At 40.4% G+C, this 576,716-nt stretch overlaps 16 protein-coding genes and 1 non-coding gene across 49 annotated transcripts in view; 6 read left to right on the top strand and 11 right to left on the bottom strand.

Annotated features, from left to right (window-relative positions):
• Positions 1-5,158: 5,158 nt before the first annotated feature.
• On the bottom strand, positions 5,159-69,689 carry ANKRD52 (ankyrin repeat domain 52). The gene is made up of 28 exons (XM_026717425.2): positions 69,299-69,689; positions 57,943-58,026; positions 53,793-53,871; positions 50,745-50,815; positions 47,613-47,813; positions 46,273-46,360; positions 39,709-39,851; positions 34,774-34,986; positions 34,560-34,638; positions 33,717-33,831; positions 33,073-33,155; positions 31,907-32,024; positions 30,960-31,028; positions 30,192-30,332; positions 29,234-29,311; positions 28,485-28,596; positions 25,869-25,940; positions 25,482-25,683; positions 24,876-24,963; positions 22,014-22,131; positions 20,404-20,623; positions 17,434-17,521; positions 15,193-15,276; positions 14,029-14,174; positions 12,165-12,247; positions 9,655-9,737; positions 7,352-7,443; positions 5,159-5,414 (listed from the first exon to the last, which is right to left on the bottom strand). The coding sequence occupies exons 1-28, from the start codon at positions 69,323-69,325 to the stop codon at positions 5,170-5,172; spliced, it is 3,222 nt and encodes a 1,073-aa protein (XP_026573210.1). The 5' UTR covers positions 69,326-69,689; the 3' UTR covers positions 5,159-5,169.
• On the top strand, positions 68,727-97,451 carry COQ10A (coenzyme Q10A). 3 transcript variants are annotated; one of them, XM_087925226.1, is made up of 5 exons: positions 68,727-68,856; positions 87,691-87,852; positions 90,312-90,504; positions 90,980-91,081; positions 92,756-97,451. In XM_087925226.1, exons 2-5 carry the CDS (start codon positions 87,701-87,703, stop codon positions 92,921-92,923), a joined length of 615 nt encoding a protein of 204 aa, XP_087781352.1. In that variant the 5' UTR covers positions 68,727-68,856; positions 87,691-87,700; the 3' UTR covers positions 92,924-97,451. The 3 variants fall into 3 exon arrangements, with proteins under 3 accessions (XP_087781352.1, XP_026573243.1, XP_087781353.1); XM_026717458.2 differs by lacking the exon at positions 68,727-68,856 and adding an exon at positions 80,446-80,662; XM_087925227.1 differs by lacking the exons at positions 68,727-68,856; positions 87,691-87,852 and adding an exon at positions 80,467-80,662 and having other exon boundaries at positions 92,756-94,868.
• Positions 97,452-100,469: 3,018 nt separating this feature from the next.
• On the bottom strand, positions 100,470-137,243 carry CS (citrate synthase). 2 transcript variants are annotated; one of them, XM_026717434.2, is made up of 11 exons: positions 137,134-137,243; positions 121,263-121,310; positions 120,165-120,272; positions 113,401-113,466; positions 113,171-113,302; positions 112,452-112,640; positions 107,739-107,938; positions 104,606-104,735; positions 104,381-104,482; positions 102,779-102,988; positions 100,470-101,919 (listed from the first exon to the last, which is right to left on the bottom strand). In XM_026717434.2, the coding sequence occupies exons 1-11, from the start codon at positions 137,185-137,187 to the stop codon at positions 101,749-101,751; spliced, it is 1,410 nt and encodes a 469-aa protein (XP_026573219.1). In that variant the 5' UTR covers positions 137,188-137,243; the 3' UTR covers positions 100,470-101,748. The 2 variants fall into 2 exon arrangements, with proteins under 2 accessions (XP_026573219.1, XP_087781351.1); XM_087925225.1 differs by lacking the exon at positions 137,134-137,243 and adding an exon at positions 123,416-123,636.
• A 1,581-nt stretch (positions 137,244-138,824) lies between these two features.
• CNPY2 (canopy FGF signaling regulator 2) lies at positions 138,825-152,311 on the bottom strand. Its single transcript, XM_026717464.2, has 6 exons — positions 152,229-152,311; positions 150,411-150,521; positions 148,462-148,577; positions 147,696-147,893; positions 146,024-146,120; positions 138,825-140,998 (listed from the first exon to the last, which is right to left on the bottom strand). Exons 2-6 carry the CDS (start codon positions 150,496-150,498, stop codon positions 140,955-140,957), a joined length of 543 nt encoding a protein of 180 aa, XP_026573249.1. The 5' UTR covers positions 150,499-150,521; positions 152,229-152,311; the 3' UTR covers positions 138,825-140,954.
• Positions 152,312-154,205: 1,894 nt separating this feature from the next.
• Positions 154,206-166,429, bottom strand: NABP2 (nucleic acid binding protein 2). The gene is made up of 8 exons (XM_026717462.2): positions 166,315-166,429; positions 165,888-165,982; positions 164,327-164,431; positions 162,969-163,107; positions 161,520-161,591; positions 159,530-159,611; positions 157,490-157,553; positions 154,206-155,888 (listed from the first exon to the last, which is right to left on the bottom strand). Exons 3-8 carry the CDS (start codon positions 164,403-164,405, stop codon positions 155,692-155,694), a joined length of 633 nt encoding a protein of 210 aa, XP_026573247.1. The 5' UTR covers positions 164,406-164,431; positions 165,888-165,982; positions 166,315-166,429; the 3' UTR covers positions 154,206-155,691.
• Positions 166,430-172,412: 5,983 nt separating this feature from the next.
• Positions 172,413-199,820, top strand: RNF41 (ring finger protein 41). Of its 7 annotated transcripts, none has more exons than XM_026717446.2 (7): positions 172,413-172,502; positions 179,183-179,324; positions 185,534-185,646; positions 194,262-194,533; positions 194,872-195,007; positions 196,325-196,428; positions 198,076-199,820. In XM_026717446.2, the coding sequence occupies exons 3-7, from the start codon at positions 185,557-185,559 to the stop codon at positions 198,425-198,427; spliced, it is 954 nt and encodes a 317-aa protein (XP_026573231.1). In that variant the 5' UTR covers positions 172,413-172,502; positions 179,183-179,324; positions 185,534-185,556; the 3' UTR covers positions 198,428-199,820. The 7 variants fall into 7 exon arrangements, with proteins under 7 accessions (XP_026573231.1, XP_026573233.1, XP_087781356.1 ...); XM_026717448.2 differs by having other exon boundaries at positions 194,322-194,533; XM_087925230.1 differs by lacking the exon at positions 172,413-172,502 and adding an exon at positions 176,559-177,818.
• Positions 199,821-205,975: 6,155 nt separating this feature from the next.
• TRNAS-CGA (transfer RNA serine (anticodon CGA)) lies at positions 205,976-206,057 on the bottom strand. The gene has a single exon. It is a non-coding gene; the product is annotated as a tRNA-Ser (tRNA).
• Positions 206,058-207,626: 1,569 nt separating this feature from the next.
• Positions 207,627-239,385, top strand: SMARCC2 (SWI/SNF related BAF chromatin remodeling complex subunit C2). Of its 14 annotated transcripts, none has more exons than XM_026717412.2 (29): positions 207,627-207,796; positions 211,182-211,301; positions 212,426-212,511; positions 215,576-215,657; positions 215,750-215,842; positions 216,861-216,930; positions 218,999-219,068; positions 219,338-219,413; positions 219,655-219,786; positions 220,257-220,372; positions 220,947-221,071; positions 221,785-221,844; positions 223,251-223,288; positions 224,910-225,040; positions 225,123-225,194; positions 225,459-225,572; positions 226,463-226,616; positions 227,011-227,103; positions 227,596-227,715; positions 227,800-227,862; positions 229,729-229,987; positions 231,203-231,526; positions 231,992-232,056; positions 232,459-232,588; positions 233,003-233,169; positions 233,817-233,951; positions 236,004-236,388; positions 237,444-237,812; positions 238,874-239,385. In XM_026717412.2, the coding sequence occupies exons 1-29, from the start codon at positions 207,686-207,688 to the stop codon at positions 238,948-238,950; spliced, it is 3,837 nt and encodes a 1,278-aa protein (XP_026573197.2). In that variant the 5' UTR covers positions 207,627-207,685; the 3' UTR covers positions 238,951-239,385. The 14 variants fall into 14 exon arrangements, with proteins under 14 accessions (XP_026573197.2, XP_026573202.1, XP_026573198.2 ...); XM_026717417.2 differs by having other exon boundaries at positions 237,444-237,527; XM_026717413.2 differs by having other exon boundaries at positions 231,995-232,056.
• A 4,665-nt stretch (positions 239,386-244,050) lies between these two features.
• On the bottom strand, positions 244,051-257,405 carry MYL6 (myosin light chain 6). 2 transcript variants are annotated; one of them, XM_026717466.2, is made up of 7 exons: positions 257,103-257,249; positions 256,715-256,742; positions 251,558-251,701; positions 250,089-250,262; positions 249,795-249,872; positions 248,612-248,651; positions 244,051-244,362 (listed from the first exon to the last, which is right to left on the bottom strand). In XM_026717466.2, the coding sequence occupies exons 1-6, from the start codon at positions 257,103-257,105 to the stop codon at positions 248,623-248,625; spliced, it is 456 nt and encodes a 151-aa protein (XP_026573251.1). In that variant the 5' UTR covers positions 257,106-257,249; the 3' UTR covers positions 244,051-244,362; positions 248,612-248,622. The 2 variants fall into 2 exon arrangements, with proteins under 2 accessions (XP_026573251.1, XP_026573250.1); XM_026717465.2 differs by lacking the exon at positions 248,612-248,651 and having other exon boundaries at positions 257,103-257,405.
• Positions 257,406-260,288: 2,883 nt separating this feature from the next.
• Positions 260,289-275,303, bottom strand: LOC113447334 (myosin light polypeptide 6-like). Its single transcript, XM_026717463.2, has 7 exons — positions 275,014-275,303; positions 269,194-269,221; positions 266,043-266,186; positions 263,391-263,564; positions 262,653-262,730; positions 261,554-261,596; positions 260,289-260,605 (listed from the first exon to the last, which is right to left on the bottom strand). Exons 1-6 carry the CDS (start codon positions 275,200-275,202, stop codon positions 261,568-261,570), a joined length of 642 nt encoding a protein of 213 aa, XP_026573248.1. The 5' UTR covers positions 275,203-275,303; the 3' UTR covers positions 260,289-260,605; positions 261,554-261,567.
• Positions 275,304-281,259: 5,956 nt separating this feature from the next.
• ESYT1 (extended synaptotagmin 1) lies at positions 281,260-348,099 on the bottom strand. Its single transcript, XM_087925241.1, has 31 exons — positions 347,649-348,099; positions 316,448-316,489; positions 316,223-316,357; positions 315,262-315,335; positions 313,647-313,719; positions 312,674-312,763; positions 310,757-310,812; positions 310,257-310,380; positions 309,977-310,153; positions 309,357-309,439; positions 309,022-309,070; positions 308,359-308,448; positions 307,138-307,230; positions 304,837-304,908; positions 303,881-303,967; positions 303,645-303,794; positions 302,145-302,297; positions 299,533-299,709; positions 296,832-296,914; positions 296,459-296,507; positions 295,739-295,828; positions 294,909-295,004; positions 293,714-293,785; positions 292,231-292,317; positions 291,180-291,323; positions 290,444-290,607; positions 288,755-288,853; positions 287,037-287,168; positions 285,799-285,901; positions 285,644-285,693; positions 281,260-283,618 (listed from the first exon to the last, which is right to left on the bottom strand). Exons 1-31 carry the CDS (start codon positions 347,991-347,993, stop codon positions 283,585-283,587), a joined length of 3,273 nt encoding a protein of 1,090 aa, XP_087781367.1. The 5' UTR covers positions 347,994-348,099; the 3' UTR covers positions 281,260-283,584.
• Positions 348,100-356,525: 8,426 nt separating this feature from the next.
• On the bottom strand, positions 356,526-371,800 carry INPP1 (inositol polyphosphate-1-phosphatase). Of its 4 annotated transcripts, none has more exons than XM_087925244.1 (6): positions 371,173-371,800; positions 368,141-368,347; positions 366,507-366,567; positions 364,850-365,050; positions 363,705-363,879; positions 356,526-359,449 (listed from the first exon to the last, which is right to left on the bottom strand). In XM_087925244.1, exons 2-6 carry the CDS (start codon positions 368,342-368,344, stop codon positions 358,954-358,956), a joined length of 1,137 nt encoding a protein of 378 aa, XP_087781370.1. In that variant the 5' UTR covers positions 368,345-368,347; positions 371,173-371,800; the 3' UTR covers positions 356,526-358,953. The 4 variants fall into 4 exon arrangements, with proteins under 4 accessions (XP_087781370.1, XP_087781371.1, XP_087781373.1 ...); XM_087925245.1 differs by having other exon boundaries at positions 371,002-371,205; XM_087925247.1 differs by having other exon boundaries at positions 371,024-371,201.
• A 1,059-nt stretch (positions 371,801-372,859) lies between these two features.
• On the top strand, positions 372,860-394,745 carry PRKAG1 (protein kinase AMP-activated non-catalytic subunit gamma 1). 2 transcript variants are annotated; one of them, XM_087925248.1, is made up of 12 exons: positions 372,860-372,968; positions 384,195-384,243; positions 384,932-385,038; positions 386,130-386,211; positions 386,314-386,372; positions 387,786-387,831; positions 388,094-388,148; positions 390,227-390,353; positions 390,522-390,687; positions 391,431-391,468; positions 392,877-393,023; positions 393,448-394,745. In XM_087925248.1, the coding sequence occupies exons 1-12, from the start codon at positions 372,921-372,923 to the stop codon at positions 393,565-393,567; spliced, it is 1,044 nt and encodes a 347-aa protein (XP_087781374.1). In that variant the 5' UTR covers positions 372,860-372,920; the 3' UTR covers positions 393,568-394,745. The 2 variants fall into 2 exon arrangements, with proteins under 2 accessions (XP_087781374.1, XP_026573227.1); XM_026717442.2 differs by having other exon boundaries at positions 372,860-372,906.
• A 2,216-nt stretch (positions 394,746-396,961) lies between these two features.
• DDN (dendrin) lies at positions 396,962-408,093 on the top strand. 2 transcript variants are annotated; one of them, XM_087925243.1, is made up of 2 exons: positions 396,962-397,093; positions 406,207-408,093. In XM_087925243.1, exon 2 carries the CDS (start codon positions 406,226-406,228, stop codon positions 408,005-408,007), a length of 1,782 nt encoding a protein of 593 aa, XP_087781369.1. In that variant the 5' UTR covers positions 396,962-397,093; positions 406,207-406,225; the 3' UTR covers positions 408,008-408,093. The 2 variants fall into 2 exon arrangements, with proteins under 2 accessions (XP_087781369.1, XP_026573190.2); XM_026717405.2 differs by lacking the exon at positions 396,962-397,093 and adding an exon at positions 401,362-401,767.
• Positions 408,094-430,958: 22,865 nt separating this feature from the next.
• On the top strand, positions 430,959-536,242 carry LOC113447305 (electroneutral sodium bicarbonate exchanger 1-like). Of its 5 annotated transcripts, XM_087925249.1 has the most exons (25): positions 430,962-431,422; positions 475,024-475,105; positions 480,398-480,532; positions 482,888-483,023; positions 486,370-486,530; positions 489,537-489,713; positions 490,961-491,052; positions 491,893-492,050; positions 495,013-495,100; positions 495,776-495,922; positions 496,681-496,772; positions 498,916-499,090; positions 500,194-500,327; positions 501,698-501,943; positions 503,810-503,915; positions 505,743-505,904; positions 510,059-510,172; positions 510,982-511,143; positions 519,982-520,233; positions 523,845-523,913; positions 526,029-526,202; positions 529,050-529,184; positions 531,541-531,656; positions 534,230-534,332; positions 535,048-536,242. In XM_087925249.1, the coding sequence occupies exons 1-24, from the start codon at positions 431,378-431,380 to the stop codon at positions 534,315-534,317; spliced, it is 3,246 nt and encodes a 1,081-aa protein (XP_087781375.1). In that variant the 5' UTR covers positions 430,962-431,377; the 3' UTR covers positions 534,318-534,332; positions 535,048-536,242. The 5 variants fall into 5 exon arrangements, 3 of the variants coding, with proteins under 3 accessions (XP_087781378.1, XP_087781377.1, XP_087781375.1); XR_015741907.1 differs by lacking the exon at positions 531,541-531,656 and having other exon boundaries at positions 430,960-431,422; XR_015741906.1 differs by lacking the exon at positions 535,048-536,242 and having other exon boundaries at positions 430,960-431,422; positions 529,050-529,188.
• A 9,764-nt stretch (positions 536,243-546,006) lies between these two features.
• Positions 546,007-553,423, bottom strand: LOC113447337 (uncharacterized). Its single transcript, XM_026717468.2, has 4 exons — positions 553,291-553,423; positions 550,314-550,469; positions 547,925-547,993; positions 546,007-546,208 (listed from the first exon to the last, which is right to left on the bottom strand). The coding sequence occupies exons 1-4, from the start codon at positions 553,389-553,391 to the stop codon at positions 546,199-546,201; spliced, it is 336 nt and encodes a 111-aa protein (XP_026573253.2). The 5' UTR covers positions 553,392-553,423; the 3' UTR covers positions 546,007-546,198.
• Positions 553,424-574,224: 20,801 nt separating this feature from the next.
• The window catches only part of LOC113447322 (aquaporin-5-like), a 7,003-nt gene continuing 4,511 nt past the window's right edge, over positions 574,225-576,716 (bottom strand). Inside the window, exons 4-5 of the mRNA XM_026717443.2 lie at positions 576,127-576,301; positions 574,225-574,741 (exon numbers count right to left, since the gene is read on the bottom strand). Coding sequence (XP_026573228.2) covers positions 574,692-574,741; positions 576,127-576,301 — 225 coding nt within the window. The 3' untranslated portion in view covers positions 574,225-574,691. The remainder of the gene's footprint in view (positions 574,742-576,126; positions 576,302-576,716) is intronic.

Raw genomic sequence — 576,716 nt, forward strand, 5'->3', positions numbered from 1 at the left:
GGGACACAGATTCCAATCCTGTAAGTTCATAATTCACTTCTTACATTACAGCTCTTTAGAAATATTAAGAGTGGGATGTCTATATCCCATGATTTTGAATTCCTTGGGCAAGGGTGGGGGAAAGGGGACAAAGAGAGTGTAAAAGTAATGAACAATAACAATGCTACAAATGGGTTTTCTTAAGCTCCAGCAACCCCTGGGGAAAAGTAAACAAAATAAAGTCATTTTTAGAAAAAAGGAACAGCATCATTTTATCAGGTTAAATTATTTTAAATTCGCTGAAGTGCCCACTTAGGAATATATGATCAATTTATCGCTTCTCAGTACTTGCCCTCTACAAGGACATTTACATTCAGTGTTTGTCAATAGTTATATGGCTCAGCTGGGCTCCCAGCGGAAGGCCCATTTATCTAACAATGGCAGTGCAAATACACTTGTCAAGCTGAAATGTATTTGTGCTGTTTATTTTTTAAAACACAACTTCCCTTTGTTCTAATTCTCTGAACCCTAGAACCATGACTCTAGAGCCCCGAAGTAAATTAAAATAATTCTCCACCCACCTCCCTCCCAACAGACATGTTTTTTTTTGTTTAAAGTGGGGGGAGGGACAAAAAGGAAAATAGGCTTTTCTTGATCCCGTATTCCCTTGCTGGCCTTTCTCCTATAGGTTGTTTATAAAAGGGGGTAATCAGACCCTCATGCTTTTAAACAAAAGTGCTTTTTTTTAAAACTTGTAAAGCAAGTGCTTCGGAGAAAGGTGATTGGAGAAAAACTTCCTTATTTGGATTGGTTAAGAAGGGAAGCCCCATGATTGCTTTTTGAGACAAGTGAAAAGAAAAAAACCATCCAGAAATATTAGGAGCAGGGTCTTCTAAGATGCAAAGAAGGATGCACGGTTAAAATAGATTTTATGCCATTCCTAAATAAGATGGCAACAGGAAGAAGCTGTAAGCAAATTCCTCTTCTGCCCGCACTCCCCGTTTTCTCCCAACCCTGTGTAAAATACTGCACACCAGGAAGTTAAATGTGCTTGCAGAATACTGGAGGGAAGGGGCGGTGGGAGAAAAGACAGGAAGTAAAAAAGGAAGTTTGCCTCCAGCCCTCTTTTACAATGCACCAGGGAAAACCAACTCTCATCTTAGCACAATAATGCAAGTTATTACCACCAGACATTTGAATTATTACTTAAAACTGTCAAGCTGTGCTGTCAAAATGTACATGTTACAGCATTAAAGGAGAACAAGACTGGCAACTAAAATAGAGCTGGCCACATTTCTTCCCACCCAACCCAAATGCTGCCTCCATTTGTTTTGTTTTAAAAAAGTGACAAAATATATTAATTTAGATATGCGCTGCTGGAATTGTTTCCACTCCATTTTTTTTCTTTGCCATCATTTTTAAGGAAAAGGAAAAAGTTAAATGGAACACTAGAAATATAATAATGTGCAATGCTACAGAGCTAAGTACACTGAAGCCCTTAAAAAGATCACATTGATTGTCATATCTTCAATTTTTAGGATGAAATGTAAGAAAGGGAATGCCCTTTTTTTATTTTATTTTTTGGCAAGAATGCAATTAAAAAGAAGATCCTGCCTGATTATTTTTCATCAGTTCAGCAAAAGAAGTCCTGCACAAACCCACGACAAGTTCTAATATAAGGAGGTAACGTAATAAAACTGATGCCAGCCCAATTCATCTGACAGTAGGGTTAGGAAATTCCCTTATTCTAAAATTTATCTCAGAAAGCTGATTGTATCTCAGTTTCTGTCCCTTCCTTCAAATTTCATTCCTGCTTTTTTAAAAAACAAAACATAAACACTGAGAAGGTAGCATCTCTGCTCTCTAAGGACTGTGGTCCATGGAAGGTTCACCTTGGTTCAAGACCTCTTGTAGAAATTATAAACCATTCAAGCTATATTCATTCCAAAAAACTGCTACAAAAGCAACTACAATTCAATACACAGAAGTAAAAGAAAGGGGGGGGGGATGGGTTTCTCTCTCTTCTGTAAGAACAAACTGTGCTAGGATTTCTCAATGAGTCCACATTCCTCCAGGCCACAAAGACATGGCTTGGGGTGAATACAGACCTGTGGACTTCAACTCCCAGAATTGGCTGAGGAATTCTGGGAGTTGAAGTCCACAAGTCTTAAAAGTTGCCAAGGTTGGACACCCATGGTTTAAACCATTGCACCTCTGGGAAGGCCTCCTAGTTCTCAGCACTGCAAGGAACACTGGACCTCCCCCATCCATTTTCCTACAAATGTCTCAGCCCAGTTTCTGCCTTTAGAGGATTATTCATTTAGCCCTTGAAAAGAAATCAATGACCAAAAGTGGCTTCAGACTTACTTTGGCCCTCACAAAAAGATTGCGCTTAGAAGGCTAAAATAAAATTAGGCAATTTGAAAGAAGTAAATTGCTAGTACCTAATAAAATGTAAACAAGTGGTTTTGTTTTGTTTTCAGCTCTCCTTCTACAGGATGCCGAAAAGGACCTTTCTCATCAAAAAGTGGGGGACAGGGGAAAAGAGGAATCTTTAATTCAAGTTTTGTTCATTTCTATTCCAACAATGAGGTATTTGGTGTAGAAAGGTTAACACTTTCTTTCAAGGTAGAGAATGTGGAGCAACCGAGAACAGAGAAAAGTAACCCAACCATAGTGCAGTGAAAACATTAATGGCCAATCTGCAACAGGCTGTCTGCTGTGCTTTTTTGGCAAGTGCATTGAAACTTTTAATATGCTCATTACCCGGCAGCTGCAAAATGAAAAGATTTCTTAAGAGTCCTCGGGAACCCAAGAAAGACAAAACAGCTAAGCTAGTAGCGCCTAGTCTACAAAACCCATGGGGGAGGCTGGGTGGAGGGCAGAGGAAGGCTCCATAAAAAGAGAAGAAAAAGAAAGCGATCGTATCCTTTTAAAAATGCACTGCTTGGCAAAGGGCAAGATAGTGGCTGTGTCATTTGGCTGTAGGAATTTGGCTTTGGTAAATTCAAACAGTGCCAAAAGGAAGGGTTTTGTGTCTTGTCTACACATTATTTCATCATCATCTTTTCTCACTTCCGGATTCAACTCTCCCCTTTGAAATATCTAGCCATTAGCCACTCTCTCTAAATTGGCTGTTTCCTGATTCTTCTATTATTATTTTTATTTTGGAAAACCAGTCAATGCAAATAAATACGGTTCTAGCAATTGCACTGGTGTTCACTCTGCATCATAAATCTGGTAATGAAAAGGCCAGGGCAGAGGAGGTATAGTTTGCCTGCCCGTTTAAATTCTGGATTTTAAATTCCTATACATTGTCAAAGTGTAAAATGCACCATGACGCAAAAGAATTCAAGTCTACAGCTGGCTCATATATTCTCCTTAACAATCAAAGAGAGTCTGTAAGAAGATATGTGGGGGGGAGGGGGGGGATAAAAACCAGTTGTTTCCCAGGGTTACTAGCCTTAAAGCTTGCTGGTCCAAACATACTATATGCCTTGGAATAATTCATTCTTGAAAATTCACGTGTTCTACTAAATGCAGTCCCAAGCCTACCACAGGACTGGGAAAACGATGGAAAAAATTATTAGGTCATAAAGTTTTGCCCCAGCAGCTTTCATCTGATTGCTACATCCCAATCTTTGGCTTGGAACATACTTTGTGATATGGTAATCTTTTTTTTTTTTGTTAGTTTCTACACGATAACAGTTTACAGTACAAAAAGAAAAACAGTGCACACACTCAAAATGTGTAATAAATAGGAATTTTAAAATAAAAAAATACGCACTCAAACTAGCCCCACCCATGGATGGACGGATAGACAGATACACACACCTTAATGAAACCTGCTGGATATTATTCTAGTTGGAAAAATTATAAATACGAATGTAGGATTGTAAGATTCTGAAGTGCATTGTTCTCCTTGCAAAAAGCTTTTTTCTTTTTCTTTCTTTTTTCCTTTTTGCTGTTTTTCAAAAGATAAAATGCTTGCTTCTTTATAAATAACTTTTTTAGGCAACACTGACTTGTCTAATGGGAAACACTGCACAACAAAGAGACGGGAGTGAGGCAGGGGGAAACCACAAAATAAATTCTCTTTGGGGATGCAACAGTTTGCAATCCCGATAACCTTTCCTCTCCCCCCACCCCCCAAAAATACCCCCCACAAAAACCCCAGCCTCCAAAAACAGAAGATCCCTAAAGTGCCTGATGTGGTTGGGATAATTCTGGCAGCGCATACACAAGTTTTGTTTTTTTTCATAAAGAAGAACCGCGTTGGCTGGGCAACAGCATCCATGGTGCACGCAAGGGACTACGAGCTGCCTAAAGTATCTGAGTATCCAGGTACAGTAGTTCTCAGTTCAAGTGTTTCTCACTGGAATCAAACAGGGCGAGCACAACAAACTAACAAACAAACAGAAGTTACCATACGGGAAGAAGCAACGACAGTGGCCCTTTGCCAGTGGCTGCTGCCCTTCTTGGTGGCCCCTCATTGACCATCCTCCCTGTCCTCGTTCCAAAATGCAAAACAAAAAAGCAGCGGCAATTCAGGCTTCTGCTCCCTGCCTATCCTGCTGGGTCCCTCGGAATTATTTTTATTCCGAGGGCACAGAAAAAAAGGATCCCAAATGGTAAGGTGGCCCAACAGAGGGGAAGTGTGGGAGACACAGTGAAGAGGGTCAAATTCAGGTCCTTCGGCTGCTGCCACAACCGGCTGCATGAAATAAATTTAATTGGCTCTTCACTCAAGGCATCAAGCCTTGAGGAATTTGATTGAAAAAGGTGGGTTGCTTAAAAACACTGAACTCAGAAGCATCGGGCAATACCCTTTGGCAAATAGCCGGGAAAGAAGAATACAAGCGGGTTTTTTATTTAAAGCTTCACAGAGTAATTTTAATCAAAAACATCTTTAAAAAGGATGTGTCTGAAAACCCACACTTCTCTTTGTTAATTTTGATAGCAAAAGAAATGCTAGTGGTCAAAGCAAGTATCTAGGTAGGGTGCAGAAGCTGAGATCACTTTCTCTAGGTTTTTTTTTCTCTTTCCTTTCCTTTCCTTTTTTTTTTTTGGTTCCTAGGACCTTTTGGAAGGCCCATTCCCAGTCTTGTTCTCCTTTAAAGTGTCCTATATTGATAGAATTCCTAAATAAATAGAAGAGATACTAGATCACCCATCATGGTTTTTCTTAAGCTATTCCGAATAACAGCCATCTAAGCCGATGGCATTGTGCCTATCCTTGGTGTAGGGGCAGCTGTTCCCGTTGGGCAAGGAGCTGCAGGCGGCTGTCTTGGCAGCAATGCCGCAGTTCTTGAGGAGGTTGAAGCTGAAAGGGCTGATGGCGTCTTTAGGTGGAAAAGGCTTCATGGTGGAAAGGATAAGTGCCAGGCAGTCAGCAACGTCTTTGTTGGGGGCACAAGCCAAGGCTGGGGTATGGCCTGGAAAAGACAAACAAATTCAGTTCCACGACAGCAGCAGCAACAAAAGCAAAGCCATTCATGAGGGAAAAGGGGCCAACAGATTACAAATTAAAGGGATGGTTTGGAGTATCTGTTCAGAATTCCTTGCATTAAATATCGACTATGTATTTTCAACACAAGGAGGTGCTTTTAAGATGATACTGTTTCAATTTCATTCCTACTGAAAATTCAGGAAACAGGAGACAGCCATTAAGGCTAAGAGATATGGTAGTCCTCCACTTATCGCGGTTCGAATTAACAGGGGCCTCAGAAATGGTACTTTACAGCTTATAAAGTACATAGGACCATTGCAAAAGGTCTCTGTCTCGCTCTCTCTCGCACACACACACACAGAGGTCATGTGATTGCAATCTGGATGCTTGGCAACCTATTCACTTATGACCAGTTGCCAAGCACCCTGCAATCATGTGATCACAATTTGCAATCTTCTCTGCTGCCTTCCCCAGAAAGTCAATGGGCAAGTCAGCAAGAAAGGTTGCAAGCCGCTGTCATTTGCCGACAAGAGACTGGCTGAAAGAGCTCCTTACTGAAATCCAAGCAAGAGGAGAGGCAGCCTGGTAATATAAGGAGTGTGGAGGTGCTTCAGGGGTGTGTGAGAGGCCCAGCATAGATCACACACAAGTCTCTTTGCAACCTATGGGCTGAAAATCCTGCTTGGGTTTTGGCAGGTAGGATTTTCAGCTCCTAAGATGACAGATCCTCGTGCACAGCCTATGCCAGACCTCCCAGTGTCCCCGTCCCGCACCGAGGCACTCCGTACTCCCTACCTGGCACTCCATCCTCTTAATGAATGAGACTGCTCAACAATTACAACTGGACTGCCAGATTGCAGTCACTGAGCAAAGAAGTCATTGGACATCTCACTTAATGACCACTTTGCTCAATAACCAAGATTCTGGTCCCAAGTGTGGCCCTAAGTTGAAGACTTCCTGCTCTGACGGCCATGAATCTGCTTCATCCCCTTTTCAAACCATCTAAGTGAAGCACCCGCAAACTAACTCATGGCAACAAATATCACAGTTTAACCAAGTGCTCTGTAAATCATTTTTAACTTCTCAAAAATCTTCTTGTCCTTAACATCAGCCACTGAGTTTCATTTTCATGGGGTAGGTAAGAAAACCCTCTCTATATTTCTATATCTCTATATCCTCATTTTTATAATATGCAGGTACTTTATGAAACCATCTGGTTTCATATTAACCCTGGGAGGCAAACAATACTAAAAATAGATAAGAACAACCACCACTGGAAAAAATAACAACTGTACTTAGCATGAGCAAAATAATACTCTATTACACAAACATTCCACCTTAATCAAAGGGCTGGAGGAAAAGCTGTATTTTCCAACTCTGCATATTATTTCTGAGGAATGTGAGTCCCTGTACACAATAATTCATAATGTTGTATTCTGTCTTGAGAGACAAAGAATCACTACACTAAACTTCCACCTTTACAACTGGAACTCTCATAATTCCATTGGCTGTGAAGGCTAGAATTTCTGGGATAGTTACAACACATCTGGAGAGTGTGCCAGATTGGAAAGTTGCTTTAGACAGACTAAGATAGGTATTGCAGGTGTTGATCAGGCTGAGTCGGTATGGGGTGGGGGAGTCAAATGTGTTATTAGTCTCAAGTCCCTTCAAGTCCATAAGAGGTCTAAGTCCAGCCCACCTTGAATTCCACTGACTCTTATCTGCGACCAATTTGCTTTGATTGTTAGTAGTTCAGATTCCTGTAGAGAGTTTTAGCTAACAATAAACCTATGAATTCATTTGAACTGCCTGGACTCTTGATTTTCTGCCTTGACGGGTATCTTTACTACATCAAACTTTGTTGTCCCCCTCACATACTAAATGAACCCCTGCCTTGAGCTTCCAGATGTGAATGATTCATACCTTCTTCATCCACAGCAAGCACAGTGGCACCTCTGCTCAGCAGAGCCTGGACAACAGAGGCCAATCCGTTTCGAGCTGCAATATGGAGTGGCCTGTGTGCAGTGAGAAGAGAAAGGATGGTTATGCTATTGGCCAAATTCGATAAGAGAACGCTTGCACCCCAAGTTCACTTCACTTGCAAAGAGATATGTTTAATATTTACTTGGATTTGCACATTCCACTGCCATTACACTAACAGGACCTTCTTCACAACTCACTTTTGTGTGCCCAAAATATGTACACCATATCATCATCATAAGCATCAACATCATTTTAGCCATACCATGTAGCAACATAAAATTTGGCACTGGAAGGATTTGTGAAGTGAAAAAATGGCTCAGAAAAACTAAGTGTACTCTGGGACTCAATGTACAGCTGCCCTTAGCCTGATCTACATGTATGGAGCTTCACTGCAACTCTTGTCAGCCTAAGGATCGAGGTGTGAGTGACCCAGAGCTGTTTTAGACGGGTGGCCATACAAATCTTTTCAAATAAATAGAAACAAGTAAATATGTTTCTAACCTACTCCCATCCTGCTGTTTATGAGGGTGGTGTGAGAATGTGAACAAATGGGACACATGACTTGGGGAACACTTCCTGTTCTTGGAAGACATGGGGAAGGCAAGGAGGTTTCTGAAGGATTGCAAGAATGGGAAGCATAGCTTTGGAGAACGGTGTCAGACAGCGAAGGCCAGTGGGATGGGGCTTGAGCTGGCACAGCAGGGCTGCGACTGAAGAAGAGGCCTGGGGATGAGAGCAGCTGGCTGCGATTGCTAAAAGCCCCAGGCCTCCACCTCACTCCCAGTCCTGCTGCTGCTGAGTGCCACTGTGCATGGTGACCAAAAGAGCATTGTGACAAACAGTGCTCTTTTGATGCTTTGTGGGCATTCCCTCCAACTTTTAGCTTGTTCTTTTAAAACTCTGTTCTTATTTTGTTCTTCACTCTGCTTTTGCTTTTAACAATGTCTCTTTTATACGGTTTTATGATTTGTATCTGTAAACTGCCCAGATTCATATGGAAAGTGAGATAGGCAATGACTAAATTTGTTGAATAAATAAAATAGTGTGGGAGGGGGAGATAAAAACGCTCTGCAGTTTTAAGTATAGGTGGGCTTCCAAATATCTACACTTTTGATTATGTGAGTGTGTGTGCATGTGTGTGCATTTCTGCGATGCAATGTCTGACTTTGGGCACAGGTCCTAAGTCCACTTTTTCAGCACCATGGTAATTTCAAATAGTTGTTGAATGAAGGTTGCAAGTCAAGGATTACTTGTATGCTGGAGCATCCTGCAGTTGTGGGTCCAACATCCCTACTACAGATAGTACAACTGGCATTTAATCATGGGAGTAGCAACATTTTGTCCTTTTTCCAGATACTGTCTGTTAATGCAGAGACACAAAGTTGACAAAAGTGGAAATAATTTACCCTGTGTCTCCGTTCTCATTTATTTAGGCCTCTGTGGTATAAGCCAACTCTACAATTTAATCCAGAAGTATTTCCCTTCACCATCCTGCATTAAGCAGCAAGACTCTGCACTGGATTAAGTCCATTAAATAGAATTTTCAAGGTGACTGATTACCTCAGAGATACTTTTCCAAAATGTTAAATCTCAGAATCAAAAGTACCCTATATCTCCGCCAAGACATGTAAAGCTTTGAAAGATTGTTTAGATTCCTGTTTATTCATGCCGTTAGATTTTGGAAGCTTAAGTTTAAACACTTGAGAGAAAAGATTTGTGATAGGCTGAGGAACTAGGACAATTATAATATGTAATAATAATCCTAAAAACTCCCCGCCGCCGCCACCCCATATATAATCTTGGCTATCAACTCAAAAGGAAGAAAAAATTTCTGCCCATCAAAGTAAGTAATAGTGGGTTACTCATTCAAACTTAAACTGAGGCAACTTCTTATGCAAAGCCACGTTTCGGTAGGAAAGACTGAAAACATTTAATCTTCCCATAATTAAGGTAGAAGTTTTCTCCTTTTTTTGTTTCGTTTTCAGTAGGATTCAATGACATCTCATAGGACATAAGGGTTTTCAAATGTACATTTATTTGGGACTTTGACATGTAAAATCAACCTCTAATAAGAGCTTTATGCTAGACATAATCAAAATGTCTTCCCAAATGCAAAAGAGGTTTTCTTCCCACATTAGAATCAGCTAAAGATGCTTTTCCTGACTCATTTTTAGTAATATTTGGTAGGAAATAAAGCGAAGGAAAGAAACCTGCTGATTTCCATAGGCTGTGTGAGCACTTACATCTGTAGAGCACTGTTTGTTGCATTGATAAGGCCAAGGTCTTGGGTTTCCCCCAGAATCAACAAGGCACACTTTTCATGACCCTGGAAAGAAAAGATAAAAGTCAGAAATTGCACTCAGCTCTGCAATTTAATTCTGATAAAGAATATGACACGGGTTTCTTATCATGGTCCTTTCATGCAAGTAAACATACGTGCCCATTGCCACAATGGGCTACAATAAAGTAAGCCTGGATATAAAGGATAGAATTAACATGGAACAGAAACAGGAATTTCCCCAGTAGGAAAAATCTAAACTTTAAGCAATGGTTTGAATGAAGGATGTTAAAGTATGACAAAGGAGCTGGAAAATATTGTCTGCTGATGGATTGTTTCTATTTGAAGTTATGCTGCACTGTCTCCTAGTGGGAGAAAATGAAGATTACATTTGCTCTATTAGTGTGAGTTCAGCAATAAAACAGGAAACCAACAGTACTGCCCATGTACTGGTATCACCAAAAGGTTTTTCTCAAGGATTTAGGATTCATTGGCAGACTTCTGGCCTTCAGTTATCATTCTCTTACAACCATAAAAATCATTTCCAGATAAATTTTCCAAAAGAATGGAAACCATATATGGAATTTTTGCTGAAAGACAAAATAAAATGATTTATAGGTTTGAAGATTTTTAAAAAAATATGAATTAAATGAGGGGGTGATGAGACTTGTATAAGATATAAGACAGAGGAGGATTGTAAGATTGTAATTATATACTGAAAAGATCAGAAATCATAATATTAGGTAGTTTCATTTTTTTCTTTCATTCATTTCATTCTGTAGAAATGGTAAGACTACAGATGGCTTTGCAAAAACCAGAGCTCATAATCACAGCAATGAATGAAAACCCAGTGAGCAGACCAGTTTTTTTTAAATTTCTCTGCACAAAGAGGATGAGAGATCACCCAAAAATACTTCAAACAGTTGCTCCTTCCAAGGAGATTACAGTATCCAGTGGGTTTTAAGCATTGGGAAACAAGGGTATAATGATCTTGCTGAAACTCTGGATGGCACCTTTAAAAGGACATTAAGTTTCTTGTCTAATCATATTCAAAAATTGCTTACTAACTATCTTTCAGCTATTAGAAATCTTTGGAGAGACAAGTCTGAAAATACTGGATGAGTGTGCCTTCAATCCTTAATTTAAAAAAAGCCTACAAACTTAACAACTTTAAAAAAATAAAGAGCAAAAAGTTAATTAAGAGTGATTTTAGAAAGTTATAACTGGTTCCAGATATATTTGAAATAAAATTTTGGAATTACTTATGAAGAATTCTTTCCGTGGGAAAGTTGAATTGTTTTAAAAACATAATAAGGTAAGCTTTTAAAACTAAATATTTCAATTAAAGGATAAGAATAACATAAACTTTAATAGCTACAGAATGGTGCAAAATATTCTAACATTGGAAATATCGAAGGGCATTTTTGAAAAGTGCAATCAGAAGTCAATAGTAACAATGTCAACAGCAATATCTGCCTCTAGGGATATACTGTGTCTAAAGGACATTAGGGAAGAGGAATAAGTTTTACCTCACAAAACGCAATGAGCTGAATGTGGATTTACAATGAAAAGTTACCAGAGTGACATGGAAAAAGATGTTACACTGGACATACAGAAGAAATGGGTTGTTTTAGTAGTTAAAAGGGACATACAAACAATAAAATAAGAGAGTAACCTGGATAATTTTTCTACATTGGACTTACAAAAGAATCTTATTAAAGTTTCAAAGAAACTCATGAGAAGAGACAAAACAGAAATGAAATCAAGTTCCACAGCATTATCTGGATGGATTAAAGATTGAGAGTGTTAGGAGTAAAAGAAATGAATATAAAGTTGATTTATTTGATCAAAGTTAAATAATTTATTTAAACTTGTTATTTTTGGTAACTTTTGGTAGACTTTTGCTGACACCAGGACTGAAATTACAATGCTTTATATGGATTTATTTATAAAGAAATGGAGTATGGCAAAAAAAGAGATTATTTGTGATTTAAAAGGTGAAAAGTTACTAAAATTGTTTGCCCTTGTGATGAAGGTTAGTAGTCACTTTTCTATTTCTTTACTATATTCTTTTCTTTATATCTTTTTCGCCCTTGCATGTTTTATTTTTTCTTTGTTTATACTTTTCTTTTACTTGCATTAGTTTTTACTGTTGCAATTAAAATTAATTGAAAAAAACTCATTATATTTCATAAATTACCTTCCTTCCTCCCTCCTTCTTTTCTTGTCTTTTACTGTATGTAAATTATTAATAAACATTTTTTTAAAAAAACAGCAACATTGCCATACATACCTAGTGGGCCACTTTTCTTCTTCCCAATAAAAATCAAATCACATAAACTCATTATTTGGAAATAAGGTAATTTAATCACATCTAGCATCACTTGCATCATAATCTTCTAACATTGCATCTTAAACTCTACAGAAGATAGTCTCAAAAATCAATTTTATAAGTCCCACTTTTGGACAGTGTACCTTACTGCAGGCCAGGTGAAGAGCTGTGTTCTTGTTGACATCTAGCACAGTTAGATCAGCTTTTGCTCTGTACAGCAGGAACTCTGAAAATGTATGGAAATGAAACATGAAAGATTGTGCCTTTATTTATTTAAAAGATTCTTATAAGCCATTAACCCCAAAGTCATAGAAGCCAACTTCCAACATTAAATGGCAAATGTGAAAAATGAAAAAGCAGGGCAGCTTAATCCAAAAATCAAGACAGATAATTTCTATACCACTAGATTGATGTCACTGTCCTCTTCTGAGATAATTCGGCTTTTGCCAGAAGGGGAATCATATTGGACAAGACATTTCAAAGTTCTATCATCAAGGCAGAAAGGTCAACCAAAAAGGAAAGGAACTGAAGTTAAACTCTGTATCTCGAGATACAGAGCGTCAATGCACTGGTTTGTGACATTTCTTTTTTGCTCTTATCTTTTTATGGGACAATATACTTTACCCTCAAATAACATTAAACCATTCCACAGTTATAACCTTTACATGTTACAAAATGTGATGGAGGAAGGCATCATAATGGTTGTCTCAAAAGGATTATGTATTTTTCCTTGAGGAACAAGACAACGTTTGCTTCTCATCCAAGAAGCTTCATTAGTTCTGGATGAAGGCATAGTGTAGTTGCTTTTTGAAAAGTGCCTTTGAGACAACCATGACTGGAAGAATCTCCGTAGACCTTCATAATGGTTCTATGCTTGAAATCTGTTTGTGAATGATTTGCCACTCCAAAATTGCAAAGAGATAGTTTAGATTTCTTAAGAATAACAAGGAGTGGACTTTAAGCAGCAGTTAGCTCCTCTGCTCTCAACTATCCTCTAGGTTGGAAAGAATCTTGCACTCAAATAATCAGAGACTTTTCAGGTGATCTTCTTGTTTCCCACTGCAAGCCAAGGCAGACTTGAGTCTAGAGCAGTGGTTCCCAATCTTTCCATTTGTGGACCGGCAATGGCAGCAGGGAGGGAAGAGAAGATGGTTTCATGCGAGCAGCAGGTGAGCGCACTCATGCATGCAGGCCCATTTGCACAAGTAATGGACGTGCAAGTGGAGCTATATGCATGCTTGCATGCCGCTTGCCCAACCTGGTTTTGAATGGGTCACAGCCTGGTGGTTGGGGAGTACTGGTCTAGAGTGAGGCAAAGCGTAGCAATTCATATTATGTCACAGATGTTGGAGGAAAGCAGCATATTGTTGCTATTTCTGGATGATGGGAGAGAAAAAAATGCACAAAAATATCATGCAAAACTCATGGAAGTGCTCACATGAGCTCAAGTACTGCTCCTAATTCCTCCCTAGGATGATGATAGACAGAAAGATGACTACAATAGACTAAGAAGGAAAAAGTAAATTGAAAGTAACTACAGAAAGCTATTCCCAAAACCAACAGAATAGCTACAGTGTCAATATCTTCACAAAACAATTATCAAATGTCTATGGAGAGTCTCAGTCATGCAGGCCATGGTTGTCCCAAAGGTACTTTTTCAAGAGGCAACTGGACTTTTTAGTTTCTCTTCGAAGACGTTTTGCTTCTCATCCAAGAAGCTTCTTCAGCTCAGTATGAGCTGGATGAGAAGTGAAACACCGTCAAAGAAAAACCAGAAAGTCCAGATGCCTTTTGAAAAAGCATCTTTGGAACAATTAGTCAAATGTATTATTAGAAATGAGCTTGGCAGGAAACTGAACCAGACAGTATTGGATCTATGGTGAACCAAGAGAAGACTTCAGAGATACACACCAAGTATTTTTTATGGATTCTCTCTTAAGCTGATTTCAGAGAGAAAGCATGATAGGATGGTTGGGGGAAAATAAATACAGAAGATGCATCACTAACCAACTGCTGCTGTCTGGCCATTTTCAGCAGCCATCATAAGAGGGGTCCTCCCCAATTGGTCAGTTCCATCTACCTCAGCCTGGTGTTGCAAAAGCAATTGTAAACCATGGATGTTGTCTGCAAAGGCAGCAGCGTGAAGGGGGGTCCTTGGAAGAAGAGGAAAGACGGACTTGACATGCTTTCAAAAAGAACTCTTATTTTTTTAGATGCACTATTGGTAAATTATACAGCATTGCTTTCATTTAAAAAAATATTCCACATACTTTATTTATGTTAGTATTCTAGTTTCTCACTGAATGATCGATCTCTCAACTTTATTTTTAGAAGACGCATAGTATCCACTGAAAGCAAACATTCTGCTTTCATGCATAAGTGCATAGCAAAACCCAAATTAAAACTCGCTTTCAATTGTCACATCCTAATGAAACTTAATTGAATAATGATTAAAGAGGTAGAAAAACAAGAATAAGAATGGCAGGACATTGAATAATGATTAAAGAGGTAGAAAAACAAGAATAAGAATGGCAGGACATAAATTTGTTTATGATAAGATTACCACGTTGCTATTGACAGCAAACACGTATTTCCTGTAATAAACACACACAGAGACATACATCTTAAGAAATTGATGGTAAACTTGAATGTAGGTCCCTTGTACAATAATTAGTAGCAATAGGGGTTTTTTTTAGCACTATTTGAAAGTGCAAGAAGATCAGGTTGGCAAATGAAATGCCTGCTGGACTCCCAATAATTGCCTGTCTTCCAACTTGTGAGATGTCAGCAAATTAAGGAAGTGTAAAGGCAATCACACTGGATTTTGTGAGCAGGTCCAAGCCATGAAAAATCCTTGCCACTCACATATAAGGGTGCTAGAGCATATCAAAATCCATTTGTCTAGCATTTGATACACACAATGGTAATCCAGATTTAAACTCTCTCGAATTTCATATCATACGACTTCATGGAATGGAGCCTGGGTTTTCTGCACTATGTAAGACAGAAACTATAACAGTTAAGACACCAAAACCCATGCTGTTGAATTCCTTTAGTCTCTGTAGTGCTATCTTGAAGGGATATCTCCCATTCAAATGATGATCCAATCAACGATATGGAGTAATCTAACTAGTGCGTCCACCCCAAGAAGAGGAAGACACAATCACTCACCTTCCTTTGGCATCTCTGCTATTAACAATCTTGGCACCCAGTGCTTCAACAAGCATCTCAGCGGTGCCATCCTGGTTGTTAATTCTGGAGAAGAAAGTAAGTGTGAGAAGCAAGCAAGCGTTGGTTGATTTTATTTATTTCAGGGTGACAAACAAGTGCAACAGCATTTCCAGACCTCTCTAATGAATCTGGGTTTTAGAGGTACAAAACAGACAGGGAAAATTCCCATCAGTCAAAATGCTCCAAATTTTGGACAATTCATTCAAGAAAATTCCCTATTAACTTTAATCTACTTTCTTTTTGGGTGGAAAAAAAATAAGTAAAAGCTAAGGAGTAAGCCACCAGAAGAATCTGCTATTCAGTCCTGCTTAGCAATTCCTTGTTGAATTTGTAGGCCTTGAATGCCACTGTTGTGTTAGTGATGTGAAATAACCATTCCAGGGCTAAGTTGTAGGTTTCAAAATATAGGTAGTCCTCAACTTATGACCTCATTTAGGATCAGAATTTCCACTGCTATTGAAGGCAGCTGTTATATGAGTCACACTCAAATTTTACAATCTATTTTCTGCCACAGTTGTTATCACTGCAATTACTAAGTGAATGAATCATGCAATTGTTAAGGGATCCTGGCTTCCCCCAATTATGGGGAAGCCAGCTGGGAAGGTTGCAAATGGCAATCACATGACACTCGGATAAGGCAACCATTGTAAAAATATGCCAGCTGCCAAGTAAGTGCCCAAATTTTGATTATGTGACTGTGAGCATGCTTCAATGGTCGTAAGTGTGAGAACTGGCTGTAAGTCATTATTTTCAGAGCAGCTGCAACTTCAAACAATCACTAAATGAATGGTTGCGAATCAAATACAGGTAGTTCTCATCTTACAACATTTCATTGAGTGAAGTTACAACAGCACTGAAAAAAGTGATTTATGGGTTTTTCCACACTTACGACTCTTTCAACATCCTCATGGTCACATGATCAAAATTCAGATTCTTGGCAACGGTTTCATATTTATGATGGTTGCGTGTGCCGTGGGTCATGTGACCTTCTTTTGCGACTTTCTGAGGAGCAAAGTCTACAAGGGAAGCCAGATTCACTTCACAGCCATGCTACTAACTTAACAAGTGCAATGATTCACTTAACAACTATGGCAAAAACAGTCATAAAATGGGGCAAGATTCACTTAACAAATGTTCACTTAGCAACATACATTTGGGGCTCAGTTATGATCGTAAATCAAGGACTCCCTATACTGTGTGTATTTTTTTCTGATACTGAGTCCCCAGATGTTATTGGACTAAAATATTCAGCTTCTGCTAGCTACTGGAGTAGATGGGAACTGCGAGCCAACAGCATATGGAGTCAGGCAAGAAATCATTTAACAGGCAAGAAATCGCTTATTTCCTAGAAAACAAAGTGGTAAGTTGTCCCTTAACCTTTTGTCTTCTTTTTGGGGCAAGTGTATTTCTTACAATAGGTCTGGGCTGCATGCAATAGCTAACTTCATTTTTTTTTTTAAGGCTTCCAGTGTAGTTCATTGGAGGCCCAGAAGTACTCATGGAAAAGAGAGCTAATATTCGAACGTGGCATTTTGCTTGGCAGAATTCATTCTGTTATCTGTAGTTTATTTTATTTAAAAGTCAAGTATGGTATCGAGAGGTTTTACACATATACTAGCAAGGGTGGGCTTCAAAAATTTTTTAGCAAGGAGTTCTTTGCCTGATTGCTGGGTAGGCATGGTCATGGTGGGTGTGGCCTAGTTGGCCTCCCGCACCATGGCGGGGAGGGTGGGGGTTTGCCCTCCCTGGGCTTCGGAGGCTTTCCTCAACCTCCGGGAGGACGAAAACGGCCTTCACAGGCTCTGGAGGCCCTTCCCGAACTTCCGCTAGGCCCGTTTTTCGCCCTCCCCGAGCCTCCGCGTGTGCCCTGCACTTACCTATATCCAAAACGGGCCACGTGGGGACTCCTGGAAGGGGAGGGGGGCCAGGCAGGAGCGGGATTTGGGGGTTCTCCAAACTGCACAGAATCTTAGCTAGGGGTTCTCCCAAACCCCTGAGAACCCTCAGCAGCCCAACCCTGTATACTGGCCTAAGGGTAATCCAAAGCAGGAATGCAGTTTTCAGTGACACTTTCAAACTCTACTTGAAAAGCACAATCCACATCTCCTTTGGCTTAGAAAGTCTTATCCTAATGCATTTGCACAAACAAACCCTTCGTCTCCAGGGTCTACCAAGACTTACACTGCACAGTGCAATGGAGTAAAGGGGTTTCCTTCTAGGTATGCAAATGGATTGTGTTCAAGTAACAATTCAAGACAATCTTCATGCCCTGGAAAGAGAGAAGAGAATTTATTAGATCATATAACCCCATGGCTTTTTTTTATAGGCAAAATCAAGTGTTTCTACAGGTGAAACTCAAAAAATTGGAATATCGTGCAAATGTTCATTTATTTCAGTAATGCAACTTAAAAGGTGAACCTAATATATGAGATAGACTCATTACATGCAAAGCAAGATAGTTGAAGCCGTGATGTGTCATAATTGAGATGATTATGGCTTACAGTTCATGAAAACCGCAAATCCACAATCTCAGAAAATTAGAATATTGTGAAAAGGTTCAATATTCTAGGCTCAAAGTGTCCCACTCTAACCAGCTAATTAAGCCATAACACCTGCAAAGGGTTCCTGAGCCTTTAAATGGTCTCTCAGTCAAGTTCAGCAGGAATCACAATCATGGGAAAGACTGCTGACCTGACAGTTGTGCAGAAAACCATCACTGACACCCTCCATAAGGAGGGAAAGCCTCAAAAGGTAATTGCAAAAGACATTGGATGTTCCCAAAGTGCTGTATCAAAGCACATTAATAGAAAGTTATGTGGAAGGAAAAAGTGTGGAAGTAAAAGGTGCACAACCAGCAGGGATGACCACAGCCTGGAGAGGATTGTCAGGAAAAGGCCATTCAAAAGTGTTGGAGACTTTCACAAGGAGTGGAGTGAGGCTGGAGTCAGTGCATCAAGAGCCACCACACACAAACGGATCCTGGACATGGGCTACAAATGTCGTATTCCTCTTGTCAAGCTGCTCCTGAACAACAAACGTCAGAAGCGTCTTACCTGAGCTAAAGAAAAACAGAACTGGTCTGTTGTTCAGTGATCCAACGTCCTCTTTTCTGATGAGAGCAACTTTTGCATCTCATTTGGAAACCAAGGACCCAGAGTCTGGAGGAAGAATGGAGAGGCACACACTGCAAGATGCTTGAAGTCCAGTGTGAAGTTTCCACAGTCTATGTTGATTTGGGGAACCATGTCATCTGCTGGTGTTGGTCCACTGTGCTTCATTAAGTCCAGGGTCAACGCAGCCATCTATCAGGAGATTTTGGAGCACTTCATGCTTCCTTCTGCAGACAAGCTTTATGGGGATGCTGACTTCATTTTCCAGCAAGACTTGGCACCTGCCTACACTGCCAAAAGCTCCAAAACCTGGTTCAATGACCGTGGGATTACTGTGCTTGATTGGCCAGCAAACTTGCCTGACCTGAACCCCGTAGAGAATCTATGGGGCATTGCCAAGAGAAAGATGAGAGACGAGACCGAACAATGCAGAAGAGCTGAAGGCCGCTATTGAAGCATCCTGATCTTCCATAACACCTCAGCAGTGCCACAGATTGATAGCTTCCATGCCACACGGCATTGAGGCAGTAATTGCTGCAAAAGGGGTCCAAACCAGGTACTGAGTACATTTGCATGCTTATACTTTTCAGAGGTCCATGCTTATACTTTTCAGAGGTCCAATGTACAATCCTTGTTTTATTGATTGCATGTAATGTTCTAATTTTCTGAGATTGTGGATTTGGGGTTTTCATAAGCCGTAAGCCATAATCCTCACAATTATGACAAATCACATCTTGAACTATTTTGCTTTGCATGTAATGAGTCTATCTCATATATTGGGTTCACCTTTTAAGTTGCATTACTGAAATAAATGAACTTTTGCATGATATTCTAATTTTTCGAGTTTCACCTGTATGTATCAGCTTTCAGATGTTTGCGCAGCTTTAACACAAGCTGAAATTGGAAGTTAATAGCTATACTTTTTTGAATCTTGATTTAAATGAGCCAGTCTGCAACAAAGGCAGTGTTTATATATCATAACAGGAAAAATGGCTCAATGAATTCAAGTTGGAATACAAGACATGCACCCAAACACACAGACTTTCCTGAAGCATTATTCCTTCTTCCATGTCAGCATTACAATAATCAGAAATCTGACACTTCAACACCATTCAATTCAGAATTACAGTGAAGTGCTTCTAAACGGCCAGGTAGGATTAGGAGTTAGATTTTAATTGAAGTTTAGAGTTGATTTGATTTGAGGTAAGGAAATACAAATTAATCAAAATCAATACATGAATGCAAAAAATAATAATAATGCAACTTCTAATATTCCCTCACAAGAATGTTTTTTCAAAGAGTCCACAGAGTTTCTGGAGATGTTTATCAGATGATCCACAATGAGAAATCAGTGATAGCAGATATGCTTGCCAGAAAGACAATTACCCACCACCACTGAATTCTTCTGCAGTAAAACAGCTGAAAAGATTTGGATACTGAAGAGGAGCAATCTTCAATTTTGGTCCACTAAAGCCACCATGAACAAGATACAATCTAGAACGAGAGTGGACAAACTGTTCCATCAGCCATTTGTGACCCACAGGATTCCTTCTGGGCCCGAGAGCAGATTTTAAGTAGGATTTTTGGAAGGCTTGGGAACTCTCTATTTTGCACACCAAAATCCCCCCTATAGGCAGAAAATATGGACACCATTCACGCTAGTGAATCTCCCATAGTCATATAACCCACACAGCACCTGGGAATCCCAAGAAATTAAACTGCACTCTCCAGATATTTGCCCCGAGTAATCTAAAAGATCTTGACAGATGACTTGGAGAAGGAATGGTCTATCCTACAATCTAATGAGCCGCTGAATCTGCTAGAGATGTAATCACCGTTCAGGTAAATAGGCTGCATAAAATTGTTGAACATCCATAGTTTTATCCATCACAAGTTTTCTTCTGCAACCATCATGTGGTATTACAGCAATTAACTTTGCCCAGTGTTGTAGCAGTGATTTAATCGGACAGATCTTATTATAGTCTCTCTCTGGCAGAAGAAAATAACAAAGGAAAGTATGCATGAATCTCTACATTCTTACCACTGTATGAAGCCCAGTGCATTGGTGAATAGCCACTATAGTCCACTACAGAGTCCAGAGGGTCAGTAGAGAGCGCTGCCTGCAGCAAGGTCCTCAGGATTTCAGAATGCCCACACACCGAGGCAAAATGGATCGGGGTCCGGCCCTTGAAATCCCGACACAATACAAAGGCATCATGGTCCAGCAGTGTTGCAAGGCAGTCTTCACAGCCAGTAACAGCCTACAAAAAAGGACAGCAAGCAATGAGGGGGGGGAAAGTATCTATTCCAAGTGGAAGTAAGACTTGCAAAGTAGGCACTCAAAATATTTTATTCAATAATAAGTCAAGAGTTGTTGGATTAATCATTCAGTCCTATCTGATTCTTGGCGACTTTATAGGTAAGTGCTTTCCATGCTACCCTGTCAAGCACAGCTTCTTTCAGTTGTTGGAAATTCACCTTTGCATCAGTTTTGATGATATCAAACCAGCAAGCTCTTTGCTTGCTCCTTCTTCCTTGTTCCGTGAACCATTCCTAGCACCATTAACTTCTCCAACGAATTTGCACTCATGATTATAGTCAAAGTAAGTCAGTCTTGTAATCCAAGTACCATGTAATAACAACAATAAATCTTGCACTATAAACGATAGAAACTTTTATTTTCGCATTAAAACTGGTGTTGCTCAACTAGCATTTCTTTTGCCTAAATATTCCTTTCCAGCACAAGCATGTTTACAATATTCATACAGGTAGTCCTTGCTTAACGACCTTAACTGGAATTGGCAACTCTACCACTAAGTGAAGCAATAGCTAAGTAGAAAATCACATGAAGGCAACCCTTTCTTTTCAGGAAGGAGTCAACGTGACTCTTGTTGTTTCACACGTTTGATTCTTGTTCGCTTCTAGCCACCACCATCGCCACTCCGCCCTTTGGAATGTCTGCTTACAGTCTTGCACACATCAAAAGCAATGTGATCATGCCACAGCTGAGGCTGGGAGCCATGCATGCAGTATGCAACCCACTCATGCTCTTGAAATTCCTTTTGCTCCAATCTCTTCACTTCATTGCGAGAGAAAGGGGAGCCCCCCCCCCCCCCCAAAAAAAACCCAAGTAATTTTGGTAGACCATCTCTCCTTTGCCTGATCTTTTTTGGGTTGCCAGTACAATTGCATTGCTTTTGATGGGTATAAGTTTACTCTCTTGAAATCTGTTTCAAGAACAGATTTTTATCCAATCTCTGCTCTGCAAGAAGGCAATAAAGGAAAAAAGTACACTGGTCAAACACAGGACAACCTGTACTGACTATAATGGCAATCACATGACTGAAGGATGCTGCAAAGGTTACAAATGATCTTTGAAGTTATTTTTTTCACCAATGTTGTAACTTTGGTCACAGAGCAAATGGTTGGGAAATGAGGAATACCTGTACAGTACACCAAATTCCAAGCATGCTCTCTGGAATCAAAAAGTGTGACAATTCAAAGATGAGGAACAGACAACGATCTACTCACTATGCTCCAATTGGCTTAAAGTGTGAAACACTTAAATGTCTCATTTTCCACATCCAAAACTACAAGACTATTTCAGGATCTTGTTCAATCCATTCAACATAGAACTATTCCTCCACTTACCCCCCGGTGCAGTGCAGTCCTGCCTCTTCTGTCTGCTGCATCCACTGTGGATCCCTTCTCTAGTAAGAGATGGACACAATCTACATGGCCATTCATGATTGCCAACATCAATGGGGTCCTGTGAGAAAAGTAAGAATAGGTCAGGCACCTATTGATTTACTAATTTGGCTCATCCCTAATTTAGAAAACAAGCTCTATCTTTATGAAGGGCAGAATGGACTGAGTAACCCAGTTGTTAAAATAAAAGGGAAACTCGAAAATAAAAAGTATTTAATTCCAAGAAGTTTCCACAAAGCAATTAGTTTCATTAATATGTTATGATTACTTCTGAGGGCTGAAAAATGAGGTTACGGTTATATTTTAAAAAAAAAATAATCTGAAAACTGGCAAACATCATGCCAAAGGCTGTAATTGAGAAAGTGAGTGGCAATAGGACTAAGCTAAATTTGAATTCATATATTTAATTCTGATTAAAATGTAAAAGTACTATTGTTATGGTTACTCTTCTATTTTTAGTAGTCACATTAAAATTGTAACAATTCTACAAATTTAAATCGAGCATTCTTATTCAAGATGTCACACAGAAAATCAAGGTCAGAAAGAGTTAACGCTTCTAGTTGCTATTGCCAATTTTAGAAAAGAAGAAAAAGAAGCAGGAATGGAAAAGCCATTTGGGTGGAATATACTGAGAAAGCTTCTAGCTGTAGCTTTGCACTAAAGAAAGCTTATTTCAGTGGATCTTCGTCTATAGAAACAAATTGGGTTCTCGATTCTAGGATTTTTTTTTCATTATAGACAGCAAGTAGAAGGGAAAGATTTTGCATTAAAAATGATGATTAGCAGAAGAAAACTCGTTTGTACAGAGCTACTTTTGGGGTTTTAATGATGTTCTATTTGTAACTATATTTTAAATGGCTAGGAATCAAATCTGATCATGACGGTTGCTAAGTAAGTAAAAAATAAATATTTTAATTTATTCAGAATATTTGTATGCCAACTGCTCCTTAAGAGAAATGCAATTTAAAATAGATTTTGTGAAGATGATTAAAATGACAAAATAGGACATTTTAAAATTAGAAAATAAAACTAAAGTGTGAAACACTTAAATGTCTCATTTTCCACATCCCAAACTACAAGACTATTTCAGGATCTAAAACTAAAACACTAAAACTATTATTAAAAGATCTAGATAAACAAATTTAAGTGTCATTTAAGCAAATAAGTTCAATAATAAATTAATAATAAATAAATGGTAAGATGGAGAAGTCTATCTCAAACTCTACTAAGTTTTTGCCATAGCATATAGGCCCCCTCATGGAGAAAGAAATATATATTCTAGAGATCTGATGTCCTATGGGAGGTTGTACAAAAGTTGCCTGTTGGTGATCACAGAGCATTGAGCAGGCTATGTAACAGGGGTGTCAAACTCGTGTGGTCAAAGCGGCCCATGTGACATATCACGATTTTTTTTCCACTCCGCTAAACCAGGCGTGGACAGCATATGATACATCTGGCCCACGGGCCGGAAGTTTAGCACCTCTGCTGTATAAGATAAGGCTGCCATATCAGGTTTTTTGTCATATAAAACAGATACTCTGTTCTGACCAAGGCTTCCTGAGACAGTAACAATCACACGCTGTTCCCCAAAACCTTGTTTTTATTTCAATGGCTGTGAATTACATGCATTGACAGCCTGTGACGAGTCCCAAACAGTTTATGAATAGTCCAACAGAAGTCTGTCACAGTCTTTCGGGATAAGGCGGATAAGCACCCACCTTTATCTCCCTTGAAATGCTGCTAATGACTAAATTACCTATTAGCTGTACAAGGCCAAATGGAGCACAAAGTCAACACAGAGCTTCAGATTTTAAATCGACCAGAACGAACAAAGTTGCTTCCTGCAAAGGCTCATGTCCCTTTGCTCCTCCTTTTTGTCTTATGGGAGGAGCCAATCATCTCCAAGCCTGACTCCCCTTTTGTCTTAACTGTTCTTGCCTTCTGGCAGCTCTGCACAAGTGCGCACTGGGAACAGGCTCCCTCTGTTCCTCTGCCTCACTGATGTCAAGATTCTGGAGGCTCGAATTAGTACATAACTCTCAGATGGCCCTGGCCCCATCTCCGTGTTGGATGCAGATCCCTCGTCCGAGTTCTCCCCAGACTCCAGTACTGGTCCATGTTCCTCCCCACTGTCCGACTCTGCAGCCAGCTCTGCAGGCCCCTGGCGGACCACAACACACCCTTGCAGAAACTTTGAATTAATCACCGGAAATAGTGAAATTGTTTGCATATGGAGGCATCACTCGGTACCTGTGCTCTGTATCCTGGGCCAGATGAAATTTCTTAAATAGCTTGAAGATTTGCTCCATAAAAAGCATATCATAATAACTAACTTTTGGGATTACGTAAGCACATAAATCACGAAAGCCATCTGTCTTCCCTCTAAAGAAAGGGAATTTACTGGCAGAAGTATTTTTTTAAAATCTTATCCTTTTCACTAATGCTATCCGACTCACCAACTTCAATGCTGGATCTAGAAAGACTTGCCAACTGCAAACCAGATCTTTAAAGGGGAAATGTATTTTAGGTGTTTCTCCTCAGCATAGAAGCTCACTCCCAAATGAGTAAGACCTCTCTCTTCTCTGTATTGGGGTTCAAGCTGGCTCTCTAGCCTTTTATTACCCAGAGTCATTCAGAGACCAGCTGCCAGTATATGTAGCCCTGCTTCGGATTTGTACAGTAAACTGGAATTTGTAAGGAACAAGCCTATTCCTGCTTGCCACTGGAATGACTTATAGTCCAAATAAATACATATAAATATACACACACAGACACACACACACATAATAATAACTGGAGACTTACTGTCCATGGATGTCCATGACATCAGTGATGTCAACTCTCTCCCCACTGTCAATGAGAAGATGTAGGGAATCTGTGTTCCCATAGGCAGCTGTAAGAAATAAAATGAGAATATAATGAACAGGTTTTCCTGCTTCTTGATAATTGTCGTTTCTTTAAAGATCCAGTGGACTCCCCAAGTCTGTTTTGCAGGAGCAACCAAGAGAAAGAATCCCCATCCATCTTGAATCGGATTTGGGGCTGCCACAAGGAAGGATAGGTAACCGTGGGAATGAAAGTAAAGTGAGCAGGGAGGGTAGCCACAACATTATTCTTTCACCAGGGCTCAAGGTCAAGTCGTTGGAGTTTGGAGGGGAGTGACTGGACTTGGCGGAGTTCAGAATGGAGGTGAATTGGAGAGTGTAACTTTAGAGTCATCAGTAAGGGCACTGGATACGAAGGGGAAGATGCAGGATTTCAGATTTGGGGTTTCCCAGATGTGCCAATATGACTTCTCTAATAAATTCTTACTTGAATAGACTTTGTCTATCAATGCTGAATGGGGATGGAGAGTTTAGTTGGAACACTGACAATCCCGGCATCTCAACAGGAAATATGACATGCTCATACCAGCAGCATGGAGGGGTGTCCACTTCTTCTTTTTCTCCTTCACAAGAGCAGAAGCACCATGGCTGGTGAGCACCTCCACGCATTCCGTAGAGCCCCTCTCCGTGGCAAGATACAAAGCCGTCCGCCCTTTGTGGTCCCGCACATCCAGGTTCACCAGGGTTTCAGCAAGCGTCTTCAGGGCTTCACAGTGACCATTATAGGCCTGAAAGCACATCAATGGACAACCCAATTTAGGGAGGCTACAGATCAAGAGGGATTTAATATAATGATGCAGACCTACAGTTTAGGTCCACTTTCCTCAATGAAACAAATGTAACATTGGCATTCAAATGGTAATTAAATTTATCCCAAGTGTACCCAATATGGCTTTATAATAATAAGACTCACAGCTAAGTGCAAAGGGCTGACTGGAATGGTGCTTTCCACATCGTCCAGGCAGTTAAACGACATTTCCAGGAGCTGAAATGAAAAAGTTTGGAATCTAATTCCAATCGTACAAATGCTTCAACAATCTAGCTCTTGGAACCCTTGAGATTTATTTACTTAGCCTATGGGAAGAACCTCTGGGAATAGTGACTAGAGAACGTATATCATTTCACCTAGTCTAGGAATTATACAGTATGTGTTTCCAAAATGTAATTATTATTAAAACAATATGTATTAAGACAATGATGAGATAGGTTTTTAATGTAGGAGTGAGGTATAAAGCTTCTGACAACAATAAACTTGTTTCTAAGTACCTAAAATTTAATTCCTGATAATGAAAGCATTTTCCCAAGGTTCTTCAGTAGCACATGATGTATTATTTTGCTATATTTCTGAAGGCATTTTAACATATAAAACATTACTCTGTGAAAAATAATTGTTGTCTGAGAAAAAATAAATTCAAGTAATCTTCAACTTGCAACAGTTCATTTAGTGACCAAAGTTACAATGGCATTGAAAAAAGTGACTTATTGCACTTACAACTGTTGCAGATTCCCCACGATTATGTGATCAAAATTCAGATGCTTGGCAACAGACATATATTTATGACGGTTGCAATATCCCGGAGTCATGTAACCACCTTTTGCAACATTCTGACAAGCAAAGATGATGGGGAAGCCAAACTCACTTGTGTTACTAACTTAACAACTGCAACGATTAACAAATGTAGCAATAAAGGTTGTAAAAATGGAACAATAGCAATAGCACTTAGACTTATATAGCACTTTTATAGTGACTTACAGCCCTCTCTAAGTGGTTTACAGAGGCAGCTTAATGCCCCCAACAATTTGGGTCCTCATTTTACCGACCTCGGAAAGATGGAAGGCTGAGTCAACTTTGAGCCTAGCACGATTTGAACTGCCAAACTGCAGGAAGCCGGTAATCAGCAGAAGTAGCCTGCAGTATTGCACTCTAACCACTGCGTCACCAAGGCACTTAGCAAATGTCTTGCTTAGCAACAAGAGTTTTGGGTTCAAATGAGGGCATAAGTCGTGGGCTACTTTATATTTTTCAAATGCCTTAATACACAAACTGCAGGAAGTGTTTTTCCATTGCAAGTATCCACACTGGGGCTTGCAAAGGAAGATCTCTGGTGAACCAGATGTCCCTGATGGGGTGGAGACAGCATTGTGGTAACGATCAGCAGCCAGAGGACGAATTCAGGCCTACACTGCTCTTTCCAGATAAAGGAGAGACATGAGGTGGCCCACTTGCACTCCAGAATGTTGCAGGAACTGAGGTTTGTGTGGTCAACTCCAATCTAGCTCACAGCTATGATGTAGCCTCTGCGGACACATTTGCACAAGCTTTCTTAAGCACTTTTGGATGTAATTAATTTATATCTAAAGAAAGATTTTCTGAGTAACAAGATAGCAGAATCAAACTTGTGGAGTCAACATTCTTTCTGAACCAAAAAGGGAAAAGAATGGTTTTAAAAATTTAAACCTGGTATAATGGTGTGTCAAATATATAGTATGTTGCAAATGTAATCAATCCAAAGAGAAATTTTATCAGTTTTAATGGACATATTTTAAAAAGTGGCTTAACAATCATCTTATGAAGTACTAATAATGTTACTAATTTTATAGTGCTGGGAGCAAGCCAAAAGAGAGAGTATGTGCGCGCACTTACAAACAGTAAAATTAACAGTATAATAATGAAGGAACAGAAATGTATGCAGAAGCACATCTAAACATGAAGACGAAGAAGAGCAAATTAAATATATAGCAATGTACACATCTTTTTATTTAAACCATAGATGTACTTTATCTGGAAATTGGGAAAAAAGGAGGTCCAGAGGTCCAAGTTCCAGACCTAAACCAACATTAAGATGCTGCTCATTTGGAGGCTCACTGGATTTATTCAGACAGACTCTGGCATGCAATGAATTCCAAAAGCAAAACGCCATAAGCAAATGAAGTAAGGATGTAAAGTCAGCATGTTTTATCTAGGTGAGCCATGCCCTTCCACCAATGCTGTCCTTGCCCCATTGCCAGCTGTGCATCTGAACGGCTGATTGGATGCCATCCAGCTGTTCCGTGGCCCAGAACAGCAGCTCATCAACCCTTTGTTGCTGCTGCATCAACCAGCTGATCATTGGCCTGTTGCTGGAGCGCTGAAGCCCAGCAGGCCGCTTGCCTCGCGCTGCCCCCCCTTCCCCGCTGCACAACTGAACTGCAGATTGCTCTCTGCCGATCAGCTGGTCCTTGGTGTTCATTGGCACACTGCTGTAGCCTCCAGCTCCTTCCCTCCCCCAGTATGGCAAATCCCAGGGCTGCAAGGTTTGACATCTGCCTGCATTCTTGGATATTACTATTTAGCTCATGAAAGTTTATTTAGCCACCCAACTTCTGTATCTCTACATGACTACACTTGTCTCCAATCTGGCCACTTCCCAATGCCCTACAAGAAATCAACCATATAATAATAATCCTCAACTGATAAAACTATGTCAAATGTCCACAGACGTTTTCTCACTTTTAAAGTCCAATTGTTCAAGCTTTAGTTCAGACTTACCAACTCAAGGTTCTGTCGGTTGCCATAGGCAGCTGCGTAGTGGACAGCGGTGTATCCCTGTTTGTCTCGGAGAGAGGGGTCAGCACCATTATCCAGTAAGAACTCTAAACAACTGGAAAAAATATAATTCAATGAACCCAAGCATCAGATGCATACAAAAGCTCTAAAAATTCTGTAGAAATCCAGATTTGGGTATGGTCACTAAATCAGAAAACCCAGTTCACATAAACCACGGTAAAGAAGCTATAGTAGCTCCTTCCATGTAATAAGGAAACATATAGCTTAACAACAACAACAAAGTAGCTGTAGTCCATAGGAAGGTCCCAGGAAAGAAACTTCCGTATTTTCTCTTGGATCACTACCACACCACATATAAAATACAGATGATTTCCTGTTTTATAGCAAATTAATACTTGGGCATTTAACAAAAATCCATTCAAGAAAAATTTCAGGTGTGTGCACGCACACATTGAGTATTTACTGTATATATATATATATATATAAATATATCTGTTTAGGATTGTTTTGTAAATTGAGGCAGGAAAAGCAAAAGAACATTTGAAGAGTTCATTTTTCTATCCCTGTTTAACACAAGCTGAAGGCTGAACAATATGAGTTACTTTAATAGAATCTAGAGAAGATGAATGTTCTCTAAAACATCGACTGTGCTGCATTAAAAGTAGTGTGGAGAAAAGAGATAGCCAAGTTTATTCAATGGACAACAAAGAGAGTTAAGATGAGCTACTCACAAGATGGCCTCCTTCAGTCGTGACTCTTTCAGTGGCTCTTCATCAGTGTCATGGCTGTTTCCTGAATGAGTCTCAGCTCTGCAAGAGCAGAAACCTGGATCAGTTTTGCCAACATGCAGCAGACACAGAATGCTGTACATAGTATCTCACTGGTGGACAACTGATTGTCCCAAGAGGCCACATGAGAAACTGGGACTGATGTGGAGAGCCACCCCACTGCCTCTGCCACTGCCCCGCCCTGACAACCCTTCCATCGCACCAATGCCCCGCCCCTGCCATAGCAGGCTGGATTGCGGCTGCTTGCAGGCTGGATGTGGTTCATGGATCATAAAATACCCAAGTCTATATTATCCTGTAAAACTCTGCATTTTAGAATCTATCAAAAATTGTTTTATAATAATTACATATGAGAATTTGTTTAAAAAAAGTAGTATGTACAAAATCATGGGAACAACAGCTTAATGGATTACTAAACTGCACACTTCACATAGATGAATCTCACCAAAAGTTAACAGTCACCCAAATGAGATTAAACTAAATCCCAGGCAATGAGGCAGAAGCTTATCATCGGCTTCTGCCTTCCTTACAATACAGGGAAGAGGCTTATAGACATTAAAGTAATGATTACGCTCCAAGAAACTCTGTGAGAACCAAAGCTGATCTTTCTTTGAATAAGTGTATCTTAAAAGCAGGAGGCCTAGTCACAACAGCCTCAAACTTATATTTTCAAGCAGCAGTAATTTAGAGCTTGTTTTAGACCTTAGTTCTAAACATATGAACAATTCCTTAATTCACAGTATTTCTTATGAAAGGCTTTTGTGCTGAATTGTTTCCCCAATCTTATTTCCAGGTGCCAGCAAACCGAATAAGATAATTCCATGGAAGGATTCTCTGATGGGAAAATTGAAACTAAGTATACCCAGTTAAGGCAGACCCTTTTCTTTTATTTTCTCCCTACCTCCTGTAAGTGTCTGAAGCAGCAGCATAATGTAAGGGGGTGCAGCCTTTACAGTCAGCTTCATTAATACTGGCTCCGGCAGTGACTAGTGTCACCGTACACTGATAGCTGCCATTCGCGGCTGCATAGTGCAAAGGAGTCCTGGATTAAAAAAGAAAAAGCAGGAAAGGGGGTTTCAGACATATAAGAAGGTTACACCAGTTCATCAACTCAGTGGCAAGTCCATGTAGCATGTAGATTAGAAGACAACAGGGCCAGATTGAAGCAGCTACTCAACCAAGTCTAGTTAAGTAACATAATGAAGGAATGAGAAGTCTGAATCTTCTTCGTTGTTTCTAAAACTGCTCCGATACAAAAAAGCACTTGCACAATTGTATAGTTTTACTCTCAAAGCAATCTTTAAAGATTGTTCTACGAACGTCATTTTAAACAGATTCAGAATTCAGTCTATGAGTCGGAGAGGGACTTAAATTCCAGTCCGGCCACCTTTAAATGTTGCATCCCAGAACTGCTACCACTGACTTACATCAGCAAACTAAAAAGCAACACACAATGAAGTATTACCCCAAATTCAACTATTCAACTCCCAAAAGCACAGCATTGAGGGTCGGCCAGGTAGAAAAATACATGCAAGCACCTCGATCTCAGTAATATTTTAACAGAACCATTTGTACTTCTAAATCCATTACCAAGGAGGCCCAGCACATGGCTATCTTGGACGTTTCTTTCCCACCCAGGATCTCAAAAGACACCGTGTTCTATATTTACCTTCCAAACTTATCTCTCCTCCTCAAGTCAGCTCCGCTGCTCAACAGCAAGTTAAGACATTCAACATTCCTGCAGAGAAGTCAAAGGGTAAAGAAAATATCTCTGAATAACTGTTGTGGGTTTTTTTTTTCTCCAGATGAAATAACAGGCTGAGAATTTGTCTCAGTCCCAAACGTAGAATGTTAACCCAACAGACGCCCTCCATGCACCAGTCATGTCCAGTCTACAAGGGAAAGGTGGGGATGGAGCAAGATGCCAGCCTCATTTCTTAGTCTTTTACTGCATGATGCAGTAACAGCAGCAGGTGGTGTGGCATGGGGAAATCAATCTACCTCTGCAAAAGGCATGCTGTATTAATTAATATGACTCTATGCTAATGATGATTAGTCTAATATTTGCTTTGATCACAGAGAATTGTCTCCACCTGACTACAGTAGTATTCTAAGAATTGGTTATTTTCCAAGACTATTTTTCTCCAACTGGACAGAAAGAACGAGTTAAATGACAGGTAGTCTCTGACTTAATGACAGGTCACTTAGCCACCATTCAAAGTTATGATGAAACTCCCTGGGGGTATTTACGACCCAGTTTCAAAGTTCTGGCCACTGCACCCTCCTCCTCCCATCACATAACCTCATTTCAGCCAATCGCTCACTGGTTCACATTTGTGGCTGTTTGCAGCATCTCACAGAAACATTAAACATTTTGTTCGCTTAATGACTGCTGCAAAAAAAGGTTGTAAAATTGGGTCAGTCACGGGTGACCCATTTTATGATCATGAGATAATCTAATAGTAAATAGTAATATAATAATAATAATAAAAATAGAAGAGCACCTGTAGCGATTGACCATTTCTCTTAATCTAAAGGTAGTAAGATTGGGAATCTTTCTTTCAAGAGTTATCCCAAGGAATGCCTTGCCACATTAAGAGTAAATTAATTGCTCACCCTCCGGAAGCAGCAGCATGGAGGCAGGTCCTCCCGAGGTTATCTGGCGTATTGATATCAAAGCCTGCAGACAGCACATGCTCGTTGCTGAGTGAGGAGACAATGCTGTACAACTGACCTGAGAATCAGAAGAAAGTGAGGGGAGGCTGGGAAATGGGATTAATTCACCATGACTCTGCTGCAGATACCATAGAAATTATGATTCTGGAATTAACTTAACTGAAATGATCAACCAAACTATTTTATATAGAGGAAAGTCACACTTCATACGTACATATTATGCTAGTCCCTTTGGGGATTAAAAAAATGTAACGGAAAACACAGAAAGGCATAGTCAGATAAAAATTAAAATAAAATGTAGGAGATAGGAAAAGGAAATACATGTAAACATGTACCAACCCTTTTTCCGATCTTTCTCCATAACTTCCTATCCTTGTAAACCATTCTCACTTTCCCCTTGTAGCCTACTTCATATATTGCTTTGTGTTCTTTAAACTTTTCACCTCTCTTTTTATGATGCTCATCAACTCCATCCAACCAGAATTTTTTCCCTCTTCCTTGCCCTCTCAATCTATTTCTGTTTTTTTTTTAAATTCAATCCTCATTTATTTTCTCCACATAACCAAATCACTTTAACCTATTTCTTTTAGCACTGATTAAAATCAACACAACCTTTCTTTAAGGCTACTTGTTTTTTACCCCGAGGATTACATTTGGCCTTTAAATGATAAATCAGATGCTGGACTGTAAAAAGTATCAGGCTAGGATAAAAAAGTGAATGTTATTTAATGCCTATTTATTCTGAATTTTAATTATTAATTTTAATAAATGCAGTTAACTATGGATTTACTGATTTATCCCTTCCATCATACTAAACGCTATAAATTTGGATGCAATTCTGACTAGGGGCTTTGCTAGTCATTTGCCAGGGTCCCTGTGGCAGCCTGGAAAATACAGGCTTTCACCTTGAATTTAGATTCTTGCTAAAAATGCTTCACATTTGCCAACTACTAGGTATGTATGTTCAACGTCCAATATGTTCAAGACAATTCCTCTATTTTTTTTAAGCACACAGTTGCCTTGCTCTGAATTCAGCCACATGTTACAAAAACGACCGTCTCCTTATGAACCAAAACTCCCCTCCCCCAGTCCAATAGAAAACTTACCTGAGGAAAGTAGCTTACGACAACAGTCTGAGAATCCAAAGAGAACAGCTAAGTGCAGAGGGAACATGTCATGGATCCCACGCCTGAAAGAATAAAAGATCAAAACACAATAGTATACAAGGCCAAGGCTGCAAACAGAGCAGGAACAAAGTGATCGCCACCCCCACATGGGCACACTGACTTCATGTAGAGCCGTGGTGGCGTAGTGCTTAAGAATGCAGTATTATAAGCTAATTCTGCCAGCTGTCAGCAGTTTGACCCTGACTGGCTCAAAGTTGACTCAGCTGTCCATCTTTCCAATGTTGGTAAAATGAGGACCCAGATTGAGGGCAATATGCTGACTCTGTAAACTGCTTAGAGAGCACTATGAAGCAGTATATAAGTCCAAGTGCTATTGCTATTTATACCTTGCAAACCATAAATTCCATAAACTACCATCATCCTGAACTATGAGGTGGTATATTCTATTGTCAGTTGGTCATTGCTCTACTATAGAGTCCAATAATGACACATTTCATCCTGGTTGTGGCTAACTAGCAGAGTACACATTTGGCTGAACGTTACTTTAAGCCAATGTAAGTGTGGTTTATTCTGCCCTAGATCTATGACCTTAACATTAATTCAGGTAAGAAGTATGCCCTCACCTTGCAGTGTCAGCACCATTCGTCATCAAAGTACTAATTAGCAGCTCGTGGCCATATCTAGCAGCAACGTGGAGGGGGGTATTGCCATATTTGTCAGCGCAGTCAATCTCACTGCCTGAGAAACAAACAGATTGCATCAATCTTTTTTTCTTCAATTCATTCAGAGGCAACAGGTGTCTCCACTTCAGCCCTCAGCAGATCAGAATGTACCAGATAGAACAGGGATAGGCAATTAGTTTTTACATGGGGCTACTTGAAAAACTGGATCCATTGTGGGGGGCTACCGTCCCGTTGCTGGCCTTGCCCCACTGCCCTGCCCCCGATGCTACCAACGCCTCAACACACACACACCCCATTACCACGGGCTGAACTGGATCGGACCACCCATGTGCTGGATGTGGTGCACAGGCCATAATATGCCCAGGTCTGATATAAAACTACTGACTGAATCATAAGAGTTGGAAGTGATCACAGAAGTCACCCTAATCCAGTCCCCTGTTCAGCGCAGGATCCACTAAGGTTGAACATTTAATAACTTTAGGTGCGTGTCCCTTTGTGCCTAACTTTCAGAACAATAAAGACAAATTAATTTGGAGGAAATCAAAGTTGCTGTAATTCAAAATGACCAAAAAAAAAGAATACTGAAAGTAACAGATACATTTGAATACCTGCCAGGAATGGTAACTTTTTTAAGGCAATGAGTGTCAAGAAATAAATTGAAATCTTGGATAGGATCCCCAAAACTTAACACGATCTGGCAGTCTTGTAAGATCTCAGCCTGAGAGAACAATTATTGTAAAATATTAGGGTTGTTTCCTTAACAGGAAATAGCTGACAACTTACCATTTTGAATGAGAATCTGAGAGCGTGTAAACCGTCCATGAATGGCAGCCATGTGCAAAGGACTCTTCCCTTCTTTACTCTGCAAATATCAAAGCTAGTCAGCCAACAAGAAGGTCTATTTCCTTTTAATCCTACACCGCTGTCCCCAAGAAGCTTAAGGCGTTTTCATTTTCCTCATAGCCCTATTTATTCAATGCAGCACATCTGGCCATACCTGAAAGTTCACATCAGCTCCATTATTAACAAGAAGTTCCAGGCACAGGGCTCCGTTGGTGGAGACGGCAGCAAAGTGCAGGGGGGTGAAGCCCTTTTCATTGGGCTGATTGACATTGGCGCCATAGTTAACCAGTTCATTCGCCACGGCATCCTGGCCCATGTAACAGGCAATGTGAAGTGCAGTGTTGCCAAAGGAATTTGGTTCATCAATCTGTAAGAATAACACGGGAAAGTAGCATTTGAATAGGGCACAGGGTTTGGCCAAAGGTAGCATTTGTGTTGGGCACAGGATCTGGCCAAAAAGTGGGAAAAGTTCATATGCTGTTGCTCTCTGACAGCCCAACTAGTTGTACTCAAGCTTGTCTTCTCTCCAAGAACTCTTAACAGACTGTACATCTGTTGGAAGGGACCTTGTTAAGTCATCTAGTCCAACCCCCCACCCAAGCAGGAAACCCTACACCATTTCTGACAGATGGCAGTCTAGTCTCTTCTTGAAAGCTTCCAGTAATGAAGCTCAACTTCCGAGGACAAGCTGTTCCATTGGTTAGTTGTTCTCACTGTCAGAAAGTTTCTCCTTATTTCCAGGTTAAATCTCTCCTTGTTCAGTTTCTATCCATTATTCCTTGTCTGGCCTTCAGGTGCTTTGGAAAATAGCTTGACCCCTTCCTCTCTGTGGCAGCCCCTCAAATATTGGAAGACTGCTATCATGTCTCCCCTGATCCTTTTCTTCACTAGACTAGCCATGCCCAGTTCCTGAAACTGTTCATCATATGTTTTAGTCTCCAGTCCCCTTATTATCTTTGTTGCTCTTCTCTGCACTCTTTCTAGAGTCTCAACATCTTTTTTTTAAAGTGTGGTGACCAAAACTGGATGCGGTATTCTAGGTGTGGTCTTACTAAGGCTTTATAAGTATATAAGAGTATCTTGGCAATGTTTCAGTGAGGTCCCACTCGCCATCCTCAGGCTGGTGCTTTCGGCTTCGGGCCAGTGAAAGCAGTGTGTGATCGGAGCTGCTATCTCACTATAAATACTGGTGGGCAGGGCTGGTGTGCTGGGCTGGTTGGCTGCGCTACTGCCTCTTGATTGGTTGATGGAGTTGATATTGGTATAATGGGCTGTGTGATGGCCTTATGAGTTTTGTTGTGGAGATATCCTGGATCTTGTGTTGTAATCTCCTGCGTTGTTTGTTTTGTAGTGATCTTTTTTCCATTAGCCTCTCGTGTTTTAACAGCTAGGGTAATGGGTTGTATGATGGGCTTGCGAGTTCTTTTGTTGTGGTATCCTGGGTCCTGCGTTGTAATCTCCTGGGTCATTTGTGCTTTGATCTCTTTTCCATTAGCCTCCTGTGTAGTAACGGCTTGGGTAATTGGTTATGTGATGACCTTGTGAGATTTATTGCTGTGGTTTCCTTGGTCTTGTGCTGTGATATCCTGGGTCATTTGCTGTGTTGCAACTTCTTGTGGTGTAATTTCCTGGGTTTTCTGATGTGATATTCTGAGTGGGTGGCTGTGATGTAGCATTCTGGGTTTTAGTCTGGCTTCAAGTTTGGGGTCTGGGTCTGTGTTCTTGGCATGTGTCAGCTTGTTTGGTTTTGGGTCGGGGGGTTGCAACAGTTGGCAAAGCAGCCATGGTCTGTTTCTGGATGGTGGTTGTCCTTCGTTTATAGGATGGGCTTGGGCCTGGGTCTGATGAGGCGGATTAGTGGTGGTGTCCCATGTTGTTTTGGGTCTGGTGTTGGTTTTCGTGGCTGGGACTCATTTGTTAGTGAGGCCTGTCTATTCATGTTATGGGGGTGTTTATCTTGATGGCTAGAATAATTATAGAATAATCAGGGAAGCCATTGAGATAGAGAAACACCCCCATAACATGAATAGACAGGACGATACCTCCCGCCTACCAGACATCAGGAAGCTAGCCCTCACCAACGAACGAGTCCCAGCCACGAAAACTAACACCAGACCCAAAACACCAAGAATAATTAGGGAAGCCATGGAGATAGCCGAAAGCACCAGCTTGAGGATGGCGAGTGGGACCTGGCCGAAACATTGCCAAGATACTCTTAATATTACAAGGGAAAAGACCTGAACACACCTAGACCTACATACCTGCACCCATGGTATTCAGCTTTGTTTGGGTATTTTCCCATGTCATTATAGTTGTGGTTTTAAAGTTGTAGCAACGTTTTGGCAGAATCTCATCTGCCATCATCAGGCTTCTGTATACTGTTCGTCTGTGAGTCAGACTTTCACAGCCATTTCAGTTTTAAATTTGGTGCTAGCCTACTGCTGTGCCAGAATGGTTTTTTCTTCATCCTGATTGGTTGGGAGTCTTGGTCTGTGTTTATTGGTCTTGGAGTTTGCTGTGTTCTGCTTGATTGGTGTTTCTAATATCTTCTGTCTGCTTTGTAGCTTTACATACATACATACATACATACATATATATATTCGTAGATTTTCACAGGTACAGGTACACCTAGACCTACATATATATATGATCCTACATTTGTATATTAAACAGTCCCATTCAAGACAAAAATTGATTTCCCCCACAACTGAAAAACCAGTAGTCCAGGGATGAGGAACCTTTTATGGCTCACTCAGGAATTCTGGGAGTTGAAGTCCATAAGTGATAAAAGAGCCAAATTTCCCTACCCCTGAGCTAGGCTATCTTATCTTGGCAATAAGCCAACTAACTATTTTTTAAAGAAATAAAATGTTAAAGTTATGCCTAAAATTAAATTACAGAACTATTCAGATCGTGATTTACAAGAAAATACAATGGTCCAGACAGAGCACAAGAGGACTCTATTCAGCTGCAAAATGAGAGCTCATTATTCAAGCAAAGGCAAGAGATGTTTCATAGCATTCCTTTTTTTATTTTATTCTTATTACAAGGGGATCCTAAAGAAAAAAGAATCTTCTTGAACATAGTCTGAAGAATGAATAGATGCTATTACCCTTAATTATCTAACTTACATAAAGTAATACAGAGATCGAGACTTAGCACAATTTCCTGGCTAGACATATTATCTATTTCTATGGGAATAGCAAGGCCCTTAACTTCCTGAAATTCTCCAGTTTTTGTGGGATTCAAAAATAATAATTCAGAGGCTGCTATTCATAAGTGGTTTTTTAGTTCTCATTGTCACTTTCTCCCAGAGTGTGCTTGTCAAAAAGATATTCTGCCATTTCAGATTTTGGTGCTCCCATCTTGTGTAAGATGGTCATGTCGTCAGCCAGATCTTTGATGGATTTAACTCTTGTTTTCAGTTATTGCCCAGTTTCCCCCTTGATTTTAAAAGAATCAAGGTTTTTTTAAATCTCCATCAGAAGGAGGAATTGGATAAAGAGACTCTATATAATCAAGAACCATTAATGACTAATGGCTAATCCCACAATCTACCATGTTTCCCCCCAAATAAGACCCAGACATATATTTTTAGGGCTCCAAAATCAACACTAGCGCTTATTCTGGGGGGAAACACGATTTCAGGGTGATCAGCCTGACTGGATGCCCCGCCTCCCCAGAGCGCACACAAGGAGTGGCAAACGGGAACTGATGGTATCAGGCAACAACTGCAGCCCGCCAGTCCCTTGGTTGGTGTACTCTGGGGCCACGCAACCCGCACCGTGCAGGTGAATTGATTCTCTATCCAACCAGCAGAGGCACGGGGGAGAGGGAGGTGATCCGGACATGCTGCACAGGCCACGGGAAAACCAAGAGTTAGTGGGCTGGAGCAGGTGGCTGGCTGCAGAAGGCTCGTCTTCGCGCGGTGGCACCAGCAATATATGGAGGCAGAGGCGTGGGGTGAAAGACAGGCAATCCCGACAAGACATATGGGTCACAGGCAAGCTGAGAGACAAAAAGACACGCCTCTGTGCAGCCACCCACTCTGTCCCACCAAGTCTCAGCTTTTCCGCAGTGCATCTGGATCGCCTGCCTAACCCGTCCCATCTGCTGCTGGTGGTGCCACATGCGCTTGCCGCCTCCTGTGCTTGCCATCCCCACCCCCTTTACTAGGGCTTATTTTTTTATTTATATGTATTATTTAGGCTCATGCTTAAAAATCAGGCTAGGTCTTACTTTCGGAATAGGTCTTATTTTCGGGGGGGGGAGAGAATGCAGTACATTCTCCACAATGGCATTAAAAAACTGTCTTAATCTTCAAGCTTCAGTTAACGTTTGGTGCACTTTGCTTAGAACCAAGTGAAATCCAGTTCTAATGAAATTCCACTGAATTCATGAGGTCTTGCTTCAAAGTTACATATAGGAGTATATTATAAAACTCCCTTGATTTGCATTACTGTATCTGGAAAGCTATAATACTTATAAAATCTGTATATTGCATCTTAACTTAGATTAATTTGCTCATGGCAGCTACTCTGCATTTTTAAACAATATAGGTAGCTCTGGGGTTAAAACGGCATTTGGGATTGGAAATTGCTACTGCTAAGAGATGCAGTTGTAAAGCACACCACATGGCCGTGTCACCTAGTGACAGAGTCTGGGTTGCAATAGTTCAGCAAGGAGCTCATGTGACTACAATTTCCAACTTCCTGCCACCTTTCTTATTGACTTTGTTCATGGAAGGCTAGCAGGGAACGCCAGAAATTATGCTCACATGATTACAGGGACAGCGTGATAACCAGAATTCCCGAGGCACATTACAAGTTCCCCTGATTCAGCATGACTGCAAGTCACCAAATGAGCTGTAGTTACTACAGCTCATTCAGACTACCTGTTACTTAAAACAAGCAGCATACGAAATTGATTCAGGAGCTTAATATAAAGACACATGTGTAACATTACAGTAAACCTAATTTGCCAGAAATGATATGCGTGCACATCTGAAGGGAACAAGGTTGAAAAGAGGATAGGCACAGTACAGAGCAACCCAACATGCAGGACAAATTGGTACTATCATCACACTTGCCTCAACTCCAAGCCTTAGCAGATGTTTCACAACTTCAATCTGGCCGCTGGCTGCTGCAGTGTGCAGCAGTGTGTAACCCTTTTTGTCTTTGCACGTGATGTCTGCTCCACGGGCTACCAGTAGCTTCAGGACTTCCAAATGCCCTAAGAAAAGACAATGCAAAAGACTGAAACTATTCAAATGCTTCCACGCTATAGCAAATGGGCCTACAGTATTCTAGATAAGAAAAGAATCTGAAAGGATTACTCAAATCTTATGAATAAACTATCATATAACGTTTTGGCAAGATTCGGGAGTTTATTTTATCATGAAAGATTCTAGTTAAGAAGGATTTTCCCCCATTCATCTTAGTATGTGGAGCATGATACAGGATGCAACAGAAGCAAGGTTCAAATTTTGAATGTCAAGTACATTATTATAAAATTATTCAAGCACTACAGAAGAGGAGACCATGAGTAACATGCAGGCTTGTAAATTCTCTACCCCACCCTCCAATAAGATTCTGCTTTAGCATGAATTCCTGCTATCCTATTAATCACAGTGCAACATTAAATGAGGATCAATAATACTTGGGGTTAAAACCTAATTAATTTTAATGGCAACGATATTCAAATTATTTAATTGGTGGAAGGAGTCAGATTCTCCCAAAAGAGTAGCAACATATTTTCCAGCAGCTCAATAACTCTCTTTTGACCAAGAGAAGAATTTAAACAGCATTAGCTTCCTGGAAACAACATTTCATTATGATCTAACTTTAGCATCCTGCATTTAATATGTTTATAGCATTCATATTTCACCTTCTTTTGATTTACTCCACATAAAAGATATTGGTTGGTTTCAAATTTCTCTGAATTTTTTTTATAGTTCTGGTATTTTGTTTTAAAAGTTGTATGTGTGTGGTGCATATGTGTGTATGAGGAAATGCTTATTAAGAGTTTAAAGTTACTTTGGGGAAGAAGGTGGAGCCTCCTCGCTGACGGACCTTAGATCGCGACTCTCTGCGGCTATGGTCCATGCTCTTTCGTTGGAGAGCCCCAATCATTACGATTAGGGGCTGAAGCTGCTTTGGAGGGGCAGCGGAGTAAGGGGAGGCCGCAAGCCAGGTTGAGGGGACCTGTATCTCCCCCTCTGGGCTTGGTCTTTTTCCCCCCGAAGATGACTGCTACGGTGGTTCAAAATGGCCACCCCAAAGAGGAGGACTCAGCTGGATTAAGATTTGTTCAGGAGGGAAGAAAGAGGTGGATGACATCTGAACCGGGACAACTGGGCAATACAACTAAACAAAAGTACCCTGGGATTAAGGTAACATGGAATTTTTAAGAAAAGAAAAGTGAGTGGCAAAATTACAAAGGGACTGGAAAAAAAATAAGAAAATATTTTTGACAGCTAAGCGGGGCTTCGAACCGGGAAAGGAAGAAGCTGGAACTAAAGATTTAACTAAATTGGACTAAAATATTTTGGCAATAAACAGGCATAAAATAAAGCTGAACTTAAGATTGTTAAAAAATAATAATAATAAAGTTTACAAATTGGAGACTGGACTGTGCTGAAATATTGAGGTTCGAAAAACCCTAAATAAAAAAATAGGGGGAAAAAGTGAGGACTTTGTATAATGGAGAGTGCCACCTTTTGACAAACCTTGAGCTCAAACAAAAGGGAAAGCATCCTGTTTCTGAATGAACTTGTGTGGATATAACATTAAAGAAATATTGAAACAAAGTAAGAATCTTAGAAAGTGAAAGCAGAACTAGAATAAACAAAAAAGCAAGGAAAGGCTGACTGTGGGATTGATTGATGTTTTTGGTACAGACCCTGGGCTGGAATAATTGAGAACTTTAGAAAAACTGAAAGAAGAAAGAAGGAAAGTAAAAGTGTTTTTTTTGTGGACTTTAACGATCATAAAATATAAGAGTGTGTAATGATGATATCTCTTTGGGAATTAAAAATGGAACTTAAAAATATGAGAGAATTACTATAGGAAAGAGGCGAATCCCTTTGCTCTGTGTTAGAAAAAATGGAAATGGCGATTGAAGAACAAGAAGAAAGAGCTTCAGAGGAGGAGGAGTCGATTCAAGGAGAAGACATTTTAAATAGACAATTAACACAAAGAACACTACAAAGAAGTGGGGAAAGAAGAAAGGTTAAAAAGTTGAGATTTAAGAAGGCAATCAAAGGGGGGAATACCTGTAAAGTCAGGAAAGGCAGAAAGACTCAGCAGAAAAGGGGAAAGGAAGATATTAAGAAAGAGAGGGATACAAACTGGAATGAGAAAAGATATGGGGAAAAGAGGGGGAGGAGCAGCAGTAAGAGGTGCATGAAATAAAGAAATACAGAAATAGTAAAACGTTGAAAAGAAATTGTTTTTTCAGAGATAATGGTTGATGAATTAAAAAAGGGATTCAGCAGGGAGACAAGGGGTAATAAGAATATTTCTGCAATTAAAAATATTTAGAAAATAGGGTAATATAGATACTGATAACTTATTAAAAATTAAGAGGGGAAAATATGCCGCGGAATCCAAATGAAAAGATGTAATGATTATTATTGTAACTTCTTAAAAATAATGGTTTATTGGGAATCAAGATGAGGGAATAAAGGTATATTTTAATCATTGAGGTGTCACATTCAAAGCAGTAAAAGGGGGGAAAACCTATACTTGTTTTTTTTTCTTTAGTGTTAAAATTTGTATTAATCTAGAATTTATAAAAAGAATGTGTAATGGAAAGGGAATATGACAGACTAAAGAACCAACTAAATTAATAAGTTAATATAGACTATTAAAAGCAAGGAGAGTCATTTGTAACCTTTTTTATCATTATCATTATTATTATTAGGCAAACACATATTGTTTATCTTTATTTTTAAAATAAATATTAAAGGATTATATTTGAAATAATTGAAATGAAACAAAAAGATGTTTCGATTGAGATTAATGAAAGAGGCTAGAATTAATGTGTTTGTTTCTCTCCTTACTGAAAATTTGGAATGGAAAAGGTAATAATAGAATTAAGTATGCATATATGAATGTATAATTGCTGTCATATTTGTATGTAAAGGTGATGACCCGGAAATATGTTGTCCACTAAAAAGAGATTTTTGTTTTTAATGTGAAAAACTGAATAAAATTTGTTAAAAAAAAAAGAGTTTAATGTTACTTTGCACAAAGTCAGTAGAGCTACTCCCACTCAGACTGAGTAACTAGAAAATGTAGTTTTCCCAAAGGCCAAGTGGATTAATTTAGCTCCAGTCGGCTGCATTCATCATGCAAATTAGATTTTGTCTGTTACACAAAGTACACACATCTGTTACAGTCTTCATTACTATTTTCTTGCTTTCTGACCATCAATTCCATCCAACCAAATACTGGTAGTTGAGAGTTCAAAAAGGTGTCATGATCAAAGGTTTGTAAATGTAATATTTAAAAAGTAAGTATGTTGGTTTACTTTGTCTTAGATTGTGACCTATAAAACCTAGTTTTCTGCTCAAAACTCAGAAGCTATTGACAACCTCATATATGCAATAAATGCCCAGCTGAAAACAGAATGTTCTTGTTTAAAGAATATTTTTAAATAATATACTTCCTTGTGTACCCAGCGTATTCATCCACTGAGTTTAAACATTTTTCTACTGACCTCCAAATTGCATTAATGCATTTTTAGTAACCAAAGCTGTGTGTAAGATAACTAGACCATAAAAGATTAATGTTTTCTTAAAAGGTATAGCATATATATAGCATATATATGTCAGATATGGAGAACCATCACATATTTTCTATTAGGGATGTCTCTATAGTCCCAACTAGAAAACAATGTAGAAGTAAATAAAGCAAAATTCTAGAAGAATGACATGGGACATAAAGTGTGAAAACATTAAGTAACACAAATTTTTGCACATTTGTGTAAACTGCCTTTGGGAAAAAAGGCTGAGGTTTATGGTAGTATAGCATCTCTATAGCATATAGCATTTGCTATGGCAGTCACCTAGATGAGATGGGCAGCATAAAACCTAATAAATATCTTGCTAAACAGAGCAAGCTTAATGCATGCCACCTATTACTACAGATTGAAATAATTTCATTGAATAAGCATAGAAAACCTGTCATAGGAGATGGACAGGTATTACACACTATGTGCACATGAAGCAGTGATCCCAACAGGGAGACATGCTCATGAGGGAAAGGTACTTTACTTTGGTGCCCCACTTGCAATTTATATGAAACTCCATGAGATGTGGAGTTTGACAATAAGAAATTAACAATAAGACAGACAACTTTGTTCCTTGGCATTAAAAAAAGGCAACTTTTCCTGTCCCAATGTTTTGCTTCTCTGCTGAAATATAAAAAGAGATTACTGGGGAGTTAATGGATCCAAATAGCATTTTAACAGCTGCTAATGTTATCTTAATGCCTTTGTGTATAATTAAATTCCATCGAACTGGAGGGGATTATGCAATTCATTACTGACTGCAGACTGAATGTGGCAAGAGTAATGAAATCAACAGGTGATAGGAATTAAAAGATAAGGTAAGGTAAGCAGCAGATCTAATAACAGCTGCCCCTTGCCTTTTAGTGTGACATTCTACACTTTGCTGAAGATGAGACAAATTCCTCTGAGCAAGATAATTCTGTATCTAGTGCCAGATACAAAGTGGCAGGCAGTCATAGTTACTTAACTAGGAATATTGTTCTGATATGAGACAGATTCACTGGGCTCCTACCTATGTGGGCCACCCTGGTTCTGCCTTGGATCTCTGTTCCTAGCCATGTATCTCCACTTAACCTTTCCTGGGAAAATAGTTTTGCATACTGTCAGCACACATGCGGGAGGAGGAAGACCCGGCCTGTGGTTACTCCTGGGTGGTTCCAGAGTCTTTGGTTCTCTTACCACTAGTGCAATGGTCCCCAACCTTTCCGGCTTTGTAGATTGGTAGTGGTGGCGGCAGCGGCAGTGGGGGAAGAGAGGGACGGTTCCACACAAACAGTGGACAGGCTCACGTTCAAAGTTCCATTTGTGCAGGTAGCAGGCAGATTGTGCAAATGGAGCTTTGTGCATGAGGGCGGGCACCAACTGTTTGTGCAAATGGAGTTTTATGTGCTCACCCGTTCACCTGCCACTTGCGTGGCCTGATTCCCAATGGGCCGCGACCCGGTATTAGGTTTCGGCCCAAGGATTAAGGACCCCTGCACTAGTGTTTATGGCGTCTATGTGAAATCCCTGGGTGAGGTCATCTGTTAGTTTGAGTGAGGTATCATTAGTATGCATTAGAAATATGCCTCCTCATTGGCCAAACCAGAGAAGTAGGGTAAGTCTTGACCGAAGGAGATCTTGTTGGCCCAAAACACTTGTTCTCTGCCAGGTCCAGTTCTTACTCTAGATGGGGTTGCACTGCCCCCAAAGGAACAGAGCAGGGGTCCTTCTGGACTCACAAGTTGAGAAGCCTGTGCCCAGCTTTAGCTGGTGTGCCCCTTGTGGTCCTCTGTATGAGGATAGGCGAGTTAGGAGGTGGTGTTTTTTTACCGGTGCCAAGCTCCTTTGAAACAGCATCACCCCCATCCAGGCAGCATGCCCCCCATTTAAGAAGGCTGTCAAGATGGAAACTTTTCATAGAGCAGAGGTCTCCAAACTTGGCAACTTTAAGACTTGTGGACTCCAACTCCCAGAATTCTGGGAGTTGATGTCCACAAGTCTTAAAGTTGCCAAGTTTGGGGACCCCTGTCATAGAGATTTTGACTTGTTACCCTTATTTACAGATTCCTGAGTGGTTTCTGGATTTTAATAATGTTGTTAATTAACTGTTTGAGGTACAGCAATATATAAAAATGTTAATAAACAAAATGGGGGAGGGGAAATAGCTGTATGCCAACAGCAACTTACTACCGTACCCGTGGCTCACTATTTTATTTACTACTAGGTCGATACCCGTGCTTCGCTATGAAACTACGTGGTCGGGCTTAGTTTTGGGGGAGGAAAATAAGGGGGAACAAATTCTGCCTCTGCCTACCAGCATCCATCGGTATTCATCTGGCTAGCATCCTGTCAGTGTGTGAGAGAGTTGAGGGCTGTTTGGAAACTGATAGTATTTGCTGTGTGAGCAAGGAGACAGCAAGAAACCTGGGTGTGGCTTAGCTCAACTGTTCTGTATTAAAGCTGCTTGGTGCTGTGAAAGCAAAACCGAAACTCCTCTCCTCAGCTTGTGTTTTGCATTTGGAACAGATTTCTTTTCAGGTGGGGAGGGGGAGAAGAACTCCTTAGCATCATAATAATATAGGAAATACTAATGCTCCAATGGTCATTTCAAAAAATCCGTTCTTAGTGAGCACCTAGAAGCCAAGAGGAACAGATGTGCCAAATTTCAAGTTTGTAGGCTTTATGGTTGTGGAGATTTTGTGATGATGCATGAGTGGTATTTCACTTTTATAGATTTTATAGATTGGGTATCCTTTGTTCTTACTAGGCAAATATCCTGGGTGTATGTTTTTATATATAGTTTCTCTGAAAGACCTGCCTATCAAATGCATCAAGCACAATAGAAGGGATGTGCTTAAAAGGTGGGAGGGGGACTTACCCAGAAAGGCTGCCCAGTGTATTGGCTGTCTCTCCTTCTTGTCACATGTGCTCAGATTGGCCCCTCTATTTAAGAGCAAGTTTACCATCTGGGAAGAAGATAAGACATTTTGGGTGAAAATTAAATAATGTAAGATAAAAACACAAGGCAACTGACTTGATGTTTTCTGCCACCTCCCCCTGTGGATGCTATAGCTCTGTTTATATATGTAAATTTGGGATCTGTGCTTCACAGGGAAATGGCACAATGACATCCAGATACGGATAATCCGAAAGCTCACTCTTATTATATAACAAAACCATCTCTTCGCCTGCAAATCGGATGTTACTTATTTGTGTATTAAACTTTGCTATGGAAGACAAAATAGCCCATGGCTGTTGGAATATGTTATTACTCATATTAATTAATGAATCATGCATCAGTATTTTTTTTGTATTTTAATGTGCATTCTAAAAAAACAAGTTCATGGGCATCCAATGGTTTCTTTCACGCTATGTATTCTTTGCACAAGAAGAAACTCAATCCATCCCAGCCCTAATTCTCCAATAGTCTCATACCTATAGCTTAAAAATCGAGGACAGAGAAAATATTTTACTGCTAGAAGAGCCAAGACTTCTGTCCAACTGTTGCAATATCTTAAAAGCCAAAGCTTCATTCACATTGTATATTGTATACTATATTTCCATGTTTCTAACGTGGAAAAGCACCAGAAAGGTGGCAGGAAGAACTATTTGCACACTGTCCAGAGTTACTCTGTGAGGGAGATGGGCAGTTTTAAAATAAAATTAAGTAAAATAGAATAAAATATTGCAATAAAGTTGAAATCTAGTTAAAAAAAAGATACCTATCTTTTCCTCATCTTCTTTGCTTCAAACCTACTCCCAATGAAGGACTGCTCCAAAGGGCCTTGCCTTAATCATAGCATCAATATAGGGGAATATTGGTAGCTCAGTGCTGGAATGAGGGGTCCTTGGCACTCTCTGAGCTTAGTTGTTTTCCTGCAGACATTTCTTTACCCAAACTAGGTAACATCATCAGTGCTACTCCTAGCACTGATGCTGTTACCTAGTTGGGTAGTGAAACATCTGCAAGAAAACAACTAAGCTCAGAGAGTGCCAAGGACCCCTCTTCATTAACCATAGTAGCTGGAGACTCAATTATGTGAGTTTGAGTATATACTCTATTATGTTCGTTTGTTCGGCTAACAAAAGGATTCTGAGTGGCTTTTGTACGGGGAGATATTCTTTACAACGAAACAAATGTCCATCATTATACCTCGTCTCTACCCCGTGGAGAAATCATGCATAAACATCTCTGGAAGGACGAAGACGTCCTCTTACCTCAAGATGCCCACTGTGTACAGCATGGTGCAGTGCTGTGCGGCCAGTGCGGTCTGCCACATTAACATTACTAAGCAGCGGGATGATGGTCTCAGCACACTTGGTAGCTCTGTTGGCAGCAGCAACATGCAGTGGTGTTTGCCAATACTTGTCACGAGCATTGATGTCTGCCGAGTGCTTTAGGAGGAGGTTAAGTGCTTTCTGCCAAGGCAGGAACATAAGACAGCTTTAAAGCCTGGATAAGGTACTATTACAAAAGAAGTAAGCGCTAACAAGTAACGGGACAGCACTGTGTTATGAACAGGGGGAGTTTTAATATAAAGAAAGCCTGCAAAACCTGAAAGAATAGGGAACATAATATGGAAGGTGCTGAGAAGAGATAAAATGCTACAGTTTAGAGTGATCTAGCAATTCCAAGAAAGGACAGTGAGCAACCTCATATAGGGCAATAGAGTAGCCTTAAACACTCAATTATATTAAGAGCTCCTCTCCCTACATTCTCAGAAATTTGAGCAGGTTCACAAAGAATAATTGATGCTGCAGTTCCGTATTTGGACACATGGGTTATTAGTATGGGGAAACCCCAATTAATAAAACCTTCCGATTTAAGTTACAGACAGCTAGGTTCACACTAAGTTAGTTAAATCTCATTGGCTTCTATCTGATTTATTAGCTCATTCCTCTCATCTATACAGTTGCTTGTTTCATGAAAGTGACTCTGGGCAGAGTACAATAAAAACAGACCATCAAATATACGAACAGAAAAATAATTTCATAGTAAAAAAATCTTTATTTTGAAAGACTAGAAGTCAGCATCTTCAATATTAAACACTGTCTCACCAGTTCTCCATTTACCTGAGATCCCCAAGCCTGCTGACATAACTTTGTTTTGAGAGATCTTTGGAAAGTTGGCAGAGGTGGGGTCCATCTCACTTTTAGAGGAATGATCTTCCACAGAGAGGGCATCCAGAGTCCACCCCCCCATCCCTACCCCCCAAAAAAGATATAACTTCTTAATAGATGGGATCTGCAAGGTACTCCTTTTGCAGGATGGATGGGATAGGCACATGTAATTGGAAAGAGGACAGTCTCAATTAAAGGTAAAAACCTGCACTGTAAACTGGATCCAGAAGCAAACTGGCAATCAATGCAGCTTGTCAAGCAGAGGTGTCATGTGAGCCAATGGGGGGGGGGAGAAGCACACATAATTGCCTGCAGGGCCACATTTTGTATCAACTGAAGCTTCCAAATACTCTTCAAGACAGCCTCATAAAAAGCTTATTACAATAGTCCACCAGGGAGGTAATCAGGGCAACAGTGACTGTGAGAAGAACCTCCAGTTCAGGAACGGGTGCAAATGTCACACAATACTTGAATAGGAATTGTGACTCCAGGAGGACCCACAGATTGCACACTGAGACCCAGTGTTAGGGGAAATGCAAACCCATCCAGTCTCAAACATGGGAAAATCCCAGAAATGGAAGGTCCCAAACCCAAAGCCAGTCAGTCCTGCCACAGTTCAGCTACAGCCTGTTGTTTTCCATCCAGGTCCCCACAGGCCCTAGGACTGGGATAGGATATCAACAGCATGGCCTAATTCTCCACAAGAGAAGACATATAGTTAGGGATCATCAATGTACTGATAATTTACCCCATAATAATGGAGGATCTCGTTCAGTGGTTTCATGCAGAGGTTAAACAGAAGTGGAAAGAAAGAGAGAGCACCAAACCCAGAAGCACTCCTTATAGTAGGCCAAGCACCAAATCTTTCAACCCCCATCAATGCTGACTGCTACTGACCTCAGTGAACGGAGCAGAACTAGCACAGTTCAGTGCCACCCACACCCAATTAACAAACTCAATCCATAAGGATACCATGTTTCATGATACTGAAAGCCATTGAGAAGCCAAAGACAGCAAGGACAGATACACAACACTTGTCCCGCTCTTGCCAGAGATCCCCTAAACATGTGACCAATGATATTTTCATCCTGTACCCAGGCCTGAATCCTGACTGAAAGGGGTCCATATATTTCTCTCCATCCACAGGCCTCTGTAGCTGCAGTGCAACCACCTTCTTAATCACCTTCCCTTCTTAGAAAACTGTCCAGTATGATGAGATCCAGCAAGGGTTCCTTGAAGAAAGGAAGACTAGCCCTTCCTTAAGAACCAGAGGAACAATCACCTCACTCAACGAAGAACTGACCACCTGTAGAATTCACTCACACAACATCCCAAAGGCAGCTTCAGTTAGCCAGGATGGGTATGGATCATAAGAATAGGTGGCTGAGCTCACAGTCATCAGGATCCTGTACACTTCCTCAGGCCCAACTGGTTCAAACCATTCCCAGATAGCAAGGCAAAGCCTACCCCAGGCATCCCTTCAGGATTTACAACAAGACCCATGTCCAATTGAGAATGAATTTGAGATACTTTGACAGATGTTCAGCACTTTTTTTTTCTGCATGGCTTTTTAGGAGGTTCTCCAAAATCCCTTTATCCAAAATTGTGTGTTGCCTGAAACAAGGCCACCAGAAAGCGGTCTGCACACACACACACACACACACACACACACACACACACACACAAAATCTTTTAGGGTATTTGAAAGGTATGATTTTTTTAATCACAGTGTTGCTAATATTTAAAGGAAGGTGTGTTTTTTTTTAACTGTATAAGCCACATAGAGTTTGTGATTGGGCAGTATATAAATTCATACAACAAACGAGTAGATCTTCTTTTACATTTCATATATTGACAGTGTAGGCACAAGGCTTCCTCAGTAAACAAGGAGGTTCAGAAATGAGCCACTACAAGGCAATCACCATTATACTCCTGCCTCACACCTTTGTCCCATGGGAAAATGTACTGCTAGTAACAGCCTGCAAACCTTTTTGCAGTTCTTTCAACTTTACCATCCAAAAGGTGTTGCTACCCAATGTGTCCAAGGAGATAAAGTCTGTTCTACAAGATTCTCAAAATATTTAGTACAACGAAGAATAAAAAGACAAGAGGAGAAATGAACTTGGCCCTAAACATGGCAGTTTATTATGATGTTCAGTGTCTGGAATTTACTTTTGTCACTTTACTGGCAGCATGACTATAGCACCCTGTGAAACGCCTGACATTTACCTCATTACGAGAAGCTGCAGCACGGTGTAACGGGGTTAGCCAAAGAGTGTCCTTTGCATTGACGTTAGCACCTACAGAAGAAAAGAAAGGGGATGAAGCAAGTTCTCTCAAGCATGCATCCATTAAGAGAAGAAAACAAACATTATATTAAACTAGTTGAATAGCAAGGCATTCCTTAGACTTTTATCATAACAATAAGACCATTTTTAAGTTTTAATCCCAGTGCTTATTTAGCAAACAGCTGTTTCCCAAGGAAACTGCCAACTGATTAATAAAGAAAGAACATTACTATTGCATTTAGGAGGCATCCCTGTCTTTAAAAAATGTGGCTGAAAATTAAAACTGTCCCGTTACCTGCCAAACATTCTATATGCTAAATCAGCATCATTTAGTTCAAATATTTGGGGTTGGGTGGGGGTTGTGAATCGCATCTGAAAAAGATGTAATCCCCAGAATTAACTTCCATAGATTTCCACACAATTCTTACATTACTTACAGACGTATTACAGAATAATAGAGTTGAAAAGGACCTTTGGAGGTCTTCTAGACTGACCCCCTTGCTCACACAGGAGACCCTATTCCATTCCAGACAAGTGGCTGTGCAGCCTCTTCTTAAAAGTCTCCAGGGATGGAGCATCTAAAACTTCAGAAGGCAATTGTTCTCACTGACAGGAAATTTCTCTTAGTTCCAGATTGCTTTTCTCCTTGATTAGTTTCCATCCATTGTTTCTTGACTTGCCTTCTAGTGCTTTGGAAAATAAATTGACCCCTCTCTTCTTTGTGGCAGCCCCTCAAATATTAGAACACTGCTATCAGGGTTGGGATTCATTGGCTCAGGGAGAATTGCCACCTTTGATCTTGGGTGGGGTGTGGTACCACCCCAAACAGATCCTGTGTGTAATCTGGGGGTTCGCCTGGACTCATGACTCCTGCACGAGCAGGTGGCAGTCGTTGCCAGGAGGGCCTTTGCACAATTGCAGGCTGTGCACCAGTTACGCCCTTTCCTGGATCAACTCACAGTCACACATGCCCTAGTCCGTGGGTTTGCAACGTGTGGCTCCAGAGCCGCATGCGGCTCTTTGGGCCCTCTCCTATGGCTCCCTGTCGGATGATCCCACCACTGGCTGTTCCCGCCCCTCGCCATCACTCCTCGCCTGAAGAGGTAAGGGTGATGGTGGCAGATGGAGACTCGTTCTGTATTCCAGGTGGGAATGAAGCACCCCTCTACTTGCCTCTTCTTCCAGCCCTTCTTGGTGCTGCGCGCATCTTGACAACTTGGGGAGACGCATGACTTTCTGCCCCGAGACACTAGCTGGGCCGGCTGTAGTCGATGCACCGTCATAATGGGCTCCAGGAGGAGGCGGGGACAGAGTTTTCCCCATTATGAAGCATGCTAAATTTAAATGTGCTGCACAAGGCGCCTGCAATGAGCAGGCCATGGAAGCAACAAGAGAAGTAGCGTCAGCTGCAGCTGGCCCAGCCAGTGTTTTGGGGTGGAGAGAAAGACGTGCTTCTCCCCATATTCCTCTCGCTGTCTCCATGTCCCGCTCGTTGCTCTTGCTGCTCAAACTTTCTTTGAGTGTTTAAGGTTGCAGGCCCCCGCCCTAATCACTTCCCATCTTGACTATTGCACCGTGCTCTACATGGGGCTGCCCTTGAAGAGCATCCAGTTGGTGCAAAATCCAGCAGCCTGCATGGTTTTATGTAGACCCTGTGTGCACATGTCTCACCTCTCTTGCAGGAGCTGCAATGGCTGCCAATTTGCTTTCAGGAGCAATTCAAGATGCTAGTTGTCACATTTAAAGCCCTTCATGCTTGGGACAGGTTATCTGAGGGACCATCTCTTGCCGGTCACATCTACCCAACTCCATCAGAGCGGAGAGGCAGCAAATGCTGCAGGTCCCATTCCCTAGGGAGAAACACCTGGTGGGGCCTAGAAGAAAGGCCTTCTCCTTGGTGGTTCCCTCTCTCTGGAACATCATTTCCTCAGAGATTAAAATGGCCCCCACTCTGATACTCTTCTGGAAGGCACTGAAGATCTGGTTCTGCCAGTGGGCCTATGGAACCCAAAGTGGGATGGAGCCCATTAAATGGCTCGTATGATCTGTTGTCATCAGGGTGGCAGGGTGATTTTATTATATTATATTAATATTAATTTATTTGATTCTTATTAGTTTTATTGCTTTAAATGAGGTTTTTATATTTATATTTTAAATTCAATAAATAAATAAATAATAAACAATAAACAATGTCACCTCCTAATCCTCCTCACAACTGTTCTTCAAATGTTTTAGCCTCCAGCCCCGTAATTATCTTTGTTGCTCTTTTCTGCACTCTTTCCAGAGTCTCGACATTAGTAAGCATCCGTAACAAGAAAACCAGCCTAATAAAGGGACTGAAAGGATCAAAGCTCATTCCAATCTTCATGCAGATTTTTTTTTTTTTTAAAAGAGAAAAACGATGTGGGGGAATGTTGCTGGCACTCTTCAAAGACTATCACTTGCTTTGGGTTATCGTGAACCAGTGTTTTTTATGGCTGTTAATTTGGAAAGATTTAGCACATGGATCAAAAACCATCTGTGTTGGCTCTGCTGTCCAGAAGGCTAATTCAGCCCTGCAACCTACACAGGAAGAGTTACAGTATATAGGGCTGTCAGTTTTAAAATAGCTTCACTGAACAGAATGAGAACATTTCCATAAATCTCTGCTGCTTAAGAATCATGACTAGCAATAAGAATATTACTAACAGGAATCTGCTAGCTACAGCACTTTTAAGGTAGAAAGCACTATAATGCTTTATGAGCTCTCATTCATTCTTTGTGACCATCCGAGCCACAGATCGTTATATTTCCTCTTTTAAAGATTGCCAGAGGCTTTGCCGAAGTCTGCATCTGGATCTCCCATACCCAAAGCCAACAACAGGACTATAGAAACTTGATTACCACTGCAATACTAACTCCCTGACAATTTGGCCAATGATAAAATAAGCATGTCCAAACAATTTTTTTAAAAAAAAAGGGGGGGAAGGGGTCATTTCCCCATCCTTACCTGATAGTATTAGGAGTTCAACAATAGAGGTGTCCCCCAAGTATGCAGCTGCATGCAAAGGGGTTCGTCTCTCTTGGTCCTGATTTGGGGAAAACAAAATAATCAATATACATATTTTAAAAATTGTACATTCTATATTCTGCATAATCTAAGGATATTTATTTATTGACTAAATATATATTCCACTCTTGGTATCGAGAGTGACTTTGGGTGGTTAGAATCATCTTGTGCTTAGATCTGCAATGCAGGTAGTCCCTGCCCTACAATCATTTATTTAATGACAGCACTGAAAAAAGTTGCTATAACTGGTTCTCACAATTTAGCATCGCAGCATCCCCCATGGTCACATGATCAAAACTTGAGCACTTAGCAACTGGCATGTATTTATGGCAGTGGTGGCGTCCCAAGGTCACATGATCACCATTTGTGACCTTCCCAGGTGGCTTCCAACAAGCCAAGTCAATGGGGAAAGCCAGATTCGCTTAACAAGCATGGGAATTCAATGACTATGGCACAAAAAAGGCTGTCAAATCATCTGCTATTCACTTAACCATGGAAATTCCAGGTCCAATTGCAGTCTTAAGTCAAGGACTAACTGTATATTTCCACAATTTATATGAGGTTTTTTAAAAAAACTTATTTTTATCCAACATGCCAGATATTAGGTAGAAAAAGTATTAAGCTTGTCTGCCTACACAGTAAGCATATCTTCCATAAATACACTCCTTGTATCTGCCAAAAGCCAGTGACGTTTGATTAAATAATTTGCCTCAAGTCAGGAATATTTGAGGGTCCTTTGAGTAGACAGAACATAAACTGAATTATACAACTTCAGTAACAATAAATCTTAGAGGTAGTCCTTGACTTACTTCTATAATTGACCCCAAAATTTCAGTTGCTAAGCAAGACAACTGTGAAGTGAATTTTGCCCCATTTTATGACCTTTCTTGTCACAGTTGTTAAGTGAATCAGTTGTTTAATTAGTAACATGGTTGTTAAGTGAACCTGGCTTCCCCATTGACTTTGCTTGTCAGAAGGTTGCAAAAGGTGATCGTATGACCCCATAACCATCATAAAATACATGTCTGTAGCACCTAAATTTTTGACCACATGACCTTGGGGATGCTACGAAGGTTCTAAGTGTGAAAAATGGTCACGTCACTTTTTTAATTCAAAGTAACTTGTATACCCAACTATTCTTGCTTTGCTCCTTGATGACAGAAAGTACAAAATAATCTGACTGTTCTCACTGTCTAGTCATCATGATCTTTTCTTTCAACCCACATGTCAAGTTGGCTCTTTTGGGCCTCTTTTGAATCCAGTTATTCGTTTTAGCTTAGCCAAGTACAATGAGCTTAATTAGAAGGAAGGTGTTTTGTCATGAATATGTAATCTTACCTTTTATTTGGATGCTTTCTTCCTGATGAATTTCACGGAAAACATAGCTATAAAGAATTGAGTAACCATCTCAAGGTCTTTTCAAATTGTTCCTGCAAATTCTAGGATTTCTTAATACTTACCAATGGCTCATCAGTGAATAAAACTAAGTAACTGTGAACATGTTTTTTGTAAAAGCGAATTAATCTACAACTACTGACATTTTTGCACAATCATGATTTAATCTTAATTGTGTGTTATTCAAAGAAAATAAGAGTAAGCCTAACGAGTGTTCAATCCCTGACATTAGTCAAGTATATTCTTTTAAATCCTTAGCAACACAGTGACATTCTGTCAATGTACCTGGATTATGCACACAAATTTCCCAGAAAGCAGAATAGTATGTAGGATAAAACATGTATGCAAGTGTACTGGTAGCAAGATAGTTCATCTCAGTTTGCTCACTTCAGAATGGCCAATGCAATGAAATGTAAGGCAACTAACAGTGCAATCATAACTTTGAAAAGCTCTAAAAATTGTGACGAACAGAAAAAAATACCTTTATTGCAACATTGGAAAGAATATTGAGCAATGCACAAGAAAAAAACAAAACGTCATACAACTCTCAAGACCTGAATTAGAATGCTTTCAGTGGGAAACTTTAGCTATGGAAAATCTTCTGCAGAAAACACTTCCAACCACATCTCTCTGCTTTCCTCTCTGAGGTATAAATCAACATCTAATTAGCCAACCGAGTAGTGAAAATCATAATCAATCCCAATGCATTCAATGAGAATGCAACTGTACTGACACGCAATATTACAAGTGTATACAGTCGGCCTTGAATTAACAGGCGGCTGCTTATTAACTGCCTGAACTTGTGACAGATCCTCCAAAGGTAGTCCTTGACTTACGACCATTCACTTAATGACCGTTAAGTAACAATGGCACTGAAAAAAATGACTTATAAGAAGTTCTCACAGTTTTGACTGTTGCAGCATTCCCAGTCACATAATCAAACTTCGGGTGCTTGACAACTGGCATGTATTTACAATGGTTGCAACGTGCTGGGGTCGTCATTTGCAATCTTCCTGGGGAGCTTCTCACAAGGAAAGACAATGAGGCAAGCCAGATTTGCCTAATCACTGCATGATTCCCTTAATAGCTGTAATGATTTGCTTAATAACCAGGACCAAGGGTCATAAAATGGACCATGACTCACTTAACGACTGTCTTGCTTAGCAGCAGAAACGTTGGGCTCAATCGTGGTTGCAAATAGAGGTCGTAAACTGGAATTGGCAGTTACTTCAGAAACTTTAGCTTTCGTTACAGATAGTCCTCAATTTGCCACGGATCATTTAAAGGCCACTCAAAATTACAACAGCTGGAAAGGTTGCTTTATGGACCACAAAGCACTCCTGGCCATCTTAAAACATCACTGCATTCCCCCCACCCCCCCGCCCCCTCAATAATTACATGACCGCATTACAGGTGCTTGGCAACCAGACTGCCAACTAGATTTACTGCTTGGCAACCAGACTGCCAACCCCGAGTGACTGGCTGCCAAATGTCCCACAACCACTTGCGATCTGACCATTTGCAATCTTCTTTGCAGACTTCCCCAGAAAGTCAGTTGGGAAGCAGACAAGAAAGATTGCAAAGGGAGGGGCTGAAGGGTGGCTGAAGTCCTTCTGTGGGTTGCAGAAATCTCTTTTCCTTTAGCCCCAGAAAGGATTTCCGCTTTGTGCATGGAGGGGAGGGGGAATCCTTTTGCAGGTAAACAATTGAAACAACTGAAATCCCCCCTGCAGGCTTTTGAGCTGAAATTCTTTGGTGTGCAGCTCTTTCACTCTGTCCACTTAACAACCTAGGAAATTGCTGGGATTGCAGTTGTTGAATAAAGCAATCACATGGCAGCTTGCTTAACTACTGCTTCGCTCAGCAACCAATATTCTTGTCCCAACTGTCAAAGATAACCTGTGCCCCTAGAAGTAAACGCAACAAAGTTTTGAAAACTCAATATCAATTAAAAGAATAATCTTATTCGGGGATGGATTTTGACAGTCCAGATATCACTCTCCACCCCACTCCCTGGTTGAGAGGTCAAAGCAGCTCATAAGTAGCACAATTTGTAGCAAGATTTATGTATTAAACAGGCATGTGTTGTATATGGGCCTCTACTGAGTGAGCCAGAATGAAATGAAAAGCCAAATACAGCTTCATGGGATGTATAAGAATAAAATTTAAAAACCTATAACACAAGCTGTTCTCACTCAAAGACCACAAGACTAATCCAGAACACGCTTCATGCCAAACACAACTGCTAATTCCGGTACCACCCACTGCTCAGTACAACTAGACCAATACATCTGGTACTGTGCAGCCAATTCCCAACAAAGTGGCTATTTAACAATAATGAACAATCCCCTCTGCTATGCAACTAATTCTGAATATACAAAGTACGTTGCTATCCTTATCTATTTAGAACTAGAACAACCTTAGAATTATTTAATCATTGTAATCGTTTTACACATCTTGAACCAATGCCAAGATATGAAAAACTGTTTGAAAAGGGCCCACTGAAAACCCAACCAAACCCAGACTCTCTAAGATGTGGGAATGTCATATTTAATGACTAGCATGTAATGTTTAGGGAATAACGATGACACAAAGCAGCCAGCTGGAAGGAAAGGCCAATTTGGGGGAAATATACTACGTGTGCAAAGCCAAGAGAAGCAGAAACACTAGGAGAAAGAATCATTCCAAGACTTACCAACACATTGATATTCTCCTTTTGACTCAATAATGACCGCACCTCCTCTATATCACGGTTAAAAATGGCTTGGACCAGAGGAGGCTGCAAAAGATAGAAAACAGTAAGATTAAGTTAAGAATGGCGAAGAGGAAAAAAAAACCATTAATAGCAGAAACCCACAAATCTGAGCAAAGAGTTTTTAAAAAGCCCCTGTATCCTAGATCCTTAGGCAGAAGAGGTGATGTGATTGGATCCTCAGATATTGACTTTTAAGACCATGTCACTGCTGTTCACATATAATAACTGGAATTCTGGATACACTCCTTATCACTGATCGTTTAAAGACCATTTGGAGTTAGGATAGCCTCAGAAAGGGTGCTCTGCAGTCTGTAAAACACTTCCGGACATCCTAAAATGTCAGGGCCTCTCCAGTCACATGACCATACTTCAGGCACTTGGCCACTGGCTCACATTTATGACTGATTGCAGTGTCCTGTGTACACATGACTGGTTTCGGCAAAAGATACCAGTTTGGGAGAATGGCTTACCACTTACAACTGTGTGATTTGCAACCGCCATAGAAACAATGGTACAAGAGATAGTCCGGTCTGCAGTGCTTTGGTGCAGGCAGGAATCCGCGACTGTACGCGGTTTCTGCCTGGTTCACTGCCCGAGTGCCCCGAGCCATCCAGCTTCGGGGCTAAGTCACCTTTGCAGAAGGTGGTGAAGACAGGGGGGCTCTGGCAGGGACGAGAGACATCGCATCTCTCTTCCCTAGCCGGCTAAATCCCCTTTTCCGAAGGCAGCTGAGTGGCGGTCAGCAATGGCCGCCACATAGAAGAGCTCAGCCGGAAAAAGAAAGTGCAGGAGGAGCTGTGAAGAAGTGAAAGTGATCTTTGCTTACCGGAACAAAGCAACAGTGAAAGTATCCTGAGATTTAATATTTACTAAAGATACATTGTTCCCAGATTGTACAAGCGGCGAATGGATATTAAAGGGAAAACTTTTTTTCTTTTCACTCTCCTTCCAAACGGAACAGCGATAGAACTCTATGAGAAATTGGTAAACCCGCATTGGAGGTATGCTAAATGCTAAAGACTATGCTAATGCTAAGGGGATATGGATTTCTGAATATTTAAAGAAAAATCTTTTTATGCTGTAAGTGGGAAGGGAGAGGAAAAAAAATTGGAGTAGAATTTGAAAACAAGGAGGAGACTGCCTAGAATTTCAAAGAGCTATTTGAACATTAATAAGACTTCAAAAAGACATATTTTAATTGGAACTTTGTGACTCAACAGTAACCCCAGGAAAAGAAATGGAAGAAAGGAAAAAGTGCTAAAAGAAATAGTTTATCTGGATTGTTTGGTGACTTTGGATCTTTTGGGAATTATTTTTGCTTAAAAGCACTTTGGTGGCTGTTTTGGGAAAACTTTTTTCTCTTTATAATGGCATTATCTGTGGATGAATCAAAAACTGAATATCAAAAATATAAAAAGGAAGAACAAGAATGGAAAGATACTTTGGGCACTCTTTTTCAATTTCTAGAAATGGCAGTACGTACTTATGGAGAATCGACTGCGCAGCAGGACGACTGGGATAAAGAAGAAGCCATTTTTGATGAACATGTGATTCTATTTGGGGAGGAGAAGAAAGAGGAAAAGAAAAAGGGGATTTTAAGACTTAAAAAGACAACCAAAAAAGATAAAAATGAGTTGAAAGGTGGATATAAGGTTAGAAAACAACAGAAAGGGGGAAAGCAGAAGAAGAAAAGGGAGGTGGAGAGACAAAGGGGTAAAAAGGGTAAGGAGAAGAATAAGCAAGGGAGAAAGGAAGGGATGAGAAGTCTTAATGATGGGAAGCAAGATTTAAAGAAACAAAATCCATTTAGAGACAATGGGTAAATTTAATTGAAAAAGAGATTCTGTAAGGTACATAAGATTGTGTTTTTATATGTTTTTTTTATAATAAATGATTAAGATATAAATGAGTATTAAGATGTATGATTAATTTTTTAATGGCATTGACAGTGGTACTAGCCACATTATATATCTATAAATCTGTTCTTTTGTTGTTGTTCTTTCTTTTTTTCTTTTTTCTTTCTATATAATACATTGTATAATTTTAGAATGTACTAAACAGAATCCCAATACAAGTTATGTGTGATTATTAGGATAGGGGAAAGAGTTAAAGGCGTCATACTCCAATCAGTGTACAGGAGAAGTTTTGTTTAAAGAGAAAAGATGAATGGATAGTTGAGAACAGACAAAGAATGATAAGTATTATGATTTGAACTGAGATAAGTAGAATAAAATTAAGAGAGTTAAAAGAAGGAAGAAGCTATATAGAAAATGGAAAATGGTAATAAGATATGGAATGGTATATAAAAGGAACATGATTTCTGAAGTTGTGTCTGTACGATGAGTTTTAACCCGGGATCAAGCAACTTTCAGAAAAGATGTTTTATGTTTTTTATGTTTTGTCTGTTTGTGTTTTGGAAGAGAACAATGAAATCATAAATAAGACAGATGGATATAAAAAATGTATACAATCTAAAGTAAAAGAGATATTTGAATAAATAGAAGGAAAAGGAGTAATAAAGAGAGTTGGGACAAGATATGAAGTTGAACAGATGAGGTAAATATATATATTAAATTGTGTTTATATGGAAATGTGATATTTTGGAATTATTCTGTCTTTAAATAAGATGTTGTATTGGCTTTTTCAGAAAAAGATTTCATATGTTATTATATTTTATGTTTTGTTTGTATATTGTTTTGTAAAATTAATAAAATTTGCTTAAAAAAAAAAAGAAACAATGGTACAATTGGGTCCAATCACATGGATGCCTCGGCTTATGTCTGTAATGACTTACAACCAAAATTCCACTTCCAAATGCACTGGTAAGTTGAGGGCAAACTGCACCAGAAAGCAAGTCTACTAGTGTGCTGTTCCAGCCAGTCTATGGGAATTGGATAGCTACTTAGGAATTATGAGCTGTCCCCTTAAGGGAACGCATCATGGTAAATGTAGTTAAAGGTATCCTGGGAAATGTAGTTCATGTCACGTGGCCACATCTGTAATCCTGGTTGGTCACTAATTTAACCCTCCCTGGGTTGGGGGAGTTTTCCTCACTTTTGCCTGAACTCCCTAACTCATGGCAGCTGCTTTCTATCACTATATGATGGGTTAGGAGATAACCATCTTTTACCTACAAGGCAGATATGCAAAGGATTGGTCATTAAAGAAGAACTTCATCACAAATGTGAGTTATGAGGATACCTGATGAACCAATAAATGTACTCTGTTATGGACATCTTGTAGAGTTTATCTATTTGCATCTGCACAGCTTACAAATCCACTACTGTGCAGAATACAGAAAAACTAGTTTTTTTCAGATCATCTTGTCTTGTAATCCTTTAGTCACAACAATAACCTATACCACCATTTGATGAAGGGGGTACGATAAACAAAATGAGCAGAGGCGCAAGTTCCTTTAAGATGATGGCAGAAGAGAAAACTATTGTAGACCTTTTGGGGCTTTTTTCCACCATAGAGGTTAGAGTTCACAATCATTTTGGCAATCCCATTATTTGTGGCAACTATGTATCTTTTCTAATAACCTTCCTGCAAAGAAAGAATAAATGTGCTGGAAAATGCAAAAACAACCCAACACTGATTTTACTGCAATAAATGGCTTCAACCCTTTCTTCAAGCCAAAAGAAAAAAGAAAGAGAAAACGGAAGCTGTATGTCATGCCGATTCTTTGAAGCAGACAGGCATTTCGGCATAGACTTTCCTGTGCAATTTGCCAAGGGATGTCAAGGTAGGGTTTTACATCTGTTGATCTGCATCATCAAGATCTGTAATGGTATGCAGGAATGACACTGGGAGACAGGAAGGAGAGCCACAGACTAGACAACATCTAAAAGATGTCTCAGCCATAGAAGAGGGAATAGCATGGGAAATGCTTCAAAAGAAACCCTCCCTAGAAAGGAAAAGGAGAAATACTTTCAGTCATACAAGATTCTGTTAATGTAACCTTACAATAAAAATAGAACTAGTACTCCTGGTTGAGCTTCCTGTCAGGTACTCCTTGACTGACAACCTTTTCTTTAGTGAAAGGTTAAAAAGTGGCACTGAAAAAAAGTGACTTATGACCGTTTTTTCACACTGCAGCACCCCCACGGTCACATGATCAAAATCCAGGGGAAATTACTCATATTTATGACAGCTGCAGTGTCCCGGGGTCGTGTGATCACATTTTGCGACCTTCTAACAAGCAAAAGTCAATAGGAAAGCCAGGTTCACTTGACAAACGTGTTACTTAACAACCGCAGTGATTCACTTAACAACTGTGGCAAAGCCCACAGCTATCTCATTTAGCAACAGAAATTTTGGGCTCAAATCAACCTTACTTGGCCTCTTACCTCACGAGTTTATGAAGCAGAAAACCAAAAGAATCATATTGTCAGTAAAATCTTTTAGTTAAAATGGAGACTTTCTTTCTTACATCTTGCTATCTATTCCATGAGGCATGAACCTGCAAATCAGCTTGTTTCTTAAGTAAGCTGTAATTTAAGGTATTATATTTTTTTACGGATTATAACTTTTCATGAAATATTTTAAATAGTTATATTACAGTTTCTAAATCATCATAGTGAAGTTTACGCAACTCTGTAAGTAAAAAATTAAATAATATATTATAATATATTTAATATATATATATTAAATAATATATTATAATATATTATATATATATATATATATATATATATATATATATATATATATATATATATATATATATATAAATAAATAAATAAATAAATAAAATATTATGGCATAACATAATTTGCCTCAAGCTCTTTTTAATACCTCTGGTGCAAAACACAGTAAAGATTCATCGGTTTCAACTTCTATCCCCTTGCACCTGCTTACTTCACTGTTGTAGTCTCCTTCCAGGAATATGAATATTTATGTGGGCAGTGAACCCAAGGTCTTCCATCCTATACAACAGCCCACACACAACACCTATGCAGACTATAGGCTATCTAACTTGAATAAATGCAGTAGAATAATTATAGGTTTATGTCCACAACTATATCTTCCATGTAATTGTTGGCTTTTCTCCATGATGGAAGGTGTAAGACAACATGCAGCAGGCTTTTTTTCTTCCTAGATACAAATTGACCTAATGATGCCCAACCTTTTGTCTGACAGATTGCACTTGCAAACAAGTTACACACCAAGTGGAAGAGATCTGGACAAGTCTCAAATGTAATTATGTAATGGAGGAAATATTAAACAAATACAGAATAATACATAATTACCAATAAATCACATATACTCATTGCACTGTAGTTAATATGATTACTTTTCATGTGTATCATCAGCTTACAATTTTCATGTATATCATCATCATTCTACAATTCAACAACAACTTTTATAAATAGTGGAACTTTGGGGACATGTCATTTGACATCTCATTCTGCATTCTTGATCCTAGGGAAATGTTGGACAGACAAAATGAATGGCTACGTTCATACACAAAGAGCAAACAATTGCGCATAATGCTATGCCACAATGGGTATATTTGCATATCAAAGAAACACATGATGTGTTCACTACTAAAACTATTAATATAATAGTTCTATTATATTGATTTAATTAATTTAAATCCCACCATAATCTGGTAAATCTCAGTGGCTAACACCATATGAAAAACATGAAAACCACCAGAGTAAGTTTAAAATAAATATAAGACAAAATGCATCACAAGGGTAACATGCTATTTTGGACCTTTAAAGCTTCTTCTAAGTAGGCCTTCTCCACTTTAAATTGTCCCAACTTGTTAAATCATCTAGGAAGAAAATTGCCACAGCTCCGTATTTCCAAGAAGCAAGGGGAGTGAAGGTAGAGATGCTGCTTTGGAATGGCCTCCCAACAGAGATCAGGCTGACTCTCTCCTTAATTCTTTACAGGAGCATGTTAAAAACTGGGGTTTGTTAAAAAACTGGGATTATCTAAAGTAATTATCTATTCCAGTGGTTCTCAACCTATGGTGCATGGACCCAAAGGGCTGCAATGTTGTCACAGGAGGCTTGAAGAAAAGTTATGATTTAAATCTTAAGTCTTGGCGATGCTTGGTCACAAAAGGTATTTAAAGGGGGTTGGTGGTGAAGAAAAGGTTAAGAACCATCGATCTAATCAGCATCACAGACTATCCAATATCTTAGTGAAACTAAATAATTTTATCAGCAAAGTGCTGATCGATTTGGTCACAGCAGTCAGGCAGAGATTCCAATGCTAACTCTTCTCCATTAATCACCCTGAGCAAATCTGCTGGATGACAATCAGCCAATGCAGTAAGAAAGGAGAAGTGAAGATGGCTTGTAGAGGCCTGAATGCCTACCTACCTACCTACCTGAATACCTACCTACCCATGTTCAACAATGTAGATAAGATGTTCACTCTTGTTACTTATAGAATAGATCCATGCCCCTCCTTGCTTATGAAAAAGACAGGAGGAGGCTGGATCATACAGATCTCCATCAGCTTGGATATTTTATTGCAAAATAACATGGAAAGGGAGGTGGGTGTACAGGAGGGCATTTGCGCCTAGCTTTGGTTAATGAACCAACTGTAGCCCTATATGGAGTAAGAGAGCCCTGTATCAGTGATACAATGCTCCCAATTATGACCTGCTAAGATTACTGCAAGGCGCAATATTGCATGAAGAGGTCTCTCAAGATCATTCAAAATGCAACTGGTACAAAATGGAACCACCTAGATACCCTGAGTACCTTAAACCTATGCTACAAGCAATACAATGGATTTCTGGGTGCAGTTTAAAGAGCTGCTTCTAAATTGTAACGTCCTATATGGCTTGGCACTCAGCTACAATTGATCCGAGGGAGGGGGGTTATAGTTGCCAGGAAGAGCTGTTTTTTTTACTAATGGAACAGTCTCCTCCAAGAAAGCAAGATGTTGTTTTCCTTCTAAAAGAAAGTGTAAGAAAAGTTCTTCTCGGGGACTTTAAAATGCAATTTATTGAGAATGGCAGGTGGGGGGGATATATATTTTTAATTTTTGTAATTGTTACATTATGTTGTTATACATATATATTTGGATTATTGCTATACACTACTATTGGTAAGAGTTGTGTTACTGTGGTGGTTTAGAAATCCACAACAACAACCACAAAAGACATATTTTATTGTATGCAAGTCCTACACCAAAGAGAAATGTAATCAAAGAACACAAACAAGACAACTCCCTTATCTTCCTGGCATCACTCTAACTGCAATCCTCCACACACAAAAAGAAAAAAATATATGTACACAACAGAGAACTGTACTGAATACCCTCCTGGTCCTCCTACACGCTCAGCACAGGCTAGTACAAAGCAGATCTAATCCCATCTGTTCATCTCATCTTCCAGAGGAGGAAAACCTTCAGCCTCTGCATCTCTGTTCAGAAAAGTCTTTCAATCCGGCTAACCTTAGGTTTACTTCCCTCCAAGTCCTTGGACACAACATCAAAAAGGAGGGAGGATAAAGGGGGAAAGATGAGTCATCCATATGAAATGCAGTGGACACAGTATTCGTCTTTTTTTTAAATATATATATATTTTCCTATAACACCCATCATGACCTACAATCTTGGGCCATGTAGCTCCTGGAGCAACTGATATAATATACTGCCTACTGTCCTTAAGGTAATTGCTGGCCACAATAAAATCTAAATTAAATGCATACGTTTTATCAGATATGCTGAACCTGGAAAACTTCACATTAACTCTCCATCTACTATAAATCATGTTAATGGAATAAAATATTTTAAATTCTAGACTGATGTTTTAAACCAGACAGCCAGAAAGGGCATGTGGGTGGGGGTGGGGAATCTAATGACATTATAATTTAGAAACCTAGGATTTTTCCAGGACTGAGAATTAAAAATTAACTCGCAAAATTGGCATGTAGCTAAACTAGAATTATTGTAACACACTTTCTAATTATACTGTGGAGATTATTCGTCAATGCAGTCTGTATTTTTAAAAAACCACTTTCTGACTTTCAGCTCAAAGAAATGGATGAAACAATATTTCTTATAGCCCCTTATGAACGCTACACTGTATATAAGTATTCCTACAAGCAATCATTTAGTGATCAGTTACAACAGTACTGAAAAGTCACATGACCATATTTCATACTTACGACTGTTGCAGCATTCCCATGGTCACATGATCAAAATTCCGGTGCTTGGCAACTGGCATGTATTTATGACAATTGCACTGGAGTGTGTGTGTGTGTGTGTGTGTGTGATACATGATCACCATTTGTAATCTTTCCCATCCAGCTTCCGACAAGCAAAGCCAATGGAGGAAGCCAGATTCACTTAACAACTGCAGTGATTCATTTAACAACTGTGGCAAAAAGATCATAAAATGAGGCAAAGCTCTCTTAACAACTGCTGTATCACACAGCTGTTAGCAACAAAAATGTTAGTCTCAATTGTGGTCATATATCAAGGGCAGTCTATACCTACTGATGTAAGGGAAGTGCCTACTCTCTAAATATAGGGCAGATAACCTGCTGCCTTCCAAATATTTGGGGGCAGGAAAGGCAGGACACAAAATAATATAAATACTCATATAAGGTAGATATAAACTGAGACACTGCTTCCATCTGCTGGGGGCCATGGGATCCAAAGAATTAAAATCAGAAAGTTCAAAGGGACAATTTATACCATTGAATCCAACCTTCTCTTTGCAGGAGTCTAGCAGATATAAAGGGATCTCAACAGATGATCATGCAGCTTCTATTTAGACACATTCACCAAACAGAGCTCAACACTGCCTGAACATTTTTTTTACTGTTGTTTTATTATATTCACCTTGAATCTGTTATACCTTTATTACAATTACTTTGTATCATGCACTTTGGGATGACAACACAAAGCAAGACCCTTCTGGTGCAACAATTCAACTCAAACTTATTTCCTTCAAATTCTCCTTGTTAGATTCAAGTTTCGTTCTTCATTATGTTGTTTACTCTTCTCTGATCCTTCTTAGTGTAATTCCCAAAAGCACAGTATTGGGTCTGACAAGTGCAGAACACATTAAATTATTTCCTGTGTTTTGGAAATTATATTTCTACCGATGCAGCTGAAAATTATGTCTGCCTTTTTGTACCACACTGCTGACTCACATTTGTCATATATTATTATATATTCAACTACCACTCCAAAACAAGTATCTTCCACTATATCTTTTGCACATCAAACTTCTTTTATCTAGATGAAGGGATCTATATGTTGCTGTTAAAATCCCATTTCAATATTTTCCATTATAATGTAGGAAAACAAGTCAGAGCTGCCTCTGGAAGAACCTTATACCCACTGGTAACCAGAACAAATCCCTTCATCACAATCCTAATAAAAACATGGTTATATGAAGCATATCTTAAAACTCAGTACACTAATAAAACCACATTGTAGCAAAAATGTCCATCCAAGAAAAAGACCCTGAAACCCAACTGGTATTAAAATGTTTCTATTATGCACAAAGTAGAAGAACACTGGCGAACATGACTTGTTTAACTATAGCTTAGTGGATAAATGGCTGCCTTCACATAACATGTTAAGCTAAAATCAAATCATATTCTAGTATGATATGTGACTTAGTTATGTCTTCTGCATTAAGAAAGAGAAGCAGTACATGATCTGAATATGCAATCATATTACTTGGCAGTTTCATTTAAACCCTGTAAAATGAGCAACTGAACACTGTGTTACATACTAGACTAAGAAGATAAAAACTAGACACGCTACAACGTTCAAAGGAACACACACAAAAAAGTCAAAGCGTTCCATTTAGGTACCATGAAAGCAAATTGTTAACATTCAGATACTACCACAGCACATTGATATATGGATATTGCAAAAGAAACAATGTGAATAAACTCCCATGAAAAATGCAAATGAAAAATGCAGATTATGAGAGAAATAAAGTACAGGAAACCATACCAGAAACGTACCAAGAAAATCACAAACATGGCAGCGGTCTAATGAGGGGGAAATAGCAATAGCACTTAGACTTATATACTACTTCACAGTGCTATACAGCCCTCTCTAAGCGGTTTACAGAGTCAGAATATTGCCCCCAAATAAAGAGGTAAGTTCTATCTTCCAAAGTGTTCAAAACCAGAAAGGGCCACCAAAACATACTTCTCTAACCTGCTGACTATCATAATAAAGCTTCACCAAAAGTGTGACTAAGTACTTACCCAGAAACAAATTATTTGACCTCATCCAACTGATTTAAACATGCATTTCGGGACAAAAAGCTTGAATGCTGTACTGGTACTTTGCCCCATGAGAACAAAGCACTAAGAGCACCAAAAAATGAAATTTTGCAGTCCAAGGATGAAGTGGAATGGGATGCAGGGATGGAGAATAAAGATAAAAAGCAAATTTGCTGGATATGCCAGATACACACAGATGCACGCCCGCCCCGCATGCACAAACACACACGAGGGTTATTGCTAAAGGGAAAAACTGGAGGAGCAAGTCTCCTATCATGCCATCACCAGTCCTCTATATGCCACCTCTAGCTCCTGAGGGAAAGCCAAGACATCAAATAAATGATCTGAGAAGGATTCTGTATCTTTAAGAACTCATGCAGAATACTTTAAGCCCCACTAGGCCCAAATCCTTCCCCCCCACCTCGCCGCGTATGATGCTGCTAGGAGAAATTACAGGGCTTGCAAAATATATATATATATCTCCCTTTCGGGGGCCGCTGCTAAGACGAGGACCTGCCTAGGTTGTGAAGAAGTCCTTGCGCTCCAGAAACCGGAGAGAGGGGAGCAAGGAGGAAAAAAGGGACGGAGTGGAGGAGTTCGCAGGCACAGACGAGGGCCCAAAACAGAGGTAGGCGGTGGGAAAGGGCTGCCTGGGGGGACCGGAAAAAGCAAGCGCAGCCGAGACGCGCCAGGGAAAAGGGCGGCAAGAACTCTTTCTTCTTAGGCGGGAAGCAGCAGGGCTCTCAACCCGGGCACCGCCGCCGGCCTTCTTCGGAGGTCGGTAGCCATCTGGCCGGGATCAGGCCAGCCCCGTCGACTCTCGCTTGGCCCCCAGCTCCGGCTCCATCTCGAGGCCCCCGCTGCACGCCGGAGGGAGAAGCCAGCTTGCTCCCGCTGAAACCAAGTGGGCGGCTCTGCACTAGGCCGTGCATCCCCCAGCTGGCGTAGCGGACGCGGCAGGCCAGCGAGTGAGACAGAGAGAGAGAGAGAGGGAGAGGGAGGGACGAGGCCAGAGCTGGGCGCCGGGAAAAGGGTCAGACGGAGGCGCCTTCTCCCCACGCTCGCCATACCTGGTCCGTGATGCTGAGAATCCCCATCTCCGGGCGGGGCCGCCCCCCCTCTCAGCAGCGCCGCCGCCTTCTCCTCCGCGCTCCCGGCATCGATCGCGCTTCGGCTGCCGCGGCGCCCTCCGGCTGCTTGTGGGGCGGCGGGCGGGGAGGAACTCAGCCCGCCCACCGGAGGGAGGAAAGCAGGCCGGCCGTGCCGACGTAGCGACCCCTGCCGGGGAAGCCCGCCCAGCCGCTCCTCCCAGCCCCCGGGGACCAGGCCGGGAAGACCCTGAAACCGGCTCTCCCTTGCAACTACAGCCCCGTGTCCACCCCGCGCCCCGGGTCGCTCTTTCGCCCGCCGGGCCTGCGTGGTTAAGCAGCGGCGCTTCGGGAGTGAAACCCAAGAGACGGGGTTGAGCCAACCCTGGTTCCGGGAAGCATGGCTACGCACGTGTGTCGTGCAAACATCTGCGGGTCCAAACCCGGGCAAATAAAATAACGCCGCGTCGGAGGCTGGCGCTGCACCAACTACATTGGGTTGATCTTGGCCTCCAAAAGTTAAGACGGGTGGGTTGTGGATAATACTTGGATGGGAGACCAGGGTAGAGTGGGAAGTTTTTAAAAGTTTAAAAACAATCCGTAGCAAAGCCAGTAGCAGAAATTCCCATATCAGGATATTCCCAGAAAACTACAACTATAGTAGTTTTGTGTGAAGTTCCTGGAGTTTACCTTGTAATAAGTTTTATATTGTTTCCATTATGGGAAGCCCCTCCTCCTAGAGAATGGAATATATTGTGGAATATTAAAAGAGGTAGAATATTATATTTCCCCAAAGGAGAAATGGAGAAACGTTCTTAGAAGCAGAAAGCAGCCCCCAGTCTTTCTTAATAGCCTACAGCAGATGTCCATCAAGAAATCTGGGCCAGCCTATTCACAAAAAAAACACCTTTACCTCCTGTGATGGGATTAAAATTTACATCCTTCCCCCATCCGGATTATAAAGACACGACCTTTTAGGACATAATACAATTAACCCACCACCATTAGAATAACAAAAGATACCAGGCTCATTACATTGCACAATCCCTGCAGCATTTCAGAAACACTATAAAAATCCTTGCACTCATCAAGCTAATTTGTTAGTTGCCCCAGAACTGTATGCTGTGGTTCTGCTCATCATTAAACACAATCCTTTCCATTCAGCCTCCATTTTATTTCCAGCACCTTTCTCCCAATTTGGAAGTGAACCAGGTGGATCTTTTCTTTCTTCCTACATCAGTCAAACTGGTGGCTTGCGAGCTGGATGTATCATGTGCAGACCACGTTTACCCCAGCTCCACAAAAGCAAAAAACATGTGATATCTCACATGACACAGTTGAGTTTGACACTTGTGTGGTGCACATTTTCCCTTAAAACATTAACAGAATCCAGAATAGTCCGAGAATCAGTGTTTCTGCTAAATAATTGACAGTCAAGATGAAAAGAAATTAATCAAGTAAAAATAGACAACGGAAAATCCTTTACCCAAAATTCTTCAAATTCCCAATTAAGTTATCCAGACCTAACCCACATTTCCAAGGACAAGGTCAGCAAAAACACAAATTAACATTAATTAAATTAGGTCTCCTAGTGAAATTGCATGTTCATAAGAATACACGCACACACCTCAAGTGTCACTGTAGAATCAACACATACACACTTCCATACCCGGGACAAGCTCCCCTGTTTAACTGTCACTTTACCTCATTTCTCTTTCAAGAGTTTGCCTTCAAGCATAGTATACAAATCCAAATTTGTAGTCATGAATTGTAGAAATATGAATCACTAGTTAAAGTGGCTTTAGTAGTTTCCCCTGAGAAAAATGAGAATGTGGTATCTCCATGCTCTATTGTTTTAGACTAAAGAGTGTGGATGGATGAGTGTTTAAAATATTCTGAGCTCCAAATTTTAACATTTATGGGATTAACTTCATCTGAGGCTTACACTCCTTTCAGAGTGCTTAAGGTTATTTATAAAACACATTTGAGTAAAAATATATATACTGTATTTTCCATGTATAATTTGAGTGAGCAGATTCATTGCTTATCCCTTCCCACAATATTGATTCCTTTATAAAATTGTGTTGTATGCACTGCTTTTTTAGATCATTAGATGTTTTAGGATATTTGTAGCTCTTTTCTCTGGAGAATGGCTATTAAAATCATGTGTTCTGGTAAGTTTGCTACCTGATCCGTGAGAAACTATCTTCCTTACATTAAGACACAAGACTCATTAGGTGCTTCCTAAAACCACCAGAAACTATAAAAATGACTTTCCCCCCCCTCTAATCTGTTGTGTACTTGGACAGATTAGGATTTGGAAACTGTAGACAGGACAATTTGTGTTAAAGATTATATATTTTTCTGCTCCCTGTCCATACATCTTTAAAATATATATGACAAAAACACCATAAATCTTCAAGATTGAAAACAAAATTGCCTGGAAGGTGTTGCACAAATGCAGATGGGAAAATGCCAGATGTATATTAATCCTTTGCATTTTACTGGAATTGTATTCAGTAGGGCCTGCATTCAGCTGAAAAGTTCTACTTCTTCCATGTACCCATATAGGATTTTGCAGTTAATTGAACATGATACAGATGAAAGGTCTCTACTGACTCAAATGCTACCCACTACTCATAAAACAGTCTCATAATTATTCAAGAAATTAAGAACTTCCCTTTGTAATTTCTGTTTAACTCTGTATAAACATATAATTATAACCAAGCCAGCCAATGACAGACAAATGTTGCCCAAATATAAAATTATAGACTTCCCTTGTATTTAAGGATAGGCCTCTGCTCAACATGATTTAAGAGTCTTTGATCTTCTGTCCATTTATCACTGCATTCCACACTTGCTGAGATTCAAGTTTAAAAAATACTGAGTTGCTGTCTTTATTAAACTTTAATTATGTTAAGAGTTGTTTCATATTGTATTATTACAAGCAATGTAGAATATTTCATTTTGATTTGTTGGAATTTTGGAGAAAATTTGGTGTGCCTTTCATTATTGGCTATTGATACCTAACAATGTTTTAGAAAGGTTGGAGAATGTACTATTCCTTTGAAGTGCTACAATGCAGGTAAGACTTGATCTTCGTTATACACCTCATTCTAAAACCTTGTAACTTGTGGGTGCATGTAACTGATGGTTAATATCTAAACTTCAAGTGGTATATGAAAGGAAGAGCAATTACTGTTCTAAATGTATAATGGATCTTAGTGCAATAAATGGTAAAAATTGCCATTAATGCCTTTTACAATATTAGATTAGTTTTCATAATTCCCATTTAGCATAGACATCACTATTTTGATAAGGATTATGGGAACTGAAGCTGTTTTTTCCAGGTTGTGAAATGTTGTGCAGAGTGCAGTAGAGGGCACTATCCATTCTTTATTTACTTCCAGCATCATGGATCAAAATTGTCCTAAATTGTTGTCTTTCTTAAATCCACTCCTATCATTTTACCTTTCATGCTTGCTGAATAAGCAAACATGTCTAGGTAATGATGCTTTATCTTCATACTCTGAAAGTTTCACCCATTAATTTCTACTAATAAAGCTATTGTTATATTAGATTAGCACACAGTAGCAATTACTACTATTTAATACTATATATAGTCAGTTCTCATGGCCATATTATATCCCTGGGAGATGTTTTGGAGAGTCTGTCTCCACCTGTTTTAAAAACAGTAGTTATTTAAAAATCAAGTGTTTATGTTTATTTTAAACACAGTATCTGCCTAAAATATCAGGGACTACATATGCCAGAAAGAGTCATATAGGGATAGCTTTTCTTTGAGAACAGAACCTATATTGACTCAAACCACAACCCCATCTAGTTTAACAATCTGTGTCACTCCAAAGCCAGCTGGATGCTTTTAGGAACCTAATAAGCTTGGATTAGAGAGCAGTAGCCCTCTGCAAATGATGGCTTTCAGCAATCGCTGTTAAAAGCATATTGTTTTATCCTTCTGCTTTTAAAACTTATGGGTGGGATATTCAGCTACTATTCATGGATGAGACAATTTATGCTTCTACAGCAGTAGAGGAAAGACTCTTGATTTGTTCAAACAGCAAAGCAGCCATATTAGCTCATGTGAACTGTATCCTTAATTAAATCTGGAGAGTATACAAGAGCCTGAGTCCTAGCTCAAGTCAAGCATTGTCGCTCTTGGCCATTTCTACCTTTTTCCTCCTTTGTTCTCCTTCCATAATTTGATCGTTGGTGAAAAATAGAGGGAGGGAGGGAGGAATGCTTGTTGTTTACCATTCCTTGGTAAAAGAGCTCTGAGATTTTGGAATATGGCCAAATCAGTGTCTCCATTTCCCAACCCTTGCAGATAGTCCAGAAAGGTACCTGAATACAACCAAGAAATCCAGTATGATCCGGAGGGGCAGATATTTCTCCAATTTCAGGCCCTAGTTATGGCTATCCTTTGAAACCATGTTTTTGAACCTTAGCTGCTTAAAGATGTGTGGATTTTAAATCCCAGAATTCCCCAGCCAGCATAGCTGACTGGAGAATTCTGGGAGTTGAAGTCCACACATCTTTAAGCAGCTAAGGTTCAGAAACAATGCTTTAAAACGACTAGTGCTTTTTCTGACCATGACTAGGCCAGAACCACAATTGAAGAGGATTCAGATGCTTCACAGGAAAAACAGTACTTTCAACTAAAATATGCATAACTCTATGCTGGTTTTCACTCTAATCATACCCAGAATCATGACAAAAGATCATATTAGGCACATTTCCTGCCATTTGGAAAAGTGGAAAAGGCAATCCCGGCTTCTCTGTTCCCCACCAGAATGGCAGCCCTGGCCATTCCGGCAGGCACACTAGGGCTGACAGTATCAGGCTAGAAACCAGGAGACTGAATGTTAGTCCTGCTTTAAGCACAAAGCCATTGGGTGACCTTGGGCCAGTCATTCTCCCTCAGCCCTAGGAAGCAGGCAGTGGGAAACCACTTCAGAAATCTTGCCAAGAAAACTGCAGGGGCTTTTCCAGACGGTGGCCAGGAGTCAACACTGATACAAAAGTACACAAACACAAATAAACAAAGACAATCGTACAATACACTTGGAAAAGGTTACTATGTTCAATTTGAACATATTGTATACAAGATCAATGTAATCTATACTCTCTGTACTTTTGCCACTTCCTTTCTGTATGGGTGTCTCCACAATCCTATTTTATCCTTTACCCAATTATTTATGCACCTGAGGTAAGATCATGCATCTGATCAATTGCACTATAGCCTAGAGATGACCAAAAGTTAGGTTATAATACAAATTCATAGGTCAGATCTGAGAATTAAGGAACATCCTACCTCTAAATGGATATTTAGCACAGGTATTTGTGATCAATATCACAATGAACATAAAACTATTCTTGAATTTCCCTTTTTCAGACTTTCAAGTAATTGACAAGGTTAAATATTAATGCATACCATAGATTACTTCGAGTAGGCTCAATTCCTATGATTTCATGATGGCCATGTAGATTTTTGGCAATGGTAGAGATATGGCTCTATTGTCTTATTCCAGACACATTCTCTGCTGTGATGCACTCATTTAGAATTAGAGGAATGGAAGGAAATAGTTGTTTCTCTGTGATATGATAAAATCCATGATTATGTTGATAGAGTGGAGGCCGAAGAAGGAATGTATGTTATGGTTATATTGCCACGTGACATGGCACGAGATGGCTCTTGTTGGATTTCCTGAGGAATTTGTGATTCAGAAGAGTTCATGGAGGAGGGGTTGGAAGTTGTGGGACTAAGAACCTTTTTTTAAATCCTGTTATTGGACCCATAACTCTCCATGTTTCAGTTCATCCCTGAGCACTCCTTCTGGAAATCTCCCAATGCAGAGCAAACGTTAGGATTTGCTTGCTATGACACATTGCAATAGACAAAACACATTGACAAAAGAGCTGCTCTGAAAAGGAATTGCACATTTCACTTTCAAACAGTCAGAATTATGTACAACTGGGAAATGAGACTGAACTGCCACAAATAAAATGAATAGTTTTTTAAAATTCATCTTGTAAATATAGATCTGCATTACAGATGGTGTTAGTTTTAAAACTTGATTTAGGTTGGAAACCAAGCTTGCTTTAGTTTGACTGATAAAGGGAAAAAAACCCATGCAAAAAATGGGGGGTGGGAATCTGAGCTTAAAGTCTGAGCTGAATTGGATTTCTAGTTTGTCCAAATTTTCCACATATAATTGTTCATCTAGTTCTCCAAGCCAACTTTATTTCAAAAATATAATATAGGATGGGAGAGAAGCATTATGAGACCAGAATCCTTAATACTATTACAAAACAATCTGAGATTGGTAATACCTCCTGTCATTTACACCAATAATACTCATAATTTCATCATTTAAGTCTTACCAATCACTCTGTCAAAGGACTTGGGTACTGCCACAATCAAAACAGAAGATTTTTTTTCTTTGTGAAGGCTATTTATATTTTACAGGCTGTCTGTTCTCCGACATTTGTCCTACATTGCCCTACATTTAAATATACAATGAAATTTTAATTATCTTCTCTGTGCCCCACTTATGTGTGCTACCACCTGAGCCCGACCGTGGCAGTTCAGACAAGGGTGCTGCTCACAAAAGTTTGTATCTCAATTGACTGGTTAAGTGTTGCCTGTGTGACCACATTCTTGTATCTATTTCGTTCCAGAGGAGAATCTTTTCCAACCTTCCCTGAAGAAGCCAGGAAGTGAACTTAAGCTTAAATGTAAATCATAACTGCACCACCACTCTTTCTTATAATTAGCAGTTATTGATCTCAGTTACACAGATCATAACTGTTCACTCTTATGCAAGATAGACTTTTCTGTAGACAAACCTCTATTATATATAATTAATATCTTAATGATTTGTCCTTATTTTTGTTAAGGCATATTAAAATGTCTAAGTATATAATGTACTTTCTTTTTGAAAACATGATATAGTTATTGTTAATTTATGTAACAGAGTAATAGGATAACAGAGTTGGAAGGGATCTTGGAGGTCTTCTAGTCCAACCCCCTACTCAGACAGGAGCCCCTATACCATTCCAAACAAGTGTATATGTATATGGTATGTGTGTGTATATATATACACACACACACACACACACACATATATACATATATATATATATGTATATATGTGTGTGTGTGTGTGTGTGTGTGTGTGTGTGTGTGTATGGTATTCAGTTGTTTACAGTCTGACTCACAGACGAACTCAGTACAGAAGCCTGATGATGGCAGGTGAGATTCTGCCAAAACGTTGCTACAACTTTAAAAGCACAACTACAATGACATGGGAAAATACCCGAACAAAGCTGAATACCATATATATATACACACACACATATATATATGTATATACCATATACATATACACTTGTTTGGAATGGTATAGGGGCTCCTGACTATCCATATAAGTGTATATGTAAATATGTAATTATACTCTCTCTCAGCCCAACTCACCTCAGGGTTATTGTGGGGAAAACAGGAGGTTTTTAAAATAATAATAATAAAGGATAAAAATACATAAATATTGAAGATAGTTACATATATTTTACACCCTCAAACATGCTGTTTGATTAAAATAAAAATACTGTACCTAATTAGGCACTTGTACATAAATCGTGATAAAATATGCACATTCCAGGATTTATGTGTCATTAGCAGATGTGCTAATTTCACACTTCTCCCCCCAGAAAACCCTCAGTTGAGAATATTTGAATCAAACTGTTCCTTGCTCTGAGAAAAATAATGTGTACCTTAGGCTGAATTTGATTCCCAAGAATCTTCTTAATATTTGGTGTAAGGTCTCTAACTTGGGCGGGGGGTTGGACTAGATGACCTACAAGGTCCCTTCCAACTCTGATTATCTGTTATCTGTTATTTTTGTGCAGTCTATTGGTAAAAATTATTTCCATTGACTTTCTGAAGATTTCCTCGTGGTTAATTACTTACTTTCCAATGTAGTTTACAGTTTTGGGGGTTTTCAATGGTTTCCCTTATCGTTTCACCTTTCGTACAAGCAGGTGACAATCTCTCAGATTAGAAATGTCTGCAGGAGGTTGTCAAAAAAGTCAAGTATTTGCAACGCTGTTACATGTATGCATTGCACCTTTATGGCCAACATCTTGGTATTTTTTTTACTGCACCCTAAAGAACCTTTGGTTCAGATGCTAAGCAGGCTAGGCTGCTAGTTATGTGAATGAGGGGTCTGGGCCTGGCACAAATCATGATGCCAGTGGGATGATCATCCCAGCTGGCTGCTCTATTCTGTTTTAAGGATATTTTCCAGCCCACACGGCAGAAGCTCCATTTGTATGGCCTTTCTCAGATCATTTTTTGTAAATCTGGGTGGTCTCAGGCTAAAAACTTGATCTGCCCAACCATTACACAGAACAGAGCAGCAGTATAATTTGAACTGACTGCCTAACGTTTCTGTTATGAAAGCCAAGAGGCTTAAACCTCTCCAAGAGGCATGGCTCTCTATTTACTTCCTAACTTACTCAAACTACTGCTGGGCTTTTGTAACATCCTTGTTTCCATACAGTATCAGAGCAGATCTCCCAAAAGCCCAAGGCCCATCATCTGTGCCCCACAAGTCACCAACACACATTATTGCATTATGCAGTTTTTAAAATTTTTTTCCCTGTTTTAGCAGCAAACCCTGTTCTGACCCAGGCTTCGTCAAACATACTGAAACACAAGCTTGCTTGAAAAGCAAAACCTATTTTAATGCAACACTGTGAATTACTTTAATTTTCCAGCCAGAACCAATTACAGTTCCCCAAGATAAGCCCATGCTTATCAGTGCTGGGGAATGCTGCCAAAAACAGAAGTCTCCAAAGTAATTATAACAGGAAATCCCTCCCCCCCCCCCAAGTATCAGAAAAAAACGACCAGAGTACACAGAGTTTCAAGAAGGATTCAGAATCTGATTGAACTGCTTTGCTTCCTGCAAAACATTCATCATTGAGGTCTGACTTTTATCCCTTATGGGAGGGGTAATCACCTCCCAGCCTTACTCCCAAGTCGCCCCTTCTGCTTCAGCTGCTCTCGCCTTCTAGCAGCTCTGCGCACACACACACTGGGAACAGGCTCCCCTGGGTCCTGTGCTTCACTGCTCCCAGACACCGAAGGCTCCGAAGATAGCACCCCACTCCCAGATGGTTCTGGCCCCATCCCTGCATCGGACGCAGGACCCTCATCCAAGTCCTCTCCAGACTCCCTGACTGGTTCCCTTTCTTCCTCACTGTCCGATTCTGCTGCCGGCTGCACTGGGTACCGGCGAACCACAAAACCCTGGACAATCAGACAGTTTCTATATTGATTTTCTGCTTGCTGATCAGGTCTTTTATACAACTTACTACAAAGCTTATTTATCATCAAGGCTTTGGCAGGGAATCTGTAGTAGGATTGAAGATGGATTGCTATTTATGCTTATTTGTGTTCATTTTGATTCTCTTTTTCCCCTCTTATATGAGTGTGCCAATGGTGGGATTCAATTTTTTTTTACTACCAGTTCTGTGGGCGTGGCTTGGTGGGTGTGGCATGGCTTGGTAGGCGTGGCTTAGTGGGTGTGGCAGGGGAAGGATACTGTAAAATCTCCATTCCCTCTCCACCCCACTAACCTGCTTTCCAGCTCTGTTCTCCTGTGCAGGGCAACAAAAGAAGACCCAGCCGATCAGCTGGGACTTGGGAGGCAGAGAATAGATGGGGTGGGGCCAGTCAGAGGTAGTATTTGCTGGTTCTTTGAACTACTCAAATGTCCGCTACCAGTCTTCCAGAACTGGTCAGAAACTGCTGAATACTACCTCTGGCGGGTGCACTGTCAGCAGTCTCAGATGTCTATAGGAGCAGAGCATAGTTCCCACTCGTTACTTTATCTTGGTACTGTACAACTCAAATGACCCATAACTTTGTTTTGGGGTTGTTGTTTTTTTTTTTGAGAATGCATATCAAGAAAATATAAGCAGAGGCTTCCTTAGCAGTGTGCCTGGGTTGGGGATGATATTGTGCATTCATGTCCTCAAAAAAAGAAAGGTCCTTCTTTTGCAGCAAGCAAAATGAGCTCTTGGGTATGGCAGATTAGCTGAATCACACAGCTCTGCCATCCAGTAGATGGGAATGTCTGGGAGATGGCTGTTGCTATTTTAAACCAATCTAGTAAGTAGTAGGACAGAAATTAAAAACCACTTTTCCTGATGATAGGGTCTGTTCTGGGCTGTCTTCCTGACAGTTGTACAACGTTGACTTACATATCAATGAAGAATAATAAAATATAATTAGGCAGCTTATGTCCAAATGAACTTTCAGTGATGGTTCTCAAGTGATTTCTCAGTGCTGAGACAACATTTGTAATGTTGTCTCACTGATTTTGCACAAAATAATTGGCTCACTGTTTGACTAAGGACTGTATTAATGCATTTAATAAAACCTACCACAAATTGTGCCTGGGGCTCTTGCTAATTATCCTTATAGAACAAACGGCAATATACAAATTAGCTGATGGAAGTAATTGAATTAAGAATGCTTTGAAGGATTGAAAGGAATGTAGTAGTATAGTAAATTGACTCGATTCCAGGTTGGTTTAGTTTAGCCGTATTTTCTTCCCTTCCTGTCTAATTTCTTTTGCCTACCGGTAGTTTTCAACTCTATGCAAATGTGGCTTAGCCTGGGAGGAAAGAGCATGTATGCATATATAATTTTAAGCTAACAATAGTTCGGAAATGGGTTGCTAATTTCTTTTCCCATTTTTTCCCTCCGCTTAAAGTTAGTTCTCCCCCCACTTCCCCCCCCCCTTCCCAATCTCCACAGCTCTGAGATGGCTTCCCATTCCAAACAGCAACCACATCCAAGCTTTTGGAGTTAAAGGAGCCTTTAAAAGAAGCCAACGATCATCACAAACATCCCACGATTGGGAAGACGGCTGCCCTCAAAAGGAAGTGAAGCCGCAATTCCCATAATTCACTCGGGCGTAACCTTTAGAACCACATCCCCCACAAAGCCTTGCGTTCGCTTCCTTTCCAGCCCCTTTTTTTTCTTCTTCTTCCCCCTCTCGCGCTGTGACATAGACAGGGCGACGCAATGACATTGTGACGCGAACGGGGGGGGGGGAAGGGAGGGGAGGTGAAAGTTCACGCCGGTGCCTGTCTTATTTGCTGGCGGAATTGATACAGTCGAGAGAGAGAAAGAGGGGCATTTCCACCTGGTCTTCCCCCCCCCGCCCCGCCCTCCATGGCGACTCGCTGGCTCCGGGAAATTTGGCAACTGGGAGTGCGGGGAGGGCTGAGACCGAGGGCGACCGCGGCTGGCTGGTGAGCGGAGCGGGGATCGAGCCGGGGCGCGGGGGCACAGGAGGAATCCGACATTGTGGGTTAGGAACCGGGGTGAAGGACCCTCGGGGAGAAAGCGAGCCGCCTCCCCCATTCAAAAGAGGGGAGCCGAGCTCGGGTCGCCCCCTTTTCTTATTGGCCGGGCTTCCTTCTAGAGCGCTTTTTCCAGGTGGCTTGGCGAGCAGATTCCAGCGGGTGGATCTCCCGTTCCTTAAAAGCGTTGCGTGTATAGGAAAAGATTTGACTCGTTTCTCAATAGGGGGCTGGGGTGGGAAGTACCCTGGCTGTTTTTGAGATTGGCGCGCGGGGTGGTGGTGTAATAGCATGTGACACCCCCCCCTCGGAAAAATGGGTGAAATTGAACAAGGCTCTGGGACATCTTGTGTAAGGAGGCTGAGTGTTTTTTTAGGCAAGGACAACAGAGACCAAGAGCACTTGTACTCCTTGCTCTTCGTTCAAGGGGGAGTACAAGGCATCGTTGGTAGAAGGTCATCGCAGGAGTAAATGGAAAAAAGCGTAGAGGTTAAAATGGGAAAGGGTGGCTCCCGAGTTAGAAGGATCCTGTGGGGACTTTATGGGGATGTTACTGGTGATAACGGTGATCAGAGCCCAGGGGCAATAAAAGTAGGACTATTACAGTATGAGATAATAAGTATCTGTTGATCTACTGATTGGCTTTCCCTGGATGTTGTAAGAGGTTTGTTTCTATTAATGAATGTGTGTACATGTATGAAGGAAGTAAATGGAAATGATTACGCCTCCAGTAAGGGTTGGGATTTTTATAAGTAAAGAGTAGTATGTATAAATGGCAACCTCTTTGTAGTTCAGGGCAATGATGCTGTCTTCTAACATGACAGAAACCTATGTGCCACTGCAGTTCTAGATTATTGTTTTTTATATGGTCATTCTCTGCTTGTTTTTACACTTCTGACAACTGTGGCTACTTTAGTAATGCTTTTTTGGCAGCTGTTTCAGTTTGTGCTCCTTTTTTTATTATGTTAAATGGTAAGCCTAAGAGCATGTGATTTTCATGGAACAATTTATTTAAATAAATCCCTGAGGTCTTGTTACATCTCTCGATAGAGGATTAAACAAGTTTGTGGAAAGGGAGCAAACCTGGTAGCTGTTAATTTTTTTCCCATGATGAATTTATGCTTTATTCATTCATCTCTTCTTGTGTGGGTATAAAATGTTTTATATTGGTAAATAGTATTGGGTTGCATTATTGGGTCTTTGTATCAGTTTTTATTGCCTTTGTGTGACTTGTATGTTTTGGCAGATGGCATCAACTGACTTAGAAGTAAGGCTGAATCTGTTTGGTCTACTTGGGTGGGAAACCATCAGAATCACGGAGCTGTAAGCTACACTGGAAAGTATAAAATTTTGTAGTAGAAAATGGTGACAAATCATTTCTGTACTATGGTCAAAGCAGCACCTTTTAATTTGTTAGATTTATATCCTGCCTTCTGCAAGTTCAGAGTGACATATATGTTTATCTGTTCAAGATAGCATACATAACACTCCACCCTTCATTTTCCCTCACAATAATAATCTTATGAGGTAGGTTTGGCTGAAAAACACTAACTGAACCAAAGTCAGTCAATCAGCTTCACTGGCTGAGGGTGGACTTGAAGCTGTGATTCCTCAGTCCTAATCCAACATCTTAACCATTACACCACACATAGACAGTAAGCATCAAGGTCCATTTGAGAACATTTTCAGCTGAAGTACTCTATGAAACATATTGAAATTGTTTTTTATTCATGTAACTCTGGTTTATTTGAAATAGTAACAAAGAACTCAGAATGTGCATACTTGCTTCTGTGCTGATCTATAATTTTTGTAAAGAAAATTACTTGGGGCTTTTAGACTGATGGATTCCTGCTGGCTTGGTAAAGCTTTAAAGCCCTGCCTTAGTTCTAGCAGCAACTTGAAAAAGTTTCTAAGCTTAGAAAAGGGAGCTAACTGGACAATGCTGCATTTTGCTTTTTGGTTTTTTTATTTGGGAAAGGTTTCTTAGCAAACACCTAAAGATGAAATGTTATAGAGTTGAGGAAAAACAGGTACCAACAGAGTCACTTCCATTACAGACACTGAAACCCACTGTGCCCAAATGCTTATACCTTTTGAACTTCTTCCTAATAATCGGTATTCTTTATTTCTGCGCTAAATGAATTTCCAAAGAGGAAGCACGCTGTATGCAATATATGTGTGACTGATCATGCTTTTCTGTAGTTGTGTTAATGACCAGTAATATCCCAGAGCAAGGTTTTTTTTTTATCATGCAGAGAGTTTACAGAGTCAATAGTTACAAACTCATATCATATTTAATCCATACACATGTATGAATTAAATTATGAAGATCCCAGTAGCCCTTTTTAGCCTTCTATGAATTAAAATGTGATTGTATAACCTAGTGAGAAGGGCCATTTTGTTGTAGGTACAATGGCCTTTAGTCACCATAAGGACAAGATTCGAAGTACAGTATATGGCTTTCCAGATGTTGAACTATAGGAATGTCAAACTCCCAGCCCACTGGCCAGATGTGTCACAGGCTGGCCACACCTGGTTTAGTGAAGGGGGAAAAAGTCCTGATACGTCACATGATGCCGCTTTGACAATGTGATTTTTGACACCCCTGAACTACAGGTTTCAGTTCCCTATTTGTTTAAACCAAGGGTCTTCAAACTTGGCAAGTTTAAGACTTGTGGACTTCCTCCTCCAGTCATGAGCTAACATGACTGGAGGAGGAATTCTGGGAGTTGAAGTCCACAAGTCTTATAGCTATCAAATTTGAAGGCCCCTGCTTTAAACCAATTTTAAAGGCAATGGGACATTGTTGTTGTTCTAGGTTCATGTGATAAATTAACAGGATTTTCAGGTGCATGACCTATGAGCTATCCTTAGTTCACATCAGCACTCACCCATATATTCAGTCTACAGCTTGATATGTTTGAGTTTTCCTCTCTTATGTGGAATGAAATTATTTTTGTAAAGTTCATAGGCCTTTTATACAGTAAGAGCTAATAAATTGAATGGATTCATGTCTTCTAGAGGAGATTTTTTTTTTTATAATCTTGATGGATATTTTAATATTTATTTGCTGTGTTATCTCAGATCTGGAAATGAATGATCCTTACCAAGACTCATTTTCCCCAGAAAAATCTTCTCAAACATTTAAAAAATAAACTGAGAATAAAGTGTCCAGTAACACTTTGAATACATAACCTTTTGATTGTACTGTTGCAATAATGTTTGCAAAAGACTTCCAAACAGGATTTGGTTTTGGATTTGGTTTCCCAATGAGAACATATTCCAAAGTACTATTTTTCCATATGAGTCTTGGAACTTAGTTTTAAAGTTACAAGTTTAAAGTTGTTCTTGAGAAGCCTTCCTAAATAATATATAATGTAGTCATGGGAGTGAGAAACGATATACACGGCTCTTCTAATATTTATTGGCTTCTTTTTTTCTCTCTGAATATTGCAGGCAATTGTGGGGGGTTAGTTTGGAAGCACGTTATGTGTGTCTAACCGGATGTGTTTGAAGAGATTTGAGATTTTTATTGGAATGATGTTAATTAATAAGTAGGTATTTAAACTTGGAATTTTTAACAAGTTGTAAAATGCTTTATTTGGGGAATTAATTTTACCTAGGTTAAAAAAAAGGAAGCGGCAATTAACAGGTAATATTATAAAGAAATAAATTTAAAATGATCTTTTGAGATGGGCTAGAGAGAAATACATTACTATTTAAGAATTCCATGATGCTGACTTAGGTGCAAATGTTGTTTTAATTCACAATGTGGTTTGTTTACTTTTGGCTTAGCAGGATGATTGACTCCAACCACAGTTACCATTTATATATGAATCATAGGTTACACCTTAGCAATATGGATGAGCTAGGGTAATAATAGCCTATGCAAGAAACTCAGACAAAAGTACAGGTAGTCCTTGACTTGCAACCGTTTGTTTAGTGACCATTCAAAGTTACAATGGCCCTGAGAAATGTGGCTTATGACTGTTTTTCACTTACAACCGTTGCAGCATCCCTAGGGTCACGTGATCAAAATTCAGACGCTTGGCGCCTGACTCGCATTTATGACGGTTGCAGTGTCCCGGGAGCCATGGGATCCCCCTTTTTGCGACTTTCTGACAAGCAAAGTCAATGGGGGAAGCCAGAGTCACTTCCAAACCGCGTTACTAACTTTTAACAACTGTCCTGATTCACTTAACAACCGCGGTAAGAAAAGTCGTCCAATGGGGCAAAACTCACTCTTAACAACTGTCTCACTTAGCAGCAGAAATTTGGGTCTCAGTTGTAGCTGTAAGTCGGGGACCACCTGTATGCCTTAGCATGATATGTGAATCCAGTTTCTTAAATTAGAAACCTTACTTAGATATAGTAGCTTCCTCCACATCATTTTTAGAAATATTTGAGTTATCCTCTGGCAATGGCACCAAAAGGCTTACGGGCTTAACAATTCCTGAATGTTTATTACCCTGCAGTTTTCATGTCTTTCCCTCTGACTGTTTGCTATAGATAGACTGTTGACTATCCTGTTGCACCAGGGAGAGACTTCACCTTCACGCTTAGGGGCTGGCGAAACATCTCCAGGCAAAGCATAGATTGAGATAAGGATTCTCCGGATGCCCACAATTCGCTGTTGCTGGTAGATGCAGTGTAGCGTCACAGTTAACTTTGTGGGGAACAAACTGACGGCATTTAAAACTTCCTTCCTTCAAGTGATTATGCCAGATGAAGACATTACTATTGCTTTAACTTGTTTTACGTAACGTTCCTATTCACGATGGCTTGCTTGGCAATGTTCCCAAGTAAATGTCTTAGCTAACCTGCCGGGCAGCTATTCTGTAATTGCCATTCTTTCTGCATTCTTTTTTGTCCTTGAATATGCTGCAATATACTCTTTGCACGCCTTCAAAGGTAGAATTCCACTCCTCTTTTTACCTTGGCTCTAGTGACATCCATCGTACGGTGGTATATTGCTACATTTTATTGTTTCCCCTTTCTTCCCCGCACCTCCCCACTGAAAAAGGCATTTAAGGCAGCTTCTCACTTGGAGCTCTCCAGATGTGTTAGGCTGCAAGTATTATTATGCTCAGCCAGCATGTGGATGATAGAAATTGGAGTCCACTGCACCTCAAGGGTACTAGATTGGAAAAGGTCGTGATAAAGAAAATCTGCTGCTTTCCGACACAAAAAATTATCGCAGACCCATCTTGCGCATGAAGACATTTAGGCCAAAGAAGGTCAAGGACTTTTCTTCAATTCATTGTTTTTAAGTAGCCTGCAAGCTTGTCGAGCCAAGCAAAAGACTTTTTTTTTTTAAACCTCTGGTGACATCAAATCTGACAGGAAATCTGTCCCTCTTTTCGTCGGTAGGCTTTTCACTTGGCATCCTGAATATTTAACTTGTTGAAAGAACAGCTTAGCTGCTGCTGGGGGAGGGTACCCTGGCAATAATTATGTAAGTTAAGCCTGCAAACAAGATAGGAACAGGCCAACATGGAAGGAAATGCAAAGGCTTTGCATTAGCCTGGCTGCTCATTCCTCCCAGCTGAATTTGAGGAAGCATCATAGAAAACCGAGGAGGAAAATTGCTACCCCCTTCTTTAATTCAAGTTTTAATTTGATTAATAGATCCAGTTGGGAGTCAGCTGCTAAATGTCAGGTTTTTTGGGCAGAAAGACCTTGCCATCCAAAAAGCAAAAGAGGTGAAGAGGCCAACATCTCAGATCCTATCCTCAGTTGCATCTAACTGCAACACAACTATATCTCAGCAATGTCTTTTCTTTTTTTGTATTGTGTCCTCAAAATTTTGGCCTCATAGAGGCATCCTTAAAGTAGTAGTCTCCCCCTTTATTTTGATACAACTTTTGCCATGGATTCAATCAGATGCACCATTCTTTCTGTGTTGTAAAGAGTGGATCTTTGGAGATGGGATCAGCCCAGCACCATTGGCCAATTCAGATTGAGGTGACATGATTCTTCTACACCATCTTCTAGACTATTCTGCATTGGGGAGCAGACAGTTCCAATTTTGGGGAATTGTACCTCCATGGTACTATTTGGGATTTCTCCCTGTACCTCTCAGGTTGCTGAGTCTGATCTTCTGGGGTCAGCCTGAACAGCAGGTGATCAGCGGTGGCAACAGGTGGGGCTGCAAGGTGAAAGGAGAAGAGAAGTGACTATTAATTAGTGACTTGCTGTCTGTGAAAACACATTTAGCCAGTCTTCTTTAACAGCACTGAACTTGTATCTAAAATTGCTCCCTGACAACAAGTTGTAAAGTAAGCGGGGTGGGAGGCAGCAGCCAAGGATTTAGAGAAATGCATATGTGATCAAATTCACTTTCCCAATTTCTGCAGGAGTGAAGGATGGTATTGACATGTGCAATTTATCCTGACATTTATGATGAAATTCAGATTGTAGTAACTCTGTTGAATAACTTGTACTTTGGGGAGAAGGGCAATGTTTGCCCAATGCTATTAAGTTTAATTTTCACACGCACAGAGCTGATAATCTGAGGAATTGCAGATAGAGATTACAAGAGGTTCAGAACCAGAAATAGATAATCAGAGGCCCTCTGAAATTCATAGACTAAACTTTTAGAGTCCCTTTCCTCTAACCCCTCCCCCCCCACAACTTTTTCAAGAGAAACAAGAGCATTTGCCCTTCGAAGATAATTACTCCACATTGGTAGTATGTGTTGTGTGTATTTCGTATGGTTGTTAAAATCAACTGAAGATAAATCAGAATTTCCCTCCCCACGTTATATTATCTATGAGGATTTACCCACAATGCACATGTAGGATTTCAGTCCAGGACGCCGTGCTAGGTCATGCTTGTAACTTAACTTTACTTGCAGCTTTTTGAATCGGTGGGTGACACCTCTGTTAGGTTTTTCAAGATCAACGGATGTTGAATGTAGCCTCTGGGAAAGTTTGGTAGACTTCTATTCAGGCCAGCTAATCCTGAGGATCTTTCAGTTCCAGGTATATGCCATGCTGTGGAAATCTGGTGATCCGAGACCCTCATACTATCAGCAGTCTTGATTGGGATCTCAGTGGTCAGCACAGCCGGACATTTATCAGCTTTACAGGACCTTTCATCAACAAACGGAAGGAATATTCAGAGAGGAGGATCATTGGGTGAGCTGACATGGCTTGCAGGAGGGTGGTTTTGTGATGGAGGGAAAATGTACACATCTCGAATATCGTTTTGCATGACCTACACAAGCATCATTTCCTTTGGTAATTAAAAAACTATATAGAACTCTGGGTTTTTAAGGCCAGAAAGTTCATCGCCCAAAGCAACCAAAGAGGACCTATTTCTGATGAAAAGGATAAAAACACAAGGCAAGATCTGTGGTATCCAAGCTACGGTCTGCCTTAATTCAGTGTCCTCTTTCCCACAGTGACCAACCAAATCTTACAGGAAGCTAAAGCAATACAGGTAATCCTTGACTTACAACAGTTGGTTTAGTGACTTTTTGAAGTTACAACAGCCCTTGAAAACATGACTTATGACCATTTTTCACACTTAAGACCATTTTTTCACACTTATGACCATTGCAGCATTACCCAGGGTCATGTGATTTACATTTGGATGCTTGACAATGGGTTCCTATTTATGACGGTTTGCAGTGTCCCTGGGTCATCTGATCCCCTTCTGACAAGCAAAGTCGATGGGGAAGCCAGATTTGCTTAACCGGGTTACTAACTTGACAACTACAATGATTCCCTTATCAGCTGTGGCAGGAAAGGTCGTAAAATGGGGCAAAACTCACTTAACAAATGTCTCACTTAAAAATGGAAATTTGGGGTTCCATTGTGGTCGTAGGTTGAGGACTACCTGTACTGTACATAATCAGCAACATCTCGAGGAAACTGCAGGCTGCCTACTTCAACGTAACAGTACCACCAATCCCCTTACATTCTCCAGGAGGTATTATCTTCCCATGCATATGCAAAGTTGGAGGTGTATAATCAAGAGCCAGAAAAGGAACTGTTATCTGCAGATTTACCGAGGCTGTTATTCGTTTAGAATACGCAATCAGGGATCCATTAGCTTAAATTTTTCTGCCCAGCTCATGGGAAGGGAAAAATTAACTTGGGTGGCTGTTTTGTTATTCTTCCCAGCTGTCTTGATGCTTGGAATCTATAGATGACACACCGTGATTGTGTGACCAGTAGCCCTTTCTAGCCTTATCTTCTATGAATATTTTCCATTTACTGTATATTTATTCTGCCCAGCTTCCTCTGCAGCAGTAAGGAATGTGTTATCAAAAAGAGAGCTGAACTTTGCTTGCAATTGATGAGTGATTTGGAAAGATTTTCTTTATTTGTGGCAGGCTTCTGTACTGCTGCAATTATATCCAAGATTGTGAGATCTTTTGTTAGAGCTCTTCGGCGGTTTCATAAACAGGGAAAGTGTTTGGCAGAATTTGCTGATCAAAAGAGAATCCCAATGACCTTCTCTCCTTCTGTTACCTTCCTCCTGCTCCATTTTTTCCGCTTCCTTCTCTCTGTATCAAAAATCTTATTGCTTTTATATTTTTAAATTTAATTTAATTTAATTTAAATTTTTAACCAGATTTTTAGAAAGTTAAGAATACTGAGTATAAAGAAAAAAAATAAGAGTAAAAAGATACTAGAAATATATTTAAGTCACACTTTCTCCCTTTCCTTTCCGTTTGTTTCCTAACAGCTAACCTAAATATTTCTACTTTTCTCATTGTGTTATGATTACTTCTTTTGGAAGCTTTGCATTGATTTTATCATACAATTTTTTTATTTGTTCCATCATATTTCAATAACCATTTATAGTTATAATAGTCCCAGTAGATGATCTTGGGTTTGTATAAGTCCTCCAACTTCTGTATTTTTCTCCAAATTCTTCTTCCTTTCTTGAAATCACTTTTTATCCTCCAAATAATTTGTAAATATGCCAATCATAGTAAATTGTACCTATGCTGAACAGTTTTCTCTATGTCTTTAATATGTACTGTACCATATGCGCATAAGTAATTAAACCTTTCTTACTGATCAGTTGTCCTTGAAATAGGCATTTGACAATAAAGCTAATGGTGAGTTGGCAGACTTATTTTTGTTTTTAGAAGACTCCACATTTTTAACCAATTTTGTCTTATATACTGTAATAAATTAATTCAAAGTTCTTTTTTAATATAGATGCCTATAAGTAAAAAATGAGTAAGATTCAGAATTTTGCAAGACTTGGAAAGAGGCAGATATTATATTAAATACTTTACTGCCTGTCTTGAATAACAGAATGCATAAAATATTCAAACAGCAGAATATATCAATCATAGGAGCCAGGCTCTATTTCTTATACGTTAGTTCTCTTAGATACAATGGGAATCTAAGAGAATAAATAAATGAAACATCCATTCTATTTTCTTTTGTTCTCTTAAAGCACAAGAGCCTGGATTTGAGAAAAGGAGAAGAACTGCAGTTGTGGAAGTTTCATTTTTTTATGTTCCACGGCATAATAAATATTCCAACATCCTTTGATGCGCATGTGCTTGTGTCATTGTGGACTTGTGCATCATTGTGGACATAATTTAAAGAGTCACTCTCTTTATTTGCAGCTATTCCATGCAGGAAATGTATGGTGTTGTGGCCAATGTGAATGAATATAAGGAATTTGTTCCATGGTGTAAAAAATCAACTGTGGTCTCTAAGCGAGCAGGTCACGTGAAGGCTCAGCTGGAAGTTGGATTCCCTCCTGTTGTGGAACGTTACACTTCTATCGTGACACTGGTGCAACCCCACTTGGTAAAGGTGAGTTGTGTATCTATGGGCTATCCAGGCTGATGATATTTCAGCGTTGCAATGGCAAAATAATAACAAGCATTGCACAATTAATAATTTTTCCTGGTGCCTCAGATAATTTGGAGGGAGGTTTGATGAACGTGGTGACACTGGCATTGAAAGAAACACTTAATAGAAATTTAAAATATCAAAAGTGCTCAACAGGAAGTCCTTTGCCATAAATGTGACATGTGAAGCAACATACTCATGAGCCAGACATGAGATACCTGTTTCATATGCAGGTTGGTGGGTAAATCGTTATCCAGAGCTGCTGTTATTAGAGTGCGAACTCTTGTGTTTGATTGGCCCTCTCTATTTTGCTGTCCTCCATGTTGAGGAGAATTCTGGGAATTGTAGTCTAACATGTCTGGAAGGCATCAGTTTGGCTAATTCATGCTGTGTGAGCTTTGCTGTCAACCTGAATCTTTGCTGTTATTTCCCCCAGGCAGTCTGCACTGATGGGAAGCTTTTCAATCATTTGGAGACAAGCTGGCGTTTCAGTCCTGGCATTCCAGGTTATCCTCGCACGTGCACCCTGGACTTCGCAGTAAGCACACAAAGGCTAATGGGATTCCTCATCATCTCATTAGTTCTTGCATAAATGAGGACTGATGATGATGGGGTTCCTGCATCCATCAGGCTTTTTAAAAAAGATGGACCTTCCATTATCACTGAGGAGCCTCTGTAAGATCCTAGTTGTGAAGGAGCCAGAATCATATTCTGATGGCAGAGCTGTTTCTGGTATTGAGCATTCCTATCACAAACCCCTTTTTCCTAGAGCTGTTGAATGAATTCCTTGAAGCAGAGTAGGGAACTCCAAGGTCATTGAGGTATGTTACTTCTCTGGCCTTCAAGCTCTATACTTCCCAAAGGCAGTCCACCTAGTCCTAGTACAGGGGTGTCAAACTCGGGGCCCTTGGGGGCTTAGATCTGGCCCGTGGGGCCACCCTGGAAACAGCAAGGAACCGATCAGTAGTACCTCTGCCAGTGAAAATGGAGCTTTCGCTGACTGGCGGCTGCAGGCTGTCACAGCCGGAAACCGAGCTTGGAAGCCCATTTTTGCTGGGCGAGCGCTTGGGCCGCTACAGGCACCTGGCTCAACACAAGTGACGTTTAGCTGGCCATGCCCACCCTGGCTCCCGCAGGTCATACACAACCCTGATGCGGCCCTCAGTGAAATAGAGTTTGATACCTCTGTCCTAGTAGATGCCCCTGTGGCTCCTCTAGTAGTGGAGCTATAATGTGTAAAAGCAAGAAACCATCCCAATACCTGGATGAGTATGGAACTCCTGTACCACACATCCCATTAGGTTACAACCTTAGCTACAAAGATCTCCCTTGCCAAACCCATTTCCACTATAAATCTTGGTTTTATAGACAAAATGTAAGGAGCCACCAGAGTCGTGGTGGCGCAGTGCTTAGAATGCAGTATTGCAGGCTAATTCTGCCAACTGCCAGCAGTTCGATCCTAACCTGTTCAAGGTTTACTCAGCCTTCCATCCTTCTGAGATGGGTAAAATGAGAACCCAGATTGCTGGGGGCAATATGGGGACTCTGTAAAACGTTTAGAGAGAGCTTTAAAGTACTGTGAAGCGGTATATAAGGCTAAGTGTTAAGTATAGATGAAGTATGAACAAGTCAGCCAAGTGCTGCATTTATGGCAGTTGCTGATTTAGTTCTCTGGCAGTTCTGACTTAGAGAAAAGCGGTATTTCTAATAGTCAACCTTTGGTTACATGCATGTCATAAATAGGAACTCTGGGGTTCTGTGTCATCGAGGTGGACACTATCGCTCTGTGCTTAGGGCCATTCTTGATGTCCAGCTGAGACTAGGTTGTCCTTTCTTTCTGCCTCTGCCCCAAGACCCAACTAGAGATGGATCAGCACAGAGTAGTTGTCGGATGGGGCATCCCAATTTATTTTCACAATAATACACCCCTGGGCAATTTCTGTAGGGAAAAAAAAAAGTATTGGAGCCTCATCAGTGTTTAGCAAATAGTGGTACATAGGTTTTATAATGCTTTTGTTATTCCTGCTGTTCTCGAGAATGCTTTCTGCAGTCTCTCCTGATTTGTAATTTCAAAATTATTCTTCCGCAGCAAATCTTTGCTAGCCCTTCCTCTGGAATGAAGGGAAGGGGGTTTCTCATTGTAAAATGCCCTAGCTCCACTGTGGAAAAATGAATCTTCATGGTAGTCCAATGTGCTGTTCTCTCTCCTCAGATCTCTTTTGAATTTCGTTCTCTGCTGCACTCGCAGTTGGCTACAGTTTTTTTCGATGAGGTAGTAAAGCAGATGGTGGCAGCCTTTGAGCGCCGGGCAGCGAAGACTTATGGCCCCGAGACCCACATTCCTCAAGAACTCATGTTCCACAAAGTGCACCAGACGTGAAGAGTGCCTGCTGCTTTGGTCACCATGCGGACACTTGAAGCTGGGTGTTTGCTTGCAGCATCCCCAGCTGTTTGTTTTTATCTTATTTATTTGGTTTCTCCTGATATCCTGTTTAATTTATCCACTGGGCCTGGTGTGATGACCAAGACTTATTCCTAAGGAAAAGGTCAGAGTGCCATGCTACCTCTGGAGCAACGTCTCAGTCTTCACTTTTGTTTTACTCGACCGGGCTTTTATGCTCTGTCTTTTCTTTTTAGCATACTTTATTTGAAGCTTCTTTCTATGAACCATATCACTGTGGCTGCCTTAGGTTGTAGTTTGTGCTGTTCCTTGACTTCTTGAGAAAGAGGTAGCAAAAACTCATTAAGTTCTCTCAGTGGGCCTAAGGAAGACCAGTTGAAAATTGTGCCTCTTAAAACATATTTTAAAGGAAAATAACTTAACAGCCCGCTTCTTGATAAAAGAGAATGGCCTACAGTTGTTGCCCTATGGGTGGCTTTGGCAGTCGTTGATACATTGGGTTCTTCTGCCTTTCCTTTTCATCATTGGGTTAGGTGAGAAAGAAATGGCAGCCACTTAGCTGTTCAGTGAGTGCCTTTTTGAGGGAATGATGGGGGCCAAAGAAAGGCTTTCTTTTGGGGTTGGGATTATTTTAGAAAACAGATGTTGCTCTTAATAAAAGTATTTGGAGATAGGAAAGAATGTGAGGGGGAAAGAGAGTGGTCCTTCCTATTGCAGGTCCACTGAAGCTTTCTTTAATGTCCAGCTTGTAACGTCCAGCCTTCCAAGACGATTTTATACCAGTTTCAAAACTCAAATGTTACCCTACCAGCGGATGTTTTGATTTACAAGCACTTCAGAAGTTCAGCAGCCAGGATATTTTGGGAGTAATTAAATCAGCAAAGCCACTCGGTGACCTAACTAGCTGTTTCAGTTTACTCAGTTCTACCTCTGTATGCTGCTCTGCAAGACGAGTCTGGAAAACGGCATTAGCAGGCCGAGAGCTTCTGCTTTGAAGAAACAGTTCCCGTCTCTTCAAAACTACGGTTTGTCTTCCATCATATATTTCTGTTCCATGAGTGGCTGTATCCATTGAGGGTCAGTGAAGATGAAGCTTCCAGGGTGAATGTGAGAGAGGAGCAAATTAAGCATCACGTCTCCGGACAGTTTGTGGGAAGAAATTTAGCTGGAATCTTCAGTGAACCAGCTCCAAGCATGAAACAACTCAATTCCTGGCTGCTGTACTTGCCTATATCCCCAATATGGGTATATCCCAAACCCTCCCTTTTCCCACTCCATCAACACTAATTTTGCATTGCCTAGCTTGGTGTAAACCCTCCCGTCTCCTTTCTAGTTACCCAAGGAAATTTTATTTTTGTTAAAAGCACTATTTGCACAAACCACGTGGGTGCAGGATTGCCAAGGCTAGTAAGAGAGTGCCACTTTCTGGCTAGGTTTCTGTGGAGGGACTGAACAAGCTCTTGCTAGTGTCTCCTTTACACCCTGTAGGCTTGGGCTCATCCTAAGTGTGATGCTAAAAATTCTGGGGTGGGTGTGAATGTGCAGTTTGGTGACGATGCAACTTTGGGGAAGTGTGAGAGAAACACTAGTGGATCAATATGTGTATTTTTATGGAAAGGGCTGGGTATCCATGTAAACTCATAAAATGAATAAATGTTTTGGGGGGTGGGTGGAGGTCTAAACTAATATGCCTAAAAGTTAGGCCCTGCTTCAATGTGCCACAGGTTAGCAATCTCCCCCTTGGTTGTGCATTTTGAGAAGTCTTTGCCTGGGGAGTGTTTACAGGGTGGGATGAAGCAAATATTCTGTTGAAGGAATGGCTCAGCAGAGATATGTGACTGCAGTGATTTTTCTCAGAACTTTCTCCTTGGGATCAGAATCTCCATACTTAACTTTGTCATAAATAAAAGCCTATCAGATCTGAGTCATGAGGAGTGAGTAATGCATAGATCCAGAGGGAGATAGAGCATTACTTGGGGTGCCTGTCATGAAGCAGATTTCCTTTGATGTATGAGTGTAAAATCGGCCTGGGCTGCTTCCCTCTGTTGCCAAATTCTGGAAGGAATTGCTTGCTACAAAGCAGCTTGGCTTTGAGGCAATTCCCATGAATCAGTCGGCTGCCACTTCTTTTCCTGGGTTTTGAGTGTTGTGGCTCCACTGTCAGGGCAGAGTTCTGTGGATCTGGCCCTATAATGGCTACCTTTTTCTCAGCAAATTCCCAGCTATCATCATTCATATTTAAATATGCTCCTCTTTCCTTCCGCTCTCCCAAACTCATCAACTGCTTAATTCCTGTAAAATGCTTTGAGGTCGTTGACTTGCTCTTTATCTTAGTTTGTCGTCGTGTACTCTGCATGACAAGCTTCCAAGCAGAGGGCACAGCCTGCAGTAGTCTTTTCTTAAGCCTCAGACAAGGCAAGATTGTGTTTGTGCTTTTAAATTAGGCTGCCCGGAATGCTGGCCTGAACAAGTATCATTTCTCCCCCACCCCACCCTTCTTTTTAAGAGTGGTGAAGTCACTTCTAGGAAACTTCAAATATCTAGCAGTTTAACAAAATCTAGGTTATGATAGCATTGTGTCTTCCTCAGCAGATCACATCTTGGGTTGTGATTTAAAAAAGAAAAAAACCCAGCAAATTTATGGAGATCTTCCTGACTAGCTATCCTTGTTAATACAAGAAGGATGAGCAGTTGGGCCAATAGAAAATAGTAAGTTTCAGTGACACAGAACAGAGCCTTTGAATTTAAATCCAATAATGCATGGCAGACTTTCACGCTGTATGTATTAACTATAAGCAAAACACACACGCTGTAAGACCTGAACATAGCACATATTTTAACAAAGCTCAATTATTGTCTGGAAGAAGGGGGCATGTTCAAATCCCAGCTAACTCTGCTGTAGTAACTTTTTTCAGCTGCGTAACTATACTATGAGGAATAAGCATTTTAAAACAGTTGATATACTGGTAATAATAATAATGCAACTTAAAGAACAAACGCTTCCCCAAGGATTCTGAAATAAATATTCTCGGTCACCTTAATTGACCAAAGCTGCAAACCCTATTCATGCTTCCTTGAAATTCAATCCTGCTGAAGATGGTTAGACTTCTGTGTAATCATATTAAGGACTGCCCATATTTAGAACAACTGGATAGCAGTGCAACAGTCCAAGAGAAAGATTAAGGGCAGTTTTGACAGCAGCAGGCTTACTGCTTTGATTATGTGCCACTTATTGCTGTTCTCCAAGAGTAAAAACCAAACCAAACCAGAGCTTGATGTATGTAGAAATCAGTGTCCAAAGAAACCTAGTATTCTCTTTTTAAAAAGTTTCTAGTTGCTAGGAACAACAATGTTTAAGAATCTCAGAAAGCAAGCAAGACACTTAGGGATCTTGTTGGGGCCTCCTGTAGTTTTGAGATTATAAAATGCAGAATTATGCAATATCCATATTGTTCACTTATAGAAATCCTAGAATGTTAGTTTAGAACACTTGCCCTGGCATCAATTTGATTTCTGAATAACAGCACAGGGAAGCATCTACCCACCAGTGCCAGGATTGTCTGCCTTTGTTTTTCCTGCTGAGATCAGCTGTTGCTCAACAAAGCTGGTTTCTTAGTATAAGGTATACCTCATACGATAGGTTTGTAATAATAGTCACTATGAAGAATGCTGACTTCACAGAGCACCCCTTTTAGCACAGGTGGATGTCCCTAAAACTAAGGGGCAATTTTGCGCCATTGATTTGCCAAGAGGGGACCAAATCTGGCTGTTAACGAAGACGTGGTAGCTATTTTTAATCACTGACAGGCAACTTAACCTTGAAACATATTAGAACTTTTTTTTTCAAGGAGCAGGATGTAGAGATGCAGCTGTTTACTTATTATTCTAAATGAAATCCTTGAATCATTGCAGTAATTGTATTTGTGACCATGTCAACTGAAATAGCTTTTATACAGATCCAGACACTTGAACAAGAGTCCGTTGGAATCAATTGGATGTTAAATTAGGCACACAACCAAAATCGGGTGTTGTGGCATAGTTAACCAATTTATAAAGTGAGATAAGCAGGCTGTCCTTCCCGGGTGTTGTTGTTTTTAAAAAACATTTTGTTCCTGAAGTTTCCTACCGGTTGTAGCATAGCTGTAGTGTTTTATCTGCTGCCATCTAATGAACCTGCATATAGGTTTTCTCAAGTCCATCTGTATTAAATGCCTAATTTTGCTGCTGTCCTTTGTCAAAACCGATGTCTTAAATTTGTGCCTTCTGTTTCTCCCTCTGCACATATTTTTATTGAATTAGCTGTCTTATGTTCCTTAGCCTGGTACGTGCTACCTCACATTGTAAGAAAGGATGTTTGTAGACAAAAAGAATAGATAGAATCATGCACAGTAAATGAAATCATTTTCCCCTATCCTTTTTCCTCATTTGATTATTGAAAAACTGAACATTTTTCAGTTTTTATAAACTGCATTTTTATAAACTAATAAAATACATTTGCGAAAAGATGCAGCGATTTCCCGTCAGATATTGTGGCTTACCTGATGAGGGCAGGGATGTGTTGAAAAGTCAGCAGAACATCTTATGGGTCATGGGACATTAGAATGCAATTGCTAAATGAAAAAATTCCCCTTTTAGTGTAGGCAAGTTATCTGCCTACTTCAACCACTGCTATGCTCTGGAAGTACAGGACGCCTGCCTGGGCGCTTGTATCCCCTCATGTCCTCCATTCTATGAGAAACGATGAGTACTGAACTGTTTAACAAAATTGATAGCCACCCACTGCAGTGCAGATGAGGCTAATTACCACTGGCCTTACAAAAAGTGAACATTAAACGGTGATTTTGCATAGAAGAGACACATCAAACACTGTGGAACTGTGGCAACATGATGTAGACATGTAACACAGCCTATGCATCCCCAGAAGCATGGGATGTCTCAGATTGAGACTTCTGGCACCCATAAAGGTTTCTGAATCCAAAGCCATGCTCAAAACTTCTGGAGAAATTATTTGTTCATGTTTCCACTACTTTGATTTATTCAGGGGGAGGCAAGTAGCAATCCTGCTACCTTTTCTTCAGTAGCTGAATGGATCTGGGGATCGTATACTGAAGGTGAACTCCCGTTTCCCCAGAAGATGTCTTGCTGATTCATTAAGAATTCAAATCTTTTGTTATGCATATTCAGATCAAAGAACTAGAAATGTATTGAAAAACAAAACATTACTTGAGCTGAATGAAATATTTCAGCCACTCAAAGATTACATTTTGACTGACTTTCAGCGACATGCACGCACAGAGACATCGATAGCTTAAATTGTAGCTTATAAAAACCCATGCAACATTTAGCTCCAGTGGTCCCTAGCATGCTGCAAAATTTCCAGTCGAAATCAGAGTTGGATCTTTTCTTACCTGGCTTTCAGTAGAGAACACTCAAACAAGATAAATGACATAGTCATTTGATAGTGAGAAGGGCAGCATGTAAATTTAATAAATAATAAAGCGAAATCCCACCAGAGAGAATCCTTCCACTCCTGTTTGGATCCTTGGAATTTTAATTTGTATGGACCCATTCATGTGGGATTGACAGCTCAGCTTCCCCCCCTTAACTCTTTCAATGTCTTGAGAGCCATTACCTGTGGCTTTACGTGTGGTATGTGACCCAGTCTGTATAATTTTCAGTCACATATATACACATTTGCTAATTGAAATACTATTTTAGTGAGCTCCCTTTCTGGACACATAGAAAACGTACCGCTGTACATTTTACCCCTACAGATGAGTGTCATAAAAAGGAGCTTTCAATTAAGTGTCTCAATATTTCCCAAAGAAAACTCTTTTAAAACAAAAGCTGAATAGATAATTAAATGTGCATTTTAAAGCACTTCCCATCTTGAGCCATGTCTGGTTAGTTAACCTAATTTCAGAATGAAATACACATTTTTATCTTTGAGCTTATTAAACCAAATCTCACAATGGAGGTTTCAAATTCAGCAATAGATTTCTTTAAAGCAAAACCATTCAAAATAAGATAGCCTATACAATAATGCAAAATGGTGCTATTCAGAGGAAACCTGTTATCAAATGCTTTTTTTCATTAATGTGTTTACTTAAGACTCTATGATGCTGCTGGATCAAACAGAAAGCTAGAATGATTTGAATTTTCAAACATAGCCTCTGCTTTCTGGTGTATCCACAAGAGACCTGGGTTATTTATAGAATGTTTCTGGGAAGTTCATTCCAACTGAATTTCATTCTCCACTATGGCACACATCCAACCAATCTACAGCAGACGTTGACTTCCTGCCAGTGTGCACTATGCACTTCAAGGACAAAAAAAAAGTTTGTTCTCAAGTTCAACTGAGGTTTTGATTGGAAGATCTAATTTCAACTTTTGTACTACATCTACAAGCCTGCAGCCAAAAGTCTACAACCACTATATGTTTTTTTCTGAGTTTGCAAGGAACAATGAATCAATTTACTGTAGGTTTGTGCATCAACATTTTAGTGTGTTTGAATACCGCATGTGAATGCAGAATATTGAATAAAACAAAGGAGTGCTGTACAGCATAAAAAATAATTGTATGTACAATTTGTCACATAAAACAATGATCTTGTACCCAAAACTACTCTGATGTATTTTCTTAATATCAACATGGGAAAATTTGCTTCTGGAACATAGAACATTTATCTGTGTTCCCCTCAAATATTATGTCAAATGACCAAATTTTGGCAATACAATCTTTCAAAAACAGATAGGACCACATATAATTTAGATGTGGGAAATCCGTGTTCCCATTCACATTTTTAACTGTCTCCAACCAGCACAGAATGGCAAGTCAATACAACTCAAAGGAATTAAGATAAAACCAAATCTAACACTTTGCATTATCTTTCTACTTTGGTGACAAGCAACTGTGCAAATATTCAATACAGGGAAATATAGCAAGAGCGTCAACCCAGACATAATTTCATGAGGGTCAAGCAAGCACATACATGTATACTTCTGATTGGCTGAAGGAGCCAAATGAAGGGGGAGGGGAATGGGGGGGAACCATTTTTGATTTAGCATTATGTGATATGTAAGATCCCTGATTAGCAAACAAATCAGAACTGGACAGTAGGATTCCCTACTGCTTTCTGATCCAGGCTTCTTCAGAGTGCACAAAAGTCAGATTTCAGGATGGCAGTACTGAGGAAATCAACAAGGAAGCAGAATCAGATTGCATTGTATTGCACATTTTCAGGATCCCAAACACTGGTGCATTCAAAGCAGGTAGACATGAAACAATGAAAGGAAAAACTACTACACAGACCAGCTCTTCTCCTTAACCAGTCATTCTCAGAGCTGCCCCACCTTTCCATGTGTAGCAGCTTTTGTTATTCCATTTACTGCCTCACTGCAGTATTGTAAAGAAAACAAATATTCTGGTCAAAATGGGAGGGGTGTGAGAGTAATGGTAAAAAGCTCCAGAGATAAAAGCTACATGTTCTGCAGGGGGAGGGGGAAAGGACGACATCACTGTAACTTGTTAATAAAAACATTTATTTTTCAGTTTATACAGAACCATCCAAAGTTTGCAACGGAAGCTGATGCTTACACAGGCACTTACCCTGCATCTTCAGCTTAAGTGGAGGTTTTTTTTAAATCTCTTGAGGTTATAGGACAAAGGATTTCCCACAAACACAGAAAAACAAACATTGGTAGGAGTGTATGAAGTCCTTTCAAGAGAGGAAAGGAGGCCTGGAGGCAGATTTTGTCTCAAAATGGTGGCAACTGGTTTAATGCCACTTTGTAGCATGTTCACAACTGCGATTATAGACGCATTACCAGTATTTTAGGCAACCTCCACGCCATTTTTTCAATTTCACCGCTCTGACACAGAAGTTAATGGTGAGGGGAAAAGAAAATACGAGAAAGGTTTGCAACGTAAGGTGCTGCTTTGTTCCTGGCTATAGCTATCACTATAGCTCTGATTTGGGAAACAAAGCACCATCCCACACAAAATCAGGATTTTTGAGGAGGAAACATTCATTTGGGAGAAGAGGGTGGGCCCAAAGGGAATCCAGACTTTGTGGTAGTTTGAGGAGAAAAAAAGCAAACTGTCCCTCTTTGTTAGACAAAGAGGTAAGCAATATTTGTTCAACACGCTATTATGGTGGCTCAAGCTTCAGCTGTGCCACCATCATTGCTATCTTTTTAAGAACATAAATCCATTGCTTCACACTATAACAGAATAAAAATAGCACAAAGTGGGAAGAAGGCTGGACATCTTGAAGGAGAGGACCATCCCTCCTTCTCACCCACTGATAAAAAAGCAACACTCCCAAGGTGGCTTAAAAAGGAGCACATTGTTCAAATGCAGAACACCCCATCCATACAGAGATGAAAGATGGTTCAACACAGCGTGTGGTAATGACATGATTTTAGAAAGGGGCAGTGTGTCCTCTACTCCTGGTGGTACAACCTGGGGCAACAAAAATGAATTTGAACTGGACAGGAGCACTTTCTTTAGCTTTGGGCATCAGCTCAGGTTGGGAAGAGCTGCCTATGGAGAAAGGGGACATGGGAGGGAGGCCTTGCCCTTCTGAATCTAACTTTTGGTGACAATTAAGGTAATGTGTGGAGGGAAGGGGTAATAAAAATCTAGCTTTATCTGCATTTCTTTCATAAATAACCTGGAAAAAAGTGATGGCCATGTGCCTCAAAGGAAGGATCTTTTCAAGGCCCTTTGAACAAACAAAAAAATTTGCATTGTCTCTATCATTCCCTCAATAGTTCTAAAACCCCTGCCACTTCCCTTGCTTTTAACCAGACTTTGCACCCACAAGCACCATCAGCCCATCTGTGCTCATGGATTTTGGTCTCTCCAGTGGGAAGCCCAGGGCCCGACTCCAGATGAGTTGTGACAGAACACCGAGGGCCCGAGACACACCAAACAGCACAGTGTAGTAGTTCATCTCCTTCATGCCATAGTACTGCAGAGAAGGTGGGGGAAAAAAATAATGGTTAGAAGGCAAACCCAGCAATATTTCCACATACAACCAAACAACAGGGAAGGCAGATTTCAAGAGCTTTTCCTCCTAATTAACTTAAATCTGGCTGGGATGTTGGTTCTGCTGCACGTCTTTCAGAGTCTCCTCATTTCTTTTCATGCCTAATCCCTGCTCAAAACAACATTAGTTCCCACTAGCCAAGTGTCTAATTCAAGCCCGTCCTTCTAAACTATATAATATGAATTGCATCCCCCTACAGAGTGGATTTTGACAATTGGGCAGAAAAGGATTTTGGCCATTTTTATTTCATTATAGTCTGATTTTATTGGATAAGTTAGCACATTAATCTAAATGTACTAAGGAGAAAATGACTTGCACATTTTCATGCTGCAAAAAACCCACCCATGAATTATTTCTGTGGCAGCATTTGGTACAGTGGTTAAGGCACCAGGCAAGAAATCAGGAGGCTATGGTGCTTCAAACTCTTTAAATGTTGGAAATTAGCCATTAAGAAGGAAAAAAGCAATGAAATAGATAGAGTAAGCTAAATGCTGAGACAGTCTGACTAACATACACAAATTTCTCTCAATTGTGGGTGCTCACACTGGCTGAGGTTTCTTGATCAAATTGTCTTTGATTAATCATGGCCAAGAGGCCTCTTCAAACCATTAGCATAGAAGAATACCATAGCACCTTCTACAATACATTCTCTGAATATCATCCTTTGTGACTACAATTTCACCCAGCACAACAATTCATTTTAGCTTGCACCTGAATGCGTGAGTAAAGGTCTTCCACCCTATCCTTCAAGAAGGAAAGATATTAAGAATTAGCAACTCACCTGTAGCAGGACTCCACTATGTGCATCCACGTTGGGCCAAGGATTCTTGGCCTTTCCCTGCTCCAGAAGCACATTAGGGACAATCTTGTATAACTGAGCTACTAGCTTGAAGAGAGGATCTTTGGGAAGATGCTTGAGAGCAAATTCTCTCTGGCAGGTGTAGCGGGGATCGGTCTTCCGCAGTACAGCATGTCCGTAGCCAGGAACCACCTACAATATGAATATTGCTTAGAGCAGGGATCACCAACCTTTTAGACCTCAGGGACCACTACATTCATAATTTTAAATCCCGTGGACCACTAATACGATTTTTTTAAAAGGATATAGTATTTAGTGCAATATAAAAAATGCAAATAATTTATCTGCGGAGCACCAAAATTTTCTCGCGGAGTACAGAACAATGCGGGGAGGCCGTGAACAACAGGTTCTTGTGCTTCCTTTCCAGTGACTGATCACCAACAATCACAGCTCTACAGAAGACCTGAGTACTACTAGCACAACTCTTTCTTTGTTTTAGAAAGGATAAACCTATCTTTCTGTGGAATCATACCTCAGCTTTACCTTACAATGGTTCCTATGACTGAGTACTGAGTATACTGCTCCAATCAACAGCGGGAAGAAGCAGCAGGGGGAACATATTTCTAAATGAAATAACAAAATGCTGCCATCCATATATTTTAAAGAATGGCTGTGGGGCCTGGGGGTATTTTTAAATTGAGGATGCCAGAGTTGGCATTTGCAGAATGCTAGTCTGTCTGTCCATCCATTGCCTGCCTGCCATGAATCACAGAGGTGATTCACTGAAATATCTATTGGAATGAATACAGACTGATTAAATCAAAACAGCTTGCTTGGTGTAAACATAGTCATTATGGAGTTTTCTACAAACCATATTAAAACAAGCCATGATTTTTAGTGCAAAGTCTTGAATCCAGCTATTCCTTAAACTAGGGGCACTCATACCTCTGCAATTTTGATTTCTTGTCCTAATAGCATATTTTAAAACATACCATAGAACACAGTTTGTTAGGACATATGTATATCATAATCAAGCCATCATTTTAGTTCTCATTTTCTAATTGATGTCTGGGAGAAAGATCTCATAGGGGTAAGTTGATGATGGTACCAGTTATTTCTTTCCCACCATCATCCCAAGTCTTTTTATCTGTCTAGATGGGAAACACAATATATGGGGAGTATACTCCCTTAAATTACAAAGGTGAATTATGCAAAATTTAAATGTTTCTAATGTATAACCCATGTCCTACTATTCTGCCTTGGGAAATTAAAGTTTTTCAGTTATGGCCTACTAATTTGCTGGCTCAACCACTACCTTTTTGTGGTATCCCTGTTGAATATGCCTGGACAATTCAGCCAGATAAAGCAATTCTGCTCCATCTTGTACAGCAGAAGCTCATGTTATTTGTCTGTGTTTATCAGCTGCCTAGGAATGCTGCAAATTAGAACCCACCACATCTGGACAGTTAGGGGCACTAGTTTAGAAGTGATCAGCTCTGCCCAAGTTTGTCTACTCTGACTGGTAGCAATTCTCCAACATCTCAAGCAAAGAAGCGTTTTCCCCTAGTTAACCGCTGCACTTACCCTGCCAGAGTTCAAAGTGTTCCAAATGAACTCCCTCAGTTTTTCATCAGATACATCCTCACCCAGTTCCTTCTGTAGGTTTGTCAACCACACCAGCACTTCCTGTATCAAAGTAGCGAGATTTGATGACATTGTAAGAAAAAAAAAAGCAGCAGCAGCAGCTCTTCAAAAGCTCTGCCCACAGTGCAAAGTTAACTAAGGCTTTTGGATCACATGTCTCTTTACCTGATTTGCGAGACCGTGGAGAGGCCCAGCCAGGCCATTCATAGCTGCAGCAAAAGCTAGGTAAGGGTCCGAGAGAGCACTGCCCACGAGATGACTAGTGTGAGCACTGACATTGCCACCCTCATGGTCACTGCAAAAGGAAAGGAGAGGGGGGAGGAGAGAGAGTTATCAGCATTGGGCTAGCCAGCTTACAGCTGTATCTACAGAGGTGGAAAGAATTTGGCCAAGTATAAAAAAAATAAATATTCACCAACATCTTCCCCCTGAAGAATACTTGAAGTGGAGAACTGAAGCCGGCTTTTAGTCATTGGTCAATTCTTGGGGCAAAATTGCTTTTAATTAATTCAGTTTTGGCAGCACCCAACTCCAGACAGACTCTGTTAAACGTGGGTTGCACTTCAAAAAAAGTAAGCGAGGCCAACATAAAAAACAACCACTCAATTTAATTAAATTTAAATGACGAGCACTACATGGACATGCTGTAAAATAGGAAAAATCAGGGGGGAAATATTCCCCTCAGGGTTTTGCTATTCTTAAAATTGATTTTTAATAATTAAAAGAAAAGTGTAATAAAATATTTTCCTTTAGAATAGTGAATGCAGAAAGGCAAGGACATCTATATACTGCTATTCTTTATTCATTTTTTTTTCTATTACAGCTAGTCTTGATGGTCCCTATCAGGCCACCCTCTGTAGTTTCTGTCAGCCCCCCTGCCTTCAACCCATGCTCCTCAGCACACATCTTCAGCATTAACTCACCTGCCCACAGCTCTCACCCACTGACCCACTTGCCCAGGACTCCAGTCGTATGAGGTCCCCTCTTAATGGTGCACCCAGCCTCTGGGTTAAAACGCCCACGAAGACGAATGGAATCGCTGTTGCTAAGTGATGCTATGCTTTACCACTACATTGCTTTGTGACAGAAATTCCAGCCCTAATTGCCACCATACCCACAAAAGACTATCGGTATTTCATTATGGGAAGTCTTTTATTAAGAATATCAGAACTTGACAGTACTTGGAGAACTAGCACTGCAGGAGAATTTTTCCAAGGCAATAGCCAAATACTAGCCTGTGTCCTGGAGGTAGGCATTACCATTTTCAGCCCTTAAAAAAAATCAGTGTTTGATTTGCTTGAGGGCTTATCCAGTGCTAAATTTTGATCTGGATGACAAGAACAGAAGAAGCCCAAAGAAATGCCAAAAGAAAATGTTTAACACACTTTAAAGTAAATTCAATCAAACTATCAGACTAAATTAGAATTTTACAGGTACTAAATGTACCCCATATGGTTAAATGTATTAATAAACAAAGTATACATATTATGTTATGTTCTTAAAACAATAAAGTAGATTACCAAAGTAGGTTTAGTTCAGTAAAAGATGGTATAAAAATTAAAAAAATGCATATTTTTGTTCCCTCCTTCCCCTCAAAAAAGGGAATGGGAGGCTGTCATGTGTCTCCCCCCCCCCGCCCCCGCTGTAAACTTTTTGGAATGTTTCCCTCTCTCATGTGCCATGTAGTCAGTAGGAACTGAGTTCATCTTAGGGCTTTTTATTTTAAATTGCACCAACAATTATTATTTGTGATAACTTTTGGAGGAATTTTGAATTTGCATTCAAATTTTGACATAAAGACTCTAAACGGTCTATCTTCTAAATTATATGAATGCCTTTACAATGTTAATGCAATCCTTCTTTGCAATCCTACAATACTGCAGACTTTAGTTTTTAAAAGCAAGCATGACACAGCATTCCTTTACTGACTGTCTGACAAAATTAACTAGGAATTATAGGAAAAAATATAGTGACAAGACCCACGTATATAGAGAAGTCCCATAAAAGCTGCTTAAAAATTAGACGTATCATGATGCAAAACCAGATGACCTATACACACATCTGATGTCAGGACTAGAATGCAAAGCTAGGATTTGTGCCATGGCACACTTCAAGCTTTTTTCATCATGGTCGTTTGTATCAGACATATACGAATGTATAAGAATAGTCAAACATTTGTATTAGGCAATTTTCTGTTGAAAAAAATGTTCTTTGCCACTAGGTGGAGTTATTCATTAACGCCAGCAGCTTCAGCAAGTTTAGTTAGATCAATATTGTTGACAGTCTAACCAACTGCAACTTTCAGAGCTCCTGACTAACTCAAGAGCTCTTAAAGAGTGAAACTATGCAGTGAACTGAAGTCAGGAGCTTATGCTACCATTGAAATCAGACAGTTAAATATTATACCTTTGGCTAACAATGTCCTCAAAGACACTGAAACACCTTCAAACATCATGCAAAATTATAATGTGGATTATTCGATTTTGGCTTCCTTTTGTGTTTATAAATCAAAATGTATGGCTTACTTGACAAACCATAATTAAGTAACCATAACAAGAATATGAACCCAACCATGTTATTCCTCACTTACTGACAACAACTGGGGCTGGCAACTCAATCTCTAAGTGATGCAGTTGTTAAGTGAAACATGATGTGACCTATGACAGTTCCACTGTAGTTATTAAGAATACTACAGCTTGTTATTAAGTCCAGCATCGCATGACTGCAATTTGTGACTTCCTGCTGATTTGCTCACTGACTTTACCTGGAGGAATCCAATTTGTGAAGATCACAAATAGCAATAATGATTGTGAGATGCTGTGACTGTTGTAAATGTACGCTGGCTGCAAAGCACCTCAATTGTGACCACTGGGACACTGCAAGAGCCACAAATCTAAAACCAGTTGTAAACCTACCTTTTCAGTGCCATCATAACTTTGGTTGCTGAACAAGGCAGTCAGTAAGTGCGGATTATCTGTATTTTCATCCACGACTTAAATCTGCTGATACTTCTATATCTCCAAATTTAACCACACTGGAAGTAGCCACTGGGAAAATGTGGATTACTCCTGTAACAGCTCATACAATACCCAGAACTGCAACTGCGGCCTCTCTCTGCAATTTTGGGTAGTGATTTCACCCACGTTCCTGGAGCTTTTTTCTTTTTTTTACAATTATCAACCAGCTGCACACACCCCCACCCCCCCCCAAAAAGCTCTATCTTTCTCCATTGCTCAATTCAGCCTGTAGCTGTAGCTGGATCCAGAGGATCCAGGACTTTCATATAGGCATGGCTTACCTGTGAATCGTGAGGTAGAGCCGCATAAGTTCAATAAATTGGGGGTCAGTGTAGCCCAGCATGTTGGTGAAGTTGTATGACCAGTCTAAGGCGGGATCAATGGCGCCAATGCTGCTACCCTCACGGTAGAGATTGCGATAGATCTTTGCAGCAATACAAGGCAACTTGGCAATCAAGTCCATTGAGTCTTCATAGATGAACTACAAGGCAAAACAAGAGGAGGATGGGGAAGACTTGCTTACAAGGCTATTCTCCCAGCAGTACCTGATCTGCGAAGCAGACCCCCACCGCGGAAGTTCCAGTTAAGGCAAGCTCATATGCAGTTTTAAAGATATTCTTCGTCTAAGAATATATGCCTCTTGTAAGGCTTTAAAGATTGATTTTCCTCCTGGAGCTTTGGAAAAGATTAGATGACCTGTCCCCCCCAAGCTTTGGAAAAAGACCCAGTTCCCCCGAAGCTTTGGAAAAAAATTAGTTGATGGCACATTAGCAGAGTTGGCTCTGGGTTTTTATTTTCATGCATTACGTTTTAACTGGCTGTGTTCTTTAGTTTTTATCATGTTTTTATATGTTTTTTAATCTTTGACTGGGAGCTGCCAGAGTTGGCTAAATATAGCTATATAAATGTTTTAAACAAATAAATAAATAAGCAGGTCTTCCCTGCTGGAATTGTTAAGCCCATTATAAGATTATCATTAAGGGGCTGGAAAGCTCTTGTCTCTTACTTGCTTAAGTGCCTGCGTTTGCTAATAAATAGTACTACCAAGAGCCATTGTAAAAACTAAAGAAGAAACACCCATGGTAAAGGGGATGGGTAGCAGTGAGTACCACTGCTACCCGTCATCTCCTGGATTTCTTTTACATTCCCCATTTGGACTTTCGGTCCTTATTCCTACTCAGCATTATTGAGTAGTCTGGTGGGATAAACGTGCCAATCCTCCTGATCTTCTGCTGGTTGGCACATTCCATCTGCCCACTGCAAATTGGAGGACACACCCACAACTGAAAAATCACTTGCAATATTATCTGAACACATCTCTCTCTCTCTTTCCAAAGCAGGATGTCACATCCCAGCTGTATGTTTTGCAACTGTGGCATCACACAAGTGCCGGGTTACTTCTTACAGCAGCTGCCCCGATAAAGAGGTCACAATGCTAAATCTGATCAAATCTGTTCAAAATCTGATCCTATGGGAAGGACACATGGGGAGGACATTATAGCAACCACGAAGCCAAAGCATAACTAAGCAAAATGAATGTTGCCATTCCTGTACTCCTGGGATCTATTTTCTAAAGCGCCTGTAGGCCAGACAAGGAATAATGGATGGAAACTGAACAAGGTGAGATTCAACCTGGAAATAAGGAGAAACTTTCTGACAGTGAGAACAATCAACCAATGGAACAGCTTAGCCCTCGGAAGTTGTGGGAGCGCCATCACTTGAGACCTTCAAGAAGAAATTGGATTGCCATTTGACAGAAATGGTGTAGGGTCCACCGCTTGGGCAGGAGATTGGACTAGATGACCTATAAGGTCCCTTCCAACTCTGATTATCTGTTAATCTGTTATTATAACATTCAAAAAGGAAGGATAACTGAAGGGCCTGGCAGGAGGAAATTAAATTAAAAAAAATAGTTTAAGGTAAGGGAAGAGAAAAGAGCAGACACATAACAGAGTGTGAACAGCTCAGAGAAAGCCCTATCAAACATGGGGACTGACAAGGAAGCAGCAGAACAGTCAAGGCAATTCATAGGCTGGATGGAAATCAGAGAACAAGTAGACAGGAGGGCATTATTTAAGATTTTTTTTTAAATAAAACAGAATCTAGGATCAGATTCCAGCTATTTTCATTTTGGTTGCTCTGACAGAGATTTAGATAGAGCACTTTTGAAACATTAACTCATCACCACCTCTAACATAATGCAGCTGGCAATGAATATGTGGTTTAAATATTTTGCAGGACTCAATATCAACAGGAGTTGAAAAAAATGGCAAAACGGAACGCCAACGGAAGCATTTATACTAGCAATCAAATGGCCAGTACTGATTACCTAAAAAAGGCCCTGTCAAAAATATGAGAATTCTGTATACAAACAAACTTAAAATGCAAAAAGATGCTGTGAGAGTGTACAAATGGTACCTGTTACCATCTCTTAAGACAATTCTGCCTTTCTGAGGATCATGCTTCAACTGCAGAAGGCACCTGGGCAATTCCAGGGAGACAGCTGCAGAAAGCTGCTATAGGAATAATCACATCTATTTCGAGTATCTTTTTGCCTTCAAACTGGAAGAATGATCCATTTCCCTTCTAGCTGCAGGAACAGGAAGTCATTTCAGAGCATGTTTCAACATAGAGCTGGGGAACCTCCAATCAATGGACCTAATCCAGCAAACCTGATTGGCCCGTTCATCCAGTGAGCATTTTAGAAACAGCCCTACTCAAGTCTGCCCACATCTCTGATATCTTTCTCCACATCATTCCTTTCTCCACAATTGCAGAAGATGTGAACTAGTCAAGTAACTTGGAGCCACAAATGAGAAATAGCTGAAAGATGAGCCTACGTGTCCTCTCTTGGTTAGTCTATCACTGATGGGGAAGACTTGAGGGAGCTCAGCTTCCAGTTGGCATTCCTGCAAGGATGGTGGTGGTATCAGTGGTCCCTCATAGGATGAAGTTAGGAGTACAGGTAGTCCTCGACTTATGACCATAATTGAGCCCAACTTTTTTTTTTTTTTGCTAAATGAGACATTTGTTAAGTGATTTTTGCTCTGTTTTATGAGCTTTCTTGCCAGGGTTGTTAAGTGAATCATTGCAGGTATTAAATTAGTAACACGGCTGTTAACCCCATTGACTTCACTTGTCAGAAGGTCGCACAAGGAGATCCCATGACCCCAGGGGCACTGCAATCATCATAAATATGAGTCAGTTGCCAAGCGTTTGAATTTTGATCACATGGGGCTGCTGCAATGGACGTATGTTTGAGAAACAGTCGTCGGTCACTTTTTGCACTTTTTGCTATTGTAACTTCAAATAATCACTGAATGAACTGTTGTATGTCGAGGACTACCTGTACCAATTTTACATTCTATGGCAACTGCTTTTGTTTTTGCAGAGTGAATGCTCTGGGAAGGAAGTTATTCACTGACCAAGCAGCTGCTAAGTCTGGTTGCTGTGAAATGCATGCAGCTGTTTTCTATGAGAAGGGGGTGCAGGGATCTATCTTTCTTTCTTTCTTTCTTTCTTTCTTTCTTTCTTTCTTTTTCTCTCTCCCCCCCCTCTCTCTCCCTCTCTCTCTCTCCCTCCCTCCCTCTCTCTCTTTTTGGCAGGAGTGTCAAACCATGTCGTTACGTCGTCATCAGGTGACATATCAGGACTTTTTTCCCCTTCAGTAAACCAGGCATGGGTGTGGCCAGCGCGTGGCGCATCTGGCCTGCAAGACGGGAGTTTGACAGCCCTGCTCTATGGAAAACTGACAAGGCAGAGAAGGGAGTGCATCCTGAAAGTCCACAGGATCTCATTTTTCACCTCACTTCAAGACAAGACAACATCAATGGCAAGGACAGAACCAAAATAGTTTCTTTGGAAAGAAATTATTCTCTTCTGACAGACTCCTCAGTTTCAAACCTTAGTATGCTGGAAAGATTACAGTTAATGGGCAGCCAAAGCAAATTTAGCACCATCTCCCCACCCCCTGCCATTTGCAAATCAGACAGCAACAACTCATGGCAGATAAAAGATCTATACAGCCAGACCAAAGTCTCCTTGCTTCAGTTCAGAGGGCGTGTGCACGCACACACTGTAAGTCAGGTCAGAGCACATGTCATTACGCTCAAGGTCTCATATTACCAGGACAGCCAGGGTCGGAGCCCAGAGATTGAGAACCAAGGTCACATGCTATGCTGACTCTTGTCATTTACCATGTGCTAACAGGACAATCTTAGGAAAATTATGTCTACTTGGTCACAAAAACCCTGAAATGACCGAACAGTAACAGAATCATCAGGAAAGAAAAGCTGATGACTGGGCTAACCGAATGGTTAGAATACAGCAGTACTCATTCAGAATTTAGGAAAGTTAACTGGCTAGATTTCTTTCCTTTGCAATTGCTGAGAGGTAAGCTTACATCCCTATCAAAACCTTGATAATTTGAGCAGCATAGTAATTAATGTTAGCAGCATAGTAATTAACGTTAGCAAATCCTAGAATCAAATTTGTATTTAGCAACATTTACATATATCATATACAAAGTTCTCAATTAGCAGATGCAATAAAAAGACTCGGAAGAAACAATCTTCAGATTTTGCTGTGACTTTAGTTGTACTTTACTTAGTTGTAAGAGCACAATAAAGCTTTGACCAACAAAAACTATCAAAAGGTAGTTACTCCAGTTTCTACATTTTAACAGGCAGAGTCTTATATTTTCAGCCTTAAAAAGAAGTGCAGAGAAAAACAAGTACAAGACAGTGAGTGCACTGTGAACTATAATTGCTCTATGGCACAGCCAAGACCATTCATTTTTGCATTTTCTGTTTATGCATACATGCCTACAATTTCCAACATATAACTCTGGTTTTTAATTCTAGATAGCACAATCAAATGGTGAAGAAAATCCTGCCATGGTAGAGGTACACGCGTTCATAACAGCGCCAAGCTTGAAGTCATTTCTATAACCTCTTCTACCGACACTTGTGGAAAGCTTGCTGTTTGTAGCTTACCTCCCAGTACTTGGTCCGGCTAATTCCCTCAGAGTAGGCGCGGGCAAAAGTGCTCTCGCTGTTGAGAGCTGTGACAGCAGCACTGAGTTGTGACATGGGATGAAGGTTGGTGGGGAAGTTGTCAAGCATAGTCACTACATGGGAAGGCAGGGCTGCTCTCTTAGCCCACTCTCGAGACACCCAAGTCACCTGAGTAAAAAAAAACAACAACGTTGCACATCTATAGCTAGGGGGGAAAGTGCTATCTAACACCAGTCTTCCATGATCTTGGCTCTTATACAATAAGAGCTCTTATTGTTTTCCCCAGCAGTTCTCCAGACACAAAAAAGGTTGCACAATCACTGTGCAGATCACTTAAATGGGATGAACACTTATTTTATTTATCTATTTATTTGATTTGTCAATCGCTGACAAGATAATAGATATAAATATAAACATGAGTAAGAATACAGGAAATAGGTACGAATAAAGGGGGACAATAGGACAGGGATGGGAGGCATGATGGTGAACTTATGCATGACCCTTACAGACCTTTTAGGAATGGGTGAGGTCAATAATGATTAGTTTGAGGTTAAAGGAGTGGGGGGTTAGAGGATGTAACAACAGTCAGGTAGCGCATTCCAGGCATTGACCACTCTGTTGCTGAAGTCGTACTTTCTGCAATCAAGTTTGAAGCGGTTTACATTGAGATGACAGCAATCTTTGCCTTGTCTTTTTACCTGTTCTTGGGTAGGAATTTCTCCTGTCACCAGTAACCAAAACAGCCCTTCAGGAAGAGGCTCTGCACCGCCAGGGGCTTTGGGTAGCAGCTTCTGACACTCAGGAATGCTGTAGCCACGGAAACGAATGCCCTAAAAACCAATCCCAGAAGCAGGATAAGAAACCACATTTCAACGGAGAGGCTAAGAGCTAATTACAAAATTAATATCACCAATTCTGCCCTTCTTACCTCATCAGGATCCAAGACAGAGGTCTCGTATATTAGTCCTTTCATACCTCTCATGCCACCGTAGACCTGGAGAACAAGGAGAGCTACTTAAAACAAAGAAAAAAAATTGCCTTCAACTTAATTCTCTAGCTGACACAAATGCTGAAGGCAGAAAAATTACTGCCTTCTTGGATTGCGTCTGTCCCCCAAAATATCTGACCGGACAGTATTTGACAGAAGTCTTCAGGCTTCCTAGTTTCTCCAAATTCCCCTTTTCCATTCAATCTGAGGTGATTTAAGTCATATTTGTAGTTGGCTTGTTGACATACTTTTGCATATATTTCACTTTTTATGCATCATAGAAAAATTGGTAGAGAATTGTTCCCAAGTTTTATTACACATTTTTCATTACTTTTGGCACTCTGAAACACAACAGTGATAAGTTTTAATAGTGTCTCTTGCTTCCTATTTGTCTTAATTTTCCCCCTTTCTATCCTCTTTTTGACTGCAGCTTCAATCAGATCAAATAGAACAGCACTTTTTAACAAACAATCAAGGCTAGCTTTCCAACTGGCTCTCAGAAAACCTACTAAAATATTTCACATCCAGTTTGCACTAGATTACATAAGACATCAGTTTAAAAGCAACTAATGAGATTAATTAAAAACACAGTTCAGTACAGCCTAGGAAGTTAGTAGAAATCAAGAAAACTATTTTGCAGCTCCACACTTGAGAAAGAACTGGGTTACAAATAAAATCAGTGACATTGCTGCATGCTTAATCATGACTAGGCTTTTCTTGACTAGTTAAACTTTTACATCAACTACTGTGCACAATGCCAGAAAATGAAATTTCCTAAACTTTTTCCAAAGGCTTCTATCAATAACTTTCTCAAGCTGGTACTCTCTGGATGTTTCAACTACAACTTTCTTTAAGCCAAACTGTCACGGATATACTTGGAGTGAATAATAGGAGACATAATTATCCTCATTAGCATGGAATGGCTTGAGGAAAGCTGAACAAGAAAAACTAGACCTTGGGACAGTAATGTCAGCATTTATTTCTTTTATCTGTCAGAATTTCTGAGCTTTCTTAATCACCAAGGACTCTGGGCAATGAGCAAATAGATTCAAATTAAAACAACAAACATCAGAAAAACATGAAGGTATCTTGATCTGCCCCCTTCAGCTTAAGCCAGAGGATAATTGCCATTTGCTTTTGAACAGCAAAGAGTGTAGGGGCTACATGTAGTTATGGAGGTGGGGAATACAAAACCTTGCAATACACAAAATGGCTACTATGGAAATGGCCTCGTATCTTGTTTATACCCAATGAACCTTGTAGGAGAGGGGGACTTTTAGAAGACCTTCTTTACATGAATCTTCACATGGACAAATTTTGTTCTAGCAACCTGCTGCTTGATGTAATTGAGCCCGGGAGCCTACTGGTAACCAGTATGTCAACTTTATTGAGATGTTACTGTAGATTTATGGGATTCTCCCATTGGCATTCTTGTCACTGTGTTTTGTATCCGTTGCACTTCTGGATCATTTCCAAAGGCAGCCGCACATAGAGCATATTAAGAATGTTCTAACTGAGTAGCAATCAAAGTATGAGTTAGCCTCACCAGGGCACCCTGATCTAAGTAGGATTAAGCAGTGCATAAATTGGGTGAAAGCTTCCCTAGCCACTGCTTCCACCTGATGCTTAATCAGAAACCAGAAATCCAGTTGGCTCCCTTAGTCAAAGATCACCTCCTTCACAAGCATGACCTCCCTCCAGAGTAATCCTAGGCTCAATCTTAGCACTGTGCTCTAATGTTTATGGGCAAACAGCAGCTCCATCTTGTGGGGGCATAACTGAAGCTCCCATTCAGTTCCTCACAGATTCCAGTCATCGAGTCAGGACTTCTATACCATCTCTGGCACAATCTGATGATGATGATGTAAGGGCTAAATGTCTTCGGCATACTCACGGGATCACAGCACCAGCTGTCCTCTTCCAGCAATGTTATAAAAATGTTAAATAGCACAGAGGAAAGGCTTGAGCCTTGTGGGGTTTCATACCAGAGGACCCAAAGGCTTGAGCATCCCCCCCCACCCCAGCACCACTGACTAGAATTGTCTATTCAGAAAGGAGGAGAATCGTCAAAATTGACTCTTCAACTCTTATATATGGTCCAAACAAGATGTGTTTGATGGTGATACTGAATGCTGTGAAAAGATCTAATAGGATTAGGTAAGAGGCACTCCACCATTCAAAGTCATAGCGAAGGTCATGTACTAGAATGAACAATACAATTTCTGTCCTCTGACTAGGCCTGAATCCTAACTGAAAAGAATTCTGATACTGTAGTATGTTTCCTCTAGAGCCCTATCTAACTAGTTCCCCACATTCTCACTTTTTTTGTACCTCTCCTTCCCATGGCATTTTTGGGGAGAGGAAGTGGAATGCTACAAGAATAAGTTGTTATTTCTCCTTGGCCTGGAATTACAAGCTTTTGGAAGTTTGACAGCATGCCACCAAGGCTCCCATAAAATAACTGCAGGGGAGGATAAGCATGCTAATTCAGGAAAAAAAATTCTAAAAGCCAAAGAAATGTAGAGGAGAAGACTCTAAAGTCATTTTCTTAAACATATTTTTTAAACTTCAAGACTTAATTTACTGATTCATTTACTGAATCAGCGAAAAACAAGCTGGTCAAGACAGAACTGGGACCTGAGCCCAATGTCAAATCTCACCCTTTCCTCCCTAAAGCACAGCAAAGCACCTACTTCAGAAAAAGAAAATACTCAGAAAAGACATACAAGTGAATCAATAATCAGTCACATACAAACAATTTTAAAGGAACAGAATAGAGACAAAATGCCAAACTATAAAACACTACCCTGTTTTTTATCACGGTTTCCTGTCTCCAGATGACTCCTCCTATCTACCAGTATAATCCTACCAAACCAATTTATCTTTTTATTTTTTATGTGAGGAGCTCATCTGTTTTATCTTGTGCCCATGTGAACACAGAAACTGACCCAGACGTTTACACTGAAGCCTCTTCTCAACCTAAAGTGATTTTGTAATGAGGAAAAAGCCTGTCTAGAGATGAGGAATAGTAAACTAGGTGCCTGCTGGCAAAGTGCATCATGCAGAAAACATGTCCTCCCTTGACTGCAAGGAGTTTCACAGTTCTGCAAAGAGTTCGAGCTCCAGTTTGGCAGGACCAAAACCGGGAACATTTTGGTTGCTTCAGGCTTTGGTCAAAACAAAGTCTGGAGGTGACTTACCACATGCTTAGGGCAAGGCTTTGGGGGCTCATGTCTCACGTTCTCCTACACCTGGCCTGTGTCCTAGCCTGCTTGCTAATCTTCTCAGTGCCTTCCTTTCCCTATTCGCTCAACCACTAAAGCTGATGTCCTAAATTTTTTCCTCATCTTCTGAGCTGCCTCTACCTGGAACAAATACATGGGCTTTGGTTCAGACAGAGATCATTAAAACTAGCTACTTTGTGCATAGAACAATATGTAAATCCCCTAAGGATTGCAACTTTATCTGAAGGCCCAGACCTAGTGGACAAACAAGCCTAAGATATGCAACCAAAATGAATGCACATGATTGTATCCAACAAGGAGAAAATGCAATTTATTACAGGAAATTGGAACTCATGGGTTAGGGAAGCAACATTTGATTTGATATTTAGATGTGAAGAAGTATCAGCTGTTACTGTTTGAATCTTAAGCTAAAGCAGGAAATTAAACCAAAGCTGAAACAGTCACCACAACTAATATCTGTGATTTAAGGCGGTACTCAGCTTCTAATTTATTGTCGATATGACCTACCGTAAATGTGAGCATGTAGACATTTAGAACTGTAGATATATGATGGAAAGTATCAGTACATACATGAATAGAAGCTATATAAAACAGGAGGTGACTAAGATTTCCAAGGATTGAAGTCTAGGTAATGGTACCATGTTTCTGCAACAATACAGCCTCCACCAATAGGAAGGCCCAGCATGATTTCTAGGCTTGAGGTGAAATTAAGCCCTGCCCCCAAAATTTAGGCCTATTTAAACCATGCATTTCCCCTCCATTTCTCACATTATTCGTAAGAACTACATGAGGTGAAAAGAAATGGGGGGGAAGGGTGGGGTGGGGTGGGAGAAAACTTGCCTTTAGGAGTGCCCTGCAGGTAGCCTAGGCTAGAATACCCGATCTACTACCGATAGAACATCAGCCGATAGAAGGTCCCTGAAGGCAGAGTCACCAGCCGCTTCGATCAGCCAGTAGAAGCAACCTTGGGGCGAGTGCCCATGCGCGCTCCCTTCACCACAAGGCTGTTTCTATCGGCCAATGGAAGCTCCCCAAAAGCAGAGTCACCAGTTGCTTATATCGGCCGATAGAAGCGGCCTCGTGGGCAAGCGCTTGTGCGCACTCCCCTCGCCATGAGGCCATTTCTATAGGCCGATGGAAGCTCCCCAAAGGCAGAGTCACCAGCCGCTTCTATCGGCCGGTAGAAGCGGCTGGTGACTCTGCCTTTGGGGACTTCCATCGGCTGATAGAAACGGCCTCGTGGTGAGGGGAGCGCGCATTAGTTTTCTTTGAATCTACCAGCGGGGCAGGAGAGAAAACACACACGTATCTGTGTCTGGATAAAAATTGTGAGATTGCGATGGAGGGAATGGGAGAAAAGGCCTTAGCCCAAATGTGTTCCTGTTTTGCTTTCCTGCCCATTCCCTGATCAATCTCTCCGGGGCAGCTTTGGCCTAAAATCGCCCAGGTCTCCCTCAGCTAAAGGAGAGGGGAGGTCTCCAAAGACTATCCCTAACCTCTGTCATTTGAGAGGACTGAACTCATTGCTTCTCAAAGTTAGACCCGCAAGTTTTTCAAAAGTTCTTCTGAATACCTCGGACGTCCGATGAAATCCAGAATTGTCTCATGATTGAACTAAAAAAAAAAGGAACCTGCACCTCGTCACCAAGTCCCTGGTTTTATGGCTCCTCTCTCATCCCAAATTATGCTGAAATAAGGGATTCCGAGGCTGGTGTTGGTTAATTGGTTAATGACGGGCGCTCTTTCAGGCGCAGAGAGAGAGAGAGAGAAAAGGAGGCATTGCTGAAGTTCTCAGACTCCCCCCAACTGTTAGCAGTGCCACCCGTGAGCTGTGGCAGGATTGCCTCGGATCATGTGCAGAGTGCCTTCGCCATTCAACTCCGCCCACCACGACTCAAGGTTCATACTAAAATTAGGCCTTTCCAACCAGCCCCTGCAAATATTTGGCCCTCACCAGAGCAATAGAAAGGACGGTTTAGCTTCTCCCTGGCCCTTCTTCACTCCAGTTCCCTCCTGCCCTCCTGTGCCACCGCGGCGACCCTTTCACACTCACCCCGCTTCCCCGCTGCATTCCCATGAGGACCGCTCCCATGTCTCCTTTCGGGAGCCCGCCCGATCTCCCTTCTAGGGGTAGCCAAGCTCTGCTGCCTCCTCTTCCCTCTCCAGCGGCCCCCTCCTGCTCCCCAAACCAGCGGCGGCAGCAGGTAAAGGGAAGTCGGCTTCTCTGGGACTTTGGCAGGGTGCCTGGAAAAGGTCTGGCCTGGGGAGGGGAGGGTGGTGGTGGGACCCCCGCAGATGCTGAGACCTTCCTTCACCAGAAGGGCTTGGCTGACCCGGTGCAGGGATGAGGGCGAGCAGGGGGGTGTGTGTGTGTGTGTGTGTGTGTGTGTGTGTGTGTGAGAGAGAGAGAGAGAGAGAGAGAGAGAGAGAGAGAGAAACTCAGCTTGCTTCCCTTCTGCTAAGAAAAGTTTGCAGCCGCTCTCCCCCGCGCACTCCCCTCGCCACGAAGCCGTTTCTATCAGCCGATGGAAGCGGCTGGTGACTCTGCCTTTGGGGAGCTTCCATTGGCTGATAGAAACAGCTTTGTGGCAAGGTGAGTGCGCGTGGGTACTTGCCCCGAGGCTGCTTCTACCGGCCAATAGAAGCGGCTGGTGTCTCTACCTTTGGGGAGCTTCCAGTGGCGGCCTCATGGAGAGGTGAGTGCGCGTGGGGGAAAAAATTAAGTCACCCCTGAAAAGATGTCCTATCCGTTTTTTCGGGGCTCAAAAAAAAAAAAAAAAAAAGACCCGGCCTTATTTTATGAGAAACACGGTAGTTATGGTACCTCCTTCATAAGCAGACGCATATTATGAAAATAATGCACGTTTCAGAATAAATCAGGGCAGATATATTAAGCAATGGCTTTAATTTATCAAATGTATGCAGGTTGAAGATTCTGAACTGCCTGATATAATTTTCTGTTCAGAATCAAATATTTTTCTTATCTCTGAAGAAAGAGGTGGACACATCCTTGATTAAAATCAATCCACCACCACCAGCAGGTTCCAAGTCAAGAGCCTCACTCTATTCTAGGAGACAAGAACAAGAGTTGTTGTCATTCAAATATAAAGAAAATTGTTTCTATGTAACGCAGACCAATGCGAAACAAATCCTAAGCAGTTCTCCATGATCCCAGAGAAAGGTTAATTCTAGTCCTGATTCTTGCCAGCTTTTTACTTGAGTCACTCAAGCTGATTTTGGAGCTCTTATGTAATCTACAGTTGGATCTGAATCTTATTCCTTTTTTCCCCATGTACTCAAACATTTTCTTTTTTTTTATCCATACTTGATACTAATGTCTGGAACACAGAGTAGGTATCTAGCAACGTACCATCATAACAATTTTCATTTTCTGCAGACTACAGGCTGATTGCACATTGATATATTCTCCACTCTTGCTTGTATAGCAATGAAACTTACCATATCTACAGTGATTTGTCCAATGACAGTATTGCCATATTGTTGTCTGAAGCTTTTAAGTCTTGCTTGTTCTTTGGGTATCATATTTGCAAGAACATCTTTCAGATTCTGAAAATAAAATAATGTCTACTGTTATAAATCACAAATCAACTACAAGTCAATGATAGAAAACCAACCTAGAAAAGTGATACGAGAGAAAAAGTAGACATATGAAATAAAATATTGCTCATATTTGTTTTATGTCTATTTTATAGTAATCCTAGGTGCAATTTACACCAACAAAAATTTTGTCCTCATACCATGTTATCTGGTTCACTTGATACGTTCCACAATTTCTTTTGTGGTTTCTATTCTTTTCCCCGCTTCAGATCACATTTTCAAATTTTTCACATTTACAATTTTGTTGTTTTACCAAATTGCCTATGCTTTAATCTAATGGTTTCATAATCTTGCCGATAAAGGTGAAATCAAAAATCTTGATTTAATTTTTTAAAGATTTAGTGATTTGGTACAATTTTTGCTCATCTTGTTTCACCTGAGCACAAAAGGAGATGAGATTGGAGACTATTTTCTATTCACACAGTTATAAGTATTCTGATCCTTTTTTCTTTTTCCCTTGGTTTTCTTGGATGCAACTTAAAATGACATGGACTATCAATGGTATCATATGTTAAAACAATTGGTTTAGCATTTCAATGAAAATACACAACTTTATAAACAAAACTACAGTCTTGCCTAGCCATGGGAATGTTTCTGAAGTCTTTCTAACTTAAAAATCAACATGAAAAACTATCACTTCTTCCTTCTCCAGTAACTACACCACTGTACTTATGGTTCTACTATGAATTCTCATCATAAACATAAATGGTGAAACGTGTTATGAATTTGCAAACTATTCCTCTATCTCCTGAAATTTATTGACAATGGGAAGGAACTACTGAATTTGAAAATAAAATATATTGACACCAAACATGTGTCTTGGTGCCAATAATGCAGTCACCAATTTAGAATGATCCTGGGTATAGTCAAGATTCAAATAGATAACCAACAAATTTTGCACATCCTACAAAAAATGAAGAAGAAAAAACAACAACTTACACTAGAAGCACTTGCATGTCTGGCAGCAAAAACAATACATGATGAATTCTGTAAAGAGAAAGAAGTAGTATCTTAAAAAAAACATTAGTTTTACACTAATAATCCTCCATGCTCTATAATGCACCTTTAGCAAATTTTGTTCCCCCTAACTTCATCATAGTTTCCCCCCCTCCCCTGAAAAAGATTTGAAAATACAGTACTGGATTTCTGAACCATCACAATCAATATGTATTTGGTTTACTACTGGATTCTGCTAAAATGTTGAATCTGGATCTAGAAAGGACGACACTTGAGGAAAGAATGAGATCAGCAGCTGGCCTCCCCAGTAAACAGCAGCAGCAACATTAACATAACCTCAGTATTAGGGAAGTTAACAATTGCACTGTATTGTAACAGTTTTCTCACCCTGGCCTCACCCAGCAAATACCTGACTTACTTCCAGAAAGTCAATAAAGTTAGGGATGTCTAGGGGAGGCTCAATATTCATTAACAGTCTCCTGTCAGTTTTGATCACTGCTACTTTCACAGTCCAATCATCTTAGGGAGAGTAACACTTGGATTCTTTTTTTTTTCCCTCTCCAAATTTGTTGCTAAAAATAACACACAACACTGCATCTCTGCTTAGTAGTTGTAATCCAACCCCACCTTCATATTCAGCCACACCTGGGGCATGAACAAGTTTCCTATAATCTTAATGACAAAACAAGCTGAAACTAAGAGAACTAATGCTAGAAAAAGGTTACCTGTTAAATACTGGTATTATCTCCTCATCGTTAGCCCGTTTTCTCTACCATATGTGGCACCAGCCTACTCATATATTTCTCTATCATATGGAACGTTTAATATGTTTTGGAATACTACAAATCACATCTAGTATAAATAGAAGAGAATGTATTAGCTCAGGATTGTACTGAGTGTTTCCCATTCCTTTCTAGCACTGAAGGTATTATTTGTTAGGTAGTGAAATGTCTGCGAGCAAACAATCAAACTTGGAGAGATCCAAGGTTTCACATCTCATCTAGTATGGCCAATGGTCAGACTTCCTATGAATTGCAATCCAAATATCTATAAATATTAAATCTAAATATCTAAAAACTATTTGGACAATTGTTTTTATAGTATTTTGGAGCTTTTAGTGGGTAGGTAGCAGTATGCTTGATGAAATCAACAGTACACTACAAATCGGAGTGCCTGGTTCACACTATACCTTGAATCAAACCAAACAATCCACATAATTCTTTAATGCAAGGCTATCAAACTCGCGACCAATGGGCCAGATGTGTCGCACGCTGGCCATGCCCACACCCAGTTTAGCGAAGGGAAAAGTCACAATATATCACACAACGTTGTCGTGACGATGCAAGTTTGACACCCCTGCTTTAATGCAATTAAAACCTGTTTAAAAATACAGACTCAAACCACCTATAGAGGTACTGAACAATTTTTGCCTGCCAGAAAATAGTTTGGTAGGACCATCTGTCCTACCAACTAAGCTTATGCCATCAAGTTGGAGACATTAAAACTGATTGCTTCTTAAGAAGATCTGATTTTGTTTAATCATAGCGCAGAAATAAGACACAGTGACAGTGAAACTCTTTTCCAAGTGGGCTCTGTTGACAATTTAATGAAAGACTTTGAACATATGAAACTGCTGCCCCGCACAAATAACCCAACCAAAACAATATTTTCCAGTCTGCCTTGCCTGCCAGCAATTCTCAAGGTTTCAAGACTTCAGCATTTGCCAATCTTTCCTACAGGTGTCGGGCACTGAACACAGAGCCTTCTGCATAGAAAAATATGAGCTCTAGAATTGACCTGCGACCCTTAACAAGAGTATTTTGCATATAATTCTTCCAAACTGATACTCAATAAACCTGAGGCATCAATGGACTATGTGAGTTACACCCCACTACATTGAGTCAAACCTCTGCAAAATCTTTGACAAGATCAGCTATTTTCCCCCATTTAGTAGAAATAGTAAACAGTGCTTTCTAGAACTCAGCCGTGTTATAAAATGCTAGTTCCTTAGTAAGTAATTTCACAAACATTGCTGACAATTTCTTGCCTACTTCTATCTGATTTCCAGCTTCCTTGCAGAGATTTCTCAGCATCCTTGAATTTGTGTTTGTTCACGTCTCTTTTTATCTGCTTACCTCAACAGCCTTTCTTCTAATGCCTTCTGAGGAGCACATACATGGAGGCTTTTGTTCTTGGGCAGCCCACGTAGCAAGTGAGCAATCTGGCTTGACACGTACACCTCTCTGATTGGCAAAAAATGCCCCACTACAGACACTGCTAACAGCTGGGCCCATTAAAATTATTGGGGCATCATCAAACTCTCTCAGAAAATGTTATTGCTGTTTCTACAAAGTCATTCCACTAAATAAAAAGCAGAGAAAGCCGGCTGTAACCAGAATGAGTGACTTTCAATTTTATTAAATAATCAATTATACTGCCAAAACTGGAAGTTCAACATTAAAACGGCAGTAGCTTAGCTTAGCTTTAGTTTGCCCCAGAAAGCTGTTTTACTCCTAGAGATGATCAGAAAGAGAGAGAGAAAAAAAAGCCTCAGTCACTGCTCAAAGCAAATGGAGGAGGCTTAAGGACAAGCGGTGTGGTTCCTAGAACTGTATCTTAGCAACTTTTATTTCTTCTTTACTCTGGACTTAAGAGAAATAAATATCCTGGGACAACCCCAAAGGAAGGCTGTAGAAAAACAATATTAATTGGGTGATACAGATGGTACAGGTTATTTCAGATCATTTTTATGGGCAAGTGATTGAATTTCCTGATATTTAAATTATCTTCATGCAGATAGTCCTTGACCTATGACCGCAATTGGGACAGAATTTGATTAAGTGTTGAGGTCATAAAGTGCAATTTTACCTAATCACAAAACTTGGCAATCCTGACACTCCTTGAGCTGCACTGATTTGCACCAGTTTGCTTTCGGGTACAATTCAAGGTGCCGGTGATCACTTTTAAAGCTCTGCATGGCATGGGTCCTTGTTACTTGATCTTATCCCACTGAGACTGGTCCACCCCATCCATGCCAATAAGAGGGGGCATACTGCAGATCCCATCCTTCAAGGAATTTGGGCTGGCAGAGCCTTCTCTGCCATGGTTCCTGCCTTTCAGAACCTCTTACCCTGTGAGGGGAGATCAGCTCCTCATTTCTGGTCTTTCACAAGAGCCTTAGGACCTGGTTCTGCCAGGTGGCTTTGGGCCCCAACTGGGAAGCATCATACTTGGAGGTGGTTGATGGATTCAGAGAAACAACCCCACCCCCTGTGTAGTTGGTTCCCTCTTTCCCCATCTTATGGCCACAATTTTACTTCAATAGTATTGTCATTTTATTCGGTTAGGAATATTTGTCAAATTTTAATATTTTTATTCTGTAAGCCATCTAGAAGGGTGTAGAGATGGGAATGCCTCGGAAAAAAAAAACAGAAAAATTGGGGGAAAAAACAGGGATTTTTTTTTTCCCAAAGCCGTTCGGAAAAAAAAATCTGCTTTTCCCCCAATTTTTCCATTTTTTTCTCAGGCTTTCCCATCCCATCATAAGCAGCAAATAAATTTAATTACTAAATAAAAAAAATCCCAATCCTGTTGCTATTGTTAACCAAATTCCACCAGTCGATAGCCAAGGATTCTTCTCAATCCAAGCCATTCCCAACTAGGTCCTTCCTAGTCCCAGACTGCCTGTATCCCATCCAGCCATCCACCCACCTCTGCCCTTTTGGCCACCCTGCATCCTGCCTTTTGGGATAGGAAGGAGCTCCAGAACCGTGCAGTTCTAGGTCTGCTTGCCATGCTGTGGCTCTGGAGGCAGCTTGTCAGGAAGCCATAAATGCCCCTGGAGGCCTCTGCCATTTCAGTGTGGCTCAGCAATGAAGCACAGAGGAGCTTCTTGATGTGCCATAGCTCTGGGGCAGTGAGAAAGCCCCTGGGCCACAGTTCAAAACACTTTTATTTTATTTATTTATTTCATTTCATTTCATTTCATTTTGTCAAGCGATTATAAGATAACAGGTATAAATATAAGCATGGTTATGAATACATGAAATGGATACATATAAGAAAAATAAAAAGAATCAATAGGATAGGGACAGTAGGCACGTTGGTGAGCTTATGCATGCGCCCTACAGACCTCTTAGGAAAGGGGTGAGGTCAATAGTAGACAGCCTAAGGTTAAAGTTTTGGGGGTTTGGGGAAAAAACCACAGAGTCAGGTACAGTGTTCCAGACACAGACCACTCTGTTGCTAAAGTCGTATTTCCTGCAATCAAGTTTGGTGCGTTTAACCTTGAATTTGTATCTATTGTGTGTTCTTGTATTGTTATGGTTGAAGCTGAAGTATTCATTGACAGGTAGGACATTCCAGTGTATGATTTTATATACTATATTTAGATCAGACCGAAGACGGCATAATTCAAGGTTTTCTAGGTCTAGAATTTCAAGTCTGGTGGCATAAGGTATTCTGCAACGAGTACAGGAGTAGAGAACTCTTCTTGTGAAATATTTCTGGACTTTCTCAACTGTGTTAATATCAGATACATGATATGGGTTCCAGACTGATGAGCTGTATTAAAGTCTTGGCCTAGCAAATGTTTTGTATGCTCTAGTTCAGTGATGGCTAACCTTTTCAGCTTGGTATGTCAAAAATCGGAAAAAAGTGTAGCCTTCCTCGGGTCGTGTGTCACTTCAAGAAATATCAATAATTTGGTTTATGACAGACTGGGCCGGGGTGATCACACAGGGCTGTGAAACTTGTCTCCCTGGTCTCAGGGCTGCAGGTGTAGGATGTGGGGATCGGAAGGCCACCTTACAGGGCTGTGAACCTCATGGATCTCCTTTCCTCCTGTAGCATTCCTGAGGTAATGAAACTGACAAACCTCAGTTTATGGCGGTTAAAACTGGTTCTCTGCTGCAAAGATCTTGCGGCAGCAGTGACACCACACCTCCACGCAACAAGCAGGGAGCAGGGATTGGACCAGAGCACAGGCAGCCTCTAAATGTGCAGGTTTTCCCCACACCAACAGGCGTGTCAGTCAAAGTGCCTCGGCGTGTCACGAGTGACACGCATGTCATAGGTTAGCCATCACTGCTCTAGTTAGTAGTGTGATATTACCAGAGAAAAAGCTACGTAGAATTAGGTTAACAATTTCATAGTGCAAAGCCCAGCTCAACTTAGTCCAACCCAGCAGTGTAACGCAAAGCCACAGGTGCCCTAGGAAGCCCCAGCCCACTCTCAATTGCAGTTACCCTTGCCAGACAACAGCTCCTAATGCCCTGTTGTCCCGCCTGACATTCATCATCTTCCTGCTCACGCTACTGGCTATGTGAAGCCATCTTCCCCAGATCTCGCAAGAAACCCATCATGCACAACCTAGGAAAGAGAAGCCTCATGCATCCAGCACTGCCTTGAAAAAGGCCAGGTCGGGCATGCTTAGTCAGTAGTAGAGCACGAAGACAACAGTTAACTAAGGCAGCAGGGGGTGGGTGAGCGTCCTGTATGGCAAGGGGTCAAAAAGGCATAAATGGGGGGGGGGGGATAGGAGGAATTGAAATGTCCCTGTGGTTTTAAGTACATGCAGGTTACCAAGTGCCCAAATTTTGATCACATGTCCCTGAGGATGTTTTAGAGCCATAACTTCAGAGTCTTTTCATTCAGTGTTGCCATAATTTCTAATGGTCACTGAATAGTTGTCATTTGAAGACTACCTGTGTTCCCAACTAGCACTGGTTGTTCTAAAGACACTATTTGGAAGATCAGGAACAGTACCACTGCAATTATTCCATCATAGAATTTAAATGTTTAGTATGGAATATAAAAAAATAATTTGTATATACCTCCAGGCTATACTTTGCTATAATAAACTCTACACTAGCATTTTGTAGGTGTTGAGTTTACACATTCAGTGTTTCAAATTAATATTTACAAAATCCTAACGGCTTTGGAATTTAGTCAGATTTAGGAAAATTTCTATTTGTTTTCATTATCGTGAGCTGTGAGTTATTACTGCAGGTATTTGGACAGGTGGGCTAGGTGGGTTAGCAATTTAGATACTTCTTCTGTTTTTGCAAGACTCAATAAAGGTATTAAGAGGCAACAGGGAGATCACAACCTGAGCATCTCACCGTGTCCTTGAAGAATCAAAAACCTTGTTTACCAAAAATCTAGATATGCAATTACTCTGCAAATCTGTAATTCTTTGGATTGTTATCAGACAGATATTACTTGAATGTAACCTACTGATGCTCAAGACAAAAGAAAGCTATGAAGCAGTTAAGCAAAGATACTACCAATAGTAATATTGGGCACAATTCCAAAACATTTAGAGGAGCACCATTGAACACCATCAGCATTGACAAAATCACAGTCAGTCAATTGCAAAAAGCAGCTCTGCTTGGAACAGCTCACATCCTGCACCGATATCTTTAACATCATTAGGATTCAAAACTGCCAAATCCAGTTTAAAATAACTGGCTGTGCAACCAACCATAATATAAGCACAAGTAGTCCTTGTTTAATGACTGCTCATTTAATGACTATTCAAAGTTATGAAATACCACCCCAGAGCTTCCTATGACCATTTTCAAAATTCCAATTTCCTCCCCTTCCCCCCCCACCCCCGTGGTCATATAATTGCATTTTGGGTGCTTAGCCACCAGCTTATAGCTATTTGCAGGGTATCATGGTCACATGGGCATGATTTCTGGAATTTCTGTCACTTTCCAGCATTTTCTTTTGGCTTCCAGCAAAAAATACTCATTGGGGAAACCGGAGTCATTTAACAGCTCTAGAGGTCACCTAATGACCACGCTGTTTGCCTAACAACAGCTGTCAACAAAGTTGTAAAATCAGATGTGGTCACATGGCGACCTGCCAAAAATTGCCATGATTTAGAGCTGTATTTTCAGGCTCAATTATGGTCATAAGCCTAGGACTACCTACATAATGAAATTGTCATTTTGTATTACTGAATTGAATCTAAGCCAACTTTATAATTCAAAAACAGCCTTGTGAGTTATTTACGTTTCAGGAATGAAAATGGTGGTTATGTTTTCCCTGTTACGAGTCTAAGTAATTTGCAGTGTCCATTTAGATGACTTAATAGCCTATGCAATTGGCCAAAAAGCAGAGAACTAAAACCTAGCAGGACCTATCATGGAAACAATACGTTAACTTAACATGCACCAGCTGCATGCGCCCCTAAACATTAAAAGTGGCTTCTAACCACGTCAACATTTGCACTGCTTTTCTTTCATAACATCACCTTTTTTTCTGTCCATTCATTGCTCACTCATATTTTGTAATAGTAAAATACAATTTCTGCAGCTAGTTGCAGTTGTTAAAAAACAAATCAAAAATTTTAAAAATGTCTATACATTCTGTTGTGGAAAAAAGAGATTCACAAATACAGAAAGCAAACTAAATATGAATGAAGTACTACACAGTACAATTTTGGGTAAGTCAATTATTAACCATTATTCTCAAGTTTAATACAAGCCTAAACTCATCATATATACACCCATGTTAAATGCATTGCTATGAATTACCACATACTTAATAATGTCACTAGCAAGGTTGAACTTCAACTTAATAACGTCACTAGCAAGCTATCAGGTTTGCTTCACTTTAACTTGTCAATGAAGTCACAATGGCTGGATTCATATATTTCACGAGGGTTAACAAAAATGATGACTTAAAAGACTCAATGGTTTGGACCACACAATGTTCTATGTAGTCCTTGATCTTTCAGAGTTATGATGAACTTCAAAAAAATCTTCTTACAATCAATCCTTGAAATTATGACTGTCACCCCTCCTCATTTATATGAGTTTATTCTGGATGCTTGCCAACAAGCTTTCATTTACAACCAACTGCAGCATTCATGGTCATATGATTGCAATTTGTGACATTTTTGCCAGTTTCCAGCAAAATAAATAAATATTGGTTCAGGAGAATGGATTTGCTTAATAACCATGTGAATTGTTTAATGACCACAGCCACTCATCATAAAAGTCACCATAACATTGAATCCCAACATGTGATCCTCCCACTTATGACTGCAACAATTTATGACTGAAATTCTGGGCTCCATTGTGGTTGTAACTTGAAAACTATTTGTATTTTGTTTGATTCTGTTTGGTTTTAGCTTAGCATGCTCTGTGGAATGTCTAAGTTTCTCAGATCTACAATACCTCTCATACTTTACCTGAGCCCAGGGCAGAAGAGAAGAAAGTCAGAAAAGCATTTAGCAATATAAATAAGCTTCCAAGATTCTGGGAAGCATGGGAACGATAATCCTTAACTATGTTGACACATATATTGGGTGTTTCCAATAAAAGGGAGTATATATAACTTATGCTTGAACTGTGTGGTTACTGGTGCTCTGTGAGTTTGGCAGTTTGCTTGGAGCCATTTCATTACCCTACTAGGCTCTGATGACGTTACCAAGTTGAATAATAAAACATCTATGAGCAAATGACCAAACTCAAAGAGCACAAGTGACAACAGAGTTTAAAAAGGGGGGACTCAAAAGAGACAATAAAAAAAACTAAGTTAAGGAGGAAACAAAAAGAGCACAATATATCCCCTTCAGCAGCCAAAAAGCAGATTAACACAAACAATTAAGCAGAAGGTATTTTAATCAGGGCACTGCCATGGAGAAAACCACACCCCCACCAACACTGGCAAGACAAGCTACTGTATAAAAATCCCACACTCACTAGCACTATTATCCAGTTGGGTAATGAAACACCTGCAAGCAAATAACCATGCTCAGAGAGCACCAGGACTCCACATTTCAACTCTAAGCCTACATACATTACATTGAAATTTGCCTTAACAGGGAATCTAAATGATATAATTTGCTAATAGAAACAAAAACAATGGAACTGTGGAGGGTTGGTGGTTTCTGGCAAGCTTTTCTTGCCAGGAACCCCCAAAACTCTAGAAAGCTTATATGCATTCCCACAGGTGTTTTTTTTTTCCAAATGTCCTTCATGAACCAATCCTTAGCAACACAAAATGCTTTGTTTTCATATAGAATTAAAAGATTCTAAACCTGCTTTCCAGGATTCAACCTTCCTTCCACCTGCTTTACTCTCTCAATTTCATATGCCTCTCAAAACAGCACACACACCGTTACATTCTGAAAACCACTACAGAATATCAAGCATTTGAAGTAGGAAGAAATTTCTAGGACGCAGTCATTGATTAAAAAAAAAAACCTGCTTCAGACAGTTGACCCATCCCCCTACTTAAAGGGGCGCTGCTATTTAACTGTCTCACATTTAGCGCTTTTCACACAGTTCAGAACCACCCTACCCCAAAGCTGTTGATGAGAATTCTAGAATGACTTGTTTTCATTTCAATTAAACTTTCCTCTTACTGAGGAACATCTATGAGATCAAGCTTCCACATGATGTAAATATTCACCACAATAATTATTATAGGATTCTGCGTAATCTTTAGTGATAGGGGTTATCTAATCAGGAAGTCAGGAATTTCAACTGATTGTATTAGCTTTCCTGCAAACCAGCAACTTGCATGCCAGCTGAGAATTTTAAGAGCTGTAGCCCCATCATATCATGAACTTATCAAGGTTGAGGATAAGTAGACTAGTTTAAGTGATCTCTATTTCTGTGTTTACCAGATTAGATGTTTAATGTCAAACCGATTTTTATTTCATGGGCAAGAAGTACAGAAATAATATGGTTTCAGTAAATATCATTATAATATGTCCTATATTACAATAGGATTTCCTTTTAAAATCCAATGCCTTTTTTCATGCTCTGCAGGTTCAGGCCTTCATGTATGCAGAATGCACAAGAAGAAAACCAAAAAATGTCTAAAGACATCATTCAATGGTAAGCCCAGGTCACTAAGCATGTATGTGTGTGTGTATTTAATTGTTGGACACCTATATCAGTACAGCTTTAGGGTATTCTTTTACTTCTTTGAGAAGGCAAGTTTAATGAATTCTTTCCTTTTTAAAAAAAAATATTTTAGACAAACATACACAAACAAAACAAAACTATCTTCCAGTTACATACATACAGTGTGTCGGTTGGTTACAAATCTTTTGTGCATCCTCTCCATAGTCCTCCCTTACAGTTTGTATAAATTCTCATATCTAGTATATATGTATACATCATTGTTAATCATTTATTTGACTATAACTATTATTCCATCATTTTATATGAGATATTCAAAATTTTAAATTAATTTATATTATAACATTCATTATATCATCCTAAATCCATTTAATGGATGAATTCTGTTGTCAGACTAGCTAGGCCTCAACTGGCTTATTTCATTAACAGCACTTATTAGCCCTGCATTTGAACACAGCAGAGCAGACTAGTATTTAAGCACTGCCAGTCAATGGTTGCACCTAGTAGGCCTTATGTACATTTAGCTCAGTATATCCAAGCTTGTTAATTATTAGGGTGAGAGACCACCAGGAAATTTTAGGCCTGCAAGCTATAGTGGAAAGTTTAAAACAAGCATCCTGAAATCATTTTTGTCTTGTTGGCAACAAACAAACAAACCTGCAAGCTTGTGCCCATGTACTCAAGCCTGATTCAATATTTTTATTTTATATATATATTTTAAGTCAAACAGAACCAAGGAAAAAGCTTATCAGAAAGTAGAAGGAGAAAACATGTTCTATGACCATGCTAGAAACTAAGCAGGTTGTCAAAATCTGGAACTCTCTTTCTTTGTACCTAGCACAGAAATGTTCTTTATTAGACAACCATTAACAGGTTCAGAGATTCCCTGATAAATAAACAATGACAAAGTTTACTGTACTGTACTGTACAACCTTCGCTTTTCAGGCTTGCTGCAAAGGTCGTAAATGCAAGGTCTGATCCAAAGTTACTTTTTCATCGCTGTTGTAACTGCAAATGGTTACTATGCAAGGCAATCTCTAACCAAGCACTAATAAATATAGGTAAATTACTATATCCCACACAAAATCTGCCCCACTTTCCAGAAAGAACAGATTAGCTGAGCTATTCTCAATAATACAGCTTGCTACACTTATCAGAAGAAATCTGGCTTTCATTCCCTCGAATCTTGTTCCACAAAATGCTAGGTGGTAGCAGCATATATTACACTACACATATAATAAAAAGATTGAAAATCAAATCCACACATACCCTGTCCTTCTAAATAGGGTCAGGAATAATAGATAAAGAGCCTCATCCAGGCCAATATTTTCTTTCTACAGAAGACAACTTTTATTTGTCAAGTGTTTATGGAATACTTACATAAATCTACTCAGAAAGCAGAAGAGAGGATATGCTGAGACCCTCAGAGACTTGCACCTGCAGTTTTATTTTTCCCAAATCTACCAGGGATAATTAAAAATTATCAGGCTTGATCTGCTTGGCTTCTTAATATTGACACTAAAAGTACGGTACTTACATTTACAGAAAAACAGAATACTATTTCCATTTTCAGATCCTTTCATTATTTAGAGGACACTGCCACAATAAATGCCAATAACATACAACTCTCAATATTTGGCACCATGAGCTGACACCCTATGCACCATTCAATCATGAGTACAGTTAAGGTGAGACAAGGCCAGCCAAGTGCCTCTGTGTCATTTTAACCTGGTTATCAGCACCTGAATGATGCAATCTTACCAATGTATTTGAGCACAGCTGTTAATTCACTAAGAGAAGAAACCCGCCCAACTGGTTAAGCAAGAACCTCTGGCTCTTCTTGTTATTTTCAGTAAGAAGATGCCAATTCAAAGTAAGATTCAGCAGTGCCAATTAGTCTTTCTTTTCTCTTCACAGCTTTCAACTGTATCCAAGAGGAAGAGTAAAAGTGACCCCAATAACATTATGGCTTAAGACTAATATGACAATACAAAGCGAAACTCTTGAAGCAACCCCCCATGAGAAAATAGTTATTATCTAAACAGCTTGGAGAGTCTCTTACAAGATATAATCAATCACCTTTCCTTATCTGACACAAAATAGGGTCGTCAAATATGTTTATTGCATTTATTTATTTTTTAAAAACATACCAGTGTAGTGTTATTTGCTTTCAGTTTTTTGTGGGAAGGGCATTGTTTCATTTTAAATACAACAAAATCTAAACTTGGGAAACTCCAGAGGTTAGACCTTGGCTAATTCAAAAATCAGCAAGTATTAAAATTTACTTCTTAGGACCAACAATATATGTTCCTAATGTCAAATAAAGGTTATAAAGGAAGTAAAGCTGAATCCATTCCAACAAGTAGATGTTTTGTCAACATAAGCATATATGTGAGATTCCATGTCTTTTTCAAAATTTAGGTAACACTGAACAAGCTATACATTTTAATGCTTCTATAATGCTTTTTATTATTAAGTCATTCCAACCAAATAAATGTTTCTGGATTTGGTCTACTTATTGTATAACAAGCATATCTATCTATCTATCTATCTACCTATCTATCTATCATCAATCCTTATTTTATATAATGCTCTTGACAAAGGTATCAAAATGGTCTAAGCCTGATTAATAGTTTTTACTTCACTGACATTTAGGACTTCCTCATTTTACTTTTAGTAGCTACCCTTCTTTTCCTCATTTAATACACAATTAAATCTATAACTGCAGAAACAGATTATAATCTCACACCTTTATTTTCAGAACATGTAAGAAATAAAGACTTGGATGATGGTAAAATATATCCAACATGCTTTTAACAGAAATTTAGGGCAAAACTGGGTTTCTAATCAACATATCCTCTTTGTGCATAGAAAGTGGGCAGACACCTGTTCCACTGATTATAGTAGGATAGGCAAGTAAATCACATTTGCATCTAATTTCACAATAGTCCAATTATAATTACAGCTTTCCCCAAAATTATCAAGTACCAAGGATTCGTACTTCCACCTCTGAAGTTTCACACTGTACATAGAATATACCAGGCTTAAAATCATGAAACCAATCACTGGTTTCATCATTTTCCCCGAACATGTAACTTACTCCCAATACATGTGTTTCCCTAACATGAAACTAATGCATTACAAACTCCTGTCATGCCAATTACAATACATTCCACCCACAAAGATATTTAAATATCCTTTACAAGCACTTCTAAATAACTTATCAAGATAATGTCCGTGATCATATATTGGAGCCATTAAGTCACACTAAAAATAATGTTCTTCTAGAAGTACAAGTTTATCATTCCTTTTCTTGTCAACCTCCCATACATTTGCTCTTGAGCATATTCCATATTCCAACATATGCACAGAAAATGAGGGAACCTGTAGAAGAAAGGGAATACATTCCCTTAAGTGTATTGACACCATAGGATACAGGTTGCAGGTTGGAAAACGGTTTCCAAAGAAAGCATTTACTAAAGTATTAAAAGTTCTGGAAAAACATGTATGATAAATCCTGTTAGGTATCTAAAATTCAGGCTATTAACAATGTTTCTTGCTCCTGCACCTGGAATACCTGCTGCCACTTATAAAAACTAATATGGGAGAGAGAATCAGATGTTCATAGAAATTCCTAATTCTACAATAAAGCCCAAGAACATGTTACATATCCTATTCCTAGAAAATAGTACTTCCAGCTTCCATCTAATCAACTGAAAAGTGGTAGAAATGCAAATACTCAGAAGATAATAAAATACATAAAAACAAATAAACCAAACAGAAAAAAAACATCAGTCAAAAGTAAAAAGGGATTAAGAACATAAAAACCAGCTGTTTATGCAGGTCATTACAATTGCAGTTTATCTAGCTTTCATCCTAATCTTCACTATCCATGTTTCTTGTACATGAAAGCATCACATCACTGGTCCACCCAGTATTGGCTCAGATTAAACTTTTGGGGAAGAAATGCTGAGTACAGCAGGGGGGGGGAGGGGGAACCAGGAATGGTAAATAAATCTAAAAATAAGTGCTCTGGAATCAGCATTTGAATCTATTTGCTGGGGAACTTAGAGGTCTGGAGGCTAGGTTAAAAAAAGAGAATCTGTTTACCCTACAAATAGATCATGGGCAGACTCCCTGGCAAGGCAAAATCAAACAGGCTATTGAACTTCCTGCAAAAGTCATATAATGGAACTGTATGCCAAAAGAGAACATTACCAAAAAATATTCCAAGAGGGAAGTTACCATCTTCAAGAACATGTTCCCATAAATTACTATTACCTATTATACTATATTATGATATAATTGAGTGTTCCAATATATTCATTAGCTTTAAAAAATTGCAAGTTTGCACCAGAAAAATGAGAATTACTCAGCCCCTTCAATATATTTGATTACCAGTCACATTAAGAAATCAGCAACAATAATCCCGTTGTTAATTTTAGAAAACTACTACTCCAAACTATACAGGAAAAAGCACAGGCCTAACCCTTTCTTCAGATGTAACACTATTTTTGTACAAGGAACAGCTAATTTCAAGTGGTTTATGCACAAACTAAAATATGCATGTTTCATTTTTTTTCCCAGATACAACTCTAAACAGCTGTTTTATTGTGGGCATGGGTTGAAAGTTGTTCAGATGGTATATTTTCAGCTCCTATAATTGGGTGGTTTTCTTTGCTGCTATCTAATGGTCATCCAGATTTTGACAGTCCCAAATGCTCAATCCAAATCCTATTGCTTTCCATAGACAGAACATCAGGAAGAGTTTCAGGGGTTTATTCTATTGAAACAAAGAACAGTAAAGATATTTCAGCTTTTATTTCTACCAAACTGCACTCAGTTTTTTTAAAAGAAGACAAAATAATTTGGAGGATGAACCCCTTTGTTTCATATTTGAAATAAAAGTCATGTATTTCATTTTTTGTGGGCCTCCCTAGAAACTGACAAAGAAAAAGCTCACTTTAACAGTGGACTTCACCACCTTCAAGCAATCTACTAAAGGACAGTTTCTGCAAATTATCAGATTATTATCTTGATTAATATAGAAGGAAAATCAGGAAGGGGAAATAGAGACACATTTTCCAAGCGATCTTTCCACCAGCTCAAGCAGTCTGGCCGTATGTTTCGCCTCACAAAGGAACACGCATGCACCTTTCCCCTAAAATACCAACTTAAAATTGTGTTCGAGTATATCGTATATAAACTGAACATGACAGAGGGAGAGAAGAGCTTCCCCTTCAGAGGTCACGTGAACGGGGAAGGGGAAAAAAAAAAGTGAGCCGTCCCGCCAAGGCCTGAAAAATACCATAAGGGCCAAGATGGCCAAACTTCACAATATTGGGGAGGGGGGTAGGTAAGTGGGCGACAGGAAGGGGATATCTTACTATGTTAGTTTGTATGTTTGTTTATTTTCTTTAGGAGCCAAATCTCCAACTACCAACCTCCCTCCCGTTTCTGGAAGCACCCCCAGGCGACAGAAGCTTTTAAAATCATAATCTCTTCGCGACTGTGGGGGTAAGAAAGGAGAATAAAGAGTGAAAATGAGCATTTGAGCGTTACTCTCTCCTCATCTCAGCTGCTGGAGAGACAGCGCGGAGGGTAAGTGGGGTGGACTATAGCCCGCCTCAATCCAAGGGCACTGCATGCCGAGCGTGTCCGCAGGGTTGCCCCCCCCCCCCAAGTGGGGGGACGCAAGACACCCTTGCCCAAGTCGCACTTGGGCTGCTGTGCAAGCCTGACGTGGGAAGGGAAGCGCCGAGAACTTCCACGCGGAGAGACCGCCCTGCGGGGTGACAGCTTGCAGCCCTTTTCTCTCCCTCTCTCTCTCTCTCTCTCCTCCCCCGCGCCCGGTCATGGCGCTCGCAAGAACAGCCACCCCACCCATCATCCACCCCACCCATCCCCCGGAAAAAAAAAAGAGGAAAGAGCAGAACGGAGTGGGGAGAAAACACCAAACCCTTCACCTTGGCTCCCAAGAGGCGCGCGGCCGCCCTGCTACCGGCAGTCAACAAGGTCATGGCGAGCACCGACCGAAAGTGGTGTGGCAGAGAAAGGGAAAGCAGAACCCGCCCTCGGGAAAAAAAAAAAGTGGGGGGAAACAGGTCTTGGAGGCGGGCAGAAAAGCAGGCGACGAAGACCGGGAAGAGGGGAGGGAGGGCGGCGTAAGGGAGAAGACGAGCGGGCTGCGCCGGGCTGGGGTTCTGGCAGCGTCTGGGCGGAGCAAGGCTGGGAAAGAAGGCCCAAAGCGGCATTAACAGAGTCGGTCGCTCTAGCCCCCGAAGAGCCGCGCCTCTTTTCCGGCGGCGGCGGCGGCGGCGCGCTGCGATTGGCTGCGAGGCGGTGGATGGACAAGGCCTCGCTGCGCGCGGAGGGGCCGCGAAGGGTGGGGTGGAACGTTGAACGAGGCGTCTGAGGGAAAGCGCCTTTAACCGGGCGCGTCCCCGCTTGTCTCGAAGTTCGGCGGCGTTGGTTTTTAGCGAGCCCTCGGCTTCCCGTTTTGCGAGGGCTGGTGGTGGTGGTGGTGGTGATGGAACGGATCTGTCCCCAATAGACGTTAATATATGTATCTCAGGATTAAACTTGTGGTTTCTGAGGTTGCTGGTTTGCTTGCAGACGTTTCGTTTTACCCGACTAGGTAACACCATCGGGGTGACTTAGTGTGATGTTTGGATCCTGATTTTATATAGCAGCTTTGTTCAGCCAAGGGTAGAAAGGTCTGCAGCCAATCGCCAAAAATGCTAAAATTCTTCAGCAAAATGGCCATTTTCTCCGCGATTAAAACAGGAATAAAAATATTGTGTGACTCTAGTCCCATGCTCAAAGAGCACATCTGATGACATTGCGCACACTTTGTGCTCCTCAGTTAATGTAACTTTTAAAAAATTGAAATTTGCTCATTGCTGGTTTTGTAGTTTGGAATCCAGCCAACCTTACATATAGCATAATGTAATGGGATAGTTTTTAAGGATATACTTAACTTTATAAAGCAAATGGAAAGCAATTGCAAGGCGGAGGAACCATGTGCCACAAGGCCCTCTTTTGCCAGCAAACATACTAAATTTTCCAGTGTTTAAAGTACAATTAAATTAGTCCAGTTAGCAACAGACGATATCATTTTGTCCTTTGTCTCAAGCAAAAGAATAGGAAAAATCCAAATCTTGAAGCAATTTATGAAGGCCATGCCTTCAGCTTCTGAGAAAAGGTCAGCAGTATGCCTTTCAATGCAGTACTGTAGTGCAACATCACCCAACTAATATTGACATATTGCAGATCAGAAGAGTGTGGGAAGAACGATAAGGCAAGAGATATTGCAGGACAAAGGCCTTGCCTTAGCTGGTGGGTTAGTCTATGCCACTTGCTCCATTTGGCTAAGTGCCTTACCTATTGCATACCCTCCTGAAACCAGCAAAGTTCCAAATACACATTCTGCCTTTAGCCTGTGTTCTCACACAGCAGATAGATGACAGTGCAGAGTCCTCAGACTGAACCAAAATGTCATTTAGCATTCCTTTTTGAAACTGCAAAGGATTCTTTTTGTCTATGGGTAATTCAAGCTATAGATATCCCCCTTTTATATAGAGAATTCCCATTTATGTAAATTTCTATGCAGTGCAAGTAGAAGAGGGACAACAGTACATCATCTTAGCAAGACAACCATTTTTGAATATGTTTAATTAAAAATTTTTCCATGCTGATGCAACACACAAATTTGACCCTGAGAGTGAAGGTTGTTCCTTGTAGAAATGTGATTTTGGTATTTCCAAGATCATGTGATTCTTTTTTTCAGGTTGTCACAAATTAACAGAGCTGCATACCTGTTTTAGAAAGGTCCACAAAAGTCATGACAACTACAGACGTAGAGATTAGTCAGTGGTAATTTCTCTTTCAGGAGACTAAATAGCCTTTGAAAAATGCTTGGAAATTTTTGTTTAGAATGCAGCAAGTCCTGACTTCTCACTGTTTTTCTTGCCTTTGGTAAATAAATTAAAATGCAAATTATTTTCTGTCTAATGAAAAAAATGTTTCAGTAAAGGCAGAAAATGCGACCAATTGCTGCTTTTGAGAAGTTTTACTGCTTTCCAATGGAAACTGAAAGGATATGGAAGACACCAATCTAACTCATATTGTACTGAACCATAGTTTGACAAATATTTACTAAATAAACTTCAGCTGGCCATGTTTGCACAATATAAGTCAAAACCAAACAAATCATTTTATGACTAAGCACTGTATGTGAGCTCTACAAAATCATTTTATAGTAACTGTATTATGTGGATTTTTAAAAATTCACATACTACCTAATTAGCTCTCATGTAAAAGGGTAAAGTATGGCATTCTTTGTCTTAGTTTAGTAATCTTTTTCACCATTCCAGAAGACAGGCCAGTAGTATTTCATATTACATACAGTAGGTAGTAAAAGTTGAAGGATATAATGGAAGCAAATCAAAGGCTTGAAATGAATTGTGTGATTTTGGCTTAACATGACGTATGAATCCAGCATGGTTCTGGACGTTATTTGAATAAATCTGGTAGGCTACCTGTTTGATGATGCAAGTGACTGAACTCCCAGTTCGAAGATGGAAAAAAATCTAAGATTGTTATAGCAGTAAAGTCAATATGCTCTATAATGCTCTAATACATATTCTTTTCAATTAAAAATGGGGGAAAATCCACTAGCCAATTCGAGTAGGACCCAATTCCAATTTATTATCTAGCCACCATGGAATGTATTTTATCCTCTTATGAAAACATAGGTTAAAAGAAACACATCTTTCCCATTCTCCAAGTGTCTGATGCCCCAAATCAGCACATTCCTGAATATCGCTCACATCTCACAGCAAGGGAGCAGCCATTTTATGTAATAATTTAAAAGACAATAAAAAGACTGTTGTATGGTTATCACTCCACATACAGGCAATATAGACTGGCTTGCTATCTGATCTGAATGTTTTATGCAGAATCTCTGTAATACGGCCAATCATTCCTAGAGACCATTTTCTGAGGTCAGTTGGCTCTTCACACAAAAACATTGAACCATGTAATAACCAACTGGGTATGTATGTTCTACAAATACTCCATCTACAATACGGAACAATCCCTGCACAATAACAATGTCATGTGGCCTCCATATGGCCATCGCAACCATAGTTCACAGTTGTGTTGAAGACTGGGAAGGTGCTATACAATGGTCCCCTCTTTGGCTTTATAATGAGGGCATCCCTATAGGTTCTATTTATCTTTCCAATTCAGAGAAAGGTTTTACAAATGATTGTCCTGCCCCAGGTCTTTAAATAAGTTGGAAGTTCAAAAGTGAGAATAACATTTGTAAGATTCTTCTGCTCAAATTCTATTTTGGAAGTGAATGTGGAAGCTGTATTGCTGGTTGCTTGAGACAATCTGCAACTCAGTTTGCATACAACCACAAAGCATCTTTTTCTTTAAAAATTAGAACACACTAACAATGTCAATGCTACTGCAAAGTGGACTTTGATAATGATAGAAATCTCTTTCCTTTTATAAAACAGTCTATTTAGTGTGTGTGCTTAAAAGTCAAATGTTGGATCTGTCATCTTGTGTTTGCTTCATAAAATTATATCAAGAAGCTTGCCTTGGAATTTTTCCCCCCTCTCCTCTGATACACAGTCTTAAGTTTCTAGGGTGTTCTGCACTTTCCCCCAAATTGAAAGACAACTCCTGGGACAATAATTATAGGTGCTTGTAAAAAGGGATGTAGTCTACAAAGAATTAGGCAAAGTCTTCTACCAGGTCAGTCAGCCTTTACCCTTCACAGTTCATCATGCGGGAGATGTAAGGCGTGGTCACAGAGATCTATAAAAAAAAAATCAGTTCTCATTATTACATGAACTAGAATTTCCAGCTAGCCAGCATGACTAGTTTACACTTATCCAATATCAGTAACAGTTCCCAAGAGCATAATGATAGTAAACATACCTCCTATAACCAGCATTTCTGAATTTGAATTACTTCCCTAGCTGAGCTAATGCCAGGAAATTCTGGGAGTTGAAGGCTATCCATCTTTAAGTTATCAAGACTGAGAAACACTGTTCTAAATCTAATGTAGCTTGTTTCACTTCACCAAGCCTGTTTACAAACAAAATGATTATGATTGGTAAAATATGTATTATTTACCTTTTCAAACAAAGCCATATGGGATTTATTCAATCACACAGTTTTAAAAACCACATCTTGCAATCAATTATTTTTGGAATCCTAATTATTTTGAATAATTATGTATGCATATTTTGATTTTACTTTGATTAAACATGCAAGGGCACTCCAAAAAGAAAGCACTTAAGATGAAATGATTCAATTTGTGCCTTTCCTTAGATCTAATCATGTTTATGCCTGCCTGCCTTCCCTGCACCTTAAGATTCTGCTAATTCTAAATCAACCTGTTTTAAGGCTTATCTCCAAATTCTAATAGCGACTCAAATTATTATTTTTGGACAAGAGGAAAAACTCATCAAAAAGATGTAATATTCTCATTCTAATTAATCATTGGTTCCCTAAGCCTGCGAAATTTATGACCCAGGAATCTTGTCTGCATACCTGCCAGCCCTATTATTTTTTTCCTGAAAGTTTGGTCTAGCTTAAGAGACCTACTTACAATTTTTATCTGGAGTGCAATCTTCATTTCCTCTTTCATATTGAAAGCTAGAGATCACTGATGATTCAAAGACTGGCAGAGGATCAGAGTTTACTGTACTTTTTATCAGTATGAATAGTCATGAATCTAGTCATGCCACACAATTCCAAGGGTTCTGGCAAACTAACTGTATGGACAGATCATCAAGTGACTTAAGCAATTGATTTCACTCCACGTCAGCCATTAAGGACACTCCTTCAAGCCAATCTAGCTGCACTTAAAAGCATTATATGACTCTTAAGAATATAATTTTCCATAGACTTTTTTCTTTGGCAGGTTTTAACATAGAAATAAGGATTTGTATTTTAATTTCTTAGCCAGCTGCTACAAAAGACTTATGAAACTGAAAACACCGCCAAGAAGGATTACTACACCATGCTTTAATGCTCAGAAAAAAAGTTGCTGTTCTTTGGTTGTAGCACCATGGCAAGTTTCCGCTTCTCAAACACGAGAGGGCAAAGGTCAGGTGGAAACAAGCACAGTCATACATGCAATCCAAAAATAAGTCAATGTTACAGAAAAGGTCAGTTTTCTAAATGGCGTCTTGGCAACTGGATGTTTGTCATCTCTTTCCTAGCCACGGAAAATACACAGAAGGAAAGAAGATAATTTCTTCTAACTGTTTAAGTCATATAGCATTCAGTTATAAAAGATAGCAAGTGGTTTTCGATATCCTCCCAATATAGAGAAAGATCATTTGAGTTTCTAGGGCACTGGGTAAATCTCCATTTTGTAAAATATGTAATGGAGGACCAAATCTGGTGTACTCTTATACTGTTCTCTTGATGTTCCAAGATTCTTCTCCATAGTCATGCAGGCTGGAGTTGCTGGTATGGCTCCCCTTATTGTACATAATTGATTTTTTCCCCCCCTTAGCCCTATTCCAGAAGCAGAGATCCTATGGGAAAAATATTTTCCTTTCTATCTAATACAGTTGCATGTTTTCAGCAATAAAGTTAATTTAATCACAACATGCAAAAACACAGGCTCCAGATTCCTCATAAAATATAATAGCTTGGCTGGTCAGGCTAGAATTTGGAATCAGCCAATTAAAAGTAGAAATGCTAAAGAGAAAAACAGAAAAAGGTTTTAAAAGTATATTCCTTTCTTGCTTTTTTTCTAATCATAATTTTATTAAAGATAATAATTACAACAGTAAAAATAATAGAAACTGGAAAAAAGTAGAAAGTGCAGAAAAGAAAAAAGGGAAAAAGAAAGAAAGGATAAGAATATAATTAAAGAAAAATAAAATATATAAAGAACTGACTTCCCAATTTAATCACAAATGTAAACAATTGTAGTAACTTATCTCTAAAATACAGCAAATGATTTCTTTTCCCCGTATCTCTTATTTATATAAACAAATCCATAAATTTCATCCCATAAATCCATAAAAATCATTTCAGTCCTGTTGTCAGCAAAAGTCCATTGAGTTTACCAGAGATAACATGTCTATTTTAACCTCAATCAAATAAACCAACTTTACATTCTTTGTAATAATTTTGATATTCAAATATCATAGAAATTGATTTCTTTTTATTTTTTGTTTTTTAATTTTCACAAAGTTCTACAAAACTTTAACATGCTATTTTTTATAAATTCGATATAGCAAAATTATTCAAGATATTATCTTGGTTTGTTATTTGTGTATCTCTTTTAATTATCAAGATATCAGCTGATTTCTTTTGTATAGAATAGAATACTATAGAATGTATTCTATTCTATTCTGTTCTGTTCTGTTCTGTTCTATTCTATTCTATTCTATTCTATTCTATTCTATTCTATTCTATTCTATTCTATTCTATTCTATTCTATTCTATTCTATTCTATTCTATTCTATTCTGTATGCCCAGAGTAACATCTTTTACTGTGTCATTCTTATAGCCTGGCATTTAAAAAATCCTGTTTCAACTAAGTCTTGATCTTGTCTGAGTCAGTAGACAGCTCTTCAATAATTCCTCTCTAGACAAGGAGAGGACTTGAGATTTCCCACAAGTAGTTCAGACAGCAGGTCTCCAGAAGGTTTAGAACTATGGTTGAAGAGGTAATAAACCTCAGTTTAGTAGCCATGTTGTTACCTCTGAAAGGATACTAAGTTCACATACTTCATTTTCTAATCACTGTCAGAAATTGTTTATTAACTGCTTTTCAGATATCAGGAATTGACAGGTTTTACAGCACAGAGTTTCCTTCAAAACTTAATGAAAGCAGCTTTAATTACAGGTTTATAAACATAACAAAATGGAATAAGCAGCAGCAGGGTGATTGAACTTTGATTTTAGAAAGTTACAAACAGGCTAAGGATCCAGATAAATCTGAAAAAAGATTTTGGAATTAATTAAAAAGAATCCTTCTTGTGGAAATATAGTAGAAACTCTGGTCATGACCATAATTTATTCCATAACTTTGGTGGCTTCTTGTCTTCTAATGTTTTGTCTTCAGGAATTTCTGGATCAGGGGTCATGTTTGATCGCCACCCAAATATGTGTTTGTGACATTCAAAAATTTTGTGAATTTTTTGGTCAAAACTCAATTTGGTCGTGGTCAGAAGCATTTGTGACCAGAGGTTCTACTGTATGCTTTTTTAAAAATAAGACCTTAAACACAGGATACTAGAGGGAATTAAAAGGACCTAAATATTACAATTAAATATTACAATTAAATTATTACAATTAAATATTACACTCAATCTTAATTTACAAGTAGAGAATGAAGCAAAATATTTTAATATTGGACATATTGAAAGATTTTTTTGAACAATGGACCCAGAAGTTAATGTTAATAGTGTCTTGCCTTATCATATTCATTTGTGTGCTGTTACTTCTCCAAGCTCGGTATGGTATAGTTCATGGGTGTCAAACACACGTTGTCACGTTATTATCACTGACATTATCTGGACTTTTTTCCTCTTTGCTAAACTGGGGGTGGACATGATCAGCACGTGATGCATCCAGCCTGCAAGCCATGAGTTTGACACCTGTGGTATAGATGAATTCTTTCTCCTCAACTATTTTACGCAAGAAGTAAATCTGGCTGAAAAGAAAATAACTAGCTCAAAGCTACAAGAGATATTCCCAGGCCAAAAAGGATTTTAATTATTACTTCACCCCAACAAACAGCTGGTCCTCAGTCTGTTGAAAGCTAGAATATTCACCTTCCTTGTGAAATGATTACATTTGTTTGATATTTGAAATGAAATGCAGGGGTACAATTACAATATCAGGAAGAGGGACCTTCTTTCTTTACTAAGGGATGTCTTCTATCAGGAGTGCCACAAATAGGTTAAAAGCCAGATTCAAAATTAAGCAAAGCCAACATTTTTTCTTTCCTTCTGCCTTCATTATTTTACCTCTTTATTTATTACATATTGATTCAGAGAGAACAAACACTGTGAACAAGCTTGAATTATTTTTGCATTCAGCAACCAACAAAACTCAGCATAAGTGCTCACTACTAAAGAAGTACATTGAGATGATTTGGTCACACAGAGAAAATGAATGAGGATTCAGTTAGAAAAAAAATGAAAGATTGGATTGAGTAGAAGGGAAAGAAAGGAAACTCACGGAATTGATGGTATCATGAAAAAGAGAAGTTTAAATAACAAACACGCAACACATGAAGCATTGTATGTATGTGGTGGTAATAACAGAAGAGGTGTTTTCATTTTATATATATATTTAAATACCCAAGAACAGTACAAACAGTAATTTGTTTTACGCTGCACAGTCATTTTGGTGAGATGTGTGATTAAATAAAATTTAAAAATATCAGAACTCTTCTGAAAAAGAGAGAAGCAGCTATCAGCTAAAATATTATCCAAGTATTTTTATAATATTTTAAAATTGCAAGTTCAAACCAATGATGAACATTCCATTTGATGAACACAGCATTTTTCATCCAAGAACTCAAGGCATGGATGGATACAGAGGAGTCCCTCTTTCTATTTCCCCTACAACGACCACCCTCTGAGGTGGAATAAGCTAAGGAAATGAAGGCAAAAGTCACCCAGGGAGCTTTCAGGCTTCAGTATGGACTGCACTCTTTTTATACCAATTATTAGCATGCTTTTAATTTGCCAGTCAGCAAAAGACTACAGACTGGTTTCTGCCCTATATGCCCCATAGATGGTAAAGCCATGACAGACCATATCTTTTTAAACTCAACAGTGCTACTGATTCTGTGCTTACCTGTTCGTTTGCTGCATAGCCGGTCCTTGACATTTTCTGCCTCATGGGAAAAGAATTCTATGAGCTCGTCTTCGTACTCTTCAGCTATTTTCTCACACTGTGAGGAAAACCAGGAATTCAGCTGAGCAGCTTTTTTATAACTGTTTCTTATCTTATTCTCCCAGGTCTATTGGCTAAGCCAATTTTAAAGCACAGCAAGCCTAGACCAACTTAACTCAGGGCAATTGCCATGACTCTCCTTTAATCAAAATGCACTAGAGAGAAAACACAGTTCATTGGGAAGAAGGGGAGGTAGTTAATTAGCATAATACAACCTGTTCTTTTCAGAAGCCATGAACAGGATATTCTGACTTCTTTCTGGATGCAATTCCATTAATTATATGTGGAAGTCAAATATGTATGACTTCACATTTCTCCAATTTCCCTCAACAGAGTAATAACAGAATACACAGGTAATAAGATTGTATATGCTTAGGAAATGATTTGGAAAAGGTGCTCCAGCACACAAGAACACAAGTACAGTGCTTCCTTAAAGCAGCTGTTTTTTTAAAGATTCCACACAGAAGTTGCATCAAAGACACAGCCACCTTAATGAATTGGCTCATTAAAGCAGCTGCATAATTTTCAACCTTGCACTGGAGCCCCAGAAATATGACTATATTAAAGCAGTATTATGCTCTTACATTTTCTGAACCAACTTTCTTGAAGCAGATAGAGTTCCTCTTTTGCTGGCCCTACACTTGAGAATCAGCAATGCCGAGAAAAAGACAATCATGTAACTCTTGATTTATGCGAGGAAAAAATTCTGAAGATTTTAGAGACAGAAGGGAAAGGAGAAGGCCCTGTCATTTTTCTAAAGCTCTACTTAAGATATACTTGTATTTTCATAGGGCATGAGAACCACTACCATGGGGTTCATCAATGTTTCAGAAATCAATGTTGTCTTTTATCCTTTGTGTACCTCTTCTATTGTATAATACTTGTAAGGCACGATCATTGGCGTAAAAAGTTTTGCTTCCTCAATCTATCTTTCACAGCATACAATCAGAATTTGGCTGTAACCATAAAGATATAAGTAGCATGTTGGCTGTTTGTCACCATAACTCTTCATTACTAAGGTCACGTAAGAGGAAAACTGTTATGTCTATTGTGACAGAAAATCAGAAAGAGCCTAACAAATTTTATTAAAAGGTGTAAGCTTTCATAAATTGCATTCATTTCACCAGATGCATAAATAGCTAGACTGTTGTAAAATATAAACTGGGATGAAGTGGGGAATGGTTATGCAGATTATATGTGAGACAGATTACAAGTAATCAAATAAAGAAAGGCAAAGGATTAAAAATCTATTGTGTCCCTTGAGATCTTCTGAAATATTATGTATGCAAGTTCAATAATTTCTCGCTAAGCTATGAAGGTTATCTTTCAATAGCAGTTGTTGCTAAAATTAAAGAGAACATCTACTGGATTGTATTGAATAACTACTACGAGAAAATGTTTGCATTTATGTCTTACTTATAAGCTTCTGTAGGTTTTGGTTGTCCACTCTTAGAATAGAATAATGAGCTAAATGCTTCTTCCAATCTAGTCTGTGGTTCTTATATTCTACAGAAAAGCAATATATCATAATTAGGAGCATCTAAAAGAAAGAACATCCTTCTGGATCACTTACTGCAAACTTCAAGCTTGATGTCACATCACCATCAAATTTGGTTTCAGAAAGATCCATCTTGGTCCCATCAAAGGAGACTACTCTGACATAATTCTTCCTGTGAGTTGAAGGATCTATCTTTTCACCATAGTTATTCATGTTTTCACAGATGTTCTCCAACAGCTCCGTCAGGTGAGCCTCAGATCTGGCATAGGGCACCTAAGAGCCAATGGATACTTTGTTAAACAGATGACCGAAGCTCTCCCTGTTTATCAGAGATAACTGCAAATCCTTCTTCAGTCTGGCACAGGAGATACAAAGTATGATCTGTAAATATTAGAAAACTCTCACTTATGCTATAGAAGAACGAATCATCATGTACTTAGTCAGTAAAATCATTTAACTTATTACTATTTTTGCAGCTGTAATTGTTTTCAGTAGACAAGGGGCCACTAAAGTTTAGCCCACTATGTTTTGACTGTAGGTGACTATATATTTACAGTACGATATAATCTTCTGACTACAATTATTGGATGGTGCTCTAACTTTTTCAGCAATATTGAAATAAAAAGAAAAGCTCTTAATTATATTGCTCACAATATATTGAGTATGGAATTGGTAGGGGGAAACAGGATAAAAAGAAACCTCTATTTAATCTCTCTCATCAGAAATTTAAAATCTTCCCTCACGTGAGTTTTCTAACCATTTCACAGTTTGCCCATTTCAGCAATTGTAATGGAAATTTTCAAAGATTCAACTAATCTATGTCAAGTACAGAATATATTACCTCTACTATGGACTGGCTTCCATCAGGATTAATGCGGAAGGAGCCTACTTGGATGGTTTTTTTTGGATCTATTCGAGATATTTCCCATTCCAGCTCATCCACTAGAGCCCGGCATACTAAAAGCAAACATCACTTAGGAATCAATACTAGTGAGATGATTATTTATCAAGAACAATACAGTAATATATAGAACTGTTAAGGGAGAGTTTTAATAAGGATTTTCCACACTTTCACAACTTATTTCCATTTTTGTGGTGCTGGATTGAGTCACCAGATTTTTTACAAACCTATAATCACAGCTGTAGATCTCAGCAAATGAACAAAGGAATGTAAATTAGTGTTAGCAAACTCATTAAACTAAGATTAAACTAAATTTCAGAGCAGCTTTTCCTTCTCACTAATTGTCAGTCAAGTGGCCGTTTGTCCCATTTTAACCTTTCTTTCTTTTTCTTCTTTCTAGCTAGTCATCACTCAGGCATTAACTCCATGATTTCCCTCTCATGCTAAGAACAGTCTTCAGTATTTAGCAGCTGAACAAATGCATTATTTATAGCACAGCATGCTGCAGATGGAATCATGCCAAGGGACTGTGTCTATGCCTAGTAACAAATGTATTTAGTACCGTAGTAAGCTCTGCAGAGAATTTACAGTCAATGTCAGAAAAGGAGATATAAACAGCAATAAAGAGACAGCCAAATTCTTCTTTGCCTTCAGTAGCAATTGCAATGTTATTGTTGTTACTGTTATTTTTTTTATCAGCATACATATATTCTAGTTAACTAAGTCCTACCTATTTTCCCCAAAACAACAACAATTTTGTGAGGTGGGCTGGACTGAGAGACTTTGTCTGGCCCAGTCACCCAACTGGCTTTCATCACTAAGGGGGGAGGGTCTATAGTTTCTAGAAACTCCTGGTCTTAACCACTAGATGAAGCATGTTCCTTTTCGTACTCTTTTTTTTACTCTTCTAATAAGCAAGCAGAATTACAACAGGAGCTAGGATGCAAGACAAAAGGAACAGCAGGAAAAAGATGGTGTTAATATGATCCCTTCCTGAAGATATTTTCTGTGATAGGTCCAATAATCTTGCTTCTCACGTTAAAAAAAATACTCATGCACTTAAGTAGAACTAAGCAACTTACAGCTCTCCAAATATTGCAGAACATTAGTTCCCAGTCATGGCTTGCCTAGTTAAGAAGAAAATATGTTTCAAATGGCATAAAATGTCCAGTGTGCAATCAACTACAAGAAATGACAAGCAGTTCTGTTGTTAAGTCCCATCATTGGCACTATTTTACATATGCCATGAAGAATTTGAATGAAAGCCAATTGCTTAATCCACAATGAAAAAATGTGAAATACTTCTGCAATTAGATGGGAGAGACCATTGTCTGAAAGAAGCATTAGGTTTTGGGGAATGAGAGAAGTATCTAAGAGAAGTATTTGTTAGTAATATTCACTGGTTAGGGATTTTCTGTGTTTCATTGAGTTGCATTGTGTTGGGGGGGTGCACTAAGGGAGGCTCAGCCAATCTAATTGTACATATGTTGTACACTAACAATAAAGGTTTGAATTTGAGTTTGAAGTAAGGCAAGGACTGAAGAGTAAATACTACCAAGTAAATTCATTCTAGAATAAGTGAAGAAATAAGGCACAAGGCATTTGAATCCTATTCTGTCAGTAAGTTATAACAAGGTTGTGGTGTAATGTAGTATGCTAACTATTCAGTCATAAATATGGGCAAAATATTTTTAATAATGCATTTGTTCAGCTATCTTAGTTGCTAGTCCATGTGCGTATTTGTACATGCAGAGGGGTAGATTCTGCTGCAAAGAAAGTAATATGCATATCAAATAACAGTTTTTTAGGACAAAAGAGAACTGCAGGGACTAGATGAAAATGTTTAAGTACTTTACCAACTCATTAATTTTAAAAATAGCTTAGTTTACCTCCACAGCGGAGATCTTGGCTCTTCTGGGTACAAACACTACTCAATAGCAATAAGAAGCAGATGGTGCTTGAAATCCAGCCATTCATTTTCCTAGGTGTGGGCAAGCAACCTGCAAAGTCAGATGTTAAGTTCAAGATGAACATGAATGTTTTTTTTTTGGGGGGGGCACCCTTAAACCCCAAAGCAAGCTTCTGCAAAGCTTCAGAATCTCATCCTCATCTTGCAAAATGCAAGTATATGCATGATTTAAAACACCAGCACATCAATGCCCATACTCTGCAGGACTGTAGCATCTTTATACAAAGCTATATTGTGAAAGGTAGCAGTTAATCATTGAGCAAGTGTAGAATACAAAGTACCTTTTGTGCAACAGGCCAAAAGGCAGCAATTAGAACTGCAGGTTCCCAGTTATTTGCTTCTTTTTAAGTACAGTAATCAGAACTGTAAAATGTTTGCTAGCATGCTATGCTTTCTATAGAGAATCAAATTAAAAGTAATCTCTCTTTTTAATATATGCCTAACATATAAAAAAAATGAAGGACAAAATGTATTTGGCAAATATAGTAAACATTTTTCCTATTTTAACAGTTGTTAAATTGTTTCCAAACATAACAGACCTTGTGGGTTATATTCATGCTTATCAAATAGATTTAAACCTAGCAAAGAATGATCCAGAATACATCTCAGCTACATTACCAGATCTTCAAATAAAATCTTCAATTATTTTATCCTTTCCTGATGTATTCACTATTTCTATGATCTTCCCATTTTTCAGTTGCTATGATCCACTTTGTAGACTCTCAAACACCAAACTTCCTTACACTCCAGACCTACACTCCAGAAAACAAGTTTTACCATAGAACTACATCAGTTCAGATGCACATACATTTTTATAATGTGGAGGAAAGCACATCACAAAGACAGAAAGATTTCATAGATACGTTTTATTTTTACACATAGAAATTATTTTTTAATTGGGAATGCTGAAAAATGCAGTCTGAAGTATAACTGATGAGTCCTAAACCTCAAAGTGCTACTTGCAGTTTTTGGCTTCTACTATTTATTTTGATAAATGTTAAAGGCAGAGTTAAATCATACAGGTAACTTGACTCACACTAAAGGGCAAATGAAATTCTCACCACCAAGCTTGGCGATTCTAATATATATTATTAGTAAGATGAGGAAAGATATTGAACAGGGATTGCAGGCAACTAGGTAATTATGACATTCAGGGGCAGATTACGCTATCAAAACATTGTTAATTTGCCATTTTTGTTCTTTTTTTCCACAGTAATTCCAGCTTTAATTCCCTCCCCTCCCCAACGCTAAAAATATTACTTCTACTCTTTATTCTAGGAGAGCTACCCAGTATCGGTGGGGGTTTTTTCAGAGATTTTCTCCAGATTTTGGATAACAGTCAACCTGTTATTAATTTCAACCAGCACGTCCAAGAATCAGGATAAAAGTTGCAAGCTCATCTCTCTCGAAATTCGAGTTGAGGATTCAGTCCTCCTATGTTTGTAACAGAAGCGCCGTTTGTATTTGTATTCTGACTACTTTGCCTATATTATCTCAATGATCTAAAGTACAACAGCTCTTAAAGACAGGTCGCTGTTATTCGCCCTCGCTGTGCAAACCAGGAACCAAACTTCAGAGCCCCATTGCCAAAGGCATTCGGTGCCCTGCGTGGCAGAGCCGAATTCGGAACCAGCAACTTCCTAGCTCTTACTCGCTCCGTTACGCCCACTTGTAAGTGCTACCCCTCTATTACTTCTCGCTAAACTAGGTGTCCCGTTTCCAAGCTCATCGCTCTCACCGGCATCCCCCACAGCGGACCCTCGCGCTCCCTCGGATTCCCCCACTCAGTGCCGGTTAGAGGCGCTTGCCCAGTCTTCTTTCCCGGGCTGGCTAACATTCTGCCTGTCTTTTTTTTTCAACGAACTAAATTTCATTTCCTCGGTCACGCTTGAAGATGAAAATTCTTAACATCTACTCCGTTCTTCCTCTTTCAACACCCACTTGTCAGACAACACCCCCTCCTCGAGAGCAAGCTCTTTTAAGCGCAGGCGCTGCTAAGCCGACTCTTTTTTTTTTCTTCAAAAGGACCCTTAAGCCCCCCCCCAAGCCCACGTGGCGAGTAAAGCAAGGTGGCGGTGATAGGCGGGGTTAGCTTGGAAGAAGTGGGGTGGGGTTGAAGGACGGCTGGGGGCGTGGCCAGATCTCCCCAAAGCATGGACTCACGGAAGCTCAGCCTCCTTAACTGTTAACTTCTCTACATATCCACCGGTCTGTAATTGCATGAATGAGACTACTGTTTGCCAGCTGATGGAGAAAGCTGGTGCGACTGTATCTTAACCTTTACCTGCACTCGTAGCCGTCTGCGTGGCTGTAATAGCAATTCAGATCATGACCAAGAAATAACGTCTGCAAAATTTGGAATAGAAACACCCCCAAATCTGAAACAATAATTAGAAAAAGACCTCAGAAACTTCTGCAGCAGACCAGAGTAATTACTAGAAACTTGGCCAACTTTATTCAAATTTCCAAGTGAAGAAATTTAGGAAAATTGCAATCTCTTGATCAGAGAAAAAACCAACGTTTCAGATTATTGGGTTTATGAGTGCCAGACACATTAGGCAGTGTAGCAATACGTAGGTGACTCAACGTCTGTATTTGAGCGAATTGTTGTATAAGAACAGTGTTTTTGCCTATAGTTTCCATAGTACCAATTTGAGCTGAGGCTAAAAAAAAAACCACCCTTGCCTTGATTTGTGTATTTTAAAACTACTTTAGAAACTTAGTTCTAACAGAAAGTTCATTCAGCTGGTTATTCCAGTGGATGGAGGGGTGGATATTTTACATATAAACTATAAAGATTTATTTTCTTCATATACATCTGTAGGTGTTAAGTTTATAGCACTTTTCTGCAGATAAGGCAATTACTTTTTACAAGAATGGGCGCACAGGACAATATCCTAGTACGGATAACTATGCTGAAACCCTAAAATATTCCATATTTCTACAGCTTGCTGTTTCTTCCAGCTCAAAGAAAAATGGGGAAGTACTTTTAAGTATTAACTTACCAAAAATTATACTGCCGCTCTCCCAATTTCAAAGTTCGGTAATAGTTAAAACAATCTCTTACCCCAAATAAATAATTCATAAATCTGTGCTTGATCTTCCAGTTGTTCAATGGCCATGCAAAATTCTCAAGTTGAAGCTTTTCATTTACTAGTAATAATCTTACATTTATATTTTAATTACTTTTCCAATAACCAAATCATGGCTTTTCTTCAGACCACCTTCACAATATATTTTCATCTGAAAATGAAACTCCAATCTGGTATTTCAAACTGTGAGAGGAGAGGAAAACAATTCCGGTAAAATGGCATCATTATTATCTGATAGATAATATTATTTAATTCCCAATGTCTCCATTCTTCGCATGATACCAAGGGAGCTACCTACAAACAAAAACACAGACTACATCTGACTCATGTTATTTATCTTGAGTTATCTAACTTCATGGAGATGTTTAAAGGATAAGGTTAAAATTTATTCCCCAAATATTCATAGATGTTATTGTTCATTTAGTACATTCAATAACCACACCACTGTAAACAAGAAAGTTCTTTTAAGAATTAATCCAAGCAATTATTTTGGAAAGGGCAACAATGGAAAAGAGCAGAAAGGTGGGGCAGGAGCCAAACAACTATATAACAAAGCATTTCAAAACATATTTAAATGTTTAAGCAGCTGCATTCATTCATAATTACAAGCAAAAAGTAAGACATTTCTTTTGATGTTTTATTGGCATTAAAATGGTTGTAACTTTGGCAATTGATTCAGGGTAAAGACCTCCCTCTTCCTTTTAAAATGTTTAGATCTGTTTGTGATGAAGGCTGTTGTTCATACTTCTTCAAATAAGTGAGAATCGGACAACATATACATAGCTTCCTGCAAGCTTTACAGAACTTTGGCTTAGGATAGTCCCTTATGTTTTCTAATTATGCATATGGGAAAGAGATATTAAATTAAAATATACATGACAAATGCCCCATAACACTTTTACAATGTCAGAAGATTCTGACTGGCTTTTTTTTTTAGTTTGCATAGGTCTTCTAGTTCAAAGATAAACAGACATGATCTTTCACTTGACTGTGTATGCATGAAGACCCAAAATAGGAGCAGTGACTGTAGTCAGGAAGCTCAATCTAAACAGCCTCTGATATACGATTTCCTGCTTGAGCGGACTAGAAGACCTCCAAGGTCTCTTCCAACCCTATTATTCTATCTTCTACTGGAATGTAAAAAAATTCAATATCTCCGCACAATAATCAATGTTTTCAATAGTAGCGAATATCTGTATCTGAATAATGTTTAAAAACCATTAATTTTCATAATAATTAAAAGCTAGGACTTTAAACAAAGATTAATTTCTTGTCAGTTTTGCTGTACTTTTACCATGTTGTTTTCAGAAACCTCTCTAAAGCTTGCTGTAAATGATAGTGTCACTTTTGGAGAAATAGCTGTAGCAATAGCAATAGTGCTTAGACTTCACAGCACTCTCTGAGAGGTTTACAACATCAGTATATGATGTATATATCAGTATACCCAACAATCTGGGTCCTCATTTTACTGACCTTGGAAGGATGGAAGGCTGAGTCAACTTTGAGCCCATCAGGATCGAACTCCAGACTGTGAGCAGAGTTAGCCTGCAATACTGCATTCTAACCATTGTGCTGCCAGGGTTCTTGGACATGACAAGGCTCTGTTATTGGCCAGTCCTAAGGTTGTTTGGGAAAACATGGCATCGGTTCTCGTTGCCCAACTCTGCACTTCCTTGAGAAGTTATGAATCATATTCATTCCAATTCATAGATTTAAAAAAGTAAGTACAAAACTCACGCCCAACTTACAGGAGCTTATTCTCTGGGAAGATAATGGACAGGAACAAAATACTATCAGGTAAACAGATGGCAGGTTAATTGTTATTGATTTCCAGCAAAAAACGAGTGCAATTTACAATATTTGAGGATTCCTAAAAGGCAAGTTGAACCTTTCAGTAGAAACACTGAAGACTGTTATCTCTCACCCAATCACAACACCCCATGTTAAAAATACATTTCAGTGGTTAAATGTTATGTTGTTCCCATAGTCTCTACTTCAGGCTAGTGTATCCATGACTTCTCCTCAGCAGCAGCTGTTTTGCCTCAGAAGGAGGCACAAAGCAGTATTGCAGGCAGTAGAGGCAAAACTTTCTTGAACCTACAGCTCCTGCTATCTTTTGCTACTTCTCCTTGTCTCTTTGCCATTGCTGACTGGGTTTGAGGAGGACCCTATGCTTGATGAGCTTCCACCTTGATGGTTGGGTTGACTCCTAGTGATGCGACTGGTGGTAGGATGGGTGGAGATGCTGGGTTGATGCACAGCACCACCAGAGGGGATCAACCCATTGCCATTCTGGTTCTCTGCAGCTGAAGCCAAATCACATGAAGGAACATAGAAAGATACAAGTGAAACAAGATCAACAAAGCTACAAAATTGAGTGTAATCTTGAAAACCAGAGTTAGTGTGAAAGATTTGTCCCTCCATATAAAATCCTGTACTGAGTTCTCAGACAAGGACCCTCAGAGGAGTATGAGCAAGAAAAATGATTCCCCCCTCCTCCCCCCAAAATAGGTGAAAAGGTAGAGAAGCCAATGGGGGACATATTTGGTTGTTGGTTTCTGGATTGTGGCAACTTGATTTTGGACCTGGATTTCATTTCTTTGGTTAGAGTACAAATGCTAGATCCTCTGGCATATGATTCTCCAAGGAGGAACATTTACAAGTCTGCAGAAAGTCACCAGGCAATGAGACCATGGCCTCTAGGCCACTGCTCTGTACGTCTCCTGCCAGTCAAACAGAGACTGACCCAGAAGTTGAGATTGACATCACACTAAGCAGGGACAGGGAACCTTCTCAGGGGCAGCAATTTACTCCACTGAGCAGCTGAAAGCTCCCAGGGATTATCCCAGTGCCCTTGCGCTCATTTTTCTGAGTCTTCCAAGGAGAGAGAATAATGGAAGGGGGGAATGGGCACAGGAAGTTTCATGAGGGTAAAGTGCTCCATTTCTACCACTGAAAAAAGTCCCCACAGCCAAGAATCATACCCATCTTTTAAGGGCCCCGTTTCAATTCACTTTTGTGGGGTTTGGGAGAAATGAAGGTTGGAGGCCTCCCGCTCCCTTCTCCACCCTTACTTTCAAATCCCCACATAAATATTGTTCCAATGAAGACTGGCTTCTCGGCTACTAAATCCTGAGATGCTAGGAGGACTCATGTGGCCTCTTGACTAGTGCATTGATGTACAGCTTGTTGACCATACAAAGCACTAATTTTATTCCCGTGTAACATTGTCACAAATCATGGTTTATAAACCACAGTATCTAAATTAATACAGGTAGTCCTCAATTTACAGTCATTCATTTAGTGACTGTTCGAGGGTACAACAGCACTAAAAAAGGTGATTTATGAACATTTACACACAACTATTACAGCATCCTCATGGTCATGCAATCAAGATTCAGGGGCTTGGCAACTGGCATGGATTTATGACAGTTGCGTTGTCCCAGGATAATGTAATCACCATCTCCCCAGCTGGCTTCTGACAAGCAAAGTCAATGGGGGAAGCTAGATTTGCTTAAAGGCTGCATGATTCACTTAACAAGTGTAGTGATTTGCTTAACAACAGTCACAAAAAGGGTCATAAAATGAGGCATAACTCACAACTCAGTTTAGCAACCAAAATCTTGGACTCAATTATGATTGTAAGTCAAGGACTACCTCCATGTAACATTAAGCTAAAATCAAATAAATCATAATTAATGTGTGCAAACCGATCAAAATGAATGCGCAGAAGCATCAAAAGATCCTTATGATGCAATATTATATGCAAGTCCAGATACATGTTTATGTACTAGCCAGCCAATAAATTAGCCCACTCTATATTTATAAACCTATAAATCAGATGGTCAGAATGTCATTAAGGCAAGAGCAAACCTTCCTCTCACTAGCTTGAATCCAGGTATATTACCTGTTGATGTAGAAGGTCCTGGTGTAGTTTGGGAGGCTGTAGGGGCTGCATTGTCATTTGGTGTCTATAAGATAGAACCAAAACAATTATTTTAACCCATGCAGAAATTCTAGATTTAAAAGCCTTAGAGGACAGGGAGGAAACAAATCCAACTCTCCGCCCAGAATTTCTAAATGTGGGAAAAAATAGGAGGCATAAACTATACTAAAATACAAAACAAAAACCTCTTCCACAACAAAGGAACAAGATCTGGCTAGCATGATATTATCTGTTAAGATGTTATCTGGAAAATATTTCTGTGAGATAAATCCAGCCAACTAGCCAGTAAATTTGCTCCCATTTAAAGTCCTACTACTGTTGAGTTAGAGGCATTCAGGCATCCAATAAATTTGCCAAATCAGTGTATCCTGAGATTTTTGTATCATTATTTATTAGATTCGATTCTCATATTTTCTCAGGAAACTCAAGGCTGGAAATATGGGGATTTTGTTCCCATGACTCAGTGAGGCATGTTTGGCTGAAACTGAATATAAATCCACCTGGTGAGTCTGCATGACTGAGGATGGACTTCAATTCAGGTTCTCTCTGTGCAATCCAGTGCATTAACCACAACACCATTCTTTTAAAAACCATGTAGGAGAACCTCTCAGCTTCTGCTTATCCCTTCACATTTCATTGAAGTGGCTCTTAAACCTGCAAGAACTCTCTCAGTTTACAGACCTGAAAAGTAATAAAAATTATCCCTTTTTTTCTGAAAGGAAAGCCAAGATAGGCTTCCCAGATTGGGGTGTCCACGAGAAGAGTCAATTTCTTCAATGTGGCTGGTGTAATTAGATAACCAAAGCCGTGATTCTTTTTAATGGCTACCACATCCATTGCTTGCACATAAAAGGAGTGAGGCTTGCATCCCTGGTCTTGCCTGACACTTGAGATCCATAACATCTTCTGCAGTCATTTCTCTAGATCACGGGTGTCAAACTCGCCACCTCACATTGCGGTCACGTGACATTTTGCAACATTTCCCCCATTCGCGGAGCTGGGGTGGGTGTGGCCTGTGTATGACGCATCCGGCCTGCAGGCTGCCAGTTTGACACCCTTGCTCTAGATGATCTGAATCTATACAATCCCTGACCAGTAATCACCTTGGTTGGGACTAGCAGAGGGTGAAGCCCAAAACATCAGGCTCACTTGTCCTGCATTAGATTGTGTAATTAAGTTGTGTAAGCTCCCTCAGTTGAGATTGACTTCTGAGCACTTTATGGAGGCAACCATATACTGTATATGTCACTGTCAACAGAACTAAAGAGGTCTTTCACATTCCTTTTTTAATAATTTTTTTTTGTTTTCCAACTTCCTGGCTCAATCAATATTTCCAATATTGGTTGTTGGCGTCCTATCCATGTAATAAGCCAGTCTCCTTTAGTTTAGCTTCTGAGTCCAAGTTGGGCCAATGCTGCCACCTGCTGAAACTTTCTCTTGATAGGCACACGTAAAACCTGGCTTCTACAAAATCTAAAACAAGCCCGGGATTTTAAAGAAAAGAAATGCCACAGGAGATGGTTATCACAAGAGACATATTTTTAAAGGATTCTGCTTCAGCAAAAAGAAATGGCAAGAAAAGTACCAGTCATGATGTGATTGGGCAAGGAATGGTTCTTAGACTTATAAAATCCATCATTAAGCATTTATTTCACACCTCAACATCAGTTCAGACAAAGGTCCTTGGATTTTTCTTAATTTCCTTAATACACACACACACGTATGTATACACGTATAGCGTAGGTTTGGACATAAGCTTGGTCAATGAAAATTTAAACCTTTAAAATGTAACTATGAATGATACATAGAGTAATAGATTGCTTCTGAACATATAAACACACACACACACACATGCAGAAGCAATCTATTACTCTATGTATCATTCATAGTTACATTTTAAAGGTTTAAATTTTCATTGACCAAGCTTATGTCCAACCTACGCTATTTCTGAGTCACATAAGTCACTAAGAACAATCAAACTAAGGCAATTCTTATACTTACATTTTTGTTTTGTGACTGCTGGACAACATAGTCAGGATTTGGCTCACTGAAATTTGGCACTTCTGAATAAACCATACAAAACCTAGAGAGCAGAAGATGCAATTGTCATTCAACTGATGATTTTTTTTCTTTATTCTTTTTAATTCCTTCTCTCCAATAATACATATTGTCCTGTCGTAATGAAACTGCAATATGTCCTACAGTGGCTTATAGCTCATTTGAAAAAGAAGCCCCGAGTCTTACAATCAAAGTGACTTGAGAACAAAAGAAAAAAAAAAGTTAGACAGAAGAATGGAAACAAAATGAGAAATTATGAGTGGAATGGAAATCCATCTGGTACTCTAAGGGTTATAGCTAAGCTTCCTTTGAAGATAAACTGAAGACTGCTGCCCCCTCCTACACAAGCAGGTGCTAGAATGTCCCTTTTCTCCCCTCTAGGGCAGCAAGATGGAATAGCCATGCAAAACAATCAAACTACCTTTAACTTTTCTCTGGCAAATACAAACTTTTAAAAGCTCTGCTTTTCCAAACAATAGGCTTTAAAGGGAGGTGGGTAGAAAGAATAAAGGCGGGAAAATATTAACTCAAGCTATTGAAATTAAAACTTGACCAGCCAACAATGGCAACACTATGAATCTGGTGTTAATGTTCATATTGTTTGTAAATGAAAGAAATCCAGAGATAGATACAGTGAGTTCCTGTTGCAGAACAAAGGAGGCGGGGTGGGTGGGTGGGTGGGGTAGCTCTGTCTCAGACATCAACTAGGAAATGCATCAACCATCAGCTTTATTTGACCTTCTACACTTGGGAAAACTTGTTTTATCTGGACATTTAAGATCAACCCATGATTAGTGGAATAAATACATCAAGATCATTCTAACATTAAAATTGAGCACTATGTAACACTCTTTGAGATGTTCAAAGATCCAGCTTTAAAGGGGGAAAGGTCAAGTGAATTAGAGGATGCACATAGCACCTGCTAGCAGTTCCTTAAATCAGACACATCTTTTCAAGGAATGTGAGGCAATATCTGTACAATCCCAGAAAAGATTCATGGAATTGAATTTTTAGGAAATGAAAGAGCCAGTTTGGTCTACTGGTTAAGGCACCAAGCTAGAAACTGGGAGACTATGAGTTCTAATCCTGCTTTAGGCATAAAAAGCTGGCTGAGTGACTTTGGGCCAGTCACTCTCTCTCAGTCCAACTCACCTTGTAGGATTGCTGTTGTGGGGAAAATATGAGGAAGGTGTATTAGATATGTTCGCTGCCTTAATTATTTAAAAAGATAATAAAGGCAGGATTAAAATAAAATAAATTTTCAAAAGGAGTTACATGATCACCCCATGCATTCTGAATTACTTTCTCCTCTTCGACCTGCACATACTTAATATTATTCCTTGTCCTTGTTCACTACATTTTTCCCCCAAAGCATGTCTTATTAGCCTAAGGATAGTGAACCCCTATAGCTCTATAAAGTGATCTAACAGTGGCAACACATGGTAAAAATACATAAATACATAAAACAGTGGTAATGCATGGCAATACATAAGCAGTTTAATAAAAATCATCATGACAAATCTTTATCAGCACAAATAACTGTAATAATTCAGTAGGTAATTTCTCAGTGAAATATTACTGGGAAAACTAGAGGTTCACTGTAAGAAGAAACATAAAATTTATCTCGATTCAAAATGAAATGTAAATTAATTTCACCATAAGGTGGGAACATTTATCCTACTGAATTAAGAAGTGGTGGCATAACATTTGAGCTGTGAATCATGCAGTGATTTCTTCATGACAGATGGATTGTTAAATGTAACCAGAAATATGATAACGAAGCAAAAGAAGATGTCTTCCATGGTTTCAGATACTTTACATCTTCTAGGGCAGAACTATTCTTTAGCAAAAATCTGTCTTTGCACAAAATTGGAAAAATATCCACCTAATAACCATCCCCTCATCCTAGGAAGAACCACTGAAATAAACTTACTCTCCAACTTTCTGCAGATCTCCTCCACGTCCAGTGTACAGTGTCAAGCAGCCTTTGAAAATCGATGAGTACCTGATAAAGAAAAACTCATAATTAAAAAGCAGCACACAATTGCTAGTTTTGCTCAAAAATAAAGCTGTCTTTCTGTTGCATCGCATGAAGCTCTACCAATATACAATCTATATAATGCTTGTTTGTCCTTCACTGAAATAAACCAACCTTCTACTCAAAAATGCTAATAGGTGCAAAAGAGATTACATGTTCTTAAATCTCATTGAAACCAGTAATACCTTGAATTCAACAGACTTACTTCAATAGAGTACCCTTGAATTAAAAAAAACTTACTTTCAAGGAGCCATGTACGGGATCATGCTTTTAAGTTTTCTAGATTTGCTCCAATTATTGGAAATGAACAAAAAGTGTTTAGTTAATTGGGCTGACTGCAGAGTATGGCAAACATATTAGTGTGTTGGGTGTCTGCTAGCATGTTCATTCATATTTGTACAGAACATCAAAAATGGTCAGAGCAATCTTACAGGATGCTCTGCTTGTATACAGGTAGTTCTTGTTTAGTGACTGTCTCATTTAGCAATTGTTCAGTGTTATAACAGTGATGAAAAACTTTACAACCAACTCTCACATTTGCAACCCTTGTAGGTCTCTAAACCAGAGGATTGAAGTAAGATCATAAGATCACAGCAATAGTTTCATTTAGCAACTGCTTCTCTTAACAACTGTTGCCAGTCCCAATTGTAGTCATTTAAAGTAGACTACCTGTACACCACTTTTAATAAGCAGATTCATAATGTCTGTGTTTGGTTTACTATCATCTACCGAGTAAGCAAATTTGGGTGGATTCAAATTACATACTGAGCCATAAATCATAGTTTATAAACCACAATAGTTGGGGTCAACTCCACATGCTAAGCCAAAATTAAGCAAACTAAATTATGACCAATGGCAATGCATAAAGCTTCAGTCTGCCTTTGTGTAAATAAGACGAAAATGAACCTTAAAAATATGTACATTTGCAGAATAAAATATGTACAAATCTAAGAATTAGGTTAAATGTTGCAGATTAGACTGATCCCAAGAATTATAGACAGTTTTTAAATTAGGGTTGATGAAAGCTTATTCTGCTGGGTCTAAAACATCTGGTAGCCCAAGACTGCATGGCCAATGATGAGGATTGTTGAAAGGTATTAATTCAGCTTCATCTAGAAGTTTCAGATTCCCCCCTCCACTGCCTTAAACTTTCCTAACAAAATTTAGAAAAGTGGTGAAACACATTAAATAACTAATTTGTATGAAGTGATTTGAGCACTTTCCACAGAACAGCCAAGTCATTCTTGCTGCACTCTTGACGTAGGGTTTAGCCACAGCCTCAAAAATAACACGTCCTCCCTCAGCTTCTCCCAAGCTGTTCTCTCTTGGAAAAATCCCCCATACCCTTTGGTGAGTCGGATGATATCGCCCGGCTGGATTAGATTTCCAACATCATCCCATACAGAGATGTTTATGCTGCCTGTTTTGTCAGCTACTTTACAGGTCCGTACTTCATGACCATCCTTGGTCTTGGTCACCCGGCCTAGTGATAGAACAAGAACCACAATTCAAGACAATTGCAAGGATCTGTTTCCATGAGTGAAGGAGAGGTTTTTATCAGTCACTACTTCACTCCAAATACATCCCACCTTCACCTGCAGATTCCTTTAAGCCCAGAAGTTTAAATACGGAGTGTGTGTGTGTGTGTGTAAAATTAGAAGTAAATCATTTAGATTATCTCAACATTACTGCTTTTGCTGAGAGTTCAGTCTACTTCTCCACATCATAGGAACGTTTTCATGATCAGCAGTGGTAATCATGCCATACAGGTAGTCCTTTCTTAACAAGGATAATTGGGACCAGAATTTCCATCACTAAGTGATGCGATCATATAGTGGCATTCCTTGTAGCTATCCTTAAGCGAGTTCTGTCATAAATTTGAACAGTCACTGAATGAATGATCATTAAACAAGACCTGTATTACTTTCCCCCTCATATAAGACTGCAGTTTTAAAACCACTTAGGTGTACTGTAAGTAGATACCATTGAGTTCCCTAGAAGGTAATAGATAGTAAACCAAGGGTCTTCAAAATTGGCAAGTTTAAGACTTGTGGACTTCAACTGCCAGAATTCCTGAGCTACCATGACTGGATGAGGAATTTTGGGAGCTGAAGTCCACAAGTCTTAAAGCTGTCAAGTTTGAAGACTCCTGTAATAAACTTTTTAAACTTAGAAGCCAATAAGTACTACAAATTGTTTGGAGTACAAAGGGGGAAGTCAGAAATTAAATACTTATGTATATTATTCTTAAGGATGTTGTTTTTTCTTCTTTTTTAACATTATAAATAATACTTTAGTGGAGATTTTGGCACTGCTCAAAAATATGTACTTTTTTTGTATCATGAAAATAATTCAATGTACTTTGTTTGGTATGTTTTACGTTCATTAATGCTATTTTGAACATTAAAACATTAGTAATTCTGTCCATTTATATGAAGTATCTTTGATTAAAAAATTCAATTTTGTTTTAAATGATTTTTTAAAAAATCTGGTCAATAACCAACATTTTTTGGAATAAGACAGCAATTAATTAATCAATGAGGGAAAGGAAATCAATACAAAGCAATTACAAAAAATACTTTAGTAAAATACTTTATCCAGAATTTAAGCATTCTAGTGAAATAAGCATGTAGCTTGGTCTCCCAACTGCTTATATAGTGATTTTAGAAAAATAAACCTGTCTTCTCTTCCATGTGACTTACCTGTTTCCAGCACAATGAATATAAGATTTAGATTTTTCATGCCTGGTTTAATATCCTTCACCAATGTTTCTGTTGTCATGTTAAATGGCTTCTGATTTCCAGTACCTGGCAAATAATTTTAAGTAGTCTTATATTCATAGATAGAACAAAAAAGAAATTGCTGATTGTAGGAGACAACTATTCTACTTTAATCTTGAAGATATTACTTATGTACTCTTCTACTGATATAAAACACAGCCCATGTCTAAACATGTAAGATTTTATAATCTATGTCTTTATAGATATACAAGATGTGTAAGTTAAGTTTATTCCTCCCATTATCACATTCTTCCTTCTGCTATGATTACTTGCAAGAAGTTGATATATTTTGTGCCCCATACCAAGAGAGAAAGTGAACAAGACTCACTTTTAAACAAAGAGATACTTGTAAAATACAGTAATGTGCAGACATCCTCACACCTGTACTTTTAGAAGCATCTTTCTGTTTAAAAGTTGTTCACTTTCTCTCTTGAATAGCTGACATATTAGCCTATGATGTTTAAAACAAATATAAAGTATTGTTCTGCAAGTGCCTTGTGATTCCATATAGCTTTCGTTTGCGGAAGCTTTTCCAGTTTGTCAGAATCACATGAAGTTGGGCAAATAGTATCAACTTCTTGCAAGTAATTGTAGAAGGAAGAATGTAGGGTTTAAAACAAACCCTACATTTTAACATATAAGGGTTGGATTGAAATAGCACATTAAGACATAATTTTATTTTTTTTTCTTAGTATGTTGTGTGAATCCAATCAACTGTGGTTTGGTAAGCAAATTATGGCTCAATATATAAACCCAACCAATATTATCCAAACCAGCGACCTAATTTGAAAAATCCAAAATAAAAACAACAGCAACGTGAAGTTAAAGTACATATGCAAGAAATCAATTTCTACAATATTTGTCTATCAAGAAAGAAGCAGAATATTACTAGAAATTCTGTACACCATCCCCAGGCTCAGACACCTTCTATTCTAAGCACACCTTAATTTCCCTGATCATAAAACACACATCTATAAATTTATGAGAAACTTCCTTGGTAGGGATTTCAATTGCAAATGTTTTACACACAATTCCTGTAAGATACACAGAAAATAACTGTAGTTTTAATCAACTCGCCACAAAAGACATATAACACTGTCATCCCCTGCCAATGTAAAAGCTTTTAGTGATTATAACTTTAGAATGTGTACATAAAATCACATTCTTTTATAGATTCCTTGTTTCCCTATTGCTAAGAGGGCAGAAGCTTTCTGACACTTCTTGGGAAATTATAAAGAAAATTAGTCTCTCCAGTACAATCTTGAGTGTAATCAATCCAAGTCTCTAAAAGGATGACTATAAAATATACCCTCCCCTCCCCCATATCCACTCCCAAATTCCATCCATGTTTAAACTGCTGTTGCCGAATTTTTCTTTCTTTTTTTTTCTTTTCAAATTATGAGCTCATTCTGGTATTTTATAAAAGCTTGTAATGCAGTTTTATCGGCTTTTAGCTCCCCCTGATCATTGTTACAATACCTACTTCGAACAAAACTTAATAATTTTTCAGCACATGTAGAAAGCCAGTTTCAAGGGAGGTTGTGTGGCATCCTTGATCTGGTCAGAGGTTTCATTCCACTGTGAAAAGAAAAACAAATGAAGTACTTTCTATTGTTTCTTAGGGAATCATTTATCCTCATCCTGATCAAATTACATCTTCTAGCAGTTCTTTGCTATGGGATTCCTCTCCGTATGAAGCAGATGTACTATTGCTCCTAAATAATATGCTTGCATTGTAATAATACAATTAAATGAAACAGTTAAAAAGTTCAATAGAACAACTTAGTCAGTATGCTAGTGAGCAGAGTCGTTCCTACTGAACATGGATTCTGCTGGCCCTGTAAACATGCCCATATATTTTTGTGCTGTGTCCAAAGCAACAGTCTTCCGAAATCGCACATTCTTCTCACCTACAATCTCATGGCTATTAATTACATCTTGCATAAAAGAAAGTCCCCATCACCACTTTTCCAGTGAAACAGCCAGATATGAACGTCCACTTGCAGACATTCCAGGAAGTATCCTGCAGCGTCAAGCCCAGCCAATCACAGCACAAGACAATCCTTCGACATGCAGGAATGTTCCAATCTTCCAGCCAATTGCAAGCTGATAAAGCATTAAAGTGACAGTACCAACAACTGTAGACATTGTAGGGGGGAAATCCGCGATTGGCTAGGGTAGCCCAAAAATAAGAGCCTGGAACATCTTTTTAACAGGCTTTATTGCAAGGCATGGGGTTTCATAAACTGCAGGTCGCTTTATCAAATGCGTGGAGTAGCTCAACTGTTGAACGATTTAAATAGGTACCATACATCATAGAGATGAAGGAGGGAGAGGGGAAGACTTTGGGTGCACAGATGAAGGTTGCATGGGAACAAATTACAAATTGTTTATCAATTAGTCTTTTAAAAAAATTACTGTGTTTGTTAAGATCTTCTGAAATAGCCTGAAACTTATTGATGTAAGTATGACTATCTCAATTTTTAACTGCCAACAACTGATTACAAGCAGTGTTTTCTACTCCAAAAAACAATTTGCAATTTATTCAAATCTTGATGTTCAAGAACTTGACTAGTGGACTCAAGGCATGCAGTATTTCAATCAATTTTGAAGTTAGTACATCATTGAATGCCTTCCTTTTGGGTTTCATTTAAATATGGGCACAAGCTGGATTGCAAAAAATTAAAAACAAACAGTACAATTAATGGGCACCTTTGTAACATCCCACAAAATATCCCTAATTTATTGAATGCATTTTCGGTTAAAAGTTAGATTTGGATTGATATGTATATTCTCTTGTTCATAGTTACAGCTTTTGCATTTAATAAAAATATGCATACATTGGCCAATTTTCACTTAAATAAGATTATCTGTGTGTTGATGTGACATGATTATTCAAAGGACCTGGATTAATTACCAAAATTTGTCTGGCTGAAGGGGAGAAATCTTCTTCATGGAGATCTGTCCAGCTAGATGTTTTTATTCTGTATCATTTGCAATCCCACAACAGGATTGGCATAGTGTGACAACCGGTTGCCAGGACACCCTAACTGTTGTTATTCTGCAGGTGGTCAGATGTGAATTGTTACATTCCATGCTGGGCTAAAGGAATGAGCTGGGGTTTTGGTATTGTATTGCTCTCCTTCACCAAACTGCCTAATTTCCTTGAAGGGGTAATTGTTTCCTCAGCCTGTTACCATGGGGTGATGACTTCAACCTCCTTTCATTGGGATCTGAGACAGCTTGGGAATTCATAACCAAACATTCACTGTGTAGTAAGTAATATGTCAATTATTCAGTTCTTGGGAACTTATCCAACAATCCATTGTCACGGGCAGCTCACTTCCTTATTGTTTACTAAACTTGTATGGCACTGGACTCCCAGCAACTGTGGACAGTTTACAAATTGTTAAAAAAAACTTAAAACTAGAAAACAACAAGAGCAAAAATGGGAGAAATAACAAGTTCAGATTGGGACAATGAGAAAGAAGAAAAGAGGGCTTTAACATGCTTGCCAAAGGCCTGGGCAAAGAGCCTTATTGTGATATGAAACTGGTCAAGACAGAGCCTGGAATGACACTTGTGGAAAACAAGAAGGGATAGGCTACGTGACATAAGTGTCCAGGTTCTATCCCAAAGGCACATTCAGCAATTTACACTTCTTGATCTTTAGGCAAGTTTCATATTAATTGACTTTGGACAAATATTTTGTTTGAGGATAGGACCTTTAAATCAAGGTTTACTGCAATTAATTATTATACAAATGATGTGAATGTGAATTTAATAGACATTTGGATTTAATGGACTTGTGCTTCACTCAAATGGTTCCTTAAATTGAGATTTTATTGAATATCCAATACATAGGTCCTTTCTCCATAGAAGGTATATATTATGTAGAGGAATTACAACATGGAAGCATTTTTCAGCAACTTTTGTTCCCAGTTCTAAAGGTTTGATGACTCATTTATAATATTTTAAAGCTCAGATGAAGAAAAAACAGCATCCCAGAAGCATCAGCGACAATCACATTCAGTTCCATCCTTTACTGATTTGTCTGTCGCTTGTCATATTTTTGCAAATACAGTATACCCTCAGTTCTTGTGGGCCTCTCATTAATGGCCAACTACTGCTTTAATTTAATCTTCTAGTCCTAGAAGTTCTTCTAAAAAAGGAATATCTTCTAAGATATCTTGGATGCTGAGATGTTTATTGTACAAATTTCAGCACATTTTTCCATCTTTTTTTATCTTCAATCACTATCTTTCAAATGGATTCATTTACCATTCCAAATGAAGATTGGCATCTCCTGGAATTCAGAGATCTTTTGAAAAAAACACCTTGCTTTTCTGTGTTTATTTTCATCTTTATGGTCTTTACAGATATTGATGTAATGCTGCTTCTTGTCTCTGCTAATTGTTGTCTGAAATTTTTCATTACATTTCTTCCTGAGATCTTTCTCTCTTGGCTTTGGCTTCTTCTCTCATCTCTTTTTGGCTACCATTTTTCACCATCTATTCTGATCTAGTTTGCTTTTTTTTTCTTAATCTTTAGCAGTCTCTTTGTACAGGGATCCTTTCATTTCTTTTCACAATTCCTCTTACTCCTTACCAATTAAGTCATGGACTTCAAAGTGATTCCTGATAATGTCCTTGAAAATGGAGTTTTTCAAACTGGATTGCTGGAAATCAGTAAGTCATTCTCATGCTTCATTCAGTTTCATAGGCCATATAATCCAAGTATGTTTTCCTCTTTATTGTTCCTAATTTTGGCATTCTAACTCCAACCACAAGAAGCACTTCTTGCTTATAAATTGATTGCAGTTTAAACTTAATCAGAAAATTCCTCAATCTCTTTTCCTCAAACATCAGTGGTTAAAAACAACAGTGTTACTCTTTTTTTGTGGGTGTCCAATGTAGCACACAGTACTGTATGAACTTCTGACCACATGTCAGAATACCAATCCATTTCAATTTTCTGATGCCTAAGATGTCAATGTGCAGCTGATTGATTTAGTATTTAACATATTCAGCTTTCGCATGTTCATGTTTCTTATATCCTGCTGCCCACTATAATCCTGCCTTTGTAGTTTTGGATTGTCTTTTCCTGCATGACATCAGCAACTAGACATTAGAGATTTTTAAAATCTGGCTACATCATAAACAGCATAAGTACACTACTATAAAAGATCCTCAGCTCCTCAACAACAGCAGTTGGGTATCATTCCTCTAGAGAGCTCATCATCTGGCCTTATTTTGTCAATCTTTGTCTTGTCTATCCATGTGGTTTTTCTTGGTAAAATACAGAAATGGTTTAGTATTGCCTACTACCACACACCATGAAATTATATCTTTGTAATTTTCCTTGCTTTGTGATTGAGATGCCTGATCCTTGTGAAATGTACTTTGACCTGTGCTTGAGTGTGCCCTTTTTGGTATTCTAATTATTGTTATCTGGCCCCCATTGTGGCTGGGAGGTCATGCCCTATCCTTAGAGCTGGGGGTGGGGGAATGTAGATTTTAGAAGTCTTTGTTTTTCTGCTTTTAATCCCATCAGTTCAGCCTTCTGTGGGAGCTGTAGCTGAAGGTGTTTTGTTTATGAATGGAGTTGTCTGGCTTTCTGTAAATGGATCCTGAATGGAAAGCTCCAGTTTTCTAAATAAATACAAAAGTATATCATTTATAAAACTTAATTGTTGTAGGGACTGCTTGGAGTGCTTTCCTGGTAGTGGAGAGAAGTGAATGATTTGATCCTAGGAAGGCCTCTTTTCTGAGGGGGGTGGGTGCTGACTTCCTACACTACCATACACTGGGATATAAAAATCCAGGTGACCACTTTATGATAGCATGGTTTTTTTCTATCTATACTGCCATCTTATGGTCATCTGAATTGTTGCAAATCAAAGATGGTACCGTGTTTCTCCAAAAATAAGACCCAACTGGAAAATAAGCCCTAGCATGATTTTTCAGAATGCTCATAAGCCCTACCCCAAAAATATGCCCCAATTAAGATAATCAGCCAGACGGATGCATTTAGTATGTCTGTTGCAACACATGATGAATGTATTGAATTATAAAATAATATAATATATAATTAAATATAATTAAATAATATTATTAACACTAATACTTAAAATAAATGATAATATAAATTATAATTAACTATTTGTAAATACCTAAGTGGGCGCCTTTGGACGAGAGGTAAATGCTATGTAAACAGATGAACTTGAGACTTATTGCCAAAGGACCAATTGGAGTACAGACTCTATGTACGGTATGAATAATGTGCGCATTTGATAACAGACATGTTTCATAATTCAATATATTGTGTGTTGTAACAGACATACTTAATGCACTCGTGTGAAATAAAGGTTTTCTGAATTTTGGTACTGCCAATTTTTCATCATTTTTGTATGGATGATCATTCTTAACTGTCAGCATTTTTGTTGCCACTCCTGTCTTGTAAATCTTCAATTAATACTTGATTTAATGCAGACATGTCAAACACAAGCCACCCCAGAGATGGCGGACCCTTCCACCCTGGCCCACCCCGGCTGAGCATTGCTCGGCACATGCATAGGACCCATGGAATGTGCAGGGGATGACGGTGTCTGGCAGCAGCCACAGCCCACCTGCCCTGTCACAGCCATGGGCAAGCAAAGACAGATGGTGGGAGGGAATGGGCAGGCAGCCTCCCCCCATGCCTCTGCTTCCATCTACTACTTGTTGCCCCGTGGTCGCAGCGCTCAAACTCACCTACACTGCGTGGGCTATGCAGCCCCAGAATATGCTGGCCAAGGGGCTGGTGGGCTGTGGCTTCTGCTGGACACCGTCACCACCACACACTTGCCACCTGTGTGCATGGTGGTGGTGGGGGACTGGCTGAGTTGGGGTGGCAGGGGCTGGTTCTTCACCATCTCCAGGGTGGCCCTGTGGGCCAGATATGGGCCCATCTGGCCTTTGGGCCTTGTGTTTGACATGTTTGTTCTACATGAAAAAAATAAAACATCACCTGAAAATAAGCCTCTGAGTAAGAATTAATATAAGACCCAGTCTTATTTTCAGGGAAACACAGGTATCTCCATTCCCTGCACCTGGTCTGCATTGAAATAGTTGTTTAGTTTTGTTTTAGTCCTATGAAACCTGAGGCTTTCTGCTTTTTTCTCCTGTGTGTACCTGGCTGTGATTTAATCAGTCATCATCAATAGTTAAACAAGCTATGTGCTTTGGTGTAATACGTAAATCCAGTCATAAGAGAGAGAACATAGCAAAATGAAATGGTGTTTTTTTAAAAAGACTACATTTTAACAGACTGTACATATCATTTAAAGGGGTATAGAAGCCTGGACAAAAGCTGCTTTTAAAAAAAAATAATTCAGTGGAACTTTAGGGAAACTTGAAATAAGAATCAGCAAAGAACTGGAAATGCCCGTCTTCCTTGTCAGAACAAAGAATGTTGAAAACCCCCATTTTACCTAGAGCTCAAGGGCTACTCTAGTAAAGACAAAAGTTCCAGTTAAGTTTTGCAAATATACATGTCTGGTGTTTTTTTTTCTGCCTTTGTGCAGGAATGTTGATTCGCTCTGGCCTTTAACCCGGTTCCCATTTTTAAAACACCAGCATTACTTGAAGATCAGGTAATATGATGCTTTGGGAAGAGGACTCATTGAAGTGCGATGATCGACTGTGTGAATGCCCGCGTGTTTGGAGTCCCTGGGGAATCACACCACATTCCAAACACTTCCTCGTAAAGGAGGCAGCAACACAACAGGCAAGCAGGGAAGCCTCCCCGCTTCGCGATCAGATTCTTCCAGGTTAGAAGATCCATTCTGGGATCCCTTTGTTTGGCTTCGTGCGAGGAGCGGAGCGGACCCCGCCCATCTGCCAGCAAAACCAACCATTAAAAAACCACCCCTTTGGCCCGGTGGCTAGAGCGGCCCGGATTCAGCCCTGCCCCAGCGTTTCCTGCTGCCCGAGGAGGGTGGATTCCCTGCATCCGTATTGAGGTTTGGCGTGTTTCCGGTGGCGGTCTGGGAGGAGGGGGAATGATGGAGGGGAGAACGGCGGCGCGGCGGCCGGTGCCTAGAGGGGAGCCGAAAGAGGTCCGTGACTGTGGCTTGGAAGCGAACGGGGAGAAAAGAAAAGGCGCTGCAGGCTTGGGCTCGGCTGCCAAGGGAGTGGGGAGCGGGAGCGCTGGGGGTTTGCTTTGCGGGTGGGAGCGCTCCGGGGAAGGGGGTTGACTGAGCGGAGGAGCTCAAGAGGCGGACACGCCTGGCAGACGGGCAGGGGGCAAGTCGGTGCCGAGACGCTTGTGCTGGGAAAGGGCAGCGGATGGGCGCCGTGCGGCGGACCGTGCAGGTCCCTAGCTCCGTTTTGGTGGAAGGACGGCGGTGGCGGGGAGGCGTTTTGTTCTGAGAACGGGCGGCAGAAGGTTCCTCGGCGAGAGGAAGGAGGGCAGGGCTCCCTGACAAGCCAGAGTAGCGGTGGTGGTGGTGGGAATTCCCAACCAGCCGCAGAATTCCCCAATAGAATTTGCTTTTTTTTCCCCGTCTTTTTTTTTTTTTTGTAGCCCGGCCTACCTCGGAGGGTTGTTGTTACGGGGCTAGACTAGGCAAAAGACAGCCTCTCTCCCGTTTTCGGAGCAAAAGTAAGGATGTCTCCATGTGGTAGAACTGTGCCATTTGGAGACCATCCGCGAACGCTCAAGCCACATTGAGAGCTATGCGTGGGATTGCTTTTCGGAAGCAAAAAAAAAAAAGCCGTTCTTTTCATCTCTTAATCTAAACCCAAAACACTTAAGCTCCGTTTTGCTGCAGAAAAGAGAAGGCACGTTTCAAATAAAAAAGTAAATAAAATCAAACCCTCCAGAACTTACAACTCCAGCTCCGTTTTGTCGTCCCCCCCTCATTTCGTTTTTTTAATAATACGTGGTTATCTTTTTAACTATAACCAGAAAGTCCTGACCTACCAGGATAAATGTCCCCCTGCCTCCTGTTACATTCTTAACTCAGGGGTAGTCAACCTTTTTATACCTACCGCTCCCTTTTGTATCTCTGTTAGTAGTAAAATTTGCTCTAACTGCCCACTGGTTCCACAGTAATGGTGATTTATAAAGTAGGGGACAAAACCCCTACTGCCCACCATGAAAGCTGGAACGCCCTCTAGTGGGCGGTAGGGACCAGGTTGACTACCACTGGTCTAACTGGTCATTTATTAACTTGATATGCCAACTCACTGGTAAGTCAACTCTGGGCAACTTAACAAACAGTAGAAAGATAAATATAGAAACAATTACAATGTTTAAAAAAATCTATATAAGAAACTAGATCCAATGAGACAGAGAGCGCAGGGATCCATCACCTTCATCCAGAAGGGTGGGAGGAATTTACACCTCTGGTTCACTGTGGAAAAGGCTTTTCTTGACCCCATCCATCGGAATTCCTTAGCAGATGGTGTCTACAGCAGGCCCTTCCACTGGAGCTAGTGGGACAAGCTAGGTCCGTTGCCTTGAGATAATTCCACAGGTATCCTGGATGCATGCCATTGTAAGGCCATAAATGTAATACCTAGAATTGGACCCAGAAGCAAACTGGTACAAATGCAATTAATGTAACAGCAGTCTTATATGTGCCACTCTAGGAGGGCCCAGAACTCTGTGTACAGCTGCATTCTACACCAGCTGCAGCTTCTGAATAATCTTCAAGGATAGCCTCATGTAGAGCACATTGCAGCAATTTAACAGAGGCTATCAAGGCAGGAGTGACTATGTGCAGGAGGGCCTCAATTCCAGGTGCAACTGGTGTAAACACGAAGTTGAGCAAAGGCTCTCCTAGCCAAAACTACTGCCTGCATTTGAGCCTTAATAAACTAAACGGTTTTGTTCTTCAGCTTAATGGTACAATTGAATGAGATTTGGGAGTAGCCCGTGGGTTATTTCCAAGAAGTGTGGTTGGGCTGGTGAAGAAAGTGTGGGGCTCAGGAGCTAATGTGAAAAAACAGCAGGAGCATATTTTACCTGGTCAGATTCTTGCAAAATTTACTTGCAAAATTTTACAAAGGGTACTTAAGTGAAGATTAAAAAAAGGTGAACCGGACCTCTATCAGAGTAGAAGATCAGAGCTAACCATTTTGAGCTCTTTTCCAAAGGGAATAAATATACTGCATTTTGGTTAATAAATTGTAGTTAAGAGCATGTTGGCTTGAAAGGTAGTCTTTAGATTAGAGATTTCAGCTTGCATAGAATAAAGTTAGCATACTTGAAGCGAAATAGGCTTTGGTTACATTTAGGTTGCTTGGCCAAAATGTGCCAATACTGTCCTAAGAATTGTTGTGCATGGCAGAAGAATGACTAAGACTGACATCCTAATCTACTCTGTATTAAGCAAATAAAACGGATGGAAATGAAATGAAAGAACACAGAAAAGGTTGGTGGGGCATTTAGAGACCTATGGATGAGAATGATGGTTGTTTAGAAAGTTTAGAAAATCTGTTTTGAATAGAAATAAAAAAGCATGATTGATTTTTATTGTTTTTGATGAAAGATTGAGAAGATTAATGAAGGCTGCAGTGATTAGAAGTCTTGAATGTAGGACATCCAGTATTGGAGTCAAGACTGGATCTCAGTCTGTAATATTTGTATTTTTTTTCCTTTTTTAAATTTATATGTATTATATTTGTATTATTTGTATTAAAATATATATATATATAAAAATTAAAAAGACTGGATCTCAGGAAAAATGGACATATAAAAAACAGGAATGAAAGTATGAGTCCTATATGAAAAAGTATTAGAGAATTCATCTTCCAACAGAATAAATGGAAACTGAGCATAGAAAAGAGAATGGGTAAAATGTTTGGAACAGAAGGGAAATAGTTACATGTGTTACAGGAGTATATAGTGTTACATTAGGACAGGGGTGTCAAACTTGCGTCGTCACGTGACATATCGTGACTTTCCTCCCCTTTGCTAAAATGGGGGTGGGCGTGGCCAGCACGTGACGCATCTGGCCCATGAGTTTGGCACCCCTGCACTAGGAAGTATGAAAAAAGATGCTTGGGAGGGTTGAATGTGATACATCTAAGAGGATGATTGCTGCAAAAAATAAGGATGAAGGAAAGGTGCAATGTAACTATATACTAAAAGAGATATTTACAAAGAACGTAAATACAAAGAAAAAGTCATAGTTACAATTCAAAGAGGCAGAGGAAATGCAAAATGGAAATTTTGATAGAAATTAAATATCAAACAGTGCTTTGGAAAAAATAAATGAGTTTCCAGCAGATTGGATCGGAATTTTAAAAAGTGACATTGGAAATGCTGGAAGGAGTATTTTAGATATTTGTATGGAAATGATATTGAAAGTATTAAGAATAAAAATAAAATGAAGTTTAAATATTAAGTGTCCAAAAATGGATGAAAGAGGAGTAGTAAGTGCTATCAGAATATTTAAAAATGGTAGTGCTGCTGGATTAGATTGTACAAACTAGGAAAAGTGTGGATATGATTTGCTTATGGAATGGTTGTACAACTTTTATGTGTGTGAGAAATATACTTTTGATTGTTGAATGCTTGCTGCTGTTGTTTCTCAAGATACAGGTAGTTCTTGACTTATGACAGAAATTGAGCCTGGAATTACAGTTGTAACTTGTGTCATTCATTAAGTGCTGACCCACCTGATTCTGTGATTTTTTTGTGTGTGTGGTGTTCATTAAGTGAACTCGTCCACAGTGGGAGGTTTTGTTGGGTTGTTTTTTTTTGCCAGAAATTGAAAGCAAATGCTGGTTTCCAGCAAAACCATTGTAAACCTAAGTCACATTGCAAACTGCTATAAATGTTAGCTTGTTGCTAAGAGCTCAAAATGCAGGAGCCATTAGAATTTTGAATTTGGGGTCATAAATACCTTTTTGGGGAGAGTCATAACTTCAAACAGTTGTTAAGCAACTGGTCATAAGTCAAAGACTATTGGAAGGGATAGGATAAGAAGAGGAACTACAAAAACTACAAGAGAATTACTTTACCAAGTAACCCTGGGAAGGTGTTTGAATTTGATAATGAACAAAATTTGGAAAGTGCAGTGTGACTGGTAAGCAAGAAGTATGTGGATCAGATTTTGCACAGACTATAAGATGCTCAAAAAAGAGAATACTTTAAAAAAAAAAGAAATATGACATAGCGTATGAATATTGTAGAAAAGAGTGATTTGAGGAAAGAAAGATCAAGAGATATAGTGAATGATGCTGCTGTAATTAGTTTTAATCTTTTCTTCTCTTTTCGTTATGTCGTGCCTTAATTTCTTTGAGTTAGGTTTTCTTATTATTTCTTTATGCTTTGTATAGCATTGCTTACCCAGAAAAGGAATAATGTGATGTAATTATAATGTGTGTAATATGACTGTATAATTGTATAGTTTTCAGTTTAAATGCTGCTTTTTATGTTTTAACAGAATGACCTCCAAAGAGATTAGAGTATTTAAAAAAGGACAAAGCAACCTACATAGACCGAAATCATTACTAATGAGAGAGATTAGCAGTGTTTTGGGGAGGAGATAGATTGGTAATTGAAATGTGTTTGCAAACAATCCAACACAGTAAAGCCAGTTCCAGCTTAATAATCATATTTGTGTTGTTAATCATCATGGTGGTTTCTTGCTGATGTTTCATGGTTGCAGGTTTTTAGGAGAGAAACTGATTAGGTTGGAAAAATGAAATAGATTTGGGAGAAAGGGAAACAAGCTCCCATCTATGTCCAAAGGCTGACAGAGAGGATCATCCTTCAATTAATATTGCCTTCGAGATCCAGATGACCTAGGAAATTAGAGCCAAGATGAACCACCAACAAAAAAACTTTTAGCTTTTTTTATAAATATGTCAATTGAAGACCTGGATTTGAATGAACACACTAATTATAAAAAAACATATTATAATGATTTGATCTTCGGATGGTGTAATCTTGGGGAAGGTATAGTAACAAATTTATGAGAGAGAAAAATATTACGGTGGGGATGCCCAGTTGTTAAGATGGTTTTGAAATGAGCTTTGATGATATTGAGGGAATGATAATCAAGTAAAGAAGAGCAAGTTTGATTGAAGGTTGAAAATCAAGAGAGAAATTGAAGCCTATCTTTAGTGAGGATTAATTCAATAGCCAGTTTGAAGAATCCAAGTAAATTATGTTGTGGGGATTGACTATTCTTGGCAGGTGTTTCTGTTTCCCTTCCATTCTAAGGTTCTGGAGGTTAAATTTCTGTTGAATAACAGAGTGCTGTGGGGGTGGTTTGTAAAATTGAGGAGCAGCTGAAGGAATAATGCTTGGACATGTATGGTGAACTGAAACAGTGTAGTGGCAAAAAAGTATTTAAGAGCATCTGAGCAACATCTGAGGAAGAATCTTATAACAACAACGTCCTTGCTTAAGGTGGGTAAGTAGCAGAAATAGAGCATTTCCTCTAAAATTTCAAGGCATATTCATACTTCAGTTTAGGAGCATATTTAGCAGAGAACAAATCTTGTTTCTGAGAGTAAAGCAGGTTGTTGCTACTTTTGTTCAGTTGTGCAGTTTACAACCAAGGGAATGTTTTTTTAGGCCCAGGCTATTTTTCAAACCAAAGAAACAAGATCATATTTCATATAATAAGGTTCCGATTGCATATTATTATCATTATTATTCTGCATATCAGCTATTATGATCACATATAATAAACAGGGATTGTGATGCAACTTTGTTTAAAATCTGTTTGGAAGTAAGAAGTAGCCTGATATACATGCTGAATATGTTCTTCTAAAAATTAAACTATTTTTGGTAATATCTTCAAAAATGATAGGCTGACTGATCTAATTCCTGCCTGTGACTGTTGTGATGCAAATCTCAGCTTGTCTTACATGAAACAGGTGAAGAACAGTTGTTTAACTCTCATCTCTTAAAGCCCTTTCTTGTTTCTTTTCTGTTTCTTTATACAGTATTGTGTACATTTGTATTTATACATTTGCTCATAATAGAATCTATAGGTTCCTTCGTATGTTGTATGATGCATCCGGTCTTAGCTGTTCCCAGCACAGTGGGATAATAGATTTCTAGGGAAAAAATATAAAATGCCAGTGTCTGTACTTGGTTTTCTGATCTGAACCTTCTGTGTAGCTAGACCCAAGAATGGGATTGCGGGTTTCACCTAAAAATATTTTATTTAATAAAAATAAAATATGTGTGATTTCAATTTTTTGGTAAAAATGGTAGATGACTATTTAAATCAAATGGGTAAAATATCTGTTGATATGAAATGAGGCATCATTAGTATTTGAAGCAGAACATTATGAAATGAAAATTCATGTGAACAGTGAATGCTTTTTTTGATCTTTAATCTTGTTGCTATTTGCTATTGTCACTAAAAAAGCACCAAGTATTATTTTTAGGGTACATCCTGAGCAAAGCTAAACATGAAGCATCTTCTCACTGTAAACTACTTAGAATTGGGAGAATTAAGGGTCAGAGAAGGCTGAAAATATACGTTGTTGTGAAATGTTTCAAATAAGTCAGACATAATATGTTGCAAATATTATGTCTGACTTATTTGAAAAATATGTTGCTTTGCCTAAGGGTGTGGAAATGAGCTGAATATTAATTCTTGCATTCCGTGTATAGAGCAAATGATGAAGAAAATGTACATAATTTTGTGTACTGTACTACTCTGCTGTTACTAAAAATAGGGCATTAACACGACATGCCATAACTGGTATAATTTTTTAAAAATTTTTTCTGTTAAATTATTTATCCTCTTATGAACCACAGATTCTGGCAGTTAAGATAAACAATGACTTAATCTGAATAAGAAGAGAGAGAAAAATGGGCCATGGTGAGAGTTCAATTCAGAAGAGGAACGCAACATCAGCATTGTCTTGTTGCTATTCAGGAAGAAATTCTGCTGCAGAAGGTAAAACAATTGTTTCTTCTAGAAGTCAATACACTGTTTACTTTTATAGGTATATCTCATTTTCTGGTGAAGTCCGGTGTTTAACTGAACAGACTCATTATGTGATCTAATCTGGAAAAGTGGGTGCTGCTGGTAAGTCTCAGCAGATGTCTGTGCTTAGCTATTCTTACCTGGGCTCAGATGTTATTCAAACTTGATTCTAGTTACATAAATTGCCAAAGAATATTATCTCTGTAGCCTAATATCGAATTTTAAAAATTCCAGAAGAAAGCAAATGACAAGCTATTGTCTTTTTGCTGGCAAGAAAGTTACATAGATTTTTCTATGAAGTTGCTGGGAACTGAACTTGCAATAGAAGAGGGTGAATGTAGCTTAAGGTTGAACTTAAGGTTGAACTGGGGAGTTCTTGGTGTGGTCTGAGCTTGATTGATTGCTTGCAGATGTCTCATTACCCAATTAGGTAACATCATCAGTACTGATGAGTGTGGGGTTTGCTCTCTTTATAAACAGCAGCTGATGAGGGTGTGGTTTTCTCCATGGCTGTTCTTTGATTAAGGTATTGTTTTCTGCTTGATTGTCTGGTGTTAATCCCTGCTTATCTGGGTGTTGGTTGCTGTAGAGCAGGGGTGTCAAATTGGCAGCCTATGGGCCGGATGCATCATGTGCAGGCCACGCCCACCCCAGCTCCTCAAAGGGGGGAAATGTTACAAAATGTCATGTGATAGTAACGTGACCCAGTGAGTTTGACATCTGGGCTGTAGAGCATATCTTCTGGGGGTTTTTTTTGTTTCCTTCTTAGCTTTTTATTATTTCTTCTGAATGATGTGTAAATGTGATTTATTTCAATGTGTTGATAAACTATATTTTTCTGCTGTTCAGCTCTTAGATCTAAGAACCCCACATTGAGAAATATAAATGCTAACTGTGATTAATTACAATTGCTAAATTTTTAATTGCCAGGTGTTAGAGTGAATTAGAGGTTGTTGGATTGTCCAACGGAATACCATCCTCATTTTGTAGTAATTCTGAAGGGCAGTTTTGGTGTATTACAGCAGGTTGAATATAAATATTGATATAGATTAAAATATGGATGTTATTTTCAAAGTAATGTTTTATTTATATATGTTGTAATTTTTATGTGATTAATCATATTTGTAGCTTGCAAATAGCTACTTGTAGTAATAACATACATGCAGTTATAATATTACATTATGTATCTACACAGTAGGTAGGCTAAGCATTTGAAATTAATGTTCTGTAAAGTACAGAATATTTCAAATAGAAGATAATTAAAAGGTGGCTAGATCTCTGCATTGTAGTAAGAGGAGTAGCATGCAGTTTTAATTCATTTCCATCTTGTTGCTGACCAGGTTAAAAAGCTTTATACAGCTGTGGTACTTTCTGTTAGCAGCCAATTACAGCCACATGATATAATTAGATATCTGAAAAGAGATCTAACACAATTTATAGTAGGTAGAGTATTTGTCTTACTCATAAATTAGCCCAAATAGCTTAATATTTGGGGAAAGGAGAGAACTTTTTTTTTTCATTTTGAGGCCAAAAAAATGATTTTATGTGAAAGTAATTCTATAGTATGTAATTTTTAGTTTGGCATATGAAAAGAATTGCAACTGGTTATAAATTGCAACGGGAAAGTCAGCTTGGATATTGAGGTCTAGAATTGTTTTGCAGATTTATCTTCCTAAAATATCTCTTAGGAATGCATTTCAACATAAAATCCATCAATATCTTGAAATATAAAGTATTTTGAAATCCACCAGCTTAATTCTCAATTTTATTTGTTTATTTAAGTGTATTGGCCATCCAACTCAATTGGACAGTCTCTAAATTGACATGTCACATGTTTTGTTGCTGATTCTATTTGTGGTTATTTAAATTACTTTACATTTGCAATACTTGTGGCATATTGTATATTTTGTTTTCCTAGAGTACTATAATAAAATTAAGTTATCTAATTATTTAAGTATGGAGGGGTCTGCTGAGTAATTTTGATTTCCCTACACATTGAACTAAAAATTTGCAAACATTGCTTTAACGTGTTAGGCTTCTGCAGTAAAGGGGGTTGGTTTAGTGTTTCCCCTAAGTTTAATTTTAAAACAATATGGCTTTTATGGTTAAAGGTCTTTCATATTTTTTAACTTATTTGAACCTCAAACCATATTTGTTTCCACTAAACCAGTATCTGGGTAATTACACTGAAAAGTTTCCAGAACTCTTACCAAATCACCTTATAAGAGTTTTGTCAAAAAATTTTCTGTTTTGCCTACAGAATATGTTGAGTTTATGCTTATTACTAAATTTTGAATAATTTTGGTCCTTGGGTGTACTAAATACAGAAGAAAAGATAAAAATAAAAAAATTGAAAAATCTGCAGTAAAAATGAGTGAAACAGAAACAATAAGCCAGAAAGGGAAAAAGATTTAGAAAATGTGAGTACTACTGAGTTTAAAAGAATGAAGGCTGCTTGAGACTGCAAACAGCTATAGGACAATTTCGTGAAGATAGTAAGGAGATGATTGTTAAAATTCTAAAAATATTTTTAGAATGGGAGGAAGTAGGCATCAATGGATGTTAAATTGGACAAGCTGTGTAGAATTAACACAAGAAATGAAAAGTTAATGTATTAAGTAATGTACTTATGCACCTTGTCAGGATGAATACAAGACAACACTAAGCTAAAGTTTAAATAACTATTGAATTCATATTCTAACTGCGGCCAGATTAGCATTTGCCCAGTGCTGGAAATCATCCCGTTTACCTACAGATCAATTGGTCATTCAGAAAATATGTGACTGCGCAGAAATGGACAATTTAACCATAGCTCTTAAAATAAAGAGTCTTCAGCATTTGATAATAATTGGAATACGTGGTATAATTGGTTATATCAGAGATAAACTGTTCAATGAGCATAAATAAGCATAAATAACCATAAATAGCGATAAGATGTGTATATTTAAAGTAAGGTAGGAGAATTGGATCTTGTAGACTGTCAAAAAGAATATCTGTCTGGTTTTAACGTATTTTCTTTTTTCTTCCGTCTCTTTGTTTTTTTTTCCTCTCTTTTATACTTCTTTTTCTTCTTTTCCGTCGCAAGACCGAGCGTTTTTTTTTTTTTCCCTCTCTCTTTCTCTTCTTTCTTTCTTCTTTTTCTCTCTCTGTTTCTTATGTAATGTTGTTATGTTATTTTTTTAATTGTAAATTCAATAAAATTTATATGAAAAAAAAGAAAATAAGAGCTATTATGTAACATAATTGTAATTGAGACTACAAAAATTAAAAAAAAAAAAGAAAAGTATTGTGCAAAAGAAAATAATACAAAATTGCCTTGCTTGATTTAGGGATAAGTACTTTTATAAAAAACACTGGAACACTTTGTGGACTTTTTGTTGAAAATGGACAGGAATAAATTGATGATTTCTTGATTTGTCAATTAAAAAGGGTTGAAATATGGTAAGAAGTGAACTAAGTAATGTGATTTCAAGATAGATTTGATACCAAGCTTGTTTGTAACTGCTGGAAGTTACTTCTTTAAATATATTTTCCTTTTCCTGCATTTTTCCTCTCTTATTTCCTTTTTAATTTGATTTCTGTATTGTTTCATGCTTAAATTTTATCCATTTAAAAATTCTAATAAAATTATAATAAAAAAATTTTTTTTAAAAAGAATTTGTACTAGTATGAAAGAAAGCCCTCTCTTTGAACCATTAGGGCAGTTTCATTTTCTGCAAGGTGACAGGTATTCCTTTCTTAACAATGGTAATTTTGGACTGGAATTTCCATTGTTAAGCAATGCAATTGTAAAGCGCAATATTATGAAGGCATCATTTAATGACAGCAATTCCAGCAGACCCTGGTTACCATCATTAAGAAGGATCTGTTATAATTTCCTTCTGGCTTCCAATAAGCAAAGTCAGTGGATGCTGGCAGTAAGTTGCAAATCCTGAAAAGGTCAGTAGGTTGATAAGTGGCTGCTACAGCACAAGCATGGCCAGGCAGAGGTAGCTGCTGCCAGATGTAGGGGAGCCTGCTGATGGGTGGCAGGGAACAAGCACAGCCTGGCAAGGCCTGATTGTGCCTTTATAAAGTTCCAGTGGTTAATATTGGAACATTTTTAAATTGAGATTTGGTCTTGATATAGGCTTGTGTGCAGTTCAGTAAAAAAAAAAAATCCATAGGTGTCCTTTTCCTTTCAAGTATGATTCATCTTGATCTTCTTTGCAAAACTTGTGAGTATTGAGTAATTTGAATGGCTGCTGTCCTCTGTTCAAACAGGATCGTTCTGGACAGAATAGACTGACTATGATTTGTATATTCTATAGTAGAGCTTAGTGGTGCTGCTGGTTGTACATAACTTTTTCTCTATTGTCCATTCAAAGTGACCAGCCAGGCTGATTTTTTTTTCAGCATTAACTTTTTTGCTGTGTAAAATAATTAATGAAAAGTGTCCTAAATATTGATGAGTAACGTTTTTTTATCCAAGAGGAAGGTAAGCAGGATTTAAGATAACCTTCATACAAACAAAAAAGAAGATTAAATTAAAAGCATAATACTAGGCAATGTCTATCTTCCCAGCCTTGACAATGTGTGCCTGTGTCACCTGTGAGGAAACCTGAAAATTTCTCTTCCCTGCAAACAAGTGCATTGACACATACACACACATTTCCCCGAAAGACAGGGCCAGAATAATAGCAGATTAAAATTAGTTACCTATAAATCAATATATATTGTTCTGCTATTGAGTTTTACTTCCCTGTGACCTTTTGGCTCTCATTTCTGCAGGATTGCAAGCATTGTTAAAGAGAAGATTAAAATACCCCTTTTATAAACTGAATTGATCCTGTATCTGCAGAAATTAACCATTTTGTTACACACACTAATCATGCACATGCAAATAAATGCACAGTCTTCTAGCAGACATAGAAAAAAAAAGAAGTCTGGGAAAGAAGACTGGGAAAGGAAGGATAGAGAAAGGGGAGGACAGCAAAGATGAAGGGAAGAGGTGACAGAACAGAAAATGATATATCCTGTTGAGATGTTAGAAAGAAAAGGTTTAAATGAATCATCCCAAGCTTTTCAAAAATGTTCCAACTTCTAGTAAAAAATGTCTGCAGATAATTGTGCCAAGTTAGTCCTAAGAGAATAAGGAAAGTTTACTTCTAATGTACTCTTGCAAACACTTCTGACTACTGTGACATTCTGGGGAAAGATTTATGCTTTGTATACGCTTGAGAAGTAGTCTCTCCTGAGCAAAGATATATATTTTGCTCTCTGACATTAGGAGTAACTTGATTTATTTCTTTTTTTCAGCAAGGCGATAGCTAGAAATACCTTGATCCACCATTAAACATTTAGTTTCAGATTTCCAGAATGCCTTCCCCTTCAGTATATACAGTCAGATGCCTATATATTCTGGTTCCCGCAAAAATGGAAAAGAAGAGTGTGGAATATAGGTAGTCATCAGCTTACAATCACAATTGAGTCTAAAATTTCCATTACTAAGCAAGACAGCTGTTAAGTCAACTTTGCCCCATTTTATTATTTTTCTTGCCCCAGTTAAGTGAATTACTGCGGTTGTGAAGTTGGTAACACTGTTGTTAGGTGAATCTGGCTTCCCTATTGTCTTTGCTTGCCAAAAGGTCTCAAAAGGTGATCGCATGACCTCAGGCCGTCATAAATACATGGCATTTGCCAAGCATCTGAATTTTGATCATGTGACCCTGGGGAATGTTACAACGGTCATAAGTGTGAAAAATGGCTGTCAGTCAGTTTTTTCAGCACTATTATAACTTCAAATGGTCATTAAATGAATGGTTGTAAGTTGAGGTCTATTGCATATCAAACTGCATACAAAGAAGTGAATAATAACATAGTATGGAGTGAAGTATCTAATCTGGTAGTAATAGCCTAGTAAAACTGTGGAAAATTAATCCTAGAGAAAATGGGACTGAGTCAGGTTGTTTTTTTCTCTGTCGTGTGACATCCTGTTCCTTAGAGGCTTGTAGTTTTCTCTGTGAATCTGTGACTTAGCAGGCAGCCATATCAGGTTAGTAGGCAGGCAGCCTAGTTAGATGAAGGATTTCTAACTGATTCCACCCAAATAACATTTTTGAAATGCATGCGTAGAGCTTCTTGTCATGAAAATTCAAATACATAATTTTTCTTCCTCCTGCTTTTTTCCCCCACCCCAGCGTTTTGGCATCGGTGATGAGAAATGGGGTATGATGTAGCACGTTTTCAAGGGGATGTTGATGAAGATCTTATTTGCCCCATCTGCAGTGGGGTTTTGGAGGAGCCAGTGCAGGTAGGTGGTAAAGAACAACTTAACTAATATGTATTTTGCATACAGGTTTTATAAAGCAATTATGTATTAAGTCCTTCTTACTCATATAGAGGAACATAGCACGGTGTAGAGATTAAGGTGTTGCAACAGTCATGGGAAGGCCTAAGTTGTAGTGTACTCTTAGCCATGGAAACATGGTGTGGAACCTTGATCTAGTTTTGCCCTAATCTATTCCCCAAAACTGTTGGTTTTGTGGGGGATAGGATTGGGCTTCTGGATTAAAGGTAGAATATAAATGTAATAAATATATTGTAGTTAAAAGTTAATTTAAGCACTCTTATACTATTATCTTCTATTTCAGTTCAACTGCTTCAGCTAAAAATGTCCAGTTTTAATTTTTTTTTTTCTTTAGGGGGAAAAATTATTATTTGAAAATTTCAGCACAATATGCTAATCATTGTGAAGTTTATTTAAATTAACAGCACTAATTTTCCAAAGCAAAATATAAAACTAAGTTAGTTAATATGAGAGAGAGAGAGAATATTTGTCTATTCTTGAAAAGTTTTGCGTGTATATGTAACATTTAAGTATATAACAAATTAAAAGTTGTGGATATTATACAAAAAAGTCATAATTATGTAATCCTCTGAATAAGCTTTAGTTGATTCATACAATGTTTTCATACCTATAGCGAAGAAATATGAGAGCTCATCCAATAGTGATTCAAAAGCATACACACACAAAAAAAGCTAACAAAACTTTCTGGGTGAGGAAGATGTTAGGAATTTATAATGATACTGCAAAGTAACAGTTAATCTTATAGGTGTGTTTCTGTTTATCGCTGCCTTTATAAAAATATATATATTCTAAATTGAGGTACGACTATTCATGCAGAAAAGCAGTACAGTATTTGCTCTTCCAGACAGGTTGCCTTAACTGTTTTCCTCTAATTAATTTGCCTTTACAATGAGAAAGTTTCATTTAGTTCACCGAGAAGAGAGGAAAGGATGCAAACAATGGGGGTGTATGAGTTGTGCTTAAGGCGTGTGTCTTAAATTCCGTATCACTTTCCTTTTGGGCAAATTTGAATAAAACTGTCTTTCTATGTATCCATTTGTTCTTTGTCTCTGCAAGAGGCAACTTTCCTTCATGTCAAGTGCATTGTATTATATTTAGAAGTTCAGAAATAAAATAATTATTCAAAGCAATTTCTAAACCACTCCAGTCCCATGGAATCTAAAGTCATGTGATTTTGCAAGGCTGAATTGGTATATAGTAATTGATCTAAAAGGATTAAAGGGCAAGCCATTTTCTTTGTGATTTGATTAGTTTTCCCACTCTGCGCATCTCTTCAGAAGGAACGTTATTTCTAGAATAGATGGAAAAATACGTAGGTATTTTGCAACATACAACCGTCATAAATGAATTAACCTTAAGTACTGCAGTTAAAGGTGCTGAGTTTGTCAGCTGAAAAAGTGACAGCCCAGGTTTGAGATCTGAGCGCCGTGCAATGAGGTGAACTCCTGTTCCTTGCTCCGGGTCCTGCCCATCTAGCAATTTGAAAGTGTGCAAATGCAAGTAGATTAATAGGTACCACTTCCCCACTTCAGGCTCCATGACCACAGAAAATATCTTCGGACAACACTGGCTCCCCATGTCCAAGAAACAGAAATGAGCATCGTTCCCTAGAGTCAGACATGATTGGACAGGGGAAACCTTTACCTTTTTTTTTTTTACAATATAGCTTAATACTGTTTTTTTTAATCAATAGTGAGGGATTGATCTCTTCCTTTATTTTTTTGAGGGGAGGGGACAGGGAGGGCAAGGTTTCCTTGAAACGATGGATTTAGCTACATGGTTTTGGATAGCTTGCTTGCTTTGCAGATTTAAAAATGGCATTCGTTGGCAGAACTCTGACCACATATAGAGTAATTTGTAAGGCTTAGTGAATGTGAATAAACTTGCCGACTCCTCCCCCACCTTGCCACATATATAGTTATAGAAACACCCATATATTGTTTGTTTATAATTAAGCAAGTTCTTTAAAAACAGGATGTACAGTACTTAGAGTACTTCTAGCCATAGCTGCATCTGTCTTGTTAGCACAATAATTCAACAGCAAGGAAACCACAGACATCTGGTTTGATAGCTGGGGTGCCCTAAAAAAAAATGTTTGTGGGCATACTTGTGCTAACTAAGCTTTGTGGGTTACTGCACCGTGTCAATATGACCATTGTGTGGCCGCAATAATATTCAACCTTAACATTCATTCAGCCAAAATACAGTGATCTTATAGATACTATACAGGTACTCCTGGACTTACAGCCATAATGGAGCCCAATATTTTTGTTGCTAAGCAAGACAGCTGTTAAGTGAATTTTGGCCCATTTTATGGCCATAGTTAGGTAACATGGTTGTTAAGTGAATCTGGCTTCCCCATTGACTTTACTTGTCAGAAGATCGCAAAAGGGGATCCCAGGACATTATAACCGTCGTAAACGTGAGTCAATTGCCAAGCATCTGAATTTTGAACACATGACCATGGGGATGCTGCAACGGTCATAAGTGTGAAAAACAGTCATAAGTTACTTTTTTCAGTCCATTGTAACTTTGAACGGTCATTAAACGAACTGTTGTAAACTGATGTAAACCTGTACTTGCATTATTGATATTTCTCTCTCCATCAGGGAACTGACAGGGACTATTCTTTATCCCGCTTGTTCTCCTTATATCCATAACTTCTGCATGAGAAAAAATTGGCCAAGAAGTAAGATCTTACATGGCTCTTGGAAGAGGCAGTGCTGAAAACATTGGCTTCTTGTTTGTGTTGTGCCATAAAATAAAAGCATTAAGCTTATTTTGCTTGAGGTATTTTTTTTAACACCTGGACAATTACATTGCTAAATTTTGTAAAGGTTGCAGCCAAATATTGAAAGTGGGAGCAGAAGACTGTAGCACCATAACAATGATCTGGAGGCTACATATAACCAATGAGCCAATGGGGTTACCTATCCTGGTTCTAGAATGAGGCTATATATAGCAATTATCTACATTGCATATCTATATAAAATTACTTATTTTGTGGGTCTCTCCAGTAGAAGGCAAGCTAAAACAAGGCTGCACCAAGTACCCATCCCTGCAGAACAGATCTATTTGTGTTTTTGCACTGAATGTGCTTGAATGCTCTGGTGGCATCTGCAGACATGGGCAGTTCTATTTCCACTAGAAGTTGGCTACAAAGAGGTAAGAGCCAAACTAGTGCTCAGGAAGAAAGCCAACAGGCAGACAATCTCTTCCATGGATGGATATGTTAAACTCATATATTATGTTAATGTCTTTCAGACCTGCCTCTGAGGATATTACTGTTGTAAATATTCTGTATAGTATCAAGAATGCTCAGTGCATAAAGATCTAGATCAGGGGTGTCCAACCTTTCACCTTCCCTGGGCCACATTAGAAGATGAAAATTTGGTTTGGGCCGCACATAAAATAAAATAACAGTAACGATACCCGATCATCCCAAAAAACCATAGAAAACATAGTTAACATATTAAATTTATTTGGAAATAAAGTTAGTGAGATGTTTTTATTATTTATTATTAATTATTTATTAAAAATTATTTATTTTTATCACAGTTTTTTATCACAGTTTATTTTCCGGCCAAATTTTGCGCGCGCACGGGGGGAGAGCTCACCTGCCTCACGCCTACCTCTCCTCCTGCAAATAGCCCAGCTGGATGAGGCAGGACTGGAAGGCAGAAGCAGCAGCAGCAGAGGCGGGGCCAGAAGCAGCGGCGGGGAAGGCTTCTGCCCCTGCCGCCGCCACCGCTTCTGCCCCGCCGCCGCTGCTGCTTCTGCCCCGCCACTGCTTCTTCACCCGCCACTGATGCTGCTTCTTCCCCGCCGCCCGCCCCGCTTCTGCCACCCCTGCCGCCGCTGCTGCTTCTGCCCCCGCCGCCGCCACCGCTTCTGCCCCCGCCACCACTGCTGCTTCTGCCGCCGCCGTTTCTACACCGCCACCACCCCTGCCGCTTCTGCCGCTGCCGCCGCTTCTTCCCCTGCCACCGCTGCTGCTTTGCCGCCGCCGTTTCTGCCCCGACACCACCCGCCGCCGCTTCTTCCCCCGTCGCCGCCGCTTCTTCCCCGCCGCGGGGCAGCAGCAGCAGCGGTGGCGGGAGAAGAAGCGGTGGCGGTGGGGCAGAAGCGGCGGGGGTGGCGGCGGGAGAAGAAGCGGCGGGGTGGCGGCAGGAGAAGAAGCGGCGGCAGCGGGTCAGCAGCAGCGGTGGGGGCAGAAGCAGTGGCAGGGCAGAAGCGGTGGGGGTGGCGGCGGGGCAGAAGCGACGGCGGCGGGGGCAGAAGCGGCGGGGGTGGCGGCGGGGGCAGAAGCGGCAGGGGCAGCAGCAGCGGTGGGGGCAGAAGCAGCAGCAGTGGCAGGGCAGAAGCGGCGGGGGTGGCGGCGGGGCAGAAGCGGCGGCAGCGGGGACAGAAGCAGCAGCGGTGGCAGGGGCAGAAGCGGCGGCGGTAACAGCAGGAGCTGGCACTCTGACGGCGCCTGCCTTTTCTCTTGCTGCTTGGCCTGGCGCTCGCCTCGCCCCGCCTCGCGCCTGCCTCTCCTCCTCCTTCTCGCTGGCTGTGGCACGATGGTTGGGGTGGGCACTGGGCCGCATTACGAGGCGACCTGGGCCGCATGTGGCCCGTGGGCCGCGGGTTGGACAATCCTGATCTAGATTGTGTTTGAGTATTTTTCATGGAGATTTTATCCCACAATCAAGCTGATTTCTACATGTTACACCCGTGTAACTGATTAAAGTAGCTTTTAACACATAGTTCAAAATACAGGATGAAATTCAGTGTAGGAGCTTAATAAATATTATAGAAATAAAACTATTACATTCTCTGATAATTATTCTGAAGATTTGTGGTTTTAAGCTAGTATCAGTTTTAAAAAGTAATTTTTCAGTATTTCAATGTACATTATTATAAAAACCAGACATATCAGGCTTGAACTGTATCAGGCCTATTTTCAGATTGTCATTAAGGGACAACCTGCCTACTGAAGTTTTAGAATTTTTATTCTTATTTTTATAAAAAGTAAAGTAGAAATCAAAGTGATTTGCATTGAAGGGTGAGGTACTTCATTCTATTTGAGGCAGCTAAGAATTCAACTGTATCTCCAGGATCATTTTGCATGAATGAGTTAAATATTTTTTTCTTAGATACATTCTTTGGTTATTGCAGTATTATGCAATCTAACCTATATTTCAAAATCTGTTCATTCAGTACACGTTAGAAAGTCTTGTACTGTAAGGTTAATGGAAATAATATAGTGAGTAGTGTGAGACAGCTTTGGCTTCTTGGCCTTTTGGCTAAGATCAAGTATGACACAGCAAAAGTTTCCATTGCCGTAAGCATAGAATTGAATATACCAGCATAATTTATGAGCAATGTGGAATTACTGTCTGGGAGTTGTAAGTATATATTCATCTTTGCTTCTGGCTATCATCAGCTTAATGCCATATAAACCATCTTTTCCCTTAATAAGGCAAGATAAATAATTGGTTGTCGAATAATGAAGTCATAAAGGTAAATAGTTTTTTAATAACATTAATTTTGCTTTGCTGAAGTAAAAAAAATATTTTGTATGGTAAATTAAAAAAATTAAATGGCTGAGGTCCAATCGCTAGCTATTATAAGGAGTGCTTGTAAAAGGAAAGTTTATCCTTATGAGGGTTCATAAGAAAAGCTGAATTATTAACAAATTCTCCATGCAAAGAGGTCTTACATGTAAATATTTATTTATTTGTAAAATTTATTAGCCACCCATCTTACCATAAGGTAACCCTGGGCAACTTACAATCTTAAAAAGATAAAAACTATATAAAAGAATGTTCTTTTATACTGGAAACTTGATCTGACTCTTTTTACTATCTTATATAGAGTCTGTATCATTATTTACTTTTTTTTGCTGCTGTTTAGGAATAGTTTTTACAACAGTGCTATAAAACAAACTGTGAAGCCATAATTAAGACCTACATAGTGCAGGTATAAGAATGTAATTTGATAATAATTAGTAGATGACAGCATCCTGGTACTCCATTTAGCAGGTATAAGCATGTTAGTGGGGAGGATGCAGAATTTCAGTTAATAATATATATATTCTGAAAAAATATTCTAGTATTTAACCTGGCTTTGCTTAGGATATTTTTAACATTTGTTCTTCATGGTATGAATGGCACAGAAGACTTTGGTAAAATTTTCTCCCATTCACAGAAACACAGGATGCTGCTTTGCAAATCACGGAGACTAAAATCATGAGAATATTGCTTTGTATGAGTTAATATTGCTCTGCAGTAGTTGTGGTTTAGTTATGATAAGACTGTGTCCTGACCCCAATGTAATTCTTAACGTTTTATGAGTGTCTTGCTATGTGGCTACATTCTGCCTTTAAAGGGAAACAGACATTTGGACTCTGTTATTTCAGAGATACTTTATTAAATTTGTAATCTTCTGATCTTCAGCTGGTTGATTTTCTGCAGCTTCCTTTTAGGCACACATGGGAGCATAAGGTATAAGCTTGGCAGGCAAAGGTGTGTTTAGTGCAACATATGTAGGGAAAATCTAAGACAACCCAAGAAAAACATGTAGGAACCTTATTGTAGAACTGAAAGTAATATGAGAGGTTCTTGAATTACATCTGTAATAGAGCCTGCCACTTACTGTGATAAGTTGTGATGGTCATAAAGCAGATCATCACATGATGCATAAGAGGCGGTGGGCGTGTGTGGGCTGATGGTGTTCAGCAGCAGCTGCAGCCTGCCGACCCCTTGGCCGGCACACTGTGAAGCTACGGAGCCTGAGCAGCGCAGGTGAGTTAGAGTACTGCTACCGCGGGACTTGCCCTCCAAGCGGAGGCAGGCAATCCAGCTTGCTAGACATGCCACGCAGCCACCTGCCCCATCGCGGCTGCAGGCAAGCAAAGACAGACAGTGGGACAGAGTGGGCACCCGGCTGTGTGGTGTATCCAGCAGGTCAGATCATGTGCCTCCCTCTGTGCCTTTGCCTCCACCTGTTGCTTGGCAGGCCGGACCGGTGGTCACAGTGCTCAGACGCACCGGTGCTGCGCAGGCTACGCAACCCCAGAGTGCCAGCCAAGGGGACTGTAGACTGCGGCTGCTGCTGGACACCATCAGCCTCCGCACGTTCACTGCCTCCTGTGCTGGTCATACTCTCTCCCCCACCCCCGGAGGGCTGACAATCTTAATTGGAGCGGTGGGGGATAGGGTTTATATTACAAACATCCTGAAAAATGCTAGGGCTTATTTTCTGGTTGAGTCTTATTTTCAGGAAAAACATGCGAATTATGCTTTAATTTGTAGTCCTTTTGCTCTGTTATCTTGTCTAGCATCTCTATTTAACAGTTCCAACGCTAAAATAAATAATAAAGTGGAATAAAGGACACCACTGCCTTGTTCCCTTTTGGATTTGAACCGATTTTGTAAAGTCTTCATTCATCATGATTTGAGCTTTCTGGAGCGCATAGATGGACTTCAGAACCTGTATAAAGCCCAATCCAAAACCCATCTTTTCCAGTACTTTAAACATAAAGGCCCAGTTCAAATTGTCAAAAGCTGTTTCTGCATCCAGAAAGATTAATGCAACCTGTTTGTCGCTACATTGCTGTAAATATTCAATTATATTCAAAATTACTCTTACATTATCTTTCAGTTGTCTTTTAGGTAAGAAGCCACACTGGTCTTCATGTATATAATCCTGTAAAACTTCATCTAAAATAGATGTAAAGAATTTGTAATCGTTATTAAGGAAAGAGATTGGCCTATAATTCTTCACAGAAATTAAACCCAGTCCATCTTTGGGTATTAAAGAAATGTATGCATCCTTCCAATCGTCTGGTATAAGATTCCCCTGTAAAATAGAATAGTGCTTCATTGGAAGAAGTAATTGATCTTCAAAAATTTTATAGAATCTGCTTGGTAGGCCACCTGGTCCCGGACCTTAGCCTGATTTAGCTCTTTTAGAAATTAATCATCTTCATTTCCTCCAAACAACAATACTTGGAAGTAGAGACAAAGAACTAAGTTTATAACGTATATTAACATGTAAATAAATTATACTTGGAAAAGCTGGAATGACAACTCTGCCATATTTAGAGGCTTGACTTTGTGCTTTCTGTTTTGGGACGTACATTTGGGGTGTTCATATCAAATCATTTTTTTCTACTTCGAGGGTATATTGGAATAAGATACAAGGAAGTAACTATATATCTTTTCTCACACTTATTTATACTAATCCAGAATTGGCAAAATTGGTAATCTGTAATAGGGTTGATGTGAAGGACAGAAATTAACACCTGACAATGAATAATTATGCTGGGTGATTTTTACATCTTTTCCCTGATAGGTTCTCACTACGACAACCAGAATGAACTGATGTTCTTATATGCCCTTGATAGCTTGGTTACATTAATTGATCGATGGATGTTCTGTCCTGCAGTATTTCCCATTCTATTAGTGAAAAGCATTCAGTGAAAGAAGCTGCATGGAAAGCTAGGAGTCCACATCAACTTGAACAGCAAACCTGATGTAATCTAACTTGGCATGGTTCTGTTCTCTACACAGGCGCCTCATTGTGAGCACGCTTTTTGCAATGCCTGTATCACCCAGTGGTTCTCTCAACAGCAGACGTGTCCTGTCGACCGAAGCGTTGTGACTGTGGCTCACCTGCGCCCTGTACCCCGGATCATGCGTAATATGCTATCTAAGCTGCAAATCACGTGTGACAACGCTGTTTTTGGCTGCACTTCTATAGTGCGGCTTGACAACCTGATGTCTCACCTCAATGACTGCGAACACAATCCAAAGCGGCCTGTGACCTGTGAACAGGGATGCGGGTGAGTACTTGCCAAATTTGTGTATGTATGTCTGAGCACGACCCAGCAGTGTCATCATTCCCTGCTTGTCTGATGACAAAGATCACACATGACAGCATGATCTAGAACATTAGTGAGGGCAGCAATAACTGTGCCGTCTGTTTTGTCAATGTGAAATGGCTTTTGTGATGCATCTGGTAAACCAAATTGCACAGTGTTGGCAGCTGGTAGCCTGGGAGTTGTTATTTTCAAGCTCAGTTTTCTTAGAGTAGCAAGAGTCTTTTACCTCTGTTCTTGGTTGCTTATCCACCTAAACAGTTTTTTTCTAGGCACTCAATTGTAGTTACTTCTCTGTGCAGCTTGGAAATGCCCAAAGACGAATTGCCGAATCATAACTGTATAAAACATTTACGGTCGGTAGTGCAGCAGCAACAGACAAGAATAGCTGAATTGGAAAAGACGTCTGCAGAACATAAGCATCAATTAGCAGAGCAGGTATTGCATTTTCTTTCCGTTGTCAAATGGCCAAGTGGTTTAAAGGATCCACTGACCTTTTCTAAACAAGAGGAATGAGAACGGGGCTGTATTTTTAGAAAGTTTCTTTGTACATCTTTTACTGAAGTGAAAATGTGCCTAATTGTGAACACAGGGAGTCCTCGACTTATGACCACAGTTGGGCCCCAAATTTCCATTGCTAAGCAAGACAGTTGTTAAGTAACTTTTGCCCCATTTTATGACTGTTCTTGCTGCAGTTATTAAGTCAGTCACTGCAGTTGTTAAGTTTGTAGAATGATTGTTAGATGAATCTGACTTCCCCATTGTCAGAAGGTCGCAAAAGACTATCATGTGACCCCAGGACGCTGCAGGCATCATAAATGCAGGCCAGTTGCCAAGCATCTGAATTTTGATCACTTAACCACAGGGATGCTGCAACGGTCATAAGTGTGAAAACCAGTTATAAGTCACTTTCTTCAGTGCTGTTGTAACCTTGAATGGACACCAAACAAATGGTTGTAAGTTGAGAGTTACGTATGCAGATAATCCTTGACTTAATGACCAACGATTGATCCATTGTTTAGAATTTCCATGGTTAAGCAAGGCAGTTGTTAAATGAGTTGCACCCAGTTTTACGATCTTTTTTCGCCGCAGTTAAGGAAATCCCTGCAGTCGTTAAGTGAATCAATGTTACCCCATTGACTTTGCTTGCTGAAAGGTGGCTGGGAAGATCGCAAATGGAAATTGTGTAACTCCAAGGCATTGCAACTGTCATAAATGCATGGCAGCTACCAAATTTTGATCACGTGACCATGGGGATTTTTGCAATGGTTGTAAGTCCGAGGACTAGTTGTAAATCACCTTTTTGTGTTGTTGTAACTTGAAACAATCACTAAGTGAACAAGTTGCAAGTGAAGGACTACCTGTATTCCCTGGACATGTATATTAGCATCGTGCAACATTTTAGACTCTAAACGTGATTTAATATGTGGGGAGGAAGTCACATGGATCCTGCCTGCATCTTTTTGAATCAAATATGCCTTCTCCTGGACCCAAAATCCAAGCCTGGGAAAAGAGGCAGCTTTGTTCAAGGAGTTGCTGATAAGTCACAGGACACCCAGTGCAGTTCAAATCTCCATTTCTGCTTTGAATCTGCATTGCTGCACACTGTTAATTTGTAAAGTGTTGAACATTAATAAATGTTAGTGATTACTATAGTAAATTAAGCTGTGTGCAATGTATCATGGACATTTTTTATTGATGCAGGGTAGCCTCTGGGTCCTATTAGTTAAGTTAATGTAATATCCATTTTTGCAGAAACGGGACATACAGTTGTTAAAAGCATACATGCGAGCGATACGTAGTGTCAATCCCAACCTGCAGAATTTGGAGGAGACTATTGAATATAATGAAATCCTTGAGTAAGTACTAATATCTCACTAGTGCTGGACTGGAAGAGTTGTGGTGTGGGTTGGAAAAGGCAATAGTGAATAGTGGTGGGAAATAATTGAGAATTAGAGCAAACTTCTGTAGGAAAAAATATGGGGTACATTTATATGTTATGCTATCAAGTATGGTTGTTCAAACCTAGCACTCAAGGTAATACTTGACATTATGCTGAATGAAGATGAAACATCTGCAAGCAAACAAGCTCAGAAAGCACTCAGGAGCCCATAATACTTCCCAAAAGCCACGATTCCCAATCCCTAATCTCTACCCACGCTGACACTGAACAGTACCAATTCAATTGGAGTGATACAAGCATCATCGGTCATGCTACCACCCGCTATGCTCACGAGTTTATTGAAGCCTGGCACTCCACAAGCAATTCCATCAACAGACACATCAACCTACAACCAATCTATGAACCCCTCAGAATTCAAATCAACCACACAGCTAACCAGAGACGGCACCAACCATCAACCAACCCATGCAACCCCCTCAACCAGCTCTTCACCTCCAAATGACCCTCACATGATTCCCATCACAAGACCCATCACAACCCTCACTTGACATAACCCACACCTGATATGACATCACCATCACAAGACCTACTGACCACATGAAGCCCTTATGAGCAGAACACAGACACTGAATTCCACTGAAGATGTTATCTAGTGCCAAAGAACATGTCTGGATTACCAACTGATACTACTTTGGTGTCCCATTGTTAGAATTATTAAGGCTTTGAGACTTCATAGTTCTCATTTCAAAAGAGCCTGATTGTGTAAACCACCCTGGGAAATGGGTGGTATGCGAGTGATTATGTAGATAAAAATATATTCCCAAACAAATTAGGACAAATAGAATTGGGAGCAATGCTAGAAGGATTCATAATGTCATCGCCTTAAGAGTAAACCTCAGAAGCAGTGATTTCAGGATAAGTCCTGGTGCATCATCCTACACAATGTAGAGCCACAGGAATGAGAGATTGTTCTAGACCAGGGGTGTCAAACTTGCGGCCCGTAGGCCAGATGCATCATGTGCTGTCCCTGTCCCTGCCCGGTTTAGCGAAGGGGAAAAAAAAGTCCCGATACGTCACGTGACACTGCCATGACGATACGAGTATGACGCCCCTGTTCTAGAGAGATCACAGCTTATGAGGGTCAACAGGAAGTCCAGTAGGACAATTTCTTCATCGGTGGCTATGCAGGCTAGATTTATTAAGGGATCGAGTGCTTGGATGAACCCAGGTTCTTCATGGCTGCCATAAAGAAAATAAGCCTTCAAAACATCTCCAAGATCACTGTATAAAGTTTGAAAGACACTTTTTTTTTTAAGTGAAAAGTTTGAAATATTTGCCCGGTGGCTTTCTGTTTCCCTAGATGAAGTTAATTTTACGATAGAAATATAATACTTTGTGCTTAATGACAGGGTGTAGTCCAAATAGACCTGAACATTATTCATCATGATTGTTTGGGAGGCAACTATCATCTACTTGATCAGAAATACCCCCTCCCCCCGCAAAAAAGAAGAAGAAATGTTGCTGTCCAGGCTTTCATTGTAATGCTGTTGGTTTCATCTGTTTTTCTTTTCTCATTGTGTGACTCTTTTCGCTTGACTCCTAGGTGGGTGAATTCCTTGCAGCCAGCCCGGGTAACCCGGTGGGGTGGTATGATCTCTACACCAGATGCTGTGCTCCAAGCTGTAATCAAGCGTTCCTTGGTGGAAAGTGGATGCCCCACATCCATCATCAATGAATTGATTGAAAATGCCCATGAACGGAACTGGCCCCAGGGCTTGGCCACCCTAGAAACTCGCCAGATGAACCGACGCTATTATGAAAACTATGTGGCCAAACGCATCCCAGGCAAACAAGCTGTGGTTGTGATGGCCTGTGAGAATCAGCACATGGGAGAGGAGATGGTGCTAGAACCAGGCCTGGTGATGATATTTGCACATGGAGTGGAGGAAATTTAAAGACTCGACAGAGATGATAAAACAGCGTGCTTGTATACATACATACATACATACATACTTACATATATATATAAAATATATATATATATATAAGAGAGAGAGAAGTTCCAACTCTTAAGCCCACTGATTCTGTTTTGTTGTGCTATATCAGGGCATCATTCCTCTCTTTGTTGAATAAAATGCTACTCCTTAATTATACTGGGCATGAGCCCAGGAATTTATGCAAAATGCCATGCTGCACTCCCTTCTCCTTATGGTCATTAACCCTGGTCTGATGTTGACAAAGATTTCCAAATGTCTACAAAGGAGCACAAGTTCCTCCCTGTTCCAGAAAGAGCTGTGGTCTTCAGTCATATAAAGTCTTTGAACTCCTGATATGACTGCATTGGCCTATGTAGCCTGGTTCCTGTTTTGGATCTGTAAACAAACCATGGCTTAAGATTTTGAGAAGCTGAAAGTTATCCTGAAGAATTTTAGCCCATCGCTTCCAGGTCCGTTTGGCTTCTCTCCTCTAAGGCATCTCTGTGAAGTAATGGGATTTACACAGTACTTTTAAGATAAGTTTTAAGCTTTTATGTGGAGAGGGATTTTCAGCGAAGGGAAAAGTAAAACATGAGAATACAGATGCCAAGTCGGAGTTGTAAGTAATGCCAAATGTATGCATCAATAGATCCTTCAATGTAAACTGTTTTGTGGAGCCAAAAAGCTGCATCGTTTGGAGAACAATCTGCAACTCATTTTGGATGTGTTTACATTAAGAAGCGGTCCTTTCCTATTGTGGCTTGGTTTTCAAAGGAAGTCACATTCTTTAGCTTTGCAGCATTGTTACCACCACTGCAGGATAAAATGTGATTCTTCTAACGTCTAGAGCTCAGTTTTCTCCATGCTCTTGAAAGGTTGCTGAAGCATCTTGGATGCTTGGTGGACTTCTCCTTTCTGATAAGAAGCAAGCCTTCAATCGTACACATCACTCCACCCGATCAGAAATGGTCCTTCTAAATTGCATGTGCCATTTAAAGTTGTATCAACTTTCATAACCTTTTGAAGAAAACACAAAAAGAAGAATGGACTCAGATTTATGTAATCTCATTACGTTGCCTATTTTGAAAAATCATCTGTATTTATTTTCTTTTTTCACATTTTGATTGTGTTTAGTCTTTTGTATTATTTTTGTGCTTGTATGTTTTTCTTTTTTTTTTTTTAAATACAGTAGCTAGGAATGGCTTCAAATTTAGTTTACCTGACAAATTTAATTTATTTGCCATCTTTGGTTTCTGTTTTTATATATATATCAACTTCCAATGCTTTAAATATTTGTTAATTGCTTAAAACATTTCTGCTGGAGTTCTTGAGGACAAGGAATAAATGCATTGATAAAGGAGCAGTTAAAGTTGCTGTGATTGAAGTGTTTTGCTATACAGTCCATTCTGAGTGGCTTTCATATATTACATAGGCTAAATATTCTTATGTGACTAGGAATATTTAAACCAGGCTTGACTTTCTTCTCCTAGTGTTTAATACAGATTTTCTTAACGCTCTGGTATCAGAGGTTTGCAATGGTGCAGAATTTGGATCATGTCAGACAAACAGTTGCTTCTTCAGATGTCTGGGATAAAGAAAATTGCTCCAGAAATCCTCAGTGGGAACAATGGCTTGAGAAGACCTTGTGCTCTCACCAGAAGCAGCATGGGAAATTTTCTCATTATGTGCAATAGTAAGCGGCCTAATATTACATGATGAGCCCATGGTGGAGAATCCATGTTATAGCAATACGGTTCTCATTCCTGTTGGTTACTGGCAACGTCTTCTATGAAAGAGAAGAGAGAGGGGACCCTGGAGGAAGATACAGTAGTTCAATTTCAGTCACCTAACAAAAGCAACTCTTTTCCTTCCATTATTTGTACAAATAAAAGATTGTGAATAATTCTCAACATTTGCCAGGCAGATGCTGTTTCAGATTTTCTTTTATGCCTGTGCTTTGAAGACTCAGTTTGGTGGCCTTCTTTGCAAATCTGATGGATGGGTTTTGCATCATTTTTCAGCTCTGCTGGGTCCTCATTTCCCGCAATCTTTCATTTTAATCTTTGCTGACATACTGCTTTATGTTCTTCCTCTCTCTTCTTCCTCGTCCACACCTCTTTGATGGTAGAGTTTTGTTTTAGAAACCAAGTCTATCCCTGATAACTGTTTCTAGTGCTGTGAATTATAAGTATCTTAAAAGTTCCTTGAATAGTACTACTCTTTGTAAGTCATGTTAAAATACTTGGAATGTGCATCAAAAATCAGGTCAGTTTTAGGGGTGGAATGGGTTGTGTTCATGTCTGTAATATGACATGTTTTGAAAGGGGATTTATTTGTTGAAGATTACTTCTAACCAAGAGTCCCTGTTGCTCAGGAATTTGAAAAAAGCTGCTAAATCCAACCTAATAACTGCATCTTGAGCTAACCGCATCTCTTAATGTTGTTCTCCTAACACACCTTGTCTTTCTCCTCAGTGTCCTGCTGTTGCTCTTCCTTGTGCTTTAAAACATCCAATAGAAATTGTCATGTCTTCTGCCAGTATCCAAATCATGGTTGCATTTTGTGTTTTATTGTTCAGTTGTGCTGACTGCACTAATAAATTGCTTTTTTCCTTGACTCCTTTATATAAATATTGTATTTCGTTCAGATTATATAGGGTGTTGCATCTTGCATGACACATCTGCAAAACTGCTTGATTTCTTTTGGATTAACCTCCTCCTGCAAAGCTGCTTGGTTCCTTCTTAGTAGTGGTGCCCCTCCCTCTTTGCCACCACTTTTCCTCCCTGATTTCTACAGCAAAGGCTTTCCAGGTGACCCACAAATGATTTTTATTTAGAGTGGGATCAATGACTTCCTTTAATAATTACTGATTCAGATTTAGCTTGCCCCATTTTCTTGTCCTCTATCTAAGCTTGTAGTACAAATTGGTTCTTAACTCTTAGAGAAATACGTTATTTGGATTGTCAGAGATACTCAGTCTCCGATTTTTCTGAATGGCTAAACTAAAAACAAGCAAGAAGAGCCAAAGTATCACTTGATTTAACCTAAGCAATTGCAATAATGAAACTACCTGGCAAGAAAGAAAGAGTATCTGCATTTCAGAAGATGGCAGTTTTTTATTGGGAATACTTTTCCTTTGCATTTCCAATCTACAACTAGGAGAAAGGGGCAATCAGAGGTTTGTGCCCTAAGTCTGACAAAACTGAAGAGGCTTCTAGTTCAAGCTTGGCTATTGAATACAGCATGTTGAGATTTCCTAATATATTTATTTGTTAGATTTATATCAGGCTTGTCTACTTATAAAAGTATTCAAGGTGTCTTGACATGGTGATGTTATAGGCAGGAGGAAAAAAGGTTAGCATATATTAAAAGTGGTGTGCTAGGGATGCCATAAGCATAAGGACTCTTCCATGCTACATTTATTTCTAGAAGCTTCTTTTTGAAAATGTCCATTTAGATATGAGCCAGATTAAAATCCTAAAATCCTATCAAATATTCTGTGCCTATTACCAAGTCAACTGATTTAAATTTATTCAATGAAGAAAATAGATAAACCAAACTGAGTAGTCCCACAGAGCTTGATCTATTTTCTGTTACATTACTGATAAGCTGTAGATGGAATCAGCCCTAAATTTAATCATTAGGACTTATCACGGGAGGCCATTTTTTTACAAGTTCTGTTTATCTGCTGTTTTTTTCCCCCTCCGTTCTTTACATTTGATACAATCATCTGAATTCTTTGTTTAGCCTGTCCCAATCCAACATCACAATTTTTACACAGAAGTTAAATATAAAATAATGTCTTTGGGCTATTCTTGCTGAAGTGACTTGTTCTGGAAATAGGACTTTCTAATCTGTTATACAATAAAAACTGAATAAAAGTGTATTCCAGATCATCACTGCTGAAATTGAAATGCCAGGTCCTTGAAATCTATAAACTGAACAGTAAACATGGGGAGAAACATGGCAGGCTGCTTTCCTCCTAATTTTACTTTCAGAATCTAAGCGAGGCACTCAAACTTACTGAGGAGAAAAATACACTGCCCCAATTACATTTTAATATTTTCTAAATCCTCTTCCCCATCCCAGTTTTTTTGTTGATATTGCTGAAGTGTGTAAATGGGTTTCAAGGAACTATGCTTCCACAGCATATGTATATTTATAAATCCAAGATATTTAGTACAATACTTACTTTTTGGCAGATGCATAGTAATCGCATTCTTATAGTTTCAGTTTGTTACAGTAATATTTTTTTTAACTACAGTAATATTTTCAGGTATAATGTTGCCCAGTTAGGATGGTTATGTGCTCACTGGGCAAACTGGAGCATACGTAGTACTATAATTAGGGAAGCAATTTTCAAATTAGGAGTGATGCACTCTGGATGCACACTTTTGAAAAATCATACCTTTAATTAGTAACTTCAGTCATTGCTTATTGGCCATATTCATTTGAACTTTATATAGTCCAAGTCATCTGGGGTAGGATAATTAAATTATGAATTAGATTACCCTCAATTGCAAGAATGTCTGCTATTTTGGAGAGAGATGATAAAACGACAATGCGTCGTCATTCATTAGGATTTTTGTATCAGAGTTGCAGAAATTCAGATAGCCATTAGATGGCCTCAAGGAGATACTGAAAACTTAGTGTTATAAATTTAGAGTACTCAGATACTGCTGTTTACCCTACTGCTCACTGGAATGGTTAAAGATACAATTCCTATTTATATTATTCAAACTAAAACAGTATAAATGGAATTCATCTTTGACCATGCTAACATCTTAAATAGGACTTCTCATATGTGTAAATATTCTTATACATGTATCCATAGTCTTCCCATATATTTCATTTGCCTGCACAAGAAAAACAGTCAGAAAGTAGATAACTGGTCACAGGCATGTCAGCTTATATTTATATTGTAATGTATTCTTGTCCTCTGTTGGGTATAATGTTCCTTGTATTTAATCTTTGATGTAGCTCTATTTGTTTTATGCTGTAATCTCAAATGCAGATTACTGCGCAGATTTCCAAACTTTCTGGGCAAGCAGGGACATTTGAAATGTTAAAATTCCTAGGTTTTTTTTTCCCAAGGGAAAAAAAAAGACTTCAGTGATGTATGTAGCTAGTCATTAAACACTCCGCAGCAGATTAAATAGGTAAAGCTAAATGATAAGTCACTTGTCCAAAATTCTGAATACAAACTCCCAAGCACAAGCACTCTTTTTAAATTCTTGTTCAATTACCCACAAATTTGTCACCAATCCTCACCTAACTTTCCCCAGATCTCCCAAACTGACACTCTGTTTCCTTCATCCCAGCCAAGTTGGGCCAACCTGCAAAACTCCCCGATTTCTTTCATTACTTTCCACAGCCTTCCTCTGCTTCTTCCTCAGATTGTCTCTTTTCTTTCTGCCAATATGACTTCTGCTGCTTCATCACTGCTAGGTTACAGCTGCCTTTACTTTAAACGTCCCTGGAGCCACATGGAGCCTAAAGAAAATAATGAAAATAATTATTTTCAATTCTCAAAAGGAGGAAATAATCAGGGGTGGGTTTCTACCGGTTCTGTCCACCTCTGTAGAACCGGTAGCTCTGAAGAGCAGCAGACATAGAACTGGTTCTATGTCTGCTGATGTTTTTGCCCACCCACCCACCTGGGCTCTTACCTGAACTTTATTTCTTGATTTTTCAACTTCAGCTGCTGAACAAGCCACAGCTGCAGTTAAAAAAGCAGGAAAGGAGGGCTGTTTCAAAGGCTGCTTCTATGCACGTATCGTGCTGATGATTTACAGGTGCGCAGCTCACAGCGTGCAGGGAAGCACATCATAAATCACCAAACCTCGTAAATCCTGAACCGGTAGTTAACCCTGTCGTATCCCACCACTGGAAATGATGGTGTCCCTGGGTCCATGAACGGCTATAGTTAGTAGCTGTGCTATTTTCCTGTGTTTAGCATCAAAATATTTTAACATATTTGAACAGGGTTGGAGTATTCAGGTGTTGCTGAATTATAGTTCCCAATAGTAATAATTAACCATGAGTGGCTTTTCTCCCAAGCAGAGGGCAAACATGAAATTCCTTTATATTATCAGTGTAGCATACAGCTCAGGCTGTTCTGTCCATTGTGAGGCGCTGTTCCAAGATGGTTCTCAAAAGTCAGCAGGGATCTTCTGGCGATGGGATTCAGGAGGAACCAGGAGAGGTTCAACTGATGCAAAATGAATGCGCTATACCTGACCCGATGTTCATCCAGAAATACCTTCAGTATTGGGCAGCTAATTCAAATAAAATAGTAATAACTTCCCTTCTTGTGTCACATTGGAAGGTATAATATAGTGGCAAGTGGCCAGAGATTTGCTGGGCAACTTGTCTTTGCCTGCCCCACAGGATCATACTGGCCAGCTTGCTTCTCTTCCCTCAATAAAACATCCCCCCCTCCATGAGGCATGCCTCCTCTGATTATAAATTTAATTATTACATTTATTGGCCACCCATCTTACTATGGGGTTACCCTTACCACAGGTTAACTGTTGTCACTTGCCTGGAAACAGCACCTCTCTCCCTCTACAACCTTGAGGGCATTAAGCATGGCTGTTCTCTCAGGATGTTAGGGACTAAGTTGTGTGAACCCATCAAACTGGGTGTATAAGGGGAGTTCATTAGCCCCCAGCATGTGTGTGCATGGGTGCTGTATATTGTATTTTGATATTGAGTTTACAGTTTGAGCTGTAAGCAAACATTGTCTAGAGAGGAAGTCTGTCACATTTTCCTTCTTTAAATTTGTTACATCTCCCCCCTGGTATTTTGATATTATTAATCCTTTGTAAGCCACCCAGAGTTGGCCAGATATGTGAAAATAGCTTTGGAGGACCATCCAAAAAGGATCTTGCAGTAGTCTACTTCTTGAAGTCTACCATTGAAATCCTGTTGCCGATTCCTTAAAAAAACTATGCTGTGTATTAGATGTCAATGCTTTAACGAATTTATTTACAAAATACGGACGATGACAAAGGGAAGCCTTTGATATCGAGATGGGCACGTCACGCCCTTACTCTTAGCATGGCGAAGTTGCTTGTGGAGATCTCTTCCCTGCTCTTTTTTCCTTCTGCAATTGTAGCTATCACAAAAATCAAGCTTAGCCGTATATGAACGAAAAAGGGCACCCTCAAACGAGCTTGCTTCCCGAGTTAAAAAAGAAAATGAGAGGCGAAGGGGTCGTTTTCCGTCCACGCCCTGCCTGTACTGACATGATCCTGGTCTACGAAGCGCGTCATCCACCAGCTAAGCGAGCTCCGCCAGCGCATGTCCTCCTTTGTTTCTTCAACCGGAACCCTCTCACCCGCCACCCCACCCCAAACGGACTGCCTCGAAAGCCGGAGCGACTCGCTCTCTCTCGTCCCACCAGGCATTTTTTTTTTTCGCCTCCCATGGCTTTCCAACCGGGCTGATCCTTTTTTTTTTTTTTTTTTCCAGTCGGCGATCGTCAAAAGCTGGTGGAATCGCGGGCCATCAAAACGAGATCGTCGTCACGAACAGGATTCGAACCTGTGCGGGGAAACCCCATTGGATTTCGAGTCCAACGCCTTAACCACTCGGCCACCGTGACTCTCGGGCCAGGGCTGCGTAGAGCTTCAGTTAGACAGATCCATCGAGAGGCTGGATTGGGTTTTTTTTCCCTTTTCAGAAAGTGGGGAAGAAAGAAGAGGACGCCGCGATAAAAAACTTCTTTTCGGAATAGGAGAGGTGGGAAGGCGAAAAGCTTTCCCGCCAGCCCCAGCCAAAAGAAAGCACCGTTGGTTTTTTTGTTTTTCTTTCCTCGGCGCCTTTCCGCTCAACTCCTTCTCGCCTGCATGGCTTCTCTGCCTGCCTGCCTGCCTGCCTGCCTGGCGTAGTCGCAATACGGACTCCATTTTTGAACTTCACTCGCCTGTTCCCAATTCGTCCTTTTTTTTACTTTTTCCCCGCCGTCCTATTCTCCCCTTCCTCAAGCTAACCTTGTTCTGGTCTCCTTTTTGCACATGTCTTCAGATTGCCCCCCCCCCCCATTGATCCATGTCTAAGGAAACGTGCGTTAGTACTCAGGGAGAGCTCCTGCGCGTGTACAGAGTGCCTTTCTAATCGTGGTATGGTATATAAAGGAAATGACCTGACAGCTATGGTTGTCTCATCTTTAGGACGTCCCCTTAGAAAGATTGCCCGTTCCTTCTACCAGATCAAGGGAAACCCCGGTTTGTTGCAGTTGAGCCTGAAGAGATGCAGATAAGCAACGAAGGAGGACGTGTTCGTTTGGTGCTAAAACACTTTTTTTTTGGGGGGGGGGGATGACGTTTTCTACACAAAACCTGCCCGGAGGCTTCCAAGGTGAAAAGGCAGGGAAGGCTCGTGAAAACAAACGGATTTGGGCGCCAAGTCTCACGAAGACGACTTGACACTACCGTTTTATACACAACTCGATTGCGTCGCGCCGAAGGAGACTTTTTGGAATCGCACCCAAGACTTGGGGGGGGGGAAGGTTTTCTTGGGATTGTCGCTTCCCCACAAGCGATTTCCAGCTCATCATCTTTATGATGCCCTAAAAAACGTTTGGGATGATCCTTTTCCTTCTCGTCAGTTGTCACACGGTCGTTTTCTAAATCAATTCCGTATTTCTTTCTTGAGGTGGGAACAGAAATTCGCCGGCGATCCCTTCCAGACGCGATCGCCAGAGCTAAATACAGTAGTTGGCTGTCCTGCCTTCCGCTCCAAAGCGGAGTGTATCGGAAGAAAGCAAGAATGGTAGAAAATGCAGGGTGGCGCCGATTAAAGCCTAAATGTAAGGAAACCGTCATGATTTAGCCCCCCACCCCCCCTCCGCCTGCGCGCCCGCGCGCACACACACACACACAGACACACACACCCGCCCTAGAATTAAAAGAATTAAAAGCACACAAAGAACAAACAAGTTCCTTTTATTAAATTAGCAATGGGCTGGAAAAAAGGCTGTTCCTTCACAGCAAGAGCATTTCCCGCCTTCCACTCCGTGTTAAGGCATCTTCGGCCCAGTAGGAGGCGAGGCGGGCGGCCAGGCTTTCTCCTCCTTTTTTTCGCCGGCAGAGGTCGCTGCTTCCGGGACTTTGGGAGTGCCGAGCGCTTGGCGCGGCCGGCCGGCAGAGGGCGCAGCGAAGCGCTGGCGACCGCGGTGGCGGCGGGTTAAGGGAAGAGAGCGGCGCGGCCCAGGCCGGCGGCGCTGGGAAAATGGCGGTGCGGAAGAAGGACGGCGGCCCCAACGTCAAGTACTACGAGGCCTCGGACACCGTTAGTCAGTTCGACAGCACGCGGGTCTGGCTGGGCAAGAACTACAAGAAGGTACCGGCTTGGGCCAGGCCTGGGCCTGCCGGTGCTCCTCCCCGTCGTTTAGGCGACACCTTCTGGAAGCTCCCGGGGGAGGGAAAGGGCGCTTCTATTCCTTCCCATTCCCCTCCCGGCGCAGAAGCCAAACTGCTCGCCATCCTCCTCCGCCTCCCGGCCCGAGATGCCCCGGAGATAACCCACCGCCTTCTCCTGTCTTTCCCCCCACCCGCCCCAGCAAGATGGGCACCTTCGGGGGGAGGGGGGGGAGGAAAGAGGCGGGTGGGTGGGTGGCGATGATGGCATTGCCAAATTGGGAAGGAGGACCGCGGACCCGAAGAGAGAGGCGAGATCCCCCTCCCCTGCCCGTAGATGATGGGATTTCTGTTGACCCCACCCCAATTCCCGGAGGGTCCTTTAAAGCCGCGGCCCCTCTTCTTCCAAAGTCCCCTTTTCGCTCCCTCTTACTGCTCCGTCCCGTTTGCCTCTGCCAAAAATAAAGCATCGATCTTTGGAATCGACTCTGTCCTGATAGAATAGTAGATCCTCCTTTTTTTCCCCCCTTTTTCCAACGGCATCTGGTGGTTTGCAATGCCAGACTGGTTGCATTACAGGCTGACCTTTTAGCACCGGCTTGCTTCCACCTGCTGCCCTATTGTCCTCTGGATGCTAACCCTTCTTTTCCATTGAAACTTTCCTTCCACTTTGGCTTCTTAGAAGCAACCCCAATAATTGACTTCAGTGATTTATTTCCTAATTATAATAAGTGTGGCCTTTGGCCTGCAAAAGATTGCAGGTCATGAAGCGTCTTTCTTTTGGAGATGGATGGGAGGCTGCGCTTGTTCCTATTTTTCCAGGAGAAATTCTTTTAATCCTCCCTTTAATCTCCTTCACATAGTCAGCCTTCGCTTTTGTGTATTTCTTTTAAGTGGATTCTTGTTTGCAAAAGGTGGTCACAATTTTACATCTGGGCCTCATTCTTGCAAGAGAATTCTTGGTCAGGAAGACAATTGGGAATTATTGCTTTTGTTCTTTCATGCTATGTTCAGTTAGTTCAGTGGTGGCTAACCTTTTCAGCTTGGTGTGTCGAAAATCGGGAAAAAGTGTAGCCTTCCTCGGGTCGTGTGTCACTTCAAGAAATATCAATGATTTGGTAATATCTGTGAGGATGGTGAGAAGCAAGAACTGCAAGAAGTGCTATAGAGGCAATTAAAGCTTAGAGGAGCTGGAGAGGGGCTGAATGCTGCAGACTAGACATCCAAGCGTTTTACAGTGGGAGACCACTGTACCACTGACCACAGCGGTGAAACCACGCCTCCACGCAACAAGCAGGGAGCAGGGGTTGGAGCAGAGCACAGGCAGCCTCTAAATTTGCAGGTTTTCCCCACACCAACAGGCGTGTCAGTCAGAGTGCCTTGGCGTGTCATAGGTTAGCCATCACTGAGTTAGTTGCTCCTTTCATGTCTTCTTTTCAATCTCTAGTCAGGTGAAAGGAGCTGAAAGCCAAAACATTAGTTTTAGAATCCGTGGCATTTATGTTGTAGACATGTGCATACATATATCAATTTCTGCCCATAAACAGTATCAACAGGAAGGACTCTGAGTCATGTTATTAAGTTTGATAAGAGGCAGATGAAAATACTCTCAGTTCTATATTATCCTCAGATCTCTTCTGTTTTGGTGACTGCAGCCTTTTTGCAAGCAGCACAGAATCTTGGTTCCCAGGCTTTTTTACCTTCAAAGTGAAGGAGAGTGGCTGAATCATCAGGCAACAGTTTTTTAGAGTGACAGCGTGTATCCTAACAGTTTAGCATTTTCCTGGAAAATCGTATCTTTTGCCCATTTCCTTTCCCATTTGTATCCTAAATTGTTATTACTAAAATTAGTAACAGGCAGTCCAACAATTGGAAGCTAATATTTTCATTAAGTAAATTCCATTTAGTCATTTTCCCTATCAATATACATACATTCCTATTTTCTAGCCAAATGACTTTCAGGAAATCCATATTCTACTTATGAAGGAAAGTTGCAGATCTTTCTTAAGGGTAATGCAATAGTGTACTGTTATATAACAGTGCTATATAATTGCTATAAGTAATGTTATTTTAAAAACATATCGGTAAAATACATTTCTTTTTAACATTTATACTCCAGTATACACTTGAACAGAATAAATTTCTTTGAATGTGGATGAATTTCTACATAAATGTATACAGAATTAGTTTTTGGTCTAGTTATATTCAGTACCTGTTTTCTTTCCCACCTCCCAAATTAAAATTATGTCATTTTTCTTCAAAGAAGAAAAGAAAATTCCTCATGCATCATTTTCCCTAACTGACATACTTCCTTAAAAACCAGTAGGATAATAGACAAGGGCACTAAGAAGTAGAATTTTAAGCAGGAGGAATATAATAGGCAATTTGTCATTTGCAATGTCTCCACACTGTGCTAATCAGTCCTAATCCATTGGTATTCTAATATCAGAAGCTGTTCCCACTAACAAACCAGAAGAAAAAAACTTCCTTTCCTATGACTCCCAGATTTTGCATCAGGGTCCCCCAGTCCTTGGAGGGTATATTTATACAATTAATATGTAATTGAGGATATATGGAGGATTGCAAAAAGGAAAATGTGTATATAGTTTTATATGACACTGGATTCTGTTTTTTCATGTCAGGAAAGATTTCTAAGAATTCATATGTGAAAAAAATCCTCTTTCAACTATTGAGATGAAAAGAGCATTGAGTAACATGAACTAGCTTACATCAATGTCAGTAGCATCACCTGAGGCCAAAATAATGTCCTTTAAAAAAAATAATGCTGTATCCCACATAATCTGATATAAAATTAGTTTCTAGTAAACGGGGGATATACTACCCATATTGTAAAATTATGACCAGTTTAAATTAAATAAAAATGTAATCAATAAGGTAGTAGGGGTATTTTGTTTTTAATTTTTTATTAAAGATATTTATGTTGATAACCAATATCCACAGTTCTATTGAGAACTTTAAATGTAATGGTCCCACTAAGATTTCTTAGAAAGTATATGTGCACTATGATTCTAAAAAGGGAAATTCTGGTGCTTTGTATGTAGAATTAGATCTCTCAAGGAGTACTGTTTCTTCCCAATTTTGAATCCTAGCAGGTGAAATGGGACTTGGTTTTAATGTTTTTCTATATTATCCAGAGTTCCCTTTTCTCTATTTCCTTTCTCTTTTAAAATAAAGAAAAAAGTTCTAATCTCATTTTAGATTAAGACTTAACTCACTATTAGTAGTTTCAAGCCAAAATTGAAGGTGGTGGATGCTTTTTTTGGTATTGCTTGGTTGTGACTTAGAAGCTACTAGGAAGACTTGGCTTGGATTTACCTAGCCTCAATTCTTTTGTTTCCCCCCCACAGTACATTCAAGCAGAACCCCCTACCAATAAATCATTATCCAACCTAGTGGTACAGCTGCTGCAGTTCCAAGAGGAGGTATTTGGGAAACATGTCAGCAATGCACCACTCACAAAGTTACCAGTAAGTGCCAAAGTTGTCTTTAACTTTTAAGAAAACAATATTCAGTAATTTGGAAGATAATATTCGGCAGAGCAGTAGTTTTTTGAGTAGTCTAATAATGTAAGAATTGAGTGATCCATTAGAATCTTCAGAATGTAAGACCTTTATATAAAAATATTCCTGTAAATATGGGGAGGGCACATACCAAACCTTTTAAACTGATGCTGTAGAGGTGTTTATGTAAGGAAACATCACCAGACAAAACTGTACTTCTAATTTGAAGTTACAGGCAAAAAATAGAATTTGAAATAGAATTTGAAAAATTCTAGAGTTACATTCTGTATAATTTATGGAACAGCTCTGAGATCTTCTATGTAGTATAATGGGGATTGCAGATGCAAACCATGTATTTTAATGGGAGTTCTTTGTAGAATAGCGTAGTGCATAGCTGCTAAGGCAGGCATAATACATATCTTACAATGCAGTCATGTTAATTGCAATCATGTAATGTTGCTCTTTAGAGAAACATACACTGTCTATTATTGGGTTCACAATCAGAACAGAACTGTTTTATATTTTGATCAAGGTTGACATATTTTTGATGCTAAAATTATTTTTGCTATACTTTCATAGTTCCCTTTACTTCTTTGCAGTTTAATTTTTAGATTGTTGTGAAAACACTATAGGAAACTAACTTTTCAAGAAGCAACCAGATGTCACTTTGAATCTGAGCTGAACCTTCTTTTCTTCCTAACACATAGTGATTAGGCATAGCAAAAAAGAAAGGAAGGAAAACATTGTGCCAATTCAACTTGCAAAGTGCAAGTTTGTGCAAAGTAGAATTGCTTTATTTTTTTAGGCAGAATCAGAGAAGAATCAAGGCCTGGCAATTAAAAAAATAAAATTAATTCTAGACTCCTTGGTTAATGTGGTCTCCCTGAACATTTCCCTTTCAGTTGTGTTAATTAAGCTTTGGGAAATAAATGCTCCATTTGTTTGAAGAGCAAAAGGCAATAGAAAGGGACAGAAGGGAGGAAAAGGAATGAAAATGTTGAAGAGAGAAAGGGAAAGGAGAATGAAAGGGAACTTTTTGGAACAGATGAAGTTGAATTAACTCCTTGTTTTGCTTCCTCTGCCTGTTATAGATTAAATGCTTCTTAGATTTCAAAGGTGGTGGTGCCCTATGTCACATTCTTGCAGCAGCTTATAAATTTAAGAGTGACCAAGGATGGTAAGTCTTCTATTTATTATTCTCATATGTTATGAAATAATAGTAATCTGTGTTTTTATAGAAGATCCTGTTTCAAGTAGAAATTAATGATGCAGTTGGAAAATTTTAACCTTTAAGAAGAAGAGATTCACTGTACTTGTGTTAAGAGTGTTGCATAATTGCTTTACATTCCCTTTCCTAAGTTGAGGTTATTGGCATGTCGGGTTGTAATTGAAATCACATATTTTGTCTTCCTGATGACCTCTTTTAAATGTCTTTATTGTTTATTTTATAGTATTTCTAGTCCACTTCCTTTAATTGGTAGGGCAAGGTCAAAGTTACTAAAAGCCCAGCATGCAAAATTAAAATAACTTAAAAAAAAAAAAGTCATCAACTTTATGTGCCACAGCCCTACAGACCAAGAAATAGATACCATGTAGGCTTAAAACTATTTTCCTTAAAATTGACTATACCGTAGTAGCAGAACCTTACAAATCTGAATGAGCTTCCCATCCTTTTTCTTTTGTATTTAGGTAAATTTGGGGGGGCTGGGATAGTCTATCTGAGATATCTTCATAATCTTCCCTGCTTGTTAAGCAATTATCTCCTTTTACCTTAGTAGTGGATCTTCCTTTTCTCTGCCAAGGCCATCTTCACTGTCTGTGTGTGTGGTTTACACCCCATGAATTTCTTGAGGAAGGGAACCTGAAGTAGGCCCTGTCTTAATAATTATATCAGACAGGCAAATCCAATTTTTACAAAGTGATGCCTAATGTATGCCAGTGCTGCACTGAAAGGGGCATAAAAAGTAATGACCATCATTCTGAAGTGTAATTGGAAACCAATTGTCAATCAGTGCAGTGACTTCAGGATAAGGTTTATCCTATCCTGGCAGGGTTGTTCTGTCAGGAGTCTAGCTGCTTAATTTTGTACAATCTGTAACTTCAAGGTCGCCTTTGGGGTCAGCCCCACATAGAGCATATTACAATAGTCCAGTTGAGTGATGACCAGGGAATGTTGCAACAGCATTTTGGTCCAAGTGAGGTTGCAGTTGGTGCATTAACTGGAGTCACTCATTGCAGTGAAAGCAGGCTGCAGGAGAATATCCAAGTCATAAATTAACCCCTGCAAGGGGAATTGACTCCATTAAGAATGACTGGAGTAGCCAGTATTATTAAGTTGCTCAGATATCTGTTGACAAAATTGGCTGGATTAATCTGAGCTTCTTTTGCCCCATTTAGATCCTCTGGGCACTGATTTAGTGCTTATGAGCCATCTATGGCTTGGCTCAAGTATTACTGTATGCATAACTATATATTATTTGCATATTGATGACACCCTGAACTACTGAATGACCTCTACCAGTAGTTTCATGTAGATATTAAATATGGAAGCACTAAGCTTTGCGGTACTCCATGCTGGCATCCCCAGGGATGGCAGTTCTGATCCTCCCAACCATGACCACCCATTAGAACTGAACTCCCACTGAGGGTAGGAGTGGGACCAGCATAAAATGTCCCCAACTCTCCAACCTTGCAAGTGATTCAGAAAAATATCAAGGTCAGGGGCATTGAAGGTGAACAGGAGGTCTAATAGGAGGATCAAGTGTGGTACATTCTCCCCATCTAGAAAAGAAAAATTGTACACCAGATTTTCAAATCCTATCTCTGAAGTGATCCCATTAGTCCATTTCCTGTTCCAAAGTAAAGACCATATTAGGTGTATGCTTCCTCCGCGTTAGAGAGACAATTCCCTGTGACAATCCTGTGGAATTCATGGGTTAGCTTGAAACCACCTTTAGGGCATGGAGGTTTTAGTCTCCTTGAGAACTCCTTCAGTCCCAAACGCAGCATGAGGTTCAGAAGGTTGTAGAGGGCCACAATTAGGCAGCAACAGCAACTTAGCCTGTGATGCAGTGCTTCCCGTCATCACAAGAGTCTCAAAAATTACAGCAACCTTCCTTCGTCCCCAGCTTTAGCATCATAGCTGCTATAAAGCCTAAAATCCAGCCAGTAGTAGATACCAAGTCTATATGCTTGGGCAGCACCATATCATGATAGGAGGAATCTTATTCTTTATGTCAGGAATAGGAAACCTTTTGATGATTGAGCCTAGTGAAATACATTCATTAAAAAAATTAAATCTAACGTGAGAGATAGGTTGAGCTGAGAAAAAGTGATTTGTTCAAAATCATCCATTGAAATGTTTAGTTTAGTTTACTTTATTGTCATTGCACTTCGTACAACGAAACCAAACACCATTTTCAATGCACATCATGACCGTGAAAATAAACACAAACACACATCCTTCACCCTTCACACATTGAACCAGAAACCCCCGATACCACACCAACACTGCACTATACAGCAGAATTCAAAAGAGCTACTGCCCTGGGATAGAAGCTGTTTTTCAGCCTATTTGTCCTTGTTTTTATTATTCTGTACTGTCTGCCAGGTGATAATAGTTCAAAAAAAGGATTCCCAGGATGAGATGGATCTTTGAGAATGTTTTGAACTTTCTTAAGGCAGCGGGAGCTATAAAGCTCTTCCAAAGAGGGGAGAGGGCAACCAATGATCTTCTGGGCAATGACATTAACCCTCTGGAGTGCTTTCCTATCTGCCACTGTGCAATTGGCAAACCATACAGAGGTGCAGTAAGTTAAAATGCTCTCTATGGTACAGTGGTAGAAGGTCACCAGCAGTTTTTCATTCAAGTTGTTGCACTTGAACTTCGAACTCCTCAGTACAATGCTATCTCTAACCTGGCAAATGTATCTTATTTGAACAGGGTTATTCTTGTGACACAGGTAGTAATTGGTAGAGTTAGAGTTCTATGGCTGCTTTGTTTAGGAGAGTATTTTATGATATGGGATGCACACTTTTATTTGCTTCTGGATTAGAAAGAAGAGTCTTCATGTAGAAGTCAGTCTGTTATCCAGCTTGCTCTGTGGCCTTACTGGGATGTCCAGTCTCAGACATTAGACTTTGCAAAATGCGTCTATCCTGCCTACTTGTAAAACAGGTTATTTACAAATGTGAATGTGAATTGTGCTTTTCATTGAAAGCTGTTTTTCCCCCCCAAAAAGGCGACGTTTTGATTTCCAGAATCCCTCACGGATGGACCGAAATGTGGAGATGTTTATGACTATTGAAAAATCTCTGGTACAGGTAAAGTGGCCTCTTTAAAAAAAAACAACTTCAGGTAGTAAACTTTACTGAGCACAAAACACTGATTTTCTCTCTCTCTTTTTCTTTCTCAGAACAATTGTCTGTCCCGTCCTAACATTTATCTGCACCCAGATATTGACCCCAAATTGCAAGCCAAGCTGAAAGACATTGTCAAACGACATCAGGTGGGCAAGACATCAGAACAGCTTAGTGAGGGAATGGCAGACCTTGGGCCTCACCGCTTTCCATTTCTCTTGATATATATTGCAACCTTTTCCCGACTGAGCATCTTGCATACACAATGGGGTTTCAAGCCCCCAAACACCAGCAGTTTCCTGTTATTTACAAACATGGAAGAACCTGATGTTTCCAGTTGTAGTTCAAGATATGAAATAATGCTGACTCATAGAGTGAGGTACAACTGTTTGCTGCTGACTCTCTGAAGAGAGGCCTTAATTATTTTTTCCTTTTGCGACTGAAGCAACAATTTATTGTCTAGTTGCAATTGCTCAACATTATTGTATTGGGAAACAGTAAATAATTAGCAGCAAAATAGGATGATACCTTAGAAATGAGGTATTGCTATATGTCAGGTTCTTTTATAAACTTGCAGTCTGTTCTTACCTGGCATTTTGATCCTGTGCATAAGTTTGCAGTTCAATAACAGTTCAAAACTGTAGCCGAACAACCTCAGAAAGGTACTGGAGTGTGCATTGTGTACTGTATTGCATCAGCATGGTTCCTCAGAAGAGTCAACGGCACAAACACCGAACATTCAAGATTGGGAAAGGTATTTAACAGTAAGGACTAGCCCTGTGGAATTGTGCTTGATTAGCTTACAGCAGTGTTGATACTATACATGATTCATAGGCTAAATCAGAGCTGGGCAGTGTTCCATGAGCTAGGGAATGCATAAAAGGGCTCCTGAAGGGATGAAGAACATGAATTCTGTCATTCTGGTAAATGACAACGGGTAAAGATTTGAAATCTTTTCAAAGATTATATCTGTTTTATTTAATGGCTTTTCTAAAGTGGTGGAAAGCAGGGTTGTCAGGTTTTGGTTGTATGAACCATACTTCGACACCACAATCAAAAGTAGCATTGAAGGCATTGATAAATCATTTCCAGTAGCAGGTGGCCCCTGTATGGTTTAAATTTTGATGTTTCCGTGACTTTCTTTCTTTCTTTCTTTTTTTCTTTTAGGGAACCATAACTGAAGATAAGAGCAATGCCTCCCATATTGCCTTCCCTGTTCCTGGTAGCTTGGAAGAAGGTAAGATTTCACTCTGATTTTGGCCAGAGCAATTACGAAGTTTTGAGTTTAAAATATATTTCTCAGTGGTTATTGGTTGTCCAAACACTGGATGTTTGCATATAACTATGCATCTCTTTAAACAAGTAGTACAGAATGTAATAATATACTGTAGCAAGCCTTCAATTTAACAGACGTTAAATACAATGGACAGTTTATTCAGACTTCACCTCTATTTGATGCATCAAGATTTAAATTAAGGTTTTACAGCAAATCATGCCATTTATAAGAGTCATGTAATTATGCAAAGGACATACATTGAGATAGATTATGTACTTTTGGATTTAATGAACAACCCTGACCATAAATAATCTGTTAAATTGAGGTTTTATTGTACTTTTTAAAAACTTTTTCAAGGATTTTATTTCCACTGGCTTTGTGGGTAAATGGAATAAGTACAATTGCAATGAAAGAAATTCCATTTTAAAATGACAGTGACCCTGAAAACACTTGTCCATAAAGATAGGGAGCTTAAGTTATAGAAAAGTAAAGTGAAAAACTTCCATTCTTTTAAAATTAAAATTTAAGCTCTTACTTTTGAGTGATACAATATCTTTAGTGTCTAAGATGCATAACAATTTTTTTTCTTTCCATATCCCACAATGTACATTTTGTTTTTATTGTTGTTTAGCTTTGTCTCCTAATAATTGTTAGCCATGTCTGATTTAAGGACACTGTATTTTTTTCCTGCTGGCTTATATCTTGAATTTACTTCTAGCTTTTATTTATATATTTTCTTTTGTTCAGTTATTGTTCATGTCCTCTCCTGTCCATAACTGTTTCATATAAACACTATGGTAGTTGTCATGCCCCTGTTGGAATCTGATTCTGAGGGGGAGATCGAGCAGCTGACAGGGAGTGGGAGTGTGGCTCCAGTGGCTGTGGAGGAAACTGGGGAAGGGCACAGTCCAGCTGGGCATTCAGAGGAAGACCCAGGCCCACCCCCTCTTCATCCTAGGGCACTCAGGGAGGAACAGATAAGGGAACCATGTGGGTTACAGGGGAGAAAAAGGCCCTGATTTCCTTTAATTAGCTGCAGCTGGGAAAACAGGATAAAGAGGGTGTTTGTGCACAGCTCCTTGCTGGAAGCAAAGCGTGAATTATTTTGGTTTGTCAAGTCTTATCTGAATTGTGGCATCCTCTCAACTGTGTGTGTTTCGTTGTCTTTTGAAGTCTTCAATTCCTTATCCTGCCCTGTCTCGTTAATTGCTGCAGCTGTGTTTTGTGTTGGTTTTTATTTATAATTTATATGTACTTTGGGTTCGGACTGAATTTCTTCCCTTTAAAAACTGTTCTTGGGAGAGTTTTTTCTCCAGCTGATGATAACTGGACATTGGGGGCCAAGTTGGAGGTATTAAAGGGACTTTACCTAATTTTGTGATTTTGTTGCTTTTGTGCCATGCTCCATTGGGTCATCACAGTAGTAGATGGAATTTGTCTGTGATTTTATCTTGTAAAGAGCTAATACAGTAAATCTAAACCACCAAATAATAATAGCATTTCATATAGAGAGTGCATAGAGAGCAAGCAACAGCATCATTATAAGGATCAGTTTTCTGTATGGAGGGAAGATTATGAAATATGGTTCTTGATGCTTAAGAATAATTCCTTAATATTTTGTGAAAATAGGTTGTCTTATATTATCTAAATATGTTCTCATAGAAAGCCGGCAATGAATAGAGTTGAATTGACCTCTTTCCCTGTGGGCATCTGTAGAAAAATGGTTTTTCCAGTTAATTCGGGGAGCATTGTTTTACCAAATGGTAATTCTTTGCTATTTTTTTAACTTATTTTAATATGCATTAGAATATTAGATATACTTACAAACACACGGAATCTGAAGATTACTTCTATGCATGATCCGGTTCGTATGGGTCGTATCCTTCGTATCCTTCATTCCCATTTTGAAGAATTTGCCCTATTACTCTTATGAGAACTTGAGAGCAACAATGATGCATTTGATACATGTGAAATAAAGTGTCATTTATACTTGGGTAATAATCACTCCACTTTTTTTTTTTTTTTTTAGAAGAATGGGTTCGTCCAATCATGAAGAGAGACAAACAAGTTCTTCTTCACTGGGGCTACTATCCTGACAGGTTTGCCTCAGTCCTCTATAACTACCTTAGTTTATGGAGAGAAATGCATATGGGTAGTTTTTAGATTATATCCTTTCCTTTATTCTTAGCCACTACTTGTAAATGTAAGATAAATAATTAAAGACCGATTGTAGCCGAGTCTTAATTTTTCCCTTACTGCTATAGTGAGGCACGATATGTAAATATATGACTTAACTGATGTGATTATGATGTGCAGTGAGGCTTTAGAATTGAATCTTTATTCACTATGTGCTTTTTTTTTTTTACAGCTATGATACTTGGATTCCAGCCAGTGAAATTGAAGCCCCTGTGGAGGATGCTCCCACACCAGAGAAACCCCGTAAGGTAATGTAATAAGACAGACTTTGAGGTTGGACCATTGTGGCATTGTCACAGAAGAACTTCATCATCATCATCTTTTAATGACCCCATAATCCCATACGGGGTGGAGTCTGGGCAACTGAAGAACTTAATGATACTTGCAAAATAACAAGTTCCTACTTTTTGAATCAGAAGTGGGAAGTAACTTCTTACCTTTTTCAGTTCAAGTCATCCGGTGATGCTCTTCTCTTCTCCTCGCTCCCAGGTTCATGCAAAGTGGATCCTAGACACAGACACTTTCAATGAATGGATGAATGAAGAAGACTATGAGGTCAATGATGAGAAGAGCCCTGTCTCCAGGAGAAAGAAAATCTCTGCCAAGACTCTCACTGATGAGGTGGGATTTTTTTTTATTTTTTACTAAAGCTTTTAGTCCTTTTTCTTAACAGTATTTGGGCTGAATGTTTTTAAAAAGGAAGGAACAAAGTCAACCAAAATATTAGTTCTCCCATCTCTGGAATGGGCAAGGGGCAGGGATTACCATGCTAAAGGTATACCTTCACCTGGAATACAGACCAATTCTAGGAGATTGCCAAGAACGCTCTATCTGTTCCAACTGGCTGTTGGAATTTTTACAATACGTGAGGAATTAGGTAGATTGGTCAAACCCAGCAGGGCACTTGTATTTCTAAATTAGTATGTCCAGCGTTTATCACAGGATTAGTTAGGCTCTAGCTCTTAAGTGATTCTATTAATTTTCTTTTGGATATTTAAAAATGTTCAGTGATGAGCACAAGAGATTCTTAATGTGGTTTAAGGAGGCAATTCAAGGCTGCTGGCAAATTGTGTTGACTTCTCTCTTTCCAGGTCAACAGTCCTGATTCAGACAGAAGGGATAAGAAAGGTGGAAACTATAAAAAACGGAAACGCTCCCCTTCTCCTTCCCCTACTCCAGAAGCAAAGAAGAAAAATGCCAAGAAAGGGTGAGGAAAAAGAAATGTTTTTCTTGAATATCAGGGTTTGAAACAACTCTATCCAGTTCCTACCATATATTTCTTAAAGTGCCTCACTTCTTAAGAAAAATGAGCCTGTTCTACTGTCTTATTCCTGAGGGCAAACATAGTTTCTTACAAGAGGCTGGTTTGGATTAACCAAGATTGGAGTATCCTCTCTATTTGAAATCCTTTCCTTGAACACACCAACTTCAGGAACAGTTTTCAACAGTGTTGCCAATTCTACACTGTGGATTCACTTCATGAAATCATTCATAGGGCATTTTCAACCCAGCTTTCTTTGCTTGAAAGCTATAACAGAATCTATTCTATTGATCAGAAATAGTGATTTAATGGTTTGATGTGGTATCCAGGGTTGAATAATGTTGTATCTCTGCTTTTTGCTTGAGATTGACTCAGCCTTCCTTCCTTCTGAGGTCAGTAAAATGAGGACCCAGATTGTTAGGGGCAATAGGCTGACTCTGTAAACCGCTTAGTGAGGGTTGTAAAGCCCTGTGAAGCAGTATATAAGTGCTATTGCTAGGCTATTGCTTTCCATCTGCAGGCCTTCCACACCGTACACCAAGTCCAAACGTGGTCACCGTGAGGAAGAACAAGAAGATCTTACAAAAGACATGGATGAACCTTCTCCTGTCCCTAATGTTGAAGAGGTGACGCTGCCCAAAACAGGTCAGATTTAAAGCTGTTTATGAATTCCATAACCATGATGGCTCTTTGTCACACTTCATATATTCGTTGGAGTTGTTTGGGGTGGCTTCTATCAATTATAGCTCCTTTAAAAACTACCGTTGTTGCATCAGTGTGATGAGTAGAATATTTTCTTTTAATCAATACACCTCTGGTCCTTACAGCAGACAGTGAAAGGTGGACAGCTTGTAGTGCGCATACCGTACACTTAATTTACAACAGTCCGCTTAGTGGCCATTTGAAGTTACAACGGCATTGAAAAAAAAAAGACCCATGACCGTTTTTCACACTTGCAGCATCTCCATGGTCATATGATCAAAAATTTTTATTCTTGGCAACTGATTCATATTTACGATGGTTGCAGTGTCCTAGGGTCATGTGGGTCACCTTTTGAAATCTTCTGGCAAGCAAAGTCAGTGGGGAAGCTAGTTTCCCTTAATAACCATGTTACTAACTTAACAACAGAAAAATAGAGGCATTAAACCTTGTAGAGATTTAAGACAACCAAAGCACTCCTTGGATATGTCAGACACTTTCAAATTTTAAGCCTCACGTTGAAGAAGATCACCATACTGATGTTAACACTTTGCCTTAGGGCCAAGCACAAAAGGGAAGTATAACTCCTTGGCCCTTCAGATTGATTCCTGGGGAGATTCTTTGAATAAAATATTCCTTCCTTGCTCTGTCTTCCATAGTCAATACAAAGAAAGATTCTGAATCTGCTCCTGTGAAAGGCGGCACCATGACTGATTTGGGTAAGGGATACTTTATTTTGTAATCCTTCTTTTACTACAAGAGCAAGAACATACTCTTAGTCTTTGATAGACTAATATTCATGCAATAGGAAGATTAGATTCCTTCTCCCCCTCCAAACAATCAGTTGTGAACAGGTGTCATCTTATATCTTCTGATAAGAACTATCTATAAGATGATAAAATCAGTCCAGCTTCCTTTAAGCTGTCAGAGCAAAAAAACACGGATGTTACATGATACGATATTTCTGGGTTTGGTTTCAGGGGGAATTTGCAACTTTTGGTTGATAATGTGAAAAGGCTGGGTAGGTAGCACAGGCCTTTTTGTCTATAACTTTTCTAAACATTTCTGCCCCGCCTTTCTACTCACAGTTTATAGTTCAAAGCAACTTAGAGCAGTTAAAAATAACAAAGGACAAAACAGTAATAAAGCAAGGCAGTTAAAAGCAAGGCAAAATCAAAATCAGATCAAATAAATATAGTAAATGAGAGCCATTTTGGCATAACGTTATAGGTGACAGGCTACTCCTGCCTTAAGTATAGTGCTAGCATAGGAAGAAGGCAAGGTTAAACAACTTCCCAAAATGTTGGTAAGAATAATTGCACACACACACACACACACACACACACACACACACACACACCCTGCGTGCCCACACACATACACACACATATAGAGCATCCAGTATTAATCATTAAGTATTTCTTGAGTGTTGGTTCGAGTGTTGAGATGCTGTACTAATGGCTGTTTCTTGTGTCGTGTGCGTTTCTTGCTGGGATGTACATTCATTTCAAATTTGCTATTATATGGGCAAAATAACTGATGTTAGAATATTTATTTGGGACAGACTGTCTTCTGCAGTTTTTAAGCCAAGCAAAACAAACTCTTTAAGGGGTCAGTCACTCTACTCCTCTCAACCACGCTGAGGGGGAATGTGTGTCTGGAATCATACCAGCAGAGTGGGCTGCAAATAAAAAGTTGAAATGATAAATTTGTTTAATTTCAGTAAACCATCGGAGTATATAAGCAAGCAATAGGCTTTTGGGGCAGAATCTAGAAAATCACTTGGTAATAGTTTATGGCTAAAGGAGCTTGAGACTTGTTTTTCTCAATATCAGTCTCCCAAGTGACACAATAAATTTGAAAAGATCTACAAGAAGGATGTAGAAATAGATTTTAAGGAAGGTAGGTAGCTCCCATTTGTGTTTCTGGGCAAGCTTCTTCAATCGTTTGTACATAAATGTCATTGGGGAATGCTGCTGTGTGCTCATTCAGATGTTTTTATTCTTTTACCTTTGCTAAATTCGGCTTTGTTCTTGCCGATTCTCCAGATAGCTGTGGAAGAGCAAGTGGGTAATGTAGAGTTTTCTATTTCTGATTTGGGGTGCTTGCTCTTCTTGTTTTCTAGACGAACCAGAGGATGAGAACATGGAGGCGGCAGGCAAGGTGAATCAAATGCTTCATTCTGACTATTGACTCTTGTTATACCTTAAAAACTCTACTCTTCACACAAGGGACAGGTTGGGAAAGATAAACCGGTGCTAAGGGAACAGAAATGACCATTTACAGGTAGTCCTTGAATTGCAACGCTAATTGGGACAGGAATTTCTATCTCAGTGAAGTGGTCAGAAAGTACAATGCCACATGATCGCGTTTCTTAGTGATGGCAATCCAATTTCATTGGTCATTAGGAAAGGACCCACCCCAATCCAAGCCATTCCTGGCTTGGTCCCTCCCAGCCTTGAGCCTCAGAAAGGTAAGAGGCTGCCTCTTCTGCCTCCTTATCAACTCCCCACCCCCCACCCCAACTTGTCTCTTCCTTTATCTTTGTCCTTTGGGCCACCCTGTACAGCAGCACTCCTTAGCAGCCAGCAGCAGCACTGGGGTTGAAACGGAGCCCTGGGACCTTCAGCAGTCTCAGATGCCTATCACCACCCCCAGGCCTCTACTTCAGCCCTAGTGCTGCCACTGCCAAGGAGTACCACCTCAACTCGGTTCCCTCAACAGCCACCTTAGCACCATAGTGCAAAGCTCCTGGCAACTGCTGGCTGCACCAGGCCTGCTTCTCCGGGCTAGCTGTGCCATTCTCCAAGTAACCCCCACTGTTCTCTTAAGGAGCGCATGCTGTTCTCGTGATATTTCAGAATGTTTCTGAGGCCCTCCAAAGCATTGCAAGAGCAGCCCGCGTGATCTGGAGGGGGACGGTGGGTGTGGCTTTCTCGTTAGCTTTCAGAAGGCCTCAGAAACTTTTCAGAGGACTTTCCAAAGCCTCCTGAGAATGGGGCACGTTATTTGGAGAATGGTGCGAAGGAAGAAAGCCTAGCACAGAGACAGTGAAGGTCAGCTAGGCATGGCTGGGCTTTTGCTCTGTAGCACTGGGGTGCCTGGCAGAGATGGCGAGCGGTAGGGTGAGAGGATTTGAAGCGCCCCCTCAGCTTGTAAGTGTAGGCGAGCTGCCAGGTGCTTGGAATTTGTACACCTGACTGCAGGACCACTGCTATAGCTATAACTTTGAGAACCAGGTATAAGTACCATTTATACAGTGCTGCTGTAAATTTAAAGGGTCGCTAAACAAATGATCATTAAATAAGGACTTTCTGTAATCAGTAAAAGAATATTCGGCTTTTGCTAGGTCTACTTCTACTCTTCTCCCTCCCCTCCCCTTTCTGCTTTTCTTAGTGTGATCCCAGTAGAAGTGACCCCCAGTTCAGTTATACCCAGGCCTCATCATATTGACAGTCATTTCCTTGGAGGCCTGTAACACCACCCATCGTAACCTTTGTGTCTTCGTGCTCTCATATGGCAAATCTCGCTTGATTTCTATCTCATTGCTTAGCCATTTTTTTTTCTTCTGTGTGCCAGCCTCCCATCATTTCTCGAACTGTGTCTGTAATGTATTGGAATTAAGACTTACACTGAGAGTTTCGGGTTTGGATTGCTGTGTGGATGGAATTGTTCCAAGATCCCGGGTCCTCTGATTTAAAAAAAAAAATTGAAGATTAGGAGCCACAGTCATAAGAACATGACAAGCATGCCCACCGCCTACTGAAGAGAATTCTGGTTTCAGGATGAAGAGGAGAATAATGCTGGGAACAAAGGAGAGCAGACCAAGAACCCCGACCTGCATGAAGACAACGTGACCGAGCAGACCCATCACATTATCATCCCCAGTTATGCAGCCTGGTTCGACTACAACAGGTGCTGGAGTGTGAGCTTTTTGTCCCCGAGTTCCTCCAGCCTCCCCACCTGTTCTTCATATTTTATCGTGTTTCTTCCACAGTGTCCATGCCATTGAGAGGAGAGCCCTCCCTGAGTTTTTCAACGGCAAGAACAAGTCCAAGACACCAGAAATGTAAGAATGGTCTTATGCGCTCTGGTATCTCTACCAGGATAGCAAATGTTGCAGCATCTTTCTTCTGCAAGGGTGAGAGTCTGGGGACATTTTGTGCCTTCAGTGTTATAGGAGTCGATTCAGACAGGAAAGGTTCTGCATTGGCCTTTAGAGGCATTTAGTAAGAGGACTAATGGAGCTAATCAGGTGGGAAGACTTTTACAAAGTGCAATGACTTGAACTGAAAGTAGTTCTGTTTTCTTTTCTGTTTGTTGCATGCTCTAGCTACTTGGCTTACCGCAATTTCATGATTGACACATACCGGCTCAATCCTCAGGAATACCTGACTTCCACTGCATGTCGTCGAAATCTGGCTGGTGATGTCTGTGCCATCATGAGGTATGTTAGCTGAGCATACAGAAGCCTAGTAACAGTTTGCAGCAGTCCACTTTAATTTTATCATTTGGTACATGCAACTGGATTTTTGATCTTATGTCTTAACGATCACTTTACCATAAGATGGGCTAAATATGATTTTCTGATCTACTGAGAAAGAAATCGTGGTTGGTGCATCTTTTTGAGCTTAACACAGTCCTCGTTCTTATGTATGTGACCTAAAAGTTTTGGATAAAAACTCATATAATAATTCAGAAGATTTTTAAAATTAAAATAAGAAACCAGAGATCTGGGACTAAGGGATAAGCAACAAGAAAAAAAAATCATGGAACTTTGTTTTTATATAAGGTTACTGCAGCAAGATTACTATATGTTTAAAGGTAGAAAAGTTCAGTCATGCCCACAAGGGCATTGTGGGGAATTGGAATAATTATTGGAGAAGATGAACTTGCAGAGACAGCTAAATTAATTTCTTTGCTTAGAGAGAGAACAATATATTTATGGATGCCTGGAACCCCCTTCTTGATGTTCCTGCATAAAATGGAAAGAATGCACTTGCCATTTGTGGTTTTGATATGAAAAAAACAACAGAAAAGAGTGAGCTTTTTTTGTAATCATAGAATAAGAGATAATTTTGTAATTGTACTTATATTTGCTGTAAAGGAAATTAAAAAATATATTCATTTTTTCTTCCTGCAGTCATTTTTTTCTTCTGCTGTTATAATTCATTTGTGTTAATTTGTTTTAGTTTTTTGTTCTTTGTAAGACTTTTAATAAAACTTTATTTTTTTTAAAAAAAAGTTCTTAGATGGCTGATGTCTTAATCCATAGCTCTTTTGCCACAGATTTGATCTAGAGCTAAAGATTCCCTTTTTCAATCTCCTTGGTTGCAGAGTCCATGCCTTCCTGGAACAGTGGGGACTCATCAATTACCAAGTAGATGCTGAGAGTCGACCAACACCGATGGGACCACCGCCCACTTCTCATTTCCATGTTCTGGCTGACACCCCTTCGGGACTGGTGCCACTGCAGCCCAAAACACCCCAGGTAATATCCAGCCACCTGGAGAAGAAATTTGAACACACATCATTTTTTAAAATTTATCTGCATTGTTAGAATTTCCGTAGCTATAATTAAGAATGAATGGCTCGCAAAACATGTTAAAAGAAATATATAGACCTCGGCTGAGAATATATCGACATTTAAAACATCTGCTAAAAGTAAACCAGAAACTATATTAAATGAGAAAAATCAAAGGGGAAAAAAATTCTTCAGAAAATAAATGTCAGAAAGTTGCTAAGGAAGTATCTGAAGGAAATTTCATCCTAAAGGAAATCACGTGTTTGTGCATGCTGGACATCTTAATAACTTTGCTTTCCCAGATTAAAATATTAATGTAAATGGGAGAGGGCAACAGGACAGAATTTTGCTTACGCTTCAGGGTCGTCAGAGTGATAGCGATACCAAGACTGGACGAAAGGGCAAAGAGATTGAAGACCTTGTCACAGAGACAGTGAAAGGGAAACCGGAGCTGGTAAGAGAATTCCCAGCGGAGGCTGGTGTTTGTGGGAGTCCAGAGAGGAATGACACCTGGATACTTTCCTCTGGAAAACTGTGGAACTCCATGCAGCCAGAAACTGAATCAGGTCAATCTGCTGAGTTTTTAAGGATGAGCAGGAATTGAATTGTTCCATTTCTCCCTATGTAGTTTGTTGCCTGTAATTCCCTTATAGGCTGCACCGCTGTATGTTCATTGTTGCAGGCCCAGGAAGATTTGTAATGGGTCACCGAAGACCCAAATAAGAGAGATGCTGTCCCGGATGAATTGCTTGAAATTCCAACATGTCTGGGTGGGCCTAAGATTGACATATGCTGTGCTGTAGCTTGGCCCCACCAAATAAGATCTAGAGGTGGATGCCTGCTTGTTCTCCTTATAGGTGGTAGTGATCATTCAAATAGCACTTCAGAGGTCTTGAGAGTCGGGCTTTCTTTACATCACATGAAGCTTGTTCATCTCTCTTCAAAGCAAACCACAGCTTCCCAGCAGATGTTAAACTTCCCAGACAAGAGCAAGGAGAAGCCACCAGATATGCAAAACTTTGGACTCCGCACTGACATGTACACGAAAAAGAATGTTCCTTCTAAGGTAAAAAGAGGAAAGACAGCGGATGTTTTTCATGTGTCTTGTCCACTGACTAGTCAGTTCTGACACACAAGTCTTTTCCCACAGAGCAAAGCTGCTGCCAGTGCTACTCGTGAATGGACAGAACAGGAGACCCTGTTGCTGCTGGAGGTGAGTGAATGGAAGCAATTCAAATTGCCCATTAAAAATGTGCTTCTGACAATTGCTCCTAAGCTTTCTTTAAGTATTCCTTCTTCTCTTGATTTTATTCCCAAATCTTCAGATTGTTTTTATTCCCAGCAGCTCAAGTATATTGGGCATCGACTTCTTATTTTCTTGCGTGGAAATGTTAATTTTAAAATTCGATGAGTAAATTGATAAGTTTTTGTTTTCTCCAGGCCATTTAACTTACCTTGCAACGATGATATTTTAAGTCTCTGTTTGTTTTATGGGTTTATTCCACGTCTTTCAGAAGATTGTAAAGACATTAAGGAGCCATTGCACATCAAGGAGAAAGGCTCAGTTGTTTAAAAATAACGTACGAATAAAATGTCTGAGGATCCTTTTATTGTTACACAGAAATAGAGATGATGTGTAGACAGTGCACTTAAACAGAAGCAAGTCACATAAAATTATTCGAACATATTTAATCCAAGAATATGGAACTACTTTTTCTTTCAGTGCCATGTTAGGAGTCATACATACCCCCAGGAAAATAAATCTTAATAATCGGTGGCTTAAAAATAGTTAATGAAATTATTTTCCAGTTGTCGATTTAATAATGTTCCCCTTAAATTGCAAGGTAACAATATGATAACAACTTTGGAAATTTCTGGGAATGGATTCTTCCCTGGAACCTAGTGTGATACACTTCTGATTCAAACCACAGCTGCAAATTGAGGACGGGGCCTGGTTTAGTAGTTGGAGAAAATGTTAAACATGGAAAAAGTATAGTGCCAAGACTGCATTTTCACCAAAACCTGGAAAGTCACTACAGGTAGTCCTCGACTTTTGACCACAGTTGAGCCCAAAATTTCTGTTAAGTGAGACATTTATTGAGTTTTTCCCCCTTTTACGATATTTTTTGCCACAGTTGTTAAGTGAATCACTGCTGTTTGTATGTTAGTAACCTGGTTGTTAAGTGAATCCGGCTTCCCCCATTGACTTTGCTTGTCAGAAAGTCGCAAAGGGGGATCACATGACCCCAGGACGCTGCAATGGTCATAAATACGAGCCAGTTGCCAAGCATCGGAATTTTGATCATGTGACCCTGGGGATGTTGCAAAGGTGGTAACTGTGAAAAACATAAGTACGCTTTTTTTCAGTGCTGCTGTCACTTTGAACAATAGCTAAATGAACTGTTGTAAGTCGAGGAACACCTGTAGTAATCTTTGTAGACAGTATTAAGTTAGGTGGGCCAATACCAATTGTCTCCTTTATTCCTACAATTAGCCACACCAGGATCAGAATCCCTTATTTGAAGTGACTTTGAAAAATACACTTTTTGTTATATAGTAAGAGAGGCAGAGCCATTTCTGCCAGCTGGCCCTATGACAGCTGTAAAGAGAAGCTAACCATTTGTTAACTTTCAGTTAGAGTTCCAGGTCGCTATGCAGAACATAATGAGATAAGTTAATTAAACACAAGCCACCATTTCAGATAGTAATGGAAGTTCTTTGTCTTAATCACAAACTCACGAATGGTCCAAGTACAGCCATCACGTTGAACATGTTCAGTTTGGAGGGATGGTGGCCATTTTCATTTTCATTGACTCTTTTTTCCTGCAAGAGTTTAAATGTGGGAAGGATTTGTGCTTAAATAAATAGCCACCCTGTAATTTGGGGTATTGTGTAATTGTGCACAGGCGACGTTTTTGCATCCCCAACACATGAAAACATGTAGGAATCAGGCGCTCAGATTCCAGAAGGGTCCCTGAATAACTTCTCGCCTGTAATCTGTACTCTGGTGTTCCTGCTCATTGCTCCTGTTCTTTGTTTGACATCCCGAGTGTCGCCATTTCTATGAATTGCATTTTAGGCCCTGGAGATGTACAAGGATGACTGGAACAAAGTGTCCGAGCATGTTGGCAGTCGTACTCAGGATGAATGCATTCTGCACTTCCTGCGTCTTCCCATTGAAGATCCTTACCTGGAGGATTCTGAAGCCTCTCTTGGACCCCTGGCCTACCAACCGATCCCCTTCAGCCAGTCAGGCAACCCTGTTATGAGCACAGTGGCCTTCCTGGCTTCAGTGGTGGATCCCCGCGTGGCATCTGCAGCAGCCAAGTCAGCCTTAGGTAACAAATGAGGGCCCCCAAAAGCAGGCTGTGCTCTGAGAAGGAAAGGATATTAAACTCGGGATGGGGCTGGATTGCGGGGGTTGTAGGGGGCTTATAAAAACACGCTAAAATGCCATATCGCTATCCAACAGAATTCTGTGAAATTCTGTCCAGCCTGTATTTTCTAATACTTGACAATGCAAGGGGACTTGAAGTGTTTTTTTTTTTAATTGATTATGCGCAATCAAATAAACGTCAACTCTTAGATAATTTTTGTTCTTGAGGACTAGAACTGGAAGGCTGGAATTTTAAGAAGGAACACTGCGGTTTTTAGGATATTGTGTTCTCAGTCAGCTTCCTGGGACCTATTAAGAAGAAAAGGGTGAACAGGTGTTAAGTGTCAGATTACGGTATTTATATATTGGGAATTTCAATCCAAATCATACTTGTTGATTTGGTTTAGTTTTAGTGTAGTAGAGTTGAGTTGATCTAAATCCACTAAATCATCAGTCTAAATCATGATTAGATCAGGAGTTTCCTTGTTTTATTATGTAATATCATTCCTTACCTTGAATTCCAGTAGTACGTTTTTTAAGCCTCTTGTTTGATAAAAGCCTTTCTCTGAACCCAAGATACTATACTCCATTTTTAAAATGTTATTTTATTTTGTTTTGTTTTGTTTCATTTTGTTATTTTAATTATTGCATTTTACTTCATTGTATTTTAACTTATTTTTACCTGTTGTGGCTCAAATCCAGTACAACCATATGCTTCAGAAGTTTCTTTTTTTATAGCTTGGCTTTTTTGCAGCATGTAATTAAATTGAAATATTGTTCATAAATATTGCATGCTAATATTTTCAGTGTACATGTTTTATAGGTGTGTGCTCAAAGCCAAATATATGAAAGAGCATAGTGTGTGTGCTCTAGTCCCAAATGTGTAAAAGTCCTGAGATCTAGAAGGTGTGCCCATTGGCACCCAGGGCCTGGTGTGCTGAGTACTTTAAAAATATGTGATTTACTGATTTACATTTGAACTCCTGGTCTCCATGGATTTCTGCTTACTCCAGAGTTCCTTGCAATCTACAATTCCTGCCTTGGGCATTTCCTACTAAATGGGAGTGGCTCAAAAAAATCCCCTACTTGTTGCATACTTCCAAGCCTCTTTTCCCCCTCCTATATTCTGCAATGCTGTGTTTTGCCATTGGGATGAATTCAAGGCTGTCTTTTGCAGAGGAATTCTCCAAGATGAAGGAGGAGGTGCCTACAGCCCTGGTAGAAGCTCATGTTCGCAAAGTGGAAGAAGCTGCTAAGATGACAGGCAAGGCAGACCCGGCATTTGGTCTGGAGAGCAGCGGAATTGCGGGGACCACGTCCGATGAGCTGGAGAGAATAGGTGAGGGGGGCGAGCGGGGCGCCTTCCGCGCTTCAACCCGTGAAGCGCCCTCGTTGGACCTCGCCCAGTATGCGGTGGGGACTAAGAAGGGGGCCGAGACGCAAGAGAACAGAGCTGGCCTGGCTTCCGGCCTGGAGCTCACACTCAATCGCCTGGCACAGGGTAAGGGATTCCCCTCGTCATTCATCTAACCCCTCACCCTGTCAAACTGGGAATACCAAGGGCAGAAAATGGAGGGAGAAGGCCTTTGTAGGCAATTCAGGGTGTGAAAGTATAGATTCTGAGGCATTCCTTCATGGCAGGCATTGGTTTTTTGACAGAGGGAAGGGCAGACAGAAGCCAGCATTTAAATGTTTTCCTCTTCAAGGAGCGTAACTGTAATCCTACCAGCCTTAAGGGCCAGCAGTTACGAAAAGAACTATGTCAAGCCATATTCTAAGGAGCCTCTTTGTTTTTGGGGGGGAAAGTTAAAATATGTCTAGTTTTCTTATAGCTCTTAGAATTTACCTTCCCTGATCCCTTCATCATTGAAACTTTGAATTTTTGTTGGGTGTGGGTAGAAGGCATATACAGAGATCCTAACAGTGGTTTCTTTTCTGTTGTCCCATTTTTCCATCTTTCGTTCAGAAGAGAACTGCCCAGATGAAAACCGGTCAGAATCTCAACCATCTGAAGAGAAGAAGGAGTTGAAGGTACAAGAAGGCATGAGATAAACCGAAAAGAATTACACGGCCAATTCAATCCCTGAAGCAAGTTTTATGAGCCATAAAATATACCAAGAAAGAGGAAAACTAAAAGAATCCTCTTGGGGGGGCCATTTGTGGATCAGATTATTATGTCATTTGGGGACCAATTTTTATTTTATTTATAAAATGTTCATTTGATTGACCTTTTATTGCAAAATTCCCAAGTTGTGCTGTCTAAGCCACTGAAGTAATTATTACAGATTTTCTTCTCTGTTTTACAGACATTTCTAATTCCATTGTATGAGGCAAATGACCCCCTTATTGTGGCAGCAGGCCTGTTCTAGAAAGGAGTAAGAATCTTTTAGCGGAAGTGACAATTTTCTGAATTGAGCCTTTCTGTTAATGCAGGAACAAAGGGAAGGAGTTCTCGAGGAAGAAGCTAAGGAGAAACTTGGAGAGGTGCCTAGGAAAGAGGATGATAAAAGCAAGGAGGCTGACAGTGAAAAAGAAATGGAGAAGAGTGATGGGGACACTTTGGGTAAGTGTCATTTTCCAGGAAATGAAAAGGCTCTAGCTTCATAGGAGTCCAAGTTGAGTTGGCAGGAAGTGGCCCGAAGTAATGAAGACTCATCCAGAAATAATTTCTTTTCATTGCAATAGAGCAGGTCATAGAAACCTAAATTTGGAACACGTAAGAGCTCTTGTCAATAAATTTCAAGATCATGTAAACAGTGGCATTGATGATTGTGGTACATCCAGGGATAGAGAATAGGCTAGCAGGGCAATGTTTTGCTTCTAGCACCTTTTTAATTTGCAAGCATCTGCCACCTTCCTCTCTGTTGCCATGTCATTGTGTCCAGATATGCAAGGCTGACCTCTAGGCCCTGGAAGATCATCTCCCTTGCCCATTAGATCATTGTCCTGTCCCATAAAACATTTCTCTCCTGCACAGCTGATGGAGAAAAGGAAAAAGAGCCAAAGGATGGCCAGGAAGAGGGACCCAAGGACCTTGCAGAAGCCGAGGGTGAGCGGAAGACCAAGGTGGAGAGGGACATCGGTGAAGGTAACCTCTCTACTGCAGCAGCTGCTGCTTTGGCTGCCGCAGCAGTAAAGGCGAAGGTGAGTTGCTGGGAAAGGCTGGGTTCTGCTCTCTGGGTAGGCCAGGCCAGAGCACCTAATAGCAATTGGAGATCTAAGCCAATTAAAAAACAAACAAACTTGCCCCTCCCAGCCTCAGGTTTTCACTGGCTACATCAAAATAACATACTTGAAACACTGATGACTCACAGCTGACCCATCACAAGACCTGTTACAAGACTCTCACTTGACACACCCACACCTGAAGCCCTTATAAGCAGAACACTGACACTGAGATCCCCTAAACTCTGCTGAAGATGTTACCTAGCCTGGGGATGAAATGTTTGGAAACCAACCCACAAGCTGGGAGAACGAACCTTCACCCTCACCTCACACCTGAGCTACAGATATTCCCCACTATTGCAAAGACTCGAAATACTCAGTATTCTACTCCCTAATGTTTTTATTAGTATGTTGAACTCCAGAATGACTGGTGTAGCATACAGGTCTGTGTAAATAAATAGTATTTCCAATAATTGCTGGCTGATAAATAAAACAGTGGCTGGATATTCTGTGAATCTTAATTGCATGTACTAGGCTTTCTTCTCTGGCTTATTGGGGGGGGTGGGGGGGAATTCTGTGGCATATGATGCTGTCAGAGCTCAAAGATGCCCTCTTTATTTTGGCAGCATTTGGCAGCAGTAGAGGAACGTAAAATCAAGTCGCTTGTTGCTTTGCTGGTGGAAACCCAGATGAAGAAGCTTGAGATCAAATTGAGGCACTTTGAAGAGCTGGAGACCATCATGGATCGGGAGCGCGAGGCAGTGAGTACAGCTGCATCTGCTTACTGTTTGTTTTGCTTCCTCCGATTGAACATTGCTTCTGTGCATATATGTTCATGGGTAAAAAAATTACTACTGTTACTACTACTTATAGTACTACTACTACTATGTTAATGTATTATATTAATCGCAATAGCACTTAGACTTCTATACCACTTCACAGTGCTTTACAGCCCTCTTTAAGCCATTTTACAGAGTCAGCATATTGCCTGCAAGAATCTGGGTCCTCATTTTACCCACCTCGGAAGGATGGAAGGCTAAATCAACCTTGAGCCTGGTGGGATTTGAACTGCCAAATTCCAGGCAGTTGGCAGTCGGCAGGAGTCGCCTGCAGTACTGCACTCTAACCACTGCACCACCGTGGCTCATATAGTAATACTACTATATTACCGCTGTTGCTGTTAATTTCCTACTTGAAGCTGGAATAACTAGTTGGTAGTGTAGTGACCATTTATTTTTGCTGACAGTTCTGGTTCTTGCCTGGAGCGATCCATTTTATTGGATCTTGAAAATAGCCAACTGGGTATGTTGCAAATATTGAAAAGACTGGATAGTGGGCTAGCTTTGAAAGGAGAGGACATGATGAGAAGAAGCTTCTTGAGCTCTTTTGTGGGACGGACAGGTTTATTTGTTTGTTTGTTTGTTTGTTTATATTCCATATTTAGGAACTGCCCATCTCCCTCATAGAGCAACCGGGTGATGTGCAAATGGTTCACATATCCAAACCCTAAACTTGAATTGCACCCAGAAACATTAATGCATCTGAAATGTTATATACTCTCTTAAACCCTCTTAAAGCTCAACCAGCTGTCTTTTCAACCCAATAAAGCTTCCAAAAGGTCTTCAAGCATAGTCCCATATAGATGGCATTAGTAATTGATTTGGCAAGTGTGCGTAGTCCAGAAATAGTAGCAGCTGTTAAATCAACCTAAATCCAAGGAATATGTCTTGTCCACATTACTCAATTGTTCTACATATCATAATGCTGGATGAAAGAATACCCCAAAGTTATGGATTTGCTGCTTCAGAGGGAGACTAGATCCAGGGATTTGGGGTGGGAATTGGATACATGTTCGAGTCCAGACGTGCTTTATCCCCCTGTAAACCAGGAGAATGTACATTTTTCTAGGTTTGATTTCAGTTTCTAAACCTTCACTTCATCTTCTCCAAGAGTGCCCTTTGACTAGGTCTGGCAAAGTGTCTGCATATCACTGACAATTAAACTCTGGTGATCTCTCCCAGTGGTTTCATTTAGTCATTAAATAATATGAAGGACAAAGTAGATCACTGAGGGATTTTATAGTACAAGTTTTCTCCAGCATCACTATCTGGGACCTGTTTTTTTTAGGTTTCCTGTGGTGTATTGTATCAGCTCTGCATCTCCATGTATTTCAGACAGGATAGCATGGTATTGAAAGTTGTTAAGAAGTTCAGCAACATCAACGGGATATATTTAGACCCTCATCAGGAGAGTGATTAACGCTACTCAGTGTTGCACTGAATCTGAAATCTGATTTTCTAGATCCATTTTTAAATGGTTGGAGTGACCATGATATCAACATTTGATCACTTTTAAACCAAAAAAGATATGATTCTATTTGGCAATTAACTGTAGCACTTTCAATCTTCAGTGACTGCTGTATAAGCTCAGCTCCAGTGTGGGAACACTGAAGCTCCAATATGGCTCTGGTCAGGTCAGCTTCAGGGTTGACAGGCTGCTCCCCTCAGTTGAAGAGGACTTCCTGCGAGACAAAACACAAAGAGAGAATTAGTCAGAGCCCACCTCAGTCCCCTCTTCCTCCACGTGGAAGTCCCTTAGGTATTCACATGTCCATACACACATAGGCATGGATATCTATACACACGCAAACATACATTCATCATTGTGGCCTTCACCATTCCATCAAGTGAGACAGTTTGGGGCCCGACGATGAAATTTTGCAATTATTTAAGGTTAGTTAATGGGATAAGAATATGGTTTCAGATAGTGACAGGAGAAAACAGATGCATGACCCGTTGCTGATTTCCTTCTAGTTGGAGTACCAGAGGCAGCAGCTTCTGGCTGATCGTCAGGCTTTCCATATGGAGCAGTTGAAGTATGCCGAAATGCGTGCTCGCCAGCAGCATTTTCAGCAAATGCACCAGCAGCAGCAGCAGCAACAGCAGCCACCGCCACCGCCAGCGCTGTCTGTGGGATCACAGCCCCTTCCTTCTTCAGGAGCTCCTCTGGCACCTACCGCTCACTCCATGCCCATCTCCCAAACAGCCGTTCCAGCTGCCAGCACAGTAGGACCGCCAAGCAGTATGGCCCAAGCTGAACAGATGGGGCAGTCTGTGTCAGTTCAGTCACAGCAGCCGGCAACTGGCACTTCTCAGACTGCTCCAAGTCAGGCGGGACAGCCTTCCGCAGCTTCCCATGGTAAGCAAAAAGGCTCCACTCTCTGCGGGCAAAGTACAGTGGTCCCAGAGGCTCCAGCACAGCAATTAAACCCCCAGTATTATGTACTTGCAGTTCCAGATTCATTCCTCTGTTTTCCAGATTGGAAACTAAGACCCATTTGCTAAGCCTTGGAGAAGTTCTCCAGTCCAAATGGACTGTACTGGGGTGGATACATTAATTTAATGGAGTAGATGGATGAAAGCAGCTTCAAATGTATATAGGAAAAGAGGATAGCAAGTGGAATATAACATTGTAATTTTGAATTAATCGCTAAGGTATATTTATTAGAACAGGTTCCAGAACTGGGATCAACTTGGAAGGTACTACAAAACAAATTGTGGTTTTCTGTCTAGGTTTCTACTAACAATACAGACACTAGTTGGGCTTAGGTGGGGATCCTGACCACCACATTAGACATTTTGAAATTCATATGAATGATGAAGGGTTAATTCATAGCTGATTGAAATGGCTTTTTGGAGTCACCTCCAATTTGCCTGTTCCCAAGATAAAGGCGAATAACTATTTTAAACAAAACAATTATTTGTTAGATACTAATGTGAAGCAACACTTGACCAGATCAGATTTTTATTTCTTTGATAATATACAAATTGGGCCCGAGTTGCACATTAAAGAGTATCTTTAAAATGAGAAAGTAACCATTTATATTGCATGGCTCTTTGCAAAACCAGTGAGTTTTATTTCTTGGGAGAACTTTCCAGTTTTTTTCTAAATAACAGCACTCCTATTCTGAGGAGAATAATCTCAGTGAAGGTTAGGATGCTTTCCTGCCCATCAGATATCCCGTTTCTTGAGGATCATACATTTGGCCCTGAAGCAACTGGTAGAGTTCCCAAATTAGGATGTACTTGGGGCTTATTAGTCTGTGCGTCTAAGACATCTGATTGTATTCTTAGGTCCCCAAAGCAGTGCAATGTTGAAATCCCAGATGGATGATAATCTGTTATGTCAAATCTTTGCTTGCTTGCATTTAGTTAGCAGACTCAATGCATTCTTTCTCTTTGTCTCTTCTGAAGCCCAGCCTCCGTACCCCAGCCAACAACCATCATCCCAGATTCTCCCGGGGGCGGTCCCAGCAAGCGTTCACCCCGCCATGGCTGGTAATATCCCCTCAGCTCTGCCTTTTGGAATGCCTGCCTCCATCCCATTTAGCATGGCTAGTAACGTAACAGACTCCATCGGCATTAACTTCCCTGCTAACACGCCCATCCATCCAGTGCATGGTAACCTTGCGTGCAGCATGGCTAATCCGCCCATCATCAACGTCTCTAGCGCCCTGCATCCTTCTGCCACCCCTCTGCCTCATGGTTCTGCGGCTGCCCAGAGCCCAGCTATTGTGGCAGCAATGCAGGGCAACCTTCTTCCAAGTGCTGGTCTTGGATCAGGTGAGAACAGACCCAGAGATGATGGTGGGATGGGAGAGGGAGAGAGATTACACTCTGCGCTTGGGTCATAATGGGATCTTTTGATGGGGGCTTAGTAAGTGAGGTGAATCGAGTCGTGGCGTTTTGCAAACAATATTGCGTGACTTGGGACATCCATTGCAGTTTATTAGGAAACTCTGATTAAATTGATTGTGGTCATAATTTGACATTGAATACTCACTCTAAAGTGCTATGATGAGTTGGTGGCCTTGAGGTGGCTTCGTTGTGGAAGTTTCCCAACCCAGATTCTTATGGCAAAGGGAATGGTTGCATATTGTAATTGTATGGTGTATGGGTATTCCTTCCCCATGCCTCACCCCCAAATAGAGATGATGTCCACTCTGGGAGAATATCTGATATAAAGGGATTCTTACTAGATAAATGTAGAACTAATTTGGGTTTGACCTGGAAAAAAAAAAGAATTTTTAAAAGAGTTCACATCCTTTCTTGGATCTGAGAGAAAGGCTGAGCAACCTTTTTGTATCTGGGGGCCCACTAAGGGTGGAGTTGGGTAAATCAGCTGACTTGGTAGAACTAAAAAAAAATTGGGCTAGTTTTTTTTTTTTTAAAGGAGGTTGGGCTACTTGGTTAAGGAATGGAAAAAGCTATGAGTCTCATGAAGTACCTAAAAAGGGAAAAATTAACCCAATCATATTGTCTTTAAGAGGGTTTTTTTTGGGGGGGGGGGATAGTCAGGCCTTAAGCATCCATAAACCAAATTCTTTCCAATCTCTCCAGGTGCAGATAATGGTTAGGATACTGGCATGGCTGCATGCTACCGGTAGAGTGCCCAGCCCTGCAAGTTAAATTAGAGCAACTTAAAAACAGCTGCTGGATAGTACAAGGAATAAGGTGGTTGGTTGCTATTGCTGTTCAGTCTTTCCGGTAATTAAAAGCCTATGTTTGATGCACAAAGACCAATTATGGCAGCAAGGGACAAGTTGTATTTACGGTACTTTTTCTGCTCCATGTCTTTGTAAAGCCGCCCTGTAATTTATCCTATATTTCTCCCTTTGCCCCAGATCAAGGACCTTCACTGCCACCGGATTCTATCACTCCCAGCCCCAGCACAGCTACGCCAGTCCCACCCTCACAATGAGAAGCTATGAGCTATTCTTGTGGATGCCTCTTGGATGGGCCCCTCACCTTTCCAGAAGGACAGGAAACCCCAAATCGTGTTAAACATGGATTCTGTTTGGGTGGGTTTTTAAATGGTTTTCAGAACAACGATCCAAGGAGGAAGAGAATTCGGCTCCACTGATTTCCATTCCCCTGTGTGTCTCAGCTCCGTCTCCTGTTTCCACTTTTTTTTTTTGTATCTAGTCATACCAAGACTTTTTATTTAAGGAGTTTGTAATTGGTGGGGGCGGGGTGGGGGCAAGAATCTATCTCCAGAACAGACAGCCACTACTATTTATAGAAGGCTTTGATTTTAAACCTGTTGAAAGGGGAGTGTAACTCCTTGTATGTGTCTCGCTCTTTTTAAAAAAAACAAACAATAAAGAAAAATATAATAAATACCTTCCATCTCTTAGCAGGAAATATGCAATCTCTTTTGAGTTGGGAGAGTTGGGCCTCATGCCATATTAAGATAGGTTTGCTTACAGCTTAGTGCGGCATATGGAGTCAACCATTGTAGCTTGAAAAAAATGAACTGCAGTTTAGCACTCCAGCAGAACCCAGCCGACTTGGAGGCGTGAGTTTAGAATATGCTTCTCTAGGGTTCTTCATAGCCTGCTTCTGAAGCAAAATCCACGAGGCCACATGACATGCCCCAGGGATTAGGAATCGTTGGCTTCTGTTCAGTCTCTTACGCGAAGAAGTTACTCAGAATGTGTAAGTACAGATAGTCCAGTGGTAGAATTCAATTTTTTTTACTATCGGTTCTGTGGGCGTGGCTTGGTGGGCATGGCAGGGGAAGGAGACTGTAAAATCTCCAGCCAGAGGTGGTATTTGCCGGTTCTCCAAACTACTCAAAATTTCTGCTACCGGTTCTCCAGAACTGGTCAGACCCTGCTGAATACTACCTTTGAGCTAGTCTTCATTAAATAATTGCCTCAGTTAGCCACTGTTCACAAACACAATAAACAGTAAAATCATTTTTTGACTAAAGTGCATACTTAGAATCAAATTTCTGTACCTCACATACACAACACATACCAAACCAAGTAACGCTGGCATTGCTGTATGAGAGAATTGTATCTAAATGCAAGGGCAGCAACTACCAATATTTGTAGCCTTGTGCTCTCTTTCTGTCCTATGGTTCATTTAGCAATTGTTTTGCCACAATAGATGGGGTGTGTGTGTGTGTGTGTGTGTGATAAACAAGGACTGTCTGTTCTTGGGTTATCAGGACCAGCTGGACAAGTGTTTTCCTATCATATGAGAATATTCATGTGCAATCTCTAACTTTGCTGCATCCTCTTTATTTTCTCTTGGCTGCGGCTAACAAAACTGGAATGATATGTTTAATAAAGAGAAGGCTCAGGGATACATGATAGCAGTCTTGCAATACTTGGAAGGGCTGTCACAGGGAAGAGAACATTGATTTATTGTCCATATTACATGAAGGCAGCACAAGAAATAAATGGGCAGAAGCTCCTCAGAGAGAGATTCAACGTGGGAATGAGGAATTTCCTTACAGTAGAATGGTTTCTCAGGAATAACTTGCATCCCAGAGTTGTGGGTGCTTCATCACTAGAGGTTTTCAAGAAAAGATTGGACAATTATTTGTCCAGGATGATATAAAGACTCCTGCCTTGGGCCAGGGGTTGGACTAGAACAGGAGTCTCCAACCCTGGCAAACCCTTGGAATTGGAATGGCTGGGGAATTCTGGGAGTTGAAGTCCGCCAGGCTTAAAGTTGCCAAGGTTGGAGACCCCTGGACTAGGAAACCTCCAAGGTCTCTGTTCTATGCAGTAAATGTTAACACCTTATTTTGATAGGTTGGAATTTTAGGCTTGGGAAAAACAAGCATGGACAAATGCATTTTTATATAAACAGCTTTGGGACATATTTCTAGTTCATCAGGTGTGTTATTCAGTTGACAAGGATGGGAAATTTAAGTGAAAGCTATCTTTCCTACTTATGGGGAATCACTTTCTTTTTATAACAGTTCCTCTAAAATGAGTAATGGTAGGTTACCAACGTAGTTACTGTTGCTTGAGAAAACCACTGGGTGACTATTATTTTAGAGAGAATTCAAACACTTTAAAATGTACCTTTTCTTAGCACTAAGGATATTTAATTTGCTATTTATTTATTTATCAAATTTATATGCCTCCCATCTCAACTGTCCAAGGTGAGATTGTCTTATTCTTCCCAGAGAATACAAACTTTAATTGAACCTTGGGAAAATATTCCTACATTACTAATGTCAATATGCTGACAGGGTTATCTATTACTTGGATAAGGTTTCAATAAGAAACCTGTGATGAATCTGATGAGAGTTAAAAGGGGCATTTGAGGTCAATTCCTTGTCTAATGCAGAAATTCAAATTAAAGTATTCCCAGGAGATAAGTGTCCAGTCTTTGCTTGAATGTGTTGAATGAGGCCAACTATTTATCGGGGCCATTGGTTCCACTTGGTTCAAACTTTTTTACCCTTAGGATATACTTTTCTAATCTATTGAAAAATATTTGTCTTTGCCACAGCTAGATTTTTAGGATTGCAAACAAATCTTATGGTGAGCCTGTTTATCTGACAACATGATTAATGGAGGCTTTAGGAGTGGGAGTGAGCCCAGTGAAAACTGCTTTCTTTCGTTAGAGTTAGACAATGTGATTTGAGCCTTCAAAGATTCCTTTTTATTATTTAACATACCTACAATTATGACAAATCTTGAAGCAGTTTGGGATGCATATAGCTACACTTTATTATTAACAGGTAAATGAACAAATTTTATTTTACATGAAATACTTATTTAGAAAGGGAAAGTTGAATGGGTGATGGGAATATGGGAAGATAAACCTGGAAGACAAGGTTGTGTGAATAGAAAGCAATTTTTTTTTGCAGTTTTCTGCAGATTCCAGATGCTCTAGTGGGCACTCCTGTTCTATACCTGAATAGATTTTGTTACTCAAGATGATTTGTTGCCTCAAATTAGGATTCTGAAAATTATGGTCTGTATCCATCTTAATATGGATGAGCTACTACGCCAATTACATAAAACTGACCTCAACACAGATAGGCTTTAATGTCCTTTTGAACACTTGCCATTAAGCAGCTGTTTGAATATCCACATGTAACCATCTTAATGATTCTTACTGTAAAGAGTGTTAATGGAAGTGCAGCATATTCACACAGGCAAATTGTACTGAAGGCCAAATACTTTTTTCATAACTGAGCTGACAGGAGTGGATTCCCCCCCTCCCCCCTTTTCTTTTGCCACTGGCCAGGTAGAAATAGAACATGTAGCCAAATAGTCTAGCTATGTCAATATTCTGTGGAGGGTTGCAGGATGAGGATCAAAGTGCAGGCAATTTTTTAAAAAATGAATCTTCTATGCAGCTTCTTACTCGTGAGGTAGGTGATGTCTCAGTCTCCCACTTAACATAGGCTTGCTTCTGTGATGCTAGCTGGATCTCCCTGATGACTCAGAGTGAGAATCCATGTTGAAAATAAGTTGTTTCTGCTTTGCTCTAAGGAAGGCAATGCAGAATTGAGTTGGCAACCTTTCCTAAGAGGTGGTGGTGATGACGAACGGGTAGACGAAGCTGCTACAGTCTCCTTTCTCATTGAACTCCTTCCTCAGCTTCCTGCTCAACATGCTCCAGCGCTCTTGCCTTTATTTGGTCCTGTAACGGGTGTAGTTAAGAGGTGCTACTAGCTGTCTCATTCAGCCACAAATATCTTCTTTTCCTTTTAAGAAAGACAAAGCCATCTCGCTCGCACAACCGAGTTCAGTGCCTGAAAGGGGCATCGATTACATGCCAGATTTTCCTTATGCTAACGTAATTCCTATGTTAAAGCAGCTTGTGCAAATGAAAACAGAAAGCGGAAGGAATTAGCACAAGGCCGTGCTGGAATAATATCTCGACATCTACATGTGCTTCTAAGGAGACTTTTTCAATTATAGCAGGGGCCCATTTTTAACGACCATAGCACTGAATATGTTCGATGTAGTTATTGTTCCATTGCATTTCATTATTTTCTTCCTATTTGTCCTGTTTTATTAAATAAACTCATCAAACCAGTCAGTCCTAGAGATCAACTCTGCATTTTAGAAGGCCGGATCCTGAAGATGAAACTCAAAATACTTTGGTCACCTAATGAGAAGGAAGGACTCACTGGAGAAGAGACTAATGCTGGGAAAGATTGAGGGCAATAGAAGAAGGGGACGACAGAGAATGAGGTGGCTGAATGGAGTCACTGAAGCAGTAGGCGTGAACTTAAATGGACTCCAGAAGGTGGTAGAGGACAGGAAGGCCTGGAGGAACATTGTCCATTGGGTCACGACGGGTCGGACATGATTTCACAACTAGCAATGATTAAAACATTTCAAAGTCAACCAAAAGCTGAACTGTTTACGAATCCTCATAAGGGAGGCAAAATTTCAAGCCAGTTTCATGGGCTCTGTTTGCAAACTGAATAATGAATGATGGAAACAAGATGATCCAGGAACTAGGTCTAGAGCTTTTGTTACCTGCATTTTGTTCATTTTATTGCTTGTTTCTACTCTTGGCAAGATTATTTCAAATGAATGATTCACTGCAGATGCAAGAATACAGGTAGTCCTCAACTTACCACCACATGCGAGCCCATTTCTGTTGCTAAGTGACATGTTTGTGAAGTGAGTTTTGCCCCATTTTGCAACCTTTCTTGCCATAGTTAAGTGAACGACTGCACTTGTTAAGTTAGCAACCTGGTTGTTGAGTGAATCTGGCTTGCCCATTGACTTTGATTCTCAGAAGGTCGCAAAAGGAGATCACATCGCCCATGGCAAACTGCGCTCGTCATGAGTTAGTTGCCAGGCACCTGAATTTTATTCGCATGACCATAAATAAAGATGCTGCAATAATCATAAGTGTGAAAAACAGTCATAAGTCACTTTGTTTCAGCAGCATTGTAATTTTCAATGGTCATTAAATGAACCGTTGTTAAGTCGAGGACTTACCTGTACTCCTCTTCCCAACCAAATGAACCCCAGTTAACTTTGATGCTTTCCCACCCACCCAAAAGGACAAAACTGACACATGGTAGTTCCAGAACAGTTTATTAAAGCAACAGGGAGGGAGAATCAGCCACACACTTCTCAAGTACTCAAGTGATGCAATACAAGCCAGGCAGCCTGGGATCTGCTGTTACTCTGGGGTGCCCCTTCTTATGGGTCACTCTTTTCTCCCGTTACTGTCCAAGAACTAAACCGAGAGGCTGGAAAGGAGGGAACCAAAAAGCAGTTTTATACATAAGGATAAAAAGGCACAATCATGTGATGGATAAACTGGAGGAAAGGTTTCAGAGAAGAAGCTGGAGGTCACCTTCAGCCGCTGAGGACCATCCGCACCAACTCTGGAGAAAGAGAGAAGAAAACAGACAAGTGTGAGACTCCACTGGTTAGTCAACATGGGGGCCAAATTAATCCCACCGGGGGAGGGAAAAATGGGCTTGTAGGAGAGGTGACAATATTTCTAATGATGTTAAGCTTCTTTGATAAGAGGTTGCCTTTTGGTCCTCCCAAAAGACTCACCGACAAAAAGACATGTTTTCTTTTCCTCCCCAGGAGCCCAGTTCGAAATCTGTATCCTCCCAGTAACCCAGATTAGGAGGGCAACCTATCACCTTCCCTGCACTGAGATATAGGTAGTCCTCAACTTACGGACCACAGCTGGAGGCCCAAGTTCATGTTGTGAAGTGAATCACGGAAGCTGTTTAATTACTAGCACGGTTTTGAAGTAAACCCAGCTCCCCAATTTGACTTTGCTTTTCAGAAAGGTTGCCAAAAGGTGATTGCACGACCCCGGCGGGACACTGCAACCATCCTAAATATGAACCAGCCTTCAAGCATCTGAATGTAAAACTTGTGACCGTGGGGATGCTGCAATGGTCTTGAAGTTACTTTTTCCCCAGTTGTGTTGTAACTTCGAACAGTCACTGAACAAACTATTGTTAAGTCGAGGACTGCCTGTGCTAGGGCTCTGCCTACAACCTATGCAGGTTTCCCACCCCACACTCCCCATCCATTCAACCACAGAACTACTACCACCACCACCAGCACCACCGGTCCATCCCCCCCACCTCCCGCCCAGATCTGAAACTAAAGCAACAAAGTAAGAAGGCAACATGGGCAGAGAAGAGATGAGATTTCAGCTGCTTCTATCACTATAGGCCAGGCATTAAGAGTTCTGGAGCTCATCCTAGGAAAGTCATCTGCTTCTGGCAGAGAGGAAGAGTAGTTGAGAGGCACTCAGCTACAGCAGAGGAGGACTCAGCTTTCTGGCTGAGCCTACCTAGGAAGAAAGCGGGCAAGGGGAGCGAGGGAAAAAATAAAGGCAGGCAGGCGGCAGCTACAGCACAGGGCTATCAAGAAAGACTGTTCACTCAACCTTCAGCTGAGGTGGCCGGATGAAGGCTGAAAGAGCTGGAAGGCTGCCAATCCAATTTTACTATATACTGTAATCAAGCAGCCGGTCGTGGGCTGATTCCTACTTTCTCCCTGCTTCTGAATTAACGGAAGGAAGAGTCGTAGAGAGCTATTTTGAGTCTCACGGCCAATCCAAGTTCAGGGCAATTTTAAATCAGTATGAGCATGTCTGCATGTCCACACATACACGTAAATGCTTTGTTTCCTAGGAGGAAAGATGTAGAGTCCCTCCCTACTGCTCATTTATACATACCCCTGTGCCAAAAACCCAACGTTCATTCCTATTCCTTTTTACAGCCTGTGGAACATCCAGTCTCATCTGCCTCATGAGGAGAAATATCTACATCAGGGCTGTCAAACTCCCGGCCCACGGGCCTGATGTGTCACTCACTGGCCATGCCCACCCCCGGTTTAGTGAAGGAGAAAAAAGTCCCGGTACGTCATGTGGCGCCGTAAGCTTGACACCCCTGATCTACATTATCAGATAAATCTGAATGTTTCGCGAGTTGTACAGTGAATTCCCCGATAAAGAACTCATCTCCTCCCCCACACCTCCAATGCACTCCTGTTTATATAGACCCATCCCTTAGGGCAGGGGCCCTCAACACCAGGCTGTGACCCAGCACTGGGCCACAGTCCGTTTGGACCCAGGCCACGGAAGTGGTGGGGGAGCACAGTTCTACTTGTCCACAAAGCCAGAAAGTTGGGGAGCACTGACTTAGAGTCATGGAAGATATAGTCTGGCTCTCACGCCAATGAGAGTGCAGGGCGCTTGGCCAGCATGACCGCCTTGGCTCACACAATGCATTCCGCTTAACTTCGGGTGCTTCATACATCAATGTTTTGTCTTCATAGTTCAACATTACAGTTAGGCCAGAGCGAAAGTTATTCAAGGAGAGTGTGAGATTTGGGAGAGATATAGTCTGACCGTCAGGAAAACAAACTAAAGCTATGAAGGTTAGCATTTTGGAGTTTGTGATGCCGGTTGAGAGAAACTGGCAGGGATTTTCATATGTGGGAAAACTTGGTGGTATCTGTCCATGTGCCCGATTTGAAATCAGAAGCAGACTGAAATACTGCCGAGACCCTAACCCAGCAAAGATTCCCTTGAGATGAGCTCTGGGTCTTGTGTGGCATGCGCGCGCACACACACACTTTCCCAGGCCCTGAGCCAAAGAATTACAGAAAAGCCAAACTTCGCTTGCTAAATTCACTCTTTGGAGAGATGAAAAAGAGTGGGGGGGGAAGGAAGGCGGCTTCCCCAATTTGGGGCCCTTTCAATGTGTTGTTTTTCACAGTCCAGATTTTTCAGGCCAACATTGAGAAATGTTGGGAGTTGAACGCTAACATACCTGGGAGGTACCAAGATTGTGGCGGGTGGTTTAAAGCCACGATTATGGTTAGTCTGCAGAAAACCAGAAGGAAGTGGTGATGCAAAGGGAAGGAAGGGGAAACAAGACCGTGTTTTTTCAGATTGTGTAAGGCCACCGCATAGGAGAACTAAAAGTCTTATTCTGCTGACTCAGAGGACAAGGCCGAACCCCCTGAGTTTAAATTTATAGGAGGATCAAATTCAAAAGAACACAAGGAGAGCCTTTTTAACAGTATCCTGAATCGACAGAGGCATCAATTACACAGAGAAGGGGCGTGCCATTTTTCCCCAGGTATCATTTGGCCTTTGAAGGGCATGATGGAGGGGCACACTCCAACAACATAGGCACAGCCCACACAAACAGCTGGCTTTTCCCCCAACCTCTGTTTGATATGACTTTCAATTACAAAGAAATGCAGTTTGGGAGATAATTTCTCAGGAGCCAAGCCAACTTTGGTTAACTGGAAACCTAACCATAGGGAGTCCTTGAGTTAATGGAGACATCCGAGGCCATAATTTCCGCTGCTAAGCAAGATAGTTAAGTAAGTTTTACCCCGTTTTATGACCTTTCTTGCCACAATTGTTAAGTGAATCCTTGCAGTTGCTAATTGAGCAACCTGGTTGTTAAGTGAATCTGGCTTCCCCATTGATTTTGCTTGCCAGAGGCTCGCAAAAGGTGATCGCATGACCCCGGGACACTGCATAAATATAAACCAAAGCGTCCCACATTTTGATCATGTGACCATGGGGATGCTGCAACAGTCAAAAGGGTGGAAAAACAGTCACGAGTCCTTTTTTTTTTGATGCTGCTGTAACTTCAGACGATCACCAAATGTATGCTTGTTAAGTCGAGGACTATCTGTATTGGACACTCCATTAAGAGGCCCAAGGCTACAGGCTAGACTAGGGATTCAAACAGGCATCCCAAAAGAAGGAAATTGCAAGCTATTTCCGTACCATGGCAAAGGAAATCCTCTGATGGTGATATACCTTCACTAAACCTGTAGTTCAGTTTTACTGATCTTAAAAGGTGTAATTCAACGTTTGGAAGAGCTCTGGGGCCTTATGCTTAAACCTTCAGGAGGCTGCAGGCATGAATGGAGGATGTTATAGATTTCCTACAAAACAATGGAGACTGTTGGACAAAGTTATTTCTAAGGATTACAATTTCGAAATATCTCCTCGGAACCATCTTGAGAACTCTAATTAATTGAAACCATTAAACTACCCCCCCCAATCCTCCAGATTTTAAAAAGGCACTTCAAGGATATTAAGGATTTTCTAACGTGGTCACCAATTGCCCATTTGCTGGAGAGCAACCCATTTCTTCAGGCAGCTATCGGCTGAGGGCATCTTGGGAGCCATCGCACAGAGGAAACCCAGCTCATATGTATTAGACGTGGAAGAGGATGGTACAGGACCCTTTATCATCTACAACGGCAGCTCAAGGCATATTGATAACCCCCAGATCCAGGCCTTGAGCCCTTTTACCCTTCCAAAGATTAAACAAATGTTTCCCCTTAAAGCTGCCACAGACAGTCTGAGGTTACACAGGCACAGTCTTGCTTTAACCCAGTCAGAGCTGCCTCATTTTCCTAGCCACCTTTGCTTAGATTACACATAGTCAGCTACATGCAGAGACATGCTAGAAGTTGGGGAGAAATGGAGGAAGATGCTGAACAAGAGAAATTGGGAAGGGGGAAAAAAAAGTAGAGCGCAAACATTTTCCTTTTTTTTTTTCGGGCAACCAAAAAAAAAAGGGAGGCTGTTAAAAAAAAAATAGAATAGGTTTGGAGGAGGCGTACCCCATTTGAATTCACCCTGATAAGATGTGTCTCACAAATGCTGTAGAAAGGAAAAACATCAAAATTGATCAAGCAAATTAATAAAAACAGACACATGGAACACAACACACAACACAAGGGGCCACTGCAGTCTCTGCTGTACTTATGTTCACAGTCAAATGCAGCAGACACAGCACAAGGTTACAGGGAGTTTTTGAGGCAAGGGAGTTATTTGTACCATAGGCAAACTAGCTTGACTCGCATATCACCTACTTCCCCCAAGTTGCCCCTTCTTAACAAGCTAACAGTCCCAGATCACTTGAGCTCCACACAGGATATGTGAACTCCCACAACACAAAGCAATGGAAGGCTGGCATAGCACTGGCCCCTTGCTAATATGCTACGTAAATATATTGTTTGAGACCACTGCTTCTGAACCTTGGCACCTCTAAGACATGTGGACTTCATCTCCCAGAATTCCTCATCCAGAATAGCAATAACACTTACGACTTCTATACCGCTTTACAGCCCTCTCTACGCTGTTTATAGAGCCAGCACACTGCCCCCAACAATCTGGCTCCTCATTTTACCCACCTCGGAAGGATGGAAGGCTGAATCAACCTTGAGCCTCGTGAGATTCGATCTGCCAAATTGCAGGCGGCAGCAGCAGTAGCCTGCAGTACTGCACTCTTAACCACTGTGGCTTATATTCAACAGAATGGGTGTTGGTCCACACATCTAGACAGGTGTTGTTGTTGATTTAACAATGAGACAGTTAGCAGCATCGTCATGATTGGCAGCTCCTTCACTCGGTGACCAAAGACCACCAACTTCTCCACATTGTTAAATATAGTGATTTACCATAGAAGGAACAGACAACCAACTGCCCTCTACATTTTTTGGACCAATTCCCACTAGCTCCAACCAAAAAGCAAGAAATGGGGGAGAGGCATTCAAAAATACTTGAGTACTCCAGATTGCCCACCTTCTCCCTTGACTTTACCTGAACTTCCTTCTACATCAATAGGAAAGAAAAAGTGTATTTGCACTATGTGAGAAAATACACACGCTACTGAAAACCTTGCAAAGCATTCCCAATCCCAGAGCTTTCCGTCCAGCTCCCCAGGGTAAAGAGATATCAGGTCCTCTGAATCAAGAAAGGCAATTTCAAGGCCAAAAGCATGTTAAGATTCCTGGGCCTCACCTTCATAGTTGATGCATCCATTACTGTCCTCATGGCCAGCCACAAGCATCTCTACCTCTTCTTCTGTCATCTTCTCCCCTGCAGAAAAAAAAAAAAGAGATGGGTTTAGAAATGGTTTGATATAGATCTGGTCATTTAGCAAATGCACAGTGGGAGCAGTAATTTTAAACTCAATAAAGAAGAACAACCAACACCCTCGACATCTTCAAGTTCTTTTTCTCCGTCGCCTCAAGATGTGTGTTGAACTGACTTCCCTCAGCAAGAACAGCTGGATGGAATACAGTGTCATCTTACCTAGGGTGACAAGAACATGACGGATCTCTGCTCCCATAACTGTGCCATTTCCCTCCTTGTCGAAAACCCTCAATCCTTCCACGTAATCCTCGAAGCAGCCCTGATCCTTATTCTTGGCGATGGTTTGCATCATGGGCAAGAACTGTTCAAAACTCAGCGTTTTCATGTTCATTTCTGAGGGCAGGGGAGAGAAATGGGGAGACAGGTTAGAGAGACCGTGAATAAGATGCATCTCTCCTTTATGATGGATCCCAAATTACACCTTCAAATCTCAATATTACACCATTTTGAAGTAGGATCTGGATGTCTTTCTTCCTCAATTTAATTTAAATTCTGCATGAAAAATAATAGTTTAAACTAGGCTGGAGATTTTGCTCATATTGCTATAGCAATAGACCCCAAAAACAAGACTGAGTTAATAACACCCTCTAAAAAGTAAGATTGAGTTTTAACACCAGGGAAACAAAGGTAATGATAACAGCTGTTTAAAATCAACAAGGAAATTTAATTAGTTCGAGAATTTATCTTCCTTGGATCAAAAATTGTTCACAATGGCAGTTTTACTCCTGAAATCAAACACAGGACCACCTTAGGCTGCATTCCAATCAGTCTGACTTCAAGAAAGCTTCTTGTTCGTCACAGGTGTTCCTAAAGATAATAATGCTGGATGGCTGCAACTGTGGCTATATTTGGAAGCTTTCAGATGACCAACTTTGGAAGATGGTCACGGTAGGGCAAAAGCAGTAGAGAGCACACTAAAGCAGGAAGAATGGCAGAAAATAAGGCCAATGGGCCATAATATCTGCAGCCAATCCTTTGATGATAGTAAGGATTCCAAAACTTGAGGTGCCTTGCCCCTGCACCCCAAAAAGGATTCCTTCCCCTGCTTTATACTACTAAGTTTTTCTGAACATCTGGGCCAAGTCACGGTAAACTTCTACTAATACACTTTCAAACACAATGCTTAGAAACGTATGTTAAGATCCAAACTGGACTGTATCAAGTTGGCACCTCCAACCTGGCTCTAAGATCTACACCGGGGTAGTCAACTTTTTTATTCCTACCGCCCCCTTTTGTATCTCTGTTAGAAGTAAAATTTTCTCTAACCGCCTACCAGTTCCACAGTAATGTTGATTTATAAAGTAGGGGACAAAACCCCTACCGCCCACCATGAAAGCTGTAACGCCCTCTAGTGGGCGGTAGGGACCGGGTTGTCTACCACTGATCTGCACCATCTTCTAGATCAGGGGTGTCCAACCTTGGCAACTTTAAGACTTGTGGACTTCAATTCCCAGAATTCCTCAGCCAGCTTTGCTTTGCTGGCTGAGGAATTCTGGGAATTGAAGTCCACAAGTCTTAAAGTGCCAAGGTTGGACACCTGTTCTAGATAAAAGGCAGCCTTTAAGGCAAGAATGGCAGCACTTTCTTCCATATCTCACTCCAACTGATATAGTACAACATGCACTCACCATCGCTCTTGGGGTTTCCCAGAACTTTCATGACTTCAGCATTGGTGGGATTCTGGCCCAGGGCCCTCATCACATCTCCACACTGGCTATACAGGATCTTGCCATCGCCAGTTCGGTCAAAGAGCTGGAAAGCTTCCTTGAACTCTGCAGAAGGTCACAAGGAAAGAGCTAAGGCAAAATGAACATCTAAGCAAAGGGAAAGAAAGCAGCGCCTCAGGTATCCCTTTCGATCCACAGAAAGCAGAAGCTTAAGGTCAGGAGCGATATTTTTCTTCCTTTTTTTAATCCCCTCCCCCCAAACCATGCTAGAATTTGACATAACTCGCTTAACGCCTTTAAAATTGTATGCTTTTTGCAGTGAACACAATGAGAGCTTCAAATCAACACACCCTGGCTTATGCTCCCAAGATACCCTATACTAGAGCTTGAAAATCTACTTGTGTCGTAGATGGAATGTTAAACTAAGACTGGAGATTGCCCAATTCCCTTTAAACATGAAACCCACTCTTAATCTCTGAGCTGCTCATTCTCTGCTTCACTTCCCACACAAAATTATTTTAAGGAGATGGAGGAGGATGAAACAGCTCTATATCCCATAGTTTATTCCTTGGAGCAAGACCAGGATAAAAATGGAGTGCATGGTCAATGCCTACGTGCTCTTTGCTAACTGCAGTGAGCACTCCCTGAAGAATACAAGCGCTTTGCTAAATTAGATCCATTTCTACCGAGTCCAGCATTTTCTGCAAGAATCAACAATGTCCAAAGGAAAATTGACTAGCCATTTCTATTCTAGGGTTGGAATGAAAAACGGAGAAATAGATCAAGTGATTTACATGGCATTTTATGCCACTTGTGTGGCATGGTCCTAAAATCATGTGCTGGCCACAGTAAATCTGGAATGTACATGTTCACCTGTATGAAGGTAAAGGACAGTGAATTTGTTGTTGTGCATTCCCATTGCAAATGGTCAAAAGAGTGGCAATTCATAAGTTTAATCAAAGCCCCAGATCTGAACATGGGGAGCCTCAGTTCTGTTTATTTGCTGTAACTCAGCAGTTATTTGTCATCAATGTGTTTGAGATTTTGGCCACATTATTACTAGTCCATTGGTTACGCTGATTGGGCCTGAAGGGCACTGTAGTATAAAATAATGCTGAACTTTGCAATAAAGGTTGATCGATTGTATTCCAAAACATCTGGACTGATCCAACTTGGAGAAAGCTTTCTTCAGTCTCTCCCAGCACGTGGTTTTAGAACCATGCAAAGCAAGTGGCATCATTTACATGCCAGGTAAATCAGATGATTTATCTCCTCGTTTTTCATCCTGACACCTTAGGTACCTAGACAGACTAGTATATGGACAATTGGGGGAAACATCAATGCTGCTTCTGCCTGTATCTCTCTGTCTGATCTTATTATGTTTCAAATGCAGGCAAGAAATGTTTTCTGATCATTCTTACTGGCATTTATAGGAGTGCAATCTTCCCTACTGACTATTGCTTGTAGGTACAGTTATATTGCCAACCTTCACCTCTATCAGATACGTCCAAGATGGAAGAAATGGTAGCAGCGCAGTCCCTCACTGCTGTTTTCATTTTAAAAATGCAAAAAAGATGTTGTAGGATCCAAATCAATATATAGGTAGTCCTTGAGTTACAACAGTTCATTTAGTGACTGTTCAAAGTTACAACGGCACTGAAAAAGTGACTAATTTTTCAGAATTGTGACCTTTGCAGCATGCCCATGATCATGAGTTGAACATTCAGATGCTTTGGTTCATACTTATGACCGTTGCTGTGTCCCAAGAACCTGTGATCACCTTTTGCACCCTTCTGACAACCAAAATCAATGGGGGGAAGCCAGACTCATTTTAACAACCAGGCTACTAAGTTATCAACTGCAATGATTCACTTAAAAACTGTGGCAAGAAAGGTCGTAAAATGGGGCAAAACTCACTTAAATGTCTTGCTTAACAACATACATTTTAGGCTCAATTGTGGTCATAAATCGAGGACTATCTGCATTGTCAAAGGGCTGATTTTTAAAAATTACACAGAAAAGTCTTGCTTTCCAATTAATTTTTCATAGTGCTAAATTCCACACATCTGAATCTTTCTTTAAAATGTGGGCAAAGGTGTAACACAACTGTGATGCTTTTTTAAATGCTGGAAGAATTCTGGGTAGCCTATAGAACCCTTCTCTAAGGGCATCCTTCACAGAAGTGGCATCCTTCACTGCTCATCCTTAGATCCAATCCACGATTCTAACCACTCTGGGACACTGCCATTTGTTAGGAGTCAAAGATCCAGAAAAAGCAGAGTAGTAGTTGAGGCACATCAAAACAAGCATGACACAACACAAGACCACATAACAAAAACCCAAGAGCTTCCTTCCTATGCAAGGTGACACTTAACAGACTACTTCCCCATCTCTTAATTATTTTTCACTCAAGAAAAATTAGCTATGGAGGTGGAGAAAATCAAATTAAACTGCCATTTTCTTTCCTGCAACTAGAGGTGTTTTTTTTGGGGGGGGGGAGGGGGGGGAAAATAGCGATGGGAGATGAGTTGTAGCCAAAAACCTTTCTCAACATCTAAAAACTTGACCTTCATTTAGTACCCTTACAATAAGGCTAAAATGTCACTACCTGCCACTGTCTGCTTCTTGTTCAAGCAGGATCTTGTTTCTCCAGGCAATTGAGATGAAGAAACAGAAGCCTTAAAGAAAAGCTATAACAATGAAATGGTAGCTTGAAATCTTCAGGAGACTTTCATGAGCTGTCTCTCCCTAAGACAAGGGTCTTCAAACCTGGCAAGTTTAAGACTTGTGGACTTCAACTCCCAGAATTCCTGAGCTAACATGACTGAAGGAAAAATTCTGGGAGTTGGAAGTCCACAAGTCTTAAAGCTGTCAAGTTTGAAGACCCCTGACCTAAGACATGGATCCAGGTTCACAATTATTGGTCATACAAGCTAAAGCAGCCCTCCTCACCTGTGTGGCAATGCTAGAGACTATTAATGCATCAGATATCGTAGCTTATTTTCAGGAATCAGGCAGAGGATATTTTCCAGGTAAGATTTTCTAGACAACTTCAACCTCCAGAATTCCCCAACTAGTAGTGCTGGCTGGGGAATTCAGGAAGTTGAAGACCATACCGCTTAAAGTTGCCACAGTTGAGAAACACAGATCTGGACTCATTAATTGAAGATGCCAGTTGCAGACATGTCTCACTAAGTTATATTTTGTCCCTACAAAGCCTTTATATTGTTAAATACCATTAAACGTTATCCTTGCTTTTGTAAAGCAAACTATCAAAATGGCTCTTAAGTTGCATGTAAAATGCGCTCACCATCTTTTTGTAAAAAAAAAAAATGTTGCCACAATTAATACCAAAGGATTCTGAAGGATCCGATGCATTCATTAAAACAGTACATGTTTTTGTCATCTTCCCCCATCCCCTAAGGATGCCTTTAGTTAATAGGAAAGCTAGTCTGGAAGAAGGGCAAGTCCTACAGTGTACAACTGAAGTGAGCTTGCTAATACCATGCATTTTTTTTAAAATGCAGGATCTTCCATTGGAAGCTAATTTCCTCAATCTCAAGTGCCCAATCAACAGGATACTCTGAAAAAATTACTGTTCCTTAGTGGTGCTTTTTAATTAAAATGGTGATATTGCTTTTAAGAAAAGTAACAAATCCCTCCCCTAAAAAAATATTTTATGTTTTTGTGCTGACTGGTCTTGGTTAGATAACAATAAATCAAGCACATGAAAAAAACATCTCTCATATTTAGGTGAAATCAAATTTAATCCAAGCTCAAGAAACCTTTGCTCCGTGTGACAGCTGTGCTCTCAACAGGCCGATGCATAAAGCATGCCTGGCATCAAACAAAAACTTCAGAGGGATCAGACTTTTCTGGGCGGGCAGGACCTCGCTCCAAGCACTGGGGTGGGGTTGGGCAGCTATTCCTACTAAGAGAATCAGATTTATTTCAATGGGAATGTGAATCACCAACTGCAAGGCTGGTCAGCTGTGGCTGCTGCCCTTAAGAGTTTTCAGCCAGCCTTGCAAAGGAATCTGCTTCCAGATTGGAATGTATTAATGCGAGAGCTGCCAACCCTTCCTGCTCCAAAATGAGTTTCTTGTCCATATAAGGAAACCAACAGAGGCGGATATCCCGGCACCCATCTTTCCCTCTTCTTTGAAAGCACCTTCTCCTCCAAAGGGAGAAAAACTAGTTGTTCAAAACCTGCAGGGTTAGGGACCTTCCCACCCACCACCCAGTAGTAGCCAAACGCGCCTTGCAAAAAAACTCAGCAGCTTCTGTGGCCAGCCAAAAAGAGGGGGGAAGGGAGGCGAGGCAAAGAGTTGTCTGCATCCCGCCTTGTCCATCTGCATAGCCGAGGATTAAGCCAAGATCGACCCTCCCCAGTAATAGGGAACGCTTCAGACAAGCTAGCTTCCACACTCTGATTCTCCCGGCCCAGCTTTCCATGCAGAAATCCATCCTCTAACGTACCACTTGACTAAAGAAACAGAAAATGGAGGCCACTGGGCGCGTCCTTAACCAGGAAATACATCATGCATGAGCAAGGGAGGTGTAATTTTTAAACAAAAAAACGCGATTCCAGGTAGCAAGGCAGAGTCGGGTCCGGGCTTAAATCTTGAAGTCAAGGGAATGAGAAGTCGGGGGAAGAGCAGACTCGCCGGTTCAAAAAGAGCTGAGAAAGAAACCCGGCCTACAATGCACAAGTTACACACACACACACACACAGAAGACCGCATTGATAGATGAAAAGCCCGGGCGCGTTAGCATACGAGCAGGAAACGGCGTTAAGGAACGCGGGGTGGGGGTGGTGGAGGAGATGCTCGTTTTCCTTAAACTCACCATCGAGAAGCAATGATCAAGGGACCCGGGGGAGTGGTAGGGGAGAAAGGAAAAGGAAAAAGGCTAGAAGAATCAAAAGGGGAAAAAAAAGAATTGTAAGCGCAAACTGCCCCCCAAGCCTTTCTTTTTTCACCCTTAAGACTATGGGGGGGGGGGGGCGGGGAAGGGAAAGAGAAATGGTGTCAGTCTCTCCCCCACCCCCCCGCTTTATCCCCACCTTCCACCTTGCAATGATTAGCCCAATGCGGGGGAAGACAAAAAGGAACTTACCGGCGGTCTGATCTTCCGAAAAGTCACACTGTAAATCGAATCCAGGAAAAAAGAAAAGGCGTATTATTTGAGGGGGAAAGAGGAAAAGGAAGCCAGCCGATTTCTTTGCCCAAAACTTTGCCCTTTCCACTGCATTTCCCGCCTTGCTACCGGGCTTTTATTCTTCAAGGCCAGCCGGTATTCTGGGACTCAATCAGAATAGAGCTGGAAGGGACCTTGGAGGTCTTCTAGTCCACCCCCCCACCCCCCACCCCGCTCAAGTAGGAAACCCTACATATACAACATATAAACTCTGCAACGGCTCCTCAAACGGCCGTCCTTACAATCTCAGCCGGCCTCCAACTTGGCCACTCAGCCCGTTTTTTTGTTTTTTTTGCAAAGCACTCACCATTGTTGCAAGCAGCTGAGCGTCGCTCCAACCTTTTCCCTCCTTCCGCCCGGAATGTGTGCGAGCTCGGCCCGGGAGTGGCTCTTCAAGTCACCGCGCGGGTCTTCGCCTCCGATTGGCTGATGCCAAAAATGGAGGCGAGGAGGCGGTTCAAACGTTATTGCTAAATTCTAAAAAGTTGCGTCTCGTAGCCGAAACGGGGAGGCGGGGCTTTCCCACCCTCCTTTCTGACGTGGAAAGAGAAATGCGGTAGGGGCGACTTGGGCCCACGGGGGAGTTAGACTCTCGCGTGTCGTCGTAGAGGCCGCTGAATGAGGTTGTTGCATTGCACATTGGGGATTGTAGTTTTTCTCTCTTTTACAACAGACGTTGAGGGGGATGGGACTATGGTACCTTTATAACTTGTGGACTTCTGGGAGTCGAAGTCCGCAGGTCATGAAAGAGCCGTAGTTCCCCACACCTGCTTTAAAACAAGGGGCGGGGGGGGGGGCTCAAAATTGCTGGATTTACTCAAATCAGCTGTTTTTGCACATCACCAAGGTGATTTAGTCAGTCCCATTCTCTGGGGTCGTAGGTACCACTGGCTAATTGAAATTATGGAAGACTTTTTGTTATTTGGTGGTTATAATTTTCACTTTTTGGCCCTTATTGGATTATTAGTTTTTGCACTGAGTATTGCTATATTGGAAATGGACTGAAGTCTAGATTGAAGATGCTGTTTCACAGTTCTTGCTTCTACCGTGTAGAAGAACTCCTTTTAGAATTAAAATTTGTTTCACCTCTTTGTTTTTTTTTAAAAAAACACTTTATTAACTTTACAATTAAAATAAACAAACAACACATACACATATGTAGAAAAGAAGAAAAGAAACAGAGTAGAGAAGTAAAAGAGAGAAGAGAGAAAAAGAAAAAAGAAGTAAAAGAAAAAGAAAAATCAAAAAGAGATTAAAAACAATTTCATCCTTGGCAGTTTTTGGGTCATTATTTCTATCCTTATTTTATGCCATATTTACAAGTAATCCTTAATGGGAATATATAATTACCACTACAATTATAGCTTATCCTCTTTTACGATGTTATGTAGCCCATCTTTGGTCTAACCATTCATACCAGCAGTTTCAGCTTTCATAGTACATCGATGTTTACTGTTTCACCACTTCTAATGTTCCAAAAGCTACTGTAAATACGATCTTTTTCTAAAGAGCATTAGACTGAACTATTATCACCCTCTTTGTTTTACTCTGAATATTTACACTGATTTGATGTTTTATTTGGTTTTGTTATGATTTATTATTAGCATTATAATTTATCCTTGTACTGTTATAAACATGATTAGCAGATTGTTTTAATTTCTTTATATCTACTACAGACTTTTTTCTATGATTACTTGTGAACAGCATGAGTCCATATAGATTCAACAGTACTATATGTAAGTATTCAGAAACCATTATGTAAACAAAGTGGACAAGTTCAAATAAGTTCAAAGATCCCCCTCCTTGCTCTACATAAAAATATATATAATTCAGTTTTGATGCCATCTCCTGCTTTCATACACCTTTACCTGACACGCAATAGACCACTCAGCTCTAGCCAATGTTGATGTTGGAATATTTATATCAGCCCTTTGAAGTAGACCAGATCAGAAAACACACTCCACAGGAAATCAAAACTATGCCTTTTGAATTTGGCTATAACAGAAGCTTGTAAATCTGATTGTGTTTGTCCTGTCCTGCCTCTTACACCTCAGGGAGTCAGACAAGAGCCAGCCCACTCTTAGTACAGATAGTCTTCAACATACAACTGTAATTGAGCATGCCCATTATGGTTATACTTTGTGACCATCAAGCAGATCATCCATGTGACTGACCCAATTATATGACCTTTTTTGTGATGCTCATAAAGTGATATATGACTGAGTGAACACCGCAGTCCATTTGTTCATTATGGAATGGTTTTGTTGAAAACTGCTGGTAAGTAAATGCTGGTTTGTGGCAAAAATATAATAAAATGTGTAAATGACTGTGGGACACTGCAAATGGCTACTCATTTATTTGTAAAATTTATTGCCCCCCCCCATCTTACTTCAAGGTAATTCTGGGCAGCTTACAATCATAAAATAAAAAATGTACAAATTTAAAAGATGCAGACTGGGTGCCAAACGCCAGATATATCATCATGTGGCTGTTGGTGTTGGGATGGTCATCAGAATTTCAGAACTGGGTTGTAAGTATCATTGGGGTGATACATTCTAACTTTGAACAGTTGCTAAGTAATACTATCTGTATCTCCTTTCCCAGGACTTAAGGACTGCTTCTTTCCTCTCTGTTTACACAATGGTTTCTGAATACTTGCTTCAAGGCCTTCTTTCTCACTCTTTAATCTTTAGTGAACTGTTGTTACACACTTCATATGTTGAATATAGAAAGCCATCTTTATACATGCAGATTTCGAAGCTGGGTTATTGAGGTTAGGACTACCACATCTACATTGCAAAAAATGCAGGCAGCCATAAGAAAGTTTAATTACTGACATCATCTAATGGTGACATCATCTGGTGATTTTTATAACCTTCTAGCCATAGAATAGGCAATTAAATATAGGTGTTGTGTAAATGATAACCTTTATCCCTTGGAGTTCTGAATGCCAAGCAAAAATCAGAAAATCGTTGGTCTGCTTTTTCCAGATAAAAGCAATTTAGGAAAAGGAGGGAGGGAGAGAGAGAAGAAAAGCTTGTTCCCTTTAGACATATACAGATGTCTCTTGTTAATTTCCTACCCTTGTTTACAATAGGGAGAAAAGGTGTATGGATGGTATAGATTTTAGGGCCACTCTAGTCCCCCCTTTCTGTGCCTGGAGATCTGGAGGTCAAAATTGAACTTGAACTTCCAACTTTTTTGGTTTTGAGAAGAAACCTAAATTCCCCTAAGCGAATAGAAAATGCAAAATATGATTAAGAATTTTGTCCCAATGGGTTTGGGTTTTAACATAACCTAGCTACGGTATTTAAATAATCTGTGATTCTGTATTTTGTTCTAAAACACTGACTCAGATATGCAAGAAAATTCTTAGATCCTGCCCTCTGCCCCACCCTTTTCAAAATGATTGTGTACATCTTGGACATTAAGCAGGCTCTCCTTGCCTTACCTCAGTGCTTGGAAGAAAATGACAAATCAAGAAATCAGAACATCTGAAAATCAAAAACTTTATTGTTTAGAAAAATGAGTAGTTTGTAGAGTCAGATGATGTAAGCAAGTGGGTTTCTTCAGACAAAAATTGTGAAATTTGCTGCTGCTGCTCCCTTTTGGTTCCATAGATGATCACTGACTGATGTACTGACGTTTCACCAATTCAGTATTTATAAAGATATCTTTACAGTCTATGCCGGGAAAAATGTTGCAGATTGTGTGTGTGTATACAAATGTAGAAAATAGGAGAAAGTGACCCCCTTGAGGACAGTAGGCTGAGGAGTTGTACCTGAAGAAAAGCATCTTTAGCAGCCCTGTCTGTGAAGAAAGAGAATATTTGTTTCTCGTGAACCTAAGTATCAAAGTTTGACAATACTTACTAAAAGAAGGCACAGGTGTCCCTTCAGAAAAAAAAATGACAATGGTGAAATTCCTCAATATTTATTTTTGATCAACCATATAATCATATTTCTATTTTACTGCATTCTTTCTATTATAGAATATGTTATATGTGGTCCTCGACTTACAGTGTTTTGTTTAGTGACCATTCAAAGTTACAGCGACACTGAAAAAAGTGACTTATGACTGTTTTTCACACAACTATTGAAGCATCCCCCATGGTCACATGATCAAGATTCAGATGCTTGGCCAACTGGCTCATATTTATGATGGTTGCAGTGTCTCAAGGTCATGTGATCACCTTTTGCGACTTCTGACAAGCAAAATCAATGGAGGTTCACTTAACAACCTCATTACTAACATAACTGCAGTGATACATTTAACAATTGTGGCAAGAAATGTCGTAAAGTGGGCAAAACTCACTTCACAAATGTCTCACTTAACAATAGAAAGTTTGGGCTCAGTTGTGGTTGTAAGTCAAGGATTACTTTTACTGTGCCGATATTTTACTCTGTCGTGGATCAATATGGAAATCTTTGGTTTTTAATCACCAAGCATTCGAATAACTACTTTTATTAATGAACATCACACATTTGGTAAGAATTGTTGGATCCAATAACTCATATTATGTTACAATGTTCAGGAATATGGTAGAAAACAGTGTCCTGGCAAGTTTTGCCTAACTGTGTGTGTACAGTTTGAATAACATGGCTTGCAGTGGCAATAAAATATTCTGGGATATGTAAAGAACAGATGAAGGATTGCCTGTGAAAAAGCTGTGGAGAAGAATCTTATTTAGGAAGGAGGGAAAAGGGGGAGCTCCTATCAAACCAGAATATAAATGATGCTTGGAAATACTGCACTTACTCATAGATCCCAGCTCAGCTTGCCATGATATGTTTGACAAATGCTGTGAGAAAGAAAGGAGAGAATTTAAGAGATTAAAATCACCCACTGTGGTTAATTTTTGTCTCAGGACTTATTTTCACATAAAATGTTTTAACTTGAGGCAGTAACCATCCCTGCTATTGTGCTGTAGTTGTTTCAGGCTGATGACAGATAGAAGTTGGTTTTAAACTATTACCACATACCATTTTAATTTATTTTCATACAACAACTAGCTTATATAGTGATAAAATGCAAACATCACTGGAATAGCAGACATTACATCGGATAATTTTCTTTTAGATTGCTTTTTTAAAAAATACACCTGGCCCAATTTTTAATAAATAACAGGAATAACAAATCCTATTGCTAACCTTTAGGTAATTCTGACATCTACATCAGCACTGGTGGATACGCAGATCCCATATCAGGCATAGTATTAGTATTCCATGCTTATGTAATATTTTAAATCCAGTATAATTTTATTGAAGTTAAAAACTAGTAGAAACTGATGAAAAGTAATGAGGAAAAAAGAAAAATCAAATAGAAAAACAAAAGCCTAAGAAAGACAAAAGTAGAAGTATTACAAAAGAAAAATATAATAGAATGAAAAAGGCTATAAAATGGCTTATAGTTTTCTTCACAATAGTTATAAATACAATTATAAATAGTCCTTTTTCTCCAAAGTTGCATCGTGATGCTTTCAAGAAGAGATTGGACTGCCATTTGTCAGAAATGGTGTAGGATCTCCTGCTTGGGTGGGGTGGTTGGACTAGATGACCTACAAGGTCCCTTCCAATTCTGTTAATCTATAAAATCTGTGATTCTCTTCTTTCTAAAAACTAGCTAATCCAATCATCAAAACATAGATCATGTTCATTTTTTATACTTTGTACAAAAAAATCCATAAGGGGTTTTCTATTTATACAATGTTATATGAAAACAAGAATCTTCCAACATTCACTATTTTTCGGGCTTATTTGCCTGTCAGATGTGGATGTTCTGACGTTTTTGTAGGATCAAACTGAACCAAATATCTTGCACAAGCTCTCAACTAACAACACACATAATAACATCTTACCTTCATAATTAATGCAACCATTAGCATCTTCATGCCCTGCTAATAGTGTATCTACTTCTTCTTCTGTCATTTTTTCACCTGAAAAAAATAATAAAAAAGATGGTTTATCTGTCATCAATATAGTCATTACATTTGTACACCACCCCCCCCCAAATCCTAGCAACTGGAAGAAGTAAATGTAAAAAAAGTAAAAGTAAAAAAGAATTAGATTTTTTAAAAAATAGAAAAAATACAAGAAAAACACAAGAATAAATCAAAATGTTAGCAAAACCAGGTAACATCAAAAACACACAACACAAAGGGCTTTACTGTTTGTAGACAAGCAAACATTTCACTTTTGTTTTTTTTAAAAAGGCCTTTATAAGCTAATGCCACTTTACAACTAAAACACAAATTTCATCTGATTTTTTTTAAAGTAAATCAAATGAGAAGAGCCCTTATCAGTGGAGAAAGGATAATTCACTGGACATTACAACAGAGCTAATATTAACATTAAAGGGATAAAGCATCCAAATTACTTGTGGATTACAACCAATGTTAAAAGAGATCAGGAGAACACTGATGTTTATTGATTAGTGGCTTTCTAAACGAAGAAAATTGATGTAGCTGTAGCTTAAGTTGATTTTTTTCTTGTTTGGAAATTCTTTTGGGCTCCAGGCTGTGGCAAATTCCCCATGTAATGCTTTTTAATGCCTTTTTGTGATGGTGGTGGCGGCAGGGATTATATACAGTACTTACCCAGTGTGGCAAGGACATGGCGCAATTCCGCCCCCATTATGGTTCCGTTCCCCTCCTTATCAAACACCCTGAGCCCCTCCACATAATCTTCATAGGTGCCTTGATCTTTGTTCTTGGCAACTGTCTGCAGCATTGGCAGGAACTCTTCAAACTCCACCCGTTTAGAATTCAGCTCTGGTGGAGGAAGAGAAGATGCAAAATAGGAATAGCACTTAGACTTGTACACTGCTTTATAATGCTTTGCAGCCTCTCTAAGCGGTTTACAGAGTCAGCCTATTGCCCCCAACAGTCTGGGTCTTCATTTTCCCCACCTCAGAAGGATGGAAGGCTGAGTCAACCTTGAGCCTGGTGAGATTCGAACTGCCAAATTGCAGGCAGCTGGCAGTCAGCAAAAGCAGCCTGCAGTACTGCACTCTAACCACTGCGCCACTACAGAGAAGAAGCATTCATTTTCCCACCCTGTTATCCCTGTGTTGTAGAGCTACACACGTAACCAAGATTCAAAGGAGGAAAGGGGATAAGGTGCTGGGACACTCCAGTCTCGTCACACGGCATCTCCTTAAAGGCCAAGCATCTCCAGAAAAGGCTCATCAGCTTGAAGAAGACCCAGCAGATACAACTAACTTTCCTCTTTGAAATCGGTGAATTGCACAGCTGTGGCTGGGATCATTCACTATCCTAAGAGACAAGCCAACATTGCACTGTACCTTTTAATTTATGAACTGAATATAAAATTATTTTATTTATATTAATAAATGAATATAGAAACTGACATATACTGAGCTGTTGGGAGAAGGGACTTATTTCTGTCCTACAGATGCCTCTTTTTATAGGGTATAGGGTGTATAGGTTATGGTATAGACTTGTGTGTATGTATATATATATATATGTATGCATGTATGTCATAAATAGTACAGGGTCTCCTGCTTGAGTAGTGGGTTAGACTATAAGACCTCAAGTCCCTTCCGTACTTCTGTATTCTTTTTCTTGCATTGTGCTGGTCTGGCACTGCTGGCTTAACTAGCAGAGTACAATTAAAAATATACTTTTCCAGTTTCCAGGGTGTGTTCATGTCCTGCACAACTGCCAGTCCTGCAATTTTGTGTGTATCTGCCTTTGAGTTAGTGTTGATTCCAGGCATCTGCCTAGAGGAATCTCTGTAGTTTTCTTGGCAAGATTTTGGAAATGGTTTGCCCTTGCTTGCTTCCCAGAGCTAAAAGAGAGGGATGGCCTAAGATCGCCTAAACGGGCTTTGTGCCTGAGATTACACTAAAACTCACAGCATCCCAGTTTAAGTTCTATGCCAAACTGGCCTACCACTTTTTTTACTGCTGTACTTTTTCAGTCTGAACTCTTGAAATCCAAATAGTTTGAAAAAACGTCAATTTTAAATGCAAATTAAATTAGGAAAACATACTCTATCTTTGATACACTATATTTTTTAGAATATATTATGCACTTTATGTGTTCAGTATAGGGAAGAGTATATACAATTACATTTTTAAATCCCTCTTAATCACGTTGCCTGAGTTCACGCATTTTGCTGAATTTAATTTCAGTTTAGCATAATTCCTGACCTCAACTACTGTGATGCATAGACTACTACTTCTGTTTAGCATTATTTAAGTTTTTTTTAGTATTTATTTGATTTGTCATTCGCTTACAAGATACAGGTATAAGAATAAACATAGTTTTGAATACATGAGATAGATACTTATAAGAAAAATAAAAAGAAACAAAAGGACAGGGACGGTAGGCACGATTGATACGCTTATGCATGCCCCCTACAGACCTCTTAGGAAAAGGGTGAGGTCAATAGTAGACAGTCTAAGGTTAAAGTTTTGGGGGTATGGGGAAGAAACCACAGAGTCAGGTAGAGTATTCCAGACATTGACCACTCTGTTGCTGAAGTCGTATTTTCTGCAATCAAGTTTGGTGCAATTAACCTTGAGTTTGTATCTATTGTGTGCTCTTGTATTGTTATGATTAAAGCTGAAATATTCATTTGCAGGTAGGACATTGCAATGTATGCTTTTATATGCTATATTTAGATCGGACTGGAGGCGGTGTAGTTCTAAATTTTCTAGGTCTAGAATTTTAAGTCTGGTGGCATAAGGTATTCTGCAATGAGTAGTGGAGTGGATAACTCTTCTTGTGAAATATTTCTGGACTTTTTCAATTGTGTTAATAGACTGATGAGTTGTATAATGAACTGTAGGCCATTACGTTTCATTCAACTAACTGTTGGTCCAGTTTTTTAAACATATTCTTGCAAATATAAATTATACTATAATTACACTGATTTATTTATTCATGAATGTGTTGCAGGTTCCTAGCGTGTTCAAGAAGAATGGCTGCATGCTTCTAATAATTGTAACAGAGCTTATAGGTATTTCTATACATCAGAAATCATGGCTTGTTGATTTCTATAGATCAGATTATAGTTAAGTCACAAGAAGACAGAGTTTTTCCTTCATCAAAGGAACTACATAACCCACATTTTCCAGTTTTATATTCCTAACTACAAAGGTTATGTTCTTAAATGAAGGCTGAATGTTCCAATATGATCCCTAAAATCTGGAATCTGCTGCCATCCTGTGGTCATACTGTATTATAATTTTCCCTGCACATGGTAAAGCAGAGATGACTTACCATCAAGCTTTGGATGTCCCAGGACTTTCCGGATTTCAGCATTAGTAGGATTCTGGCCCAGTGCCCTCATCAGATCTCCACACTGGCTCAATTGGATTTTACCATCGCCGACCCGATCAAAGAGCCCAAAGGCTTCCTTGTAATCTAGAAAGATCAGATAGAATTTTTCAGTGATGTGGCCTCTGAAATGGAGAGCTGCAAGGGGGGGGGGGGCAGTTTGATGGAGATAAAGTGTCACGCTTGTGCTCCTGCCAGTGTCAACTAGAGGATTCAGATGTAATCCTAAAAAACACATGTAATCCTAAGAAACTGGACACTGCCACCTGCCACATCTGCCTGCCCAATTTCTGTCAATCATAGTCAATTAGAAGGAGGCTTCCTTTCTAACCTGCGAGCTCTGTTTGAGATAGATCTACCATAGAGAGATGAAGATGGTGATCTGGAAGGGTTTGGCTATTCTTTTAAAAATACAAAGGATCTCAAGGGATCTTTCCAAGGGGCATCATCGCCTTGTTTCTGGGATTTTGTTATTGGTGAATTGATCCTTTCCATTTCACCCTGTTAGAGCACTCAGACGTTGTTCTTCAGGTAAGAGAGCCAAGTTTAGATTTTTATAGGGTACCTAACTCTCTCTAATAATGAAGTTAATTAAGCAGGCCTTCTATTTTATAGCAAAATTTCAGTTCTACGATAAGTTAAAAGGGCTTTTTCTTCCTGGCTATGTTAATGAAGATTCCTTTTCTTCTCCAAGCTGGCGAAAAAGTGTGTGGCATTGTTTCCATAATCCCAGCTGATTTCTTCTGCTTTTGTTAGCAAGACCGGTGACGGTTTCTGTCCTTTGCAATGTTAATAGGGGATACATTTGCTGTGTCCCATTCAGTGTCACCTCTCCTGCCAATGGGAAAAGCAGCCAACTCTCCCTTCTCCTTAATATGTGTTGAGGGGAGGAGTGGGCAGGCTCAGGCCAGAGTGACAGATTGTCTAAGTGACACTTGTTTACAGATTCTTCCAAAAGAGCATTAAACCTATGGCTGTTAAGAGCCAGCATAATGCTTCTCCAGGGCATTTCTCCTTGGAGAAACACAGCTGTGGGAGCCAGATCATTAGGACTCTCTAGTGATAGAAACCAAATGGCTACAAAGGCAGAACTTAGCAACTGACGGGAGGGATGGGACAGATGGGCCAGAGGAGCTGGGTGGATCTCAGCCTCTGATGGGGTCCTTACCTATGTCATCAATGAGGCATCATGGGACATTCATACAGCAAGGAAGAAGACATTGCTTTTAAACTCAAACAGCTAAAGATGAATTGAGGCTACCTTCATGGTAGGTTGGAGATGTGACAATGTGCAACATCATAAAGATTTGTTGCTGTGGCAGACCATTGTGTCACGGTTCACAACGTTGTGAGGATTTGCCGCTGGTGGTATAGCTTGAAGGATGTGAGGATGAGACCGCCAAGCAAGTCAGACTCCTTAGTAAAGAGGTACTGTCATTTGAAAGTGCTCTCATATTTAGGAGAGACCAGAAAAAAAATTCAAAGGGAGTCATACAGGTAGTTCTCCACTTACAACAGTTCTTTTAGTGACTGTTCAACGTTACAGCGGCACTGAAAAAAGTGACTTATGATCATTTTTCAAACTTAACAACAGCATCCCCACAGAGTCCCATGAACAAAATTCAGATGTTTGGCAACTGACTCATATTCATGATGGTTGCAGTGTCCTAGGATCATGTGATCAGCTTTTTGCAACCTTTTGACAAGCAGAGTAAACGGGGAAGCCAGATTCACTTAACAACTGCATTACTAACTTCAGATCTGGTTCACTTAACAACTGCGGCAAGAAAGATTGTAAGAGGCAGCAAAATTCACTTAACAAATGTCTTGCTTAGCAACAGAAAATTTGAATTCAATTGTGGTCATGAGTCAAAGACGATGTCAACTTGTAAAACATTCCTATGCCTGTTTTCAAGTTGCCATAAACAAGGGTGTGTGTGTGGAAATATGAAGGAGCAGTACGGCAGTAAAACCAGAAGTACATTCCACCATTATCTTAAAAAGATTGTAGCTTAGGCTACCGGATCTTCTGGCCATGAAAATCCTTCATTGGAGAACATGATCGATGACACCCAGCCCATGACGGTGTTTTGTTGGAGAATTTGATTTATGATACACCCAGGGGGGAGGGGGGAAACAGGGTCACAAGTGACTGAATTATATATGCCTGAGTTGGCTTCATTTAAGTTAATGCCGGCATGTTGCTCCTAATAAATCTTTTGAGTTTTCTTTGAAGCTTGGCTCGAGGCTCATGATTTCATTAGGGCTATCGCCAGAACCCTGACAGACTAACATCCTAAAGCCTGAGATGTTTGTTGCAAGAAGGATTCTTAATTATTTATTTTTTTCTTCACACAAGATAGGGAGGGGGAAGAACAATGAATGCAGGAAGACTTGCAAGACTCTGTTATAATAAACCCAATACTGATCTATATGGTCTCAGTTTTTAGTCTGGTCTTTTTTGTAGAGCTGAAAAAGGTATTTATATCTTACTTATAAATAAAGTGTTCTTGTAAGACTACAATATCTTGCAAGTCTGAAAGTACAAACTTCCTGCTGCCAGTTTTAACTGCAAGTCTTTCCTAAGTTTTTTTTTTGGTCTGATTGTTAAGCCATTGAGGCTCCTGACTTTCTTGCCTGATTGTTACCCAGACATCATCTTTTCCTCTGTTTCCCCAAAGTCATTTACACATTCCATTACATCTGGCTGCATTGGATCCAACAGAAATAAAATATGAATCCAATCTTTTCTGAATTATAACGGACATTTACAGCAAAATTCAGGTCTGCATGGATCTGATTAAATCAGACATAATGGTGGAAGTACATTCAAGGGATGGGATGGGATAAACGAGATATTTCATACAGATACAAAGCTAACCTTCCCTAAGATCATTTCTCTTAACATTTGTTTATAATCTTAGGAATCAAGTCCAAGTAGTCGTTTTGTTACATTTTGTTTGTTGTAAAGTTGTCTGTTATATTATACTAATGATTGCTTGCACATTTGCTTATGTTTATGTTTGTTTATCCATAAATATATGGTAAAATAAATCCAAGTCTCTTGGTGGCCAGTGACATAGAAGTAACTCACCTTCCAACTGCTCTTTGGTGAACTCAATCTAGAAATAATAAAGAGGTAGGAAATTATGTCATTTATCAGAACAAGCATAAATTCTTATAATTAAAAAAAAATGAAACTGGCCAAGATGCTTTCATGTTCATCAACCCCACTATTAGTGAAGTGCTACTGTTTTAATAGCAAGCTTTAGAAGTGACATTGTTCTTTAGGTAATTATTGAAGTTCCAGAGTCCAAAATTCAAATTAAACTTTAATGTGGAACTTGTGACAGATAGTGCGTGTGTGAGAGAGACAGATTTCAGTTTTTCACCTTGGCTCATTTCTTCTAAACTGACCAGTAGTTTCATAGAAGGAGGACAATTTTTAAGGCTTAGTTAGAGGAGGTGTTTCATTTGCTGCCTCTTTAAAATAAATGAACTCTGCTCATCAGACCATTTGGGTTTTTTTTTACAATTTAAACTCTTAGTTCTAAAGACACCGAGCGACAAGTATTGAGGATATTTTTTTTAAAAAAATAGGGCATCTCAGTGTTTGACTGAAAAAGTACCTTATGATGTCATATGTTATGCATTAAATTGTGCAATCATTATTTTTATTTACCTGTTTATAGTCTTACCCTTCTCAGCTGTAAGATGAGAGCCATTTTGGTCTAGTGCCATGATGGTGAACCTATGGCACGCGTGCTGGATGTGGCACGCAGAGCCATGTCTGCCGGCATGCGAGAGGTCGTTCGGAAGAGCCCCACTGCGCATGCGCATGTGCCACCCACCTGACAGCTGATTGTTGGATATCTGATGTGCATGTGTGGGGTGCGCGGGTGCATGGGAGATGCATGTGCATGCGCAGAGATGCATGATTGCAGGGGGATTGTGTGTGCATGCGCAGAGATCTGCAGTACACCTGGGGGGGTTGCACACGCATGTGCAGGGGCATGTGGGGCACGCACAATTTTCGACACAGGAGCCCAAAAAGGTTAGCCACCACTAGTCTAGTGGTTAAGATACTATGCTAAAAACCAGAAGGCTCTGAGTTCTAGTGTCACCTTAGGCCAGGGGTGGGATTCAAATTTTTTAACAACCAGTTCTGTGGGCATGGCTTAGTTGGTGGCCATAGCTTGGTGGTCATGTGACTGGGTGGCCATGGCTTGGTGGTCATGTTATTGGCTGGGTGTGGCCAACTCAATATCACTCATATCGAGGCACGCATCTCCTTGCCTGGCCTCTCATGACTGTGCTGCAACAATCATAAGTGTGAAAAATGGTCGTAAGTCACTTTTTTCAGTGCCATTGTAACTTTGAATGGTCACTCCACACAAGCAAAGTACCAGCAAAGGAGGGGAAAAAAACTCCAGAGAAGTTCCTGAGACAGGAAGTCTAGTCCTGCCAAGAATGTAATAAGAGTTAACGGAGAGGCAGTTTCTGTAAGCAACACCAGAATGTTTCCTTCCTGCCTTCCTTACAGGATTGGGCCAGTAATTTCTTCTAACAACCGAACTGCTTAGAATGTTAACAACCGGTTCTAGCGAATAGGTGCGAACTGGTAGAATCCCACCCCGGCCTTAGGCATGAAAACTGGCTGGGCCAGTCCCTGTCTCTCAGCCCCCCTTACCTCACAGGGTTATTGTGTGGAAAATAGGAGAAGGAAGGGATATTAACTGTGTTGATTGCCTTCAATAATTTATAAAAATAGTAATGGCAGGATTTTTAAAAGCTAGTAAATAAAATGTAGTAAATAAACATAATTAACTGTTTGTCCCCCTCCCCGCAACGTGGTGAATTATTTCCTTGCCCTAAACCTTCTTTAAGTTCTGTAGGATAAAATATGAATGCATGTTGGAGCGTGAGAACGAAGTATGCATTTTCTTGAGTAGCTGGTGTTGTTCTAGGAAGCCCATTCACAATGGTCCCACTGCAGTCAGAGAGCAAAGGAGAATTTATGATGTGAATCCTTTCAACCCTTTTGCCACAGGGTGTGAAGTAGGCTAAGTCGCTCTTCCTCCCTTGTGTTTTCATTCCCGCCAATAAACTGACCCAAAAGAAAAATTCTCAAAGCACCGTACTGGTGGCCTAATTAAGCAAGGTACGAAAGGCTTTGAATGTTTAGCTGTACTGTGTGTATTAATGGACAAATTATTATTGTGCATTTGCATTCCTACTATTTATTTGCAATATAATACTATTTCTAGTTGAAAATTTGAGCTGAAGCATTTGATTGGTTTGGAGGGCAATGAGCAATACAACCCTGCCATGATACTGTTGGGGTTGAAGAGGCCCTGAGTCTGATAATCTCTGAGAACTTATCCATAGCTCAATATTTCTCAACCTTGCAACTTTTACATGTGTGGACTTCAACTCCCAGAATTCCCCAGCCAGCATTGCTGACTGGGGAATTCTGGGATTTGAAGTTCACACAGCTTAGAATGACCACCGTTGAGAAATACTGATCTAGAGAAAATATCTTCTGCCTGATCTTAAGAGTTGGAGCCCACACATTTTAAAGGTGCTAAGATTGAAAAACACTGTTGTAACTACGCGTTGAAGTCCATCTTTGCATTTGCTCTAGGTTTGGTATCCTAATTGGAACCCCTACCTCACTGTTTCGGGAATCCTGAAGCATGACAAGGACATGGCTTTTGATTGAACGCTCCGGTCCTCTCACAACTTGATCTACCGCTTTCAGAAGGCGGCATCTCAACCAAGCAGGGCTACAGAGGTAGGATTGAAATAACTACACTCTTATGCTAAGCCTCCTCCCTGTTGGTAGCCACCTGTCTCTGCCCTGGCTTCCTAAGCACGCAGACCAAATACCAGACTAGTGCGCCTGCTGTTTGGACCTGTCTTTAAAATAACAAGAGCCCTTTCAATTGCTAAATTTAGCTCACCCCTTTCTCCCGCTAACCTTAGCTAGCCAGTGTTCCCAATCATCATTGGCTGACAGCAGAAGTCTTGTTGTGATAGGGAAATGACTTTACTCATTTCTTGTTCAGCCTTGCATACTGCCATAATAACAGTGCATTTAGAATTAAGCATCCATAGTACACCCCCAAATGAATAGAACTATAATTACAACTAAAACCTCTATGGTACAATGGGATTGAACCATACCTAAATTTAAGAGCATCATAATACCCACCAGGAACAACATCTGCTACTAAACCACTCCCTCCACTCCCCGCCAAAAAGCCTGTGGTGATTTGTTTGCAGAAAGCATCAGCAATGGAAGTTAATCTATTTCTTTTTCCTATCCACAAAACACCCACGGTTGCTTAAAAGTAGGTGAGGGACTCCCAAATGTCTAAACTCAGAAAGCTATCGTGGTTAATATTTAGTCCAATGTAGAGACCAAGAAATAAGATTTGTACACTAAAACAAATTTCAAATCAAAGCTAACATTATATATAGTAAAACTGTTGGACTTTCTTGGTGTAGCAGCCTGGCCATTGGTACAAGGGACTGAGACCAGAATGAAGATCCACGTTCTTACTTGCAGTTGAACTTATGTATAATAATTCGTTCCTGATCTTGTTTTAGAATTCTTAATAGTCATTCTTTGTCATTTAATGTATACATACAGACAAAAATTAAACAGGAATTTGTATAAATCTTGTATAAAAGAAAGAAAGAAAGAGAAAAGGATAGCAGTCTTTGTTTCTACAGATAGATACAAATACTTTTACTATTTGTATATTTTATTCAATTGATTTGGCTGTTCAGCTCAAGTTAAAGATCAGTTGAGCATTCTCTTCTCTTTCTAATTTTGCCTAGCCAGATGCCTTGAGAAGCAAACAGTTCAGAGGTGGTATCCAGCAAGTTCTGACCAGTTCTGGAGAACTGATAGTGGGAATTTTGAGTAGTTCAGAGAACCAGCAAATACCACCTCTGACTGGCCCCGCCCCCCATCTATTCTCTGCCTCCCGAGTCCCAGCTGATTGGCTGGGTCTTCTTTTGTTGCCCTGCACAGGAGAATAGAGCTGGAAAGCAGGTTAGTGGGGGGGGGAGGGAATGGGGATTTTGCAGTAACCTTCCCCAGGAGTGGGGTGGGAATGGAGATTTTACAGTATCCTTCTCCTGCCATACCACCAAGCCACGCCCACCAAGCCACGCCCACAGAACCGGTGGTAAAAAAAATTTGAATCCCACCACTGAAACAGTTATGCCATTGTATTCATATAATTTTCTGTGGCATCTGTTATTTCAATTCAAGTGAGATATATTAAGTAAGCAAGGTTAACTTATCTAGAATGTAATAAAGGGACACAATCAGCTGCACAAAAATTCAAAGACACAAACAGCCAACGAATTTTATGCTTGTAATTTTTAAGTGAAAATGAAATCTCTTTTTTACCTTACAAATTACAAAGGGAACTCAAAACGACTTTAGGGAAATGTCTGTTTATTATAACTCTCTCATTCTCCTTGTACCACCAACTTTGTAACTTCCTGTCCCACAAAAAATTAATTTCAGAAAGTGGCTCAATTGTCTTTCTGAGAAATGAGGACTACAGCTAAAATAAATTATTTTGAAATGTCACAGGAAATTCAGAAACTACTTGAACTCCTAGGAGAAACCAAACTTCTTCCAGTGGAAGATAGCAAGTCAAGTTAAAGGAAGACAGAGTTCTCACAAAATGAACATCAGAATTTAGCAATAATAATAAAACCAGATTAGTTTTGCATATAGAAAAATAATGGCTTAGTTTGCATCTGACATTTGCCTGATTCTTAGTTATTTATAGGAGTAGTTGCTGTTCTTGAAGGTACTACAAAGCTCCCGTGGTGGTGCCTACCATTACTCCCAACCATCAGGGCCAGAGCTGATGGAGGCTGTAGTCCAGAATCTAGAGAAGGACCATGAAGGATGATGTCTGGTAGATATGCATAAGTTAGCTGTTTTTTTCTCTCTCAAGCAAGCAGGCCCTGGAACAGTCAATGTTTGCTCTGAAACTGTCAGCTCTTCTGCCCAATTTTCAAAAGAAACTGCAGTAGACATGTTGAAAAATACATCATGTCAGGGTAGAGGGAGATATATTTGATTTCTCCCTGCCCGCAAAATCTAGTGGGTTGAAAAAGATATTTCTGTTCATGCTCCATGTGTTTATTTTACCTCTGATAAAGAGATTTTGCATTTTAAAATTTAACAAAACCTGATGACCAGAGAAGGGAAACAATGAACAAAACATGGGAAGTGATACCCTTCTCAAACCACTTTAACTTTCCTAAGCACTGTTGCCTACATCTTGCCTGAAGAAATCAATCAAACTCAAACGGAGTTGTTACTCTGGCATTTATATCCAGCAAGATGAATAAAATCAATGGAACAGAGTTATAAACAGGTTCTAAATCAGGATGTATTCTTTCTTTAGTCACCTCCTCCTGATAATGTGATTATAAGTAGTCTCCTCCTTTAGTGCCTGTCTCATATAACAACTGTTTGCAGTTGTGAAGGTGATGAAAATGTAACTTTGTAACCAATCCTCACATGCGTGACCTTTGCAGATGTGTAAAGCAAAGGAAAGCTAAAGTAAAATAATAAGCATAGTTGCGGTTTCACTTTAGCCACCACTTTGTTTAATGACCGAGTTGCTTGTCCCAATTGTGATCAAGTCTCTCTACACTTCATGTCTGAAATATTTACTGCCAATTATTAGTGTGTTTATTCTTCCCATGCCTGGTTCTGAGGTGTCACATCCCTCAGTTAAACGCTTATACAGCAATCTTGAGGCATTGCTTTTGAGGGAGAGAAAAGGACCTAAGATGGAGGCTGTTGCGTCCTCCTTCCTTTTGGAAGAAATGGGTTCCCTGCAGCTTCACTCTTCCTCCAGGCCTCACTTACCACCACTTTGGAAAGATCGATGGGTGGCTCCTTAGGCTTCTCTGGTGCTCGTGCTGGTGGCGCCAGGGCTGTTTCTGGTGCTTTGCTTTTACCTGCCAGGAATCCTGGCTTTGGCCCGGCTGGTTTAGCAGCTGGTTTGGCAGGTGGGGCTACCGGCCGCTTCACAGGGACATCCTTCTTGGGGGGCATGTTGCTGAGGAGTCTCCTGGAGAAAACAGAGCAGAGGCACAGCCAGCAGCAGGAGCAGCACGTGTAAGGCGAGGTCCCAACGCTCAAGCTCTTTCTGTCTGTCCTGGGTCAGCTTAAATAGTCCTGTCAATACAATGATGTCAGCCCGAGAGGAATTGCTGCATACGGAGTGGGAATGCATCTAAAAATGGGAAGCTCGGTCCCCTTCAGCAATGCTGGGTCCTCCCTTCATTCAAGATGGAACAATCTCCAAAGGCTTTGCTACAGCTAAGCATCCTCTCTGAGCAGCCAGGCCTTGGCTCTGTCTGCGTGGCCATGGCACCTAGCCAGCCAGCCAGCCAACTCATTCAGCAAAAACCTCTGGCTCTCTGCACCAGCCATCCTGGCTAGCAGAAGGCAAACGGCAGTGAAGTGGGTGGGTGGGTGATTGGGGGGGGGCTTCTACTTAAATGCAAATGGGTTGGATTACTTGGTATTCTAAATAAATGATTTTCTTCTGTCCCAATTGCAGAGGGTGAGGAGCTGCCAAAGGCTTACTTATTCAAGAGGGATGCTGTGTCATTCTTGTACTGGGCTCCCCTCCGCCCCGGCCTTCTTTCTGTCTTGGCGCCAAAATCATGGCTGCTCCTTTATCACGAAACAGAGGTGGGAAACAGTAGCAACATACAGTACTTAAAGCTGGAAAACATTTTAGAATCCTTGTTCCCTGATTAGCCCCGTAAGCATCATGTTCTCTGTTTTGCAAATTCAGGGACAGAAGTGAAGAAAAGAACACTTGTTGGGCTTGGCTGGAAATAATTGGTGGAAATAATTGGTGGATACTTTGTTTGGCACAAATATATAACAAATGTTTTAGCGAATCATATGACTTTTTTTGCAGCCTAACTGTGGCACTCAGGAATATTTGCATGCAAATATTAGCCTAGGTGGAGAACCTGAAAAGAATGGAGAATTCAGAATATGCAGAGGCTAAAGAGCCAGTGGAGCATGTAGGGGTTAAAGTTTTGGACTAGATCTGGGGAAATTGGTGTTCAGACTGATAGCCAGAAAGAGCCATTGGATGAATTGGAGCTAGTCACTTTTTTTCTGAGCCCAGACCTCCACAAAGGATTGCTGATTGTGGAATAAAAGAAAAGAAAGGGAAGCTCCCTTGAGCTTATTATACTTTATTTGTTGAATTTACATTTCAATTGAATTTTGATCTGGTCCTTCTGGATCTATCCTCACTTCAGGAAAGGGGTCACATTGCTCATAGTTCAATTATACTCTGTGCCCACAGAAGGCTGTGCCTGCTTGGTTCGTCCCCCTCCCCCTCCTCTTCCTCCTCCTCCTCCTTGTAATGGTAGCCTTTCCAGTTTCAGCATCTTCAAGATATGTTAGGCTAATTTGGGATTATATAAATGGCACTCTAAGCATAATTGGAAGATGTGAAAATCAATTCAGACGGTTAATAGGCAGAATTATAAATTTTGTTAGGTAGATTACACAAGTTTTATGGGCTTCCTTCCCTGCATTTTTTTTAAACAAACACTTCTATATAGCAGGAGCTGCTATTGGTAATTTGATTGTTTTTCAATTAGGACTTTAGCGGTCCAGTGCTAGGGAACTGGGCTGTAGATTTTCAGCGGTCATAGTTGGAAAGGATCCCAAGGAGTGTTAAAATGGGCCCGGGGCCTTAGAGTCACAGGTTACTCACCACAAGGTTAAATGAAGCCATGAATTGCCTGCCCTAGGTCCCAGTCACAAGGAATCGCTAATGAACACTTTTGCAGTGTTCAGATGCCTGCTCCAAACAAATCACTCAGCCATCTAAGCTAACAAGACTGGACAGCTGAGAGCTAGGCGGAGGATTTAATGATGACCCCACTTGTCCTGTCAGAAGAGCCTCTTCCACATTCTCTACTACTTTCTATTACAACGCTTATTAAAGGAGATTTAGGCCTGTGCTGACATCCCTCAGGTTTTTTTTTCTTAAACCAACATATTATTATTTTGTTATGGACTTCCATGGATTCTTGGCAGCATTTGACAGGTGAGGGAGAAAGCGATGCCAACATCTGTCAGTCTGATGAAAGGCAGCCGAAGAGTGATTGGTGATTATTTCCTTTTACAGATATATAAACGTAACCTGCTGTCCCTTAGATAGGTTTTGCAACTGGGGAAGGCAACCTCCATCATGCCTCCCAGTAGATGTACTAGAAACCAAAAACAAGTCAATTCCTGCACATTCCCACTTTCCTCAATATGATACATCCTACACAGGAACTTAGCTCTCCAGATGTCACTGAACTGCTGTTCATAGCATCCCCTATCCTTTGTTAGGATGGCTGTGTTGCAATTAAGCAACATCTGGAAAACTACTAGCTCCCTATCTATGTATACAACCAGTTATTGCAGGGATTATACATTCACATAGGTGCTATTAATGCAAACAAGATTTGCAAGTCATCCTTCACTTATGGCCACTGTTGGGACCATAATTTCTGTTGCTAAACAAGGTGTGCCTAGTTTTAATTTTAAAGCCTTTTTTTTCCACGTTTGTTAAACAAATCACCTCTTAAGTGAATCATGCAGTCATTAAGCAAATCTGGCTTTTCCCATTGTCTTTGCTTGCTGGAAACCAGCTGAAAAGGTTGCATGTGACTCTGGGACTCTGGGACACAGCAACCATCTTAAATGCATGGCAGCTGCAAAGCATCTAAGCTGTCATGCCCGTCAGAATCTGATTTGGAGGGGTAGGCTGAGCAGCTGACAGGGAGTGGGAGTGTGGCTCCGGTGGCTGTGGAAGAAACTGGGGAAGGGCAAAGTCCGGCTGGGAAGAGCAGGGGGAGAGGTAAAGCAAGGCAGAGGGAATTTGGAAGACCCAGGCCCACCCCCTCTTCATCCTAGGGCACGCATGGAGGAACGGAGAAGAGAGCAACATGAGTTGTGTGGCTTATGGGGAGGAAAGGGCCCTGATTCCCTTCATTAGCTGCAGTTAGGAACACAGTGTTTAAAAAGGGAGATTGAGCACAGCAACTTGTGAGAAGCAAATTGTGAGTTATCTTTTATTGTCGAGGCTTATCTGGTGTCTTCCTAACTGTGTGTGTTTTGTTGGCCTTTGAAGTCTGCAATTCCTTATCCTGCCCTGTCCAATTAATTGCTGCAGCGTGGTTTGTGTGGATTTTTATTTACAGTTTATATGTACTTTGTTTTCGGACTGAATTTCCTCCACTTAAAGACTGTTCTTGAGAGAGTTTTTTCTCCAGCCGAAGGTAACTGGACACTGGGGGCAAAGTTGGAGGTTTTCAAGGGACTTTTCTTGCTTATGTGACTGTGTTGCTTTTGTGCCACGCCCCGGGTCATTACATAAGCCCTGGTGGTGCAATGATTAGAATGTGGTATTGTAGGCTAACTCTGCTCATAACCAGGACTTTGATCCTGACTGGCTCAAGGTTGACTCAGCCTTCTGTCCTTCCGAAGTCGGTAAAATGAGGATCCAGATTGTTGGGGGCAATATGCTGACTCTGTAAACTGTCCAGAGTGCTATAAAGCACTGTAGATCAGTATATAAATACTGTTGCTATCTGAATTTTGATCATGATTCTGCAGATGCTGCAATGGTTTTAAGTGTGAGGATCGGCCGTAGGTCACTTTTTTCACTGCTGTTGTAATTGAATCATCGCTAAACGAATGGTTCCATGTCTTACTCCTGATAAGCAAGCATCAACAACACTGGCTCCTCTTATCTGGAGGTCATGTTGTAGAACTGTGGCAGATTGTTCTTGAGTTTGTTCTATTTGTGAGATGTACCATCAGTAAGAAGAGATGCAGAGAACTCAAGGTCAGACCTCAGTACTAGAAACCGAACTTGCTTCCAAGTATTGACACCAAGCTAGCTAAGTGTTGGGATGTCAGTTTGGGAGAAGATGACCTTCAGGGTAGGCATGGAAAGGGGTGGGGATTATTCTGGCATGGTTCTTACTAAGTAGAAATTGGGGTGAGGTGGGGTGGAGAGATGGCATCTCCTGTTAAAGGGCACACGTCCTCTTTCCTTACAGAATAGGAATTAAGTCACCTGCTTCGACATCATGCCAGCCGCAGAACAAAATGCATGCATTATCTGTATACATCAAAGAAATTGCAGCAATTCCAGCTAGCTAAGCCATAGATATACTGTTCTCAAGAGAAATTACACTATTTTAAACTCTGTCAAATACATTCAGGCATTTCCTTCATGTTGGAATAGGTAGGAAGTGAATGCTGATGTTTTCAGAGTAATGAGAGCTGAAAGATGTGCACGATGTCATTAAGCTCTTGTGTACTCAGTGTCATGCAATGAACTGAGCATTAATGTATCAAAATGACTAATGAGTAAGATTAACGAGCAGGGGAAAGTGAACAGGCAATCTCAGGAAGTGAAATGTGTGCCATGCAGTTTCTGATGGACAGTATTTTTTTTCTACAAGTTTTGCTTCCTGAAAAACTTTTGGCGAGGACCATAGCCCTCTTCAAACTGAACACAAATATAATTTCAGAATGACTGTATCATGTGGGAATATTTAGAAATATGGAATTAACTTTTAATGACTATAAGGTATTTAATTGCCTGTTTCTGACATGCTGCATGAATTCAACAGGGCCCAAAGTATTTTACTGCTGATTTTTATACTCCGTGTCTGATGCATCTCACTGCAGCGTCCAACATTAGTAAACCAGCATTGATGGATTCCAGTTACACCACAGATAATCCAGTTGTACGTACTTGCTGTACTGGGTGTGCTTCAACAGCAATTCTTTGTTTTCATGTTTCTTTCATGTATGAACATTGCCAACATGTACTGAAGGGTGTACACTGCAATTGTGTAAAAACTGAAGATTTCTATAAAAACTAGCCATGATAGATTAAATTAGATTATTCTTGTGATTAGCAACCAAAAATCTGCAAGATATACCCAAAAAGCAAAATATTTATTATCCAACACTAGATAAGACAGACTTTTCACTAAAGAGATAATTAGGTAGAGCTGATGTAGGGTAGTAAGAATTTTAAATAACTAAAATGGGTTCCTACTTCTAGAATTGATCCTCAAACTTCATGCATTATTTTAATTTTGGATCAAAGTGGGGAGTACCATAATATAGTTCATTAAGCAATGTTGTCCAATATATCAACTTTCTGATATCAGAAATTCAGAATGGGTTTTCATCAATGCAAATGTAAATAAATGATTTCAATGCCATCTTTCCTTATTAATAAAAGAAGAATGGCAATATAGCTCAATAGCCAAATTTTAAATAATATCGTATCTTTTTTTCAGACTAGCACCATCCTATTTTTGCCATACAATCAGCTGTTGCTCTGCAATAAAATGGAACAATTGGCACGTCACTCATAGATGGATGACTTCTCCCAATATTAGCTTTTTCAATAAATGTTTTTCTGTAGATTTTTCTTTAAAAAAGGTTATGCAGTGGGGTTGGCTAGTAAGAGCAATAGCAGTAAGAGTAGCTTTAAGCTAACAATATCCTGCCCATGGTCAGCTTTCAGCTGTTCCTTGAATAACCTCCACCTGTGGTGGCAGTAGGAGAGAAAGGATTATGCAGATGTTGGGCCTTATACGATACCTCTAAATAGGCCTTTTTATAGTAGAAAAGTCTGCCTTTGTGTCCATTTTAAAAACATTGGGAATGGTAATCAGTGATTACTATAATTAATCCAAGGTAGGGCAATTAATCTGCTGGGCACATAAGCTGCAGTCACTCACAGTAAAAGTATTAGGAACAACTTGCCATATGTAAATTGTACTTGTCTTGTACCCAAAGCTGGCTCTTCACCCACATCATAAAAGGTGAGGAACACAGTGCAGGAAGCAACCTAACCATTGGATGAAAATATCTGTAAATGTATTTTGCCCTCTTCTTTGAACCACGTTGCCCAAACATGAGGCAACAGTTCAAATGTTGGCAAAGTGTTTTGAAAGTTGAAAGGCTCACAGTGCTGTCTTAATTCCTCAGCTTCCTTCTTTCCATCCCTTTGGAGGCAGAGGGGGTCAAATAAAGCCTTATGAAGCATGATCACATTTTCCTCTTTGTTTATTTGCTACAACAAATTACAGCAGTGGCTATGAGAGGCACAAAAAGCCAGCAACACGCTTGCATGGTAAAGCCTGCTTGAAGAAGACGGCAAGCTCCGTTTGGCATGATGGAAGGCAGTGGGTGATTCAACCCCCAACAGGCAGACTCTGCCAGCAAACCTGTGGGGGCGGCACCACCAGATCCAGTGGAGAGGTGTAGTTGTTGTGTCCGATACATTCGCTATGATTGTACAAAGAGATACAAGCAATTTTTAAAAATCTATTTATAAATTACAAAGAGCGGCCTTGGGGTTCTTTTTCCCCCCAAGAAATGAGAGGCAACGGTGTGCGAATAGAAGAAATGCATGGAGAGCGATTGGGAATTTGACAGTGTGTGTATGTGTGTGGGGGTAATTGGGAGAGAATCTGCTCAGTGGAACAGAACATCAAGATAGGACAGCCAAGGAGATGCTTTGGGAAGTCCATCTTTTCTTGCTTTCCAGAGTCGCCCACCAGCTCCACCTTGTAAGACCCAGAACAGGAGAAGAATTCAACTTCTACCATCAGGCGTCTTAGTGGGATTTGGCTTCTAAGGGCTACGAGCTATGATTTTTAAAATTCATTCTAAAACAGAACACATGGTTATGTTCCTTTTCATAACAAGACCACAAAAAACAAACTTCTATAAAGCCAACCCCAATGCAGCTGCTAAGTCATGCCAGGAGCAGGCTGCACACACATTTTCCCCACCAGAGGAGAATGGTTGTATGAGTGGGATAAAAATAGTTGTTTTTTTAAAATTTTATTTTAAAGAGGAATTCAACTCAGCCGCCATCCCTGCCAAAGTGGCATTGTATGGTGCAGTGTTGCAATTTTGCAAGCAGTGATTTATCAGTGGGGAAAAACAAGTTAAAATGCTTTAGTTTTATATATGTGGAAAGCCCAGTAGCAAATCTTAAAAATTTATCCATGCTAGTTAAGAAAAATCATGCCATATAACTTGGAAATCAGCACAAGTCTTTTCTGGCCATCTCGTTTCTTGTGATTTTTGTGGTTCCTTGAAGCATCATCTCCTCACAGTTTCTGTACCGATCTTTCTCCTTACTGTACAAAGGAAGTCATCAAAATGCAGATCATGCAAATATCACTGTATATAGGTAGACAGGCTTTGTAAATCTGTTTTGGAGCACAGATTAAGAATTTCCTTGCTACAGCATGCACACCGTCCTAGAACTTGGTGTAGCTGGAGAGCTTTGCTCTCAGCACCAGATCAAAGTCCTGAATGCAAGAAGGCACCAAACAACATTCATGTTAAAAACAGCAACTAGAGCAACTGCATCCATAAAGATAACTCTATGAAAGCAATCTGCCCTTTTAGATTGGCTGCACAGAGTGGGCAACAAGCCGAGAAGAAAACACAAACGGATTCAATTTTAAAAATTCAGGAAGCAGAAAGAACAAGAAAGGCATGGTAAGATTATCACCTGCTATCACAGTTCATGAGGATTTGCAGAGATGGGATGGGATATCCCACTTGGAGTGTCAGCTAAATGCATAGTGCTCAGGCATGGATTCCCCCAATGTGGGAAAAATATAAACATTGCAAATAATTGTTTCCCCACTGCATTTCTCCACTTTTCTTGTTCCCTTGTTCCAGAAAATGGCATCTGACAACCTTACTAGGACAGTTAGGACAAGAACCCTAATCTCCTTTATCACCACTATGGTCCCTTTCTAAATAACTGATCCTTCTCCTATTTGAAGACGGCCCTGGCCCTATTTGAAAACCTTTGTTTCAAAGGAGGTCATTTGCCCATCATCTTCTAGGAGAAATACTTGGACCCTCCAGGTTGTCTTCCTTGTATCTTTTCACCTAATGCCCCAACTTCACTTTAGGCAGCCCTTGGGTCTTTTTAGCTGCTGAAAGCAACAGCTTGCTTTACACAACAGCTATAAGGAACACCATCCCCAAGAGAAAAATTTTTTTAAAAAATGAAAATGAAAAGAGCCCATTTCTTTGGTCAAAAGAAAGGCAGCGTATGGTTTTCAGTGCTAAGAGAAGCATGCAAAGTGAATGCAGAACGTGTCTATCTTCCCTTCAAAAAAACATCCAATCGGGGGCGATTTCTCTACCCCTATTGGTTCCGCACGGGAAAAAAGAAGATTTAAGAAACACAATTCTACGATTGCTTGAGAAAGCAAAAAACACTGAAGAAGCCCATCCAGCGGAAGATGAGCCTGGAATCTTGCAGTGAAGGATGGCGGCAGCAGTGGTGGTGGTAAGGGTGCCAACTCAAGTCCTTGGATCGTGGAGGCACTATGGAAACTAGGAGCTGCTTTTGTCATCTTTTAAATCGTACCTGCAAGATAAACAAAGCCTTTCCTGATCTTTGGGAGAGAGAGGGGAAAAATAAAAATCCCAAGAAAGCCATCTCAAGTTGTCAACCAAGTTGCCCGGGAAAGCAGAATCTCTGCTTCTTGTTCTCCCACATTCTTATGTATGGGTAATCCTCAGCTTACAATCTGTCACTTAGCAACCACTGAAAGTTACAACAGCCCTACTTGGGTGGTACGTATGACCTGGATTCAAAGTTCTGAAGTCACAGTCCCCCTCTCTCTCTCACATACACACGGCGTCACACGACTGCACTTTGGAGACTCAGCAACTGGGGCTGCATTTAGGCCTGCTTGGGGCATCCAGTGGTCATGTGACTGCATTTTGCAATGTTTTTTTGCCCAAACCTGGCATGGAGCCCCTGTGGCGCAGTGGTTAGAGTGCAGTACTACAAACTACTTCTGCAGCCAGCTGCCTACAGTGTGGCAGTTTGAATCCCACTAGGCTCCAGGTTGACTCAGCCTTCCATCTTTCCGAGGTGAATGTTGATAAGTAGGTTGACTGCCAATCATTTCCTCAGCTACTTTCCCTGCAGTTCCAGGACAGATCCTGCTTTTAGATACTGTGGGTGGCTATTATGCTAAAGAATGAAGTGGAGTTTATTTTGCTCTGTTCACACAATTCAGATTTAATATGAATTTCAGTATTGTTTTAGCTGGTGTTAGATTTGCTAGATCTACTTAAAGTTTACTTCAAAACTACTGGACCAAAAGTAGCTTAAGGTTCCACTTGTGGCCTTCCCACACATACATGATGGGAATGGAAGACCAGACTGGACAAGTCTTCGGTCTGATTCAGCGCAACATTTATGCTTATCATGACTGACAAAAGATTAAGAAGGAACAAGAATGCCCAGCTTGGCCTTGGCATGTGGGAAACAATTTTATCTAAAGAGCCCATTCATAGTGGAATGGATGGGAATCAAGTTGTTGAGAGGAGAAAGAGGAAAACTCTGGAAAATAGCTCAGGATGTGAGTCCCCGAAAATAATAATAATCAAATTCCTTTTGGATATGTCTCTGATGCATGCATCCTCCGTAGAGGATCCACAAAATACTTTCCTATCTATTCTCCAGTTCCATTTCAGGGCAAGATTTTCCCCGGATCACACCCTGTGAACGTATCTTCGGACCAGGCTTAATTGAAGTTCTCCTGCTTAATATCACTTCCCCTGTAGCATTAAGGCCTTAGAGAATAGGAGGTGGGGGAGAGAAAGGATGACCCGTTCTTAGCAGTTGCTTCAATCTTGTCCCAGCATGCTTAAAAAAAAGGGAAAAAAAGCAACTGGACTTTCTTGATTTTTTTTTTTTGAAGTCATTTCACTTCTCATCCAAGAAGCTTCTTCCATTCTGGTGGGGGATGGAAAGGATTTATACATTTTGCAGTCAGCTGATCGTTAACATTCTGAGGGTCATTGGGAAGATATAAGCCACCTGAGGACATAGTTTATAACCCCCAGGTGACTTAAAGGCTTAAAGTGTTAACAATTGGCTGACTGCGAAGCATATAAATCCTTCCTATTTCCCATCACTTAGTTAGAACTGAAGAAGCATCTTGGATGAAAAGTGAAAGGCCTTCAAGAAAAATCGAGAAAGTCCGCTTGCTGTTTAAAAAAAAAGCACCTCTAGGGAGAGCCATGACCTGGATGAACTACTAGACATTTGCTTCAATCTTACAACTCTCAACAGATGGCTGCTTAGAGAATGTAACTCTTCAAGGCTGGGTTGTTACAGAATGAGACTCCATCACTGTAGCTTTTAGGGTGGACGTTTGTTCATAAGACTCGGCACAATAAAATGAGCTCCCCAAAATTCAGCCCTGCTCCTGAGAAGCCCATTTCAAAGCTGACACACGTGAGGAAAACCAAAACCCCGCCAAACCATGCAGCTCTTACAAGACCGGCTTCCTGCCAGATCACTGATCTTAGATCCAATAAGGGAATATGGAATTGTGGTGGCATTTATTCAAGGTTGTTCTTCTCCCATACTTACCACTGGGCAGCACCTTGAGTGAGATCTTCTTGGGAGAGGTCAATGTGTATCTGGAAGAAAAACGAAGAGAGGAAAAGTCACGCGCCTGGGGATTCTCCTGGAAGAAGTCCCACTGCTATTAAAGGGAGACGCACAGCAGCGGCTCCATTCCATACCTTTCCAATTGGCTCTCCTCGGGACATAAAAGAGACACTGTTTTTAACGTAGGCCTCCAGCTTCTTCCGCTGGGCTTCTTCCAGAGAGAGATCCCATTCAAACCTGTTACAAGACACAATGCATTGAATGGGCAGTTACTGCTTTTCTGTGGTTGCAATAGCACTTAGACTTATATACCGCTTCACAGTACTTTACAGCCCTCTCTAAGCGGCTTACAGAGTCAGCATATTGCCCATCACATTCTGGCCTTTAAAAATCCTTAATGATATATATATATATATATATATATATATATATATATGTTTTCTGAGGTTCTCGCGGTATTTATATGTAGATCTTTGGTTGTTCGGGTTTTCTCCGCGTAAGATTCAAAGTACTTTGAATCTTACGCGCGGAGAAAACTAACAATAAAGATCTACATATATATATATATATATATATATATATATATTCTTTTCTTATTACGTCTACAAAATGATTGTAGGATAGATTTGAGATGATAATATGAACTGTCACAAAACAATTTAAGTAAAATATGATTATTTGTAAAACATGAATTAATAAAACTATAGTCAAATGATTAACAATGATATTAATGTATTTAATACTTGATTGAAAATATGAGAATATATACAATGTAATTGTAATTGAAGACTACAAAATAGAAGCTCAAAACAATTTGTAAACCAACCGGCACACTGTATGTATATATATGGAAGATGGCTTGATGTTTTTATGTTTTGTTTGTCTATGTTCATCTTAAAAACCAATTTAAAAAAAATCCTTAATGATCCTAGGTACCTGTTGGATGGCTTAAAGGTATAATGAATGAAATAAAAGGATAAGTGCCAGGGTCATTTAACAAAATTTACCTTTAATAGTTACCTTTCAACCACCAGAAATGTTGCATCAGAGTGCATTTCCCTGTATTCTGATGGCATCTAATTTCTATCAGTAACTTGAAGAGCAGAAACCCTGAGTAACATTTATTTTGCACAAATTAATCCAATGTAAATTCATGTTGCAATCATGGTTTACATACGTACACTCCATCAGCGTATGAACACGTTTAAAAGTACGAGGAATGGCAAATGTTGTCCTAATTAAAAATGGGCAAATGGATCAGAGGGATCGGTTTATGTCAGTGAGGTTCCCAGATCCCTACTATATCCTTCCGGTATCAAAGATAACCTTTACAAACATGCCTCTACTCCCATATTGCTGATTTCTCCCTTACTTCTCATTGAACTCGGGATTCACAGTTTTCTTCCGTACAGTAGTCTTTTTCTTGGTGACACGAGATTTGTCCGGCAGCAGGATCAAAGAGACGTAGGAATCAGGAGCATCCCTGCCGTTTGACTTGAGGTTTCTGGAATAGGGTCAAAGGAGAGGGCTCTTTAAAAAGGAAAGAATCTATCTAAATGGTTTAGAACAGGGGGCTCCAACCTCTGGCCCACGGCCCGGTGCTGGGCTGCAACCCATTCAGAAACTGGGCCACGGAAGTGGTGGGTGAGCATGTGCGAAGCTGCATTTGTGAAAGAGGCATGGGCACAAAACCATTTCCCCCTCCACCCCGCCTCTCCTGTTTCCTCCAGTCCACTGAGCTGGAAAGGTTGGAGATTTCTGGCTTAGAAGGTAAATACAGTAGTGGCTAAAATTGTGGAAACCTTTTGGGAAAAGTGTATAATTTTATAAAATTTTTATATAATTTTATGGCACTACTCCAAAAAAAAAAAAGAATGGTGTTATTAGCCATCAAACCTTAAAAATATACTTTTCCTAAAAAGTTTCCACAATTTTGGCTACTACTGTAGCTTGGAATCATTTTAACGTAAGTTTGGTAGAGAGAACCAATTACTCAAACAAGAGGAAACCAATTTATTTAATAAAACAAGCCCCTTTGCTCCTCATCCATCAATTTGTCCTATTTTTTCATCATTTGTTTAAAAAACAAGACATAAGCCACCTCTTCTGAGAGGATGGCGGCCCACCACAATATTCATACACAAGCGTTCTTCCACAGAGCACTGTAAAGCCAGCTAGGCCTGTCTGTATTGTCCTCAGAATCACCCCAGATGTAACGATCTGCATTCAGTAGGACTTAGTTATTATTTTATAATGTTCTTATAGAATCTGTTGGTGGAAAGTACTAGACATCCACTGGTACTCTTTTGAAGATGGCAAAGTCCACATTGGGGATAGAGAGGATCATTGGTTTGAAAGAGGAGTAAAAGAGGTCATTCATGCTAACATTGAGCAGCCCTCTCTCAACAGAGAGGGAGGGATAAGACATCACTTATCCTCAGCCTACAACACAAGACAGCCCTTGCAGGGCGGAAGTTCCAAGAAAATCCCACAACCCATTGTACTCTCCTGATTCAGGAGAGCCTGAGGACAAAGATGAACCTCTCAGTGGCTTCAAGAGCTCTCAGGGAGAGTGCTAAGGACCAGATGACTGCAAAGAAACCCATCCTTCCATTTCCCCACACTCCTGTTTCCATTTCCCCCTGTTCCCCATTTTCAGCCTAGACAGCCTCCTGCAGCACCCTGCCGGCCAAAATGGGGCATGGAGGGGCTGTGCAAGGTCCCCCCACACCCTGTTTTTAGTCTGGACAGCCTTCCGCAACAACCTGCCAGCCCAAATGGGGCGTGGGGGCTTCACATGGCCCCCACGCCCCCATTTTGGCCGGCAGAGTGCTGCAGGGGGGCAGGCGTCGTCCCCCCGCCCCCCGGTTTTGGCTGCCAGAAGCACTGTGGGCCAGTCCTTTGCTATTTCCAGGCTGGCCCCACAGGCCACATTTAAGCTCCCTTGAGTTTGACACCCTTGGCTTAGAATGATCTCCATGTTCTGTAGCTACAGGGAGAAAAAAAATCTAAGCAATCATTCTGGAGGTTCATACCAAATACAGTTTTCATTTCTCCCTTCCCCAAACAAATCTATCCTACGGTTATTACCTGCAGGCATGTATGATCACGATAAGTTTCCTTGCATCCATGTTGTACCAGACAGTCATGTGCAGCTGTCCCAGAGGCGTGTCTACTAGCTCCAAATTACTGCAGGGCAGAAAGACACAAGGGCAGAGCAATATTACAGAAACTCAAAAACGCCTTGGGTCTGGTTTGAAGAAAAGGGGGAGTATTTCTACACCCCTTAGTAGCACATGCAGAAAAATAAGGCAACCATAAGGAACGCCGAGAAATGGATGGGAAGATGCCATTTGAAAGATCGGAACCAATAGGATGGGAGGTGGGGCACAAAGGCAGGAGAGTTTGTTCTCCACGTGGCAAGAGAAATGTGGAACTGAGGCAGCAAACTGCATCGGCGATGAGAATGGTGGCAGGTCGCAGTGGCGGCCTATGTAAGGCAGCTATGAGGAGGGCTGAAAGCGAAAGCCGGAATGTTTTCTGCAACTCTGACTGCAGGGGGAGGAGTAAATTTGCTGGAATTCCCAAAGCCCAGCTGAGCAATGTGCTGCAAGACAAAACAGCAGAAGAGAGCTCACCTTTTAAAGCATCAAATTATTACGTACATAAACAGCAAGCGTTGTCTCTCCCTTTCTGGTAAAAAGCTCCACTCAACCGATCTGCATTAACAAGAGGTTATTCAAAAGCCTACAGTGCACTGCCTTCTGTGTCTTAGGTTGTTGACCCTGACTGGACTTCACGGAGGTCAGCTTTCAATTTCCCCTCCCCACTAAAAAGTTTCCTCAGGGGAGATTGGTGCAACATCACAGAAGTCTTCTCTGAGGACACAGCAGTCAGAGGCATGAAAAGACACTTAGGACTGAAAAATCAGGTGAAAAGGGGGAAAAACAGAATTTCAAGGGAGGAATTACATTTTCAGGCTATCACACTCAGCATTGATTTGACAGCGGGGCAGCCTTTTTGCTCCCGAAGGCTGATTCAGAGGTTCAGAGAAAGGGGTAAGAGGTACATCTACAGATGCCCAAAGATGCATACAAACCAACCTCTTGCTTAGGGAGTGTAGATTTCTTAAAGTAGAAATAGCAATAGCACATAGACTTATATACAGCTTCATAATGCTTTGCAGCTCCCTCTAAGCAGTTTACAGAGTCTCAGCATTTTGCCCCAACAATCTGAATCTTCATTTCACCGACCTTGGAAGGACGGAAGGCTGAGTCAACCTTGAGCCTGGTGAGAATCGAAATGCTGGCACTCGGCAGAATTATCCTGCAATACTGCATTCTAACCACTGCACCACCAGGCGGTAATTGTGGGGAGAAGCCAGGGATAGTGTGTATTTGTTTGGGTGTGCAAGAAGGGACTTTGTGCAACATCTGGCTTAGGAGCTATCAATTTCTTACAGTAACAAGCCAGGGAATACGTGTGTGTGTGTGTTTTGTGCATATATACACACACACACATATTTTGCTGGTTTCCTGACATTTCTAGCATTTCATGAACTGGATGGTAACCTAGAGTAGTGTATGCTTCATTTATTTAGAGTGGCAGTAAACTAGTACAGCAGTCTCTCCAGAAATTATCTTGAGAGAAGAAGAGAATTTCTTCAGATCCAGAATACTTGGCTTTGTGCAAGAAAAGACCATGGAACCCTCAGCCCAAAGAGGAATCTCCTCACCCACCTGCATGGAGTCTGTATTCTATACAAGGAGTCCTCCTTACCTGTTGGTGTGGGGGATCCGCTGGCGCAGCTCTTGCAAAGAGCCAGAGTCTCCATCCTCTCTGATATACAGCTCAGTCTCGGATCCCTTCTGGGAATTCTCCTCATATTCGTCCCCTGCTGCAGCATGGAAAGCCTCCACCCCCGAGTGCTGAGAAATCAGAAGCTGGGGAATTGAGAGCAAGGGGCTTAGAGCCTGCTCTGACTGGCTTCTTCATGCAACCCCATTCCCCAACCCCTTTGAGGCAGTCCAAGCAAGAAGGACAATTGGGGGCCTCAGCATTATCGTTATTGTAGTACTTAGCAAGAGCACATAGACTTATATCCTGCTTCATAGCGCTCTACAGGCCTCTCTAAGCGGTTTACAGAATTCAGCGTACATATTGCCCTCAACAATCTGGGTCCTCATTTTACCAACCTTGGAAGGATGGAAGGCTGAGTCAACCTTGAGCCTGTTCAGAATCAAACTCCTGGCGGTGAGTTAGCCTGCAACAATGCATTCTAACCACTGCACTACCATGGTTAAATGTACGGTTAACATTTAACAGGAACTTGCAAGATTTAAAGCATTTACACCCTCCTCTCTTTTTAGTCTCTAGAAAACTAAGGAAGGTCCTTTCTAAATGTTTCTCACACTTTCCTCCCATACGCAGACTGAGCTGCCTCTTACCAAACCGTTGCCATAAGTCTTCCTCCTGACTCTCAAGGCCATTCCTGCACACCATCACAGCTACTTACCCCAAGCTGCACTCGCATCAAAATCTGGCTAGAAGGACCAGAGTTGCTGAGTTGGAACCAGTGGTCGAGGACGAGCTCTTCTGCAGCGAGCAGTTGTGACAGTGGGAGCGACAGTACACCCAGGCTGTGCCCATCATCCTTGATCTTTGAAGTAGAAATAAAAAACAGATGGCAAATAACCGTCTATACCAGATGGAAAATTAATTTTCCAAAGGAGCCTCATGGGAAACTGACAGAGTGTTTGCAGTGTGACTTCTGTTGTGAGACAATCCTGGAGCACAACACAGCACATAGAGACTTTGTCGTTTAACAATGATTTATATACAAGACACATACCTATATATACGTCTTAGGCACATACCAGGCAAGCTATCAGTCTTCATTACTCTACATGGAGAACTACAATAGAGATAGAACACGAGGAGAGAGAGATACACTCTCTCATGGCCGCCTTTATATAGACAGCTTCTTAAAGTGGCAATAACCCTGCAAATCTAAACTATTATGCGCTCTAACCTTCCCAAAGACCATAAAGGATAGCACGGCTGCATATCATTTTTTCCATTTATTCAAAATGCCTATAAATAAACCACATGTACTAGCTAGCTCAACTTTAGCTATTCAGTTTCTGCACTCTAAAATGTTTACTTTCATTAGTGTCCTTTTTTCACAGAAAAAAAATATTTTTAAAAATTTTGTTAATATAGTAGCCAGGCCACATGTTAAGAATTTGAGGCATGCCACTGATAAAAGTTATATTCTGATTGTCCTTAAAGCTACCAGGAAGTAGAACTCACTTGCCAATTCTCCCACCTATAATAGAAGTATATTCAGAATATATTCCACCTGTTGTTGTGGCAGGTGGAATGCCACAATCATATTGCTTGAAAAACTTGGTTTCCATGTTTGAAATTTCAATTCCCACTATCAAATTAAAGTTCTTTTCAGTAGGATAATCCAGTAAACTGAGTCCCACTGTTTTGGTTCTGGCACGTGTGGATGGCGAAGCAGAAGAGGGTATTTGTGAGGAAGAAGTGCCCGGGACACCTACCTGCAACTCTAAAGATTCTGCGTGGGGCCTCTTGATAAGGAAGGAGAACGCTTCATCCCACACAGGCTCTGCTGTCTGAGGGCAGACCTAAGGGGCAGAAACAAGCCTTACATTTAAAAAATACAACAGAAGAGAAAGACAGCATTTGTTACATGATGGCTTAAGAACTTGCACGGAATAGGACATCCAATCATAAGAAAAGGAAGTCAGTTATATGCCCTCAGTGAAGCGTGGACAGATAATCAAGACTGATCTAACATGGCAATATTCCAGAATATGTCTGCCTTAAGAGGTAGACAGAGCTGTTTTTCTCTTTTATATAATACTTTTCTTTCATGGTTAAGTAATCTGTTTATATAAAAATCCCTCAGTCCTTAATTAAAAAATATCAATCGCATAGGGGAGTTTCCAAATATTTCTTTTTAAAAAAGTCTCCCTCTGCAATCGTTCCCTGGTGGTAAGTGGTATTCAGCTTTGTTCGGGTATTTTCCCACGTCATTGTAGTTGTGCTTTTAAAGTTGTAGCAACATTTCGGCAGAATCTCATCTGCCATCATCAGGCTTCTGTATTGTGTCCGTCTGTGAGTCATTTAAAACTGAAACAACTGTGGGGGCCTGACTCACAGACGGACACAATACAGAAGCCTGATGATGGCAGATGACATTCTGCCGAAACGTTGCTACAACTTTAAAAGCACAACTACAATGACGTGGGAAAATACAATATAATAGAATATATAATTCAACAAAGCTGAATTATATATATACATATACATACATACATATATATATATATAAAAAAAACCAATTTGAGTCAGCCCTTGTTTTATTTATTTTGTAACCAACAATCAATTGCTTTGCATATTTAATATGGAAGCTGAGAGAGAGAGATCCAATCTTCTGTGGCTCTATCGCTAGAAAACATTCTCCTCCAAGTTACATAGGAAATCTTTATATAGGAAAATGTGTGTGTGTGTGTGTGTGTGTGTGTTTGCACATCTGTTCGTATGCACAAACCCTGGCTTTGCCACAAACCCCCTCATATTGCAGCTTCCTCTTTCCCCGCATTCCGCCTTCACCTCACCATATTTCTTAGTCCTCTCAAAGGAAAGAGTGGCAGAAAATCACTCAGAGTTTCCTAATTAAAGTAGTAAATTAGCAATTGCCTGCTAACTGCAATATGTCCCCCTCCTCTGAACTAGTTGCTGGAAGTAAAAATGAGGGAAGAGTGGGCGAAAAATGAAAATGAAAGAACACACCAGGCTGCTTCTGAAAGTGATCATAAATTCCTAGGCTGAATAATAGCATCTTATTTGTTACCTCTAAAAGCACATGCATGCTGCTTGGCTTCTGCTTTAAATCCACCACTGTTAAATCAACATTACACTAAAAACCTCAAAGGAGACCCTGGATGTATATTCTTAAAGCCATGATTTACTACCCACTTTCAGCATTTATTGTTTCCTTCGTCCCATTGTCATTACCTTCGTCTTATAGGAGATACCACGGACAGACAGGCTGACATAAGGACTGGGTGGCTTCGATCCCTTCCGGAGCTGGCAAAAATGGGAAGAGAAAGTGATTGATATTCTGCTATTAAGGATATTCACAGGATGCCCCATTACAAAGACTCCTAGTGAAATCATGGACACTTCCATACAGTTTTCAGCTTGAAATGGCTTGCCAGTACCCTCTTCTAGGAGGTCTAAAACTTCCCAGTCTAGGAATTTCCTGGCAGTCTCCCATCCAAGGACTAACAGTTTTAACAGATTAACAGATAATCAGAGTTGGAAGGGACCTTGTAGGTCATCTAGTCCAACCCCCCGCCTAAGCAGGAGACGCTACACCATTTCTGACAGATGGCAGTCCAATCTCTTCTTGAAGGTCTCAAGTGATGGCGCTCCCACAACTTCTGAGGGCAAACTGTTCCATTGGTTGATTGTTCTCACTGTCAGAAAGTTTCTCCTTGTTTCCAGGTTGAATCTCTCCTTGTTCAGTTTCCATCCATTATTCCTTGTCTGGCCTACAGGCGCTTTGGAAAATAGCTTGACCCCTTCCTCTCTGTGGCAGCCCCTCAAATATTGGAACACTATCATGTTTCCCCTGGTCCTTCTTTTCACTAGACTAGCCATGCCCAGTTGCTGTAACCATTAAGCAGATCTGAACCTGTTTAGCTTTGGGGGATCAACTGCTTGCTTAGATAAGGTCACACTAAAGCTCATAAAATCAGGCACAGTCACATAGTGTACCTGTTCAACAACTGGCACAACTTATGACTGTAATTCCAGGCTCATTTAGTCTTAACCCAAAGACTACCCGTATACCATAGGGCACAAGATTGACTAGATTAAAGCAAGTGAAACCCCCCACCCCCACAAATCGATCCAATGGGGAAAGGAACAGACTTCATTCATCCTTCCTAGTATGTTCCAGTTCAGCTACCAAAAACTAGATGTCTTTGCTGTTTGGAACAGGGCTAATCTCTGGATTAGCTGGGCTCTGAATCGATGGCTGAGTGGGCTCCAAATTCAAGTTTTCCTGGTCTCTGAAAAACAGTGTTCCAAACTAGTTTCTGCTAGTGTTGCTCAGATGACATCAACAGCTGAGTTTCTGGTCATGGATTATTTTAGCTGCAACAGCCACTCCTAGAACTAAGAGAAACATTTTCCTGGTACTCACTGGCAATTCAGTTGCTCTGTCAAGGAAGACAGAGAGGACAGCAGATGATAGTTCTTCACTCTTTGGGGTCTGGATCAAGCTGTTTACTCTCAGAACCTGGAAGAGGTGATCAACAGTTAGGACAACATTTAAGTATTTTACCACCCACCATTAGAGGACATTTTGTAAGAAAATCAAGGGATGGGCTTATTGCTTCCATGTGTTTCTTTCAAAGCAACAATTGTTATACAACACCTTGGTAACCCACATCACGCAATGGCTCGTCACAAAAATAGGCCTTTTCATATGCAAGAGAACATGCTGCCCGCAGGAAAAACTGAGGTGATGATCAGTTGCTAAATGATTGCCTGACTTCACCATCATCAAAGCCAGGGAGGTGACCATGAGAACACTTCCTCCCAACTTCAGAGTTTAGGGCCTGCGGGTTACCCTCAATCCCTCTTGCAGCTCAGCGTCCCTCAGCTGTCTGAGCAACAGGTCCGGCTTTGATCACAGTTATGGCAAAACAGGCAAAGCCAAAGAAGAAGACAGTTTTGTCGACACCCTGTGAAGGTGTTCAGATACAAACCATCTTTGATTCTGGTTTTCACCAAGCTTTTCATAACCCATCAAACAAAGAAGAGAAAATATAAACAAAAAACTTTTACAACATGCTGATTTGTTTTCCTAGATAAGAAAATCTAAGAAAAAACCATAAATGGTAGAAATGGCATTGCTGTTGTTATTGCGTCTGAATAGTTTTACCTCTTTAAAAACAAAGAACTTTCTTCCCCACCTCCCAATTCCAGTCAACCCTACATGGCATTCTCGTTCCTGAAAGTCTCCATTACCTGCTCCAGGTCTGCGGCACTGGGTATAGGAGGCAGGCACTCCAGTTTCACGTGGAGGCGTCCTGATTTCACGTCTTCTAGGGGGAGCCACTGCAACAGGAAGGAGGTAAGACTGTTTGGTGGCTGATCAGCATGTCTCAACCCTCCCTCCCCACTGCCATTAAGAGCGTTTCCTATTATTTAGTTCTTGGTCAGATTTATATACTTCCTTTAAGACAAGGGTGTCAAACTCATTGAGGGATGCATCAGAGTTGTGTTTGATTTCAGGGGCTGGGTGGGCGTGGTCAGGGTGGGTGTAGCCAGCTCTACATCACTCATGTTGGGGGTGCCTGTGGTGGCACGGCCCTCCCTAACTCCGTTTTTGCTGGCAGAGGTTGCAGGAAGCTGTCACAGCCCAAAATGGAGCTTTGGGAGGGCCCCACGCAAGCTCCATTTTCACTGGCAGAGGCACTGCAGGCCGGCCCTTCACTGTTTCCAGGGCAGCCCTACAGGCCCGATCTAAGCACCCCAGCCCATGGGCTTTGAGTTTGACACCCCTGCTTTAAGACCTCAAGGTGATTTCCATGGGAATCTTCCTTCCTTTTATATGTAGACAAAAACATCCTTGCAAGGCAAATTGGCCTGAAGTACAGCAAGTGGCCCCAAATCTAAGGGTAGACATGAACCTGGGTCTCCTCAGTCCTAGTCCAACTCCTTATCTGCTTCCAAATGCAATTTTACCTCATCCAAAAACTTGCTGCTTAGCACACGCTTCAGGGGGATCTTGCACCTGGGGGAAAGGGAAAGTTACAAGAGTCACAGCATTAAAGAAGGGCCTTCCTTCCTTCCACTTTCTCCTTATCAAAATTAACCTTACCGGGAGCTCAGTGAGAGACCCAACTCTTCAGGACTAACTCCCCCAAAAAAAAAAAAAAAAGACAAATCTGGCTGTGAGATTTAATCTTTAGGAAAGGAATAGGGAGATATAATGATCCCTCTTCTATTCCATGCAGAATCTGGGATATCTAAGTGCCTTCTTTGGCTTCCTATTCAGATTGAGGGAGCAGTGACCTCTTTTTTGGGGTCCAACGATTTTTCCTGGCTCTAAACTTACCTCCCCAGGAAATCATCTTTGTCGACATCTTTATCGTACAAGTCAAACTCTACTTCCTGTCCTGGGATGTTACTCACAATGACCTGGAAGAAAAAGTAGACTGTTGTACAGAAGAACACAAAACAGTAGCAGGGATCAAAGTAGGAGTCTTTAATGAAATAGGAGTGAAAGCCAAGATTTCCTCTGATTCCAGCTCTGGAATGATTCAGTGTATTAAGCCAATAATGAAAAAGCTAGGAGGTAGAAACTCCTGTTCTGGAAATTAGCCCTACTTCTTTGGAAAGGGTTGAGATTCAGTCATTCATTTAGTCAATTAAATGGTTAGACATACCATATCTGTCTGGTAAAAAAAAAACAAAAAACATCCCTTTCTCATCCCATTTTCTCATCTTTCCTACTACCTTCTTTTGGTATCTATGATTTATCACTTTGTTGTATTTTATGATTAATGATTATAACTATGATCTATGCTATATGACCTATCACTTTGTTATAAAAGCTGTTATAAAAAATAAATAAAAATAGAATAAATAAAAAATAGGGGAAAAAGGTGAAGACTTTGTATAATGGAAAGTGCCACCTTTTGACAAAAACTTGAGCTCAAAGAAGGGAAAGCATCCTGTTTTTGAATGAACTTGTGTGGATATAATATTAAAGAAATATTGAAACAAAATAAGAATCTTAGAAAGTGAAAGCAGAACCAGAATAAACAAAAAAGCAAGGAAAGACTGACTGTGGGATTGATTGATGTTTTTGGTATAGACTCTGGGCTGGAAGAATTGAGAACTTTAGAAAATTGAAAGAAGAAAAAAGGAAAGTAAAAGTGGTTTTTTTGTGGACTTTAACAATCATAACATTCAAGAGTGGGTAATGATGATATCTCTTTGGGAATTAAAAATGGAACTTAAAAATATGAGAGAATTACTACAGGAAAGAGGCAAATCACTTTGTTCTGTGTTAGAAAAAATGGAAATGGCGATTGAAGAACAAGAGGAAAGAGCTTCAGAGAAGGAGTCGTCGATTCAAGGAGAAGACATTTTAAATAGACAATTAACACAAAGAACGCTACAAAGAAGTGGGGAAAGAAGGAAAGTTAAAAAGTTGAGATTTAAGAAGGCAATCAAAAGGGGGAATACCTGTTAAGTCGGGAAAGACAGAAAGACCCAGCAGAAAAGGGGGAAGGAAGATATTAAGAAAGAGAGGGATATAAACTGGAATGAGAAAAGAGAGGGAGAAAAGAGAGGGAGGAGAAGCAGTAAGAAAAAGGCGCATGAAATAAAGAAATAAAGAAATACAGAAATAGTAAAATGTTGGAAAGAAATTGAGAGAAATGGTTGATGAATTAAAAAGGGGATTCTGCAGGGTGACAAGGGGTAATAAGAATATTTCTGCAATTAAAAATATTTAGAAAATAGGGTAATATAGATATTGATAACTCTTATTAAAAATTAAGGAGGGGAAATATGCTGCGGAATCCAAATGAAAAGATGTAATGATTATTATTGTAACTTCTTAAAAATAATGGTTTATTGGGAATCAAGATGAGGGAATAAAGGTATATTTTAACACAATCAAAGCAGTAAAAGGGGGAAACCTATACTTGTTTTTTTTTCTTTAGTGTTAAAACTTGTATTAATTTAGTATTTATAAAAAGAATGTGTAATGGAAAGGGAATATGACAGACTAAAGAACCAACTAAATTAATAAGTCATATAGACTATTAAAAGCAAGGAGAGACATTGGCAACCTATTATTATTATTATTATTACACATTATACATATTGTTACACAAAATTACATATTGTTTATCTTTATTTTTAAAATAAATATTAAAGGATTATATTTGAAATAATTGAAATGAAACAAAAAGATGTTTCGATTGAGATTAATGAAAGAGGCCAGAATTAGCGTGTTTGTTTCTCTCCTTACTGAAAATTTGGAATGGAAAAGGTAATAATAGAATTAAGTATGCGTATATGAATGTATAATTGCCGTCATATTTGTATGTAAAGGTGATGACACGGAAATATGTTGTCCACTAAAAAGAGATTTTTGTTTTTATGTGAAAAACTGAATAAAATTTGTTAAAAAAAAAAAGAAATTGAAAGATTATAAACTGGGAATTTGGGAATTTTAAAAAAATTCAAAAGAGGTAATAGCAAACCCTACATTAAAACATCAATGAAATACATCAACGGCTGATCCTTTTTCATCTTGCTGGTTGTGAAAAGAGATTTCTGAATTGGCCCTGGTTTCTATTTTGCTACGTATGAGTATAATTTCTTTAAAGTTTTGGTAATAAACCAAGGTCATGCAGGGAGAATGATACAGCTTATTTCCAAGACCAATCCCTAAACCAACCATTATTTGATTTTTTCCCCTTGTTCTGTTTGGATTTGTTCTAAATACAATGAACATTGAACCAGAAATACAGACTCCCTTAATATTTGATTGCTGAGATAGGTATTTCGGGCATGATATGTTTCAGAAATCAGACTTGACCGATATTCAATGTCAGAATGTTTTCTCTACTTTCTATTGCCCAGATAGCTCAGTTACAAGGTCAGATACAGTACAGATATATAGTCTTAAAAAATAGTATGATTGTATTTCCCCATCAAATCCAAGTCTTTGAGGAATAAGAGGCTGAGGAGGATACAGTTTTGATATATGCATGAAAGGAGATGGGGAGAATCCTCACCTCATAGATCTCGCTCCAGCGAGGGTTGAGATCTTCCTTGATGACTCTGGTGCGAAACTTCTGGCCTCCCAAGCGCACCTTGACATAAGGGTCTGACTTGCCCTTAATCATCCCACCCATGAAATTATCCTTGGCGATTAGGTTCTCCGCTTCCAGCACGTGAATGCGAATTACACTCTGGAATTCAGAGCAGACACAGTTTGCACGCCACATCTATTAGTCTGGTTTCCATGGATTTCTTAAATCTTCCCAGTTTTAACTACAGCAATTCTTTAAGCAGAATGGAATAAGGAAGAAAGACTCAATTAAGATTCTGAATGCCCAGATTGTTTACTTTTCCTAAAATCAGACAGAATTTGGTCAACAGCAAAAAGGATGAAGGGATGGCTTTGAAGGACAGGAAGAATTGTTACCAAGGGAACAGCCAGTGAGCATGGCTTGAGCCCATTTCGAGAATTGATTTGAGTAAACAACTTAGACAGGCCTCTCTAGTTCATACAATAATGAGAGTTCAGACCTGCAAAGTTCTGTTATGCAGATGTTACCATCAAAATCATTCTGATCTATATTCCATTGGTTTCTTTGACTGATTTACTTTGATGTCATGTCCACAATCTATGATATAATTTCTTAAATGTATGATTGCTATTCTATTTATTAAGATCTGTATTCCTCCCTTCTCCCACTTCAGAATGGTAAAACACAATGGAATAAAAATCACAGCAATTGTAATGAAGCAAAATCTGCAGCAGTGATAAAAGGCAATAACAAGACTATCAGAACATAATCAGAGATGCAGCTTCCCCAGGTCTTCATCTAGCAAGCTGTAATGGGAGCATTGCAATCAGGATGGTGTAAATCTCTGATTGCATCCACTGGAATTACAGTGCTTGAGAACTGAGCCCGTCCGTCTATCTCCTCTTCTCCACCCCTCAAATCTGTTTCTCTGATTACAAATGTATTATAGGTTGAAATCACTATTTGTTATGTGGAAAACATAGAAGGATGGTATTAGGCACGACACAACTTTCAGATTTTTTAGCCTTCTGAGGCTGCAGACTGCATCCTGGATTAAATATCAAGTAAACTACTTGTTGCAGATGACCAGCAAAAAACTTCCAATCTACAACTAAAAATCTACTTTCAAACAGATTTTGAAGTTCTATTGCAGTAAACAATTACTACTATGCACATTGTTTCCTTTTATTTATTTGTTTCACCTTTCTTAAAAAGGTCTTGATTAATAAATTCACTTTCCAAAAAACAGTTGAGACTTGTGCCTGTCAATTAGCATGGGGATCTAAGAATGAGACACAACCTGGATGGTGGCTAGAGGCCACACACTCTCTCTGCCTTTTAAACTTTGTTTATTTTTGTATGGATTTTTAGCAGGATTTTTACTAGCATGCTTCTCAGTCACTTAGACAGTGAGGTGACTGTCTAAGTGACTTTTGATTAGAATAATTTCATTAATACCTATTATAAATAAATATTGATATATATAAATCTTAAGAGTAATTTCATTTATACTCATATTCACATATTGTGAATAAATATTAATGTATCTAAATATTAATTTAATTTGATAGACAGTATTTATTCATTTAATATCACAGTTAAACAAACAAACAAACAAACAAACAAACAAACAAGGCTGCTTATTTGTGCTACCATAACTATCAAAAGACAACTGCAAAGCACAGTTACTTTCTCCATTGTCTTTCATATTCAGGGACAGATAGCCAGTCTGCATATGTGACTGAGCCGTTCCAGGTATGCGGACTTCAACCCCCAGGATTCTCAGCAATAACCAAGCTGGCAAGGGAATTCTGGGAACTGAAGCCCACAAGTTTACAGAGCAGCCATGTTGGGGAGAGCTGTTATTTTCAGGGCTTCTTTGAGAGTTCTGGCTGGTCACTATACGAAACAGGAAGCCAGACTAGAAGACTTTTAGCTGGATCACACAGTGCCAGCCAAATGACTACAAAAAGTTTATGTCCTTATTTTTACTAGCAGCAGAACTATTTATGTTTTCATGGCAGCTGGGGTTAGGTTATTTTGGGATCAGTTAAGAAGAGGCTTTGAGAGGGTCACAACATAAATAGCATAATTGAACTTACGATGATTAAAGCTTTGTCCACATTTTCTGTAAAAATAGCAAGACTTAAGGAGGGAATTTCATGCTCTCCTTTTTAAAAAGTGAGATGAAATGTCATTTAGACAGGTTGAAGATTTGCTTGTTCTTCAATGTCTGTCTGATTTTCATCGCCAAGTTACATATGTTTAGACCATTAATATCCATAAAGAATGCCAAATCTGGTCTTCCTCTGAGTTTGAAGTGACAGCTTAGAACACAGGGATCCCCAACCTCCAGGCCATGAACCGTTACTGATCCGTGGCCTCTTAGGAACCAGGCCGCACAGTTGGGAGGTGAGCGGTGGGTGAGTGAGTGAAACCAACCTCCCCTGCCCGGTCCATGGAAAAAACTGTCTTCCACAAAACCAGTCCCTGGTGCCAAAAAGATTGGGGACCACTTAGAAAGTCCCCACTCTTACCAAAAGGCATGACTGACTATTAAGGTTGGGTGGGGAGAACGTGTAGTCTTATCTTACCTCAGTGCCAAAAGTAGCATCTGGACTGGCCTTGGTGGGACGAGAAGGCATATCGACACTGCTACCAAGATGGGGACTCTCTGTGACATTCAGATTTCCTGGGGGGCGTGGTCTGGTATTGAAACAGACTTCAGGGGTATCCAGATATAATACCTGAAGAAATTATATGCCATGAAAATATCAGGATACGCACCCAGGCAAAGAGAAGCCGAGGAACTGCTGGCCCTCAACCACAATAATGAGGTAGCAGTATCTGTCTCTCATTAGCCATAGCTTCCTATTCCAAACTTGGGCACATCAAATTATAGAATGAGAAGAAGTCATTTTAACAATCAAATCCAAGCCACTGAATAGTATAGCAATGCATATTAGAAATAAATACAAATAGTTCTGAAAAATGCAGTTCCAGGCTTTGCTTGAAAACCTTTAGCGAAGAGACATTCTTGCCTCTCACAGCCGAGTGAACCATGGAGCCAGACAAACCTGGACTAAGACAAATAGGAGTTTGTTTCCAGACATACGTAAGAGGTATTCAAAGATCTTCAATGCAGGATTCTAGCTCATGACTAAAGTGACAAATCTGCTAAACATCTGAGAAATCCTAAGGACCTTGTATCCAACTCTTTATCACCAAAGTCTGATCTGTAGAACTAATGTTATAAATCTATCAATAGATCTTATTTAGCCTCTGGCTTCCAGATTTGTGTAAATGACTCCATTTCTTACCAGGCCCAACCTTGGACTTGTCATTGATGGTGTTGGACCAAAACATCAAGTCAGATCAGACGTTGAATCATAACACTGGGGTTGCTTATATAGCTAGCTATATTGCCCATTCCTGTGGAATGCAGTATAGGTCGTTCTTAACTTACAACAATTGAGCCCAAAATTTATGGTGCTAAGTGAGAAATTTGTTAAGTGAATTTTGCCCCATTTTATGACCTTTCTTGCCTCAGGTGTTAAGTGAATCACTACATTTGTCAAATTAGTAACAGGGTTAGAATCTGGTTTCCCCATTGACATTGCTTGTCAGACGGTCGGAAAAGGGGATCAAGTGACTCCAAGACACTGCAACCATCATAAATGTGAGTCCGTTGTCGAGAATGTAAATCACTTGGCCATGGGGATGCTGCAATGGTCATAAGTGTGAAAAATGGCCATAAGTCACTTTTTTTAGCGCTGTTGTAACTTCGATCAGTCACTAAATGAACTGTTTAAGTCAAGGACTACCTGTATTTAAGCTTAACTAGCAGTACAAGGCATGGATCCCCCTTTATACTTAAGAGTATAAGGCCACAAAAATTATTATGCAAGAACTTTATGACAGAACTTCCCCAAACTTCTTTCTTTTCTTCAAAGCAGCTGTGATTGGGAAAGATTCCTGTGCTACCAGAAGGATGAGATTCTCCAAAGAATTGCCACAATTTCCCCTATCTTCCCCCCAAAACAAAACTGTTCTTACTACACAAGGAGAAAGGTAATTTCATCTGCTTTCTTTACCCGCATAATGAGTTTCATGTAGATACGGCTGTTGGGTCCAGAATTTTCCAGCTGGAACCACTGGTCCAGGGTCAGATTATCAGCACTTAAAAGGCGGGACAAGTGGATTGTGATGGAGCCCAGAGTGGTCTGACGGTTGTCATCCTTGACCTATGGGGTCAAAAAGAAGAATGTCTGCAGCTGCTGTTTGTGCTGAAAGTGACTGGATGGGTTTGAAAAGAGAATAGGAACCTTACCTGTATATCAATGTCCTCAACATTCGGGTCTTGCAGGAAAAAGCGGAAGGCATCATCCCAGACAGGGGAGACAGTGTTATAGACAACCTAGCAGGGCAAAGGAAGGAAGGAAGGAAGGAGAGAGGGAGGGAGGAAGGGATGGAGAAAGAAAGAAAGAAAGAAAGAAAGAAAGAAAGAAAGAAAGAAAGAAAGAAGGAAGGAAGGAAGGAAGGAAGGAAGGAAGGAAGGAAGGAAGGAAGGAAGGAAGGAAGGAAGGAAAAAGAAAGAAAGAAAGAAAATTACAATGTAGCACTTGGTGAAAAATGACAGTGGAGTATTACTGCCCTCTGTAGGCATAGTTAGAAACAGCATTGTTTTGACTGATAGGACAGACTTCTCTGGGGAATTAAGGTAGATCTTCTGGCAAACAGCATTTTTTTTCTAATATTCAACTGGCATCTTATGTAATTCAGACTCTTGTATGATGTCCTGCATTCTACAATTTAAGAAAAGGTCTTGATCTTATTCTGCATGACATAATTTCCGGCCTTTGAATAGCATTATCATATCCTTCCTTCCTCACTCTTCTCAAAGCCAAATACTGCCAGTTCTTTCAATGTTCACAAAATTTAGTTTCTAAGCTCTCATTCATCCTCTTTGGCTTGCTTTGCTGTCACAACCTGAAGCAGAGGAGTGAGCAACCTGGCACCCAAATCTCATTGCTAAAATTCAAACTTGTCTAAAGCCCTCCAAGCAAGCTGCTACCGTTCTGAATTTGGATACCCGAATGGGTGATAAAAGTCACAACCAGCCTTTCTACCTATGCGCCGTTTCGATGGGATGTTACAATTTGGAAGAAATGGGACAAGATGCCTCTCACCTTATAAATCCACAATGTGCTACCAGTATTTCCACGTGCAGTACACCAAATGGCTACAAATGGAAGGCAATTAGAAAAAAAAAATAAACATTCTTACCCGGCTCTCCCTTGTGACATCCTGAATTGATAGCTGAACCATAGGATTAGGCTCCTTACTAGATTTTTTCAGCTGGGTAAAATAAGAGGAGATAAATGATAGTATTCATCTGGGAAGGACATAGTGGAGAATCTTACATGACTTTGATGAGGGAATAGAAGGGAAACTCATCAAATTTGCAGATGGCACTAAGCTGGGAGGAATAGAAGCCTAAAAATGTTAAAATACAACTCTTGGTTGTATAAACAGGCATAAAAACAAAATTCACGTGAAGTATTAGTAACCGCTTTATAAACCCTTAGTAAGACCACATCTGGAATACTGCATCCAGTTTTGGTCATCACATTAACAACAAAGATGTTGAGGCTTTGGGAAATGTGCAAAGAAGACCAATTAAGATAATTAAGGGTATGGAGACAAAAACATGAAGAACAATTGCAGAAATTGGGTATGGCCAGTCCAGAGAAAAAAAGGAACAAAGGGTTACATGATAGCAGTACTCCAGTATTTGAGGGGCTGCTACAGAGAAGAGGGGATCAAATTATTTTCCAAAGCCCTGGAGGGCAAGACAAGAAACAATGGTTGGAAACAAATCAAAGAGAGAAGCAACCTGGAATTAAGGAGAAACTTCTTAACAGTGAGGACAATAAACCCATGGAACAGCTTGCCTCCAGAAATTATAAATGCTTCATTTCTGGAGGTTTTTAAGAAAAGACTGGGTAGCCACCTATCTGAAATGGTCTAAGGCCGTGTTGGCGAACCTATGGCATATGCATGCCAGAAGTGGCACACAGAGCTACTTCTGCCAGCATGCAAGAGGTCACCCGGAAGAGCCCCACTGCGTATGCACAGTGCCGCCCGACAGCTGATTGTTGGGTATCTAGTGCACATGCACCAGGAGGGTGCGGGAGATGCACGCGTACGTGCAGACACACAGTGTGAGATCACGCGTGCATGTGCAGGGGGCGTGGGGGGACAGCACGCATTGCCTTCTGGGTGCTGGTATGCAGGCACGCGAGCACAATTTTTGGCACCGGAGCCGAAAAAGTTAGCCACCACTGGTATAGGGTTTTCTGCTTAAGTAGGTTAGACTCCTGCTTAAAGACATCCAAGGTCCCTTCCAACTCTATTCTGATGGATTAATCTAAGAGACTTTAGGGATTTTAGATCTGTATCTCATAGCATTCCATACTACAGGCAAAACTGGGGCTTTTGGAAGATTAGTATCAGCAAAGACACTTTTGATGCCCAATCTGTGATGTGCCATTCCTCACAGCTTCTTTCATGTAGATTCCTCCAGTCTTAAAACAAGACTTGGGAGGAATCTTATAGTATTGTTGAACAATTTAGAGGCAGCAGTTGCTGGCCACGCTCCCTGGCTTAACTAGGGCTTATTTTTTGGGTAGGGCTTATATTAGGAGCACGCAAAAAAATCAGGCTTGATATGTGAAAGTCTTATATAACTTTAAAACCAGAACAGCTAAAGATGAAGGTAAACTGCTTCTGCAGTAGACTAGAGATGAGGTAAAAGTTGTCATGAAGAATATAGTTACCGGAAGTAGGATATGTGTTCAGAAACATAGTCTATCAGAATTTTAGATCAACATACCTAAGAAAAAAGCTCCACATTTTTCACTTATAGAATTTTAATTTAAGAAGCAACTCAACACAATCTTGGATACCTTAATAAGCTGATCAACCCTGAAGTTAATTTTGTCTACCTACACTAACTGATGCACAGGCGAAACAGCCTTTAAATTTTTCAAGGTGATCAAACTTAGGCAACATGGCAGAATATTTTCTGTACAAAGCTGCATTGTGCAAGTTGCATTGCAACGAGCTCTTTAACATCTTTTACAAGTTTATCTCTTGTATTTATGTACCTGAACTACTGATTTCCACGTATCAGTTATAATATAAACAAAGAAAACATGTACACAGAAAGAAGAACACTGTGATTAAAATAGAGCTTCTGGTCACAACAGGATGATTATGATTATATTTTTATTATAAATAGTTGCAAACTATCTAGAGTCCAACAAGATGGAGGCAATGTATGAATTTCATGTGTAAAATAAATGGCTTTTTTAAAAAAAGACATTTGCTTGTGGCTGCTTTGCCCCATCATTCTGCCCATGCTTTCCCAATTGTTACAATTCCCAGAGTTTCCCATTTTGGGATAGGACAAACTTATCAACTTCAAACTCACATCCAAGCTCTGCCCCATTTCATATTAAAAAGTGACTTTTGGTGAAATAAAAGAACCTATTGTGAAGGAGATGCTATCTTGTGACTACTCACTGGTAAGTCTTGTGCTCTGTCTAAATATATCACCAAGATGGCTGCTGACGGAGGATCTGGCTTTGAGGAGATAGTTTTGTTCCACTGAAGAACCTTCAAACAGCATATAAGAAATAAATCAGCATTAAGTAGCAATTTTTACACAACATCTAGCATATCTACCCTGTTTATCCAACAATACGGCCTCCCCCAATAGGAAGTCCCAGCATGTTTTATAGGCATGAAATGAAATTAAGCCCCTCCCCCCAAATTAAGGCCTATATTAAAACAGGCGAAATGGGGGAATGGTGGGGGGGCTTGCCATTAGGAAATACTTTTGTTGCACACCCGGATATGGTGCTGCCTGCGTTGACCCCAATACGAAGTGCCCCACCAACACCGAGGTCAACATCCAAGCCGTCGCTGCCCGCCCGAAGATGGGGGGGAAATTAAGTCACCTCCGAAAAGATGGCCTAGCCATTTTTTCAGGGCTCAAAAAAAATAAATAAGACCTGGCCTTATTATATGAGAGACACGGTATATCCTATAGCAGGAGAATCCAACTTGTATCGTCATGACATCATCACATGACTTATTGTGACTTTCTCCCCCCTTTGCTAAACTGGATGTGGCCATGGCCAGTGCATGATGCATTCGGGCCACAGGCCGTGAGTTTGACACTCTTGTCCTATAGTATATCACTCAACTCACCAGAGAGACCCAATTGTGGCTCTCAATATCATCTTAACAAGGGAAAATGTTTACAAGCCATTTTTCATTTTAAACTTTCTTCTAAAGTTACGCTTATCTTCACATCAGTTTATATCAAAGCATTCTTCAGAGATTATTCCCCCAATCCCCTAGTTAGTTTCCCATGCCTTCCAAGCCACAGAACCCTGCTTGCCTTGTGGAAATAATAAAAATATATGTCAATTTACAACTCATGGTCCAAATTTAACCCAGAATCCTATCTAGTTCTCATAATGTGTATATTTCTCTAAGAAAGTTTCCTCTAAAAGTCTAATTTAAAGTTTTGAGACTCACCAATCTTTGGCTTCTCCAAGTAAAAAGAAATTCAAGTAATTAGATAGGAAAAACCAAGACTCTGGAGTCCTTTGTCCATCAGGGTAAGCAATAGCTTGGCATACTCTTCTTATTTTTATGAAGAGGAACAACTCAGATGCTGCCACCTCTAGAGACACCCCTAAGCAGTATGTTGCTTCTCTAAATGTTTGCACTCACCTGATCCAACTTGGAAACATCTGACATGAGTGTATGCCATTCCAGACGTAAATGCACACGAGCCTGGCCCCCATCTTGTAGTGGGAACCACTGTTAGGAAAGCAAGCAGAAAGGAAATTAGAAATTCTTTATGGATAGGAAAGCGCTTAATATTAAACAACAGAGATTTATTCCTATAATGCAGGGTGCATAATTTTTTGAGGGGTGGGGCTGAAAACCAAATTCTGATCTTGGGTGTTGTAGTACAGTTACACTCTATAGATGGAGCAAAGACAAAAGCTAATTTTGCTTTAAATGAAATCAATTCAGTTAATTGGAATATACCCCGTCTTTAGTTATGAGTTTCCTCCTATTAAAATTACAAATTTGTAGCAAGATTAGAAGAGGGTTTTGTGGCTGTTTATAGTTCTGGACCCTCAAACTGTACCCTTTTGCTTTTGTAAGGTATGCAAGTTGTTACACAGACATACAAAGGTTCTATGACACTTTTAAAATCTCTCTACCATCCTATTCCCTGCCCCACTCCCAAGAGCCTTTATGGTCCCCCTTGTTTTCATTTAGCTGAAGATTGTCTATTCCTGACCGCACCCTTGCAGTTTGGGTTTAACCACTCTATGGTTGGTTCTAGGTATGAATCAGCCATCTTCCCTCCTCAGTGCTCACCTCCTCTAACACACGAGCCCTGAACACCTCCCCAAAGTCCAGCTTCATCCTGAGAAAAGAAAGAAGATGCTGATAAAGGCATATCCACCAATCCTAGGATTTTAAGGAATAATCCAAGATGCAGTCAGATTTATGCAGACCTCGTATATTTAACTTCTTGAGCTGGGGTTGAAGCTGCCGATTTTTAGCCAGGATTTTTAATTATTTCTATTTTTTTTTCCAATACTGTCCCAATCATCTCCGGCAGTGAAGTTCCAGTTTCCAGCCCACCATCACTCATTCAACCAGGTCTCAATTTCCTGCTTGACTTGGAACCAAAAGCCCCAGCTTCTCACCTGCCTAAGAAGTCATCCTGATCGGGGTCTTTGTCAAACAGCTCCACCTCCAGTTCCTGCCCTGGCACCTCGTGTACAATGAACTGTAGGGACAGTGAGGCGGGCAGTCAGAGCAGATACCACTAATTGTGTAGGCCAGGGGTCTGCAACCTTAAACACTCAAAGAGCCATTTGGACCCATTTCCCAAAGAAAAGAAAACACCGGGAGCCAATAATTTAACAACTCGTGTGACTGGGAGGGCGTGGCCAACTCAACGTCACTCACTTCCACCCAGTCACCTCCTGCTCTGGAATATGGAGTAAGTCTCCATCCCCCGCCATCACCCTTACTTTCTCAGGCCAGATGAGGAGTGATGGGGAGGGGAGGGGCCAGCCAGTGGTGGGATCAGCCGACAGGGAGCCGCAGCAGAGAGCCAAAAGAGCCACATGTGGCTCCAGAACCACTGGTTGCAGACCCCTAGTGTAGGCCATAGGAATGCTACTTCCAACAGAGAAAGGAAAGCAATGATAGCTGCATTGCATAAAATGGAAAAGCTAAGGTAAGAAGGGAGATTAGAAATGACGTGTAGCATTCCTAAACATTTATATTTAAATTACCTCTTCATCTGGCAGATAATTACCTCATACATTTCATTCCACTTGGGATTGAGGTTTTCATCAATGACTTTGCTGGTGAAAACCTGAGTTCCAACTCTCACAACGGCATATGGATCTGACTTGCCCTCAATCATCCCTTTAATGTACTTATCCTTGGACTGCACGTTCTTAGCTTCCATTAGATATACACGGACAATGCCCTGGAAGGGAGGAAGTAGATCATCTCTACAACTCTAACTCACCAAGCATTCACTCACCAGTAATTCATCTCTAACATTCATCTCACCAGTAATTTTGCCTTACCCTGGGGACTGGGCAACGGAGTTCAGCTGCTTCATGGAGATCAGGGATCAATGGGATGAGCAAGCGGTTGGGGAGAACCAAGAAAGAGGCAATGGAGTCCATGATCATTGTGTCAGACAGCGAGCTGTTGAGGAAAACAGATCCTGCTGGTCATGCTATTTCTTAATAATCTGCTAATCACGCTCTCTCAACAAGTTACCTCATGCAAACATAAGCTCCTCCAATATTTCTCAATGCCTTCTGCTTTCAGAATGTTCCCCTTCAATAAACTCAATTTTCTTCCTTTTTAAGTTTTTCCTTCAGCCTGTAAAATCTTCCTACCTTGCTACTCTTGCCTCTTACAAACTTAGCTCCACACCAGCTGCAACCTGGGTTCACAAAAGATGCCTTCCCAAGCAGTTTTGGCCGATACACCCCTAGATCTTTCCAGAACAGTTATGTTCATTTCCTTCTTGCCATTCTCATAACTTTTCAGCAAGTTATGGCCATCATAAATTTACCTCAGTCCAGGGATGTCCAATAGATTGGTCATTCCTGTCCAATTAATGTCCAGAGCCTGGAAAAAAAATGTGCAATGTAGAAGTTAGTAGTAAATCTACTGTAGAGAGTTGACAGCAATGAAATAATCGAAATTGAAGGTATTGCAAAGATCTCTTCATAATGCTGTATATTGTGGCAGATTATTTGAGAGATTCTCTCATGATAGAATTTAATAAAATACACATAACTTTCCAGTATTTGTTTTTTCAGGAAGCTCTACCACATGTAAACCTACAGCTTCTACAAATGGCTTTATTTATGCACAAGCATTGCTTGACCCCACAACACTTGAATCAATGGTATTTGAATGGGTACAGTCAAGAGTCCATAAAAAAGCATCAGATTATTTTTAATACTCAAAATACACTGTCCTTTGTTAAACTTACTTTTGTAGGGTACTGACAAACAGAGGAATCAGTAACAGATGACTATCAGTCAAATGGGTAATTTACCAAAGTAGGAAGATTGAGGGGTGGGGGGGGGGAGAAATTGTCATTATCGCCGAGACACGTAGATATGAACCACATTTGGCACTCTGGATGCCCTTCCTTTTTATAACGTTTTTAAAAATCCTTTTTGTTTATTTTGCTTCTTAAATACATTTTTAAAACTTTTTATTTGTGTGTGTGTGTGTGTGTGTGTGTGTATCTACTGGGATATAAAGTTTTCATTCCTGTAACCTTTAACTCAGCAAAACAGTGCATCATAGGACAACAATTTTTGAACCCAAGTTATGTCAAATGAGATAACCGACAGAGTGTGTCTAAAATCTGGGACCCATGATTCCCAAGAAATTGAAATTTGGTGAATTTTATAAAATAGTTTATAACATAAACATTGTCATAAAACAGTTTATGACATAATATCAAATGTCATCAAACATTTCCTATGCTGATGCTATTTTCAAGGCAGATGCATCTCTGAAAGTATCCCGACATTTCCAGTGAAGGCAGTGCATTCGAAATTCTATCATTTTTCAAGACGTTAAGGGAATTTGATAAGGGGATATCTCTAAAAGGATGACCCAACAGGTCGTGAGTTTTTCAACACAAAATAGTATTTCAGAAATTACTTCTATATAGAAAAGGCCTCAGTAAAAGGTTTTGGAGATGCAATGACACTAATGCTTTATTTTATTGTATGTTTCTATAGAGTGTAACACTGTTCACTTGGGAAAAGATGTTCTGTATTAATTCAACTTTGAGAGTCAACATTTTCAGATGTCGATATTCTTTTGAAGTTTACTCCAATCATAAGGGAGTTGACACTTGGACAAAGAAAATAGACTTGCTATACTTTACTTACAACTAAACAATATTGTTCAGCATTGTAAAGACAAACAGATGGCTCCAACTATACAGTGGACTGCAAAATTGATGTTACCAAGAACTGGTGAATCGATAACGTATTAATATAGATTAGTAATGCATGAATATATGACCTGAATGTTTTTGTTTCTTGTTTAGAGCTTCCTTTTAAAAATAATTTTGTTTATTCTTTTTCTTTGTTCTTTAGTTAGCATGTGCCTTTTGGAATATCATCAGATGGAGATTAGATTGGCCTCAACGCAACTGCCTTTGTGGAAGGATCTGGAGATATGTACTTGTCATTGTGTTTGGGGATCTAGCAATGTGTTGAATCTGCAAGATACTTGTATGGAGTGTGATGTACAGATTGTAAGTTGCTTGATGGTTTTAATTGCTTTTAATAATTTTATATCTTTTGTTGTTTGTAATTTGTATTTTGTTTATTGTCTTTGTGTCTGCTTTAGCTGCGTGAGCTGCCCAATGTCAAAATTTGAAGATGGGTGTGAAACAATAACATCCACAATTTGCTGGAAGTTTTGGAAAACACCAGGAATATGCCAGAATACTTACTGGCCGACGAATGAAAAACAGGGTAAGAGCTCCTACGATTGGGACGTCTCCAATGAGGGGTTCCAGAATGACCCGCAACATGCCATGTAGCTATAGGGGAAATGAGAAGTATGAGATTCCCAATTTCTGGGTTCTGAAGTAAGCATAGGATGATAGTCCTTCCATATCAACAAAGGCTCGGTTCACTTTCACACACAGGAGAGGGCACCATGTCACAGGGTAGGTCAAGTTTTGAACCTCCTTTCAACAATGGTGGGAAACTGAAGCAAATGGCATTGCTGAAATATCACCAGTGCTTTTTGCCTCCCAGTGCTCAAAATTATTTGGCTTCACTTTTACGCTCACTCTCTAAATCACTGTTTCTCAATCTCAGAGGGGTGGACTTCAACTCTCAGGATTGGCTGGGAAATTCTGGAGGCAGAAGTTCACATACCTTAAAAGTAGCTGAGGTGGGGAAACACTGTTCTAAACTGAGTTCAACGCAGCTGAGGAATCCCTTCTGGAATGCCCAGAATTGGTTGGCTGCCTTTCAAAGATTTGTGAAAAGACACCAGATGGGCAGAGATGTTTTTTAAAAAAAAAAAAATCCGGGAGGAAGAAAGGCAACGTGGGATTGCTGGTAATAACAGAGTGTGTTGCCAAAGTAAAAAGTCTCCTGCATCATTCTGCAAATGGCAGAATTCTGAGAGGAAACTATTTTCAGAAATATACATGCCATCACTGAGAACTAATTCAGAGATATCTACCACCCAAGATCAGCCTGGGCAGGAATTAGTGATGTTTTATACAACCTCTAGTGAACATCAAATTTGGAGAAGGAATGGTATTTATTTTAATCTTAAAAAAACAGAAATAAGATACTGTACAGTTTGCAGATTTGCCTTTCTCAATCTGGGTGCTCAATCTTTCCTAATTCCCTGGGGGAAAGGCTAATTTTGACCAGGATTTAGATCTCAGTCCTAGTCTACTTTACCTGCATGCCTTTCACTCCTGCCTTGCAGAAAAACTTCTTTACTTCCACGTCAATCTGGACATCACCCACGTAGCTGTCATAGAAGGAGAAGATCAAGAAAAATAGCAATATGGGAACCGAAGGAGCAAGGCTCCAAAAGAGCAAGAGCTGTGATTCTCAAAGTGTGGCCTAATGATGTCTGGAGGGTCCTTTCAGGGGGTTTGAGAAGTCAACTAAATAGTTTAAAATTCTCAATTCTGATTTCTAAAATTGATAGATATAACCCTCATACCCAAAGCTCTTTGTGGTCCTCCAATAATTTTTAGAATGTAAATGGGTTGCTGGAGCCAAAATGTTTGAAAACCACTGCTCTAGAGAATGGTATCTCCTTCAACTCTGTCCACCTGAGCAGCTTTTTTCAGAGGCTGCTGCTATCAGTGCTTTCCTACTTTTATCCCCACCCCCCCAATAACTACCACCTGAACATAGTTTGCATACTATACTATGAAGTTAGGATGGTGTTGAATGAGTGGGGGCAACGCTACGATGGTACCTTGTATTTGTAGCCATTGTAATCACACAATTGTGATTTTGGTGCTTGGCAACCAACCTGCAATTACAATACCATAGCCTCCTGTGCTCACACGATCTCAATTTGCAACCTTCACTGCCAGGTTCCCACAAGCAAAATCTATTGGAAAGCCAGCAGGAGGTCACAAATGGTAATCACATGCCTGAGGGACAATGTGACTGTGCGGGATTTGTCTAACCACAGCAATGGAGATTGCTACCACTGTTGTCATTAAGTTGGCACGGTCTTCTGATGTAGCACTTTTGACCACGTGGCTGGGCAATGGAATTGCTGGTCCCAATTACTCATTCAGCTAGGACTACCTGTATAGATATCCAGCATGATCAGTAGCAAAAGGGAATACAATTGTTGCACAGAGAAATAGTACTATCTGTTGTTGTTAATAATAACAATAATAATAACAACAACAAAACCTTAACAGCTCTTAGGTCCATGGTTAGGACCTGAACGGTTACGCTTTTACCAGTCCCAGATTGTGAATCGAATGGAAGATTAAATAATAATAATAGTAAGAACAACAACAGCAATGGTAATAATGACACCTTTAAAAACATCAAACAATACCTGCCTATTCCAGGTCCTTGGAAAGAACTTAATAGGTGGATAAAAATACCAAATCCAGACTACAGAGCTGGTTGACTCTGCAACCAACCATAATAATTTATTAAACTTGTATGCCAGCTGACTTTCAATGATTCTGGGCAGCTCACAGCAATCAAACAAACAAGAAAGATACGACAAAAGACCGGGCCTACAAGTCAGCTTGTCCTTAATGGAAGAAAGAGAATAGGCTAGAAGGGCGTTGTCCCAGAACTGGGAGTTAATTTTTCCCTCCGCAGTGCTGTTCATTTTTCTCTATCAGGACAAAATGTGCTGTTAAGGTGTGTTTTTATTCAAGGAAGGAGGGTGCTGTGTGCCCAGCTGCCAAAATATAGTTAATCATCATGATTTGCCATTCATTCCATAATAAGACAATCATTTTTCTCTTTCCACTCCAATAACAAAAGTTGACAGCTAGTAGCAAAAGCAAGTCTCACAACTCACCTAATGTTTAAGTCCAGCAAGATTTGCTTCTTGTTCATGCCTGTGTGGACTTTGACTCCAATGACTTTGAGGGGCTAGAAACAAAAGCAGCATTTCTTCTAAATAAATGAACATGGATCTAGAAATATGAGTCTTCACTGCCCCTGCCCCTGCAATGCTTCAGTGTGTAGGGAGGCAACCAATTCATTGCTTTTTGTATTGAACTCAAAAGGCTTTATTGGTGTATCTCTCTTTGGAGTAACTCTTACTACTTTCTGGAGACCAGTTCCCAACCTGCCACTCAAAAGCTAAGTGTGGCCCACAGCCCTCCAACAAAGTTCTCTACCTTTGAAATACCTCTGCATCTTTAAATTCAGTTTGTACTATTTTTCAGAATAATATTCTCCTATTTTATACATTGTTGTTTTATTATATCTTATGAATGCAACTATTGGAAAGGTGGGATAGAATCTGCTGGCACATGCCAAAAAGTTTATTTTTAGCTGATAGATGCTGACACAGCTTAAAAAGAATCTAATATGATATGTCTACTACTCTTTTAGTTTTTATTTATATATTTTTCTTTAACATATATAAGTGCTTAATAAGCAGTGTATTGTCTGAGTCAATTTACAAATATATAGTGATAACAGTAATAACATTCTTTACTTATGATATTCTTCCAATTTCTAATTTCTACCTTTATTATCTAACCAATGATAAAATAAATCCCAAATTAAAAAGTATTCTGTATCTTCTTTGTCCTTTATCTTTAATGTTAACCTATCCATTTCCACACAGTCTAATATTTTTCTGATTATATTTTCTTCTGCAGGGGTTTCCTCATTTTTCCAATGTTCTGCAGATATGTCTACTACTCTTGACAACGGGAAACAGACAAGACACAGTCAGGGCACAGCAATTATAATGCCTCACTTTCCACCCAATGTTTTGATCAATTATTCTGCCGACCATTAATTACCTTTTCTCCCATGTCAATCTTGCTGAAGGTGAAGGTCTGCAAATGGGTGTTGGAAGCGCGTATACTTGGGGCAATATTTTCCACCAAAAGCTTCTCCATATATTGGCCAAAGAAGGGCCAAGCCTGGGCCAGAATCTGACACAGAGCAAAAATCAGTCATGTAAGTATTTTCATACAACCATGGCTCACCAGGGAAGGAACAACTGAGCTACAATTGCTTCTCACCTTATTGAGCCATTCAGCTTTCTCGACATCTGGAAAACTGACCTAGAAAGAAAAGAAGTAGAAATTAATTTAGGCAAGTCAAGAGAACATGCCTTGACTACATTGGAAACCTCAAACATGCACATTCAAAGATGCTGCACTATGCCTTAAGATGTGTCACCAAAACAAACTGGCAACTTTCATAAGTGATTATGAAGAAGAGAGATTTAGGTAAATGAGGCAGGATGAACCAAATATTCCCATCACTTTTAAAAAGAGGGTATCAGAATTTAGTTGTAGATTGGCACATCCCTTCTTACTCCCCAATTGTATTTACAAGTTATAAATACTGATTGTTCTAGTCCTTGACAAATCTTTGTTCTAATCTGAGTCCTTGTTCTAATCTGAAACTTTAATGCTTGCAATTCTCAATGTGTTTATCTGGGATTAGATTCCACTGATTTCAGTGGGACTTCCTTCTAAGTAAATCCACCTAAAATTATGCTGCTAAAACTCTAGACCCAACATATACTCGTGATCTTCTTAACATACATAACTCAAATGATGACGTGCAAAGGACTGGCAGCCCTAGGATAAGAAGAACTTTTGCAAAGACCTAGGTTCTTGAGATTCCCAAACAAGGCAACAGTTATCATTCAGATACAATTAAGCCTAGGATGAGTAACAACATTCCAACGGGATCAAGAATGTGGGGTTGAGTTCCTTGGAATGTAGAAAGAGTGTTGCTTAGTCATCAATGTTCACGGCATCAGCTGTTGGGTGAAGCAATTTCTTTCTGCACTGTGCTCTTTCAACTGTTTGCTGAGATAGGGGAAGGCTGGGAAGTGGAGATACTGCAAGAGATGTTGTGTCAAGGGAGCAATGACCGAGGACATGAGAAAAACAGCTGATCTTTTCTAATATTTTAGCATGCAGGCATCAAACATGGCCCCTCCTTCTCGTTCCATAGAAAGCTTGTTGACAGTAAATTGAACATAATTTGCTGCTTTATGCAGAATAACTGGACTCTTCCAGTATTAGGTAAAAGTCTCAATGCTGTTATGTGTCATGACTGCAAAAAAAGATATTTGGGAGAGGAAGATAAATTCATCAAATCCTCAGAAATCAGTACTTCGAGGTTAAGGGAGTCTCCAACTGGGAGTTGCAACTGGGGGTGAACAACTTGGTAGAGAAGAGAAGGGAATTGAAATATTTTCTTTTTTAAAAGTTGTCTCTAGTATGATTGTCAACCTCAAACTTATAAAATAGTTTTGTATTGCCTTCTTGTTTTAGCAAAAGCATAAACATGTTGTGAACTGCCAACCATAGCATGAGTTCAGCTATCTGTGTTACAGAATATTGTTTTGAAATGATTTTTGTATCTATTTTATTAAATGTTTAGATATATCTACTGAAATCTTGACTTATGTCAAAAATCTTCATGATAGAGATCTGATTAAAGCTCACTTAATGTATTTTGTGGATTGGGTTTCTAACACAATTAAAATGGAGTAAAGTCTCATTTCTGGAAAGTACAATAACCTGACTTACTGAATATCTGAAAAATATTTATCAGATGCTGATACCTGACTTCAATTTCCCTTGGAAATATTTCTGGATTTTTTGGGTATCTTGACAACAGGACATTTAGTAGTAAATTAGTAGTCTTTGGAATGCCTGCAAACGTATACATTTAGTGAAATTCATCAACGCATAAATGGTAAGCTGATAGCTAGTAAACTCAGTAGAACCAAAGGATTTTTTTTGTTTCTTTTGACAATTCTTTGGAAATAAAAATTTCAATGCAACCTCTCCCCAATTGTGGATCAATGAGCAAAAGGAATTGAGAAGTCTATATCCATATTGATTCCACTTCTACCATTCTACCATTGCAAACCAGATTCTACTACATTTAGAGCAAGTACTGAAAAATAGTAAATGCGGAATGAAAAACAAGAGCATCCCTCTCAAAAACAAAAGCCATGCTTCAGGAGTTATGCAAGAATAAACTCAATCTTCCTATTTAAGAAAGTTGCTTTTAGTTTTGATTGGAAGTTTTATTTTATTAAATCATAGTTTTATTTTACTTCATATATGACCTAAGTGCTGCCATCATAAATCGCTGGCCTTGGTTTTTGTCTCTTTGCACTCACCTCTCTCCCCCTGACACCAGTGTTTTTCTAGGAATGTAAATGGGGAAGATAGGATAACCCTGATGATCTGAAAATCTGTAGCCTCAGGAGCTATGAAAGCAAGAATCTGAACTGCAATCTTTCTCAGTCCCTCAAAAGTCAATTCCATTGAAAGTGAGTTTCCTGAGTAGAGATGCACAGAATTGTACTCTCCTTCCCCTTGCACCTTGCTCCAAAAATAAGGCGACAACTTCTAATTCAAAGTGTTTCAAACTTAACAGAACACTATGACCCACTTCCAAAGCAGTATGAATGCATTGTTTTGGGATGTTGTAACTAAAGTATCATAGGACAAGCTAAAAATGTCGCACTTTGAAGAACTTGAAAAGAAATAGCTTTTGCTGAAGCTTAACTAAAACACTGTGGTGGTTTTGAGGCAACACAAAAATATAAGATTTGGGGCTAAATCAGTATCAGAAAGACTTGTATGTGTATTTTGTATTTACCTATGAGGGGGTATTTTTCAGAATTACCTCCCTCTCTGCAACTAAGCAAGCACTTGTTTTTGCCCCCTTTTCATAATATCAGAAAAAATATACCCCAAAGGGCCTAAAATAGTTCTATGAATTATTGGATACTATGAAGAAACGCTTAAGTAAGAAATGTTTCATTTAGAGAAATCTCAAAATGGTTGCAGAGAACTCAATAGAAATTCTTGTCTTGGAGAGAGTTTATCATTAATAATAACACAACATACCTTTCCCATTCTTTTGTCATTTTATATCCTCAGTTAGTTTGTTCTTAAGTCTCTTGCCATGTCATTCCTTTCAAGTCAATTTAGTTGATTGTTTTAAATAATTACAGTAACTAGATCTTGGCAGCAGATGAAATTACTCAATGAAGATTGTGGGCCTGGAATGAGTGTAATGCTTTAGGCTCAGGAATCATAGATATTTGTCTAACTTTTGCTTCTGGAAAAAAGACCAATTAAATTAAGTTTTTTTTTCCCTCCACTTTTGCAGATTAAAAAAGGGCATTCTGAGAAATGGTTTAACTGGAAGCTATCTTATTCAGTCAGCAAGAAGCAATATAGGTATTAGTTTTGTGGAAAAGTATTCAAAATCTGTCAGATTTTCCAAATTCTTTCCTTTCTGGTTGATAACATGATTATTATCTATATAACTCCTACAGATAGATAAAAGCAGTCTGGGTTAATAAATAATACAGATATTTGAGGCTGGTTTCATCTATTTCATGAACAAAATCATGTAGCATGAGATGTGTCGGTGTAAAATAATCACTCTCTTTGATTCAGAAATGGTGACACCACTTTTAGTTGGAATCATTACAACCACAAACTTCCTGTCATTAGTGATCATTCTTTTATTTTTTTAGGAATTCTGATCCATTCCTCCATGGAGAACTGCAACAAGTTACAATTCAGTAATGTTTGGGTGTTTATCTGGCATGAATTGCTTGTTTCTGGTTCTGACACGACACTTCTATGGGAATTAAATATGGATTGACTTTGCAAACCCAAATCAAATTTGGTTTTTTTCTCCCCATTCTAGACTTTCTAAAATTGTTATCTTGTTGAATGACCTATTTGAGCTTCAGTTCAGCTGGCAATCAGAAGACTAATATTCTCCCTAATATTACACAAAATATTCCATAGTCATGGCACTGCCACCTCCATGCTTAATAATATGATATTCTTACTTGTGGAAGGCATTGCTTGATTTGGGCAAGGATACTATCTAATACAGAGGGGCGCAATGGCTCAATGGTTGAAGATGCTGAGCTTGTCAGCCAGAAAGCTGACAGCTCAAGTTTGAGACCCAAACACTGCAATGGGGTGGTGGTAGGGTGAACTCCCGTTCCTCACTCTAGTTCCTGTTCACCTAGTAGTTCAAAAGTGTGCAAATGCAAGTAGATAAATAGGTAGCACTTCGGTGGGAAGGTAACAGTGTTCCATGCCCTTTAGCATATAGCCATGCTGGCCACATGACCATGGAAAATGTATTTGGATAATGCAAGCTTCCTCAGCCAAAAAACGGAGACGTCTACTGTGTCCTACAGTCAGACACGACTGAGCAGGGAAACCTTTACCTTTTACTATCTAATGCAAGAAGTTCCATGTCTACTCATCTGCTTAGAACATTCTTCAGAAGCATGGAAGGTCATCCTGCAACCTGTTGGCAAATTTAAGATGAACACTGACGTTGTTAAAGAGGCATAACTTCCTCCATTTTTATCCATTGTTGTGTTCTCGGGTTCTTTGTAATTTCCTAGATGATATATTGTGCTGCATAGATTACTTGTTCACACGCATACTGGCACTTCATATATTAAGTTAGTTTATTTATGAAATAAATGACAAGCAAACTGTGGCATGATTTATTTCCTTAGATTTGCATAATATATCATTAAGGTCCACACATTTCATTTTACAGAACTACCCAAGCCAAGAAAACGTAGAATCCTAATATATTTATGTCCAGAGAAAATGACTTTGTGTTTATTTTTGAAATGTTTAATCAAGAGTGCCTCAAGGAAAAGAAACACGATGAGCTGATATCCGCAGAGAGCTTGGTTTTAGGAAATGGCACCGGCAAGCTCTAAGTTCCCTGGGGCAAGAGAGTTGTTTTAATGCAGATGTCCATCATCTGCTCCCACTCACGTATGTGTCAGCATTCCTCTGCTGCACCTGGTTTGCTACAGCTGACTTAATGTGGTAGTACTACCATGGCAACCAACAGATCCAAGGATGCCTCATCTGACTGCGGCAGGAACCTCCCCATATCAGCCATAAACGACTATAAATATATAGCTGAAATAAATATAACTCGGGGTAAACAGAAATAAATTATTCAGAAGACCAGATTCTTTGGAAGGTCTGTGGATAAAGAGATGATGGGTGATCTCTCAAACATAGATGGACAGCTGCTCCTTGCAAGGTGACCATAGGCAGCAGTTTTCCACAGGTTTGAACACTGGGAGATGATGGGATTAGCCATCTTGTTTGCAACTGCAGTAGAGACTTCTAAAGCAGAGTTCCCTAGCCTTTCTGGCTTTGCGGATTGGCGGGGGTGGGTGTGAGGGGATGGTTCTGCACAAGCGGCAGACAAGCACGTGCATTTGCGCAGCTTCATTTACATGAGCTGCAGGTAGAACATACACACACACACACACACTCGCCCACCACTTCCATGGCCCGGTTGTGGGCCACGGCCCGGGGGCTGGGGACTCCTGTTCTAAAAGATGTAAATTCACAAACCTCACTTTCTAACCACTTTTGGAAATTGCTCATTAATTACGTCTAACCTACTAGAGACCTTCAGAACGACAGCTTTGAAAACGATAGGTGGATCCTGAACATTCTCCAATCTAGTACAAAAGAAAAAAGTAATCATAAATTTTAGAATTTAAAGAATCTGAAATAAACAGCAAAAAGCTAAATAACATGTCGATTCTAGAATGTTATAAAACGGGTGTCAAACCTGATTTCATTGAGGAATGCATCAGGGTTGTGTTTGACCTTGGGGGAGCTGGGGGGGGACATGGTTTTGGTGGGCATGGGCAGGATGCCAAGGACCGCACAAGCCCTCCCGAGCTCCGTTTTCAGCTACAACAGCCTCCTGCAGTGCTCTGCCAGTGAAAACGGAGCTCAGGGGGGCTATGTGCGGGCCAGTTCTTCACTGTTTCCATAGTGGCCCCATGGGCCAGATCTAAGCACCTTGTGGGCCAGATCTGGCCTGCTCGGCCTTGAGTTTGACACCCCTGTTATGAAAGGGCTAAAAGCCCAGATAACATTGGAACATTGAAACTTTTACAATAGGAGTTTGGAATTAATTATGAACATCAAACAGCTTCTTATAGGAAATGGATCCTGATTTCACTTATTTATTAAACTTATATGCTGCCCATCTCACTCTGAAAAGCAGCCTTGGGAAAAACTATGAAATAGATTTTTGCTTTGAAATATGACAATGTCTGGCACAAACAGGCATTCAACAACACAAATACGCTGACTGCAGAAAAGCTCATGAAAGCACTAAGAAACAATTCTTCCAAATTTTATGGCTCTTTCTTCCACTCATATATGCTATGTGAATGGAAGTCACTGTCTTTTGCACAAAACAGATGGTTTTCATCTGCCTCTTGATTTAGTACAATTAGTCCTTGACTTACAACAGTTTGTTTAGTGACAGTTTGAAGTTACAATGGCATTGAAAAAAGTTACTTATGACCGTTTTTCACACTTACAACAATTGCAGCATCCCCATAGTCATATGATCAAAATTCAAATGCTCAGCAACTGATTCATATTTATGACAGTTGCAGTGTGATCAATTTTTGTGAACTTCTGACAAGCAAAGTCAATGGGGATCCAGTTTTACTTAGCAACTGTGTTATTAACCTAACAACTGCAGTGATTCATTTAACAGCAGTGGCAAGAAAGGTGGCAATATCATACAAAATTCACTTAACAAATGCCTTACTTAGCAACAGAAATTTTGGGTTCAATTGTGCTTATAAGTTGAGGACTACCTGTAAGACTGGCTGATTTCTGTACTCTTTGCTTCAGACCTTGTGAGAGGCTGGTTCTCACCTATGAATTCCATTCAGTTGAAAATGAATTCTGTATTGTTGTATTATTGGTATTAGGGGCCACATAGATGGATTGTGGATGATGTAGTAGTATTAGAATTAATAAAAGTAATAGTAGTAGTAATAGTGGTTGTTCCTGGATAATCTAAGGTCTGTCTACTATCTTCCCACAACAAGTCAAATCTTTTCCTCATGGGTTCCACATAATTAGCCAAGAGTTCATGGGAATGGGAAAATTATAAAGCAAAACCACAACTCGGCTAGGTTGCCTATTCATTATAAATTCTTTGAAATTAGCCCTTACTCATGCCCTATGCTGCTGATATGCGGTCTTGGAAGTCAGGGGTCATGCAACCATATGGCTGATATACGGTCAGTATTTACCTTTTATTCCAGCCCAATAGTTTGGAACTAATTTTCCATCAGACTGTTTTTTTTAAAAAAAAAAAAAGTTCAAGTTTTGTTCAGAGAATTCTGGCAAGAACTCTAAAGCCGGCACTGCCTTCCAAGAATACCTAGCATCTCTTGCCAGAGGGAGAAAGCATATACTTCTAGTGAGCATCGGCCTTCTGATCACAACTAGTGCTCTCTAAATAGGTCAAGATTACAACTCCCAGAATTCCCTGGCAATGTGAAACCATACTTCTGGAGAGCACTGGTTTAAGCAAAACTGAAATTAGGATGGAGACAAGGATGGAATATTATATCTTTAAAACCGGCTTTCAATTCTAGCTTGTGACCAGCCTCCCAGTTTTGAGATAAAAGAAATGTTTCTGCCTTCATAACTTCTGATTAATATCAATGCTGTTGCCAGTGGATGAGGCTAAGCCAAAGCAACAGAAGAGCAGATTAGCAAATTTCCTGTGAATAATTTTTTTTATTTATTATTAAATGTATTTGCCATCCATCTTGCTTCACAATGATTCTGGCTGGCTTACAGCATTACAACCACAAAAGATAAGTAATAAGGTAGAATTCAGAAGACTTTTGCCTTAGTACGGTCTCGAAAGGACTTCTAAAGCAAAACCAATTAGAAACCTAACAGAAATTAGGAATTTATGAGTCACTGTGTTGATCACTTTAAATATCACTCATAATGACCCTTAAGTGGCTTTTTGACTGTGGAGTATTAAAACTCCTCTTACTTTTTGAAGGAAGGAAAAAAGTCAAGGCCCTGCATTTTTTTAAAAATAACCACATGAGAAGTTATTGCTCATACTTTCCAAAGGTCTTGGAGTCACCATTTTCCAACCTCCCTTAAAACAGATTGCCCATACCAGGACGACGTGAAATATCCCAATCTAAAATATAGCCAATCATTCAATTATTGGAGATTCAGTCTTTCAGAGGAACGAGTCCTTACAATGACAGATATTCACAGTGCTATTTTCTTCTTGACTGGTCTGTAGAAATAAATCATAGATTAGAACCTGTACTATTACACATAATATGTGTAATGGTTCTTGAGTACACATATTTTCTTGTTCTTATTGCAAAGCTAGAAATATGGTACGTTTAGTAACTCTCTCTGAATATGGCAGAAAAGCCCAAACCTCTCATTGGTTGAATTCAAAATATTAAGCCATAGTTGCTTTAATAAAAGTAGTAGCTTAACTGTTTTTATAGATTGAAGGGCAGGAGGCTTCAATATCCTTTCCCCAAAGCCCTCAGGGTCTAAACACCTGGCCTCTTCTTCTTGCCTTTGTATAAAGTAGCTGCCTGGTTGTTCCTATTACTATTGCCTGTCTTCCAGAGGGTGCCTCCCAGAATATGCTTTTCCTACCCCGTCTGGAAGACATAATAGCAATAGCACTTAGACTTATATACCACTTCATGGTGCTTTACAGCCCTCTCTGTAAGCAGTTTACAGTGTCAGCATATTGTCCCCAACAATCTGGGTCCTCATTCTACCAAACTTGGAAGAATGGAAGGATGAGTCAACCTTGAGCCTGGTGGGATTTGATCTGCCAAATTGCAGGCAGCCGGAAGTAGCCTGCAGTACTGCATTCTAAGCACTGCGCCATCGCTGTTCCTAGGCTTCCAAACCTGTCCTACCATTGTGGCTAATAAAAGGTAAACATTTTAAAAATGAAATATTTTCTAGAATGTATCCTTCTGGTCCCAAAGCTCAGAGGCACATCACTATTGATTTCAGCACTTCCCTGCTCCATTGGGAGAGGAATCCATCCCACGAGAAATAAACAAAATCAAACTGAGTGAGCTAAATTTTCATTTCACGAGAAATGTAATGATATATCTTGAGGAAAACAGATTGAAATTATAAAGAATGTTCTCTTGCGAAAACCAGCAAAAGATAGTCAGATTCAAACTAGTACACGCTGACAAAGGACGCTAAAACTCAAAGCAAAGTTTAACTGTAACAATTACTTATTCTTTAAAGATAATTTGAATGATGGAACAAAGTGGTCTGCTTCTTTGCCCCTAGATTTCCCCTCACTTCTGGAATATCTCCAACCATTTAACAGTGCTGCCAGAGACAAGATACTTGCTCTTCTTTTCTCAGTTCATGTAGAGCAGTATTTCTTGCTCCATGTCTCTGGAGCCCTACCCTTTAGGTGCAGAGGTGGGGAATGATGCGGGGGTGGGCTTCAAAATTTTTAGCAACGGGTTTTCTGCCTGGTTGCTGGGTGGGCGTGGCCCAGTCGGCCTCCTGCACCATGGTGTGGGGGGGCATTTTCGCCGTCCCTGGGCTCTGGAGGCTTTCCTTGAGCCCCCAGGAGGGTGGATATGGCCTCCCTGGGCTCCGGAGGCTCTCTGGAAACCAGAAATGGGCCCATTTCCAGCCTTCCCGAATTTCTGGAAGGCCCATTTTTCACCCTCCCTGAGCCTCCATGTGCACCCTGCACTTACCTGCATCTAAAACGGGTTGAGTGGGGACTCCTGGGAGAGGTGGGGTGGGTGGGCAGGGCCAACCAAGAGTGGGATTTGGGGGTTTTCCAAACTGCACAGAATCTTAGCTAGGGGCTCTCCCGAACCCCTGCGAACCCCCAGCAGGCCACCCCTGGAATGATGATCCCTTTATGACTTGTGGACTTCAACTCCCAGAATCCCTGAGCCAGCAAATAAATAAATAACCCTTTTTGCCTTCTGAAATAGCTGCATTTTTCCATCATGAACAAAACACTCTTCCAAATATGGCCCTTTCCAGACAAACTGTTCCTAGAAGCATAAAGGTGTCTCAAAGTCAGCTTGCTCTCTCTAATATTATTTATTTATTAAACATATGTTTATGTCCACCCAACTCACACATAGGAGGCTTTGTGTGGCTTACAACATTAAAAATTACAATATAAAGATCCCATCTCCCCATCACCACCCCAACAATATAAGAGGAAAACCAGGGCAAAAATAGTCAGGAGGGTCTTTGATTCTCAAAAATAAAATAAAACAAAACAAAATAAAAATAATATATGGCTTTATGTTCTACTGAGGCTTCGGGTGGCCACAGTGCAAGCAAGGATACCAAGCATAAGACCACAATCAACAGGTTGGGTTTGTGCCCAGCCCTGAATGACAAAGGGAGACAGGTTTTTTTTCAGCTATCATCCGTATGTCTATAATCGTTTCTTTCTGGCCTTTTAACATTAACAATGTAGGGGAAAAGTGCAAAACTTTGGCCAAGATTCGTGAGGAACTTCGAATCTCCTACCTCCATAAGCAAAAGGCCCTTTCTCAGCAGCTGTTTGCTTCTTTTGTTGCAAGGGTAAAAAAATTAAGAGGGGGTGAAAAGCACCAAGGACAAAAAAACCAACCCCACTGTTTACATCATTGCAAAACAGCTCGTGAATAGTCACAAGCATTTGATACAACCGCAGTACTTCAAAATAGCTGCACTATTTAGATCCTTACAGTGTTTTTTTTTAAAGAGTGTACTTTCTGAATGTTTGCTTCAGCCAGAGTTTTGTATCCAGCTTATTCCACAACCTCACCTTTCCTTGACCGTAAAGACTTCCTACTGGGCTGGAAATGAAGGAAAGGACAAGGAGATGGCTCGCTGCTGTAATTTTAAATTGTATCATATTGGCAACCTAGGCATATTCCACCTGCGAACTTAGTTGAAAAGATTCAAAATCCCTAGGAGAAGAGGACACCAAATATTGACAGCATGACTGTTTATGAAAGAAGCATTTGAATGAGATCGTGTGAGAGAGAGAGAGAGAGAGAAAAGGGTCCTTGAAAACTGCAGAACATTTATTTTCAGAAGCTTTGTGAATATTAAGCGGGGGAAGGGAGATAAATCACCTAAGATCAAAAAGGACTGGAAAACAATTAAACAAGTGGCCTCAGATAATGCTGCAATGTCCTTTGTTAAAATTAATTCACCAAGGAACTTTCCTGTGCAAACCCCACATTAAATTCAACTATATTTTGCACAAGCTGCAGTCTTTTCAAAAATAATGCAGGAGGACTTTGCAGAATTTCAATTTGGTATTTTAAACAGTAATGTTAGGTCTCAGATGATAAGCATAGGACATTGTTATCAACTGCTGAATAAAACAATGCCCATATGGACTCTCCAAGAGATTGCCCTCTCTTCAGCTCCAGTCCCAATAAAGGCAAGATTATCTGTTTATCAGAGAATGTTTGAATTCAAGAAGCCTAAAGGATGAAATGAGACACCATGCATCACTCATGGGGAACATTACTGCCTTTTTAAATAGTCTGATCTGAACCTTCTATGATATGATTGGTGAGCTTTTTCTTCATACAGCTGTGCTCTAGCAAATGGGGGATAGCCCTAGAAAGCAACTTTAAAAATAAGCATTTTTCTTTATTTCTCTTTCCCCAGATCCCATACATGTAATCCCGAACTCTGATTATAGTTCTCGTCCTCAGGACTGAGCTCACTTTTGAGTCTTGAAGCTTTTGGTTTTGAGATGACAATTATGTTTTGGAGAATACGATTTAAAACACCCATGGATGTAATTAACTCTGGGTCTAAAACTCTGCAAATATTTTTTCTAGGGTTTCTAGAATTCAGTGGCTCATTTCCATCCCCTGAAAATATTGGAAGCTTTTGATCTGCCTCTAATTCAATGTAGGACAATTCAATACATGCAAATACTAGCAAGTTTATGACCTCTGGCTAGAATTCAGAGTTCTGTGGATAAACAGATTGTAATCTGTTGTATAACTGTAGTTATTTCTCTATGTGAACCTGTCCTTGAAGATGATTTGGAAACTACAGCAAGTGCCAAAAAGATCTGCCCACTTGCTAAAAAAAAAAAAGAACTATTACCATATAGCTGTGTTACATAACCTTTATTATGGAGCTGCATTGGCTAGAGTTTGTTTCTAGGTACAAATCTGGTTTTCATATTGAAAACCCTATATGGTTTGGGTTCTTGGGCATTGGAGATATTCAATTCCAGACACAATCAGTTTGTCCTATTCAAACTAGCAGAGAAAAAAATTGGGAGGAGGGGGGAAGGCAGCAGAAATCAGCCTTTCGTGATGGCCTCACCCTCTGGAATATTCTGTCTGCTGACACTGGGATGACTCTCGGGAGAATTAAAACTAAAACTAAAATTGCAGAATCTTCAGAGAATACATATTATTTTCTCCAAAATTATGGATGTACTAGCTCGTGAGCTTTTACGAGAGTTAAATTCTTATCTTGTTTATATTGCTACTTGAGTTGTTCAGCTGTTATTTTATTGTTTTATTGTGCTAGCAGTAAACTGATTGGAGTCCATGAAGGCAGCAAATTGATTTTGTTCATTGATTAATTGATCACAAAGGAGAAACACTTGCAGCTTTTCAAATGTTACTGAATCACAACTCCCAGCACCCTTCCCCACTAATCTGAGCCTTACATTGAGATCTACAGATTTCCTACCTCTGAGTTAGAAAGCAACACAGTTTCACCCAGATTCTTTATGATTGTGGTGGGTGTTTCCTCAAAAGGAGCTCTCATACCTTGTGGTCTTTTCCTGAGGTCAAAGAGAAATGCACACCTCCCTCTTTCTTTCTACCTGACTTCCATTTCAAGATCAGCCCTTTATGTAGAAGCCCAAAGCTGATTTTCCTTAATACACAACGATGGAAAGTGATATTACTTGTAAGACTGCAGTTTTGGCTATCGGAAGTCTTTATTTTGTACACTCCTTCTATTGCAGGGGTGTCAAGCTGGTGGCCCACAGGCCGGATGTGTCACACACAGGCCATTCCCACCCCAGCTCCGTGAAGGTGGAAAATGTTACAATACAGTCACGTGACGGCAACGTGATGCCACGAGTTTGACACCCGTGTTCTATTGCATGAATAGGAACCTTGTAAGAATGACTTGGTGACAATTTGCAATCACATCAACAAACCCACTGAGGAAAATCAAGAGGAAGCAGAAGCAACCCACAGAAGCAGATTGATTCATCAAGCTGATAATGAGGCATTTGCACACATGAATTATCTTAATAAGATTCTATCGTTTAACGTTTTTGCCATTTTCAAGGTGAAAGTCCCTGAAAAAGATTCTAGTCACTTCTCTGGAATCTTCCTAGCTCCAGGTGTATCTAGTTCTAGACCATTTCATTTGACAATGTGTTCTGCACTGCCCACTGAGCTGAATCCAGCCTCTATTTTAATAATTAAGAAATAATGCAATAATTTATTTTATCTCCATTTTTAATATGTGAATTATATATTTCTCTAATGTAAAAAAAAATATCAAGGGAGGGAGCTTCCACCCTCTTAAATTGTGATCTAGGACGACTCTATTTATTAAATTTATATGCCAGAATTTAATACAAAACCCAGATCTGAGAGAGGCCAAGGGCAAAATGAAACAGTGGGTCTGTACCTTCAGTCTGTTTGCTTGCTCTTCCAGAACGGATCAGAGAAGACGGAGAAGCCCAGGCAGGAGTATTTATTTTCCTTCTTTTGGCACTACTCACATTCCTAGGTGCCATTTTAAACAGAGAACAATCAAGGGGAAGAGTGAAGGGATTCTGGCACATTGTCAGCAATAAACTCCTTCTAAAGTTCTAAGCTCTTTATGATCCTTAAGGGTGCCAATTCCTAATGTAAGCCTTGCTGATAAGTTTTCATATCCTGTTTTCTTAAATAATAATAATAATTACAATATAACCTTTTTGTCTGACAGCTTCCTGTTCCAATTTCTTTGCACACATGCGCAAATAAATACATTCCATTTCTTAGCGATTGTATGAGAATTAAATATATTTTCATCATTCTTCTAAGAATTGGAGATAATGCTCTTTGTTCCCCACACTTCCTTTTATCTTCCTAACAGACTTCTGAAGAAAATGACCAGCCACAGCTTTGGACCAAAAAGATCCACAGGACTACAAGTTGTCTGCTCTCTTCTTTCCTCCATTGGACACTTTCAACATTTCCTGCTATGTGCATTCCAACTGCAACTTCTGTTTCAGGGATGGGAGGCTATACTATGAGGAAAAAAAAATGCTGTTGGAATTGGGCAGCCCTTTTCCCCTTATTAAAGTTTAGGAAGGAGATTAAACCTAGATTTTTTAGATTTTATGACTTTTAACATTTAATGTTAGGTTTTTAAAAAGGCTTTTAGAATATGCAATATAAGTACTTTGGTAAACTGCTTAGAGCCATTAGAATGGTTATTGCATGCATTTTATAAATAAAGTAAATAAAAATAGTGATGAACGGTCCTAAAATAATCTAAGTCGGAGACCTGAGCCTCATCCTCCATGCATCCAATCTACAATCATAGCACTATACTGCAGTTATAGGCAACCTTTTTTTTCATTAAGGGCCACGTTTAATGTTTTCAAGAGTTGTAACGTGAGAGCCAGTGCAGTAGTGATACGTACTAATCCCCCCTCCGCCACAAAAGTTTGTTGGCTGGCTTTGAGTGGCGTGATGGCCTAGTGAAGACACTTGCCTTCCATTCAGAAAGTTGAGAGTTCAATTCTAGGTAGTGGCAGATGTTTCTCTCCTAAGGCACAAAGAAAAATATCTGCTCTGAACTCTTGAGTGGCGTCAAGAAGGGCATCGGCTAGTAAATGCTCAGCTCCATCAGTCACCTTGACTCTGCATCTAAATTAAGGGATCACAGGGTTGTAAAAGTGAGTTTTTGGAGGCCTTACATTCTCCCAACCCTATTTTCCTCACAGTGTTGTTGAATGAGGCAAAATAGGAGATGCATATTACTGAGCTCCTGAACAGAAAGCATGATAGAAATCTAATGCCAACTCAAAATTGCAAGAAACCGTGTCCCAGGTTCCTAGCAGTCATGATCAGAGAGTCCCAAGGGCTACGTGCACTGCAGGTGGTCTCTCCTTGTCTTAGAGGTTGCGTCAGAGCCATTTAAGCAGAAATTGGTTACCACAGAGACCAGCAAATAAAATGAGCAGCAGAGGTAGGGGAGGCTAGTCATTTCAGAGCATTACTGTGTGATCTAATTAAACAAGAGGCTGAGGCTACAAGCACCCAGCGAGAAAAAGGGAGGGAGAAGAGTCACCAGTTTCCGAGAAAGGAAATGAACTGTCCCTCAACAGCCACAAAAATAAAATGAAGGACAAGGTGGTGCAGACCCATAAATGCTATTTTAAACCATGCCAGGGTGGCAGTACAGGAAGTAGCTATTGCTTGGTTATGACTTGTTTGAACGAACGCATCTGCATTTGGAATGACATGCTGCATGGTACACAAAACATGGAAACGGTTGCATAACTATGCCATTAAAAGAGAGGGCAGACACGCTACACTAACTCAGTCCTGTGGTTAAGTTTCATGAAAACACAGCCAAAATGCAGCCCAGGAGATGTGTGAGCCTAGCAGAAATTTCGGAGCAAGTTATTTGACAAGCAAAGTCAATCATGACCAACCTTGACATGAGGATCCCAACAAGTCTCCCATAATCCCACAATTTCCATGGATATTGTTGGAAAAAAGCAATGCCAATATCACCACATAAGCCAAACTCAGCAGAAGGTATACCAAAAAATTACACTGAGGGTTCAATTGTTGCTAATTTGGGGGCTCTTCTTTCAGTAGGTTTAAGATGGTAAGAATCCTAATAGAAAGAAAAAATGTTTTTTTTTTTAAAAAAATGACTTAACTGTTCTTGAATGGTTCTATAATCACGGACTATATGACCATAGAGTGACTATGACTAACAAGTAGGTAGTTTTTAAAAAAGGATTTAGATTGAATTGTTCCATCTCTTCCCAATAATAACAGATTCAACACATAAGCTCTTTTTCTCTCTTCTCTTCCAAAATCATTGCAAACACTAGTATTGCATTAAAACCAACGGCTATTTTCATTAATCCCCCGCCCCTCCCCTTTGGCTTCCTATGTTTCCTCAGTGATGTTTTCAGGGAACAGGTAATCCTCTGCAGCAAATTTAGGACAAGCACAAGCACTGAAGGGAGAAAGAAAAAATGTAAGCCAATACATTTGATAATAAATTGTCTTTTCTTTTTTATTAATGGAGATCTGCATGGGATCAGAAGCCCTTTCAAGAACCAAACAGTGCTACTGAACCCAAAATAATTAATGTATCTGACAGGTGATTAACATAATGAGATGTAAATATTTGGATTTCCAGTGCTTATCGTAGGCAATTAAGACAAGTTATAAAGGCTGGATTGTGCTTTTAATTCTGTCCCATAATCAAGTCAAAACCAAGCCCCACAAGGCCGCTTCCCAACCTGCTAAGCTTGTGCTTATAGAAGTATTTGCCCTAAATTAAAAAAAAAGAGTGAATATATAGGTAGTGTTAGATGTTAACATACCTGGCTAGGATTTAGGATAACAAGCTTCAAATCTTAACTTCTAAATCAACAGATCTTGGTTGAATAAGTGATTTTCAAGCTTGTAAGTCTGAAGGTCTCTGATAGTTTATAACTAGTTTAAGAGCAATTTCCAAAAGTGATTAGAAAGTGAGGTTTGCATATTTAGTGTTCTTTAGAAGTCTCTGCCATGGTTATGAGCACGATGGCAAATCCCATCATCACCTGGTGATCAATCCCATGGACTACCACTGTCTATGGTTTCCTTGCAAGGAGTAGCTATCCAGAGCACGTGGGAGATCATCTACCCTCTCTTTATCCACAGACTTTCCAAGGAATCACTGCATTCACCAGTTCTTTGCTGTAGGCATTGGCCCTGCTTCTGCACAGCCATCTTCAGTTCACCATACAGGTAGTCTTCAACTTACAACTATTTGTTAAGTGACCATTCAAAGCTATAACAGAACTGAAAAAAACGACTTACAAGCTCCTTGCACTTATGACTGTCACAGCATACCAATGGGCACAGAATCAAAATGTCTGCATATTCTGTTTTCTTTAATAATAATAATAATAATAATAATAATAATAATAATAATAATAATAATAATAATAATAATAACAATAACAACAACAACAACAACATAATATAACCTTTTTGTCTGAGAGCTTCCTGTTCCAATTCACAGCATACCAATGGGCACAGTATCAAAATGTGGGCACCTGGCATGCATATGTGACAGTTGCAGTATCATGGTGTCACACGACCACCATTTGCAACTTTCCTAGTTGGCTTCTTAACAAAGTCAATGGGAGAAACCAGGTTTGCTTAATAACAACATGCAATTCACTTAACAATCATAGCAGAAAAAAATTGCAAAGTTGGGCACAGCTCACTTAACAAATGCCTCATTTAGCAATGGAAATTCTGGTCCTAATTCTGGTTGTTTAAGTCGAGGACTATCTGTACCTTTCCCAGAAGTCAAATCCAATTGTTTTCAATAGTATATTTATAGAATCAGCTGAATGAAAGTTAATCATTTAAATCTCAATTAAATCAATGGTGCATCAATTATGACCACCTTAGGTTTCATTAATTCAAGCTAAAGCATAATAAATGTCTCCCATTTTAACATTTTTTTCCATAAAGAAAAAGTACTGCTGCCTTGGGATATCTTCTTTAGTTGGTGTCTTCCACCTGTGTTTTGCTAACCAGAAGCCCCAGCTCTCACCCTGAGGCCACTATATTGGAGAATTTAATTTATTTAGCTCATTGCGTTGTTTTGTTTTACTGTGTTCTTTTTTTTCCCTGAAACCTACTTTAGTGATTACTTTAATAGGAAAACCCATTCCAAAAATCAGCTAGCACTAAATAATGGATTTACACCAATAAGGCATCTTTTCTCTGGATTCAGGCCATGATTCTGAATTCGTAACCATATATTGAACAAAATAATATTTTGAGTTATACTGGCCAGATTATGAATATGGTGATTCATATGATGGTCACGGATAAAGGATGCGACACAATCATATACTTGTATTACTGATGAAAATTTGACTAGTATTCTGATAAATAAACCACAGGGACATGGTTTAAGAAAACCACTGAGGACTGAGAAAGGCCCTCTAATAGGGTGAAGGACTGGTCTTTTTCAGTCCTCAATAGACAAAGAAATTGAACATGACTCTTTACACTTTCATCCTTCCCATTTTGGCCTTTGAAAGAGGTAAAATTACAGAGCAAAGTGGATGTGGACTCCAGGGCCGGAGCAACCTCTTCCTCCCCACACTTTATATGCTTTTAAGCTGAAACCCAAATCTTTGATATATTATTTTAATGTGCATATAGGACAAGGCAGTCTTTCTTCTTGAGACCCGAAAGCCAGGTGAGAATGTGAGTCAGCAATAATCAGCAAAGAGACACAGTTTAAGTGGGAGGAATCAATTTTCTTCTTCTGCCTGTAGATCCTGATCCAATTGAGTCCTTTGGGAATGTGGCAGTATAAAAACATGCAGTATTACATAAATAAAAATAAGATGCCCGTATATTCAGAAAAAGAATAGTCAGGTTAAATGTTAAGTTGACCAATAGATACAGTGTTTCTCATATAATAAGGCTGGGTCTTTTTTTTTTTTTTTTTTGAGCCCCGAAAAAATGGCTAGGATGTCTTTTAGGGGGTGACTTAATCCCCTCCCTTGCATCTTCGGGCGGGTGGGCGGCGACGGCTTGGATGTTGTCCTCGGCGTTGGTGGGGCACTTCGTATCAGGGTCAGCGCAGGCAGCACCATATCCGGTTATGCCACAAAAGTACTTCCTAATGGCAAGCCCCCCCCCCATTCCGCATGTTTTAATATAGGCCTTAATTTGAAGAGAGGGGCTTAATTTCATTTCATGCCTATAAAACATGCTGGGACTTCCTATTGGGGGAGGCCGTATTGTTGGAGAAACAGGGTGCTTAAGCTGGGTTTCCACATCACTCTATGTAATTGTAATTTATTTTGCTGAATATGTTGTAATATTTAGTTCACACAAAACGAAGTTATCAACAGTAGTTTTGCAATCACAATGGATTTATGCATCACACTAGGCTAAAACCAAACAAACCTGAGCATATTGGGGCCTTGTTATAAACATATTTCCCAAAGACTTTCCTTAGCCCAAGTAATAATATGCCATGCAAATATTCTCTTTTAAGGAAAACGCTGAGCCTATAGAACAACAAGACAATATTCAACTCATAGGAATGCTTCAGTAGATGATACAATTGGCAATCAGTTGGCCTAAATTCTGATGCTGTTATCATTCGTATGGATTATAATCACATTCATAGGCCACCTTTAATTCCTTCTATAAGGTCACTCACACCCTGGGCATCTTCCGTCTGAACTACTGCAATGTGCTCGACCTGAGTTCTACCCTTGAAAAGTATCTGGAAGTTTCAGCTGGTATAGAATGCAGTTGCATGAGCAATATTGGGCATCCCAAAAATTTAATACATTTAACACCTCTGCGGCGCGAGATGCATTGGGTGCCGGTTTGCTTTCAGGTCCAATTCAACGTGTTGGTTATGACCGTTAAAACCCTACATGCCAGATCACCTTCGGAGCTGTTATTGCCCCATTACACTCGCTCATCCCATTTAGTCAGGTATGCTGCAGATCCTATCAATTAAAGAATTCTGATTGGCAGGATCCAGGAAGAGAGCTTTCTCTGCCATTGCCCCCACTCTATGTGGAAGATTCTCCCCAAATGGCAAGACAGGCTCCCACTCTCCTAGCCTTTCATAAACACGCGAAGACTTGGCTCTGCTATCTCACTTGGGGTCCACAGAAGAGCACCCAGCCATGATGCTGGTTAGCACCCTGAAACTCCTCCTTTACCATTTTATTTTTTACTTTTAATTATTTTATTCCTGTTTTAACTGCTTTTATTGTAATACTTATATGGTGGGGTTTGTTTGTTTGTTGGTAGCTATTTGTATACTGCCCAGAGCTTCTCCAGGAAGGAGATGGGTGGTTCCTAGATATGATAAATAAATAAAGTGTGGAAATGTTAAGGAAATAATTAAACCTATGTGGGTTTAAACCTACAAGACAGTTTATGCAATCAAATGTACGCAAGATTTCCATTCAGAGTTTCTGAGGAAAGACTCCACTGTGCAGCATAGGGCACCAGGAAAATCTAGAAGAGAAACTGTCAATCAAGTGCCCTCCAATTGTTTGATTACACTGGCTGGAACTTTTAATTTTATAAGGAAGTTATAATCAAAAGGTGCGTTTCTTTTAGCTAACTTGACAGTGCTCAGCTTTCCCTTTTTTTAAAGGAAATGCAATCACAAACTAAAATATCCAATTCAGAAGGAGTCAACACAGCAGGAAGGTGCTAGACTAATTTATATTTAGAGAGATTCTCTTTTGGCACTGACCCAAAATGTTACACCCACCAATCTTAAGCTGCGTGGCTGCAAAAGGAACAAAGCAACAACAGTTCCCATACAAAAGAAAACAGAGTGGGCACTGAGTGGTGAGTCAGAGAAAAGAAATCTACACATTCCATTGCTGTTGGGCTTGTCAATGAAGACTAGGATACAGAAAACCAACGTAAAAGCCTCTTTTACAATTCTTTCAGATTTTACAATGCAGAGATTATAGCCCCGATTACTTTTAATTATGTGCAGTTGGATCAGTGTCAACTTTTAGTGACTACAGTACATACATTTTTCCCAGGAGGGATCTGTCTTCAGCGTAGCTCTTCAGATCTTCCCAAGGTGGGTCCATAGCCCCTATAATTTGAGTCCATTCACCTTGTTGCTAATTGCCATCTTTTCTTCCTTTCTATTTTACCCAGCATCTTCTCTTCCTTTCTACCAGTATTAAAGTCTTTTTCAGAGAGCTAGGTCTGAAGTAGGATCATTTGAGCCTGATCATTTGTGCCCTGAGTGAGAGCTCTGGGTTCATTTGCTCAATAATCCATTTGTTTGTTTTCTTGGCTATCTATAGCATTTTCAGGTATTGTCTCCAACACCAAAGCTCAGTTATGTCAACATTCTGTTTGTCCTACTTTTTCAAAGTCTATACCTGTGATGCCAGTCAGGAAATAAACTTTTAATCCTGTTAGGCAGCACCTAAACAAGACACCTAATTCCGTGCAACAACAGCCCCCAAGTGTCTAAGAAGAGTTTTGCAAGACATGGTAATCACTTATTCTTTCAGATTATTGATTGATATGGACATTATTCAATATAGTGAATAATTTAGGCATACACAGGCAGATAAACTAATGCCTGTATCCGATTGGCTTCTGCAATCTCTCTCTGCAAGCACAGCTAGTTTGGTTTCCAGAGAATCTCCAGAGAATGACGTAGCAGACGAGATACCCAGAGGAAAAAAGAGAGACTCCAACTGGATACTGGTTAAAAGCCTTTCTTTCAGATATAATTCATGGCAATATAAGTGCCTATTTCTCTACTCTTTTGAGTATCAGCCAAAGGCTTTGTTTAGGGGTAATTTGATCTCTCCGAGAAAGGAAAGATCCAGGGGGACTGACCTGGATGACTGAGAATCTCCATAGACATTTAGATCCAGTGAAAATTTTTATAGGATCGCTGTAAGGAACGCTCCTGACACTTGGTGGATAAAGTTGCTTGGCTTTGTACTGAACTGAATGTCAGTTTTGCAGATCACATGCAGTTGACTAAGCCATGATCTTGTGTTATCTGGGAGGAGTTTGAGCCTGCTAATCTTAAGGAAGTGAACAGGATCCTTAGCACTGTAGATTCAATCTTCTGGAGAGGGAGTGCTGTACTTCCACCTGCTCTGAAAGAAGTGATCACTGCATTAGTTGGATTTGATGATTTTGGCCTGCTTCCAACTTTCCCTTGGCTGTGCTTGTTGACTGCCTTTGACAGACGTGGATAGTATTAATCCATCTATCCTGACCTACCTTGATGTTTCAGCAGCTGTCAATATCTGACCATGGAATCCTGGATTGGCTCAAAGAGTTGAGAGTAGGAGACTCTTAAGGACTATCATTAAGTGTTGTACGTTATGATTCTTGATTCTTAACGAATGTATCTTTTCTTTTATGTATACTGAGAGCATTTACACCAAGGCAAATTCGTTGTGTGTCCAATCACACTTGGGCGATAAAGAATTCTATTCTATTCTATTCTATTCTATTCTATTCTATTCTATTCTATTCTATTCAGTCTCACCTAATTCCTTCAAGGTTGGTCTCCACACCCCACTTCTGCAAGGGTGATTGCAATCCTGTTGCGCTTCAGAAAGGCCATAAAAATCTGTCTATTTCCTTGGGCGTTGTGGCCAGGATGCATAGAGTTTTCATTTGAATATGACCCTGGTGACTATTCATGACAGTCTGATTTGAACTGAAATTATTATTTCTGACTTGTTTGTTTGCTATAAGCCACTCAGAGTTGCGATGTTCAACTGTTACAACATAAAAATGTTACAACAAATACCGTTACAAACTTTTATGCATCTAATTGGAAATCTTTCATTTTCTTCATATGTTTTGAGAAATTCTTGCTTTTCAAAACTTTCCCCAATAGCAGGCAATAAAACTCCATACTTGTTTTCCAGAATGTTTGGGTGCAAAAGCTCCTTGGAAAAATAAGGAACAGTTCCCAAGTTTCCCAATTAGAGAATTGTTTTTTTTTTAAATAGGATCAGAAGCTTCTGGTGGCTTTAGACATGCAAAAGTAATTGGATGGCATTGGTCAGGAAGATCTATCTGCTCAAGGATATTACTCTGGGGCTGGATATCAATTCTACAGACCAAAACAATAGTCTTTCTTCCATACAGGGACAAACTATAAGAGCCTAAAAATGCTAATACTTTTTGCTTGCCTACTAAGAAAACTGCCCAGACATAGGTGCAACTGAATTACAATCCTTAACACAGTGCATCACTGTTGTCTATCTAGATCAGTGTTTTTCAACCTCAGGAACTTTCAGATATATAGACCAGTGGTGGGATTCAAATTTTTTTATTACTGGTTCTGTGGACGTGGCTTGGTGGGCGTGGCACGGGAAGGATACCGTAAAATCTCCAGTCAGAGGTGGTATTTGCCAGTTCTCCAAACTACTCAAAATTTCTGCTTCCGGTTCTCCAGAACTGGTCAGAACCTGCTGAATACCATCTCTGATGTAGACTTTGATTCCCAGAATTCCCTAGCCAGCATCCTGTCTGGGGAAATCTAGGAGTTGAAACTCACACATTTTCTTTCTTCTCTCTTCTGCTATCTCCAGGCACTGCAGTGTTCATTATCCTGAGTTGGGTTTTTTTTTTTTTTTTGTCTTTTTATTGACAGTTGTTAAGTCTGGGGTGTTATGTGGTAAATGTTTGAATTCTAAAGTCCCGGAATACTTTAGCTTCTTCATTTTCTATTACTTTGTATATTTTGTGATTTCCACCGATTCTTGCTTGCAGACAAAATGGCATTTATTGCTGACATTCCAACGTACCACTGCTGCTATTTTGTCATGCCATTGTTTGTAGTTTCTCTGTGCCATCTTCTTGTTTGAAGTAACCAGGCGGTCCACTGTTTCTTCAGATTCTTTGCAAAGGTGGCCTTTGCTGTTTGTTGCTGTCTTTTCAATTCTGCTTTTGCATGTACCTGTTCTTGAGGCCTAGACTTATGCAGCCAAAATTAGCCCCATTTTCTTCAATTTTCCTGCTCTTAGCTGTTGCTAGGTCTTTTTGTTATCTGCCCTGCCTGCTTTTGTTAATGTACTGTCCATGTCTTTGCTTTGCCGTGTCTCTTTTTTATTCTTCAGTTGGTGTTTCTTGTAGTCTCTCCAGTATTCAGTAAACCTTTGTGACATATTACTTTCAATGCATCTTCTTCACTATCCTTCCAATAGTCTTCCAATGCCCTTTCTTTTTCTTCAACTATCTAGTTTACTTGTTAACATTCCACAGTCGCTTATGCTCCCTAAGCAGGCTCTGTCAACAACATTGCAGTTTCGACTTTAAACTCTTCACTCTCCTAATGTATTCACACTTCTAACATCCTTCTTGACTTCAGCTGTTGATGTTGTCAGCTTGATTTTCCTTACCTTCTTCTTCACACCATTTCTTTCATTTCAGCTTTTTAAAAACTTGTATCCACCTCCTATCCAGGCTGCATTCTTATTATTATTAAAATGTGCATGCCGCTTAATTGCCAGGCTCCCTGAGAAGTTACCAAGTTTTGCATGCAAAAGATCCCACATCCAGTCCTTGGCATCTCTAGATAAAGATGATGCAAAGGAAATAAAAGAGAGATTTAGACTAGTCAATCATAATAAATAACATTGAGTTGGATAGATCCATGATCTGATTCAGTTTAGGGCAGTTTCCCTTCCTCTGAAAGACTGTTTGACTACAATCAAACGGCCTGGGTATTAAAGTTACATCTGGGTATTAAAACAATACTTTTCGTGTAAGTGGTTTGAAGATGCCAGATGTTGCAGTTGCAAGCTAGGGCATTCTGCCAAGGAAAGAAACCAAGAACAGCAGTTCAGGGTCTGGAGTGCAAACTCAGTCGCTTGATGTCATCAGGAAGAAGAACGAGGGAAAGAAAAACTCTCCATTTATGGCAAGCAGTGGATTGGTTTTTTTCCACATCAGAATGTCTGTGCAGTCCTTTCCCCACCCCCACCCCGATCCCAAATTACACACAATCAACTCGCCAAAAAGGGGCGATGAGAATACATTGTTTGAAAAGATAAAAGTAAGCTCCTTTTCTCTGAAGGCATTTCTACAGGATTGATTTGTGTACTTTTAAAAGAGATTCTTTTATGCCCTTTTGCCACATACTTCTCTAGCTTAAGATCTGAAAGATTCTAGAGATTCATTTAAAAAATATGATTCTGAATTATTATGCTGCTTACAAGAGATTAGGTTTGCTTCCCTTCTGTTAGTTGTAAAAGAGCAAATTAAATATATTTTAGGGTCTCATATGAATGTGCTTCTCTTGCTTTTACCACTTTCTTAGTTCTTTGTTGTTCTTAACTAAGAAACTAAAAACAGAGGCCCTCATGCAGCTGAAATATGTTGGCAGGTAGATTCATGACAGAAATGTTCAAGGCAAAAAAATTTCAAGGCAATGCAAACGGGATGTCTGGAAAAAAGAATAGAGAATTTCTTTCTATGGAAAGCCACAGGCCCAAATTTAATTTATTCTCAAGGTGTGCTGCAAACTGTATTCAGTATATTCATCATGATTATAACAGCTTATATCAGCAGATCCCCTCACAATCTCTTTCAGCCTCTGAGGTGATCATACTCAACAGTTAATCTTCATTTCTACAATTGCAAAATTCTAATGCTTGCAAAAACCAAGGGAGGATGTTGTCTGTATTGCAACTGAACACTTGAGCATCTTCAAGATAGTTTAAAAATAAGTTGTTTAATCTTTACAGTTATGAAGTGGTGTTATAAAAAAGTACAGGTGGTCTTGCCGAACAAGCAGTACTTATGAGCAGTCCTCAAAGTTCCAGCCATTGCAGTGTCCCTTGGGTCACAGGGCTGCCATTTGCAACCTTCACTGCCGGCTTCTGAGAAACAAAGTCGATGGGGAAGCTGGCAGGAGATCAAACAAATGTGGTGACCCCTTGATACCCTCTTAACAACACCACAGGATTTGTATATCGACAGCAACTGGAGCTATTGTGGCTAAGCAGTGCAGTCGCATATAGCATTACACTTTACAACCACATAGCTTTAGCAACCAAACCCTAATTTCTGTCAATAACTTGGGGCGATCTGTAAAGTCCAGTGAAAACTAGAAATCAGAGTTTGAAAACCCAGAAATTCAGAGCTTGAATCTGTCTTTTTTTCCCCCTAACAAGTCAAAACTAAACAAGGCAAATGCTGAATTTTTGTGATACAAGATTTAGGCTAGAGGGCAAAATGAGAAATCTAAACACAAAAGGCAGCCTCTGCCAATAAGAACAAGAGTTACCCCCCCACCCCCAAACACACACACACACACTGTTTTAGCATTCTAAGGCAAAGGATACCCATAAGTTGCTATGAGCTCATTGGTTTTAAGATTTTGGACATACAGCTCTTCCTTACAGCCCACAACTGATGTTTTGCATTCCTACAGGATGACCCCACTGTTGTCGTTCAGCCACAATTCATTTCTGGGATGGCATTTCATTACTCTCTTTGATGCAGCAGCTGGAATGCCGACCTTAGAAGAATAGCATCCAATTTTTAGGCAAGGTCCAAACAATTAGACAGGGGGAGGCAACCTTTCATAGGTACCAGAACAGGCTTCTGGCCATCTTTATCAACACATGAGTACATCTTATCTCAGATACATGCAAATAACATGAAATTCCTCCCCTGCTCTAGACACATATTTCCCCAATTTTCCCCTACTATGCCTTCCTAATCCCTTCACAAAGTTACAAACCCACACTCAACGTTCTCCCCTTGAGACACAGGGAATGATCTTCACAGAAGACAAGCTTGTTACAATACCTCAAGAAGGACTATCTTTGCTGGCAAAATTGGAAGGATTCTAACCTCTTTCCTAAGTAGGAGAAAGGGAACGTAAGTCTCCCTCTTATCTCCACGGGACTAAGGCAAAAAATAGCTCAGTGTGCAAAACAAAACTATTGCAGCCAAAGAGGGCAGGTTGTCCCACCACCAACGAAAAGGCCTCAGAGTAAGACAAAATTCTCAAGCCTGGGTAGAGTGCCTTCTGAGCATTTTCTCTAACTTGTCCAAATGAACTATTTTCAAAGTCTTGGATTTCTTTCTCAAAGGTCAAAGTGTGGGTAAATTAAACAAAAAGCACTCGGATGGACTTTGTTGGGGGTAGCAGATAGGCTCATCGCTCTGAGACCAGCAAGGGGAAAGGTAGACTCTCAGAGGCTTGGTAGGTTATCCTGCCAGGGAGACAGGTGGGCTCATAGCCATGCACAATCAGGATCTATTTCCCTTGCAAAGGTGATCCTTTTATAACAAGGGACTTCACCCATTTTCTTCCAATGTATTCACATTATCCTGATAATGTTAATTATCATATTATTGTATAATATTATATTATAATATTATATAAAATATTACCTAATATTAATTATAATGATAATGATGAACTGAGGAAGGCTCATCAACTCTGGAATCACCAGATCTAAACATGCAATATCTCCATCCATTCCTTTTTTCACCTATCAGAGAGATCACCAAGCAAGCAGATATTCATGAGATTATTTCTGAATACAAAATTTGATAATTGGAATGCAAGGAGGCTGTTAACAGAGGAGAGCCGGAAGGTACAAAAAAGAGCTAGCTGTAAAGAAGTAAAGAAGAGAATGAGGGCATCATATATTTGACTAGTATATAAATTCAACAGGGGATCTTCAGACTATAATTTGCAGATCTGATGTTAAACAAGAGTTTGATTAGCCATTATTTATTAAATGAGCCACATTTAACTGGGTTCACAGAAAAAAAACTCTAACCATGGTTTACGAACCATCATAGTTGGGTTCACACAACATGGTAACTCAAAAAACATAATATACCTGTAACACTGCAGTTCGGCAAAATGCATGAACCCAACCATTCTGTTAAACATATGGCTGCAACAATTACCAATGAATTAATGTATTGATTAATGTGATGAACCATTCTCTGGATGGGATGATTCTTTACAATTTTTATGGCAAGGGAGCCAATTTAAAACAAGCCAGCATGCATTTCAGCCAATTTAGGGCTCAATAGGACCATGCTCAGTTATGAACTGCTCCATATCTAAAGGTTTACCAAGGATTGCATGCCCTGCAGCAGTACAATATCTGCAAAATAAATACAGGTTTGTGTTTATCAGATTCCCCAAATCAACAGTTGGCTCTACATCGGAAACTCCCAATTTTGTGTGGCTAGGCTTAAATTGAGAAAAGATCTAGATAAGGATTTTTATTGCAAGCTGAATTGGCAAGTTACATTTAAAGGGGATTGCCCTCTATCAGAATAAAATGCAGTTCTTTCTTATATCCAGGTCAGTATAAACCTATGGTTTATTCTTCTTGTCTTTCCCACATCTCGTCAAAGTCAATTTCGTGTGCTGAGTGGCAGTTGTTTATTGGCAAAACTAACATCTCCATTCCTTAGAATTGTTGACTCTTGGCTTACATCTCACAAAATTTGGATATATTGTGAATACCAGTGTAAAGGGCAAATTCACATTTCATATATCACCACAGTCAGTGCAGAAATATACTACTGCATTCCATCATTGTCTCCCCTTGTTAGATATATTCCCAAGAGGCAATAATCTACATTGTAAGAAACCTGAGGCATAAGAAAAGTAATAACCCATGAATTCATCCTAGAAAAGTTCTCAAATGAGAAGTACAATAGCATTACTGCTTAATAGGGTGTTTTGCATATCTAGCAGGCAGTGTACCAGTACTCAAATCTCCACATAGTTCCATTCAATGAACACTTAAGACAAGGAGTCCTACTAAAACAAAGAGACTGCACACAAATTAATGAATAATTTCTTTTCATCTCTGAAGGAAGTATCTGTCCTTGTGCAGCATTTTGGAGCCACAAGAAAAAAATATTGTTTCATTATAGGATATCACCAAACCAAAGAAAGCTTTGTTGAAGAAAACTACATGTATATGTTTTATCCTATTCAGCATACTCTTGCCAGGCCTAGTTGCTTCTACTTGCTCAAATTCTCTGTAGCATATATATAGAGGAAGAGCTAACAAAAGTTAACAATCAGAAATCCAGAAGACAACTTCAAGATGCTGATACATCTTAGGAAAGCACTGTGCATAAAAAAACAACACAGAAAAATCAGATGGGGTTTTCTCAAGAGAAACAGGATGCCAACGGGAAATTGTAGAGATAGTAAATATGGAAACTATCTAACATGATGGTTCGAATTAGAACAGGACAAGAGGCAACATTATACTCAAAGACATCAATTTATCTTTCCTGCACTCTATCTTTTGGGAATATAAAAGGTTAAAGAGGAAGCCGCTATGCTGCAAAGTAAAGCATCAGCATATAATTTCATCCTTATTTCCCCCACTTCATCGGGAGCATATAGAAATACAAACTGTGGATAGCTGCCAACCTACTGTATTGTTTGGAACTGAGTCTGATGCTTCCACCCATCGAAAGACAGTGGTAAGCAGGGTTAGAAGACTGGAATGGGGGCTGTCTGAAGATGAATGAACTTGCTAGCTGACCCTCTGCTAAATAGCACCATAGAGACTGATTATGCGCACACCATGGCAGCTGTTTTGCACCAAGGAAGCTTTTTCCTGGGAGTGCCCACAGCAACATGGAGAGAGAGAGAGATAGAGAGAAGGTTGGAACAAATAGCATTAAAGGATACAAATCTAAGGGAAACGCAGTAACTGCTCTGCAAAGGAGCTTGCATGCATCTCCCAAACAATTTGTAGGATGAGATTTACTTCTCCTTTCCACTCAGATAGAACTTTGAATTTTTCTACCACAGAGAGCAACAAATAAGGAAAATGCCAGGCTAATGACTCCAGTTCCCAAAATACCTGGTCTATCCTGATTGAGAATTCTGGGAATTGAAGGCCAAAACATATGGAACTCATTGCTTTGGAGACGGATGGCTTAAAGAAACTTGCTGAAAGGACAACCAGAAAAAGAAATCAGATCTGCTACCAGAGTTACTGCTATCTAGACGGGGATTCCTATTAGTGAAAATAACAATAAAACCATGCATATATACCAGAGCCTTTTACTAATGTTATTCTGTTCTAAGCCCTACCATAAAACTGAAAGAGAGTTCAGCAGAATCTTCACGTAGCATATGAACTAGCTAGCCCAAGGCTATTTGCATGAGCAGTGCATACCAGAGAGTGATAAGGCAAAAGGGAAGGCAGAAATAACTTGAAGAAGACATGTTATACCCACATTCTTATTGATTAGATTTCTACATTGACCAAAGTGAAAAGATCCATGCATCAAGGAGTGTGACTGTTTTGCCAATCAAGTTTGGAAGGAGCCAGAAACCCCGAAATCAAACCCACAACCCCAGAACCCACGAATCTGTTTGCCCGGAGACTACAATGTACCATAAATCTCTCTCCCTTAGGGTCCACCAAGCTTCCTGATTTTTTTTACCTTAAATTTAAAAAGTGGAATAATCCCCCAGCATCATATTTATTTCCAAGAACATTTTAGGGCCCCAAATGTTTTTCTAGAAAACTAAGATGGTTGATAGCAATAGGCCAGTGTTCTCTTTGGGAATGTGCTCAGCTATACAGGCAAAGGACAGGGTGAGTTCTGGAGGAAGAGGGTTGGTACGTCACATTTTGGCCAACTAATTATTTGCAACTCATTATGTCAGGATTTTTTTTTAATGAATGGGCACCCTTCCCCCTCATCTTCCATGTTCTTAGTGCACCCACATTTTTCTAGTACACATACTGGTTACTGAGGCCCAGTATATACTGAAAATCAGTTCACTCAAGAAGATGCAGGGCTTGATCTAAAGGATGAAGCCATTTAGGTTCACCCTAAATAAGAGACCTCAGAAGAATTCAATGTGCGCTCCCTTATTTATAATAAAAAAGTAAGATGGATCTACTTACAGAGCCTCCAAACCACAAAATTATTTTACAAAATCAGATTTCTTTCCTTCCTTCCCTTTTTGTGTGTGTGTGTGGGGGGGGGTCACCAATAATCGAGTCAATGCATATATACAAGAATAACCCAGACTTTGTGGGTTATCTTAAACAGTCTGTGAGTTAGCTTCCTATAATAATCATTGTTTATCTTTCAGATGCCAGTGTTTTTCCCCCTCCCTCTGCAGCTACTTTAGAACAGGCACAAGCCTGAGGGCAAGTAACTTTTTGTTGTTGTTGTTTCATTTCATTTCCTCAGCTGCACTGGAACAGCAACCTAGCTGGGTTTTTCAAAAAAAGGCCAAACTCTTTCACCGGGAAGTGAGAATTGAAACCATGCATAAGTACAGATACAGATGGATGCTAAAGGAGCGCTTCCTAATTTAAGAGGCTGCCGCATATGGAGAACTCTCATCTTTTCTGCTCAGAATTCAACCGCAGCTCCTACTACTCCCCCGTAAGCGCTTTGATGCCGGTCCCATGCCAGACGCAAGAGCATCCGGGAAAAGGGAGGATTTTACTAGACGGAGGTTCCTCTCCACAACGAAGACATTTCGGGCAGGGGCGCGGCACTCTTACCCAGGCGGGAAGCTCGTTCCGACCCAGGCTTCGGCCCAGATCCACGGCGCTCTTCACCGTCACCTCTTCCTCGCCCAGGATCTTTCCGGCAGTCTGCAACGATCGCTCCTTGTTCAGTCGCCGGCTCCGCCAGCCCATGTAAAGGGCCACGCCAGCGACTACGAAGCCCACGCTGAGCCCCGCCCGGCCGGCCAGATACACGGGCAACAGCCACAGCAACCGCCGTCCGATCGCACCTAGCGCCGTCAAGGCTTCTGCAGAGCCGAAACCTCCCGGCAAACGCGATCCCGAACTGGACGGGATCGGATCTGACGGCCCGGCTTCTTGCTCCGTGGGCCGCTCCATGGTGCTTCCAGCCAGGACCGACCGACCGACCGACCGGACCGCTTTAAAAGCACCAGGCTGGCACTGCGGCTAACTCAACCGCTTCTGGAGTCCCGCGGCTGTTGCAGTCATGGATCGAAGAGGCGGGGCGTGGTCGAAACAACGCCCCTCCGCGCCAGCGGATTGGAGGATGAGATCCCCTGAAGGCGGAGCTAAGGCGGCAATAAGCGGGGGGGGGGGGGAGGGGGGAAACGGCGTTCTTTGATTAGACCAGATTCCCGGAGGAAGACACGGCAGGACCAGAAAGCCCCGCCCTTCCTTGTCCTGATTGGGCAGCGAGTGTTCCAAGATAATGGAACTAAGCAACGGCTTTCTTTACAGTAGTTTTGACTTGGCTGCGCGCTCGGTGGGCGGAGTTTTTCAGAAAATCAACTGTTGATTGGTAGACTGCTTGTTGGGCGGGCGGGACGACAGGCGTGGCAAACTTTGCATCACTCCGAATTCGTAGCTTTGGGGCAGGAAGTCGAGGAGAGACGCATTGCTTTATTATTCTTACGTATTATAAAAAGCCCATTTTTTTTCTCCTCTTAATTTTCTTAACGGACTGGTCTTTCTCTTTTCTTGTTATTCCTGAAATTTTGCAAGAACCGTCCCAAATTGCGAGCAAATCCAGGTTCATTAAACCAGCAATACAGAGAGGTAGCAAACAAGTAATCTAGGGGGCTCAGCAATTCTTTACCAAAAAAATGAAAATAAAAACAAAACCAACGATCGCTAATAATACAAGATAAAACTGAAAGAAAAACGAACAATTAAAATACTGAACATTCTTAAAAATTGGTCAGAATAGTGGACAGGGTTTTGTCACAGCCAGTCGTTTAATTACCGAATTATATACGAAAACAAAAGGCTTTCAGTGTTTTGACTCAGCAAGTTTGTATTTCTTGAATCCATCCCACCCCCCAAAAAGTCTAGCAGATTACTCTAAATATTTTTGAGATTTGTCAGAATTTGCCCAATTCCTTCTTGAAATACATTTTATCACCTGTAACAGTAGGATTGATTTCATAACTGTTTATTCAAACGAGCTTTTAAGTGCTAAAGTTTCAATAAATTCCATATTATTTGGAAAAAAAACCCTAACATCTGTATTAATGTAAATCATTATCAATTAAAGGGGAGGTATATACAGTCATGTGAAACAGTACACCCCATTTAAAAAAATTTCTTTGAACTTATGTGGACATATTAATATTTTATCTTCATTCAAACAATATATAATTTTTAAAAACTATGAAAAAAATTAGTCGGAGTCATTTATTTAACAAATAAATGAACAGATACGCCATTTCTTTCTATGAAAACAGTAAGTAGATCTTTGGCTCTAGTACCAGGTATTGCTTCCTTTGACAAAAAAAAAACCTCATGCAAGCCTAACTATTCTCTGACATCTACTGAGAGGATTCCTTCTCCCCATTTCTCCATACAGTATTTTTTTTTCAACTGGGCAACAATGCTTGAGTTTCTTGGATGCAGTGCCTGAATTGAATCACTCCACAGTATCGTGATGGAATTTAGATTCAGGCTTTGACCTGGCCACTCTAGAACTCGGGTTCTCTCTCTCTCTCTCTCTCTCTGTGTGTGTGTGTGTGTCTGTGTGCCATTGCTTGATTTGTTGTGTTACAAGCTCCATTTCCACCTGAGCTTCAGTCTGTGACTCATTCTTAAGCACCCTACAGGTAATACCCGGGGTGGGCTGCTGGGGGTTTGCAGGAGTTTGGGAGAGACTCTAGCTAAGATTCTGTCCAGTTTGGAGAACCCCCAACTTCCACTCCTGGCTGGCCATGCCCACCTTGCCCCTCCCCTCCTAGGAGTCCCCACACACCCCATTTTGGATGCAGGTAAATGCAGGGTGCGCGCAGAGGCTCAGGGAGGGCGAAAAATGGACCACCTGGAAGTTCGGGAAGATCAGGAATGGGTCCATTTCCAGCTTCCAGAGAGCCTCCGGAGCCCAGGGAGGCCATTTTCACCCTCCTGGAGGCTTGAGCAACGCCTCCAGAGCCTGGGGAGGGCATAAACGCCCCCTCCCCCCAATGTGGTGCAGGAGGCCGACTCGGCTATGCCCACCATGGCCATGGCCACCCAGCAACTGGGCAGACCTTTGCTAAAATTTTTGAAGCCCACCCCTGGTACTATCTCTTTTACTTATATGATGTTTGATTCCTAATACATTTAGTAATTTAGTTCCAGTAAATATAAAGGTACCCACACGCTTCACTTGCATAGTTCTTAATTCCATAAGAAAACCACCAGATTGTAAGAACACAAGCGAGTAGTGAAATGAGGAGACCGGAACTCATTGGTAGCCTCACACCGTAATGAACAAGGAAACACATTCAATTTTGCAGTTAACCAAGATTGTGGGATGAGCAGGCATAAAAACAGCCAAGGAAGTGATTGATGTCTGAGAAACAGGCCCCCCATCAGTCAACAGGAGTGCTGATTTACTACCAGCCTATTAAATAATTAGAAGGTGAGGGGTTGGCAGCTAATGACTTAAAAGCCAGCCATCAACACATCCCAATCAACATTTTAAAAGCCACTTAAAACAGACACTATAAATACCACACATGCAAAATAGCGCACACTCTGCTAGAGAGAAGTTACCTGAAGATGGGCTCTAGCATGAGTCTGAAAGCTTGGAAGACAGAACCTCTGGTTCTGGTGTCTAGCGCAGCTTGGTTCCTGCAATATTCTCATTCACTTTTATACAGAAACTGAGCTCATGACTTTAAAATACTTCTACCGTACCTTAAATGACAAAACTTCATTTTCTATAGAGGGTATTATGAAGACTGATGGGAATGCTTAATGAGACCGACTTTTTTGGTTCAACTCTGAAACTAATAGTTTGATTAAATTATTGCTCAATTTTAAAACTTTAGGACATTTTAAAATTCTTTTTAAAATGCTGAACATTATCCAAGTATATTCAATCCATTATGTTATTTTTTGAGTCAATTCACTCCATCATCTCTGACATCATCTCTGGATTCACAACACTGTTTCATCGAAAGAAAGCTTACAAAGATAAAATAATATCCATTTGTCTGATTGCATTTTATTGTTTGCGTGTCTAGCATTCCAACTTTAATAGGCTTGCTGTAGGTTCAAGGACTGAATGGATATGAAATTACCAAAATATTGTAACAATTTAGCCATTATCAAGCAAACAGAGCTAGCTTTAATTCATTTGCAATTCTGGCTACTGTTTCCCATCTTTCTCACTATCCCATGTTTAATTACTATATCATTTTACTTGTCTCCTAGTTACCGAAGCACATACAAACTTTCATTCCTAAATTCTCAAGGATCCTCAAAAGGGTGCTTTGTATATGGCACAAATAGTGTTAATTATCAGCAAGGGTTGGTAGCATGTTCTTCTCCTCCTCTGCTTTCAATCATTCAGAATAGAGCTGTAAGGGACCTTTGAGGTCTTCTAGTCCAACCCCTGCTCAAGCAGGAGACCCTATATCATTTCAGATAAATGACTGTCCAGTCTCTTCTTGAAAACTTCCAGTGATAAAGCACCTACATCTTCTGATGGCAAGCTATTTATAGAACTTAATTTGTAGAAATTAACTTTAAAGAATTTAATTTATAATAAAGGCAATAGTTTGCATGCATTTTTAAAAGCCTGCCCAGATGAAATGGAAAAATTGTGTTTCTTAAAGACAGCTACTGTATAAATACAACAATTGAGGGGAGGATATTTTTCCCTTATTTGAAAATCATCAATTTAATAAACAACTAAAGCTAAGAAACTTCACAGTTCCCCATTTTTATGGAAGTTAATATTTGGACTATAATATTTTATATGTGCCATATTGCCCTCAAACACACTATCACTGAGAATGAGAGCCATATATGAGGAATTCTGCTAAGCAAGCCTCTGGCTTTTCTCCTCCTTTAAATGTTTTCTGTTCCTCAAAGACTGACATATAAATGTAATGAATAAATAATAAATATTTATCTAAAACCCAACAGTTAATACAGAATCTTATTTTCTGCTTCCTTCCCCAATGATTGCATAGACAGAAACAGTGGGACATAATCGCCTTTCCTCACTGTGAATTCCGGCTCTATTTTAGTTGGGCAAGATCAGGGGACAATCCTGTAGTTTTATACTGATTTCTTAAATAGTTTTCAAAATTAAATTCACAGATAAGAAGCTAATTCATATGATCCATTGAATACCAAGTGCAAGCTTAATATGAACTATGCTTCAATTCCTGCTAGTTTATATGAAATATAGTATTTATTTTCTGAAACGAGATTTGAAACATTTCTGAAAATATGTCCTCTATAGCAGTGGCTGTCGTATTATTACTTAAATTTGCCTCTTTTCTCCAGGTCACTGCCTAGATGTTCAGAATCTCTCTCATCTCCTAAACACAAAGTCAATCCAGATGCCATACAGATAATATATTTACCAGTTACATGTTGTCTACTGTGTACACAGCCTTTCGTAAAACAATTAATCTGCATTAGCTGAGCTTTTACTGACACTCTTTGCCAACAATCCTCGCTTCAAATGTTCTCATCTGGAGCTGCCAGAATTTCTCTTAAAAAGAGCACAAAGCAATTTGTCTGCCAGGATATTGAATAGCTATTGCTTGAAACTACAGGCACATTGTTTATGATCTGTATTTTAAAGCAATGTTTTAGCCAAAAAGACTGTGCCAGTGAAGCAATTTTGTATAATTTCTTCCAAGACTATTTATTTATTTTCATATATTATATAATTAATTATAACTAATTCAAGGTGCCGAACATACCTGCTTCCAGGGTTGGGATTCAATCGGTGTTACTACCAGTTTGGTGACTATGTTTTGCTGCGCACGTGTGTAAAAAACCTTAAGCTGTGCCACCCAGACAGCTGAAAAGTGCTGTGTGCGGGTGCAGTGTTTCAAAAGCCACTTTTTTCCTGCTTTTTCAACTTCAGCTGTGCCACACAAAGCAGCTGAGGTCGAAAAAGCAGGAAATAAAGGATAGATAATAACCCAGGTGGGTGGGCGGGCCAAAGAGCAGCAAACACAGAACCAGTTTGGTGTCTGCTGCTCTTCAGAGCTACCGGTTCTATAGAGCAAGGCAGAACTAGTAACATCCCACCCTTGCCTGCCTCCTCCTATTTTCTCCACAACAATAACGCTGTGAGATGAGTTGGGCCAACACAGGAGGACTGGCCCAAAGTCACTAGCTGACTTTCATGTCTAAGGTGGGACTAGAACTCATGGTCCCCTGCCTTCCAGCCTAGTGTCTTAACCACTAGACCAAATTGGTATACTGTAAGGTAGTCAAATCGCCTTAATATCTAGTGTTTTCATGCCCATAATATTTCTTTGGCTAAAATCCAGAAACGGTTCCCTAACCATAAAATCCAGAAATGGTTCCCTAACCCTAACTGGAGTACTAGCCTGAGCCTAACTTTGCTCGCCGTTCTGAAGTCTCTAATTTTATTTTAGCTATTGCATTTCCTATTTAATATGTATTTTAAAAAAGACTTGAGACTTTTAATATACTAAATACATATCCACTCCCATCTAGCATCCCTTCAATATAAAAACAAGTTGTCTCATTTTACACTACCTATTACATGTATTTTTATAAACAAATAGTTCTCTGTAATTTTTATACAGCAGAGCGGACTGCATCCACTTTCCTGTTTACAGCTTCCCTTTTCATGCAGTCGATAAAGTTGGAATCAAGCCAGCTCTCCAGTACTAGATATTAAACTACGGATGAAACCCTGAGAGACCTTCAGTTCATCTGCTGCTCAGATACCACCCAACCTGAAAGAATTTGGTGCCATCTAAAGGCAGAGTGTGTAAGCTACTTCTAAAAGGAAAGGATGCTGTACTGTATCTAAATAACTGCATGCCTACCCTTTACAATATGTATAGTGTTGCTTTTCAAAATAAGCAACCTTTTACACACAGAAAAAGAGACAGAGTCAGCAAAAGAAATGAACATTGTGAAGCAAAAATAATAGAAATATAGTTAAATCCTGTAATTATATCCACCTCATGGAAGCCAGTTTGGTGTAAGGGTGATGGTACCAAACTAGAAAGCGGGAGTCTGTGCATTCTAGCCCTACTGTAGCCATAAAAGCCAGTTGGGTGACCTTAGGCCAATCATCTTCTCTCAGTCCAACCACCTCACAAGGTTGTTACTGTGGGAAAATAGGAGGAGAAAGGTGTGTTGGATATGTTTGCCGCCTTGAGTTATTTGTAAAAATAATAAAGGCAGGATACAAACAAAGAAAAAAGTAAATAAAATCACCCTGCCTTTGGCGCTGATCTTGATGGCCTTTCAGGAGGACCTGGCCCTTCAGGCTTTTCCATCTGCCCAGCCAGGAAATCAGAGTGATATGAAGCTCATAAAATGGCTGTATTCTTCTTGAATGACTGTGCTATCCCTGGTGACTGTACAGGTAGTCCTCGACTTACAACAGTTATCACAGCACCAAAAAAGGTGACTTATGACCTTTTTTCACACTTACAACCTTTGCAGCATCCCCGTGGTCACATGATCAAACATCGTATGTTTGACAACTGATTCATATTCATGATGGTTGCAGTGTTCACCCTTTGAAACCTTCTGACAAGCAAAGTCAATGGGGAAGCCACATTCACCTCACAACCGTATTACTAACTGAACAATTGCCATGATTCAGTTAACCATGGTTAAGAAGTCATAAAATGGGACAAAACTCACTTAACAAATGTCTCATTTAGCAATATAAATTTTGGGCTCAATTGGTTGCGGACTACCTGTGCTATATAGTTTTTAATTATTTTAAATTATATTGCTGGTTTGGCTGCTTTATTTTGTGATGTTTTGTTATTGCTCGTTTTGATTGTAAGCCACCCAGTCACGAATGTGTGATTAGTAGCCACATCAGTTGATTGATTGAATAAATAAATCCAGTTTAAACCAGCATTATTATTCTGCTGCATACCTTTAAATCCCTGCAAATTATTCTTGCTTCCATCCATCATGCTTCTTTCTGCTTCCTACACTGTCTTTTTTCTCTTTAATTTTCACTGTTTTTCATCATCTCAGGGCTTTCATAAATCACAACATAGTCTTCCCCTTCCTGATCGCTTTGCTTTTTTTGTGATTTGAAACTACCCCAATCTACTTCTTTTTTAGTCCTAATTTATTCATTCAGTCAGTCCCCATACACTCTGGACTTAATCTCTTCTTGTCTAACCACATGCCCTTTTTAAGTATCCCATTCCAACTGCATTCAATTTGCAATTATATATTGGTTGACAACCAGTTTGATGTTGGGGTTAATAAGTTCCCTTACGCATGGAAAGCCTACTAGGTTACTTGGGCCAGTCACTCTCAGCCAATCCATCTCACAGGGTTGTTATTGTGGGGGAAATAGAAGGCGAGAAATTGTGTATTGTAAACCAAAGAAATCAATATTTAGCTGCATATAATAAAATGGTCAGAAACATGCTTTTATACAAGGCTATTTCTTTCAACAAATATTTTTCAAAGAGGCCATATTACTTGCTACTTTACCAGCAGAATGTCTTATGTTAAAACATTCTACCAACATAAGCACATTCCCAAGAAAAGGGAGAGGCTCTGCCATTTATTTATGACTTGGAATCATTCTCTCAATTTTCCCTGTCAAACATAACTGCTTGGGAGTTTGATACAATAATTTTCAGATCTCTATCCCTTGTTGCATCGTATAATCTACCTAACATTTGCTGCAAACCATTTGGGTTCTCTACATACAAAGTACACTTACCTTCACATTCACAATTAATATGCCTTTAACATAACCACAACAAGCATCCCTTATACCGTACATTGTCAGCCATTCAGCCATGTCTGACCCTCGGCGACTCTATAGCTCAGCATTTTAAAAAACCCCAGAGGACATTGTACATCCCATATCCTTATGTCTGCTTTATTTTGTATTTAGAAATCAACCTTCAACTCAGTTTCATCTGCAGGAAATAATTATGATGTGGTGATGCTTACAATTCTCTCATGATACCAAGAAGTTAAGTCTTGAGTAATGACATCCTTGTGCGCATTCTGTCATTTGTCCTCTTTGTATCTGCCCATATTTAGCCTGTTGAAAAGGAAAACTTACATAGCATAAAGCCCCATTGCACTTTGTAAATTTTGCTCCTTGTGGCCTGTGCTACTTACTCCATTAGAATTCTGCCAAATGCCTTCCTAAGGCATTAGATTAGACAAACTAACCCACCTGTGGTTTTTACATTCACTCACTTTATCTTGTCCTTTTTGGTGGAAAACAGTAACTGTATTCTTTTCCGGTCCTGAGGCATGGATGAAAGCTTTACACCCGACCGTGCAGTCTTTCCACAAGTTTGTGGAAGTGTTATGTGAACATTATCAAACTTTAACATTTCTTCAGTTATATGTTTTTTGCTTTTCTGTCAGACTTCACCTGATAGGCACTCAGGAAACAAATACATAAGGATACCAGGACTCAAGAACTGCAGTTAAATTAGTTTATTGTACAAGAAACAGTAATGTCATTACAAAATAAATTTGGCAATTGCTGTTTTTTTCCCCTAAACCAGCCCCAATACTCACTGATTTATCTTGATTGTCCTCCACTACCTTCAATCAACTGATGTACTGCGGCTCCTTTTCAGCAGGAGGCCCAGTTTCTATCTGTCGTCTGTCGTTTAAATAATATAGAGTCGGGATGTGAGATTTCTCTTTCATTCTGTGAGAACTGCTTCTTACACCTGCAGCCTCACCAATATTCTGCACCAATTCTTTCTGGGACACGAACTGTTTTTGTATTATTTCAATTTCTTGGACAAACCATGTTTAAATCATGGCCAGTGTGATGTCATTCTTAAGTTGAGTCATAAAGGTGCATTGATGACGGCAGGCATAGTTGTGAGGATAACTAGACTATTTTTCCTCTGGTTATATACTGTTTATTAATTATTATTATTAAAAAAGCAGCTCAGCTAATGGAGTATTTTGCCAATGCCTATATAATAATGGCTATCCTAAAATAACCAATTTTAAATTAATTACCATAGTAGAATAATAGCAACTAAGCTAATACTTAATATTTTCAAAAATTGTTTACTATAATATTATGCTACCTAATATATCAGATAAAAATCTGGAAAAAAGTTCTGAGAATGGTCTGTACAATTTCGATCTTAGATACAATTACTATTTTTTTAAAAATCACAAGTTCTTTATAAAAAGCGAAAATATACTTTACAAAATCAACACATTGTAATAATGATTCATAGTCCATTTCTATCTTTAAATAATTATCTACATTAAATCTATAATTTAACTTTCATTTAATGAATATAATCCCAATACCTGAATTTAACAGTTTATGGTTTTTGTTTATAAGAGTGAGTTAGATGCCAAGGAAGTATGGATGGCAAAACTGAACACTGTCTTGCCTCCTTCCGTTCTTCTCTGAAGGAATACTTACTATATATTTTATTTTTAAAGCATGTTTGTTAAAAATATATATTTAACAAATATATATAGTATAAGACCCTCAGGTAATTGCTTTGATTAGTGTGAAAGAATTTCCATCACATCTGATTGCAAAAGGTAGATTATAAATTCATAGTATAGTGGCCTGGGAGTAAATTTCCCAAACTGTAGTATACGTTCACTGCTATTTATTTATATTCATATGCTATGACTTTTTCCCCAGACCCTCCCTATTAAGAGATCCCATCCCAGGTCCCCTTCCAGAGAACTAAAATACTCAGAGTTTCCTCTAAGGGAAAATGCCCTTAGGTAAAATAAAGTTAGCTGTAGCGACTCCTCACAGTGTTAAAAGCGATCCAATAAACTCTGCTTCTTAACACGAAGCAGGATCATAAATCCCAGAGACCTTACAGCTCAAGCTATGTTTGCTTAGCTGCTATTTAATAACAACAGCATTTAGGCTTACATACTTTACATGCTTTACATCACTCTCTGGGCAGTTTACAATGTAGAAGCATTATTTGCATATTGACCCCAACAATCTGGAAGGATGGAAGGCTGAGTCAATCTTAAGCCCCATCAGGACTGAACTCCAAGCTATGGGCAGAGTTTGCCTGCAATATTGCACTTTAACCACTGCACCATCAAGGCTTCTGGTCTGTGCCTTGCAAAAATTGTGCTTATCCAGAAAACAGCAGCAAGAAATCTTGAGCTGTACCCCATACTAAACACAAAGGGTACCTAAACAGGGATTATTCAATGGTCCCGATACGTATTGATGATACACATTACCCACAGAAGAAAAATGATACACCAAGAACAATTAAAGAAATACTTTCCCTACTGCGCACCCAGCATGAGAAGTGAAAATTTTATAGATGCATCCGGCATGGAAAAGCAGGAGGTCAAAAAGCATGACATTTCTAGCATTCTTATCCTAGGCTGTCATACTGCCGCCCTGAACATTTGATTGGCCCATTTTAAAAAATTAAGAACCTTATCCTTCCTCACTTAGAGACTGCCTTCTTCTTCCCCTCATACACAGGCAAATGCTCCCCACTCAGGGGTGGGATCCGACAGGGTTAACTACCAGTTCGGTCATTTACGAGGTTCGGTGATTTATTATGTTCTTCCCTGCAGCTGCCCTGGCGCTTGCCTGTAAATCGTCATCAGCATGCTGTGTGCAGAGAAGCAGCCTTTCAAAAAGCCCTTTTTTCTTGCTTTTTTTAACTGCAGCTGTGCCTCGCATGGCAGCTGAAGTTGAAAAATCAGGAAATAAAGGTCAGGTAAGAGCCTGGGTGGGCGGATGGGCAAAAACATCAGCAGACATAGAACTGGTTCTATGTCTGCTGCTCTTCAGAACTACTGGTTCTACAGAGGTGGACAGAACCGGTAGAAACCCACCCCTGCTCCCACTAATTTGTACTGATGGGGCTGTGTTTTAGAAAGTATCTGTCGCATTTGCTAGTGTGACCATCACAGCCTCGAGATGCTTGTGGCAGACGTAGGCTATAAGCCCTCCTTGATTTGCCCAGCGCTCAGCACCCACAGCGCCCTCTATGGGCTTGTTATAGGTCAGTTCAGGCAAATTCTTGTGTTGCCCAGCACGCCAAACCTTCAGGGCTGCTGAAAGATCGATGATGCCTCCACCGAGGGCTCGCAGAATGGCGTGGGGCCCACACGAGTCCCACTTGAAGGTGCTGCCTTCGGAAAGCACGTAAGCATCGGCAAGGCCCAGGGCGACACACAGCATCTTGTAGCCAGCACCCGAAGCAAAGCAGAGCCTCTCACCGTATAGAGGGGCCAGCGCTTTCTGCAACACAGTGGTCTCATTGCTGCTCAGCACCACGCAGGGGGAAGGCTGGTGCCGGGGTTGGCTCAGCGAGCTTAGCTTGGTGCTTCCATAGGAAATGCCCCAGTGGTATTTGCTCTGCCACCTGCCAAAGAGAGAAGGTCAGGGTAGCTTTGCTAAGAAAAGCGCCCACCATTATACAACACTAAGAAGACAGAGGTGAAATAGCAGTCACTCTTTCTCAGCCCAATCTACCTCACAGGATTCCTACTGTGGGGAAAGTAGGAGGCAGGAGTATTATAAAGAAAGCAAAGGTAGGTATCAACAATAATAAGCTTTTGGGGTGTAACCACAAAACAAATGGAGCACCATTGGAAGACTATCGGTGCTGACAAAAATCACCATTGGTCAATTGCAAAAGGCAGCTTTGCTTGGAACAGCTTACATCCTGTGACAATATTTTTAACACCATCAAATAACATCTCCCTATGCCAGGTCTGTGGGAAGGCCTTGATAGGTGGATAAAAATGCCAAATCCAGTCTTAACATCTGGCTGGCTGTGCGACCAGCCATAATGATTTTACTGCTTTGAGAAAAAGCCTTGAAGAAGGTGACCAAGGTGGCAGTCAATATTGCACAAGGATAGGAAGAAGCATGGAAGGAACAATGCTGCTGTTTAGTTTTGAAAAGGGAAGCTGGGGCAGAAAGGCAAAGAAAAGGGAACATTACAGGAACCACCCAGTAAACTATTTTCATACAGTCACTGATTTTGTGGCAGAAGCACTGCTTCTTCCAATCACTGCATTATCCTTGTGCAATACAGTACTGACTTCAGTCATTTTCTTCAATTCCCTCAAGGCTTTTTCTCAAAACAGTAAAATTATTATGGTTGGTTGCACGGTCAGCCAGATGTTAAGATTAGTTTTAGAATTTTTAATATGCTATACCTGTGACAAAGTCTGGGCTGCTCCTTAGGTATAACAAAATGCAGATTTTGTTAAAAGCTCAGAGAAGCCCAAAGAAGAATGTTCATTTGAGCTCTTCTTTCTTTCTTTCCCATCTTTCTTTCCTTCTTTTCTTTCTTTCTTTCTTCACTGCATCTTACACCAATATAACTTTTGTATCCATTGTTTTATGCTCATTGAAGTCAGTGGCCCAAGAGTATATAGTGTGAGCAATATGAAATACTGTTATACTTCCTGGGATTACATTTTGATTCGACTCCCTTAAATAAAAAATATTGATTCATCTGATTGTTTCAAACAGGGGCTTGTTCTCTGGATAAGTCCATCTTATAGAAAAGAAGCCTGCAGTCCTTTTCCCATTGCCCCTCTAAAGTCTGTGATTGGAGGTCCTCCCTTGGAGGCAGGTGCTAGATCAGCAGGCAACTCAAGGGCAATATGAGTGAAAAGAAACAGCTCCAGAACAACCATGTAAATTTGTACCAAGCCTGTGTCAGCCATATAAGGCAGATCAGGCTAAGGAACCAATGCCACATAGGACTACTTTTATTGTCACAGCTATAGCAAGAACATTTCAATATGCCCCCCCCCACTTTATCTTAGTATGAAATATGGAGGGACATGTGTGAAGCATTTTCTCAACTTAGTTTCTCAAAATAGGCTCAAGCTGCACTTGTCTGATTGTTGACTTGGTAGCAGTTCTTCCTCTATCCTTCAAGTCACTCCTGAGGCCAGAGGTGGGCAACTATGGCCCTTTATGAACAATGGACTTCAACTCCCAGAATTCCTGGACTTCTTCAGGAATTCTGGGTGTTGAAGTCCACAGTTCGTAAAGGGCCCACAGTTGCCCATCTGTGCCCTAGGCCCTCTTCAGCCTGCTTCATCTTTCATTGCCATTCATGTTGATGTACCATAAAAAGAAGGTGAGAAATCGACTTCGGGTTTGGGCTTCTTTGGTGACGAATCAAAATCTCAATTGTCTGTGGTTTTGATCCGTGCTCGCTGCTGGAGTGCCCCGAGCTGCCCGGATTCGGGGCTGAAGCCACCCCCTAGAGATGGTGAAGAAGGGGGAGCTGTCAGCGGGGTTGAGGAGAGCTGTATCTCTCCTCCTTGGCTGGTCATTACTCCCTTTCCCAAAGGCGGTTGCAGCGGTGGTCAGAAATGGCCACCTCAAAGAAGAACCCGACTGGACAAGATTGTGCAGGAGGAAGTTTAAAGGAGAAAGTTTGACTGACTGGGTTGAATGGAGAACATCTATTAAAGGTACCAGGAACCTGAATTTTAAAGAGTAATACTATTCCTAAAAAAGATTTTCAGCTGTGAAAGAGAAAGGGAAAAGAAATGGAATTGGCTTTTTTTCCTCTAACATTGACAGTTTTCACTGACACAGAACATTAAGAAGAAGAGATTCCAATAAGAAATTGATACTAATCCATTTTGACATTAATAGGCTATTTCTAGCTGAAAATAAAGTGTCAAAGGGATAAAGATTCTTGGATAATTTAAAAACTTTCTTTAAAAAAAAAGAAAGAAAGCAGCGAAGAGAAAAAGGAAAAAAAAGGGTGGAATCTGGAAAATGGAGGAGACTACTTGGAACTTAAAAAAAATTGATCATGGAATTTTAACAAGGCTTGCAAAAGATACATTGTACCTGAAACTTTGTTACAAGAGAACAAAGCCCCTGTAAAGAGAAAGTGAGAAAAGAAGCAAGAAACAGTTTTGAATTATTGGATGATTCCTGGAACTTTGGATGGAGGATCCTAATGAAATAAAATAAAATCAACTGGGGGTTGTTTAGAAATCTTTAAAATGGCATCACTCCTTGAAGAGTTAAAAATGAGACTTAAAGAACAAAAAGAAGCACAAGACGGAAGAGGATCTTTTGGCTTCGTATTTCAATTTTTAGAAATGGAAATCTGGAACTATGAAAAACAACAAGAAACGCTGGCAGAACAAGAAGGACGGGACAACGAAGAAGCCATCATGAATGACCAAGCAATTTTAAGCGGGGTAAAAAAGGGAAAGGGGGAAAAGGAGTTAAAAACTTAAGTACTGAAGCAACAACCCCCCAAAAAAGTAATTTGAAAAGTAATCATAATATCAGGAAGAAGCAGAAGGGAGGATCACAGAAGGGAGAATCAGATAGAAAAGGGAATAAAAAGGGGAGGGAGAAGAAGAGAGGGAAGAGGGAAAGGAAAAGAAGCTATAAAAGACAAACAAGATATACAGGTACAGAATTAAAGGTATAAGCCTATTTAAAAGACACAGAGACAATGGTTAAAATTTAACTTAAGGAGAGGATTCTGAAAGGTGCATGGGATAACATTGTTATATAATATGTTAGATGATTAAAGTGATAGAAAAGATTTCTATTGATGTGCAGTGGAATATTTATTTGTAAAGAGAATAAGGCTCTCAATGATTTAAAAAGAACGTTTAAAAAAACTGAAAAGAAACATGGAAGATTTTTCTCAGTTGATAAGGTGAACTTGAATAATAATAATAACTTTATTGACTACTGTTAATAACTATTGTTTGGCTTTTTATTTAAAGACAGTAATAAATAAAATATGAAATATAGAATATTAAAGTGAAAGACAACTGATATTACTAGGTAATGTTTGTTAAAAGAAATAGAAATGTAAAAGATTGTTATTAATATTAATGGCAGAGCTGTACTTGAATAGAATAATTATTCCATTTACTATTGTTATACATATATATACAGATATATATATATACATATATACACAGATATATATATACATATATACTTTTTTCTTTTAAGAATTTAGTGTGTATTTTAAGGGAACGTACCAAGCAGAATTCGATTGAAAATAGGTATGTGTTATAAAATAGAAGTTAGAAAATGAATGTTATAACTGTAAGGATGTAACTTAAATTTTCAAATAAGATTTGAAAAAAGATACAAAGGTGTTACACTCCAGTCAAGTAAATACAGGAGAAAATTTGTTTTATGAGAAAAGATAATATGAAATTGTAAACAGGACAGACGAAAGTATAAAAACATTGATTAGAAAGATTTTAAAAATTAGAAAAAGATATGTAATTGAATTAAGAAAGGAATGAGATAATTTAAAATAAGGCTATAGGAAGTAAAGAAAGGGAAAAGCTATTGAAAAAATTGTGAAAATAGTTATAAGATATGGATTAGAATGTATAAGATAAATATGTATTGAGTTTATGTCTGTATGGAGAAGTGATAACCCGGGGCCACGCTGTTCTCAAAAAAAGATATTTTATTTGTATTTGCATGTTTTGTGAAAACGTAAATAAAACTTCTATTAAAAAAAAAAAGAAGGGGAGAAATCCATGGCTAAGCCCTTCATAATTGTTGGGAGAACCAACCTGTAGGGAAGATTTCCCACAATGCTATTGTTCCATGTAGGAAAGATTGACCCACGGTGTCACTGTTACCTGTGTGTTGCCAGCTCCTCCTGAAAGAAAGGCTCATTGATGATGCCAAGGACAGGCTCTCCCGAATGACGATTGTATACTCCTATCAGCACAAGCGCTGAGTGAAGTCCAGATGGATAGATGCCATTCACAGGCATCACACTGCCACACCCACGAATGTACTGATTAGTGGAATCTGAAAAGAAAAAAGTAAGAAAGGGAGAATTCCTTCATTCCTTCAGCAAGACTCAGCATTGGAACAATAGATGTCAGAGTGCTCCTCACTAGAACAGACTTTAAAAATATTATCAACTCTATTACTCATCAATGTACTGTATACGGGATACAGGCTAGGAAAAAAAGCTCCCAGAAAGACAGGGGAATATCACTATTGGAAAGGAACATGACTGGATGTGATAGCGCTCAACTCTCTTTTATATAATCCAGTCCATACCACATACAGACAGTCCTCAACTTACAACAAGTTCATTTAGTGACCCTTCAAAATTATAAAGCCACTGAAAAAGTGACTGTTTTTCACGCTTATGACGGTTGCAGCATCCCCACTGTCAAATGATCAAAATTCGGAGGCTTGGCAATTGACTCATATTTATGATAGTGTCCTGGGGTCATGTGATCACATTTTGCGACATTCTGACAAGCAAAATCAAAGGGGAAGTTAGATTCACTTAACAACCAGGTTACTAACTTAACAACTGCAGTGATTCAGTTAACAATTGTGGCAAGAAAGATCCTAAAACAGGGCAAAATTAACTTAACCACAGCCTCGCCTAGCAATAGAAATGCTGGGCTCGATTGTCATGTCATGTGGCCGGCATGACTAAATGCCGAAGGCGCATGGAATGCTGTTACCTTCCCACCAAGGTGGTCCCTATTTTTCTACTTACATTTTTATATGCTTTCGAACTGCTAGGTTGGCAGAAGCTGGGACAAGTAATGGGAACTCACTCCGTTACGCGGTGCTAGGGATTCAAACCGCCCAACTGCTGACTTTTCTGGTCGACAAGCTCAGCATCTTACTCACTGAGCCACCGCGTCCCTTGTGGTTGTAAGTAGACGACTACTTGTAGACAAAAGTCAGCACTAGAGAAAGACTGTATGTAAATGGCTTCCGGTGCCCAACTTTCATCCGCCATTTTATTTACCTATGGGGTCAATCCATACAGCCAAGCTCTCTGTGGAGATGGTCACATCCACATTGTCCAGTGCTGGGTCTGAAAGCACTATTTCCTGATGAACCGCAGATGCCAACAATTCAGCTGCCATCTGTTTCCGATCCAGGACTTTCTGCAGCAGGGCAGCAGTTTCCTGTTGGGTGGGGCAAACCCGCACCACTACAATCTCACCTGCAAAGGCAAATAAAGTTCAGAGACTGTTCAAGAGAGCCCCTCTACTGATCGAGGGACCTTTCACATTTATTCCCAGAGTCTTATATATTAGTCAAGCAATCAGAATTATTATAATGCCCGCACTTCTTAAGACCATTCTGGGAGGAACTCTTAAGTTTCATTAGAAGCTTATCAGAGGCTCTCTAAGAAGGCCCATAATGATGGAGAAGTTTCCTTGAGATACAGCTTGTCCTTTTCCACCACAGTCTGTGCTACGACAGCCCACACTGTAGTAAGTGTGCGAAAAGATAGAAGATGGGATGAGATGTAGGATAAAAGAGTCTGGGGTGGAGTTGAGAGGAATCAACTTGGAGTAGGTAAGTTTCCCCAAGCAGTCTAAGTCCAACCCCTCTTGAATTCTTATCTAGCACCAATTTAGTGCTGATGGTTAGTTGACTAGATTCTTGTGTATAAGCAAGAGCAATAAATCAGCTGAACTGGAACTTAATGTGTGGTCCTGATTCTTCGCACCTGACACCCAGGATGGTTTATATCAATAATATTTATCTTTAGGTTTTTTTTGAGATGTGACTTAAAAAAAGAACGAGGAATGGGATACTCAGATGTAACAGCATGCAGAATTTCTGCTCTTCTGACAAACTCTTAAAAGAAGGGAGGTGCAGTATTTCTTGGCAGTAAAAAAGACTAATCTGTTGATAATTTCCTCTGCTGCAGAGCAATGTTAAAACCTACAGAAGCCTTGTCCTTTTTTGCCCTTATAGGGCAAAATTTACAGCTTGGCACACTCTAAAATATTACCTTACTCCTAACAATTGCCCAATACAGACATTAGGCATATTCTTCTCTATGAGTAAACAGTGGACGTTGTAGCAGTTTAATTCATGTGAACATCCTTAACATGAAGAAAACTGTCTTAGAAAGGAAAATAAGGAAATGGCTATGATTTAGAAGGAAAAAAAAATCCTGGCACCAGGCATTTGATTGTATATTTATATGACAGCGAGAATTTTGGGACATGTTCCTCCTTCATATGAAGCTCCAGTAAGTCTAGTCGGTGCTCTTCCTGAAATGGAAAGTCTTCTAAAATATTTGCCCCAAGTCTCTCTGCCATTTTCTGGGATTCTTATAAAGAGCAAGACATCTTTGCAGGGACAAAGCTTGCAAAAGGCCATCAGGGTAAACCTAGGACAGGTGACGGAAATATTTCTCTGAAGAAAATGGAGCTGAGAGAAGGAGAATGACTTGATTACCCAAAAAGAGGACCAAGCATGTCAGAAGGGCAACCTGGCTCTATCTAGCTCCCAAGAGAGGTAATGGGGCAAGGACACACAAAATTCTTAGCCACTGTTCCAGGAGGAAATTTTAATCCCACGCATTTGGAAGGAGTCCATTTGGGGAAAGTTTATTTTAGAGAATATGTTGGCATTCCCTCCTCCCTGTGCTGATTACTCACCAAGGCCATTTTCAAATTTGTTGGACTCCTCGCCACAAATGTGATCTTGTAGTTCTGGAAACTGTGAACAACAGTGAGAAAGGGTAAGGAAAGAAAAGAGGAAGTGAAGGGAGGAAGACGAAAGTACACTTTAACCTAGCTGACAAGCCTGATCCAAGTTACAGCTATTCTGGGTTCAATGATTCTGCTGTGTCCGGTTTCAGGTTGATCCTCTGGATGAGAAGGAGACAGCTGCCTGTCACCTCAGTCCCAGGCAGTTTGGAGTACCACTCCTGGCACCTTACTTCAGGGTGAGCGAGGACTGAAGAATTAACAATCTTGGCTATAGCCATTGTAGTTCAACCACGAATTTAATATTCTTCTAAGCAAATCAGCATCTCTAAGTCTTTCCTGCCTCCACCGTGCTGTAAGAATAATAATGCAGGCCAACTTTACGTGGCTTTCTGAGGAGTGAGAAATGATGTGTGAAGAGTTTGGGATACATGAGAACAGCTATTGCACTCAACCGCAAACAACTGAATATACAGTATTATTCAAATGGGTGATAGATCAAGGTCCATTCTCAGTTCCCATCTGCTCCTACTTTTGCAAATGCAATAGGTTTAGCCATTGCTTTCTGTTGCTATTTGTCTTTAGAATATAACATGTTAGAATATAGGAGTTTAGAGCAAGGGTCTTCAAACTTGGCAAGTTTTAAGACTTGTGGATTTCAACTCCCAGAATTCTTGAGCTAACATGACTGGAGGAGGAATTCTGGGAGTTGAAGTCCACAAGTCTTAAACTTGCCAAGTTTGAAGCCCCCTGGTTTAGAGAAAGTAGAAAAGCCCCTTTGATTGACACTGGAGAAGGAAATTGCTTAAATCCTCTAGGATAGGAGTTGCCAACCTTTTGGACCTCAGGGACCACCAAACTCATAATTTTAGATCCCAGGGACCACTAACTGGTTCTGTGGGCATGGCCTAATTTGTGGGCGTGGCTTGGTGGTCATGTGACTAGCTGGGCATGGCTTGTATGTAAATATTATAAATATTTATATAAATATTGAATTTTTTATAAAAAAGAGCAACTTTTACCCAAAATCAGGCAAAGCAGGCAGATTGAGTTGCTCACAGAATCATTCAGTGATCTATCTATCTACCATCGGCTACCCGAGTCTGTCACATAAAATTTGCTTGCTGTGAGTCTGCAGTGAGTAATAGAACCTTCAGTCCTAAGGGAGGTTCGGCTGTGCTTAAAAGCAGAGCCGAAGATCTAAAGACTAGCTAGAAAGCAAGAAATCCAACCATTTCCTGCTTCCTAGCTAATCTAAATCTTCCGGCACAGCAGAACTGATGATGGTAGGAAAAAGGAAAAATAGCAATTTAGCAGGCAAGTTTACCGGGTAAGGAGTGAGTGGGCAGTAAGGGTTCCCCCGGGCCATGTGGGCGGAGCAGCCTTGTGTTTCTGTGTAGCCTGGATTAATAGCTTTGGGGGGGTGCTCTGGGGGTGAGATTTCTCTGCGGCCCACCAAAATTTTCTCATGGCCCACCAGTGGGTTGCAGCCCGCAGGTTGGCGACTGCTGCTCTAGGATACAGCCCAATCTTCATCTTATTTTGTTTCTCACTACATAGAGAACTCTTCTCCAAGCAGTTACCTCTTTTCCCACGTCATGTTTGATGACTTCTTGGATTAGCACGTCTGCCAATGTCTTAAAGTCCTGCAAGAACTTCTTATTCTTGTCTGCACCTCTCTTCTCCTCGATGAGCAGGCTGAAGAGCGTCTCCTCTTGGCGACATAGCTGGGCAATGCAGGCAGCTTTCTCTGAGGCAGCCAGCAGGCTCCTCAGAAGAGCTGTCATGCTCTAAAAAGAAAGGGAAAAAGTTTAGAGGGAAAATGCACAAACAATGTTCACAGACAAAACCCTATATTAACTGAGGAACACTATTGGGGGTGGGGTAATGATTCTAAGAGCTTGTGTGCTGTAATGCTGGCATTACAATGGGAAATTGCATATGAAGTATCAGGCATTTCTTGTCACTATGTTAAAATTAATAAAAGAACAAATTATGTTAAGCTCCCCAGAGTCACCTGTGGTAAGATGGGTGGCCAATAAATTTTACAAACAAACAAAATATTTTAACTAGAATGAAGGGATCTAAAAGATAGCAGCATCCAGCCCTTTTTGGCTGATCTTTTCCCCTGACCCCTAAAACCTTGACCTTGAAAAGGGTCAAACCTGCTTGGATTGAAAATTACCAGAAGATATTGGGGAAACTGGACAAGCCTCCAGAAAAAAGGTAGCGGTAGATCAATTTTGTACTGCTTCCAAGAACATAAATGTTATCAATATCACCATCAGGGTGTGGGAGTTTTTATTAATCAAACAGAAAAATCTTTGAAGTGAAATGTTGACAATTTTGTTTGTTGTTGGGGATAGTTGAGGTAATACATTTATTATTGATTTTGCCTTTATTAAGTGAATGCAAAATAAGAAAAAAATACAAAACAATTTTAGGAAAAAAGTTCCAAATGAAAATAAAGGAACAATAATAGATTCATATTGAAGAGCTCAGCTTCCCAGTTTGATGGGGAAGGAAGTAAGATTTACTGAGTATAGTAAAGTGATTTAGTTTTTGGTTACTGCATTTTTTTCTAGGTTTGTAAATATATTATAGCAAAAAGAATCTACCTATTACAAAGAAGGGAACAGAAGAAATCTATTGTTAATCTCTGGATGATTTGCCCTCAGCTGATAAGATTTTCTAAGCTCTGTTCAATAACTGCAGTTGTATTGTCCTGTTTTTATCTTATAATATACAGCTGAAATTAAGAAAGATTGGAATAAATGCAAACTGATTTTTGCTGAGATTCAATTTTTTTTCCTGCTACTCAGGGTTCAAAATTTAGGAAGCTGGTATTATGGCTTAACTCTGCATTCTCAGTTTTGACATTTATATTTATCTCCCCTGTCCTTTTCTCCCTAAGCAGACCAAGGCTGTCATTGCCCTCAGTAGCCATGTAAAGAAGGAAAGGCTCTGGACAGTAACTAGCTGAAGGCCACCCACTTAGCTTCATGGCTGAGAATGAAAATCTGAATACTCTTTTTATTTCTACCTTGGTCTCTAGCCAGTACACAGCTACCACAAATTCCCGTAGGTCAAGTTTTTAAAACTTGGTGCAGACAAACTACATGTTCATTAACCTCCTGTTGGAAGAAAAATCCAGGTCCACTTCCAAGCTGGGAATAAAATGGAGGCTAATTGGAAAGATTCTATTTATTAATGAACAGAACCAACACACACACACACACAGAGTGTGCAGTTCTGGGACAGCTAACAAAATGGAGTTGAGAGTGGGTTGGTTATAGAATAGAATAGAATAGAATAGAATAGAATAGAATAGAATAGAATAGAATAGAATAGGTTTATTGGCCAAGTGTGATTGAACACCCAAGGAATTTGTCTTGGTGTAAATACTCTCAGTATACATAAAGAAAAGATACATTCATTAAGAATCAAGAATCATAACGTACAACACTTAATGATAGTCATAGGGTACAACCAAATTTTATACCTTCTTTGGGTTTTGTATCTAAGATTCCTATTCCTGTGCAAGAATATGTCCTTTAATATTCTAACCGCTGGGCTGTTGTCAGATTCCTTTAGGGTGATGGCTGGCTCTATAGGCAAAGGGGGGAAATGTTTTTTTTTGCTAATCTCCTCAACCTAACTGTTTATCTGGAGTTTCTGTCTGGACCAGTCTTTCTGAATGGATTACCAAATCTGCATTTGTAAATGCAGTTTCTGCTTGGGGCTGGTAGACTGCTGCTGGTTCCTGCCTCCCTTAAGATTCCCCACTCCCATTTCTCCTTTAGGGGAAATATTCTACCAGGCCTTTTTAATATTTCCCCCAAAGATTTCATTCTCTAGGAGGGTGGGTGGGCACTGACTTTCTATGCCCTCCCTCCCCAACTAAAACTACAAGGCGGGGCGGGGGGGCACGACAACATTTTGGCACCAGAGGAAAGGACTGCAAACACATCCCCCTCCCCTCCCTTAGGCCAAAGCTGACAGGGATCTTAGTTATGGATGGTGCAAGCAAAGAAAGGCCCACACAGTAATGGTCCTCCACCGCAGGAGACAAATAAGCAGCAGGGAAAAGGAGATCAGCGTCTGAAGGGCAACACGGCCTCCTAAAGCATCTTTGAGCAATCCTGCCTGGCCTTTTCGCGTGGATTTAGGCGAGCCAGCAGCAGGAAACTACTTGAGAAGGCCGGCTTCCCGGGGTGCCAGAAAGGCGCGGAAGAGACTCCTTTTCCACGCGTCACCTTCTCTGCCTGAATCCTCCCGTCCCCGCCCCAGCGCAGCGCCCCGCCACCTCTGAGTCTGGACACGCGCAACCCAGCAGACCCCACTCCCCGCATTCGTGGGGGGGGGGGGATTAAGAGCGCCTTCCCTCCCCGGTACCGGAGACGGTAAATCAGTCAGCCCACGGGCCAGGCCACAATAACGCCACCTCTGCTAGCGCAGAAATTTACGAGCGCGTTGTTTTGCCCCGCTTGGCAGTCTCCGAGCCGGGCGGTGAAACGATCTGCCACTCAATGGGCGCCCAACGCAGTCCTTGACTCAGGCGTCCGATCAGCCGGGGATCGATCCGAGCGTGGGGTGGGGGGACCAAACAACACACCTTTTCCTTTGCTTCCTCGCCGGACCGTCTTCTGGCTGGGGCTAGAGCTCGACGTAGTTTTAGTCACGTTCGTTCCGGAGCAAAAAGAGACTGGATGGTACAGCAAACTCAATCGGTCCGATTTGATGTAATTCTTTGTTGTGCTCGTGGGCGTAGAAACTGGTGGCGGCGCAAAGCTCAGATTCACTCCTTTTTTTGCGTTTGTATTTCCTGATTCAATTCTATTTGCGACTCAAATCTTCACCGAAATACCTCAAGACGGAACGACCTCCCCTCCGCCGAAATGAAAGAAGCATTCAGTACGCCGATCTGTTGCATCTGGATCAATCCACTACTGCTCTCATCCTGTAACACAGCCAAGCGCTTCCTCCTCTCACCCCAACGTAACTAGGCTAAACACATAGGCTTTCATGCACTGCAGCTCATTTCATCAGATCCGAACGATGGTCTACATCCATATAACATCAGATGAATTAAGATGCAGATCCGGAAAAAAGTGATGTAATCCGATTTGTTAGTGCGCTATCAGTCTGTTTCAGGTGTTTAGCTACCATATACTACAAGGCTCACTGTCTAGGCTGATAAGTAAGGAATTATCTAAAAAAGCAACCAGAGCCAGGCCTTCTGTGGGCCAAGACTCTTAACTTAATTCTTTAATCTATTTCTCTGTCACGATATGGTGCACTGTTTGCAAAGTAGGTAACCTGCATATTTATTTTGGAGAAAGCTATCCTACCTGTATCGACATAGAAACCATTGGTCTTATAAAAAGCTTCAGTTGGATCTCTATTTTCACAGGAATTTAATGGGGTAAGCAGTGAGAAAGGAAGTGTCAGCAAAGCTAGTGATTGTCAATCTAAATTTATGTGCAAATAGAAAAAAAATCAAAACATTGCTGGCAGCTATTTTTGGATGACAGCTACTGTATTATCTGACCTATCTAGATCAGAGATCTCCAAACTTGGCAACTTTAAGACTTGTAGATTTCAACTCCCAGAATTCCTCAGCCAGCTATGCTGGGAGTTGAAATCCACAAGTCTTAAAAGTTGCCAAGCTTGGGGACCCCTGATCTAGACGATGGCTAGAGCTAAACTGCAGGGTACCAATCAATCTATCACTGATCGAGAATGACAAAAAGTTCCTTAATATACTCCCACAAACAGTTCCAACTATCTGAATATGGAAACTTTCCTGATAGCTTTTGGCACCCATTGAATAATAAAGCCTAAAAGCATCATAGCATTTTAAGAAACGAACTGTGAAGGACCTATACAAGCCAAGGCTGCGCTCCTGTGCTCGTTGGTATTAAGAAGACCCTTCTTAGTGGATCTTTTTAATAGGACAGCTCTAAAAGGCAACAATACGGGTGCCTTTTCAATGCGAGGTTTATATCGAATTCAAAACAAAGCAAAGTGTGAAAAATTCAATTTCTTTTCAAACGAGCTGGAAAAAGAAGTTGTGTTGACGCGGTTGTGGGCATCCCATTCTTTTAATGCAATTCTAATAAGCATCGAGAACCGTCATTACACAAGCAATAAACGTTCCTTCGTTTTCCTTGCGTCCACTTCCGCTCACGTGATCGCCTTTATTGGCGGAATTGTGGGCAGTTGGGCTTCAAGGCGGAAGTTCAGTTTCATGCTGGGACGGCAACGGGCGTGTGGGGGAGGGGAGGTCGAAGCTGCCTCCTTTTCTCTGAGTTCGGCGCCGGTAGGCAGCAACACCGTAATGGAGGCGGTAAGTGAAAGAGAATGGTGGAGCCCGGGGGGAAGAGTTTTATACCGGATAGTGTTTCTTTTGTGAGTCTCTTCTTTCTTAATGAGAACAAGCGGCACCCCAATATAGTATACGTTTTAGCGGGATTGTTGGGGGATTGGGTCCAGATAGGTATTATAAACTTAGCATTTATAATAATAAATATATTGCTTTTGTACACTATAGCGTTGGATAGAGCTAGCAGATTAGCCCAGATTTTTCTGTAAGCGTTGATTGCATTTGAATGGTGGCCTGGTTTTTACAGCGCCTTCTAAAGTGGAGTATGATATACGTGTTTATATGTATGTTTATAAGTATGCTATAGTATTTATGTTACTTAAGATGGTAGGCTAAGATTTAGGTTTGATTCTAATCCTGGCAGCCTACTTGGGTAATTTGAGGTTACTGTAGTTAAGTGTCTCTCAGTCAAACCTTGTATTTTGGAGGAATTTCGTCTGGAGCTCCTTGATGAAAGGAAGGATGTCAGTCTAATAAATTATTTGAATGACCCCTTATTTTGGAAAAGTGAATGCCATCAAAAGATTTTGCCTTGCATTGGATGTCAGTTCTCAGCTGGAGCTTTGCAATAGTTTGATTTTTGAATTTCTTTGGGCAAGTCCTATTTTGAACAGGCCCTATAAAAAAAAGAGAGCTTTATGAGATTTCCAAAAGCCATATTGCATAAAAGAAAAACACATATAGATCTCCATTTGTATTTCTGATTTTATAGCCATGATCTTAAGCCATGATCCTATATTATACATAATTATTAGAAAATATAATACTGTAAGTCAAAGTCACCCCATGGTATAAAGCAGTGGTCACCAACCAGTGGTCCATGGACCACTGGTGGTCTGTGAGAAAATTTTGGTGGTCTGCAGAAATATTATTTGCATTTTTATACTGCACTAAATACAATTATCTTTTTAAAAGATTCATATTAGTGGTCCACGGGATTTAAAATTATGAATTTAGTGGTCCCTGAGGTCCAAAAGCTTGGCAACCCTTGGTATAAAGAAGTAAGTAAGAGGAGCTTGCTTAAAAGTGTCAGAGATGTGACAAACTTATAACTTAAGTAAACTTGTATGTTTTTCTCTGTTCATTCTGAGGCAGGTCATCAGGTTGTTTTGTTATTTGACATTGTCCTGCCATGCTCATGGTATATATAATTTATCCTACCTTTAAAAAAGAGCAATTCTTAATCACATCAAGAGACCATGCTTTCATCTGTAAAGATACATTGCAATTTCTTTAAACAAAAGTATTATACCCACTTTAATTAAATTTTAATTTAACCATCAGGCAAAGCATGCTATAACTCAGTCTTATAAAATAGAACTCAGTCTTATAAAATAAAACTATTCATTGTAAATAAAACAACCAAACAAATTTAAAACCTTATTTTTAATAAGCTGCAGATTGAAAAAAATCTGGGTTTTATTTTTGAGACTGACCCTCTGTTTATGAATGTTTATGAATATGTGCTGTTTATAGTAGACAGACTAACACTAATACAGCATTGCAAATATTAATGGGAGAGGTTGCTACCGGAAGAGATGGTGCCATTATATAAAAGAATTGTATGGAAAGATCATAACGTCTTAGAACTATAGCCAGACATTTTAGAGGTCTAGGGAAAATAAGAAGGACACTGCATATGCAAACTACCAGCCTGTTAATGAAATACCAGAAGAATTGTTTAAAATGTTACAAGATGGTGTGTGTGGTTTTGTAAGCTTGCATAGAAAATGCAAAGGACTGAAAAAGATTGCTTTATACTAATTTCTAATGTCAAAAAAAGATTGTGTTAAAAAATGTTCAAACTACTGGTATTGAACATTTACACTTCTCTTGCATGCTTTTAAAAATAATCCTCAAGATTTTGCGATCCAAATTTCAACAATACATGGGATGAAAATTACCAGGTTATCCGTTGAATTCAGAAGAGGCAGAGGCATAAGAAGATCCTACTGCTAATACTCAACTGATAATAGAAAGAGCAAGAAAGTTTCAAAAGGGTGTCTATTTCTGCTTAATTGGTTATGCAAAGGCTTTTGACTGCATAAACCGTAATATATTGTGATAAGCCTTAAAAATATGAAAGTACCAGGCCATTTCATCAGCTCATCAAACAATTTGTATGATGACCATGAAGAACCAGTTAGAATGGAATAAGGAGCAACTAAATGTTTCAAAATTGAGAAAGCAATGAGATTAGGTTTCATGCTATTGACTTACGGTATTATTTATTTTACATGCAGAGTATATCTTGAGAAATTAGACATTGATGTTAAAATTGCTTGAAGAAACATTAATCCCAGGTATCCTGAGGATACCATGATGATTAGAAGCAAGGACAACTTAAGGAATCTCTTGCTGAAATTAAAAGAAATACAAAACTCAACCTTTGTATACAAGTATAATTGGCAATGCCAATCTAGCAAAAATAGTTGGAGAAGTTGAAGAGATAACCATCCTCTAGTTTAGTGGGCCTCCCAGGGGATTATGATGTGCAGTTTGATTGTCCCTATGTTAAACTAAAAGTAATAAACCACATCATAGTGTGGTACTATCGGTATGTATATGTTTATGACTTCAAGTCCATCATGTCTAAATGGCAGCAGTTTCCAGAAGACTAGCTGAGATTCAATAAAATATATTGGAATTTAGAAAAGAAGGCTTATCTTTGTATTTCAGATACTGTATGAGATTGCATGCTGGCTAATAAGGTTTGAGGCTAATCCAGCATTCCCCACTATAAACTGGTAGATAGGTTGGAAATGTAATAGAGTAGCAATTCTAACATCTGGTGGGTCCCAGATTGAGGGAAGCTGAAATTATTTGTGTTAGAATTAAAAGGTACTTGCTTTTTTTTTTCTACCTTGTGTTTTTCCCACAATTGCAGGCTTCACTTTTTTCAGATCTACAGTCATATAAAATGGAAAGGAAAAGATAAACAGTAATTCATTTTGGAACTTACACCTGCACTTAGCATACATATCCTTGGAATTTTCAGTTTTAAGTCCTAAAATGAGATCAGTTTATAGATATCTATTTACAAACTACAGAATAATTTATCTTGTTATTACCTGGAAAACTTTCTTGTTTCTTTTTTTACATGTGATATTGTAGGTAAACACTGATTTTACAAGCTCTGCCTACAACAATTTGAGTTCTGTTTGGATTCCACAATACTTTTGATTTGACTACTTAGAATAGATTAACCTTTTCTCCTTCTGCTCTACATAACCATCCGGTCCAATATGCTGAACCCACAATTTAATGGACTAATGGGGGGAAGGCATACCTGTTACAGAAAGCCATCACATAACAAACGGGTTTTTTTTGAGTCCTAAATACCCATGTACATGTGAAAACATTACTGATAGTTGTTAGTAAGGTTTTGCTGCATTGGGTTTAGTAATGCTGATACTGGACTTGTGGCTTGTCGGCCGCCAGCCCCTCCAGCAGCCAAATCAGATGAGGAGGCGTGGGAGTCAGGTCAGCATCAAGGCAACCTGAGAGCTCTGAGGAGGAAGAGGGAATGGAGCTGTCAGAGAGAGTGAGAGAGAAACTGAGGCAGAGCCTGGGTTATCCATCAGCCCTCAGATGGAGAGTCAACAGCCCCCCAGTCTGTAGGTGGCTGAAGAGGAGGAGGAACAGCTGGGCCCAGTGCCTGATGCTCTGGTGCGCAGAAGGCAGAGGAGAGGAGAGCAGTGGAAATCTGTGGGCTGATCCTTGGGATGGAAGAGCCACCGCTGCTAGCAAAGCCCCATCCTAACTCGGGATAAAAGGCAGGGGGGCAGAGATGAATACATAATACAGACTACTATTCACCTCCCTGCTGGACAGACTTGTTAGCCTGCATTGAGAGAGAAAGCTTTGGCCAGGGCTGCTGGCGTTCCTAATAGAGGAATAATTGATTTAAATACGGAGGGTTTGTCATGTTTGGGGAGCTGGATCAAAACATGGACGATCAGTATCAGTTTGAAGAAAATGATTTGCTAATTTTCAACTGAGCCTTGCAAATGTGTCATTCGGGATTTCCTAAAAAACAAGGAAATAGTAACAGTGAAGCTGGATTTCAGAATGGGCTAATTCTATCCCATAACCTGTTAGAGTTGTCATTTCTACTTCCACATCCTCATTCTTCTAATTTCCCTTCTCACAAGCTATAAGTTCTTTGTCTATCTCATTCTCTGTCATCAAGAATTGCTTTTATCTTCTAACTGCCGCATGATATTGTCCTCTGGTGCTGACTCTTCACCAGTTTTATGCTTTGGTGGTAATCACTGACTTCAAATCCTTCACACATCAGGGAGTATAACAATGATACAATTTATACGTACATACATACTTACATACGTACATATAAGATAAATATAAAAAAGTGTTCTTTTTGCCTAACAATAGAAATAACCTAAGGTCATAAGGAGGGCCTGCCTAGTTTACCCAGTAGCAAGCAAATCAGATCCATAGAACCTCCTGCCGTTTAGACCTCAACTTCTGGACTAGAGTTTGGGTTCATTTTCGCTAACCTCGAAGGGGTAAGTGCCATCTATATAACATTTTATACATATTTTCTTTGTACGCCATAGATTTCGTAATCTTAATGATTCTATTCCAGATCTTTTCCCATTCTGTTAATGTAATGCTTCTTCCAATATTCCTACTCCACATTATCATGTTCCCTTTCACTATCTCTTGCTCTAATTCTACCTCCAATAAATATTTATAAAATTTAGAAATATTCTTTTTTATTTGATCCTAATAAGATTTTATCTAAGTGTTGTAATTTGCTATAAATTCCAAACTCTTTGATATCTTGTTTGTATCTACTATGGATTTGTATATATAACCACTGATCAATTTTAAATCCCTGTTCCTGTAAGTCCTGTCGAGTTCTTAGTTTCCCTAAAGGATCTAATAAATCTTTATATTTAGTCATTTTTGTTATATCCAAATTGTTGGGATGAACCATTGCCTCCATTGTTGAAAGCCAAATCGGAATTTTTAAATAATGTTTTTACATATTTTTTTCCAATTAGTTAATAGTGAATCTCTAATAAGATGTCTATGAAAGTACGCCTGTTTAGTTTTCCCCACATCCCATAGAAATGCGTGCCATCCTCTCTGAAGATCGTGCCCTTCCAAGGCTAGAGTTCTTTTATTCGTAAATTGACCCAGTCTTTTAACCATAGTAAGTTGGCTGCCCAATAATATAATTCCCAGTTTGGAAGCGCTAGCCCACCTCTACTTTTTGCATCTTGTAAGGCCTTAATACTGATTCTAGCTTTTTTCCCTTGCCAAATAAATTTAAGAGTTACCTTATTTATATCATCAAAAAAATTTTTTGGTAATTTTATTGGGATTGTCTGGAATAAGTAAAGGAGTTTTGGTAAAATGTTCATTTTGATTGTGGCAATCCTGCCCAGTAAAGAAAGCTGCAACTTATTCCAGGATTCTAGATCTTTCTTAATTTGCTGTAACAGTTTATCATAATTATTCTCTTTGAGTGATTTACTATGTGGTGTTAACCATATGCCTAAATATTTGACCTTTTTTGTTACCTGTATCCCCATGGTTTTTTCTAATTCTTTCCTCTGGTTCTCTGTTAGATTTTTAGTCAGTAATTTCGTCTTATTTCTGTTGATCTTTAGTCCTGCTACTGAACCATATTGTTCTAGTTCTTTTATTAGATTATGTCCTTTCTCCATGGGATCCTCTAGGAAGAAAACCATATCGTCTGCAAACGCCTGTAATTTATATTCCTCTGCCTTGACCCTAACCCCTTGAATTTCAGGATTTTGTCTTATCCGCGTTAACAATGATTCTAAAGCAAATATAAATAAGAGGGGTGAGAGAGGGCAACCCTGTCTAACGCCCTTTTCAATGCTTAGTGGGCCTGTTTGTTCACCATTAATTAGTATATTGGCTTGTTGGGTATTGTAAATTGTTGTGATAATATTCTCGAATTTAGTGCCCAGATTCATGTTATAGATTTTTGTATTAAGAAGTGCCAATGTAAGTTATCGAATGCTTTCTCCGCATCTAGAAACAAGAGTGTAAATTGTTTCTCTGGATGAGCTTCATAATATTCTAAGACGTCAATAACGGTTCTTAAATTGTTTTTAATTTGGCGGAATGGAAGGAAACCATTTTGGTCTTCATGAATGTATAAATTTAAAACTTGTTTTACTCTATTCGCAATAATTGAGGTAAATAATTTATAATCGGCATTTAAAAGTGAGATTGGTCTATAATTGTTGATATATCTGGCATCCACATCCTCCTTCGAATTAACGCAATCAACGCCTCCCTCCATGAGTCTGGCATTTTGGCAGCCGAAAGTACTTCATTAAACACTTCCAGCATCAGAGGCCCTACTAAATCTAATGTGGCTTTATATAATTCTACTGGAATCCCATCTGGACCAGGGATTTATTATTACATTGATTTTCCATTGCAGATTTTAACTCAGACCATGTAATATCCTTATTTAGTAATTCTTTGTCTCCTTCCCCTATTGTTTTATCATTCGTATTCTCCAGATAAGTTCTTATTTTATCCTCATTGATTTCTTCTTTTTATATAATCTTTGGAAATAGTTTAATATAATATCCTTTTTCTTCTCAATCTCATGTTGTGGGATGCCTTTCTCATCTATTAATTGGTGTATCAATCTCTTTTCTTTTTCTTTTTAAGTTTATAAGATAGCCATCTTCCTGGTTTATTGGCGTGTTCAAAATAATTTTGTTTGGACCTTCTCAAGCTAACTTCTAATTTATCTTGTTCAATTAAATTCAGCTTATGTTTGGCTAGTATTAACTGATTTTGTAGTCCTTGGGTCTTAGGGGTTTTTGTAATTGTGTTTCTAAGTCTTGGATTTGTTGTTGTAACGCGTTTTGTTGGGCATAAATTCTCTTGTTTCTCATAGCATTATAGGAAATTGTTGTGCCTCTTATAATTGCTTTCATAGTATCCCAAATGTTCTGTTTTGAAGTTGTTTCATTATTATTATCTTTTAGAAAATAATTTAGCTCCTCTTTCAGTTTATTAATATACTCTTCTTGTTTACAATTTGGTTATTTAGTGTCCATCTTTTTTTTTTCGTCTCCTATCCCTCCAAATTAGCTGTATTGGGTTATGATCAGCCCATTCATTGGTAGAATTTTAATTTCTTTTATTTCATTAGCCAAGTCCAAATCCATCCAAGCCATATCTATTCTGGTCCAAATCTTATGTGGGTTAGAATAATATGTAAATTGTTTTCCTTCAAAATTCCTTCCCTCCATAGATCAGTGAGAGGACAGGAGATCGGAGGTGAAGAAGTCTGGTGCAGGCTTGAACACCTTTTCTGGCGTCAGGAGCGATCCCCAGGGATACATGAACCCCGGAGAGGTTCGTGTCAACGTGGAGATCCTCGAGCTGCAGAGGGGGAAGGCAACTCCCCAACAGTGAAGAGGAAGCTCCCGAGCTCGGCGCTAAAGAGTAAGCTGTCATTTTATGGCGGCTTCCAATCCGGTCTGCCACTTGAGTGAATAAGCAAAGCAGTGACAGCCTGCGAGATCCAGTAACAGGAACAGAGAAACGGTTTATATCTTGGATTCTTTGAAGTCTGAAGGGAGTAGAATGACAGAAGAATGATAGCATAAATTCTTCTCTCCTGGTTGTGATAAGCACCTCTTGGAAGTCGGGCGGAGAGCGGCCAGAAAAGCAATTGGGGAAGCTTTGGGGAAAAGAGAGAGATTGCTAAAACCTGGAGATTGGAGATCCGGAACTGGTCTGAGCACAACATGACTATTACATCTACTTAATATTGGGGAGAAGATAAATTGAGCATTATATTGGACTTTGAAAGATTTGTATGTGGATTTAAAAGTTGGAAAGCAAAGAAAGAAGCAGCAGCAAGAGGAAGAAGCCAGAGGCGAACAGAACGCTGGGAAAGACGGTTTTGAGACTGCAGATTAGTCAGCACTTTTCACCATTTGCTGATTGGAAGGATGAAAAGAAACCTCTAGCTGGAAGATGGAACTTTAGCTCACCCAATTTGCTCTCTTTATTACGTGGTACTACTTAAGTTTACTAAGTTGGCACTATTTTCTCTTTAAGATGACTTCCTTGTGGTTGTTTGTTTGTTGATTTTCTGAAGCTGTGGTAATCTCTCTTCTACCCCTTCTCTTATTATCTTGCCCCTTGCCTCCCTATTGTATCTCCTAAACACTTTACATAATTTTACTTACTGGGGGGGAAGAGGAGGATACACTATTATCAAAGAGTTAAGAGTTTACTGTTGTAAGTATTAATAGTAAAAAGGGATAAACTTTGTTGATATAATCTATTTATAAATTATTTAGACTACTTACGACATTTAAGATTAATTCCTTAAAGTGTTAATTGATGTACTATTGTTGACCAATTTTCTTATTACATTGACTAGAATATTGTTGCAGATCTCTATTTATGATATAGGGGAAAAGACTGTGGAGTGAGATATAAAATTGAAATACGTGAATAGTCTTTCAAGTACAGAACCCAAATACTGAATGGTGATTTGGGATAATATATTTAATATTGTGCATCAACAAAAACAAATACTTAGAGAGATGACATCCACAACAACTATGGCCTTAAAAACAGGAAAGAAGGCTATCCCGACCCTATCAACTACGTTGACAGCCACCCCACCAACATCTCAAAAAACTATCGAGAGTCTTTAATAGGGGAAAAGCAGCCCAATGTCCCCAATATTAATATACAAACTTCCATATTAGCCTTGCAGGAAGCTATATCTAAAATGCAAGAAATGATGATTAATAATCACAAGGAAACTAGAGCAGATATAAGTGAATTGAAAGATGAGATGGGGAAAATGAAGGCTGAAATGAAAGCGGATATAGCGAAGGTGGAGGGTAAGATAGGGTCTCTACAGCAGGCCATGGAGAGAAACGAAGTGAAAATAAAAGATATAGAGAGTAGAACAACACGCATGGAGTCTAACTTTGAAAGGATGGATGAGGAATTTAAAAATGTACTTAGAGAAACGGAAGACTCTCTGATCCACCTCGAGATGGACAAAGCAATGGCGTATTTAAGATTCCAGAATGTGGCGGAAGCCAAAAATGAAGAATTGGAACATTTGATGGCAGAAATATTGGCTGAATGGCTAGGAAAGGAAAAAGATGATCTAATTAAAGAGTTTGATGAGGTATATAGGGTTAGCACAAGCTACGCCAGGCGTAACAACTGTCCAAGAGAAATTCATATCCGCTTCTCTAGGAGATGTCTGAGGGATTTAATTTTGAAAATGTCTAGGGAGGAAACAATATCATATAAGGGCAGAGAAATTAGGATTTTAAAACAAATTCCAAAGAGAGTGAGGATGATAAGACAAGATTATAAATTTTTAGCTAATGATTTAAATAAAGAAGGAATCCATTTTAAATGGTTAATCCCGGAAGGGATGTTAATTACATGGAAAGAGAGGAAAATCAAAATAGAATCGATAGAACAGGCCCAAGTTTTTCATCAACAGCTCACAGATAAGAATAGTCAACCCACCAAAGAAGAACCTAAAACAAGACCACAGGAGGTCCGATATTATCACAGAACCCAAAAGGAACGACTTTCTCCAATTTCAAGAAGTGATAATCCACAACATGGGAGAGAAGAGCAAATCCCACAACAACAACAACAAGAGAACCGAATCATTACTAGGCAAAAATCTAAGCAGAAGTAGATAAATGGTGGAGGGGAAGAAGTTGCTCTCCATCAATATAAACGGATTAAATTCATTATTAAAAAGAAAAAGGATATTCTCAAAACTTATTCAACATAACGCAGATATAATATGTCTTCAAGAGACACATATTTCGAAGAATGATGAAAGATATCTAATTTGTCCAAAATTAGGTAAACTTTTACAGCACCGCCGACCAACACAAGAAAAAGGAATTGCAATTTATGTAAAACAAGATGTAAAGGCAGAACTAATCTGGTCGGATCCCGAAGGAAGAACTCTGGTTATACAAGTTTGGATAAACCACATCACATTTTTACTTGTAGCAATCTATGCCCCAAATGATGACCAGGGGAAATTTTTTAAACACCTTCACCAAAAAATAGTAGGCTTTGAAAAAAGAAACATTTGCTTGATTGGCGATTTTAACTCCATTGCAGACTACCAGAAAGACCATAGTAATATGGGGAAAAACAAGAAGGGGAAAAGGGAACTCTCTGCAGCATGTAAGGAAATGTAGACCTCAACTTCTATAAACATCTTGGCATTCCCATTGTTTGGGGAATCCAACAATTGTTGCAATAAATCTGGTTCTTCTACTCAGGAGCATGCCTTGTACTTCTGATTTTTTCACAACACAGATTTAGTCTAGTATAACTGAAATTGACTGAACTGAGATGCATTAAATCAAGAGTTTACTATGCTGGCAACTTTATAGCTTGGAAATATTCACAGCTGGACCTTGCCATTCTCCGGAAATACCACAGATACCATTAATTGTGGGAAGACAGTAACATTTTCCTGGGAGATAGGAAATAAGAGAACATAGTTCTCTCTCTCCACTGTTAGGAATGAACTTCTAGTAGGAGACCCGTCAGTGTTTACAAGAAAGTAAAGATATTTTGTATTTTATCATGGTATTCCTGTGAAATACATAAAGCTGAATAATAGAGATAAGATTTATAGCTTTATGAGTACGCCCAAGCTACATGGCCCCTCTTTTTTTTGGTCATCTGCTCAGCTTATTTTTCTGTTAGCATATCTCCAGGTGGGTTTGTATGTGAGAAGGAATGACATTCTAGATATTTTGAACAAGAATTACATTGCGTAGATTGGATGTAAGTTAGATTGTTCTAACTAACCAAGGTAATAGTTTATTTTTTAAAAGTTGAAAGGTGCTTTTTTCAACAAAACAGGATCTTTTTTTTTAATGTACTTAGGAAAAAAGGTGATGAAATTCAACTTTTGACAAGACAGTTTCCCCACTGCCCTAGGAAGCAATTATCTTTTAATATACTAAAATCTCTATCAGAATAAATTAGGTTATTCCCAAAGCTCTACATATGCAAATACATTCAGATTTAATCAATTAATGAATCAAGAAATGTTTGCTAATAAGATTTTTTTAACTTGTTGGTGTTCGTAATTATTATATATTACATTTCAAGGTACAATTGGCATTCAACGTTGCAGGAATTATATCCCAAGATGTTGCATCTCCTTGATTTCTATTTTTCTCTATTTTTTTTAGGGTGCAGTACCCGAGAGTGGGCTGGATAAAAAACTGCCCTTATCTGAAGGTGAGTGAGGCACAAAGATTGATTTATAAAAGATTTTGCTTAGCTTGGAGCCCTGGGTGGAGTTTATTTCAAATATTTATTCTATCCACTCCCTTAACAAGAAGATTACAGAAACAAATAAAAGCAGTAATTTAAACAAAAAATTAAAACAAGAAGTGTCAGGGTTACTTTCTTCTAAAAATTTGTCAAGTAAATTGGTGGAGTCTGAGCTTGGAGATCTACTTTCTGTTGCAACAGACTCTTATCTTTTGTAAAGTTTTGTCTATCCTAGTGACAAGCTTGTCCATCAATTTCCAGAAGCAGACAGGATGGCCTGGCATCTGAAGACTCTCATCTTCTAAGTTCGCAAATGCATTTCTTTCTCATAGCCTTGAAGGGACTCTTGGAAATTGAAGGGGAAATTTCTTTTGAAAGTTAGAACTGAAGTTGCAACACTTGGAATGAAGTTTCAATTCTGTTTTTTTTTCTTTCAGAAAGATATTAGATTTAACTGAGCAAATAGCAGTGGTTTGTGCAATGTGCTTAGATATGCTTGATGTTAAAATATTGGATTTGTTTTAAAAAGCATATAGTATGTATATAATATGGTTTTCTGATATATTTAAGTTTCTTAAGACCATGAATTTTTCTGCTCTGGTGTTATTTTGTTAAGGGATATCTTGTACTTACCTTGGTCTTCCTCAAACAGATGGTGATTCCAACAATGGCATCTACACCTGCTTCATGAAGTCACATCGGTGTTATGACCTCATTCCGACAAGCTCCAAGCTTGTTGTGTTTGATACATCTCTGCAGGTGGGTAGCAACCTAGTTTGATGGGCAGAGCAGTAGCAGTTGCAGTTTCTGGGGAGTTGGGATTCCTGGATAAACCTTTCTTTCCTTTACCAGAAGAAAAGTAAAAAGGGTCTACCAACAGATAGAGGGAGATTCTCTGCATTTGTGAGTAGGTAGAAAACTCTCTATAAAAATGAATTGGAAAATTTTGTGAGGATTTGTACATGCTCCAGGGTCATAGAACCTCTGGCATCTTGAGTGCAAAGTTGTGGATATAATTATCAGTGGTTTGGGTCAAAAAATTGCTAAACTTTGCTTTTTAAAGTTTAGTAATTCAATTTTAAATTTTGAAACTGATATATAAGGATTTGGATCTAGTTTTAGGCAGAATAGAGCTACTGACCTGGTTTGCAAATTATATTACCATGTTTTATTAAATCAATCACAATCAGTTAAGTTCATAAGTCAAAACCCACTAAACCAGTTTTACACTGTAGCACAAAGTGTGAATTCAGCCATATTACAATTAAGGCATAAGTTATGTTTGACTTCAACCATGTAAATAAATCTTCTATTCCAGTAAATATTATTTATTTTAAATAAACATGCTTGGTATCTCAATGAGATACTAGATTAAATCATTTAATCTCTATTTTATAGATTAAAAATGCTGGTCTGCTCCTGAGCAGGATAATCTCAGGAGTAGACCAGATCAGCAGACGCTCTCTAATCCCTTTAGAGAGGGATTTAGATAGCAAATAAAATGCAAGATAAGATGCTTTTTCACAACAGTAGTGCAGTCTTTTGTACGTCTTTTACCTTTTGATAGCTGACAGCGTGAATACAAAAGCATTGACAAAAGGACCCTTCTGAAATTCTTGAAATATGTGAGGTTCTTGTTCCTGATCCTTTTTCTCATTCGGGATTTTGCCATTCCATGCCTTCTAGAGACCAATAGATTGTGACTTGTATAATCCTCAAAACTGCCTAGATTTAGGTCAAGGGAATTTTGGCAATGAAACCTGAGACTTTGGAAGGGCAACAGATTTGGGAAGCTACTGTAACTTTCTTTCTCAGGAAGTGTCACAGCCCCATGTTTGTGTGGATTCTAGGTGAAGAAAGCCTTCTTTGCATTGGTGACCAATGGTGTGCGGGCTGCTCCACTCTGGGACAGCAAAAAGCAAAGCTTTGTGGGTAAGGGCCTACTTGCTTCATCTTCTTATCATCTTCTTACCCTGATTCCTTCATCCCAATGCCTGAGGTGACCTCTTCACACGCCTTTTTATCCCCTCACAGGAATGCTGACAATCACAGACTTCATTAACATCCTTCATCGCTACTATAAATCGGCCCTGGTAAGTGTCTGTGGCCTTCTGGCTGTCAGGATTCCGGCAGTTACTCCAATTAAATCATGAGCCTCGAGCCACACTCCCAAAACTGAAAAGGATTTATTAGTAGTTAACATGCCAGCATTAGCCTGACCGTAGCCAACTCTGAGATACATAATTCACTGTCACCCTTGATCCTGCCCTTACCCCTCTGGGTGTATCATCCAACGAAACGCATCCATAGCCAAGAGTCATCAATCATGCTCTCCAATTAGTTTTTTGCAGTAGAAGCTCCAGTCATCTAATCAGTCTCTGAAGAAAATATGAATGGAATAATAGTTTCGATTCAACACTGCTCCCTGCTCTTTGAAACTCCCCCTCCCCCATCTTTCTGTTGACAACTATAAAATGTGTACACAAAATGTTTTATGAGTTGACATTGGCTTCATTAAAGGAGTTATTGGTTGAACAAGGTTCTTAACGCAACTATGACATTTTGCCCATCTGTGTATTGCAAGCATTTATGTCTAATTTTCAGTTGTTAAGGGGAAAAAATGAATATATATGGGTGAAGCGTCTAATGTAGAGAGTGGATTTTATTTTGGGAGTGGTAGTTTCTTAATGGGGCTTCATCCAGCCATGGCAATACAAGGGGCGGGGGGAAGGGAGGAGAATCAAACTATAGGTAATCCTCAATTTACAACAGTTCATTTAGTGACCGTTCAAACTTACAATGGCATTGAAAAAAGTGACACGACCATGTTTCATACGACCTTTGCAGCATCCCCATGGTCACGTGATTTACTTTCAGATCCTTGATAACTGATTCACATTTACTGATTCATATTTACGACGGGTGCAGTTTCCCAGGGTCATGCGATTCATCTTTTGTGACCTTCTGACAAGCGAAGTGAAATGGGAAACCGGATTCACTCAACAACCGCGTTACTTGATTGAAGAACTGCAGTGACTCACTTCACAAATGTGGCAAGGAAAGTCGTAAAACGGGGCAAAACTCACTTAACACCTTCCTCACTTTAGCCACATAAATTCTGGACTCCATTGTGGTTGTACATTGAGGACTACCCGTATATGGAATACTGGGATACAATAGCAATGAGCACTCGTCTTCTTTCTCAACCTCCCACAATCCAAGATGCAGATCATTGTGGCCAAAATGCTTTAGTTATGTGACAAGTGTGCTAAACGGGGAGTGGGGGGAGGAAACCTGGATTTGCTTGTCTTGCAATAATTGTTGAAGAGGGGCTGCTTTGTCATTCCTTGGAGCCAAAGCTCTACTCAGTTGGGATGTGTCCCTGACTGGCATCTCCTATATGACATCGGGAGGATTCCGTTCCATCCTCAGCAAGCTAGAGCATACTCTGACCAGCAGGGATGATGGTTATTCATTAGCCCTAACATTGTTTCTTATGTGTCCAGGTGCAGATTTATGAGCTGGAGGAGCACAAGATTGAAACGTGGCGAGGTAATAGCAGAAGGGTTATTATGATGGGGCAAAGAGGAGATGGGGCATTTCTGGTGAAGGACATTGGAAAAATGTGCTGGTTATTTCCAGATTGGAAGCCCTTCTTTTCCCTCCTAGGCATCTGATGGGTACACCAGATTTGAGCCTTTGGGCTGTCACCAACTGGGGGAACCAACAGGTCATCCAGGGTGTACTTGCATATTTTTTTCTTTTCTCTTCTTAAAGGGACACAGCTGAATATGATCTTTCTTTTCTCTTGCAGAAGTCTATCTGCAGGACTCCTTCAAGCCACTGGTCTGCATTTCACCCAATGCCAGGTAGGAGACTCTACCCACATGGGATTGTCCACTAACCCGCTTCTGCATTTTTGAAGTGCCACTAAAATGCTTCCTGCCATTTTCCCACCTGGGGTGCTTCTTGTTTTCTGGAGGCGTTGTCAGTTTAGTCAGTCTTTCAGTCACTCCTGGTCTATGGATTATCTCCTGTCAGCCCTGGATTAACCATTAAGGAAAGCAGGCACCTGCTTAGGCCCCAGAGGGAAGGGGGACACCACAGAGTTCCCCCCAGCTATCATGCCCTTAATACTGTCACAGTCGATTTCAATTTTCAACTCTTAATGTTTTGCCAATTAAGCAATGGAAAGGCTAAGGGGCATCCTCAGTTGTCCTTCATCTGGTTCTGCCTCTTGTATTTTGGGCATCTTGTGCCAAGCTATTATGACTAAGGTAGTCTTCAACAGTTTGTTTAGCAACCCTTCGAAGTTACAACCGCACTGAAAAAAGTGATTTATGGCCATTTTTTCATACTTACGACCTTTGTAGCATTTCCATGATCATGTAATCAAAATTCAGATGCTTGGCCACTGGTTCATCCTTATGACCGTTGCTGGGTCCTGGGGTCCTGTCGTGTGATGACATTTTGCGACATTCTGACAAGCAAAGTCAACGGGGAAGCTAAATTCCCCTAACAACTGTGTTACTAAGTTATCTACAGTGATTCACTTAATTGTGTCAAGAAAGGTCGTAAAATGGGTCAAAACTCAATAAATGTCTCACTTAACAGAAATTTTGGACTCAATTGTGGCTGTAAGTCAAGGACTACCTGTATTATCTCTTTTGACTTCTCTAAACAAATCAGACCAGAAGCTCAGTCTTGCACCTCTTTATAAAAGAGTGATGTTTTGTTACTGTCTTATACACATTCACTGAGGATTGTGCGTTCAGAGCTCTGTGATTAATGGATATACAAGTCAGGTTTAGAATCTAGAGGGTTCCTTTTGCCAATTAGGATTCTGTCTTACATAGAAAGATTGGGGAAATACGGTGGAATGGCACACCTACTTTAAAGGTTTCTACTCAGTTACTGTTCTGTGAACACTTGTACTAATAGCTCTTTAACAGTAGCTGTTAATTATTCCGCTTCTTCCTCTCACACATCTCCCTCTCTCCCTTCCTCATAGACACTTCTAGAACTGCTGTGGTACTTAATGAATGCAATGGCCATGCAGCGTACTGCTATCTCTACCTACCATGGACCAGAAACCACAGCTATCTGCAATTACACCTTCATGTTTTTTTCTTTGCTTCACTCTTTGTTATTAAATCTTTTGAAAGATGACATCGTTTGTTTCTAAGAAAAAAAAAGTCAAAATTAGTAGATAGATGCACATCCAATATACCGGCAAACATACGGGCAGAGTAAGCCTATCCAAGACCTTTTGCTGCTTGATGTAAAAGGGGAAATGACTCCTCTCACTCTTTCTCCTTTCTGGTTAATGTCCCACACCAATCAAGATTTTTTGTTGTTGTTTCTGAGGCGTGTAAAACTTCATAATCACCTTTTCCTTTCCCAGGCAGCTGCTGCAACAACAATAACAAATAACTCTCAGGTTGTGGCACCACTGAAAAGGCCCTCTCTAATGGTTCTCTTCTTTGCTTCAAGGGCAAAGGATCTCAAAAATAATTTAAAGCAGAAGATCTCTGTGCCTCTAATGGTATAGATAGATAACGGAGGGAGGAGGATTTCTATCTATGCATTGAAGTTTTTTCTTGAGTCTTGGAGGATGGTGGAATATAAATGGGAGCAGTTCCCAGAAACCTTTTCTACCTACATGAAATCAGATCTCCTCTCAGACTTGTGGACAGATCTAGGAATCCCAGTTGCGTATCTTAGTTGCTCTTTCATGTCTGCTACCCATCCCCACCAGAGCTTTAGAGACATCCTTTGTCGAGTTAAGGCAGGGGTCCCCAAACCTGGCAGCTTTCAGGGAATTCTGGGAGTTGAAGTCCACAAGTCTTAAAGTTGCCAAGTTTGGAGACCTCTGGGTTAAGGGGATAAAGTAAAGACCTGAATGTCTTCTTGGTTTTGATACGCTTTTCCTTCTTCTCTTGTAAAGTCTGTTTGATGCTGTGACTTCTTTGATTCAAAACAAGATCCATCGGCTACCTGTCATTGACCCTGAGTCAGGCAACACACTGTACATCCTGACACACAAGCGCATCCTCAAATTCCTCAAGCTGTTTGTGAGTACTTCTCAGTGCAAGCCAGCTTGGCTTTTCCTGTTATGCATTGTTGAGAGTTGTGTCCCCTTTCTGTGGACCATTGCTTTTTGTGTAGCTGTGAGATGCTATTTTACTTTTGCCCACAAAGTGTCAACGTGCTGTTAGACTCTCCCTCTTGTGGTCCCGCAGATTGCTGAGTTCCCTAAGCCAGAATTCATGACCAAAACGCTGGAAGAGTTGAAGATTGGTACTTATGACAACATTGCAAAGGTCCAGACCAATACACCTGTCTATGTTGCGCTGGGCATCTTTGTACAGCATCGGGTCTCTGCATTGCCTGTGGTAGATGAATCAGGTGAGAAGCAGCATTGTGGAATAGATGAAGGCATCAAAGAGGAACAGAGTTCAAATGCTATTAGTTTTATTAGTGAAGGGTACTACAGACAAATGGCAACTACTAAAAAACTCTTTCTGAAATAATAAGATTCTGTAACTCGGTGTCCCACAGATTCCCATTATCCGGGGCTTCAGGTGGTAAAATTCCCAACTAAATTTTGTGGAAGGCTGATATATTGGTAATACATTTTCTTGTTGACTTCCCTAGATGGGAAATTAGGAGGGTATATTTTTCCCCATGTGGTAATCACATATTATTTTTCTTTTAAATATGGGTTGGTTGATTTATGAGGCTCTGTAAGCCATTAATCTAGTATAATAGCAGCCCCAAAACCTTTTGAACACCAGGGACTGATTCTGTGGAGAAAGGTTTTTCCATGGACCGGAGAGGGCATGGTTTCGTGTGCTGTCTGCATTCTGCAGATGGGGCTTCACATTTTTGTGTGGCCCGATTTCTGGCACACCGTGGCCCAGTGCCAGTCCACAGACCAGTGGGTTGGGGACCCTTGTACAATAGACACTTTTTCAAATATATCCATTTCTGTCTTGTTCTGTGCATGAGGCAAGGTGATGAGCTCACTTATGTCTCTGCATTGTAGTAAGAAGTTTTTCTCAGTTTCTTCCAACTTAAGTACATTTTTCCTGATCTTAGGTTGGAAAGCTATGCAATATACTGAACTTCGGGTTTTCTCTGTTTTTCAGGCCGGGTTGTGGATATTTACTCCAAGTTTGATGTTATTGTGAGTATTTCTGGTAAAAGTTGCTTACAACATTAATAGGAGTAAAATGTGCTGTTTTGGCTTACTGACTTTCCTTATTTTTAAAAAACCTTAGCTTATCAAACACAAGCTTAAGTCATCCTAAATCCAGTTTGAAAGCTAAGTTGAGAAATTTAATTAATTTGCTAGCCTCACCTTGTCAGCAGACAGATGGCCTCAAAATACATTGGAGATTTAATACTGGAAAAAAAATGCATGTATTTGGGTGCAAGCTGGTATAATATTGAGTGTAGAAGTGATGACCCTATGGAACTGCCCTGGTTTAATGGCATGGAGTCCAAGAGATCAAATAGCCTTCGTTATAGAAGTAGACCTCATTTACTGAATGCCTCGTGCAGCAACTGTTCAAAGTTATAACAGTGCTGAAAAAAATAATTTTGAGATCAAAACACAATTTTATGACCTTCACGGCATCTGTCCTTTACTTGTGTTAATTAGTACATGTCCTATGCCCAGCCCTATTGCCACCCTCCCCCATGCAGAGCACAGAGGTTGATTAAGCAAGCAATCTAATTAGGCAATTTCTCCTTCTTGACCTGTTTTTTTTCTTTCTTCCCCTCACAGAGCAGGGAGATTAGAGAGGAAGGGATTCCAAGAGAGTAAGCAGGCCTACAATGAATACACATTAAAAGGAAGCAGTTGTATGCCTGCTTACTCTTTTTTAATCCCTCTCCAATGAATATAATTACAAGCATTAATTTCCTTCTTGCTATGGTAATTATTGCAGTGCCGGAATGAACATTCTGAGGAGTGGGGAACAGGAAGGGTGAATTAAAATCATAAATGCAGTAGCAATCATGTGATTTTTCTATATGAAATTCTGCACAATTTCCCAATTATGGTAGCTAAACGAGGGTTATCCATACGTGGCTTTCTATCCTATCCAGATAAATCCAACCGATGAACTTTGATTGTATTTGGAACCAGAAAGAAAATGAGAGAGGGTTTAATACTGGCGTCCTCTTCATTTAATTCGTAGCATACCGCTTGGATCATTTGAGATTTGGTGTATTGCTTATTGTTCTGTCCTCTTGTGTTTCTACCGCTGGAGAAAACCCTTAAATTTCAGTAGGACATTAACCTAGTCTTCTAGGATGTGGTAGTGCAAGCATTGGCTGATAATTGATTGCACATTATTCGTATGATGGCAATATTTGCTGTAACAGTTGAGAAATGGTATTAACACTTTGTAATAAAAACATTGCTGGGTTTAGGCAGCTTCTGTTTGTAGACATTGGGCACGCTTGATTGATTCACGCTCATCAAAGCAGGTGTGTAGAGAGAGAGAAAATGAGTCAGTGATGGCCAACTGTGCCACCAGATCTTTTCATCATCATCATCATCATCATCTCTCTCTTTCTGTCATCAGAATCTGGCAGCAGAGAAAACCTACAATAATCTGGATGTGACAGTGACCAAGGCATTGCAGCATCGCTCACAGTACTTTGAGGGCGTGCTCAAATGTTACAAACATGAGACTTTGGAGACAATCATCAACAGACTAGTAGAGGCTGAGGTAAGTCCAATTTCCCCCTTCTGTCAAGGAAAGGGATGTTCTTGTAGCAAGATGGAGCCAGGGCTGCTCATAAAATACAGTACTTTCAGCTATTATGAAGGTTAGTCTCTATATTGCTTTACTCTCTCTCAAACTGAGATTAAAACTGTGAAGTAGTCCAGTAAGCTTGTATAGGTTCTAATGTGACTGTGGCGTAATACCGTACCAACTAACTGAAGGAGGGGACTCTTCATTTCCACAGAAAAACTTGGGAAGCTTTTGCATCACCCAAGAGAGAAAGTTGGGAAAAACTGGGGTGAGATTGTTGTGGTGCCAGGTTTGCTTTTCATCTAGACAATTGTGTCAGGCTATCATTCTGGGGTGACCACCCCAAATTCTTCATTGTGTAAAATAGGCCCTCACAAAAACTTTCTGTAACCCACAGGTTCATCGGCTGGTTGTGGTAGATGAAAACAACGTGGTGAAAGGCATCATCTCCCTCTCTGATATTCTGCAAGCGCTAATGCTGCCCGGGGGCCAGAAGCCCTCACTGCAAGAGGGATGAATCAACCCGTTTGGGCCCGAAATATGGCACAGCTGGCCTTCCTGTATCACTCTTTTGGCCAAACAGCTGCAGCGTAAAGGAGGCCATGCGGTCCACTTACAAGCTAATCTTCACAGAGTTCGTTCCCCCTCTTCAAATCTTAGTTTCCTGAATCTTCAAGGCCTGCTGTTCCTTTGATTTAGAAACAATGATTTTATACTCAGAATGTAGCCTCAGTTAGATAACACTGGCCATTTTGGGGTGGGAAGACCACGTGTCAGATTTCCTGAGGGAGTGTGACATGACCACGTTTGGACACTCGGAACTGTAAAAATCCAGAATATAGATCTTTGGGGAATCTTGTTCTGAGTTTATGTTAAAGCAGAAGTGCGGTACCTGACAGTTCTTCCATTTATTGATTTGCACATCCTTTGCATGTCATGTGCATCTAAGAAATGTGTGTAAATGAGTGAGAAACCCTATCCAAGTATCACCTGCAATCTCCATCAATGCCTTTCACCCCTTCTGAGATTCCCTTCTGATAGGCATGTTTATGCTGCCCACCTCCCATTGCTCATAGTGCTCTTCCTCGTAGCAGAGCCAGATTTTGTTTTAGATGTTCCAAATGGAACCAATTTTCTCATTGGAGCTCAAAATCCCTTTTGGGGACAGGATGGTGTGATACTGTTTGGCTTCCTGCGTTATTTGAATTTGCTGATCTGTGCAGGGAGAGGCCTCATTGTCTTTCTCTTAATACTTCTTTGTGAAAGGACCAGAGCCAGAAATGATCCTGCCTGGAAACATTTTGATCTTGTTTGCAACACAATTTATTTATTTATTTTTCAAAACCAGGCCCTGCTCTTCTTTACTAAAGTATGTCTTTCCCTATTATATTGCCTTGCCAAGAATGCTCTCTCTTTTGCACATTCTTTATATTGCTTTCCTCCAGGGAAATTGTACAATATATATTTTTGTAAAGTTGTATTCCCTATTTCCATTCCTCTGTCCATACTTTTACTTTCAAGGAGGAAGTTTTCAAGAGTTTTTTGTGTCACCTTAATGGGGACTTGAGAGTATGTTTGGTAATTATTTCAAGTCCATGGACTAGGAGTTAACCTTAACCCTGAAAAGCCTTCCTTTTATTATTTACTACATTTTTGAGAATCTGTACTTAATAAAAGATCAATCTGAAATTTTAACCTGCATTTCCTAAATAATGAATGGATCTTGGCAAGCAGTATAGAAAGGAGAGATTATTCTGACCTCAGAGACCCATGTTAGCCTACATCTTGGCCTAATTCATGAATGTTATTTCAAAACATTATTTGGTCTGGGTTGGTATGTTTTCTCCATAATTTCATTTCCTCAGATTTTAATTTTGAGATGTTGAAATTGGATGCTTCTCCCTTTCTTACATATTTGCTGCTCCAGGTACCCATATAATTAGAGAATATTGTACCTCTGCAGCTATGCATATAAGAACATCGTCATATAATCTTTATGTCTGTATTCAAGATTTTTTGCATCTTTTGACATCAGTATTTCTCAAGGAATGTTGAGTTAATCAGCTCAAGAGCAGATCAAGTCTAATGACAAATTTCTTCAGATAGCAGTTTTTCTTGTTGTTGCTTCACTTCTGCTTTGTTTAGAGTCTTTCACGTTACATTTCACATACACATAGACACGCACACACACACTATTTATGCATACTGTTCTCTCCACCACCCGGCAATCCTTTGGAATATATTTTCAAAATTACAAATGTACTTACTAGTTCAACAAGATTGGAAACCTATGCACTAACGTCTCTGAAATGCCACTTCTATTATATGTGCTCCAAAATGAAGAGAAATTGCTGGCTACCTCATTGCTTATATCAACTTGGCCTATGACTTCAATTCAGAGGCCAGTGATTCAAGGGTTTTCATTTGCAAATGATAGTTCTTGTAAGCCATAACAGCCTTCCAAGCTGCATTTTTTTTTCAATGTTCTTTTCGAGACAATCTAGCCAAAACGACTAGTCCCCCCTCCTCTTCTAACTTGCATTGACTACCAAGGCCTTAATTGGTGTCTCTGTCCCAGTCCCTCCTCTCTCCTCCCCAGCCTCCCTATGACCAGGAATGTGCTGAGCCAGCATTCCCCCCGCCCAGTTACTAGATGCCTATTCTGCCTGTGATTTTTTTTAAAAGGCAGAAATCCTCAGGCACTTAGCTGGAGCCATGGGTGGGAATGCCATCTCCTAGCAAGAGGAGATGGCAGATGAGCAAGATAGGCCCTTGGGAATGGAGTGGCCCACCACTGAATAAGCCAATGCTACGGAGAATGAAGTTGAGCTGTCAGGGTGAAGAAAGAAGGCTACCAGCAAAGTTCTTTTGAAATTATTTGTGGCTTACTCAAGGCTTGTTAGGAGATTATGCTTATGTGGTGGGTGAAAAAGCTGGTGACTGCTTAATTGGCTTGTTTTGGAAAAGGAGTGAACTCTTAATGGGCTACCCTCCTGATACGTTGAGGCCAAGATTGCTGGATATATAGCATCTGTTCATTTCTCTGTTGCTTGAGATAATGGAATCTTACTTGGTTTCTCCTCTAGCTCATCCTCAGATGGTTCTTTTGCTCAGAATTTGTAACCTTGAGTTATGGGAAAGTTACTGAGCTTGAAAGATCTTGGGTAGTTCTTGAAAGATCTCTGATCAATGGGTAGAGTATAACATTTTTTGTATTGACTGGGACCTATATATCTCTGCAATCTCTTGGGGGAATGTACCCCAAAACCAGAGGAAAGGGCTTCATATATAGCCACTTGCAGCCTTAGACATCCAGGTGGGGAAACAGTGCTTTATGAACCAATTGTCAACCTTACCTCTTCTCATGCCACCGTCACCTTGGTTTTATCCTCAAAGCAACCTTGTCAGCTATTCGAGTGTGAGTTGATAGGTGATCCAATGTCACCCAATGAACTTGAATTTGAACCCGGATCTCCACCTGAGTCCAACACTTTGCTCTTGTATTACACATTGAATCACGATTGGGATGAATGCTGCTAGAGCCTACACTGGAAGATGACTGGTGAGCAGGTTGTTCCCCCACAAAAAATATGTGGAGGACAGCCCAGAACTGCATTGTATCCTAATAGTCTGAGTCTATTCTACCATCATGCAATTACTCTTGGTCTTCGCTCCCCCACCCGCTCATGCACACACAAGTGTTGATACAGCACATTCCCCACAGGGTGGGAGTAGGACAAGCAGAGAATGGCTAAGGCTGCACCCCCTGGGTTGGGACAATTTGGGCTTTAAATATTCTGGATCTGTTGCTATTAGAAGACGGAACTGGACTGATAGAGGAGCAGTTGGGTGATCAGGAGCTTCTGGGTTGCTGATTTCAACTATCAAGTAGAGCAGGAGGACTGGGGAGAGTGGCAGCCATGGATAAAAAGAATGCAAGCATAGATTCAGAGGTGATAGAACGTGACAAGCTGTAGCCTTGTTGCAAACTCAGGAAGGCATCATTACCAAAATATTTTCATCTCACAGGTGTGGAAGTGGAGGTAGGTCTGTGTTTCTTGATTCTAAATGTGGATCACAGGGAAAACACATGCTGCATGTGGTAAAAGACTTCTGGGTTGATGTCGGACTAGGCATGTGGTGCTGCTTGCCTGGATTTGACATCTCTCGATCACGGGTCTCTTAGTATATCCCATACTGCTGCTAATATATCAGCAAAATTTTGTGGATTCTAATTAGTGCCTCTACCAGACAGAGGAAATAATAATTTTAAGGATAATACAGTTTAGCCTAGATTTTTTTAAAAAGGAAGGTGAGCTCCATTTTCTGATAGTCCTGGGTTCAGACTGTTAATTGGGGATTCACACCAATATATCTTGCCGAATCTAACAGCTGTCCATTTCTGTAGAACAAATGCCAATAATGTGTGTGTGTGTGTGTGTGTGAGAGAGAGAGAGAGAGAGAGAGAAATGATTTACTTGAGTTATCCAACAGAGAATCAGTGTGGACTGATCTACAGTATATATCTTACTGTATATATTACTTGTATTACTTTATAAACAACTCAAGCTTGCATAATATTCCTTCCTCTTTCTATTTTCCTCCCAACAACAAACCTGTGAGGTGAAGTGGGATGAGAGGGAGTGACTGGCCCAAGTCATTTTAGTTGCCTTTCATGCGTAAGGCAGTAATAGAACACACACAGCCTCTTGGTTTCTAGGCCACTCCCTTAACCGCTGCACCAAACGGGCTCTATTTCTTTACCAGGTTGTCTGGTATTAAATTGCTTGTTTCATAATAATTATGAATAATTAAATTATGAAAGCCGATTTTAGATGTTGTCCTTGGTATGACAATGTAAAACATCTACATATTGGTCTTTGCTAGGAAAGCAGGAATACTAGCAATTGTTTCATTTTTTCTTTCAATGAGGCATGCTGGAGGCCTCAGGCAAACAGTATCCATTCATTTGGTTTGCTGGAATGCATGCCAGAAAAAATTTCACCTCAGCATTTTCCCCAATGTAAAGTCTCCTGTCCATCTTTTCCTGTCAGATTTTGGAAAGCGGACATGTTCAACCCAGAAGTAAAATAGATCTGATCATAGATATAACAGGTGAGCTCACTGTGCCAGGAAAAGTATTCACTTTGTTTTTGTGACTGATGATGGCTTTACAGGCCCAGAAGTACAGTTTTATTCTTTCAAACCCAAGAGAATATTGGAAAATAATTATGCAAAGGGGCTCACGCCTCTAGTTGATTTTCTGTATATCCATCAACAGTATTCCTCAAAAACAGAACAAAACAGAACTGTACTGGTGTACCGAGGAAAAGCCAGTTAAAAAATGATCAAGAGGCCATAAATGAAGCTGGGGGCTGCTGAGGAAAACATTGCTGGAAAAATTCTTTCAATATATCCTTGGGGGAGACATTGCAGTAGCTTGTTGCCAACTCATTCATTCTAAGTACCCACCCCACACACATCCACAACTTGCCCTGTGCTTTCCAATTGGTGTATACAAATGCAGAAGCAACATAACAGGAAAGCATGAACGTGCACATATGTGTTACTTGACTGCATAGAAGAAAGTATCAAATCTTCCTACCGCCACTCTAAATGTCATTTAAGGTATTCAAGGAGCTATGCTCTGCATCCTTTCTCTAGCTTGCTTTTAAAAGTGGTAAAACGCATCTTAGTAATTCCAATTTACATAAAAAACATAATGACCTTTCAGGATTATTATGCGATCTATAAGTATTCTGTACACCACACAGCAATAATTAATTGCAGGATCTCTGCATCTGGAAGCTCCGTCATCAGCCTTTTGAAAACAGTGATACGGGAACAAATGTTGCCAAGCCCCAATCACTTCCCTAACCCTCTATAATCAGAGGGGTTGTGTCCCTGGCAGTTCTGCTAACCACTCCTGTTGTTGCCATCTGTTGCCAATGCAGTTGCCATGCTGGTGCTCAGTTGCTAGGTTTCACTTGGAGCTGGTGTGGGAGTGTGCTGAAGTCTCTAATTTACTGGGAAATTTTTTGGAGGGTGGGGGTGGATAAGAAGCAATTGCATTTACCTGGGAATGAAGGGTGAATGAGGGTGAACTCAAGAAGAAGAGTAACAAAGCAGTTGGGAGGAAAAAAAAAAGAGAGATGGGGCCAGGCTACATCCTACTGTTGCCAACAACACACATCACTGGAGGCTTTCAAGAAGAGATTGGACTGCCATTTGTCAGAAATGGTGTAGGGTCTCCTGCTTGGGTGGGGGGTGTGGACTAGATGACCTACAAGCTCCCTTCCAACTCTGTTAATCTGTATCTCTATCTGTACAATGAGCATATCTGAGCTCAGGGTGTGGATAAAGAACAAAATTTTGGTAGGATCCAAATGCCTCTCCAGCTCATTCTTCTCTGAGCTGATGGGAAGGCTGCCAGAATTTGCATAGGCCAGGCTGGCTGCGAAGTCAAGGCCTTACAGCAGTTCTGCAAGACTGCCCTTGCCTGAAAAAAAATCTGTTTTTTGGACTTCTCTCCTACGTGATTAGGCACGCCTTGAGGCTAGTGAGAAGAGATGATGCTCATGTCGTCTTTTTTTGTTGTTGTTGTGTCATGGTGAAATATATAGTGGGCTCCAGTTGCTGATTTGCCACCAAGTCATTAGGTACTTAGGGACCAAGGGGTTGGCAGCACAAGGAAACAACAGCCAATTGCCAGCCATCAACAGGCTAATCAACCAATAAGAAGGCACCACATAAATACGACTCATAGAATAGCCCAAAGCGCACATTTCGGTAGAGAGAAGTTCCATGAAGATGGTGTCCAGCATGAATCCAAAAGCTTGGAAGACAAAACCTCTGGTCCCAGTGACCGATCCAGATTGAATCTTGCAACTTTATCTTGGGAAACATATATTTGCCTTCATTCATAAGATCTCTCCCTCTCCTATTCCATCCATCCATCTTTATCATATCCAGAGCAGCAAATCAGTTGGTTAGCAGAGAGTAGAACAATTTATCCAGGGATCCAACATAAATCTTCAGTTTTTTGTGGAACCTTTAACCTCATAAACATGCAAATCTATTGCCTTTCTCTATAAGGAAGTACCACACATCCAAGATTAATGATGGTTGATTCCTACAGGAAGGCATTATGTTGCTACTATATAAATAACAGTGTGACATGATCTCTCAGTGTTGTGGACAGCAATCTGACAAGGCCCTAGGACCTTCTAGACCAGGAGTGTCAAACTTGATTTCATTGAGGGCTGCATCAGGGTTGTGTTTGACCTCGGGGGCTCGGGGTGGGGGTGGCTGAGGTAGGGATGGTCAGCTCGGCGTCACTTGTGTTGGGGGCACCTGTAGTAGCCTGAGTACCCTGCCAATGAAAATGGGCTGCTGAGCTCCGTTTTTGGCTGCGACGGCCTCCTGTAACCCTCTGCCAGCAAAAACAGAGCTTGGATGTGGCCTTCCCGAGCTCTGTTTCTGCTGGCAGAGGGTTACAGGAGGCCGTCGTAGCCAAAAAAGGAGCTCGGGAGCCCGTTATCACTGGCACAGGCACCGCAGGCCGGTCCTTCGCTGTTTCCAGGGTGGCCCTGTGGGCCAGATCTAAGCACCCCAGGGGCCGGATCTGGGCCCCGGGCCTTGGGTTTGACACCCCTGTTCTAGACTTACCCCATGTGACTCTTAACTGAAGGGTATTTTCTGCAATGGTATTCAAAGACCAACCATCTTAATTGCTTTTCAAAGGTGACTGGATACAGAATAAAGCAAAACCAGGGGCAATGATGACGACTGTCAATAAAAACACACGAACCAAACTCAAAGCAAGGTTAAGAATCTGCATTTTCAATGTTTCAAATACAACTGCTTTTTTCAGCACGTATAAAGCTTACTAAAACTCTTTGTCCATTAGCTGTCATCTAACACAGAATTAATGAAAAGCAGGAACCACTTGAGAGCCTTTTCTGTACTGTATTATAATTCAGAGGGTTCCCAAAAGGTTTGTACATGAACCACATGAAGGAAGCAGCACCAGGATAGTTGCTGGCCTGAGTATGGAGCCCTTTGTGCAATCCTCCTGGGTCCCTTCAACGCCTGAAGGAAAGAGAGCTATCCTCTATGTGCTTGTCCTTGTACTATCCTATCTTGGGTAGCTGTTGCTGTGTAACTGCTTTTGCAGCAGCTTGTGAGAGCAGAGGTGCTATCTCGATATGGAACAACATGTAGCCATGTGAGAATTTCTCAGTGAGTGTAATTTGTTTCCTAACCTGCCTTTGAGTTATGCACATTTGTACCGTATATCCATCTCTCTCCTCTCTTCACCTGTAACTCTCTGTCCCCAAGCATCCTGCTTTCTCCATGACCTTAGATGGTGCTGCTACAAATCTCCCTCCCTCCCTCTCTTTCATCCTCTCCATGCGTGTGCACAGGCAACTTGACTGCCATGTGCTGTGTGGGTGTGATGCACTCTCAGCCTTCCTCGTGTGGTACAGCGGCTGCAAGCTCGTGCAGTTGCTACATGTCCCGGCAACCAAGATGATGTTTGAGTGTTTGAATCAGGGAGATGCCAGGCGGCTTCAAGTCTGCGAGAGGCAAAACCTGCTCCTGGTTGAATTTAACACAGTCTCTTGTTCTAGTCGGAGTATCATGGAGCCAGGGGCGTGGACTAGGCAAGGCTACTGGGTCCCCTCGATGTACCACAGTATGGCTGGGCAGTACACGTGAGTGCTAAAATCTTGGGGAGGGAACTGACTGAACAGCAGGGGGCTCTGCTAACTTGCCAAGAAGGCAGAGAGGTTGGATTGATTTGACCGGAGCATTTGGTGTGATGGAAGTAAGGAAGGATACTATGAGTCCATGCTAAGAAGTTAAGAATAGCATAGCATAGCATAGCATAGCATAGCATAGCATAGCATAGCATAGCATAGCATAGCATAGCAAAGCATAGCATAGCATAGCATAGCATAGCAAAGCAAAGCAAAGCAAAGCAAAGCAAAGCAAAGCAAAGCATAGCATAGCATAGCTACTATTGACCTCACCCCTTTCCTAAGAGGTCTGTAGGGGGCATGCATCAATGTACCTACCCTCCATGTCCTATTGTTTCTTTTATTTTTCTTATTTGTATCCATGTATTCATAACTATGATTTTACTTATACCTCCTATCTTGTAAGCGATTGACAAATCAAATAAATAAATAAAAAATAAATAAATAGAATAGAGTAGAATTCTTTATTGGCCAAGTGTCACCCATCTAGCCCTTTCCTGAATAACTTTATGTGTACAACATTAGAAAAGGCAAAGCAGTATAGATTAAGGACTGAGGAGGAGAGAATAAAGTATGCTAAAGCCGGGTGGGGATTTGAACTGGGGGCTTGTGAGCTCATAGCACATCTTCTTACCTGCTACCCTACAGCTGTGCTGGAGAAGAACTGCTTCTATTATGTAGGCTTGCATTGATGGTTATGTCTGGAGCAGTTTTTTTTAAAAAAATCCTTATGGGCCAGATATTTTTTAATCATAAGTGAAAACTGGAAATTCTAGCTTGCTTAAATCCACGGTATGACTACATAAAGTGACGCAAAAAAGGAAGAAAGGTTTTGTTCTGCACATGTTCAGATGCACTCTTCTTTATTGCTTCACTTCAGCTGAAGCTGATTCCTAGAGTAGAGATGCATGGGGCTGGAAAAGGGAGATGGACTCAGATTCAAATCATTGCTTGGCGAGTAATCTTAAATCAAGCTTTTGCCTTCTGCAGGCTGGCAATACTAAGATTCAATGGGGAGATTCAAGAATAGCAAACCATTTTTTGCAGAAAGACGTGTGGATGAAATAAATAGCAATAATTGAGAATTGTTTCTCATCACAGCCAGCTACCTTACTAATGACTCCTGAATCTCCTCATTCAAAAATACCAGGTTAATGGAGATTTAAAATGATGGCACATTCACGTGAATCAATATATGCGTTAAATTTAGCTCATCCCTCCTACTAGCTATTTGCCAAGTCCTCTTTTTACGCAGGGGCAGATCTAATGAAAGAAGAGTGTTGGTGTTTGGACTGAAAGGTGCAGCTGCTGAGTTCTGGGGCATATGAGAGACGGACAAAACTCAGGGGAACTGAAGAAGTTGGTGAAACACAGTGGTAGATTGACGGAAGAAGTGATCATGTAGGACTGCTAGTTAAAAGAGGAAAGGTCAAGAGCAGGGCTGTCAAACTTGCGGTCAGCAGGCTGGATGCGTCATGCACTGGCCATGGCCATGCCCAGTTTAGTGAAGGAGACAAAAGTCCCGATACAATGTGAGTTTGACACCCCTGGTCAAGAAGGTAGGATACTGACAAATGCTGTCACATGTGTCACGGCTGCATGTACTATATATACCAGTGATGGTGAACCTTTTTGTTGTGGTGGGCCAAAAGCAAGCAAGCTCCGGCACCCACAATGCAATGTGCCTCCCTCCTGCATGTGCCTGCGCAGTGCCTCCTTACCTGCACTCTGCATGCGTGTCTCTCCCAGCTGATTTTTGGCCTGTTTGAGGCAGTTTTCACCCTCCCAGAGGTTCGAGGGAAGCTTCTGCAGCCTCGGGAGGCCAAAAACCAGGCCTTCTGGAAATACTGGAAGTGCCCGTTTTCAGCCACCAGAGGGCCTCTGGAGCCTGTGGGAGGCTGTTTTCATTCTCCCAGAGGCTCAAAGGAAGCCCCTGCAGCCTCGGGAAGCCAAAAAATGGGCCTTCTGGAAATACCGGAAGTGCTGAAATGGGCCCGTTTTTCAACCTCCAAAGGATGCAGAGGCTTCCCTTGATCCTCTGGGGGAGTGAAAACGGCCTCCAGAGGCCCTCCAGGGGCTGAAAACAGGCACTTCCGGCATTTCCAGAAGGCCCATTTTTTGGCCTCCCGAGGCTGCAGAGGCTTCCCTCGAACCTCTGGGAGGGTGAAAACTGCCTCAAAAAGGCCAAAAATCAGCTGGGAGGCACGCACATGCATAGTGCAGGTAAGTTTGGCTGGGGTTCACATGCCCACACAAATGGCTCTGTGCGCCACCTGTGGCACACATGTCATAGGTTTGCCATCACGGATATATATAGTACAAACCCAAAATACCAGTCTACAGCTATGATGCATATAGAGCATAGAGGCTGGATTAGGAAGAGGATGAATATTGTGGCTGGGCAGAATTGGTCTGGCAAGCAAATATTTGAAGCAAGGAACCCCCGATTCAAATTTCTCTTCTGCTGGCAGCATAGAATGACTTGAAATAAACATTACTCCTGATCTCCGCAAACATTGCTAGTATTATTATCATCACTGTGGATTTTCATAAACTTTGGGAATTATAAATGTAAAAAATGCTTTCAAGAAGAAGGGGCATATTTTTTATTTTTATCACACCACTATCTTGATGAGGCATTATAAAAGAATCTCTAAAGAAGGTGGATTCATCCTGTTGGCTGATGTACATGGCCAGGTTGAGCCATTAACCATTACTTGATGAATGTATTTTTTATGTACACTGAGAGCTTATGCACCGAAGACGAATTCCTTGGGTGTCCAGTCACACTTGGCCAAAAAAGAATTCTATTCTATTCTGCTTGAAGATAGAAACACAAAATGGCAGCTTCCACCTACCCACCGTCCAGACAAAGGGAGCTTCTACTATTCCTATTTTGCATCAAAAGCAACGCCTTTTAACATGTGCTAACCAATGTGGGCTGTCCAGTTCAGCAGCTGTGCCTTCTTTTGATCTAGGTCCCTTGACCGTAGTCTCCACAGTTCCTCATTGTTTCACACTGCCCCCCCCTCGCCCACCTTTAACAATTTCATTGATGGTACAGTGAAAATGTGAGTCCTCTTGTCTTTTTGTTTTGAGACCAGCTGAAACTGGCAACAGTTCTGCCAAATTCCTCTTTTAGCTCAAGTGACAGGAAGAATGATTAAACTGGCCTTCTTTCTCCTTCTCGTTGGTAGACACACCAGATGGAAAAGGTGTTAAGTATAAGGGGAAATCAATGGATGGTGACTCATATGAAAGGTTTATTATGTCTTCCAAAGACAATCCTCCCCCTCGTGGAAATGAAGGCAGCTGGTGCTTGCTTCCCAGCACAGCTGGAAAGAGTAAAAATAATAATAATAATAGAGGAATCCATCAGTAAGCATGGTCCAGACGGAATACACCAGCCATCACCTGGGTCAAAGCAGAGGAAGGGCTGAAAAGAACATTGTTTTTTTAAGCCAGCTTCACTTCCAGCCAGTTTATCTATAGGAGTCAAATGCATTAAGGTTGCTTGCAGTGTGAGAAAGTAATTGAAATAGAAAGTACTTCATTGCAGCCAGTGTTAGTATTTACCGTAATAAATGTCAGATACAGAAACTCACGTTTATAGGTAATAGTCTAATTTGAAGCAAGCTGAGTATCTTAAAAACATGGTCCTGCATGCTTACCAGGTTGATTAACAAGGGAGACTGGAGACCTGGGATTGTTGCAACTCTATTATGCCTAGAATTTATATGCTCATTGGCCTCAGCAATCAGCACTCATGGAAAATGTAGAAGTTTGGAAACTCAAGTTTCAGGTAATCTTAAGTCACTTCCGATGGCAAGGTGAGTTGGGATAAAAAAGATGGTTTTTACTATTAGAAATGGAGTGAAAGGAAAGAGGGGGAATTCTGGTCAGAACTAGTAAAGCAATCCAGCTGGGTGCTGTGCTGGCTATCACTTGGTGCTCCATAATCTTTTTTTTTTTTTAAAGACAACGTGGAAAAACTCAGCCTGAACATAATTCTCAATTGTAGAACACCTGGCTTTGCACACAAAAAGAGGCAGATTTAGTCCCTGGCCTGGTACCTTCACGGGCAGAATTGGAATTCTTGTCTGCAGTCTTAGAATGAAGTTGGCAGAGCACTGAGCTAACTCAAGTAATGGCTGATCAATAAATGATCTGCTACAATTTCTAACTTCACTGTCCCTTCTTAACAGAAGCATGGCTAAAGGGCTGAATTAAAATAGTGTTAAAAGGAAAGAGAACCAACTCTGAGCTGCATTAAAATGGGGCCAACGTTGCCTTTAATACTACTGTATACTGTGCCCAAGATAGTCAGCACAGACTACAATTTCTTGATGGACTTTCTGCTTGACTCTCATTGTCTATTTCTCTGTCTTTTGCAGCCTCTTGGAGAAGAGACTCATGTCTGACTTTTCACCTTGCCGCCATTGTCCCAGTTTCCATGTGCTTCAGGATTCAACCAACTGGCATGATGTCCAATTTCCAGTTGGCTGGGGCCCTTTGAAGCAGGAAGGCCACTGGTTTTCAAGGAAGGGATGGGGGAAGAGGACCGCTTCCTCCACCAAGGCCCCACGCCACCACAGTCCTTCTTATGATGGGTACAATCCAGTTTGCCAAAGGGACATGAACTGGGGAGCCAGCCACACAACTAAGGGTGATCCTAAAGCCCCAGCACCTGGAGGGCCTTTGGTCAGCTGCAGATGGACTCAAGGCGCCTCTGCCAAGAAGAGGAGGGATCTCCCTGCCAGGGCACCCCCAAGCTATGAAGCTCACATGCTTCTGCGTCTGTGGGCGCAACAGGGCCCACGCAAAGAAAACTGGCATCATCCTCCACCCTATCTTGCTCCTCCCTCTTATGAGGCTTCCCACCACAGAGTGCAGCCCCAGCAATGGGCAGGCAAGTCAGATTCAGTAGGGAAGCTTATCCAAAATGGAGCTGCTAAGAAATATCCAGAGAGAGGAGCGGGCTGTGAGTCAGAGCCCTTGACCCATATGCCTGGGAGGAAGGGAGGCAGGTGGCAGACTAAAATGCCAGGCAGCTGGAGTTATCTTTCAAGAGGCAGAACGTGGGGTGGCCCAAGGATGCAGTTGGGGAAGGCCAAGTCCCCATCCCATTTGGGCTCTGACTGGGACGTTAGTCCCCAACACCGAAGTCACACCCTTCCTCTGGTGAATAAGAGGAGCCAGGTCATGCTACTGCCCTGCCATCCTTCCCAACACACCCTTCCTGCTGGATGGGGCTTTAGCCATGCAGCTGGTCGGTGTAGACCCAAGAGGGATGGGAGCAGAGCAAAAGAGAAACACTGCCAAGACTTCTTCCCCAGGTGGAAGGAACCGAGCCCTTCCAGGGAACTTGCAGGGAGTCAGCCAGCTTTGTCCAAGTCCATGCCACGAAGGCATGGGGGTCTATTTGTAATTGATGCCACTTGCGTGGTGATCCAGGCTCACTACATTCCATCACCCCGAATGGAGCAAGTCTGCTACCTGGCCCAGGGAGAGGCAGGTACCATAAAATCCCACACATCTCCTGGGTCTCCAGGCCCTACCTCAATGGAGGAACGGGCTGTTCGCATACTGGGCCTCCCCTTGCATGAGTTGGGGGTCATAGAGGCAGGGCAGGGAATTATGGCACCCGAGATCCTTGGGCCAGAGAATGGTGCTATACCTGGGGACAGTTCTGGAAGAGAGAAGGTGAAGAGGGTGCCTTCTGCTCCAGACAGTCCTCGGAAACTTTCTGGACCTCCAACCCCAAGCCATTCCCAGGTTGGGCCTGCAAAGCAGGAGCCAACCTACCTGGAAAGGAAAGGGTCTGCAGCATCCCCTTGTCCAAGAAGACATGGCCTGACACAAAGGAAAGATGTGCCAGGGATGTCTGCCCAAAGCCAGTCCTACATTTGCGATCTGAAGGAAGCCATGTCGAGGATCCGCCGGCACACGGCCCCGGATTCCGACACAGACGAGGAGCTGGAGAAGGAGTGGCAGCCCACCTGTGAGCAACCATCATGGGGAGAAAGGTTGAACCAAGAGAGGCTCACGTGCAGAAGCAGCAGCAGCAGCAGTCTTGACAGCAGCAGCTCCAGTGCCACAGTAGTGCCAGGAAATGCCATTCCTGGCTGGAGATCCAGGCTACAGAGTCCAAGGGCAACTGCAAGCAAGGTGGGGTCAAGCCCAGCCAAGGAATGAAGACTGGAGAGAAGCAGATCAGTGATGAGGAACTTTTGGGACTCTGCATGTCAAAAATTCAGCAAATTCCTAACTGGCATGTTACTCCCCCCACCCCCAAACAATTCTCTATTTCCTCCACACTCTTCTAGACCATTCAGAAGAGTGGCCCTCAGCAAAAGCACCAAGACTGGACCTGACGTAGAGGCACAGATCTCAACATCACCACTAGATCAATTGTTGCCGCTCAAAAAGGTTGCCTTGTATCATTTCCCAAGGCATGCTAGCCTACAGGAATGGTGCAATTGCCCCGTGGCCCAGCACTTCCCAGGGTCTGCTTATTTTCAGGCGGTCTTTTCTTTCTGTTGACAGGCTCCTGCGGCCTACCAAAGGCTGCTTTGGATTGTACAAGGCCTTCATTCATGAAGCAGCTAGGAAAAATGCCCTCCTGCAGCTTCGGCAACCTCCCAAATGGCGTGAAAGCACATCCTGTTCTCCCACAATTTCTGGAGGCTCCAGAGGCCGCATGAGGGCACACCCCATTTTTCAAAAGCCTTCACAGCTACTGAAAATGCTACGAAAACAAGGAATTTTTTTGAGACTATTTGCTGTGAGGTATTGATGAATGCTGGCATGTCACCCAGACATCATGGGGTGCCAGCTTTAACATACGTGTCATAGGTCCACAATCACTGACTTAGACTCTTTCCTTCCAATCCAACTCCCTCTCCAAAGTGCCTGCTGTCCCCATACTTCTATCTCCTTTCCTGCATCCTTGCTGGGAGCCCAGGGACACCACTGCACTCTTCCCCTGTCCCCCGTGGGTTAGGATAACAACTCGACAAAGGCCCAGCTAGATTTGAGCTCTGCTGTTTGGGAGTTCTGGAGGTCCCACTACCGATACCATAGTTAGGAAGGGAGGTTGCAACAAGCTGTGTCCCTCTGTTCCTGTAAGGAAGGAAGTATCAAGAATCCTTGCCTCAATATTCTGCTTGTTTTGTAGGACAACTGCTAAGAATGGAATCAATACATCCAGGGGAGGGATTCTACCGATTCGGACCAGATTGTTCCCATGTTCAGTTCGCTATGAACTGGTTCACTGCGACAAGGAAGTGGGCCTGTCCGTCTGCCCCTCAGGGGTGGGAACTGACAGGGTTAACTACCGGTTCGGGATTTACGAGATTTGGTAATTTATGATGTGCTTCCCTGCACGCTGCGAGCCGCACGCCTGTAAATCGTCATCAGCATGCTGTGTGCAGAGAAGCAGCCTTTGAAACAGCCCTCTTTTCCTGCTTTTTTAACTGCAGCTGTGCCACGTTTGGCAGCTGAAGTTGAAAAATCAGGAAATAAAGGTCAGGTAAGAGCCCAGGTGGGCGGGTGGGCAAAAACATCAGCAGACATAGAACTTCAGAGCTACTGATTCTATAGAGGTGGACAGAACCAGTAGAAACCCACCCCTGCTCTTTCCTGTGCTTTATGCCTTTGTTTATAGCACAGCTGATTTGTGTGGCAGAGTGGTTTGCCGCGCCTCAGCTGTTTTCTTCACAAAGACTGCAGTTGAAGGCAATATGGGCTTGCCTTTTTAAAATGCGGAGCATGCGTTTGGCACAAACATACACAATTACTGAACTGGTTGTTATACTGTTGGAATCCCACCCCTGAATACATCCACAGATGGTAAGCCTCCAATTGATGAACACTAGGGACAATCCATAGGAATAACGGCCCTCGGTGTAATATTCTGAAACACCGATCTTCTCAGGATCCTCCCTGCCTAGCCTTAGCAGAAGACAAGCGAGATCCCAGGAAGGAACTCAGAGGCTCAGGTGGGAGCCGACTTTCATTATGTAGCTAAGAGACTTGCAGGAGGCAAAAGAGCTGCCAGGACCTTTACTGCTTTGCAATGCCCGTAGAGTTATTGCTAGACAAGCTGTTTGTGACAAGCCTTCAAGAGTGTTGTAAGTATTGCTCTTCTTAAAATTGAATACAAATATCTGTATTAAAATTCTGTGCAACCAAATACACTGGGTAATATATTCTCTTGTTTGGTCTCTTGTATTTGGGGCGGGGAGGGGCTAAACTATGTAATTTTTAATTTCATTTATCTATATCAAAGCGAAACACCATTCCTGCATCATCACAAAATCTCCAGAACTGTAAAGCTTACAAACTTGAAATTTGCCACATATGTTCCTCTTGGCTTCTAGGTGCTCAGTAAGAAAGGATTTTTCGAAATGACCATCAGAGCATTAGTACTCCCTATATTATTATTAAGATGCGCTGATGCTAAGGAATTCTACTTCCCCTCCCCACCTGAAAAGAAATCTGTTCCAAATACAAAACACAAGCAGAGGAGAGGAGTTTCAGTTTTACTTTCACAGCAGCAACCAGCTTTAGTACAGAACACTTGAGTTAAGCCATGCCCAGGCTCCTTGCTGTCTCCTTCTTGTTCTCATAGCAAATATTGTTTCGGTTTCCAAACAGCCTTCGCATACTGACAGGATGCTAGTCAGATGAATACCAAAGGATGCTGGTAGGTAGAGGCAAGAATTCCTCCCCTTATTTTCCTCCCGCAAAATTAAGCCCGACCACATAGTTTCATAGCGAAGCACGGGTATAGAGCTAGTTTATTGTTATATTTGTATTTATTCAATTTCTATAGTCGCCCAACTCAACCAAGTGACTCTGGGCACCTACAATTCAAATTTAAGGGCAAGATCAGGCCACAATGAACCAGAATATGGGCTGCCTCCAAATGAACTTTATGTATGATTCCCACCAAATAAAGCAGGCTACATCACCCAGACTACATCTCACCTATTGTGATTCTTCCTTGGAGAAATACTTTCTCTCTTCCCCCAAAATTAACCATATTGGGTGCCTGGGGAAGAAAATTCCTGATGCTGGAGTCATTGGATGCAGATAGCCGAGAGGGCAAATGTTTGTTGAACCTGAGCTCAAAAATGGCTGGATGCTGGGACAAGATTCAGGGTGGATTTTCATGCTTAAAAATGGTGCTGGTTTATGTTTTTTTTAAAATCGACCATATCTGGTAGGTGACCGTGAAAGATAATTCCTGATGCCAGGGCTAGGCATGTGGAGGTTGTCAAAAGGTCAATTACACCCGCTCCAACCCAAATAGAAAAAAGAACACCAAAATGAGATTTGAGGTGGAATTTCATGCTTAAAAAGGGTGCTGATTGCTATTTTTAAAAACGATATCCAATGCTTGGGATAGAAAATTCCTGATTCCAGGATCAGGGACTCAAATGGTCAGGAGGCCATTTTTTTTCAACCTGAAGAAATGGACACCAGAATGCCATATGGGCTGTAATTTCATGCTTAAAAATGCTGCTGTTGCTGTTTTTAAAAATAGCACTAGCACATAGACTTATATACTGCTTCACAGTGCTTTTACAGCCCACTCTAAGCAGTTTACAGAGTCAGCATAATTGCCCCCAACAATCTGGGTCCTGATTTTAGGGACCTCAGAAGGATGGAAGGCTGAGTCAGCCTTGAGCTGTTCAGAATCAAACTGCTGGTAGTTGGCAGAATTAGCCCGCAATACTGCATTTTAACCACTGTGCCACCACCAAATCGACCATATCAGATGCCTAGGGAAGAAATGTCCAGATGTCGGGATCATGAATGTGTGTTGTTAGGAGGCCAAAATCTTATTCAACACACACACAGAAACAGATACCTCTAAGACATTTGGGGTGGAATTTCATGCTTAAAAATTATGCTGGTTGGTGTTCTTTTTTAAATAGTATATTGGGTGTCAGGAGAAGAAAATTCCTAATGCCGAAGTCAGGGAAGCAAATTGCCAGGAGGCTAAAAATTGTATTCAACCCAAACACAAAAACAGACACCGAGACAACATGCAGGGTGACATTTCATGGTTAAAAATTGTGCTGGTTGCTGTTTTAATATCTGTTTTTGTTGTTCAAACATTTTTATTAGGTTATGAAGTATTATAAAGTGCAAAATACAAAAGTAAATAAAAGAGCAGGGAAAGGGGAGGGAAACGGGGAGAGAGAAGTGAGGAAAGGTAGGGAAAAGAAAAGAAAAAGAAGCAGTAGAATAGGGCATTAACATGAAATCACAGCTTTTTGTTTTTCCATAATAATAAGAACAAGTCATTTCTATAAAGATCTGTCGATCTAATCAGTAAAATCCAAAGTCAAAGTTATATTCTTTTCCACATCAAGCATGAAATTCTGAAGCAGTTTCCATGTGGAAGCAAAGGTATTTATGTTTGCTGTTTTTAAAAATCAACCATGCCTGGATACCTGCAGAAGAAAATGCTCCAAAACCCATTGGTGATGTCCATTTTGCTCTCTGAAAGTGAATTTGCCACTCAAATGGGATTTTCTTGTGTATTTTACCAAGAAAAATTGAAAAAAGTATGCTAAAAAATATAGCACCCTCATTAACAGACCCACTCACTCCAAATCCATTGGATATGTCGATTTTGCTCTCCAAATTCATGGGGACCTAATCCTAACTCCAGATGGATTTCCTCCCAATGGCGTTTTCCCATGTATTTTACCAGGAAACAAAGACAAGGCAGGTTTGAAATGTCAGTGCCCTCATAAACGTAACCATGCACTCTGAATCCATTCACAACGTCCATTTTCCTCTCCAATTTCATAGAGCCCTAACCCTAACCCTAAGTGGAGTTGCCTCCCCCGCCATGGGAATTTCCCATGTATTTTACCAAGAAATATAGATGGGGCAGGCTTGAAAAGTCATCAGTCTTCTAAGCATAACCACATACTCTGAATCCATTGGCGATGTCCATTTTGCTCCCTGGATTCATAGAGAACTAACTCTAACTCTAACTGGATTTGCCCCCCAATGGGATTTTCCCATGTATTTTCCCACAAAACATAGCTAAGGCAGGCTCGAATAATCTGTGCCCTCCTAATGGTAAACATTCACTCAGAATCCTTTCGAGATGTCCGTTTTGCTTTCTGAATTCATGGAAACCTAACTCTAACCCTAGATGAATTTTTCACCCATGGGAATTTCCCATGTATTTAACAGGTAATGTAGACAGAGCTGGTTTGATTAGTCAGCACTCTCCTAAATGTAACCATGTGCTCCAAATCCATTGGCGATGTCCATTTTGCTCTCTGAATACAAGTAGAAAAAAAATGCATGTGTCAATCCCGTTTTGGGGCAAATCCAGCTACAGTTCGGGTTGGATCTCCATGAACTAGGAAACAAAACTGGACATCACCAACAGATTCAGAGTGCAAAGTTATGCTTAGGAGGCTGCTGACTTGGCTGCTGACTCTTCGATTCTGCCTTATCTACATTTTCTTGGAAAACACAAGGGAAAATTCCATTGGGGCAAATGCACCTAGGGTTAGGGTCAGGTTTTCATGAATATGGAGAGCGAAATGGACATAACCAATGGACAACTAGCACATTTTTATGCTTAGGAGGGCATTGACTTTTTGAGCCTGACCTATGTTTCCTGTTAAAATACATGGGGAAATCTCACTGGGAGAAAATCTACCTAGGGTTGGGGTTACAGTAGGTTGTAATGAATTCAGAGAGCAAAATAGACATTGCCAGTGGATTCAGAGGATGGTGTTAACTTTAGGAGAGGCTGACTTTTTTGACCCTGCTTATCTACATTTCTTGGTATTATACACGGGAAAATCCCATTAATGGCCAAATCCACCTAGTGTTAAGGTGTGATGACCCGGCGTGTACCACAAATATAACAAAAACCAAAACGTAAATAAAGGTCCTTTAATGCCTTCAACTTAGCTTCACTGTTCAATTGTTCACAGTTGGAGATTAAACTATTTTCGAAATAACATTCCAAACGAGAGAAATACAGTTCAAACTCAAATAGCAGATAACGAAGCAAAAACCAAAAACAAACCACACTGAAGAAAGTTCCATGACAGACCAGGATAATTTATTACAAACTTCAAGAAGATAACCAGGTACAGTCCATTGGAAGAATGCCAACCAAGATAAACCTCATTCAGGAAAAACACTGTTTGTCTTCAGCGTTTGCTAGCATGCAGGTCCAAACTCTTATGCAGATCTCACACCTGCAACCCATGAAGAGGATCATGACACTTTTCTCCCGAGTAGACCATGTTTTTCCCTGATCCTCTCCTCCCTGTGTGCTCTAGGATGGAGAGGGGATTGGGCCTGGGTCCTTCTCTGACTGCTCAGCCGGCCTCTGCCCTTCCCCAGCCTCCTCCACAACCTCCGGAGCCATACTTCCACTCCCTGTTGGGTGTTCCTCCTCTCCCTCAGAGTCAGTCTCCACCAGGTGCATGACATAAGGTTAGGTTTCCAAGAATTTGGAGAGCAAAATGGACACCACCAATGAATCAGAGTGCATGCTTTCGATGAGGAGGGTGCTGAATTTTTGAGCCTGCCTTTTCTATGTATCCTGGTAAATTACATGGAAAAATCGCATTAAGAGGCACCTAGGGTTCGGGTTAGAGAGCAAAATAGACATCGCCAACAGATTCAGAGCACACGGTTATGCTTTGGAAGGTGCTGACTTTTCAAGCCTGGCTTATCTATGTTTCCTGGTAAAATATGGGAAAATACCATTAAGGGACAAGTCCATATAAGGTTAGGTCTCCATGAATTTGGAGAACTAAATGGATGTCGCCAATGGATGCAGACTGCATGGTTATGTTTAGGCGGGCACTGATTTTTTGAGCCTGCCTTATCTACATTTTGTAGGGAAAATACATGGGAAAATCCCACTGGGGGGCAATTCCACTTTTGGTTAGGGTTAGTTCTCTTATGAATTTGGCGAGAAAAATGGATAACACCAACATATTTGTAGTGCGTGGTTATGCTTAGAAAGGTGCTGATCTTTCCAACCTGCATTTATATATTTCCTGGTGTTCAATAATGCTGTTCACAGTAGCACGGGGCTAACCCCCTTCAAAGTAGTGAGCGGTATGGACTTCGTCCCAATGCCTGAGTATCCAAGAGATCTCCCCTCCTCAGTCAACACTGAAAGCAACTTGGGAGAATGCAAAAAAGGTGCTGGCAAAAGCGGCACAGAGCTATAAAAAAACAGGCAGACAAACACCGGGCCCCACAAAGGCCATTCCAGGTGGGGGGAGAAGGTTTACCTATCCACCAAGTACTTGAGGTTAAGGCTCCCTAGTAAGAAGTTGGGGCCAGAGTTCATGGGACTTTTCCCCATAGTAAAGGTCATCAACCCAGCCATGGTGCAATTGAAGTTACCCCGACTGCTAGAGAAAATACACCCAGTATTCCATAGTAGCCTCTTAAAACCTGTGGTGGGACCATCACCTCATGAACCCCCAGACCCCCTGGTCATAGGGGGCCAAACTCATTATGAGGTGCAGCAAATCCTCGATTCGAGGTGGGACAGGAGACAACTCCAATATTTAACCAAGTGGAAGGGCTACCCTTTATCAGAGGCATCTTGGATGTTGTGTCTATAGGACTGGTTGGAGTTCCCAACCAGGTCCGTCGTTCAAGCGGGAGCGCCGACCGCTCCCATTGTCTGAAGCCGTCTGACAACCGGCTATAAAAGGGAGCTGTCAGACGGCATCAGCTGTTGCTGCCAGCTGATCTGCCGAGTTAGCCAGGCAGACGCGGCAACCCTTTATTCAACTGAATAAAGCCTTTAAACGTTTGCTCCGGCTCAGTCTCGTATCTCCGCCGCTCTACAACACTGGCGACGAGGGCGGGATACTAATAAGAGGCTACCAGACGTTCGATACGAAGAGCTGGTCACTACAAAAAGAGCGAAGCCACGGGCGCTGAAGCCGCAGCCGCCAGCCCTCACCAAGAGCGCGAAGTTTAAAAGCCTCCTCAGCCGAGGAGACAGACGCCGCCTGACAGGCGCAGCCGCAAAACGCTCTTCTAAGAGCGCGGTTTTCGAAGTCACAGCCGCTGAGGTGACAAGCCCTGCCGCCTCAAGATGAATACCAACCCGACATTCCCACCCTTCAAGCCAGCCAAGGAAACATGGGAGTCATACAAAAACCGATTCATCTACTTCCTCGACGCTATCGATCTAACTGACGCTGCTGAGCACAGGAAAAAAGCCTTCTTCCTTAGTTACTGTGGAGCTGCAGTTTTTGACACCGCTACAGCACTAGTTGCCCCTCGCTCTGTCAGGAATATCCCTTGGGAAGAGCTCCAAGAGATTCTTACCAATCACTACTCACCTAAGCTCTCCCAGATAGCTAGAAGACATGCCTTCAGAACTAGAAAGCAGGCTGAGGGGGAGTCAATTAGTGAGTATATGGCAGCTCTGAGATCAGCTGCCTTACAGTGTGGATTCAGAGACTATCTAGAAGACATGCTTTTAGATCAGATTGTCTGTGGAGTTAGGGACCTCAGGCTTCAAAGACGCTTGCTAGCCAAAAAGGACTTAACCCTAGCTTTAGCTATAGAGGAAGCTCAAGCTGCTGAGCTCTCTGCCCAATCAGCAGCAGAAATACAAGGGGCTCCTATCAGACCCAGCAGCTCCACTATTCACTCAGAGGAAGTTTCCCTTGAAGAAGACCCCATAGGCACTACAGACATAAACCGCCTTAGGCAACTAAAACCCTCACAAGAAGGAGCAGGGCAAAGAAACAACTTCACCCCCAGAAAGCCTCCCTTTTGCCCAGGCTGTACCTAGAGCATCCTGCAGGTTCAGGAATGCCATTTGTTTAAACTGTCAGAAGAAAGGCCACCTAGCTAGGGTCTGCCTAGCAGGGCGAACCTTCCCTCAGAGACCTCAACCTACTGCTAATTTCCAAAGGCAAGTGGAGGACTGTTATACTTGCTACCACGCAGACCACATTTCCAGGACCCCTAATAAAATAAGTATTTTTGTTTTCCTAGAAGGTAAGCCTTGCAGAATGGAGGTGGACACTGGATCTGCACTTTCAATCATCTCCTGGGAGACCCTGAAGAAGATCCACCCAAGGCTGTCAAAAAAGAAGTTACAGAAGTGCCACCTGTCCCTGCGGGACTACCAGGGCAAGAACATTCCTGTCCTCGGGAAAGGCAAGTTTTTAGTTCAGTTCCAAGGTTTTAAAGGCCATTTGCCTTTGGTGGTTGTTAATGGTGCCCTCCCAAGTCTGCTGGGACTAGATTGTTTCCCCTCCCTCGGCCTTAGCATAGCTGGGATCCATGCTGTCTCAACCTCAGACGTAGACACCCTATTCAGAGACTATCCTGATGTTTTTAGCAGCGAGTTGGGCTGTTATTCTGGCACCCCCATCTCCTTCACTGTAGACCCCCAGGCAATTCCCCTTCGCCTCAAGCCACGCAGAGTACCCTTTGCCATCCGCCCAAAACTAGATTTGGAATTAGATAAGTTACTAAAGCAAGGGGTCTTAGAGCCAACTGATTTTGCAAAATGGGAGACCCCCATAGTCACCCCACTCAAGAAAGATGGCAGCGTGAGAATCTGCGCTGACTACAAGACCACCCTCAATCGTTATCTGCAGGTCAGCGCATACCCTGTCCCTGTGATCCAACACTTATTACACTCATTCGAACCCGGCACCATCTTTGCAAAATTAGACATGTCCCAGGCATACCAGCAGTTCCCTGTTGATGATCGGACAGCTGAGCTGCAAACCATAGTCACTCATAGGGGGGCGTTCAAATGCAAACGCCTCCAATTTGGTGTTAGTGTAGCCCCAGGTATTTTCCAGTCCCTCATGGAAAGGATTCTCCAAGGTCTCCCAGGGGTTGTCCCTTACTTCGATGACATTTTAGTTTCAGCCCTTAACAGGACTCAGCTCATACAAAGGGTCAGAGCAGTCCTAGACAGGTTTAGGCAGCGTGGCCTCAAACTCAAACGGGAGAAGTGCACCATCGCCACTAAGCAAGTGGACTTTCTGGGGTATAGGATTGATGCCTCTGGCATTCACCCAATTGAATCCAAAGTCAGGGCTATCCACGAGGCACCCACACCAACCAACAAGACGGAGCTCCAAGCCTTCCTGGGGCTATTGAACTTTTACGCTTCATTTCTTCCTCATAAAGCATCCATTGCAGAGCCCTTACACAGACTGTTAGACAAAGAATCCCCCTGGCATTGGGGACCAAGGGAAGCCCAAGCTTTCAAGTCAGTCAAATCCTTACTTACATCTGATGCAGTTTTAATCCAATTTAATCAACAACTTCCCCTGGTCCTGGCTGCTGATGCATCCCCTTTTGGTATTGGGGCAGTCCTAAGCCACAGGCTCCCAAATGGTTCTGAGGCACCAATTGCCTTCTTCTCTAGGACTTTCTCTGCTGCAGAAAGAAACTACAGCCAAATAGATAAGGAGGCCTTGGCTGCAGTAGCTGCAGTAAAAAAGTTTCATGAATTCCTATTTGGGCACCACTTTGAACTCATAACTGACCATAAACCACTTCTGGGGCTTTTGTCAGGGGACAAGCAAATCCCACAGGTACTATCACCTAGGATGACCAGGTGGACCTTGTTCCTAGCGGCTTACTCGTTTAAATTGGTGCATCGCCCTGGAAAAAACTTAAGTCATGCTGATGCCCTTAGTCGCTGCCCCCTGCCTGTTCCAGTCGAAGACCCAGCACCTATCCATGCCATTTTTGAAATAAATGAACTTAAACTGCCTGTTACAGCTGAAGACATTGCAACGCACTCAAAAAAAGACAGGGTAATTGCCCAGGTTCTGGACTGGGTGGGAAGGGCGTGGCCGGAAACACAATACACTCCTGACTTCACTCCTTTCAAAATACGCAAACAAGAATTGTCAAACCTACAGGGTTGTCTGTTGTGGGGGACAAGTGTGGTCATCCCAGCCACTCTCCGTGTTCCCATTCTAAAGGTCCTTCATGAGGGCCATCCGGGCATCGTAAGGATGAAGGCCCTGGCCCGCAGCTATGTTTGGTGGCCAGGCATGGATGCACAAATCTCCACCTGGGTAAGCTCGTGCCAACCTTGCCAAGCAACCAGACCCACCCCACCAGCAGCTACTCCTACCAGGTGGGAAAGTGCTGGGGGGCCTTGGTCTCGCCTGCACATCGACCTGGCTGGGCCAGTACATGGAAGGACCTTCTTGGTTGTAGTAGACTCATATTCCAAATGGATAGACTTGGCCCTACTACCTTCAACAACCACTCAAGCAATTGTTAAGGCCCTGACTCGTTTGTTTGTTACCCATGGGCTCCCTGACACGCTGGTGTCTGACAATGGCCCCCAGTTCACATCTTGTGAGTTTAGCATGTACATTGCCAACTTGGGTATCAGACACATCCTCACAGCCCCTTTTCACCCAGCTAGCAACGGGATGGCGGAGAGGGCAGTCAGGTCAGTAAAGGAGGCACTTGCTAGGTTTGGCCAGGAAAACTGGCACTCCAAACTGTCACGTTACCTTCTTAGCCAACACATGACCCCATGCACCACCACAAATAAATCTCCTGCAGAACTTTTAAGGGGGAGACGCCTTAGGACCACCCTGGACAGGCTGCACCCCCATTACTGCCCGGATACCCCTATTGGATCTGACAGCTTGGTCAGGGATTTTGCCCTGCATGACCTGGTCTATGCCAGGAATTATGCAGGAGACCCTCTGTGGGTACCTGGGCAGGGTACCTGTGGGTATCTGTGGGTACCTGTCAGTTGCAGGGCCGAGATCCTACAGAGTCCTCCTGGAAGATGGACGCCTGTGGCGCAGACATGTGGACCAGCTAAGGAGGCGATGGAGAGCCGCAGCTGATGGGTTCCTAAACCAACCAAGCGACCCAGTCTACCCAGCGAACACCGGTGATGCAGCCTACCCAGCAACCACCAAGGGACCGGTCTACTCAGCCCAGCCATCCAGCACTGAAGGCTCCCTGCAGGACCCGATCTACCACGCCGATGACGAGACCCCCCTGCAAGGCCCAGCCTACCCAGCCGAGAGTTCCCTGCAGGACCCGAACTGCCTTGCCGGCAACAAAAGCTCCCTGCAGGGCCGGGTCTACCGCCCCGACCGAACGACGTGCCAAAGACAGACCGAACAGGAAGGCTTACCAGACCCGCAGATGGACCTCGCTGACTGAGCCCGCTCGCCAACGACCTCTGAAACGCTCCCCGGGGCTGAGGACTTTGTTCCAGCCAGCAGCCTGCCTGAGCTTCGACGGTCCAGCCGCCATCGCAGGCAACCAACATACTTGCGGGACTACGCATGCTCCTGGCTGGGGGAAAGGAGTGTTGTGTCTATAGGATTGGTTGGAGTTCCCAACCAGGTCCGTCGTCCAAGCGGGAGCGCCGACCGCTCCCATTGGCTGAAGCCGTCTGACAGCCGGCTATAAAAGGGAGCTGTCAGACGGCATCAGCTGTTGCCGCCAGCTGATCTGCCGAGTTAGCCAGGCAGACGCGGCAACCCTTTATTCAACTGAATAAAGCCTTTAAATGTTCGCTCTGGCTCAGTCTCGTATCTCCGCCGCTCTACAACATTGGGTAAAGAGTAGGAATGTCTGAACTGATTGCCTTGTGACAAGGTTCCATGCAGAAAACCCAACTGAATCTGGGGGAGGGGGTTTGCAACCCTAAGTTCTTTACCTGTAATAAATTTATTTTCTTTTTGTGTTGTACAGGTCACCTTCAGGAAGTGAGGGGAGCTGAATGTCAACTAAAAAGATACTCCTTTGGTCTTTTTAGCTGCCAGAAAAAGGGAATGGGGGAAAAAAACAAGGCATTCCTTAAATGCCTAGATAATCACCCCAGCAGGCCAAAGTTGTCGGAGCATAAGAAGTTTATTGGAGAGCATGATGGATAACTCTTGGAGATGGATGGGTCCCATTGGAGAAGTCACATCCACAGGGTGGGGGGAAGACCAGGGTCAAGGGGGAAATGTATGATGTCATTTAGTATCGGCTGCACCCAACCAACGCCCACATGGCCACTTCTAATAAATCAATTTTTTTTCTTTTCTTTTCTTCTTCTTCTTTTCTCCCTCATTCAAATCAAAAGTCTCTGCGGCTAGAGATTTTTTATTTGAATGAGGGTGGATTTGTTGGAACCCTGACACCCTCTGCCAGTGAAAGGAAAGCCCATGGGAGCTGCACATGGAAAATTGAGTTCCGTTTTCGCTTGCAGTGGGTTGCTGGAGGCCATGCACACTGAAAACGGAGCTCGGGGTGGTGGTGCATGCAGACCTCCCAACCTTCATTTTTGCTGTCAGAGGCACTTCCTTCGTCAGCGGGCTGGTCCTTTGCCTTTTCCACAACTGCCCCGCTGGCCAAAATTAAGCACCCCGCAGGCTAGATCTGTCCCATGGACCTTGAGTTTGACACCCCTGCCCTAAGCCAACTCTACAAGTTATGAATCTATATTATCCTTGGTATCGCCTGCAAATCATAATAAATTCTGATGGTGATGTGGAGACTCTTTACCAGCAGAGGGCAAACTTTGCTCTCTCTTTCTCTCCCTCCCTCCCTCCCCCCTCAGGAAAAGATATGAGCAGATTAGTCTAGGACAGGGATGTCAAACTCACGGCATTGTCACCTATCTAGACTTTTTCCACCTTCACTAAACCGGGTGTGGCCAGCATGTGACACATCTGGCCTGCCGGCCACGAGTTTAATACCCCTGGTCTAGGATCTAGTGAAGGCAGTCCTTCAGAATTAGTTGGAAGCCATAAAAAACAACGTAAGGAAATGTGTCCTTAATTGCAGAAAATCATGCTATCATCTCAAAAGGCAGGACTTATTCCCTGTCATCCCATACAGCATGAACAGTTGATTTAAGTTTCAGCCACAGAGATCCTGTTTTAATCTTGGGAGTTTTCTAAGAGTTTTCCAGGACAATGGAACCGTTTACCCCAATGAGTAATGGATTCCCTTTCAAAGGAGTTGTTCTACTGTGGCCAGTGTTTTAATCTGGATTCCTATATGAGCTAAGTATGAACACCTAAATATTTAAATTTATTATCTAAACTGAGCATCTACAAGACACTGGGTTACTGAGGGTCCTGATACATTTTCCACACTGCTGTGCAACAGTGGCAATTCATTGAAAACCTGGTTAAGGTCATATTGGATTATTTTTCAGTTATGTATTCTCTCCAGCTATGTCCATTACAGCAAACTGAAATAATGAACCAATAATGAGCTACCACCTATTCTTAGGAATTTTGCAAGACAAATATCTTAAGGTTGCATATCGAGTAAGAGCATGCTGAAATGAGTAGAAAGGATTGGAATCTACTGTAACAAACTGCCATGGCACTGATGGGCAGGACTAGCACTACCATTAGGAAAAATAATCAGGCAGAACAGCTGGATGGAGAACGGCAGGGAGATCGAAAGTCGAGAGGCATTAGCTGAACAGGCAGCCTTGGGCTCCCTAAACTGCTACTCTGTCACCGATGATGACATAAGATTTAATTGCCAGCTAAATCTGGGTAGCAAGCACCATCTCATCCTTCAGCTTAGGCAGCAAAACGTATCTGGCCAGTCCTACTGTTGGACTTACCAGGAATGACTAATAGATTTTTATCTGACATTTCATGAGGATAGCATAGCACAAAGCTTAATCTTAGACGAATAACAAAAACGTGTGGTATTTAAAGCTGCTGGCGCCTATGCATTCCACGCTGCTTTGATAACAGTGACTCAGGTAGAATAACAACGACTATTAAAAATAAATCTTGACATTTATCTGTTGACATTTTAATAGTATCCTGGAATGAAATCTTATAGTAAAAAATGTTCTCTAGAATCAAATCTAACTTAATGAACTTACTTCTGAACAGGCACACAATTGCAATTTTATTTCATAATATAGGTCAAAACTAAAACATGTCTAATGACATTTAAATATTTGATAATAATACAACACTAAACAAGGATGATATCTGAAGTTTAAGGCTCTTCAATGTTCCCCCTCCCCAACAAAATACATGTTACATGTATGTTATATGTATTTTGTACTTCATTGAACATCAAGTTATCTGAAGGCCAAAAGTACCAAAAACAGGTAATTGCATTTCATGTACCTTTAACAAAACTGATATAAAAAGCTGATGGGGAAACATGTATAGAACTGAAGTTAAATTCCTAGTACCATGATTCTGCTGGTGTGACTTGCATCTTTGCATGCAATATAAATTATAATCACACATGTATCATGATATATAGCTGGGCCTATGGAAGTATTATTATAGGGTTGAAATCCTGCCTCAGCCATGGAAGTATTTTCTCATTCCAATTTATTTGCTCTGCTTTTGCTGTGAGAAAAGCCGGAGGAAGGAATACGGTATATGCTATTTTGAACTCCTGGAGGAAAAACAAGATATAGATCCTACAAAAATTAATTAAGCTATGCAACCAGCATATCCACTCATTTATCTTAACAACTGCACCAATGTGCAATAGCAATTTTATGGTCAACTTTAAGGTTCCTTCCCAGGAGTGTTGGTATCATGTACAACCAAATTATACCCAGATGAAAGAAGTTAGCACTCCTACCCCAAAACTGGCTACTTTGGAGGTAGTGAAGTTGAATGATGTTGGAAATGGTACCATGCATCAGGTTAAGAAAAGCTTAGGTCAGGGGTGTCCAACCTTTCACCTTCCCTGGGCCACATTAGAAGAATTAAATTTGGTTTGGGCCACACATAAAATAATATAACAGTAACGATACCTGATCATCCAAAAAAACCATATAAAACATAGTTAACATATTAAATTTATTTGGAAATGAAGTTAGTGAGATGTTTTTATTATTTATTAAAAATTATTTATTTTTATCGCGGTTTTATTATCATGGTTTTTTATCACGGTTTCTTTATCCCGGTTTATTTTCCAGCCAAATTTTGCGGGGAAGCTCGCCCGCCTCGCGCCTACCTCTCCTCCTGCAAATGGCCCGGCTGGATGAGGCAGGACTGGAAGGCAGAAGCAGCAGCGGCGGCAGGGGCAGAAGCAGCGGCGGTGGCGGGGGAAGAAGCGGCGGCGGTGGTGGGGGCAGAAGTGGCGGCGGGGGCAGAAGCGGGGGCGGGGGCAGAAGTGGCAGCGGGGACAGAAGCGGCGGCAGGGGCAGAAACGGTGGCGGTGGCGGCGGCAGCAACAGCAGGAGGTGGCGCTCTGACAGCGCCCACCTTTTCTGTTGCTGCTTGGCCTGGCGCTCGCCTCGCCCCGCCCCGCACCTGCCTCTCCTCCTCCTCGCTGGCTCTGGCATGAAGGTTGGGGTGGGCACTGGGCCGCATTACGAGGCAACCTGGGCCGCATGCGGCCCCTGGGCCGCGGGTTGGACAAGCCTGGCTTAGGTACAATGACTTATGTTCTCATGAGAGGATCCTTGTTGAGTGTTATGCATATACACTAAGAGATGTTCAGTTTATCTATATATATAAAAGTGAAATGCCACTCATGCATCATCACAAAATCTCCAGAATCGTAAAGCCTACAAACTTGAAATTTGGCACGTATGTTCCTCTTGGCTTCTAGGTGCTCATAAGAAAAGATTTTTCGAAATGACCATCAGAGCATTAGTATTTTGTACATTATTATTAACCTGCTCTGATGCTAAGAAGTTCTACTCCCCCTCCCCACCTGAAAAGTAATCTGTTCCAAATACAAAACACAAGCAGAGGAGAGGAGTTTCAGTTTCACAGCACCAAGCAGCTTTAGTACAGAACGCTTGAACTAAGCCACGCCCAGACTCCTTGCTGTCTTTTTCTTGCTCACACAGCAAATACTGTTTCAGTTTCCAAACAGCCTTCAACTTTCTGATACACCAACAGGACCCTAGCCAGATGAATACCAATGGATGCTGGTAGGCAGAGGCACAATCACTCTCTTTTTTTTCCTCCCCAAAACTAAGCCTGATCACATAGTTTTGTAGTGAAGCATGGGTATAGAGCTAGTAATACATAATCATACTCCACAGAGCGAGATCCCATATCTGCTTCTTGGGAACATCCTCAGTAGTCTAGGCTAAGGTATATATTAGAAGAAGAGGTGGTTTTTTATAAAATGCACTGAATACCAGCTACCTAATCACAACTACAAGAGCAGACTTTGCTTCCCTCTGTCATCTCTAGATGGAAAATAGGTAAATTTCTCTTCTTGCTTCTATCATGTTTTCATTATTATTATTACTACCGTGTTTCTCACAAAATAAGGCTGGGCCTTATTTTTTTTTGAGCCCCGAAATAATGGCTAGGACATCTTTTGGGGGGTGAATTAATTTCTCGCCCCACCCGCGCACCAGCGCCTCTCCAACAATGGCATCTGAGTCGCTCCCGCTTTTCTCCTGTCCCTTTAACAGGAAAAAAAAAGATTTTGAGGTACCTGGGAGCGCTGCGTGCTGCGCGCTGCGTGCTGCGTTTTGGTTTAATCCCGAGCGGCTGGGTGGCGTGAGAAGAGCTGAGCAAGTGTCTCTGCTGCTGCTACCCTTGGTGCTCCAGCCTTGGGCTCTGCAAGTTTGCAAAAGTCCCGGTGCACAGTCCATTCCTGCATTCCAAGTGCCCAGGCCGAGCTGCAGCTGTCCCTCTCTCACCAGCGCCATCTCCAATAACAGCAGCAGCAGCGGCGGGAACAGTGGAAATTATGGAGGCGGCTTCCCCACCCGAGAAGCAGCTGAAATGCTTCCACGGTTCCCACTGCTGCTGTTGTTGGAGACAGCGCTGGTGAGAGAGGGACAGCTGCAGCTCAGCCTGGGCGCTTGGAATGCAGGAACGGGCTGCTCACTGGGACTTTTGTAAACATGCAGAGCCCAAGGCTGGAGCACCAAGGGTAGCAGCAGCAGAGACACTTTGTCTTGTCACGCCCACCCAGCCTCTTGGTATTAAACCAAAACGCAGCGCACATCGCTCCCAGGTACCTCAAAATGTTTGTTTTCCCCTTTTGTTACGGGGACAGGGGAAAAGCAGGAGCGATTCAGATGCTGATGTTGGAGACAGTGCTGGCGAGAGAGGCGCCAGCACTGGTGGGAACCGTGGAAGCTACGGAGGCCTGAGAAGGGGCTGAAATGCTGCCGGACATCCACGCCGATGTCGCCCGCCTGCTGACCCGGGTAAGGGAGGGGTAAGGGAGCCCTCCATGCTCCACCATAATTGGCTCTTAGGATCAGCTGATGGTGAGGCATAGCTGCCTGCGGGGCACTCCTAATGGCAAGTTCCCCCTGCCTTCCCCCCCCAATTTTGCATGTTTTAAACTAGGCCTAAATTTGGGGGGAGGGGCTTAATTTCATTTTATGCTTAGAAAACATGCTGGGTCTTCCTATGGGGGGGGCATATTGTTGGAGAAACACAGTATTTTAAAGAAACCTCTCATTTTTTCTTAATTCTTCTTAAATACTGACAGTTCCAGAATCCTCCCTGCTTCTACTTCCATCTGTCTTGAATTCAAGTTCTATCAGCTCAGTGTTGTTGAGGGAGGTTAACATAGCAGAATTGCCATTTCAGCAACTTTGTATGGTTTGTCAAAAGTCCATAAGTTCTACTACATGTGGGAGGAAACTGCATCTGTTGTGATCAATTTGCCAGCATTTACATGAAAAGTTCAGTGGTTTATATCAAGCAGTCAAAAAGTGGTGGCCGCTCTGCAGTTTGCTGGGAGTAAGCTTTCTGAATACATCTTTTGTGGGGAGCTTCATGTATTTCTTGATCTTCACTTTCCTACCGAAGAACACAAACACATTCTATTGATTGCAACCACAACAGAAAGAATGACACAGGGGATCAGTAGGCTGGCAGCTATGCTCGTCACTGGGAATGTTTTGTACATGCAACTATAGTGATGTGATTGGCTCATAGCTATATATACTAAAAGATTGAGAATAGTGACCAAATAGGTGTGCACTTTGGCCTGTATAGAATTCCGACATATCTGTCTATCAGCATCAAGATATTTTTAACAGGCAAGCTCGACATGACATGGTTAGTCTGTGAAGTAAGACAACCCATTATATATTTTGACCACTTCATTCGTATATCTTCTCCCAAAGATCTCAGTCAAACAGTTTGCAAGTAGCTCCTAGGAAGTCTCATATAGCTCTCTTAAACAATTTTTCACACACTCGGTTTCATTTCTGATCCATTTTATTTATACTAAAGAATAGCATCAAAGGAATTAGGAAAAAGGAAAAAAAAAGAATAAAATGCAAACAACAATAAAATCACCGAATTCATAAATAAAACATTAAATTATAGAAAACCAGTTTAAAGCTTAGGGCATAAGATTTAGAAACACATAAATAAAATGGAACAAGCCAATTTAAACCCCCTGGAGAGAGCTACCTAATCCATCAGAAAGCATAAAGAATATTTTGTTTATGAGAAGAATGACGGAGATGCTCTTAGCCTGATCTCTTATGACAGGGAGTTCCAAATTTTGAAGGAACTTTTTCATATCCTACAGAGGTGGCAAGATTAATAAAGAGATGTCTAATAACAGTTTTAAGCTCTTGACAATCTAGTAAGGATAAATATAGCCAAGCAGCCTGATTCCAAGTTGGAATTACATTTATTGTTTGTAGATGGTGTTCTCTGTATTTAAAGTCATGAATCATCACTTTGAAAACTATACAGGTATAGTCCTTGACTTGTAACCAAAATCGGGTCCAGAATATTGGTTGCTAAGTGATGCGCCATTAAGTGACTCATCACATCACTGGTCCTGATTTATGACCATTTTCACGACAATCATTAAGTGAATGATGTGGTCATTAAGTAAATTCAGTTTCTCCCTTTGCTTGTCAGAGGTTGGCTGGGAAGATCGCAAACCACGATCATGTTACCACGGGACATTGTAACCATGCCAACCAATTGCCAAGCACCCAAAACTCTGACAATGGGGTTGTAAGTCAGTTTTCTTAGCGCTGTCATAACTTTGAACTGTTGTTAAATAAACCATCGTAACTTGAGGACCACCTGTATGCTTGATTTCAAAAAGTGTTTCTCCTTGACTTCTGCCCATGTTCGGGGCATCATTGTGAGCAGGATTGAGAGATTGTGCTGACCAGTTTTATTGCTATTGAACATTTGTACTCAAAAGCTGGCATCATTTGCTATTCTCTGCCACTGCTTTATCTTGCCATAGTATTCTCAAGTGGCAAACATGTATCTCTTTCCATTAGCACATCATTATTAGCAATTCTTGACTCATGAAAATATGGATCTGAAATCTAACTATTCAGATTGCATTAACTCATATCACTCCAGTATTTTACTGTCCAAAATAATATTTCTTACAGTCCAAAATAAAAAAAAATGTTTATTAGATGTTAAAATACCGAACTTGTTTTACTTATAACATGCTAAAAAATCCAATTAAGATTTTGTCCATTGGAAGACAAATGCTGGTCACATAGAGAGATGACCAGCAAAGAGAGGGTAGATTGTAAAGGATGACAAAGTAAAAAAGAGATGATGGCTTAGTTGGTGTAAATGGTTTGTGATTTCTGATGATCATGTCTCAAAAATGTTGGATCCCAGGATTTTCAGGGCAAACAGAACTTTCTGAGGTTTTTTTTTTATTTTTGCATCCAGAGTTATTAGAACATTTCAAAGAGAAAACTGAAAATGCAAGAAAGGGCAAAAAAGTAAAAGAAAAATAGAAAAGAAGAAAAAAAGATACAAAGATACAAAGAAGTAGCTTCCAATCTTTTTTTACAGCAGTTATAAGTACAATTATAAATTTACCACTTACTCCATGGTTACCACATTATCTCTCTTCTTTCCATAATTCATCCTGCCTAATCTTCAAAACCACAAAACATGTTCATTTTTTTTGTTTTACACAAAAAGTCTATAAAGTTTTCCAGTTAAATGTAGATGTTGTCTTTTCTCGTATCTGTTAGGAATAACAAGGTTACCTAACGTAGTTTGGGTAAAATAATATATATAAACTATGATAGTAAGTTTAAGTGAGTGTCACTTTAAACTGCAAAGCATGTAATTTTGGGTGCGGTGTTGAACCACCATAAGAGGGAGCAAGAGAACCTGCTCATTTGCTGTCGATTCCTGACGATTGACTGGTTTGATGGATTGATGGTTTGTTAACTGCGTGTTTTCCCTACTGCTAAGTTGCTGAAGGAAGAGAGGAGTTTTGACTTCTTCATATCTCTACTGCGAGGAGATATATTCCTGGACTGATATTTGTAAGTTTACTGATGTCTCTTTTTCGACACTGGAATTTGCAACTGAATAATCCCTGGACAGACTGAATTAGTGAATGATATATGGACCGTTTTTGACTATGCTAAAACTTGCTGGAATAAACTATTTAACTAGCACGGTGTATCTGTTTTTACTGAGTGTAAGCTACAAAAACGTTTATCTCACATATTTTGCCTACCTGCCTGACTGCCGTGCAGATTCTGCTAGGGTGTATCCCTAACAGTATCAAAGAAATTAATTTAGCCATCTCAGCTAGTTTCTTACAATGGGTCCTCAGACTTCTGGCTATTATAGCATCCCAGTGATCACATGATTGTGATTTCCGATGTTCCCTGATAACTTCCCACAATGTGGAAGCCATTAGGAAGTTGGAAATTGGGGTAATGTGAGGCCCTTTTTAACAACTCACACACTCCTCACCTACTGATGGTCCACAGTCATCCAGCCAGCTTTGTGCCTGAGGGAGGATTAGAACTCATATTATTCTGGCTTTTATCTTGGTATCTTAAGCATTACACCAACCTGGATCTCCTGTATGACCTAGTGACTGCCTATTTCATACAAAATAATGAATTGAATATCTCCAGACCCCATCCAGAGCATTTCCATGACCATTCAAAACTATTTTTTCTTTTGAGCATTTGGTGACATTCCCTTAAAAACATTTATAGATGCGGAATCCACTCTGTCAATTAATTCCACATGCAAGAGCCATTTAGCTTTAAAAAAAAACAAAACATTTTTTCAAAAGAGGACAAGATTACTTGATTCCAAAGATTACTTGGTGTCATTCTTTTTAATGTTTACTCTTTTTAATTAATTGATTTTCACTTTTACAAAAACCAGTTCCTTGACTTTAAAATTCCTTTAACTTCAGCTCCTCAGATAAATCAGGGGACTTGTATCTTTTGTATATTCTTCTTTTGTTGTGTTCAAAATTGAAAACAGGAAACTAAAATTATATGATAAAAAAGTAACTGACACGAAAAAGGAATATTAATGTTTTTCACTGTGTTCTGAGAATATGTGCATATTTAATCAAAACGACCATATAGATAGTGCACTGAAACATGTTTAGAAATGCTGAGAATATAATTCAGGTTATCTCCTCCGATTTCACCAGTTTGTTTTGGCCCAATGATGTTAGCAAGATAAGCGTGCATAAGCGCACCAATCGTGCCTACCGTCCCTGTCCTATTGTTTCTTTTTATTTTTCTTATACATATCCATCTCATGCATTCAAAACTATGTTTATTCTTATACCTGTATCTTGCAAGCGATTGACAAATCAAATCAATCAATCAATAAATAAGATAGAAAGACTGGGAGCACGGAGGGAAAGAGCCAGTAAAACTATTGTTACTATTAGTGAGAGAAAGATCTGAGTTATGGGAAAGTTTTGATAAAGTACCCACTATTTTGTGCTATTTTTGAAACCATGCTTCACCTGCAGCAACTACAAGAAAGGCTGATGGAAGTCAATACAAGAGATAGATAAGAGTGGAAAGAGGAAAGAAGTACAGAAAGAATGGGAAATGAGGAAAGTTGGATTTGATAAAGATGTTTTGGAAAAAACAATTAAATTAATTTCTATGCTTCCCTCAGACCAGGTTCTGTATGTCATGCTGAGGTGGGGGGGGGCGGGGAGGGGATGTACAGAGACACACCTGTCTTCTGAATGCAAAATTTAAAAGACTTTCTCTAGTCCTCACCCCTTTCTTCCTGATTCTGCTTCGCCTTCTGCCGGTCAGCTCCTTTCCCGCTTCTATCTCGCTCCCTCACCTCACCTCACCCCACCCCACCCTCCTCCTCCTCCTCCTCCTCTTCTTCCTCTCAGCTGGTTCCCGCCCTCCATATTTCCTCCTCCCTTGTCTCATGCCGTTCGCCCCTCCCCACTCCCGCTCTCCTCACCTTACCTTGCGCCCCTCCCTCTTTGGCGCCTCCCTCTCTCCCTCTCCCCCACCAACCCACCCATAGCAATGCTCTCGTTTTTCCCTCGGCTCTCCCGCGTCCCCTCGTCATTCGCAGCCTTCTCCTCGCCCTCCGCCCCTCGCAGCATCCTCCCGGACTCTTTCCTTCCACGCCTCCAGCCTCTCCATCCCAGGAGCCTGACGCCTCTAGGTCGGGATTGGCTGGAGGAGAGATGGAGCCGAGGAGCGCGGCGGGCTGCGGGCGCCTGTGACTCCGCGGCTGGCCGCCGCTCCCCCGACCGCTTCTAGAAGGGCCAAGAAGAGAGAAATCGCCAGCCGAACAGAGCCACCTGCTCGCCCGGCGCCAGCCAGCCATGCCTGCCGAGAGTAACGAGCCCGACACTCTCCTCCGCTACCAGGTGAGCGCTTGCTGACAGGTCTCGAGGAGGTTGCGGTAACGGAGGGGGAAGATGGGCGTGCAGTGAGTGCGGGTCGCGGATTCTTGCCGCCGCCGCCTCTTGCAAGGTCACCTTCGGGGGTTGGAGGGCGTGACACGCCGCCGCCGGCCTTTGGGGCTTTTATTGGGGTTTTGAACCCGGGAGGCTGGAATGAAGCTGCTTACTGCGGCAGTCTTGCCTACGGCGGGGAGGGGGGCAGAGAAGGAGGATCGCGTGGCTGGCTCCCCCCCCCCCCGGGTTTGATTGAATTGAGCGGATGGGAATAGAGAATGCACCCCAGGAAAGCCTCGGCTCCCTTCTTTCCCTGGAAGGAGGGCTAAGCGGAGATACTACTAGGAAACCGGCTGCACGCTTGCTGTGCCGAAGGAAGCCCGGCGCGTCGGAACAGAATTCAAAAATAGTTCGGAGGAGAATCCTGTTTTAGACGGCGCCGGTCGTCTGCACGTAGGAATCGTCATAAGTTTCTTTTCTCCTGTCTCGTCGCCTCTTTTTATGTATTGGGCTCTGCGGATTATTGTGGCTTTAGGAGCCTCAGCTGTAGTTTTCAGGATCTTGAGGCCCCATTTTCACCAACTCTCCCAAACCTGCACGGTATAAAACAGCGTTTTAAAAGGAGGAGGCTAGACAGCATCCGAAAACAGGCTGTATCTACCCTCCCCCCCAAACTGGTTTATCCGAACCGATGAGGTGTAGGACGGGTATTGCATGCAAAAAGATGCAAAGAGGTTAATATGCAACTGGCAATTCAACTGATGCCGCACACTCACCTGTTGGGATTCACCTGCGCAGCCGCCTTTCACAAATATACTTCTTCAGAGCTTTTGAATCATTATTTTTTCAAAGGAGGCTGAGTGATTTTTTGCAGCATGTAATGGGAGGGAAGATTTGGAGAATTTGAAGAGTTTGTATTCAATGGAGGAGTTAAAAATTAACACTGACAAAGCCATTTATCTCAGACTATGGAGGTGCTCTGTTTTTATTGAAATACAGTTGGATTGGTGTATGTTTATAACAGAGAGATCAGTGTAGAAAATTTATTTTCTTGATTTAGCAGTTTCTAAAATATTTAGTGATAATAACATTGGTACAAATAATATTCCCAAAGGCTTTGCCAGGAAGGTCAGTTTTTATTTCATTTTACCTTGTTCAGTTAACTTCTTTAGATACATGTAGTACAGCCCCATACAAAACTTATCAAGTAAATATAAAAACAAGAGCAACTCTGGTAAGATATGTTTCAACTGGCTGGGAACAGGGGGTGGGTGCTTTTATTTTGTATTCTTAAAAAGTTTTCTTATGTGTCACTGCAAGTATATTTGATCATCTCTTCTGCTTTTGGTTTAAGCAATAAGGAGCCATGTAGTGCAATGGTTAGAATGCAGTTTTGCAGGCTAACTCTGCCCCACAGTTCGATTCTGACCAAGCTCAAGGTTGAATAAGCCTTCCATCCTTCTGAAATTGGTAAAATGAAGACTCAGATTGTTGGGGGGGAAATATACTGACATTGTAAATTGCTCGGAGAATGCCCTGGACTGGAACACTATGGAGCAGTATATAAGTCTATTTGCTATTGCTACTTAAGTGTTAAGCAGACAGTATGATTTCCAGTTTTTGTCGTATTCATCCTGACAACTAGGCCATCTTGTAGATGACTATAGTTCCCATTTGAAATATGGGCAAGGGGCTGAGAAATGATTGGGGTAGCAAGAGTCTTTTCAGTGTCTTTTCATGTTATACATCCCACTTGTCATGAAACTTCCTCACTCTGATCGTTATTTCCTTACCCAAATTTCTTTCTATCTTCTTCATTCTAGCTCCACCCATAGAAAGCGCTCTTTTCAGGCATAATGACAAAAATGGAATTTCCATGTTCAGCTGCAAGTGGCATCTGAAATAGGAACAAAGATGAACAGCAGGAGAATATATTGACTTCACATTCACTTGCAATTTCCCTAGTGTAATAGGCCTGGCTACTATTGGAAACTCGATGATGAATTAGATGGTGACAAGCAAGGTTTTTTTCCCCACTGTAGATTATAATACCAGAAGAAAAGACAGAATGAGATACCAGACTATGACTCTGCTTTTACTTAGTGCTGCAATAATAGTTGTACAAGGCTACCAAATTGACAGGTGATATCAGCACCAAATAATTTCCTCCTAACAATTCCAAGTAATATATGAATTTTCCTCCTACACCTCATTAACTTCCATTCAAATTATTTTTGGCAAATTATAACAAACCTTCTAGATTTCTCAAATTAGTTTTCATTCTGAATATCCATTTTATAAACTAACCGTGCTTTCTCTAGCTCTCTGTGTGAACAACGGGTGTGTTTAATTATAATTATGAAGTGTCTTAATTTTTTTAACATATGAAGCGGGATATAAATATTGATAATAAATACATTTTCTACCAAACCCTTCTCTTCTTTGGTCTGAAAGAAAATCCTTTTCTTCCCCATAGAGCTACACCTATATTTCTGTTGCCTGATTTGATTTTCTGCTCCTTCAATGCAAAAGCAAAATTAAGATTTAAGAGGCAGCCTTTGAAGCTGTTGTCAAATCAAAAGCCCACCACCAGTGCCCTAGTTACAAGTCTGCTTTCTTTCTATCTCTTCCCAGTTGCCTTCTCCAGTTCCCCATGTAACATTTCAAAATATTCAGGATAATATACTATATGCAAAAAAGTCTTTTTCAAGAGCTAAACTAAAGAAACTAACATCTGTTCATTTATTACAGGTTTTTATTCCATCCCTGAGCATTATAACTTTCTATTGTTGGCCAGCTTTATTTTGTAGAGAGAATAGAGGCACTTCAGTAGTAAAAATACAAGAGAGTTTTTAACCAAGTTGTCCTATGTATGGAAGAAATAAAGTAGAATATTTTTTTCTAGATTTCAGGGAAATAATAAGAGTCAAGAGTCATGAGAGAAATTCATCATCTCAATGTTACACTTTGCAAAAAAGTGAGAAAAATGAATTCTTTCAACTGTAGTGAGGAAAAAGAAAAGCCAGGCAACGAAGTACAACAAAGCAAAATAGAAATTTTAGATTATTGAAAATGGGACAGCAGAAAAATGAGTGATGAGACAAATAAGCTAAAGTAAGGGCAGCCCTACCACTAGAGCAAATCCTGGGTGGTGGGTAGAAAATGGTTGCAAAGTCGTGTCCAACCCATCGCGACACCATGAACAATGTTCCTTCAGGCCTTCCTGTCCTCTACCATCCCCTGGAGTCCATTTAAGCTCATCCCTATTGCTTCATTGACTCCATCCAGCCACCTCATTCTCTGTCGTCCCCTTCTTCTATTGCTCTCAGCCGATCCCAGCATTAGGCTCTTCTCCAGGGAGTCCTTCCTTCTCATTAGGTGGTAATAAGATACAGAAAAACAACAATGTGCTGCCATTTACCCTGGACTACTACCAGAATGAATGAAATAGGATTCCACTCTTGTTAGCTTCTATACATGGACCTTGATGGGCTGTCTTTTGGTACTGGTACAAAATATTTTTGGTTAGATGCTGGATCTTTTTTAAATAAGATTTTATTAAATTTCAAAGGAAGATAAAATACAAGGAAACAGAAATTAAGGAAAAAGGGGGGCAGGGGAAAAGCAAAATGTAGATTTTCATCCTTCTCAAGATACTAGGGAACATCTGTTTTAGGTTAAAAAAAAGCATTAATGTTTGTAGCAAGTAAGTAGTAGTTGGTGGTTGTGTGGGTAGGTGAGGAGAAAACTAGTGTTTGGCAACAGTCTCGGTGTATCTGATAAATATGTAATGTCACTTTTATAGGGCTGTACGATATATTCAATTCTTATTATTTAGCATATAATGAGAACATGACAGAAGTAAACATATACACACAATCTGTGTAATTATATACAAAATTTATATGGGTATATGGCAATTGCCTCTAGCGTTGCTTCATACAGATCTTCTAGGGAACCAGAAAACGCACGTCGTGGGCAATCTTGTACAATATGTTTAATAGTTTGTGTATCAGCACCACAATATCAACAAGGGAGAATCTTTCCATCCCCACTGATACAGGGCACAGGTGCTTCTCCCAGTATCACACCTAACTCATTTCATCTAGACAGAGCAAGGCAGACCAAACCCAGGTGGCTTAGTAGTGGGATCACTAATAGTCAAGCCATAAGAAGGTACCTTGGACCATTCCTCTCTCCAGGCATTCTCAGGGTTAAACTGGGTTGATGCTATGTAAACAGCTATTTTCCATGTTGGCCTATGGGATTTCAATCTTGTGATGGACTGTGCATTGTCTTGGAAGGGCCTTGTTGTTCAGCATCCTTGACCACAGCCGAATGAGAGCTTGTTGTCTTCTAACCAGTGGTGGGCTGCTGGATGGTCAGCGAGGTTTGGGCGAACCCCTAGCTGTGAACTCTGGCTGGGCCTGCCCACCCACCCTTGTGCTTGCTTTCCCTAAATAACTAACTTTTCCCCCACCCAGGGTGCCCAGGTAAGTTCCGCGCAGCCCTGCTATACTCACCGGAGCTGCTAGAGTTAATTAGCTGCCTCTTTGAAGCTGCGTTTCAGCCCCAAAGCAGCACGCTCACGACCAGCAAACCTCTTGCCAATGAAAGTGCAGCCCACCTCTGCTTCTAATCTGGGATATTGTTAAGTACTGGCAATCGGTGCACAGGTGTGGGAAGCAATGTATCAGAGATGATACACGTTGTCTGGTGGAGTTGGTCATCGACCATATGGGTGTGGGTGCTTTAAGCCACCAGCTGGCACAATATCCAGCTATGGAATATATATCAAAGCCAAAGCTGTTGTTTGTAGAGTGTAAGCATCAGCACCCCAGGATGTTCCAGCCAGTCTGTTTAGTAAATGGTTGCAGCTTTTCACTTTTGCAGCTGTTTTTTCCAGATGTTGTTAGAAGGTTAGTGACCTGTCCAGTGTTACCCCCAGATACTTCAGCGACTTATTGCATTGTAAAATACAGTTCTGGAACTTCTCCAAAGGCTGGTGATTTGTGTACCAATTCTGAAAAGATGCTTTAAAGCAGCCATGTCTTTTTCGTAGGAGTAATTGCTTGAAAGAAATGCAGATATTTGTGCTCCTATGCACTCTGAACATCTGTTTAAAACTGTTGACCACCCCTAATGTATTGTCTTCATTTGCATGGTTTTTCTGGGTCTTTTCCCCATTTTTCACCTCTGCCACTCATACAATCAGATTCAATGAAAAATAAACATTCACCTCATTTTTGGAGGAGAAAGTGTTGTGAACCTTTTTCAGGTTTGTGGATAAATTACAATAGCTAACATGGAGAGCAGATGTTTCAAAGCAAAAAATAAATAAATCCCAGGTTATCCATGAAGTAGTGGATGTATAAATGCCTTTATTGGGTGAAATCCATAGAACGGTGAATGTCAGAGTACATGGGAGGAACATTTCTGTATGGGTTTGTGTGAAAGAAGTTTTACAATTTTATAGGTGTAGCTCCTGACATTCTTGACTTTGCTGCATGCATTCTTTGGAACAAAAGCAAGCAGAAACATAGGGACAGCAGTTTATTCCTGCTCTAGAACAACAATATATTAACTCTCACCTTGGACTTTAAATAAAGTTAGAGAAGGGTTTTATTGCGGGAGAAGTTAATGAGAAAAAGACTTCATGATAGTGGGAGTTCTTAAAAAGGAAAACACTAAAAGCACAATTGCAAACAATTCCACTGAGAAATAAAAATGGAGCATAGCAAAAGAATTTACCACGGCTATAGAAAAAGCTTAATGAAAATATAAAAACAAAACTGACACATTTAGTAGAAGGCAAGAGCACCAAGAATACAAACAGTTAATCCAGAATTTTTTTAAAAAGTATCTGATAAGCTAAAGCTCAAAATAATCTGAAGTTTGCAAAATATGCTAAGATAACAAAAAAAAGCTTCTAAGTTCAGAATAAAAGAAAAAGAATCTATGTACCAGCGGCACAGTGAAAATGACACAATGTCAACAAGCTGGAAAGTAAAGACAGGTACTAAGTTCCTATTTTGGTACTTCCAACAAAAAGAATCTGTCTCAACAAGAAGACCAGAATTAAGGAGAAAGATGAAAGATGACTAAACCTCTAAACAGAGGGTCCCGGTGACAGATTGGATCCTGCAACATTATCCTGCGACACATGTCAACTCTCTAAACAACTTTGAAGTCATGTTTTTTTGCTTTGTTTCTTAGTTGCCATACTTATGGGGAGTGGGGTGGGGTGAGAGCGGAACTTATGGAATGTAGAATGCTTTCCTCCAATGTGCCAGACATAACAACGATAAGGCTCCTGAGAACCAAGGCCAGATCACCATGCCCTAGCAATGACAGGAGGGAGTGCTAAGAAGTTTATCACCTGCTTGGTTGGTTATCGTGACCTGTGTCACACAGGAAGTGTGTGTGAAACAGTGTATATTCTTTAATTATACCAAAAATGTGAGAATTACTCAGTGTTGGTTTTACACCTGACCATGCCAATATGATGTACCCAATAAACAGGATTTCTGAGGAAGCCAAGGCCTCAGAGTCTTGAATTGATTCGGGAGCATTACTTGGAACCATGATAACACATATATTTACCTTCATTCGTGGGAAAGATGAAACCTTGAAATAGATCCACGGTGGCAAACCTATGACACGTGTGTCAAAGATGGCATGCCGCAATATTTGGTGTGACACACCAAACACCTGATGACAGCTATTCTTAAAAGCACACCCTGTTTTTGCATGATTTTTGGAGCCTGCACAAGAATGGGGTATGTTTTTGCACAACCTCTGGACTCCCCCAAAATGAGTTTTATCCATGTTTCGGGTTTGAAATGATTTGATGTTTCTTTATATAATACATGGCATCAGACATGATTGGACTGTATTTTGTAAAATAAAAAATGAACGTGTAAATAATTGTTCTTTTTTTGTTCGCGAGGGCAGCGGCGGTGGTACACCAGCAAAGTCAAGTTATTTTTGACATGGTGAGCCTGAATAGTTTGCCCTCACTGACATGCATAGAAACATGGTCAAGGAATATGTATTTACAGGAGTGAATAAATGCTAGATAACTGAAGAAGAGCAAATATTGACCTTTTATTCAAAAAGGAGAAAAGCTTTAGAAAACTACAGTCTGTTCATCTGACATCAATATTTGGAAAGAATGTGTAGCAGACCATAAAGTAACTGAATTGTGAGCATCTTGAAAACAATGTAGTATAATATTTACCTAGCGTAAACATCTCAGAATGGTGTATACTGTCTATCTTCTCTTAATTCTAGAGGAAAGAGATAATAGATACTACATTATGTCATTTCTCCATACATAAGGTTTTACATGCCCCTCCCCAGTATGAGTGGGAGCAACTTCTCTAGTTTTACATTGTATATATCATGTATATTTTTATTTATATTGACCACCAGGAGGCAACATATGGCCACTTTCATCTTATATTGCTATTCCCGAACACATGGGGATATGACATAATGATATAACTGTATCTCTATTCTAAAAATTTAATGGAAGCTGGACTATATGTCCAGTAGATTCTATATGTCCTTTTCTGTAACATTGTTAAGCAGCTGGGCCTGGAGAGCTCCTAAATCAAATGTACTGTATATAGTCATCTAGACTAGTGCAATGGTCCATGAATTCAATTCCTACTGAAGGGTTAGAACTCCATAGAAAGAATTGTTTAAATATGTCCAAAGAAATACAAACACTTCTTCTGAGAGACAAATTTATTTTCTCTAGTATGATGCTGTTTTAAATGAAAGTGGTACTACTGAAGTAATTAGTATCCCAAAGTCATATAACAAACAAATGATAAATCACGTGTAAGCAAGATAGTGAATAAGATTGACCAAAAGGAACCTGAAAGATGGAAAGATGATACAGGTGATGGAGAGAGACGACTTTGGGGGTCTTGATGCAACGTTTTCTGCAGAAACATGCAGTATGGCCAGTTAAAAGGGGGGCACTGATGTGGGCTAGAAGGAACCAACAATCTTTGGGGTGCCTTATCTCATTTGCAAGTGCAAGAACACTACCTCAGGACCTCTTATTTCCTAGGAGACAATTTTCAAAACAAGTGTATTTTTAGAAATTCTAATTCAAAACAACTTTTAATGCAATTAAGGTATTGCCATAATAGCTGAGATGGATAAGAGAAGGAAATTATCACACTAGTGCTGAGGTACACTACTGAAGTACTCAACATATGTAGAAAATCAGAATATATCCAATTACGCTCAAATAATTAATTAACAACAGATTGGACTTCATGCAATATTGTGATACCTGCACCAGATGATAGTTAAAAAGAATTTTCCTCTGCAGTTATACCGTAATATCTCCTCAATAGATGCTGAGATGATCTGAAATAGCACCAGGCAAGTGAGTCATAACTTGCATTTGCAGCTACCAGTAATCAGGTGATACTTGATGAAGGATGAAGCAGAGGTCAGAGAATGATTTATGCTGTCAATCACGTGAGGAATGTTGGATAAGCCATTCTGAGATTTATTTTCATCCAGTATCTTGACACCCTCCTAAGCAGGATATACAATTTTAACATTTTTTCCCTACCTCTTAGTGGCAGTGACCTTAAAGTACTCAGGGCTGTATAAAAATTGGTGCTGGCAATGAAAATTGCAGGCTGCACAACAGAAACCTTCACACCATGGGAGAACATTTCATAATATAGGCATTTGGAGAAAGCCTCTTATTAGTGTAGCAAGGGAAACAGGAGGACTCTGGCCAGCTAACCCATCATGCTGCTAATGTGTCCCACGCTGCTTGGGATGGCGCCACAGCTAGGAATAGCAGTCATAGAATTCCAGGAAAAGCTGCAGTGGGTTTAAAAAGTTGTAGCCATGTGCTATATACACATTGCATTTTTTATTCTTCAAATCCAGAAGGTTGTACAGAGCTAACTGATGTTATTGTCAAAAAGGGCCCTAATTACACTTGAAAAGCGGCGTCAAAGTCTTCCTCTCTGTATCACAATCTAAGATTTTGTCCTCTAAACCTGGCATTTTCTGCATAGAGTAAGACGGGTGTCAAAGGCCCATGGGGTGCTGAGATCTTGCCCATGGGGCCACCCTGGAAACAGCAAAGGACTGGCCCCTGGTGCCTCTGCCAGTGAAAAATGGACCTCAGGAGGGTCGTGTGCCAGCAAAAAATGAAGCTCCGGAGCCTGTTTTCCCTGGCAGAGTGCTCGGGCCACCACCGGCACCCCCGACACAAGTGACGTTGAGCCGGCCACACCCATTTTGGTCACACCTCCCCCCCTCAAGGTCAAACAGAACCCTGATGCAGCCCTCAATGAAATTGAGTTTGACACCCCTGGAGTAAGAATTTAGGCACAGTATTTATGCAGCTTTTCTTCTCATCTTTACTATTATCTTGTCCTATTGGTATCTTATTATTTTTCAGTGTGAGCTTATGATGGACCATCTGCTAAAATAAAGCCAGGTCATGGCACACACTTGAAAGTAAATCAGGAAGCCTGAAATTGTGGAGTCTGTCTGGCAAGAACAAAGAATGCTTATCCACAGGAGATAAGATAAGCATGTGTAAATCTTGTAACAATCCTGGCTAATTGAAAAGCTGATTAAAAGTAACACGAGTTAGCCAACTTGCAGACTTCGGCTAAAAGTTAGGCCTGCAGCAAATCAAATATGTATTAGATAATTCCTAGGACATTCATTAGCCAAGACTTGGGAGCAGGGACACCTAGAGACCAATAGAACAAATTGTAGAATTATTACTAAAATGTTTATTAGATATTATTACCTCACTTTGTCCCATCTTCTCTTTTAGTAAAAATGTATAAAACTTACTCAATCCTTTGTTCCTGGCTCTTGGCATTTTACCAGGAGCCCTTTTCCTTGGAGTACTCCAATAAAAAGCCATCAGAAAACCTGCACCACGTGTCTGGCGTCTATCATTGGCTTTGGCGCCAGGCTCAGACCCAAATTGGGGACAACAATCATGCACTGAGACAAATTCCTTATGTGTCCAATCATACTTGGCCAATAAAAAATATTTTATACAGTAATCCATTCATTTTCCCCTGCATGGCTGGGGGAAGCTTGGAGAAGGGAAGGGGAATTGGGAGGCTTAGTATAACTGATTTATGATCCCCCCCCCTCCAAATCTACATCAGCCATCTTTGTTCCTGCTCTGAACAAAATAAAAACATGATACATTCTGTATTCTGTACAGTGGTAGATTTGTCTTCTGTACAGATGCAGATAGATAAACTCAACAAAACGTCCATAACAAAGTACTTTTATTGGTTCATCAGGTATCCTCATAACTCACATTTGTGATGAAGTTCTTCTTTAATGACCAATCCTTTGCATATCTGTCTTGTAGGTAAAAAGATAGTTATCTTCTATCCTTTTCCCCTCATATCATAGTGATAGAAGTAGAACAGTTACCACAAGTCCGTGAGCTCAGCCAAGAGTGAGGAAACCCAACCCATCGAGGGTCAGTTTAGTGATCAATCAGCATTACAGATGTGGTCACATGATATGGACTACATTTCCCAGGATACCTTAACTGCATTTACCATGATGCATTCCCTTAAGGGGACAGCTCACAATTGCTACATAACTGTCCAATTCCCATACACTGGCTGGACAGCACATACATGTTTGGCTCAACAGAACAGTTAGAGTTCACTCTTCCCATTTCTAGATCAATGCAGTAATCTGAAAGCAAATAATGCAGCTGTAAAGGGAGATTCCCTATGCATCCTAAATAAGCAGCCTTTTATTGCCATTATAGAACAAAAGTGGATTTTAAAATGAAAGGGGTAAATTTATTCTGGAATTTGATAGGGTTTCAATATAATATATTACAGATTCACATTTCTCACATCAATTCTGGATAGGTTAATTGCAATCCTAGCAAGGAGTAGATGGGGAAAACTGTTTGCCTGATGCATAAAAACAAGACTGCAGTTATCAAAAAAAGATAAGACCACTATTTTAGCAAATGATGTCAGCATAATTCAGATTGTATTACAAATACAGTCAGTAATAACTGTAAATGTATTCCAACTCTTGCACGATCAGAACAAGCTGACAAATATGCTGAAATCACATTTTCTCTAAACTAATTTGTTCTACAAAAAAGAGTAAAAATAGGGAGAACGTGATACAGATTTAGTAAGACTTTAATTCTGACGTGATCTGCATATAACTATATTCCTATGTTCAATAACTTTAGAGTCTGCTCCAAATTAGTAAAGGTTGTTGTGGTGTCATTACATGTAGGATTGCATAGTTAAGGATTGAAATTTTCAGCAGTAAACTCTCAGTAAGTATAAATGTAACATTGATTGAGAAAATATTTATCTACTTTTTTATTTCATCAGAAATATGGGTATCAAAACAAATCAATGGAGAAGGCATCATAGCACACTAGACAGAAAGGCTATCTCTGGACCCAGCCACTTCAGCCTGGCCCTGTCTCTTTCTGGGCATGACCATCCTTAACATGCCACATAAGATCAGCTGCAAGACCTGCTTGGCCTAAAGTAGTCTACCTGCTTATCACTGGACTAACTTGCAAAATGGCTGGCCATGGTTCAAGATGGAAATGATCATTGTCAGTTGGGCTAGACTCATGACCCAACATTTATTCTTAACTGGATTCAGGTTTTGGAAAAATGTGAAAGTTCAACAGGTTTTATTGGTAACAGAAACAATCAGAACAGGCTGTCTTCAACAAAATTCTCTGAAGTTTTATTTTGAATGGCATTTGAATGGCAATTTCTCTTACTGAAACCCTTATTTCACAATTCTAGTTATGTCTAGAAGCCACCTTGAATTAAATGGGTTCTACTGAGATTAAAAAAGCATATATCTGCAATCTGAAAACATTTGAAAACTTTGACTAGAATTCATGGTGAAAAATAAATATTAACACATTTCAAATGAATATCTTCCTTCACGTTATTTATATTCCTGGAAGCCTTTTGATATCAGTATCTCTGAAGTATACTGGTATAATTAATAATGCATAATAGACTTAATTATCAGATCTCTTTTTATAGGTGGGGGCAACTATTTGTTCTCCAAATATGTTGGACTCTTCATATCTGTCTGCCCATAGGTACATGACAAGTGGTCTGAGACAATTGAGTTTTGGTTCAATAGCATTCACCTGTGTTATATAGATAATATAAATATCATTTCTAGTTTGAATGGGAAACATAAAGGAAGTACAATATTTTGAAATATTTGGTAGTTGGTGGGGGGAATGAGAAATGAGATGTTTTATCCATTTGCTTCTCATGAATCTTTCTTTCTACTTATAAATTACAGACAATGTAAAGACTTTAAGAGCTTTTAGTGGAAGAAGGGGAAATTTACTGCTTTCAGTGGTCGCTCCATGAAACACTTTACCTATTGAAAACTGATACTCATTAATTGATTAGATAACCAATCAACAATCAAATAAATTGCTGCACTTCTTACATACTGTACAACATGATCAAATTTGGCCACACTTAAGGTAAAGGAATCCTTTGAATTTAAAAGTAAAAGTTTTATGCACAACTTGTCAGAATGACCAAGATCATTTAATTACGGTAGGTGTGAAGTTAAAAAGGTCAGGTGGGCATGGACAGTGTAATAAAAACAAGGTGATTTCCCTGGGATGCCACCTCTAAGACCACTGAAGGAATCAGGTTGAACCCATGCCAAGGTTAAAGCCCTTTTTAATTTGGGAATAGCAATTTGGTTAAGATAGTTATGAAGGATATTTAAAAAGACTCTTTTGGGAAGACATTGGATCAATTTAAATGTCAGTGTCCTTGAGGCATTGCTTGACTGCCTCTGCACAGCGTTCTTGCTAAAGGTAAAGGTTCCCTTTGCACATACGTGCTAGTCATTTCTGGTTCTAGGGGGTGGTGCTCATCTCCTTTACAAAGCTGAAGAGCCAGCACTGTCTGAAGACGACTCTGTGGTCATGTGGCTGGCATGACTAAATGCCAAAGGTGCACGGAACGCTGTTACCTTCCCACCAAAGTGGTCCATATTTTTCTACTTGCATTTTTTTACATGCTTTCAAACTGCTAGGTTGGCAGAAACTAGGACAAGTAATGGGAGCTCACTCCGTTACATGGTGCTAGGGATTTGAACTGCTGAACTGCCGACCTTTCTGATTGACAAGCTCAGCGTCTTAGCCACTGAGCCACCGCGTCCCTTGTTCTTGCTATAGCATGCTATAATACTCAAGTTAAGGGAAATGCCAGAAGTTCCAGTTTTTATATATCTCTTTTGTTTTAAGAGGGAACAGATTTATCAGAAAGAATCTGGGGAATTTTTTTTTACATGTCTAGCATGTACAAAAAAGTATCCAGGCACTGAGAGATTTTAGTATATGCTGCTTGCCATTGCATGACCTTTTTTTGCATTCACTCTCCTCAGCTGTCCATATTTACACAATCCCTGGAATCATGCCCCAGCCACCACGTCAATCTTTTACTATTCCCTGTGATCTTTAACATCATCTCAACCATAGTATATGAGAATGCAGACCTATATGCTGTGAAAAATGTCATATAATCTGCTTTCTGTACAAGCTGGGGTATGGTTTTTTTATGTATAAGCTGACAACTTGGTTTCCAACTATATGCAAGGTTGCAGATTGGACAAGGGGGGAAAGAAATCAGTTGGCTCCCTCTTCCTAACACTTAGTCATTCTTATTTATGACGCTTCCGTCCTTACAATGACAGAGATCCAGTAGGTGGTGAAATGCATGACTGAGCTGAGAGCAGGTGGAAGATAGTAGCTGTTTCACTACCGAATATATATTTGGACTTCACACACGATCATATGTTTCTACCTCATCTCTCCTGCATGTGTGTCTACTCTTGGCACTTGTGCTTTGTGTTCAGTGTGCTGGCAAGTAATTAATTTGCTCTGAACAGGCATGATCATTCATAGCATTTTTCACAGAAGGATTGAAGTATTTCTTATAAGAGGAAATGTGGGCAATAGTTTTCTTCTAGTGATAAGCAAGCAGGTTTTCCTCAGACAAAATGAAGTTGTTACCCCAACCAAAATGAAACTGGGGTGACTGAAAGGCCATCTTACCATATGGAGGATTGCTTTTTTTTTTGCCTATAACAATTTGCTAACAAAGGCATATGGATTAACTAAGTCTTAGAAGCAATACATGAAAAGTTAGTAATATATAAATAATAGTTGTAATTTAACAAAAATAGGAAGATTATTAAGGTGGTATATAAAATTAGCTGGGTTTTGCATCTGGGCTTGTGGAGTACAGCATAAAAACTATTTATTTATAAGATTTATATGGCTCCCTATCCTAAACAACTTTGACCAGCTCATAATCCACAATACTGGAAAATAAAAAAAGCCGAATTAGAAGGCAGAAAAGACACATAAAGTGGAAATACAAGAAGATTACCTGGATAAAGACTTTTTATTGGATTTACAAAAGTGGTTTGCAAAAGCCTTGAAGAAATCTTTGGGATGGAAAAACAAAAAAAAAATGGAGATTGAATCCTATCGCAATGTCTTTATGTATTAAAGGTAAAGATTGTTAGAAAGAAAAGGAAGGAATTTAAGGTTTATTTGTTTGACCAGTGTTAAAATAAGATATACAGTACTTCTAAAAAGTTCTGGTAATCCTTTAAATATTTTTTGCAGATGCCATGACTGAAAATGATGTATGGATTTACATATGGATAGGAAATGGGACAATGATGGGAAAAAAGAGGTATTTGTTTGCAACCTTAGAAAGAGTTAACAGTTTGTTTATACTTTGAAGAAAATTGGAAGTCACTTCTTTAAATGTTTCTCTTTTCCTCCTTCCACCTTTTATTCTTTCTTTCTATCTCTCTTTTGCTCAGTTTAGTTTGTATTTACTTTTACGATTAAAATCAAAATTTTAATTATAAATATTTTAAAAAAGGAATCTCAAAAAGGTGTCTCTTTGGGAACCAATCTAGTTGTCCCCTCTCATGGGTCACTTTAGGAGGATTATGTTATTCTGATTATTACTATTTTGTTTCAATGTCTATTGCTTGATTTAAACCAGTGAGAACTGACTAATATGCAAGCTGCAGTAAAATAACTAAATAAAAAAGCGAAGAAAAAGTATCTTTGATTTCAAACAGTTGAGGATTATGCAAATGAACTTGCAAATCCAACCAAAGAATTTGGGGAAGCTGATGCGAAAAGCTTTGGGACTTAAACCCATGTATTGATTGGGAGCTTTTACAGTGTCTAAACGTGACTTAATCGCCCTCCAATGTTCTTTTTATTTTGAAAGGCTTTGGCATTGATGAAAAGAGGAATATTCCTTTTCCTGAAATGCAAAAGAGTAATATCAATTAATTATTCTCTGATGATTCTTTAGTTTCTCCCCTGCTTGCTTACAACCATAGGGCCCTTTTACAGCCATAACAATTCTGCACTACACTACGAGCTTTAAATGAGACCTATCTGTCGTTTAATAAATACAAGCAAATTGTATTCTTCTACACAGTTTTATAGGATTGTGAAATGCATTGAAGCTTCTATTGGTTTTTTCTAGCACTGCTGGTGCTCTTACTGTAACACATTTCTATAGTTGAAACTGATTCAGAGCAGAATTTAGATTCCCAATGACCAGTGCCATACTTTGGCAGAATTGTGGGCCAATTATAATTTATTCATATATTTACTTGATTTGTATGCTGCTTATTATAGAAGGCTTAATTCTAATGGTAGCTTAATTTAAAGTTAAATTGACAGTTGTTGGAATATTATGTATGCTAAACCTCCGGTGTGCTTATATTTTATAAAACTAATAAAAAACCAAAGAAATAAATTCAATGTTTGTAATGAAGAGGAATGGAAATGCTAACAGTCCATTGAAATTGGAAAATCTATTTATTGCTTCACTGGATCTTTCTTCCATTAATTTGTGTGAAGATGAAAAATTTCAGCATTTTGAAACAGCTTGGTCAGTTCACAGAAAGGTTTCGGTGATGAGAGGAGAAGAGAGTATGTGCTGTGAAATGAACACATGAAAAATTAATCAGTATTCTCTATATATGAACTGTGTCTTATTTATTGCAGGGAGAATAGTACAAAGTCTGAAAATATGATGGCAATGCAATGCAATGCAGAGATTACAGGAAGATGCTAAATCTTCCACTGATAGCATAAGACTATAGGAAATGTGATTTTTGAAAAAGTCTCCAAAATTGGAATATTTTCCACATTTAATCATTTGAAACAAATACTTGAATATATGAAAATTGTTTATACACTTCCCTGATAGATTTAAGGTATCTCATAACTCAATACATAAAATGCCATATTATGGGACATACCTCATGTACCAATCAACAGTAAATCAATATGAAAAGTTGGATAACTACCGGTACTCCCAAATTATTTGACAACTTATGCCTTAGGGGTCATATGAAAAAGATCTTCTTACCAGCCTTTTTAAGGGAAAGAAACATCCTAAACTTGAGGAGCAAGTTCTTCTAGTGAGAGGATGTTGGCTGAGAAGGTCTGCTTTGGGCTTTTATACTTTTACCACAATGGCACAACATAGGAGAACAAACTCATCATGACTGGATTCAGCAATCCATCTGCATTTAAAAGACACAGGCCATTCTTTTGAAGACAACAAAGTCCACATTTTGGACAGAGAGGATCGCTGGTTTGAAAGAGGGGTCAAAGAAGCTATCTATGTCAAAATTGAACAGCCTTCTCTTAACAGAGAGAGAGGGATACGACATCATCTGTTTCCAATCTACAACATAGTCCTTTCAACAGTTCCAAGAAGGCTCCACACCCATTTACACCACTCTGGTGACGCTGATGACACAGATAAAACTCCAGGTGCCCTTAACAACTGGCTAAAAGAATGCAAATGACCAGCTGTCTGCATTCCCCATCATCCAGTCAGAGCTGAAGAAGCTTCTTAGATGAGAAGTGACACTTCTTCAAAGAAAAAACAGAAGTCCAGTTGCCTCTTGAAAAAACACCCTTGGGAAAACCATGACCTGAATGACTGAGAATCTCCATAGATACCTATTAGTAATCCAAAGAAAAAATGAAAAGGGCATTGGTCATAATTTTTTTACTAGAGGTTACACTTAACTAATAATTATTTTGTTTAAATTGTAATAACTAAATACTATCCTTTCCCCCAAAAGGAATGTATCTATGTAGTTTGGTTGACTTTCCATAAGGTATTTGGAATTAAAAATAATTACCTGTAATTTACCTGTTCCTTGTAATTAACCAAGATAGCTACTATAGTTAAACAAGAACACAAGAAGAGCTTTTGCAGTAGGGATTTATAATGGTGATAATGTAGAAAATTATCAGGGCCTATTTATTGGGAGGGCCACTTTCAAAGTCACTGAGGGTAAGCAATATTTCAATATATTCAGTCATATAAGAATAATCAGCTGAAATTAGCTATTTGAGGATAACAGACTTAGAAACAGGCAAAGAAAAGGAGAATAAAAAGTCATGACAAAGCAACAAAAGCAGAAAAATATGTAAGGTTTTCTAGGTTCAGTATTTTTATTCTCAAAGTCAAGAAATGGAAAAGAAAAGAAGGAAAGGAAAAACAATGATCCAATAAGTGTAGAGGTAATATTGGAACAAACCATATTATTCAGTCATTCATTTATTTGTTCATTCATTTCATTCAATTTATTTCATTTCAAACAAGTGATTCTGAGTAGCTAACCTTTAAAAAAAAACCAAACCTCCAGGATACAAAACAATCAGCAGCCAAGATAAACAAAACAGTACAAATATTTCAAAAAAACTAATGTGTACAACCTAACAGACACTGTCCTCCTACCATGGGGAATTAAGTTAATTAGAAAACATGGGAAAAGAGGTCTTTGGGAGCAGGGCTTAAGTACAATTCTTAGACTATAACAGTGGTGGTTATGGCTCTTTATTAATGCTAGAACTATCTGTATCATAGAGAAAAAGTGCAGCTTTCTTACCAAGTGGAAAATATGAGGACTCCCACTGTATTTTATACCAGTATTCACTTTCAATAAAATCATGGGCAGTATTATCTCTCTCTAGAAATGGATACAGCGGAGTGGGATGGAAGGATAGTTATCTTGACCAATCCATTTGGAACGTTTATGTTGATGTGTTCCATGCTGTCATAGTAATGATAGTCATGTGGCCCTAGGAAAGGGAGAAAATCCAGTCAAAGCTGTATCTATTATAAAACTGTTTCCCCTCCCCCACCTAGCAATCTATATTTTAAATTGTCTAAAAGACATGCTGAACAAATAAGTAAGTTCTGAAACTGGCTTCTGTTAGGGTCAACATGCACGTACCTGGTTGGGTGTGTGGAATGGACCCTAAGTGTTTGCGTCTTGCATGAAGAGAGACCATAGCCTAGACTAGATTTGGACTCTAAATCATATTAGAAGAAAGTTAATTCTTCTTTCTTTGTGGTTTCACACCTGTGCTGAAGACAACTGATGACATCATACAGGAATTTAATTTCAAAGGTAAAACAACTGATAGAGAATGGATTAGTCATCTTTGGAGACCTTCTGTGTTAACTTTGGATATTTATTTTGATTAAAAAACACAATGCTTTCCAGGTTACATAAACCAGGCAGAATCGAATTAATCCTTTTGGCTGACCTAGAAGCTTCTGTCAGAGAACAAAGAGAAGAATAATTAATAGTTCAGTTCTTTAATCAAATACCTTTTCCCAAGGTCCTTATAAGTATTCTTGCTGTTAATTTGGTCAGTGGCAAAATTGATTAATCTGTTTAAGAGTAGGATAGTTCCCACTCGTAACATTCAGTTAATCTAAACTGCACTGAGATTGACCTATTTCCAATCTGTTTGGTATACAAGAGATGTGATACAACGCAGTACTATCCCTCTTTATCTCAGATTCATTAATAAGTCATGTTTGTCTGTACATGACACTCTCCTCCTTCTCTAAGCTTTTTTGTGTATATGTGTTAGTGTTTGGGGATAAACCCCCGAGCTGAGTGCACAGCAGCAGTCAAGCCAGGCAGCCAAATGAGAGTGAGGCTGGGCCCTAGAGTATACACACACTTGAGACAAAAACACTGTTTGTGGTTTTAAATAGGTATTTAATTCATACAGAGATTAAGAAGAGTCATTCAGTCCATATGTCAGTATCCAGTTTATCTATCCAGTTACCTAGTCTTTTAAACAGTAAATACAATGTCTTTATCTGCTTGTAAATCTTCTTCTTCTGATACCTTTCTCTCAAATACAATGCTGAATCCACAGCTCACCAAGCAAACAGTCCTTGTGTTCAGTAGAGAGAAGTATCTTGCACAGTAGACATCTCATACAGGAGTAAACAGTAGGCAGACAGACAGACAGACCAGAGACCAGTAACACCAGGAACCAGGAATCAGACCAGGAACTCAAAAACAGGATCAGAAACCAGGAAGTGTTACGTGTCTCTCACTGCCTCTTATTGCAGCTTACAACCGCACCCATAATTATGCAATGACATTGCAGTTTTTAGCTTAAAGTTGCAAACACTTATACCTAGGTTTTATATATTCATTCACCCAAACCAGTTGGTGTATCCATATACCCAACATACTCCCCTTTTGGGTGACATGAATATATAATGCCTTTACAATCTGAACCCATATTTTTCACAACTCTCTAGATGCTTGATGGCACCTTGGGCTTTAGTAAAATTATCAGCTATATTGTCCTCCGACATACAGTACTCTAGCTGTATTATTTTACTATTTACAGATTGTCTTACATTTAGATACCTCAAATCTGTATGCTTGCTCCTAGTTTTTACTGCAATACTTGTGGCCATTTGAATTGCTGCCTGATTATCTTCATGTACAACTATAGGGTAGTTCACAGTTATACCCATATCTTTCAACATTTGTTTGTAAATAATCAACTCAGTACATAATAGTGATAAACAGGAGAATTCTGCCTCCATAGTAGACAAACTTATATGCTGTTGCCTTATTGACTTCCAGCCTATTAACGTCTTACCCAGCATTATGACTGTTCCTGAAGTCGACTTTCTAGTATCTCTTTCTGCTGCAAAACTAGCATCTGCATAAGCACTCAATATGAGATCACCTTCTGGTTCTAAATACAGTGCATGGTGTAATGTTCCTTTAAGATATCTTAAGATTCTTTTCAATGCTATCCAGTGACATTGAAGTGGGTCATTATTGTGTCGAGCCAGCTGATTAATACTAAAAGCAATATCTGGCCTTGACCAATTGCTAATATATGATAAGCTACCAATCAAAGATTGATACAGTTCCTTATCACATTTGGGACTTTGTGTATCCATTTTGCAAACATCCTGACTCATAGGAGTCTTTGCAGGCTTACAAAGTTCCATTTTATAATCTATTAGCAATTTAGATATCTTATCTTCCTGAGATATCTTAAACCCTTTCTGTGTTTTCAATATATTCAAACCTAGATATCTCTTTATCTCACCTAATTGCTTGATTTTTACTTTCTTGGCTAATGATGCAATTATTTCATTTGCTTCATCATTAGTCTTAGTTATCAGAGCAATATCATCAGTAAACAACAATAATAATGATATCTTCCCATTCTTTTCTCTCTTAAATAGACATGGGTCGGCTAAACCAGCTTTAAACCCTATATTGTTCAGTTCCTTTACAATATACTGGTTCCATTCATAGCCCGATTGTTTAAGACCATAGAGGCTCTTCTTTTAACAACCAACAATCATTATTATTATCACCTTTCAATCCACTAGGCTTTCTCATATATACAGTATGTCTTAGTGGAGCATGCAAGTAAGCAGTTTCCACATCTAAATGGTTAACTATATATTTCTTGCTTGCTGCCCACACTAAGGCTGCCCTTAAAGTTGCTGCTTTAAGACTAGGTGCAAATACTTCATCATAGTCTTTTGCACTTTGTCTAAAACCTTGGGCTACTAATCTTGCCTTATGGATTATATTTCCATCCTTATCAGTTTTTATCTTAAAAATCCATTTGCAGCCAATGGGTTTTATGCCAACAGGTAATCTCACGTTTTCATATACCTTCATATCCTTCAAGGATTTCAATTACTTATTTATTGCTGCATTCCAATTTTCTTTCTCTTTAGAAGGATATCTTTTAATCTCATCCACAGTATTTGGGATTCTATTTTCCTGGCACACTGTGTTAGCCTGGTATCTTTCAGGCGGTCTAGAAATACGTGTAGTCCTTCTGGGTATTACTGGGCTTGGTTGAGTTACTACCTGTTCCTCATCCTCAGCTATTTCTTCCTCTAGGGGCTGTACTTCTTCCTGTACTTCTTCCTTTACATTATTTTTAAAGTTACAGGGATACTTAATGGGATTTCTGTATGATTCAATAATCACCTCGTTATTGTTATCCTGCTCTAACTTATCCCATCCTACGTGCTCTAGAAATTGGGCATTAGCACTACATAACACTCTAGATGTGCCTTTCTCCCAAAATCTATATGCCCTATGGTTAGCTTGGTAACCAACGAAGAAAAACTGTTTAGCTCTATGTTGCCCTTTACGCCTGAGTTGTGTAGGGATATGCACCCATGCTGGTGCACCAAATGTGTGCAGGTAACTCAAATCAGGCTTCCTGCCATGCCACATGGTGAATGGTATTTCACCAGTGGTTGAGTTAACCACGTTATTTAATAAATGATTAGCACACATTGTGGCCTCCCCCCACAAAGAATCAGGTAACCCAGAATCAGTTATCATAGTACGGGTCATTGCCTGCAATGTTTGGCCTCGCCTTTCAACATATGCATTGTGCTGTGGTCTGTATGGTGCAGACGTCTTATGCTCTATACCAGCTGCCTTTAATCTATTCTGGAATTTGCTGTTAACAAATTCCGTACCATTATCTGTCACCAAGGTTATCAGTTGCCTTTTAGTCTTTCTTTCTGCAAACTTTAACCAGTTGAAGAAATGTTGATATGTTTCAGTTTTGCTTTTCATTAAGTAGCAAAACCCATATCTAGAGTAATGATCCATAATGCTCAGTATATATCGAGCACCCCCCATACTGGGTTTCTTTGGACCTATAATGTCTGCAAATACAACTTCTAAAGGTTCTTTAGTTTTAAAACCGTTTAGCCTATTTGCAGGCAATATTTTACTCTTATCTTCACAGCAGACATTACAACGCAAATACTTATCACAGGGTTTTAACCTTATTCCTTCAGATAACTCTACTGTACGTTTTAGCATTTTAAAATTTACATGCCCCAAACGCCTATGCAATAAATGGATACATTCATTATGAGGCTTGGTATTGTTAAATACAGTCTGTGCCTCCCCTTTCTTACAATCATGTAAGACATGTAATGCTCCATTTAAAGCTGCAGTTATCTTTTTGCCATCTCTTTCCAGTATGCACTTATTATTCTTAAATGTAACCACATATCCTAGTTTATCCAATTCTCTTACAGAAAGTAAATTCATTTTTAACTGTGGTACATACAACATGTTTATGTTCTGTTTTAAACATGGACAATATGCAATACCTTCACCCTTGGCCTTGAGATGCCAACCGTTAGCGAGTGATATATGCTGAGAGCTTGTAGACATTTTTATAAACTTTGTCTTATCTCTCGTGATACAGTGGGATGCTCCACTGTCCACCACCCATAAATCACTCTTCACATCACAGTTGCTGTATGTGGCTAGTTCAAAGGATTTCTTTGGCTTCTTTAAATTCTGGCGTTTTCTTTTTCTACAGAACCTTGCCAAATGTCCTCTGCCTCCACAATTAAAACACTTTTTAATTGTGTATGCCGTTGAAGATAACTTCTCTTCTTCCGGGTGCTTCAGCTTACATAGCTGGTTTCGTTCACTCCTTCTCCTGGCTTCTTCTAAGAGCCTGCCAGTTATCTCAGTTACTGATAAACTGTCTTTTGGCAATACCTCTAATGCAGTCACAAAATCATCATAGCTTCGATCCAAAGAAGACAGTATAATGTATACTTGTTGCAACTCATTAAATATAAGCTCTTTTTCTTGTAATTCTTGAAAAATGCTTTTCATACAGTTTAAATGAGTTAACATGTCTCCATTTATCTCAAGATGTGTTCTAAACAGCTTCCGTGTAAGATTGATATGAGCTCCTACACTGTCTCGAACATAAATCCTTTTAAGATTATCCCAGCAGTCTGCAGCATTTTCCTCTCCACGAATATGTATCAGTTGCTGGTCTGAGAGAGTCAGTCCTATGATGCACAAAGCTTGTTCATTCTTTTGCTTATAGTCCTGTATCTTTTTGGCATCCTCTTCAACAGTAGGATCCAAGTTGGATACAACTGGTGGGTTTGTAATTATGTCCCACAAACCTTCTCTTCGTAGAAGTAAACTACATTTCATTGACCATGAAACATAGTTTGTTCCATCTAGTCTGGATATCATGGACAGACTTGGCAAATTTACTTGTGCCATTGCTCTTGTGAAAAACAACTATTTAACAAACAGTTTGTATTTACAGTAATGTGCAACTCACACCAGCTCTCACTGCTATATCCTGGTTAGTTAGACTGTGCACTCTGCTGGGCCCATAACCAATGTTAGTGTTTGGGGATAAACCCCCGAGCTGAGTGCACAGCAGCAGTCAAGCCAGGCAGCCAAATGAGAGTGAGGCTGGGCCCTAGAGTATACACACACTTGAGACAAAAACACTGTTTGTGGTTTTAAATAGGTATTTAATTCATACAGAGATTAAGAAGAGTCATTCAGTCCATATGTCAGTATCCAGTTTATCTATCCAGTTACCTAGTCTTTTAAACAGTAAATACAATGTCTTTATCTGCTTGTAAATCTTCTTCTTCTGATACCTTTCTCTCAAATACAATGCTGAATCCACAGCTCACCAAGCAAACAGTCCTTGTGTTCAGTAGAGAGAAGTATCTTGCACAGTAGACATCTCATACAGGAGTAAACAGTAGGCAGACAGACAGACAGACCAGAGACCAGTAACACCAGGAACCAGGAATCAGACCAGGAACTCAAAAACAGGATCAGAAACCAGGAAGTGTTACGTGTCTCTCACTGCCTCTTATTGCAACTTACAACCGCACCCATAATTATGCAATGACATTGCAGTTTTTAGCTTAAAGTTGCAAACACTTATACCTAGGTTTTATATATTCATTCACCCAAACCAGTTGGTGTATCCATATACCCAACAATATGGAATAAACATTCCAGAGAAAATGCTAACACTAAAACATAGGAAGTTGAGTTGCAACCATAATAGAGGCTGTTGTAGGTTGTAACAGTTAAGAAGCAAGGTGATGTAATCACCTGTTTAATGAGCCCCCACCCTACTCTCCCAAATGTGGTTGTTAAGCAACCACACAGGTCATTAAGCAGAACATGGGGTGCCTTGAAATGGAAGGCCGTAAGCCTGCCTGAGGCCACTGTCACCAATTGAGGCACCCTGTGCTATGCTTCCTGCCCCCTAGGCCTTGGGGCTGCTTTCCCACCCCATCAGATCACACCCCTCTTTTCCTATGGCCATCACCAATCACTCACTTACCTTCCATACATCTTTGGAGCTCCCACATCCACCCACACTCTTCTTCCTATGTACTTCTATGCTATATTATACTACTACTACAGGTATACTATTACTACTGCTACTGTGCTGTATGCAGTATCATTGTTAAGTTTGAGCAATGAGAGGCTGAACCAGAGCATGAGTGCAACAATACTTTATTATAACAATAAAGGGCTGACCGTGCTTGCCACGCCTGGAACTGGCTCGCAGCAATCAGCAACTGGTTGGACCCCGCAGCCTGCTTTTATAGCTGGCTGCTGGAGAGAACCAACCAATGAGGAAAGGGGGAAGAACGCCCACACAAAGTGAGTGGACCTGAGTGAGAACTCCTAGAGTCCTCAGGACATAACACCCCTTCCCCCCAGATGCGAACATGCATAGTCCTTGAGGTAGACGGGGGGTTTGTGTTGGCGCCCGGAACGGCGCAGCTCGGGAACATTGTCTGTCCGTTCAGAATCAGTCTGTGACGGTTGAGCCGGCAGCGTGTCGCCAACGCGCTCTCCGGATTGGGCATCCTCGGGACTCACAGGGTTGGATACTGGGGGCGAGTTCCCGTGGGCTGGATCAGGCTGGTCAACTCTCGGGGCGCTGTTGTCCGAGTTCGGGCTGACCGGAACGACTGTTGGTGCGGACTGGACGTTGGGTGCGATGAGGCTGAGAGGCGGATGGGGCGGTTCCCCTTCGTCTGGTGACTCTGGATTCCTGCTGGCAAGGGTGCTGTGGCGCCTCCGCAGTTGGTCTATGTGCCTCCTCCAGACGCGACCATCCTCCAGCCTGACCCTATACGATCTCGGCCCGGTGATGGCGATGACCTCGCCTGGAATCCATAGTGGGTCCCCAGCGAAATTCCTCGCGAATACCGGCTCCTGTAACATAAAATGTCTAACCCCCGAAGTGGAAGCGAGGGGAGAGTCAGGGCAGTATTGTGGGTGAAGTCTGTCCAATACAGTCCTCAGGCGCCGGCCCATCAGGAGCTCCGCTGGGGACTTATTGGTGACTGAACAGGGGGTTGAGTGCTGGCTCATCAGGAACCGTGAGAGTTTGTGGTGCCAGTCATCCCTGCTGAACCTGGCGAGGGCTTCTTTGGTGGTCCTGACGGCTCTTTCCGCCAACCCATTACTGGCAGGGTGAAATGGGGCTGTGAAAATGTGGTGGATGCCCAGGTTGGCAGCAAAACGGCTGAACTCTATTGATGCGAACTGTGGGCCATTATCGGAGACAATGGAGTCGGGTAGTCCGTGCGTAACGAACAGGCGCGTTAACACGTTGGTGATTGCTAGTGTGGTGGTCGTGGATAGCTGTGCTACATCAATCCATTTGGAATAAGCGTCCACGACCACTAGGAACATCTTCCCATGCAAGGGGCCGGCCAGATCGATATGGATTCTAGACCAAGGGCCGCTGGCGCTCTCCCATCTGGTAGGGGTGGCAATGGGGGGGAGCAGGACGGGATTCCTGACAGATGTTGCAGGAACTTACCCAATTGACAATGTCCTCGTCTAGACCCGGCCACCACACGTAGCTGCGTGCTAATGCTTTCATTCTCACGATGCCAGGGTGTCCCTCGTGCAACGCCTCCAGGACTCGGGTACGCAGCGAGGTCGGAATGACCACTCGAGTGCCCCATAGTAGACAACCCTGCAAACTGGACAGCTCCTGCATGCGAGTCTTAAATGGTGTTAATTTGTTATCAACGATGCCACTCGGCCACCCCCTCCTCACCCAGTCGAGCACCTGGGCGAGCGTTTGGTCTGCCTTGGTTTTGGTGGCGATGTCAAGGGCGGTGATGGGCAGGTCCAACTGGGTGATCTCGAAAATGGCGTTGACAGGAGCGGGGTCTTCAGCCGGAGCGGGTAAGGGGCAGCGACTGAGGGCGTCGGCGTGGGACAGTGTTTTGCCCGGGCGGTGAATAAGTTTGTAGGAGTAGGCCGCTAGGAAGAGTGTCCACCTTGTCATTCTAGGGGAAAGGACCTGAGGGGTCTGTTTGTCCCCGGCCAGTAGGCCCAGGAGGGGCTTATGGTCCATAACCAGTTCGAAAAAATGGCCAAAAAGGAATTCGTGAAACTTTTTCACGGCCGCAACAGCTGCTAGGGCTTCCTTGTCGATCTGGCTGTAATTGCGTTCCGTGGCCGAGAGCGTCCTTGAGAAAAAGGTGATGGGAGCCTCGGCGCCATTGGGAAGTCTGTGACTAAGGACCGCCCCAATTCCAAAAGGGGATGCGTCTGCTGCCAGTACTAAAGGAAGGTTAGGGTCGAATTGGATAAGCACCGCCTCTGACGTGAGTAGTGATTTGACGGCGTTAAACGCCTGGTCTTCTTTGTGCCCCCAGTGCCACGGTGACTGTTTGTCCAATAATCTGTGAAGGGGTTCGGCTACTGAGGCTTTATGGGGCAAGAAGGATGCGTAAAAGTTCAGCAGCCCCAAGAAAGCTTGTAGCTCCGTTTTGGAGGTTGGAGTGGGAGCCTCGTGGATTGCCCTAACCTTGGACTCCAGGGGTGAATGCCAGAGGCGTCAATTTTATAACCCAGAAAGTCCACCTGTCTAGTGGCAATGGCGCATTTTTCTTTTTTAACTTGAGGCCATGCTGTCTGAACCTCTCTAACACTGCTCGCACTCTCTGGAAGAGTTGGGGTCTGTCCCTGGCCGAGACCAAGATGTCGTCGAAGTAGGGTACTACACCAGGGAGGCCCTGTAAAATCCGCTCCATGAGGGACTGAAAAATCCCTGGGGCAACACTTACGCCAAATTGGAGACGCTTGCATCGGAAGGCACCCCTGTGAGTGACGATGGTCTGAAGTTCCGCTGTTTGGTTATCAACAGGGAACTGCTGATACGCTTGAGACATGTCCAATTTAGCAAAAATACTGCCCGGCTCGAATGTGTGTAATAAGTGCTGAATGACGGGCACAGGGTAGGCGCTAACTTGTAAATATTTATTGATTGTTGTCTTGTAGTCCGAGCAAATTCTCAGGCTACCATCTTTTTGAGGGTGTGACAATGGGCGTCTCCCACTTGGCGAAATCTGTTGGCTCAATGACCCCTTGTTTTAATAGTTTATCCAATTCAGCGTCTAGTTTTGGCCGAATAGCAAATGGAACTCTGCGCGGTTTTAGTCTGATTGGGACTGCCTGGGGGTCAACTGCGAATGAGATGGGGGTTCCATTATAACACCCCAGCTCCTCGCTGAACACATCTGCGTAATCAGTGAATAAGGAGTCAGTGTCTAAGGTTGAGACAGCATGGACTCCTGTTAGCCCTAGGCCGAGGTGGGGAAACCAATCGAGCCCCAATAAGGTGGGTAGATTGCCGTTAACTACCACTAGAGGTAGGTGACCTTTAAAAGTTCTAAAACTGACAAAGAACTTGCCTCTGCCGATCACAGGGATGGTCTTCCCCTGGTAGTCCTTCAGGCCGAACTGGCATCTTTGAAGCCGGGTGGTAGATAGGCTGGGGTGGAGTCTCTTGAGGGTGTTCCACGAAATTATTGAGAGCGCTGACCCTGTGTCAACCTCCATGTGGCACGGTTTACCTTCTAGGGAAACGGAGAGAGAAATTTTACTAACAGTGTGGCAAGTACGCTTGGCAAGGCGGTGCGTGCGACAGTTTAATACTTGCCTCTGTGGTCCCGAGTGCGAGGGAGGGAGTCTGTGTGCCGCGCTTTGGGGGGTTTGGCAGACTCTCGCGATGTGCCCCCTTTTATGGCAGTTGTTGCAGGTGGCTCCTTTAAACTTGCAGGTGGCCCTTTGATGCGATCCCCCGCAGGCTAGGCACAGTGTGATGTGCTTGGGTGGACCGGTGTTTTCTTGTTTGGCCCCTACCTGCGGCCGTCTGTCGTAGGCGAGGCGGTGGATGTCGTTTTCGTCGTTGAGGGTTTCCTCTGCAACCACCTCCTCGGAATGGACTGGGAACGATGCCAGCTTGGCGCTTGGGCCCTGTATTTCGGTGGCTGAGTTCGTTGCCAGCTCGGCTGCCAGGGCCTCCTCGACCGCTTGTGCGAGGTTGAGGTCTTTTTTTGCTAGAAGGCGCCTCTGTAGGTTGAGGTCCTTGACCCCACAAACTAATTGATCGAGGAGCATGTCCTCCAGGTATGTTCCAAACCCGCAGTGCAGAGCTGCTGTTCTGAGGCGGCCATATATTGATTGATGGTCTCCTTACTCGATTGCTTCCTCATACGGAAAGTGAACCTCCTGGCGATCTGTGAAGGCCTGGGAGCGTAGTGGTTAGTGAGGATCTCAAGCAACTCGGACCACGGAACGTTTTTCAACTCTCTTGGAGCTACGAGTGCTGCGGCAGTGTCGTAAACGGTGGCTCCGCAGTAGATTAGGAAATAGGATTTTTCCGATGCTCTCCCGCATCCGCCAGGCCGACCGCATCGATGTAATGATTGAAGCGGTTCTTATACGATTCCCACTTCTCTTCGTCTGGTTTGAACGCCGGGAATACTGGGTTGGAACTCATGGTGCTGGAACGGCTGGGCTACCTGCGGGAAAAATCTCTCTGGGGACAACGGCGCTCGTGGGTTGCAAGTGATATCAGCTCTGGAGAGGTTTTTTGCTATCCTCTCTTTCTCTCTGGGTTAACCACGTTGGCTGTTAGCCGTTGGAGGTGTCTAGATTCGCGCCAGCGTGGCGTTAGTGACTTACTACAGCGCTGTGCTGTGTCTCTCTTTGGTTTGAAATTCAAATGACACCCGTTTGAATTTCGCGCCTATACTGAGCGGCTGCGGCTCGCAGCGCTTCACTTTCCCTGTAGCTGGGCTAACAAGCGGCTACAGACGCTTCTAACTTTCGAACCAGACCGCTTTCTCTGGCTGCGGATCAGCGTTCGCTCTTTTTGTTGGCTGACCGCTCTCTCTGGCTGCGGATCAGCGTTTCTCTTGTAGCCGGCCGATCGCTCTCTCTGGGCTGCGGATCGGTGGCTAGTGACTCAGCGGTTGCATGGTGCTTCTGGTAGCCATCCCATCCTCGTCGCCAGTGTTAAGTTTGAGCAATGAGAGGCTGAACCAGAGCATGAGTGCAACAATACTTTATTATAACAATAAAGGGCTGACCGTGCTTGCCACGCCTGGAACTGGCTCGCAGCAATCAGCAACTGGTTGGACCCCGCAGCCTGCTTTTATAGCTGGCTGCTGGAGAGAACCAACCAATGAGGAAAGGGGGAAGAACGCCCACGTAAAGTGAGTGGACCTGAGTGAGAACTCCTAGAGTCCTCAGGACATAACAATCATCACTAATGTGCAACAGTACTTTAACTCTTTCAGCTCCTGATCTGTCTCTAGATCCTCCCTGCCCCTTTGGGGTTTCTTCTATTGTTATTTTCTTCTTTATTAATGAGCAGCCGATAAAGCGCTGGCATTTTGTTAGCATTGGTGTGGGCTTGGCTTTTCTTTTTCTTCAGGACCTTCCTCTCTGTGGAGAAAAAACAACAACCCTTTTTATTTGGCTGCTTTGCCACTACACTTCAAAAACACAAGTTTCCTCTTGTGTCCTCCTTTCTCTCCCATCTGCTTCGAGGGTAAGCTTTTCGCATACAATTCTGCTGCTGCTGTTTGGGAAGGCTCAAACAAGAGGGGAGAAAGCACAGGTGCCTGCAATTATCTCATCAGCTTGCTCTTCCATAGCCATTTCCCACTAATTCTCCTAGATAGGCCTATGCCCTGGAGGATAAAACAAGTTTGTGGAGCTTTTCCTCCCCCTCTGCATGGCAAACTATATCCTTCAGCTTCTGCTCTTCAGTTCCAGGGGCTGGAAACTGTGGCCTCTCTGCTCCCTGTAGTACCAAATGATGAGGAAGGCTGGAAGTTGTTGCTCAAATGATGTGGAAGTCATAGAGGTGGGCCTAGATATTACAGGAACCTTAGGGGTCTGTTTGTGATACGTAAGCTAATATACGTATGGCATTTCTCCTTGCTTTTTGGGCTGCTCGCAAATCTTGCCAGAGGCAACCTACAGAAAAGCTGTTGCTAAGACAGAATAAGGAGTATTTGTAAATGCTGAAGAAGTAATTAGGAAATGGAAAGTCAACAGTGATTACAGTAATAAGCCTGGTTGCTAAGTTACACACCCCGTAAGTTCAATTCTGTAGCAACGTGTTTGATTTTCAGGATTTAAAAAATGGTGTTTTTTTTCTTCAAAACCTTTGTGGGAATAGTAAATCTTTGGTCATGTAGCATTAAGAAATACAAAATTATCTGTGATATTTTCAGCACAATCCTGAACATGTAGCTTCATTTTTCAAAGAGTAAGTTTTATTAAGCACAGCCAGAGTGATTCTTGATTCTATGGCTGAGCCACAATGCTTTTTGCTTGCTCTATTACAGGAATGGAAGGGTGAATCTGCCATGCTTTAGGCTGCATACCCTAGGGAAACAATTTTCAAATACAAAACAAAATACCCAGACACTCAGCAGCATTAAAAAGAGAGTCTATAGCCCTGTATGATTAGTTTGCTAGATTTCTTAAGCCAGCAGTCCCCAGCCTCTGGGCTGGTACTGGTCTGTGGCCTATTAGGAACCAGGCTGGGCAAGCAAGCAAAGCTTCATCTGTGCACGTGCGGGATCTACTGTGTTTCTCATATAATAAGGCCGGGTCTTATTTTTTTTTGAGCCCTGCAAAAATGGCTAGGCTGTCTTTTCGGGGGTGGTTTAATTTCCCCCCCTTTGCATCTTTGGGCGGGTGGGTAGCGACGGCTTGGATGTTGACCTCAGCATTGGCGGGGCACTTCGTATCGGGGTCAAGGCAGGCAGCACCATATCTGGGTGTGCAACAAAAGTACTTCCTAATGGCAAGCCCCCCCACCATTCCCCCCCACTTTGCATGTTTTAATATAGGCCTTAATTTGGGGGAGGGGCTTAATTTTATTTCATGCCTATAAAACATGCTGGGACTTCCTATTGGGGGAGGCCGTATTGTTGGAGAAACAGGGTAGGTAGGTAGTATGCAAAACCATCCCCCTCCCTTGACTTCCATGAAGCCAGCACCTGGTGCCAGAAAAGGTTGGGGACCATTGTCTTAACACACTTTATGGGCAAGAGCTTTTAAAAATATAGATTGTCCTACATAGTATGAAATTATATGGGCATGGAATAGTGATTATGGTGCTGGTCTGGTTCAAGCCCTCCCATAGCCATGAAAACTGACTGGGTGAGTTTGGCCCAGTTAGTTTCAGTCCAATCTACCGAGCGGGGGTGTTATTTCATTGAAAAATGGAAGGCATGCTCTGTATTGTTTGAGCTCCTGAACAAAAGGCAGCATAGAAATCTGAAGTTTTTCAGGAGGAAATCTGTGGCCTGCAACTCCTGCTGAATAATACTGTAGCTCCAGCAACCTCAGTCATTATGGCCAATAGTGATAGTGGGAGCAGCCATCTTTGAATTCCCCATACTGCTTCCAAACCTGCTTCCAGACTAGATGTTTCTACCGTGTTTCTCACAAAATAAGGCTGGGCCTTATTTTTTTTTGAGCCCCGAAAAAATGGCTAGGATGTCTTTTTGGGGGTGAATTAATTTCTCCCCCCCCCCAGTGCACCAGCGCCGTCTCCAACAACAGCATCTGAATTGCTCCCGCTTTCCCCCCGTCCCCATAACAACAGGAAAAAAAGATTTTGAGGTACCTGGGAGTGCCACGTGCTGTGTTTTGGTTTAATCTCGAGCGGCTGGGTGGGCGTGAGAAGAGTCGAGCGAGCGTCTCTGCTGCTGCTACCCTTGGTGCTCCAGCCTCGGGCTCTCTGCAAGTTTGCAAAAGTCCCGGTGCACAGCCCATTCCTGCATTCCAAGCGCCCAGGCCGAGCTGCAGCTGTCCCTCTCTCACCAGCGCCATCTCCAACAACAGCGGCAGCAGCAGCGGGAATCGTGGAAGTTATGGAGGCGGCTCCCCCACCCGAGAAGCGGCTGAAACACTTCCACGGTTCCTGCTGCTGCTGCTGCTGTTGTTGAAGACGGCGCTGGTGAGAGAGGGACAGCTGCAGCTTGGCTTGGGCACTTGGAATGCAGGAACAGGCTGTGCACTGGGACTTTTGCAAACTTGCAGAGCCCGAGACTGGAGCACTAAGAGTAGCAGCAGCAGAGACGCTTGCTCGGCTCTTGTCATGCCCACCCAGCCGCTTGGGATTAAACCAAAATGCAGCGGGCAGCGCTCCCAGATACCTCAAAATGTTTTTTTTTTTACGGGGACAGGGGAAAAGCGGGAGTGACTCAGATGCTGTTGTAGGAGACAGCGCTGGCGAGAGAGGTGCCAGCACTGGTGGGAACCATGGAAGCTACAGAGACCTGAGAAGCAGCTGAAGTGCTGCTGGACACCCACGCCGCCGCCGCCTGCCTGCTGACCCGGGTAAGGGAGCCCTCCATGCTCCACCATGATTGGCTGTTAGGAGTGGCTGATGGTGAGGCGTAGCTGCCCGCGGGTGCTCCTAATGGCAAGTTCCCCCCGCCTTCCCCCCCCCCCCAATTTCACATGTTTTAAACTAGGCCTAAATTTGGGGGGAGGGGCTTAATTTCATTTTATGTCTAGAAAACATGCTGGGTCTTCCTATGGGGGGGGGCGTATTGTTGGAGAAACACGGTATAACAAAATGTAGAGCACACTGAGAAAACAATAGGAGATAAATGATATATTCTGTGTCTGTACTGTTCAGAAAAAAAACCCTAATTATTTCTCACTTCAGTAGGATTTATAAATAGACTTTGGAGTTCTGCTTGGGGGAAAAATGTTTCCTTAGAGTACCACAATGCAGCAAGATTCCATTCTCTCTCTGAAATGTTCTGTTCAAGTTCTTGGAACACGTAGAAGGAATTCACCTTAATTCTGTTAATGTTTGTTGTTGTGTGTATACTTGCAAAATTAGCTGCTCAGCGTTGCCTTCAACCACAAGATGGATGGCAAAAAAATGTGAACACCATCAAACATCAACATCTCCCTGTCCCTGGGAAGGACTCGGTAGGTGGGCAAAGATGCCACATCCAGTCTGAACATCTAGCTGACTATGTAATGAACAACAATAATAACTCCTAATCCACACTAAGAATTCTGTCACTTAATTCCTGATTAGAAGCTGTTGTATTTGGAATACTAAAGATGGATTTAGCATCCAGGAATATTGCCTTAAATAATTTATCACTATGGTGTTTCTGGTATTAATAATTCCTTCAGACTGATACTTGCATGAATTGTGCAGTGTTGAATGGCAGATGTGATCCCAATGATGTATTTCTAATTCTATTTCTTTTTAACATGTTTAAAATTTTGGATTTGACAGGTTTCTTACAGCTCCAGAATAAGGTTTCTTGATCTTGGTTGCTCTTAGATTTGGTTGTAATAAGCAATGTAAACCTGGTACCTGTACATGTTACATTAACAAGTTATTTAAACAGATAACTATTTAAGTGTCACTCATGATTTGAGGGATTTTCAATCCAAGAGGAAATGAATAAGGAAGTAGGCTCATAAAAACAAGCACATTTATTCTTGGAGAAAAAAAATCCCTAGATTTATCACTTCATTCTTTACCTTCTATCTGTTTTGTTTCTGAATTACCGTATATGTTAGATTTATAATCTGCCTTTCCTTTGATAACTTAAAGTGAAATATCTGGGGGTCCTCTCTTCATTTTATTGCAATATCATGGTTGAGGGTAGACTCAAACCTGGATCTCTCATCGCAATTAGATCTCTCTCCAATGATGCATCAGTTTTTTTCTCCATCCTTTTATTTTAGTTCTTGCTGACTTCTGCTTGTTTTTTCCATTCCATTTCTCTTCTTACTTCACTACTTTCTTCTTAACCTTTTTATATAATGTATACAGTTAGTTCTCATTTAGTCACAATTTTGTATTTGCAAACTGCTTACTTGCTAAAAATGTATTTATATTTCCTACATCGATACTCATGAGCCTTTTAATCATTCACAGACATGCACAGAGCAGCCAAAAAAATGAATTAACCTGACAGACAGATTCCCAACTCAGGCTGAACTGTGCTCTCAAGGAAGAGGGAGTTCAGCTGATCTCCAAAGCACCTGAAGGCAGGACAAGGAGTAATGGGTTAAAGACTATTAAAGAGATCTCTAAGCTATTAACAATTACCAATCAGTGGAACAGCTTGCCTCCAGAAATTGTGGGTGTTTCATCACTGGAGGTTTTCAAGAAGAGAATTTGTCTGGAATGGTTTAGGGTCTCTTGCTTGAGCAAAGGGTTAGACTAGTAGACCTCCAAGGTTCCTCCCAATTGTTATTCTACATTCTAAATTCTGTACGGCAATGCTCTGCTGCCTTATTTCAGCTTTCATTCTGTAAACAACTATCCTCTATTTCCCCTAGGAGCAATGGTTCAGTATTTGCTAATTCAGTATTTGCAACAAATGTAATAGCACATAATTATCACAAATAATGAGAATCAACTCTCTCTCTGTGTGTGCAATATTTGTATCTTCTAAAAACATTTAAAAGTGAATCCAGTTACTGCTAGTATGTCTTTGAAAAGATGAAGGGATAGCTCCATGATATTCTTTTATTAGTCTCACAGGGAATCTTTAGTGTGGAAGCATCATCAGCATTTTATAGGTATTTTGGTGTCTTGGTAACTGCCTGGACAAGTCCCTGCAGTTTTCTAGGCAACATATTCAGAAGCATTTGTCATTTCTGTACATGTTTCCTAAGGGAGAGACAGAATAACGGGTCCAAAGTCACCCAGTTGGCTTTGTGCCTAAAATGGAACTAGAATTCACAATTTCCTTGTTTGTAGCTTAGTGCCTTAATCACTACACCAAAGTGGCTCTTGTAAATCCAAGTAGATTTCTATCATTTTGTTTGGCAATCCTAGTGCAACTTATAAAAATGGGAAGTAGAGTATCAGGTAAGAAAAATATTATTAAAAAAAATACAAAAGGTATCCATTTGTATAGCATACTGATATGACAATTTATCTGTTTATATATAAAATTGAAAACAATTTCTGTGTTTCAAAAAATAATACTGAGCAAAGGGACAGTGTCATTGAAATGTGATGATAGGCTCCTGTCCTAGATTCCTGTTAAAGGAATTTTTTCCCCTTCAGATTATTCTTGGACCAAACTATCTTCCATGCAGAGAACAGCTTCAGATCTCAGATCTCCTCTCCACTCCCCGCCCCCAACTCCAGGAACAAAATTCTTCTTTATAAATTAGTAATCATGGCCACCCGAGTAAGAATTAATTAAAAAAGTATTACTTACAAATGAAAATTATAAAACAAAATATAATTTTTATTAATATGAGATGAGCAGAGAGAGTAGCAATTTAGACATTTGTAAGTTGCCAGTGGCATTAAAAATATTTCCAAAGTAATATGTGTTTTAGAAACTGACTTAATGGCTATATAGGTAAATTAAAATAAATGAAATCTCTAATGCCTAGAAGGAAAATAGTATCAGATAAAATGGTTCTGCAGCTATGCATTATGCATGCATAATGCTACCCTGTCTACTTATTATTGCTACTTGTCTGAGCTATGGGGAAAGGACCTACTGGAACATTGGCTTGAGAAAACAAGCAGGTAACAATGAAGGCAAGGCAGGAACTGCATTGATTAATTGGATGATAGGAAAAATGGAAAATATTAGAGTTTGAACTATGAAATAAGGGCAAACTAGAAGTGCGACCTCATAGCTATGCTGGTCTCTAAGAAGGATGGTTATCAAAAGAAAATAATGGATGCTGTAAATTAATTTACTTTTAAAGGTGTCCTTTTTGAGTCAAGCCTTTATGTTGCTTTTGTTGAGCAGGGAGGAAGCATTGCAACAAACCAGATCTGTAATAAGACAGGATTTCAGATTCAGGATATTTTAAGTTATGGTTAAAATAAATCATGGTGCTTTTGGCCTAAACCTAAAGCAGCACTTGCTGTTTAAAAGATGGCTTGCAGGAGCATTTAAACCCAATCAGGTTAAACAAATCCTAAATCCTGATTTTGCATTATTGCGCAGATCATCTCCAGTGTTGATGGAGGAACTACAAGTATTTAGAGGGGAACATTAAAAAAAAGCTCTATACATTTAAACTTGGCTGATGACCATTCAGTTGCTGATATGAAACTGAAATTTAAGAACCCAACTGAGGTTCTATTTATGGAATAATCTGGATAGAGACAGAATTGCATTTTTGTTGTTTTATATTGGAATTTGGCTTCATCTTGTTATGGCCCATTGATGAGAAAATGTTTTGGTTTTCCTTGGGGAATATCTGCTTTCAGCAGAGCTATATGAGATTGACGTGCATAATTCATGTCTCTAGGTTGAGGAAAGAAATAAAAAGAGGCTGCATGACTGCTTTTATTGAGTGGTTTTTCTTTCCCTTTGAAGGACTATTAAAATTTTAATAAATACAATGAGGCAAAAGTAACAATGGGTTACTACTTTAAACCAAGAGAATCATTTGTGTGTTGTCATTTCCCATTTGTTTACCAGGAAAAAAATAGGATTCCCCATTGCTAAACTAAGTGTTATAGAGCGATGGTAAGGAAGAGGCATGAGACCAGAGCGTACAACTAACAAGGCTTTATTGCAGGGAATAAAGGGTTGTCGCGTCTGCTTGCTAACTTGCAGACTAGCGGGCGACAACGGGCTGGCCTCTGCTCGACAGCCGGCTTATATAGCCGACTGTCAAACGGAGCCAACCAATGGGAGCGGCTGGTGCTCCCGCTCAAACAGCGGACCAGGTTGGGAACTCCCACCAGTTCCACGGACATAACACTCCTTTCCCCCAGCTGGGAACATGCGTAGTCCTGTAGGTAAGTTGGCTGTCTGCGCTGGCGACCAGAACGTCGCAGTTCGGGTGAACTGTTGGCTGGTGACAAGTCCAGGGCCTCGGGACGTGCCTTGACGGTCGTCGGGGCATGGGCTTGCCCTGGCGTGGTGTTCTGCGAAGTCGGCGAGTCCCTTTGCTCGGGCTGACCCGGGCGAGTCTCGAGGTCCGGTTGGCAAACTGGAACGCTCGGCTGCTGAGTCGGTGATCCTGGCCGGAAACTCGGGTTCTCCAGTAGACTTTCCTGTTCGTCGGGAAAACCGGGTCCCACAGGGAGCTTCCGCCTGGCACCGGCAGGAGACGTTGGCGCTGGCAGGTCGGGTTGGGTTGGTATCAGCCGCACGTCACCTTCTGAGTTGGTCCACGTGTCTTCGCCACAAGCGTCCATCTTCCAGGAGGACCCTGTAGGATCTTGGACCTGTGACTGACACGATTTGACCTGGTACCCACAAAGGATCCCCTGCATAGTTCCTGGCGTACACCAGGTCTTGCAAGGCAAAGTCTCTGACCAGACTGTCAGACCCTAAAGGGGTGTCTGGGCAGTAGTGGGGGTGTAGCCTGTCCAGGGTGGTTCTAAGGCGTCTCCCCATTAACAGTTCGGCGGGAGATTTGTTAGTGGTGGTGCAGGGCGTCGTATGTTGGCTAAGCAGGAAACGAGACAGTTTAGAGTGCCAGTCTACCTGGCCAAACCTGGCGAGTGCCTCCTTGCTGACCTTACCGCTCTCTCTGCCATCCCATTGCTAGCGGGTGAAAGGGAGCTGTAAGGACATGTCTGATGCCCAAATTAGCCATGTACATACTGAACTCACATGACGTGAACTGCGGGCCATTGTCAGACACCAGCGTGTCTGGAAGTCCATGGGTGACAAACAAACGTGTCAGGGCTTTGACTACTGCTTGGGTGGTGGTCGTGGGAAGCAAGGCCACGTCAATCCACTTGGAGTAGGAATCCACGACCACCAAGAAAGTCTTGCCATGCACTGGTCCAGCCAGGTCGATGTGCAGGTGAGACCAAGGGGCACTAGCACTTTCCCACCTGGTGGGTGTGGCGGCTGGCGGGCAGCCCTGGTTTCTTGGCAAGGTTGGCAAGAGCTTACCCAGTTGGCGATTTGAGCATCCATGCCGGGCCACCAAACGTAGCTGCGGGCCAACGCCTTCATCCTTATGATGCCTGGATGGCCCTCGTGAAGCACCTTCAGGATGGGTACTCGAAGGGTGGCTGGGATGACTACTCTTGTACCCCACAATAGACATCCCTGTAGCCTCGACAGTTCCTGCTGGCGGGTTTTAAAGGGAACAAAGTCAACTGTACATTGAGTTTCCGGCCACCCCCTTCCCACCCAGTCCAGAACCTGGGCGATTATTTTGTCTTTTTTTGAGTGCGCCGCAATGTCTTCGGCTGTCACTGGAAGTTTGAGTTCATTGACCTCAAAAATGGCGTGAATTGGTGCAGGGTCCTCGACTGGGACTGGCAGGGGGCAGCGACCGAGGGCATCAGCATGACTCAAGTTCTTGCCAGGACGATGCACCAACTTGAATGAGTAGGCGGCCAGAAACAAAGTCCATCTGGTCATTCTGGGTGAAAGTACCTGTGGGGTTTGCTTATCTCCAGATAAGAGTCCTAGGAGAGGTTTATGGTCAGTCACAAGTTCAAAATGGTGGCCAAATAAGAATTCGTGGAACTTTTTAACTGCAGCAACCGCAGCCAGGGCCTCTTTATCGATTTGGCTGTAGTTCCTTTCTGCCGTGGAGAAAGTCCTAGAAAAGAAGGCAATTGGTGCCTCGGAGCCATTGGGGAGTCTGTGGCTTAGGACAGCCCCAATCCCAAAAGGGGATGCGTCAGCAGCCAGGACCAGAGGAAGGCGTTGATCGAACTGGACTAAAACCGCTTCCGATGTGAGTAAGGATTTGACTGATTTGAAAGCATGGGCTTCTTTGGGTCCCCAATGCCAGGGTGAGTCTTTATCTAAGAGTCTATGTAGGGGTTCAGCGACAGATGCTTTGTGCGGGAGGAATGAGGCGTAAAAGTTTAGAAGCCCCAGAAAGGCTTGTAGTTCAGTCTTGTTGGCTGGTGTGGGTGCCTCGTGGATGGCCTTCACCTTGGACTCAATTGGGTGGATGCCAGAGGCGTCTATCCTATAACCCAGAAAGTCCACCTGCCTAGTGGCGATGGCGCACTTCTCCCTTTTAAGTTTGAGGCCATGCTGCCTAAACTTCTCTAGCACTGTCCTGACCCTCTGAATGAGTTGAGGTCGGCTAGTAGCTGAGACTAAGATGTCATCGAAATACGGAACAACTCCTGGGAGACCTTGGAGAATCCATTCCATGAGTGATTGGAAAATACCCGGGCCACACTGACCCCGAATTGGAGGCGCTTACATTTGAATGCCCCTCTATGCGTGACTATGGTTTGTAATTCAGCTGTCTGATCATCAACAGGGAACTGTTGGTATGCCTGGGACATATCTAACTTGGCGAAAATGGTACCGGGTTCGAATGTGTGTAACAGATGCTGAATAACAGGGACGGGTATTGCGCTGACCTGTAAATAACGGTTGAGCGTGGTTTTATAGTCTGCGCAGATCCTTAAACTGCCATCCTTCTTGAGTGGGGTGACTATGGGGGTCTCCCATTTGGCAAAAATCAGTAGGTTCTAACACCCTTGTTTAAGTAGTTTGTCTAATTCTGCGTCCAATTTAGGACGGATGGCGAAAGGCACCCTGCGTGGCTTAAGGCGGAGAGGAATTGCCTGGGGATCTACAGAAAACGAGATGGGGGTGCCCGAATAGCAACCCAGCTCGCTGCTAAATACGTCAGAAAAATCAGAAAATAATGTATCTACGTCAGAAGTTGAGACAGCATGGATCCCAGTTACACTAAGGCCAAGGGAAGGAAACCAATCAAGTCCCAACAGGCTGGGGAGGGCACCGTTAACAACCACTAAAGGCAAATGGCCTTTAAAGGCTTGGAATTGAACGAGGAACTTGCCTTTCCCGAGGACAGGAATGTTCTTGCCCTGGTAGTCCCTCAGTGTCAGGTGGCATCTTTGGAGCTGTTTCCTTGACAGTCTGGGCTGGATCTTCTTCAGAGTGTCCCAGGAGATGATTGAGAGCGCAGATCCCGTGTCTACCTCCATCCTGCAGGGTTTACCTTCTAGGAAAACAGAAATTTTAATTTTATCAGGGGTTTGGGAAGTATGGTTAGCGTGGTAGCAGGTATAGCAGTCCTCCACTTGCCTTTGGGAAATAGAAAGTGGTGGAGGTCTTTGAGGCAAGGAGCGCCCTGCTTGGCATACTCTAGCGAGGTGACCCTTCTTTTGGCAGTTCAGGCAGATGGCGTTTCTAAACCTGCAGGATGCCCTAGAGTGGGAGCCTCCGCAGGTTAGGCAAATGGGAGGTTGTTTGGGGGCGAAGTTGTTTCTCTGCCCCGCTCCTACCTGTGGAGGCTTCTGATGGTTAAGGTGGTTAATGTCTGATGAGTCTGTGGGGTCTTCTTCACTGAGCACTTCTTCAGAATGGATGGTTGGACTGCTGGGCTTTAATGGAGGGCCCTGAATCTCAGCTGCTGACTGGGCAGAGAGCTCAGCAGCCAGGGCTTCCTCCATGGCTAGGGCCAGATTCAAGTCCTTTTTTGCCAGCAAACGTCTTTGGAGTCTCAGGTCTCTAACCCCACAGACGATCTGGTCCAGCAGCATGTCTTCCAGATATTCTTTGAAACCGCACTGTAAGGCAGCTGTCCTCAGGGCAGCCATGTATTCGTTGATCGACTCCCCACTGCCTGCTTCCTGATTCTGAAGGCATACCTTCTGGCGATCTGAGATGGTTTTGGCACGTAGTGATTGGAGAGTATTTCTTGTAGCTCATCCCATGGGACGCTTCTGATGGCGCGTGGTGCGACTAACGCTGTAGCGGTGTCAAAAACGGCGGCCCCACAATAGCTGAGAAAATAAGACTTCTTTTTATGTTCCGCAGCGTCAGCTAACCCGATGGCATCGAGGAAATGGCTGAAGTGATTCTTGTAGGAGTCCCACGTTTCCTCGTTTGGCTTGAATGGCGGGAATGCTGGATTAGTATTCATTGTGGGTAGTGTCGGGTTCGTCTTCTTCAATCGTCTTTGAAATCGTGCTTTAAAAGAGCGCAGGCTGTGACTGTCTCTCTGGGCTACGTAGCTCTTTTTGAATTTCGCGCTCTTGGTGAGCGTTGGCGGCCGCGGCTACGGTGCCGGTGGCTCGTTTCAGTGACTACAGCTCGGGTAATGGCAGTTTGAATTTCGCACTCTTTGTGAGCGTTGCGCGGCTGCGGCTACAGCGCTCGTGACTTCACTCTCAGTGATTTACAGCTCTTTGAATAGACGCGTCTGGTTAGCCTTCGACCATCCCATCCTCGTCGCCAGTGTTGTAGAGCGATGGTAAGGAAGAGGCATGAGACCAGAGCGTACAACTAACAAGGCTTTATTGCAGGGAATAAAGGGTTGTCGCGTCTGCTTGCTAACTTGCAGACTAGCGGGCGACAACGGGCTGGCCTCTGCTCGACAGCCGGCTTATATAGCCGACTGTCAAACGGAGCCAACCAATGGGAGCGGCTGGTGCTCCCGCTCAAACAGCGGACCTGGTTGGGAACTCCCACCAGTTCCACGGACATAACACTAAGTCTCATGGATTTTTAAAAAAGTTTGGCAATGAAAATTCCTGCATGTATTTTCAGAATCTCAGCTTTCATGGTATTTCAGTCAGTTGTGCCTTGATGAAATAGCAGAAACAACATTTAAACAAGTGACTGGAGCTTCCTACAGGTTCTCAGGATCTGATAGAAAACAGTGCAAAATACCACTTTAGACTTTTTCCTCTAAAAGATCACCATCTAAGTGCAATCCTCAGCAAGGTTATGTAAGGTTAACAATGGCTCCCCCATATTTTCTCCTCTGCTTTTACAGACAAGCAGAAAATACTACCTAAGTGGTATACTGGGGGTATTTTTCCCCTTTTACTAAATAAGGATCTAAACGTTTCTCTAAATATAGATGTTTGAAAAATATAGATGCAAACAGCATGATCTGAGCCAGTTTGGTCTAGTGATTAAGGCACCTGACGAGAAACCAGGAGACTGTGAGTTCTTGTCCCAATTTAGGCATGAAAGCCAGCTGGGCCAGCCGCTCACTTTCAGACCACATCACCTCATAGTGCATTGTTTTGAGGAAAATAGGAGGAGGGAAAATGTATTTGGTATGTTCACTACCTTGAGTTATTTATAAAAATAATAAAGGTGAAGACAAACAAATATATTTCTAGCTTTGTTATGGGTACTCTTTTATGTTTTTAAATACTTTTAACCAGATGTATGGGATTGCTTAAAGGTATTGGCTAACAGTTTCTCTTTGTCAATCAAGCTGACAGTTGGTTTTCTTTCTGGCTGGTAAAACTTCTTCTCTTCTGCCATTTTCAATCCCTACAAAATATACTGTAGACTTTTTCCCACAATCCAGCCAGCTCTTTGTCTTCATCACCATCTTCCAATTCATGCTATCTTTGTTTCAAATATTTTTTGCCATCCCAGAAACAAAATAAAAGGAGGGAAAAGTCGTGATGTCATGTGATGACACCATGACGACGCAAGTTCTACATTATTAATTGGATTCTCAACAATATAAACAATATAAAACAATGAAAGAAAAATTTGTAATAGAAGTTAGGCTGTAAGAAATATCTTGCACAATTCATGTCTTCATAAAGAATTGTCAAAACATGCTGTCCAGTCTCTCTCTCTGTTGTACAAGATTCTGAAGTCTATCCATGCCAGAGACTAAGTCCATTATACTGTGAGGTACAATAGCCTACATAAAGGAGTATTTAACAGCAGACAAAGCTCTCTCTCTCTCTGTCTGTCTTTCTCTCCCCCTCTCCCTCCCTCCCTCAGTATGTGTGTATGTGTGTGTTTGGGGCAGTGGTGGGATTCAAATTTTTTTACTACCGGTTCTGTGGGTGTGGCTTAGTGGGTGTGGCAGGGGAAGGATACTTTAAAATCTCCAGGCAGAGGTGGTATTTGCCAGTTGTCCGAACTACTCAAAATTTCTGCTGCCGGTTCTCCAGAACTTATCAGAACCTGCTGAATCCACCTCTGGTTTGCGGGGAATCCATAATGATACATTTATATGATATACCATGTTTATCTTTCCAATAGAGGCCCGAGGATGAGGCGGTTGTTGATTTGGGAGGCACCAGCAATGCTATTAACATTCATTATGAACCAGAGGAGTTGGAAGGTAAAACAATTATTTTCTACTGTTTTTATCTCTTCCTCTATTTTTCTGTTACATCGTGAAGAATTATTAAATATTTGAGAATGAAACTAAATGTGTTTTCTAGTTGAAACTGTCTGCATATAATGAAAAGTATTTTATGTATCACACAACCAAAAACGTTCTATATTTGTTTAAATTAAAGAAAACCCATCAAAATTATTACCAAAATCTACTTTTGGAATGTTGGTTTGTTTCATTTTTAAAATGGTAATTCCTTATTTATGTCATGCAGGACAGTTATAAGGGCCTTGAGGCAAGAAGAAATTCATGGTAGATGTTTTTTTTTTTCATACCAAAAGAACATTATCTTCCAAACATTGTATCTGCATATTATAAAAATATATAATAGCTGCTGAGGTCATTCATTGGAGAACAGGATCGGTTCTCATCAATATGTTGATGATTCAGCTGTGTATGTGGATCCCTAGTCAATTGAGTGATGTTGTTAAGATCCACCACCCAATGGCTGGGTGGTGGTCCCAGTGGGGGAAAAACAAACTGAGACTCAATCCAAGCAGGATTGACTGGCTTTGTGTACTAGACAACTCAGATCAGGGGCTTTTTATCTCTAGTTCAGAATGGGGTTGCACTCTCCCAGATGCAACAGATACTCAAGTTTGGGAGACTTCCAGGATCCTCTTAAAGAGCAGATTACATCTGTAGCCACCTGTACGTGGATAGGGAGGGCCCTTCTCATGGTCACTCTTGCCTTGGTTACCTCAGGTATAGAATACCATTCTTTGCTTTATATGGATTGCCCTTGAAATCTACTCAGAAGCTGCAAATGATAATATCAGCAATTTCTAGTATGATCCAAAACTGGAGTTAATATGCAGTTTATTCAAAACTTTATTGGGGAAAACTGCATTTTTAAGTATATAGCAGCTACTGTTCTATTAATAGCATACAGCAGCAGAAGTATGTTTTCTGGTGATTTAGGAAAAATGCACAGAAAGTAAGCAGTGGAAGAGTCACTGAAACAAATCAGACTTAAACTGAGTCATACTGTTGAATCAAATAGATAACTGAATCAATACAATAGAAGAGAGTCTTCTGACTCTATACATTTTATAAAGGTCAGTGAAGTGGACTGAATGCCACTAAAAGCATACAAAGAAAAGTTGGGGGCAGATAGAAATACATCAATTTTAAAGATGTTCTCTAACTCACACGTTGCTGTTTTTAGTCTGTAGCTCAGGGGTGTCAAATGTGTGTTGTCATGGCATCGTCACATGACATATCGCAACTTTCCCCCCTTCACTTAGCTGGGCATGGGTGTGGCCAACATGTGATGCATCTGGTCTGCAGGCCGCGAGTAGCTGTTACTTTTGAAATCTGTAGATGAGATTCTTGAATACCAGTGATGATTTGATCAGAAGGCTGGTTATATTCCCTCTTATGGGGGTTGAATCTGATTGGGAAAAATACCTCTATTTAATAAAACATTCTTGTTACAGGATTCAGAGTGGTAGCATGGTAGACTTACTAATTTCAGTACCTTCCATAAGAACATGCTTGTCAGTGTTTTAATTTAAATTGTTAACTTATACTTAAGATAATGACTTATATATAAGCTCGCTTCAAGTCTTTATCACATCCTCAAAAGCAAGCAGGTTGTCAATTCCAGTAAATAATTCCTTTTTTTCCAAAAGAAGCATCACTCTTGAGAGTCAGTACAAAGGAGAAATAAATAATTAATTCTGTAGCGTATACTTTATTCTCTTTATACTTGTTGTGGATCCTGCCTAGCATAATGTGTTTAAATTAGTAATAAAGAGCAGAGCCACAAAATGTCACAAAACCCTTCCTCTCTTGTGAATTCAGGCATGTCTTTTCATTGCTAGGGTTCAGGCAGTGGGATAATAATGAAGGAAAGAGAGCCCAAATCCATGAACTGAGTGAACTTTCTTCATCCCTAAAAATGTACAGCATAAATTCTGCGAGATAGGTTGTACAAGGTCAGAAGGGCATATGGCTTCCAAGTAGATTTGCATACACTGCTTTTTTTTATGTTGCTAGAAAGTTAAACTCTGGATGGATGAGATATGGAATTGTACTGGAACAAACTAACAGCTTGGTAGAACAAAAGACAGCAAAAATGAGCAATCTGTATATTGTCTTGGAGCCACCTTGTCCCAGACTACTATACATGAAAGGAAGCCCTACTATAGGTAGTCCTCAACATATGACCACAATTGAACCCAAAATTTCTGTTGCTAAGCTCGGCAGTTATTAAGTGAGTTCTGCCCCATTTTACAACCTTTTTTTTTTTTTTGCTAACTGCAAAAAAAATCTGGTTACTGATTTACAGATTTATTTGTTTTGTATGGCAGCCCATCGCAAGCAAGCGAGTTTGGGTGGTAAAAAGTCAATTCAAACTAAATTGCAATCACAGTTCAAACTAGAAGATTAGATCTATATAGCAGTTGAGAAAAATAACAATAGTTGAAAATTATAATTCAAAGATGCTAACATAACCAGAAAACAGAGCTCTTTACATTTTTTTTTGCTAGCTACCTCAAAGGGCAAAAACAAGGGAATTGTCAAGTACCCAAGAGGTTATTATGTGTTAAACAGTTAAAACAACTGTGTTTAACTTGGTGATTTACAATGCAGGTGAAAATAGATCGCTAAACAGAGTTGCTCAGAAACTTGTGGTCTCCTTTGCTGCTTATGAATGCTGATCCTAATCTATGCAGATAACTGAATTTTTTAATCAGTATGCACCAAGCATAGCTTCCATTGTCTTTTCTTTCAGTCCAATTCTCCTGAGTGTGTAGGCCTTTTTACAAGAAATTTTCTTTCACCTTGTTCAGTGGACATTCAATTACAAAAGAGACTCCTGCTCTCTCATTTCCTATATTAGTATGATTCCCCCTGTGCCTGCTACATGTTTATATCATTAACATCAGGGAATTCTCAGCAGGAGCAAACATGAAACTCTTGGTAGCATAACCATCCTGGCTAAACTCATGCCTGAGCAGAGATTCTTAGAGATAGAGAGAGAATGCTTACGTACAATTTTTCTGTCAATGGAGAATATCAGGTGGTATGAACAAAATATAGAGAAAGGCAAATGAGAAAAAGATGCAACAAACAGATTATGTTCTCAGATGAGCAGTTCCTGGCAGTAGTCATCTAAAAATGGATTTGTGTTACATGGGTACTATAATTCATAGAATTTATTAAAGTTTTGCCCACATGATAATTCTTGGATATCACTCTTTTAGAGCTAGTTTTGATTGCAAGGCTTTGGCTGGCTCTTTCAGATTCAGAAATCAACAAGCTTGATATACTGACTTAGTTATTCCCTTCTACCATTTATTCTCTCACTGCCAATCATTGGAAGTCTTTTCAAGTAATTGTGGTGCTATCCAGTCCAGTTAGAGATCATACAGAAACTTTGGTAGCTTTCTTTGTGACTTATTGGCAAGACGCTTTGAAGACAAAATAGGTCAGCTATGGTAAAATCAGCCACAGTTTCAGCAGTTTAGGTCTGTATGAATTAATACATGATCATAATGGTCTATGTGATTTCTATGCATTTCAATAGAGGTCAAATTAATAGCTTGGAGCACTTGTAACTCATCTTTGGCATTTGAGGCCTAAGTGTTTTTCTTTTAATATATGAAATTAGCTCAGGCTCTACTCTCCCTTGGAAACATCTTGTTTAGATTACTGTAATGCACTATACCTGGGGCTGCTCTTGATAATGATTAAGAAATGTCAATTGTACTACAAAATACTGCAGCAAGATTTGAACTGTGAAGCAAATTCATCATACCAGGACATCTATAGAAAGCCTGTTTTCTGGATGGTGAGATGTAACAAGTAGCTGAGGACCAGTGTTTTCCGTCTTCACCATTTTTATTGCTTTTGTTGTCTCTTGCAAAATCATTTTTATTTACCAGGCTTTTAAGAATAAGATAATGTTATTATAGGTTTTAATTGCTTTGGCACTAATTTTACAGTTTTAACATTTATCACTTATTTTATCCTTTTAAAATTCTTTTTTTTGTGGTAATTTTTAAGTGTAAATTACAGGTTTCTTTTAAAGGAAAGCAAGCAAGCAAACAAACAAATCAATGCATACTTGTTCTCTTAATGTAATTAGCAAACTTCATTGTTGTTCATTCTGAATCAAGGCTGCTTCTAACTGCATTCCCCCCCACCCCAAATTAGAAGTTAAAATCACATTCTGTTAATGCTTTGGTTCCTCAGTTCATTCTAGAGGGAACATCCTCCACCTCATATTTAGATGATACATTTTGCTTTAAGGAAATCATGCCTAAGTATTTCATTAGCTGTACTACTTAAGAAGGGCCAGAAATTATGAGCAGCTGTTGTGTTGTAACAAGTCTTATGAATGACAGTGGTATTTAGTGGTTCCTATAAGAACTGGCGTAGTTTGTCTGGAGTGTAATGACAGCTTAAAATATACATAGTCCTTGTTTTATGAATGTCTTCTTTAGTGACTATTTGCAGTTATGACAGTGATAAAAATTTTAACAACTAATTCTTGCATTTTATTTTATATATTTATTTAAAGAAGTTATATAGCTTCCCATCTTCTAACCAATTCTGGGCAGCTCCCAAGGATTCCTGTGTCTGTAGAGCAAAGGAAAGCAAGTTCATGAGCTTGCTTCACTTAAAAACTGCTTCACTTAACAGCTCAGCTACCAATCCCAATTGTGGTTGCTAGATGACAATTTATGTATATATGTAGTCCTTGAGTTACAACAGTTCATTTAGTGACCATTCAAAGATACAATGGCATAGAGATAAATAATTTATGACCATTTTTCACACTTATGACTGTTATGGCATTCCCATAGTCACGTGATCAAAATTAAGATGCTTGGCAACTGATTCATATTTATGATGGTTGCAGTGTCCTGGGGTTGTATAATCACCTTTGCAACCTTTTGACAAGGAAAGTCAATGGGGAAGCCAGAATCACTTAGCATGTTACTAACTTAAGAACTTACTTAACAACTATGACAAGAAAAGTCGTAAAATGGGGCAAAACGCAATAAATGTCTCACTTAGCAAAATAAATTTTGTCGTAAGCCAAGTACTACCTGTATATATTGTTCCAAGGTCTTCATCAACATAATGATGAAGTATGGCTTTAATTAGGAAGATGACTTTCTGTATTTCTGATGGTTATAAAGAGCAGTTGCAGTGAAATGGACTGATGTAATTTCAACAAAATCAAAGCCATAAATACCTGACAATCTGCTTTTGTTCCAGGGCACAGGACATTATACGTTGGGGTACGGATGCCTTTGGTTAGACAAGGCCACAGACATCACAGACCCCACGGCCCCAAACACAGAAAACGAGATCAGATAAAGGAAAGTATATTGGAGGAGCATGAAACTTACGGTAAGTGTGTGTTGATACTAGAACACAGTGTGGGGAGTGAGCCATATTATTGTCATGTATAGTTCTTTAGGATCTTAGAGAGGCATTCAGAATATGGCTGAGCACTTGTAGTAACTCCAAGTGCTGAAGCAAATCCTTAATCTTCGAAAGATTTGGAGATGGACAGAGGGACCTATTGTCTCTGAAATAGCAGGATTACCTTACAGTCACAACCACAAAAGCATTTGCAGGCCATTATTCTAATCCAAAGTTTGATTCAGAAACTAAAATATCCAACTGATGGCAGCTCACCCTCTTCTTGAAGATCTACCCCAACGGAGAAGCCTGAACCTCCAGTCAATCAGCTCCATTATGAAACTGCTCTCTCTAACAGATTTGGAAGGGACCTTGGAGGTCTTCTAGTCCAACCCCCTGCTTAGGCAGGAAACCCTACACCATTTCAGATAAATGGCTATCCAATATCTTTTAAAAAACTTCCAGTGTTGGAGCATTCACAACTTCTGGAGGCAAGTTGTTCCATTAATTAATTGTTCTAACTGTCAGGAAATTACTGCTTAGTTCTAAGTTGCTTCTCTCCTTAGTCAGGAGCGTTCGCAACCCGAGGTTCCACTGTATTTTTTTTTAAGTTGTAAAACTCGCCACAAAAACAAGGAAATGGGAAATCCCACCTGTATTCATGTGTGATATAATCCTATACACTGTGCATCTTTAAGCCAGTACAGTAAAAGTACATTACATGCAATGTTTAGCAAGGAAGAGACACTCCGCCTTGGTTCCCAGATCTCATAGAGTGCCATCAGGGAATGAAGATTTATATATCAGTCAGATAACAGACTGAATGCGGCTAAGACATTCAGATAATATGTTGCCAGAATAAGGAATCTAAAAGAGAAGCGAAAGATTAATGTGGCACATCACAATTGAAAGATACTTGCTAAGAATTTACTTAGTAAAAACAAACAAAATTGCAATATAATGTAATGTGCAGGATGTGGGCGTCTATGCTCAGAGGTTAATTATTAACTGATGTTTTCTAGGTTTGGAACTAAGAATTGGTTTGATTAGAAACCTCCAGGAAACAGAAGGCTGTAAAGTACACAGGGAATTGAAAACAAATCCCAGGAGGTGGCAATATTAATCTACTTCTATATAGTTTCCAAAAAATCTATATGGGTGGGTCCATGAAGTTAAGTTTCATTTAAATGTGACTTTACTTTTTTGTAAGTAGTTTTAATGAGCTTCTGGTCCTGCAGATTCTATTTACTTTTCCACTAATAGCAAAATTACTAACAATGACTTTCATTTACCAAAGAAAAAAACACCAGAAACAACAAACTAAAAGAATCTCATCTTCGACTGATATTTTTTTGAGAACTGATGACTTTGCAAGATCTTTTCTGTAATTTGCCCCTTTTGTCTGTCAGATCTCTCTCTCTCTATACAGGTAGTGCCTCAACTTATGACACAATGGAACCCATCATTTCTACTGCTAAGCAAGGCAGTTGTTGAGTTGTGCTCTATTTTGCGATCTTTTTGCCACAATTATATTACGTGAATAATTGCACTTGTTAAATGAACCATACAACTGTAAAGTGAATCTGGTTTCCCCCACTGACTTGGCTTGTCAAGTCAGCTGGGAAGGTTACAAATGGTGATCACCTGACCCATCATAAATACATGCCAGTTGACAAGGGACCAAATCTTGATCACATGACCACGGGGGATGCTGCAGCGGTTGTAAGTGTGAAATCTGAAGAACTACTGCAGGAATTCGGTATGGCCAGTCTAGAGAAAAGAAGGACTAGGGGGTGACATGATAGCAATATTCCAGTGTTTGAGGATCTGCCACAAAGAAGAGGGGATCAAGTTATTCTCCAAAGCACCAGAAGGCAAGACAAGAAACAATGGATGGAAACTAATCAAGGAGAGAAGCAACCTGGAGAAACTTCCTAACAGTGTGGAGAAACTTCTTAACAGCGAGGACAAACAACCAGTGGAACAACTTGCCTTCAGTAGTTGTAGGTGTGTTCATCCCTGGAGGTTTTCAAGAAAAGACTGGGCAGCCACCTGTCTGAAATGAGATTGGGTTTCCTGCATGAGCAGGGGGTTGGACTAGAAGGCCTCCGAAGTCCCTTCCAGCTGTACTCTGATTGATCGTCCATAAGTCAGTTTTTTCAGTGCTGTTATAATTTTGAACAGTCATTAAATGAATGCTTATAAGTTGAGAATTGCCTGTATGTTTTTTTAATTCTTTCTCCCTGATTCTGCTGTCCCAGGGCGTTTCCATAACCACAAAGAATACATTACCCTTGTCTTCATCATTAGAATTATTAATACAACGTTCCACTTTGTTAGATACCCCATCTCAGCGAGTTCACTTTATCCTTGGTATGGAAGAGGATGAGGAGCATGTCCCCCATGATTTATTCACAGAAATGGATGAAATCTGCGTGAAAAACGGTGAAGAATCAGAGTGGAAAGAAACAGCAAGGTAAAAGAACCAAGGAATTATTTTTTCCCCTGCCTGTTGATTGTTAATGAGGGACAAACAAATCACCTTTTAAATATGGAACGGGTACAATAATTTTCAGTATGTCTGTTCCAATTTTACTTGGACAGAATTTGTCAGATCAGATTTCTGGCCTAGAAGCAGCTTCTGCTCCTGTGCAGAATGTGTTCTTGATTCCCTAATTTTACCCGAAAATCTCTCAATCTGATAATCTGTTCAAAAGTTTTCCCAATTTGTGGGTTATTTTGAAGTGTACAACTGGTTTTGTCTCAGCATGAGATAATGCCACGTCAAATCAGGAGGCTTCTGTGAATTCAATAGCTCATCTTACAACTATGGGGAAAAAATTCAAGCTTACCTCATTATCTTTGGATTCAATTAAAATCAGTTTCTGGAGTAGTGCATTTCTGTTGGGTATTTATTTTATTTATTTGTTTGTTTGATTTGTCAATCGCTTACAGGATAATAGGTATAGGTGTAAATATGAGTAAGAATACAGGAAATAGGTACAAATAAATGGGGACAATAGGACAGAGACAGTAGGCACAATTGTGCACGTATGCATGCCCCTTATAGACCTCTTGGGAATGGGGTGAGGTCTATAGTGGATAGTTTGAGGTTAAAGGAGTGTGGGTTAAAGGATGTAACAACAGAGTTAGGTAGTGCATTCCTGGCATTGAGCACCACTCTGTTGCTGAAGTCATACTTTCTACAATCGGGTTTGGAGCGGGAATAGTACTGATAACTACTGTGCCAAATACCACTTTGAATAGAGTTCAGAAATGGTTTTAAAGCAATTCTAAACTTGATTCAGGAGTACATTTAATGTACTGCCAAACATAATTCAAAATATACGAGTAAGTAAATAGAAAATAACATTTGGAAGCTGATAGAAACCTTAAAATAATACATTTATTGTTGGCTTGGTTGTTTGTAAATGGATGCCCTCTTCTGGCAGATGGAATACTAACGCCTGTTACTACACAGCACTGCCTATTTATTACTTCTAAAGCTGCTGTTATTACTATGATTGGTAGCACAGTCAGCCAAATGTTTAGACTTTGTCATTATTATTATTTAAATCAGAAGGTTGAGAGTTCAGTCCTAGGTAGCGGCAGACGTTTCTCTCCTAGGGTACAAAGAAAAAATATGTTCCAAACTCCACATGGTGTTGGGAAGAGCATTCGGCCACTAAATAGTCAGCACCATCCAGTCACACCCCGACTCTACCCTGAATTAAGGAATTACAGGGTCGTAAAAAGGGATTTTTCAATTATTTAAATAAATAGGAATTGGAATTAAACAATAGTGCCTCCTTGTAAATTTAGCATTTATATGCCGAGATTGAGGGCAAAGCAAGAAATCTATTAAGGTTATTGCCAGGGTAAATTTAAGTCAGGCAGCACTCTATGGAAAATAGCACTAGTGCTAGCATCTACATATCACTTCACAGTGCTTTACAGCCCTCTCTAAGCGGTTTACAGAGTCAATGTATTACCCCACCGCCCCAACTATCTGGGTCCTCATTTTACCAAACTCAGAAGAAGGGAAGACTGAGTCAACCCTGAGCTGGTGAGAATCGAATTACAGGCTGCGGGCGGTCAGTAGAAGTAGCCTAGAGTACTGCATTCAAATCACTGTGCCACCACGACTTGTTAAAGCTCTTAAAGACTCAAAACGTTGAAAAAAACTCATTACAGTATTCCATTCCTATTCCATGTTCTGTTGTCTCAGTAGTTCAAGTATAACGTAGATTCTTTAATCATGGTAAAGGATATGTTTTATATCTGAAAGTTCCCCAATACAGGTAATCCCTGACTAAGAGCACAATTGAGCCCTAAATTTCTATGAAGTGAGACATTTGTTAAGTGAGTTTTGCCCCATTTTTTTGCCACAGTTCTCAAGTGAATCAGTGCAGGTGGTAAGTTTGTAATCCAGTTGTTAAGTGAATCTGGCTTCCCTGTTGACTTTGCTTGTCAGAAGATCGCAAAAGGGGATCACATGACCTTGGGGCACAGCAAGGGTCATTAATATGAACCAGTTGTCAAGCAACTGAATTTTGATCACCTGGCCACGGGGATGCTGCAAAGTTCGTAACTGGAAAACGGTCATAAGTCACATTTTTCAGTGCCGTTGTAACTTTGAATGGTCACTAAATAAACTGATGTAAGTTGAGAACTATCTCTACTAGCTGGCATTTTCTTTTATAGGACCTTAACATAGCTAGAAAATATTTCGGTGATATTTCAGAATTACGTTGTATAATCAGTCTAGGGGATATTAATATAGTCTAGGGTTCAAGCAGGGTTCATTATGCATATTTCTCCAGCATCAGAAAAGTTACAGAAAGGGTTTCTCCATGCAGTCAGGTTCACCTATCTGCTATATACAAAATCCAAAACTGAACTCAGTTGGATTATTTATCAAATATATTTCTGAGTTAATCTCCCATCTTAAAAAACAAGCCTGTTTAATTCCTGTTCTGTACCAATTCTTCTTTTTAAAACATGTCTAGCTCCCTGGAGTATATATATGGCTTTTGTCCCTGTGAATGAGCATTTCATCCATACTCGTGGGTACTCCAGATTGGAATAGGTAGTAAACACAGCTTGCTGTAAGATGTCTTGTTTTGAATTTCTATCCGTCACTGACGGATAGGAAATAATTTTTTAGAGGTAGTCCTTGACTTACAACAGTTCATTCAGTGAATGTTCAAAGTTACAACAGCACTGAAGAAAGTGACTTATGATCAACCGGTTTTCACATTTATGACCGTTGCAGCATCCCCATGGTCACGTGTTTAAAATTCAAACACTTGGCAACTGACACATATTTACAACAGTTGCAATGTCCCAGGGCCGCATGATCACTTTTTGTGTCTTTCTGACAAGCAAAGCCAATAGGGAAGCCAGATTCACTTAACAACCATGTTACTAACTTAACTGCAGTGATTCACATAACAACTGTAGCAAGAAAGGACAGTATATAGGGCAAAGCTCATAGGTCTCACTTAGCAACAGAAATGTTGGGCTCAATTATCATAAATCGAGAGCTACTTGTACTTCTGTATTCATTTGTGATTTCTGTGGGACCTGTAGGCCCTTTTGTAAATAAAAATAATGATAGAACTGGTGTTTTGGATTGCCTTCATTGATATGGGACAGGGAGCCTGGCAGATTTTGAGGGATATGTCCACTGACTGACTCCACATTACTATTCACTAATATGAATGCATAAAAGCTTGCTGGAAAAATAAATATTATGTATTGATCCTGAAACCTCTTGCTGTTGTATTTGATTTGGGTTGTGTTGTTTGCCTCACTTCCAGATGGCTGAAATTTGAGGAAGATGTGGAAGATGGAGGAGAACGATGGAGTAAGCCATACGTGGCTACTCTGTCACTGCACAGTCTCTTTGAACTGAGGAGCTGTATCATCAATGGGAGTATCCTTCTGGATAAATCTGTAAACTGCACTGAAGACATTGCAGGTGCTATTTTTAACAATTTATGAGAATAAAAGTCAAGGAATCTGTTCTGTGTGCCTTCTTCTCCTGTATATAGAGAACATCCTTCCCAGATATAACCTGCCTAGATGCAAACTTTGATTAGGTAGAAATTTCCTCAAATTCTGGAAATCTGTTTCAAGGCAGAATAATATGGCAGTCTTCCTTAATTTGATGCCTTCCAGAAGTTTTAGGGATATGATATTGGGAATATCGAGCTTTGCACATGATGTCTAGGAATTCTTGGAGTTATATTTCTAACAATCTAATCTGCAGGACAACAGTTTAAGGGAAGGTTTTATTTAATTTAAAAATCAAGCTGGTTTGCCCAGTTTGGTGATTCATTACATTTAGAGCAGGGATGTCAAATTCAATTTCATTGAGGGCCGCATCAGGGCTGAGGTTGACTTTGGGGGCTGGGTGGGTATGGCCGACTGGGCAGGTGTGGCCAACTGGGTGGGGGTGGCCATCTTGATGCCACTCCCCAAACTGCTGGCATGTTTCCTTTTCACTCTGGGTAGACCTGGCCGAAGAGATACAAGCTGGCCCCTCACATTTTTCAGGATGGCCCCGTGGGCCGGATCTGACCACATTGCAGGCCGGATTCAGTCTGTGGGCCTTGTGTTTGACACCCCTGATTTAGAGTATATTAATCCACATTAATGCAGGTTGGATGGATGGGAAGATAGGATGCTAAAGTAGCAGAAATGGTTGGGAAAAGAGTATTTATTGTGCCTGCTGTTTTTTTCCTACCTTTTAACTATTTTTAAAATGTTTGATTAAAAAAAATGTGGAAGCCATAACAGATTTGGGTCTTTTTAAAATCTCTCTCCTACCACTATTACTCATGGAATGGAGCATCATGGATAGCTATTCTGAGAACTAAATATGGCAGTTAAGAATTTTCCTCTGATTGTTGCTTTGGGGTGATTGTATGGTTTCTATATTAGTTTTTTTTTCCTCAGAAAGAAATAGAATGCATATTTTTAGCATCTTTTACTCAAGCATGCTGCTGCCACTGTCTACCCAAGCCCAGGGCATGGGATCTAATTTAAGAGAAGAACAAGCATAAACTTCTAAATCAAAAGTCAATAAGATTGCATTAGCTGATAACTGAACCCTTCTCACATTGAAATAAATGCCAGGATCATTAAAAGAAGAAACTCTTGTTCTCGAATAAGATAGTATATAGCCGTGATTGAGAATCTATGGCACATGTGCCACAGGTGGCACGCAGAGCCATTTGTGTGGGCACGCAAGCCACAGCCAAACTTACCTCCACTGTACCTGCATGTGCCTCCCAGCTGATTTTCGGCCCATTTGAGGCTGTTTTCACCCTCCTGGAGGCTCGAGGGAAGCTTCTGCAGCCTCGAGAGGCAAAAAAAAACGGGCCTTCCGGAAATACAGGAAGTGCTAAAATGGGCCTGCTTTGGGGTTGCAGAGGCCTCCCTTGAGCCTCCAGGAGGGCAAAAATGGCCTCAAACGGGCCAAAAATCAGGTGGGAGGCACGTGCAGTGCAGGTAACGGGCGGGGCAGGGGTATTGCGCACACATGCGCAGGGGGGACCGGGCACATTGCATTGTGGGTGCAGACACAGGCATGTGCACACTATCACACGCACGTGCGCTTTCGGCACACCACAACAAAAAGGTTCGCAATCACTGCTATATAGCTTGAAGAACACAAGAAATGAACTGATATTGCAAATACGCTTGTGTAAAAGTCTTTATATTATACTTTTTAGAAACCATTTTGGGAAGTAAGGAGTGGCCAGTAATATATAAACACTTTCCTTAGTTGTTTTATTTGGCATTTATAAAAAAAGAAAAGGAAACATTTCATAATAAGCGTTATAATTTAAGGGGGGGGAAATAGAGGAGTTTTTCTGTTATTTTTGGGCAGAGCGTCTGTATATATGCCTTTGAGTTCATATTTCAGACTATGTGACCATTAATATCTCTGGATAGGCCCGATGAAAATTGTAGTTCAAAATATCAGAAGGAACCTAAGTTGCAGTTGGCTGGATGAGATAAATTTCTAGAGGGTAGGTTTACCAGTGCCTTTAACTAGTATCATAGCTAAATCAAACCTTCTTTCTTCACCTTTTGAAGAAAGAATAGGCTTAGATGAAGTCTGCCAAGATATAATACAGGGAGTCCTTGAACTTACAATCATTCGTTGTGAAGTTACAATAGCAACAGCAATAGCACTAAGTTTTATATTCCGCTTCACAGTGCTTCACAGTCCTCTCTAAGCGGTTTACAGAGTCAGCATATTGTCCCCAACAATCTGGGTTCTCATTTTACTGACCGTGGAAGGATGGAAGGCTGAGTCAACCTTGAGCCTGAGTCAGTGCACTGAAAAATGTGACTTATGATCAGTTTTCACACTTATGACTGTTGCAATAACTCCATGGTCATGTGATCAAAAGTAACTTGGTAACTATCCAGAGATACTGGCATATGTTTATGACAGCTGCAGCATCCTGGGATCATGTGATTACTATTTATAATCTTCCCAGCTGACTTCTGACAAGCAAAGTCAATGGGGGAAATCGGATTCACTTAACAGTTGCAGTAGTTCACTTACTTGTAGCAAAAAAAGGTCATAAAATGAGGCACAACAACTGTCAGTGGAATGGAAATGTGGGGCTCCATTGAGGTGGTAGTCAGGAACAATCTAAATTTGTCTCATTTGAAGACAAATTATAAATTACGCTCATTTGTTCTGTATTAATGGTCCAGTCTGATGTGTTGTGAAATAGACTTTTCTGTTAGCGGAGTATTTTGAAAAATACAACTAATAGCAGGTGTGCAAAGGATTATAAGGATTGCTGCTATAATAGAAAAATATATATAATTAAGTCTTTCTTTCCTCCCTTCCTCTACTTCTGAACCATACCCAATCTAATTAATATAATTTTAATTCAGGATCATTGATTACTGTGTAATCTGCATTGCATTTGTATAATTAGGTGGTTTTCTCTTTCAGAAATGATCCTGGATAGCCAGGATTCTCACGATATATCCATACGTAAAAAATTCTGGGAAACCCTCTTGAAGAAACACCATCATCAGCATGAAAAAAAAAGAAACATCCTTCCAATTGTCCGTTCTTTTGGAGAAAGTGGCCAGAAAAAGTCTGATCCTCACTCAATAGATAAGACAGGTAAAGGATCTCTGTAACCTGGCTATTCTGGTCCAATTTTCTCATTACATTAGGAATTATAAACCAAATATTGAGAAATAATTGGGAATATATAAAAACTTATGATTTACAACTATCACTAATTCAGTCACCCAACACCCTGAATCCAAACCACAAATGTTTGTGTACACATCCAGTGATCAGAGGATCCCTTCCTAATCTGTCAGTGTCTCTGCTTGCTTTCTGGATTGTACATACTCCAGACTAGCAGTGGAATATGAAGAACAAACACATTTGACAAAATTTACTCAATCTATATTTATTTATGAAATTTATATGCCGCTCATCTCCATTCTGAGTGACCTGAATATGGACTTGATGCCTGGGCATGAGTAATTGCATGCAGCTTGCTTTTTCCTGTTGCTATATTGCTTCAGCAATTTAGAAGACAAACATAATAAAGTGAATGATAATCTCTAGTGAAACCAAGTGAATGATAATCTCTAGTGAAACCAACCAACCAAAGCTACTCTGTGTAATATGCTATCCCCAAATAAATTAACTATATTGAATTGATAGTCTACTTCAGATTATATTAAGGCATAGTGTAATTTGTTGGCCTTTACCTTAACTATTTAGCCTAAACAATTTATGGTTTATCATAGATGAGCATAGACATTGTCTGATTTGAACATCAGGGATGCATATGATCTAACTTGTATTTCACTAGGTTTTAGTCAAACAATCTCCCTGAAGTATAGGATTATAAGAATAATTCTGCTGGCCCAGCTAAAACTCCATCTTCCAATGTTTTCTGACATACTAAGTATGTTAATCATTTTTATCTAAGCATTTTTATTGTAAATTTTTATTGTAAATTTTATTGTAAATCCTTATTTTCTTTCAATCCAGCTTCATTCATGCTTGAAAATTGGAAATCCCAAAATGTTTGTCTGTTGTCACACTTATACACAGTGCAAGATGTCACAATCCAGGCAGAACATAGTATAATGTGTGTGTATTTGTGTGTATGTGCCCCCACAACACTGCACCACCGCGGCTCATGAAAGTTGTTTTCTTCTTCTATTTGCAATTCACATAAGTAAAATAAGATAGACAGATGGACATTATAAGTGAAATCAAGCATTCTACATGTGTTTTTATTGACAAAAACTTAGTACTTTTCTCAAAATTATATACTCAATGTATGGTGTATAATGTGATAAGTAATTCAGCAAATTATCTAGATTTTTCCTGTTTCTATTTAGGAGTGACTTCACTGTCTCTTCAGCCTCCTTCTAACACACTAGATGTTAGAAATGGATTGACTCCTGATACTACCCCAACAGACGTGTGCAAAGTGAGTTAATGTAATTGTTTATCACTAATTGTAAGAGCATCTTACAGCCAATTAGATCTGACTCCATCGAAGTCAGATTAAAACTATTGACATTGCTTTGATTCTGAATTGGCATCTTCAGCCAAACTGACTTTTATGATAATGTCACTGTCAATGGGAAAAAAAGTTGGGTTCAATGGAGTTTTAACGTGGGCCACTATTGCTGTCATGAGTAGCATCCATGGTATGTCAGCATTTCATCTGAATATGAGCATCTCTATATGACGTCTATTTTTTAAAAGTAAAATCAGCCCTAAAAGGAGGTTCTCTGGAATTTATACAGGTAGTCCTGGACCACAACGGGGACTGGCACTAAGTACAACAGTTGTTAAGTTGAAATGCCATATGTCCATGCTGACTTACATCAGTTCCAACTGCAGATGTTAAGCAAATAACCATGAATCATTAAGCAGGATGTCATGGTCTGCCACTTGCAAAGTCCTGCTGACTTTCTCATTGACTTTGCTGGTTGGATGTCAGCTGTGGACATTGCAAAGGGTGATTGCATGACCCTAGGATGCTATTTCTGTTGTAAATACACACTGGTTGCCAAGCACTCAAATTACTATCAAATTATAACAGAGATGCTGTAACAGCCACAATTTCAAGGACTGGTCATAAATCTTTTTTGTCATTGCTGTCGTAACATTGAACAGTTGCTGAAAGAGTGAATTACCTGTATTTATTAAATTACCTGTATTCATTACCTTATTTCTGAAACGTGTCATAATATCTGTATTTATTAAATGCATCACAATATTAGTTCTGCCTTAAAAATTAAGCTTTTTTCTTTGTAATTAGGCACACCTTCATTTTATGAAGAAGATTCCTGTTGGAGCTGAGGCTGCAAATGTTTTAATTGGAGAAGCAGATTTCCTGAAACAACCTATTGTTGCCTTCTTACGTTTATCACCAGCTGTTCTTCTTCCAGGCATGACTGAGGTTCCGCTCCCTACCAGGTAAAATGTGGTAGTGATGATGGGGGTATTTGGGGATAACTAATAGTACTGATGCTTCTTAGTGACTGTAGCTATGCAGTTTTCTTGGCAGTGTTACAGAAGTGATGGTTTGCAATTGCCGCCTTTGGGATTTTAGTTTGTTTTTTACCTTCTCAGTCTATCCAACAGTAATTAATGCTAAGTTCACACTGATTGTGTACTACGACTATTTGTCACCCTGATTGTTATATTTGAGTTTATGCTTGTAAATAATTTGTCCATGCCATTTAAATTGTGTTTGTTGCAAACTTTGGAATGTTGCCTCCATGCTACAGTTAAAAATATTTAATCATTCATTTTGATAGCTTTGTAATTTATATAGAAGCTTTAAAAATGATTTTAAGCTCTTTGCTGAAATAAAAACCCAACTTTTTCAGTGGACTCAAGAGAAATCTAAACATTTAGATGGCTGTGGATATTTCCTGTTCCTACACTATTTAATCCTTTTAAAAAAGCTGCGTCTACTAAAGAGGCATCCTATTAGAAAATCTATAAATGTTAATATTTCAGTATTAGATACAGGTAATCCTCAAGGTACAACAGGCCATGTAATGAATGTTTGAAATTACAAGTGACAACTCACACAAGCTACTTACAACCTCATTCCAAAATTAGGACAGCTGCAGTGGGCCTACGGTTGTTCACTCTAATGACCCACCATAAGGTCGTTGCAGTGCCTTCCTTCCTCTCTTCCCCCATCCACCCCACTGGAAACCTGCAGGACCTGGACCTCCTCCTTATGACCCCCATGACGCCCCACATGTAACTTCTGAAGCTCTCCAGACCTCATGTTATGGAGGAAGAGCAGATCATGTGTCCCGGTGATGTGCTGTGGAGACCCAAATGCAGCCGTCATTTTGTCCCTACCCAAAAATGGGTGGAAACAAAATGATGTCCATCACACAAACTGCTTCATTTTGCTACCTTAGGTCTGCACAGAGCTGCAGAAGCTTCTGAATCTGCAGAAAGCTTTTGAGCACCGTGCAGAGCTGGTTAAGATAGCAAAATGAAGCAATTTATCCCATGCGGCAGCAACCCAAACACATCTGCCATTTTGTCCCCGCCCACAAACTAGCGAGGACAAAATGGTGGCCTCCTGACAAACTGCTCCTTTTTGCTGCCTTAGAGAGGTCTCCACAGTGCTGCATCGTCTTCTAAATGCTTCTGCAGAGCTTGTTAAGACAGCACAGTGAAGCAGTTTGTCCTTAGACAGTGCAGTAGCGACCGGAATGCGGCCACCATTTTGTGAGCGGGACAAAACGATGGCCGCTTTCAGAACATTGCCATGTGGCTGTGCAATGAAGAAAGTCATCCCAGTGATCTGGGAGGCCTCGCAACTCTTCAGAAAGTAAGTGGTGAGAAAGGGTGTGGGAATCAGGCCTAAGGCCTGGGAGATACTGAGTAGAAGTAGGAAAAAGCCTGTTGGGACCGAAGAGATGGGATGTGGAGCATGAAGCATCTTGGGATGGGGGAAACTTTGGAAGATTATATTACATAAAGGTATATTAATGTTTATCTACATATACTACCATGTTTCTCATATAATAAGGCCGGGTCTTATTATTTTTTGAGCCCCGAAAAAACGTCTAGACCGTCTTTTCGGGGGTGACTTAATTTCCTCCCCCCTTGCATCTTAGGGTGGGCGGCGCCGGCTTGGATGTTGACCTTGGCGTTGGTGGGGCACTTTCTATCAGGGTCAACACAGGCAGCACCATATCCGGCTGTGTAACAAAAGTACTTCCTAACAGCAAGCCCCCCTGCCATTTCCCCCCCATTTCGCATGTTTTAATATAGGCCTTAATTTGGGGGGAGGGGCTTAATTTCATTTCATGCCTATAAAACATGCTGGGACTTCCTATTGGGGGAGGCCGTATTGTTGGAGAAACGGTATATAGTTCAAAGTTTTATGATTTTTCATAGATGTCATCAATATTTAATAATTTCTTGTCTGTGGAGGAAATATGTAGCAAGACACTAACAGGCCTAGGAAAGGCACGTGTGTGCATGCAGAATGTCTATACAGAGGAAAGTGAAAATTTCATGTAAATGCATATACATTGGGCACAACCTTTGCATACTTTTCAGAAACCAATATGCACTTATATACAGGAAGAAAGCATATGTTTTGTTTCTGGAAATTTGCTAAGAGTGCTGTCCCAAATAAATACCGTACAGAATCTGCCAATTAGAAAAACCCTTCCTTTTTGTTCCTATTCTGCTGAGGATTTGGTTTTGCATTGACTCAATCCAGAAAGGTATATTTTATTTTATTTTTTTTTTATTTTATTTTATTTGGTTTGTCAATTGCTTACAAGATAATAGATATAAGTAAAAACATAGTTATGAATACATGGATACATATCAGAAAAATAAAAAGAAACAATAGGAGAGGGACGGTAGGCATGTTGGTGCACTTATGCATGCCCCCTACAGACCTCTTAGGAAAGAAAGAGGTGAGGTCAACAGTAGAAAGTCTAGGTTAAAGTTTTTGGGGTTTGGGGAAGAAACCACAGAGTCAGGTAGAGTATTCCAGACATTGACCACTGTTGCTCTGTATATGATCTGAATGGAAAGGAAATAGGTATATACCTCCTACCTTTTTTCCTAAAGTTGAAGATGACTTGAGGGGACAAGAGACTGCAAGTAGCCAAGACTTTAGTGTAAGCAACACAGAGCTGAACAGAGTCTGATGGGCCAAGGAAATGTGGAGGAGTAATTTCACCTTCAGAGATTTTTAAAGCTGCATACCTGGAGAAAGGTTTCGCCATTCTGGAAGATCTTGGAAAGGTGTTTTGAAGACTTTTTCTTTTCTTTAATTGGAAAGGGTCTGTCTCATTTAAATGAGACTTAGTTTCCAATTGGCTTTAAAATGTTTGACTTACATTGCAATCATTTCTTTTTCAATCTCTCTTTTAATGACTAGGTTCTTGTTTGTCTTGCTGGGTCCAGTAGGGAAAGGACAGCAGTATCATGAGATTGGACGGTCAATGGCTACCCTCATGACTGATGAGGTAAGTGAAGTATGCATAATTTCACCCTCTATAACAGTGTTTCTTAACCTTTGCATGGCTGCCTGTGGGATTCTGGGAGTTGAAGTCCAGGTTTCTTAAAGTTGTCAAAGTTGAGAAGCACTGTGGGCCTAAGCCGTTTACATTGCTTTGGATGACCTATACATAAAAGAACATCAACAGAGTCATAAAAGAGTTATAAAAGTCAGAAATAATGACCCCACACACTCCAAATAAAGCATTATTATACACATGTTAGAATTGGTTTTCATGATGCATACTCTCCTTTTAATATTTATATGACTCGGTTTATTGTAAACTGTAGTAACCTGTCATATGTGTTACTTTCCATTCATATATTATATAATCACAGCCAGCCTTGTTCTTTTTTTTTAATGAGCCACGGTTAGGCGGCTGTGGTTAGGGTCACTGGTGCACTCAGCTAAGTGAAAAAGTGTTTGATTCTGATGGGAACTTATGCAAGGATGCTAGTTCACTACCTGGCAAAATACTATGTATCTATATATTGTTCCACATTCAAAGTGGATGATTTAAAGTTTTGCTCGTTTAACCAGAATAGTCATCCAGACAAAGATTCTGTTTGAGAGAATATATGGAGAAATTAGAATTGATCTAGCTTATTACGGGTAAGTAAATGTTTCTCTCCTGTCTATACAGGTTTTCCATGATGTTGCTTACAAAGCCAAGGATCGAAGTGACCTTTTAGCTGGCATTGATGAGTTTCTAGATCAGGTGACAGTGCTGCCACCTGGGGAATGGGATCCATCGATCAGAATTGAGCCACCTAAAAGCGTTCCTTCTCAGGTAAACTGTGACTTCCTTCTCTAACTCAATAAAACAAAATGGTGATATTTTTAAAATATCAAGTCTAATATGGGGGATACTGTCTATAAATTAGACGGGTGGAATCATAGAACAATATATATTTATCATTTATGGGCTAATACCTAAGATTCCCTAGAGAGCTGTCTCGGCTTTTTGGCCTGTTGTAATTGCAAAGAAAGAAAAATGATGCTGCTTACTTATTGGAAGCTACATCAACACTAAGGCAAATGAATGTGTGCAAATGAAATTGCAGGTAGTCCTCGACCTATGACTATAACTGAGTTCCAAATTTCTATTGCTAAGTAAGACATTGTTAAATGAGTTTTGCCCAATGTTATGACATTAAACTAGTTAGTCATGTTACAACCTTTAACTAGTCATTTTATGTCACAAAAGAATCACATGACCCTGGGACGCTGCAACCATTATAAAATCAGTTGACAAGTGTCCAGATTTTGATCATGTGACCATGGGGATGCTGCAACAGTCGTAAGTGTAAGTCACTTTTTTCAGTGCTGTTGTAACTTTGAACGGTCAATAAATGAATGATTGTAAATCGAGGACTACCTGTATGACCTTTATATGGTTTTTGATATACAGCAGTGTTGCAACTATAAGATTAGGTTTAGCCTCCAATTTGATATTGTTGGGTTGTTGTTTTTTAAAGGCCACTCTGCCTTGAACTGATTCAAAAGCCAGCAGAATGATGTTAATTTGTCGTACTTCCTTTTTATTAGGATAAGAGGAAGATGGCAAAGTTATATAATGGAAAGATTTCTGATGATGATATGGAAGATCACACGGGGCCAGAACTCCAAAGAACAGGAAAGTGAGTTCTGGGAGTCTTGTGGTGGCTTCTTCTAAAGCAGCAATAAGCAATCTTTTACTAGCTAGTACTGCATTTTAAAAGGTATTTGATCTCTGTGGCCTGCAGTGGACGTGGCCAGTGACATCCTGGCATCAATGCAACGGAGAGGTTCAGATTATTGACTTATTTTGGGAGTGTTTTAAGAGGTTACATGTCTCTAGCTTAAGATAGCAATAGCACTTAGACTTACCGGTATGTACTGCTTTATAGTGCTTTACAGCCCTCTCTAAGTGGTCTACAGAGTCAGCATGTTGCCCCTAACAGTCTGGGTCCTCATTTTACCCATCTAGGAAGGATAGAAGCTGAGTCAACCTTGATGCTTATTTTTCTCATAACAACAACAACAGCAACAACAACACAACCGTTGGCATGGTTCAAACATTATTAAAGAGGGAGATGGGTGGTTAAGTGCGAAATATAAATAAATAAGTGAAATGACTTCTCCAAAATTTTAAGACTTTCATTTTGCCCAGTACTATTACAAACTGCATGGAAGAATTTTTGCATGGTTGCAGAAATAGCATTTGTGGGCTATATACTATCCAAACTTTTGCTAAAGGAAATTTTCCCATCTTTCATTTTAAGGGCTCTATAAACTCAGGAACACCTTATGAACTAAATACAGGTAGTCTTCGACTTATGACCAAAATTGGGACTAAAATTTGCTAATCAAGACAGTTGTCCACCCACTTTTACAACTTACTTTGCCATGGTCACTAAGTGAATCACAGTGAAATGAATTACACTGTTAAGCAAATTTGGCCTCCCCACATTAACTTTGCTTGTCAGAAGCTGATTTTACTGATCAATTAAATTACACGAATCCTGATCTTTTACACTAATCAGTAATCACACTATTTGCACTAAACACTCTAATCACACTAATCAATTGAAACAATAAATCAATTAAACCATTGATAAATTAATTATTTTATAGAATTTGATTATCTAATCACTGATATAGATAATGCACTAGAAAAGTTATAAGTTTTGAGGTAATGAGAGTCAGCAAGAAAAGGGTTAATTGCTGCTGATATCTGATCCACAGAGTGGGAAGGACTCTGAGCAGGACTTTACAGCTGACAGGAAATCTCCATTCAGGGAGTCTTTACCCAGGGAATCTTGGTGAGATAGAGGTGGAAGGCATGTGGTTTCTTTTTGTTTGAAATGGCTTCAAAGTGATTGATTTTTGGTGATTTAAATGGACCTCAGTTCTCTATAATTCACAGCCGTTCAGAATCACAGCCTCTGTCAGTTCCGTCTCTTTCTCTGCAGCTTAAAATCACACTGTCCACCAGTCACAGCTCATTGAATGGCTCACTCTCAGAATCAGTCTCTTTGTAAGTGTCTGCATAAATCACTCATAAATCACAGCTTGTACAGGCTCTTATCTCTATCCGCTTCTCCTCAAGTCTTGGTCTCTCTCTCTCTCTTCCCTTGTTGTTTGTCCTGCTGGGGAAACTGTGTGTGGGATTTTAAAGGAGACACGTTGTCTGGCATGGAAGATACACCAATTAGCTGTGTATGGATTTAAATTTAAATTGGGTGGATTTAAATTTAAATTTAAATGAAGGTGTGTTGCTTGTGCTCCACTGGCTCCGGCTAGCTTGAGATCCGCCAGTGTGGTATATATATTATAAGTAAATGTCAGTTACAAAGTGCCCAAATTTTTATCACATGATGGTGGGAATGTTGTGTGAGTTGTAGTATAGTTTTCAATGCCATTGTAACTTTGAACTGTTGTATATCTATGAATGGTTGTAAGTCTAGGGGTACTTTTAGTACCAGTAGAGTTAGAATGGTGACATCTGGGTAAGAATTTTCAAGAATTATGGCAGATCCCTTTTGCTAGTACTGAGGACTATAATGAGAAGGGAAATGTCTGGTAATACAGAACAGAGGATTCTCAGTTTGAATCAGATGTGAGCCTATAAACAGGAATTGTGGACAAATAACGGGGTGAATATGTCAAAGTCAAAGAGCTGCCACTCCACTTTCAATATTATGTGTTGGGAAATGGTTTATCTCCAGCCACTTTGTTACTGTATTTAACTCACTGCTGTGAATCCACCATTTCTTAGAAATTTCTGTCTTTGCTTTGCAGGCTCTTTGGTGGCTTGATATTGGATATAAAACGGAAAGCTCCTTGGTACTGGAGTGACTATAAAGATGCTTTGAATTTGCAGTGTTTAGCTTCCTTTCTCTTCCTGTATTGTGCCAGCATGTCTCCTGTGATCACCTTTGGGGGGCTGCTTGGAGAAGCAACAGATGGACAAATTGTAAGAACATTTCCCCCCTTCCTTTTATGTTTTATGAGTAATTGTCAAGATAAGTGACAACAAAACCAGCATTACAAAAGCAATGGACATTTAACCTCATCACTGCTCGTCTGTATAGGATTTTGCATTATTAGATCACAGTTCTAACTATTGGTGTTTTTTTTTCATCAAGGTTTTAAGTGGATGGTGATCAATCCACATACACGGACTTTTACAAGGGCCCCAGATCTTTCTGTACTTCCTATGTTTTCCATCTTTCTTTTTTTTTCTTACAGGAAGACAATAGAGTAGCTTCAGAGTGTCTTCTGATTAGAAATACAAGGCACTCGACGCAAAAATACCCCATTCATTTTCTGTGTCCTGATAATAGAATTTTAAACCGCCCCTGCAAAATGTGCCTTCAGATATTCATTTGTAATAGAAGGCATACTCTATAATTACTTTTTTGGAAGAGAAGATTAAAATTAGTTATCTGGATATATTTTAACCTATCTTTCATATTCCCAGTTATATCCTAGACAATTTCTTTCTTTCTTTCTTTCTTTCTTTCTTTCTTTCTTTCTTTCTTTCTTTCTTTCTTTCTTTCTTTCTTTCTTTCTTTCTTTCTTTCTTTCTTTCTTTCTTTCTTTCTCCTTTCTCCCTCCCTTCCTCCATTCCATTCATCTCTAGAATGTTTATGGCTGGATTGGACATAAATTAAAGAAGGGCAGCTATTTAGAATTTTAATCTTCGATACAAGTTAATTTGAGAAGCACCTTCCATTTCAGAAGATGACGCTGAATTTGCCAACATCGTCATTTTTCTCAATGTGGATCTATGACATATGGCAAAAGTGCTGCTTTTCCCACATCACAACAGATCTGTCTCCTGAATTAAAATAAATGTGTGAAGGGAGGGAGAATGCCTCTAATTAGAGTTAAGCTCTTGCCAATTGGTCACCTTGACCTGTCTTTAGTGATAATTCATAGAGGAAATTAAAGCAATTGAATTAAGTGGCCTGTTTTCTGTTCTCTGAATCCCTAAGGAGGGAGTGGTTGCATGTACTGTCAGTCTGATCCATTATAACACCCCTTCTTTTCTTCTGTTTGTGTTTAAACCTGCAGAGTGCTATAGAATCCTTGCTTGGAGCTTCGATCACTGGAGTGATCTACTCTCTCTTTGCTGGCCAGCCTCTCACCATCTTGGGAAGTACTGGACCAGTACTGGTTTTCGAGAAAATTTTATTCAAGTTCTGCAAGTAAGGCTGTGTACTTTTACAAGGGATGATGGTGATGAATCTAATAGAGATAATTTAACTAACCCATTTCTAACTGCTGACCTCTCAATCCTTTTTTATAAAACAGAACAAAATATGAGCACAGTTAGGGAGCAGTATTATAAGCTGGGATTCATTTGAATGCACAGGAAGCCTGAAATGTTAGTAGAGCAGAAAATGTGAAATTCTGATATGATTTTGATGCACGTGTGGATATATCATAGTGTATCTGAAGAGAAGTAGTGTCCCATCCCCTTCCACTTCCTAGGAATAGTTATGGTTAGTATTCCCAACCCAGGTACTAATTGCGAGCAGTTATTTCTCTCCTCCCTTCAGATTCAAACTCTGGCTCTGATGGATAACAACAACTCCACATCCAGAATAGTAGACAGAGGTAATCTAATCTGGAATGCTGACAGATTCCTATCAAAAACATATGTGGCCAAAAATATTACAGACTTTTAAAATGTGCCACGTTGCCTGGGAGTTCCCTCATTGTTTCTTCAATGGATTATTCCACTCATATTCTATGAGCTCCAATTCCTGCTTAAATCATTGTGGATTTAATCAGAAGGCTTCGTGGCTTGTGAGAAATAGGCTGAATGAAGAGAAGAGACGAACCATTTATTTATAATTTATACAGTTTTGAAATTGATACTTGCTTTGTGATGATTCTAAGGTGGAAATTTTAGAATGTTTAAGGTGCTATAGATGGCAATCATTTATCAATAACCGACCCATATCAATGTATATAGTTTCAGTCATTACAGGTAGTCCTTGTTTACTGGCCACTTGTTGAGTGACTGTTCAAAGTTGCAACAAGAAGTTACAAGTTACAAAGAAGACTGATGACAAATCTTGAAGTAGTAGCTGCTGCTTCATCCCTGCAGTTATGAGATTCCCATTTGTGACTTCCATGGCCGGCTTGTGACGAGTAAAGTCAATGGGGAAGTGAGCAGACAGTTGCAAGGCACAATCATACAGTGTTATGTTTAATGTCGGGTGATTAGCTTAATGGCCACAGCCAGAACTGATGAACTGATATAATATGAGTCAGTGCTGAATTTTGATCATGGGGATGTTGCAATGATTGTAAGTGTGAAAAACAGTCTTAAGTCATTTTTTTCAATGCCAATGTAAATTCAAACGGTCACTAATGAACTGTTGTAAGCCAAGGACTACCTGTATTGCCACTTTCTATCGAAAGGATAGGAGTGGAGGAAAGATCAATTAATGGACAACTGGTGAAGCTTAACAATTTCTATATTTCAATACTTTTACAATTTTATGATCAGAATTATTTCAGCATGTAATGTTTCTTGTTTCTTATCTTTGGCACCACTTCTTTGCAGAGACTATAAGCTTTCTTATCTTGCTCTGCGAACCTGCATTGGCCTGTGGACAACATTCATGTGCCTCGTGCTCGTGGCCACTGATGCTAGCTCTCTGGTCTGCTACATCACTCGGTTTACAGAAGAAGCTTTTGCCTCTCTGATCTGCCTCATTTTCATTTTTGAGGCCATAGAGAAGCTGTTTAAGTTGGGAAGGACTTACCCATTTTACATGGATAGCAATCTGGACCATCTGACTTTCTATTAGTGAGTCGGTGTTGTTTCTTCTATTTTGAACAAAAAATGCCTTACTGTACTTTAGTTGCTTTGCTTCCATATACTTAAACTCATCAGTTGGCGTAAGATTCCTTATTGTGAAGAAATGGCAATAATACTTAGACTTATATACCCCCCACACTGCTTTACAGCACTCTCTGGGATATTTACAGTGTCAGCATGTGGCTCCCAACAATCTACATTCTCATTTTACCCATCTCAGAAGCTGGAAGGCTGAGTCAACTGTGAGCACTGTCAAGATTGAACTCCAGGCTGTGGGCAGAATTAGCCTGCAATACTGTATTCTAACCACTGCGCCATCAGAGCTTCTTAAATAAGAAGCAAGGAAGGCAACGATCACCTAACAATAGTTAGATAAGAATTAGTGTATAGTAGATTCACTGGAACAGATATAGAATCTCCACTTAGGACCTTGCAATGAAAGCTTGAGATAATATATAGCATGAATGGGCAATTTATATCCCTAGGTTGAAGTCCCTTTTTGAGCTCCAAAAATGAGGGGTCTGCACAGGTTGTCTTGTACTTGGGATACCTTCTTGACTCACTGTTTGTCCTTCTTGAATTCTGGTGAAGGAGGACACCTGGTGATTCTTATTTATTTTTTTTTGCATTTGTTTGACTAAGACCTTACTTCTTCTGAATCATAGACTACAGCAAGAATGCTCTTTGGGTCTCAACAAAGATAAGTTGAGCACTTTTTAAGAAAACACTGAGGAGAGCAGCAGCACAGTACATGTAGTTAGTATGTGTGGTTCTATTGTTCGCACAATTTATTTTATAATTTATGCAAGCCTGGGCAATGATTCTCTCAGATTCTTTGATCCATTGAAAGAGGCTCAATATTTCCTTTGATAGTAGGGGGATGACTTATGCAGGAAATAATTTAAATTTGGACAGAGCTGATTTGATAGACAATTCAGACAATTCCTATATTATTATTAATATTATTATTATTATAGTTTATAAGAAGAGATGGGACAACCATTTGTCTGAAATGATATAGGGTTTCCTGCCTGAGCAATGGGTTGGACTAGAAGACCTCTAAGGTCCCTTCCAACTCTGTTATTCGATTCAATTCTATATTATTAAAATGAAAGTGCTTTCATACAATTGTTGATTAGTTTTATCTTGAATTCATAAAGATTGAAATACTTTTTTAAAGTCTGCAGTGTATAAAATGTATATAAAGTGTGTATGAAATATTTTGAATTCAATTGCCTCAAATGGGTTCCCCCTTTTCCTTTTGATCCTGGAACAGTTGTTATAAAACAACTGTTTTACCTTGACACAGGTTGTGGCCATCACTTTGGAAGAGTTTTGAACTCCGAAATGAAATCATCCAAAGGCCAATAACTTCCCAAGTATATGTGGCCAAGTGATTTCTTTGCTTTTTCATCCATCTTCAATTGAGCCAAATGGTAATTTGTCATGTGATTTGTAAACTCACGCGAAAGTATTAAATGTTCAAGGTTCTACATTACCTGCTTACTACCTTCAGCTCAGGTTAGACAAATAATTGATGGCCAATATGGATGAAGGGTTAAATACATTGGACTAGAAGCAGAGAAACCTGAATTCGAGTCCTGTTTTAGGCATGGAAGCTAGCTGAATGACTTTGGGCCAGTCCCTCTCTCAATCCAACCCATCTCATTCAGGTAGTTGTAGGGAAAATAGGAGGAGGAAACATGACATGCTGAATTTATTTAATTATGACAAAATACAATTTAGAACAAGTCAATAAAAACTTTCAAAAGTTGTTGGACCAGAGACTTGGGCTTTCAGAAGTAAATATGGTTTGATGCGTAATGCTCATTAATCCTTTTCTGTGTCCACTAGCTGCAGATGTGCAGCTCCTACACATCCCAATAATGATACCCTGACGTACTGGAGCAGTCAGAATATCAACCCTTCCAAAGTTGCCTGGGCTAATCTCACTGTTTCTGTAAGTATATGAGCTTGATCCTCTGTGCATAGCTAAGAAAATGATTTCTGTGATAACGTTATTTATTGATTAGAATGGAACATTAGTCTTTGTAAAAGGGATTTCCTTTCCACAAAACCAGTGATGGAGGGAAGGAAAGTAATTTTTGATGGGAAGACCTGTATATATTAGGAATTGGTAATAGGATTTTTTAAAATTAAGTTCCTCTGGGGCTTCTTTTCTTTTAAAATAAAAGCTGGCATATTAAGTAGTCTATTTAAAAAGAATTGAGCTTTTCCCCTCACAGGTTAGATTGTGGCCTGTTTGGATGTATGTTAGAAATGGGATTGTGTAGAATTATGAGGGTGGCTGTTAGCTAGAGGTCTCTGTAATGAGTCCTGTTATTGCAAATCACTAGGAAGAGACATGTGATGTTGACTATACTTCACTTGATTTGCTTCAATATATTTAAATTTTCAAAGAGCGTAAATGCATTCATGGAATAATTATCTAGGTACTTGCTACATTGCCAAAGGAAATTGTAAAGCAGGAGTGTCATACTCGATCCCATTGCCGGCTGTATCATAGTTTGCCCTTGGGGGGCTAGGGTGGGTGTGGCCTGGTCATCGTGGCTGACTGGGTGGGCGTGTCTGGGGTGGGACGGGAATGGGGCGGTATGAGCCAGTCCCTCGCCATCTCCAGGATGGCTCCGCGGGACAACTCTAGGCCTATTGTGGGGCCCTGTGTTTGATACATCTGCCATAAAGTAACCAGATCCTTGGTCTAACTTCAGCATGTTTCTCCTTTTCTTCTTGCTTATTTTGATAACTGAAGATCTAAGCCAGGAGTCTTCAAACTTGACAGCTTTAAGACTTGTGGACATTAACTCCCAGAATTCTTCCTCCAAACATGTTCGTTCAGGAATTCTGGGAGTTGAAGTCCACAAGTCTTAAAGTTGCCAAGCTTGAAGACTCTTGCTCTAAGCCATTAATACTTTTGTGTGTGTGTGTGTGTGTGTGTGTGTGTGTGTGTGTGTGTGTCTTCAGATGAAATAAAAAAAATTGTAGACATTTGGAAAGTAGTAATTATCCTTTTAAGCAATTTTGACAAAACTAAGTTTTGAATTAAAACTGCAAACAGCCATTCTTAAGTTGGCTGGCCATATATGTATTTTATTCTGCTTATGTTTGTCAAATGCTATGCAGCTGATTATCTGAACAATAATTAAGCCATTACTTATAAAATGATTGGATTTGTGGTATTTCATGCTTTTAATAAATACCACTGCATAGTATTTGTTAAACTATATAAGCTTCTATGCTCTTATATTTGTTTCACTTTGACTTAATTAGGACTAATAAATCGGGCAAATTCAATATTTCTACAGGTACCTTTAAGTGGGACAGATATTTTGTGGGGGATACTTTCAGACTAATCAATTCTTCATTTGATTTTAATGTAGAGGGTGTGAATATACCGTATTTCATTTCATTTTAATTTCATTTTGATGTACACCTGATATGTTTTAATGTAATGCTAAAATTTAAACATTTCTTTTATGCACGCACTGACAACATTCTGGATTGTGAAGTTAATATTTCCCCCTAAGCATTATTATACTGCGCAAATTGCATCTAAAGGTTCTTATTGCTTGGGAAGAGAACACTGCATTTAACTGAAATTGAGATCTAATGTTGGTTCTTGCATGGTTTTCTTCATTTTGAGATTTAAGGAGCTTTAATGTATTTAGATGCTTATTATAGTTTATCCACCATTAGCCCCATATCTTCACTGAAGTCACTGTACTCTTTTGCTACTGTTCCTTTTTAATTTCTTTTGTCCAATCAGCAATGTCATCAGATGCATGGAGAATTCATAGGATCTACATGTGGAGCCACAGGACCTCTTACCCCTGATGTTCTTTTGTGGTGCTGCATTTTGTTCTTTACTACCTATATTTTGTCAAGTGCACTGAAGAAATTTAAGAACACTAAGTATTTCCCCAGAAAAGTAAGTAGATTCCAGCAGCATTTCTCAATAATGGTGATTAGCCTGCTTTTCTCTATAATGATGATTAGCCAGACGGATTTCCTCAAATGCATGATTATCTCTAGAGATAGGTGGCCTAAGCAGTAAATTTGATAAATAAATAAAAATACCATTGTTGGAAATTGAAAGGAATCCCTCCCCTCATTTCTAGGCACAATCTGCATTCAGATGGAAGTCTGGTTCTCTTTGTTTTTCTGTTTTTCTTGTCTTACCTACAGATTTTGGTCTTAAAAGTCAGTGTTATCCTCGAGCTGGGAACAGGGATATCTTTGTATACCAATTTCAGGGGAACAGTGGTGGGAGGAGAATATGTTTCTGCCTTCCCCTTTCAGGTACTCCAGAGGCAATTGTTGGTTACTGTAAGAAGCGAAAATCTGGGCTAAGAAGGGCATTGACCAGATTTATTTAAAACATTTAAATAGCTGCCCATCTTAAAAACAGCTAGGTGGCTCACAAGCAATAAAATAACATGTAGTATAAAACTAAAATAATATAAACACAACAGTAAAACTAAAAACAGAAAAACCTGGTGCTACAGCCACACTTCTTTAATGCAGCCACATTTCTTGTCCCACCCTAACCTCATCCTGTTCCAATATCTGGGGAAGAGCCAGATTTTAAATGATCTCTGGAAGGATAGAGGAATAGGAACCTGTCAGTTCTCAAAGGGGAGACTATGTTTCATAAGGCAGAGTTTGCAATGGAAAAAGACATGTTTGCCAGAATCCATTAGCTGGCAGGTTTTAAGAAAAGGAGATCCAGAGTGTTTCCATCTGATGGGATGCACAGTTGTCCTCAGGGAGAGAGGATTCTGTAAATAACCTGGTTCCATGCCATGTAGGGCTTTAAAAACAAAACAAGAACCAGCACCTGAAATTGCACTTGGAGAAAAACTGGGAGTAACTTCTGCTCACATAACACACCTAGGAATGTCCAACACTGTGAGTTCCACTGCATTCTGGACCAGTTGTAACTTCTAGGTGTTCTTCAAGGGAAACCTTATTGCATGTTGCAATAATCCAGACGGGAAGTAACCAAGACATGAGTGATCATGACATAACCTCCTGGTCCAGGAAAGAGCACAGTTGGGTGGAAGATGAATCTGTGCAAAGCCTGCCCCTCTCCACCAACAGTTACCACCTTCTCATCAAGCAGTAGCCACGAGTGCAGGAGACTCTCCAAATTATGCACCAGCTTTGTCCAGTGAGTCAAAGATGATGTACCTCCAGGGCCAAAAGGGCCAAAAACCAAAAGCCACTCCATCTTCCCAGGATTGAGAAAGCCATTTCCTCTCCAACAATACCACAATAGCTTCTAGGCACTAGGTCAATACCTTAATCGCATCACCTGCTCGACCCAGGGTGAAGATATACAAGATGTCATAAATCAGATTCTCCAATGAAGCACATTCACGGGCTGGGTAATGACGTTATCCAATGAAGGATTTTTGTGGGCAGAAGATCTGGTAGCCTAAGCTACAATCTTTGTAAGATAAGCATGATATGTACTTCTGGTTTTAATTGCTGTACTGCTCCTTCAAGTTTTTTTTTCCTCTCCTGCTTATGGAAACTTGAAAACAGGCATGCTTTACGAGTTGAGAGAAGAGCATACTGAAGATGTTGCAACCCAGGCTGGTAAATTACCTCAATAAACAGTTTCATGCAAATGTTAAAACAGGACTAGAAAAAGCCCTAAAACCGGATGCATCCCACATTGCAGGGATCTCCTGCTTCTAGTCCCTGAAGTTGGTTTCAGGAGGATACTATGGTTGATCATACTGAAAATCTCTCAGAGATCCAGAATGGTTGAACCTCCCTTATCCCAAGTCCTCCAAATAACCAACAAGCATAACAATATCATACTGGTACTTTACCCGGGTCTGAACCCAGACTAAAAAGGGTCCAGAAAATTCACTTCGTTCATTCACAGCCTTCTGTAACTGAGCACTAATCCTTAACAAAGTGATGGAAAAGGGAAGGTTGAAGACTGCATGAAAGTTGTCGTGAGCTGTTGGTCCAAGAGCCTCTTGAGAAAGGAATACCACTACTCATAAAGAGGCATTGACCACCTCTTAGAACCAACCACATGCCACCTCCCAGGAGGCCTTAACCAACCAAGAAGGGCCTGGGGCCCAGAACACAAATGGCAAACTCACAGCCATGAAAGTCCGTCCCACTTTCTCAAGACCTTCTGACTCAAACTCCTTGCAGATAATAGGATGTGTCTCAGTCACTTCCAACAGAGATGCTCAACCAAACTGGAGCCGTTAGACTTTGGCTGAGAAGAATATGTCTCTTTGGCTTTAAGAAGAATGTTCCCCCAAGTGACCCTGCGAGAACTCTTTTGGTCCTCTCTACCAAGGAAGGACCTGCTCACCCACAACAGGGGCTACTGATAGGCTATTTGCAGAATGATAAGGATGGAGAAGTAAGTATATTTCACATTGCCTTAGGGCAGGGGTGTCAAACTTGATTTTATCGAGGGCCACATCAGGGTTGTGTTTTACCTTGGGGGGACAGGGTAGGTGTGGCCAGCTCTACGTCACTTGGGTTGGGGGCCCCTGTGGTGGCCCGAGCGCTCTGCCAGCAAAAACAGGCTCCCGATCTCCCTTTAAAACCACATTGGGTCCATTAGATGCCTGGGGTAGGCAGATCCCAGATGGCTATACTAATATTCTTAAACCTTGGGGCAGACTGTATGATTAAAAGCCAAGTATACACAAATAGATATTAGGCTAGTTTCAAATCAAACAGTAGCTGTGTTTGACAGACTTACCACCAGTGGTGGTATTCAGCCGGTTCGCGCCATATCGGGCGAACCGGTAGCAAGAATTTGGTGTGGGTCACTGAACTGGTAGTAAGTTCTGGCTGGCCATGCCCCCCACCCGGTTGCCCTCCCACCCGATGCTCACTCACCCTGCCCGCCTGCCTGACATTCACCTAAGGCATTTCTTTCTTTTGCCTCCTGATAATCAGCTATAGATAAGATCAGCTGTGCCGGGATTCCCCTTGCTGAGGCCCAGGAAGGCAAAAAATGGAGGGAGGAGCTCAGCCCCCCCATTTTTGCCTCCCAGAGCCCCAGAGGAGCCTTAGGGAGCAAAAACACCCCCGAGGCTTTTCTGAGGCTAGGAAGCTCCCAAACGGAGCTTGGAGGGTGCTGTGTGCCCCTCCCATGCTCTGTTTCTTTCTTCCAGAGCCCCAGAGGAGCCTTGGGGAGCAACCCTTCCAGAGACTTCTCTGAGGCTAGGAAGCTCCCAAAACGGAGCTTGGAGGGGTGCTGTGTGCCCCTCCCATGCTCTGTTTCTTTTCTTCCAGAGCCCCAGAGGAGCCTTGGGGGAGCAAAAATGTCCGTCCCACCCCCCCCGCCCCCGTGGCTCCTCTGTGGCTAAGAAGCTCCCAGGGTGGGGACTGCAAAAAAAGCCACGCCCACCAAGCCAGGCCCACAGAACTGGTAATAAAAGTTTTTGAATCCCACCACTGCTCACCACCCATAGTGCCGAAGCCAAAATCGAAAATTAGCTTCACTGTGCTTTAATCTAATGTGTGAACCAGACCACCACAACACAACTTCAATTTCTATATGTGCCTAACAGATTGAAAATATTAGACACCTGCAATTGCTGAGATAAATCAGTGTCATGCCCTCTCTATTAAGTCTTCCCTTCAGCAAAGATTGGAAGAGAAGAACAGAAGATGTTTGACTAGACTTGTTTGAGGACTGGCTCCTTTTGAATAATGAAAACAGAACTTTTAGAAATAACATTTCTAAAACATTTTCCTGCCTTTTCCTGTGTTCCAAATTTTTCAAAACAGCTCATACGATGTCCGAGTTGTAGAAGATCTTGTACAAGGAGTTCAAAGCCATTTTTGATTGCTTTGCACAAGAACTGAAATTTCATGACATTTATTTTTCAGATTTGGGGAGCAATTATTCATCAGGTGGACAGTGCATCTGTTCAATATCCAGCAGGTGTCCTGGTTGGCAATATGAATATCATACATCCAACACTTGGTTTATTTGGAACTGATTATTTAGGTTAATAGATCAAGTCCTACAGTATGTATCCTAACGCTAACTTGGACGGACTTGTCTCCCCCACCTCTTTTCCTCTTTAGGTACGCTCTGTGTTAAGTGATTTTGCTATTTTTATAACTATTGCTACCATGGTCCTAATTGACTACTGCATTGGAATCCCATCACCAAAACTGAATGTCCCAGGTGTCTTCAAGGTAGGTACTTCACCCCATCTTCTTGAATTCTTCTAAGTGCAGGTAGTGGTATGTGGAAAATATCCCTTGCCTGAATAGCTGAAACAGGAGAGTTCAAGGCCTGCCTTAGATGGTTTCTCGTATCCTTTCGGGAAGAAGGGAGGATGTCACCCTTTGTGACTAATTGTATGTGGGCATTGAGGCTGCATGTATAGCAGAGTGGGAACTGAGATCCTGTTTGTAACATTCAGGATATGCTGTACCTTGTTTCTGAAGAGGGAAAAGTACTTTAGAGTGAGTGGGAATATAAGTAGGATACAAAGTTGAGATTCTTGAGTTGCATTTAGCTTCTGGAAGGCTTGAAAGTGACTCAGTGCCCCAAAGTGCCATAAAATTGTGGTTTCAAATGTGGTAATAGGAGAAAAAGGCTAACTTTATAGGGAATGATTGAAGTAAGGATATTTAATGAGTTTAAATTAAATTAAATTTCACTTTTAATAGCCAGGCTTCTTTTATTTCATTCGTTTAACTCTTTCTACTTTTTACAGTGAAATTTCTAGTATGTTACTCAAAAGGTTTTGTGGGCTTGACCCTACAAAAAACATGCATAACCAACATTTTAATTCCCTACCAAAGAGGAATCATAGGTTTACATTCATAATTGAGTGGCCATACCAAGGCCCATGTTCATCGTCCAGTGAAATGCCAGCCAGTGACATTCCTATATTGTTGTCTACATATAGCTAAAACAAATTGGGGGTGGCGGGGTGGGAAAGCATACAAACACGGCACAGTTCATTGTTGCATCTGTGTATTTTATTTTTCTCCAGCCAACAAGAGATGACCGTGGATGGCTCATTAGCCCAATAGGCCCCAATCCCTCATGGACTGTGCTAGCAGCGATCATCCCAGCATTACTCTGTACTATACTGATATTTATGGACCAACAAATCACAGCAGTTATTGTGAACAGGAAAGAACATAAACTTAAGGTAATAGAGCAGTGTGTCCAGGATAATTTGCCAAGCTTTTCTTTCTATGGCTGTCATGTGAGAAGTGAAATCACTGTGAAACAGCAGCATAATCCAGATTAAATGGAACTTTAGTTTGAGTAAAATCAGCAGGTTGTGTTATTTCAAAACAGGTTTTTATACAAACGACAAAGTGAAATGTATCCCATTACGGCTATAATCCAGTGTACACCTACTGTAGGGAGGTGAGGGGGGAGAAACCCATAGCATACAGTAGAGATTGAAACTTTAAATTTGTTCTTAAAATGGAAATCTAAAGTTCCTTTGGAATAATTTTATTTCCAGTTTTTGGAAACCGGGAGAGCCAGATTTCCATTTCAAGTGACAAATAAGTCTGCAATCTTATATTGCTTGTGTAAAAATACTTTAGGGTCTGTTGCATTTTTCAGATTGCTCTGATCTCAGAGGGCGAAATCAGTATTGAAACATTCCCAAATTCAAAAGTAATTTTGAAGATTTTATAGAGGAACATTGTTGTGCAAGTGGGTGAGATATGGCTCTGCTCTACTTAACGTTTGTTTATCTTCCAGGCTGACAAAAAAACAGAGTGAAAAAAATTAAGCAGCCTGGAGCTGGTATAAAAGGAAATTAAATAATAAAAATGCTTCTCTCCTGCTTTTCCAGGCCCCCATATCAGAACTTCTTAAGCTGATAGGAGACTTGGTGTGCCAGCATGCCAATCTGCTGCTTTAAAGTTGAAACAAATAAATCCCTGTGGTTTATGCACTGTTTTGTGCCTCTTCCACTTTTAGCAAATGTGCAGTATATATGCAAGGTTTAGCATAGGAAGCAAAAGAGCCAGTCAAATCAAACCTTGAAGGAAAAAAGCCAATACAGATTTATGTTGATTATTGTTTAGTAATATCAAAGATGGACAATTAGAACAAAGGGAGAATTTCTGGCTCTGTACCTAACCGTTCATATATGAGGGAAATAAGGTAAAGGTAAAGGTTCCCCTTGCACATATGTGCTAGTCATTTCCGGCTCTAGCGGGCAGTGCTCAAAGCTGAAGAGCCAGCGCTGTCTGAAGACGTCTCCATGCTCATGTGGCCAGCATACCTAAATGCCGAAGGTGCACAGAATGCTGTTACCTTCCCACCAAAGCGGTCCCGATTTTTCTACTTGCATTTTTTACATGCTTTCAAACTGAACTGCTAGGTTGGCAGAAGCTGGGACAACTAACGGGAGCTCGCTCTGTTACATGGTGCTAGGGATTCGAACCATCCAACTGCCAACCTTTCTGATCGACAAGTCTTAGCCACTGAGCCACAGCGTCCCTGAGGGAATATGAGGGAAATATTCCTGCCTAATTTCTGGAAAGCTCAAACCAGTTCTGAGAATATTGAATTCCAAAGATTTACCAATAGGATGCAGCTCCCAGTAGTGCATAATTGTCATTATTTAGTGAGCTGCACTTCTGCTCATCACAAATGCATGCACACAATTTTAAAACATGCCATATAGTCAGAGCTAAAGTGGGAGAATAAATAAATCAGGAAAGTGATCTGATCAAGACCCTGTTCACAACTCTAAAAAGTGTTGGAAACTGCAATTCGCTTTCATTGCTAGTTAGATGTGTGTGAAGCCAGAGGTCTGAAATAGGTTTCTTCCATCCCAAAGAATAGCATCTTAGTGAAAAGTCCTTATTCCATGCCATGACTCCCTAGTTCTCAACCATATGAAGAAACATTGGGCAACACGTGGGAAGAAAAGTTAAATCGTAGCAAAGCGTTCCTAACCAATCTCAGTGCAGATGAACATATTTTCAAACATGAAAGAATTTTGATTATAACAGATATGGATAACAGATGTGACCAATCAAGGATGAGCTACTTTTCTCCCTTACCACCATCCAGAAATAAGGCACCGTATTCTAACTTTTGATGATTCTGATGGACTGGCAATTGAAAAAATGACGGGAGACGCAGGGAAGACGTCTGAGCAACTGCCAGCCCCGAGAGCCCCCGGGTAGCAGTATTTATTAAGAAAATACAAATACAAAATCAAAACAATGACTTCAACATTAGCTCAGCAACATTATCTAGCTAGGCCTTGGCGAAGGTGATAAATTTCCCGTGAGAAAGCAGGGCACCAAAGGTCCCATGGCTCGGATAGGTACTGTGAACTCCCACACACATTCCTGTCCTCTGAGCTTTGCAGATAACAGGATCAAACTCTCATCATAAAGACACTACTGCCCTCATGAGGAGCGTTTGTGATACCCCCAGATCTTACAAAGCTGTACAAGAACTTGCAGAATATGATGGATATATTACCACATTCCTCCTTTTTTATTTATTCAAAGATAGGGGGTGTTTCAGTGGCAAAATACACAGTTCCCTCGCAAACTTGGTTTCGTACACTTAAGGCTGAGGCACACATTTGAAATAGATTAGGAATACATTGAATACAGCAACATAACATAATAAGTGTAATAACAATTATTACAACTAATTGAAGCAATAAACGTAACCATGAGCTGTCAGGAAGCCAATCCCATAGCAAAGCCCAAAGTGACTTATTGAAGCCATCTTTCCCTGCTTCGTGTTAGCTATGCGGTCTTCCATATCATGAACAGTTCTTGTAATGTTAGGCTCATAATTATGTATAAAAAACACAACAATGTAAATGAATTAAAGCACAAACTCCTAACATTATATCTAAAGCATAAAGTAATTTGGCTAATTTCAGACACTTCTTCATTTAACATCTTAATATTCTCAACAGTATCATAAAACATAGCAACAGTAAAATTATTTAAAATATGAATATCTCTATAGTTCATAGCTATTCCAAAAGGTGGGTACATGCATACAAAGCTAACAATTAGTTACATTTAAACTCTTTGCTGCAATCCAAACGTCCTTGATGTAGGAATTTTCCTTCCATAAATTATCACCAAGGTCTCTGGTTTTTGAGATAATAGCAGCTCTCCGCCTCCGCATTAGAGTCCGTGGAGGCATAAGACGAATGGAAAAGAAGTTGTGTAAAGTAACTTAGGCAACTCCAATTGACACCAATATTGTCCATAGTCTGAAACAGAAACATTAAACAGAATCAGAGTTGTAGCACAGGCTGAAGATATAATATCCTTATCAGGTCCCGAGTAAAGAATGTCTTGACCCTTATGCCAGGACCAATATGCTGGAAAAATCAAAAGATGCCGCTGTTTGCAGATTAATTTAGTCCAATTCCCAAAGGAACCTGCTGCATACAAGTTGATAATCTCAGATAAGCAGTCATCTTTTCCCAGCTTTCACAGCGCCACGCCTGGACTGCCGGCATCAAGAGAATCAGGAACCACGGAAACACCATCCTGAGAATCAGGAACATCAGGAACGGAATCAGGAACCACAGGAACGGAATCCTGAGAATCAGAAACCTCCTCACTGGCACCTGCGGGCGCCAGAATGATCAGGCCGGATACATCGACCAGGAACCCAACGAATTTGACCAAGATGTTCTACTGCTGCATAACCACGTCCCCACGTAATCAGCTCAGCGGGAACCCATGCCGGATCCGGAAGGAATCGCACCAACACTCGAGGCCTCACTGCATCTGTAGAAGGGGAAGAAAATGCCTGCTGGCCGCGCCGCAGGGGGTTACCAGACAAATTTAAAAATTTAAAGTATACAAAGCAAGATTTAAATGATCTTGAATTGCCGGAAGCCCCAGGAGCTTCCCTCCTTTTATTTAATTTAGCTAACATGTTCTTGAGCGTGCCATTATAACGCTCCACAATAGCTTGTCCTGTGGAATTGTATGGAATTCCAAATTTATGTTCCACGGACCACTGTTTGCAAAACTGATCAAAGACTGTGCTCCGATAAGCCGCACCATTGTCTGTTTTTAAAGTTTGAGGCGTACTGGCGACTGAAAATGTCTTAATGCAATGATTGATGACATGTTTAACCGCTTCACCTCTTTGAGGAGTAGCCATTAGAAATCCTGAATAAGTATCCACAGTCACATGTATATATTTCCAAGGTGCAAATGATGGATACTGAGTAACATCCATTTGCCAAATCATTGAGGGTTTCAACCCCTGGGGTTGACTCCCATAGGAATAGCTGTGCCTTGCTTTGAACAAGTTGGACATTGTTGAATTATGGCAGCAGCTTCTGCAGCAGTAAGCTTGAATTGATGTGCCAACGCTTTAGCATTTTGATGAAAATAACTATGGCTGTCCCATGGCTGGACAGTGAGAACTGAAGTTACAGCACTGTCAGCTTTGGCATTGCCTTGTGATAAAATTCCAGGTAAATTACTATGACTACGGATATGAGCAATAAAACACACATTCATACGCTGCTCCAAACATTCTTGCAACAACAAAAGCAAACGTAGAATATTAGGTGATATTCCAGGAGACAAATAAGAACCTGCTACAAAGGGTAACAAATTATATACATACAAAGAATCCACTATTAGATTAAAATCCTGATTTTGAAAATTTTGAAAAGCCAAAACTACAGCAGCAAGTTCTGCCTGCTGGGCAGACTTCTGCTCTGATGTCACTTTTGTATGCCAAATTCCAGATTTATCTTTCCAAACACAAGCACCAAAAACTTTCCTCCATCAGTAAAGACTGTAGGAGCATCTGATATAGGCTGATTTACAAAAAGATTTGCTAAATTGATTCTAACTGATTTATACAAAGATAACCTAGGATCAGCTGGAGGATGACAAGAAAACTTCCCTGGCCAAGAATCTACCAAAACTTGTAAAAACTCACTATTGCAAATCATTTGTTCCCAGGTGGCTAAAGCAAAAGGAACATAACATGTTACTGGTTCCATCCCAGCAATAGCCTTGCAGCGCTGACGAGCACGATTAAAAATATCAGCAAGTTGTTCTGTGATACAATTTATGGATTTCGATGGTGTATGAGACAAATGAATCCATTCCAGAATCCTTAAAGCTGTTTTTTCTTTTACCTGAACTATCAATGCAGTAACTCTACGTTCTGAGATTAGAATCACTGATAATGGACAATCTGGCAAACATCTATCTGTCCACCTACGACTCAAAGCTTGCTCAATTAATGACAAAATTCCCTTCTGTTCTTTATTCAGGGTTATAATGTCAGATGCTTGCTTAGCACTAGCCAAAGCTTGAAACAAAGGACTTAATTGAAGAGTAGTTAAACCCAAATACGGTCTGATCCAATTTATATGACCCAAAAATTGTTGTAGACCTACCAAAGTTAAAGGATCAGGAAGAACAAATTCCAACTTCAGAGGTGTAATGTGACTCAAGAATAATTTATGACCTAGATAGGCAAAAAGGATATTCCTTTTGCAATTTCTCAGGGCTGACTATCAGCCCTTTCTCCTTCAGCATAGCAGTTAAAAGAAGGACAGCAGAATCCATTGCAGCATCAGAAATATTAGCAGCTATCAAAATATCATCCATGTAATGATAAACCTTCCAATCCGGGAATTTATTCCGGAAAGGTTGCAAAACCCAATCTACAAACATTTGACACATGGTAGGACTATTTAACATCCCCTGTGGAAGGACAGTCCATGCATATCGCTTAGCGGGCTGCCCTGATTTATACTCAAGATAGTAAAAGCAAACAAATCTACATCTTCAGGGTGCAGAGGAATGGAAAAGAAAGCATCTTGCAAATCTAACACTCTTATATTCCATCCATCAGGTATTAAATTAGGATTAGGTGTCCCACACTGCAGTGGGCCCATTGGCTTTAAAATTGAATTTATCCTCTCAAATCATGAAGAAATCTGAATTTCCCAGATTTCTTCTTGATAACAAAGACTGAGAATTATAAGGACTAGTGGTAGGCACTATATGTCCCTTTTTCAATTGTTGTTGAACCAATTCATGTAAATGAACTAATTTCTCACTAGTCAAAGGCCATTGATCTATCCACACTGGCTCCTGCTGGAGTAACTGTAATTTTAATAACTCCACAGGTGGGTGTTCAGTCATCATGAATGACAACTGTTGTATCAAACTGTTGCATCAAATCTCTGCCCCACAAGTTAACGTGAAGGCGCAAAACAATCGGTTGAAATGTGCAATAGCACTTCCCTGCTTTGTTTTGGCAGAAAGAATCCTCCTACTAACCCGTGCGTCTTGAAGTCCTCCGACTCTCGAACAGACGGTGTAGGATCTGTCGGCCACTCCCTAGGCCACTCACTTTCGCTAATCACCGAAACATCTGCTCCAGTGTCCAGCAATCCAATAAACTGTCTGCCTTCAACCAAAAGAATTAATTTTGGTTTCTGATCAGCCTTGACATTTTGCATGATGGAAAACACACTAGACTCACTAAACATATCTGTAGATCCAAATCCACCCTGGCGAATTCTATCTGACTCCTCCAAAGACAGATATGGCAAAACTAAAAGCTGTGCAAAACAATCCCCTTTTTCAAAGATTGAGGAACAGGTGAATGAACTTGAATTTTAATCTGACCCTCATAATCCGAATCAATAACCCCTGGAACCACAAACAATTTACGCTTATGAGCTGATGATCTAGGAAGAAGAAGACCCACAGAAGCCAGAGGCAACGGTCCATAGAAATCCAGTTGACCCTAAACAAACTTCACATGTGGATATCCTAATTCCAAATCTCAGCTAATGGAAGATCAATTCCTGCTGAACCTTTTGTAGCTGGTGACCATATTTGATCCCTACCTCTTTCTGGTGGCTCCAACCCTTCGGACATTACTTCACTCTTTAGAGTAGGGAGAATGCCCCATCCCTGCTTCCTAGTTTTTCCTCAGAATGAAGTCTGCACTGATTTGCCCAATGGTATCCTTTCTTACATTTCGGGCACACTGATTTAGGGCGAGCACCCTGTCCCAATAATCTCTTTTTGCTGACTTTGACCCCCCAGGAGCCCGACATTGCGCTTTAAAATGTCCAGGCTTCCCGCAATTGAAACAAGTGCCTTTGTTATTTCCTGCCTGGAGAGCCAGAGCTAAAGTCTCCATATTAAAAGTCTGACTCCCCACCTTTCTACATGCGTTTATCAAATCCGCTATCTCTCTCTCTCTCCACTCGCAATAAGCGGATTTAGAATTTTTTTTACAATCTGCATTTGCCTGCTCTACTGCTAACTTCAAAAGCAATTCATTCCGGGCAAATTGATTGTCAATTTGCCTTTCAATAGCCACTTTCAATCTGCTAATGAAATTTTCATAGGGTTCATTGTTTCCTTGTTTGATGTTAGTAAAGGTCTTCTCACCACCTTCGCCGTCAGGGAGAGTCCGTACGGCTTGAAAAATTAACTGTGGGAGAAGAATGAACCCTCCTCAGGCATTCCATCTCGCTGTAATTCCACTGTTGTAAAATTACCAGATCCATAAAGCTGATCTGGAGTAACATTTGCTGTTCCCCTTTGAACTGCCAGCTGTCTCCATTTCTGATCTAACACCAAATATTGAGCTGGAGTTAGAATCATATTAAATAGAGCTCTCCAGTCAGCTGGAATCATTTTATTTCCATAGCCAACTGCTTCTAACAATGCCTGAGTGTATGGCGATCTAATACCATACTCTTTTGCTGCTTGCTTAACTTCCTTTAAAATCTTAAGAGGCAGAGGCTTCCATATTCTCTGTGGATTTAAAGCAGCATCTACACCAATTTCTACTGGATTAAGTTGAATCTCCACTCCAAAATCTACCAAATCATCTCCTGATAATTCCCTCTATTTGTTGCTTCTTGAATAGCTGCAGTAACTGCATCTACTTGAACTCTTAAAGGCAAACTCTTCTCTTCTGACAAAGTATTTTCAGTGCCTGACAGCCCTCTGGATTTATCTGGAGGTGCTGTCGGTGGCAATATACTGCCGCATTGTGGCGGCAAACCTTCTTCGGGGGTGCTAGGAGCGGTTGTTCATGCGTAGCTAATGCATCCATAACCACCCTCCAGGTTAACAAAATTGAAGAAGGGGCACGAGGCTCCTCGTGCAAAAATTTCCCTATCTTTCTCCAGCGCTCTACTTTAATACTACCTCCCTCTGGATAACACGGAATATGTTTCCAAACATACTGTAATAAGTCCTCAATTTCTTTCTTTCCTACTTCATGTCCTCTACTATGAACTCCAAACTTAAAACTATTCCCAGCGATCTCTCTCATTTCTCTAAGGTGCTTTGTCTGAGCTTTGAGAGACCTTCCCCCATACTCACGAAAAGAATCTGTCTCCGTCCAGCGAAGAAGATGAGGGCCCAGTCGGCGTCCCGCGACGATGAGTATAGGATGCGGAAACGTATAGCTTTCAAGCTAACACGCCAAAACGTATAGCCTTCCAAACTATCACGCCGGGGTCACCACTTGTGATGGACTGGCAATTGAAAAATGACGGGAGACGCAGGGAAGACATCTGAGCAACTGCCAGCCCGAGAGCCCCGGGTAGCAGTATTTATTAAGAAAATACAAATACAAAATCAAAACAATGACTTCAACATTAGCTCAGCAACATTATCTAGCTAGGCCTTGGCGAAGGTGATAAATTTCCCGTGAGAAAGCAGGGCACCAAAGGTCCCATGGCTCGGATAGGTACTGTGAACTCCCACACACATTCCTGTCCTCTGAGCTTTGCAGATAACAGGATCAAACTCTCATCATAAAGACACTACTGCCCTCATGAGGAGCGTTTGTGATACCCCCAGATCTTACAAAGCTGTACAAGAACTTGCAGAATATGATGGATATATTACCACAGATTCTAGTAACCTTTCCTCTACTGTGTATCCAATGATTCACAGTGAATGATAACAGCGTTTTAGTTGACCTCTGCTAATGATTTCTCTTTTCACAGAAAGGATGTGGCTACCATCTGGATCTTCTCATGGTGGGCATCATGCTTGGTGTGTGTTCAGTGATGGGGTTGCCTTGGTATGTTGCTGCAACCGTCCTTTCCATCAGTCACGTGAACAGTCTTAAACTTGAATCTACTGTAGCAGCTCCTGGGGAGCAACCTAAATTCCTGGGCATAATTGAACAAAGAGCAACTGGAGTGATGATCTTTGTACTAATGGGCCTTTCAGTCTTCATCACTAGTGTGTTAAAGGTAAAAGCATGGAAGAACGTTAAAGGGTATGTCAGGGCAACCTCCGCTCCCTCTTTTAAATAGTCTTAGCTTTAATGGAGTTGTATTGGCTCGAGACCGTGTCGCATTCTGAAAGTGCCTCTCTTTAGTAGCATTTATCAAAACTACTTTTGACTTTCGCAAACCAAGATTTGAAAAGATTTGAAGCCTATTTAAAGAAGTGGGCCTTAGACCTTTTGAGACCACCAAAGATATTCACCCCTCCCCGCCATTCAAGTTGGTATCTGATATTCCTTTTATATACAGAAAGTAAAGATATATCTTTCTGCATCGCTTCCCAGAGAAGTGAGCAAATTCTGCCCAGAGCAGGACAATAGAGTTGCGAGACAATAGAGTTAATACCTGCTTTCCACATCTGGGCTTAAAGCAGGTTTAAAGAAAGGAGCAGGAAGTAAGTAGTGGGATGATTACATTTCAGGTTAGGCCACACTAGCTATAACTTATGGACCAAGCACAATTTTCTTATTTATTAGAATTATTTTTAGCCTGCCCTTATTATTTTACAAGTAGCTCAAAGCAGCAAACATACATAATACTCATTTCTGTTCCTATTTTCTCCACAACCACCGCCCTGTGAGGTGATTGGGTTGAGAAAGAATGGTTAGCCCAAAGTCACCCAGCCGACTTTCATGCCTAAGGTGGGACTAGAACCCACAGTCTCCTTGTTTCTAGGCCATCACCTTCACCACTATACCAAACCAATTCTATCATGTGCAGCCATGGTATCCCAATGCCATACAGATAATCTTTGGCTTACAACCGTTCATTTGGTGACCATTCAAAGTTGTAGTGGCTCTGAAAAAAGGTATCACAGAACTGGTCATATTTACAATTGTCACAGCGTCTCTGCGGTCAGTTGATCATGATTCAGGTGCTTGGCAACTGTTACGCATTTATGAAAATTACAGCACCTCCTGGTCATGTGACCACCATTTGCTATCTTCCCAGCCAGCTTCCGACAAGCGAAGTCACTGGGAAAACCAGCAGGGATGGTCGCAAGTCATTGTCATGTGATGTCTCACTTACCGACCACAATGTTTTGTTAAATGACTGGGTCTAAAAAGGTCGTAAAATCAGTTGCCATCATGTGATATCCCATATAATGACCGCATCACTTAATGATTAATTTTCCAGTCCCTATTGTGGTGATAAGTCAAAGATTACCTGTAGAAAGCTCTGGGAGCACGTGTGGTTCTTCATTAATGACCTCATTGTTAACGATTGTTTAGTATCCTGGATTCATCATCACCAAGATGCAGCAATTTGGGTTTGAAGGGAGTTTGATGGGGAAAAGGGGCTCTGGCATACTCATAGGTATGCACGTAACTCCTGTTAGCTGCTTCTTAAAGCTTGTGTTGCTGTTGTTGAGGTCATCTGGGATGATCCTGAGAAAAGAACCAGCTGCTTTAAGGATTTGCTGGCTCTTGCTGTGTAAGCATCCCCAGAATGTATCCACACATTCTGAAGCACCATTCTTTCCCCCAGTCCAAAGGGTAGCCCATCTTGATAAAGATGTGCAAATCCTTTAAAATTTAAAGATTCTGTAGAACAGGTTTATCAAACTCAGGGGTTAGGCCCACAGGATGCTTGGATTTGGCCCACAAGGCCATCCTGGAAACAGCGAGGGACCAGCCTGTGGTGTCTCTGCCAATGAAAATGGAGCTCAGGGGGGTCATGTGTGACCCTCCCAAACTCTGTTTTTGTTGGCAGAGGGTTGCATGAGGCCATCGCAGCCGGAAACGAAGCTCAGGAGCCCGTTTTCACTGGCAGAGCGCTCAGGCCACCACAGGTGCTTTCAACACGAGTGACTTCAAGCTGGCCACACATACCCCACCCCCGAGGTCAAACACAACCCTGATGCGGCCCCCAATGAAATCGAGTTTGATGCCCCTGCTGTAGAATGTACTTTTAGTACACAAAACAGATGTGCATGCCAGTTCCTGCGGTGGTGATCTGGGAGAGCTTCCCAAGGAAACTGTGTGTGCCTGGAAAATGAGTGGCTTACTTTGAAATGTTCAAAAAGAGGTGCTTTCTTATGTGCTCCTGCACATGCTGAAATGTCTCGTTCAGCGGATTTGCACCATGCTTGCATAGAAATTTGCCTTTGTATAAAGGCCTAGGCATTGTGAGGGGGAAGGAAGGGCAGATGAAGAAACACCCGTTGTGATACAAAATCTGCTATTTATGTACTTGCATCAGATGTCATGGCATCATGACAGAGTTTGTATCCTAAAGTTACTGCATAGGTTGTCATTTTGACCCAGTCTAATTAAAGAAGCCTATCTGTGTATATGTCACTGGCATTATCAGTGGTCATATTCCGTGAAGAAACATAATAAAACAGAAAAGCAATGCTTTGTTTATGCAAAACATTTAGTCTAACGTTCAGTCTAACATTTAGGTTAGACTAAAATGGTTTAGGGCAGCCATTTTGTCTTATCTTAAACCTCGCTTAAAGTCATTTTGTTATTCATTGTGTCTAGAAACATATCTACAGAGACATTCTACAGGACAGATGGTCCTCCACTTATGACCACAGTTACAACTAATATATACCTCAGCTGGTGACCACTGTTGCGAGGCAAGGTGGTTGTTGAGTGAGCTGTGCCCGATTTTATGACCGTTCTGCCACAATTGTTAAGCAAATCACTTTAGTTGTTAAGTGAATCATGTCATTAAATGACACCGGCTCCTCCCATTGACGTTGCTTATTGTAAGCCAGCTGGGAAGGTGACCAATGGTGATCACAAGACCCTAGGACCCTGCAAGCATTGTAAATACATACCAGTTGCCAAGTGATTATGGGAATGTTGTGATGGTTATAGGCATGAGGACCAGTTACAAAACATTTTTTTTTAGCGCTGTTGTAATTTCGAATGGTCACTAAACAAATGGTTGTAAGTTGAGGACTACCACAGCCAGAGAAATATGCAACTGTTAATGTATGATTTTCTGCATTCAATTTCAAAATAAAATTTGGTGTAAATGCCACACTACCCCGTGACAGATTAAAGACAGATTTGATACTGAAATTAACCTTAATAAATCCTTGGTTATAAAGATGAAGAGTGACTATTCTCTTCAATCAAAATAAAAGCTATCATAATTGTTCATAAACAATTTCTATTGCTAAAATGAGACAGCTGTTAAGTGAATTTTGCCCTATTTTATGACATTTCTTGCCACTGTTGTTAAGTGGATCGCTGCAGTTAAGTTGGTAACACGGTTGTTAAGTAAATCTGGCTTCCCAATTCACTTGGCTTGTCAGAAAGAAACAAACGTTGATCACGTGACTCAGGGACACTGCAACCGTCATAAATAGGAGTCAGTTGCCAAGTGGCTGAATTTTGAACACATGACTAGGAGATGCTACAACAGCTGCAAATGTGAAAAACGGTCATAAATCACTTTTTCCAGTGCCGTTGTAACTTTGAACTGTGATTAAACTAAGTGTTATAAGTCAAGGACTACCTGTATTTTTAAACAATACAGTATTATTTTTTAGTTATGAAGAATTTAGTGATACACCTAAACTCCGTCTCATGTAGTACTTATATTCTTTTTCTTTTCAGTTTATACCGATGCCTGTTCTCTATGGAGTGTTTTTATACATGGGTGTTTCTTCTCTGAATGGAATACAGGTATTTATATATATATTTTATGTAAGCACAGAAAGGATGTCTGGGCCTTTGAATGGTTAATGTTTGTGGTGAATTTTGGTAAGTGGTAGGGACATCAGAAGACTGAAAAAAGAGCTTTGTATTTTGAGTAGAGAAAACATGTATTCCACCAGATAGTAGTGGTAAATACCAGGTAGCCATAGTACCAGTACCTGATAGCCATAATAAAAAGGCAGCTGTATCCGAATCTAGGGCATGGTGCTCATCTCAGTTTCTTGGCTGCCAACATGGTCTGAAGATAATTTCCAACAATAATTTCAGCATTATCCTGTAGAAAGTTAGCACCCACCCCTTTCCTAGAAGAATGAAATATTTTGAGAAATATTAAAAAGGCAGGATAAAATATTTCTCCTAGAAGAGAAATAAAAATCCTAAGGGGGACAGAAACTCAGAGCTCCAGCTCCCTGCCCCCAGCAAGATACTGAGCTGAGACCAGCTTTTAGAAATGCAGATTTGGTAATCCATTACTCCCTGCAACAAGGTCTGATTATCCCTCAGCCATAATAAGAATTGCCCAACACCCTTTTAGGACACAAACTCCTTCATTGCATCATCTCAGTTGCACCACACCCTCCAAACTTTAATCAAACTTGGGGGCTCTGATAAACTACAGAGCCAGCTATGACCCCTACAACAATCAATAGAATACATATTCTTGCACAGGAACAGGAAGCTCAAGTTCAAAGCCCAAGAGAAGGTATAAATACCTCTCACTCTCAACTTCATGTGGTCAGTTGCCCAGAATCACCCATGTTGCTGCTTCTTCATCAATAAATCATCTTTCCAATCAGCCTCCATGTTTTCAGTGTCTTTCTCCCAGCTTGGAACTGAACCGGATGGATATTTCTTCCAACAGTCCAAAGACAATACTGCCGTAGTAGCTTTGCAAACAATAGTAGACATTTTGCTTTACCTATCAAGGCTTATATTTCTCCATGGTTCAGTCCTTGGGCTTCCATAAGATGAGTCATTGATCCATTGGGCTTTGATCTTGTAATTGTGGCCCAGACATCACCAAGCCAGACAAAGGAGGTTTGGATTTTTGTTACGTAGAGTACTAGGGCCTGGATCTCTGGGATGTTTGCCTATTAATGGATCAGAGCACATAACCCATAGCATATGACTTCTTCCCCATCACCCTCTGAGTTGGACATCATAAAACCCTGAGATTTGTACCATTTTTCAGGTTTTTAATTTATATATACTGTATATATGAACATGAATTTGGGCAAACTCTGGAAGACAGGGGAGGGATGGGATCTGGCATACTATGGTCCATGAGTTGGACATCTTAGTGAGTGAACAACAACATACTTCATATATTCTGTACTGTGCTAGAATATGACACAATAAATTTATTTCATGGTTGCTTGTAACCTCAAAGTCTGTGCACTTCCTTTTGTTGTAAACAAAAAAAAGCACCACATTCCATCTTTCAACAGAAGATACTAGGGACTGAAGTTTTGATCAATAGAATGCAAAACTTATGCCTTAAATTGAGCTGGGCTGTTTCTCAAGTATTATAACATTTCAGTGTTTGAGTAACAGCTTTAAACTATAAGTTGTGAGGATACATTATTGTTTAAGAGTGGTGTTTGACAAACCTTGACAATTTTAAGGTGTGTGGACTTTCAGAATTCCCCAGCCAGTTGAAGTCTATACATCTTAACATTGTGAGGTTGAGAAATACACTGTTTAAAAGTATATTGCCAGGTATAACACAAAGGGTTCCCTGGGAAACCACTCAAAGTGAATTTTATCAAAATGCCTTTTGACCATGGGTGGAAATATATATGATTCCTGTTCATAGGATGCAGATTTAAAGAATTAATGGCTTTTGTATTACTGACTAAAGCTCTAGTGTGAAAAATGCTCTTGACCCATGTACTAGGTTGTGCAATGGTTTCCTTATGGCAGCACATCCATGAAAGTGTTAGTTGTACTCTGCCTTGCCTTCCCAGCCAGGATGAACAATTCCAGGATGCTTGGTTGGAACAATATGATTTCTAGAATGCCTACTCTACCAGTTGGATCTTTTTCAACAAATGCTCTGTTTTTGTTGTACTATTTTCCTAGTTTTTTGATCGCCTGAAGTTAATGGGAATGCCCACCAAGCATCAGCCTGATTTCATTTACCTGCGACATGTTCCTCTGAGGAAAGTGTATCTCTTCACAGTGATCCAGCTCACCTGTCTGATCATTCTGTGGGTTGTCAAGATGTCTCCTGCAGCCATTATCTTTCCCATGATGGTAAAAATACTTAAGCTGAAGTATCCATCTCTTGTCATAAGGGCATGGGGAGACAGAGTCAGAATTTCATCTTAAAGGCATTAACCTGGGATCTGGTATGACATTTCCCAGTTTTGAGAAGACCTGATTTTTGCTGAGAATCCTGAGTTGTAAGGCTTCAGAAATGGGTTGTTAGTTATATATTATTCCTATGTCAGAGAACAGGTGAGTGACGATAGTTTGTGTATTTATTTGCATCCTGTCTTTATTATTGTCTACAAATAACTCAAAGTAGGAAACATACCCGACAAACTTTCTTCGTCCTATTTTCCCCACAAGAAAAACCCTGTGGGGGAGTTGGGATGAGAGAAAGTGATGGCCCAAGGACACCTAGCTGGCTTTCATAGCTAAGGTGGGTCTTGAATTTGAGGCCTCCTGCTTTGTAGGCTGATGCCAACTGCTATATATAAACTATTGCTGGTGGCTTAAGGGGAAATCATTAACAGTGAAACCATTTACAAAATGGAAATTAAGATACATTTCAGATAAATTTCCATTTATCCTAATTTGTAGTTTGTAGATTTGACTGAATATGCCATTTCTCATTTCTCGTACAATTGGCATAGCAGGTCAGTACCATCCATTGCCTCTTTCTAAATTTCAGTGTGAATTAATAGAAATCTTGCTTGTATGATTAAGTGGGCTGTAGAGGTAGTCCTCACTTACTGACCTCCACTGGGACTGGCAATCACTAAGCACCAAGGTCATTAAATGAGACATCACTTCTGTGTTCTCCCAATTATTTTGCCTTGTTTGGAAGCTGACTGTGAAGTCCATGAATAGTGGTCACATGGCTGCAGGATGCTGTGATGGTCATAAATGAAGAGGATTGGTAGCAACCTTGGTTGCTAAAAGAGACAGTCAGTAAGTGAGGAATACCGTTAGTGTGCTTCTTGACATGAGCCTTTCTTTTACTAGGAGAGTTGTGGTTTTAATTGTGTGCTTGGAGTTAAAATATCTGATTTTCTCTCAGTGTGATTATTTCTGAATACCTACCAAATAGCTCCAAGATAATTAAATCTACTTTTTCTTTTCATCCACTGTTCCTTATGAATTCTGTATTTTTTATTTTATTTTTTCAAGCATGCATTTGATAATATACAGTATATAAGTATAAACATGATTATTAATACATGAAATAGATGCAAATAAAAGGGAACATTAAAACAGGGATGGTGGACACGCTGATGCGCTTATGCACACCCCTTATAGACCTCTTAGGAATGGGGTGAGGTCAACAGTAGGCAGTTTGAGGTTAAAGTGTTTGGGGTTAGTGGAACAAAATCACAGACTCAGGTAGAGTATTCTAGGCATTGACCACTCTGTTGCTGAAGTCGTATTTCCTGCAATCGAGTTTGGTGCAAGTTACCCTGAGTTTGTATCTATTGTGTGCTCGTGTATTGTTGAGGTTGAAGTAGTCATTGACAGGTAGGACATTGTAATGGATAATTTTATGTACTACTCTTAGGTCAGACCGAAGGTGGCGTAGTTCTAAGTTATCTGAGCCTAAAATTTCAAGTCTGGAGGCATAGGCTATTTTATTGCGAGGAGTGGAGTGGAGGACTTTTCTCGTGAAATATTTCTGGACTCTCTTAATTGTATTAATGTCCGATATGCAGTGTGGATTCCAGACAGATGAGCTGTATTCAAGAATTGGTCTAGCAAATGTTTTGTATGTTCTAGTTAGTAGTACAGTATTACCAGAGAAAAAGCTTTGCTGGATTAGGTTAACAACTCTGAATGCCTTATTGGAAATGTTGTTGCAGTGGCTCTAGCACTTAAATCATCAGAGATGAGAACTCCAAGGTCCTTGACAGAGTGAGAGTCATCTACAAGCTCTTGTCCGTCCAGCTTGTATTTTATTTTTTGATTTTTCTTGCCAATATGTAAGACAGAGCATAGTCAAGGTCTTTTTGAAGTGTAGCAGCATTGTCGGTGGTGTTGAATACTTTTTCATCAGCTGCAAAAAGAACACAGTTGCTTTTAATATGATCACAAAGGTCATTTATGTAAAGTATAAAGAGAGTTGGTTCTAGAACACTGCCTTGGGGGACACCATTGTTAACAGGTATGGGATTTAATAGGGCGCTCCCTATTTTGACCATTTGTTGCCTGTTTGACTGGAATGCAGCTATCCAATTATGCAGGTGTCCGGAGATGCTATAAGATTTTAGTTTTAGGAGTAGTTTGTTGTGTACCACTGAATCAAAGGCTTTACAGAAGTCTATGTAAACTGCGTCTATTGCTTTGCCCTGATCGAGTTGTGTAGTCCATATGTTTTTGCAGTGTAAGAGTTGCAGATTACAGGATAGTTTTTTCCTGAAACCAAATTGCTTATTAGAGAGCAGGTTGTTTGTCTCTTAAATGGAGGGTAATGGATTGGTTAATAATTGATTCCATGACTTTGCAGATCACGCAGCATAAGGAGATTGGTCTGTAATTTTCAACAAGGCTGGGGTCTCCCGTTTTGAAGATGGGAATGACTGTGGCTATTGATTGTTTCTTGCCTTTTCCTATTGGTTTCAGCAGTATCACAAAAGACTCCATGGTTGTGTTTATTTAACAATGGGAGAACAATAGCCCCTGAATTAGCAAAAAAGCAAGCTATATTTTCCATAATGAAAACTTTTGGAAAAAGAGACCTTGACGATGCGTGACTTACTCTCTGCTGCTCTCTCTTTCTATTTATTTTCTCTGGGTGCTTGTTATCTACTTTGCTCATTTCCAGTGAATTCTGTTGTCATCTCAGGAATGTTACTCTCCCCCCGCCCACCAAAAAATCTCCTTTCTCTTTTTTCCCTTCCAAAGGTTTTAGCACTGGTCTTTGTTCGGAAGGTCATGTATTTATGCTTTTCAAAGAGGGAACTCAGCTGGCTTGATGATCCCATGCCAGAAAGCAAGAAGAAAACATTAGATGATGCTATCCAAAAGGCAAAAGAAGATGTGAGTAAGTTTAAGTACACATATAGGTAGTCCTCGACTTGCAACAGTTTGCTTAGTGACCATTCAAAGTTGCAACAGCACTGAAAAAAAAGTGACTTATAATTGTTTTTCACATTTATGACCATTGCAGCATCCACATGGCCATGTGATTAAAAATTCACTTAACAACTGTCTCTCTTAGCAACAGAAATTTTAGGCTCAATTGTGGCCATCATGTTGAGGACTACCTGTACTTAGTAGCAAGATATGTGTGTTGGTATTGTGGGTGTATGTTTGAAATTAAGTGTGTTTCAGCAGAATTGAAAGGACGAGTTTTTGGTGAGCTCTTTTCAAAGTTTTCTTCTGCTTAGGGGCTAAAAGATTTTCCTATCTCTTCTCACTGATCTTTGTCAACATCTTTTATCCCTTTTGGGTAACGTGGAATAGTTTGTTGTCTTTACACAGTCCGGAAATCCGAAGAAAAAAAAGGTGCTATTTATTTTTATCCTGCCTTTATTAGTTTTATAGGTAACTCAAGACAGTGAACATACCTAATGCTCCTTTTTCCTATTTCCTCCACCTCCAATAACCCTGGGAAGTGGACTGGGATTATGAGAAAGAGAGATTGGCCCAAAGTCACTCAGCTGGCCTAAGACAGGACTAGAACTCACAGTGTATCGGTCTGTAATCTGGCGCTTTAACCACTACACTAAACTACACTATACTAAAGGTTCCTCTAATTTTTCAGCATACATATGTGGTCCATTCAGTTCTTTACATAAATTCAGACAGAATAGGCATGGCAATTATAGGTCTAATCCTGATTCTCCCTTCCAAAGGTCCATCCACATGTTCCCCTAACTGCAACTTGCTATGTCCTCATGATACTGTTTCCATCTCATCCTCGGCCCATAGCTGATGTTTTCCATTTTTTTCATGACACAATTGTGGCTGTATGTGGCTCTTTACCAGGAACTGCACTGAGTGATGATGTAATCGGGCAGAAACCCATCCAACATTCACATCATTTGCTTTTGGGCCTCTGGACACTGTACTCCATGTCCCTTTTTCCTGTGTGCTGCTGATCTGATGTGACCGCTGGCTTCTGCAGGCAGATGTCCAGTGCTTTTGGGAGAGTAAGTCAGATCTTTTCCAGGCACCTTGCTAACATAATCACCACTACGGTGAAACAGCACAAGGATGCTTTCGTGTCTTGCTTCTATGCTCTCATGAGTGACCACTAGAGGGAGCATTAGCTCTTTCTTTAAAAACATGACAGTTTTTTTTTCTCTCCAGAAATTTCACCAGGAAAAACAGTTTTTAGCGGAAAAGGTTGTCCGCTTCAGCTAACAAAGGAGCGTACTTTCTACTGCAAGGGTGTCAAACTGGATCTGTCCTGCGGGATGCTTAGATCTGGCTCATGGGGCCACTCTGGAAACAGCAAAGGACCAGCCTGTGAAGCCTCTGCCAGCGAAAACTGAGTTCGGGGGGGCATGTGTGGCCCTCCCAGGCCCTGTTTTGGGCAGTGACAGCCTCCTGCAGCCCTCTAGCAGTGAAAACAGAGCTCCGCTTTTACTGGCAGAAGGCTGTAGGAAGCTGGTCGTGGCTGAAAACGGGGCTCTGGGGGGGCATGCACAGCCCACCCGAGCTTTGTTTTTACTGGCAGGGGGCTGCAGGAGGATGTCGCAACCGAAAACAGATCAGGAGCCCGTTTTCGCTGGCCTTCGACATGAGTGATGTCACTCTGGCCACACCCCTTGGCCACACCCCCCCCTGGCCAGGTCAAACATAACCCTGATACAGCCCTTAATGAAACCAAGTTTGACAGCCCTGTTTGTTTTTACATAGTTATTTCAGTCGTTTTTCCTGGGGTTTCCATATCTTTTTTTCTTATCTGTTCTGTATTGAAGTCCCAGACTTTTTTTTACTGAGGTCCTAGCCTCTCTGGATGTGATCTTTTGCCATCTCCCACTCTCTTTTCGGTGGCAACTGCTGTGAATATTGTGAGTCCTTAGGTCACATTGGGCATAACTTGCTGACTCTGGTGGTAATTTCCTGGAAAGAGATTCATGTCTTACACCATGTTAGAAAGAACTTCACTGCCTCCAGGCATGGACTGTGTAGGTACTAAGTAAATTGGAACATTTTAATACAGTAATGATGGAATTCAGGGCATAATGCAGATCAGGCTACTTTGGTTTTAAACTTGTTTCTTTATTGTCAGCAAATGTCATGAAAGTTGATAAATGAAGCTAAATAAAATGATACAAATGATATCCAAAGGTAACCATTATCAATTTGGTCATAGAAAACTTTGGTTGGTCTATGTGCAGATTATTTTGTCAGTCTTAACCAGAATTTTTCTTGTGTTAAAAAGGAATCTCAGAATATGATAGAAGATGGTACCTCAGCTGTAGCTGAAATGCCTCCAATGACTTCAAATTATTTGACAGTTCCAGGAAACTCAAAAAATGTACCAAAAATTGACATTAGGTAAAAAAAAAGAAGCTAAATGCAATTATTACATTGTTGTTGTTTGTGCTGTTGTTGTTGCTGCTGCTATTACTATTTTAATTCTTCTAGTAACCTATTTGGGAAGATACCGGAATACTCTTTGGCACATCTTTTGAGTGGTATCAACTATTTTTACAACTGTGTTCATATGCAGACACTCATGGCTCCATCGCTGACATTTTTAAAAGAATAGCATCTTAAATAATTTCCAGTTTTGTAAATATACACAGGGCCCTGTCCAGCTGTGTCCTACCTCATGGGAAATGATATGGAGTGTAGCTGCTAGAATTTCTATTTCCAAAATTTAAAAAGGACCAAGTTTGGAAGTTGTCCCCCCACCAAAAAATATTTAAAAATTTGCCCTTATTGTTGTTCAACTGCGTAGCACGGGTGTCAACTCATGTTGTCACAGCATCATCATGTGACTTTTCCCCCCTACGCTAAACCAGGCATGGGCATGGCCAGCACATGACCCATCCGGCCTGCAGGCCGGGAGTTTGACAGCCCTGGTGTAGCACCAACCTGCATCCGTTAACATAGCATTCATCGTGGTTGGGGGTGGCTTCTCCTTCCATTTAAGAATGCCTTGAATACTAGCATCAGCCACAACTCTATCCTATTTTTTTGTTAGGTTTTTAATTATCTACATGGAGGAAGATTTTAAACTCAAAAGCTTGCAACTGTTTTAAAGCATTGTCCTGTTATAGGAACTATTTCTGTAGATTGTTCTTACTCTGACACCCCCCCACACCCGAACAATGCAATAGCAATAGCTGGTCTGACCAAGACTTCCTGAAACTAACAATCCCATGCTGTTCCCAAACCCTCCTTTTTTATTCTTTCAACGGCTGTGAATTACATGCATTCACAGCCTGTAATGAGTCCCAAACAGTTCATGAATAGTCCATCAGAAGTCTGCCACAGTCTTTTCGGGATAAGGCTGATAAGCACCCACCTTTATCTCCCTTGAAATGCTGCCAACGACTAAATTGCCAATTAGTTGTACAAGGCCAAATAGAGCACAAAGTCAACAAAGAGCTTCAGATGTTAAATAGACCAGAATGATCAAAGTTGCTTCCTGCAAAGTCTCATGTCCCCTTGATCCTCCTTTATGTCTTATGGGAGGGGCCAATCATCTCCAAGCCTTACTCCCAAGTCACCCCTTTTGTCAACCTTGAGCCAGTGAGACTCGAATTGCCAAATTGCTGGCAGCTGGTGATCAGGAAAAGTAGCCTGCAGTACTGCATTCTAACTACTGCACCACCATGGCTCTTATGCAGCTGCTATTATACTTAAAAAATAAATAAATCAAAATTGCTTGTTTGTTCTGCGGGTGCCCTTTCCTGACTAGTTCTTGAAGCTGTACTGAAAACTTGTTTCTAGAAACAGATCTAACAAAGGACTGAATTTTTCCTACTCTTTTCCCTGACACACATTATTGAAGAAAAAAAAAACAAGTCCCTTCATTCATGTTTAGTATCCTGTTGTATTGTGTTACGGTAGAATTTCCGGCATGTTCTGGGACAAAATATTTTGCCCATAGAAGGACTCAAGTTCTCTAATTGTTGAAAGAAAAAAAAGTTTTTCAATTCAAGGCCATTTTAAAAGATGTTACTTAAACTATAATTAAGTTCACTGCACCATCACTCATGCTTTCCTATTCCTTATTGATTGATTGATTTAACGTGTATGACACCCATCTCATTCTAAAAAGAGAATCTTTGGAGTTTGGAGTACCATTGAAAAAAATAAGGCTGATATTGAACTAACTGAACTTTCTACCTGGATACAGGTAGTCCTTGACTTCCAACCATTCATTTAATGATCATTCGAAATTACAATAGCAGTAAAAAAAAGTACTTATGACCATTTTTTGCTCTTACAACAATTTCAGCATCCCCATGGTCATGTGATCAAAATTCAGATGTTGGCAACTGGTTCACATTTATGACGATTGCCGTGTCCTGTGGTCACCTTTTGTGACCTTCTGACAAGCAAAATCAGTGGGGAAGCCAGATTCACATAACAACCGTGTTACTAATTTAAGAACTGCAATGATTCTTTTAACAACTGTGGCAAGAAAGATCGTAAAATGGGGCAAAACTCACTTAACATCTGTCTCGCTTAGCAACATAAATTTTGGGCTTAATTATGATCATAAGTCAAGGACTACCTCTATTTAATGAGGTTGGTATACAACTAAGAAAAGAATGATAATATTAGAAAAATGGATGTGTTATTCCTTGCCTCCACTCACCCATATGTATGAACTGTATTTGTTCATTGACGGTCACTTTTAATATTTAAATTTCTGGCATTCCAGACTTCTGGCTTTATAATTACAATAGTCATGGCTTTGTTCATGTAATCAGGGAAAAGAACAATTTTCTAATCATAAAATACAGTGTTTTGAAAGAAACTGAATTATATGTGTTGTATTTGGAAATAGTCCGTGAATGATTTGCTATCTCGTTTAAGGCAGGGGAATCAACTCTAAATGATAAAAATAATTTTATAAAATAAGAAATCTCTTAATGAAAATGTTATTGTAGGCCCGATCCTGCAGATATTAATATCTCAGAAGAAATGCCGAAAACAGCTGTGTGGAAGACCCTCACCATGAATACAGAAAAACTCTGAAGTTAAAAGGAATAGGTATGGCAATTTTCTATAGGGCAGTCTCAAATCTCTAAATGCAGTCTTCAAGAAATGATAATGTCACCTAGTTTGGTAATGAAACACCTGCAAGAAAATCACCAAGAGGTGATTTTCAGAGAGCACCAAGAGCCACACCATCTTCAAGGAAGATTATATAAAAGGGATAGTTTTCAAAATGGCATGCTGAAAATTGTTATCCATGTCTCCCCAAATATTGTAGTTTTCTTAAATCTGTTACTGTGAGCTGAATACAGTCAATATATGCCCACAAAATCACCATACCATCTGTGTAGCATGGCAAGTCAACAGTTGTATTATATATAGTTTATAAAGGAAGAGCAGTCATTTGACTCATGATAGAAATGTCTGGTCCAGAAGCAGATGTGAGCTTTTACTAACTGGATGCCCTTCCTGACACCTATGCAGAGTTCACAGCAGACAATTACTCATTGTGCCCAGAGAGAGAAACATCTTCCACTACCTAGGATTGAACTCACAGCCTCCTGACTGCGAGGTGAGAGTTCCACCTCTAGGCCACTACGCCACTCTAGACCATTTCTATATGCCAAGGATATAATTGGACAACCACGATGCACGCACTCTAAACCTGTTTCATTTGCTTAAAAGTTGGGGTGGGGAAAAATAAAAGATACGGGAAATGTCTTCAGGGTATCCAGGTCTAGTATCTCTAATGGGAATTTTTGATTTACAGCTTGGCCATTTGGGACTTGGCTTAGGACAAGGAGCTTGCAGCACATGAAGATGACTCAGGGAAGAGCCAAGGTGTGCAGGCAAAGGAGAGAAAATACTTTTTGCAATGGAAAAGGCACAGACTCACTAATTGCCCTGGTACTTCCTTCATATAAGTAACTGGGTTCATATTAAAGCCATTGAGAAGTGTTTTGATTATCCTTTTGTGTGCTTCGTTGGGCATTCTAATTATCTTTTGACCAGCAAGGTAATAGAAATCTGATATTAATATCAGATTCTCACATATGTGCACACTCTCTTATATGTGCACACACACAGGTGCATATTTTCTGTATTACAACATCTTAGTAGTAGAGAGATTGCTAGTACTTTTTTTTTTTGCCTTCCGGTGTTTGTTCAACAATTTCCACTTTGAATGTACAGCAACATTATGCCACATTATTTTGAGTTTCTGTTTGGTTTCGGTTTATTGGTGCTACTTAGAGATGTGGGTGTTGTTTGCAAAATCCAATAATAAAATATTCCTGAGTTACCATGCAAGCAATTGATAAAAGGTAACCCACTATTATAAATAAGTGGGAGAAATGTCTCTATGTTGCCCTCCCTGTTTTTGTTTCATAATCATGCTGCTTAAATTCTTTTTCGCTTCTTTGTTTATTTGACAGCCAATCCTGTGAGGAGGTGTTTTTTTTTAAGGAAATGTGTATGTTGCTTTGTTAATGTGATTTCATATCTAGGTGAGTTCAGCCAAGCCATTGACCTCAGCAGTGCAAATTATTTAAGGGGAGGGAAATGTGTTTAACAGAAAAATTGTCAGTGTCACTGTTTGCACTATTTTGATGGTTACTAGCTGCCAAGATAATGTGTGCCCCCAAAATAAGATAGATATTGGAGCTCAAGGTGTGTACAAATGAAGAAGTAATGTAGTGTAGCAATGCAAACATTTATTATCTCTCTCCATCCATGTGATAAAATAAATGTCTGGCCTTGGGACTAGGAAGGGGTGAATGAACTGTAAAGGGTGCTAATTCAGAAAATATTACTCAGATGTGAGAAATAAGGAAACACGAGAAAGAAAATCAAAATAACACACATACAGACTAATTTTGCTCATTATAAGATGTAGTACAAAGAAGCTTGGACAGTTTTCAAGATTCTGTTCTTATTCTCTCGAATAATAAAGATAATGTCAAGTGGTCCTCAGTCTCCTTTCAAAAAAGTTAAAGTTATAATGTCAAAAGATAATAAAATTATTTGGCAAAAGTGATTCCTCCCTTTCCACACAACCCTGCTTGGTTGACAGAGAAGAAGGGGAGAGACAGAAGGAGAGAGAAGATATCAAGAAAACAGGAGTTCAGGGTTGCAGAGAAAATGGATGACTTTACAGATTACAAAATCCCACAGAGAGCTTCTTTCTATCTCATCCATTAGCATCATGTGGGCTCCATAGTTTAGCCTCTCCTGGATATATGACACTGGACAGAAAAAGAAATTGTTCGTTCCTGCCCTGTAGTTCATTCTAAACCATTGCTTTTCCTTTTCTTGTTGTTGATGGTCATAGAATATTTAATCTTGCATTTCTAGCATTCAAAACAGCTTACAAAAAGAAGGACCAAAACAATAAATATGAAAGCACACTTTGCATACAATCCTAAAGAAAATTGCTTTAAAGTAACCCTACTGAGCCCATGTTGTTTACTAGTTCACTTTGTTTTAGAGTGTGGTCATCATATTGGAATGAAGATTCATGTTTTTGGAGAATAAGATAAATATTTTGCAGGCTTTTTAAAAAGTACAAATACATATCTATTTTTTTACTATACAACAAATTGTACACGCTGTAATATCATTCAATTGAAAGCAATGCATAGTGTGTTACATGGATATTCCCTGCTTTAGAAAAATAACCTGATGTGTTAAAGTTCATTTCCCAAAATTGTTATCCCGTATCCTGGCATGTCATAGTGTTAAGGAAGATTGCTACACATATTTGCCTGGGAGTAAGTCAGTTAGATTCAGTATAGCATTTCTGAACAGATTAAGCCAAAGCTCCACTTGGAGCTTTGGACAGTTAAGTATGCAGCAAAAATTAATTTATATTTAAATTATTTTCTTTGTGCATTTTAGCTCTAGTACTTAAAAACTAAACTGAAAAACACTACATTGATAAGCAATGTGATTGACAATGAACAATTGTTTCTCCTTATTTTCTCTAATAGCATAAATTGATGCCTTTGTTAGGAACTTGGAAGGCACCATTTCCTGCAGAGAACTCTTAGATGATCCACTTTGGCCTGCATGCTTGATGCAGCCAAGTGACTATTTGCTGTGTCTTTTGTGATGCGGTGAGGCTAGCAAGGAAGTGAAAGATAAATTGCATACATTTATACCCCAAGCTTCCATGTGGGCTGCTATTTTTGGAAACCAAGCTGGCTCTGTGTTCTTTATGCTCTATACTTTAGAACTGTGGGCCAAGTCATCTGGTAAGCTCATCTCTTTCTTAGGCTGCTCCACTATGGAATTCAAATTCTTATAGTGTCACTACTAAATATAGAGAAGAATCAAGTAATTGGTTCTTGCTGATTGACATGAGACAACATTATTTCTTATCTTTTGAAGCCAGTAGGCATATTTAATCTTCAGAAAGCATGTTATGGATGAAATTCACAAAATGGTCCGTAGGCAAGTGTGGTTAGTCATATAATGACCACTGCATGGAAATGACAAACCTTCCTCAAAAAAATCTGCCCCACAACACAAATTTTGAAGGTTTTAAAACAAATTAAAATCATGTCACATATTAAAAATAAAGATAATATTTAAAATAATACCAACTGTCCTGCCTACCTAATAATTATAGGGAATTAATATGGCAATTTGAACAAAATTAAGAGAGAATTAAACAGATTTAAAACTTCAGGGGATGAATAATGCTGTCTTACACTTGTATGATGTATGATGCAACACACCATCTTTAGATTTCCCATAAATTAGTTGCAGGTCGTTTTCTATTTATAACCATTCGTTTAATTTATAACCATTTGAAGTTACAATGGCACTGAAAAAAGTGACTTATTATCATTTTTCACATTGATAACCGTTGCAACATTCCTATGGTCACATCATCAAAGTTTGGATGCTTGGCAACTGGTTCACATTTATGATAGTTGCAGTGTCCCAGGGTCAAATTCATTTAACAACCATGTTAAATGGTTAACAACTGCAATAATTCATTTAACAAGTGTAGCAAGAAAGATAATAAAATGGGACAAAAGGCACTGAGCATCTGTCTTGCTTAGCAACAGAAATTTTGGGCTGAACTGTCAATAAGCCAAGGACTACCTGTATATTATAAAGAGGCAGTAGTTTTCAAACAATCATTCAAGTGTCTTTCAGTAAGACATTATGTTTCTTTGATAGATTTCATTGCTGAAAAAAGGAAGTCACAGAAATTTGAGTTTTCTAGCAGTGTCTCATCACCATACAATTTCAAAACTCTTCATGAGTTTAATTTGTGTGGCAATGAGAGACATTGCTACTGAAGACTGGTTTGCATTAGAATAAATTTTCTCAAAGCGCAGTGGGAAAGAAGCAGTACTAAATATAAAGGGGGCATTCCACAACTGTCAACTACAAATACATATACATTATTATTTTATCCTGCCTTAATATAAAATAAAAATGATCACCGATTTATGGATGAAACCCACTTCATTATCAGATACAGTATATTCAACCTGATAAAACAGTTTTAGTAGTTGGATAAATTGATGTCCCCATTGAGAAAGAACCCAGTAGTAATTAATGAGTTCCCAACTGATTTCCCAAGGAAATCTCTCAAAGGATTTATTGATTTGAGAAGACAACTCTATCTTACCTCTCCTAGAATCAGGTCTGGTAGAGAATCCAAATCATTTGCATCTTAATTTTCATAAAGGAGTTTGTCTTAGTTGTGGCAATGCATTTTATTACATGCTTATAAAAAGTCAATGCTCAGCTTTGTGTCCAAATGTTCTGAAGAGTTCTTCAGATAAATTGGTAGAACCTGAATAGGAAATAGCAGAGCAATGCAAGTAATCCTCACGTATCCACCACTCATTCAGCAATCATTCAAAGTTATAAAAACACTGAAAAAGGAGACTTGCAGTAGCCATTCGGGCACTTGGCAACCAACACATTTATGATGATTGCAGTATCCCATGGTCATGTTCTTGTCAGTTACAACCTTTAGCACAGCCTTCAAACAAGCAAGCCAATAGGGAAGCCATTAGGAAGTTGCATGATATGATGTCATGCTTAATGATCCACAGTGTATCTCTTAATCACCACTAAGTTGGCCATGATCACACAACATTTACTTTATATCTGATAGCCATAGAGTTTCCAATCCCAACTGCAGTTGGTAAATGAGGACTGCTTGTATTAGGGGCTAAGACGAGAAGGCAGAATTGAATGGGTTATGAACAGTATCATGACGGAGTTTTGCAAGGGTACAGCTAAGGCAGAAAATACATTAATGTGTGGATTGTGGCAATTTTTGGTTATTTACAGAGCACTGATATATTAGTTGGTCAAGTAAAACACCAACAACCTCAACACATGGCTAGATTCATATCACAGAGCCAGTTTGGTATAGTTAATAGTAAGGTATCAGCATAGAAACCAAGAAACTGAAATCTAGTCCCATCTAAGGTACAAGCCAGTTGGTTGTCAGTCTTTCTCTCAGCCCTAGGAAGGAAGCAACGGCAAACCATTTCTGAAAAACCTCACCAAGAAAATTCCAGGTGGTTTTGGACATGATTGAATGGAAGAAATAGACTCATACCAAACTCTCTTCTGGAATAGTATTGAAAGGTAGCACAGATGGATCCGTGGAGCTATGCCTTATTCCAGATACTTGGGATCATTCTGAATTAAAGCATAAACTTTAAGACTGGAAAAACATTGAGAAATAAGCCTATTGTGTCTTTTGCGTACATAATCTATTCTAAACCATATGCCCATTTATTGATGAATAAAGTATTTTTGGAAAAACGGGGGAATAAATATTTAAGAAATAGCATCCAGATGGATAGTTTTTCAAATTCAGAGTGTTGGCATTCATTTGGTGTAGGAGGAGGAAGGAATTTAAAGTTCTGGGAACTGAAATAGAGCAGGACAGGAGAGGGAAGAGGAGATATTGCAGGCTGGCAAATTTATCTTTGTTGCCTCTGAATGCCTAACAAGTTTCCACAACCACAGCATAACTTTTTAAAAAAAATTCCAATCTTTTGCAGAGTAGACCAGACAAATACAATTAAAGGCTAGCTGAAGGTAGGAGATCCATATCATTCATTAGGGGCTAAGGGACTGTAGACTTTGTTCCAGTTTTTTCTAGGACATTCATGAGGTCTGCTCTTGATCCATTTTAGATTAATCTCCCACAAACTGGAAATCCTAGGATGATGGAATTGCAGTTCCAACAGATGGGGAGGCATTAGGGAAAGATAACACACTCTTCAAGCATGTTGACCATTTTTGAAAATTATGAAGAATTTCATAATCTTAAACTGAAGAAGGAGAGGAATCCAAGAAAAGGTGCTGGCACATTTTTCTAGTGTTTTTTCTTCCTCCTATAACAACTACATGTAGAAATAGAGAAACTATTTTCTTTTTAGATATAAAAGAAAACATTTATTTTGTTGTAAGAAATGTAATTTTAAAAAAACCACCCCATATTGTAAATAAATGTAATAATGGGGAGAAGGACTCTTATTGGTTCTGTAGTAACTGAAATACATTTGCTAAAATTTTGCTCAAAAATGAGTTATCTAAATAAGTATAGTTTTGTTGTTTTACGGTTAAAAAATCACTGATTCTGCCTCATACTTCATGTCTGTACAAACTCTGTCAATAATAACACTCTGATGATTGAGAATTTTACCCATTATTGATCTAAATGTTAAACTTCAATATTAAAGTATTATTCTAAGCGTGCCCTTTGTCATGTTATTTTCAGAGACAGTGGTTTCCATTGGAATAAGTTTAAAAATTTTATACTGCTTTCCCAAACATTTTTTGATTTTTAAAAATTATTTTACTTTTACAAACATACTTTTAAGATACTTAATTTTTTTCAATCTGCATATATGCCATGAATAAAGGAAGCCTTCAATGACCAAATAATGAGCTGATATGGAAAATATCATTCTCTACTTTAATTGTTCTGTGTTCTCTGATTGGTACATGTCATTTTTTAAAATTGTTTACAAGTCTCCAATGAAGTGGGCTTCCTGCCTATTCAGTGTTTCATTCTGAAAGAAAAGCTAATCTAGGCCAATAAGTGTTTATGGATGGCTCACGTATATCAACATTCCCTATTTAATATTCATTGTAGGCTGGAGGAGGAGGTGATGGTGGTGAAAAAAATGCACATATATATTGGGATCCAGAAACAAGTGTGAAAGTCCACTCTTAAGTATTTGGGTAAGAAAATGGGAAAGAGGAAACAATGCATGTCAATGGCGTGCTATAGATGGGCAAACCGGGCAAAAAGGATGAGATAATGCCCTCCCAGACAGACTACAGAAGTTTCAGGAAGGAAAGACATAGTAAGTAAATCAATCAAGGTTGCAAGGTCTTAAACATTCCTAAGAGATTTTGCTGACAGTTCCATTTTCTGGCTGATTGAAGAAGACACTATTATTCCAGATTTTATTTTCACCAATAAGTAACAGCTATCAGAAGAGGTAGCGATAACTTTGGGACCGAGGCAGTGATCACATCATCTTAAAGTTCAAACATTGCAGAATGAGAAATTGGTCCCGCATGTTAGTTCTCAGGAAAGTCAGCTTAAAACAAACAGAGAGGTACTAGGTGGCATCTCATGGGGATAAAACTTTAGGTTAAAGGGAACACAGAATATATTTTCTAATTGAAAACTAATTTTTTTCAATACTGAGCAACTTAATTGACTGCAGGAATGCAGTTTCTTCAATATGACCTTCAACTACCTCTCATGAAATTTTAATAAGGAAGCCCACAAAATATGATTTGGACGTTACTGTTAGGTAGATATAAAACTGAGAGAAAATACTTCAAAATGAGTGACAATGCTGACACTCTGGTGGACCATTGACTTGATCCATTGGGATTCATATTGCCTTCTGTTCTTTACATCTTTTTGCAAGATTACAATGATCCTGCATTCACCATCTGTGAAAGAGCTCTATGTTCTTTGGTGACAGTAAAAACTTTCTTCTTGGGGCACGTGACAAAATCCTTTGTAAACAGAGAGCTGGGAAGCTGTGTGTGTGTGTGTATTTGAAGAGTCGATATATTTTTGTGTGTGTGTATTCAGTTTCTTTCCGAACAAAGCTGAATAATATATATATATATATATGTGTGTGTGTGTGTGTGTGTTTTCTTAAGTTTTCGTGGGTACTTACATGTATGACATTCAGCTTTGTTCAGGTATTTTCCCACGTCATTGTAGTTGTGCATCATCAGAAGCCTGATGATGGCAGATGAGATTCTGCTGAAACGTTGCTACAACTTTAAAAGCACAACTACAATGACGTGGGAAAATACCCGAACAAAGCTGAATGCTATATATATATATATATATATTTGTTTTCTGAGGTTCTCGCGGGTATTTATATGTAGATCTTTGGTTGTTCGGGTTTTCTCCGCGTAAGATTCGAAGTATCTAAGCAACGTTTCGATGAAGTCTCATTCATCATCTTCAGGCTTCTGTCTCCAGCTCTGTGCTTCTCAGAGTAATGGAGATTGCAGCTGCTTCCTCCTTTAACTGCCAGTGGGGTGGAACTTGATTGGGTGGGGGCTTGGCTGTGTTCTGATTGGGTGGGGGGTGTTCTCATTGGTAGGGGTTTGGCTGTGTTCTGATTGGTTGGGGGTTAGCCGTGTTCTGATTGGTTGGAGCGTGTTCTGTTCAGGAGGGGCTTGGTTGTGCTCTCAGGTTAGTTTTAGTTGCTGGGGATTTGAGCTGGAGAGTTGTGATCTTGCTGTTTGGCTTCTAGTTCGTGGTCCTGCTGCATCTTCATAGTGGGTGTCGGTTTGCTTCATGTATGGCTCAGAGGGGTTTGAAGTGGGTAGTGATGCAGCTGCAGTGCAGCTTCTGGTCCAACACCTCAAAGCCACAGGACATGAAATTGATTTTAAAAATACCAGAACTATCGCCAAAACCGAACACTTCAACAGCAGAATAATCAGAGAAGCCATAGAGATAGAAAAACGCCCACACAGCATGAACAAACGAGATGACACCTCCCGCCTTCCAGCCATTTGGAAACCCGCCCTCATGAACAGACGAGTACCTAACATGAAGAAGGACACTGGACCCACACCCATGAGAGCCACACAAGATGCCACCACCACACTTCCATGTAGAAAACAGACTCCCACCCATTCAGAAAATGAGAAACGACCATGGACCAGAAGCTGCACTGCAGCTGCATCACTACCCACTTCAAACCCCTCTGAGCCATACATGAAGCAAACCGACACCCACTATGAAGATGCAGCAGGACCACGAACTAGAAGCCAAACAGCAAGATCACAACTCTCCAGCTCAAATCCCCAGCAACTAAAACTAACCTGAGCACAACCAAGCCCCCTCCTGAACAGAACACGCCTCCAACCAATCAGAACACGGCTAACCCCCAACCAATCAGAACACAGCCAAACCCCCTACCAATGAGAACACCCCCCACCCAATCAGAACACAGCCAAGCCCCCACCCAATCAAGTTCCACCCCACTGGCAGTTAAAAGGAGGAAGCAGCTGCAATCTCCATTACTCTGAGAAGCACAGAGCTGGAGACAGAAGCCTGAAGATGATGAATGAGACTTCATCGAAACGTTGCTTAGATACTTGAATCTTACGCGGGAGAAAACCGAACAACCAAAGATCTACACATATATATATATATATATATATATATATATATATATATATATATATATATATATATATATATATATATACATACATACATACACACACACATACACACACACACACCACACACATATATACACAATATATTAGGTAGGTATATATTTGGCAGGTATTTATATGTATGGTATTTAGGTTTCTTTGGATATTTTCCCACGTCTTAATAGTTGTGCTTTTAAAGTTATAGCGATGTTTCAGCAGAATCTCACCTACCATCCTCAGGCTTGTGTATTGGGTTTTTTCCTAATTGTGTGTGTCAGGCTTTAGCAGCCATTTCTGTTTGAATTTAGTGCTGGCTTCATGCTTTATTTGAATGGTTTTTTCTTCATCCTGATTGGCTGGGAGTCTAGGTCTGTATTTATCGCTCTTCGAGTTGCTGTGTTCTTGATTAGCTGGCAACATTGTGTTTTGTGTATTAGGTTTTTTTAGTGCAGCTTGGTTTCTTGTGAATGGCCAACAATTGTATATTAGGAAGCTAGGTTTTATTTGGGTAGCTGGCTGGGGCGTGTTTTGATTGGAGGTATTGGTGGGAGGGTCTGTTTGTGTCCAGGTGTTTGTTTGGACTGTGGTATAGATATTTTTTTTGTTTCTGAGTGCAGGCTTCCAGATGATTGATAGTCTGGTGGAGTCATCTCTTCTATTCATACTATTAGGTCTTTTATCAATTTCCATGGCTTCTCTGATGATTCTGTAGCTGGGGTTTTCTATAGTAGCTAGGGTTTTGGTGCCATTGAAGTCGATGCTATAACCTGTGGCTTTCATATGTTGGACAGAAAAATAGGAGCCATCCTAAGAAACCCTAAAGATAAAATTGACCTGGAACACCAAGGCATATATGAAGTCCCCTGCACATCATGCCCCACCACATACATTGGACAGACCAATAGAAGAATAAGTACCCACCTGGATGAACATAAAAATGCAGTAAAAAACTGGAACTCCCTTCCTCACTAGTCCAACACATGAAAGCCACAGGTCATAGCTTTGACTTCAATGGCACCAAAACCCTAGCCACTATAGAAAACCCCAGCTACGGAATTATCAGAGAAGCCATAGAGATTGAAAAAAGACCTGAAACCATGAATAGAAGAGATGACTCCACCAGACTGTCAATTATCTGGAAGCCTGCACTCACAAACAAAAAAATCTCCACACCACAAGCCAAACACCTGGCCACAAACAGACACCCCCCCCCCCCCGATATCTCCAGCCCAAACACACCCCAGCCAGCCACCCAGATGAAACCTAGCTTCCTAACAAATGATAGCCAGTCATTCACCTGAAGCCAAGCCACACTAAAAGCCCCCAATACAGGAAATACAATGTTGCCAGCTAATCAAGACAAAAAAGCGCTACAAAACAGACAGAAGATATTAGAAACACCAATCAAGCAGAACACAGCAAACTCCAAGACAAATAAACACAGACCAAGACTCCCAACCAATCAGGATGAAGAAAAAACCATTCTAAGAAAGCAGGAGGCTAGCCCCAAATTTAAAACTGAAACTGCTGTAAAAGTCTGACTCACAGACGAACACAATACAGAAGCCTGATGATGGCAGATGAGATTCTGCCGAAATGTTGCTACAACTTTAAAAGCACAACTATAATGATGTGGGGAAATACCTGAACAAAGCTGAATACCATACATATAAATACCCATGAAAACTTAAGAAAACACACACAAACACACACACACACACACACACACACACACACATATTTGAAGAGTCTAGTATGTGTGTGTGGGGGGGTATTTATATGTATGGTATTCAGCTTTGGGTATTTCCCCATGTCATTATAGTTGTGTGTGTGTGTGTGTGTGTGTATATGCCATACACACACACACACATACATACATACATGTATACACACACACACACACAAATCTGGGATTTTCAAAAGAAAAGACAGTTTCCAGTAATGAGGTTGATCCCTTAAATCTCTTCTCTGTTTAACATCCAGTGCTCTCCAAAAATACGTGGAAAATAAAAAAAAAGCAGACTGAAATAAAACATGTTTAATATGACATTTACTATAGATACATTTAGCAACAAGGAAAAGAAGTAGCTGTAATTCACTGGAAAAAGAGAATCAGAAAAACCAGAAAAGGAGCATCAAGGTATCAGCAAAAGGTCTCATTGCTGGATGCACTTAAATACTGCAGGTTGGAATGTCCAATTCCTGTATTATCCTTTCAATTATACCTGTAAAAGGGACAGAGTGAAGAAATAAGCTGAGATTTGTGATTGGGGGAGCTGAGACATTCCATAGAAATCACTGGGTACATTTTAGAAAATTATGAGAAATTATTATTCATTTGGCTAGGCCAAAAGCATTTGGATCATTGTCTGTCCCCATAATTATAGAATTGGTGATTTAGGAGATTTGGGTAGTTTCTCTGCATGAAAAGATTGGGACAATTGTATCAGCCCTCCACGCAGTTCTTGATTAAGAACAATTGGGACTGGAATTTCTGTTGCTAAGCAAACGTAAAGCATGATGTCATGTGACTGCACTGCTTAGTGATGCCAGTTTTTGCAGACCTGATAGCCATCTTTAAGCAAGGACTGCGTGGAACATTTATTTAGTTATGTGACCACGACTTCTGCCCAGCTTCTCCATTGACTTTACTTTGTGGGAAGCTGGCAGGGAATGTTAGAATTTGAGGCCATGCAATTCCCAGACACCAAGCACCCAGAACTTTGAGGACCTGCCGTAAGTAGCATTATCATTCAGTCCCACCACAGATTTGGTCACTGAATGAAGGAACAAAACTGAGGACTACCTACATTAGATTAAGGTAAGAAACTAAGAAAAAGACACTGCAGATCTAATCCCGCCCCCTTTATTAGAACAGCTATAAGAGCAGAATCTTGCAACCACTCTTGCCACATTTATAGTATCTTCATGAGAATTGGAATGGGGTGGGTAGGTGCTGTCTAAAGCATTTTTGGCCTGGGTTCACATTTTATTTGTCTGGTTGTTCATAGCGGTTCTTCCTTCTGTCATTCAAGGTTGAAACATTTAGCTTTTTAGCTGCAGTCATTCCCAGGTAAGAGAAGATGTAATAGAAGACAAATCATGCATAGTACAGATAATCCCCAACTCACAACCATAATGGAGCCTACCAAATATGATCGTAAGTCATGGCGGTCATTAAGTGAGGTGACCATGTGATTGCCTCGCTGAATAACCCCACCCTTGCTTTCCCCAATGCAGTCTTTAAGTAAAGCAAGGGACAGCGTAGGGGTAGGGGAGGCTCTGGGAGGCCTAACACAAGCCTTCAGGGACCTAGTGAAGTGGGGAGGAAGTAGGCCCAAGGCCTGCGGGGAGGCAGCTACAGTGTCCCTGCAATTGGCTATAAGGGCAAATGACACAAGGGTGCTACAATGGCCTTAACTTCAAAACAGTGTCATAAGTAGCTTTTTTGAGGGGGAGGGGGGGAACCATAGTGACTATGAGCAGTTGCTAAGCAACCAGTCATAAGTCAAGAACTATCCATATGGAATGTGCTGGTGCTAAAGGCATATCACTGATCCAGAATAATTTATACATATATTATTCTGATTGTTTCCCCCAAAAGGAAGTGAAGGTGGCCACAGCTGCTTCCATTTCATTCTCACAACCACCCTAGGACGGAAGTGTGTAACTAGCTTTGGCTGCTAGCATTCAGTGAGCTTCAAAGCTAAGCAAAGAATTCAGCTGAGGACTTCCCCGTCTTAGTCCATTGTTCCAAACTTGCACTTCCATCTCTTCCCAGAAAGAGAGAGGCCTTCAGATAGAACAATGTTTCTCAACCTCAGCAAATTTAAGATGTGTGGACTCGAACCCCCAAAACTCCCAGAATTCTGAGGTTGAGAAACACAGAGAAACACGAACCGTAAAGATGCAACATCATATTTTACATACTGTAGACTTACTTCAGCCAGAAAGAGCCAGGTGGATAGCCTAAGAAGATGGGTTTTTCTTTAATCAACCGCTTTGTAGAGCTGTAAAAAGAATAAGGCAAAGGCTATGAAAGCCACAAAAATGTTGTGATCTTAAGCTGGTCTACTCTGAGGTAAAGTTACATTGCATTCAGTTGAACTTAATTCCAGGTGGAATTCCAGACAACTGCCTGTTGAAAGTGCTACATCTACTCTGAATAGCCAGAATAGAAAGGCTGATTCATGGTGATACACATAGTCCTCAAAAGGATATTTAGGATATTATATTCTGAAGAGCTGTCAGGAGGTTAGTATTCATTTTTGAGGCTGGCTTCCTTAATGGGAAAGTTTATCTGGACAAGAGACCATTAAAAGAGAAACAGTCTTTTATCTTTTAGATATACTGTAGTTTATTTTTAATCTATTCTGCCATTTGCAGAATAAGCTATGCATGTCTATGGTTTTCAACCTTGCAAAGCAGACCAGAAAAGAAATATGGCCAGGTGAGCTAATTCTATATTATTGTTACTATTATTGTTGTTATTATTATTATTATTTGTTTGGAACACAACATGTCAGATATCACAGTTGTCGAAAACAGAAGTGTACAATTTATTGATATCGCTGTACCGGGAGATGCCAGAGTTGAAGAAAAAGAACTGGAAAAAATCACGAAATATCATGATCTGGCCATCGAAACTATATGATTATGGATGAAATGTGTAACAGTGATACTCATTGTCATTGGGGCACGATATCATGTCCAAGAATTTTACAAAATACATCAAGAAATTGCAGCTCCCTGCAATAACACCAGCAGAACTGCAAAAAACTGTGCTACTCGGAAAATCTTACATTTTAAGAAGATACTTGGTTAATACCTAGAATGCTGGCAGCAACCCATATCAACCATCAGTGCCAGTCAATGATATTTGTGATACATTTTTAAATATTTGGTTGACTGAGTTTCATATTTAATAAATCAAAGATAAATAATAATAATAATGATATCACGTATAATTTTAACATAAACCATCCATTGACCAATCATTAGAATTGATCACTATCTCCAGTATTCAATCATTATCTGCTTAAATGTAAAAGATAATTTTCAGGAATTATTTTGCTTTGGACTCTATAATCTTCCTTCTTAGACACATTCATTATTCTGAAATGCACAGCAATTTAAAGGACATCCCTCACCATCTTTTTAAATTGCCCAACTTAACTCTGCTGAATATATTTTGAGTCGCTTCTGACAAAAAAAGTATGGTATTATAATCATTGATGAAACAGAATTCTTATTAAAAACTGAGAAGATGGTTGTCTCTTGAAGGCTGACAATTTTGTGTAAGCTGCAGCTGATTGTCATAAATAGCTCCTTCATAGAGTCATTAAATATAGTTACTTTTATCTTTTTAATGTAATTTTTGAATGGGGATCATTTAATTTTACATAATTTTTAACATTTGCTTCTTCATTTACTGTTTTAATTGATCACTTGATAGCTGAAGATTATGTTATACCCTATGGATTGGAACAATAGGTTAAATAACTATACAATTATGGAAAATAGATATTTTTCTTAGATTAAAAAAAGATTCAACTCAGGCAAAAAGGTCCAGTTAAACTGATTTATTGTGTTAAGGTCCAGTTAAACTGATTTATTGCTTGTGCATATATTCAAGAATCTAGTCAACTAATAGTCAGCACTAATTTGCTGCTGCCCATATTTCCTCAAAAATAAAACCCTGTCTTATACTTTTCAGCCACCCAAAAAGGCAACAGGTCTTATTTTGGGGGGACGTCATCCACTGATTAACCTCACTTGTCTGTGTTGCCCCCAGCCTCCTTTTTTCTGTCAGAGGCCTTCAGAAACTACTTCTGCAGCTAGCAAGGCTTTCAAGAAGGCCTACACAGCCAATAACAGAGCTCTGGATCGACCCAGAGCTTTGTTATTAACTACAGAGGCCTTCAGGAAAGCCTTGCCAGTCTTGCCGGCTGCAGAAGAAATGGGCCATGAAGGCAGGTGTTGGGGTGTGTGAGGCCTGGCTACAACTGTCCAAAGGTAAGTAGTAGGGAAACTCCACCCCCCCATCTCCACCTTAGCTTAATTTTTACCTGTGCACTCTGGAGTGGGTAGAATCTTAATTAGGGCTTATTTTGGGGATAGGGCTTATATTGGGTACACATGTAAAAATCAAGCTAGGACTTACTTCTGGGGTAGATCGTATTTTCTGGAAAACAGGATTGATAAAAGTTAACAGAATTCAAGAGAGGTTAGACTTAGACTGCTTAGAACATAAGGACTCTAGGCTAATTACTCTCTTGACTCCATCCTCAGGCTCTGCCTGTTCTTCTCTGATAGTTCACTATTTTCTACCTGTAACGTTTGGCGTTGATAAGCCAGTGCACGAAATCTCTGGCTTTCATGTTGTCCAAATGTTCAGTAAAATCGCTGGTAAAGGTCCCTTCAGAATGGCGTTTGATGTCAGAAGTAAAGCTGTGGGCACTTTTCATGTTGTAAGACTGCTGCCATCTGAGTGAAAGCAAAGGATAAGTTAGTTCGATGGATAGAATAACTTTATTGTCACTTTGAATGTACACTAATTGGCATACATAAAATGAAATTTCATTGCATTCAGCTCTCAAAGGTCACCACTTCCAAAATACACTACATAAACATGACAAAATAAATAAGTAAATAAATACACAATTATGCATATACCCACATGTTTTATATGACACAAAGAAACAACACAGTATTCTCCCCCAAAGAAGAGTATTTTCATCGCTTGCAGTGATATACCAATGACACATTTTTTAATATTAGCTATATATGCTACCATAATACAAGCTATACTATACTAATACTAGCCAAGCAATGTATAATCCAGGATGTGTTTCAATGGTTAGATGGCCTAGAGACATTGGTATTTAAACATAGATCTTTGTAACATTTACATTTTATTATGTTTTACTAATCTAGGTAAAATGTAAATATATATTGCTATTTCCATGTTTGATATGCCATATGCTTAATAATAACTAGCCAAAGTTCAAGAAGCTAGTTATTCAAGAAAAATCCAGCTTGCGTGGCTGGAAAATTCTGGAAGTTGGCAATCCACAGATCTTAAAGTTGCCAAGGTTGACCACTCCTGTTCTAGCTTCAAAGCCTCTGACCATATTTTTTTTGTACCTAGAATAAAACCATGAAGTAATATGATATAACTGATGACCTAGCAATGACACTGATATAGTTTGAGATTGTCTATGGATATCATAGCATCTGCCGTATTCTTGATTGGGCCCACCAAGGACGTTCGCAGGGTGGATTTGTGTCAAAAGATAACGATGGTGGTTGTGTTAGCATGATCAAAGCCCTGCCTCTTTTTCATGTGTGCCAATTTTTGATATAAATCCCTTGAAATGCCATGGTGAATTTCCAGTGACCACCTCACTGACCACCAACAGCAAAATAATACCTTTTGAAAATGAAAAAAAAAAGGCTGAATTCTGCATGTTGGCCAATTCTAATATCTAGATATCATGTCTCCGAATTCCTGGTTATTTCATTGACATGAATTTTCCAGTTTTAGTTCTGAATTTTGGAATTGCATTTTCTTGGACATAAATGGTATGCAGTTGGGGGATTTTTCTAGACTGGCAGCTCCTCCTCAAGGTGGATATGGCAGCAATGGCCAAAAGAGTCGCAACTCGGATTCATTTGGTACGCTAATTGCACCTCTTCCTGAACCAGGAATGCCTCATCAATGTTACCCAGTGGAGTCTTGCAGTATGCCTTACATGGGGCTGCCCTTGAAAACCACTCAAAAACTGCACTTGGTCCAGAATGTGGGGATGCAAATAGTGATGAGTATGCCTCATGTAATGCATCTGTTTTGGGGATACATGGAACCCAAGAAGTGTGCCTTCTGGAGTTCTGTGTCTTCACCCTGGAACAGTATTCCCCAGAACTTTGGATACCCCTAAACTTTAAATGGGCGTTTTTCACCAGGGTCTGGTCTGAGTTAGGTAGAGCATATGTCCCCTAAGTGGTATTGATGGATTAGTGTATGCTTTTTCCTTGCATTAAGTGTTGTTATTAACATACATCACCTGGAGTTATTATCAACTGAGTGGCCTTGTAAATCTGGTAAATTAAACAAACACTTTAATTTAGCATTTTTACTTAGGGTTTTTTTTTAATGTTTTCTTCCACCAAGTTATCCTATGATCCAACCCTTCTCCAAAAGAGTCATTAGTCTGTGACAAGACCAAAGCTATCCGAGATAGCATTATTTTGGATGTGTTGATTCTGAATGCTCAGAGTTACGGTCAACAAAGGTGGAATGGACCAGTCAATTATTAATAGATATTTAATAAATTGGTTTTCAAAAATGGATAGTTATTAGCTATCTTCTATTAGCTCTTCTACCTTCCTTTTAAAAACTTTCTACATTTAATAACTCAACTGAAACAATAAGACTAATCAAACAATTATATCACATCAATTCAATCAGGTTACAATATACTGATGAAAACAATACCATACAATATATACTGTATTTAAATAAAATGAGTGATAAGGAACAAGACAATAATAGAATTAGTTATAAAAAAGAGAATGAAGCTAAACTCTACTGTTAGTTACTAAGGAGGATTATTAACATGTCCCTAAAAGTATACTTTTATTTATACTTGTCCAATTGTCATACTTCAACACCTCTGCAACACCTCATCCTTCTACACCGGACCTCCTCTTATTCAATTGTTAAAATATTGTTAACATTTATTTACCTCATGTTTTATTGATCACAAAGCAAAACTTGTAAATCTTTTTCTACTAGTTTACAAAAACTGATTCACCATGCATGTATGGATTGCAAAATCCTCGCCTTCCTTGAAGCCTCATGGCACATATCTAGGTGGGTTTGAGGCTAATTCTACATCCTGGATTGGTTCTCCAACATAAAGTCACTGGAAAAGCCAACTGATATCTTTGTTAAGAGGAACTTGTTGTGAGAATTTTGTTTGTACTTGCTACCCGTCCAACCTTTCCCTTCTATTCTGAACATAATTACAGAATACTTACAGATTAACAGTGTTCTTGATAATCTCTTTCATTTTCACATTTTCCTTCACTTCTTGTTTCATCCTATCTACTGCAGAACATCTCAGCAATCTTCCTTCCACCCCCTTCTCTGCCTGTGTGGTTTCCTCAGATTTTCTTTTTCCCAAATTTAGTTTGGGGAAGATTGTGGTAGAAAATTGGCAAACCCAGAGACTTCTGGAATTCTTCCCTCTTCCCACACACTCCCCCCCAACTCAAATTGAATATATTAAAAGTTTCTTCATACTTAGACTCATCTGTTGAATCCTTCAGGATCATTTGCCAACTAGCAGGGAGTAAAGCTGCAATGATCATTCCACAAATACAAATCCACCACGTTTTCTTCATTAGATCTTCTGAAGCAAGACAAACAAAGGCATGAAAAAGAATTGGACCACATTTTAAACTTCCCTACCAGTTTAGGACTGGATGCTCATAAGAAAACACACAGCTCAAGCTTTTCTTTACCCCAGAGATGAGTTGAAATTGTTCTTACATTGAGTTTACAATCCCAGTTTTGTATATTCAAGTTTTTCAAGGCTATGCAGATGAATCCAAAATAGATAAACTAAAGTAGTTGGTCAGAAGTTGATTCATGTTTGCATTATTTAAAGGTATTGGCAATTTCTAATACAGGAAGAATAATAATAAAGTTTATCCTCCACAAAGAATGAAGGTGATCAGATAAGATAGGAATCATAACACAGTATACTCTCATCTCCCTTTTGGTCTTCTTTTACTATTTTTTTAAAAAAATCTGTGACTGCAGAAGACACTGAAGCAGGTTTGATCAGATTGTCTTCTAAACACAGAGAATTATTTGAATTATGTTAAAAACTTGTGAACAAAAACTGGGTTTTTTTTTCCAAGTGTTTCCATTTAATATGATCAATCAATTTGGAAAAGAGGCACCTAACCTGAACAAGCTGGTTATCTGTATATCATGAGAAATGTCTTCCTCATATCACTTCCAGTATATGAAACAGATAGAACATCTCTCTGGCTCCTTCTTCACAAATCTGCCTTTATACAGAATTAAGCAATGCAAAGGATTTCTAGTTAAACTGACAAAGACAATGACCTCTCAGAAATAGCTCATGTTTGTTATGTTATTCCTTTAGCAGAACAGCTTTCCCATCTAAGACAACCTAAATGGACAACAAACAACATTCTTGACATATAGTAGGAAACTAGAATATAGTGGGAATAAGAGAGTCTCCTCCAATTGTGTTAGAAAAATAGAGGTTTCTTGACCATGATAATGGATACTTTCATGCTATAGGTATTATGGAATGGGATGGGATGAAGCATATAGTGCTTACCTTCTAAAAAATGAAAGCTTCTCCTTAAATCCTGTGTTCCTTTTCTTTGTATGAGCTGTTTTGTGTCTTAATGCTATTCTTACTGGTGCTTTTAAGCTTGTTAGTAGATTGTTAAGGGATGACAGGTAGGGTCATTAGCGTTCCAGGTTTTAGTTGGATAGGTCACTTATGAATCATTACCGGATCTTTCCTTGCTTTCTTCTTTTTCTAGAAAGCTTTATTAGTGGTTCCACAGAGAAGATGAAGACAACCAACTCCTTCAAAATGTCTCGAGCAATTGAGAGAGAAAGAACACCATGTGTTTTTTGTATTGTCCTACTAAAAAGTGTTCAGATATTAACTGAGCATAGAAAAATATAGGCTTGTCTTACTCCATCTTGCATATATTTGGGATTTGCATTAAAAAGCAAGGGTTAGACAGTTGGGACCCACTATTTGTTAATATTCACCCTGTGCTCTATTAAACTATATACAAGTAGTCATCAACTTACAACAATTCATTTAGTGACCATTCAAACCTTACAACAGCACTGAAAAATGTGACTTATGACCATTTTTCATAGTTATGACCTTTGCAGCATCCCCGTGGCCAGGTGATCAAAATTCAGATGCTTGGCCACTAGTTCCTATTTATGGCCATTGCTGTGTCCCAAGGTCATAAGATCCCCTGTTGTGACTTTCTGACAAGCAAAGTCAATGGGGAAGCCAGATTCACTTAACAACCGTGTTACTAACTTAACAACTGCAGGGATTCACTTAACAGATGTGGCAAGAAAAGTCATAAAATGGCGCAAAACTCACTTAAGAAATATCTCACTTCACAACAGAAATTTGGGGCTCAATTGTGGTCATAAGTGGAGGACTACCTGTACTCCTGTGAACAATAAAAGGGGTCATTCTGACTACATTTGATGAAATAACTTCTAAACCCTAAAATCTCATGTTGTAAAAACCAGGCTGATAGCGTTACAATAACATGAACAATATTTTCATCAGAATTATTTTCCATCCGTATATCCTTTATATTGTCCGGAAAAAAGGACCAATTGATCTTCCAGTTAATGAGGCATAGGTTCACCTCTTACTTCAAATGGAGCTCTAGATCCATCTTTTTTTTTTTTTTGGCCCTAAATATCTTTATGCAACAACAGAAAAAGGGCCAAGATTTTGAACAAAAATATTCTGAAATCTGCTGAGGTTGTTGAAGTCTTGTGAGTGACATTTCAGCAAAGTTGGCCCAAATCTTGTAGACTTTCATGAGGAAGACTGTGGAATCGTTAAGATTTTGTGTAAGGACACTAAAATAGTCTGGGCTTTAACTGAAAGTGTCCTGTAGGATCATGCTCTGAAAATTTGGTTGAAAGATGCAGGAAGAAACATAATTAAAACTTGAATTCTTCCTTTGCTTCTTATCCAGTTGTGATTGGACATTGCCACGTGGATTTTGTAGTGGTGCGATGGCCTAGAAGTGGAGCTCTTACCTCACAATCAGGAGGCTGTGAGTTCGATCCTAGGTAGAGGCAGATATTTATCTCTCTGGGGACGATGAGAATATATCTGCTGAATATAACTCCACATTGGCAACAGGAAGGGCATCCGGCCATTAAAACACTCAGCTTCATTCATTTGCCCAGACTCCACTCCACAAAGGATTGTGGGGTTGTTAAAAGAAGATGATGATTGCCAGGTGGATTTTACCAGTTCTGGTCTTATAACAGGGATAACTCTTCTTCTCATTCCGAATGCAATTGATATTCATAGTCTGTACTTTCCACTTCAGACTTTTCCCCACCACTGAGTTTGTTTTAATATCCTTTAAAAAGTATCTGTTGGAGAACAAGAGACTCCTACCAATTAGATATCTCCTAGGGTACAAGTAAACTGACCTTCACAAATACAGATTCATTAGTGCAACCTTTGATGAACTGAACTTCCTATTAAGCTTATATTTTAGTGTATCACTGGGTGCCTCTGTTATGATTGTTGTCAAATTAAGTTGCAGCGTAACAACTTGGTTCTTGCAGATGTTAGACGTAATAGGTATTAGAAGCTATAAGTAATTCTGGACAGACTATACTTTTTCAAAGTAGAAATATGGAGAAGAGAATATTAGAAGTTAATAAGTCATTCTGCACTGACTATACTACTCTTTTTTTTTTTGCAAAATAAAAATATAGAGAAGAAACAGGGAAGTAATGCACTACCCCCAACTAGGGATGGGTGAATCAATAAACATTTGACTGTCCATGTAAATAAGGACTATTCATCTTATTCCCCCAGCCCTGCTGCCATGCAAAAGCAGAATAAAATGGGTCTTTTCTGGAAGATATTTTTCAATTATTTTTTGCAAGGTCTTCGGAATTGTTCCCATACCACTCCAGTTCTAACTTAATGCTGAATTTTGTTTTTATTATTTGTATTAATTATATTTTCACTTGGACCTTGGACCTTGGACATGTATTTCTTTTTAGCTGTCAAAGTTAATGATTGAAGTGGTCTCAAACAGGGGTCCCCAACCTGTGGGCTATGGCCCACTACTGGGCCACAGCCAGGGGTGGGATTCTACAGGTTCTCACCTATTCGCTAGAACTGGTTGTTAACATTCTAAGCAGTTTGGAGAACCGATTAGAAGAAATTACTGGCCTAATCCTGTAAGGAAGGCAGGAAGGAAACATTCTGGGGTTGCTTACAGAAACTGCTTTTCCGTTAACCCTTATTACATTCTTGGCAGGATTGAAGTTCCTGTCTTAAGAACCTCTCTGGAGTTTTTTCCCCTCCTTTGATGGTATTTTGCTTGTGTGGAATGACCATTCAAAGTTACAGTGGTACTGAAAAAAGTAACTTATGACCATTTTTCACACTTACGACTGTTGCAGCATCCCCACAGTCATGAGAGGCCAGGCAAGGAGATGTGTGCCTTGATGTGAGTGATATTGAGTTGGCCACACCCAGCCAGTCACATGACCACCAAGCCAGGTCCACCCAGTCACATGACCACCAAGCCACACCCATCACCTAAGCCACGCCCACAGAACCGGTTGTTAAAAATTTTGAATCCCATCCCTGGCCACAGCCAATTGGCAACCGGGCCACATGAGTAGCCGGCTGGTACACCCATGTGCACGCATGCACAGCCCCACTTGCAAGAGAGTCACAGGCACTTGGGGCCTCACTTGCCTGAGCATCGCAGGCACTCTCAGGCCCCACTTGCAGAACAACAGGTGCTTGCTTGCGTGCAAGCATGTGTATGCACCTACATCTGCTCCTCTCACAAAACCATCCCCTCTTCCCCCTTCCCCACCGCTTTGGGCCACCAACCCAAAAAGGTTGGGGAACTCTGGTCTAAAAACCAATAAATTAATTAAAAGAAATACAATAACATCCCAAACTGGTGCTTTTAAAATATATATTCAAATGTTCATGTCTGAGTGGTGCGGTGGCCTAGAGGTGGAGCTCTCGCCTCCCAATCAGAAGGCTGTGGGTTCGATCCTAGGTAGAGGCAGATATTTCTCTTTGGGCACAGTGAGAATATATCCGCTGAATAAAATTCTGCATTGGTGACAGGAAGGGCATCCGGCCAGTAAACAGCTCCATTCAGTTGCCCAGACTCCGCCACGCAAGGAATTATGGGGTCATTAAAAGGAGATGATGATGATGAAAAGCCTATGTCTGTTTTTGTCTGCAGGATCTCCATTCCTGCAGAGCCTTTTTATATTCTGCTCAATTAAAAAGTCCAAATCCTCTGACCCAATCTGCACCAAATAGAATCTAGGGCAGGATTCTTTCTCTTATCCCCATGGATTTTAAAATTTATTCTTTTATTGCTTTCAAAATAATGACGGAGAAACAGGGAAAAAAATCCCACTCACAAAGATATAATACAAACATTGTCAAAGGAGAAAAAACACCATTAAGTGAATCTGATTTCCTCCCATTTACTTTGCTTGTCAGAAGCTTTCTGAGAAGGAAGTGTAGAAAGTGAGCACCTACCCCTCCCCTAGAAGAATGAAATATTTTGAGAAACTTTTAAAAAGGCAGAATATTATATTTCCCTGGATGAAAAGGGAGAAACATGCTCTTGGAAAGCAAGCCGCTGTCTTTCTTAATAGCCCACAGCAGATATCAGCACTCAAGAGATAAAGAGATAGATAGCTCTATTCATAAGCAAATGCCCTCACCCAAGATCTAACAAAGGTAGGATTAGCCCTGAGCCACAATAGGAATTGCCCCAAACCCCTTCATTGCATCATCTCAGTTGCACCACCCCCAGCAGTTCAAATTTCAACCAAACTTAGCTCAGACAAACTCCTAGGATGTGTAGGTGGCCCCATGGGAGTCTGACAACAGCCAATAGAATACATGTTCTTGCACAGGAACAGGAAGCTCAAGTTCAAAGCCCAAGAGAAGGTATAAATACCCCACACGCTCAACTCCATGTGGTCAGCTGCGCAGAACCAGTCATGTGCATCAATAAATGGACCCTCTTTCCAATCAGCCTCCAGACACCATTTTGTCTCTAGTGCCTTTCTCCTAGCTTGGAACTGAACTAGATGGATATTTCTTCCAACAGTAGCAAATGGTGATCACATGATTCCAGGATACTGCAACTGTTGCAAATACATGCTGGTTGCCAAATGCCCAAATTTTGATTATGTGACTGTGGATGCTGTCATGTTTGAAAGCATGAGAGTCACTTTTTTTTTCCAATGCCACTAACTTCAAACGGTTGCTAAATGAATTAAGACCTGTATATTAGTAGAAAAACTGGCAGCTTTCTTTCCCCACAAGGTGTCTCTCCAATCCAACAGTAGACTAGACCTCTGAAGCTAGGTAGAAAAAGTAAACATAAATATAAAAGAGTCTGTACATTAGCTAAAGCCATTTTTCATTTGATAAATTCCTGCTGGGTGGTTATGACGCAGATTGGACTTACTGGGGTGTAAAAAAATAATTTACTTTTTATTCTGTGTTTGCGTGTTAGATTGATTGCCTTTCAAATATTCTATCCAGCCAGCTTTTTTTTTTTTTGTGCTTTTTCTCATCTCTCCATTATTGTTCATTGGTGGAAAGGCAGGATCAACATTCCAGCAAGACACAAAGGCAGCCTGGGAAATTTTAGTTACACACAATTGTGGGCCGTGAGTTGTCTATACACACTCACTTATTTATTTAATATTGTTTTAACAGGACATTGAACACAAAAAGAATCTACCTTAAAAAAAAAACCCCAGAAAAGTACAAAATGTGTACTTTGATAATATAAAAAGACAAACATAATCTTAAAGAGAAATACAAATGCTCTACTTTTGTAGAACATGCTTAGATAGCTGGATGAAATCTATTAGGAAATGCTTAATTAGATAACCCAACAAGAAAGGGAAGAGGCTGCTGGCTGGATTCTGGAATTCCTCCCAACTTAAGAACATCTGTCATATCACCAGGAAGGGGGATTGAGAATGGAGGATATGGCCTCATTCTGACTCAAAGATGTCCTACCATGTAATGTTGGAAGCACATTAAGAAGAAGACCCATAACCACCGGAACTAATGGAGAAGAGGCAGCTTAGCCCAGAAAACAAATGTGGATGTGGCAAACATCTCAGAAGAGACTCTTCATATTTTCTTGGGCTGTAAAGGCATGGTGGGGGAGAAAAATATTTTCAGACTTGCAAGACCCTGTTAATATAACTGTACAATAAAGTAAAATTATCCAGGTAGATTACTTAGCTAAGCTGATATCAAGCCCCTCATATGATTCATTGGGTGATACTTTTTTTTTCTGGATTTGTTGTTTCTTCGCAACCTTTAGTCTGATCCAGTCTATTTTCAAGCTTGATCTTTCTTTGGCCAGTGTCTCCTCACACACCCAATCTGGTCCTATTCTATTTCCCAGGAGTGCTACTGACAGATAAGCAGATAGAAAATCAGACTCTTGAACCCCTATAAACTAATTGCTTTTTAGCATACTGTTGAGCTGGAAAGAATAAAAACGGAGACTTGAAGAATAAAATAACCTTTAATTAAAAGCTTCTTCAAGACTTTTTTTTTGCTGCGTTCATTTTTCAGCCAAAGCTATTTCCAATATTTTTAAATACTGTTCAGCCAAATTAAAGCCACTTCTGCTGCAGCAAATCTATTAACTAACAAAAAATGTGGATTAGGTTTTTGTGTTTGTCAGGTTATCATTCCTGAAGAAAAAAGACATTGAAGCTATAGACTAATTTATTATAAATGTAATTCCCCCCTCCCCCCACAAATTACAGTTTGCTCTCTGAGAGTTTTGGGATCTATACAAACAGAGATTGGATTGCATCTGAAATTGCAATCTACAAATTGCCTGTAAGAGATTGTTTCTGTCTTCAATGAATGGATTGTTTCCTTAATTACGGTAAATGGCACCAGCCATTCAGGACTAAACCCCTTGGAGAGGGAAGGGCAGTAACCAATCTGGTCATGCCCTTTTCTATCGTAACCAATCATGTCAGGTAGCACTTTCCTGATCTTACATGATGGAATAATCAATAGCTTCAGTGAAGCTTGAGGTTATTCTGCACTTATTAACTGGGAGTGGGAGACTGGCTGGAGAAAGATTAGTGGGTGGGAATGCCTAAGGCCATAAAATAAGCAACTGGTTGCGATGGAGGCAGGAGAATAGGCAACCAATGGAGGATATAAGGCAGTGGTGGGATTCAGATTTTTTTACTACTGGTTCTGTGGGCGTGGCTTGGTGGGCGTGGCAGGGTAAGGATAACTGTAAAATCTCCAATCAGAGGTGGTATTTGCTGGTTGTCCGAACTACTCAAAATTTCCACTACCAGTTCTCCAGAACTGGTCAGAACCTTCTCTGATATGAGGTATGCAAAGAAGGCAGAAACAAATGCCCTCTCTTTTGTGAAGTAGAGTGTGTTGAAGAATGAATCATGGGAAAGAATTGGATTGCTCACCTGGCTGGGATAGAAGCTAGTCCCGATTTTTGATTCTGCCTATGGGAAGCCTATGGGTTGACAATAGGGGAGTTGAATCTTGGACCCCATCCAACTTTTCTTGTGCTGCTTCCGCTTCCATTTTGTATTCTGCCTCATGGGGCCCTATCTCTATCCATCAGTGTTTCCCTAGTCTCGCTCCTGAGACCATAGACGTGTGAATTTTTCCACCCTGAATCAGAATAAGGCCACCTTGGCTCTCTTTAAGGAGGCCTTTCATTTGTTAACAGCATGTGCCTGTCCTTGGCATCCCCAATAACTTGATATATATTCAGGATTTAAATGTCTTCATCCACAAACCAGTTTGGTTAGTTGATTAGTCTATCTGTCCTTTGTTTGCTGGCTTTTGGTATTTCCTGGTATCAAAGCACAGTGAAAAATGTGGAAAAAACATACTCTGAAATGAATTTCTCTAAGACTTATAGTTGGGATTATTGGATGTGGGTTTTGTAGCATTAAAATAGCTTTCCTCAACCTTGGATCATCAGATGCTATTACAGGTTAATTCCAATTTTTAATAGCCAATAAGGATAATGATAATGACTATGTAGTTGTAAGCCGAATAGTATCCAAGAATCATGGTGGGAAAGGCTTGTTTTAAAACCTTTGGGTCAGTGAAACTAGATTGGTTGCCCAATCAGTTGATTTGTCCATCTATTCCTTCTGCTCTTCTGCTAAACAAAACTTTCACTGTATCTCCACACCAGAAAGAAAGACAAAGGGCATCCTGCAGCATAACCTGGGGCCTTCTCCCTCCCACCAAAGTCATCTCACAAATGGGTGTTGGATCTGGGAAGGTCCAGTGCCTGCAGGGTTCTTCTGACCATCCTCTAGAAATGCTGACTTATTTTCCCATTTGAACTGGCATCTATTTATCTACTCATATATAACATGCTTTCAAATTGTCAGGTGGGCAAAAACTCACCCCATCCCACAGTGTTAGGACTTGAACCAGCATCATTAAGCCAGTGAATCACCACACTTCTGATTCAGGTGACAGAGAAGAATAGGAAAATAGACTTGAAAAAAACAACAACCCCATAATTTTAAAAAAAGGCCAATATGAGCAATTTATGAAAGTGCTTAATTCTCTGTCCCTGTAACTTTTTGTCTATTTGTTAGGCAAATTTTTTCTCCTGTCAACTCCAGATAATAAGTAATACACCACAAAATTGTCCTGACGATCGTGTCAACCCTCAGTTTGATTTGAGTTAATTTAATTTTAATGAAAATTAAAATTCAACGAATGAGGTGTAGTTTATATTACCATGCAACATGTTTCTTCTGGCAGATGAAAAATGATTGCCAATCACTTTTGTAAGTGCTCAGGAGAGCATTCCCATGATTTTTGGGTGGGGTGCAGTTTATGCATGCCTACTTTATGTGGTTAGGCTGTTGGTCCACCTAGGCCATCCGCCGTTTGAGAAAGATCCCTGGGACATTTCTCCTGGCTAAACGTAGGGGAAGAATTTCTCAATGTCATATAGCAATCCTGGAGTCTGAACTTGACAGCATGTTTTTAACCAACAGAACAAAGAGCTCACAGTTGGCTAGGCATTACATCAGGCCCATCTGTCCTGCTAGCTAATGCCCCTTAATCCTCTGCAATTAAATTGTATGGCTTTCCTTTAAACATATCTTGGGGAATCTGTCTATTTCTGCGGTACATGAGGTAAGAATAACAACAGGAGTAAATGTCACATTAGCCCCCCTGACTCAGATGGAAGGAGAGACATACTCTGAACCATAAAGTAGGTTCTTGTCCAAGTAAAGATTTCACAATTTTTATGAGACCAGAGTCTGATATGATTAAGCGGTGTGATTAAACAGGAACAATTTCCCTACTTTCACACAATTGACCCATTCAATATGAGGATGTCCGGGTCACAGTTAAAGTAAACAGGTAAAAGGCATGCTATTGAAATTAGTCTGTGGCCTACGTGGTAGCTTAATCTATGGCAGAATTAAGCTGCCAGGATTCAGTGATAGCTTTGAAAGGGTTTGCTTTGAAGCTTAGCATTAATAGGAGGTTCCCTCCCAACCTGCCTTTAACAGTCCCTTGGATTTATTACTAAAGGTGGATCAAAGCTGAAAGGAAATATTGGATTGTAGATTCATTCTACTTATTTCTGATCATGAACTGCAAGTCTGGGAATGTGGCATATGGCAACAAATATGAAATAGCTAATAAGGTAGAATACTGTGGGCAATGGGTGATATTATGTAACATGGCAATATAACAACAGTTTCTAGGGTGGTGCAATACGCTGGAAGGGAAATTCTGTATGGGGCTACTGGTTTATATTGTGATTGCACACGCGGTGTCCTATTGCAATCTGCTTTTAAGTAGGGTGTTTTAGCAACACATAGAATTTTTCAGATTCTTGAAATCCTCACCAAATGAAATAGGCTTGAATTGCACCGCACAAGCTGGAGCAAAAATCACTTATACTACATACTTCACCAACAATAGAACACTATGTACAAGCCCAACAGCCATAATTTCTGAATGAATCAAGGAATAACCTTATTCCAGGGTGTTGGGTCTTGAGGTCATTTATCTATTTTTATAAAGTCTCGAAATAAAATTGACAAAAAATGTGGGGAACAAAGGGAGAAAAATCTATTGTAATGGTATTAGCAGATGAGAATCTCATATATTTTTAAGGGAAAAAAAAAGCTGAGAAATGTCAGCTGAGCTCTAACTTATTCCTCAGCTCAGCTCTAATATATCGATCCAAAGTAAATACAATTTACTTTGACAGTCCGCAGTGCTTCAAGTTACAGACAGAAGTTATTTGTATGATCTTTTTTTGTTGTTGTTAGGACCTTGGATTGCAAAGCATTTCTGGTGAAATCAGTGATTTCTGATAAGCAGGAAAATCTTCAGGCATTGTTTAAATGTAAAAAGAAATGATGGTTTTATGCTGAGAGACCTGGCAAGGTTCTTCCATCAGATGGGACTCAGCAGTATGCTGAGGTAAATGGAGAGGTATTGATAGGACACAAGGAGCCTGAAAGGGATGGAATCAGCTAGAAAAAGACAACTGTATTTGAGAAGTTGCAGAAATAGTGCTATAAAATGAATAAATTCAGTGAAAGTAGAAAAAAAAGAGGATCAGACTAAGAAATTAGGACAAAGAGCTGGAGTTCAGAGAAGCAACTTGAAATAAATTATAGCCATTGAAGCAAAATAAAAGAAAAGTTATTTTCTTTTTCTTTTAACTATGTTAATTTTGACTACTGGGGTGGCATGAAGAGCAGTTCTGCCTACAGATATCAATTTGACTAATTTCAGCTTCAGTTTCTCATACCTTTGATCATAAAAACATTAGGTTCATATACTCATATTTTGTGGAAAGGAAGGAAGATCCCCTCCAATTTCTGAGTTTCATGGGAAAATATTTTTTGTATCCACAAACTCCTAATATATATATTTCATCTTAATTTAGTTTACTTTTAATGCATTGTGTGTGTATACTAATGTGTCTGTGGTAGGGAGAGCTGCAAAGGGGAAAAAGGCACCTTTTCACATTTGGGGACTGTATGTGGGGGTACCTAGTTTGATCCAGGAGCTGGGAGTAAACTTGGTTCAGAGTTGCCTTCCGTAGTTAATTCTCCCTTTCTCCTGCAACTGGAAAAAGCCCAGCTGAGCTAGAGAGAGAAGTTAGTTTTCTTTCTCTGGCCAAGAAGGTGGCAAGAAGGAGAGCAATGAGAGAAGGACAAAGGATTGTCTACAACATCTGGCTTTGCAAGGGAAGACTGATGACAATCCTGGGAATAAGAACATAGAATCATAAGGCTGCAAGGAACCTAGGAGGTCTACTAGTCCAATTCCTTGCACAAGGCAGGAGCCTAATACCATCCCAAATACCATCCCAAATCCCTAATACCAAATGTTTATGCATTTCATTTAATTAATTTAACATAATCATTAAATCATGTCAGGTGTCTATTTTTCTCCCGTTCAACATTGGTGGGATTCAATTTTTTTTACTACCAGTTCTGTGGGCGTGGCTTGGTGGCCATGGCAGGGGAAGGATACTGTAAAATCTCCAGTCAGAGGTGGGATTTGCCGGTTCTCCGAATTACTCAAAATTTCCGCTACCGGTTCTCCAGAACTGGTCAGAACCTGCTGAATCCCACCTCTGCTGTTCAAGCAATGACAGTTGCTTCTATTTGTTAACGAGTTGAATTGAATTGGCATTCTTCAGTCTCAAGAGACCATGGTATCGTGCTATGAAACTGGTAACTGCCACTTCCTGTGTTGTTTCAATGCTGTATGCAAAGCTGGAATGTCTTCTCCAGAACAGGGGTCACCAACCTTTTGGACCTCAGGAACCACCAAACTCATAATTTTAAATCCCACAGAAAATCCCCCCAAAAGTCTGCAGGAAAATTCCCCACCCCATTTTCCTACCGTTTGATCATTCTTTATTTGGGATCACAGGATACCGTCTTCAGCTCTGTTCTCAGGGAGGGTGGGAGAGACTTTTGGCTTCATGTAAGGAAAGCAGCAGAAGCAGCAGAAGTCTTTCTTTCTCTCCCCCAAAATCTGCCAGAAATGAGTCTTTGCGAGACTTGTCATGCTGGCACACCCTCTTGGAGCAAGATGCCTTGCAGGGTCCCAAAGACTCATTTCTGGTGGAGTTTGGGGGAGAGAAAGAAAGACTTTTGCTGCTTTCCTTGCATGCAGCCAAAAGCAGAAGAAGAAAGAAGCGGAAAGAAGCAACCCGGTGGCCAGGTGAGACGCATGGGGCACGTGGAGCAAGTTCCCCCCCCTGTCCTTTCCCCTCTCCCCTCACTACATGTTGTTTGCAATGCAAGTGACACAAGCCTTGTGTTCCAGCGGGCCATGTGGGCGGTGCAAACTTGTGTTCCTGTGCAGCCTGGATTAATTGCTTTGGGGGTGAAATTTCTCTGTGGACCACCAACATTTTCTCGTGGACCACCAGTGGTCCCCGGCCCACTGGTTGCCAACCACTGCTCCAGAGCACGAGGCCTGGGTAATTTAAAATGGAGGATAAACTGATACCCAAGCAGCGTCACTGAAATAGTCTAACGGAACAGGAGAGCCGATACAGTTAGTTCCAGCTGCGTCACAGGAGTTACCAGAACATAATTGCACACAGTCACGAATTGCTTCCAGGACTCCTGCTCTGGATTTTGCCTCGAGGTTGACTCCTGAAGCCTTTTCCAATAATAATATAACCACAAGGCAGTGGAGGTTTGAAATCAAAGTTTCCCTTCTCCTAGAGGATGGTTCTACTGTTTTATCTGCCGTTGGGGCATAAAGCCCTCTTCCACCTTCAAAACTGTTGACCATCTTCTCCTGTTACTCTGGAAAGGGGCCCTTACAAAGCGCTGTTAGCAAGTTAGAAGACCAGTTATGGGAATGGGATAGGAGTTGGCAGTGGGGATAGCAAGTTTATGCTAAAGCATAGATCTTCACAGATTGACTCAGCAGTGAGTAAAGGCCCCGTTTCTGTCTCTTGCAGCAAAAGTAACAGTTTTGTGTCCCTATCAAGGCCACTGTAAAGCAGTGGTGGTATTCAGCAGGTTCTGACAGGTTCTGGAGAACCGCTAGCAGAAATTTTGAGTAGTTTGGAGAACCGGCAAATACCACCTCTGACTGCCCCCGCCCCCATCTATTCTCGGCCTCCTGAGTCCCAGCTGGTTGGCTGGGTCTTCTTTTGTTGCCCTGCACAGGAGAACAGAGCTGGAAAGCAGGTTAGTGGGGTGGGGAGGGAATGGAGATTTTGTAGTATCCTTCCCCCAGGAGTGGGGAGGGAATGGAGATTTTGCAGTATGCTTCCCCTACCATGCCCACCAAGCCACAACCGCAGAACCGGTAGTAAACATTTTTGAATCCCACCATTGCTGTAAAGCCTAGGTTAATATATATAACTCATAATAATGGGGACCATGACATTGAAAATTATATCGTAACTTATCAGCATTTAAATGGCCACAAGATTCCAGACAAGCAGTTGTTAATAGCAAATAAAAATAGGAATGTTTGTTGCCATCTAATAGTCATCTGGCTGGTCATCTGGAGCGGTCCAGATTTGATAGCCTTATATTACTTTAAGAGCAACTTTTTGGCATCTTGGTGCAGGAAGTGTGAACTGTGCATATGCATGGAAGAATTTAGATCAAATGGATTCGTGTCCTCTTTTCTTTAATTTATTCACATAAACAAAGCTAAGAAATCAGGAAATGTGCAATAAATGAGATGTCAACCTGCTTCTAATTAACCATTCAAAATTAGTTACTACATGAATCACTTATGGCAATTAACAATCAACTAAATGTGCAACAGCGAGAACATACCTGAATAAGAAAACATTTTCAAATCAGTGTCAAAAGCAGATTTAAAAGGGAATATTTTTTTAAAATATATATTAAAAAACTTCTTGAAAAAAGTTTAAAGCTTAACCGAATTTCTGGCTGGTAAGATATGCCAGCATGGTTTATTTTATGTTCTGTTCTTGAAATCATCTGGATATTGTACTATTTTTTTAGATATAGTACCTCTGACTTTTTGGTAGCAATATTGTTATCGTTGTTGTGCATTCTTTTGCATTATGTTCAGAACTTTTTATTGTTCTTAAAAGTATGAATGCAATGAGAATTCTAGAAGTGGTAGCTCTATAGTATTTGGAGGATACCATGCTGGTGAAAGATGCAGAGGTTGCTGAGAAATAGATATTGCTGATTGGCTGGATCCCTGGACAAATGTATTGCCACTTTTTTAAAAAAAGGATCCTGCAATATTGTCATAAGGGCAAGACAACATGAAGTGGAAAAGGTACCCTTCAATATTACTTCCTATGATATTGTCCCCAATTGTAACAATACCAAGGATAGGCAACCTTCTATCTTCCAGAGCACGACAACTCCCATTAAACCGGGGGTGTCAAACTCGTGGCCTGCAGGATGGATGCATCATGAACTGGCCACACCCACCCCTGTTTTAGCAAAGTGGGTGGGGAAGTCGTGATATGTCAAGGGACGACAACATGACGCTGCGAGTTTGACATCCCTGCATTAAAGGATCGTGAAATTGTACCCCCAAATCTGGTGCTTTGCCTGTCTGCTCTTGCAAACACAATTCTCATATATGTTTACCCAAAGAACATTCCATTCCAAAGGGTTTGAGGCATATGGCAGTGCAGCTGTCTTTGTTCTTTAGAATAAAGTTTTTTTATTCATTCTCACATAGTCCAATGGGACTTTCTCCTAAGGAGGTGAAAGGAGTATAGGTAGACTTAGACCAGGGGTGTCAAACTTAAGACCTGGGGGCTGGATCTGGCCCATGAGGTGCTTGGATTTGGCCCATGGGCCCATCCTGGAACCAGCAAAGGACCAGCCTGCACTGCCTCTGCCAGTGAAAATGGAGCTGGTGGGGGCATGTATGGTCCTCCCAGGTCCTGTTTTCAGTGGTGATGGCGTCCTGCTGCTCTCTAGCAGCAAAAATGGAGCTTCTAAGAAAATGGAGCTCTGTTTTCACTGGCAGAGAGCTGGAGGAGGCCATCATGACTGAAAACAGGGCCTGGAGAGTACATGCATCCCACCCAAGCTTCATTTTCACTGGCAGGGGGCTGCAAGAGGCTGTCGTGGCCAGAAATGGAGATCAGGGTTTGAACCCATTTTTGCTGGCAGAGCACTTGGACCACCACAAGCGAGCGACATCAAGCTGACCATGCCTACCCTGGCCCCCAAGGTCAAACACAACCCTGATGCGGCCTTCAATGAAATCAAGTTTGCCATCCCTACTGTAGATCATCAATCCCAGTTTGTACAGAATACTGTGAGCATGACTGTGGTAAATGTGGACTCTGGTTGTTCACATGGCATATTGACAAAATGTGCCTAGTACTGTTCTTAATATTAGCAGGTATGTTCCATGCGGAGCAAATGGTTTGGCAAACAGTGAAGACCATAAAGCAGGAGTATCCAACCTTGGCAAGCTTATGTTGTGGTTAGCCGGCAGCAGGTGCAGATGGCTGTGGAGAGCAATGACTCTGATGAGAGTCCAGGACCATCAGGAAGTGGACTGCTGCCTTCAGGGATTGTGGGGGCTGGCAGCAGTGACGAGAAGGTTCCCGAGGAGCCTGTGCCAAGTGCACGTGAGCGCAGGATGATTCGTAGAAGAGAATAGCTCGAGCAGCACAGGTGACTTGGGAGTAAGGATGCAACTTAATGGCCCCTCCCTCCAGGGAATATAAGCCTGGTTTCAAACGTTCTAAGGACTCAGCATTGTGTGTGGAGACTCCGACTTATCTGAAGAATTCAATGCCATCTTTTATCTACAGAGAAGTTACTTGTGGGTTAAAGCTGTGAAGGTTTGAGTTACTGTATTTGTTTGAGATTTTCTTGCTGGTAACAGGGTTAGGTCAGAACACCTTAAGATTTGTAGACTTCAACTCCCAGAATTCTCCCACCATTTCAGTGCTGCCAAAATTGGACATCCCTGCCATAAAGGGAACATAAGCAAAGACCAGCACTATTAAATGCACCTGGAAGTTAATATATGTGTTCCCCTGCTGAAACCAGACTGAAAGGGTTCAAATTAATTTGTTTCAAGATACTCTGAAGCTGCAATGTGACTATTTTTTCCATCTATTCTAACAAGGGAAGGTTGGAGGCAAGAGTGAAAATTGTCCAGAGTCAGGTTCAATAGTGACTTCTTTGGGAGGAGAATCAATACCTCTTTAAGAGATGGCAGAACCACCTACTCCTCAAGGATGAATCTACTGCAACCCAGACCCAATCACATATATTTCACTAACCTGGATCTAAAACACAGGTGGTCAAGAACATTGTCTGCTTCACCAGCACTAACACACTCATCTCAGATAATCGAACCAGACTGGGTCTCAGTCATCTTCCTGGAACCTCAGGATTGAAGTATAGCTTGAAGTGAATCCAAGCATCTTTAGCCAACAGAGCTCTAACATATTCCTTCTCAGTGGAATTGCAGGTGAAATTTTGATTCCACCTTTACAAATAATATCTTTTAATAGGACTCCTGGATACTACAGGAAGTACAGTACTAGATGATTATCTATGGACATCAAAAGAGAAATATTGCCCTTACTACCTTTCAATAGACCTTAATAGGAGCTCTAGGTTGTCCTTAGTTGGGTTAATTTCTCGTAGTCCATCGATGACAGGTATTTCTTCTCCTATTTCACCTCCTTTAGCTTCTTTGTAAGCTGAAGAAAACCCCAGTGTCTATGAGAGGAGAGAGGCAGCCTGGTGCAATCAAGGCCACAGCCACCCTTTCATTCCAAGAGGTGACTAAGATCTTAGTTGAACTTTTCAGCAGACCTTCAGCGATATCCCAAGCTTTTTCTGGAACTCTTCCTTAGGCATCTTAAGTGGAAATGAGAAACTGGCCTTACTATAACATGGGAATAGTGGTGATCTCCCTCAATTCCAGATGCTGCTGCCGATGCCCAAACAAGAAAAACGGCGACCAACAGTATGTGATGAGTCCTGGATTAGAACTAAGGTTGACATAATGCCATGAAATCCCAAGCTACCTCAACTCCACCCCCAGAGAAGGCAGATTGAATTACTGTATCTCAAACAATATACCTGAGGAATTTTTAATTTTATTTATTTATTTTGATTTGTCAATCGCTTACAAGATAATAGGTATAAATACAGTATACTGTACATAGTTAAGAATACATGAAATGGGTACATATAAGAAAAATAAAAGAAACAATAGGACAAGGACAGTAGGCACGTTGGTGCGCTTATGCACACCCACTACAGACCTCTTAGGAAAGGGGTGAGATCAATAATAGACAGTCTAAGGTTAAAGTTTTTGGGGTTTGGGGAAGAAACCAGAGTCAGGTAGATTATTCCAGACATTGACCACTCTGTTGCTGAAGTTGTATTTCCTGCAATCAAGTTTGGTGCAGTTAACCTTGAGTTTATATCTATTGTGTGCTCTTGTGTTGTTATGGTTGAAGCTGAAGTATTCATTGACAGGTAAGTCATTGCAATGTATGATTTTATATACCATACTTAGATCAGACCAAAGACGGCGTAATTCAAGGTTTTCTAGGTCTAGAATTTCAAGTCTGGTGGCATAAGGTATTCTACAACAAGTAGAGGAGTGGAGAACTCTTCTTGTGAAATATTTCTGGACTTTCTCAACTGTGTTAATATCAGATACGTAATGTGGGTTCCAGACTGATGAGCTGTATTCGAGTATTGGTCTAGCAAATGTTTTATATGCTCTAGTTAGTAGTGTGATATTACCAGAGAAAAAGCTACGTAAGATTAGGTTAACAACTCTTAATGCCTTTTTGGCTATGTAGTTACAGTGGGCTCTAGCACTTAGATCATTAGAGATGAGTATTCCAAGGTCTTACAGAGCTTGGATCATCAACAAGGTCTTGACTATTCAGCTTGTATTTTATTTTCTGATTTTTTTTTGCCAATATGCAAGACAGAGCATTTATTTGTTGAGATTTGAGGTTGCCATTTGTTTGACCATTCTGATACATAATCGAGATCTTTTTGAAGGGTAGCAGTATTGTCTGTGGTATTGAACAGCTTTACGTCATCAGTGAAGAGAACGCAGTTGCTCTTAATATGATCACAGAGATCATTTATGTAGAGTATGAAAAGAGTTGGTCCTAGAACACTGCCTTGGGGGACACCACTGTTGACAGGTATAGAATTTGATAGGACACTCCTATTCGATAGGACATTTTGACCATTTATTGTCTGTTTGACAGGAATGCTTCTGCCCAGTTATGCAGTTGTCCAGAGATACCATAAGATTTTAGTTTTAGGAGTAGTTTGTCATGTACCACTGCATCAAAGGCTTTACAGAAGTCTATGTAGATTGTGTCTATTGTTTTGCCCTGATTGAGTTGTGTAGTTCATACGTTTTTGCAGTGTAAGAGTTTCAGAATGCAGGATAGTTTTTTTCTGAAACCAAATTGTTTATTAGAGAGTAGGTTGTTTGTTTCTAAGTGGAGGATAATGGATTGGTTAATAATTGATTCCATGACTTTACAGATGACGCAGCATAAGTCTTTAATTTTCAACTAGGCTGGGGTCTCCCTTTTTGAAGATGGGGATGACCGTGGCTTGTGACCATAGTTTTGGCAAGGAGCTGGTCCTGAAAGATTTTTTCAAAGATTTTGCTTAAAGGTTCTGCTGTGGCAGTGGGTAGCTTTTTTAAGAAGTAGGCACATATTCCATCCGGTCCAATAGATAGAGATGATTTTAGATTGCGTAGTGCTTTTTCAACATTGTCTTCTGTAAGATTGATATGTATTAGATCATTGTAGTTTTCTGTGGTTCGGCTAGGAAATACTGGGCATGATCCATTGCTGTTTACAAATACTATGTTAAAAAGGTTGGCTTTAATGGTGTCATTGTTGCAGTCTTTACCATTAGGTCCTTTCAGGGATGAGATGGACCTTGAGTCTTTTAGTTTGTTGTTTACATAAAAAGCGCGGGTGGAATTGGTGCATATTCTATTCTATTCTATTCTATTCTATTCTATTCTATTCTATTCTATTCTATTGTCAATCTAGCTATGTCAAGATGCTCAGATAGGGGGACTGTAATGCAGTGAGGGAGGGGGTGATGGTATAGCAGCAACTATCTTAACAGGTGCCTAGAGCCCAACCCCAAAACCAGGGTCTCATATACAATTGCCTCTGAACACCAGTAGTATGTCCCAAATGACAATGGTTCTTACACCCAAGTTCCTGCTTCATGCTGTGCCCCAAACCAAGACAGGCACATTTCTGAGAGGGGTATTCCCCACCCTGATCCTCCAGATCCCATGAGGATACCCCACACCAACCTCCTCACCTATGATTTAACTACAGATGAGAGAGACTTTATCATAAACAAATTTTATTTTGATCAAAGCTAATTGCCAAGCAAATTACGGTGCTCTTTAATTCAGGGTGGATTCAATCTTCATATTCTCATGCTGACACAAGATTCAAGTAAAAGAACCAATTGCATATGGAAATTTCTCCTAAAGTGAAACATTATAACAAAGATGGGAAAAGAATTTCCTTAAACCAACTTCCTTTGTGTTGTGATACATTTGCAGATACAGAAATGGATTTTGTAAGAGTTAACTGACCTTTTCTAATGAGCGCTGCATTCCTATTTCAGATTTAAGTTCCGAGAATTTACAGGATGTCCTGAATACAGACACTGGGTGGTATTTTAGCAAGTACTTCTCTCAGACTGAACTGGTTCAACTACTGTAAATGTTTCCTGAGCTTGTCAGCTGGAAAGCTAACAGACTGTGTCTGAAACCTGAGCGCTGTGTGATTTTGGATGAACTCCTGTTATTTGCCCCAGTTCCTGCAAATCTAGCAGTTTGAAAGCATGCATATGCAAGTAGATAAATAGATACCACTTCAGTGGGAAGATAACAGCATTTTGTGTGCCTCAGCCTATAGTCATGCTGGTCACATGACCATGGAAGTATCTTCGGACAATGCTGACTCCCTTAGCTAAGAAACAAAGATGAGCACAGTCCCTTAGAGATGGATAGGGGGAAATTGTATCTTTATCTGTACATTGGTAGCATTAGGAATAATTGGCTAGCAAGAGAAAATAAACTTGGAATATATAGGCCTTTAGTCTGACTCTCTCTTGCTCTCTCTTTTGGTGTGTGTGTGAGTGTGTGTGTTTGCAATTTTGTTTGGCATTTTATTGCTTTTATCTATGTTTATTTTGTTGAATTTATAAAAATACAGAAATGGCATATGACTTCTTTAAATGAACAAGAAAATGATTCCTAAACTATTCAAGACATAAAGGGGTCACTAAACATGAGGATTGTAATAACACTTTATTTGTATTATCAGCCAATGTTTTCTGTCAAAAAGGCTCTCCACATGATACATATAAAGCAAGGGAAAAACAGTGCTCATTTCCACTCATTTATTTTTAATGGATGTAGAGAAACATAAAAGTTCACTTTCTGGTTTATTAACAACAATATTATTTAAGAGAAAGTACATCTACTACACCATTAACTTTCTATATTACATACCCCACAACTGCTGCCTACCCCACAATCCAGAAAAGGATTTGAGCCACGGTTATGAAGTGGAAATGCTTACAAGTTAATGGGGTTCAGAGAGAGGATATGGTGACTTTGAGAGGGACGTGGCCTCCTCCCTCACAGCGTGGACCTATCTTTGCTTCCTCTCCAGTGCAGTGCCAAGTCTTTGGCCAGAATATTATCACAGGGGCTTTTCAGGAATATGAGGCTTGATGGACATCTCTTCTCAGGGAGGTAAGGTAAGCATCACTCCACAAAGCTTTCCAAGTTACATGTGTGAAGTATAGTTCATTGGGTGGTTCTCCTGACCAGTGGGATCTGAAATTGGCAGAGAGTTCATAGGTCTTTTTAAGAGAGCTAACCATAGTGCAATAGAGATATTACTGGCCCAAATGCCCCCTCCCCCTACATACATGTGGGACAGTCACATTTTGGAGACCCCTGAAACTGTATTCACATGATTATTCGTATCCAATCAAGACTGAGAACCGCATAACATAATTAGCCAGTTACCATGCTCATTTGCAAAGAGTTGTGCAAACGACAAGGGGGTCTCATATATAAACCCCTTTTGTGGCCTTCTGACAAGCAAAACCAATGGGGAAGCCAGATTCATTTAATAGCCATCTTACTAATTTAACAACTGCAGTGATTCACTTAACAATCCGGGATAAGAAAAGTCATAAAATGGAGCAAAATTCACTTAAAATTTTGTCAGCCACAGAAATTTTGGGCTCAACTGTAGTCGTAAATTGAGGATTACCTGTAGAAGACAGGGCTAATCTGATGTTTTGCTCTCTGAGGTGGACAGATGCTCCCAATTTGAGAAGCCAACAGAACAATTTAAAGCAGAAGTCTCCAAACTTGGCAACTGTAAGACTTGTGGACTTCAACTCCCAGAATTCTCCAGCTGGCATAGCTTAAAGTTGCCAAGTTTGGGGACCCCTGATTTAAAGGGGCCCAGGGAGCACAATCACAGACAAACTACTATTTTTCAAAAGTACCTGAGAGGAATGTCTATCAGTGCTCAAGCTGACAAGGTAGAAACCAAGTCAGATGTAACTGTAAACATTGAGCTGATGTCTTTGACTCTCAAGCCAGGGAAAAGTATGTCCCAAAGTCCATCGAGTCAAAAAAAGGAGAGGAAAAGAGCTAGGTTTTAAACCCTGGCATAAATATAAAGCTTGATTTCTATATACTGCCTATATGTTGGTTCATTCCATTGATGCACCCAGTGTCCATCTAAATGGACAGCCATGAACTTGTTGGGCTGGGTAGCCTATGCTTTTCTGAGAGCAGCTGTGGGGTTTCTCCCCCAGTATTCGATGCCACAGTCAGTGTGTGCAGTGACTTCTAGAAGCAGCTGGCAAATTTTAGATAGGGAAGGTAGGTAGACACAGGTTTCATTGATCAGATATATTAACAAGTAGGGCTTATCCATGGATAGGGGAAATCATCGTGGCAGATTCTTTTATTAATCTGGCTTGCAAGCATGGTTTAAACCCTTGGCTTGGAGTTAAATGCCATGTCTGCCTGCAGTGGACTAAGTAGGCAGGGCATTAGAATTTAATTTGGAACACCTTAATTTATCCCTTTTCTTGCAATAGTAAGACATTGTTTCTCTGTGTTCTGCATAATAAAAATGGGTGGTGGGTAGTGAAGCCACTCGTGCAGAATTTGATATAATTATTCAGCACACTCACTGTTCCAGCGTGAGTCAGCCCTATTTCCTGATGGCTGCTGCAGATTATCTTCAGGGACAAAGAATCCTTTAAAAATAGCCAGTCTCTCCTCCCTGCTCAGTCTCTGGGGACATAGGACATAGTTGTAAACCACAGAAGCCAAGACAGCCCCTATGAAAGGTCCCATCCAGTAGATCTGCAGAAAGAAGCACATGAAAAGCAGCTTTGAAGAATACAAAAACATTGCTTTGTCAGGCCAAGGTCCTTTGTATACCTTGGGTTAGTTAGATGTTAGTTAGGTGCTAGACAAACCACCAAGAAACAAATCTGACCCAAATATTTTGACACTTGAAAAGAACCAGCAATTTCAATCAGGGTGCCATGATTCCATCTCGTCTCCACATGCTTCATGGCAAAGTATGTTCTGAAGACAATTGCTGCAGTTGTCTCTCTGGTTTTATATTCTACTTATAGAACAGATTTCATGCTTAGCTAATACTTGACTGTTTACTAAGCAGAATATACTGCATTTATGAAGTCCTTGGTGCTCTCTGAGCTTGGATGGGAGTTTTTTTGGCCGACATTTCATTACCAAGCTAGGTAATGTCATC

Source organism: Pseudonaja textilis, chromosome 2 (genome assembly GCF_049901715.1).
Source record: "Pseudonaja textilis isolate UNSWEBS1 chromosome 2, rPseTex1.2, whole genome shotgun sequence".
Lineage (NCBI taxonomy): Eukaryota > Metazoa > Chordata > Lepidosauria > Squamata > Elapidae > Pseudonaja > Pseudonaja textilis.

What these genes read in the sequence shown, in the direction of transcription:
- LOC113447334 (XM_026717463.2), bottom strand. Translation starts at nt 275,202, where the DNA reads ATGCCCCCCAAGAAGGATGTCCCTGTGAAGCGGCCGGTAGCCCCACCT. An exon ending in TCGATCTTTCCAAAGTGGTG is followed by an intron (nt 269,222 to 275,013) that starts GTAAGTGAGGCC and finishes TATTATTTCTAG; the next exon opens with ATTGAGTTCACCAAAGAGCA. An exon ending in GGGACATCCAAAGCTTGATG is followed by an intron (nt 263,565 to 266,042) that starts GTAAGTCATCTC and finishes TTCCTCCACCAG; the next exon opens with AGCTGAATTCTAAACGGGTG.
- CS (XM_087925225.1), bottom strand. Translation starts at nt 123,574, where the DNA reads ATGGGCCCAGCTGTTAGCAGTGTCTGTAGTGGGGCATTTTTTGCCAAT. An exon ending in CTGTCTTGGATCCTGATGAG is followed by an intron (nt 113,303 to 113,400) that starts GTAAGAAGGGCA and finishes ATTGGTTTTTAG; the next exon opens with GGCATTCGTTTCCGTGGCTA. An exon ending in AAATTCCTACCCAAGAACAG is followed by an intron (nt 112,641 to 113,170) that starts GTAAAAAGACAA and finishes TTTTTTACTCAG; the next exon opens with GTGACTTGGGTGTCTCGAGA.
- PRKAG1 (XM_087925248.1), top strand. Translation starts at nt 372,921, where the DNA reads ATGGTGGAGCCCGGGGGGAAGAGTTTTATACCGGATAGTGTTTCTTTT. An exon ending in AAAACTGCCCTTATCTGAAG is followed by an intron (nt 384,244 to 384,931) that starts GTGAGTGAGGCA and finishes TTCCTCAAACAG; the next exon opens with ATGGTGATTCCAACAATGGC. An exon ending in ACTCCAAGTTTGATGTTATT is followed by an intron (nt 391,469 to 392,876) that starts GTGAGTATTTCT and finishes TTCTGTCATCAG; the next exon opens with AATCTGGCAGCAGAGAAAAC.
- RNF41 (XM_026717446.2), top strand. Translation starts at nt 185,557, where the DNA reads ATGGGGTATGATGTAGCACGTTTTCAAGGGGATGTTGATGAAGATCTT. An exon ending in TTTTGGAGGAGCCAGTGCAG is followed by an intron (nt 185,647 to 194,261) that starts GTAGGTGGTAAA and finishes TTCTCTACACAG; the next exon opens with GCGCCTCATTGTGAGCACGC. An exon ending in ACCTGTGAACAGGGATGCGG is followed by an intron (nt 194,534 to 194,871) that starts GTGAGTACTTGC and finishes TTCTCTGTGCAG; the next exon opens with CTTGGAAATGCCCAAAGACG.
- DDN (XM_026717405.2), top strand. Translation starts at nt 401,406, where the DNA reads ATGACCTTAGATGGTGCTGCTACAAATCTCCCTCCCTCCCTCTCTTTC. An exon ending in AGTATGGCTGGGCAGTACAC is followed by an intron (nt 401,768 to 406,206) that starts GTGAGTGCTAAA and finishes TGTCTTTTGCAG; the next exon opens with CCTCTTGGAGAAGAGACTCA.
- NABP2 (XM_026717462.2), bottom strand. Translation starts at nt 164,405, where the DNA reads ATGACAACAGAAACATTGGTGAAGGATATTAAACCAGGCATGAAAAAT. An exon ending in ATTCATTGTGCTGGAAACAG is followed by an intron (nt 163,108 to 164,326) that starts GTAAGTCACATG and finishes TTCTATCACTAG; the next exon opens with GCCGGGTGACCAAGACCAAG. An exon ending in AGGACCTTCTACATCAACAG is followed by an intron (nt 155,889 to 157,489) that starts GTAATATACCTG and finishes ATTTGGCTTCAG; the next exon opens with CTGCAGAGAACCAGAATGGC.
- LOC113447305 (XM_087925249.1), top strand. Translation starts at nt 431,378, where the DNA reads ATGCCTGCCGAGAGTAACGAGCCCGACACTCTCCTCCGCTACCAG. An exon ending in CCCCAACAGACGTGTGCAAA is followed by an intron (nt 491,053 to 491,892) that starts GTGAGTTAATGT and finishes CTTTGTAATTAG; the next exon opens with GCACACCTTCATTTTATGAA. An exon ending in CCATTATCTTTCCCATGATG is followed by an intron (nt 526,203 to 529,049) that starts GTAAAAATACTT and finishes TCCCTTCCAAAG; the next exon opens with GTTTTAGCACTGGTCTTTGT.
- SMARCC2 (XM_026717412.2), top strand. Translation starts at nt 207,686, where the DNA reads ATGGCGGTGCGGAAGAAGGACGGCGGCCCCAACGTCAAGTACTACGAG. An exon ending in TGGGCAAGAACTACAAGAAG is followed by an intron (nt 207,797 to 211,181) that starts GTACCGGCTTGG and finishes TCCCCCCCACAG; the next exon opens with TACATTCAAGCAGAACCCCC. An exon ending in GGTGACGCTGCCCAAAACAG is followed by an intron (nt 221,072 to 221,784) that starts GTCAGATTTAAA and finishes TGTCTTCCATAG; the next exon opens with TCAATACAAAGAAAGATTCT.
- MYL6 (XM_026717465.2), bottom strand. An exon ending in GGGAAACCCCAAGAGCGATG is followed by an intron (nt 250,263 to 251,557) that starts GTGAGTGCATGT and finishes CCCTGCCCTCAG; the next exon opens with AAATGAACATGAAAACGCTG. An exon ending in TCATGTTCTTGTCACCCTAG is followed by an intron (nt 249,873 to 250,088) that starts GTAAGATGACAC and finishes TTTTTTCTGCAG; the next exon opens with GGGAGAAGATGACAGAAGAA.
- ANKRD52 (XM_026717425.2), bottom strand. Translation starts at nt 69,325, where the DNA reads ATGGGGATTCTCAGCATCACGGACCAG. An exon ending in CGACTGAAGGAGGCCATCTT is followed by an intron (nt 28,597 to 29,233) that starts GTGAGTAGCTCA and finishes TATTTTTTCCAG; the next exon opens with TTGTTTAGAGTTCTTACTGG. An exon ending in TGGCCAGACAGCAGCAGTTG is followed by an intron (nt 12,248 to 14,028) that starts GTTAGTGATGCA and finishes ATACATTTTCAG; the next exon opens with AGTTCCTGCTGTACAGAGCA.
- ESYT1 (XM_087925241.1), bottom strand. Translation starts at nt 347,993, where the DNA reads ATGGAGCGGCCCACGGAGCAAGAAGCCGGGCCGTCAGATCCGATCCCG. An exon ending in GCAGCAAGTTTTTGGATGAG is followed by an intron (nt 295,829 to 296,458) that starts GTAAAATTGCAT and finishes TTCCTGTTGCAG; the next exon opens with TGGCTCCCCCTAGAAGACGT. An exon ending in AATCCCGAGTTCAATGAGAA is followed by an intron (nt 285,902 to 287,036) that starts GTAAGGGAGAAA and finishes GTCTTGTAACAG; the next exon opens with GTTTGAATGGGATCTCTCTC.
- CNPY2 (XM_026717464.2), bottom strand. Translation starts at nt 150,498, where the DNA reads ATGAATGGCTGGATTTCAAGCACCATCTGCTTCTTATTGCTATTGAGT. An exon ending in CCAAGATCTCCGCTGTGGAG is followed by an intron (nt 148,578 to 150,410) that starts GTAAACTAAGCT and finishes GTTTGCTTTTAG; the next exon opens with TATGCCGGGCTCTAGTGGAT. An exon ending in GCTATGCAGCAAACGAACAG is followed by an intron (nt 140,999 to 146,023) that starts GTAAGCACAGAA and finishes TTTTTTTTATAG; the next exon opens with ATCTCTGTGACCACGCCTTA.
- COQ10A (XM_026717458.2), top strand. Translation starts at nt 80,583, where the DNA reads ATGGCGACTCGCTGGCTCCGGGAAATTTGGCAACTGGGAGTGCGGGGA. An exon ending in AGGGCGACCGCGGCTGGCTG is followed by an intron (nt 80,663 to 87,690) that starts GTGAGCGGAGCG and finishes AGGATCTTTCAG; the next exon opens with TTCCAGGTATATGCCATGCT. An exon ending in TCAGAGAGGAGGATCATTGG is followed by an intron (nt 87,853 to 90,311) that starts GTGAGCTGACAT and finishes CTTTATTTGCAG; the next exon opens with CTATTCCATGCAGGAAATGT.
- LOC113447337 (XM_026717468.2), bottom strand. Translation starts at nt 553,391, where the DNA reads ATGAAGAAAACGTGGTGGATTTGTATTTGTGGAATGATCATTGCAGCT. An exon ending in GATTCAACAGATGAGTCTAA is followed by an intron (nt 550,470 to 553,290) that starts GTATGAAGAAAC and finishes GCTTTCACTCAG; the next exon opens with ATGGCAGCAGTCTTACAACA. An exon ending in ATCAACGCCAAACGTTACAG is followed by an intron (nt 547,994 to 550,313) that starts GTAGAAAATAGT and finishes TTCTTTTTACAG; the next exon opens with CTCTACAAAGCGGTTGATTA.
- INPP1 (XM_087925244.1), bottom strand. Translation starts at nt 368,344, where the DNA reads ATGACAGCTCTTCTGAGGAGCCTGCTGGCTGCCTCAGAGAAAGCTGCC. An exon ending in TGTATGGATTGACCCCATAG is followed by an intron (nt 363,880 to 364,849) that starts GTAAATAAAATG and finishes TTTTCTTTTCAG; the next exon opens with ATTCCACTAATCAGTACATT. An exon ending in GAGGAGCTGGCAACACACAG is followed by an intron (nt 359,450 to 363,704) that starts GTAACAGTGACA and finishes TCTCTTTGGCAG; the next exon opens with GTGGCAGAGCAAATACCACT.